This window comes from Staurois parvus, unplaced genomic scaffold (assembly GCF_062004578.1).
Source record: "Staurois parvus isolate SC_StPar_1 unplaced genomic scaffold, SC_StPar_1.0 ptg000175l, whole genome shotgun sequence".
NCBI lineage: Eukaryota > Metazoa > Chordata > Amphibia > Anura > Ranidae > Staurois > Staurois parvus.
In genome coordinates, this window is record NW_028317971.1 from 10,325,709 (window position 1) to 10,799,139 (window position 473,431).

Consider the following 473,431-nt stretch of genomic DNA (forward strand, 5'->3'; position numbering starts at 1 on the left):
TGACTGGAAAACTACAAGTAGCCGATAGCATTTGTGGCTTTCGGCTTGTAGTTCTCAATGAACTACCACAGCACTGTGGAGCACTGTGGTAGTTCACTGATTCTTCCTGCCAGTGTGTATCTGCTTCCCTGTACCAGGTACGAGCAGATGGGTACACTGACAGGCCTGCAGGGGTCCTGCGGCACCCACGATCTGCTGTTTCAGGGTGCAATGCTTTGTAGGCTCCTAGTAAAAAAATAATAAATGCACATTTTTCTACCTGCAAAAAAGATCTGCATTTATTATTTTTTTATAAAGGTGAACTTATCCTTTAAGGGTAAATATTTACAACATTTAGGAATAGATTAAACCAAGACAGCACTTGTTAAAACAGAATTAAAACCATCTTTATTATTTTTGAATATGGAACAATAAATACAAATGTCATTATCTTCTGAATACAAAGTCATAAAAAAGGAGGATATATAAATATGGCAATCTATAAGTATAAAAAACAGTGGTTTTCACAAAATTATTCTCTATTAGTGAGCAACAACTCCAAGTCCATCAGCACCTCACAGAGGATTGGAAATACATGTGCTTACTCCAAAATTTTAAGGCATTATGTCTGTGTGCCACCAATGCATACACACAATTTGAGGTGTCAAGGCCACAAATAATGTGTGACTGGACGTGCTATTCAATGCACTGTAACTAGATTTACTTTAGCTAGTCTGCTGGGAGAATCCAGTTCAGGAACAGAAAATAAATACAAAATGGAACATATTTTAGGAAATGCAAAGTATAGTGACTATGTGCAAAGTGCCATAGTCTACAGATTTTCATGCATTGTTAGTCAAATTAGGCAAATTATGACATCTGATTGGTTTTTATTGGCACTTTGCTTCATATAAAGAAACCTAATGTTTCTATTATATTTAAATAATCTTTGTAGTCATTTTTTTTTTCAATTTGAGTATTGCATGTTAATCCTACTAATGCATTTCTGAAGGCACTGGTTTATTACATTTTAGCCCCCAAAAGACACCAGTGATGATGAGTAATAATCAAAATTAGGAGAACTAGACTAAAAATGAGTTGTGGTCAGTAGGTGACCATGGCTAACCTGGGAGCAGATCACAGCCTGGTCACAACCGGAGTTAAGCCAGCCAGTGTGGACAGGAGCTAAACTGAGAAATAATCCAGCTTTGTAATCTGGTGACATTGCTGCTACTTGAATTGTCATTTTCACTTTATTTTTGGAGTGAATACACAAGTTAAATGAAATGTACCTAAATTACCTTTTGTATCCAATCAAAGCACTTGAGCTACACCGCCAAGTGTTCAGCACAGCCAACATACATCTACACAAGGAAATAAGCGGTACAAGACATTGACACAAATGTAATTTAATTCTCAAACCTTCAGCTGTTTCAGTAGATATCTTGATATGTATTTTAAGATGTATACATAGAAATAATTTGATACAGGGAAACTATTTTCTGTGGTCACCACAATTGTGTTGTAGGATGGTGCACATCCATATTGTGATTACCATTTCCAAGACCTTTTTCTATGTATGAGATAGGAATAAGACCATGGTTACAGTAGTCACAGAAAATGTTTTACTCTTTTTGCAGTCACTGGTACACAACAGTTTGCCCTGCCCTAGTGGCAGTTTATTACAGACTGTAACATAAATGATCATGGCCCACTACTGTAAAGACACAGAGCAATACCACAGTCCAAATTGTTTTGGGCAGGGCAGAAAACACTACACTACATCAAGGCTTGCCTGGCCTGCTCATATATCCAAACATAAACAAAAAGGAATCCCTTTACAGGGGGTTTGATGGGAGAATTGTATTAATTAAAGCAGAGTTCCACCCAAAAGGGGAAGTTCCGCTTTAAAGATTGGTCCCCCGCTCCCCATTAGGGTTGGCACTTTTGGGGAGTGGGTACCCGAATTTGACAGGTACTCGCTCCCACTTCCGCTGTGACCGCCTAGGCAATTGGAAACGGAAGTTGTCCTCCTACCCTCCCTCCCTCAAGTCTTGTGGGACACGTGACAGGTCTCAGAAGACGACGGGGCCATTCAGGAAGTGCAGCGCTACTTGCGCATGATCAGTGGGCATCCGGCTGTGAAGCAGCAAGCTGTCACAGCCAGGTGCCCACGCTGAAGATGCCGGTGCCTGGAACACAGGACGGCCAGTGAAGTGGGCTGCAGCGCGGGCAATGTGGGATCGTGAGACAGGTGAATGGCTGTTTTTTTTTTCTGTAGCTGCTGTCTTCTATTTTTTTTACAGAGTAGGAGTGGAACTCCGCTTTAATGCCAGCCTCTTTATAACTGTATTATTAAAACTGTACAGAAAAATGTCCATTCACCTATAATTATTAACATAATCACCTACATTTATGAATCAAAGTACAGATTTCATCTGTCAGCAAACACTAATGTCCCAGCATTTGAAACAAATTGAAACAGATAAATAGATGGGACAAAATAAAAAGGTGTATAATAAATGCAGTTTGCCTTAATATTTAGTCCATGAGTTATCCATTTAGGTAGAATAGGCAGCAAGATAAATTAAATATGTTTTCTATATTTGCAAGGAAAAAAAATAAAATTTGGTTTCATTTTTGTACAGTATAAGCCCTGGTTCACTCTGCTGTGACTTCTCATGTGACTTGCTGTGACATGCGACACAAAAAGTCACATGACAAATCAAAACACATTCATTTCAATGGGTGCCACCTTAATTGCTGCAACAATTTGCAGTCGCAGCGACAAAAAAATTAGTTCCTGCACTACTTTTCTGCATCTTCCTGCCTGCAATGTTAAAATCACAAAGGTTGCAAGGAACTTGTTTCTTTATCTTTTCTTTGCAACTTTGGCTGCAACTTCAGAGGGTTTTGTAAGTTCAATAATATGTGTCACACTCTTTATTGTTATGATTGGCCAAAGTCGCATGAAAGTCGCATCAAATTGCAATGCAAAGTTGCACTGGAAGTCACATGGCTTTGGGGTCGCAACAGTGTGAACCGAGTCTAAGGCTGGGTTCACACCTATGCAGTTTGCGTTTGATCTGTTTCTGTAGTGCGGTTTGCGGTGCATTTTGTGTTTTTGCACTTGAGGTTTTTTACGTGTTTTTGCAAGGTTTTTGATGCATTTTGCATTTGTTTTTCTTTCTTTTTTTCCTGTTGCTAGGCAGATTTAAAATGCAAAACGCATAAAAAACGCAGCAAAAACGCACTACATGCTTTTCTGCTGCATTTCCTTTGAAGTCTATAGAACCAAAAACGCAACTTTTTGTGTTTAAAAAAGTCCCTGACCCTTTCCAAAAAACGCACCGGGTGAAAACCTGTCCCAAAGGAAATCATGTTAAATGGACTGTAGTGCGTTTCTGCAAAACACTGCAGAAAACACTTAGGTGTGAAGCTAGGGTAAGAGAAAGAATTGTAGTGTGTTCTGATAAAGCAGTCAATCCCAAATATTTCTGTTTAACCAAAACACAATTACATTTTCATTCGGAAATTTATGGATAAATAATGTTCTTTTTGTTAAAAGCCTTTATGGCTACTGGGGTCTCCTCCATGTTTCCCACTATAGACATTTCAGTAATTGTTGGCTATGCTGCTGAAAGGGGAAGCTAAACATCAAATAAACTTTGAAAAACAGGAGAAAAGCATGAGACACATTGCATATTTAAGGTCATATTTGTGACGATGAATACATCTAAATTACACTTTTTACTGTGCAAGAAAAGAAAGTTTATGTGTTCACCAAGCTGATTAAAACACTTCTTACACACGTACAAGTTCATCCCGGAAGTATACATGTTCTTTAAATTTAGAGGTTTCCATGAATAATCTTGGGGCATGACTCGGGTGGGATGCAGTGAGATTCATGTTCTACCAGCCCAGCTGGACATTGACAGCCAGGAACACACGGCTTAAAACAGTGAGACTCCAGAACTCCAAGAGGAACATCTTTATTGAAGCATGTCTTGGGACAGGGAGGGCCACATTCATCGAACACGTAACCTCTGTCATGTGGACAGCCAACAGCTGTAAGAAAAAAACAGTAGATAATACATCACACTACAGTTATGATACATTGTCATCTAAAAAGCACAAGGAAGGTTACTTTGTGAAAAACATCAACCATTGGTCTCTGCCAAAAGGTATCTGGATCTTCCTCTTGCAGTTGTAGATATTTTTAGATGCTATATTAAAGAGCTGCATTCCATAATCGCACCAATAAAGTCAGTAATGCAGCAATAAACAGTCACAATTATGAACAGTTTAAAAACCCGTGTTCATAGGCTTTTTCACTTTTTACAAGTCTATGGGAATTCGAAACCTGCTTGAAACATGTCAAAAGGAGGTCAATTGCAGGTCAAATGCTCCTATAAATGGATTCCAAATGGTCTCAGAAGCATATCAAACAGATGTAAAACTGATACCATGGACACATGCCCAGAGTCCATTAACACGGGCCTGAAAGCTCTGATCAATGGGTTGAAACTCCAAAGTGTTTGTCATGGAATTGTGGCACGGATACCTATGGCAGCTTGCTGATCCAAGTAAAAATGGTTTGGAAATTGTTTAAAATAAAAATCCACATTATAAAATATATATATAATTGTACTCTAAACATACTGTAATTTCAATCTATTGAAATTATTTTTTCATATCACTCTTTAGCCAGCCATTATTTTTTATAACTGTATGCGCTATTTTTATATTATTTGTGCTCTATTACAAAGTTGATTTCCAAAAAAAATCTAATTTTGAATATTTGCAACCATGGCAACACTCGAGTATGTTGCACACCATGTACAGAAAATACCATAGGGTTTGAAGTCAAATTAAAAACATTCATGCAGCAGAAAATTCAGCATTTTTGTTTTTAACTTCAACACAGACTAATCTCAAAATTAAAGACAGTGAAGACAGGATCTCCCAGTTAGCACATTTGCATACTTTTTTTTTTTTAAATCACTGTAGACCTGAAAATTACATAAAACCTCCAAAGCGCTATATATTTTCTGAAAGCAGATACCCTAGAGAATAAAATAGTGGTAGTTCCAATTTTTTATGTCACACAATAAGGGTTTAGGAAACACAAAATTTCAGTAAAAAAAAACTAATGTTAATTGTATGGCACTCAAAGGAGCAAATTATCAGAAATTTTGGTAGAATATAAAAGATAAGGTTGTGCCGAGTAAATAGATACACAACATGTCAAACCTTAAAACTGCGTGTACCTGTGAAACAGTGATGAACTTCAGCACCCTATATTTTTCATAGGCAACAATTTAAAAGCCCCTCAGCAGTTTAGAGCTAAAGTGGAACATTGGTGAGAACATTAATTCCTGCTAGATGACGTCAGGCTGGCACCTTTTACAGGTATAGCTACAGTATGTAACACATTAAAATAAGTGTCTATACTGTTTAAAATCCAGTAATACACTGTCTCACCTTGCTCAATCAGCTGACAGCCCTAAAGTGGAATTAAACCCTACTAACCTTTACATCCAAGGAAGCTGCTCCTGTTTGATCTGCAACTGCCATGGTGTTGCACATGAGATCAGTTATGACACCAGTCATTTGATGGTTTGACAGTTTGGTTGAGGACACAAGAAAATGTGACAGTTAGCAATCCTGGCATTCCAGAAATGTAACTGTTTTTTCAAACTTTTAAATGGATGGGTTAGTTCCACTTTATGATTTACTGCTCTTCAGGGGCTCTGGGCTTCAACAAAATGGCAGCCTCCAGCAAGAAGAAACAGGAACAATGCTGGAGGCAATTTGCAGCACACACTAATTTTGATAGCATAATTATTAATGTGGAATGTGTGTTCCTTCCTCGCTAAAGAACATTATATTTTATCAAGTTGTTATGGGTGAAGTTCTGCTTTAAGCATGACTAATGAGCCTAGAATTATTGCTCTCATCTCTATCATATACGTGGCGATATCTAACATCTGGCGATTGATGTTTTCATTCGTAAGCACCCCGACACATGCATTTACATTTGTATGTACATGTAAACTCCAGGTTTTCCTGCAATGATGAGAGTGAGCATTGAATGTTTTTCAACACTAGAAACTTTATATCCAGGTTTCTGAGGGGACCCAAAAGGCTTACAGGTAAAACATTAAAATTAATGATCTTTTTACAAAGCTTCACAGATTTTTGATATCTACAGGGATCCTTTGACTACATAGGCTATTTTCTGGAAAAAGTGGACTTAGCTTTTAAGCTGGACACAGATGGATCTTTTTCTTCATTTAGCCAAGGAGCTGGATGGAAAAAAAACATGCAGATTCTTCTATCCACTCAAGCGATATGGATGGAAGAATCCCCCTGCCAGGACATTGTATTCTGAAAGAGGGACTCACCACTGCCAGAATACACTGACATAACTGGAGCAGTTGATCAAGAAAAGTTTTTCCACATACCCATTCAACAGAAGTCAATCTAACGATTGACTTCTGTTGAACAGGGATGGCCACACATGGATTCAATTGGTCCCTCCTGAACTGGCTGATTTTCGACCTGTCTACGGCCAGCTTTACAATGTTACATTGAATCAGCACTGCTAGTAGCAGTGATCACTCAAGCAGGAACCGCACTGACTGGCCCTTGTTTGCATACCAAGACTTTAGTGGTCCATCTGACAGGAGTTCTTAGTTGTTAATATCTGGGGTAGTTTATTCATTCTTATAAATGATCTGGAGGTTGAAATGAAGTCCTCTAAGATGTTTATATGCTGTAAAAGTCCTTACTTAAATAATGCAGAATTAAAAATTATTCTCTCTTTACTTTATGCAGACAAAAATATTATTTCCTTCAAAACTGCACAATTTTCACAGAATATAACATTGTACTTACCGCATAGTGCTGGAGACCTCCACTGCAAGACAACTCCAGCCTCCCTGCACTCTGATGCGTATGCTTCCAGAGCATCACACAGACACTCATCTCCAGCTCCGCATGCACAGAGATCATATACACATGAAGCAAAGAACATCTCTGGTGGAACCACTCTGTGACATGGCTCAAACACACTGGACTTTAGTAATTTGCAACGACCATTGGCTTCTTTCCTGGCACGATATCCCGCTTGTTTACAGGGATCCACATCTTGCCCATCCCAGCACCCACTGGAGGAGTCATTACTGCTTTGTACCTGTGTAAAAACATGTATATCATAAAACTGAGCACAAATGTAATGCAGATCATCATAACAGTATAACTATATACAGTATTATAGAAGCCTTGAAAATGTACAAAACTGTAAAGGTATAAAGATCCTTAGAGATGAATAGCTAGAGAATGCTACTTGTCACATTGCAGCATTTTCATCACCTTCCAACTGTTTCCAAAGGCGGCTTCAGACAGAAGGATCTGACCCCTTCGATCACGGAAATCATCTTGAGGATAATTGTTGAAATTTCCACAAAGCCCACATAGATGATCACGATAAGTTCCTGGGACGCTAACCTCCAGATGAGATCGTCCATTCCATTGTACCTGGAAGGAATGATTAAAGTGGAAAAGCAGAAAAATTAAAGAAAGCGGCAGCCTGGCAGAACATGACAATTAAAAAACTTTTCTATGTTGTCCATTGAAGGATATAGCTTGATATAGTATTCCCTGATTTATGTCTTTCCTTTACTGAAGCGACAACCTCATCTATTTTGAAGGATCTGATGGCATTCCAGTCATTTTTATAGCTCCAGATTGGGGCAAGAATTGTGGGGCTTAAAGTGATATGAAACGCATATGAAAAAAAAAAATGTTATACTTACCCAGTGCAGTGGTTTTGTACAGAGCAGCCCCAGTCCTCCTCTTGCCTGGTCCCCTGCTCCTGGCCCCTCCCTCCTGCCTAGTGCCCCCAGAGAAAGCAGCTTGTTATGGGGGCACCCAAGCAGACTCACTCCTGAGCTGCTGCTCTTGTCCATTCACACACAAAGCCGTGGCTTGTCCCTACCCCTCTGTCCCCTCATTGGCTCATTGGCAGCTAGTGGCTCCTGCTGCTGTCTTAGCCAATGAGGAGGGAGAGTCCCCGGAGGCTCTCATGCACATTGCTGGATCGCAGTCGGACTCAGGTAAGTATTGGGGGGCTGGGAGCACTGCTGCACACAGAAGGTTTTTACCTTCATGCATACAATGCAGTAAAAAACCTTGAGCCTTTACAGCCACTTTAAATTTAGCATTGTCAGTGCTATGAAGATTTCCTTTTGAACCGATTTGGGACATCTCCTTGGAGTTACTATTCCGTAAGGTAGCCTTTCTTGTGGCTATTACTTCAACCAGCAGGGTTTCTGAGTTTGGGCTTCTTTACACTTGCTTCAAAATGTAGCATTGGACACACTTTTTTAAAGCACTCTAAATGCCAATCAAAGCATCTGTCACTAAATAAAATTGTAAACTTATAGTCCTGTTCACACATTGTGTTTGCTTTGCTTGAAAAATTATACCCCATGTCACTTTCTTGGTGCTTCAAAGCATCTCCAAAGCCTCCATAGAAGTCTATGGCAAAGCTTGCTAACAGCATCTGCAGCTTTTGAGGGGCTTTTATACAGTGTTAGCTTTGCTTTGTTTTGCAGATATTGCAGGTATGTGATATCCCATAATGCACTGGGAAACCAACAAGCAAACTGAATGGCGTCATCAGCAGTCACTTCCGTAATCATGTGTATGTATTCTGGAAGTGTCTGGTGCAGACGTCTGATATGCAACGTGCAGCAACAGGAAGGTGAGCGGGGTCCAGGCTGGAGCGGAGCAACTAACAGCCTGCACGCGTGTGGTGCAACATGGAAATGCTATAGCTGAATGTAAGCAGGGATTGGAGAGAGAGGACTGACTGGCAAAGGATCAGCAGAGCTAGCAGACTGGAGCAGAAGAAACTAGCAATGTCACACGTGGTATGCAGCATGGGAGCTGTATAGCAGGAGTTGACCAGAGAGAGGAGGATCAGCAAAACCAGAGGATCAGCAGAGATGGGGGTTATTAATGAGATGGGGATCATCAGAGCTGGGGGTTATTACTGAGCAGGGGATCTGCTGAATGAAGGTACTAATAAACTGGAGATCTGCTAAACGAAGGTACCAAAGAGCTGGGGATCTGCTGGACAGGGGTACTAATGAGCTGAGGATCTGCTGAGTGGGGTTACTACTGAGCAAGGGTTCAACAGGAACCCTTTAAAACAAATAGAAAATCAACACACACAGGATATTAGCCAAGCTTCATTAAAGCTTCAGAAAAACATCACCGAGGCATTACAGAAGCAATAAAGTCGAAACAAGTGTAAATGAGCCCTTACATTACCAGCATAGTCCTGTAGGGAGCCCCTTTAGATCTTATAAAGTACAAGGTTGTGTTGTGACCAGGAACCTTCTTTTTCCTAAAGTGGTTTCTCTCTTTCACCTTAAAATGGTATTTAACCCAAAACCAAAAATATAATATATTGCAGCTTATCAATCATTACATATGGGGCTGCATTTGCTTTCTTCTTTTAGGTGTTTTCCCCTATGTTTTGGTGATCTGGCCAGTAACACACCTCCTTTATTACAGTGCCCCCATGGGCACCTTTGCACAGCAGCATTGTCAGTTGGGGGTGGGGTTTGTGTTAGATGTACTATAATATTTAAATACACTAACAACTGAAGTGAAGCTCCAGCTAATACTTTATAAGCAGTTACAGCAAAAGTTTTTTTTCTTTAGAGATAAAAGTTTTAAATGAATAAATTAAAAGCTGATCATTGTAAGCATCCCCCCACAGTGGTGAATGGTTTGTCTCATCCCTGTAATTGATACCTCTGAAAGAGAGTTTGTTCTTTTGAAAAACAGCAGACTTACTGGTTGGATCACCAGATAAAAAATAGGGGAAAGAAAGCCTAAAAATGGAAACTAATGCATCCATCACATCTAATAATTGGTAAGCAGCAACATAATAAATTAATAAATGTTTGCTGTTGGGTTTAATACTGCTTTAACTTTTTACCTTCCCTATCTCTTGCACCGGTTCACCTCATGGAGATTCTCTCCATTGCCTGGTAGTGGTGAGGCCTGTCAGGGTTTACCTTTCAGCCACTTCCTCTTTTAAGCAATGAGTTCCCTTTTTGTTATATCAGAAAGTCTTAAAAAAAAGGTTTGCTGGCTTTCAGATCCAATATAGCTATTTGAATTTGACAGGTTATAGCATGGGCCTAGGAGTTGTAAGATAAAGTGCCTAGGGTAGTGAGTACTTCTTATTTATTTATGATTAGGCCTCTGTGTCCCAGATCTTTAAGACTGTAACCTGGTCTTTTGTATACAAATTCTGTAAATTCTATAGGGTCCATGTACCTATCTCTCCAGATGTAATCTTTTTCAAACGTTCTGCAAGCAGCTAATAAGAGTGTGTTTCCACCTTTGCAGTCAAAAGGGAGAATTAGAGACAGATTTTCTTTAAGTGCATTAATGTACAATGTACCAACCCAGCCTTCATATCTTTAACATTTTGTTAGGATAGACAGTGTGTACATCTAGTCTAAAACTGATAATGAAGAACTCCCAGCACAGTACAAAGAGGGTTTAATATGGTAAACATAACTCCACAGCCCCCTCCTTTACATTTGCATAGAAGGGAAAGCTAAATAAGACTTTTAAGCCATAAAAATGTTAGGAGAACTTTAAATATATATACAGTATATATACATATATATATATTTTTTTCTTTTTAAGTTATGCTGCATACAAGGTGGAGCATGTAACAAATATAAAGTTGATGTTATCCCAATGTGGTTGAAAAAAATGGATGTACACTTAAATACCCTTGGTTTCCATCTGTTCTGTTTTTCCCTTGCTGGGCTAGTTCGACTTTGTTTGTTTTGGTGTGCCTGCTCCTCAGTTTGGACTGCTTTTGGACAACCCTAGGTTGCTTATTATCATCAAGCTGTGTCCCTCATAGGACAATAGAGTAAGTAGGATTTTTTTGTACTCACCATAAAATCTCCCTATTGGAATCCATTAAGGAACACAGCTCCCTCCTCTCATATGCTATAGTTTTCTCTTTGGTCTGCTTACTAGTGATGGTCCGTACACCCCCCTATTCGGTTCACGGTCGAACATTCGTACATAACTAGAGTTCAACAGCAAACTTTGAACAGAGGGGACAATTCACTAAACGGTATCTTACCGCATCTGAGTATGCGGTAGAATATCGCACAGCTACTAAAAACATTTTTTAATGTTTCAGCTGTCATTGGGGTTCCCTGCTGACAGCTGAATGTAAAAAGAATCGCCGGCATTCCTGGCATCTGAAATTTTTTTTAAAAAAATCACATGGGGTCCCCCCCATCAATACCAAGCCCTTAGGGTCTGGTATGGATTTTGAGGGGAACCCCCACACCGAAATTTAAAAAAATGGTGTGGGAATCCCCCCAAAATCCATACCAGACACTTATCCGAGCATGCAGCTCAGCAGGTTGGGGGCAGATGAACCCCCCCGAACCATACCAGGCAACATGCCCCCAAAGCACCTTGTCCCCATGGGGACAAAGGCCTCTTCCCAACAACTGTGGCCAGTGGTTGGGGGGGTCTCCGGGTGAGGGGTTTATTGGAATCTGGAAGCCCTATTTAACAAGGGGGCCCCCAGATCCCGGCTCTCCCCATGTGAATGAGTATGGAGTACATGGTACCGCTACTCATTCACAAAAAAAATTACAGTCTTTGAGAAGTCCTGTATTAAAAACCAAAAAATTTAAAATGTCCCCTGAAGTAGATGCAACGTCAATTACAATGCCCGCCGCCACCGCTGACCCGAAAAAGGAAAGCAAAAAAATGCTCTGCTCATGATGTTGCTTCCACCGTCTTACAGCTGCGCTGGGATGACAGTTCTTAAATACTGTGATGATGTCACGGGGGGGCAGGGTCACCCCCGCACCCTTGTGACTTCATCATGCACTGTGATTGGCCAAAGCATTGCACCTGACCTGTGGTCAGGTGCATTGCTTTGGCCAATCACAATGCACTGTCATACTGTGCATTGTGGGGCACGGTGGGCTAACGTTCAACTCGAACATATAGCCCATCATTACTGCTTACTACAATGGATCAGGTGTAAGAAGTTGTACTCTCAAGGGCGCCAGTCTCCTGTTTTCTACATGCCTAGTGTCCATTTCTCCTGAAGGCAGCCGTATAATTCTAAGCTGTGTCCCTCAATGGACTCTGAGAAAAGGATTACAAAGCAGTACAAAATCCTATATAGTCTAACTCAGATACAATAGATAGACCATCAATGTGCACACAATATTACTCCTAGTAACAGATATTGATACAAATACCTTAACTCCAATGTTACTGTTCAGTAGAATAGTGTTTGTTTTCCTCTCAATATATATATAAGGTTCTTTTAAGTATGGCAGCTCTACAGTCTGGTAATCTACCTGTAAAAAAAATAGATGTAAACTGATAGAATAAAATATACAATATGCTCACTGTACCAAATACAATACAGGAAACGCAAGTTAATGTCTATTTCATCCATAACCAGAAATACAAACACAATGTAAATATTTTTATCTTTATGATGTTCCAAATTAAAATTATAGATTTTACTCTTCTGGCTCTCTATTTTAAGATTTTAAAGTGTGTATCTAGGCAAAACCTTTTTTAATTCTGGTTAGCATCAGAAAGGGTAAAACCATTTGTCAAATTTTTAGTGTTGCCTGGGTCCTCATTGGGGAGATAATGGGGAGACCATTATGTTTGTCCAGATGACTGTTGTCACCAAGAAACAAAATGAGAGGAGATCTAGTTTTAGAGTTATCCACAGAATAAAAGGTAAGGGGGATCTTACCTTTCACAGGAATTCTCCAACAAGCAGCTTGCTATGGAAGCACCCAAGCAGGCTCACTCCCGAGCCACAGCTTTATGTGTCCATTAGAATGTATGAAGGCTAAAAACCTTGAGTTTTTACAACCACTTTAATATTAAAAAAAATGTAGTTAATTACACTAGTTACATATAACAATGCATTTATATTCTAAGTAAAGAAAACCGAATAAACCTTTTAAAGATTGATTTCATAGTGATTTTATCTAGATTTCCACTTAAGATGGCAAAGACATGAATGCAGATGCCCTACTCACCACAACCACCCAGTCCTGCAGGAGCTGGATCACAGCATCCCCAATCAACACAGTCACTTCCTTTGTCCACGATACTCCACGTTGTCCACGGTCATCATTAGTCACATGGATACTAAAAGGCATCAAAAAAGTTGCAAAGATCTTCTGAAGCATCAAAACATAATATATTACAAAAATTATGTTATATAGGGCAGTGGAAGAAACAGACTGGGCATACAAACTAGTCTTCCTATAACACCTAAATGAAAATACTGATAAAAAGTCTATATCGTAATAATTGTGCCAGGTGACTGTTAGCAATCAATGGTGGTGCTCCATGAAGTATAGCAGAAATGCGCACTCACCAGAAAGTAAATAAATATGAGCGGTGTATATCATATCCCGAGGATCCTCATCAGAAAACGGTCTGGTCAGAATGGGTGAATCCTCTCTCTGGGTTACATTCAGAACTCGCCCAACAGTGAAATAGAACAGATCCAGGTGACAAGAGGTCTCCTAATGCAGGATGGATGGAAGGGGTTGCCTGTTTACAGGAGGTCTTCCTCCCTTTGGTATGGTGCCTAGGATCATGATAACGGGCTCTGCAAATAAAACTCCTCTCAAGGAGTCAGGGAAGGACACCCATAGTGTAGTATAATAGAAAATTGCTTTATTGTAAACAAAGTAGCGGTTTGCAAACATATGTCATCCAGGTAAATAGAGTAAACTAACCCTAGGAGATTCAAAGATGGCTGCCGGGCCTCCACGTGGCTCCAGCGGCGTAGCATCACGATGTCCGGGCTCCTCCTTACGCGTTACGTGCGCACCTCCCCTCCTTGTCGTCAGCCGGCTGTTTGGAGAAATCCGCCAGGGCACTTCGTAGTGGAGCCAGAAGTAGCGGACAGTTAACACCGGCCGCTAAACCCCTAACGTACCCAGTAATGTACTTTAGGGGTTTAGCAGCTGGTGTTAACTGTCCGCTACTTCTGGCTCCAGTACGAAGTGCCCTGGCGGATTTCTCCGAACAGCCAGCTGACGACGAGGAGGGGAGGTGCGCACGTAACGCGTAAGGAGGAGCCGGGATGTCATGACGCTACACCACCGGAGCCACGTGGAGGCCCAGCGGCCATCTTTGAATCTCCTAGGGTTAGTTTACTCTATTTACCTGGATGACATATTTTTGCAAACCGCTACTTTGTTTACAATAAAGCAATTTTCTATTATACTACACTATGGGCGTCCTTCCCTGACTCCTTGAGGAGTTTTATTTGCAGAGCCCGTTATCACGATCCTAGGCACCATACCAAGAGGAGGAAGACCTCCTGTAAACAGGCAACCCCTTCCATCCATCCTGCATTAGGAGACCTCTTGTCACCTGGATCTGTTCTATTTTACTGTTGGGCGAGTTCTGAATGCAACCCGGAGGGAGGATTCACCCATTCTGACCAGACCTTTTTCTGATGAGGATCCTCGGGATATGATATACACTGCTCATATTTATTTACTTTCTGGTGAGTGCGCATTTCTGCTATACTTCACGGAGCACCACCATTGATTGCTAACAGTCACCTGGCACGATTATTACGATATAGACTTTTTATCAGTATTTTCATTTGTGTATTTTATCTGTTAATGTTTCCCTCAAGCGCTGCACTGTTCTATTATTCTGTTTATAAGTGTACATTGGTTGCTTAGAGTGTACAGCTGCTTTCTTCTTTTTTGGTCAGCGCTCACTTTTACCACTATTTATACTGTTTCCTATAACGCCTGCTATGCTCCAAATTTGAAGGACCCCTCACCTGAAGTCTCCTCCTTCACAGTCTTCACTGAAGACATAGGTACAACTGCCTTGGAAATGGTACATTTTACCATCAAAGGTCCTGTAGTGTGGGTCTCCAAATGCAATGCAGGTGGCTGGGCGAGGAATGCAGTGTGGACAGCACATGCCGGGGATCAGGGCTGGAGTCTCATCCTAAAAAAGACAGAATAACACCTGAGGTATACTGATGAAAATGCATAGCTGTCAACCAGACTTCACATTTCCTGCTAAAATTAACATTTTATTAATGTCCATGGGGAAAAAAAAACACAAAATGTACTGAAAATTTCCCTGAACATACTGTTTATTTATTTTTTTATTTTTCTGTGTAATGTCTCAATTCTAGTATATGTCCTTTGTAACTAAGGGCTTCTCCACATATATTTAATGTAGATTTAGTGCCCGGTCATACTGGGTGCTACTTGCCGTGCGATGCGAGTTTCAAATCGCATGGCAAGTGGCACCCTATTTTCCGCAATTAAAGCGGTCATGTTGATGTGATTCCAACTTGGTCAGAGTTGCACCAGTTTTTAAAGTAGTGCATGCACTACTTCAGGTGCGACTTGCATACACGTCTGTGTCTTGCAAGCTGCATATTTTTTGCAAGTCGCACCTGAAGTCGGAATGACATCCACCTTTGAAATAGTATGACTTCACTAGAAGTCGCACGATTTCAAAGTCGTATTGGTGTGACTGGGGACTTAGACCATAACTGAATGACATTTAGTTTATTAAAGCACTGTGTAAAATAAACAAATTGTCTTTTTTGTTTAGAAAATACAGTTTTTACTCTTTCATTCTTTCATGCATCTCAGTGCTGCCTGTCTATATGCAAGCAACAGCTGCGTGCTTAAGTTGGGCTTCCTGGTGGTGACGACTGTGTGTTGAGTGTGGTAACAGGCAGTTTGAGGTTTATTGCAACTCTACATACAAACCAATCAGCTTTGAGGTTGCATTGCCAAAGCTTAAAGTGTTACTAAACCCTGGACTCTGCATTCACTATATCTGGTCTCCCACAGTACACACAGCATGGAAATGCAATTATTTTAGTAAACATAAACTGCTAAATACCTTTGTTCATCAGCGGTTAGAGCAGTCTTGTGACTTCTATCAGTGTTCAGCAGAGCACCAGTTAAAGCTTATAGAAGGAGTTTTCTTCCTGCTCTAGGAGGATGCAGAACCCCTGTCTGGAAAGTGCTGATTGGCCCTGTGCTGATCACATGTACCTCCCAAGAACACAAAAATCTCTATGTTGAGGCATGTGGCCTGGTATGGTTCAGGAGGGGGGTGCTCGCTCGCCCCCCCCCCCCCTTTCCTGACCTGCCAGGCTGCATGCTCGGATTAGGGTCTGGTATTAATTTTAGGGGGGACCCCACGCCATTTTTGTTTATTTTGGCGTGGGGGTTCCCCTCAAAACCCATACTAAACCTGAAGGGCTTGGTATGGAGGGGAGGGGGATGCCACATTGTTTTTTATTATTTTTTTAATTATTTTTAATATCCTTTCTATGCAGCTGAGCGGCAATATGTAGGTGGGGTGTTGTGTGGGTGTGGCTTTGGCTTGAGTGTAGGCGGAGACACAGGGGGCCCCATTATCTCTTATTGCCCGGGGGCCCCATGAGTTGTCAGTTCACTCCTGGTATATGGTAATGATTATATAAGTTTTTACTAACTGGGTTTAGGTCTAATTTAGTGTATGCTTAGAAGAAATGAATAAAGGTTTGCTAAATAATCAAGAAAAAATAATCTATGAGGAGTAGCTTTAAATCTCTGTAGCAAGCAGATCTGAGATTCTAGAAAACATATGCTATAATTCATAGTGACTCACAGCAGTGCAGGATACTTGTGGACACCTCTCACTGTGGCAGTGCACCTCTCCGGAAACACATGTACAGGTTGTACACTCATTCACCTGCCAATGCTCATTCGATAAATACCTCTGGCCTTGATACAGACAGGATACAGCTGAAGCTGTGAGGAGAAAGAAGTTTTGTTAGTCCTTGGTACCAATGAAGACATCCAAGCAGTTAGCCAAAAGCTTCATAAAGAAAACCTTCCAATAGAGAAATGTAGACACTTATCTTGCAGACTCTTTATTACAATCTTAGTTTCCTGGCTATTCTGGCTTTAAAACATTCTGAATCCCAGGCCCAGAGTAAGTATGTAGCAAGTGAAATCAGATTTAATTTAGAAAACCTGGTCTTTGTCCTAGGTTAGAGCCAAACGGTTCACATAACAGGCAGAGGACTAGCATTTTCAAACAGAGAAAATCAATGACAGCCCCTGTATGTCAGTTATACCATGATTTATGTAAAGTGTATATTTTTTGCTGTCAGCATCCTGTTCAAGATCTCCCTTCATTCCCTGCCCTGGAAACACAACAGGGAGTGAGAGGAAATCTCTACAAAACAAGGGAATTTTTTTAGACAGCTGTCACCAGAACACATCTCCTCATTGGAGGATTTACCCTTACCTCTTGTTCTGTGACAACTACAACATTTTGGATTTTGGATTTCCTCTCACTTTCTGTTTTGCTGACAATGATTACTATAACAGAGATTAATTCATGAGTCTGTTACTGATGTTCCATGAAAGATCGACTAAAACAGCCTACTCACCCTGACAAACATGGCAGCAAGTTCCAGGTGTCCGCACTTTTAGTTCACCTTGCTGGCACTGTACAGGAGGACACTCTTGTATCTGGCAGTCAACATGCCCTAGCTATGAAGAACAAAGTATTTCAATAACAGATGCTGATATTATACAAAGCCATCCTTAGAATTTTGCCCAGAAATGCAGCTTTTCACAAGAGGAATCAATCATTTCTAGAAAGTGTCATTTAGGAGGGTTAGTTTTACTATAATCCCATTGTGTTTACAAAAAATTGTATAACTATCTGTTAAATTCCCAGTTCCCACAGAGCTAGGGAACCACCTCTGAAGAAAGGTTTACCATTCAAGTACGAAAAGAATTAGGTCAGTGAGACCTCATGCACATGGATGTATTCATACATTTTATTTGCCTAGCATAAGATTCCCAGTGCTTTCCCGCACCCGGAGAGCCACAGCTGGAGCATACAGCCTGTCATACAACTGAATGGCTGTGTGTGGCCGTAGTTGTGGAAATGCTGATGCTCCCATGCATCGATGTTTACCTGTGTAGATGCTGCATTTTCTAGATGTATAAATTTTGTATTCGGTAAAAGCAACAATAACTTTACTCTAGGTATATAAAATCAAAGTCAAAGTGCATGGGGACTATGGCCTGGTTCCCACCTTTGCATACATTGAATCTAATGAGGCCATTCACATCCATGTGCTGCCACAATGCATGTTAAAAGAGAGACGAAAAAACAAACAAAAGCAGACACAGATATATGTGAACCTATCCTAAGAGTAACACACATGTAAACTATTGGTTTTATGACTGCTCAAAGATTCTTTAAAAGGGCCAGCTTGCCCAAAGCTGGTATCTCAGTGTATTGTAGTTACCATTGAGGTTAATTAGTAACAATTGTTTTATATTATTCAAAGATTCTTGAGGGGAGATCTTTGAAGACATCTTCTAAGCTCTGCCTATCTGCTACTGTCGTTCCAAGTGGTCTCACTGTTGAATACTATATTTATTTTACACTACAAAGAATGCAGCAGGAAGAGTAGTACTCCATGTTAGGTAGGAGTAGGACTTGGAACATCAGTGGAAATTTTGCTTCTGAAGAGTGATATTCAGCTAGATGATAATTCATGCATTAGCATTTATCCATGATGGGTTTTAGAAGACTGAACCTTTAAAGGATGCTTGTCACAAGAGAAACACAGAGGCTATTAACCTCCCCATGTGAAAGGCTGGTTGTCTGACAGTCTTACTGTCGCTATTATCTTCAATTATTTGAACCACTGACCTGAAACAAGTATACACATTAATACTTTGACTTTCCTAATCCATAAACGTATACCTGGTCAGTTAATATTAAAGCCAGTGGGTCCACCTAAGAGAGAGACAACTAATATTTTCTCAAGGATATCAGCAGTAGCAGCCCTTCTAAATTCTCTCTTACAGTGCCTTGAAAAAGTATTCATGGCCCTTGAAATTTTCCACATGTTAAAACCAAAAACTTATAAATTTATTTTATTGGGATTTTATGTGACAGACCAACACAAAGTGGCACATAATTGTGAACTGGAAGGAAAATGATAAATGGTTTTCAAATTTTTTTACAAATAAATATCTGATAAGTGTGGCATTTTTATTCAGCCCCCTTTATTCTGATACTCCTAACTAAAATCTAGTGGAACTAATTGCCTTCAGAAGTCACCTAACTAGTAAATACAGTCCACCTGTGTGTAATTTAATCTCCGTATAAAAACAGCTGTTCTGTGAAGTCCTCAGAGGTTTGTTAGAGAACATTTGTAAACAAACAGCCTCATGAAGGCCAAGGAACACACCAGACAGGTCAGGAATATAGTTGTGGAGAGGTTTAAAGCAGGGTTAGGTTATAAAAAAAAATCCCAAGCTCTGAACATCTCACAGAGCACTGTTCAATCCACCATCCGAAAATGGAAAGAGTATGGTACAACTGCAAACCTACCAAGACATGGCCGTCCACCTAAACTGACAGGCCTGGCAAGGAGAACATTAATCAGAGAAGCAGCCAAGAGGCCCATGGTAACTCTGGAGGAGCTGAAGAGATCCACAGCTCCGGTAGGAGAATCTGTCCACAGGACAACTATAAGTCATGCACTCCACAAATCTGGCCTTTATGGAAGAGTGGCAAGAAGAAAGCCATTGTTGAAAGAAAGCCATAAGAAGTCCCGTTTAGAGTTTGCAAGAAGCCATGTGGGGGACACAGCAAACATGTGGTAGAAGGTGCTCTGGTCAGATGAGACCAAAATTTAACTTTTTGGCCTAAAAGCAAAACGCTATGAGTTGTGGAAAGCTAACACTGCACATCACCCTGAACACATCATCCCCACTGTGAAACATGGTGGTGGCAGCATCATGTTGTGGGGATGATTTTCTTCAGCAGGGACAGGGAAGCTGGTCAGAGTTGATGGGAAGATGGATGGACCCAAATACAGGACAATTTTAGAAGAAAACCTGTTGGAGTCTGCAAAAGACTTGAGACTGGGACGGAGGTTCACCTTCCACCAGGACAACGACCCTAAACATGCAGCCAGCGCTACAATGGAATGGTTTAGATCAAAGCATATTCCTGTGTTAGAATGGCCCAGTCAAAGTCCAGACCTAAATCCAATTGAGAATCTGTGGCAAGACTTCAAAATTGCTGTTCACAGACACTTTCCATCCAATCTGACAGAGCTTGAGCTATTTTGCAAAGAAGAATGGGCAAATATTTCACTCTCTAGATGTGCAAAGCTGGTAGAGACATACCCAAAAAGACTTGCAGCTGTAATTGCAGTGAAAGGTGATTCTACAAAGTATTGACTCCAGGGGGCTGAATACAAATGCACTCCACACTTTCCAGATATTTATTTGTACAAAATTTTGAAAACCATTTATAATTTTCCTTCCACTTCACAATTATGTGCCACTTTGTGTTGGTCTATCACATGAAGTCCCAATAACATACATTTACATTTTTGGCTTTAACATGACAAATTGTGGAACATTTCAAGGTGTATAAATACTTTTTCAAGGCACTGTACATTTTTTTACATAGTTTATTTCATGGTTACAAAATCATACAAGAAAGGGTATTTTGTCAATTGCCACGTCATACTATACAGTACGCAGGAGGCCATGAGATGTTAGCTGGTGACATTTGCTTTCCTTACATTCTGTTGTGTGCACATTAACATGGCTACCAATAAATAATATCAAATATTTTAAACATCATGTTTGCTGATGAGATCAGGAAGTTTTACATTTTCTACACCAAAACAGTTAACAGTAAAAAATAAAAAAAAAGCCTCATACCATACAGTATATCATTAGCATTACTTTACACAGATATTTTTTTAGAAGTATACACTATATATATCCATGAAATGTAAGCATAAACACTACTCACTGTACAGGTGCAGGTGATACATGGATTTTGTCTGTCTGCCCAAGTCTCTCCATCTGGAACCCTCCGTCCTTCAAGCTCAACCATACATTCTGTATAGGGATACGACTAACTTAGTGCATAATGCCTTGTAAAAGGTTGTACACTACAGTTGTTTGAAAAACATTTATTAGTCTATGGACTATTTTAGAATTACTACATTGTGCAACCATATTATTACAACCACCATATAAGCTTCAGAATCTAGTTATGCACAACTGCACTTTTCTGCATTGTAAAAGTATCAGAATACAACAGTAAATAAATTATTAAAGTCTTATACAGTTTAGTTTGCCATTAGAACATTTTTTAAAGGTAGTAAAGCAAAGGGTTGAGTATGTGGGTCAAAAATTCAAGAGACCCCGAAAAAAATCAGGATTCCTTTTTTCCTTTTGGAGAACATGTATTCCTTCCATGCTTTAGTATCAATGAAATAAGTCTCACCAGTGCATATTGGGCAACATGAACCAGGCGGTGTAATCTGTTCTGAACGAGGGCAGCTGAGTATTGGGCAGGGTCTATGTTCACACACCCATGTTAGGTCCTAAAACAAAACCATAAAATACATAAATGAGGAAAAATGCATAAACATAGGGTGACCAGCTCTATAATTTATTTTTGTACCTTGCAGTGGCAGGTGTAACAGGGGTCATTGATAGCCTGTATCTCACTTCCCACCAATAGGTCTGTGCAGTTGCTCAGAGCCTCTAAAAACAGAGTAAATTAGAGATACAGGCAAGCCGTGGCTTTTTACTTAAATGACTTCCAGATGATTAGAAATTACAACTTACGGGCACAGCTGGCACAGCACTGGCCAACAGCAGGTGGCAAAATTTGATTCCTGGGACAATCCAAGAGGCTGGGACACTGCTTTCTGCTGCAACGTCTGTACTGCCGGCCATCTGGTAAACGCTATACAGAGAATTGGAAATTAATTGGTATAATATACCCATACGTATAGGCACCATTTCCTTTCTTTATTTGTTAATAAGTTACCTCTTACATACTAGAATTTTAATTTCTTACCTCACATGTGCAGATATCACATGGATCTTCAGAGGGATGGAAACTGTCCCCAGGAACATACACCTTTTTATTAACTACACAGTCTATAAGGAAATGCAGTTAGTTATACTATAGGACCACATAAATAATAATAATGATACATAGATGGAGCAGAAAGACAGGGGAAAGAGAGGTTGAGCATGTAGACTACCAGAAATCCAAAGATGGTGACAGGAAAAAAACATGAAATATAGCTCACATGTTCAAGAAACACAGATACAGATTTAGATACAGGAGAAAAGTTCAGGCAGGAAACAATATTTAGATACTACATAAGGCAAACCCAGAGAAGGTTCTAATATATTTACCTGCACACAGAGGACAGCACTCTCCAGGCAATGTTATGTGACTGCTGCAAGAAGTGATACACTGTAACCTGGAGCAGGTAGTGACACCATCCACACACATGCATGCCATGCAGCGATCCACGCTGGAGATCCAGTTACTATGGTCTTTGTATTCCCGACCATTGTAAATACAGCCTGTAAAACAAATGTAAAACTGGTGTAACATAGCAATATTTGAAGGCTTCAAAGAATAATGTGGTAGATGTGTAAAAACAAGTGCTGAATGCATGGTTGTGGTTGAAATGAAAGGATGCCTTTTAAATAGCATTACATCCAATGTAGAAGCTCCACTGTTGGGTGGTGTGGGGTACCTATAAAGCTGAAGTGCTCACAATTACATATCTGCAAAATCAGTATGTCTGGACACAAGTGGGGAGTTACACATTACCAGGAAGGACGTCAAATGACACAGTACCGTCAGAAGAAAACTTTATATACTGTATTGCGTTGGATATGTTAGATGACTATCAATTGTTTTACATAGATACTACAAAGATAAATACAGCACTGTGGCCTACCGCTCATGCATATTTTTTGGGACTAGATGTCCATGCCTATGTATTTTTAGGAAGAAAGAAAGGGATATGTAGTTGGTGACATTGTTGTTATATTATTGCCATATGCTTAGGTCAGTTGCAGAATTAACTTTTTCATTGTCTCAAGACTATAGATTGTAGGGCTAGAATTAAAAGGTTTATGTGTGTTAATGGTGAAAACAGTCTTCATCTAAACAGAGTCAGATATATACCGCCTGATCCTGCTAGCCAACTGTCTTGTGAAGACCATCTTCCACTCCAACCACCAGGCTACATAGCAATGTAAGGTATCATAACCACATGAGGTTTACCAAGGCTGGGGGCAGAAACATTCAAAGAGACTATTTGCCCACTCTGCATCAGTACATAATTGTCTATCTATTCTGACAGCAGTATACTTCTATATATGGACCCAAAATGGGTGACCTGTGATTACACAATGCAATATTCAGGCAACAAAACTGCACATATTGTGTGTAAATGAAAACAATGAGAACCCAGACAGAGTCCTCTGCCAGGTAGGACTACAGTCTGTAAACATTTATTGGATGTGTTATGTGTGTATTAGGATTAGGTTACTGATAGTCAACAACTTGCCATGCCACTCGTATAAAAGTTTTTATTTAGCTTTCAAATCCTACCAAATTATTTAAAGTGGGTATTAGTTATTACTTTAATCTACCAAATGTACTTGAAACTCTAGACATTCATTGTATCTATTTGGTCCTACGGCACTTGCAGCTGTTAAGCAAGGAATAGGCTTGCACTGAAACTCACCTCTACAACGAGGACAGCATGCGCCAGGATCTGTCACTTGCTGTGTACATGGCAGAGATGGGCATGTGGGAGGATCACATTGTACACTGCCTGACTGTAATGAAACACAAAGCATCAAATCAAAGACATCCATAAACAGTATACCTGACACGTTAGCATATACAATTTTCCAACATACTGAGGGCAATTTATCAAAACCGGAGCAGCCAGAATTTGGAGTGGCTGTGCATGGCAACCAATCAGTTTCTACTTTAATTTTCAAAGCCTAACTGAATAAGTTGAAGCTAGAAGCTGATTGGTTGTCATGCCCAGCTGCTCCAAATTTTGGTTGCTCCAGTTTGGATAAATTCACCCCACTGTGTGCAGCATTGTCTAGGAAACGTGAAAATGTTTAATACATATGCACTATACTTGTCATGCAACTAGAGGTTTTACATTGTTCTAAAAACAGAACTAATGCCATATATGAAATGCAGAAGTCCAATTCCATTTGTGTACTTACTTTGCATGTGCATTGTAGACATGGATCTGTGGGAGGTACCCAGCGTGCACCTTCACTGTACTCTTTCCCTTGGTACCAGCATACTGATACATGGAAAGAAATAAAAAAAGTATAATGTTTCTAAAAGTGCATGCAGCACGTATCAAACACTACTGCAATCAGGGCATCACGATAAACATGGAAAATGGTAATTATTACAGGTATAATCCATTAGGTCTGCTGTACATAGTTCATCTACACACCAAAACAAATCTAAATGTGAACAAGCTAGTTTGAGCAGAGCTGTGGTTAAAGCCTAAGTTTAGTCAAAATAAAAAAAAAGCAAAAGTCAGCACAAGCAACATTATTTACTATTAATCCGATGTGTCCCTTGTGTTTCTGGCTGCTGCATTCCTTGAAATATTCATCTTCCAACCCTCCACCTCAAACTCCTCACCACCACCAACCCAACCCTCATAATCTTCCCATGTGGCTCTTATCAAAGTACCTGACTATGCCTGCCCTTACATATCCTCCATATATGGAAGTAATACCACAGTTTCTATGAATGAAACAAGATCTACTGTATGAATGACGGATGGGTGGATGATTAAAAAGTCCGCCCCTCCATTCATAGATTTTGTTTAATTCATACTGTAAAAGCATGTAGTATGGCTTCTATGACTGGAAGAGCTGGGTGGAAAGGGTGGGCATAGCTGGGCACTCTTGATGAGTCCCTGTCACTGCTCCCTCAGTTCCATTAATTCATGTCACACCAAAAGATTACAGCAGTGGAGATAGGGGGGTTGGAAGATGTAGAGTTCCAGGAAAGCAGTGTGCTCAGGTACCACTTTAGCTGATGGGTAAGTTTGGCACAACATTTTGGGGTTATTGGTGGGCTGTGCATAATAGTTTAGGTATATGACATGATTTGAGTTCTTTTGTAAGGTTGGAAAGCTCCTTTTTAAATTCCTGCATTTGCTCCTTATCTTGGTTATGCTATTGACAGCTTTACCAATTCATGGATCCCAACATTATTTTTAGGGAAGGGGACTAGTGACAGTGAGGAAGAGTAGGCACAGAAGCAAGTGGGAGGATTACGAATTAATGGCACCACAAGCACAACTCAAATTTATGATGGACTTTTCATGTGCTCCAGAAACATGTGTTCCCGAAATGCGCTAGTGTAAATGGGGCCTAATAGTTCCTCTATTGTGTTGCTTACAACACTGCATCAAGTAATCTTTGGTTTTCCGATTTGTATATTTCCCAACATTTTAAATATGATCCAGGAATACTTTATTACTGAGCCTACGTATTTAAAAATATTTATGTGGAATACTGTCCAATGCCAGAAAAGTGATGTGTATTAATTAGGAATTTAAAAGCTTTTCTTCAATGAATACATATTAACCTGAAAGATGAGTCAATATTATTATTTTATGATATGACATGAAACATATCTGGCATGTGAAACAGTTGCTCTGTATTGGAATGAAAGAATGAAATACACATGTTGACCTCTCCTTAAAAGTCAATTGCCTGACTTTTGTATTAATTGTATTGCTTCAATAGTTTTAATAGGAACATGGAAGTGTGCAGTGAGTGAAGTCAGAACTCTTTATCAGTATGCTTGTTTAGTGACCCAGAAAGTCAGTGAACCAGAAATAACTAAGATCAGCATTTTCTGAATTCCCCAACAGGTTTCTCATGACAGGTGTAATTTAGGATCTTTATATGAGTTTAGTGATCCTGGAACATATGTAAAGTGGCTCTGGCCTATCTACATCTTACCTCACACCCAAAATGTGGACAAAATACCCATCTTGCTCAATACTCAAAATGTCTTCTATGCACCCTCAAACACAACCTATGACATATTTTATCCTACTGTAACACTGTCATACCTGGGCACTCCTTGCAACACTGGCCAGGCTTACTAACTGGGTTGGCACAAAAGATTTGAGGGCACACAACATGTGTACATGTCACACTGCCTTCTAGGCACACACATCGGAGACATGGGTTGGATAAGGAATTGAATGTCTGCCGATTAGAATATTCTTTGCCTTCATAGAGACAGCGGTCACAAACAGGGCAGCAAGGAGATAATGGGGAAGGCACAGGGTGACTGCAGTCTTGGGCACATGGAATGCGCTGACAGTTCACCATCTCATTCTGTGAGGAGAAAAAATATTCATTTTAAACAAAAGCAAATGTATACAATATGTATTTTTTGTGATACAAAGTTTCTAGTTACAAAGATTACTCAAAAAGTATCTGCAACCATTTTCTCACTTACACAGTTATTAAAGGTTTCACCTGTATGAGGGGAGTAACATAATTCTGTTCTGCAATAGAAAGCACTAACTTTACATATACTGTAGATATTAGTACTCTGTAGTCTGCAAATGGCTAGTCTTTTTCTCATGGATTGTAACACAGCACTAACTTTACATATACTGTATATAGTAGTACTCTGTAGTCTGCAAATGGCTAGTTTTTTTCTCATGAATTGTAACACAGAACTAACTTTACATGTATTACTTGTATTAAACTGCATTATTATAGATAGGATATAGCCAATATACAATGTTGAGGATAAACAGACCTATTTATTAAGTAATTCAAACTGCAACCTCTATGACAGCTAAGTAAAATGTTAAATGGGTAATGCAATTTTCTTAAAATCCTGGTAGAGAAAGTACTATAGCCAGAGGTTCAGTATAACTACACAACTTGCATTTTTAGAAGGAGGTCAGAACAGTTTCCCCCATATTTCACTAATGACAGGTTTACTTTTAAGTACTATGGCATAGTACTTAATTATATGGTTATCTGCATGTATAGTTTTCTCTTGGTCCCCCTAAAGTCCCACAAATACAAGTTGATGCGGTCACTGAAGTCCACCTAATGCAGCTTCCTGAGATGGGGTGGCAACGATGCTGCACTGTGTCTCTAAATATATAAGATGTGTCTGCTGTGCATGAGGTTTGATAGGCTATCTGTTTTTTCTAATCTGAACAGATATAGGTATCTTATTGTTTTTAAACATTTCACGACAATTATCGTAATAAGGTCCACCAGAGCACCTTCTGGTAGACTAAACGACTAGTCTGGCACTACATGTAGAAGACTGTACTTACCCTACAGGAACATTGAGTGCACTTGTCTCCGGGTAACTGGAAGTTGTCACCATTCTGGTATGTGCGTCCATTGTGCTTGCATATACCAGTGCAGCGTGGGCAACACTCTGCTGGTGGTGTCACTGGGTGTAGACATGACACAGCTGGACATGGAAGTGACACACAGGTCACTTCTCCATTCTGTAAAACAGAAATAAAAAATTAATAGGCAATTTCAGAGAGTTGCTAAACAAAAATAAAAAAAAGGCATATTTAAATGGATTGTTTATGCATAGTGTTATATGTATCATTCTCTCATAAGCAACACCGATGAGCACCTGTAGTTATATCTTTCAAAGTTTTCATATATGCCCATCTTAAAAAACTATGTGCTACCTCAGCAAAATCATCCAAATCAACTACTATGTCCAGTGGTTGCCTCACCCTGCAATTGCAGCGGCTGCATTCATCCTCAGGGTCAGGGAAGCTCTCTCCATTCAGACAGTCCTGGCCATTATAGTTACATCCATCACACACTGGACACATGCATGGATCCTCTCCAGGGTGAGGACAGTTCACGTTTTCACAGGCCCGAGGGACACAGGTGACATGCCCTCGCTGAGAATTAGAAAAAAGATATGCCACTAGTTTACTGTTATTTAATCAGTGAAGCTATCATGGTATTACTTTAGTGCCATGGGTCTTATAGGTTCCTTCACTCACCATGCAGCGGCACTGCTCACATTCACTTTGTGGGGAAGTAAAAGCCTGCCCATCTAGGTAGTTCTGGCCCTGAAAATGGCAACCTAGAAACAAAAAGACAATCACTATGCCAGGCCCAAGAGCTATATATCACAAGATACAATGCTCCAAAGGAGGAAAGAAGGAAAGGCCGAATTTGATCTTTTTATACTATGAATATATTATATTTTGGATATGAAGACACTGGTGTTTTAAAATTTCAGTCCAGTCCAACCCTACTGTATATTAAAGTCCTGTCTCCTTTCTTTAGGTAGGATTTAGGCAGCAAATTATATTTTGGGAAGGACTTCAAAATGAATGGTAGAAGAAAAACTTGAAAATCAAGTGGTTGCCTCATCCTAACCTCTCCAGATCTTATAATATTCAAAAAAAAATACCATATATAATTGACTACAGGTAGTAATATGCCAGCTCACTTTTAAATAATAGGTAGAAGAGAGTAACAATGGAAAAAATGACCCTGGTTAGTCACAAACCTTAAAGTGTAACTGGACTTCTCTTATAAAAAAAATAATACAAGAAAGACCTCAGAGGTAGATGTGTACCCCTGTTGCACTGGCTGGCTTGACCAACTCTTGGCAGTATTTTCTTCCCAACAACAAGGCAGGTTCCTTTTCTAAGTGTATGTGTGGTGCCCAATCTACAGAAATGAAAGGAAGAACTATCTAATCTGGTTCAGTGAGTGGTTCTTCTAATAGTTTCCATAGGCCATGTGCCGCATATGCACACAATTATTGAGGGGGTGCAGGGAGGAGGGGAAGGCTTCTCTGTAGTCTTTACTAAAATTACACTTTACCCTTTAATGACGTTTCACTCTAACCCTTTCGTGACCAGTGGTTATTGATATCTAAATGACCAGGCCAAATTTTGGAACTTCAGCATGCACCAGTTAACTTCATAATAACACTATGACTATTTTTAATACCTAAATCATTTTAATATATTTTTAGGAAAGTATAAAGCTCTTTTGAGTTTTTTTTTTTATTACAGGCTGACAAATGCTTTTGCAGGTGGCAACCCATTTTCTATATGGGTTCACCTTATCTTTCTCATCCAACTGAAGAATAATCCTTCTTTTCAGGTAATTTCCTAAATAAAGTTGTCTTCATAATATCAGATCACTGTCAATCAATATTTACCTTGGCACAAAGGACAATCACAAGGGCCGGTCACAGGATGAGGACAATTCGTTGGAGGACACAGCTTGTGAACACATTGGACAGATCCAGACTAAAGAAATGGCAAAAATGTTATTTTAATTAAGGAGACATGGTGAACTGATGACTAGGGAGGTTATTATATTGCATATTTATTTATTATATATTTTATTGTTTGTTGTAAACAGCAAGCACATACGGGAAAAATAAAAATGTTCAATTTTAAGAGAGCTAATTTTTCAAGGCTGAGAGCTGCTCTCCAAGACTTAGACTGGGAGGGAATATTGGCATCAATGAACATAACACAGAAATGGGAGTTCTTCAAAAAGACTGTTTGTGAACACACTGCAAAATATATTCCCATGGGCAACAAGTTTAAAAGGTTAAAAAACAAACCTATGTGGCCAACGTTAAAAAAGCCATAGAAAAGAGCTTTTATTAAATATAAAAATGAAGGAACGCTATAATCGTTTAAACATTACAAAGAATATAACAGAATATGCAAAAAGGAAATAAAGACTGCAAAAATTGAAAACGAACAGCAGATTGCAAAACATAACAAGATCAACCCCAAAAAATGCTTTAAATATATTAATAGTAAAAAGGCCTGGTCCGAGCATGTAGGCCCTTTATAAAATAATCTAGAGTGGGTGACTGGGGACAAAGAGAAGGCAAATTTATTAAATACCTTCTTCAGCTCTGTGTATACAAAGGAGCATGGGGGAGCTCTTGTCCATAATGGGCATGGTATTGACACAGCTCCAGATGATCCACATTGGCTGACAATTGATATGATCCAAAAATATTTAGACAGAATAAAGGTGAATAATGCCTATATTTAAAAAGGGGTCAAAATCTTTACCAAGTAATTATAAACCTGTTAATTTAACTTCTGTAGTTGGGAAGATACTGGAGAGTTTAATAAAAGACCACATAGATAAGTTCTTGCTGGAAAAAAATATTTTAAGCAACAGACAGCATGGATTCATGAAAGACAGAAGTTGTCATACAAATCTGATTTCTTTTTATAATGAGGTGAGCAAAACCTTGGACAGAGGGGTGGTGGTGGACGTGGTATACTTGGATTTTGCAAAAGCATCTGACACAGTTCCCCACACACGGCTAATGTGTAAGGTAAAGTCTACAGGCTTGGAAAAATCTTCATGTAAATGGATATTCAGAGAGTAGTGGTTAATGATTCATACTCTGCATGGTCTAGGGTTGTCAGTGGTGTACCCCAAGGTTCAGTGTTGGGACCCTTACTTTTTAATGTATTTATAAACAATATAGGGTCTGGGATTATAAATACAATTTCAGTCTTTGCAGATGACACCAAGCTGTGCAGTGGAATGACGTCCTTACAGGATGTCTGCAACTTACAAACTAACCTCAATGCACTGTTTAATTGGGCAACTATGTGGCAAATGAGGTTTAATGTTGATAAATCTAAGGTGATGCACTTGGGGGCTAAGAATATGCATGCATCATACATACTAGGGGGAGTACAACTGGGGGAATCAATGGTGGAGAAGGATTTGGGAGTTCTGGTAGCACACAAGCTTAATAATAGCATGCGATGCCAAGCTGCGTTTTCTAAAGCGAGCAAAATCCTCTCTTGTATTAAAAGAGGTATAGACTCCAGAGAGAGAGATATAATTTTACCCCTGTACAAATCATTAGTAATACCTCATCTGGAATATGCAGCTCAATTTTGGGCACCAATTCACAAAATGAACACTGGGGAACTGGAGTAAGTACAGAGAAGGGCAACCAAACTGATAAGAGGCATGGAGGAGATCAGCTATGAGGAAAGATTAGAGGAACTGAATGTATTCTCTCTTGAGAAGAGGAGATGAAGGGGGGATATGATCAACATTTATAAATACATCAGTGGTTCATATAGTGAACTCGGTGTAGAGTTATTCACTCTGAGGTCATCACAGAGGACAAGAGGACACGCTTTACATCTGGAGGAAAATAAATGTAATCTCCAAACACAGAAAGGTTTCTTCACAGTGAGAACTGTGAAAATGTGGAATAGACTCCCTCAAGAGTTGGTTTTGGCCAGCTCAGTGGTTTGCTTTAAAAAAGACCTGGATTCTTTCTTGGATACACAGAATATAACTACTATTTATAGGTAAGGTTGATCCAGGGAATATCCAATTACCTCTCGGGGGATCAGAAAGGATTTTTTTTCCCTGCAGGAGCAAATTGGATCATGCTTTGCTGAGTTTTTTTGCCTTCCTCTGGATCAACTGTGGGTGTAGGATTATAACTTTTTTTTTATGGTTGAACTGGATGGACTTTTGTCTTTTTTCAGCCAGACTAACTATGTAACTATGTAATTATATCAATTTAAAGGGACTCTGACACTTTTAAAATAAAGAGAACTGTTTGCAGGTATAAAGTGTAGCAGTGCTCATTCACACTCATAGCTCCTGTATGCCTGTTCAGAGCTGTTGGCGTTTGGCAGTAGCAGATGTGAAAAAAGCTGCTGCAGGTATGTGGCTGCACTTTATACCTGCTACCAGCTCTCCTTTATTTTTTTTATGTTATACCATATGGTCCCCTGCCATATGCTTTGGTTTCTCCTGCTACCTCCTAAATCACACACGATTTCTTCTGCGCTCTAGGACCCAGGCGGGTGGCAAATAGATGGAACCAGAACTGGAAAAAAGCGACCACCAGTGCATCAAAGGTTGTGCAGCTCCAAACAAGGCTGGGGAAGCCCGACCAACACTACAAAGTGAAACAAAAACGAGAAGCGCACAGACCTTGCGCATTACCTCAATAAACAAAAATTTATTAATAAGAAAAGGTACTCACAAACAGCGAATAAAATCAGGCATGTAAGTCCTCACAGGGCTTTTGAAGGCCATACCTTCTTCATCAGAGCTCTGATAAAGAAGGTATGGCCTTCGAAACGCGTCAGCTGAACTGAGTGTCTACCCCCACGATGGGACTCGCGCTGGCTCCTTATCTTTGAAGTCCCTGTGAGGACTTACATGCCTGATTTTATTCGCTGTTTGTGAGTACCTTTTCTTATTAATAAATTTTTGTTTATTGAGGTAAAGCGCAAGGTCTGTGCGCTTCTCGTTTTTGTTTCACCTCCTAAATCACAACAGGAAATAGGAGACAGTGGGGGGACCCCCATCACGCTGCAGAGGACCAAGGAACTGACACACCTGGAAGTGTTGGATACCTGAGGCAGCTGGAGATAGGCAACACAGTGGGGTTTTAGACACTAGCAGCTGGAATGGAAGGTATACAGACTCCGTGAACTTACTGAAAGAGCCTCTTTTATTGACGTTTTCATATACATATATATAATGACATGACAGCTTATGCTCACCCTGCAGGTACACTCAGAACAGGTTGGGTTGGAAAGATCAGGAACAGTTTGACTGTTAACCATTTCCACTCCATTATAAGAGCACCCTGAGAAAGGTCACATGAGAACACATGATATAAAAAAAATAGACACATACCTTCCCATTATACAGTACAACATTGCATTACTGAAAGTTTTTATATGAAGATAATAATATGGTACACTTGATATGAGTATGCATACACTGGAATGGTGGTCTATAAGTTCAGCTGATCCAAATACATGTATGCTTTCTCCATACAATTAGTAAATTTCACAACTATATAAGAAAAATTATGTTTATGCAAAAAGAGCATATGTAAAAATATCAGCCATTTCTCATGCACTTTAACAGAAAAGACAAACGGTATAATCAGACTGATATTGCAATGCACAGGGCACAAATATCCCAAAGAAATAAACGTTGCATGGGGGACCTAAAATATGAATCCTATCTAAGTGAAGACATCTGGGAAAAGAAATAGATTTTTGGGGTCATTCTGAACACTAACAGTTTGCAGAATGCCTGCAGGTTGCCATATTGCAAGGATATGATATTTAATTGTTTTAACAGTTTTACAAAACCTGTAAACTGAAATAAAAAAGTACAATTTAATAACAGAACCCTTGTATAGTGTTGTATAGTGTATGTGATATTCTGATCTTTTAAGCCACTGGTCTCTACACTGTGGCCTGCAAGTGAGATGCAGCCCTTTGATTGCCATTATCTGACCCTTGAGGCACTGTTCTTCGCACTGATGTGAGGCACCATTTCTTCCATTGATAGGCACTAAAACTAACAAAAGTCCCCATTTCTAATATTGACATCAGCAGTGGGTAACTTATGCTCCTACTGATACCAGTGATGCAACATTTTTCCTTTCACTGACATCAGAGATGGGGTACAATTCTTCTCACTGATTTAAACGATGGGGCACTATTCATCCTATTGACACCAATAATAGGACACTATTCCTCCAACTAATATCAATGATGGGGCACTATTCCTCCCACAGACACAAATTATAGGGCACTATTCCTCCAACTAATACCAATGATGAGGTACTATTTTTACAACTAATACCAACAATGGGGCACTATTCCTCCAACCAATACCAATGATGGGGCACTATTCCTCCTCCACCTGACCACAGGAGCTATGTCAAATATTTTACTCCCACTGACCACCAAATCTGAGACATTGTGTACTCTCACTGATGCTGGGGCATTTTGTACTCTCACTGGTCACAGTCCAGCCCTCTTAATGTATGAGGGACAGTAAATTGGCCTTTTAAATAAAAGGTTTGGAGACCCATGCTTTAAGCAATAGAAGGAAATCTAACAAGATCAGAAACATTACAGGTGCTTTGTCTATCAGTTCTAATCCTGTATATATGAAAGGAATGCATCAGATTTGGATTTGTTTCAAGTAAGGAGATAGCAGAGGAACCAGATATCAGAAAGTTTACATATTTGTGCAAATCTCTAATTGCAGCGGCTGCTAATATTTTAATTGAATATTTGTTGTCCTACTATGCCCTTCTCAACCGGACATATTTAATATTTGAATCAAATATCTGTTGTCCTTCTATGACCTCCTCAGAAGGACATATTTAATATTTGAGTCACATATCTGTTGTCTTGCTATGCCCTCCTCGCAGCTTGTTATAAATAAAGGATTTTATAGCTTTGTTACTGATAGTCATTTATCTCCTTACATCTTCTAATGCTCAGTGGAATGTTCTGATTTGGATTCAGTGATGACCATGAGACATAGTTACCAAATAATATGATAGGTATTATACAGAGCTTTGTTCTCATAAAAAAATTAATTAAAGAAACTTAAACTGTTGAATGACAATGACAGAGATGTTTTATTCAGATTCTTAGGGGTTTATTTACTAAAGCTGGGGAGTGCAAAATCAGGCTCACCTCTGTATAGAAACCAATCAGCTTCTAACCTCGGCTTGTTCAATTAAGCTTTGGCAATTAAACCTGGAAGCTGATTGGTATCTATGCAGAAGTGAGCCTAATTTTGCACTCTCTGACTTTAGTAAATAAACCCCTTACTGTCATCTTTCTATTGGGGGTGAAGAAATGAAAGGAAACATGTTATTGATTGTAATGGTATTAAATATGCCTCGCATAAATGCACCTGAGCCTATGTGGTATTTTTCTTTTTCTTTCTATTTTTTTTTTTGTTATGAGAATGAAGTGGCCACCACATTTGGCCAATATAAAAAATGCATACCAGCATTCTTTATGATAGTACTATTTCAAATTAAACTGGTGGTACTAGTGGTAAAGGCTAGTGCATATTGGAAGGATGGTGGTCGGTCTGTTGGCTAGCAATTGGAGGAAAAGGGGAAAGGCCTCAGCTAATAAAATATCGGGATATCATTTGGGTGGGAGGTGAAAGATCAATTGGGGGTAGGGGCAATAGTTAACAGTCTGGTTTGATACCTTTGTGTTTATTGTACTATGGATTGTTGAGTATCATTAGGCAGAGTTTGCATGAAGAATTCCCATAAATTAAACATTATTTCCTCCTTAATACTTACCATCACATACAGGGCAGCATTTTCCTGAAGGAGTGCTAGGGTGAGAACAGCCAGGTTTATAGCAAGGCTTCTTACTACAAGTGACAAAGCCATCACCACAGACACATCGACTACATGAATCTTGGGGAGATGAAAATTCCTGCCCATTCAGGTAGACTTGGCCTAGGTACTGACAATCTGTGGAAAAAATAGCTCTCTCTGATTATATTTATCTCTCACAAAATGTTACACACAGTATTTACTGTTTCAATCATGTTATTATTAATATATACATATTTTTTTTTACAAAAGAACAGTAGTGATGCTTTTTCTTTTCACACAGTTTAAAAGCATAATGATTCACATGGTAACACTAAACTGTCAAACATCAGTTACAGGACAAATGTGTTATGCATAATTGTGTGAAATTAGAATAATGGTCAGTATAAACTAGTGATATACATTAAAGGAAAAGATATTAGAAAAACTCTCACCGAATGAAAACAGAACTAAAAGAAGAATAAGAATAGAAAAAAAAATGATAAGTGGAACAGGGTGATAAAAGAGTGAAAAAAAAGCATGTGATCCTTTGGAACCCATCCCTATTATACACATGGCCGTATGGCCAGCTTGATTTTGTTTAACAGTATCCTTAATATTTTTTTATGAGTCATAATCCAAGAAAACCTCACATTGACCAGGTCAAAACTGATAGTAGCTACAGCTATCTAAACCACTAAATAAATGGACAGTGTTTGAGAAAGAAGCACAGTACCACCTGAATAATAACTTGTAGCCTGCTTCTACATCTAGTTTAGATGTTGACCAATATCTGAAAGGTAAGTGGGCTGTAGTAAACCATCTCTAGATTTTAGATCTCGTTCTCAGAGCCTATGCAGTCCAATTTCATGGACATGGAATATAATATGGCATATATGAATTGAAGATCTATTCTATCTTAATTCCCGTAGGCAGAGGATGCCATTGTTGTGATATTGACTGAACCATTGTCCTCCAAATTTAAGAAAAATGCAGTTTGACTATATCTGAGTTTTGGAAACGTAAACAGAAAGAATTCACTTTGCTGGACATTGTAGTTCAAGATGTAAATTCTCTGCTGGAAATCTCTGTGACCATTTGGCAACTGTTACCCATTCTTCACAGTAAAGGTAAGAGCTATTAAACTGTACCTGTGGGACATGTGAGCAATATCTGAACTGGACACAAATGTTTTGCTGAGTCCTGAAATTGAGGCAGGCCCAGGTAGATCTCTTATTACCCAATGTTCTCAAATTAATCATGTATGGGCAATGATTAGCTGGGTATACAGCTGGCTATTTTCAGCCAATTTCAACCACCTTCAAACTATGGCAGTTAGTAGAAAACAATTGAATTTTCCTCTCATTCAGTCATGGAAATTTTGATCCTACCTACTTGTGATCGATGGAAGCCAGCATTTTTTGTCTTTGACTTTCTTTGCAGTTTCGTCAAAGAATGGAATAGAGAGTTAAATCATTTAATCAAATAGTGATTTGTATGGCCATCTTAAGGCATCCAACAATTAAAAATACACTATATTGCTAAACGTATTGGGACACCCCTCCAAATTATTGGATCCAGGTGTTCCAATTACCTCCATGGTCACAGGTGTATAAAATCAAGCACCCATGCAAGCAGACTGCTTCTACAAACATTTGTGAAAGAATGGGTCGCTCTTAGGAGCTTAGTGAATTCAAGTGTGGTACCGTGACAGGTACCACAAAATGGTAGGCCACGTAAAATGACAAAGTGGGGTCAGTGCATGCTGAAGCACACAGTGCGCAGAAGTTGTCAACTGTCTGCAGAGTCAATAGCTAAAGACCTCCAAACTTTGTGTGGCCTTCAGATTAGCACAACAACAGTGTGTAGAGAGCTTCATGGAATATGTTGCCATGGCCGAGCAGCTGCATCCAAGCCTTACATCACCAAGTGCAATGCAAAGCGTCGGATGCAGTGGTGGAAAGCACGCTGCCACTGGACTTTAGAGCAGTGGAGACATATTCTCTGAAGTGACAAATCACAATTCTCTGTCTGCAATACAATGAACGTGTCTGGGTTTGGTGGTTGCCAGGAGATCAGTACTTGCCTGACTGCATTCTGCCAAGTGTAAAATTTGGTGGAGGGAGGATTATGGTGTGGAATGGTTTTTCAGGGGTTGGGCTTGACCCCTTAGTTCCAGTGAAGGGGACTCTTAAGGCGTCAGCATACCAAGACATTTTTAGAATTTCATGCTCCCAACTTTGTGAGAACAGTTTGGGGATGGCCCCTTCCTGTTCCAACATGACTGCACACCAGTGCACAAAGCAAGGTCTATAAAGACATGGATGAGCGAGTTTAGGTGGAGGAACGTGCCTGGCTTGCACACAGTGCTGACCTCAACCCAATAGAACAATTTTGGGATGAATTAGAGCAGAGACTGTGAGCCAAACCTTCTTGTCCAACATCAGTGCATGACCTCACAAATATGCTCCCGGTACAATGGTCAAACATTCCCATAGACACACTCCTAAGCCTTGTGGACAGTCTTCCCAGAAAAGTTGAAACTGTTATAGCAGCAAAGGGTGAACCAACTTAATATTGCATGTAAAGGCAGGCATCCCAATACTTTAGGCAATATAGTGTATATTAGAGACATTAAAGAAAGGCAGATAACAGAAAAAAAGAGTGGTGAAAATATGTGTTTTATAGAAGAAAAAAGGCATCCAAATCAAATATTACAGCAAGAATTAAGCGCAGTTTTACAAAATATGTAATATTATTCACCTTTGCATTCTTTGCAGCATTGTCCAGGGGCTGGATATGGACAATTAAGGACAGGGCAAGTTTTGGGTTGACAATTGATGCTACCTTCCCAGCAAACACACATTGTGCATGGATCTGAAGGCTGGGTGAACTGCTCACCATTAGCAAGTTCTTTTCCAGACAGAAGACAACCTGAAAAAAAGTTTATAAGGATCAATATATGACGCTATTGCATTCCTCGGTGTATGACATGATATGTAAGATATTTGTGGTTAATAAAAACATGATTTCAAGTATTGTCAGTGAGCAGATGTTTTAATACATTTTGTTTTAAAATGTTTCCTTTTGTACTAATATGAGCAAGATTACCAGAATCAGAACTCAACTAATTAAACTGAATGATCACTTTGCTAAGGTGATTTTAAACAATTATGTATTTTTTTAAATAACAAACATGTCATGCTCACCTGCTCTGTTCAATAATTCTGCACAGAGCAGCTCCGATCCTCTTCTTTTAGAATCCCTTGCTGGTTCTCCTGGTGCCTCCCCACTTCCACATATCCCTATAACAGTCTACTTGCTAAGGATACTGATGCAGGCTTGCTACTTAGCAGTGCTGTTGGCAACCACGGACAGAGAAATCAGGGCTTTGCCCTGGCCCACCCTCCCTGCCCCCTTGTCATAAGATTTCGTTGATAGAAACAGAAGCCAAAGGCTCCTGCTGCTATCAATCCACCCTGTAAGGAGGGAGAGAGCAGCTGCACTTGGGCACAGCGTTGGATCAAGATTGTGCTCAGGTAAGTATAAGGGAGGACTGGGGGGGATCCTGAACACAGAGAATGCATTACAGTAAAAAAACCTAAAAAACATTAAGGCTTTAGAACCAGTTTAAATAGAAACTCTAGGCAAACAGCTAAATATACAGTTGAAATATATATATATATATATATATATATACAGTTGTGTCCAAAATTATTCAACCCCCAATGCTGTAAAGGGGTTTAGGGACTATAGTGTACATTTGGAATTGTATTCAGAATCAAATCCTACAAGGACGTTGTAACTACCCAAATGCAACTAAAATGACATCAATTGTTTATGTAATACAGTAGTAAATGGTTCTTATGTGGTTTCTTCATTGCCACAATTATTCAACCCCTTAAAGACTACCACTCTGAAGAACAGAGGTTCATACAGGTGCTTTCCATCAGGTATTGAAAACACCTGTGGATGTCACCGAGCAGCAATCAAGCATAATAAGCACCAATTAGGCAGCTTTAAAATGACTGTGATACTCAGCTCCTTCTAGACATTTACTGGTGTGGTTACAAACATGGTGAAGGCAAGAGAATGGTCCAGGAAGACAAGAGAAGAGGTGATTTCTCTTCACAGGAAGGGCAATGGCTATAAGAAGATTGCAAAGATGTTAAACATACCAAGAGACACCTTAGGAAGCATCATTCGCAAATTCAAGGCAAAGGGCACTGTTGAAACGCTACCTGGTCGTGGCAGAAAGAAGATGCTGACTTCGACTGCTGTGCGCTACCTGAAGCGTAGAGTGGAGAGAAGTCCCCGTGTGACTGCTGAGGAACTGAGAAAAGATTTGTCAGATGTGGGTACAGAAGTTTCAGCCCAGACAATAAGACGCACACTGCGTAATGAAGGCCTCCGTGCCAGAACTCCCAGGCGTACCCCCTTGCTGTCTCCAAAGAATAAGAAGAGTCGACTGCAGTATGCCAAAAGCCATGTGGACAAACCACAAAAGTTGTGGGATAGTGTTCTGTGGACTGATGAAACAAAATTAGAACTGTTTGGGCCCATGGATCAACGCTATGTTTGGAGGAGGAAGAACAAGGCCTATGATGAAAAGAACACCTTGCCTACTGTGAAGCATGGTGGAGGGTCAATCATGCTTTGGGGCTGTTTTGCTTCTGCAGGTACAGGGAAGCTTCAGCGTGTGCAAGGTACCATGAATTCTCTTCAGTACCAGGAGATATTGGATGGAAACGTGATGCAGTCCGTCACACACCTGAGGCTTGGGAGACGTTGGACCTTTCAACAGGACAATGATCCCAAGCATACCTCCAAGTCCACTAGAGCATGGTTGCAGAGGAAAGGCTGGAACATTTTGGAGTGGCCATCGCAGTCACCAGACTTAAATCCGATTGAGAACCTCTGGTGGGACTTAAAGAAAGCAGTTGCAGTGCGCAAGCCTAAGAATGTGACTGAACTGGAGGCCTTTGCCCATGAAGAATGGGCGAAGATACCCGTAGATCGCTGCAAGACACTTGTGTCAAGCTATGCTTCACGTTTAAAAGCTGTTATAACTGTAAAAGGATGCTGTACTAAGTACTAAGATTGAATGTCACTTGGGGGTTGAATAAAACTGATAATGCTGTGAGCACAGAAAAGACATTTGTGGTTATTTCATTATAACTGTTATGTTATATTTGTCTGACCTACAAGTGCCTCTTTAATGTAAATGTAAGCAAGATGACTGAATGATCAAAAGCAATGTCAAACTGGCCAAAACACTCAATTTCAGTGGGGGTTGAATAATTTTGGACACAACTGTATATAGTCCACACTGCACATAAGATATATGTAAGTGAAACGTAGTAAACCTAGTTCCTGATTAAGCAATTAATCTTCAAGTTTCAGCCTCCTATGTCACCTCTCAGCATCCGACCTTGTTAGGATGCATTAGCATCATCATGTTCAGTTGATCAGGCCCAGGAAGAAAGTGATTCTAAGATCCTAGAAAGGTAGATTACTTGAAGTACAAAGGTGACTGTGCAGTGCTTTGAGAACACAATATGGTCCTTCATCAACTCCTGAAGTCACTTTCATTATGTTATGTTGTATTTTTTCAGACAATAGATCTACAATTGTCTGGGGGCTTTCTAAAAGGTAATTTACTAGAGTAAATATATTTTCATATGCAAAACACCACCATGCAAAGCCCACGGCCCATTGCATTCCATGTAAACACTCCAAATCATTACCAAACATTCAAGTGTGTTTCCATCATAAGGAATATAAACCTGGTCTACTAAAAGACTTGTAAGAAATTGGTCTTGACATAAAGCAGCAAATGTAATTTTAAGATTTTTACTCTCAGTTCTGCCTTGTTCCTTATCCTGATCCACAAAATATACAATCAAATTGTGTGTTCACTGATGTTTAATTTATTTCCACAATTCAGAAACCAATGTATAGAGACCATTGTGTACATGCTACCATCATAAAAAATGTAATGTTACCATCACAGGAACGGCAGCAGTCTCCCTGAAGGGGATGTGTGCAAGGAGTTGGAGCACAAGGCTTCCGTTGACAGGTTACAGTGCCATTATTACAGATACAGTCTCGGCATTTGTCTGATGGATCATAGAAACGTTGCATGTGTCTGTATGTGATTCCAGAATATGGACAATCTGCTGGTGGCACTGAGAAAACAAAAATGAAGACACATACCCACTCATTTCAAAATAAACTCTACATCAGTTTTCCATTTGTATTGAGTTCTACAGTAGTGCAATGGGATGAAAAGAACTGAGCTGGCACTGCTTGTAGGGATCACTTAAAAGGGTTGTAAACTTCTGAAATGGAAAATGAACAAAACCTACTGTATCCCTTTGTAGTGTATACTTGCCTCAAACCAAAACACAGTGTGGTTCCTATCTGCTATCTCTGCTATGAGCATGAGTCACTTCTGACAGGTTATGCGGACACCACATAATCCTAGGGAACGGTCCCATACCCGCTTCCAAAACACAGAAGGTGATTGACAACCTTAGATGTGCATGTTTTCCTATTTGACTGTGTAGAGGTGGGTGTGTCCATTCCCTCCACTTAGGTCTCAGATTACACTCAGCTCTCTTATCTGTGCTGTGTTCTGTGTGATGTCAGATCCCCATTCTCTGCCTTCCGAAGCCCAGAAATGTTGTATAAACTGTGTGCTTTAGGAGGCTGTGTATCGCCTGAGGCTAGTTTCTTCACTGGGTATATGTAAGGGTTTACAAACAATAGCTGGAATTCATATTACAGTGAACCCTCAGCCATCCTCCATGAACAGTATTACCTGGGCACTGAGGGCAGCATTCTCCTGGCACAGGGTATGGCTCACTGCAAGCAAGTGGAGGGCATCGTTTTGTTAGACACTGCACGTTACCATTCTGCAGACAGACACACAATTTTGTCATTTGTAATAATCATTTTATAAAAGAGAGGAAACACTGAGCCATCTACAAATATACAGAAAGAAAAAGGAAAACTGAATAGGAGACTGTGTATCTCTAAACTAAAAACAAAATATTGAAGGGAATGAAACTGGAAGCTAGGAGTATTTTGTCACTTTTTCAGTCTTTTGTTTACCAACCATTACCGGCAAGGGAAAGCTTCAGATAGAACTGATCCAGATTTGATACAAAGCTTTCAAAAGCAGAGGAGAGATCTGAGCTCTAATAGACCTGTCACTGCTTATTATTATCTTAAGGGATGTTTACATTCCTTGTGAGAAGAATAAAGGTGATCAAAAAGAATTTAAAGGGCCAGTGTAAAAATACCATTTTTAAAATAAAATAAATAATAATTTCTCAAAATGTTATCGTTCCGCGTCCCCCATGCAAAGGCTAACCCATATTTAGGTCGCGCACGCATATGTAAATGAGGTATCTTTGAGAAAGTTATAGCGAGAGCAATAATTCTAGCACCAGACCTCCTGTGTAACTGTAAACTGGTATTTTTAAGTTCTGTTGGCATAATTCCACGAGTGTGCACAATTTTAAAGCATGATATGTTTGGTATCTATTTACTTGGCGTAACATCATCTTTTATTTTTTTTACCAAACAATTGGGTATTACAGTGCATTGAAAAAAAGTATTCATACCCCTTGAAATTTTCCCATTTTGTCGGTACAACCAAAAACATAAATGTATTTTATTGGGATTTTATGTGATAGACCAACACAAAGTGGCATATAATTGTGAAGTGGAAGGAAAATGATAAAAGGTTTTCAAAGTTTGTTTACAAATAAATATATGAATAGTGTGGCATGCATTTGTATTTGTATTCAGCCCCCTTTACTCTGATACCCCTAACTAAAATCTAGTGGAACCAACTGCCTGCAGAAGTCACCTAATTAGTAAATAGAGTCCCCCTGTGTGTAATTTAATCTCAGTATAAATACAGCTGTTCTGTGAAGCTCTCAGAGGTTTGTTAAAGAACATTAGTGAACAAATAGCATCATGAAGGTCAAGGAACACACCAGACCGCTCAGGGATAAAGTTGTAAAGAAGTTTAAAGCAGGGTTAGGTTATAAAAAAATATCCCAAGCTTTCAACATCTCATGGAGCACTGTTCAATCCTTCATCCAAAAATGGAAAGAGTATGGCACAACTTCAAACCTACCAAGACATAGCCATCCACCTAAAGTGACAGGTCGGGCAAGAAGCGCATTAGTTAGAGAAGCAGTCATGAGGCCCATGGTAACTCTGGAGGAGCTGAAGAGATCTACAGCTCAGGTGGGAGAATCTGTACACAGGACAACTACTAGTCGTGCACTTCACAAATCTGGCATTATGGAAGAGTGGCAAGAAGAAAGCCATTGTTGAAAGAAAGCCATAAGAAGTCCCATTTGCAGTTTGCGAGAAGCCATGTGGGGGACACAGCAAACATGTGGAAGAAGGTGCTCTGGTCAGATGAGACCAGAATTTAACTTTTTGGCTTAAAAGCAAAATGCTATGTGTGGCGGAAAACTAACACTGCACATCACCCTGAACACACCATCCCCACCGGGAAACATGGTGGTGGCAGCATCATGTTGTGGGCATGATTTTCTTCAGCAGGGACAGGGAAGCTGGTCAGAGTTGATGGGAAGATGGATGGAGCCAAATACAGGGCAATCTTAGAAGAAAACCTGTTAGAGTTTGCAAAAGACTTGAGACTGGGGTGGAGGTTCACCTTCCAGCAGCACAACAATCCTAAACATACAACCAGAGCTACAATGGAATGGTTTAGATCAAAACATATTCATGGGTTAGAATGGCCCAGTCAAAGTCCAGACCTAAATCCAACTGAGAATCTGTGGCAAGACTTGAAAATTGCTGTTCACAGACGCTCTCCATCCAATCTGACAGAGCTTGAGCTATTTTGCAAATAAAAATGGGCAAAAATTTTAGCCTCTAGATGTGCAAAGCTGGTAGAGACATACCCAAAAAGACTGTAATTGCAGCGAAAGGTGATTCTGCAAAGTATTGACTCAGGGGGGCTGAATGCAAATGTATGCCACACTTTTCAGATATTTATTTGTAAAAACTTTTGAAAACCATTTATCATTTTCTTTTCACTTTCCTTCCACTTCAACTATGTGCCACTTTGTGTTGGTCTAGCATATAAAATCCCAATAAAATACATTTACATTTTTACATTTACATTTTACATTTACAATGTGGAAAATTTTAAGGGGTATGAATACTTTTTCAAGGCACTATATATTGTGTTTTTGTGCATGAAAATTAATTAAAGCATATTTTTTAACCTAAATTGTGTATGAAAACGCTGTTCAAATACCGTATGACATAAAAAATTGCAACACCCACCATTTTATTCCCTAAGGGGCACCAAAAATGTAAACAAAAGTGTCAGAAAATGCCTGGTCCTAAAAAGGTTAATATCAAAATAATTACTATGGAAACATTACAGAAACAAGGGTCCAAATGTACCTACAAATACTGTATGGACTAGAGTACAATAACATCTATATTCACTCCTTAACCTTGACAGATATCCTCTGGCCAAGGCTTCTAGAGGAAACAATCAGCTTCACTGGATTTGCCTGGTCAATCACTATTTTCCCCCAAGTTAGGCTTGTTCTGGGGGATTTTTCTATATGTCCTTCCTTCAGGCAATTTAAACTTGCATGCTTGTGGAAAGATGTTTTGTATGAAAAGTGATCAGAATGTGCCTACATGTCAACCCCCTTTGCCAGTAGGCACCTTAAGTTAGTACTCACAATGCAGTGACACTGTCTGCACTTATCTGTGGGATGTGGAAAATCTGCACCATTGGGATATTCCTTTCCAGCGTAATTGCAACCTGTACAAGACAAGAAAAGCCACATAACAATCTAAAGTGAGTATCATGTCTTCTTTGTCAACACACCTAAAGCTGGGTACACATGGGCCGAAAATCATCAGAAAACGATCTGCTCAACAGGAATCGGCTGACTTTCGGCCTGTGTGTACAGCTCCTCGTCAACAGAAGCCAGTCTCATGACCAGCTTCTGATGAACAGAAAAACCATCATTCGATCATAATCAGTGTGTTCTGGCAGGGAGGTGGACCCCCTGTCAGAACACAATAACTCAGAGGGCAGATCACCGCACTAATATCGGATGTGTTAGTACGGTGACCTCCACGATTTTTCTCGTTCAGCTCACTGGGTTGAACTTCCTGTGTGTACCCAGCATAAGAACCTGTATTAAAGGGCTTTTCTTTGCTTTAATCAAATTTAATTCCATTCACACACCAAAGCTTGTCAACACAGGCCCTAACAATTTCCTTAGCAATTTCCTTTTTATTTAGTTAATTGCACTGCAATAAAACCAAATCATATTTATGAATGTTATACAGCTAATGGCATGTGCTTATCTCTTTACAGGCCTTTTTGTTGGCATATTTCCCAAGACAAACAAGACCTTATATAAAACATACATGTGTAGGGTTGCATGCTCTAAAGCTGTGGTTCTCAGCCACTGGGCTGTGGTCCACTGCCAAGACGCTGACTCCCGTTTCCTTTGACTTTAGCCAACTGCAGATCCCTAACCTACCACAGTGACTTGTAGCTACCATAGTACCCCTCAACTTTCCACGGTGCCTCCCAGCCTGCTGTAGAGCTTTGAGCCCTTCATGGTTCTTTCAACCTCCAACAGTGTCACACTGTTCCCCACAGTGCTTCCCTGCCCCTCTAGAAACCTTATTCACAACAGGTCCACCAACTCAGCTGCAGAGTTTCCTAGCCCACTTCACAACCACCGCTCTTCTCTACAGTGTTATCCAGCCCAATCCAGAATCTTCCAACATTTCCATACTTTTTGGCTCCATGTGCACATGCTTAAATAAGCTGCTCCTAGAGGAGTTTAGCATTTTTCCTGTAGAGACAGGAAAGAAACCCTTCTGCTTTGTGTTTTTGAGAGCGTTTTTCTGGCAGAAGAAAATGCTAAACACTCCAAATAGCTGCTAAATGCACCTAAACACTAGTACAAAACAAAGCTTTTTTTTTAAGAACCTTATTCTTCACTCTTTACTGTTGAAGCATGGAAGTTTTAAAATTTACTGGGCACTGGTCTGAAGAACATTGAGAACTACTGCTCTATAGCAAATAGAAGGTATACTTTTTTGACAGCTCCCCGGTACCCGAACAAAAATATAAAAAGTTTGTAAACAAATCGTTCACCTCCTCAAAAAAAATATTTGCCTCAGCTTTTGCCTCCAACACTTTCAGGAGGCATTGGGAATGTCACCGCACCTCCCAGAGAATGCACTCCAGTTCATTGCAAGTGTGCATTATCACCAGATTTGAGGTCCCAGATAACGTCACTTGAGTCAGAGGCTGAGCTAAGGTACGTTTTTTCTCTGGTCAACCGTTTTGTTTACTAACAGCTTTTTATAGCCAATTGTGTTGGGGAACAGGGAGCTGGAAAAAAATGTTTTACCATGAAAGATCAAATTTAAGATTTTTGCACTGTAAAGAAGTAAGGAATTAAAATGTAAAACTAATGAGTTTGGATGGATCTCTGGAAAACAGCTTAGGTTAGGTCACTCACAGAACTATTTGAAAAGGTCCAGTTTTAAAGAATCTAAAGTGATGGACTGTTGCACAATGTTATACGCATTTCTGACCAATATCTATAGTACACAGGGGCGGACTGACCATTTGGAAACTTGGGCACTGCCCAAGGGCCGGGGATCAGTAGGGGGCCCCATGAGATGCCCCTGGTACCTTTTTGATAGGCTTTTTTGAGTTTGGGCAAGGACACAGGGGCCCCATGATCCCCTGTTGCCCGAGGGTTCCATGAGTTGTCAGTCCGTCCCTGATAGTACCCAGTGATTACTGACCTCCCAGCCACGATATACACCATTCTCACCATTACAGTTGTTGTTACAGCAGGTTCCTGGCAATGGATATGAACACTGTGGACCTGGGCACCCTCTGTCCGCACACGTCACATGCCCGTCCTGGCATCCACATTCCTGACACTGGTTATCTGGGTTTGTGAACTGTTGTCCATCCAAAAAGGTATCCTCATAGTATATGCAGTCTGAGCATTGTCACCAACAAGTTTACAAGGAAGAAATATACACAGAGTGTTAAAAATAAATAAAATTGACCACATGGCATATTTCTATTAACCAGTAAAACAGATGTCTTACCAGGGCATGTGGCACAGCAGTGGCCATGCTTTTTTTCTGGTCTAGTGCATGACACAGGTGGACATACAATGGGAGTACACTGGACTGTACCATCCTGTATACAAGTAAGTGTGTTAGAGATTTCCATATTTTATAACTTTCCACACACTTTAGGAATTATACACAATAATATAACTTTGTAATTGATACATTTAACCTGTACAATCCTTTTTTAAGCTGAAGATGTAGCTACTATAGGTAATCCCCTGTACAGCAGCGCTCAGACTGGGAGAAGCAAGAGCAGCTCTAGGAGCCAATAAGCTGCAGCAGACATGAACTGGCAAGTAATATTTTGACAGGAGGAGAGTATAGAGTGAACAGGAGGATGGCAAATCACTGTGCTGCTGCCTATTCCAAGGCTGGGGCTCAGGACTTGACCTAGCTGTATTTCTTAACTGCAGCGGAGAAAAGTCAGATCAATTTTCCAGATTGGCTATATGGTTGGTAGGTCTGTGTATACTCAGAAAAAGCACTTGCACATGGTCTCACATCATGACATATAGCTGTAGAGAGTAAAATACGCCTGTTTGGTGGTCCCCAAAAGACAAGGCTGCAGCACAATTTTGCCTATTGATACACATTACAGAATATGCTGTGCAGCCGTACACCCTAATGTACAGCCATGTGCAAGAGCCCAAGTACAAATCCTTTTGCAGGTAAAGCACCTCCCTTACATGTGTTCCAGCAGAATATTTAGCTGTATGCCTGGAGTTCACCTTTAAAGACCCAAAACATTTTCTTAGTTCTAGACAAAGTGAATATAGGTTAGAATCACTTTCAGAGTCTTATTCATGTAGTGAGGGGAAGTAATGAAAAATTGTTGCTCCAATGGAGAAAAAGACAGACAAAAGAAACCTCATGATTTTTGTGGTGTGGGGAAGGGTTAGAACCTCTGGCTGAATTTCTATTGCTCTCTGTGTCTTTCTATCCCAATGAAGACCATTCCTCTCATTTCTGAAATCATGGGGTCAGAAAGTGAGTCAAGATCGCACCAAAACAATCCAAAACAGCAAAACAAATTTAAAAAACTGAAAACGGGACAATGACCAGCACATTCAAGTTTCCACAAAGTCATTTTTAGAACAGAGAGGCATGTCAAGCTTAAATGATTAAAATTACTACCCAGTAACTTGGATGCTCTGGCCATTCTCATTTTCTCTAACCTGTTGTGGTACCACCACCATGCACGCTGCCTGTTTTAAGCCTAGGATGTACAGTATATGTGTGGGGCAAATTTATTCTTTGTTCTAAAATAAAAACATTACAGTAGTTTGAACCTTTGCCTGCTCTATCCCATACAAATAATAGTTAAAAATCCAATAAAGTATCAAGTTTAAATGACCTACCAATATATGTTTTGATTTATAAATTATAATTTAATGTATGTAGAAGAGAAACTGGACATATAAATGTTGTTTTTTTTGCATTTTCTCAATTTAATGTAGAATTTTGTTTTAAGCGTAGGATGCGTGCAATGTAAATGTTTGGATAGTAAAATAACACATGGACATACGAACATTATTTCCGAGCTGCATCTTCAGCGCACAGTACATGTGGGAGGAAATATTTTGTTTAATGTTTGAGAAACTATAAACCACTGAAACATAGTTTTAGGATCATGTAACTTTGTGTCGGCCATTAAATTGTATAGATGATTGAAGTTTTTTTATGATTTAGTTTTCAGATAATGCACATCCTATGATTTGTTAACAGATAATTCATTACATTTGGCAGTAATAAGCTTTTAATATACTGTGAATATCGTTGTAATGTCTAAATTTTAATCTGTCCTGTGTTCATTAGTGGTTGAAATAGAAGTTTAGCTTCTGAATTGCTTTAAAGTGATATCCTTATGTAAATTATATCCTCATTCTCTAAAAATAACCAAGGCACAACCATTACTTAGTGGCCCTGTAATCCATTTTTCATGAAATAGTTTCTCACAGTTTTCCTACTCCTTGTATTGTGCTCCATGAGTTCTGAACCTCTCCTTTTCTGCACATTATTTGCAGTCATGTCAGCAAGAGAGGGTGGCTACGCTCCTACATACAGTGGGACCATGGAGATAGGACGTAGCCACCCTCAAACAGGAAGTGAAATCACAGCAGCAAAAAAAGAAATATATAAATTTGTAGGAGGCTGATAGCAATAGAAGAAACTTTTTTGAGTTAAGAATACATACATGAATATTTTTTTAACTAGAGTTTACTGTCATTTTAACTATTGCACCTACAAACAATAACAGACAGATATTATGGATGCTAAGAAATAAAAATACAATTTTACAAAGCCATTAGAGTACACACTACACATCTAACTAAAGTTAATTCTGTTCATTTATTACAAGAGTGAAGTAGCTATAATGTTGCTGTGCATTCTCACCTGGCAGTGGCAGCTCTGACAGGGATTGTCAGGGTCAGTAAAGTCCTGGTCATTGCTATATAAACGTTGATTGTAGGTACAGGTGTCACACACTGGGCAGCACTCACCTAAGATATCAGAAAGCACATTTATCACTTCACAATGTGTTTAGCCTAATCATATGCCTATAATATGATTGCAGCATGTACAGTTATTTTTAAAGGTCTAAGTTACTTTAGTGGTTCTACAATCAACTCATTTTGTACAAAACCTGCCACTCCTACAATACTAAAACCGGTGCACAAAATCTGGAGCAGCCATGCATAGTAATAATTTAGTTCCTAACTTCAGCTTGTTCAGCTTACTGCTTGTCCGCTGCCCTATAGCAGAAATACTGCTACAGGGCGGCACTAAGTCATGTCTATATACATGATTTTGCATTTCCGGGTAGGGGGCATGCGTGCCTTAACCATGCCACCATTGGCGGCTTCAGCTGTCAATCACTGGGTCCCAGCCGGTGATTCCCCACAGGCACCTGGCGATTGCCGAGTTTCACTGACAGCGAAGAGGTCTGTATGTAAATAATACAGATCTCTCCCCTGTCAGCTCCAGCACGCTGCTTTGTATTGCTCTGTTAACCCTTTGATCGCCCCGGATGTTAACCCCTCCCTGCCCAATGGCATTAGTAGAGTGTCAGTGGTTTTTATTAGCACTGGTCACTGTATTAGAGTCACTGCGGATGTCAGTGACAGTTAGTCAGCCCCCCCCCAGTGTCAAAATGCCCGCCGCAGTCCTGCTATAAGTCGCTGATCACCACCAATACTAGTATAGAAAAATAAATTCCAGTATATATCCTGCCATTTGTAGACGCTATAACTTTCACGTAAACCAATTAATTTACACGTACTGGAATTTTTTTCAGCAAAGACATGTAGCAGAATACATTTTAGCCTGAATTTATAACAAAATTTGATTTTTACCTTTTTTTACTGGGCATGTTTAATAGCAAAAAGTCGAAAATATTGTTTTTTTTCTCAAAATTGTCGGTTTTTTTTGTTTATAGCACAAAAAGTAAAAAATGCAGAGACGATCAAATACCACAGAAAGAAAGCTCCATTTGTGGGAAAAAAGGACATAAATTTCATTTGGGTGCAGCATTGCATAACCGCGCAATTGTCAGTTAAAGTAATGCAGCGAAAAATCACAAAAAAATGGCCTGTTCAGGAAGGGGGGTAAATCCTCTGGAGGGCAAGTGGTTAAGCTTTGCCAATAAAACATAGAATCTGATTGGCTACCATGCACAGCTGCACCAGATTCTGTGTGTACCCGTTCTTATAAATCTCCACCTATGTGGGATACAGTAAAGGAACCTGTAGGGTTTATTGGTATACAATTATTAGCTATTTATACTTCATACATGCAGCTACATGCAAAGGTATACAATGCAATATGCACAGACTACGGTGTACCTGTTCTTCTTACCTTCATTGTGGGTGGGATGAAGACAAGACATGGGGGGGCATTGACTGACTCCACATACAGTATCACCATTCAGACAAGCACAGGTGCTGCATGGATCCCCTTCAGGCTCCCACTCAACCCCTTCCAAGAATTCAAGACCGTCCTGTACACATACTAAAAAGAGATACTGAAATGAGAACAGGTATAATAAAAGAGAAGTGAAACAGATACAAGGAAGAGGACTTATATGTCAAAGTAATTAATTCAACACAGTTGAAACCTGCACAATATGTTATAACAGACTTCACTAAGAGTTAATAAAGAGTATTGGAAAGATTTGAGCCCTTCTTCCATCAGTCTCACCTTTACAGACTGGACAACATTTATTGGGTTCTCTCACTGGGTTTGGGCAGGACACAGGTGGGCAGCTTTCCTCAGCACAGCGGACATTGCCTTTCTACAATACAAAGGATTATTTCAGAAAACTGTGTCAAAATAATCCCAACAATTTGCATATATTCATGCTTCATACCCTCACTGATGCCATATTTGTTTATATATGTCTGCACTGAAGCCTATGAGTATATATTAGATATAGTTTATTATATATAAAATATATATTAATTTTGTTCAGAAGCCTCTGTTGAATATTTATGACATGTATATCACTATCAGGGATTCCTTGCCTTTCTCCTATTTTTATCTAGAGCTTAATCATCAAATGATGGGAGATTAAAATCCCTTTCATGCATAATCTCCTGGTTGAGTTAAGAATACTCAATGAACTGACCGCTATCTATAAGCATAACCTTTGGCATATCGTTCAGGTGCAAAGTGCTATCTATCTATGGCTATTTTCCACCATTTTATCTTCCTTTTTAGGTCACAATGTGAAGAAGCTAAGCCAAGGTAGATGACTTCATGATTTGTCTGATCCTGGTACCAGGAAACACGGCTTTCAGAGCTTTTCTGCACATGTGATCATCAAAGATAAAGTGCATTCTTTCTTAACTTCAAAAAAAAGCTTATTTGTGTCTTTGTCTATGCACTACTATGTGCATGATTTGTTACATGTTTGGCAAAAATTAAAAAAATATGGTCCAGAACAAATATGATGAGATGAGAGAGTCACATACAGTTGTGTTCAAAATAATAACAATGTGATGAAAAAAGTGAATAAAGCTCAAATCCTTCTAATAGATTTTATTTCCATACACACAAATGCATTGGGAACACTATACATTCTATTCCAAATCAAAACATGAAGAAAAATATATCAAATTTGTGTTGTTCCTCTAAAAAAATTTAAATAAAGTAAATATTAGACTGTTCAAAAAAATTGCAGTGTTTGTATTCTTCTTTACAAACTCAAACATTCACTATATAAACTGAAAAATGTTTGAAGATTTTGCTTTCCTTTGAATCACTTAATTAATATTTAGTTGTATAAGCACTGTTTCTGAGAACTGCTGTACATCTGTGTTGCATGGAGTCAACCAACTTCTGGCACCTGTGAACCTATTCCAGCCCAGGATGATTGGACTACATTCCACAGTTCTTCTCTATTTCTTGGTTTTGCCTCAGAAACTGCATTTTTGATGTCACCCCACAAGTTTTCTATTGGATTAAGAGCCGGGGATTGGGCTGGCCACTCCATAACGTCAATCGTGTTGGTCTGGAACCAAGATGTTGTACGTTTACTGGTGTGTTTGGGGTCGTTGTCTTGTTGGAACACCCATTTCAAGGGCGTTTCCTCTTCAGCATAAGGCAGCATGACCCCTTCAAGTATTCTGATGTATTCAAACTGATCCATGATCCCTGGTATGTGATAAATAGGCCCAACACCGTAGTATGAGAAACATCCCCATATCATGATGCTTGCACCACCATGCTTCACTGTCTTCAAAGTGTACTGTGGCTTGAATTCAGTGTTTGGGGGTCGTCTGACAAACTGTCTCCTGCCACTAGACCCAAAAAGAACAATCTTACTTTCATCAGTCCACAAAATGTTGAGCCATTTCTCTTTAGGCCAGTCAATGTGCTCTTTGGCAAATTGTAACCTCTTCAGCGCAGTTCTTTTTTTCAACAGTGGGACTTTGCGGGGGCTTCTTGCAGATAGCTTGGCTTCACATAGGCTTCTTCTAATTGTAACAGTACTCATTGGTAACTTTAGACCTTCTTTGATCTTCCTGGAGCTGATTGTTGGCTGAGTCCTTGACATTTTGGCTATTCTTCTATCCATTCGAATGGCAGTTTTTCGCTTTCTTTCACGTCTTTCAGGTTTTGGTTGCCATTTTAAAGCATTTGCAATCATTTTAGCTGAGCAGCCTATCATTTTGTGCACTTCAGTATATGTTTTCCCCTCTCTAATCAACTTTTTAATCAAGGTACGCTGTTCTGAACAATGTCTGGAACAACCCATTTTCCTCAGAATTTCAGAGAGAAATGCACTGTAACCAGCATGTACAACATTTGCTGCCTTCCTTCCTTAAATAAGGGCAATAATTGCCACCTGTTTTTCAAAGAATGAGTGACCTCACTAATAGAACTCCACACTGCTATTATTTTGAACATGCCCCTTTCAATTATTGATTCAATTACACAGAATCAGCAGCATGCATGTCATGACTGTTGGGTCTGTTGGATTTCTATTACTCTACTACACCTGCTAGTAAATTATTTGCCATGTAGAAATATCATTTCTACCAAAAACAGTGATTGATCAGGTTAGTGACGTCTGACTGCTATTATTTTGAACACAACTATATATATATAAATACTTCTTTAGCTTGTTCTTCAAACTTCAGTAATACATGTCAGTAGTAAATAGCCTGATCTGGTCCACATATATAGCAGCTCTCCAATGAGAGAATATTTGTCCTAAAGTTTTTTTGTTTGTTCAGTCGGTGAATGAAGGTGGATGGGGGAATTGTATTCTGACAGCAGATTCCATTGCTGTCAAAATATACTGATTGTTTTCAAACATACTCCTTCCACAGAAGTTGATGAATAATTGACTTCTGCTCACTGGAGATGGCCACACAATGATAGGAATTTGGCCACTCCCTGTTGAACCCAATGAATTTTGATCAGTGTACGGTCAGCTTAAAGTGACACTAAAAGATATCCTTATTCTCCAAAAATAATCCATACACATACATTATTAACCCTGTAATCTATTTTTCATGAAATAATTTCTTACTGTGCTTTTCTGCCTCCTTGTAATGTCCTCTGTGAGCTCAAAACTTCCCAAACCTTTGTTTGAAATAAGCTATGCATGTTAGTTGTGATTATATGCACTGCTCTATGCACACTACACACCTCATAGTCCCTACTCAATTTTAGGAGTGAGCAAGAGAAGATGGATACATTCCTAACTACAGTGGGACCATAGAGAATGAACATAACATAGGCACCCTCTAACAGGAAATTGGATCACAGCAGCAAAACAAAGGAATTGGGAGATTTGGAGGAGGACAAGATCAATAAAAGGTACTTTTTGAGTTAGGAATACATACTTAAATAGAATGTTTTCTTTTTAGTTTCACTTTTAGAGTTTAATGCCACTTTGAATGTGATCCATGGTCATCCTCAGAAATACAGCTCTATACTGTCATATGTAAAGATAAAACTACATTGGAGCTATCATTTTAGTGCACGTTGTCTTTGATAATGATAATGTTAAACAGGAGTCTTAAAGGGAAGGCATTAGAAGATACTATGGGGTCATTTGTACACATTACAACAAAAAGGTGTTGTGGAGATGTCTAAAGCAGCTAACCAGATTTTTTATATATAAGTTCTATTATGTTATTGAATGATGTGAAGGTTTCATACAACCAGATAACAAGCACTGCATTCTTACCGTACAGCTACAACGAAGACATGGTCCATGTCCAGAAGGTTGGAATGTCTGTCCATCAGTATATACGGTACGCTCAAAATCACACACTGCATAAAGAAAATTATGAACAAGCTACACAAGTAACCCAAGCAGTAAGAATTGATCCTTACTCAACCTTATTTCATTATTTTGATTTTGCATCCACTAATAACTCAAACCTTGCACTGCTCTTCACCCAAGCTTTCTTTGAATGTTTCTTTACTAACACGTGACTAGTTAATAAAGTGATACATTTTCCTTTTTCTTTGAAAGTGTTTTACCTTCACAGCTTGGGCAGCACTGTCCTTTGACTTTGCCTGGGTGACTACATTTTGTAGGAGGACATCGTCTATCCAAGTGATCACAGGAAACTTCCCCTGCCTAAACAAGAAAAAGCAATGAATGTTTGCTCAGAGCTTTTAGTTTAAGGACCAGACCCATACTAATGATGTTATCTACTCACTGAACATGTACAGCTGAGACAGGGGTCATGAGCAGCAGTGAACACATCACCTTCAGCATATGACTTGGAATCAAACTCGCATCCCTCACATCTAACAAGAAAAGGGGTATTGAGAAAACTGGCACAATTACAGAAAAAAGGAATAGAATGAATATTCAGTTAAAGACAGGAAGCATATAATGAACTTGCCAGAACTGTAGAAGTTTTAATAGTATCTCAACCTTTAAAGAACACACACACAAGGCAACCACTGAACAATCCAGAAAACAATCATTAACCTATAGAAAGCCTGAGACTTCTGAAGATTCACCCTGGTTAACCAATATCAGGGGAAAAATATATTATCTAGGAAGGATTCTCTCAGCCAATCAATCCTGCTCCTGTGAGATAAAGCCAGCAGGCTGAGGGTCATCTAAGTGCATTAATAGGCACATTCAGTCAATACGAGTGTGTATGCTTATGCTAAGATCATCTCACAATCAGTTAGCAGCCATATCTTCATTTACTTCATTCCTTTGACCAACTGGTCCATTTTACATAGAGCGCTGCAAGGTACTTCTGTATGGCTGTATAAGGATTCTGATGTCTGCTTGTGGTGTAAATAAAAGAAGTAGGAACATGAGCTACAGTCCTGAATTAGATGGAGTAAGCAAATGGAAAAATTGCTTAAAACAACTTAGGTTAGCTGGTAAGAGGTTCCAGAAGGAGTCAATACTTATCCTCTCTGTTAGCCCTTGCTGCCCCAATCTACCACTGCAGCGCTCAGAAACTCCCGCTCAAATTTCAACTTTCACAAAACCCAGGTTCACTTTTGACTTGTTGGCCCCAGGAGGCTGAGGATAGCCTGGGAAAATACTCAAAATAATTGTTGAAAACAAAGCTACAATAAACTAGAACAGCCTACCTTGCACAGCATTCTCCTGGCTTCCGCACAGGGTTTCTGCATGGTGTTGGGCTACATGGTATAGGGCTACACTGGACATTTCCATTCTATAAGACAGGAGATGGACAAAAATCACTTAAATTTACTAAATAAACACATCTGTAATTAAGGCAAACCCTTCAGCACTTTGAAAGGCTTCTTCTGGATTACAGGAACCCTTCAGTGCCTTAATTTACCTTAACATTGATACCATGTTGCTTCTGTGCATTACAGGGGTCCTCTGAAGATCCTAAGTAAACATTTACATTCTGAAATTTGGTATATGTATCCAGTTTGGCTGGCCCACATGACAATACTTAGGCACTGAGAGAGGAAGAGGATATGTGCTGGTCACCCCATATCTGGAAGTTTGGGGATTTCAGGGGACTGCTAGGGAGCATTAGGGAAGTATAGAAATACTAATATTTTGCACAGTAGGGGCTTTCTTTTAAATTACTTTCATTTATTCCAGTGGTTTAAACAAATAATTCATGATCAGATTTGTAATTTATCCTCGGCCGGGCCCTGTGCTCACTGCCCGGCCAGGGGCGGACTGACCATTTGGAAACTCGGGCACTGCCCGAGGGCCTGGGGTCAGTAGGGGGCCCCATGAGATGCCCCTGGTACCTTTTTCATAGGCTTTTTTGAGTTTGGGCAAGGACACAGGGGCCCCATGATCCCCTATTGCCTGGGGGCCCCATGAGTTGTCAGTCCGCCCCGCACCACAGAGCTCAACTGGCATTTACTATTGAACACCAGAATTGGATGGTTCGTCACTGGCGCCTTGTGCTTTTCACAGATGAGAGCAGGTTCACCCTGAGCACATGTGACAGATGTGAAAGGGTCTGGAGAAGCCGTAGAGAATGTTATGCTGTCTGTAACATCATTCAGCATGACCATTTTGGTGGTGGGTCAGTGATGGTCTGGGGAGGCATATCCGTGGAAGGACACACAGACCTCTACAGGCTAGAAAATGGAACCCTGACTGCCATTAGGTATCAGGATGAAATCCTTGGATTCATTGTCAGACCCTATGCTGGTGCAGTGGGTCCTGGGTTCCTCCTGGTGCACGACAATGCCCGGCCTCATGTGGTGAGAGTATGCAGGCAGTTCCTAGAGGATGAAGGAATTGATGCCATTGAATGGCCCCCATGCTTGCCTGACCTAAATCCAAAAGAACACCTCTGGGATATCATGTTTCGGTCCATCTGATGCCGCCAGGTTGCACCTTAGACTGTCCAGGAGCTCAGAGATGCCCTGGTCCAGATCTGGGAGGAAATACCCCAGGACACCATCCATTGTCTCATTAGGATCATGCCCCAAACTTGTCAGGCATGCATAAAAGCACGTGGGGGCCATGCAAACTACTCAGTACCATTTTGAGTTGCGGCAATGAAATTTCAGCAAAATGGACTAGCCTGTTGCATCATTTTTTCACTTTGATTTTTGGGGTGTTTTAGAATTTAGGCCTCTGTAGGATGATAATTTTCATTTCCATCAAACAATGGAGCATCCTTACATTCCTAACACGTTACTCAGTCCATATCAGTATAGATATCCAGCATGATATTTTTCCCCATTGAGATTTGATGTGTTTTCAAAGTGTTCCTTTAATTTTTTTGAGCATTGCAGTTCTTACTAAAAAAAATACATAGGACCAGAACATGAAAATAAATTCTAATTCAATTAGAAATAAATAGAGATGAGCGAATCGAAGTATCCGAAGTGGAATTCGAGTCGAATATCGGAAAAATTTCGATTCGTGCCGAATCCGAAAAATAGCCTAATTCGGACGCGCGAATCGAAATTTTTCAGAAAATGGCGGCTGACATGTGCGGCGACGGAGCGGGGATGTCTGGGAAGGCGCGCAGACAAGGCGCGCTGACCCATAATGCATTCCTCAACTACATGTGATCGCATCAGCCTATCAGCAGCCAGCCAGCCAGCACTATGTAATGGTCGAGCTATAAATAGCGGCCATTTTGGAATTCTTCATTTGCCTGCAGTTATTGAACAGAGGCAGACCGCTCTGTACTAGGGACAGGGACAGAGTTAGGGCCACAGAAACGATAATTGGGGACAGAGAAAAGTTACTTAGGGAGAGAGAACCATTACTCAGGGACACAGACTTGTTAATGAGGGCCACAGAATCGTTATTTAGGGACAAAGAAACGCTAGTTAGGGCCACAGAATTCATAATCAGGGACAGACAGAATTGTTACTCAGTGCCAGAGAATTGTTACTTAGGGCCACAGAAACGTTATTAGGGCCACAGAATTGTTACTCAGGGACAGACAGAATTGTTACTGAGTGCCAGAGAATTGTTACTTAGGGCCACAGAAACTTTAATTAGGGCCACAGAATTTTTACTCAGGGACAGACAGAATTGTTACTGAGTGCCAGAGAATTGTTACTCAGGGACAGACAGAATTGTTACTGAGTGCCAGAGAATTGTTACTCAGGGCCACAGAAACTTTACTTAGGGCCACAGAATTTTTACTCAGGGACAGACAGAATTGTTACTGAGTGCCAGAGAATTGTTACTCAGGGACAGACAGAATTGTTACTGAGTGCCAGAGAATTGTTACTTAGGGCCACAGAAACGTTATTAGGGCCACAGAATTGTTACTCAGGGACAGACAGAATTGTTACTGAGTGCCAGAGAATTGTTACTTAGGGCCACAGAAACTTTAATTAGGGCCACAGAATTTTTACTCAGGGACAGACAGAATTGTTACTGAGTGCCAGAGAATTGTTACTCAGGGACAGACAGAATTGTTACTGAGTGCCAGAGAATTGTTACTCAGGGCCACAGAAACTTTACTTAGGGCCACAGAATTTTTACTCAGGGACAGACAGAATTGTTACTGAGTGCCAGAGAATTGTTACTCAGGGACAGACAGAATTGTTACTGAGTGCCAGAGAATTGTTACTTAGGGCCACAGAAACTTTACTTAGGGCCACAGAATTGTTACTCGCACAGACACAGAATTGTTACTCGCACAGACACAGAATTGTTACTGAAGGCCACAGAACTGTTACTTAGGGCCACAGAATTGTTACTCGCACAGACACAGAATTGTTACTCGCACAGACACAGAACTGTTACTGAGGGCCACAGAACTGTTACTTAGGGACAAAGAAACGCTAGTTAGGGCCACAGAATTCATACTCAGGGACAGACAGAATTGTTACGGAGTGCCAGAGAATTGTTACTCAGGGACAGACAGAATTGTTACGGAGTGCCAGAGAATTGTTACTCAGGGACAGACAGAATTGTTACTGAGTGCCAGAGAATTGTTACTTAGGGCCACAGAAACTTTAATTAGGGCCACAGAATTTTTACTCAGGGACAGACAGAATTGTTACTGAGTGCCAGAGAATTGTTACTCAGGGACAGACAGAATTGTTACCGAGTGCCAGAGAATTGTTACTCAGGGACAGACAGAATTGTTAATGAGTGCCAGAGAATTGTTACTTAGGGCCACAGAAACTTTAATTAGGGCCACAGAATTTTTACTCAGGGACAGACAGAATTGTTACTGAGTGCCAGAGAATTGTTACTCAGGGACAGACAGAATTGTTACCGAGTGCCAGAGAATTGTTACTCAGGGACAGACAGAATTGTTACTGAGTGCCAGAGAATTGTTACTTAGGGCCACAGAAACTTTAATTAGGGCCACAGAATTTTTACTCAGGGACAGACAGAATTGTTACTGAGTGCCAGAGAATTGTTACTCAGGGACAGACAGAATTGTTACTGAGTGCCAGAGAATTGTTACTTAGGGCCACAGAAACTTTAATTAGGGCCACAGAATTTTTACTCAGGGACAGACAGAATTGTTACTGAGTGCCAGAGAATTGTTACTCAGGGACAGACAGAATTGTTACCGAGTGCCAGAGAATTGTTACTCAGGGACAGACAGAATTGTTACTGAGTGCCAGAGAATTGTTACTTAGGGCCACAGAAACTTTAATTAGGGCCACAGAATTTTTACTCAGGGACAGACAGAATTGTTACTGAGTGCCAGAGAATTGTTACTCAGGGACAGACAGAATTGTTACGGAGTGCCAGAGAATTGTTACTCAGGGCCACAGAAACTTTACTTAGGGCCACAGAATTTTTACTCAGGGACAGACAGAATTGTTACTGAGTGCCAGAGAATTGTTACTCAGGGACAGACAGAATTGTTACTGAGTGCCAGAGAATTGTTACTCAGGGACAGACAGAATTGTTACTGAGTGCCAGATAATTGTTACTCAGGGCCCCAGAAACTTTACTTAGGGCCACAGAATTTTTACTCAGGGACAGACAGAATTGTTACTGAGTGCCAGAGAATTGTTACTCAGGGACAGACAGAATTGTTACTGAGTGCCAGAGAATTGTTACTTAGGGCCACAGAAACTTTAATTAGGGCCACAGAATTTTTACTCAGGGACAGACAGAATTGTTACTGAGTGCCAGAGAATTGTTACTCAGGGACAGACAGAATTGTTACGGAGTGCCAGAGAATTGTTACTCAGGGACAGACAGAATTGTTACTGAGTGCCAGAGAATTGTTACTTAGGGCCACAGAAACTTTAATTAGGGCCACAGAATTTTTACTCAGGGACAGACAGAATTGTTACTGAGTGCCAGAGAATTGTTACTCAGGGACAGACAGAATTGTTACCGAGTGCCAGAGAATTGTTACTCAGGGACAGACAGAATTGTTACTGAGTGCCAGAGAATTGTTACTTAGGGCCACAGAAACTTTAATTAGGGCCACAGAATTTTTACTCAGGGACAGACAGAATTGTTACGGAGTGCCAGAGAATTGTTACTCAGGGACAGACAGAATTGTTACGGAGTGCCAGAGAATTGTTACTCAGGGCCACAGAAACTTTACTTAGGGCCACAGAATTTTTACTCAGGGACAGACAGAATTGTTACTGAGTGCCAGAGAATTGTTACTCAGGGACAGACAGAATTGTTACGGAGTGCCAGAGAATTGTTACTCAGGGACAGACAGAATTGTTACTGAGTGCCAGAGAATTGTTACTTAGGGCCACAGAAACTTTAATTAGGGCCACAGAATTTTTACTCAGGGACAGACAGAATTGTTACTGAGTGCCAGAGAATTGTTACTCAGGGACAGACAGAATTGTTACTGAGTGCCAGAGAATTGTTACTCAGGGCCACAGAAACTTTACTTAGGGCCACAGAATTTTTACTCAGGGACAGACAGAATTGTTACTGAGTGCCAGAGAATTGTTACTCAGGGACAGACAGAATTGTTACTGAGTGCCAGAGAATTGTTACTTAGGGCCACAGAAACTTTACTTAGGGCCACAGAATTGTTACTCGCACAGACACAGAATTGTTACTCGCACAGACACAGAATTGTTACTGAAGGCCACAGAACTGTTACTTAGGGCCACAGAATTGTTACTCGCACAGACACAGAATTGTTACTCGCACAGACACAGAACTGTTACTGAGGGCCACAGAACTGTTACTTAGGGACAAAGAAACGCTAGTTAGGGCCACAGAATTCATACTCAGGGACAGACAGAATTGTTACGGAGTGCCAGAGAATTGTTACTCAGGGACAGACAGAATTGTTACGGAGTGCCAGAGAATTGTTACTCAGGGACAGACAGAATTGTTACTGAGTGCCAGAGAATTGTTACTTAGGGCCACAGAAACTTTAATTAGGGCGACAGAATTTTTACTCAGGGACAGACAGAATTGTTACTGAGTGCCAGAGAATTGTTACTCAGGGACAGACAGAATTGTTACCGAGTGCCAGAGAATTGTTACTCAGGGACAGACAGAATTGTTAATGAGTGCCAGAGAATTGTTACTTAGGGCCACAGAAACTTTAATTAGGGCCACAGAATTTTTACTCAGGGACAGACAGAATTGTTACTGAGTGCCAGAGAATTGTTACTCAGGGACAGACAGAATTGTTACCGAGTGCCAGAGAATTGTTACTCAGGGACAGACAGAATTGTTACTGAGTGCCAGAGAATTGTTACTTAGGGCCACAGAAACTTTAATTAGGGCCAAAGAATTTTTACTCAGGGACAGACAGAATTGTTACTGAGTGCCAGAGAATTGTTACTCAGGGACAGACAGAATTGTTACTGAGTGCCAGAGAATTGTTACTTAGGGCCACAGAAACTTTAATTAGGGCCACAGAATTTTTACTCAGGGACAGACAGAATTGTTACTGAGTGCCAGAGAATTGTTACTCAGGGACAGACAGAATTGTTACCGAGTGCCAGAGAATTGTTACTCAGGGACAGACAGAATTGTTACTGAGTGCCAGAGAATTGTTACTTAGGGCCACAGAAACTTTAATTAGGGCCACAGAATTTTTACTCAGGGACAGACAGAATTGTTACTGAGTGCCAGAGAATTGTTACTCAGGGACAGACAGAATTGTTACGGAGTGCCAGAGAATTGTTACTCAGGGCCACAGAAACTTTACTTAGGGCCACAGAATTTTTACTCAGGGACAGACAGAATTGTTACTGAGTGCCAGAGAATTGTTACTCAGGGACAGACAGAATTGTTACTGAGTGCCAGAGAATTGTTACTCAGGGACAGACAGAATTGTTACTGAGTGCCAGATAATTGTTACTCAGGGCCCCAGAAACTTTACTTAGGGCCACAGAATTTTTACTCAGGGACAGACAGAATTGTTACTGAGTGCCAGAGAATTGTTACTCAGGGACAGACAGAATTGTTACTGAGTGCCAGAGAATTGTTACTTAGGGCCACAGAAACTTTAATTAGGGCCACAGAATTTTTACTCAGGGACAGACAGAATTGTTACTGAGTGCCAGAGAATTGTTACTCAGGGACAGACAGAATTGTTACGGAGTGCCAGAGAATTGTTACTCAGGGACAGACAGAATTGTTACTGAGTGCCAGAGAATTGTTACTTAGGGCCACAGAAACTTTAATTAGGGCCACAGAATTTTTACTCAGGGACAGACAGAATTGTTACTGAGTGCCAGAGAATTGTTACTCAGGGACAGACAGAATTGTTACCGAGTGCCAGAGAATTGTTACTCAGGGACAGACAGAATTGTTACTGAGTGCCAGAGAATTGTTACTCAGGGACAGACAGAATTGTTACCGAGTGCCAGAGAATTGTTACTCAGGGACAGACAGAATTGTTAATGAGTGCCAGAGAATTGTTACTTAGGGCCACAGAAACTTTAATTAGGGCCACAGAATTTTTACTCAGGGACAGACAGAATTGTTACTGAGTGCCAGAGAATTGTTACTCAGGGACAGACAGAATTGTTACCGAGTGCCAGAGAATTGTTACTCAGGGACAGACAGAATTGTTACTGAGTGCCAGAGAATTGTTACTTAGGGCCACAGAAACTTTAATTAGGGCCAAAGAATTTTTACTCAGGGACAGACAGAATTGTTACTGAGTGCCAGAGAATTGTTACTCAGGGACAGACAGAATTGTTACTGAGTGCCAGAGAATTGTTACTTAGGGCCACAGAAACTTTAATTAGGGCCACAGAATTTTTACTCAGGGACAGACAGAATTGTTACTGAGTGCCAGAGAATTGTTACTCAGGGACAGACAGAATTGTTACCGAGTGCCAGAGAATTGTTACTCAGGGACAGACAGAATTGTTACTGAGTGCCAGAGAATTGTTACTTAGGGCCACAGAAACTTTAATTAGGGCCACAGAATTTTTACTCAGGGACAGACAGAATTGTTACTGAGTGCCAGAGAATTGTTACTCAGGGACAGACAGAATTGTTACGGAGTGCCAGAGAATTGTTACTCAGGGCCACAGAAACTTTACTTAGGGCCACAGAATTTTTACTCAGGGACAGACAGAATTGTTACTGAGTGCCAGAGAATTGTTACTCAGGGACAGACAGAATTGTTACTGAGTGCCAGAGAATTGTTACTCAGGGACAGACAGAATTGTTACTGAGTGCCAGATAATTGTTACTCAGGGCCCCAGAAACTTTACTTAGGGCCACAGAATTTTTACTCAGGGACAGACAGAATTGTTACTGAGTGCCAGAGAATTGTTACTCAGGGACAGACAGAATTGTTACTGAGTGCCAGAGAATTGTTACTTAGGGCCACAGAAACTTTAATTAGGGCCACAGAATTTTTACTCAGGGACAGACAGAATTGTTACTGAGTGCCAGAGAATTGTTACTCAGGGACAGACAGAATTGTTACGGAGTGCCAGAGAATTGTTACTCAGGGACAGACAGAATTGTTACTGAGTGCCAGAGAATTGTTACTTAGGGCCACAGAAACTTTAATTAGGGCCACAGAATTTTTACTCAGGGACAGACAGAATTGTTACTGAGTGCCAGAGAATTGTTACTCAGGGACAGACAGAATTGTTACCGAGTGCCAGAGAATTGTTACTCAGGGACAGACAGAATTGTTACTGAGTGCCAGAGAATTGTTACTTAGGGCCACAGAAACTTTAATTAGGGCCACAGAATTTTTACTCAGGGACAGACAGAATTGTTACGGAGTGCCAGAGAATTGTTACTCAGGGACAGACAGAATTGTTACGGAGTGCCAGAGAATTGTTACTTAGGGCCACAGAAACTTTAATTAGGGCCACAGAATTTTTACTCAGGGACAGACAGAATTGTTACTGAGTGCCAGAGAATTGTTACTCAGGGACAGACAGAATTGTTACGGAGTGCCAGAGAATTGTTACTCAGGGCCACAGAAACTTTACTTAGGGCCAGAGAATTTTTACTCAGGGACAGACAGAATTGTTACTGAGTGCCAGAGAATTGTTACTCAGGGACAGACAGAATTGTTACGGAGTGCCAGATAATTGTTACTCAGGGCCCCAGAAACTTTACTTAGGGCCACAGAATTTTTACTCAGGGACAGACAGAATTGTTACTGAGTGCCAGAGAATTGTTACTCAGGGACAGACAGAATTGTTACTGAGTGCCAGAGAATTGTTACTTAGGGCCACAGAAACTTTACTTAGGGCCACAGAATTGTTACTCGCACAGACACAGAATTGTTACTCGCACAGACACAGAATTGTTACTGAGGGCCACAGAACTGTTACTTGGGGCCACAGAAACTTTAATCAGGGACACAGAATTGTTACTGAGGGCCACAGAACTGTTACTTAGGGCCACAGAATTGTTACTCGCACAGACACAGAATTGTTACTCAGGGACACAGAATTGTTACTCAGGGACACATAATCGTTGAATTAAAGAGTATGTTAGACAACATGCAGAGGAGTGGCAGAGGAGGCAATGTTTTAGGAGCGAGCAGACGTGGCAGCAGAGGAAGGGGTCGAGGCAGCACTATTCGCAGCCAGAGGCCAGTGCTCCCGGTGTCATCCAGCGGTCGTGTCTCCACCGACAACCCTGCCGTCGTCGATTGGTTGGCTCGGTCGTCTTCCTCTTCCCAGGTCACCTCTGACACCTACAGCCAACGGTCGGTGGGTACGTCAGACACAACCGTTAGTTGGCATGGCCCGGGACCAAGCCCACTGAAATCACGTGTCCTCTACCTGCCCCTGTCCTTTGGTGTTCCCTCACCAAGCGAAGTATCGCATGCTGTGGGCTCAGCCCCACTGTACAGTGAGGAAGAGCTAACAGAGGGCGGTCAGGAACGGGGGGAGACATCCGCCTTTTCAGCAGCCAGGCGAAGAAGTAGTGGCGAGGAGAGTGGCTCGGTAGCCGGTCTAGAGACAGGTCTGTCTCCTGACCCAGACGCAGCCGAGGGGGCTAGTAGTGAGGCGGAGACCCTACTTGATGATGAGGAGGTTGATCGCACTTGGCAGCCTCGTCGTCATCAGGCAATTTCTTCCGCATCATCAGGAGAAGAGGGTGGCAGCTTGGCAGCGAGCAAAACAGTCGGTGGGTTGCCCAGGAGACAGCAGCAGGGTCGCAGCAGTGTCAGTGGAGCCAAACGTCCACGGAGTAGAGCACCAGCTCCACTGCAGCCTACCACCACGGCCAGTAGTGGTGCCGGTGTGCACGGAGGAAGCAGCAGTCAGCCAGTGAGGAGTATCGGGGGCAAAGTTTCCTACTCGGCGGTGTGGCAATTTTTCGTCAAGCCGCCCGAGGAAGTAAACGTAGCCGTATGTCGACTATGTGGCCAGAAAGTCAAGCGTGGCCAGGGGGCCCATGTTGGGACTACAGCGTTGCGGCAGCATATGCAGCGTCGCCATTTGGTGGCCTGGGAAAACCGTGATAAAGATACGGCGGTTCTGCCCGCCCCAGCCCCCGCTCCATCACCCGCTCCGTTACTTGCTCCGTCACCCGACGTCAATCGCCCTCCATCAGCCAGTCAAGGCTCCAACACCTCTGCTGAGGGGAGTTGTCGCTCGTTGGCATCTTCCGCTCGTTCAGATGCTCCTTCTCCTGCTACTCCTCTTCACGGATTCCGTCAGCAGTCTTTCTTGGAATCCGTTTCCAAGAGACAACAGTTTGCGAGCACGCACCCGACGGTGCAAAAGCTGAACGTCCTCCTGTCCAAGTTGCTGGTGCTGCAGTCCCTCCCTTTCCAAGTGGTGGACTCAGCACCTTTCAGAGAAATGATGGCTTGTGCCGCGCCGCGGTGGAGAGTGCCAAGCCGTCATTTCTTCGCCAAAAAGGCAGTGCCAGCCCTGCATTCACATGTAGAAGACATGGTGGGCCAGTCTTTGAGCATGTCGGTCTCTGCCAAAGTGCACGGCAGCGCCGACGTGTGGAGCTGTAACTACGGTCAGGGACAGTACATGTCATTTACGGCCCACTGGGTGAACGTGGTGCCGTCACAGCCGCACCAGCAACTTGGACAGGTCACGCCGCTTTTGCCTCCACGTTTGCACGTCCTTGGTCCGGCAAAGATGTCCGCCTCTACCACCTCTTCTTCCGCCGTGTCCTCAGCCGCCACCCCCGTGCCAAGTCCCATTACCCGACCGGCATATCACATGTGCAGGGCGCAACGGTGTCACGCTGTTCTGCACCTGGTATGCCTTGGCGAACGTAGTCACACAGGGGAGGAACTTCTGAGTGTAATGAACAGAGAAATCGACAGATGGCTGTCTACGCGCAAACTGAAAATCGGAACCATGTTGACCGACAACGGAAAGAACATGGTGTCTGCTCTGCGTCAAGGAAGGTTGTGCCATGCGCCATGCATGGCTCACGTGTTCAATCTGGTTGTCAAGCGGTTCTTAAAATCCACCATCCCACTGCAAGACATCCTTAAAATGTCACGTAAACTTTGCATGCATTTCAGCCATTCCTACACCGCAAAGCACACCCTCCTTGAGCTGCAGCGGCAGAACGGAATTCCACAGCATCGCCTGATCTGCGACGTTGCAACAAGGTGGAATTCAACCCTACACATGTTAGACCGCCTTTACGAACAGCGAAAGGCCATCACCGATTTCCTGATGTTACAAGCGGATAAAGGTACTCCCCTGTGTAACTTCGATGTCAGCCATTGGCAGCTCATGCGTGACACCTGCCGCTTGCTCAGGCCCTTTGAGGAGGCCACGCTATTCGTGAGTCGGCAGGACTATGGGATGAACGACGTCATTCCTCTGTTGCACGTCCTTGAACAAATGCTGTTAACAATGGCTGGTCAGGGTGCGGTAGACGTGGCGCACAGATCTCAACGCCACATGACCCCTGTGGGGGCAGGACAGGAAGAAGAGGAGGAGGTAGAGGAGGACATTTGTGCTCAGGAATTATTGAGTGAAATGGGTGGTTTTTCCACTCAGCGGACAGGAGTGGAGGAGCAGGAGCATCTGGTAGAGGAGGAGGAGGAGGAGACAGAGGACCCAGATGCACCGTGGCAGTATGCTGTGGAGATGGAGGCAGGGAGTCCCTCGCATTCCTTGGCACAAATGGCCCATAGCATGCTCGGTTGCTTGCGTAGCGACAGCCGAATAATAACCATCAGACAGAGGGATGACTTTTGGCTGTCCACCTTGTTGGACCCTCGCTACCGTTCCAAAATGGTGGCCTTTTTCACACCTGCTGAGAGGGAGGCCAAAATAACGTACTATAAAAATCACCTATGTAGTCAGTTGGTCTCTGCCTTTGTGCGCCAACGTCCATCCTCAGACACTGTGGGCCCTGTGCGCTCGCGTTCCGCTGCCATGGCAGCAGGGGAGGGGTGGGGTGGTAGGAGCAGTGGCAGCTCCACCAGCAGCAGCTGCCTCAGTCTGCAGTCGATGATGAGTAGCTTTCTTCACCAGCGCAGTGAGGAAACTACTAACCAGCCGCAGCAGCAGCATCAGGTGGACCTGGAGCAGGACCTCAAACAACAGGCTTGGGCCTACTTGGACAGCACCCTGCCAACCGAGGTAGACAATCCCCTTGACTACTGGGCAACGAAACTTGACCTTTGGCCCCAACTAGCTGAATTTGCCCTTGAAAGGCTGTCATGCCCAGCCAGTAGCGTGGCATCGGAGCGCGTGTTTAGTGCGGCAGGAGGTATTGTAACTCCGCGGAGGACACGACTGTCCACCCAAAGTGTGGAGAGACTCACGTTTGTGAAAATGAATCAGGCGTGGATTAGTCTGGATTTCAAACCACCAGTTCCTGACACAACTGACTAAATCCGCCATGAATCATGCCTCAAACATGTGCCACTTTGAGGTCTCCTCACACACTGCTGGTGTGTAGAATTTTTTGACATAGGGTGCTGGCAGATTATGGGCCTCCTATAGCTGCTGCCAGGCCCCTAATCTGCCATAGGCCCCTATATACCGCTTCCTCATGCTGCTGCCAGGTCCAGAGTCTCTCATGCCATGTGCCACTTTCAGGTCTCCTCACACTGCTGGTGTGTTGAATTTTTTGACATAGGGTGCTGGCAGATTATGGGCCTCCCATAGCTGCTGCCAGGCCCCTAATCTGCCATGGGCCCCTATATACCGCCTCCTCATGCTGCTGCCAGGTCTACAGTGTCTCATGCCATGTGCCACTTTCAGGTCTCCTCACACTGCTGGTGTGTTGAATTTTTTTACATAGGGTGCTGGCAGATTATGGGCCTCCTATAGCTGCTGCCAGGCCCCTAATCTGCCATAGGCCCCTATATACCGCTTCCTCATGCTGCTGCCAGGTCCAGAGTCTGTCATGGGTCCCTGTACGGCCTCCCATTGCTGCTGTCTCCATCGCCACACTCTGCCATGTGCCACTTTCAGGTCTCCTCACACACTGCTGGTGTGTAGAATTTTTTGACATAGGGTGCTGGCAGATTATGGGCCTCCCATTGCTGCTGCCAGGCCCCTAATCTGCCATAGGCCCCTATATACCGCTTCCTCATGCTGCTGCCAGGTCCAGAGTCTCTCATGCCATGTGCCACTTTCAGGTCTCCTCACACTGCTGGTGTGTAGAATTTTTTTGACATAGGGTGCTGGCAGATTAAGGGCCTCCCATAGCTGCTGCCAGGCCCCTAATCTGCCATGGGCCCCTATATACCGCCTCCTCATGCTGCTGCCAGGTCCAGAGTCTGTCATGGGTCCCTGTACGGCCTCCCATTGCTGCTGTCTCCATCGCCACACTCTGCCATGTGCCACTTTCAGGTCTCCTCACACACTGCTGGTGTGTAGAATTTTTTGACATAGGGTGCTGGCAGATTAAGGGCCTCCCATAGCTGCTGCCAGGCCCCTAATCTGCCATGGGCCCCTATATACCGCCTCCTCATGCTGCTGCCAGGTCCAGAGTCTGTCATGGGTCCCTGTACGGCCTCCCATTGCTGCTGTCTCCATCGCCACACTCTGCCATGTGCCACTTTCAGGTCTCCTCACACACTGCTGGTGTGTAGAATTTTTTGACATAGGGTGCTGGCAGATTATGGGCCTCCCATTGCTGCTGCCAGGCCCCTAATCTGCCATAGGCCCCTATATACCGCTTCCTCATGCTGCTGCCAGGTCCAGAGTCTCTCATGCCATGTGCCACTTTCAGGTCTCCTCACACTGCTGGTGTGTAGAATTTTTTGACATAGGGTGCTGGCAGATTAAGGGCCTCCCATAGCTGCTGCCAGGCCCCTAATCTGCCATAGGCCCCTATATACCGCCTCCTCATGCTGCTGCCAGGTCCAGAGTCTGTCATGGGTCCCTGTACGGCCTCCCATTGCTGCTGTCTCCATCGCCACACTCTGCCATGTGCCACTTTCAGGTCTCCTCACACTGCTGGTGTGTTGAATTTTTTGACATAGGGTGCTGGCAGATTATGGGCCTCCTATAGCTGCTGCCAGGCCCCTAATCTGCCATAGGCCCCTATATACCGCTTCCTCATGCTGCTGCCAGGTCCAGAGTCTCTCATGCCATGTGCCACTTTCAGGTCTCCTCACACTGCTGGTGTGTAGAATTTTTTTGACATAGGGTGCTGGCAGATTATGGGCCTCCTATAGCTGCTGCCAGGCCCCTAATCTGCCATAGGCCCCTATATACCGCTTCCTCATGCTGCTGCCAGGTCCAGAGTCTCTCATGCCATGTGCCACTTTCAGGTCTCCTCACACTGCTGGTGTGTAGAATTTTTTTGACATAGGGTGCTGGCAGATTAAGGGCCTCCCATATCTGCTGCCAGGCCCCTAATCTGCCATAGGCCCCTATATACCGCCTCCTCATGCTGCTGCCAGGTCCAGAGTCTGTCATGGGTCCCTGTACGGCCTCCCATTGCTGCTGTCTCCATCGCCACACTCTGCCATGTGCCACTTTCAGGTCTCCTCACACTGCTGGTGTGTTGAATTTTTTGACATAGGGTGCTGGCAGATTATGGGCCTCCTATAGCTGCTGCCAGGCCCCTAATCTGCCATAGGCCCCTATATACCGCTTCCTCATGCTGCTGCCAGGTCCAGAGTCTCTCATGCCATGTGCCACTTTCAGGTCTCCTCACACTGCTGGTGTGTAGAATTTTTTTGACATAGGGTGCTGGCAGATTAAGGGCCTCCCATAGCTGCTGCCAGGCCCCTAATCTGCCATGGGCCCCTATATACCGCCTCCTCATGCTGCTGCCAGGTCCAGAGTCTGTCATGGGTCCCTGTACGGCCTCCCATTGCTGCTGTCTCCATCGCCACACTCTGCCATGTGCCACTTTCAGGTCTCCTCACACACTGCTGGTGTGTAGAATTTTTTGACATAGGGTGCTGGCAGATTAAGGGCCTCCCATAGCTGCTGCCAGGCCCCTAATCTGCCATAGGCCCCTATATACCGCCTCCTCATGCTGCTGCCAGGTCCAGAGTCTGTCATGGGTCCCTGTACGGCCTCCCATTGCTGCTGTCTCCATCGCCACACTCTGCCATGTGCCACTTTCAGGTCTCCTCACACACTGCTGGTGTGTAGAATTTTTTGACATAGGGTGCTGGCAGATTATGGGCCTCCCATTGCTGCTGCCAGGCCCCTAATCTGCCATAGGCCCCTATATACCGCTTCCTCATGCTGCTGCCAGGTCCAGAGTCTCTCATGCCATGTGCCACTTTCAGGTCTCCTCACACTGCTGGTGTGTAGAATTTTTTGACATAGGGTGCTGGCAGATTAAGGGCCTCCCATAGCTGCTGCCAGGCCCCTAATCTGCCATAGGCCCCTATATACCGCCTCCTCATGCTGCTGCCAGGTCCAGAGTCTGTCATGGGTCCCTGTACGGCCTCCCATTGCTGCTGTCTCCATCGCCACACTCTGCCATGTGCCACTTTCAGGTCTCCTCACACTGCTGGTGTGTTGAATTTTTTGACATAGGGTGCTGGCAGATTATGGGCCTCCTATAGCTGCTGCCAGGCCCCTAATCTGCCATAGGCCCCTATATACCGCTTCCTCATGCTGCTGCCAGGTCCAGAGTCTCTCATGCCATGTGCCACTTTCAGGTCTCCTCACACTGCTGGTGTGTAGAATTTTTTTGACATAGGGTGCTGGCAGATTATGGGCCTCCTATAGCTGCTGCCAGGCCCCTAATCTGCCATAGGCCCCTATATACCGCCTCCTCATGCTGCTGCCAGGTCCAGAGTCTGTCATGGGTCCCTGTACGGCCTCCCATTGCTGCTGTCTCCATCGCCACACTCTGCCATGTGCCACTTTCAGGTCTCCTCACACACTGCTGGTGTGTAGAATTTTTTGACATAGGGTGCTGGCAGATTACGGGCCTCCCATAGCTGCTGCCAGGCCCCTAATCTGCCATGGGCCCCTATACCGACTCCTCATGCTGTGACGTTGCAACAAGGTGGAATTCAACCCTACATATGTTAGACCGCCTTTACGAACAGCAAAAGGCCATCACAGATTTCCTGATGTTAAAAGCGGATAAAGGTATTCCCTGTGTAACTTAGATGTCAGCCATTGGCAGCTCATGCGTGACACCTGCGCTTGCTCAGGCCCTTTGAGGAGGCCACGCTATTCGTGAGTCGGCAGGACTATGGGATGAACGACGTCATTCCTCTGTTGCACGTCCTGGAACAAATGCTGTTAACAATGGCTGGTCAGGGTGCGGTAGACGTGGCGCACAGATCTCAACGCCACATGACCCCTGTGGGGGCAGGACAGGAAGAAGAGGAGGAGGTAGAGGAGGACATTGGTGCTCAGGAATTATTGAGTGAAATGGGTGGTTTTTCCACTCAGCGGACAGGAGTGGAGGAGCAGGAGCATCTGGTAGAGGAGGAGGAGGAGGAGACAGAGGACCCAGACGCACCGTGGCAGTATGCTGTGGAGATGGAGGCAGGGAGTCCCTCGCATTCCTTGGCACAAATGGCCCATAGCATGCTCGGTTGCTTGCGTAGCGACAGCCGAATAATAACCATCAGACAGAGGGATGACTTTTGGCTGTCCACCTTGTTGGACCCTCGCTACCATTCCAAAATGGTGGCCTTTTTCACACCTGCTGAGAGGGAGGCCAAAATAACGTACTATAAAAACCACCTATGTAGTCAGCTGGTCTCTGCCTGTCTGCGCCAACGTCCATCCTCAGACACTGTGGGCCCTGTGCGCTCGCGTTCCGCTGCCATGGCAGCAGGGGAGGGGTGGGGTGGTAGGAGCAGTGGCAGCTCCACCAGCAGCGGCTGCCTCAGTCTGCAGTCGATGATGAGTAGCTTTCTTCACCAGCGCAGTGAGGAAACTACTAACCAGCCGCAGCAGCAGCAGCAGCAGCAGCAGCAGCATCAGGTGGACCTGGAGCAGGACCTCAAACAACAGGCTTAGGCCTACTTGGACAGCACCCTGCCAACCGAGGTAGACAATCCCCTTGACTACTGGGCAACGAAACTTGACCTTTGGCCCCAACTAGCTGAATTTGCCCTTGAAAGGCTGTCATGCCCGGCCAGTAGCGTGGCATCGGAGCGCGTGTTTAGTGCGGCAGGAGGTATTGCAACTCCGCGGAGGACACGACTGTCCACCCAAAGTGTGGAGAGACTGACGTTTGTGAAAATGAATCAGGCGTGGATTAGTCTGGATTTCAAACCACCAGTTCCTGACACAACTGACTAAATCCGCCATGAATCATGCCCCAAACATGTGCCACTTTCAGGTCTCCTCACACTGCTGGTGTGTTCCATTTTTTGTCATAGGGTGCTGGCAGATTACGGGCCTCCCATAGCTGCTGCCAGGCCCCTAATCTGCCATGGGCCCCTATACCGCCTCCTCATGCTGCTGCCAAGTCCAGAGTCTCTCATGGGTCCCTGTACGGCCTCCCATTGCTGCTGTCTCCATCGCCACACTCTGCCATGTGCCACTTTCAGGTCTCCTCACACTGCTGGTGTATTCCATTTTTTGTCATAGGGTGCTGGCAGATTACGGGCCTCCCATAGCTGCTGCCAGGCCCCTAATCTGCCATGGGCCCCTATACCGCCTCCTCATGCTGCTGCCAGGTCCAGAGTGTGTCATGGGTCCCTGTACGGCCTCCCATTGCTGCTGTCTCCATCGCCACACTCTGCCATGTGCCACTTTCAGGTCTCCTCACACTGCTGGTGGGTTCCATTTTTTGTCATAGGGTGCTGGCAGATTACGGGCCTCCCATAGCTGCTGCCAGGCCCCTAATCTGCCATGGGCCCCCGTACCGACTCCTCATGCTGCTGCCAGGCCCGTAATCTGTCATGGGCCCCTGTTGTCGCTTGTTGGCATATTCCGCTCGTTCAGATGCTCCTTCTCCTGCTACTCCTCTTCACGGATTCCGTCAGCAGTCTTTCTTGGAATCCGTTTCCAAGAGACAACAGTTTGCGAGCACGCACCAGACGGTGCAGAAACTGAACGTCCTCCTGTCCAAGTTGCTGCTGCCAGGCTCGTAATCTGTCATGCGCCCCTGTACCGCCTCCTCATGCTGCTGCCAGGTCCAGAGTGTGTCATGGGCCCCCGTACCGACTCCAAATGCTGCTGCCAGGCCCGTAATCTGTCATGGGCCCCTGTACCGCCTCCCCATGCTGCTGCCAGGTCCAGATTGTGTCATGGGTCCCTGTACGGCCTCCCATTGCTGCTGCCAGGCCTGTAATCTGCCATGGGCCCCCCTACCGACTCCTCATGCTGCTGCCAGGCCCGTAATCTGCCATGGGCCCCTGTACCGCCTCCTCATGCTGCTGCCAGGTCCAGAGTGTGTCATGGGTCCCTGTACGGCCTCCCATTGCTGCTGTCTCTATCGCCACACTCTGCCATGTGCCACTTTCAGGTCTCCTCACACTGCTGGTGGTTTCCATTTTTGTCATAGGGTGCTGCATGGCCTCCCATTGCTGCTGCCTCCACCGCCACACTGTGGCTCCACACTCTGGTTTTGGCCCCGTGACTGGCCAAATGAGTGAAGTGTGCGGTGATTCTAAGATCGACGGCACTCATCTGCATGTCATACTGCCTGACAGTATTATTTCTCTTCCCCAGCAGACTCCAAGGGCATTTAAATTAAAGGTACAGTGTTCAGCACTAATATAAAGGCTCTCTGAAGCCTAGAAACACCCTTTTTTAAGTTAAATTCACAGCGAATATATTCGACTCGAATCGAAATTTTTCTACGAATTCGCCGAATCAGTCGAATCGAATTTTTGAATACTTCGCTCATCTCTAGAAATAAAGTATAAAATTCACCTCACATAAGCAGCGTGTACAAGAGTCAGAGCTTCTCACGGATTGTCCATTCTGATATGTGCGACCATTAAATGAACATCCTATAAGAAAAACAGAGAACTAAGATGGCACAGCAAAGCAGCGTCATGAAAGAAAAATGACATGAATGACAGGATTTCCTGTGTAAACTCTATTGAAAGATATAATATTTTCCACTCACATTACAGACCATAAACAGTAAAAATGGAGCTTATTTATGAGAATTGAAGCAATAAACCAGAGCAAAAATTGATCTGTTGCCAAGAGTTAGCAGTTAGGTTTCATTTTTCAGTCTCTGAAACTTTGAAGAAAGTCGGTGACTCTGCAAAAAAAACATCACTCGTCTTTTTCTAGAATTTCTGAAAATTAAAAATTTGAGCAAAAACTGAACTGTTACTTGTAGGTTGGTTTCTTCTTTCAGTTTCTAGAAATATTTAAAAAAAAAGGTTCTGAATAGTTGCAATGGGAAACAGCTCCTTTGATGCTAAAATATATTATAAATCATTATGTATAATGCACATTTAATGCTGGTATTGATGGGACACCAATGTGCCTTTAATGATGGCTAAAATCTTATTGCTAACTGTGTATATTGGGGTTGTTTTACTAAAGGAAAATATGCTGTTCACTTTGCCCAGGAATTTGTACTTTGCAAGGGAATATTCACCGATGCTCTGCTAATTTCCATTGTCCAATCATGTGAAAGCAAACTATTGCATTTTTCTTGCATAGGATAGGGTATTCTCTGCAAAGTGAATTTACACCGCATTCATTAAAGTATATCTACGGTATGTCAAAACTTTAAATCATAAATTAATTTCCACATTATATTTCAGTTATTTCTAGCCTACTCCTGTTACTCTTACCCACTTGACCTCCGGAAGGTTTTACCCACTTCATGACAGGGCATTTTTTGCTATTCAGCATTGTGTTACTTTAACTGGCAATTGCTCAGTCATGCAACACTGTGCTCTAAATTAAATTTATATCATTTTTTTCACACAGATAGAGCTTTCTTTTGGTGGTATTTAATCACCACTGCGTTTTTTTTTTTAATTTGCATTTTATATATATATATATATATATATATATATATATATATATGAAAAAAAGCAAACATTTTGAATAAAACCCACATTTTTTTTATAAAATTTTGCAATCAAATATATTTTCTTAATATAAGCCAAGATTTAGTCTGCTACATTTCTTTGGTAAAAATAACCCAGATCAGTGTATATTATTTAGTCTATGTAAAAGTTATAGAGTCTACGAACTGTGGTTTATATACTGGAAAATCGATCAGTCTAGATGTATTGACATCTCATTTCTTGGAGCCCTAAAATGCCAGGATAGAACAAATACCTCTCAAATGACCCATTTTTTAAACGTAGACAGTCCAAGTTATTTAGTAAGAGGCATGGTGAGTTTTTTCGTGTGTAATTTTTTTGTCACAATCTTTTTGGAAAATAAAGAAATTACATTTTTTTTTCACAAATTCTTTTCTTTACATACTTTCACCAGTGCACTAGAGTGTCATTATATGGCTGGTGTGGTGGTGATCAGGAATACTGAATAGTGACAGTATTTAAAAAAAAATAATTATAATTTTTATTCATTTCTTAAAGTTTTTTCTTTTTTTAATATTTTTTTTACATCCTGTCATCAGAGTAGCTCAGTGTCACTATAGTGACACTGTACTACTCTGGAGGGGTGATCGGGGATTTTTTGGTCTTCATTCATGACAGCTTACTTACTATTGTGATGCTGTGATTGGCTACAGCTAATCACATGGTACAGGGTGCCAGGTACCACGTGATAGCTGTGGGCCAATCACAGCTTCACAACAGTAAGCAAGCTGTCATGAATGGAAACCGTTCATGACAGTATTGTTTACATTTTAATCATGTTGATCACCATGTTCGACACAACAGTCACAGGTTTCCACTGCTAAACTCCCCAGTGGGCATGCCAGTGCGCATGTACAGAGCAACATACAGGTTTGTCGCTGAGGCTGTAGTTGCCACCCAATAGCAGTAAATCTACTGTTAGCGGGTGGCAAGTGTTAATTGATCTTGAGGTTTGTTTGTGAAGATTCCAATGCATAGGTGTAGCATCAGGGGTCGCAACAGTGACCCAGCCCATGCTCCAGGCCATGCGGCCTCCCTCTCACCCATAGAGCAGAGTGCCTGTCCGCGGGCAGTGGTATGAAAGGAATGTGACAGGACAGACCGTGCCCCAGCACACAGGTGTCAGGCAGGATGGGTCTGACTAGAGAATGAATGATACCCAACTGCTGGAGCAAGTGGTACATGGATCATCTTCTCCCCGCTGCCTTCCAACACCTCCTCCCTGTCCATGCCCCTCTGCAAACTTACCACGCACTCCATCTCTACCAGAAAGTCACCTCCCTCTTCTCTTGTTGCCCCTCCCCCAATCTGCTGTCACGGGGGTAATCTGATGTCTTGGGGGTAATGTCGTCCAGCTGGATCTGGTCTGGGTGCTATAGTGACAGCTCATCAAGTGAGAGGATGTGAGAGCAGAACATAGAGGGAGGAGGGGGGATGTGGAAGATGCTAAGAACATTCTACAGTCCAGGGCACAGGGCTGGGAGACTCCTGCACATTGAGGGGGAGAGTTCTGGACTTGCTGAGACGTGTAGTGTGCAGGCAGCAGAGGAACTCCTGTGTGTGTGACATGAAATGACCCCAACACTGGCGTAGTGTCAGGGGTCACAATAGGGAACCCATCCATGCTCCAGGGGGCCCGTGCAGCCTCCCTGTTATATTTTACACTTGGACAGAAGGGCGAGGGGGCGTCATATACAGTTACCAATTTTCTGTATTTCCCTCCTGCAGCTGCTGAAAGCCGGCTTCTCCTCCTCTCCCTCCCACTGGCATTCAGCATTGGAAGGAGGAAAATACAAGAAATTGGTAACTGCATATGCCTCCCCCCAATGCCCCTCTTGTACAAGTTTCTTCTGCCCAGGCCCCCGTGTGCTCCCTTGTCCCCCCTTCCCCCATGCAGCATTGCCAACTTCCCTCCTCTCCACTCCCATCGGCTTCTGCTTTCAGGATGGAAAGTGGGGGAATATATCATATTTACCAGGCCCTTATTTTCCTGAATGGACACAGTAAGCGTTTGGTATTGCTCCTGTGTCTATTCAAAACTGAAGAATAGTAAACCGTGTTTACTATGCTTTGGTTTGTGAGTGAACGAGAAGCTTCTAAGCACTCATTCATCTGTGCAGCTGAGGCTGCAGAGATGGATGCTGAGCACTGTGTCCTCAATCTCCTTTCTGTCTCAAAAGTGAGACATCAGAGGTTTATTAAGACCCCTTATATTTCACCCAAGACCCCCAACAGGGCTGCTAAAGAAAATGATAAAACGCAATAAAAAAATGAACCTGTAAAAGAAATAAATAAAATAGTAAAAAATAATGAAAAAAATAAAATAACAAAAATAAAAAACTACTGACACTGCCCACTGCTGTACTGATATCATCCACTGCTCTTCTGACATTATCCACTGCCCTGCTGACACTATCCACTGCCCTACTGATGTCATCCACTGCCCTACTGATGTCACCCACTGCCCTACTGATGTCATCTACTGCCCTACTGACACCACACCATCCACTGCCCTACCACCAACTTCTGCCCTACTGACACTATCCACTGCCCTACTGATGTCATCCACTGCCCTACTTTCATCATCTACTGCCCTACTCACACCACACACCGTCCACTGCCCTACCACCAACGTCTACCCTACTGACACTGTCCTCTGCCCTACTGACTGACTGACTGTCCCTTTTTAGTTTAGTGTAAGTTTATATTTTTATAGTGACATTTGTTTTATTACATATTTCTACGTTTTCCTTACTATTTACAGACGTTAGTCCTTGCTAGTTAATTTCTTAAAAAAAGGGTGCCGAACCCTGAAATCTTTGATCTTGTTTTTCAGGTTGTCCTCTTCTCCTCAAAGGTTGCCTATCCCTGTTCCAGAGTATTCAAGAGAATCAGAGGGGTACAGTATGTCAAAATGTGGACTGTTTCCCTGAAATCTTTTGAATAACCCTCGCAATATGCAAATAAAGATCTGAAATAACTCTTTAGGCTCTTGGTGTCTCTTGGCACGCAGATTAAGCTGTGGGTGGTAGTGGGGGGCCCCAGGTCAACTTTTGCATCAGGGCCCACAAGCCTCAAGCTACGCCTTGCCATTTACTTGTCTGAATTCTGTGACATGTATTCACTGTGTTTGGAGAATAGGCATTGCTGTGTCTCAGAATTCACAGAGCCTGCCTTCAGAGCTGCTGAGAGGAGGAGTTTCAGAAGGCAGATTCGGTACAGGAATCACTGCTTGCAGCCAAAAATTAGAAACTGAAAGTAAACAGCAGAGGAAAAGCTGCAAAGCAGGCAGGGAATCCAGGAAGTTGATGAAAAAGATGACCAGAAGACAGGCTGAAATCACAACATGAAAAGAGATTTTTCACATAGGCTTTTACTGCATTGACAAAATTAAGTATTTTTTGCATTGCTATTACAATGCTGATGTTTAAAATGAAAAGTGCACATCATGACTATAGAGCTCCTTTAAGCTAAGGAAGATTCCCTTACAAAGTGAACAACCAATTTCCTTAAAGGAAGAATTATACAAAAAAAAAATAAATTAGTTAAACCCACAAGTGTTTTTTTTTACAACTACTATTCCTTTAAACTGGCTTTTTTAAGTTTAAAAATGCAATTTAGAAACTAGATGAAAGGTTTAGCACTGCAAAACACTTTTTGAAAGATTAATAGTGCATTTTATATACAACTATTTTGATCATACCAAAATGAGGGACAAATGAGGAGGAAAGAGGGACAGAGGGACTTTGTTCCAAATTAGGAACAGTTGGGAGGTATGCGATCTGGTAGGATGCTGGCCGCCCATTTGACCCTGGTGGCCATCTTAGAAGTCTATTAAGACCCTGGCTCCTATGTTTGGTTTGCATTCAGCATGTGGGTAGTGAAGGGACAGGTGAAGGAACAGATTACCCATCTGTCAGGGACAGTATTAGCAGTAGGGAAAGGTTTCAGGCATGTATGGAAAGATTAGGGCTCCGTCTCTCTCCTTGGACACCTTCCCATTTAGGCTCGGGCGGACCCGGATGCAGACGCTGTCAGTTTAGCTGAAACCTCACGCTGTTGGGATTCATGAGTGTTCCTGGTTGGTCTCCTTCCAACTGGGCCTGTTGTAAACTGTTTTTCCTTTACTTCAATACAAGTTCCATTTGTTTGCATTTGGACTGAGTATGTGGTATTGCTGCAGCACCATGCTGCACCCACTCATAGGTAGTGTGTTGGAAATCCTAGCGATCAAGACATGAGGACTTCTTTCCAAACTTACCATCACATGTAGGACAGCAAGTTCCTGGTCGAGGAGGTGCAGGGTTTCTACACAGAGATGCACAGTGACGCTTCCTACACTGGATTTTGCCCTCCTGTGTGCACAACAAATATTTAGAACTACTATAGAAGACAGCTGATCTGGTTGCACTCTTTAGATAAAGAAGTAGAATGCCAAGAAATGAATTTAGGAATCTAGTATAGAGAGAGATTTAACCTTAAATGGGTAATAAAAGATAGTGGAAGTAGTATTTTACATCTACCTCATGGAAAACAGAAAACTATACTATACCATACAACGGCAACTATGACATGGCTCTCCTTGGGGTTTCCACTCCTCCTCGTGCCTGCGGGTGGTTGTGCCATCAATGCAACCTTGTGTGTGAAGATATTTGAAAGACGCTTCAAAAACAGTCTTATGGCATAATACAACATATCTAAAGTTTTATTTTGAGTTTACACAAGTGTCATGCACAGTAAAGCCCTTACCTTGGCACCTTTTACAACATTCCCCAGGTATCTCTTCTTGCAGAACACAAGTCAGCTTTGGGCAGGTCACTCGTACACACTGTATATTACCATTCTGTAGAAAGGAGCCTAGATTAAATATTATTACCCAGGGGACCTCATCATTTATCACACCAAGAGGCTAACAACAATCATAGAAATAAAAGGCATGCTTTTTTGCTCTGTTACAGTGCATGGTGCTTTTATTTTTTCCTTTTAGCTACAGCATTACCAATAAAAAGACGTAAAGCACTTTTCAAAAAAGTAAAAATGGTTCGGATACTAATAATGTTAATAAACACTGTAAAGAAAAACATATAATACTTTTGCTAAGGCCACATGCACATTGGGCATTTAGCCCTAGTGCGTGGGGGTCCGGTGTTTAGTTTTGAGGGAGGGCGTGGAGGACGCAGGTGCTCCTTCAAGTCCCGCTTCCAGCAGGCAGTCGAAGAGAGGTCTGAGTTCCAGGCATTCATCCCTGGGGACATACTGCCCTAAACAGAAGTACTGCTAAGTACATTGTCCAGTTCAGGGGCGGACTGACCATTTTGAAACTCGGGCACTGCCCGAGGGCCTGGGGTCAGTAGGGTGCCCCATGAGATGCCCCTGGTACCTTTTTCATAGGCTTTTTGAGTTTGGGCAAGGACACAGGGGCCCCACGATCCCCTATTGCCTGGGGGCCCCATGAGTTGTCAGTCTGCCCCTGGTCCAGCTCAACCAGCCTAGAGTTTGACAGGCTGCTGGCAGTGGGGATGGATGGCGCTCTCTACCTGCAGTTAAACTCCAGAGCCCCTTGCCAGGGCTAAACTCCCGGAATACATGTGACCAAAGACACAGAGGATGTGAAGTTATTTTACCTGGCATATGCAGCTATCACATGGGTTCCCATTACCCTGGAAGGTGACTCCATTAGGTATAATATCACCTTGTAAGTCACAAAGCGAACAATCTGGGCAGCATGAACCCCGCCTGACACCATGGGTACAGGTCTGCTGACAACGAACAGCATCAGTACACTTCACTTCACCATCCTAAAAATTTTGAGAAGACATGAAGTGAGGCAAACAAGTTTGTTTTTTTAATGTAAGCAGTGCCAACTCTATAGTGCTTTTCAGAACTCATAAAATTACTCACCTGTATGGTCATCCAAATCTAAAAAAACAGTGGCAGAGATACACATATACGGAACAGGAGTAAATTAGCTAGAATTGTAACCTAAAATACATTTCTGTAGCATGGAAAGAAACCAAAGCATATGGAGGATATTTAAAGCCCAACGAACCTTTATGCAAGCCATACATTGTTCGAATTCCGAACGATTTTTCGTCCAAAAATCGAAAACATTGTTCGCTCGGTAATCCGATGGTGCCATCAATGATTTCGAAAATCGGCCGACCAAGTCATAAAGTTCACCCCAAATAACAGGCGAAACTTCTGTTCCTCCCAGGTCATGGCTCATGCGCATATTCTTTTTTGGAAAAACGATCGTACAATTTGACCATCATTGAATTGAAAATCGGTCGTTTTTCACAAATTTTCCAACATGCCCGATCACCGAAAAGGGGTGTAACCACGAAAATCGGCCGGTGCCATTGGCCCACTAACAGAGCAAAAATCGGCCGATTATTCTTAGGTCCGATTTTCAGATTAAAAATTGGTCGAATTTCGACCCATGTATGGATGGCCTTAGTTTAAATAAACAAATACTTTACAGCTGCGTGTCCCCACCAGAATGCTGCATAGTGGGACCATTTCTCTCTGTAGAGAATATTTAAAATAAAAAAAACCTTGAATTCATATCAAGCCAAATATATATCTCTGCTATAGAGTACTGTTCAAAATTATACAGCAGCCTAACAGCTGCTTTGTAACACTGAAAAAAAGTGTAAAAAAAAAATTCACGGGGAGGAGGACATTTTTCAAACGTTGAGCAGTTGTGCATAGCAACCAATTAGCTTATATCTTTTATTTTGGAAGATTAACTGCACAAGCTGAAAACAGAAGCTGATTAGATGCCAACTGCTCCAGGCTATGCCTGCTCCAATTTTGAAATACTGCAGAAGCACCTACAGTAGTAAATATATTTCACACTGAACTCCAGAAATTCAGCCCTTTTGTAGAATGTGATGGCTTACTATGAGCTCGTTCCAGCAAAGGTGCATACCACCTCATGGACTTATCTTTTTTATAAACAGTTGACCATTTTTCCAGAGGAACAACTACCACTATACTCCCAGGGCTCTGACAGGAGTGTTACCATCTTCTCACAAACAGAATCTCTGCCCTCCCCTTCGCTGTTCATTCACAGAAGGCTTTTCAAGAATGAGTTTATATAATACAAAGCACTGTGTTATTGAGCAAGAGGAGGGAAGGGGCAGGCACAGCAGCTACATGTGACTCTACAGATGCTGAAGCACAGACCAGAAGGTCTAGCATCAGAATGCCAGACGTATAGTGACAGTTATGCTCCCAGTGCTCAGTAATGAAAATAGTAAATTAAACAGGTAAGTTCATGAGGTTGCATGCACCTCATTGGACTTAACCCATAGTAATCAAGCACATTTTACAAAGTGGTTGAGTTCAGCTTTAAAGTAAAATTTTTAATTTTTTTTTTTAATCAAGGTCTTATATGCTTGTCAAACACCTGGGTATTTCCTTTATGTCATCATAAAAACTAAAACAAAGTCAGAAGCGTGTATTGGCGTCACACTTACCATTGCATTAAATGATAAGTAACTAAATACAAAACAATTTGAAGTAAAAGAAAAAAAAGTAAAGTGGTGGCAAGAAAATGGGAAAGATCAGTATTGCAAGGATGCCTCGCAGTATGTGGAATCCCCTGTAAAATGTAGGCTCTCATTGTGACTGACATCTCACCCTGCCTCTATAATTGGCTTCACTTTGTACCATTAGTGCGGCTGAGTGTTATAATCCACCTTTATCTGCCAAAGAAGGCAGAGCCAGCCTACCCTAGGAAATAAATCAAACTACAAGGCCTACAAGTTAGGACTCGCCAGTATAAAAGTCCACCTCACAGTATTAAAACAAATGTGAAGCCCCAGGTTATAAAATCTGTTTGTATACAGTTCAGGATGGATAGAAATGCATTTTACCAATAATAAAAAGGGCAGCATAAAAAGATACACACACACGCAACACCCCCCCCCCCCCCCCCAAACAAAAACAACATAAAATTGTTTTCTAGCTATGAATAGAACAGTATAAATAGTTTATACTTCATTTCCTGTTTTATTTAGGCTTTGTGTTTGTGCATTGTATCGTTGTGGGAAGACTCTTTAAATGTATCTTTTATTCACAGTACTCACCAGACAGACGCAATGTCGGCAGCCATCTACAGTGGTAACATTCTGACCAGGTAACAAGGGATGCCCATTGAAATCACACACTAGGAGGAATAAAGGGAAGAATATGTACAGTAGGTGATATTGCAGCCATAGTGAGAAAATTATTCATTGGCCACAGATCTCGCTGATGTCTATCCGTGTGCCAACTTGTGTTAAAAGGGAATATTCCCTTCTTCTTTTCCTTCTTCATCAGGGGCAATTGACCTCTGGCTCTGAAGATGCTGCTCATTTCTTTTTGCTTTTTATCTTAAATACAGCACCAAACTACTTTTCTAACCACTTTAGGGAGGCCATTTTTTGATCCCATTTCTCCAAGGCCTTATTTGCACCGGCATACAGATCTATACAGTCCTGTGAAGGACTGTCTTCACCTACAACGGATGTACATCAGGCTCATCCACCTTACCAACTGTTCAGTATCTACCTATCCTCTCTGCCAATCTCTCCACTGGCTTCTGCTTACCCAGCTAATTAAATCCAAAATACTAACAACTTATAAAGACATCCACAACTCAGCCCCCAGCTACAGTGGGGATCGAAAGTTTGGGCACCCCAGCTAAAAATTTGTATTAATGTGCATAAAGAAGCCAAGGAAAGATGGAAAAATCTCCAAAAGGCATCAAATTACAGATTAAACATTCTTATAATATGTCAACAAAAGTTAGATTTTATTTCCATCATTTACACTTTCAAAATAACAGAAAACAAAAAAATGGCGTCTGCAAAAGTTTGGGCACCCTGCAGAATTTATAGCATGCACTGCCCCCTTTGCCAAGCTGAGACCTGCCAGTGTCATGGATTGTTCTCAATCATCGTCTGGGAAGACCAGGTGATGTCAATCTCAAAGGTGTTAAATGCCCAGACTCATCTGACCTTGCCCCAACAATCAGCACCATGGGTTCTTCTAAGCAGTTGTCTAGAAAACTGAAACTGAAAATTGTTGACGCTCACAAAGCTGGAGAAGGCTATAAGAAGATAGCAAAGCGTTTTCAGATGTCAATATCCTCTGTTTGGAATGTAATTAAGAAATGGCAGTCATCAGGAACAGTGGAAGTTAAAGCAAGATCTGGAAGACCAAGAAAAATATCAGACAGAACAGCTCACAGGATTGTGAGAAAAACAATTCAATACCCACGTTTGACTGCACGATCCCTCCAGAAAGATCTGGCAGACACTGGAGTTGTGGTACACTATTCCACTATAAAGAGATACTTGTACAAATATGGTCTTCATGGAAGAGTCATCAGAAGAAAACCTCTTCTACGTCCTCACCACAAAAATCATCGTTTGAACTTTGCAAATGAACATATAGACAAGCCTGATGCATTTTGGAAACAAGTTCTGTGGACCGATGAGGTTAAAATTGAACTTTTTGGCCGGAATGAGCAAAGGTACGTTTGGAGAAGAAGGGGCACAGAATTTAATGAAAAGAACCTCTGTCCAACTGTTAAGCATGGGGTTGGATCAATCATGCTTTGGGGTTGTGTTGCAGCCAGTGGCACAGGGAACATCTCACGAGTAGAAGGCAAAATGGATTCAATAAAATTCCAGCAAATTGTGGATGGTAACTGGATGCCATCTGTGAAAAAGCTGAAGTTAAAGAGAGGATGGCTTCTACAAATGGATAATGATCCTAAACACACCTCAAAATCCACGGGGTATTACATCAAGAGGCATAAACTGAAGGTTTTGCCATGGCCTTCACAATCTCCTGACCTCAACATAATTGAAAATCTATGGATAGACCTTAAAAGAGCAGTCCGTGACAGACAGCCCAGAAATCTCAAAGAACTGGAAGACTTTTGTAAGGAAGAATGGGCAAAGATACCTCAAACAAGAATTGAAAGACTCTTGGCTGGCTACAAAAAGCGTTTACAAGCTGTGATACTTGCCAAAGGGGGCAGTGCAAGATATTAACTCTGCAGGGTGCCCAAACTTTTGCAGACGCCATTTTTTTGTTTTCTGTTATTTTGAAAGTGTAAATGATGGAAATAAAATCTAACTTTTGTTGACATATTATAAGAATGTCTAATCTGTAATTTGATGCCTTTTGGAGATTTTTCCATCTTTCCTTGGCTTCTTAATGCACATTAATACAAATTTTTAGCTGGGGTGCCCAAACTTTCGATCCCCACTGTACATCACTAACCTAGTCTCAAAATACCGACCAATTCGTTCTCTTTGATCCTCCCAAGACCTCCTGCTCTCTAGCTCCCTTGTCTCCCCCTCCCATGCTCATCTCCAGGACTTCTCCAGACCCGCTCCCATCCTCTGGAACTCCTTAACCAATGTTTCTCTTAAATCGTAAGCTCTAAGGAGCAGGGCCCTCTGATTCCTCATGTATTAATTTGTATTGTAATTGCACTGTCTACCCTTATGTTGTAAAGCACTGCATAAATTGTCGGTGCTATATAAATCCTGTATAATAATAATAATACATGCAGCCATGTGCAGGCAGAATATTCAAATCAATGACAATCTGCGTTCTGATCCATGCATTGGCCCCACATGGATATACACTCTGGGATGCACTTGGAGATCCATGCAGGTCCATGCAGCTGGCTGACTGTCAGTGATTTGAATAGCATGCCTGCATGCGACTGCATGGAACACCTGAGCATCTCTCGTGGGTAAAGACAATCCTTCACACAGGTGTGCAGGTCAGTAAGCCCATGTAAATGAGGCTATAGCATTCAGTTGTGGAATTTGTTTACAGAATGGCTTCTCACAGACATCATTTATCTTAGCAGTTTAATGCAATTCTTGGAAGGGATAAATTTACTTTTTTTTTCATAGACCAGCTTTCAACTTACTATTAGAAATATATTTTTACCTGGGCATGAGGGGCAGCACTGACCAGGACTGGGTACTGGCTTCTTACATGCGACTACAGGACAAACAACAGGGAAACAACGCACTAAATTGTTCTGCAACAGAAAAGAGTGAATTAAACTGTGTATTACTATCATAGCATAAAAAACAGACAGTCGGGGTACAAAAGGAGATATAGCAGTAGAGAGGCAGTTACAATTGGAATACACCTAGCACCAGACTGATTTGTTATGTGTATGTGTAATATTTACATATATATTTGTTTATTGTTAGGGTTACCATACATATTACACTCTGATCATGCGTACTCTGTACAATTAACTTTAGTTTTCTCATAACTATGTAATAAGAGGACCTTTCTAAACTATCCAATCAAACTGAATCCAATCAGGCAGGCTCTTACGCCGGCCATAGATGAATCGAATCTCAGCAGAAATTGGCTGAGATTTTATCCGTCTTTGGGCAGGCTTGTTGTACCCAAGTAAATTTGAGCTGCCTATCCCAAAGCGCCTATTATGGAGAAACGCTGTCAGTGGAGCTGGACTTGTGACACCATCACGCACGGGCACACCAGCAGGTCCCTCAATTGTGCAGTCTGGACTGTTTTACCACATTAATAACATCTTTCTTTAATGTGTACGTGCAATAACTGTTTCATTAAAAGGTTGTGTTGAATACTACCCTATGAAGCTTCTCCTTTTTCCTTTTAACTGATCTCTTTGTTGGAGTGAGTTTGTTGGCTTGAGAGTTGGCTGCATATTCCTGCTTTGGGGACGTCACTGCTGGCATCTTGCTGGCAGGGTCACAAACATATCTGGAAGTCTGATGGTGGGAGCATTGGTCCTCCATTTGGAAAAAGCGCTTCTATCTATCTCTATCATTTGAGATTATTCCTGTCTGGTAAGAAGCTTAGCCTTCAGAATCAGCACTTTGATCACTGCAACACGTGTTTGTTTAAATTTGAACACTGAACACTTTCATGGCACTTGGATGACCGTATCAGGATTTGGACTTTCACATGTTTTATGAACTTTTAAAGATTCTTTATCACACTGTTATCATTATTTATTTATTGTAAAAACCTATTGGTTGTTCACTTTATTGCATAAGGATTTGTGGGTATATAATATTTGGGATTTAAAGGGACAGTACACTTTTTTCTTTATATACCCAAGATGATTGGTCAATCAACTTGAGTACAACCAGCCTGTCGGATTTTCTACATGTGAAAAATCGCATAATCTATGGCCTGCGGTACACTACATAGTTGCTGGTAGATATGAAGGAGATAACACAATCCGATTGTTAGGTGTGTGGAGAACTTTACAGAGATCACAACACTCTCCCTTACATTGTCTTCATCTGTTTTTCTCTTCAGCAATACAGCACCATCTGTGTAGAGACATTATTCAGGATCAGCACATACTGTACTTCTTGGACCAGCTGTTCTCAACCAGGGTTCCTCCAGGGGGTTGATAGGGGTTCCTTTAGTTGTGATTGATTTGATGATCCATTTGATGAAACCTACATAGTTCTGGGGCCAATGCCACTGGAAAGAGTCAATGGCAAGATACCAATTAGCTTTTTTAGCTGTCTGAAGGTTGGCATTCTGACTACCACTGTAAGGCTGGCTTTCTTGACTGCCTCACATCTTGTGACTTGCTACTAAAGTACATAGCTCCCAGCTGTTTCTCTTTTGGAGGAACTGTTCATTTTTGGAACCTTTATCTCTCTGTTCCTCTTACCTCCTATTTGTCCCCTTTTAGATCTGATGTATAGACCTCTAGAAGAAAAATGTGCAGATGTCATCAGCAGGCTGATGTCATCATCCCAGTCTAGGCAAAATCATTTGACTGGAGTTCAAGGACTGCATTTAAATGGTAAAAGTTGCTGTATATTGAGACATGTCAAGTATTTATTACTGCAGACCCATAAAGTTACTGAAAAGTCCATTTAAACACTGTAGGGTAATATACTATAAATTCAACAGAAGGAAGGATTCAAACATTTAAATCTGCCCAATCAAATATGTATGCATTTTATGCTCCTGAGATGTGCCATTGGCACAGTAGAGAGAGCCATAGATATGATCAGACCAGAAGCCCACAACAAAGGAGGTAATCTACACCGCAAGCACAGATGTGTGCAAGGTCCCACTGTATCTATGTGAGTATTTCTGTCTGTAAGGAGGGCCACGATCAAGTCTCTTCCACAAAATCACTAAATACATTATTCCTCATATAAATTTAGTATTCTTACACTGGGTTTCTTTGTAACACAAACGACAAGGTTGGTGCCAATGAAGTCGGAGATTGAGCAGATGCCCTAAATTTAGCTTTTCAGCCTGTCTTAAGGATCTTGCTAAAATCCACTATATAAAGAAGCTTATCAATGGAACACAAAATATATAGAACATTTGTGGCCTCACAGGACTCCTTCATCAGGCCAGGTGTGCTGATGACATAATATATATGTGTTCAGAGCAATTACAATCAATAGATGTTGCTGAACCCTAATTGCCAAGCTTTAGTCAAGTATGCTTTGCAATGGGAATATACTAATTGTTCCAGATGATCTATAACTAAACCCCTTAATGAAAAATATTCATATATAAGACCTTTTGAACAAAGCAGGAAATTAAAAGTGTCACTCACCACACACGAACAGTTCACACAAGGATTACTCTGTGAAAGAAAGTGATCTCCATTTTTGTATGTCAGCCCCTCGTATTCACAGCCTGCAAACAGAAGAGATACTTCTCAACCTCTATACATGATGCTGTTAACAGCACAGCTCAGAACACCAGCTACTATTATCATTGTATGGCCAAGCTCTTACCTTGTTGGCAGACTGCACAGCACTGTCCGGGTGGGGTGAACCTTTTTAGACAGGTAAGTTCTGGACAACGCTCTTTCATACAATGGACAGTTCCATTCTAGGAGCAAATCCACAGAACATTTACCAAGATGCAATATCAGCATTAGACACCAAAATAATTATCAGACATATCAGTAAACAGATGAAGAAATACTCTGTGACCTCCCTATTTGATTGGGACTGATATTCTAGAATCTCCATCATGACCTATTCTAATAAAGGATAACTAAACCCCAAAAAGAAAATGTAACACATTGCAGCTTATCTGATATGGTGACTGCCTTTGTTTTTTTTAAGGCTAAAAATACTTTCAGCACGTACAGAAAATACCTGTTGATTTTGCCAGAAATGCAGAGAAATTCCTGTGAACTTAATAGAAAGCACAAACTATCTCATCTTTCTTCTGCAAACTACTAATCTCATCAGTCCCAATGTAGTAAGATGAGCAAAGAAGATATCAGTGTAGTTTGGCTGACATCGATGGTTCACTCCAAAGTTAGAGTGGAGGTGAAAAGAAAGAAAAAGCACCTGAAAAAAGATAACTAGTGCAGTCACCCTGTCCAGGAAAGCTGTCCAGTAAGCTGCAATATACAGTAATACACTATACTTCTGGTGCTCCGACCCTGGGACTTTAGGTCTCAGCTCCTGCATCTGAAGAATTATGTGCAGCCGCTCTGCCTGTCACCCCTTTCCTCTTGCCCAGTAATCACAGAGTGCTATGTATTATGTCAGGGGTCTCCAAACTTTCTAAACAAAGGGCCAGTTTATTGTCCTTCAGACTTTAGGGGGGGCCAGACTGTGCCAGCAGGAGTGGAAATTTTCCTTGCATCGGTAGGAGTAAACATCGCCACCTTTGGTATTTGGGAGGAATAGTGCCTCATCATTGGGAGGAATTGTGTCCCATCATTGGTATCATTGGGAAGAATTGTGCCCCATCATTGGTATAATTGGGAGGAATAGTGCCTCATCATTGGTATCAGTGGGAGGAATAGTGCCTCATCATTGGTATCAGTGGGCGGAATAGTGCCCTATCATTGGTATCATTTAGAGGAATAATGCCCCATCATTGGTGTCAATGGGAGGAATAGTGCCTCATCATTGGTATCAGTGGGAGGAATAGTGCCTCATCATTGGTATCAGTGGGAGGAATTGTGCCCTATCATTAGTATCGTTGAGAGGAATAATGCTCCATCATTGGTGTCAATGGGAGGAATAGTGCCCCATCATTGGTGTGAGTGAGAGGAATAGTGCCCCATCATTAGTATCAGTGGGAGGAATAGTGCCCCATTATTGGTGTCAGTGGGAGAAATGGTGTCCCATTGTTGGTATCAGTTGGCAGAATAATGTGTTGTATCCATGGGAGGCTCCAAGGGCCGGATAAAGACAAGCAAAGGGCCACAGTTTGGAGACCACTGTATTATGTGGACCTATTCATAAAATATAAAACCTTCTGTGAACACACAGCAGAAGAGATGGGCAGGTAGAGTGGCTCCTTGTTGGACGTAACCCATAGTAAGCCAACACATTTCAGAAAGTGGCTGAAATTCTGAAGCTAAGCTTTAACAAATTTCCCAATTCCTTTACTTACCCTACATGTACAGGCTGTACACATATCTGGCCGAAACATTTCACCATTCCTCACGATCTGCCCCAAGTATTCACAGTTGGTACATTCTGGGCAGCATTTCCCAGGATGACTGACAGGGTGTTCACAAGTGCTTGAGTCACATGCTTCAGACATACACCTGATTGAGCCCCCCTATAGTAAACAAGTTTCATTTTTAGTTTCAAACATACACTGTTGATGTTCATGAATTAAAACTGTGGTCTGCCAAAAATATCCAAGCCAAACCAATAATTTAAAATGCTTTATGTACTAAAAAGTAGAACCATAGCTTTGCAGACTGAGTACTATTTCTGTGCAGCATTTTTTCACCAAAGACGCTCTTGACTGGTAACACTATTTAACCATCTTCCCCTGTAATAAATGCACATGATTGTACTATCATATACCTGACAGATACAGCTCACACAGGGGTCTTTCTTCCATACGTCTCCTTCCAGATGACCATCGGAGCAGCCTACATCACAAACACACATACAAAGAAAATTCAGATGAGAACAAAACACATAAAAGCAAATACACAGAGTTAAACCATAAAAAATGAGCACTCAGCACTACAGTACAGCAATACAGGATAGATTGCTCACAACATATTTTTGGCAGTGCTGGAAGTAAAAGTTGTGCTTCATTGATGTGAAAAGACTGAAGAGAGTGAAAAAGCACACATTTATCTGGGGACTAAAGAAACACTGGCTGCAATCCAGCTCCAAGACCATCATGAAGATTTTGTATTTCCAAAGCCAATTTTATATGGGTAATCACACTTCATAAGTCTCAACAACCACATATTAAAGTATAAATTCTATAACCACTTATTGCTAATGAATTTTATAGTGCCACAATTCCTGTGACGATATTAAGTGACACATTTTACAAGGAGGGCCTCTAATAGACTGATCATATTACATTAACCTATATCCAGCATTTTTTTTTCAAATTTTTAGTAGAGCAGGTGAGGGTCTAAACTTACAGATGTTCTAAACTTGCAGATGTTCTATTCCTCTTTGCTGAAAACCAAAAAAATGCTTTGACTGAGGTCTGGCATTATTAGCAATTTCTGCTTTCACTTTTTATTCACCTTTTTTAATGTAGTTGATGCTCTAATGTCTGACCTTTCAGAGACAGTTACATTCAGAAAAGAAACACCATAATATCTGACAGCCAGCCTTCGATACCAGGTACTGCATAAGCACCAGGTCAGTACAAGGTTTTGGATAACATGTTGTTATACTGAATGGCCCCTCCAGGAGTCCCAAGTGAGGGGCACTGTTAATGCTACAGAATGCAAAGACGTTTTAGACAATTGTTCACTTCCAATCTTGTGGCAAAGTTTATGGAAGGTTCTTTTCTGTTCCAGCATGATTATACCCTGTGCCCAAAGCTAGGTCTCACAGTTTGGTGAGTTTACAATAAAGGAATTCATGTAGCCTGCCAGAGCCCTGACCTCAACCCTACTGAACACTATCAAGGTAAAATGGAATGCCGGTTGTAAGTCTTCTCATCCAACATCAGTACCTGACCTGACAAAAGTTTTTTTTTTTGACTGAAGGACTATAAATTCCCATAGGCTGTTAGGGTTTCAGTAGGGATGAGGGTAGGGGCAACTGCATAATAATAACCATGCTTTTTGAATGGGATTGTCAACAAGCTCATATAGGTGCGATGGGCTGGGGTCCATTAAAATAAAAAATGTAGCAGTCTGTCACTAGAATCAACACAATAGAACTTGGGTTTTATATAGCTCCCTATAACATAACAGCACCTGTTGATCGTGCCAGTAGACCCATTACTTTTCTACTTCTTAGTAGGGTGAAAATGCTGTTCATTCTGCAGTAAAATCAGAGCAATGTCACTCTTAGGACACTTTTGACATTTATTTTTGAAGTGAATGTTACCCCAAAATTCCATACTCCGTATATGTGTCTGTTGTACCACGTACTTGTGTTAAAAAGTATCATTTTCTCTTTGTATTTCTTTCTTTGTGTGAAATAACTGGTGATCCTGCCAGTCGCCCTGCTCTCCTATTTAAAAAAAAACCATGCACATTCATCCCAGGGTAGTCAGTTTTCTGCCTGTGTTGGGAGCACAGCCTGCCTGTCCTTTGATAATCAGATTTGTGCTGACCTGCCAACCCTGCACAACCATTCACTGAGAAGATCAGTGTGCTGCTGTTTCTTCACCCTCACCTAAGCCCCTTATGCACCTGAGAACAGGCATTATGTGATGACTTTTAAAAAAAGAACGCAAAAAGGATATTTATAATGTTTTATATACATCTATATCTACAAGAATATGTCACATGTAGTGCAGCAAACGTGACAAAACGCGGGACCATTACCTGCATTTGCGGTGACATTAAAAAGTAATGGCACTGAAAGTGCTTTGCTGCATTTTAAGTGCGTTCCCTAAAAGAGCTTTTATTTTCTTGTGAAAAAAGGATTTAAATCTTATAAATACAGCCTGACTATTGTAAGTGCCCCTGTCAGGGTAATATAGTTTGTTCCAACTGTGACTGCAACTTTTGGTAGACCGATAGTCTAGCCTGTTACAGGAGATTTAAAAAGATAATGGATCTACTGGCAAAAGTGACAAAAACTGTTACAGTGGGACTCAGAAAAACAAAAATCGCTATTTGTTGATTCTATTGACAGACTGCAGCTTATATGCAATTTTCGATTATGGTCATAGTTACACTTTAAACTTTATATTTACATGCACAACAAAACAGTACACATTTGCATATTTTGTCAACTGACCATTGATGTCTAGAATATTATATTCACATTATTTGCAAAAGTGATATACACATATTTTTTTTTTTTTTGATAAATGGTACTCATCACCTCTGTACAGGGCGAAGACTCACCAGTTGGACAGCGAGGGCAACACTCTGTAGGCAGCATCACTGGATTAGTACAGGCCACAGGAAGACAAGTCTTTTGGACACAGGTCACTTCACCATTCTAAAAAACCAAGACTGATCAGCACATACTAAACTAGATTGTATTATTTATAGAGTGCTCAACAACATGGTACTATTCACAATAGAAAGATGATGTTAGAGCAGAACAAAACCCTTAGGCTAGGTTCACATCTGTGCGGGTGGTGCCACTGCGGATCCACAGGAAAATCCATGAATGCCGCACCAACCGCACAGAGAAATGAGGACCCATGGGCGGGTGCCATTAATTCTAATGGCAGGCTGCCTGCACTGGAAAAACGCAACCGTACTGGGAACCGAGGTTCCCATGTGGGTTGCGGTTTCCAAAGAAGTGCAGGGACTTCTTCTCTGCGTGTCACGGGGCGCGGGAGTTTATTCAAATGAATGGGCTCTTGTGCTCGTGCAAAACGTGGCCTGCATGGCCGATTATATGTGAACCAGGGCTTAAAGTGGAGGCCTGGGCTAAACGTATCTAATCCTAAATCTGCTCCCATCTGCCTCTAACTACTATACTAACTACCTTGAAGAAAGATGTGTATACTTACCTATTCTCTGGGTGCTCTGGTCCAGTCACGAGATCTGCCCAGCAGCTGGCTTCAGGGGAGAGGAGAGGCAGCAACAACTGCTACAATGCCTGGGAGGAGACATCACCCATAGACTTACTATGGGGCATCCATTGTTCGCTGTCCCTCCTCTCCCCTGAGCTGGCTCTGGGAGCCGATCACGTGACCCGCCTGGACAATAGCCCGAGAATAGGTAAGTACACCTATATACACCTCTAGGGGGGGTTAGAATAAGAGTTAGAAGGGGGATAGGAGCAGATTTAAAGTGGAACTACACAGCATCTGAGCATCACAAACCAAAAATGCTATAGAATTCATTCTTAATATTCAAAACAAACTCCATCCACATCCCCATGCTTTATTTTGCTGAGAAATCACTTAGAAAAACACCCTCTATCATTTCTGGCCGTGGCCATCTTGAGCAAGGGCAGATGATTCATGTAGCATTTACTTCCTGGAATCCATCTGCCCTAAGCCCATGCAGACAAGAAGGCTATATTTTAACACTAAAAAGCAGAGTCTTTGAAGAAAAATCTTTTCTATTCTCTGTATACTATTTTAATCTATTCTATTCGAATTCAAATGTATTCTATTTGAAATTCGAATTTCCGAAGATGGTTATATTCTATTTTATTCTAATCTAATCTTGTTTTTGCTATTCTATTCTATTACTTTATTTTCTATTTTTATTCTATTCTATTCTATTTTTTTCTATTCTATCTTAATTTATTTTATTCTTTTCTATTCTATTGCTTTATTTTCTCTTCTGTTTTATTCTGTTCTCTTATTTTCTATTTATCCTCTTCTATTCTATTCTGTTTTATTCTATTCTTTTTGAAATTCGAATTTAGGAAGACAGCTATATTCTAACACTAATACACATGGTGGTTATTTACTAAAACTGGAGCGTGCAAAATCTGGTGCAGCCCTGCATAGAAACCAATCAGCTTCCAGGTTTTTTTGTCAAAGCTTAATTGAACAAGCTGAAGATAGAAGCTGATTGGCTACCATGCACAGCTGCACCAGATTCTGAGTATACCAGTTTTAGTAAATCTCCCCCACAGCCTTTGAAGGAAATCAGCAATATTCAAATTTGTTTTCGAATTCCAGTTCGAATTTCAGATAAAGTTTGTTTCATTATTTTGGATTCATTACTATTGTAATTCAGAAATGTGGATACATCCGAATCTCTGAATACATTCGTCAGAATTTTGATTCGGAATGAAACAAACTGCATATGTCTAATCTGGATCCCATACGAAAAGTATGTCAAAATATTATTTCACAGAAACTGTCCTAGAATCTTACTGCAACCCAAGACAGTTTCTCCTGACTAGTAGCTCATAGCAGTGGACTCTGTACAGTGATACATAGTCAAGGCTACAAGTAACTAACAATAAAATATATTTTCCCAGACTGACTCATCCTTAATCATTACAAAGGTTGGTCAAACAGCAGACAGATGACCCACACTGCCTGTCTGAGCATCACCTGTAACAATTTGGCTGTTTCTGACCCCCTGTTGGGTGATAACGACTTGTTGAGGTCAATTGATGTCACACAGAAAGATTTCAACTTGTTTAAAAACATCCTTGGGTTCAATCAGAAAAGATCAAACTGTGGTGTTTGAGCAGCTGTCATCACTGGATGAGAATCATGGTGGACTTATTTGGTTAGGAGCAGATATCTCCATGCCTATTGTTCTCGGTGGAGATATAAGTCCATATATGGGCAACCTACTAGTATGTTTAATAGACTTCAGATGATGGTTGCATGCTGTATATTACAACCACACATGTGCTGTGAACTGCAAGGACTAATCCTAAGGCTCAGTAGCCAAGAAAGCAATTACCACGTTGTATAACCCACCTAACACAATGGCATTTGCAAAAATCCCTTTCCAGCTAAGGTAGCCATAAAAGGGCCAAACATAACTGGCGACGTTCCTTTGTCTCTTACATATGTATATTGTATTTGCATAGGACATCATCATGTGGAACAAAGGCAAAAATATTGCATCTTAATATACGATTCACTCTTCATACATAAATGCTTGTGAACATTTCAGCAGAAATCTGGCTGTGCTGCACAGCTTAAAGGTTAAATGTCTATAAAAAGACAAATGGGGATAAAATTGCAGGATTTGGTAATAAATATCAGCCTTTATGTAATGTCAAATAATACAAAAAATATATAATAAGAAACAGATGTGCTGATGAAAACAATGTGCTGAACATAAGAGTCTACCTAGCCTCACACAATACAAATAACAAAGTTACTAGTGGTTAAAACCAAACATAGAAATGAACTCACAGATATTTCAAGAAATAGATTAGAAAATATTTCATACATGCCATCTGTTCTCATAATGTCTGGTACGGCACTTGTATTGTAAAGAAAAGCCAGAGAGCTCGGCTGAAAATTGTTTGTTTAACAGTAAAGAGCTGCAGTCATCGCCATGGGCCTGATTTACTAAATCGTGAAGGTGTACAATCACACCAACTCTTAGTCCCCGGTCACACTGGATGCAAATTAGCATGCGATTTGCATGCCATGCGACTTGCAAATCACATGCCAAGTCGCACCCTATTGTCCGCAATTATAGCGGTCATATTTGTGCGTTCCAACTTGGTCAGAGCTGCACCGATTTCTAAAGTAGTACATGTATTACTTTTGGTGCGATTTGCATAGACATCTGCGTCAGATGCCTTACAAATCGCACCTGAAATCGGCAAGTCATCCGCCTTTCAAATCGTGTGACTGACTTCACTGTAAGTTGAACAATTTTAAAGTCGGGTTTGATGTGACCGGGGTGTTAGAGCTGTATTAAAAACTAAACTAAAAAAATGTACATGCATTTTTTATGTGTTTTTGATGCGTTTTGCGGGGGAGGTTTTCTTGTTGCTAGGCAGATTAAAACACATCAAAAACGCACTACATACTTTTCTGCAGCATCTCCATTGAAGTCTATAGAACCAAAAACCCAACATTTTGATTTTAAAAAGTCCCTGACTCTTTCCAAAAAACGCACCGGGTGAAAACGTGGAGATGTGAACCTGTCCCATAGGAAATCATGTTAAATGGACTGTACTGCATTTCTGCAAAACACTAAATGCAGCGGAAAATGCTTAAAAATCTGGTCATTATAAGCACCCCTGTCAATTGTAAATGGCTTGTCTTAACACTCTAACTGCTACATCTGCAGGACAACTTGTTCTCTTGAAGAACAACTGACTTACTGGCAGGAACACCAGGGGAAAATAAAGGAAAGAAAACCTTAGCAAGAAAACGAATGCAGCCATCACATCCAAGAATTGGTAAGCTGCAATATAATACATGCTTTGGGTTTAATACCGATTTAGGGCTTAGAGTCTCTCTAGGAAAGAATAAAGAGTGCTAGAAAAGGCTGATTCGGGCCAGAGGCGTCCCTAGGGTTGGTGTCACCTGGTGCGGTAACACTTGGTGACACCCCACCGACGATCCCCGAAGAATGGATCAGATCTGAGGATTGAGCATAATCCATCCTGCGGGAATCGTCGGCTTGCTTTAAAACGTACCTTTTCGTGGAGCTTGTGGAGAGATCAGTTAACCGCGTATAGGTTGCAAGCCGAAGATTCCCACAGGATGGATCGGATCTGCGGATTGGGGAGGATAATGGATCGGACTCCGATCCATTATGCTCAATCTGCATAGCGCAGCCATTCAAAAAAGTGTGCTTACAGTGAAACACAGCACACAGTTAATCCTTTCATCGCCCCAAATGTTAACCCCTTTCTACCCAATGTAATTAGTACAGTGTCACTTCTTTTTATTAGCACTGATCACTGTATTGGTGTCACTGGGGATGTCAGTGACAACACATCAGTTCCCTCCAGTGTCAGAATGCCTGCCGCAGTCCCAGTATAAGTCGCTGATTGCCGCCATTACTAGTAAAAAAAAAAATCCAGTATATATACCTCCATTTGTAACGCTATAACTTTCCCATAAACCAATTAATTTACACATATTGGGATTTTTTTAGCAAAAGATATGTAGCAGAATACATTTTGGCCGAAATGTATAACTACATTTGATTTTTTAACTCTTTTTACTAGACGTGTTTAATAGCAAAAAGTCAAAAATATTTTTTTTCTCAAAATTGTCGGTCTTTTTTTGTTTATAGTTCAAAAAATAAAAACCGCACAGGCAATCAAATACCACCAAAAGAAAGCTCAATTTGTTAAAAAAAAAAGTACATGCATTTCATTTGGGGGCAGCGTTGCATGACAGCGCAATTGTCATGACATGACATGACTTGACATGACTTAAAAACTGCACCAAAAACACTTCTCCGAGGAGTTTTTGAGGTGCTTTTCAGGCGTTTTCCGTTGATTTCAATGGGAAGAGGTGTTTTTGTGGCCTTTTTTTTAACTCACCAAACATGCCCAAAGATGCTGCAAGCAGGAGAGTTTACACCAAACCACAAGTGCAACGCCTCAGTGTGAAAACATAGATATACATTCACAGAGATAGGGAAGCATTTTTCTTGAGCTTTTCTTGAGCTTTTCAGGCGCAAAAATACTTCAAAACCTCCTCAGTGTGAAAGTGGCCTAAATCAGGCCTCCAGTAGGGTACGAAAACCTTGTGTAGCAGTGTGGTTTCAGTATAGTGGCAATGGAAGAGCAGTAATGCTGATCTCTTTGGGATATGCCCATCTATGGCCATCATTAAGGCTACTTTCACACTGAGGAGTTTTTGAAGCGTTTCTGCATTCAAGAAAATAAATTTCATAATTAAAATTGACTTAACCACCCTGGCAGTCTAACTAATCAATATTTTTGAATGTCAAAGCGGGAGATTGTTTGCATGGAAATTTGTTGTTTTATATTGTAGGCCTGTAATTCTTAGGAATAACTCACTTAAATCTGTCCAAACAAGAGTCTAGTAAACATCCCGGGTATGATAAAGTTTGAAACACGAATTCATAAATTATAATATAATACATAATTATAAAAAATAATAATATAATAATATTACATTTATTTCAATAATGTAATCAAACCAAAAACATGGAAATTTGAAACAGAGCGCCAAGTTCACACATCACTGAGCTCAGTCGCAGAATCGTTTTCAGTGTTTGATGACTAATTTCTCCACGAATTACTATCTCTCAATTCTGCAAGTGATTCTAATTCACTATCGCCGTTCTCTAGCTGATCTAAACCCACTTTTGACCTAAAGGGACACTTTTTGGATGCCATGGATGTTCTCAAGTTTCCAGGCAGAAAGAACCGTAAAAGTGCAGGCAGGGCACTGGACAAAGCACTAGGGACAAAATGGTTTTGTGAAATGGTTTGATACAGTAATGTAATCCTAACAGATTACAATGTATCAAGGTATGTCATGTTTTTACTTTTTTGAATCTCCTGCCGGTTCCACCCCTCTGCATACCAATTCTTGCAGAGAACCGAACCTGGAAGACGAATGCCGGCATTGGCTGGAGGACATGGCTGGAGGACACAGCGGGAGGACATTGGGGGATCGCAGGACAAGGAAAGGATCGGGGGATCGCAGGAGAAGCACTATAGAGTAATTCCGAGTGTGGCTCGGGGTTACCGCTTTTGGTACTGTAAATTAACTGAGCTCATACTATTCCCTCCAGCCCGTGCCCCCCCCCTGACTTCTCCATCAAGATCAATAATACAACCATCAGTCCCTCCCCTCATTCCAGGGTACTAGGTGTAATCCTAGACTCCCGTCTGTCCTTTCAGTCCCAAATCCAATCACTGTCCAAATCGTGTAGACTTCACCTCCGTAACATCTCCAAGATACGCCCGTTCCTAACCTCGGAAACCACTAAGCAACTTTTTCACTCCCTTGTTATCTCTCGCCTTGACTATAGTAACTCCCTCCTCATTGGCCTACCTCACCGCAGGCTATCCCCTCTTCGGTCTATCATGAATGCTGCTGCCAGACTTATCCACCTTACTAACCGTTCCATATCCTAACTGTATTGTTGCTGTATTGTCTCCCGTTATATTGTAAAGCGCTGAGCAAACTGTTGGTGCTATATAAATCCTGTATAATATTAATAATAATCCCGAGCCACACTCCGGATTACCTCTAGGAAGGTTAAACCCAATAAAGGGGTGTGGCCTAATCTTTTCCACAATCATTGTTGTGTGTTTATTTTATTATTTATGTATGTTCCTATGGTATGCTGGGTGTTAATGGGGTGTACAATCCCATGAACATTTGCTTTTGTCATTCGAGAATTTTCATACAATTTAATACCATTGTCGATTACATCATAATACATACCTTCGTGGATATCTAAACAATCGTTTGTCTGATTTTCCCATAGTGTGTACCCCACTTTACTTAAATAAAAACTCAAAATAAGTTAAATAACATGTATGCATTTTACGGTTTTTTAATGTAACCTATGGAAAAAGGCATTTGTATTGCTTTACAATTCTTACCTGGCAGACACAAGAAGTGCAGGAACCCACCGAGAAGGTCTCTTTGTTACTGTATCTTCTCCCTTCATAAGTGCAGGCTATTAAAAGAAAAACACATCATCTGCTATATGCAACATAAGATTGTGTACATCATGTGTAAAGAGATTGACACACACAATGTGATAGACTTTTTTTAAATGTAAGTATGCGTTTGTAAGCTGAAAGGTATTGTGGACGTGCTCTGATGTGACAGCTTTCATATTCATCATATTGGCAGGTCTATCTGAGTGGCTTGGCCTGGCAGGGGTCCATTTAGGCTGCACTCGTCCTGCATTCTCGTTTTGCTAAAATAGCAACATCCACAGCAGCCTACACAATCTAAATTAGGAGATTGAGTTATTAAAGCAAATAGGTCATTCTCATTGCAAGGGAATTGTTCCTTAGTTAATGGAATAGGTGAAGCTTTGCTGATTTTAATCATCCAGTCGTGGGCAAGCAAAAATGCTGTTTCTTTTTCCTTGCACGTGATTGGGTATTTTTGCAAAGTGAATTTTTACCACATTCACTAAGCTAAGTGAACAGTATATATTCCTTTAGCAAATCAACCCCTTGGGGAGAGTTACTAAAACTGGAGAACTCATAATCTGGTGCAGCTGTGCATGGTAGCCAATCATCTCCTAACTTCAGCTTGTTCAGTTAAACTTTGACAACAAAATTGAAAAATTATTGGTTTCTATGCTGAGTTGCACCAGATTTTGCACTCTCCAGTTTTAGTAAATCCCCCTACTTGGTTTCTAGTGCTTTACTTTGCACTACTGCTTTAGGAAAATCTCACTGTACAAAGGTCTGGTTGTTTTATACACTGGAGCCATTTTAGTACTACTTTCTAGTGATCTTACGGGTGTCACAAAATTTCATCTTTCCCTTAACAGTAAAACCTTTCAGTGATTTGACAGGTCGTAATATGTATGTCTGAACTAGTCTGCCTTCAAGTTAAATACAAATATATGCATAAAGAAATAGGGAAAAACATGTTTAAGAAGGTTTCCACGTTCCATCCGATAATGAGGGCTCCTTGACCCTCATAGGGAAAGGGACTGATAGCGGCATGGCTCGAAAATGGAATGGTTACATGTGCTGTGTAAATTGGCTGAAGTCTATTGGTCAGATGACTTGAGGTGACAGGGTGGGGCCTGAACTCATTTATAATGCTGTTCTGAGGTCAAATCATGGCATTTGAAGAACTGCGTTTTGGACGAGTTGCCCACCCTATTGTTATAAGGGGGGGAAAATCCAATTTTTTTGTTGGGACTTTAATGGCACAATTTACCTGTATGATATATTTCAACAATTCAAAAAAGATTTTTTATAAAAACAGTATGAAATTTAAATTTTACAATCTTCAAAAATTAATATAAAGCTACAATACATATTGCGGCAGTGTCATCAGTCAAGGGCGAACCATGCATGATCCATCATTAGATTTGCAATACCATCTCTGATTACACCACCGCAATATTTATAAAGGCCCCTTTATACTTGTTTAACCTAATGTTAAAATGTACCCACAGTACAACTGTAACTGGCACTGGTTAAAATGGTTATTTTGAATTGGTCCGTGTTTGAATTAAATAAAGCTGTGGCCTTGCCCCTTTTTTCCAAATAAATTTTTCTATGTGTGTTTTTCTTAGATGGGGGCAAGGTTAAAATAATATCAATTGGGATTTAGGCCTATGCTCATCAGCAGTCAGGAGTTTTCAGTGGCACAGATATAATATGTACATTACTTCACAATCATTAATTTGCAACTTAAGCCTGGGCTCACACTTGCATGGGCTGTACAGCCCGCGTTTGCATGGCATGGCACGGCAACCCATTCCTTTGAATGGGCTGCTGTGCCCACATTTCCCACAGAAAAAAGGTGCATGCACCTTTTTAAAAATGCTGCTGCAGGGAAGTTGCATGGTGCTTTTGACCATGAGATTTCCCTGTGGTTCCCGCACGCAAACACGCTACTAGTTGAGATGCGTGGAGGTGCCATGAAGAATGAATGGCAGCTCAGCGCTTCTCATAAGAGCAGAGTGATTCAACTGCGGGTGGTTGGATGTGGGAACAGCTGTGATTCCCATACCCGCAACCAGCCTGCACAATGCAGGCAGGTGTGAACCAAGGGTAACAGGGATTATTGTTCTTCATGATTATTTACCTTGACATTTACCTCTTAAAGTTGATCTCCAGGTATGGTTTTTATTGCATAGTTACTTTGGTCCAGCTTGGACAAATGTAAATATACATATTCCACACCTGTGGGACCATAGTAGAAGTCAAAAATCACTGTAGTAGTTGGCGCTACTACCGTGATTGCTGCAGTCTTTCTGATCCTGTGCCCCTCTGCACAGTGAACACAGGGGTTCAATCGCTCAGCACAGCTGCTATTCACAGAACACCTTATATATATTTTTGTTTTTAACTGGGTGATTTGAACAGGCAGGTCAGTGATGGCATGATCTCCACCTCATCCAATCAGAGAATGCTTTGTATTTATTGAAAAAAACATTTAAGAAGTTCTGTGAATAGCAGCTGTGCCAAGTGAGCGCTGCCCTGTGTTCACTATGCAACACAGGACTCCGAAGACCGTAGCAATCAATGTAGTAACGATGATTACTACTGTGATTCTCCACTTCCACAGTGGTCACATAGGTAAGGACTATGTATAATTACAATGTTCCAAACTGGACTAATGAAACCATGTGATAAAATCATACCTGGAGTTCAGCTTTTATGTCTGATCATTGCAGTTGACGGTAATTATAAAATGGTTAATTTAATGGTGAATGGATAATTTAATGCATGAGTTTTATGCTGTCAATATACATTTCTGTTTCTTTTATTTTCCTTGCAGTATGTCTATAGTTATTTTTTTTTGTTTTGGATATAGTATAAAATGGTTCAAACCCCTATCAATTTTTCTAATATCTTTCTTTGTTTCGAATGGGAACTTACAAACACACTTACTATCCTGGAGACATAACAGGAAGTGAGGAACAATATCTTCTGATTCAGGGGATATGTCCTCTTAGACAGATGTCACCAAAACAAATTTGGACCTTGGAAGATATCCTTTCACCTCCCACAACGGTGACAGCCCAAAGGTTTTGGATTTCCTATTACTTTCTGTTCCATTGCCAATGTTCACCAGGTCAATCAGAAAAGGTGACTCTCCTCAGCAAGGGCACAGACACCAACTAAAAACCTACCAGAAGTTTTAACCTTTCCAAAAAAAGGTTTTGGCTATGGATACACATTAGACCTGATTGCCTCTTTGAAAGGTACACAGGATCACTGCTACTTCAGAAAGCAGCATCTTTTCTACTTTACATATGAATGAGTTCAATAAAACATTCATACAAAGTGAAGGCTGTGCAAGACATCCTACAACGTACCATTAAAATAAAACGACAGTTAACTTACAGAGACATTGAGGCCAATCCTTACGCAGTGAACACTTAACGGAACCTCCCACGCACACACAGATGTTACATGTGTCTTTCTTCCATGTCTCACTGTCCTGATACTCTTTTCCTTCCCATAAACATGAAGGTCGGCGACATTCGCAGCTCTCCAAAGCTTTCACCCTGGCTTGTAGGTCAGTGTTCTGTAGAAATCAGTTTATATTAGGTTTGTCTTTTTAGGCCACATCATATCACAATATACTATAAAATCCCTGCTGGTGCAGATACATTTTGACAAGCAGAATTTTGATGATTTTTTTTTCTTCTTCCACAAAAACAGGTACTATAAAAAAGGGACATGTAAACCTTCTATAAACCTGACACTTTTATTACATGATAGGTCTAAAAGTGTTTCTAGATACAGTTCCGATGTAAACCAGAAATTCTTTTGCATGCTGTTAGCTTACGTATACGCTACAAACCAGACTTACCATTTCAGAGATCCTTACAGAACATCCTTATTAAAGTTTATCTACAAATTTAACAAAGTGCAATTTACCAGTTCTTAGATGCAACTGCTACATTGTTTTTCTTTTTTCCAGCAATGGATAAAATGGGGACTTTCATAGGTACCTCCAGATTTAAGATATACTTTTTTATTTGTTTGCTGGCCTTAAGAAACATGTACTGACACACAACATTTATAAAAACTTTCTTAGTTACTATAAAATATACAGATGCTATAACAGTCAATATACTTTTGAACTGCCAAGCCTCCATATTCTCCACATAACCATGATTATCTTTTATATTATCTCAATTTTGGCTTGGGCATCACTGCTGGGATATACTGTATATATTTATCTCTTCATTTCTTAGGAAGGCCATAGATTATACAATTTTATTTCCTGCAACCACAGGTTACAGGAAAGAAGATTGCTTGATTCTCCCATCAACACTGACAGAGCCAAGGTGTTCTTCCGACGGGGGGTGCAGGGGATCGTCCCTGCTAGGACAACACTGATTATTTTTAGCAGCTATAGCCGCTGACAATAATTGCATGTACAAATCCAGCACGCTGGTTGTACCCAAGTTGTACAACAATCAACTTGGGTACAATAGCCTGCCCATAGGTGGTTCGTATCTCAGCCGATCCCTGCTGAACCAGCCGAGATTCAAACTATCTATGGCTGGCTTTAGACAAATGTCCACTTTATCAGAAGAAACATAGGAGATAAATGTTAGAATAGCATAGGAGGCAAATGGTAGAATAACATAGTACAGTTGCACTCAGTTTAAAGATTTAAACCATCTATGACCAGCTTTAAACAAAAGTCCACTTTATCAGGAAGAACATTGAAGGTAAATGTTAGAATAGCATAGTACAGTTGTAATCAGTTTTACAGTGTTTACAGTCTCTATCAGAATTCCCATGTGCAGCTTTCCAGATAATTCCTTTTTTTCTAGTTTATTTTCCTTTCTTTTTACCTGGCAATCCTGTGAATAACACACTTCCTGTCCTTGCGTGGTGATGTTCATTCTATTGTATGTATGGAGAAAGTCATGGTTGTCCTCCAGGCTAGACTTGAAACATGCCTTCCTATTTTCACCTCTATTTCATTGGGGATGCAGGGATTAGTAATTTACAGAAGGAAAATAACATTGAGCTGTTTTCCATTCAGCTCACAGCAAATGACAGGGGAGCGTCAAGTGATACAAAACATAATAACTAAGGGGGTTCAGATGATAAAGAAAATAAATGTTTAGTTGTTAAGTGGGGCAGGAAAGGCTTCTCTACAGAGATCGCTCTGAAAAAGTCCTGGAGGCAAGTATGGGAGAAGATGATGAGGGAGCTAAGAGGTCTTGGGAAGAGCAGGAGGTCTTTGGAAGAGCAAAGAGAATGATTTGGTTGGTATTTTGAGAAAAGATAAGTGATGTTGCTAAGGGAGTCGTGGATGGCAATGCAGGTTGTTGTTAGTGTTTTGAATTTTTTTGGTGGAAACCAATGGAGGCATTGGCAGAAAGAACTGTTAGTAAGGTGGAGTCTGGCAGCACCATTCATGATGGACTGAAGGAAGCAAAGTATATGTAAAGGTAAGTCAGTGAGGTGGAGGTTGCAGTAGTTGAGGCAAGAGATAACAAGGTAGTGAACTGAAAGCTTTGTGGTGTCATTGGTTAAGAAAGGGCTTATTTTGATGCGGAAGTTGAGGAGTCAAGATTTGGACAGGGATTGGATGTAGGGCCGAAATTAAGAGAGTTCAGAGTCCAGGATTACACCTAGTATTACTGTGCTTGTTCAAAAACATGTTCTTTACCAATTAAAACTAATACAGCCACGCTATTTAAAGACTGCAAAGCTGAAATGCATTAAATGTTTATTTTTTTGTGTTTATATATCCATTAACAATTTTAAGTACAGCAAATGCCATGCACATTGTTAGTAGACGTTTGGTATTACTCTGTAATAAAGAAACATTCTAAGAGCACAACAAAGAGCTGATTACAATTTATTTATATTTTTACTTTATCAGGATTAATTAGCTATGATCTTATATGGCACATATACTACAGTATTTTCATGCCCCAAAGTTAAAATATTTGAATCCACTAAAATCATGTCTATATGTACCTAATGAAACTAAAGTATCCACAGATGCATAGGATGTACACATTTGTCAAGGTTATTAGTATCTCAGATAAATGAAACACCTGGCTGTTAGGAACACTTGGCCTCTGAAGAATCATATACTACGCTAAATGATTAGCTCTAATGTCTGGTACCAGGAATGTTAAGCTTAAAATGGAACATTTATCTTAAATACTTAATCCAGTCTCTAGGGAATCCCTATCAGTTTGGGCCTTTTGACACTCTGACCCAACGTGACTAAATACAAAAACAACGGTCTTTGTCTTGAGTTCATGAAATGGTATCTGCAAATCATTTTTCACTAAAGATTCCCAAAAGACTTCTTGTAAAACACATTTTGTGAGTAAATATTTCAATCCAAATATATTTGGAATAGCCTTAAATCTGGTCACAAAGAAATTACTAGCAAATGTTAAAAGTAAAAATGTCACAAACAAGGGTAATTCAAACTGAACATATGATGGAAACCATGCATAAGCAGAGGTTATCTTAAAAAAATAGTCATGAGAGATGTATTGAGGCTTGCTATGCTAAGCATTCCTTTTGAAAAGGTATGTTTTCTAGTTGTCATGTTGATGCATTGGCTTCAATAAATTCTGATTCAGTTATCTCAGACAAGTGGAGATGTAAGGAATTCTGACACTTTTCTGATATTGTTTTACAGCATTCATTTTTGGGTCTGTATACCAAATGTATTGATGTCAGACATACAGTTGATAGGCAACAAGCATTTTTATAAGAAAGCCAGCAATGGTAGCCTTCATAATTTCGAAAGAAGCTGCATGAAAGAGAGATCTGTAGATTCATGGGTATAGTCTGGTGGCAAAACGTATGGTAGATCTCAGCTTTCTTTTCAAAAGTCACCATTTTTCCTGCCTCTCCCACAGTGCTGGATTGAGATAGGACTCTGATAAGTATACAGGTGAGTGAAGGAGCAATACAAATACTGGGGCAATTTTTACCTTAAAGGAGAAATACAGCCTAAGAGCGTGTTTAGCTGTACTTTTCCTGTGGATCACAGGAGTGCAGTTCGTTCTGCACTCCTGTGATCCGTTTTCAGCTAACAGTAGGCTAAAGTCAGCCGTCAGCTGATGTCACTCTAAAGTCGGGATCCACCCAGATATCTGGACCGGCACCTAGCTCAGCCTCTCAGCCTAAGTCAGCAGTTCCCGCCACCTCTACAGCCCAGCACTCCAGTGAGCACTGGCGGGGGGGACAGAGCAGACAGCGGTGTCTGATAGTCACCGCTTTCTGCTCAGAGCGGTAGGAAGACAGTGGTGTCTGATCCCTTAGTTCACACCCTTAGAGCAGGTGTGGGACAGATGCATCATTGGATCACTGCTGCATCCACCTAGGTAAGTATGATTGAAAAAAAAAAACATACTTCTCTTTTAATGCAGGGAATACATTAAGGTAAAACGTGATTACCATTTATTTGCACTTTATTGTATCTTTAAAATTCTTCCAAGCACACTGTCCTATGCTTCCATTATTGCATTTCATATAAAGTACATATTTGTAGATTCTCTGTTGCAGCTCTCTGTATTTCAATGTACTTAACCCCTTCCCGCCCCTGCCTCTTGGCCCTTTAAATTGATCAAAATGCTGGGAGGCGGAGGTGGGCATTCCGATCATGTGACTGTTGTGATTGGCTGTCACAGCAGTCACATGATTGGAAAGCTCCCGATCGCAAGTATGCATCGAGAGTTTTCCATTACATGTTAGTTGCTGTGCTGGGAGCAGGCAGTGAGCGTGCTCTCAGCACAGTAAATTGTTTACAAATAGGCGCATATATGTGGCCGTTCGGCATTAAAGCCCACCTTCTAAGAGGCCCCAATATATGCGCCATGTTGGTGGGAAGAGGTTAATCACCCTTCCTGATCAACAACAGCTGAGATTCTTGCATTGGTTTTTATTGCTGTCTATTTCCCCATCAGGGCAATTCACCATCACTATTTGTTGAGTTTACCAATATTACTGAGAGTAACGATAAGAGAAAATCTAAAATTTTGGATCGTGTTTAGAACAGGAATAGAGGGGAAATCCTTCTCTGTTGACTCTAGTTCTGGTGACCCTCGTCACAACAAGGGATTTGCTCACTTTGGAGGGCTTTCCTCTCACTTTCTGTTTTCGCTATGGGACAAAATGTGACAGGAAATCTCCCTGCTGAGACACAAGTGACAAAAAAATGACTATCCAAAATGAAAAAGTTTTGCCCTTAATTGTACTGCAATTCTTACATCAAGTTACCTTTTGCTTGACTATATCTGTCTTTCGTCGGTTCACTCTGCTGATACCTATTGATTTTCTATGATATATTTCAGCTCTTATACAGGCCAAACAAGGCCCATTTAGACTGGTCACTCTCATGTTTTAAGGATACAGAAAAAGCCTAAAGAACAACCATGGGATAAATTAGATTTTTACTTGGTTTTCTGCTAATTTAAACAAACAGTGGTACACCTAATACAATATGTGAAATACTGAAATGACACAGTTGTGACACGTAATTTAACAATGTAATCTCACACTGCCAATTTAATTAACATTGCCAGCACATTCCTCCAAACTTCCCTGGAATGTATCAATCACAGAAAATATTCTGAGATTCAGCATCTGCAGGTTTGGAGAGCAGATTTGTAATTAGTTCCAGTGGAGAGCAAATTACAAGTTCAAAATGTGTTTGGTTCACTATTATCTCAAACTGTCTTTGAGATAAATAGGTAGGGAATACAGGTTAGAGACTTTATGGTGCTATGATCAAGCAAGTAAAACTGTGAGCAACACCTAAAAAATATAAAGTTTAGTAACTGAGAATATTTACTTATTAAAAACACATTTGTTTTCCTTTAAATGAGGCCTTGCTGACCTGAACTTTTACCATATCCAACATGTTGGTCAGTCCGTGTACAATGTCCTCCAACTTCCGAATCCTTTCTTCCTGAGTGAGAAGAGTAGAAGGAACTTCACTCTGTTGCTGCTGGTAGTTGCGAGTGTCAGAGAGATCTGGAGCTCTTGGCTGTCTCTGTATATCGTCATTATCAATGTGCCGTTCTTCCGGCAAGGAGAAAGGAAGAGGGAGAGAATCTGAGGAAACAGAAACACAAGATAAGTTATATATGTGTAGAGCTACCCCCCAGAGAGACCACTGAATCGTTTTGTGATTTCTCTACACACCTGAAGATGACACCTCCCTCACCAGCACTTACCTCTTTCAAAGAATTTATTAGGGAAAGCATAGTCTAAATGATGAGAGGATTAACAAGTACTTACACAAACAATAAGACAATAATGTTATTCTGAGAGATATGGTTAAAAAACAGTCCTAACTTGCTATAATAATCCCAGTTTTGTCACACTGGCCAGAGAACCATGAAAAAGGAAAAAAAGTTAGCTGGCAAAGTTGGGGCCCTGGAAGATATCACAGCAATTCCCAGTAGAAAAAATATTTACTTGTATGATATTAGTCTCTTACTAGACCCAGAGCACCCATTCATCCCCTTTTGGGTCTCTGGACACATGCTCTGATGCAATAAAAGTCAAGTTCAAGTCAAGCAGAGATAGACGTTGCTATCTCTCTTTCAATCCTGCTGAGACAGTCCCTCTATTCCTGCCTTAAGGCAACCCTACTGGGGCAGAACTATTTCATCGAACCAGGAAACAAGAAAAGTCAGTGGGCAAGAGGCCTCTCACCACAGTAGCATTTCTGCATAGTTTTGTGAATGGGTCCTCCCTCAATAGCTAGCAGTAGTAGCCAGTGGTCCTCTCCTGATATTCAGGAGTCTGCCGATGGTCACAGTCATTCACTGCATCCAGCAAGTGAAACACTGATCTCCAATTTGGGCTCTTAGGATCCACAGCCCCCCACAGAGTATAATGGCAGCAGCAGTCTCTGCTCAGCCCTCTTTTCATGGGTAGCACAGCATCAGATAGCTCCAGTGAATTCTGGTCACACACCACTGTTCCCCCTTCACTACAACCTTGTGGTGCTCCCTCTCAACTGCTCAGCACAGGAAATGGTTGTGGCAGCACATGGTCCCCATATTGACTTCCTCCCTGCACTCTGCAGACAAGTGGAAGATCTGGGCTATATTTTTCCAGCAGCCCAGTTCACTTTCTCTTTGCTCTGTTGCCAACCATCCATCCTGCAGACCCAGCCAAGATGGCTTCCCCCTGCACTGGAGACACTCCATAGACAAGCATTACAAAGATCCCAATAATGATGGCTGCTGAACCTTTGCATTAATGAATATTCAGTTTAACCATGTCCACACTGCAGAAGGATAAAACAGCAGCAACAAAGGAAGATGGTCCTCAGCAGTTATCAGCTACAGTCCAGGTTACATATGTTATACCACTATATTTATACATACAAACCAAAGATGACCATATGCAAACCAAGACCATAGAAGACATTTTTGGGCCATCATTTCTTGTTAGATAAGGGGAAGGAAGTATCTTTAGGTACAGGGACAAACTCTTTTACTACCGCAATCTCTAATGGTAGCAAGCTGCAGCAAAGTCTGATACTTTGTTAACGAGTCACCACCACTGTACAAGCTACACTGCTTTAGGAGACAGCTGTTCTTTATTGAACAAAGTCCATTTAAAACACAATATTGGAACAGATCAGCATGAAATAATTAATAACATGATTCAATGAAAACATTCAATGTAATTCAATCAGGTATCAGCTTTTAGGAGTTCTGTATGGTTAGGGGCTAGGGACCTCCAAAATTTTCAGCACAAGGTCCACATTGTATATTTTACAAATATTTAAGGGCCAAAAATAGTTATATAAGTCAATGAATAATAAATGAATGAACAAGTTTTTCTTCAATCTTTTTTTAATCAGCATGATATAATTAAGAACAAAAGAGAAAGAACTTCAGTAAAACAAAGAAAAGTCCTCCCCAACATCACAGTCCTCATCAGGGTCCCCATCAGAGTCCTCTGTAAATCAGGGTTCCCATCGGTGTCCCGCTTAAATCAGTGTCCCCTCAGAGTCCCACTTCCATCAGGATACCCATTGGAGCTCCAATAAATCAGGGTCTTATGTTATTATTATTTTAAGTACTGACACTAATGTAAATAATCTGGTTTCTGGACAGGTGGCTTCTACACCCCAGAGGATCTACATGGTCTCCTTGGCTTGAAGTGTAATGTAGCAAAAATGGAAACTTTAAACACCACACCACTGCTAAGAGGTCCTTTATTCCAATAAAAGTCAGGTTGACAATCCAAAAAATAGCCAATTGTCCCCGACTTTTATTGGAATAAAGTTGTATCAGGACCTCTTAGTAGTGGTGTGGTGTATCAATTACCATTTTAGTTACATTTCCCCTACATCAGAGTCATTGTCAGAACCATCCTTACATCAGGATACCATCAGGGTCAGCAGCACAGCCCCCTTACATCATAGTTCCTATCAGTGTGCCACCTTTACTTTGCTTACAGCATGGATGTAGTCAGTGAAGCTGCAGGACAGGCAGAGCAGGTAGCGATAGAAGAAGTTCCATCCTCCTGCCGGAGCAAGCACGTCATCAGTTGCTAGACTGCCAGCAGTACTAGCAGCCAACTGACTAGTAGAAAAAAAGAGCAGCAGAGGGAACCTGACACTGGGCTGAGAGCCAGACCCGATGCTGTAGGGGGCGGAATTTAGCCTGTGTGTTGTAAATTAGAAACTCCTGGGTTAGGCAAATGAAAGTTTACCAGTAACTGGTCTGTTTGCAATGTTTTATGGTATAAATCATTGAGAGGAATTTACTAAGATTGGAGCAGCTAGAATATGGAGCAGCAGTGCACAGCAACAAGTCAGCTTTCAGCTTTAATTTTCAAAGCTTAAAGCAGCACTAAACCCTCCTATCCTTTTCAGCCAAGGAAGTGAAGTTCTTATGCGGGCCATAGATGAGATAAAAAACGACCGAAAATCAGCCGAAAAAAAAAAAAAAATCGGACGATTTTTGGATTGTTAGTGCGGTAATCGGTCGGCCGTTTTTCGTGATTTTTGACCTTTTAGATTATCAGTCCTGCTGGAAATGAATCAGCCAAATTTGTCGTTCTGCCAACTTTCACGGCAATGATGGACAAATTTGCTGATCTTTTTCCGATATTTAAAAATGCGCATGAGCAGTGACATGAAAGAAGAGGGAAAAGAAGAAAAGGAAAAAAATAGAATATGAATGAAAAGAAGAAATAGAATATGAAGAAGAAGGAGAAAAAGAAGAAATAGAATATGAAGAAGAAGAAGAAAAAAAAAGAATTTCAGGCCGATATTATATTTGACATTTAAAAGTATAGCAACATTGTATCTATTTGTATCTGAATAGAAACATCTGTATCTGAAATGGATACAAATAGATACAATGTTGCAACTTTTTCCTCTTCTGCATATTCTATTTCTTCTTTTTATTCGTATTCTATTTCTTCTTCTTCATATTCTATTCCTTCTTCTTCATATTCTATTTCTTCTTCATATTCTATTTCTTCTTTTTATTCATATTCTATTTCTTCTTTTTATTCGTATTCTATTTCTTCTTCTTCATATTCTATTTCTTCTACTTCTGCATATTCCATTTCTTCTTCTTCTGCATATTCTATTTCTTCTTCTTCTGCATATATTCTATATAATTGCCGGCCGTAGACGGGAAGAAAATCAGCCGACCTTTTTTTTACCAATAGTGGTAATGTCGGCTGATTAAACGACCAATTTTTCATTTAAAAAAAAAAAAAAAACGTCCGGTTTTCTCCCCGTCTATGTCCTGCATAAGCCTCTATTTGACCTGCAACTACCTAGATGCTGCACATATGATCAGTTATCACGCCAGCCATTTGATGGTTTGACAGTTTGGTTGGCAGTAGAAGCAATCATGACAGTTACTGTAGCATTCCCGGCATGCTGGGAATTTAAATGTTTTTTGAAACCAGTAAATCGATGGGTTTAGTTGACCCTGGTTCACATATATGCGGCTGTGTGGGTCGCGTTTTGCATGGGCATGAGAGCCCATTCATTTGAATGGACTCCCATACCCGTGACATGCAGGAAAGAAGTCCCTGCACTTCTTTGGAAAACGCAGCCCACACAGGAACCTCGGTTCCCAGTACAGTTGCATTTTCCAGTGCGGGTGGCGTGCCATTAGAACTAATGGCACCCACCCGCTGGTCCGCATTTCTCTGTGCGGGTGGTGCCGCTGCACGGATGTTCGTGCGGATCCACAGTGGCACTACCTGCACAGATGTGAACCTAGGGTGAATCCAACAATTTAACAGTTTCCCTGAACAGGATGGGTACACACCAGTGAGCTCCAGTTTGGGTGCAGCGCGATTGTTTGCATGTTTTGCACCCAAACCGCAGCTCATTGATGTGAACACAGCCTTACATTCAAGGCATGTCTTCAGTGATAAATATTACAGTTACTGATGTGCTTATGGTAAACAAAAATGTTCAATTGAATTGCCAAGCCATCAAATGGCTGGTGTCCACGCTGATCACAAACTGCAGACCAAAAAGAGGCTAATATGGCAGCTTCCTTGACTGTAAAGGACAGAACTGTTAAGTTCCACTTTAAATGAACCAGCTAAAGCTAGGAGCTAAGTGTTTTCTATGTACATCTGCTCCAGATTCTGTTTGCTCCAGTCTTAGTACTGTCCTCATATTGTGCTTTTGTACATATGCATGTTATCCAGTGACCATCCACATTTTGTTTTTGTCTGCACAGGAAACATTGTTTTCATATACATACTGTCTGTGTGCACAGAGGAATCAAAGCCCCGGTTTGTGTAAGTAGAGAAATTTGTGTTTTGGACCCTGTAGGGGCTCCATTTCATTATGAAGTCTAGTGGAGCTCCTCACACCTCTATAACCTCTCTCCAGTCCCCAGCAGGGCCGATACCTCCAGAGGGACAATACAGATTACTGTTAGCGAGGGGGGAAACACTGCACTCACTGTAGAGCTTTGTTTGTGTGGGGAAGGAAGGTTACATAGTGAAGCACACTAGCCACGGAAAGGGGGAGGCTATGTTTCATTCACATAACTCCATTTTAGTCTGACAGAGGTTCATACTGATTTACTGTATTATATGCCAGTTATTGTAACTGGTTACCTATTTACAACATATAGGGGTTATAAGGTTCTTGCTAACGGTCATAATTCCCTTATTCTGGTTACATTTGTAATTAGGCTGTTGTATTCCTCTCTTGGCATGTTATTGTATTTTACTGTATGGTGAGGCTAATGTAATAGCATAATTGAGACTCTTTCCAAATAAAATGTGTCAATGATAACTTCAATTATCCAATCATATGAAAACCAAATTCTACTTTCCTTATTTCATCTGCAAATGGTTGGGTATTTAACCACTTCAGTACCAGCCTGTAAAACCCCTTCATTATCAGGCCATTTTTTAGTTTTCAATAGGTTATTATTCAGTCATGCGACACTGTACCCAAATCAATTTTATATCACTTCTTTCTGAGACAGAAGGCTCTTTCACTTAGTGGTATTTAAAAGCACAGTTTTTCTTACTGCATAAAGACAGAAAAATTAAAAAAAAAAAATCCCTTTTTTCTGTTGCAAAAAACATATCAAATGCATGGGAGAGACATCATCACGGCTCGGCCATTCAAAGGATCAGAGCCAGCGAACCCGAAGGCAGACCGGGGGAAGATGGAAGCCATGTCAGCAGTGACAGCGCACCGTTGAAGGGCTTTGTTGTAAGGTAAGTATTTCATAATGTGCTAGTATGTGATGCATACTAGTGTAACACTACCCCCTTAAGGATCAGTTATCAGTTATTTTCGCAGCTCCCTGTCATTCTTGACCCCACTCTGAAAGCCCAACCCCTGCTGACACCACAGTACTCTCCTGACCAGAGTAAATTATGACCAGAAAATAGTCTCACACACAGATTGGAGTGAACTAATAGGATGTTTATATTAAACTTGGATGTAAGCTCGGTCAAACAGCATAAATTGGTATATGTGTCCGTAACGGCAAATACCACTCTAATAATTCTAAGCAAAGAAAACAACACATACAGCAAAATCTCAATCAGTGTTGGCAAGCCTGCTATTCAGAACATAACCCAAAACCTCAAACCTGAGATGCTTCTACTCCCCAGTGAGCAAGGAAACTAAGGTAGAACTAGCTCACTTTGGGCTTTCAGGATCTGATGGCACTAAAACGATCCCAGACTTTATAGGTGGGAAGAGATGAATGTGGCAGTCCCTCAAAGGAATAATACAAGGGAAAAAAAGGAAAGAACAGATATCCCTTGACTTGGGTGGTGTCCCTTTAATGTACTAAGCAGGTTGCATACTTTAGGCAAAAAGGTGTCAGAAGTTGGCAGAAGCACTTGCTGGCAAAGGGCAACTCCTCTCTGGGCTGCAGCAACTAATGGCAATGGTGGTAGATGTTCCTTTAAGAGGGTAGGCCGATGGTTAAGAACAATGAGGTGGTTTGGCCTGCAGAAGGCATGCACTGTGGCCAGCTCTGATGATTGAACTATGCTGCAAATGTGTTCAACAGTAGCGGCCTGGGGAACTACGTACAACATATGTTAACTATATGCAATGTCCGCAACTGTGTGCCGGAAAGTGACAGATTGGAAAGAAGTGTCAGTGTTCACTTGTTTGGCTGGTGAATGGGACTCTCTCCCTCGATCTGTGGCTTCCAGCAGGTCCTGGCGGTCTCTCACTCTCAGCAGGTGGGGGTCTCTGATCCCCACTGAAGCGCTCGGTCCAATCAAAGCACTCTGATTCGCCTGCCGGCAAGATGTCTCTCCGTCTCTCTAGGTTGGTGATGTTGGTGGTCATCGATCCTTCCTGGCTCCTCTCATCTCTCCCTCTGCGGCCTGGTCCCGTACTCTGGTGGCCCACACAGCTCACTCTCTCCATTTCTGCTCTCCAGCTCTTTCCCCTCTCACTTCATGTTCCTGGGCTTCTACATTTATATGCCTTCGCCCACACTCCAGCTCTTCTGGGATGTAGTCCCCCAATTAGCAGCCTTCTAACAAATTCCTGCAGTTCAGTTTATAAGATTCATAAAGCTTTTACCAGTGTGTGTCACTGAGTTACAGGACACTGCCACCTTGTGTCTATTTTAACATCCTGCAGTCTGAATAGTAGCAGGGTGTTACACTAGACTAGCACATTATGCCATTGTCTTGCAGGGGATTTTTTTTTTTTAATGAAAGGCAGCGGTTTACTGCTGCCACCCCCACCACCGGCAGTTTCATCTGTAAAATGGGTTAAATTTTGTTTGTAACCATTTTCTGCTCCTACACCAAAACACTTTATTTCAACTTGTAAAGCCAAATCAACAGTTATAGATAACCAGTTTCTATGTGCCTTTGCATACTGCACCAGCCCAGCCCAGTTTATGGTAACCAATTAATGAAACCTGATAACATTGGTCAGGAAAATATTTTGGCATGCTGGAGTATCTGATATGTTTTTTATAGAGAAGACAATGTGGGACTCACAGACTGGATTGGGCCACATTGCATAGAGGGAAAGAGAGACTGCAGACCAGTCAATCCAGCAGGCAGGCGGATTGTAACACTGCCATCAGCATCGCTTCCTTGACATAGTGATCCAGAGAACACGGGGCCCCCCAACAGAGAAACCACCGCCTGTGTTGCAAATACTACAGACCGGGTGAGAGGGTTCCATAACTCAGATCATCACAAGTTGCAAGTGACTGTGTTATTTTCAACTGTTCAATTCAGTACACTTTACACCACAGTTTATCACATTGAAACACAGACTGCCTAGCCCATTGAGTACTGTGGCCTACTGCTTTAGTGTCTCCCTTTTATAGCAGAGCCATACAAAGCAGTGTGCTTGCACAGTAAAGAACGCACACAGCACACAGTAAAACAGCACACAGTTAACCCTTAGATCGCCCCCCCAGATGTTAACTTTGGGTGCAGTATTGCATGACCGCGCAATTGTCAGTTAACGCAGCGCGGGTAAATCCTCTGGAGGGCAAGTGGTTAATTTTCCCTCACAATAGCTTTAATCCAGACAACACCAGGTACTAATTCTGGCCTTACACCTGTAGAATTTCATTTGACTGTTTTAAACAACAATGGTGCCTTCATCGACTTGAATACATTCGAATGACTCTTCATTTGCGTACCATGTAAATATTTAGATTTTTGTATTGAAGAGATAAAAAACAATTTACAGGAGCAAAGAAATGTTCTACTTTTGGATTAACTTTGACATGTACATGGACATAAAACTAGTTATGATTTTTCTCATCCCATAGGGAATTCAACAATTAGAAATTTGTTTGTTCCCATTAAACTTGACAGCATCCTCTTCCTTTATTTTTTTCTGCAAGCTGTGGTTGAATCCAATTGTTGAATCATCACCTTAAATGTTTAGATAAACGTTCTGAACCTTCTGAAAGACAATTTTATAATGAAATTCTACAGGTGTACAGCCTAATTCTTGGTGGGGCCTAATCTGTTTTTTATTCATTGTCTAGGTTATTTATATCAAGCTGATATATTTTAAATGTATATCTAAAAACAGTTGACAGACCAAGCATACCCTTTAAAACAGACAATGCAGTATAGTGTGATACGGTTACTACATAGTATTGTTCCCTGAGGAAGAAGTAGACCTATTTGTCTAATATCCATCAGTACATTGTACTCCATTGTATGAAGTTGGTGTATTTTCAGACACACAGCCCAGCCCACACTGCTTCATGTCTATGAGCCCGTAACAGAAACATCCTGCAGCAATGAAGGGAGCTGAGGGCAATGAAAGGTCTGAGGATGGGGGAAAGAGTAGGAATTCTGATTGATGTGGGAAGTAGGCAGGACAGAGGACCTCATCTTGTTAGGAGGATGAGGGGGTCTCAGATGCTTTTTAATTAAAGTAATGAGGCGTGAACTAAAAAGGCCTAGACCAATGTATAGAGACAGCAAAGGGGCAATATGGATAAAATTGGTCAGTGGAAGGAGCAGTGATAAATTAAAGTAATTGTTTATAAAAGTGTGATCATTCTAAGCAGGTCACACACCGTTTTTATGAATGTTTATAGAACGTGTGTGGGGTTTGCTTTCATTGAAGCTCTTTTAATACTACACGTTTTCTGCTTCCATGAGCTATTTTGGGTTTATTGAAATACTGCAAAAGTATTCACTTTCAATAGGTCAAGCTATTATTCTATTATTATTATTATACAGGATTTATATAGCGTCAACAGTTTGCTCAGAGCTTTATAATATAATGGGAGACAATACAGCAACAATACAGTTCAATACAAGAAGGTTAGGAGGGCCCTGCTCCTTGGAGCTTACAATCTAAGAGGGAGGGGCTAGTGGTACAAAAGTTAGTAACTGTGGGGGTTGGACTAGTAGGAGTAGTAGAAGATTCCATTACACTGTTCAACAAATTTTTATTTTTTGCCAGTTTTGGAAACAAAAGGATCCATTTCTTAATGAATTTCACATTCTGAGTTCAAATATAACAATGAAATTTGTCAATTGGCTCTAGTTTTTCTGTAAACGGAAAGTTTTCTACTATAGGCGTAATGACTACATAATGCACAATAATTATATAGATAGATGTCTTTCCACAAATATAAAGCAAGTGATATTGACTACATAACAAAGCCTAAATGGCATAATATATTGCATAGGATTACCAAGAAAAATTATAGCCATAAGCTAAGTTGAATCATTTTAATACTTAGGATTCTCACTAGTTTTGTCTTCAGTTTGTGTCGGTTTTGCTTCTCTTGGCTTTTCTCTTGTATTCGAGGAAAGGGCTATCTCTTACAACTGCACGTGACTACACGCTTCAGGTTCTTCCTCACTTGACTCAACCACGAAGGATTCTGGTGCTTTAGGAATTGGTAGCCCCTCTCCATGAGGAACTGGACGTATTGCCGATGGAATATTTGGATAGTGGACAGATAACTTTTTCTTCTTATTTAGCCCTTTTACAATTGGAGGCGCCATACAAAAGTAACAATTACTAACATGATCTGTTGGCTCTCTCCAAATCATTGGCACAGCGAAAGGCATAGATGCCTTTTTTCCATTCAACCATTGCTCCAGTGCCATCCCACAAGAATTGCAGCATATATGTGGTGCCCAGCTCTTGTCCTGGTCTCCTATCTTGCAGCCAAAATACAAGTTGTAGGCTTTCTTAATCATTCCTGTTATCCTCCTTTTTTGTGAGATAAAAGTTATTTCACCGCAGATATAGCAGAAATTATCTGCTTTATTCACACAAGTTCGAGGCATTACTGAGTAGCCTACATAATCATAAAACGAAATGTAAAGACGCTGTCGAACTACAATCAGCTACAGATACTGCAGCTTTTATGCAGTGAAGTGATGCAATTAAAGGCTAATATTGCATCATCTCAGTATACATGCAATTTTCTATTGGTCACCAGTATCAATTGTGCAATATGCAGCTGAAGTTGCATCATCATTTTGAATGGCTTACGTCATTAGATGGGTGAATATATCATGGAAACTAGAGCCAATCAACATTTTTTAGGGTCATTTTCTTTTTCAGCACCCCAAAATTATGTAAGATTAGCTAATTTTATGCCCAAAACTTTTTACCTGTTGAACAGTGTTATTAGCTGAGGGCAGGATAGGCTTCCCTGAAGAGATAGGTTTTCAGAGATCGCCTAAAAGTGGGCAGAGTAGGTGACAGTCTGATAAATTGGGGTAGAGAGTTCCAGAGAATGGGGAAAGCTCTGGAGAAGTCCTAGAGATGAGCATGGGAGGAGGAGACAAGGGAGCTAGAGAACAGGAGATAGTGCGAGGAGTGGAGAGTACAGTTTGGCTGATATTTGGAGACAAAATTGGTGATGTAATTTGAGGAAGAGTTATAAATGGCTTTATATGTTATTGTTAATGTTTTGAATTTTATCCGTTGGGCAATTGGAAGCCAGTGGAGGGATTGGCAGAGAGCGGTGGAAGATACGGAGCGGTTAGTAAGGTGGAGGAGTCTGGCAGCAGCATTCATGATAGACTGAAGAGGGGATAGCCTGCGATGAGGTAGGCCAATGAGGAGGGAGTTATAATAGTCAAGGCGAGAGATAACAAGGGAGTGAAAAAGCTGCTTAGTGGTTTCCGAGGTTAAAAATGGCCGTTTATTTTATATTCTGTTTATTTTACCCTTTCATTAAGCTATTTATTCAGTTGCCAGGCTGCCCTATTTAAGAAATACTGCTAAAGGGTGGCAGGGCTGCGCAAAATCACATATATATACATGATTTGCATCTCGCAAGTGTATGAGAACTACCCTACCCGTGCCGTTACTGGCGGCTAGGCATGTCAATCACTGAGCAGCCTGTCACGTGACCTTTCTTCCCTCAGGATCCAGCCAGCTCCATCGTCTCACTCGGGTTAGCTGTATTTGTCCGGTGGGTGTAGACTCCGCCCCCCTCGTCTGAGCTCCGGAGGAGGAGGAGGCAGAGCTGTGTGCGCATGGCAAGCTGTGACCAGGCTGAGGAGAAAAGAGGAAGCCAGGCACAGAGCGGTGACACTCAGGTTTTAACAACATCTTTCGTAGGCGATAAGCATGTGAGACACACCAAAGTGCAGTTCCACATTGAAGTAACAGTTGGCCATCACCGTAATCCTTGGTCAATAGCAAATCAGAAGAGGCAGAAAGTTATGAAGCCAGTCCTAGCAACCAAGAGGCTGGTTGGTTATTACATTATAGTGTAACCCAGGTTTTTGGAGTACAGGGGCACTCTACGGAAAAAATTCCATGCAGTGTGGGAGGAAACCAGAGAACCTGGAGGAAACCCATGCAGGCACAGGGAGAACATGCAAACTGAGTGTGCAGGGACTGCTGACATCACACTTAAAATAAAGCTGCCCAGCAGTAGTCTGAAGCTTTTTGGATGTATGCTCAAGGGGCTCTCTGGTGAGCTTCCAACTACCTGCAGAGCAAAGAGCAATAGGGGACAGAGCCATGCATGACAGCTGGGGGTCTACATCGTAGAGATTGACCAGATCTTGCCTTTGATGAGTCCTGGAACCATACCTTGAGAGGGGTTATCTCTTACATGCGCATATTGGTTGTGCATCTGGTGAGTGCACAATCTTTTACCAATTTTGGATATCACCATACATCACCTTTTTGGCTATCACCGTGTGTCAACAGAGATCCATTTGATCCTTCACCTCACCCTACTCACTGGGAGATTGTGAACTATATATTTGTGTGGCAAATTGAGACTATAAGGGGCATTATAACAACTATACCCGACCTGCGTTTTGCAGTGATATACTCTTGCACTTTAATATCTTGCATGTTTAACATATAAGCGCTGCACCTTTCTATATGTGAATTTTTGGAGGTTGTTTTTGGTACCTTTTGTGTTCAGCGGCTTCGTTACCTTTAGCGCTTACTTATACCCATTTTTACAGCGTTGCTAGAATACTACCTGCACATACTGGAAGTTATTAATATTAGTATAAAACTGCAGTTGGGACTTGTTCAATAACTTGGGGACTGCCTAGCCCCCATCCCCAAATTGGATGATTGGTCATTTGTTCTCAGGCGACACCCCCTTTATATCATAGAAAAAAACCTGACAGGCCTGGAGAAGAGAGCTCTCGTTTAACATCAATCAGGAAACATCTAACAGACTTGAGAGCCAAGGCAATCTTTTTGTTCGGACACTTGGACTCTGCTTAAACCAGGACTTTGCAAGTATTCTGCCTTCTTAACTCCTCTTTTATTTCTTTGTTGCTTTATTGTTCTCTTTATGTCTTTGTAACATCTTTTTCTGTAAATATTTTAATTGCACCATTTTGACCTTTTTAGTAATAAACCCTATTTTGAAAAGTGTTGAAACTATCTCTAAAGCTTTTAATGCAAACTAAAGAATCCCTGTCTCTTGAAGAGTGCTACTGTATGTAATAATCCTCTGAATACCCCTGTCTGTGGTGGCAGTGTGTATTACATACGCTTATGCTAATATCACAGTGTTATTGTTAGGATTTGTGAGTTTCCTCCTTCTCTGTTAAAAGGTGGTGGTGGCAGTGTGAAGGGTTAATTACATAATTAACCTAACCCAGTAACAATTGCTCTCAGGCTGCTGGCACATAGATTGTGGTCCCGCAAGCTGGAAAATCTTTCAGCAGGGCACAGCTGAGAGTGGCATTGTTACGCAAGTGACAGCCCAGTGCGAAATCGGCTGGTCCTTCGGTCACGAGTTGGTGAGAAGAGCAGGGGTCGGACACCGCGTTCCATCGCATATATATAGAACATACAAACAAGATACAGTAAATGCTCAGAAAAGATAACACTATATGCTCTGAAATGGAGCCAATTTTACTATTATTTCTCTTATTGAATAGACTTGTTACAGCACCTGGCAGCAGCACAATTACACCACTGCCAGTCCATGAACCGGAACGAGCTATTCATGTACCTAAAACTGGCAAACACGCACTTTTACACATGTGCAAACTTGTAAAGGCCCATTACACTCTTTTGAAAAGGTTGCTTATTTTATGTATCCAGACCTGCTTTGGTAAACATTTTTTACTATTTCAGTATGTCTTTTTCATTCTTACACTGCCAAAGCAGACTATAGTGTGGCACAAATAAGACACAAAGCACTGGATTCAAATTATTAGAAGATTGGTTATAATGTAATAAAGCACAGTGGCAGGAAAAGGCACACACAGCTCACCCCTCTTTATGCCACCTCTTCTCTCATAGAAAACAGCCCTCTTCCAAGGTGTATGTTCTTGGTATAAAAAAAAAAATACTCCAGCTCCTCTTACGTTTATTTAGTGAGCACTAAACCACACACAGCAACCCACTTTATAATAAAGTACAGTGGCACTGATGAGGCAGCTCTTGACATAAATGGGGTGCCCCATCAAACAATAGGCACCGATTTGAAGGTTCATGTGTACAAAGACCAGCGAGAGCACAAGTCAGGCAACCTAAAACCTTTAATAATATTATTGTCTTAAAAACAACATCACAGAACATTCAATGCATTATGAGAGGTGTTAGGACCTGCCTAAGGAAACTCCCTGAAGACTTCTGAAGAAAGTGATGTCACCATTATATGGCCTCTGTCTTCCTTTTTTTGAGATTTGTGATGGAAATGAGACATACAAATTGCTCCTGTTTTAAAGCTGAACTGCAGGCACTCATTCTCCTCCTGCCCCTTGCCATGCCTCTCCCCTTAAATATGAATACCAAGCATAGTATATTTCTACATAGTTACATTGGTCCAACTTGGAGCAATGTTACCCTGTATATACTATGCCTGCCTGATGCTCCTAGAAGTTGTAAATCATTGAAGTAGATGGGAAGAATGCCACTGAGATGTCTCATTGTCCAATAGGACACTTCAATGACTGACAGAGACAGTGGGAGAGTGAGACGTGAGCTCTATCTTCCATTACTAAGGGGGCAGGTGTATAAGTAACTTTCACTCATTGTGCAGTCTTCAGAGCCATTACAGTGGGAAGTATGCAATGGAGCAGCAAGGAGCTTTGGTACACCTCCTGTTGTCTTGCTTCCAAAGAGAATGGCTCAGTGCCTTATTGAGGTTAGATAGAGGAACAGTGGGGAGTATGTTGAAGCTCCTTGTCACATATAGCATGCATCCTAAGCTGGCTATTCAATAGTAAATGTGTGTGAAAATTCTTTGTACAGTGGATGACTGGACAAATGGCATTCAAAAGTACTTTAAAATTTGGTTGGCTTTGAACATTCTATTTTGGAACTATTGTAAGTTCCCATATGAAAAACACATACACTGTTAGAAATTAGTTTGTTCAGAAAAGTTTTCCATCCTGCTCCTTCGAATTTCTTGTCATTGTGATTGGAAACAAACATCTACTTGACCCCATTAATGATTAGAAAATTGAATGAAAAATTTCTACTAGTATTTAGCCAGCTTTGAGTGGTGCCCAGGAACTAGTATAATACCAACTATCTATCTAAGCTGCATTTCCGGGTGTTCTCTCCAAAAGAAAACCTTTAAGTACAAGTGTGTAAATGCAACTGCCATTAAAATGTTCAACCTCTACCAATACTTCCCTTAAATAAACTCTCACTTTTCCCATTCAGGACAAAGTGATCATTTATTTGAGCACATTGTGTGGACTTTCTGCTGGCTTGTTCAAATCTGGCCACTCCTCTCTGAGCTTTTTATTAAAAAGTTTTTTCCACCACAGAACTGCGACAAAGGAGACATTTTTTTTCTGCATCATACTCAAGCAACTCTACAGACTTGAGTATGTTGGGAATCCCAGGTTGTAAATTGCATCCGAACAACCATTTGACAGTTGAAGAAACTGAGATCACACATCTAACCCTTCTAATGTTTGCTTTAGCAACAACATAAACCATTCATTGAGAAGGTTTTATTCAATGTCTTTATAGCATTTTGCTTTATGTGCAAAACAAAAAATGTATTTATAAAATTCTTTATAGGTAATGTGGCAGCAATTGTGTTGTAGGTAGGATTATAAGGGGCATAGGCAGCAATTTAGCTTTGTGGAAAGGGGACATCATCATTCAAGTGTGCCAAGAGCAGCAATGGGCTAAAATGCAGCCTTGCTTCAAGCAGCAACATTTTAGGGAAGGGAACACCAGTATTCTAACAGAATTTACTTGGTCTGCCTGTTTACATAGGAGGTAATGACAAATTACATTAAATTGAAGATGGCACAAAGTTTAGCAGCAGAGGCGGGGGATAGCATCAAACATGGGTTAGGTGACATGTAAAGGAAGGATGCACTTTCTTTTTATTGAGTCTGTCAGAGAATCATACAAAGAATTCCTCTGACACATCAACAATGCTTATTTTGACACAATTACCTAATGCAATTTAATGTAAAACTGGCAAGATGCACTAGGAAACACTGGTCTACAGAATTTTTAATCTCACCTGAGCGATTTTCACAGTGCCATGGCCTACGAGAAAATCCAGTTGGAGAGATCTCGGCTGTTTGCCAATAGCCCTGAAGGAAGATGACAAAATTAATTCTCTAAGTTACCTTTCACAATGGATTTTAAAAACTATTCAGTAATACAATTTGAATGCTGAAGTTAATCAGAAAAACACCCAATCCTCTGCATATTTGTGCAGGGGAAACATAATACTGTAAATTTCTTAATTCAATTCTACAGGCTTAAACAGTAATTGTACAAATCAATGTTCTATAGCATTCTCAAAAATTATATAGGCCCAAGTTCAGCAAACGAACAATGACAGGCAATATAATGGCTTGCACAGCAAGTAAAATCACAGACCAAAACATTCTGGTCATATCTAGCAAAAATAGCACCATCAAATCGTAAGTGAATGTCATGAAAGTCTAAGATGAAAAACGTATTAAAAACAAGTGGATAAAACAATGTTCTTACCAGGAACTTGCTTTCTTTGTTTCCTGGGATACTTGCAAAGCAAATTTCAAGATCCAGGGGAAGAATAAGGCTCAATACCTCATCTTCTCCTTCCTTTCTAAATATCACTGGTTCTTCACAATCCAGGAAAAGTGTGATCTTGTGAATGTCGATGTTTAGTGCAAGTCGTGCCCATTTAGAGCCAGAAAACGGTGATCCACCTGGGAGCAACAAAGAGGCTGGTTCCATGGTCTGAGGGGTGCGGTACTCTAAACGCAACTGGTCTTCTTGTGTGTCAGAAACAAGGCGTAAAAGAGGATGACCGTCCCTCTTCATAGCAGCTGGAGACAAAAAGGCTAGCAATGTTCCTTGGTTGTTCTTGGCTTGCTTAGCTACAAAATGTAGGCCAACTGAACCCTGTGTAGTGGATAAAAGATAGACTGAATAGTCCCAAGGAAGTGTTAGGTGAGGGACACGTGGTCTGAATTTCCAGGCTGGTGAACCAGGGTCAAGCCCCTTGGACTTTGTGACCCCCTTGATAGAACGTGTAACATTCAGAGCTTCCAGAAGATCAATAACTACAAGAAATATGAAACATTGAAATAATGATCAGTAAAAATATACAGAAGTGTTAACAGAGTAAAATACTCTCATAAAATTTTGTATGTAAATATAAATTATATACCAGGAAAGATGGATTTTTTTTATGAGTGGCACTAAGGATACACATATATCAAGATTCGTTTATAGAAAAAATAATCACAAAATATTTCTTCATGAAAAAAAACATATAAAATACTAGTTTAAAAACAATTCAATGGATGCAGATTACATCAGCATTAGACCATAATGTGTAACTTATGCCATGAACAAGCTTTAGTACTCATAGCTCTTGTCAACGCATTTTGCAGATAGGATCTGCTTCTTCAGGACTAGTCTGTCACACCTATATCAGAAATTGGCTTGAATACTTGTCTGACATATCTAGAAATAAATATGTGATATCAATAGGTTATAAATTACTTCAAACACTGTATCCATCTTATATTTATGTCCTGGACTGTTCCCTCGGCCACCAAAGGGATGGTGCATCAAAAAAACAGGGTAAGCCATTAACACAAAAAAGGAAATGCTGCAAAAAATCCTTTATTGTAATTTAAGCTGTATGTAACTTGAATTTGAATCCTCACCCAAAAATATCCCATCACGTACATTAAAAAAACACAATGACAATGTTGTCAACCAGCAACTCTCCTACACACTCCCGCATCTATCAATAAGATATAGGATTGATGGAGGAGAACCTGTAAATGAACCAAGTCCTGTGAGACAAAAATCTAACACGGAGCCATCTATGAATCATCACATATACTGTATAGATCACGTGGGAATATACATTTTCGTGTTTAAGCGCAGTGATGTGTAGGATATCTCATACGGACCTCCGAGGTAAATATAATGAAATGTTGTTTATAAATGGTATCTATAGACCAGGGATAGGCAACCTTAAAGAGGTGGAGATCTACCTGAACAACATGGGAGAAGTCAAAGATCACCGGCACAGTGTCAGCCAGGGTCACCTTCTCACACCTCATTTAAACCTCTAATTGCAGTACTACCATGTCAAAATCACATGCATTACACAGCAATTATGCGTTTAACGCGGGTGTTGAGAAGGCAACATATCGCCTCCTCACCACCTGTCAAACACACTTGGATCACTTTGCAGAGGAGCAGTAGTGTCTGCCGCACCTGTGAATGAGTTGCATCCTGCAGCGGCACTCTTAGGGCTTGTTCAAGTGTAAAGTTGGGGGTGGGAAAAACCCTGTGGTTGAGTCATGGTTTTACCGCCCCAATCCCTTCCCCCTTTAGCTGCTGAGGCAGAAGCCAAAGGTATACAAATGCAGCAGCAGGAAATACACCCCCTGTTGCTTTTAGTAGGTGCTATTGCCTGTCAGTAGGTGGTGAGAAAGCAACACACTGCTGCCTGTTTAACCCCTTGTTTGCTGTATTGCACAGGGTACTAGCAAAGTGACCTCATTCACTTGAATGGGTCATGTTTGGCAGGTGCTATACCCATCAATCATGACAGGGTGTTGGAGTCAGCACTACAGAGCAGTCATCAACTTGCTCCCTACTACAGCTCCAACTTTACAAGTAGTCCCTCTGCATTGCACTCTGATGCTCTGGGATGGTGGGTCAGCAAGCCCAGACCGCGATCTACGAGTCACCTGGCCGAGAGCTAATGGTAGATCACGATCTACTGGTTGCTGGGCTTACATAGAATACCATATTATAATTGTGCCATTCCTGATGATTATAATGGCAGTATGCTGGCCATATAAGAAGCAAGACTCCACCCAGCTCCAATAAACATAATCACCAGGTTTCACATCCGTAATATACAGTTACATATACTTTCACTATTGATTATGAACTCTCACAAAATGCTCCAGCGAATCCAGCAAACTGAAAAAGCACAGCAGGTGTGTACTATAGCCAACTGTGGCACATGTAAATACAGCAGATAAATGTGTATATGAAATGAAGACATCAAATGTTATGTCAGTACACAACGTATCCATAGAGCTGTAGTTAGACTTTCACTCATGTATAGAAAACACAATCTTCAAGAAGCATCATGCACATTTTCATAGCCGATGTGCTCTGATCATGAATTGTTGTGCTTTTTTCGCTGTTAATGTATTGGAAGCCTTTGCTGTTTCATTATTTATGTGATCAGAACATATATGCTATCTATCAGAAATTGCATTCCTTGAAGACTGTGTTTTCTGTAGAATCCCATTCACACCAGCCTTTACCAATTATGCTCCATATAACGTTCACGTGCTGGCTGTGTGATGTGTAGGGGTGGTGCAATACATTGTTGCAATGCTTTCACTCTGTTTATTTTTTTTCTTTAACTTTATGGAAAGCTAAAAAAAAACACCTAATTTAACTTTAAAGGGAATGACACAATGTGGACACAATGTGATATTAGCCTCTGGTATCAAGCATGCTTCTCTGGCCACTATCTTACAATGTGTCTCTGCTGGCTCATGTCCTGGGGTTTCTCTCACCCTGGTGCCCTTGTGAGTCTCCCTGGTAGTTCACATGTGCCTACAGAAGGCAGCATGGAAGGTTGGCCAAAACCTCCCTGGTATCTAGTGGGTTCCCATTTCTGCAGGGCGGTAGATCATTCTCTGCTCTTTTGTGGCTTGTGTGAGCTCCAATTCCAGCCCACACCTCCTCCACTTGTGTGGCACTCTGATTCCTTCTTTGATGGTTTGTCTCTCTACATTCACACCCCCCTTTGCCCCCATCAGCTGGACTTGACCATACACTCTGGCCATGATGTAGCCAATCAAGTCCTCCTTGCACTGGTGGCCGGGCTTAGTACAAGGCCCCTGATGCATCCAGTAATGCTGCCCAGGCTGTGTAGCTTCCACCTTTTAAAGGCAACGCTAGCCAGGGATATAAAGGAGTGTGTAGAAGTGTTGCTGTTGCTTGACAATGTTGTCATCTTCTTAATTTGGATATTTTGGAGCAGGTTTTGAAATTTAAATTGTATATAGCGTGAATTGTATACAATATGAAAAAAAATCTTTTGCAATATTTCCTATTTAGCCGGATTGATGCAATTGTCCACAATAACAGGCAACTGCAAATGCTATATCAAATATTAGAAAGCACATGAACATTAGCAAAGTGGATATAAATGCTATAAGCTTCCAATTTACTGGGGATTACTGTAAAATATTTTATTGCACATATTATACTTAAATGTTAGTGTTGTATCCTGTAGTCTGGAAGGCACAGTAGTTATAGAGTGTTTTCTTAACAAGTTCAGGCATTCATACTCCATGTGCAGTCTTCTGAGTAAAGAGGAACATGAACAAACTTGTCAGAGTATAGAACGTATTTTACCCGTAACAACTGCAATTAGTGACATCTACAGGTCAGAGGTAGAAGCAGCACAGTAAGCAATACTATGTCAGGTAAAATAATTTTATAGATGTTTGTACTCTTAAAGTTTGTCCAAGTTGATCAAATAGCCAGGAATAATTGTTTATTAATTTGAAAGAAAAGTATAGATAGCTGCTTTCCTGGAGTTCATATTTAACCAATAGCCCTCCAGAGGATTTACCCCCCTTCCTGACCAGGCCATTTTTTGCAATTACGGCACTGTGTTACTTTAACTGACAATTGCGCAGTCATGCAACACCACACCCAAATGAAATGTATGTCTTTTTTTTCCCACAAATTGAGCTTTCTTTTGGTGGTATTTGATCGCCTGTGCGGTTTTTATTTTTTGCGCTATAAGCAAAAAAGACCAAAAATATTGAGAAAAAAACAATATTTTGGACTTTTTACTATTAACCATGTCCAGTAAAAAATTTTTAAAAATCTATTCTGCTACATGTCTTTACTACAAAAAATCCCAATACGTGTAAATTAATTGGTTTGTGTGAAAGTTATAGCGTTTACAAATGGGGGTATACATACTGGGATTTTTTTTTCTACTAGTAATGGCGGCAATCAGCAGGACTGCGGCGGACATTCTGACACTGGGGCGAACTAACTTGGTGTCGCTGACATCCCCAGTGACACCAATAGCACTGACACTGTACTAATGGCACTGGGCAGGAAGGGGTTAACAATGAGGGGCAATCAAAGGGTTAACAGTGTGTAGGGAGTGTTTTACTAGGGGGTGGGGGGGTGCTTTACTGTAAGCACACTGATTGGGATTTGTACAGTCTTCCTCCCTGTCGGTGATTGTTGGTAATCACTGGGTGCCAGCGGGTAATCACCGGCTGGGATCCGGCAACTGACATCCATGGCCGTGGGTAGGGTGCGTACCCCCTACCCGGAAATGCAAAATCATGTATATATATACGTGATTTTGCACACCCGTGCTGCCGTGTAGCAGTATATCTTTATCGGTTAAAGAGTAATTCCACTTTTGTTGAGAAAAAAAACATTCCCCTCTGGGTGATCAATTTACATTATTATTATTATTATACAGGATTTATATAGCGCCAACAGTTTGCTCAGCGATTTACAATATAACGGGAGACAATACAGCAACAATACAGTTCAATACAAGAGAGATTTGAGGGGCTAGTGGTACAAAAGGTAGTAACTGTGGGGGATGGACTGGTTGGAAGAGTAGAAGATTTCAGTATTAGCTGAGGGCAGGATAGACTTCCCTGAAAAGATAGGTTTTCAGAGATTGCCTAAAAGTGAGCAGAGTAGGTGATAGTCTGATAAATTGGGGTAGAGAGTTCCAGAGGATGGGGGAAGCTCTGGAGAAGCCCTGGAGACGAGCATGGGAGGAGGAGTCAAGGGAGCTAGTAGGAGGTCTTGCGAGGAGCGGAGAGTACGTTTTGGGTGATATTTACATTTCAAGGATTTTAACAAACTTTGTTGCAGATTCCAACATTTTGTTATTCTCAAGAAATAACTATTTGTTTATCTGTGTACATATGGAGAGTGAATCTAATTGGAGTGGATTCATAGTTATCAATCAGCTGCTGCACTTGCAGAGCTCTAATGAGGGAAATTGCAGGGTGTGCATCCTTTTAGATGTGATTTCCTATAGGGAATATCTCACCAAGAGTTTTCCTAAAATCTGACTTGTATCTTAGTGCAGACTTCTGGGAAAACCAATAGGCCAATCACACAGCAGGAAAGCATGTTTCTGGGGGTGTTCTGTACACATTCTGTGCACAGAACACCTCCAGGCTGACATACTGCATTTTACAGCAAATCACAGAATTGTGGATTGAAAAGGAAAGGTAATTTTTAATAACATTCAATTACTATATTACTTGTGTCACAATTGTATATTCATTTTTTTTTGCTAAATTAAATGTTAACAGCAAGTGAAATCTTGAACTACTTTCGAACAAAATTTTAATGTTCTGAGAATTTTTGTACAAATTTTCTTAAGAATTTTCATTTAAAATTCTACTAGTGTATACCCATCCTAAATCTTAGGTCTATAGAACCAGTCAACAAATGCAGAGATAGTGCTGGGCTTTCTTAGACAGCCCAGCATGCACTGCACATTGAGGCATGGAAAAAGTTCGATGTATAATTCATTAAATAAAGACCAAATTTAAATAATACACAGAAATATAAATTATTACGGTAGTCAGTAAACCTAAATTAAAAATTAAAGTCAAATTGATCAAAAACCACCAGGAGCGGACTGACCATTTGGAAACTCGTGAACTGCCCAAGGGCCCAGGGGTCAGTAGGGGGCCCCATGAGATGCCCCTGGTACCTTTTTCATAGGCTTTTTTGAGTTTGGGCAAGGACATAGGGGCCCCATGATCCCCTATTGCCCGGGGGCCCCATGAGTTGTCAGTCCGCCCCTGAAAACCACTATAGTTTTCAATTAAGGATCTTTATCTAAGCATTCATACAACTAGTACTGTGGTTTATCCAAAACAAAGGTTATGTAGAAAATCTATCCAGAAAAATACCAATGAAGCATTCAGTGCGTCCAAGAATCTCAGAGAGGAAAAGTGCCTGATTGTTCATTTTTCAGCAGATTGCCCATTAAAATGAAAGGAAGTATAATGTTATGATGGCCAAGTGCCTGTTTCAGACAGTATGAAATTTTCCCACAGGTCTTACATAAATTCATACGCAAGGTCTCTGGCAGCAAGTGAAACACAGCTGCTCTCTAGCAAAGAGAGTTTCTGTGCAGGTATCTAGCAATACATCATTAAATGTGTAGAACATTTTTTGCTAGCCTCTCCCCACATCGTAGCTTGGTATGCCCCTGGCTCTGTCCTACACAGCTGTAAAAGATGAGTCAGAACTGTAAAGTTCACATTGGGAGGGGGCTTGGCCTCATTCCCAGGTATTAGGTCTCCTGGTGGTACCAAAGTCACGTGACTACACACATTCTCCTACAACACCTTAAACCAGAAGAAGCTAGCTACAGATAAACAGGCGACCTTACATGAACAGATCTTTATGGATTGCTTATGTTCAAGTGTATGTCTGGACAAAATACAACAAATATATTCAGTACATATTTGCAATGCCTACACATTTTCCAGTGTTTTGTCTCTTTAAAAAATACTTTCAGTACAGAAAAATACCTGTTGTAATGGACAGAAATCAAGTAAGATTCTCTTTCCCTGTACTGAGCTGACAGCACTGTAATCCCAAGCAGTGTTGTCAATAGTTAGGTCACCCATGCTGGTCTACAGAATGCCTTCCCTTTATGTCATGAAAATGAGGAGGGGTAAAACCAGCTGCTGTGCTTTTAATCACACTGGAAAGTAACAGTAAATGTCCAGTTCACCTCTATCTTATTCACATGGCTGTCATTCAAGCCCTGAAGAATGGGGCACACTTGGACCCCCGAAACATGTTAGCAACTTATTGGATTGTCCTCATGACTTTTATCAGAAGTGCCTGTACCATTGGTACAGCTGGTAAGATTGGTATAGCCGTCACTCGTCTTCCCGAGTAATAACCTTTATTGAACGAGTAAAATGTGAATATAAAATGAGTTACGCGTTTCGGCAATAAGCCTTAGTCATAGCCATAAAATGTACCAGATACCTGGACCTTTTAGCCATGGTGTGGTACTTCAATTTCATTTTTGTTATAATGCTGTAAGCCCAAGCTGTGTTGTCAGCAATGAGTTTACCCATGCTGGTCTACAGAATACCTTCCCCACAGGGTCCTTAGGGTTCCGTCTTATTCATCAGTTCAGTCACATTTTTTTCGAAGAAAAAACGGATCAGTTTACATCAATTTACATCAGTTTTCATCAGTTTCTCGTCAGTTTTTACATCAGTTTTTTACATCCTTTACCAATGCAAAAACAGATGCACAAATGGACCGTATGTCCATTTACATCTGTTTTTCATCCCTTCCGGTTTTGGTAGTAGTTGTAGTATGACATGACTACTAACCATTTAGTAGTAGTAGTAGTTGTAGTATGACATGACTACTAACCATTTAGTAGTAGTAGTAGTTGTAGTATGACATCCTGTCAAATCATAGGGTCTAATCTATAAAGTTAATGTATAATAAACACATACATGTTTTTTTATACACATGCATGTGTGTTCTTTCTATAAACACGTACATATTTTATTTACTAAAGTAGTTATAGTAAGGAACAAAAAGTAACAGTTATTTTTTTGGAGAAAATAGGAATTCATGCATATAAATATTTTTTTTCCAGACAGCCAACAGCTTTCTGCCCTTTTTTTTGTGTTCTACAGTTTCTCCTTACCAACGGTTGGGGAAAAAAAAAAAAAAAAAAAAAGCTTGGTTACAGTGTCCAATAGCTTAAAGTGAAATATACACACACAAGGGAATGCATCATGGCAGTAAATTATCCCATCTTGGATGGCTCAGTCAGTGTAAGGTAAGGGTGCTCAACCTGTGGCCCTTGACCTCAAACCAGGGAAGCACACTTCCATTATAGCCTGCAAGTTTGGTGCGCTTTCTAAAAGAATACCAAAACTCCTGAAGGCAGGAGTTTTTGTGTACTTTCAGAGAGTGCACCCACCACACCTGCAAGATATAATAGACATCTCTGTGTGTAAGTGTAAGTGCAGCTAACTTGCAGGAAAGCAACAGGTGCACTGTGCTGCACCAGTGTTGCAGGTAAACTGCGGCGAATCAGTGTGAAAGCAGCCTTATAGGGGGCGCAGGGCAGTAAGGGCTCACTTACAATTGTGGTTTTGGGGTGGTAAAACCCCATAGTTGGGATGTGTTTTTACCACACACCCCCAAACACTGGTGTAGCTTCAGGGGCCGCAATGGTGCCCCTTCCCCATGCTCCAGGAGGCCCGTGTGGCCTCCCTGTCACATTCTGTTTTACACTTGGACAGAAGGGGCGGCATATACAGGAACTGATCCTTTCCATCTTTCTCCTTTAACCGCTGAAAGCCAGCTTCTCCTCCTCTCCCTCCCACTGGCATTCAGTGGCTACAGGAGGAAAATAAATTTCATTTTTCTATTAAAAATAAAAATTCTAAATTCTGAACCATTTCATTTTATTGTGGCCTGCAACTGGTTACCAAATCACTTAAGTGGCCTTCGCTCTTTAAAAGGTTGAGCACCCCTGGCCTAAGGTTTTAATGAATGAGATTGTGAAAGGGGAAGTCTGTGCTGTACTGAACTTTAGCAAACCTACAGCACTCTGGGAATCATCTGTCATCTGTATTAAATGTAAAAAAAACCAAATATAGAATGTAATTTTTAAACATATATGGTTTAAAAACATTATAATAAAATGTATGTATAAGTGTAAAGGAAATGAAGTGTATCTCAGCTTTGCATGCAGCTGGTAAAGTGAGAGGTGAGTCAGAACTAATCTGCATACTTGTTTAGGATAAATGACTCTGAAATTATGGGAATCTTTGAAATACCTTAACAGCCAGGCAACTAGAATTTTCAAATCAAAAGTTTGGCAACAGCAGCCTTTGTATTTTCTCAGTATGCGTTCTTTAACCACCTTTGTTGACTTTATGAAACAAATGAAGGTTTGTATGTGACATTGTATCTGAGGAACTTTGTTTTGTGATGTTACTCCAATCTTCACCTTCAGGGAGAGCAGGACCATCTCATAATGGCCACAGTAGGTGGGCTAATCTGAAAACTCAGGCTGAGAGATCTCACTGTTATATGAGAAATGTAAGGTACCATTAGATGATTGAAAGATAATTGTGTGTTCATTAAAAAAATTATAGCTTTTTTCATTTGATACATACGCTGTTCATCTGCTCAGTGTGCTGTAACTGCTGCCATGCTGGCACAGAGCCCTTTTCACCATTATCATTGTATGAAGGGGAAGAGAAGTTGTATATAGAGTTTCTAATGACACAGGCGCCCTTCTATACACTCACTGCTGACAATACCTCCTTTATTCACAGGCAGAGCTTAACCAGCAATATATACATTCCTGACACATATTATCCATTATCCCTCTTTTTCACCATCCTTTTCAGTTTTCTTTTGCCACACAAATTGTTTGTGTTTGTTTCATGTGGAATGCACGAAAAGGGGATTTGGGGACAAGCAATTAGGCAGAGCCTCAGGCTAAAAGGGGTTGCATGTATTTGTGTAACACCAATGTCATTCCGTTGATCTTTCACAATAATACAAGTCTTTGATCAAAGGAAGACGGAAATGCAGGCTCTTAGTAATACTGATATTTACTAACAAGTCCGTTCTAGCCTGATTGGAACTATTAGCACACCAACAGAATTTTTAGTGTTTACTTATGAAGAAGACTACCATATATTCATGGACGGTGTTAGTGGAGCTGTGTCTTATGAAAATATTTATCAGCTACTCTTTAATCTACCTAAGAAGATCAAGGATCATTCTGCAATTAGACTTTGCATAAAAATAAAGAACATCTAAAGATTGTATGCCAGACCTACAGAAATTTGTTCTACTATATCGTACATTCCCCTTAAAAAGGAAGCCTGTCCCTTGTCCTGGTAAAGTAGCTTCAGTCTAGGGCAGTGGTCTGTCTCCGACTACTAGGATGCATGCTCCTTCTGGGACAGTGAAGCTGAACCTGCTTTACTGCCAGTGACATCACTGCACCATTTAAAGCTAGCCAAAGATGGTTCGAATCTCACCCGGTTCAGCAGGGACCAGCCAAGATTTGATCCATGTATGGGCAGGCTGATTGTACCCAAGTGGATTCACCGATCGATGAATGAGCAAATCTTCATGATGGGTTGGGATGGAACGCCAACAATGGAAATCTCACAGTTCCCAAATAATATTAGAAGCATTTAGGTGACTGAGACTTCCAGAGTCCATTCATTACTGAAATACAAATTTAGGGTTAAGGTGACACTAAACAATAGCATTATTCTACAAAAATATCCCATGTACATCCACTACTTAATGGACCTGTAATCTATTTTTCTTTAAATTGTTTCTTACTAAGTTTTTCTTCCTATTTGTAATGTCCTGCGAGCTCCTTGAACCTCTTCTTTCCCTCTCACTTCCACTTGTTTGGAACAAGCAGTGCACTTTAGTTGTGGTCATGTGCACTGTTCTATACACACTACAAATCCCCTAAGTCTTAGTGCCTAGTCCATCAGAATCAAGCAAAAGAGGGTGACTACATTTCTCCATACAGTGGGACCATGAAGAATGAACATAGCCACCATCTTACAGGGAGTCAGCAGCAGGAAAAAAAAAGTAAAGAGTATGGAGATCTGGAGGAGGTTGAGAGCAATAGAAGGTTAAGAATACATACTGTACCTGAATACAATTATTTATTATAAAACCAGGATTTAGTGTTCCTTTAAGCGATGGTTCACCTCTCTGTGGTGCAATTTTTGTGCGTGGTGTTTTAGGTGCATTGTATACTCGTTTTTAGGCGCTATACCATTGAACCCTATAGAATGCCCATTTTGGTGAAAGTGTATCAAAGGTGCGCTTTCATTAAAACGTGTGTTCTAATAGAGTCCAATGGTAATGCCCCTATAAATGTGTGTAAAACGAACCTAAAAATGTGGCCAGCCAAAACGCACCACACAGATGTGAACTGCCCCTAACTGACCTTTAAAGTGTTACCAGTTAGAAAAGCCTTTCTCACCCATTTAATCTCAGAGGAACCCTTGAAATAATCCTCAGGTCTCAGGGAACCCCTGGTAAGGTTAGTCCATCAGGAAAATGCTCCCTAAATTGGTGGCCAGTGGGAAGAATGCTACCCTTACACTGATGGTTAGACTTCCACCCTTACCAACAGCAAAAAAGATCATTGATGTCATGCTACTGGCAATGGACCTGGAAGTAGGCCAGCATCATTAGATGGGAGGTCAATTAACTACAACTCAAGAAACCTCTGAACTCTGCGTGAGAATGGCTGAGTTAAGCTGGCCATAGATGGATCAAAATGCATCCTGTTCAGCAGGGACTGGCTGAATTTCGATCCTTCTATGGGCGCAACCGTTTGTGCGAAGTTGAACTAAAGATTGATTTCTCACTAACAGGGTTGTTGGAAAATTTTTGTTTGATCAGTGATGTAGCCAATTGATTTCAGTGCTGCTCAGTGTATTCTGATAGCAGAGGAGTCCCATTGTCAGTAGTCAGAATACAAAAAAACACCAGGGAAGATCCCTCCAGTCACCTTGCTTGTGTAGATGAGAAAATCCATTCAGCTAAGGGGCTGATCAAAAAAAAAAGGACCCATGTATGGCCAGCTTAGACTGAACGTTTCGCTTCATTCAATGCATGTGCACTCCCTATGCTGTAGAAATGCATTTATTTGCTGATGATATAGGAGTAATCCCAAATCCATAATCTTTTCAATCCTGAAAACCAAACCACTTTCAGATCTGGATACTACCGTGACTTTTTAATGTAGCCTGTTTCATATTATGCTGCATCTAATGATGTATCCATTGACATGATTTATTTGTAAATAGATAAAAGGGTGATCCGTTATCTCTGCAAAACAAGTGTTCTGACTAGTATACAAACTGACAAAACTCACAATAAATATTATTTATTACTGTAATCTTACTTTTTATACAGTACTAGCTGTTATTTTTTGTGGTCATAATCTAGAACTTCGGGTATTTATCCATCTACATGAATGTCTTATACTAGATGTTACAGAAAAAATCAATGGATTATTTATTTAAACTTTACTCACCATTGTCATCATAGTACTGTAGTGGCAGTTCCAATTCATGGGGACCTGGCTCCTGGTCTAGGCAGTTCATACTGATGACCATCATTGGCAAGAGCAAAGCACATCCTGATGGCATTGGCAGCATCATGCTGAGTGGTACTACAGAAAGCCAAGGCTACATGCCAGGGGGCTACAGAGGACTGCGATGGCAGGTGCGTTCACCAGTCCCTTCCATAGGACGGCAGGACTGTAAAAATTCCACACATGGAATATTACAAGTTTCACTCTGTAAAGTGCTATACAGCTTTCCAGAGGCTGGAAGGTGTGTTGATGGCAGAAGACATAAAACCTGTGCAAGACTGGTAGGGCTGGGGTTTGGCAACATTAAGGTCACTGCAGTGTGCAGGTAATAGATATACAATAGTATTCCCCAATTAAAAGTTGTCATCAGTACTCACTGCATCCTACAAAGGGTCCACTGATCCCCCATCTGTGTCCACTTTAATACATTCTCATATAGACAAGGAAGGCTGATTGGCAGCACAGTACGCACAGGTGACGTTCAGGAAGGCTTGCTGAGGTTTGCTGCAGGGCATGAATAATGATGACTCTTATAAGATTCCTTCTCTGGTCCAGAGCAGTGCAACTTCACCTAGAGGTAACTGCAGAGTAGAGGGAGGGGGATCTGCCCTCCTTAGATACATTCATTAGTTTCCCATAGGAATGGTGACACCAAGGTGTCCTGTTAGTGTCACTGTGAAACTCCTCCTGCTCATTAGGGTCCTGGCCAGCACCAGTGAGTCCCAGTATGGTAATGCTGTCAGTGCAGTGCCTCCAGTTAGGAACAGAGTGACTAGTTAGGGCAAACTTCCCCCCCTTTGTGCCTCTCTCTCTATCCCTCCCCTTTCTACTTTTTCTCTTTGCCTCCCTTGTTCCTCCAATTCTCTCTGTCTTTCTTTCTGTCTGTTTCTTCCCATATCCCTCCCTCCCCTCTGTTTTCCCACCTCTTGATTTCACTATCCCACCCTTCTCAGATCCTCCAAATCCCTGCATCCCACCCTCTCATTATCTTCCCATACCTCCCCTCCTGGGTCCCTCCTCTGACATTCACACCAAATTCCTTCTCTCATCTCTGCCTAGTAGTATTGAGTAGTAATGGGGGCTGGGGTGGGGAGAAGAGGCTGGCTGTGCAGCTGAGGTTACCTCTGGAAGGTGGTTCACAAAGGTCGAAAACTGGACGATCATGCTCTGGGAACTAATGGGTTAACGCGGACATTGGGGTTAATAATGAATGGGGGTTTGCTTCTCTTGCATGCTTAGTATGTATATAACCAGACTGTAAAATAGCCGTCTTCTGGATAATAATACTAATGTATTGCACTAGACATACTATTGTTCATTGAGCTAATGGCAGCAGACTGTGTGATTGCATATCCTATACCCATATAATTACTGACATATGTAAAAGAACATACATACATGTCTGCCGTGATTAGCGCTCACAGACAATTCTTGTAATACGAGCAATCCAGAATAATGAGACAGTTGTGCTACTAGAGTTTTTGTTTTCTTCTTTGTCAGAATTACATGCTGATATATGGGGGGGGGGGGATTTACTAAAACTGGTGCACTCAGAATCTGGTGCAGCTGTACATGGTAGCCAATCAGCTTTTAACTTCAGCTTGTTCAACTAAGCTTTGACAATAAAACCTGGAAGCTGATTGGTTTCCGTGCAGAGCTGCACCAGATTTTGCATGATCCACTTTTAGTAAAGCAACCCCCTAGCACACAGGTAGAGAACAGACAGTGTTTGCAGGTATTGAGTTACACCATTCTTTGTGGGTTCTTTCTATAGAATTCTTTATATACAGTAGAATGCTTTGCATCAGAATAAAAGCTTAACCACTTCAAGTGCGGACACTTTCACCCCCTTCCTGTCCAGACCAATTTTCAGCTTTCAGCGCTGTCACGCTTTGAATGACAATTGCGCGGTCATGCAACACTGTACCCATATGAATTTTTTAGCATTTTTTTTGAGACAGATAAACTTTATTTTGGTAGTTTTTATTCACCTCTGGGATTTTTATTTTTTTTGCTATATAAAAGAAAAAGTCCAAATAATCTTTCTTCATAAATCTTGGCCAAAATTTATTCAGTTAAAAAATAACCCAAATTAGTTTATAACCAAAAATTATAATTTTTAAAAAAAAAATGTCTACATTTTTATTTTATTTTTTTTATATTATTATTTATGTGCTTTTTTTTAACATACTGTCACCCCAACAGTACAGTGTCACCACAGAGACACTGTACTACTTGTGGAGGGTGATGAAGATTTTTTTTTTTACACTGATTGCTTTTACACACATAAACGCTGTAAAAGCAGTCATTTCTCCTTCACTCTGGCTCCATTCTTGCAGCCATTGAGAAATACTGTGTGAGTTGTGATTGGTCACAGTTTGTCACATGGTACAAGGCTGTTGTGAATAGCCTGGTACCATGTGATCTCTGCCATCATTCACAGATTTCACACGTAGTAAGCAATGATGTCAGAAGTGACATCTTGCTTACACCTATTCATGTGATCACTGATTGGCCAATCAGTGATCACATGATCGGGACCTCACACAGAGGTCCCGTACAGTGATTGGTGTTCCGCTGTGTCCGGAGGACACATCGGGCACCGGATAACGGTGCCGCACGCTCCCAGGGAGCGCGCACAATCAAAAATGGCAGGCGCCGTTTATGAATGGCAACCCGCCCCTGGACTGCCACTGTCCGGCCGTTTATATACAGCGGCCGGACGGGAATTGGTTTAAGTGTTACTAAACCCACAACAGTAAAATCAGTCTGTATATGCAGGAAAGCATGCTTGCTAACTCACTGTGGGACCTAAGGGGTTAATCCTCTGCATTGTGTTAAAAGGCTGTTTGATCCTGTCTCCTCGGATCCTCCCCTTCTTCTACTGTCCCCTATCCATCTGATGATAGTACAAAGCTCTAGGAGGTACTCTGCACGTGCTCAGTTTGGTGTGTATTGCTAGAGAGTTTTTTCTTTCTTTGGGAGGGTGCATGTGATCAGCACAGGGCCAATCAGCACTGCCCACATAGAGGGTCAGGGGTTATGCAGCCTCATTGGACAGTAAGAGCAGAATGAAAACTCCTCCCACAAGCTTTAACCAGTGCTCATCTGGACATTGATAGAAGTCACAAGACTGCTATATACTGCTGATGAGAAAAGGTATTTAGCAGTTTATATTTACTAAAATACTTGCATTTCCATGTTCTGTGTACTGTGGGAGACCAGATATAGTGAATGCAGGGTCATGGGTTTAGTAACACTTTCAAGCTGAACTCTAGACACAAAAACTTTCATTTAAAAATATTCCACAAATGTTACCAAGGATATAAATCCACTTTGCATACAACAAATGTGTTTTGCAAACACAGATATTACTTTGTAAATGTATCAGTGACATAATCACTGTGCCATACATAGCCTGTACAGAGAGCAGAGCTGTGGGAGGAGCCCACCCACTACAAGCTGCCTCCAGGAGAGGGAGGACGCAAGACCAAACACACTGCACAAGGAAAGAGAGCAGCAGTGACCGGTCTTCATTACAGGAAGTTCTGCATGGAGGCAAGTTTTACACTGGATCACAGCACATATCTGGAAGAAATACACAAAGTACTAGGATTAAAGCAAAAATACTCATGCCCCTTGTATGTAAACAAATTTTGCTTTGCCAGGAGTTCAGCTTTAAAACAAATGCAGGCTGTGTTTCAGTTTAAGCCTGATTGGCACCTAGTGAATCACTGACCTAGAACAAACAGCAGTCCAGACATTTCTGACTTCACTAGCTGCATGCTTGCTCCAAGTCAATGACTGGCTAGGTAGTGAATCCAGGTCAGGAGCAGGCTGAAAGCCACATAGGATCCATCATCTTCAGGAGGGCAGTATTTTCAATGTGAAGCTAACATCAAGAACACGAGGACCTGGCCTCAAAGTAGTGAGAGGAAAGTTCCAAACTAAGCATAAAAGGTATTTTTCCAAAAAAGTAGTAGATGCCTGGAACAGACTTTCAGCCAGCAGAGGTAGTGAGTGAGTCAACAGTACATGAATTTAAACATGCTTGGGACCAATATAGATCTATTTTTAGACAAAAAGATTTAAAAAACAAGCAAAAATAAATAAATAAATAAAAAAAGGGCAGTTATTTTCTTCTATCGTTTTTATGCAGTTTTCCTGTGTATGGCATATATTGATCTACTGCTGTCCCAGGATTGCAGCATTAAAGGCACGTTGGCAATGGCTGCTCCCACATTTCCATTCTCACAAGTGCCCATTAAGGAAGTAGTGCAGTGTATCTTTGGTCAAATGGAATATTTTACTAATGACTGGAGGTAGGTCAATGAAGCAAAGAGATCAGCAATACTCATCTATACAAGGGCATTTGTCAGATGCAGGTTTTGTGCATCCTTTTTTTCCTCACCTACAATATATCTATAATTATTAAGCAATGGCTTAATGTTTTCTAGTTCCCATTACAAAACAGATAAAACCTCCTGTCTGTAACACACGGTATGGTTTTCTGTTAGTACATCTCAATTACAGATGAACAGGTACCCTGAAGACCAATGCTGGAGAAAAGGGGGGATTAATAAGACCAGTGCAGGAAATAGACTGTAGAAGACACTTGTGTGAAAGTTATTTACTCCTCCTCCTTAACCCCTTGGCACTGGCACCTTCCGGCCCTTTAAGGGTTTCAGAAGCCGGGAGGTGTGGCGGGGTTTTAGAGTCATGTGACTGCTGTGATTCGCCGTCACGGCGGTCACATGATCAGGAAAGGTCCCAATCGAAAGAGGAGATCGGGACCTTTCTGTGAGTACCGGACATGTGTGCCGGGAGCGCGCAGGGCGCTTGCTCTCAGCATATATGTTTTTCTTAATTGCACACAAATGTGTGGCCGCTCGGCGTCTAGGCCCAAACGCCGGAAGGCTGCACATTTGTGTGCGGCCAGCGTGAAGCGGTTAAGGTGAAGCTAAACCGTAAATGTAAGTGTATACTCCAACATAGATAGATATAAATATCCTAATTTGAATAACAATGGTCTTAGAAGAGAAAAGGTCCCTTTATCTAGAGATTGCAACTTGAGTCCTGTGATGTATAAAGTTCCTAATATAGTGGTGTCTGTTATCTTCCGCTAGCAATGGTGTGGCCCATAAACAGTAGTGAATACTGGTACATGAAGTTAAACAGATAGGTCATGGTACTTTTCAAAGCAAAAATCTTCTGATACTGAGGTGTAAAGTGTCTGCATGCAGTGATGACAGGAAAGGGTTGGGCATCTGCCAGCTCACCAATCCTATGGATAGGATGGAGAGCTCTTGCCCAGGCTCTTGGCTGTTTGCAGGGAGGTGCAGAGTTAATGCCTGACTGCCTGTCAACGCAGTGAGCAGAGATGTCTGTGTGAAGACCAAATAGTGACAGTCCCAATGCAGAGAACCTAATGAGATCCCAGTGTGGAGTTCGGCATCACCGCTGTGCTGAACTGATGTGCAAAGTCCTGCAGCAGTAGGCCAACAATCTGTCTCTGAAGGAGAATGGCAGTCCCTCTGTGCTCAGCTCTGAATCCCACACCACGACAGTGAGACAGTCCCTCACTGTAGAATATATTTACTTTCCTAGAATCCTCTTCGTTTGCCAAATCTCTGGTAGTTGTAGTTCAATCAGCACTCAGAAATACAGGATGTATTGGCTATGGGACTACAGGTCCCAAGATCCTCTGCTGTCAGAAGAACTGGATCCACTATGCTATTAGAAAGTGATGTAGCAGTCCCAGTTCTGGGCACTAGGGGAAAAGGTTTAATTACAGAATTACAGTCTCATCTGTAAATGTCCTTGAAAGGCATAATGATTTAGACGACACCTGGCTACACCTTCATTAGGGTAAAAAACATTTTAGCACTCGCACCCCCCCCCCCCTTTCCCCATACACTTACCTGAGTCCACTATCAATCCAGCTCTGTGCCCGACTGCAGTTATTCTCTCCTCTCTCTCACAGGCTTCACTGAAATCAGTGGGAGCCATTGACCCCTGCTGCTGTCAGTCAAATCCTGTGAGGTGGGAGCTGGTGCAGGGCTGAGCTGCTGTGTGTGTCTATAAAAGTACACAGCCCTGCAGGTGTGCCCCCATAGGAAGTGGCTTTCTATGGTGGTCCACCAAGAAGAGAGGGAGAGAAGGGAGCAAACTGACAGCCTGGCTTGGGAGCACACCAGCATGTCTGCCCCCAACACACAGATTGCTATGGGGGCACACACAGAGGAAAAGGAGTGCACAGCATCAGCAGGGGACCCCAGAAGAGGCGGTAAGGGACTGCTCTGTGCATTAAAAGATGAAGAGACCGCATACTTAGTAGGTGATTAAATCAGCTGCTAAAAGTGCTTAAAAACCTGAGGTTTTAATATCGCTTAGTCCTCTTGAACACAGACGTAAGAAGTTACTGATGTTTAAACTCAGGAACTTTTTTATTTATATCAATCAACTTGTGTACAACCACCCAAGTTTTTAATTCACAGGAAGGCAGTGGGGGACCTCTGATTACACTATATGGAGAGTGATCACAACTGTCAAGGTGGTGGATTTAATACTTCAGGAGTTTCACTGGGACTATTTAATGTGGACTTTATGTTATTTCATTTGACTTCATTTTTTATACTCTGTATTTCTTTGATCACGTTTGTTATTAAGCAACTATATTGGTGGCGCTGCACTTTTTCAGGAGTTATATGTAATTTATTATTCAAATCTGAGATTCTACCAGCGCATTGCTCTCTTGGTAAAGGACAAAATTGGTTTTAAATGTGTTTTTAAGAACGTTTTTTGAATGGTGTCAACAAATGATCCTGATTGATTGTGTGTACACACCAGAAGAGATTCCATTCCATCTCCTTGCCTAAGTACACTATGTGCGGTAATCCTCAAACAAGAGATCTGCAAGCTGAGAAAGCAGAATAGGGTCAGGAACCTTTATTTACTGAATAAAATAATTAGCATCAATTTATATCATCAAGACTCTCTATAGGGCATTATATGCATACTTTCTCCAGTTAAAGCTAAAGTCAGAGCAGATATAAAAAACACTAGTGTACATTGTTTTACAATGATTTCTAACCTACTACTATTAATTTGAAATTTTTTTGAGGTTTGTAAACTTACTTTGTGAAGATCCCCACACATTTACGTCCTGGAATTATGTAACACGTAGTCACTACACCCTGTGGGTAGGCACTGCCTGTCACACATTTCACAGAGCCTGCCTTTTGATCTACAGAGGTGATGAGAGGAGGAGATTCAGGAGGCGGAGTCAGTACAGGAATCACTGCATGCAGGAAGCAAGGTACTATGGGATATGTAGTCCTTAGACATTGAAAGTAAAAAGCAGAGGAGAAGCTACAAAGCATTTGGGGAATACAGGAAGTTGTGGAAAGAGATGACCAGCAGACAAGAAAGGAGATTTTTCAGGTAATGTTATATAGGATTGCAAATTATAACAATTGTTTGTATTGCTATTATAATGCTGATGTTATAAAATTACACAGTATTATTATTGTACAGGATTTATATAGCGCCAACAGTTTGCTCAGCGTTTTACAATATAAAGGGAGACAATACAGCAACAATACAGCTCAATACAAGAGGGATAGGAGGGCACTGCTCCTTGGAGCTTACAATCTAAGAGGGAGGAAGGTATAATGCGACCATTAATCTCCTTTAGCCTGGGTTCACATATGTGCGGTGCGGTATACCCAGGGGCGGACTGACAACTCATGGGGCCCCCGGGCAATTGGAAATCATAGGGCCCCTGTGTCCTCGCCCAAACACTCAAACCACACCCAAAAAAGCCTATGCAAGGTACCAGGGGCATTTCATGGGGCCCCCTACTGACCCCGGGCCCTCGGACAGTGCCCGAGTGGCTAAATGGTCAGCCCGCCCCTTGGTATACCGCATGTGATTCGCACAGAAACTGCACCACATACCTGTGGAATTCACATGCGAATTGTGTGTGGTGCGATCGGAGCCATATATTTTGTATGGCTCTAATCGCACCCACACCAAAAACGCGCAGGACCCTTTTTTGGGTCCGCACTAAAATCGGATCGCATAGGTATTCACACCTATGTGATCCGATTCTGCACATCACACCGCGATTCTGATGCGGTGCAGAATTCGCACTGAAAACTCTGCGAATTCTGCACCGCATCAGTGTGAACTAGGACTTAATCATTTTCCCTCTGGATGTCCTCATGCCATCCTTGTGTACAAGGCCATATAGAGAAGTTAACGCAGGTCTGTATCCAAGGTCTCTGCCTGTCAGTTGTTCAAGTGGACCCGATCGGACCATCCATAGACCCCAATGGATCGGCAAGTGTCAGCGGACAAATGTCCACCTGAAACCTGCCGCCATCCGGTACAATCCTGTACACCAAAAACTGATGGATGGGGATCGTTCCCCATCTGTCTGGTGGATCGGATGGCAGTCAGATGGAAACAAGCAGGCAGTCCATTTCCATTCGACCACCCCATAGAAGACAGCTGGCAGTGTCTTTGTCTGCTCTGCAGCGGCAGAGCGGACACAAACCTGTCATCCACCTGCTCAGTGGTGATCAGCGGAGAGATCCCCCATTGAACAGGCGGATCCGCTGACAGGTCTGCCCCATCTGAAAGGGGCCTAAATATGAACTGCTTTCTAAAAAGCAAAATACACAGATATCAAACCTACAGTGCTTGTGAAAGTAGGTTTGTTACCTTAACTAAAGGCAAATCCTTTTTTTTTTATTATTATTATTATTATTATTAAGTTTTGGATAGAATGCAAACGGATTAGAACACCTGTTGGGTTTTGTTGCTGTCTGTGCCTCTATTAGAGAGATTCATTCTCTCTATTTGTCCTGTTTACCATTATCATTGAAAGTGAAAGAAAAAGGAAATTCCAGATTTTGGGTTGTCCCCAGAAAAGTAATAGAGGGGAAATCTTCCAATTAGAACACTAGTTCTGGTGACCTGGGTGTCCCCAAGGAATTCCCTTAATTTGCAGGGATTTCCTCTCACTTCCTGTTTTGCTATAGAATAGGAAGTGAAGGAAAATCTCTGAAATGGGACATAGATGATGATTAAAAATCTGACATAGTTTTTAACGCTCCCTTGCTCTATCCAAAATAAAAAAAAAAGTTTTGCCTATAGTTCTACTTTTACCTCCCTGGTGGTATGATTATTTCAGATTTTTGCTGCTGAAAGCGGTACCATTATTTTGCATGGAAATATGTAGTTTTTTTATTGTAGGCCTGTCATTTTTAAGAATAACTCACTGAAATCTGTCCGAACAAGAGTCTAGTAAATATTCCGGATATGATAAAACTTGAAACATGAAATCATAAATTATAATTTAATAAATAATCATAAAAAATAATAATATAATAATAATACATTTAATTCAATAATATAATCAAACCAAAAACACTGAAATTTGAAATATAGCGCCAAGTTCGCACATCACTGAGCAAAGTCGCAGAATCCTTTTCAGTGTCTAATGATGAATTTCCCTACAAATCATTATCACTCAATTTTGCAAGTGGTTCTGATTTACTATCGCTGTTCTCTATCTGATCTAAAACTGCTTTTGACCTAAAGGGACGCTTATTGGACGCCATGGACTTTTCCCAGTTTCCAGGCAGAAAGAACAGTCAAAATGCAGGGAGGGCACAGGACAAAGCAGTTGGGACAAAATGTATGTGAAATGCTTTGAATCAGCAATGTTTTGCTATGTAATAATCGTTTTTAAAAAAATGAAATTTTTATAAAATTTCAAATTTGCCGCCGATTCCGGCCCCCGTACGTCCCGACATCACAGGGACAGGAACACGGAAGTCGGATGCCGGCATCGGCCGGAGGAGATGGCTGGGGACGCTGCAGGGGACACATCGCGGGAGCGAAGGACAAGGTAAGCGCTACAGGAAATCCCTGAGCAACGCCACATAGTAAGCCCGAGTGTAGCTCGGGGATACCGGTTGTGGTACTGAAATTTTACCCCAAGCTACACTCAGGAATACCGCCAGGGAGGTTAAAAGGTTACTAAACCTGGGACCCTGCATTCACTATATCCAGTCTTCCACAGTACACAGAACATGGAAATGCAATTATATTAGTATATATGAACTGCTAAATACCTTTTCTCATCAGCAGTATATAGCAGTCTTATGACTTCTTTCAGTGTCCAGCCAAGCACTGGTTAATCTTGTAGGAGGAGTTTTCATTCTCTTTTTACTGTCCTTTGAGGCTGCATGACTCCTGACCCTCTGTCCCGACAGGGCTGACTGGCCCTGTGCCAATCACATGCACCCTCCCAAGAAAAAAAAACCTCTCTAGCAATACACACCAAATGGGGCAATCACAGCCAGTGAGGCGGGAGCAGGGAGGCAGGGAAGGGTTGTACTTTAGAGTTTTATAGACACAGAGAGATAGATTTGAAGTGAGCATGCACAAGTGCCCCAGGAGCAAGCAGCTTGCTATGGGGGCATTCAGCAGGGGGAGAAGGCAGGAGCACTGGCAGGGTACCAGAAAAAAAAGAGGATTGGGCTGCTCTGTGCAAAACCATTGTACACAGCAGGTAAGTATAACATGCTTTAAAAAAAAAAATGTATATATATATATATATCCATTCAGTCGTATCCGACCCTTGGCGATTGCATGGACCGTCACTCGTAAGCGACTTTTTCCATGCATTCTCTTAGCAATTATTTTACAGGGTAGGTTGCCAGGTCTTTCCCCAACCCCTACCATGCAGGAGATCCCACATGGCCAGGGATGAAACTAGGACAATTTAAACAGGAGCCAATTAACCTACCAGCATGTCTTTAGAGTGTGGGAGGAAACGCATGCAAACACAGGGAGAACAAGCAAACTCCATGCAGGAGGTGCCATGGTTGGGAATTCAACCCATGACCGAATTAATACAAGGCAGAAGTGCTATCCACTAAGCCACTGTGCCGCATATAAATATATTCAGACAGAACAAGCATATATATATATATATATATATATATACTTCTCTGTCTGAATTGATCTTTCTCTTCTGCAGTTCTGCAGTTTCACTTTCACTTATAGGTTCTCTTCCCACCCCCACCCTGAGACTGAAAGGTTAAAGAAGCAGAACACCCAGGAGATCATCTCTTTCACTGTGGTCTCGCCTACTGTCAGCATACTCCTTGCCTTGCAGCACACTTGATTGACTGTGTTGCTTCTTCTTCAACCTCTCTGAGCTCTGCTGTAGTACAGACTGTATGGTACTCTGCAAGAGGCTGACATTAATAAAAGTCACTTTTTTTTACTCTTGTATCTGCCCTGAGTTCAGTTTTCAAGATACATATTTCATTACTTTTTATTATTCTCAAGGGAATATGCATCCCCCCCCAAAAAAAGCACATAAAAACTTACTGGCTCAGTGCCTAAAACTTGCATAACATGTTGTCATATGCCAAAATCCAGATTCATTTTATACTGACAATACTAATTTTATTGTGAGTGATGCCCATCTGAATAATTATCTCCGTGTCCGGTGACAAGAGCTTTCCGTTCCACATTTTTTTCTGCTATGTTGATGAAAAATTAGGCAGAAGATTTCAAAACTGCTTATTGCTCAACAACAGTAATGTGAGTGGAAAAAACTCCTTTCTTACTACATTTCTACAATAGAAGGGCATATCACAATTATGGATATTACAAACTGCATATTCATTGCACAGAATCCTCTGTCACATACAGACGTGCATTAAAGGATAAGTTCACCTTTTAACAAAAAATAATAAATGTGCATTTTTTTTGTAGGTAAAAAAATGTGCATTTACTATTTTTGTTTTTGCAGGTTGAAAAGCATTGCACCAGCGGTCAGCAGATCGCTGGTACCATACAGAACTCCTGCAGATTGTCAGTGTAATCTGTCTGCTCATACTGGTTCTGACAGGAAGAATCAATTACTGTTGTGTTCAAAATAATAGTGTGTTGAAAAAAGTGAATAAAGCTCAAAATACTTCTAATAGCTTTTATTTCCATACACATAAATGCATTGGGAACACTACACATTCTATTCCAAATCAAAACATGAAGAAAAATATATCAAATTTGTGTTGTTCCTCTAAAAATATTGAAGAAAAGTGAATATTAGACTGTTCAAAAAAATAGCAGTGTTTGTATTCTTCTTTACAAACTCAAACATTCACTATATAAACTGAAAAATGTTTGAAGATTTTGCTTTCCTTTGAATCACTTAATGAATATTTAGTTGTATAAGCACTGTTTCTGAGAACTGCTGTACATCTGTGTTGCATGGAGTCAACCAACTTCTGGCACCTGTGAACAGGTATTCCAGCCCAGGATGATTGGACTACATTCCACAGTTCTCTATTTCTTGGTTTTGCCTCAGAAACTGCATTTTTGATGTCACCCCACAAGTTTTCTATTGGATTAAGATCCGGGGATTGGGCTGGCCACTCCATAACGTCAATCTTGTTGGTCTGGAACCAAGATGTTGCACATTTACTGGTGTGTTTGGGGTCATTGTCTTGTTGGAACACCCATTTCAAGGGCATTTCCTCTTCAGCATAAGGCAGCACAACCTCTTCAAGTATTCTGATGTATTCAAACTGATCCATGATCCCTGGTATGCGATAAATAGGCCCAACACCGTAGTATGAGAAACATCCCCATATCATGATGCTTGCACAACCATGCTTCACTGTCTTCACAGTGTACTGTGGCTTGAATTCAGTGTTTGGGGGTCGTCTGACAAACTGTCTCCGGCCACTAGACCCAAAAAGAACAATCTTACTTTCATCAGTCCACAAAATGTTGCGCCATTTCTCTTTAGGCCAGTCAATGTGCTTTTTGGCAAATTGTAACCTCTTCAGCACATGTCTTTTTTTCAACAGTGGGACTTTGCGGGGGCTTCTTGTAGATAGCTTGGCTTCACATAGGCGTCTTCTAATTGTAACAGTACTCACAGGTAACTTTAGACCTTCTTTGATCTTCCTGGAGCTGATTGTTGGCTGAGTCCTGGCCATTTTGGCTATTCTTCTATCCATTCGAATGGTAGTTTTTCGCTTTCTTCCACGTCTTTCAGGTTTTGGTTGCCATTTTAAAGCATTTGCGATCATTTTAGCTGAGCAGCCTATCATTTTCTGCACTTCTTTATATGTTTTCCCCTCTCCAATCAACATTTTAATCAAGGTACGCTGTTCTTCTGAACAATGTCTGGAACGACCCATTTTCCTCAGAATTTCAGAGAGAAATGCACTGTAACCAGCATGTACAACATTTGCTGCCTTCCTTCCTTAAATAAGGGCAATAATTGCCACCTGTTTTTCAAAGAATGAATGACCTCACTAATAGAACTCCACACTGCTATTATTTTGAACATGCCCCTTTCAATTAGTGATTCAATTACACAGAATCAGCAGCATGCATGTCATGACTGTTGGGTCTGTTGGATTTCTATTACTCTACTACACCTGCTAGTAAATTATTTGCCATGTAGAAATATCATTTCTACCTAAAACAGTGATTGATCAGGTTAGTGATGTCTGACTGCTATTATTTTGAAAACAACTGTAACTACCATAGAGCTCAACAACGCCATGGTAGTTCATAGAGATCTACAAGCCGACAGCCTCAAAAACTGTCAGAACTTGTAGTTTTCCCATTCACAGAATACTGTGAAGGAGTGACATGGCTGGGTGGGCAGATCCCCCATTAGTTTTCACAATAGGGGATCAGAGAAGAGCGGGGGGGCGGTCCTTTTCATAACATGTTACACCCTGAATATGGGTGTAACTTGTAACATGGTATGAAAGGTGAACTTATCCTTTAAAGTGTTACTAAACCCCGGACCCTGCATCCACTATATCTGTTCTCCCACAGTACACAGAACATGGACGTGCAATTATTTTAGCAAATATTAACTGCTAAATACCTTTTCTCATCAGAAGTTAGAGCAGTCAGTGTTCAGCCAAGCACTAGCTAAAGCTTGTAGGAGGAGTTTTCTTTCTGCTCTAGGAGGATGCAAAACCCCTGACCTCTGTCTAACCAGTGCTGATTGTCCCTGTGCTGATCACATGCACTCTGCCAAGAAAAAAAAAAAAAAACCTCTTTAGCAATACACACCAAACTGAGCATGCACAAAATGCCTACGATTCAGTCTATCTTATTAGGATATAAGAGGTGGTCACTTGAAAAAGGGGAGGAACTGAGAAGAAAGGATCAAAGGGCCTTTTTACACAATGCAGAGGATTAACCCCTTAGAATCCACAGTGAGTATAACAAGCATGTTTTACTGCATATACAGGCTGATTTTACCATTGTGGGTTTAGTAACACTTTAAGTACATAGCAGGGGTGGACTGACAACTCATGGGGCCCCTGGGCAGTAAGAGATAATGGGGCCCCCTGTGCCCCCACCTACACTCAAGCACACCCACACAACACCCTACCTACATATTGCAGCTCAGCTGCATAGAATGGGCATTTACATATTTGTTGCAGCAAAGACTGCATGAATGTTCCCGGCTTCTTTCTGTAGAAGCCACTGCCGACTGATCTGGACAGGGGAGGCAGAGCAGATCCTCTCTCCTTTGCTCTGTAGTGGAGGATGGGGGGAGGGGCTGGACACTGTCAGAGAAGACCAGGCATCAGAGACCTGCGAGGGGGGGCCTGAGGATCACAGAGGGGGGGCCCAGGAGGGAAATCCGATACACAGTCAGGGATGATGGGTGCAGTGAAGGGACAGTGACAGCACCGATCTCCCTGCATGGATTTCAACAAGGCAGCTGGAAGTCTCTACCTCCCGCTACTTTCAGCTGCTTCATTGAAATCCATTCAAGAAGATCGGTGCTGTCACTGTCCCTCCCCTGCACTGATCACCTCCGATTTTGTTCCTGATACATATCCATGGGGGAAGGGTGTGTGCAGTGAACACCCCGCATCCATGGATGATATGCCTCTCACTTTCCCACTCCCCAACGGCTCCATCACCAGCACAGTGTCCCGACCCTTCACCCGACTCACTCTGCCACCAGGTGAAATGACAGGTGAGTTACTTCTGGGTCGGGGTCTGCGACTGCCTTCTCCTCTGCTCCCCACACTGTCACTGGACAGTGATCCTCTCACGGGCCCCCTACTGACCCCGGGCCCTCGGGCAATGCCCAAATGGTCAGTCTGCCCCTTGTACATAGACTATTTTACATATTAGCCTCCCTGCACTTTTTATAGGCAGAATTAAAGAAGAATTATCATTATTTGTTTACACTATTCAGTTCCCTATGGGGCATAGTAAATGTAGTACTCTGCCCCATCTTCCTGGGTGCCTTGTAACACTAGCTACTATATTATACAGGCGCCCCACCTTGGTCTCACCTCCCTGAACATTCCTATTGCCAGTGCTTGGCTTGGGCAAGTGCTGTGAGAGGGACACAGGTGTTCACTATTAAAGCAGCTGTCTCCTTGCTAACTGCAGTTTTGAGCTTCCATGCACCAAGGGGGGGCATGCTATCTGCCATTGAAGTTAGAGTTACAGGCCACCTAGGAAGATGGCACAAAGTACTCCATATTCTTTGTCCAATGGGGAACTGAATAACATAAAACAAAATAGTGATAGTTCTTCTTCAAAGCTGATATCCGACGAAAAAGTATTTACCCTTTGTGTGACCGGTCCTGTGAAGCCTCTTCCATTTGTTGCCCAACCAGTTCCAGCTCTCTGGCATCATCCCGTATAATGCAGGGCCAGCAGTCATGCAATCTACATATATTATATGCACAAGTAGGGCCAGATTTAGACCTTTGGGGGCTTGGGGCACTTCAGATTCAGATGACCCCTCATTTTCAATGACAGTCACATGTTTTCAAAATGCACAACACAACATGGAGGAGTGGAGGAGCTCAGCTATGAGGAAAGATTAGAGGAACTGAATTTATTCTCTCTTGAGAAGAGGATATTAAGGGGGATATGATCAACATGTATAAATACATCAGTGGTTCATATAGTGAACTCTGTGTAGAGTTATTCACCCTGAGGTCATCCCAGAGGACAAGGGGGCACTCTTTACGTCTGGAGGAAAAGAAATTTAATCTCCAAACACGGAAAGGTTTCTTCACAGTGAGAGCTGTGAAAATGTGGAATAGACTCCCTCAAGAGTTGGTTCTGGCCAGCTCAGTGGATTGCTTTAAAAAAGGCCTGGATTGTTTCCTAGATACACAGAATATACCGTATTTTTTCTCCATAAGACGCACTTTTTTCCCCCAAAAAAAGGGGGGAAAATGTCAGTGCGTCTTATGGAGCGAATATAAAGCGGCCGGTCCGGTATTTTTGTGGCCACCATGTCAGAATACCGGGCCGGCCGCTCAGCTGTTGTCTCCTGCAAGGCCTTACCTGTTCCTCGCTCCAGTGCTGCACAGTCTTCCCGCGCTGGCTTCTGTGATAGCCGGGTGCCCACTGCGCATGTGCTGCGCTTTGTGAATGATCCGGTGTCTTCTGGGACACATGAAAGGTCCCAGAAGGCGCCGGGCCATTCACAAAGCGCAGCGCTTCTCGCACATGCGCAGTGGGCACCCGGCTGTCACAGAAGCCGGCCCGGGAAGAAGAGGGAAGGACAACTCCGCGGAAGTGGGAGCGGGTACCTGTCAAATTCAGGTACTCGCTCCCCCTCCCTCTCCAAAGGTCAGCAGTCTCTGGTCATTCCCTTCACTGTCTGCAGTCTCTGGTCATTCCCTGCACTGTCTGCAGTCTCTGGTCATTCCCTGCACTGTCTGCAGTCTCTGGTCATTCCCTGTACTGTCCGCAGTCTCTGGTCAACTCCTGCACTGTGTCCGCAGTCTCTGGTCATCTCCTGCACTGTGTCCGCAGTCTCTGGTCATCTCCTGTACTGTTTCTGGTCATCCCCTGTACTATGTCCGCAGTCTCTGGTCATCTCCTGCACTGTGTCCGCAGTCTCTGGTCATCTCCTGTACTGTGTCCGCAGTCTCTGGTCATCTCCTGCACTGTGTCCGCAGTCTCTGGTCATCTCCTGTACTGTGTCCGCAGTCTCTGGTCATCTCCTGCACTGTGTCCGCAGTCTCTGGTCATCTCCTGTACTGTGTCCGCAGTCTCTGGTCATCTCCTGTACTGTGTCCGCAGTCTCTGGTCATCTCCTGTACTGTGTCCGCAGTCTCTGGTCATCTCCTGTACTGTGTCCGCAGTCTCTGGTCATCTCCTGCACTGTGTCCGCAGTCTCTGGTCATCTCCTGCACTGTGTCCGCAGTCTCTGGTCATCCCCTGTACTGTGTCCGCAGTCTCTGGTCATCTCCTGCACTGTGTCCGCAGTCTCTGGTCATCTCCTGTACTGTGTCCGCAGTCTCTGGTCATCTCCTGTACTGTGTCTGCAGTCTCTGGTCATCTCCTGCACTGTGTCTGCAGTCTCTGGTCATCTCCTGTACTGTGTCTGCAGTCTCTGGTCATCTCCTGCACTGTGTCCGCAGTCTCTGGTCATCTCCTGCACTGTGTCCGCAGTCTCTGGTCATCTCCTGCACTGTGTCCGCAGTCTCTGGTCATCCCCTGTACTGTGTCTGCAGTCTCTGGTCATCCCCTGTACTGTGTCTGCAGTCTCTGGTCATCTCCTGTACTGTGTCCGCAGTCTCTGGTCATCTCCTGTACTGTGTCCGCAGTCTCTGGTCATCCCCTGTACTGTGTCTGCAGTCCATTGGTTCAGAATACTTTTTTTTTCTTGTTTTTCACCTCTAAAACCTAGGTGCGTCTTATGGTCAGGTGCGTCTTATGGAGCGAAAAATACGGTAACTGGATACTAACATTTATAGGTAAAGTTGATACAAGGAATATCTGATTGCCTCTTGGGATCAGGAAGGATTTTTTTCCCCTGCAGGAGCAAATTGGATCATGCTTTGCTGGATTTTTTTTGCCTTCCCCTAGATCAGTGCTTCTCAAATAGTGGGAGGCTCCGTCAAGGGGGGCGCGTCGCCGCCCCCCCCCTTCCGACAGAAGGGACACTAAGTACAGGGGTGGGCAGAGGGCTGCTGTCTCTTACCTGGCTCCCACGATGATCCATCCAGGAAGCGCTGCTCCTTCCGTCACTCTGGCCACTCCCTCACTCCTGCCGCTCGGCTCCGCCTCCTCACCGGTGATTGGCCGCCAGAACTGTAGCTCAGGAAAGGTACACAGGCGGCCAATCACGGGCGAGGAGGCGGAGCCGAGCGGACCCGCGAAAATCGAGTGAGGGAAAAGCCGGTAAGTGTGCAGTGCAGAGGTGCTGCTGCAACCACATACTGTATGCTGGCTGCAACAGCACCATACTGCAACAGGGGTCAGCAAGTGTCATTGGTGTCAGTGGGAGGAATAGTGCCGCATCATTGGTGTCACTGATACTAATGATGGGGCATTATTCCTCCCACTGACACCAACGATGGGGCACTATTCCTCCCACTGACACAAACGATGGGGCACTATTCCTCCCCCCCACTGACACCAACGATGGGGCACTATTCCTCTCCCCACTGACAGGGTACTATTCCTCCCACTGACACCAATGTTGGGACACTATTCCTCCCACTGACACCAATGTTGGGACACTATTCCTCCCACTGACACCAATGATGGGACGCTATTCCTCCCACTGACACCAATGTTGGGACGCTATTCCTCCCACTGACACCAATGTTGGGACACTATTCCTCCCACTGATAACAATAATGGGACACTATTCCTCCCACTGACACCAATGTTGGGACGCTATTCCTTCCACTGACACCAATGTTGGGACACTATTCCTCCCACTGATAACAATGATGGGGCACTATTCCTCCCACTGACACCAATGTTGGGACACTATTCCTCCCACTGACACCAATAATGAGGCACTATTCCTCCCACTGACACCAATGATGGGGCGCCAATGATTAGGTCCTAAGTAAATGTTGGTGATCGGTTTGAATTCATTATTATTTATTGATTTTATGTATTTTTTCAGTATCATATGGTTTGACATGTCCAATCAAAAAATGTTTATAGTTTATATAAGGATTTAATTTTTTTTGAATTTCTAATGCACTTTAAATCTTTTCTGCTACAGTTATAAAGCTATTCTTTGTTGTAAATTGATTCACATTTCTTTCTTTTTTTATTCTCTTATACGTTAATAAGGATACAGTGTTATGCAGAGGTGTACTTATAACAATTTTATAGACAAATGATACTATTTACAGTCGCGCGGGGGGGCGCGAAATGTTTTCTTCTTCCTAGGGGGGGCATGACAGAAAATAATTGAGAAGCACTGCTCTAGATAAACTGTGGGCATAGGATTATAACTTTTATTTTTTTTTAATGGTTGAACTGGATGGACTTTTTTCTTTTTTCAGCCAGACTAACTATGTAGCATCATTCACGTGTGCACACAGTCATTGACTACATTCCTTAAGAGTGTAAGCACTGTATGTGTGGTTCGCTTGAGCTAGCAAAATTTGTTTTTAAAAACCAATACAATATACCAGTCTAGAGTAAAACATTTTACAGCTGATGGCAGGCATAATATTACTTCCCAAGATACATTCAATAAAATAAATTGTATTATTATTTATTTTTTATTATTTTATATAATTTTTTTAAACTGTTTTATATTTTTTTTGTATAGAGGGGACCCCTTCTGTCAAGGGGACCCAGGGCGCTCATGCATTTGCAAGATGCTTGGGGTGCCATTAAAATTAAAATTATTGGCACCATCGCACGTCTGCTAAGGGGCGGTGCAATTTTTGTGTGTAGCGGTAAAGCATGCAATGTTATACGCATTCTTGCAACACACTGGTGTGAACAAACCCTGAGGGCTATAATCCTGCTGTTATAGGATGGCAGTGTATATTCCCAAACTTACTGATATAATTTGGGGAAGGAGTAGTTCACTGCATTGGTTTTGACATAATGGGGTTGATTTACTAAAACTGGGGAGTGCAAAATATGGTGCAGTTCTGCATAGAAACCAATCAGCTTCCAGGTTTTATTGTCAATGCTTAATTGAACAAACTGAAGTTAGAAGCTGATTGGCTACCATGCACAGCTGCACCAGATTCTGTGTGAACCAGCTTTAGTAAATCAACCCCAATGTATTTACTCTAGGATTTGCAGAAGGCTTGCCATTATTCATCAGAACCCGTATTAGGCTACTTTCACACTGAGGAGTTTTTGAAGCGTTTCTGCATTAAAAAAAAGTGCCTGAAAAGCTGAAGAAAAATGCTTCCCTATGTATGTGAATGTATGTCTATGTATGTTTTCACACTAAGGCATTGCGCTTGTGGTGCGGTGTAAAAACTCCTGCTTGCAGCATCTTTGGGGCATGTTTGGTGAGTTAAAAAAAAGCCTCAAAAACGCCTCTTCCCATGGAAATCAATGAAAATCGCCTGAAAAAGCCTCAAAAACACCTAAAAAATGCAGCTGGGAAACGTTTTTGGTCCAGTTTCTAAGTCACGTGTCCTTTAAAAACGCTCAGAAAGCACAACAAAAGCGCGGTAAAAGCGCCTATGCGTTTTTGCAGCGAATCAGTGTGAAAGTGGCCTTAGACACCCTGAGATGGATAGCAGCATCTGTGTGTTCACGTGTAATAGTCCTATACTGCTCTCCCATTTTTTCATCCTTGGTATGTTTCCAACAATGAAACATTTTTATTTAAAATGTTTTTGTATCACCCACATTCCTCCCATTCCTTCTTTACTTTTATGTGCACCCAACATTCTTTTATGTCACTTTTACTGCATACGTTTGTGAAGTACACTCACTGGAGAATCCACAGCATATCTTTTGGCCTCTAAATTGTTGAAAAAATGTGATCAGCCTCCTTCAAAAAACATTCTTAGTCTTCTTTTAGTTTATATTATGCGTTAGTCCTTAAAGTTGAATTCCAAGCTAATATAAAAGACACAAATTAGTATAGATCTGTATTCATTAATACATCATTAAATGCATTTTTATTTTTGAATCCAAACAGTGTAAGGTGTTAGTACCCTAAGCCTGGTTTCACATATATGCGGTGCGGTATATCGTGTTTCGCACAGGAACCGCGCTGCACTCCTGTGCAAATCAGATGCGATTTGTGTGCGGGGCGATTGGAGCCATACATTTTGTATGGCTCTAATCGCACCGCACCCGCACCAAAAACATGCAGGACCCTTTTTTTGGTCCGCACTAGAATCGGATCGCATGTGTATTCACACCTATGCGATCAGATTCTGCACATTGCACTGCATTTTACGGACTAATTTCGGGGAGTTGTTAACTTAACATACACACCCGCAGAGGTTTGCATGAACGGGGTGCGATTCTGATGCGGTGCGGAAATCTTTGAGAAATACAAGCTTTTGGCTGAGGTGGCAGAACAAACTTGTAGCTCTCTCATTTCTTAGATTCCTGTGAATGAATGGCATGACTGTGCGGATGGAGCCCCGATCAGCTGCACTGTTTTTTTTAACTGTTTATTTGTATTTATTCAACAATTTTTAAGACCATATTAAAGTATAACTAAAGGCAAAACTTTTTTATAGTTTTGAATAGAATGGAGAAACCCCAAATTTTGGGTTGTTCCCAGAAAAGTAATAGACAGGAAACTTTCCAATGGAGACACTAGTTCTAGTGATCTAGGGTTCCCCAAGGAATTCCTTTAACCGCTTCAATACCAGGCGCTTTCACCCCCTCCTGCCCTGGCCAATTTTCAGCTTTCAACGCTGTCGCACTTTGAATGACAATTGCGCGGTCATGCAACACTGTACCCATATGAAATTTTTTGTGTTTTTTTCACACAAATAGAGCTTTCTTTTGGTGGTATTTAATCACCACTGAGTTTTTTTATTATTTGCTAAATAAAACAAAAAACATCTGAAACTTTTGAAAAAAAAGCACTTTTCTTTGTTTCTGTTATAAATTTTGCAAATAAATAACATTTCTTCATACATTTAGGTCAAAATGTATTCTGATACATTTCTTTGGTGAAAATAATATTAATAATTGAAATTGTATTTTTTTGTTTCTATTATTTTTTTTATTTTTTATTACATTTTTTCTTTTTTTTTACTATTTTATTTTTCAGCACACTGTGACCAAAGCAATACAATGTTACCATAGTAACATTGTACTACTCTGGGAAAGTGATCAGGATTTTGTTTTTAAACACATTATGATTGCTAATACCAATGTATTTCATTGATATTGGCAATCATTGTTACTGAATGAAACTGATTCATTCAGTCTTTTGTTGTGATTAGCTGTGATTGGGTAAAGCTGATCACATGATACAGATGGGCTGTGATTGGCCCTGTTCGTATCATGTGACTGCCTTGACAAGTCCCAGCTAACAACATAATTGTATACAATGGATGGCATGACAGGAAGCCATCCATTGTATACAATTGACATGTGATCTGCTGTGATTGGTCACAGCGGTCACATGATACTGGCAACGGGTCAGTGTAGTAATATGTCGTCTGCTGTGTCCATTGGACACAGTTGGTGACAGATCGCGCCGCTGCGCGGCCGCGTGAGTGGCTCGTTTTGACATGATGTCATATGACGCCCAGTCACAATGGCGAGTGTCCTGCCCGACCTTCTGGAACCCTTAAAGGGCCAGGAGGCGCCAGCGCCAAGGGGTTAAACAGCCCATGAGAATGAATTTACCTACAAGCACAGCCAAATCTGCATTGTCCTTTTCTCACTCTCCGCTCTTCTGCTGCAGGTCCTACCATGCACCTCCATCTTGAATCTTCCATAATCGGGAGGCGGATGTCTGTTTCTTATTTTCATAGCCGGCCTCCTGATGACACTCCTTTGGTTTAACATAATTACAAAGTTAGTCTGGTTGAAAAAAAAAGCCACAAGTCCATCCAGTTCAGCTCACAGAGAAAAGAAACACACATGCAAATAGAACACCTCCACATCCTATACCCACAGTTGATCCAAGCAAAGATGAAGGCAAAAAACACCCAATAAAGCATAATCCAATTTGCTCCAGCAAGGAAAAAAATCCTTCCTGATCCCCCAAGAGGCAATCAGATATACCCTGGGTCAACTTTACCTATAAATATTAGTTTTGTTCATGTAGGTCCCCAGGTCTTGAATGCAGGTCAGAACAACATTATACTTCGGTATATACTCAAATCCAGCCTCTTGGGATGGGTGATGTGGATATTCCAGGAGGCTGTGGGTGGCTCTTGCATGGATGAGGAATATGTACCACATTATGATTAAAGGAATAAAGATATTTAGACAACAAAAAAGCTGCAATTGTGTACGGCAGTAGTGCTCAACCTTTTGAAGAGTGAGGGCCACTTAAATGATTTGGTAACCGGTTGTGGGCCACAATGAAATGACATGGTTCAGAATTTGCAATTTTTTATTTTGAATAGAATAATGAACATGCCAGCGGGAGGGCGAGCAGGAGAAGCCGGATTTCAGTGGTTGCAGGAGAAAAATTGAGAGGATCGGTTCCTGTCCAAGCGTACAACAGAATGTGATAGGGAGGCCGCATGGGCCCCCTGGAGCATGGGGTGGGTCACCATAGCAACCCCTGATACTACACCAGTGGTTAGGGGTTTGTTAAAAATATGTCTCAGCTATGGGGTTTTACCACCCCCCAAAACGCAAATGTAAAGAAGCCCTTACTGTCCTTAGACCCCTATAATGGTGCTATTACACTGAAGCACTGCGGTTTACCTGCAGGTTAGCTGCACTTTGCTATAGACTTCTATTATATCTTGCGGGTGTGGTGCACTTTCTGAAAGCGCACCAAATCTCCTGAATTCAGCTTCCCTTGTTTGAGGTGAAGGTCCATATCAGAGGGCTCCAAGGGCCAAAGGTTGAGCACCCCTGGTGGAAGGGGAGGTGGGGGAAGCAAATGCGAGAAAGTTGAATTCATACGCGAAGATCCCATTTCATTTGCCTTGGTATGAGCCCCTTGTAGCCTTCTGTAATGCAAAGCTCCAATTAGAGGAAGAAGAAGCAGCACAAGGAGCCAATCGTGTGTTGCAGAGCAAGGAGCATGCTGATAGGAGGAGAGAAGGATGACACGGAGAGATGGGTTCATCAGTGTTCTCCTTCTTCTTTCACTGTCCATTCACAGGCTTAGGGAAAGCCAAGACCTATAAGTGAAATGGAAACTGAGAAAAATCTGGTCTCGAGTCCATTTGCTGTGTGCTGGAGCTGTGTAAACCGGGCTGTTCATTTTTTTCTATTTCAGCCAGCAGGCTTAATGAAAAAAAAACTAACAGATTCCTCTATCCACACAAGCAAGACAGTTGGGGTATTTAGACATTGGATTGACTGCAGCCAATGACTGTCAAAAAATTCACCGACACGTCCCTTTCAAAGAAGTCAACAATATCAAACAGTGTATGGCCAGCCTAAAGGTATAAATAAAGGCTTTTTTTTGGATTTTGGATTGAGTGGAGAGGGATTCAAATTCTTGTGAGTTATTACTGCTATCTGTGCTCCCGTTCAAGAGATTCACCCTCTCTATTTGTTCTGTTATCATTGAAAGTGAAAGTAAAAGAAAATACCAAATTTTGGGTTGTCCCCAGAAAAGTAATAGTGGGGACATCTCACAATGGAGACACTAGTTCTTGTGACCTGGGGGTCCCCAAGGAATTCCCTTAATGTGTAGGGATTTCCTCTCACTTCCTGTTTGGCTATGGGACAGGAAGTGAAGGGAAATCTCTGCAATGGGACACAGATGGCGGGAAAAAAAATCTGCCAGGGGTTATAACCCTCCCTTACTCTATCCAAAAGGAAAAAACAAAAGCTTTTCCTATACTTCTACTTTAAACCTCAGGGCTTGATGGACAGGAATACAATCCTTTATCAGGTAAAACAAGTCTCATATATGTATTTAATTCGTATATTTAGCTGTTTGCCCAGGGTTCAGCCATAATGATAGGCAAAAAAATACTTGATACGTAGCCCGAAGCCAGCGGGCGTGTTGTGGTTCTGATGGCTGTTTCTCTTGTATAATCATAGATAAACACTTATTTATTGCCATGCTTATTGTTACTATTATAATTATTATTATACAGGATTTATATAGCGCCAACAGTTTGCTCAGCGCTTTACAAAATAAAGGGAGACAATACAGCAACAATACAGTTCAATACAAGAGGGTTAGGAGGGCCCTGCTCCTTGGAGCTTACAATCTAGGAGGGAGGGGCTGGTGGTACAAAAGGTAATAACTGTGGGGCATGGACTGGTAGAAGGAATAGAAGATTAAATTATTAGCTGAAGGCAGGATAGGCTTCCCTGAAGAGATAGGTTTTCAGAGATCGCCTAAAAGTGGGCAGAGTAGGCGATAGTCTGATAGATAGGGGTAGAGAGTTCCAGAGGATGTGGGAGGCTCTGGAGAAGTCCTGGAGATGAGAATGGGAGGAGGAGACAAGGCAGCTAGAGAGCAGGAGGTGATGATTGCCTTGTTCAAAAACAAGCTTTTTTGTCAGTTTCACACATTTAGCCTAGGTTTGAATTAGTTGAGGACTAAATTGTCCAGTGCTTATCTGCTCCTGTCCAAATTAATCATTCTAGCTTTGGAATGTGCGCACACTGGAAGAGACTCACGCTGACACACAAGTTCAGTCTATGAACACTTCTAGTTTATCATAATGAGAAAATGAGCTTATATATGCAAAATGATGCAAGAGTCCTGTGAGAACAGCATAAGCATTATATTAGTCTTTGATTGGTCATTTCCACACGAAAACAATCTCTGTCATGGTATAGGTGTGATCTTCTTCCAAGCCTTATCTATAGAAAGAAAAACATTCCTTTGTCTCAAGTTGGCACGATGGGAGGGGGTCGGTGCGTGTGAGCAAACATTTCTTAAGCAAGGATTTCTTATAGTACCACAAAGCCCAGCAGGCAGAAAATATTCACACAACATATGTATGCATACTAAACATTTATAAATATGAAGAAAGAAATAGTATTAAAGTATAAAAGTAAATATGTATAAAAATGTGTAGAAAAACGTATATATATACATATTCAATAGGAAACCAAATAGGCATTTTACCATATCCATCACAGGTTCACACTATGGATTGCATGTGAATTGCACAGGAACCGTACCGCATTCCTGTGCAAGTCACATGTGATTCTGTGCAGTGCGATTTGGGCCATTCATTGTGCATGACTCATATCACCCCACGCCTGCACCAAAAAGGTGCCTGCAGTTCATATAACTTTTGGGAAAAGCACTGTGTTTGTGACCTGTTTTTGGGGTGTTGTAACTTTGAATTGACACCCACAGCAGAGCGCAAAACACAGTGCATTTGCAGTGTGGTGCAGGAAACGTACAGCGATTGCAGCATTTCCCACACTGCACATGTGTGAACCTAGTGTAAAGGTGAAATATTCCATTTAAATATTGATAAATGATTCCATGTTATTTGCTCATTTGCATGGATCATTTTTAAATGTCTGAGCCCTAAGAATTGTATGGGTTTGGCTAATTTACTTTTGTGTATTCCCATTAGATTTTACAGCGGCACCAACCGTAATCCCAAGTAAAGCCGAATGAGTGCGTTACAATATGATTGGACAAATGTAGATCTTGCAGCATCACAAATACAGAATTAAAGGCATCTGCAAGAATAGAATTTTATCTTAGTTCACATAACTTAAAAGAGAAGTAGGGGTTTCGGGTTTTTTTGCTCAATCATACTTACCTAGATGGATGCTGCATCTGTCTCCAGCTGGCTCTATTGTGAGAACTCAGCAATCCCATGACCATTGATCCCTGAGTACTCACAGCCATTCTGGAGCGCTGGGCTGTGGAGGGGGAGGGAGTGGGTGGCTCAGGCTCTCAGCGGATTGCTGAGAGACTGAGCCAGGTCCTGCTCCAGACTTTGAGGTGGATCCCGACATTTAAGTTGGGATCTTTCCCCAGCCTAGACTGGATGAGTGACGTCAGCTGAAAACCGGTCACAGGAGACTTACAGCCAAAAGAGCTTTGGCTGTACTTCTCCTTTAAAGCACTATTAAAGTGTTACTAAACCCACAACAGTAAAATCAGTCTGTATTTGCAGTAAAGCATGCTTGTTATACTCACTGTGGAACCTAAGGGGTTAATCCTCTGCATTGTGCAAACAGGATGTTTGATCCTGTCTTCTCTGATCCTCCCCTTCTTCCACGTTCCCCACTTTATCTCCTGATAGAACACAGCCTCAGGGACACTCTGCACATACTTAGTTTGGTGTGTACTGCTAGAGAGTTTTTTCTTTTTCTTCGGAGGGTGCATGTGATCAGCACAGGGCCAATCAGCACTGTCCAGACAGAGGTCAGGGATTATGCAATCTCATAGTGCAATGGGAGGAAACTCCTCCTACAAGCTTTAACATGTGCTCAGCTGGACACTAATAGAAGTCATAAGACTGCTGATGAGAAAAGGTATTTAGCAGTTTATATTTACTAAAATAATTGTATTTCCATGTTCTGTGTACAGTGGGAGACCAGATATAGTGAATGCAGGGTCCTGGGTTTAGTAACACTTTAAACCCAAAAGTAAACATTTATAACTGTCTATTGCAGCTTACCAATCATAAGAAGTGTTGGCTTTTGGTTTTATACCGCTTTAACAGCTTGTACTGTACTATTTCTTGTGTCTTTTTATCCAAGATTCAAACAACTTTCAGGTAAAATTCACACATTTTCCAATGGAATCTTAGATGAATATGTATAGATCTTGGGTGTAACTAATGTGACTGTTGGGTAAAAACATTGATTTTTGCACTGTACCTTTAAGTAAATAAATAAACAAATATGATCAACCTCCCAAGTGGTTCAAATCTTATTCCAAATGGGCCAAAAATATCATAACAAAACAAAGTCAACTCAAACAGTGATCTGGTGACACTCATAATCTTCTATGAATATCCTTGTGTGTTCCACTACCACTAATAACATTAGCAGCTTACCGAAGGGAAGACCCCAAATTAAAGGAGGTCTACAGTGCTAACGGACTTCAGAAAGCCTCTTTAGCAATTATGTGTATCAACCAGGAACCTCCAGGGTAATCAGGAGGATCCAAATCTGATCATCAATTCCACTCATCATATGCCATTATTCCCATATGAAACAAATACAAAGTGCTTCATAGTGTCATTTTTATTATTGTAAATACAGGTACTCACATTTAAAAGCAAAACTCCACTGCCACTGGACTAGAACCATGATGACAGCAGCGTAAGCTCTGCCCCAACATGTTTCGTCATAAGATATATCTTTATGGGTCTTTTGTTTTGTTAAGATATTTTTGGCACAGTTGAAATAAGATTTGCACACTTGGGAGATCATACATAATTATTTATTTGAATGCTTAAAGGTACAGCGCAACAATTGTTTTTTTTTCTTTTTTGTATACTTGTATTGAGAGGTTTTTGAGTGCTGCTGTACATGCACTTACACTTTATTCATTTATTGATTTGTTTCACACTAAGCGCAGTTTTTTGGCTTAATTTAAAAAAACATTGATTAACAGACTTGTAGGGCTCATTCACACATGAGGTTGTGGGAGAAGTAAAACTCCCCAACTGAGTTAGGTTTTACTGCCCCCCAACTGCTCCCATTTTAGCTGCAGAGACAACAGTCAAGTGTACAACAGTGCATACTCTCCAGTGCTCCAGGAATCAATTGCCAAAGGAAGGCCAGTGGACCAGAGCAAATGGTGGCCTATGGATAACGTATAGGGAATGCAGCCCTCCTCAGATGGGGAAATTCAACAACTGGAAAAGAGCAAACAGGTGGCGCAAACAGCTAGTGCATTAGCCACGGTTTATTCAAAATGTGTAAAAGACAAAAACATACTCACAAACGTAGCATGTATATAATGCTTAGTATGACAATGGAGATGGCCACAATAGGCAGGGTGTCCACCTGTCACTGCGGTCAGGGACTGACGCGTTTCAGGATCAAATCCCTTTCCTCAGAGCTTGTGGTAAAAGACAAAAACATACTCACAAATGTAGCATGTATATAATGCCTAGCATGACAATGGAGATGGCCACAACAATAAGCTAGGTGTCCAACTGTCAGTGCGGTCAGGTACTGACGCATTTCGGGGATGAATCCCTTTCCTCAGAGCTTGTGGTAAAAGACAAAAACATACTCATAAACGTAGCTTGTATATAACGTTTAGTATGACAATGGACATGGCCACAACAATGAGCAGGGTGTCCGTCTGTCACTGTGCTCCAGTACTGATGCATTTCGGGGACGAATCCCTTTCCTCAGAGCTTGTGGTAAAAGACAAAAACATACTCACAAATGTAGCATGTATATAACGCCTAGCATGACAATGGAGATGGCCACAACAATAAGCTAGATGTCCACCTGTCACTGCGGTCCGTGCTGACGCATTTCGGGGATGAATCCCTTTCCTCAGAGCTTATGGTAAAAGACAAAAACATACTCACAAACGTTGCATGTATATAACGCTTAGTATGACAATGGAGATGGCCACAACAATGAGCAGGGTGTCCGCCTGTCACTGCGCTCCAGTACTGATGCGTTTCGGGGACGAATCCCTTACCTCAGAGCTTGTGGTAAAAGACAAAAACATACTCACAAACGTTGCATGTATATAACATTTAGTATGACAATGGAGATGGCCACAACAATGGGCAGGGTGTCCAACTGTCAGTGCGGTCAGGTACTGACGCATTTCGGGGATGAATCCCTTTCCTCAGAGCTTGTGGTAAAAGACAAAAACATACTCACAAACGTAGCTTGTATATAATACTTAGTATGACAATGGAGATAGCCACAACAATAAGCTGGGTGTCCACCTGTCACTGCGGTCCGGTACTGATGCGTTTCGGGGATGAATCCTTTTCCTCAGAGCTTGTGGTAAAAGACAAAAACATACTCACAAACGTGGCATGTATATAACATTTAGTATGACAATGAAGATGGCCACAACAATGAGCAGGTTGTCCGCCTGTCACTGCGCTCCAGAACTGATGCATTTCGGGGACGAATCCCTTTCCTCAGACCTTGTGGTAAAAGACAAAAACATACTCACAAACGTAGCATGTATATAATGTTTAGTATGACAATGGAGATGGCCACAACAATGAACAGGGTGTCCGCCTGTCATTGCGGTCGGGTACTGACGCACTTCAGGGACGAATCCCTTCCCTCAGAGCTTGTGGTGTACACATGCCGCAGCAGGAATTAAACCCCCCTGTCTCTTTCAGCAGGCGATACTGCCCACAGATCACGACGCATTCAGGTGAGTGCAAGCACTGTGCAGCACAGTAGTGCTTGGTCCAAGGGGTTAAAAAAGGCGGTGAGGAGGCAATACAATGCTTCCTCACCGCCTGTCAAATGCAAACCGGAAATGGATCGCTCCTCAAAGATCAAAGCTCATGTGAACAAGGCCTTTGAGTAAACCGCAACATTTCTTTAGTCAAATTGTAACAGTCTGACATTCCTAAACTGTTAAGAGACACAGAAAGGAATAAGTCTATGGTTTACCTATAACAGGCTCGTTATGAGCTGGAACTGTGGCTAGGTGTAAGGACCCAGATTTAGTGATGTATAAATGAACTATGCTGGGCAAAGTGAGTCATGGAAAACTAAAATAAACAGCTATCTGCTAACTTTTTATTATATTAATGGCTGCATTTTACAGAATGACCCCACTCCCAACTTCCAGAAACAATGTGCTATTGAAGAACATCCACAGCTGGAAAGACCCCATTAAGGCTACCATCCTGAAGAACTGTGAAAGCATAGATAATGTTCATTGCATATCATTAGATTACTGGGCAGGAATGTTACCATTAGCCCACTGAAAAGACAAAATGCAGTGAGATGGTCTCCTGGGAGTCCTCTAATCTAGGAGACAAAGCTGGAGTATGAACCATTCTGGAAGCTGGTGGTGATATCATTTCTTTCAATTGCTGTGTTTGCTTTAAAATAACTTCTCTGCAGCCATTCTTGATTTCACAATTTGAAATTAATATGTAACTTTTATCAGTCATCTTCCATGACCTATTCCTCCACAAACGTACATTTGGCACAAGAACCTCAACATGTGGACCTATTTAGGACAGCAAAATATATGCAAATTATACTAACTCATGCTTTGTTTCTTTACTTTTAGATACAGAAAAAAAGATGCATCCTTTGAAAATCTGCTAATGCCACCCTCTTCCCAAGCTGCTTATAGATGGATCGAAATGTGAATGGTTCAGCAGGGACTGTCCGATTTCTGGTCCACGTACGCTTGTTTCTCACAACAGAAGTTGATCTAATGATTGACTTCTGTCAAATGGGAATATTGGAAATCCTTTGCAGAGTTCCAGTATCAGAATACGACACAGTTGGGAAGATTCCTCTATCCATCTTTCTTGTGTGGATGGAGGAATCTGTTTGTTTTTTTTATCAGTCCATTTTCCTTATTGCTGTATATTTTCTCATAGTGAATCCTTGAGTCAGACTGTTCCTGACCCAAGACTCAGGAACAGGGGCGGACTGACCATTTGGAAATTCGGGCACTGCCCGAGGGCTCGAGGTCAGTAGGGGGCCCCATGAGATGCCCCTGGCACCTTTTTCATAGGCTTTTTGGCTTTTGGGCAAGGACACAGGGGCCCCATGATCCCCTATTGCCCGGGGGCCCCATGAGTTGTCAGTCCGCCCCTGCTCAGGAACTTGTCAGTCCGCCCCAGCTCAGCATCAGGCATGCACTAAGCAAGGGTCTCCAAACTATGGCCCTCCAGATGTTGAAGTTCTACAAGTCCCATCATGCCTCTGCCTCTGGGAGTCTTGCCTGTGGCTGTGAGAGTCTTGCAAGGCCTCATGGGACTTGCATTTCTTCAAGGAGGTCCTGGAGGACCATAGTTTGGAGAATCCTGCGCTAAGGGCTCTTTCACACATGCAGTGCTCTCTAAAGAGTGATCCATGCTGAATCACTCTTCACAGGGTATTTGAAAGGCGGTGAGGAGGCATTATGTCACCACCTCACCTCCTGATTTAATCAAATGCAGCACTATGGTGCCACAGCCATGTGCATTGCCTGCGGCTGCAGTGCGGCCCCATAGACTTGCATTGATCATGTTCAGTGGCAGAACTGCAACATACTATTTCATTTTTGCCGTAGCATGTGTACAGTCCTGAGCGGCCCTGTGCCCAGCTTCAGGTGGGTGGTTGGGGAGCAGTAAACCCGTGACTTATCCACCTGGTTTTATCACCCTCTAGCTGCCCACGTGAATGTAGTCTAAAAGTTTCGACCTGATTGATGGATGTGGTGAAATGAATTTGACTATCGTTATCTGTGAGGTATCTGTAGAGTGGAAGCAGCCGTCTGAAGAAATTAGAGTGCATTTGCACCTTTGCAGCTAAATTTGAATAACGCCTCATTTCTATTTGTTATATTTCCATTACCATAGCATAATTGCTGCTTACCTTTTTCAGTGCTTTTTACTTGCTGAAAGTGGTATGAGACCCTAAACCAAAAATGTAATATATTAGATGTGGTGGCTGCATTTGTTTTCTTTTTTTGGGCTTTTTCTCCTTTGTTTTCACCTCGTGATCTGACCAGTAGCACACCTCAGGGTTTATTTACTAAAGCTGGAGAGTGCACATTCTGTAGTAGCTCTGCATAGAAACCAATCATCTTCCAGTTTTTTTTTGTCAAAGCTTAATTGAACAAGCTGAAGTTAGAATCTGATTGGCTATCATGCACAGTTGTACCAGATTCTGCACTCTCCAGTAAATCATCTCCCTCCTGTAGTACCCTAGGTTCACACCTAAGCGTTTTCTGCAGCGTTTTGCGGAAATGCAGTACATTTCATTTAACATGATTTCCTATGGGACATGTTCACATCTGAGCGTTTTCACCCAGTGCGTTTTTTTGAAATGGTCAGGGACTTTTTTGAATGTAAAACGTTGCATTTTTGGTACTATAGACTTCAATGGGAACGCTGCAGAAAGGCATGTATTGCGTTTTTGCCGTATTTTTGATGCATTCTTTATCCATTTTGCATTTAAAATCTGCCTAGCAACAAGAAAAATTTTTAAAAATGAAAAAAAATGCGAAACGCAGGCAAAAGCGCAAGTAAAAAAATGCAAAATGCAGTGCAAAAAGCACTGCAAAAATGGATCAAATGCAACCTGCGTAGACCTAGACTTAGTGTGCCCCCACTTTGGGTGAAGGTGCACATTTGGTCAGCAGCATTGTCAGCCTGGGGGGAGGGGAGTGTTAGATGCACTTGCAGATTTAGATACACTAACAAATTGAAACCAAACTTAAGGTCACACTGCAGTTACACAAACAGTTACATCAAACGTTTTTTTTTTTCTTTTGGGATAAAGGTTTTATGTGAATTTAAAAAAGCTGATCATTGTAAGAACCCATAAGTTGTAAATGTTTTGACTCAACACAACCTGCTACATTTGCAGAACAGCTTGTTCTGGCTGGATCACCAAATGAAAATAGAAGAAAGAAAGAAGCCATAAAAATAAAACGAATACGGCCATCACATCTATGAAATTAGATGCTGCAATATAATGTTTGCTTTTGGGTTTAATACGGCTTTAAAAATCCTCTAAAGCTTTAACCTGCCATGTCATTTTTAAGTAGAAGTCCAGGCTAGAACTAACTGAGCTTAAAGTATGGTAAAAGGCAAAACGTTTTTAAGTTTTGGATGGAGCGACGAGGGATTAGAGCCCCTATTAGGCTTTTATTGCTGTTTGTGCCCTTTAGATTCGCCCTCTCTATTTGTCCAGTTTACCATTATCATCAAAATTGAGAGTAAAAGTAAAATTTTGGGTTCTGCACAGAAAAGTATTAGAGGGGAAATCTTCTAATGAGGACACTAGTTCTGGTGATCTGGGGGCTCCCAAAGAATTCCCTTATTTTGCAGAGATTTTCCCCCACTTCCTGTTTTGGCTATGGGACAGGAAGTGAAATTAAATCTCCCCAATGGGGCACAGATGGCAAAAAATAAACTGACAGGGGTTATAACCCTCCCTTACTCTAACCAAAATGAAAAAAACAAGTTTTGCCTACAGTTCTACTCCAATCAGAGAGCTCCTTGTATTCACTGAAAAAATAAAGGGCGTTTTATAAATTGAGGCACCGAATGAGGAAAACCCTTTGATCAGTGCACAGAAGGGAAGCCGCTTGCACAGAACCCAGGAGATTGTGACTTACTGTAGCTAGAGTGGAATAGTACAGTGATTTACAGCATCCCCATTGGTCCTCCAGATATGCACACTTACCATGCTGACCCAATGTAAGTATGCAAAAAATATAACTCCTGGAGTTCAGATGTAAATGCAGCTTTTCCTATACCTGCCAATTTTGCTAGCATATCTCCTATGTATATTGCACAGAATCCTTTGACATTCACCCTACACAAATAGTATCACCAGAACTTTTGAACTGGAATGGAAACCAACCCATCTTCACAGGCCAAAATAGTACAGTACACTGTCAGGGCTCCCAGGTGTGACCAGAGGTGTGTGACTGACGCAGGGAAACGCAGACTTCAGATATGTGATAAACAATATAATTTATTAACACTAACAATACAAACATAAACGCAGTGCAATACTAAACATAATACAGTGCAAACAAACCAAACCAACCACCCACAGATAACAGTAGATACAAGCAAGCGTCGTCAGGCAGGCCGGGTCGATATCAATTGGGCAGGTAGGTACAGGGGGAGCAAGCGGAGATTGGTCGGGGTCACAGGCCAGGTTCAGCAGGTAGCTAGCAGCGTGGTACAGAGGGTCAGGCAGAGGGATGGTCAGGGTCACAAGCCAGGGATCAGAACAGGTAGCAGGCAGCGTAGTACAGAGGGTCAGGCAGAGGGATGGTCAGACAAGCCAGGGATCAGAACAGGTAGCAGAGAATCAGACAGGAACAGAGAGCAGGAACAGGATACAGGGCCCAAGAGAAACACAACACCAAGGCAGAGTCTGCAAGTCTGGCCATCCCTTAAATACCCCAGCATAATCAGTTCCAGGTGTTAGCTGGCTGCAAAGTTGGGTCTCTGATTGCTGGGAGCACCCGCTGGCCAGCCCTGGTACTGCAGATCAAAAGGCAGGTGAGTCCCACCATTGCTGGCTAGTCCATTCCTGACAGTACCCCCCCCTCAAGGAGCGGCCTCAGGACGCTCCAAACAGTCCTAGCTGGGCAAAATGTTCCACCGCCCGGGTCTGGTAACTGGCGGGATATCAAAGACTGGCACACCGGGCAGGACTCCGGGCAGCGGCACTCCGGGCAGCGGCACACCGGGCAGGGGCACACCGGGCAGGGGCACATTGGGCAAAGGCACACCGGGCAGGGGCACATCGGGCAGGACTCCGGGCAGAGGCACATCGGGCAGGACTCCGGGCAGAGGCACATCGGGCTGGACTCCGGGCAGAGGCACATCGGGCTGGACTCCGGGCAGAGGCACATCGGGCTGGACTGCGGGCAGAGGCACATCGGGCTGGACTCCGGGCAGAGGCACATCGGGCTGGACTCCGGGCAGAGGCACATCGGGCTGGACTCCGGGCAGAGGCACATCGGGCTGGACTCCGGGCAGAGGCACATCGGATTACCAGGCGAAGCAGCAGGCAGCGGGCCCCCGGGCGGAGCGGCAGGCACCGGGCCCCCGGGCGGAGCGGCAGGCACCGGGCCCCCGGGCGGGGCGACAGGCACCGGGCCCCCGGGAGGGGCGACAGGCACCGGGCCCCCGGGCGGGGCGACAGGCATCGGGCCCCCAGGAGGGGCGACAGGCATCGGGCCCCCAGGCGGGGCGACAGGTCTCGGGCCCTCAGGCGGAGCGGCGGGCGCCGGACCCCCAGATGGAGTGACAGGTCTCGGGCCCCCAGGCGGAGCGGCGGGCGCCGGACCCCCAAGTGGAGCGACAGGTCTTGGGCCCTCAGGCGGAGCGGCGGGCGCCGGACCCCCAGGTGGAGCGACAGGTCTTGGGCCCCCAGACGAAGCGGCGGGCACCGAGTCACCAGGCACGACAGTGGGCACCGAGTCGTCTGGCAAGACTGCGGGCACCGAGTCGTCTGGCAAGACTGCGGGCACCGAGTCGTCTGGCAAGACTGCGGGCACCGAGTCGTCTGGCAAGACTGCGGGCACCGAGTCGTCTGGCAAGACAGTGGGCTCCGAGTCAACAGGCACGACAGTGGGCACCGGGTCATCAGGTATCGGATTGTCTGGCTCGACAGCGGGCATCGGGTCACCAGGTATGACAGCGGGCACTGGGTCACCAGGCATCAGGTCATTTGGCTTGTCAGCGGGCACCGCGTCATCTGGCAAGGCAGTGGGCACCGGGTCACCAGGTATGACAGCGGGCTCTGAGTCAATTGGCACGACAGCGGGCACTGGATCAGGTACCGGATCATCTGGATCAACAGCGGGCATCGAGTCAACTGGCCTAATAGGATCGTCGGGCTGGATCAGTTCATCATGCTGAGTAGCGGCATCAGGCTGAATGCAGGCATCAGGCCGAGTAGAGGCTTCAGGCTGAGTAGAGGCTTCAGGCTGAGTAGAGGCTTCAGGCTGAGTAGAGGCTTCAGGCTGAAGAGAGGCTTCAGGCGGAGTAGAGGCTTCAGGCTGAGTAGAGGCTTCAGGCTGAAGAGAGGCTTCAGGCCGAGTAGAGGCATCAGGCTGAAGAGAGGCATCAGGCTGAGTAGAGGCTTCAGGCTGAGTAGAGGCTTCAGGCCGAGTAGAGGCTTCAGGCCGAGTAGAGGCTTCAGGCTGAGTCACGGAAGGCAGGTTCACCGGTTTGGATACTGGCAGGATGGTATTGGTTGGAAAGAATTTTCGCTTTTTTCTGGTTTTAACTACTGGAGCACTGCAAGTAAACGCAGGTCTGCAAACGAATGGAGCAGCTGGAGACAGAGAAAAACTGGAGGATGGAACAGGAGAGGGAGCAGTTGCTACAGAGGGCTTTTTTACAGGGTTAAAGGCAGGATAGGTGCAGCGAGTGGGAACAGGGTACTGACATGCGGTAGATAGCCAAGTATACTGGGCTGTAACTGGAGGAGCTGATGGGAATACAGGAGTAGAGTTAGAAGCAGGACTGGGTTTTTGTAAGCTGACTGAGGCTGGGTGCAACAAGTCTGTCCATGTCTGCAGTATGGGTTGAACAAAGCTGAGCTTACACAAAGCCTGTCTGGTCAATGACTGCACTGCGTTTATACAATCTCTTAGTGTCTGTGGTGAACATGTGGAATAACGCTCCAGAAAGTAACCCACATCATCCTCTAATAACCACACCAGGGACTCTATCTGGTCTGCACTAAATGGTGGCAAAAATTCATCCCTGCATTCGGGGGAACCAGATGAAACCAACTCAGCACAAACCTCAATCAAAGGCTGCACCTCAGAGAACTCTGTGCCCTGATCTACTAGAACATGAGCAAGCCGTATACATTCTAGTAGTTGATCCCTGGGATACTCCTTCAGAGTTTGATAAGCATACTCCCTGTCATCAAACACTAGCAGATATAAATACACAACCTCATCAAGATCCATCCTTCCCAGCAACAAGCCAAGATGGCTTCCCTGTGCAGCCACTTCTGGTCAGGATTGGCCTTGGTGTAATGTCAGGGCTCCCAGGTGTGACCAGAGGTGTGTGACTGACGCAGGGAAACGCAGACTTCAGATATGTGATAAACAATATAATTTATTAACACTAACAATACAAACATCAACGCAGTGCAATACTAAACATAATACAGTGCAAACAAACCAAACCAACCACCCACAGATAACAGTACATACAAGCAAGCGTCGTCAGGCAGGCCGGGTCGATATCAATTGGGCAGGTAGGTACAGGGGGAGCAAGCGGAGATTGGTCGGGGTCACAGGCCAGGTTCAGCAGGTAGCTAGCAGCGTGGTACAGAGGGTCAGGCAGAGGGATGGTCAGGGTCACAAGCCAGGGATCAGAACAGGTAGCAGGTAGCGTAGTACAGAGGGTCAGGCAGAGGGATGGTCAGACAAGCCAGGGATCAGAACAGGTAGCAGAGAATCAGACAGGACCAGAGAGCAGGAACAGGAACAGGATACAGGGCCCAAGAGAAACACAACACCAAGGCAGAGTCTGCAAGTCTGGCCATCCCTTAAATACCCCAGCATAATCAGTTCCAGGTGTTAGCTGGCTGCAAAGTTGGGTCTCTGATTGCTGGGAGCACCCGCTGGCCAGCCCTGGTACTGCAGATCAAAAGGCAGGTGAGTCCCACCATTGCTGGCTAGTCCATTCCTGACATACACACACTGCATGGCCATTGCATGGTATGGAATATTGGCCTTACTTTATTAAACGTTTCCCGTCTGCCCTCTAGCAGAAGTACTGTTACAGGGTGGCACAGGTGCGCAAAATCACATATATATACATGATTTTGCAGTTCCAGGTAGGGGGCGCTTATGCGTCCTACCCGCTCCGCCATTTGCGGTCTCGACTGTCAATCACCAGGTCCCAGCTGCTGATTACTCACTGGCGCCCAGTGCTTGCCGAGCATCTCTGACGGGGCGGGGTTGGGGACTGGAGAACTGTTTGTAAACAACACAGATCTCTCCCCTGTCAGCTCCTGCACACTGCTTTGCATTGCTGTTCATAGCACAGCCATACAAAGCATACAGACACAGCCCACTATGTAAAACAGCACACAGTTAACCCTTTGATCACCCCAAAAGTTAACCCCTTCCTGCTCAGTGCCATTAGTACAGTCTCAGTGCTTTTTATTAGCACTGATCACTGAATTGGTGTCACTGGGGATTTCAGTGATACCAAGCCAGTTCTCCCCAGTGTCAGAATGCCCGCTATAATTCGCTGATCGCCGCCATTACTAGTAAAAACAAATCCTAGTATATATACCGCCATTTGTAAACGCTATAACTTTCATGCAAACCAATTAATTGACACTTATTGGGATTTTTTTTTCAGCAAAGACATGTCACAGAATACATTTGGGCCTAAATTTATGATGAAATTTGATATTGTAAATTTTTATACTGGACATGTTTAATAGCAAAAAGTAAAAAATACTGTTTTTTTCTCAAAATTATCGGTCTTTTTTTTTACACAGGCAATCAAATACCACTGAAAGAAAGCTCTATTTGTGGGAAAAAAAGGACGCAAATTTCATTTGGGTGCAGCGTTGCATTACCGCGCAATTGTCAGTAAAAGTAACACAGCGCCATAACGCAAAAAATGGCCTGGTCAGGAAGCGGAGTAAATCCTCAAGAGGGTAAGTGGTTAATACAGTTATATTATTTAGGGTTATACTTTCACATACCTAAAATGCTACAAACTGCAAGTAAGTGTTCAGTTACACCAAATCCAACTTTGAAATCGTGCGACTTCACTTGAATGTACACGATTTCAAAGTCGGATGACATCCGACTTCAGGTGCACTTGGAAGCAGGGGCAGACTGACAACTCAAGGGGCCCCCGGGCAATAGGGGATCACAGGGCCCCTGTGTCATCACCCACACCCAATAAAGTCTATGAAAAAGCCAATTAAAAGGTACCAGGGGCATCTCATGGGGCCCCCTACTGACCCCGGGCCCTCGGGCAGTGCCCGAGTGCTCGAATGGTCAGTCCGCCCCTGCTTGGAAGACATCTGTGCGCCTTTATGCTCAGATGTCTATGCAAGTTGCACCTGAATTTGCAAAAAGTAGTGTATGAAGTACTTTCCAAACTGGTGCAACTCTGGAGTCGGAATCGCACCGATGAGACAGCTTCCATTGTGGACAATAGGGTGCGACTTGTGCAATATGAAACTATCAAATCGCATGACAATTCACACCAGTGTGACTGGGGACTTAATGTCTCTCCTGTGCTCAGCAAGGTTCTCTTACCACTGGACTGGGCACAGGGGCGTCCCTAGGGTTGGTGTCACCCGGTGCCATAACACTTGTTGTCACCACTCCGACGATCCCCGCAGGATGGATCGGATCTGCGGACTGAGCATAATGGATCGGAGTCCAATCCATTATGCTCCCCAATCCACAGATCCGATCCATCCTGCGGGGATCGTTGGCTTGCAACCTATACGGGGTTAACTGATCAGTCCAAGAGCTCCACGAAAAGGAAAGTTTTAAATCAAGCCGACGATCCCCACAAGAGGGATCAGATCTGCGGACTGAGCATAATGGATTCGAGTCCGATCCATTATGCTCCCCAATCCACAGATCCAATCCATCCTGCGGGGATCGTCGGCTTACAACCTATACGGTGTTAACTGATCTCTCCACGAGCTCCATGAAAAGGAAAGTTTTAAAGCAAACCGACGATCCCCGCAAGATGGATCGGATCTGCGGATTGGGGAGCATAATGGATCAGACTCCAATCCATTATGCTCAGTCCGCAGATCTGATCCATCTTGCGGGGATCGTTGGCTTGCTTTAAAACTTTCCTTTTCGTGGAGCTCGTGGAGAGGGTCCGGTGTCACCCCATGCGATAGATGTCACCCGCAGCAGCGTGCACCCCCCGCACCTGCCTAGGGGCACCACTGACTGGGCATACAATCAGATGCTATATAATAAGAGTAGTGTCAATTCAGTAACTTATTTTAGACACAGAACTAGTTTCTTTTCTCCTTTTCCACACAGGGCAGTGTAATTGATTCCTTAGATACACAGGCACCCACAGAGCGTGTTGACACAGAGTATCACAGAGCAGCTGTAGACTTGTAAAGACATGACTGTCTCGCGGTCTCAAGTGTGTGTGAGTCTGTGTCACACTTCCTTCTACTCACACAGCTGTGTTTGTGTGGAATCTCGAACACACAACTCAAAGTGTGCATCCTAGTGTGACTGTGTCATATAAACCCCTTTGCTGGTAAGAAGTCACGGCAAGTCCTTTGGTTACATCTACCTAACAAAAGATGAATGTGATCTTATCTATGATGCTAAAGGTACTCATAGGAAAGGGCTTCCACTCTTTCCATCATTAGAGATCAGACCTTGGTCTGGAACAATCATATTTCAACCAGCGGAGCTGGCTAATCGCTGAATATTCAGGATATAATGGTAGCAATTATCTGACAGTTTTTACAGTTCACCCCATTGATGTTCTGGCAGTTAGTACTTGTCTGTTGATGTCAGATAGTTAGTCTGGTTGAAAAAAGGTATAAGTCCATCCAGTCCAACCCACAGAGGAAAAAATACACACACATGCACGCGCACGCGCACACACCAAATCCTCCATATACACAATCCTATACCCACAGTTGATCCAGAAGAAGGGAAAAAAATAAACCCAATAAAGCATGATCCAATTTGCTCCAGTAGGGGAAAAATTATTTCCTGATCCCCAAGAGGAAATCAATATTCCAGGATCAAGTTTAACAATAGTTATTAGTATCCACTGCTCAAAAAAGTAAAAGAACACTTTTTTAATTCCTTAGATTGTACACCCTTGAGGGTTAGGGACTTACGTGAATGTGCAATATATATGTAAAGCGCTGCGTAAATTGACAGCGCTGTATAAGTACCTGAAATAAATAAATAATCAGAGTATAGTATCAAGTCAATTAACCACTTCAAGTCCGGACACTTTCACCCCCTTCCTGTCCAGGCCAATTTTCAGCTTTCAGTGCTATCACACTTTGAATGACAATTGTGTGCTCATGCAACACTGTACCCATCTGAATTTTTTAGCATTTTGTTGAGACAGATAAAACTTTATTTTAGTGGTATTTATTCACCACTGGGATTTTTATTTTTTTGCTATACAAATGAAAAAGTCCAAACATTTTGAAAAAAAAAGTGTTTTTCTTCATAAATCGTGGCCAAAATGTATTCAGCTATCTTTTTATTTTTTTATTTCAGCAATGATGCTTTTCACAGATGAGAACAGGTTCACCCTGAACACATGTGACAGATGTGAAATGGTCTGGAGAAGCCATGGAGAATGTTATGCTGCCTGTAACATCGTTCAGCATGACCATTTTGGTGGTGGGTCAATGATGGTTTGGGGAGTCATATCTATGGAGGGGCACACAGACCTCTACAGGCTAGAAAATGGCATCCTTACTGCCATTAGGTATCAGGATGAAATCCTTGGACCCATTGTCAGACCCTACGCTGGTACAGTGGGTCCTGGGTTCCTCCTGGTGCACAACAATGCCCGGCCTCATGTGGCGAGAGTATGCAGGCAGTTCCTGGAGGATGAAGGAATTGATATCATTGAATGGCTCCCACGCTCGCCTGACCTAAATCCACCTCTGGGACAGGGGCGGACTGACCATTTGGAAACTCGGGCACTGCCTGAGGGCCTGGGGTCAGTAGGGGGCCCCATGAGATGCCCCTGGTACCTTTTTCATAGGCTTTTTTAAGTTTGGGCAAGGACACAGGGGCCCCATGATCCCCTATTGCCGGGGGGGCCCCATGAGTTGTCAGTCTGCCCCTGCTCTGGGATATAATGTTTCGGTACATCCAACACTGCCAGGTTGCACCTCAGACTGTCCAGAAGCTCAGTGATGCCCTGGTCCAGATCTGGGAGGAAATACCTCAGGACACCATCCGTCATCTCATTCGAGCATGCCCTGACATTGTCAGGCATGCATACAAGCATGTGGGGGGTCATACAAACAACTGAGTACCATTTTGAGTTGCTGCAATGAAATTTCTGCAAAATGGACTAGCCTGCTGCATCATTTTTTCACTTTGATTTTCAGGGTGTCTTACTGTAGGTTGATCATTTTCATTTCCTTCAAACGATGGGGCATCCTTACATTCCTAACACATTACCCAGTCCACATCAGTATAGATATCCAGCATGATATTTTTCCCCGTTGAGATCTGATGTGTTTTCAAAGTGTTCCTTTAATTTTTTTGAGTAGTGTATATACACACTTCCTTGACAAGCCATATTGATGTTACATTGCATTACTATAAGAGAGGGGGGATGTGGTGATATTTTTTTGAGCAGTGTATTTTGTGCATTTAGACCTTTTTAAAACAATCTACTCAGCTGGCCAGAGCCAGCTCTTGAGGGGGTCTATTCCACATTTTCACAACTCTTAATGTGAAGAAGCCTTTCCGTATTTGGAGGTTAAATTTATTTTCCTCCAAATGTAAACATTGGCCCTTTTTCTTCTGTGATCAGCTTAAAGTGAATAACTCTACACCTAGTACACTATATGGACCACTTATATATTTATACATGCTGATCATATTCCCCCTTAATCTCCTCTTAGCTCAACTAATATTTTCTCAACTTGCTCATCCATAGTCACATAGTTGGATCATGAAGCATGTCAGATGTATGTACACCTTAAAGTGGAGTTCCAGTCAGTTTTGTGTTTATTACCAATCAGCAGCTACAAAAACTGTAGCTGCTGACTTTTATTAAACACACACCTGTCCCAGGGTCCAGCGATGTGCTCACCTACGCCATCCCTTCTCTCCCTCTTCTCTCTCTGGCACTGGCCTCTCAACTGTGGGCACCAGGCTGTGACAGTTTGCAGATTCACAGTCGGGTGCCCACTGCACATGCGCAAGTCGTGCTGCGCATCCTGATTGGTCCGGCAGTCTTCTGGGACCTAGAAGGACTCCGAGAAGACTGCGGGAGAAGGAGGGGGGCCGAACTTCCAGCTCCCTTTGCCACAGCAAACTGACCTGGAAGTGGGAGCGGGTACCTGTCAAAACCAGGTATCCACTCCCCCTTCCACTTTTGGGTGGAACTCCACTTTAAGTCAATGTTCTCTTTGGGGCAAGGTAGAAATGCAACATTGCTGAATGTAGATTCCTTGAGGGGAATGACTGCTCCAGTAAGGATAGGAAAATGGGGTTTAGGCAAAGACTGGCAGATACTCTTGGTGAAGGACTCGATTATTAGAAGAACAGACAGGTTAATCTGTCAAAAAGACTGTGATTGGTGAACAGTTGCTTTTTACCAGGTGCTCAGGTTTGAAGCATTGCAGATAAGGTTGATAGATTGTGGGGTGGGGCTGGGCAAGACCCAGCTGTCATGGTACGTATTGATACAAATGACAAAAATAGAGAAAGATGGTACATCCTAAAAAAGATTTCAGAGACTTAGATACTATGTTAGGGAAAAGGACCCTCAGGGTAGTATTCTCAGAAATACATCCTGTACCACGAGCCACACCAGATAAGCAGCAGGAGCTTAGGAGTTGAACAAGTGGCTGAGAAACTGGTGTAAATAAAAGGGGTTTGATTTTCTTCGCTGGTGCTCCCTTAACCCAGGCATTACCCGCCCGCTCACCAGTGTTGAATCATTGTGCCATGGGGGGAACCAGTACGTCATTGTCTCTCCCTGCTTTATGCCTCTTTGACTCACCCTGGGGAGGATTATGCGCCCTCCTTCCTCACAAAGTGGGAAATCCAATCTAGGCCCACATCTTACTCCCATCCAGAGAAAGAAAATTTCCCATTTCGCCCAAAAGTTGTCTATCGTCACCAGGGTTCAGGAGACTAGCTGCAAAATCCTCACCAGATGGTACAAGGTCCCTACCTTGCTTCATCATATAATTCCCCAGATCTCTGATCCATGTTGCCCCTGTGGTGCAGAAGGTGGAACCATACACCACATTGTCTGGAATTGTCTGAAAATCCAGCCGTTTTGTCATTAAACAACTCACTGTTGTCGATCTGCATGAGGACCCGGCAGCTGCCTATTGCACTTGATGGAGAGACCTGTCAAAAAATACAAAACTTCCCTTAAAAAATAAAAAAAGACTCTTGAATGCTGGAGAGATGCTGTCCCTCCTACGAAAGCTCTCTGGTTTGCTAAAGTTAATGACCTCTGGGACATGGAAGACCTTACAGCCATGCTGCGCAGCACAAAAAAGTTGTGCACTGAAACTTGGAGACCCTGGAGTATGCCGAAACCTACCTCAACAAGCTGTTTGATAGTGATAACAGTAATACCGAAGACTTTTTACCAAGGGTACTGACAGAAAACTAGGTAGAAAATTAACCTCTTGCCCTCCAGATGATTTACACCCCTTCCTGACCAGGCCATTCTTTGCGTTACAGCGCTGCATTACTTTAACTGACAATTGCATGGTCATGCAATGCTGCACCCAAATGAAATTTAAGTTCTTTTTTTCCCACGAATAGAGCTTTCTTTTGGTGGTATTTGATCACCTGTGCGTTTTTTTTTGCGCTATAAAAAAAAAGACCAACAATTTTGAGAAAAAAACCTTTATTTTCTTTACTTTTCGCTATTAACCTCCCTAACGGTATTCCCGAGTGTAGCTCGGGGTAAAATGTCTGTACCAAAAGCGGTAACCCCAAGCTACACTCGGGCTTACCATACGGCGCTGCATAGGGAGTCCCTGCAGCACTTACCTTGTCCTTCGCTCCCGCGATGTGTCCCCTGCAGCGTCCCCGGCCATCTCCTCCGGCTGATGCCGGCATCCGGCTCCTGTGTTCCGGTCCCTGTGACGTCGGGACGTACGGGCGCCGCCGGCGCCGGGAAATTTGAAAATTTTTAAAAAATGTCATTTTTCAAACCGATTTTACATAGTAAAACATTGCTGTTTCAACCCATTTCACATACATTTTGTCCCTAGCGCTCTGTCCTGTCCCCTGTCTGCATTTTGACTGTTCTTTCTGCCTGGAAACTTAGAAAAGTCCATGGCGTCCAAAAAGCGTCCCTTTAGGTCAAAAGCGGGTTTAGACCAGCTAGAGAACAGCGATAGTAAATCAGAACCACTTGCAGAATTGAGTGATAATGATTCATGGGGAAATTCGTCATCAGACACTGAAACAATTTTGCGACTGAGCTCAGTGATGTGCGAACTTGGCGCTATATTTCAAATTTCAGTGTTTTTGGTTTGATTATATTATTGAATTAAATGTGTTATTATTATATTATTATTTTTTATGATTATTTATTAAATTATAATTTATGATTTTGTGTTTCAAATTTAATCATAAACGGGATGTTTAATAGACTCTTGTTCGGACAGATTTCAGTGAGTTATTCCTAAATAGTACAGCCTACAATAAAAAACTACATATTTCCATGCAAAAAAATGGTACCGCTTTCAGCACCAAAAATGTGAAATAATCATACCGCTAGGGAGGTTAAACATGTCCAGTAAAAAAAATTTAAAAATATAATTTCATCATAACTTTAGGCCACAATGTATTCTGCTACATGTTTTTGCTAAAAAATAATCCCAATAAGTGTAAATTAATTGGTTTACATGATAGTTATAGCATTTACAAATGGTGGTATATATACTGGGATTTAAGCTGGGATTTTACTGGGACTTATAGCGGGACTGCGCTGGGCATTCTGACACTGAGCGGAACTGAATTGGTGTCACTGACTTCCCCAGTGACACCAATACAGTGATCAGTGCTAATAAAAAGGACTGACACTGTACTAATGACACTGGGCAGGAAGGGGTTAACATCTGGGGTGATAAAATGGTTAAATGTCTGCTGTGTGTGTTTTACTATGGGGCTGTGTCCGTGTGCTTCACTGTAAGCGCACTGCTTTGCATGTTTTGTTTACAAACAGTTCTCCCCCCCCGTCGGAGATCCTCGGCAATCACCGGGCGCCAGCGAGTAATCACCGGCCAGGACCTGGTGATTGACAGCCGTGGACGTAAATGGCGGCACAGGTAAGGCATGCGCCTCACGTGCCCCTTACCCGGGGCTGCAAAGTCACGTGATTTTGTGCATCCCTGCCGCCCTGTAGCAGTATTTCTGCTATAGGGAGGACGGGAAGCAGTTACTGAGAACAAATCACCAGGTCCAGTTTAAAGACACCTTACTGACTGGAATTGTACCAACTGATCAATGAAGAGCAAATGTGGTACCAATTTACAAAAAAAAGATCTAGATGTATACCAGGAAACTACAAACTAGTCAGCCTAACATCTATAGTATGTAAGGTATTTAAGGGAATGGTAGAGACAATAGAGGTATACATAAGTGACTAAAAGCATGGATTTGTGAAAGACTGTTCATTTCAGACTAACCTGTTATCATTCTATGAATGAAGAAGTAAGAAATGGTATGGTGGAAGTCCAGTGGATGTAGTTTATCTAGATTTTTCTAAAGCATTTGATACTTCACCTATGGGTGGAGCTTCAAAGGAAAGAACTAAGCTGGAAATTAATAGTGGGGGGTACAGGCCCCTTAAACTGAAGGATTAGGAGGAGATGGATCTCCTGTCACAGGTAGAAATAGCAGCGAGGTAGGGCAATGTCATCATTATGGGGGACTTCAACTATTCAGATATTGACTGGACAGAAGGTAAAGCTAAATCATTTAAGGCTTGTTATTTATTAAATGTCTTACAGGACATCTTCATGTGCCAATTGGTGGATGCCCCGACTAGAAAGAATGCATTACTAAATCTAGTAATTACAAATAACATGGATCTAGTGGCAGATGTGGAAATACGGGACAGCTTGGGAACCAGCCATTACAGGATAATTACATTCAGCATAACTCATACATAACTCATATGAAAAGGAGGCACACTTAATTTCAAAGGAGCCAGTTTTCCTAAACTGCGCACAATAATCCAAGATATTAAATGGGACCAAATCCTAGAAACACTGAACACTGAGGAAAAATGGGAGTACTTTAAGAACATATTAAATAGATGTATTAGCCAGTGTATTCCAACATGCAACAAATATAAAAGAGCAAAGATTAAACCTGGGTGGCTAAACTAATGTAAAGAGAAAGAAATGGCCTTTAAACAGAACAGTATAAGGCAGAGGGGTCATTGTCAACATTCCAACACCACAAGGAATGCAATAAAAGATGTAAGAACGCAATCAGGACGGCTAAGACCACAAGAAACACATAGCAGAGAGTAAAAAAAATCCCCCCAAATTATTTAAATATATTAATAGCAAACAAACAAGGTCAGAACATATTGGGTCCATAATGGATAACGAAGGGAAGTTGTTTATAATTGACAAGGAGAAGGCAACTGTACTGAATGCATTCTTCTCCTCAGTTTTTTAATAAGGAAAAGAAGGGGTATAGTAGTCAAGATTGCATCATTAGTAACGCATGACAGAATGTACTTCTGTGGCTTATAGAAGCTGATGCTTGAAAAAGACTTGAAAAACTTAACGCAAATAAATCACCAGGACCAGATGGATTACACCCAAGAGTCCTCAAATAGTTCAGTCAGTTTATAGCCAGGCCATTATTCCTAATTTTTATGGACAGAATACTAACAGGAATGGTACCAGCTAATTTGTAAAGGGCCAACGTGGTACCAATATTCAGCTGCTTTCTGACCGTGCTATAGCCAAAAAATGGTTACAGTGTGGTCATCTAGTTCTGGGAAGACGTCCATGGATATCTTCCAAGAACCTCCCTGGTGTGCGCATCAGGCACGATTTGTGATCGCTACATCCTTTGGCAGTCTTCTCATACTGACAGCGCGTGAGGAGAGAAGAGCTGGTAAGCTGCTATCTAAACAGGGGACATCTATACTAATAATCAGTGCCCTGATTATAAGTGTAGCCCCATCAGTGCTGGTTATCAGTGCCCATCAGTGATGCCTGTCAGTGCCACCTATCAGTGCCTCCTCATCAGTGCCACCTATCAGTGCCCATCAGTGCCGTCTATCAGTGCCACATATCCATGCCCATCAATGCCGCCTCATTAGTGCCCATCAGTGCAGCCTTTCAGTACAACCTATCAGTGACCATCAGTGCAGCCTATCAGTGTACATCAGTGAAGGAGAAAAATCACTTATTTACAAAACTTTAGAACAGAAACTAAGAAAACTTTTTCTTCAAAATTTCTGGTATTATTTTAATTTGTTTAGCAAAAAATAAAAACCCAGTGGTGATTAATACCACCAAAAGAAAGTTATATTTGTCTTAAAAAATGATAAAAATTTTGTTTGGCTACAGTGTTGCATGAGCTCGCAATTGTTTTTTAAAGTGTGACAGCACTGAAAGCTGAAAATTGGCCTGGGCAGGAAGAGTGTAACAGTGCCCAGTAGGCAAGTGGCTAAAAAAGGGAAGAGATACATTACAGGCCAGTTAGTCTAACATTGATTGTATGTAAACTATTGGAGGGGATGATAAGGGACTATATCCAAGATTTTGCTGATGAAAACAGTATCATTAGTAGTAATCAGCAAGGATTTACAAAAGGTAATTCTTGCCAAACCAACAGAAGGAAGTGAGCTAGCATCTAGATGATGGAAGGTTGGTAGATGTGGTATACTTGGACTTTGCAAAAGCATTCAATAAAGTTTCCCATAGAAGCTTAATTAACAAACAGGTCTGTAGGCATGGATCCGAGGGTTTGTACATGAATAGAAAACTGGTTACAGGGGCGCGTCCAAAGAGTGGTGATTATTTGTGTATATGCAGACTGGTCTGGAGTGGTAAGTGGGGTACCCCAGGGCTCTGTCCTGGGACCAATTCTTTTTAATGTTTACATAAATGATATAGAGGTTGGTATAAATAGCTCAATCTCAGTGTTTGCTGATGATACAAATTAGGGCAATAACGTCACAGCAGAATACTTTACAAGAAGACCTCAATAAAATAAAAGACTAGGCAAATACATGGCAAATTAGATTTAAGATTGAAGAAAGTAAAGTAATGCACTTGGGGCTATAAATATAAATGCAAGTTTCATGCTAGGGGGAGAACCCAGGATGGAAAAGGATCTGGGGGCCTAGTAGATGATAGGCTCAGCAACGGCATGCAATGCCAAGCTGCAGCAAGCAAAGCTATCAGAATATTAGCCTGCATAAAAAAGGGGATTTACTCCAGAGATAAAACTTTAATCCTGCCACTGTATAAAACTCTGGTCCGGCCAAATCTGGAGTATGCCATCCAGTTATGGTCACCAGTCCTCAAGAAGAATGTGCTTCAGCTGGAGAGGGTCCAGAGAAGGGCAACAAAGTTAATAAGAGGACTGGAGGACCTCATTTATGAGGAAAGACTTCAAACATTAAACTTATTCTCCTTGGAGAAAAGACACTTGAGAGGAGATATGATAGCGATATACAAAAACCTCAGTGGTGATTCTAACATAAAGAATAAACAATTCAGTCTCAGGGAATATAAGAAGCCACTTGATGAAATTGGAGGAGAAGTGGTCTAACCTTTATCTGCGTAAGGGTTTTTGCACTGTCAAAGCGATAAAGATATGGAACTCACTTCCACAATCAGTGGTGTCAGCGGGAAGTAGTGATAGTTTAAAAAAAACTCCTAGATGGGCATCTTAGTGAACGCAATATATAGAGATATGGGATAGGATTTTTGACAAGAGCACACACACACCCACATAGGTTGAACTGGATAGACTTGTGTCTTTATTCAACCTTACCAACTATGTAACTATGCACTTCATATATGTTTAATCTATAAAATATTATTCTGAATGATCTAAATGTTATAGTTGTGTGCTCCAGGGATCAGTCTTGGGGCCAATGCTGTTCAATTTGTTTACTAATGATAAAGACGTTAGAATCAAGGGCTCCATTTCAGTGTTTGAGGATTATACCCTACTATGCAAGATAACTTTGGCATCCAGTTCAACCACAAAAAAAAAAACAAGTTATAATCCTATACCCAAAATTGATCCAGAGGAAGGCAAAAAACCCATCAAAGCATGACCCAATTTGGTCCTGCAGGGGAAACAATTCCTGATCCCCCGAGAGGCGATTGGATCTTGACAAAACAGCTGCAGTTAAGCTAGCAAAATACTGCCGTGCATTAAAAAGGGCATACATTAAAGAGATACATTGATGATTCTACCCCTTTAACCCTTGCACTGGTTCTGCTTCCTCTTGAATAGGCAGTTCAGTTTTGGTCACCAATCCTCGGGAAAGACATTGCTGAATTACAAAGAGTCCAGCAATGGGACATCAGTTATCTAGGTGAAAAGAGACAAGCCCTTTGCTCTTGTAAATTGTTGTGCATTTTTTCCAATTTAAATAAAATGTTTTTTAATACGTATCTATGGTCAAAATGTAAAAATATTATATTCATTAACACATTGTATTTCAATTCTTTCTAACCTCATCCTATGATCTTTATGTTTGTAAATCTACTTTATGAAGATCCCCACACATTTACTCCCGTGAATTCTGCAGCAAATATTCTCTACGTTCTGTGAGTAGGTACTCACAGAATTCAAAATGCCTGCTTTCTGAACTACAGAGGTGATGAGAGGAGGGGTTTCAGGAGGCGGAGTCAGCACAGGAATGACTGCATGCAGGTAGCAAGGTACCATGGGATATATAGTTCTTAGAAATTGGAAGTAAACAGCAGAGGAGAAACTGCAAAGCATGCAGGGAATCCAGAAAGTTGTGGAAAGAGATGGCCAGCAGACAACATGAAAGGAGATTTTTCAAATAACTATATTGGATTGTAAACTATAACTATTGTTTGTAATATTATAACAATGCTGATGTTATAAAATAAAAATGAATGCTGTGACCATTGCTTGCCTTTAAATGCTAAGAATGTGTTGATGTGTGAATAATGAAGTGAATGAAGAGTGTGTGGCTTTTTAATTTTACAATACAGATCCATGCAAAATATAAAAGATTTATCACATATAGAATGTATTTATCCTATGTGAGATAAGAGGTTGTGCTTCTAATCAGCAAATGTAACGGTCAGTGAGATGAAAAACAACATTTCCAGATAGCAAAAAAGCATTGTCTATGGCCAAAGACATGCTATATAAAACATTTTACTGAAAAAATGCATATTTTGTTTGTGCTCTGTAATATTTGGATATCTTTATACTTTTCTGTTATCACAGTGCTCCCCCTAGCAATACCTTTGATCTGCTTTTCTCTCCAGAAGGATGGAACCTTATTTGTTTATATATTATACAAGAGCAACATCTTCTTAGATTTAGCTGCTAGTTAAGGGATTATTATTATTGTAATACAGGATTTATATAGCGCCAACAGTTTTACAAAATGAAGGTAGACATTACAGTTACAATACAATTTGGTACAAGAAGAAACAGAGGGCCCAGCTTGTTAGAGCTTACAATCTAAGGGCTCATGTACACTGCAGCTGATAAACTCACGTTTAGGAGCTTTTCAGTGTTTTATCAGCAGCCCCTGAACTCACCCTAATGTTTTCCTATGTGTCCATTACACATTGTCATTTACAGGCAGTTGAGTTTTACAGTCATTTTTTTGAACGCAGAAAACTTGCGTTCAGCAGTCGATTTTATCAGCGTTTCAAATGCAAAATGCTTGTAAATGCGGCTAACCACGTTTATAGGCATTTGAGTTTGAAACATTTTTTCCATTTCTAGATGCTGTCCAGAGCCTTTTTTCATCATCAAAAATGCCTGCAAAGCGTTTTCCCGGTACTCAAATGGACCTAGCACACCATCCTTTGAAGTTTTGCACTGATTAGACACTGCTGCAATAATTTCTGCACAGAAATGAGCTGGAACACATCCAAACACCTCAAAAAAAAAGACAGTTAATCTCAACAAACACTGCTCTCTCTACTTCTGCTCTCTCTGTTTGTCTCAAAATGTCTGAAATAGTTCATTTTTAACTGTTTTCAGTGCATTCTGGGCATTTTGGAAGGTCTCCTGAGGTTATCTTTAAAAGATGCTTCTAACCGCAAATGTTCATAAATACGCATAAACGCGGTATGCAAATGCGGCTAAACAGACGTTTTTAACCTACATTTTCCAGCAGTCAGTTTCCATCATTCAGAAGTGTCCCGTGTACATGGAGCCTAAGAGATGACAAAATCATGTAAAAGCTAGTCTAGTGCCTGTACTTTTGGCTGTGTTCACAAATGTCTGATACACAGGCCCCTGCTGATAAGCCAGGTGTTTTCACTTGCTATAAAGTTACAATACTGCAATCTAAGAGGTGGAGAGAAGACTAAAAAAATACATTCTTCTGTCTGCAGCAGACTGATAATATCATCTCATGCTAGCCAATATTCACTTGCCTGCAGCTCAAGAACTGCTATTTAATAATTATAGGTAGTGCTTTTTTATTGCTTTTTATTAATTGTTGGTTTGTAATGGTATTAAAAGGTCCATTGTAAGTAAAAATGTTAAGTAAAATTGGTTCATAGTCATATTAAGAATATATATGTATTCAGTAGACGTGCAGAACATGTCTGGTCTGGTGTGGATTTTAAGGGAAACCCCGCGCCAAAAAAAAAAATGGCATGGGGTCACCCCCAAAATTCATACCGGACCCTTATCCAAGCATGCAGCACGGCAAGCCACAAAGGCGCTCACTCATCCCCTTCCTTCCCTTTCCTGTCTGGCTATGCTTCATGCCTGGATAAGGGTCTGGTTTGGATTGGGGGGCACACAAGGTTCCCTTAAAAATCCATACCAAACCCAAAGGGCCTGGTAGGGATTGGGTGGGACCGCCACGCTGGTTTTTTTTTTTTTTTATTAAACCGGCATGTGTTTTGTTTACATTCTGCTAACAGTGGGGAATCCCGGTTGTTAAGGACCTGGTGGCCGGCTTCCTGGCCTGCTCCTTAACAACCAGCTATTTGAATAAATTGTTTCATTTGAATTCTTAACACATCCAAATTAAACAAATTAATGCATTTAATTCAATGTCATTTTATTCAGATTCATTCATTCATTCATTCGGATACCTCGGAATAACCAAAATTTCATCCAAATTTAGATTTTGGACAAAACAAATTGCACATGTCTGAAATTCAGATTATTGCATTGTATATAAACTTACCAGTATCTTCAAGTTGTAAAAAAACCCTTTTGAGTGTTTTGTATTATAGCATAGCAGTACAGGTTTTCATCCTCTTAGTAATAAGAAGATGAAACTAGAAAAGCTACAATTTCTGGGGAAATTGTGTGAAGTGTTCTTGCCTCCACCAGTAGTCTACAACTGGAGTGGGCAGAGTAACTGGGTGGAGTGGCTTGAGTAACTGTTGTGTGTTTGGACTGGCTGGAGTAACTATGAAAAGGTTGGACTGGGCAGAGTACTCCAACTTGCTCACTTCACTAGCGGTTGCCATCTTCAAATGGTTGTAGTTTACAAATTATAAATCTTACACCGAAGAGCTTTATATTGTGAGAATCACAAGACCCAGACCTACATGCATAGTATGTCTCTGAAATATTAAAAATGAAGGCACAGTCGCAGTTTAGAAATTGCCCTTCAAATTTGAGGTGGCTAGAGTGCAGTTTCAATGAATGTCAATGCAAACAAATGGTCATATTGTGAAAACTATCAGGACTATGGCTTAGCCGTGGACATTTTTAGTGGCAGCAGGGACAGCTGAATGTTTTAATATAAGATTTGTGTAGGTGGGCTTGAAAATGAGGGAGTGATGGCAGTTTAGAAATCATGTCCTGATTTTTCAGCTCACACTCTAGCTTTTGTCAGCTCCCTCTCTAGTTTTGAAGATTCCGCCATTCATTCCTTTGGGACCAATTTCATCACAAAAATGCTGATATTTTGTGAACCATTCGGTGAAACATTCCACAAAGTAATAGCACACCAATCGGGAACAATCGCACGTTTCGGTATATTACTGTCTATGTAGTGTAAACTCTGTGGGAGGAGTTAGGGTGGTAAATTTGGCTATAATAATAAGAATATATATGTGAGATAACAGCAAGTAGTCTTGCCATGCAAGAACACTTAATAATTTGCAAATCAAGCAAATAGCTCCACTGAAAGGTATGCAGATTTGTCCAATCTTTGGAGAGATACTGTATGTAGTTTATAAATCATGATTGTCTGGATTCCCGAATTGCAAGATCATTAAACTGGAACAAGTGGCTCTGGAATTGCAATTTAGCGATAATGCTGTTTACAAACAAGACCCAATTAAAAAACATGGACAAAAGTTGAACATTATGTATTTTGTTCTAAACACTAGTGTATACTTGTTGGCTGTTGAACTGGGGAGGCTGACATAGGAGCTGTATAATGGTTCTCGTAAAGGTTCCACAGGATTCAGACTTAAATCTTACTGATCTTACTGACAACATTGTAGGAATGGGGGCTCATGTATATGAGAATTTACTTTTAAACATTGACAGTTTTTTTTTCTTTTGTATAAAGTTCTTGTAATAGCAGTCTCCTGTCTAAAAAGCCCTAAGGACTATTTCCTCTTGAGTCTTTTGCCACGTAGAACATTTGCTAAGAGCAGGCTGCTTGTAAAACTAAAACAGACAGTGAGCTCTTTCTTATTTCCATTCTCTAGCAAGTGGAAGATGAAAACAGATATGGATCTAAGCAGATTTAGTCACACCATTTACCATTTACCTTTACTTGCTCCATGCTTTAATTACTTCCTAGGCTGATTTTTGTTGGCACCAGGACCCTTTTAAGACATTTGTGGGCCCGGGGCAAGCATCTCATGGGTGGACTCCCATCTTATCTTTTTACTGTCTTAAACACAAAAATGTTTGCCAATAGTGTTTTCCAAAAAAAAGAGAACGCTATCAATATTGTAAAACTACAAAAACATGCATACTGGGCCCATCAGTGTCACGTAGGTTGATATTTTTCTCTACCATGTGTGTTACGGGAAAACCACAGTTCTATTCCATATGTTGGTGGTCTAGTTTTTTTTTTTGCAACTGTAGCAATCCCGTATTGTAGCACACTGCACATCTCAGTGAACCACGCAGTAGTCTGCAGGTTCCTCTCAGAATGAAGACCTGACATCAGAATGCTTGAAGGGTCACCGAGATTTGGGGAAAGGACAGAAAGAAGAATTGCTTTCACACATTTTTAAACACCAGGATAGAAATTGCTCTTTATAAAATAGAACCCCAGTCGGCCTATCAAAGCTTTCTTTTTCTGTCCATATGGCAAGCTTGACCATGTTTGCCATTAACTAAAATAGAGCATGAAGCAGAAATTAGTATAATCTAGTATGTGGCCACTGCCTTATCACCTAGTTGAATATTATCACTTAACAATGCACAAATGGATTCCAACATTTCAATAAAATGTAATAAATGGTAACAAAATCCAGTATGTCCTATTTATAGGAATGTAATCTAAATCCTAGAGTCTGGTTGCTGTTAATCCTGGTACAGGCTACACTGCTAGTTTTTTTTGTTCAACCCAGCAGGCTGAATAAAGAAAAAAAAAACTGACAGATTGCCATACCAACATAAGTGATGTTGGTTTGGCAATCTCCCCAAATGTGAATTTGTATTCTGACGGGGACTCCAATGGCTGCAAGCACTGATTGGATGCTGGTTTTCCAGAATGTCCCTTTGACAAAAGATGGTTTTTAGACCGGCTTCTGTCTGAGAGACAGCTGTACACACTGATGAATGTTGGCCAGTTCCTACTGAACCAGCTGATATTATGGTGTCTCATTCTTAGGTGTATTCCTTTGTTGGAAGTTTGCTTGTCCATATTGACAGCCCTTGGCAGTCTGACCTCTTCCACCTGCCAAGGTCCTCACTCTGAACTTCCGCTGTCATGCTGCAATGCATTTTTATATTTGTGCAAGATTTCTTGGCTTCATTATCCGCCACACAAGTACCCAAGTAATATGACACGTATGGAAAGCATATCAGAAAAATAGCTGCTATAAGTAGTACATATCATACAAAAAAGGTAAATATTTTACCAGTGGTGGCATGGGGCAGCTACATGGCATTCATTTCTGACATTATATATTGCAATTGTATAACAAATTATCTTAACAGTTACAATTATCAAGTCTACAGTAATAGCTTTGGATGGAATTATGTACATTGTTCCCTTACTAAATCAAGCAGGACTGCATAGCTAGAATGTGTGCTTTCATATAAAAGTATATTCATGAACAGAGAGGAAAGCAGCTTCACGTGCAAGCGTAGAGTGGCAGGAAAAAAAATAAGTATTTTGGTTGAAAAAGGAGGATGCAGGTGTTGTATCCTGTCACAGCCCTAATGTCTGTTATATGGAAAACAAGTCAGAGTAAGATCACAGGCTGCACAGATTCCTTTATTTCTAATAACAATCACTGTTAGGTCACGAGAATGTAGCTAGAAATATTCATAAAGGTCTAAAAAAGATATTACACATTAAGTACTGACATTGCTGAAGAATATACAGTCATGGCCAAAAATATTGTCACCTCTGCATTTCTGTCAGATAATACACCACGAAAATTGTTGCAATTACAAATGTTTAGGCATTCTCATGTTTATTTCTTTTGTTTGTATTGGTATGGCACAAAAAAAGTGAAGAAACAAAAGCCAAATCTGACACATTCCACGCAAAACCCTGAAAATGGACTTAACAAAATTATTAGAACCTTCTCAAAATTGAAAGAAATAATTGCATTCCAAGTTTGTGATGGTCCTGTAATTTGTAATTAAACTCACCTTGTGACAAGCGCGGCGTCAGACCCCAGACCTTCTCACCAAACTTGTGACCGAAGGACTAGCCAATCTAAAACCGCGATGTCATGTGCGTAACAATGCCACGCCCAGCTGCACCCTGCACAACGATTTTCCAGCTAATTGGACCACAATTGATGTACCTGCAGCCTGGGAGCGTTTGTTACTGGGTCAGGTTAATTATGCAATTAACCCTTCACACTGCCACCACCTCCTTTTTATACAGAGAAAGAGGAAACTCAGCAATACACTAGGATGATTGGTTAATCGTCAGTATCCCGCTATCTCTACAGACCGGTTATACAGAGGGTTAAATACTCATAGTAGCGCTCTTCAGCAGCAGGGATTCGTAAGTTACATTCAGGAGCTATAGAAACAGTTCAACACTTTTAGAAAGTAATATTTTTTACCAAAAGGTCGAAAGGGGGCAGTAAAAATATTTACAGAAAGAAGATGTAACCAATATATATAAATATACAGAGCACAACAGCACAGCAAACAGATAACATAAAGAAGTTTAGGTAAATAAGTACTTGCCAAATAAATGCCTGGGGTTAAGCAGTTTCAAGTCTGATGAGCTAAAAAGGGATTTCTGGTCTCGCACTCGGTTTTGTTGTTGCAGCGAGATTCTCCTTTTCTTTCTGTCCGATAGATGTTATATCGCAGACGGTCCTCACTTCTCTGACTACTCCCAAAACATAACAGCTTCTTTTTCTACACAGCATCAACTGGTATCTTTACTACCTTATTTGGCAAGAGGATGGTTTAAACAGCTACACTGAACGCATTCCAGAGGGAGGGGGTGGAATGAGGGGATACAGAAGACTTCTTAATACAGAGAGCTTGTGCCTGGCTCTTGTATGCATGATACTACACCTCCCTCCCCCCCCCCCCTCAGGTGATGGCATATGAGTTTAAGAGCAATACCAAAATGTAAAAGTTTGGAGTAAAATGGAGAACCGCACCTCTCCCTGTGGGCATGATTGTGACACACCTGTATCAATTAACATATTTTAATGTTCATGTGTCCACTGTGTGCAACATTGTCGAGAGGTTTACAGTTCATGGCTCTGTAGCTAATCTCCCTGGATGTGGATGAAAGAGGAAAACTTGATCAAAGATTGAAACAAAGGGTCGTTCAAAGAGTGGATAAAGAACTTTGACCAACTTTCAGACAAATTCAAGCTGACCTTCAGGCACAGGGTGCAGCTGTGTCAGCTCTCACTATACGTCGCCATCTGAATATAAAAGGATGCTATGGTAGGAGACCCAGGAGGACTCCATTGCTGACACAGAACATAAAAAAACAGATTAGAGTTTGCCAAAACTTAAGAAGAAGCCAAAATCCTTTTGGGAGAATGTGCTGTGGACAGACAAAACAAAATTACAGCTTTTTGATAAAGCCCATCATTCTACTGTTTTCAGAAAAAGCAATGAGGCCGTTATAGGTAAGAATACAGTCCCTACCGTCAAACATGGTGGAGGTTCACTGACGTTTTGGAGTTGCTTTTCTGCTTCAGGCACTGGATGTCTTGACTGTGTAATGGCATTATGAAATCTGAAGATTACCAAAGAATAGCGGGGTGCAATGTAGGGCCCAGTGATAGAAAGTTGGGTCTCCATCAGAGGTCATGGGTCTTACAGCAAGAGAATGACCTAAAACACAAGTCAAAAAGCACCCAGAAATGGTTTAAGACAAAGCCCTGGAGAGTACTGAACTGGCCATCAATGAATCCAGATATCAATTCCATAGAGCACCTGAGGAGAGATCTCAAAAGAGCAATTGGAAAAAGGAAGCCTTCCAATCTGAGAGACCTGGAGCAGTTGACGAAAGAAGAGCGGTCCAAAATTCCAGTAGAGAGGTGTAAGTAACTCATTGATGGTTACAGGAAGCGATTGATTTCAGTTATTTTTTCCAAGGGGTGTGCTAGAAAATGTTACATTGAGGGTGCCAACCATTTTGTTCAGTCCATTTTTGGGGGTTTTGCAAGGAATGTGTTAGGTTTGGCTTTTTGTTTTTCCACTTTTTTGTGTCATACCAATACAAACAAAAGAAATAATGCTTAAACATTTGTAATTGCAACAACGTTCTGGCCGAAGTGGTGCAGTGTCTGACAGAAATGCAGGAGTGCCAATATTTTTGGCTGACAACTATACACTTTGTTCTGTATATGAATGTGAAGACAACAGACATTTAAAGTAGTTGTAAACCTCAGACCTGAAATTTGAACAAAGCACATATTTCCATAGTGTTTATTTGCCTCTCTCCAAAGCACAAAGTGTCATTTCTCTCTGCTGTCTGGTTCCTCTGCTATCACTTCTGACATGTTCTCCTGACACCAAGTCAAAAAAGGTGACAGCTTCAGCTCTGTTAATGTGTGCAGTGTGAAGGGTGTGTGTCCCTTCCTTCCAATCAGCTCTCAAAGCTCTTGTACAGTGTGTAACTGCAGCTCCCCTCCCAATGCTTTGTGTGTCTGTGAAAAATTATTTTCATCTCTGAGTTTTACAGGATGTAGAAGACAAACGGTTGCTGATAAACCTATGTAGGAGGATTTGTTTCATCTCTTTCTATCAAATGAAACCAGTCACTACACTGACTTTAAGTAAGGGTTTGCAACCTGTCACGTACCTGATGGGAGACTGAACTGATGAGGTCGGCCTCACTTGTGTAACTAGCCCTGACCCCGCTGAAGTTGGAACAGAGGGAGTCTAGGGACCAGGGGGACAAGAGCGCCAGTGGTTGTTGTTTGCAGCTCTTGCAGATGATGACCTTGGAAGGCTGATGATCCTCTGATTTGGGCACCATAGTAATAGGCAGAGCAGGTTTTGTAGATTGCCAGGCATGCAGCAGAGCAAGGCAGGTAGTGAGGACAAGAGACAGGAGCAGAGTCATGGAATAGCCAGGGTCATCAACAGTCGGGCAGCACGGTACAGAATCAGAAGGAAAAGCCAAGGTCAGGAGCAGAGCTGAAGTCAGGATCCAGTATCAGGAGAGTAATCGAAGTCGGGTCAGGAACAAGCCGGGTCGGTAACGGAGGAATCGTACAGGAACAAGCAGGACACGGGGGGGGGGGGAGCTGAAGACCAGTCAGCACTGAACATAAGCAGAGGCACTCCTTAAATAGGCCGTCTGGTGCCAATCTTCGCCGTGCGCGATCACGCATTCCTGCGCGCATGTGCACAACCGGCAACTCTTCTGTGGGAATTCCTATGCGCATGCGCATTTACGATCGCGATTCTTCTTGCCGAAAATCCCTTACATTGCCCCCCCCCCCCTTAGGGGCAGCCTCCGGATGCCCACTAGGGCTCATTTCTCAGGGTGAAGATGGAGATAGGCTTGAACTATCCGTGGGGCATGGACATTAGTGGATGGTTCCCAGGAATTATCCTCTGGTCCATAACCTTTCCATTTGAAGAGGAACTGGGTCTGTCCGCCCCTCTTCCTACAATTCAAGATAGCCTCAACCTCATACTCTTCATTTCCCTCAACCAGCAGTGGAGCAGGCGCCTCCGGATCTCGATTGGGAAACCCACTTGGGATCGCGATTCTTCTTGCCGGAAATCCCTTACACAACCACTTTAAGGTAAATCTTTCCTTTTTCCACTCAGGGGGAAGTATCAGGTCCACATAACTGCAGATCAGCCCTGATCTGATGATACTTTCCCTTCCTTTACTGACCACTGCTCCAATCACCCACAAGGGTGAAGAGAAAAATCCTGGGCTAAGACTTCTCTTTCAGCCACCATGTGAGCTTTGTAGTGTATGTGTTAGGTAGCACTAGACCTTAGTGGTGGTGGGTCTGTGGTGGCTTGTCTGGTAGCAGATCCACAGAGTGGGTCCCTTTGTGTGTGTGAGAACTGTAGAATACAATACTTTGAAGTATGTAGAGAATGTGACTCACACTCCTTCCTCCCAGACAGCAAAGCTAGGTACCTGTGTGTCCAATCACTAAGCACCAGTGCTGTAACATGGTGATGGGGAGATTGTGAAGGTAGGTGAGGAGTGCCGTGGTGCATGGCATAAAACTATGTCATTGTGTTTTGAGTGCTTTTTCAGGGCATTGGTAGTGTTAGATCTGCAGGTCATTGGGACTGCAGTGTCCTAATATGATATCAAGATTCAGAAGTATTTGTTGAGCCTGGAGTGGCAACTAAAACACAATGTTAAACATTTAACATAATCTTAACTACACACTAATGTCCTTGGACACCAATGCAGGTACAAGTGATACTGGGGTAGATTTACTAAAACTGGTGCACTCAAAATCTGGTGTCAGCTTCTCATTTCAGCTTGTTCAATTAAGCTTTACCAATAAAACCTGGAAGCTGCTTGGTTTCTATGCAGAACTGCACCAGATTTTGCACTCTCCAATTTTGGTTAATAACCCCCATTTAAAATTGTTCAAAATTATTTCATCTGACGAGCCCATTGCTTATAAAACATATGTGTGCTAAGTGGTTAGCACTTCCGCCTAGCAGCACTAGGTCATCGGTTCAAATCCCAACCATGGCACTACCTGCCTGGAGTTTGCTTGTTTTCCCTGTGCCTGCATGGGTTTTCTCCGGGTACTCCTTTTTTCTCCCACACTCAAAAGACATGCAGGTAGGTTAATTGGTTCCTGTCTAAATTGGCCCCAGAATGTGTATGTATGAATGTGAGTTAGGGACCTTAGACTGTAAGCTCCTTGAGAGCATGCACTGATGTCAGTGTATAATATATATGTAGAGTGTTGTGTAAATTGATGGTGTTATGTAAGTACCTGTAATAGATAAATAAATAAAAATATCGACTTCATTGTCTGTATCAATCTTTCAGATTTTTGTCTATATTTGCAATGTGCTCTAAGCAGGGGCGGACTGGCAACTCATGGGGCCCCCGGGCAATAGGGGATCATAGGGCCCCTGTGTCTTTGCCCACACTCAAAGCACACCCAAAAAAGCCTATAAAAAGGTACCATGGGCATTTCATGGGTCCCCTACTGACCCCGGGCCCTCGGGCAGTGCCTGAGTGTTCAAATGGGCTGTCTGCCCCTGGCTCTAAGAGAATAGCAGCTCAAATCCAGTTGGTTGCAATGTGGTGAACACTGTTCATGGACCTACAGATAGGAGAGAAAAGGAAAGGAATAGATAGAAGCAACTCTGGCCTGTTTTACCTGGAGTACAACCATGCCGAAACTTGATTTTAGTACGTCTAACAACTGTTTGTATTTAGTAAAGACATTCTCATTAAAGAAGTTTTGTTCAGCTCTCAAAGTATTTTCCAGTAAACAAACTCTGCTTTTAGTACATCTGTATAGTTCATGAACTCCGACTCCTTGGATTTATGAACTTTCTCATTCTCTGCAGACAGGATGAATCTGCATGCACATACTGTATTTAGGAGAACTGAAAATTTGCAATTTGCTAAAAAAGATGAGAGTCACCAGATTTGCAAATCAATTCTCTCCTAAGACACTCTGTGATTGATTTACTACAGGAATACAGCATGTAAAAGGGAATTTTTGCTTAGCTTAGTGAATATGGTGAAAATACTACTTTCAAAGAATAGCTATTCACATGTAAGGAAAATTAACCTCCCTGGCGATATGAATATTTCAGATTTTTGGTGCTGAAAGCGGTACCATTATTTTGCATGGAAATTTGGCGTTTTATATTGTAGGCCTGTAATTCTTAGGAAAAACTCACTGAAATCTGTCCGAACAAGAGTCTAGTAAACATCCCGGGTATGATAAAACTTGAAACATGAAATCATAAATTATAATTTAATAAATAATCATAAAAAATAATAATATAATAATAAATTTAATTCAATAATATAATCAAACCAAAAACACTGAAATTTGAAATATAGCTCCAAGTTCGCACATCACTGAGCAAAGTCGCAGAATCGTTTTCAGTGTCTGATGACGAATTCCCCCACGAATCATTATCACTCAATTCTGCAAGTGGTTCTGATTTACTATCGCTGTTCTCTAGCTGGTCTAAAACCGCTTTTGACCTAAAGGGACGCTTTTTGGACGCCATGGACATTTCTCAGTTTCCAGGCAATAAGAACAGTAAAAATGCAGGCAAGGCACAGAACAAAGCACTAGGGACAAAATGTATGTGAAATGGTTTGATACAGTAATGTTTTACTATGTGATTTTAGTGAATGTCACTTTTTGTCATTTTCAAATTTCCCGCTGTTCCGTCCCCCATAAGTCCCGACGCTCGCAGGGGACGGAACCCAGAAGACAGATGCCGGCATCCGCCGGATTACATTACCAGGGACACTGCAGGAGGGACATTGCGGGAGTGCAGGACAAGGTAAGTGATCGAGGGATCGCGGAGCAGCGCTGCATGGTATTCCCGAGTGTAGCTCGGGGTTACCGCTTGTGGTACTGAAACTTGGGAATACCGCCAGGGAGGTTAAAATAACAGCTTTTTCCCTGCACATGATGGGATTATGGAAGTCAGCAGAGCTTCATATCATTCTTCATATCATTCAAATCAGGAATTCCATCAAGCAATCTAACAATAAGCAATCCAATTTTCCTCCACACTTGGTTAGGGTTTCTTCAATCTGATTGCTCAGCAGCCATTTAAAAAAAGTGGATTAAATACTCAATTTTTTTTGATATTAGTAGAAAGTTAAATTGAAACCGAGATGCAATTATCAGATTTCCACTTGAATGGCCAGCTTAATGCCGTCCTACAGGTGTATGAGTACTTTGAGTGTACTATGAGGGTAATTTACTAAAACTACATGGTGCAAAATCTGGAGCAGCTTTGCACAGAAACCAATCAGCTTCCAGGTTTTATTGGCAATGCTTAACCTCTTCCATACAGGGCACTTTTACCCCCTTCCTGCCCAGGCCATTTTTCAGGTTTCAGCACTCTCACACTTTGAATGACAATTGCGCGGTCATACAACACTGTACCCACACTAAAATTTTATCATTTTCTTCACACAACTAGAGCTTTCTTTTGGAGGTATTTAATCACCACTGGGGTTTTTGATTTTTGATGAATTAACAAAAAAAGAAAAAACACGATTTTATTTGTTTCTGTTATAAAAGTTTGCAAATAAATAATTGTTCTTCATAAATTTAGGCCGAGATGTATTCTGTTACATTTCTTTGGTGAAAATAACCCAAATTAGGATGTATTTTTTAGTTTGTAGGAAAGTTATAGAGTTCACAAACTATGGGATATATCTCAATATTTATCAATCCTGAAGTACTGACAGCCAATCTAATTTCTTGAGGTCCAAGAATGTCAGAACAGTACAGATATCCTCCAAATGACCCCTTTTTGCAGAGTAGACAGTCTGACATACTTCATAAGAGGCATGGTGAGCTTTTTGAAGTTGTATTTTTTTTGTCATAATTTGTCATAATTTTTCGGAAAATTAAAAAATTAAATTAATTATTTTCACTATTTTTTTTACATACTGTCACCAGTGCAGTACAGCATCATCATATAACTGGCATGGCGGTGATCAGGGACACTGACTGGTGACAGTATGAAAAAAATATTTTTTTTTTTAATTTTTTTTATTATTTTTAAGTTGTTACTACATTTTGTTTCTATTTTTAAGATTTGTTTTTCATATTACACTATGACCAAAGTAGTACAATGTTACCATAGTCACATTAAACTACTTTGAGGAAGTGATCAGTATTTTTTTTTTTTGTTTTTGTACACAATTTGCTTATAGCAAAGAATTACTTTGCTATAAGCAAGCATTTACCTGAATGACATTGATTCATTCAGGGTTTTTTTTTTTTTTGTGCTTAGCTGTGATTTGGCCACGGCTAATCACATGACACAGATGGGCTGTGGTTGGCCCAGCTTGTGCATGTAATCGCTGTGACCATTCACAGCTAGACACACTAGTATACAACGGATGGCATGAATGAAGCCATCCATTGTATACAACTGTCATGTGACCTGCTGTGATTGGTCACAGCAGGTCACATGGTACCGGCAACGGGGTCGGTACTCAGATCTGTCATCGGCCATGTCCGAGGCACGCAGCCGGTGAGAGATCGCCGCTGCGCAAACTGCGCATCCCCGAAATAACGCCATATGGCATCCACCCGGAAAGGTGAGTGTTTTTGCCGGCCGCCATTCGGGCATAGGCCGGGCGGGAAGAAGTTAATTGAACAAGCTAAAGCTAGAAGCTGATTGGCTACCATGTACAGCTGCATCAGATTCTGAGTGCACCAGTTTTAGTAAATCTCCCCCTATATCCATTAAAGCCCATCCAGAATTGATGGGCATTCAATGTTCTATCCTCTGTCAGCACAGCCATAAAGATTTCATTGGCTTTTACTGGAGCTCTAGTGGCATGCAACTAGTCTCTGTGTTTCATAAGAAGACGACAGATGATTCAGCCTTCCAGTATAACTAGGAAACAGTATTTAGCACACTTACACTGGTTACTCAACTGCTTGCTATATAAAATCTAAAACATCTAAAACACAATAAAAAATAACTAAAAGCCCACTGCTACATCATATTACTAGTTCTCTTGGAGGAGGAGAGTTTGTCTCCTAAAGGAGCTAAACAAGTGACCAAGGACTGTAGATTTCACTTAGTGCAGGTGCATAGTGTGCTATTTAAGGCTGCAATAACACTTAAACAGCAATTCCAGGCAACAAGTGAAAGAATTCATTGAGCTGCTAATAGTATTGAGTAAACACAGCAACCATGCTAAAGTTAGAAAGTTCATTCAGTGTCCCTTAATCTGAGTTCTGAATGATCTCATGCAGGACAGGCACTCTATAAAGGGTCAGTAGATGAAGCCTATGTTATGTAACTTCCTCTTTCTCTTTCACTGCTTCAATTACCGGTCACAGTGAAACCTCTGAGACAGGGTTTAATCTGATTGTGGGCTGTGGGAAACTTCTTAGTACTGTTTTTTTAAATCAGTCTTTCTGTGTGTGATAGTCACTAATGTTCCAGAATCACAAGATTACAGACAAGGGAGTGGGTGGACTGGTGCAGTACATCTGGTTGAAAAAAACTGCTAAGCTATATTGCCAATATGCATTTTAAGGTTTAATTTCTAAATTTTGACCAAAGTGTAACTTTAACAGAATCAACTTTTTTTCATCCTAATTTGAATATTTTAAATTCTGTGGATCAGATCCATTACTATCAGAAGAGAAAACCTTTTCTGAGCTTCCAGTGAAAGACTGGTTGTCTTTGGCCTGGAGGACAAACACAACCAACTGGCCCTTTCATGGTAAGGACATATTTGTGAGCTAAAGAAAATGTGCCTTACAAAGTGTGTCATGATGCAGCAGTTATTCGAGGTCATGATGAAAGCTGAGTGTTCATAAAGGACGTGGTTTATTGTGACACATGTTTTTACACTTCCAGAATCAGCTCTTTTGCTCCCTTGGCACAGGCTTAAAAAACATCTCAGAGCCACAAAGGAAGTTGGTGATGGAAGACGTCTCTCTGCCAGATGCTATGATCACAGGTCTTTATGGAGGGTAGATAGATATAATAATAATATTAATATGTAGGTAGGTTCAGTTTGTTTTCTCCACTGTAAGTGATACTCAACCCAAGTGGTACCATAGCCTGGAGAGGAAGTAAAGGGGAAATACAGTTTCTATATGGTTTCCTGGGTCAATAGAGCAGCATTACTGTTGGCTGTGCTACAGCCATGTGACCCATGTTGGACATCTTGGGTCAGCAATGTCTATTTAAGTCCCTGGGTTTTAGCGCATATTTTGTGAGTGGCTAGTGTAGGGAGAGAGACCCCCACTTGCTAGGGATAGTGACTAGCGATAGAGAAAGGTTCCAGATGAGTAGGGGCAGGCTACGGACTCACTACCTGGGAAGAAGCTTCCCTGTTTTTGACCTGACTGTTCAGGCCACACGCCAAGCTTTAAAAACACACGCTGTTGGTACCTCTCTTCAGCCACATCTCTTATTGCATTGAACTGTGAATTGTTTCCCTAAGCAGTGCTCTTTTGGCATTCTGCTCAATACACGTTGCACCTCCCCACAAGTATCTCCACCCAGGGGCACAGCACAACATATTTATTGCTGTTGTTACTAGAGGAGAAAAAAAGACAAAAAATCCTGAAAAAAATGGGAAGAGAGTACATAGCCTTCAGAACTACAACTAGAAAATACTATATATCAAAAACAAAATTTCGAGATACAAAAGTAACTATACACACACTACACACATTCAAAAAAAGATCAAAATAATATATTCAAATATGCTTTATTTGGATGATGACCCAAGGGTAAGTGCTTAGAGCCCCTTACATATAAAACCAATTGAAAGGAGAAGCCACTGGGCTCTAAGCACTTACCTTTTGGTTTTCTCCCAAATAAGCCTTTTTTTAATTGTTATTACTTTGGTCTTTTTTGCATTTTCATAGTATGTATTGTTACATATATTATCTTATGATAATAAAGCTCTTATGATATATAGTATTCACTGCATAGTGTATTGTTATCTGTGCCTTCCTGACACAGTGACAACCACATCCTCAATTCTTTTACAGGGGCCACAAGAACAAGAAGTTAGTAAAAATCTCCCCAATAGGGTCAAAGTTGGAATTAAAAAACTGACCAAATTCAAACTCTTCCCTTTCTTTAATAGTACCATTTATAGATTGACATGATATATACTGTAATGTAAAGCATTTTTAAAATATTTTAGAGGATTATCATATTATATGCTAAGACTGTAAAGAAAATTGGGTATACTACCAATAAATAAAACGCAACTCTAGATGATGCTCATTGGACATTAGCCTCACTAAAATGTGAGTCCAAGTAACCAGCAAGCAGAGCTTCAGCTGATTGTTGTTTATCAGTCCAGTCCAAACGTATCGTGTTCTGAGTTTATCTGTTACACCCTCATGATAATGTAATACATAGAAGACTATTGCGTACTCACACAGGAACAGAGCCATACAGAATCTCAGAGGGACTATCTAGCCAATGGAGTGCCAACTGGACAGCTCTCCTTTGGATGATTTCACATTCAGAAAAGGCAGAAGAACAAAGGTATATCATATGGTCTGTAACAAAAGGTTATAGTGGAACTAATGATGCTGCTTAATGTGCACCCTACGTACTTTATGAAAATAATTAGCCTGCTTTTCTCTGGTGATCCCTTGTCTAAGGAGCTGGTAAACTATTACTCTAAAATTGGGGGCTTGAATATTTAACAATACTTCCTGCGGTTGTTAAAAGAGAAATCTGGGATATTGAATAAACAATCATACTCATCTAGGTGGATGTAGCATCGGTCTAAAGCTGCATTTATCCCCCACTGCTTCTAAGACCAAGAACTGAGTGATCAAAGACCTCTGATAGCTCAGATCTTGGTTTTCAGTGAGCAGAGAGCCAGTGACTGTCAGTCTCCATCTCTCTGCAATGCTCCTCAAGCACTCACTGGAGTGCCGGGCTGTAGAAGGGGTGGGAGCAGTGGCTACCGTTCCAGACATCTGAGTGGACCTTGACATTAAATTACGGAATTCTCCAGAATCTGGACCCGCTCTGTGACATCAGCCGACAGCATTTATTGCTTCAATCGGTGGCATTTTCAATATGATTTTTTTACCATGACTTACTGTACACAAATGTACCTATGAACTGTTAGATGTAGTATATTACTGTCCACTTATGAGGGGGTAAGTGGAAAACTATAATAATATATTCAAGCATTATCAGTCCCAGATCCAATGACCAACCAAATGCAATAATACCCCTACAAAAATAAATTATTTTCTAACATTTAAAGGAGGACAGTTAATATTGAATTGTTTGCAAAGCACAAACACCCAAATGTTTTTAGTGCTTTACATACATTTATGCTAGGTAATGTAACTTGCATAAAATATATTATGAATATCTCATATGCCAAATTCAGCAGATATCTTAGGCTATTATATTTGGTAAGGGAATGTGACTCTTATGCTAGTGACTTTTTTCATTACTTTATTACCTATTGCCCATTTAATTCCGAGTAGCTGAGAACAGGAATGACATAAGCAGAAGACTGCAGTAAACTATTTGAATTCCCCTAGGAATATACCTAATAATTGAATGTGAATGAGATAGTTCCCTGGTTTCAGTAATGTTAGATGTATCAAGAAGCCACATTCTACCAACCATCCAACCAACCAGCCATTTTCAACAATTAGCTAATGAAGACTGCCAATGAAGATCCAATGCCGAGAGATTGACCTTTTACGTAATTGCATACATTTATATTACTTCCCATAATACCTCCATGGTGTCAACTATGGTTGAAAAGTTTAAATGGACCCAAATCCAAACACTAAAGTTTTACATACTATTTAACATATTAAATCTCAGTCCCAAGTAGCCCACAAATTTCTCTGCTATCTTTGTTTTTATTCATTTCTGTTATGATACCTTTTTTCTGTCCAGTTATGTCACAAAGTTCTCTTCCTCTTCTGTCCTTCAGTGGGTGGGTGGTCCTGAATGCTTCAGAGAATGGTGCTGGAAGTAACGGTAGCACTGGTGTGAGCACAGGTCTCTCCAGCACTGTAGATGTGTCCATGACAGTCTGGGCTCAAAGGAAGTCTGTTGAATAGTGTTCAGCATCCTTTAAATCAGAAGAGGACTGGCAGCACTAAGCACTGATTGATACAAGATGAGTAATGAAGCAAAAACTGGGCAGTTTCAGTTTTACTTTTCACCTTCAATGTAATTTTAAATGTAAATATACTTTACATTAAATTTGCAAGTTTCATTAGAACAGCACCTGGTAATCTTGCCATGAAGGTACTTGTCCAAGCACTTCCTGTTATGGGGTGACAATGCTCTATCCATGTCTCCCAACTGGCCTCTTTCATTGTCACCTTGTCACATGCGATTTCAGTAAAGACTAGAAACAGCCATACCAATGCTCTTCTTGCAGTCATGCTTCACTATTATCATCATCAGTAAACCATTCCAGCATAACGACATGTAGATATTACTGGCCAATGACAGCTGTCTAAAAGAGAAATTCTCTAATTTTGCAGAGATTTTCTCTTATTTCCTGTTGTTTCTATAAGACAGGAAGTTAAGGGAAATCTCCCCACCGGGGCACACATGGAAAAAATAGACAGAGGTATTAACTATTCCAAACTCTGTCCAAAATGACAAAAAAAGTAATCGCCAGTGACAAATTTCCCACTAAACCACAGGGGCACTGTTCTGTCTCTCCAATCTAAGCATTGAAAGTGTGGTCTCTGTAACTCACAGTTGTGATGAGATAGCGATAACTCCAATCTTAGTTGAATATCACAGGCAGTGACTCAATCAGATGACACCTTGTAGATCTTATGAAGTTTATTTCATAAACTGAGAGAATCTCACAACAATGAACATCGGATAGGTCAAAAGATCATAATGTGATCTGCTTCATGACATGAGGCTTGAAGCTGAAATGCATTTCTGGGAAAAAGGGTGGGTTATCTATACAGCATTAACTAAACCAGAGGAAAGGAAGGAGCAGAGACAAAATACAGAGAACACTTAAAGGCATATGACAGTCATATGAAACACGACAGGCACATTCTAGGGTGTCTTGTCTGCCAGGGGTGGTACATAGCTGCTCAGGCCACTCTAACCAGTTCCCGACTGAGCTATAGCCAAAAGACGGCTACAGCACGGTTGAATAGTTCTGGGAAGGCGTCCATAGACGTGCTCCCAGAACCATGCCCCCTGTGCCCCCTGGGCCATGCACCAGGCGTGGCCTATGATTGGTGTCCTTCAGACACAGATGATCACAGGTCCACGTAAAGGGCCAATCAGAGTGGCCTTTTACCATATGATCAGCTGTGCCCAATCACAGCTGATCACAGTGTAAATAAGAAATGCTGGTTATCGGCAGAACTCTCCTCACGCTGACAGTGTGTGAGGAGAGGATAGCCAGTAAGCAGCATTTCTCAGAGGGGACATCTACACTGATCGTCAGGGCATTGATCATCAGTGCTCTGATGATAAGTGTAGCCCTATCAGTGGCCATCAGTGCGGCTACCTTCAGTGCTTTGTATCAGTGCCCATCAGTTCTGGCTATCAGTGCCCATCAGTGCTGGCTGTAAGTGCCTCCTCAGTGCTGGCTGTCAGTGCCCATCAGTGCTGGCTATCAGTGCCGCTTATCAATGCCCATCAGCGCTGCCTATCAATGCCCATCAGTGCCACCTATTAGTATCCACCATTGCTGCATATCGGTGCAGCCTTATCAGTGCTCATCATTGCAGCTAATAGTGTCCATCAGTGCTTTGTATCAGTGCCCATCAGTGCTTTGTATCAGTACCTATCAGTGCCTATCAGTGATGCCTGTCAGTGCCCATCAGTGGCACCTATCAGTGCCCATCAGTTCCACCTATCAGTGCCCATCAGTGTCACCTATCAGTGCCGCCTATCAGTGCCCTTAAGTGCCACATATCTGTGCAGCCTCATCAGTGCCTCCTCATCAGTGTAGAAAAGAAAAAACCTCAGCGCCCAGGACTCTCTTATTACACACACAATTCCCCGTGAGATGCTGCTGTACACAGGTGTAAAAACCAAAAAAACTTATATCAATAAATACCAGCGCAAACCCACATAATAAATTGCATCACCCAACCTATTAAATTAATAATTAATAAATAACAAACTTAAAAAACTGTGACACAAAACCACTTTTGTGTTAATGAAATATTAAATAAATAAATAAATGATTTTAGAATAAATAAGTCCAGTGACAAAAAATCCCAAAGTAACAGTCCCGTGACAAAATTAATTATATTGTAATTATATTGTAATTTTCATTGGATTCTTCCGTGCCTTTGATCCCTTCACCATCCACCAGTGCAAAACCAACATTAACCGCACTCACCAGATAATGGTGAGTCAAATGCCTTTCAGGAATATTAAGGGCTCCTGGACCCCCTTTACTTTGTGTAAGACCTCCAAATAATGCCTCCTCTCGGATATGGATACCTCTTCTGGTTACTCCTCTCACCGAATCCCCCAAGGAAAATCAGGAAGAAGAAAAACCATAGTGTGATACCGTAGTGGTTTCCCATCAAAAGACTCTCTCCAGACCACTCACATTTTAGCAGGATATAACCCGCATTTTATTGAAACAAAGACGATCTTTCCTTAAAAACGATCCATTTTTCTTGTACAACAACTTTTGTATGAAGACCCCACAGCCTAGTATACAGCAGGATGGCAGACCTCAGATGCAGACTCATCCACTATGCAAAAATGGCCCCTTGGAACGCACCGCTCGGCGTGCGTTCCACTCACCGGAAATGACGTCAGACACCGGAACAGGCAACCGGAAGTGCGTCAACGCGTTTCGCCCCACCCACAGGGCGTTCTCAAGATATCAAGTCTTGATAACGCCCTGTGGGTGGGGCGAAACGCGTTGACGCACTTCCGGTTGCCTGTTCCGGCGTCTGACGTCATTTCCGGTGAGTGGAAAGCACGCCGAGCGGTGCGTTCCAAGGGGCCATTTTTGCATAGTGGATGAGTCTGCATCTGAGGTCTGCCATCCTGCTGTATACTAGGCTGTGGGGTCTTTATACAAAAGTTGTTGTACAAGAAAAATGGATCGTTTTTAAGGAAAGATCGTCTTTGTTTCAATAAAATGCGGGTTATATCCTGCTAAAATGTGAGTGGTCTGGAGAGATTCTTTTGATGGGAAACCACTACGGTATCACACTATGGTTTTTTCTTCTTTCTGATTTTCCTCCTCATCAGTGCCCATCAGTGCAGCCTCAACAGCGCACATCAGTGAAGGAGAAAAATCAAAGAACATTTTTTTGTCTTTTTTCATCTGTTTAGCAAAAAATAAAAACATAGTGGTGATTAAATACCACCAAAAGAAAGCTATATTTGTCTATAAAAAGTGATAAAAATTTGGTTTGCGTACAGTGTTGCATGAACCCATAATTGTCATTCAAAGTGCAACAGCGCTGAAAGCTGAAAGTTGGCCTCGGCAGGAAGGGGGTAAAAGTGCCCGGCAGGCAAGTGGTTAAATATATGCTGGCTACTGCTACTTACAGACTCACAAAGCCTGGCAGGAAACCTTCAGTGTACCTTTTTCCTACATACTTGTCTTGTCTACAAATGTAGATCCCTTAGAGCTCCCTACCCTAGAACTCCTCCATCTCTAGCTATTCCTGCTGCCACAACTACCCCCATCTACTCCTACACTACCTGTGTCTCTGTAGAAAGATTGGTGAGAATTTAAAAAAACAATTTCAAAATCGTGGTATGGTCCATTTAAAATGTCTTGCGTCGAATTAATAAAAGCCTTGTGACAGTTTAATAAACAGTTTTAACATTCAAAAAACTGTTTTTAAATTCAAAAAGAGTTACCTCCAGTTCATAAACAATTAAACTGTAGTTAATTAGGACCTACTCAAAGTTGGCGTAGACTATGGGACTAAAAAATGACTTTGGAATCAACCCACTGCATTCTGCTGTCAGTCACAGTGCAGACAGGCCTGATGAAGAACTAGTCTCCCGCAGATCCCAGTCAGGCTCTGCCCACCCACAGCAAAACTTTATGGCCACTGCTATTGTGTCTCTCTGAACACATTTTGGGTCTACAGTACTAATTGTGCGTCTTCAGATACATTTTTGGTTGTGTTGGTATTGTACTGATTATGTCTATGTGGACATGTTTCTGGTTTGTCAGTACAGTACTATTTGGGGGAGATTTAGTAGAAATGGAGAGTGCAGCTCTGCATAGAAACCAATCAGCCTCCAGGTTTTGTTCTCAACGTTTAACCACTTCCCCTCCTGAGCATTTACCCCCCCTTCCTGACCAGGCCTTTTTTTCTATTCGGCACTGCACTACTTCAACTGGTAATTGTGCAGTCATGCAATGCTGTCCCAAACAAAATTTATGTCCTTTTTTTCACACAAATAGAGCTTTCTTTGGGTGGTATTTGATCACCTGTGCGCTTTTTATTTTTTGAGCAAAAAAAGACAGAAAATTTTGAAAAAAACGATATTTTTTACTTTCGGCTATAAAAAATATATAGTAAACTCGAAGTTGTCATAAATATAGGCCAAAATGTATTCTGCTACATGTTTTTGGTATAGATACTGCAATGGTATGATGCTGCAATTTACGCCATTTTTTTTGCTATACAGCACTGCACCAGTTTAACTGACAATTGCACGGTCATGCAATACTGTACATAAATGAAATTTATGTCCTTTTTTTCACACAAATAGAGCATTCTTTTGGTGGTATTTGATCACCTGTGCGCTTTTTATTTTTCATGCTATAAACAAAAAAATACTGAAAATTTTGAAAAAATGTTCTCATTTCTGTCATAAAAAATATCCAAAAAACTCAAAATTTATCATAAATTTAGGCCTGCTACATGTTTTTGGTTAAAAAATCCCAATAAGTGTATATTGATTGCTTTGTGTGAAAGTTATAGCATCTACAAACTATGGTATTTTCTGACTGCCTATCACATTTGTTGAGGTGCTAAAATATCAGGACAGTACAAACATAACCAAATGACCCCTTTTCGGAAAGTAGACACCCTAAGCTATCTGCTGAGAGGAATATTGAGTCCATGGAAGATTTATTTTTTTTGGAAAATGACAAAAACATTTTTTTTTTACACAAAGTTGTCATTTTAATGATATATTGCTCACACAAGCTATGGGTATATGTGGAATTACACCCCAAAATACATTCTTCTACTTCTACCGAGTATTGGGATACCACATATGTGAGACTTTTTGGGAGCCTAGCCACATACAGGAGCCTGAAATCCAATGACCACTTTGAAAGCCTGAAGCTGCGTAACTTCCTCATTTCACTTCCTCACTACCTATCACAGTTTTAGAGGCTCTGAAATGCCAGGATAGCACCAAACCTCCCAAAATTACCCCTTTTTGGAAAGTAGACACCTCAAGGAATTTAAAAAGAGGCATGGTGAGTATTTTGCAGATGCTTTTAGCTCCCGATTTCTTAGACTATAGAGATGATTGGCAACATTCCGGTCTCCAATCAGCTCTATGTTCAGCTGGCAGAAACACCGGCTGCATTCTCAGGTTCCCTTGATGGCACGGGACTGCCCGAGAAGGCCGTGGAAGGCAGTGAGGGAGGGGGGGCATCTTCTCCTGCTGCCTGTAAAAGCAATCCTGCAGCTAATTAGCCACTAGGATTGCTTTTACATGAAAGCCAATCGCCGGCTGAAAAAAATGATACCAGAATGATGCCTGCAGCTGCAGGCATCATCCTGGTATAACCACTCAAAGTCCAGTGATATACCAGTACGTCGCTGGTCCTTCTTGGGTGAATGAAAAATAGATAAAAAATCTTTGCCAGAAAAAGTGTTGTTATCTTCAGCATTAGAATATACCGCCCTGCATCCACCCACTTCTAATGGTGGGCACACATGAAATGTGCCAAAAAATATTATAAAATATATATGCCAAAGCATAGGGGCCATCCACCCACTGGCCACCCCAGTGCCCAATGCTACGGCATATATGCTCTTTTTTTTAACTGCTGATGGAAAATCTCATTCAACTGGGCTGCCCATACTGACTTATGTGTATTCTGAGCACAAGTTCCTGTTGCTGTCAGAATAAACAGGTTAGTGCTGCAGCTGAATGACATTCCTGCAAAGAAAACAGCAATGGTTAACATAAAAATAGTAACTCAATAAAACAACTTTTTTTATTGAAATATGTGTAAAAAATATTATAAAATCTATATGCCAAAACATAGGGGCCATATGTTATGTTCTTTTTTTTATGCAGCCTGTGGGCTGAATAAAAAAAGAGAAGAAATCTCTGCCAGAAATTGTGTGGTATGCCTACCATTAGAATATACTTCCCTGCATCCACCCACTTCTAATGGTGGCACACATAGTTACATAGTTATTCTGGCTGAAAAAAGACAAAAGTCCATCCAGTTCAACTGTCAGGGATGCGGGTGTGACCAGAAGTGTGTGGACTGACACAGGGAAACGTAGGCTTCAGATATAGTAAATAATATAATTTATTAAGACTAACAATACAAACGCAGTGCAAAACTAAACATAACACAGTGCAAACAAACTGAACCAAACCTCCAACAGATAACAAACATATGATACAAGAGTAGTCAGGCAGGGTCAGTAGCAAACGGGCAAACGGAGTACCAGGAGCAGGCGGGAGAGGGGTCAGGACTAGCCGAGGTCAATACAGGCAGAGTTCAGGCAGCGTCAGGACAGCAGAAACAGGATCAGGAAACCAGGGCCAAGCAAACAGTACAACAAGGCACAGACTGCAGGTCTGGCCATCCCTTAAATACACCACCTGCAATCAGCCCCAGGTGATGGCTAATTGCCGAAGTGAGCCTCTGGTTGTTGAGAGCACCTGCTGGCCAGCCCTGGTACTGCAGCCCACAAGGCAGGTGAGTCCAACCACTATTGGCAAGTCCATTCCTGACATCAACCATTAAAAAAAAAAAGTTATAATCCTATACCCACAGTTGATCCAGAAGACGGAAAAAAACCCCCAGCAAAGCATGATCCAATTTGCTCCTGCAGGGGAAAATAATCCTTCCTGATCCGCAGAGAGGCAATTGGATATTCCTTGGATCAACTTTACCTATAAATGTTAGTATCCAGTTATATTCTGTGTATCTAAGAAACAATCCAGGCCTTTTTAAAAGCAATGCACTGAGCTGGCCAGAACCAACTCTTGAGGGAGTCTATTCCACATTTTCACAGCTCTCATTGTGAAGAAACCTTTCTGTGTTTGGAGATTAAATTTCTCCAGACATAAAGAGTGCTCCCTTGTCCTCTGTGATGACCTCAGGGTGAATAGCTCTACACCGAGTACACTATATGAACCACTAATGTCTTTATACATGTTGATCATCCCCCCTTAATCTCCTCTTCTCAAGAGAGAATAAATTCAGTTCCTCTAATATTTCCTCATAGCTGAACTCCTCCATGTCTCATATCAGTTTGGTTGCCCTTCTCTGTACTTTCTCCAGTTCCCTAATGTTCTTTTTGTGAATTGGTGCCCAAAACTGAACTGCATATTCCAGATGAGGTCTTACTAATGATTTGTACTGGGGTAAAATGATATATCTCTCTCTGGAGTCTATACCTCTTTTAATACAGCAAGCTCCCAGCACAAAGACTGGGCTGTCACTGGGAGTCCCAGCTCCCGTTCTAATGATCAGGATCCGGGACTCCAGATTCTGGGTCACATGATCGCAGTGTTAGCCTCTGATTGGCTATCACAGTGATCAGTCACTGTACAGCCTGGCCCCGTTTTTTTTCTCTCTCTATGAATGGAGGAGAAAGATACATTGTATCTCTCTAACTCCCAGCATAGAGGGGGAAAAAAAGTGTTTGTTATAAAAAAAAAAAAGATAAAAAAATATTAAAAAATAAAATAAAGAAAAAATACCTAGATCAAGGTTTGATCTAGTTCAGTGCCAGAGTAAGTGTTTGGTCCAAGGTCAGGGTCAAAGGTCAGGATTTTTTTTTACATTGGTATCAGTGTCAGTTGGTGTCAGTGTCAGTGTGTTTTAGGTACAAAAAAAGTGTACTATTGTTTCTGGGTTGCACTATGGGTACAAACAACAATTAACATACACATATATGGTATCGCTGCGATTGTCAAGAGCTGGAAAGTTTATTGTGGGTTGTTCTTTGGCGGTAGGTTATGGTAGTAACAAGAAACACACAGTTACATTTAAAAAAATGGGTTTTTTTTAGTATTTTGGGCCAGTTTTCCGTTGATAATAAAAAAACAAAAATCAGGAGATATCCATTACCATTTATCACCAATCGAAAGCCCAATTTGTCCTGAAAAAAATAAGGTATAATTCACCTGGATGTACAGTAATTGTGATGATATGTATGGTTTTACTAACACATGTTAACGTTGCAAAATTGTGCTTGGGCATTAAGATTTGTTTTACCCTTAGGCGTGAAGGGGTTAAGCTTGTGATCTACCAGAACTTTCTCCACCATTGATTCCCCCAGTTGTACCCCCCCTAGTATGTATGATGCATGTATATTCTTAGCCCCCAAGTGCATCACCTTACATTTATCAACATTAAGCCTCATTTGCCACATAGTTGCCCCCTTAAAGAGTGCATCAAGGTCAGCTTGTAAATTGGAGACATCCTGTAAGGACGTTATTCCACTGCACAGCTTGGTGTCATCTGCAAAGACTGAAATTGTATTTTTAATCTCAGACCCTATATCGTTTATAAATACATTAAAAAGTAAGGGTCCCGACACTGAACCTTGGGGTACACCACTGACAACCCATTCAGAGTCCATTCAGACCATTTAGAGTGTGAATCATTAACCACTACTCTCTGAATACGATCTTTTAGTCAGTTTTCTATCCATTTACATACAGATTTTTCCAAGCCTGTAGACTTTACCTTACACATTAACTGTGTGTGGGGAACTGTGTCAAATGCTTTTGCAAAATTTAAGCATACCACGTCCACCGCCACCCCTCTGTCCAAGTTTTGCTCACGTCCTCATAAAAAGAAATCAGATTTGTTTAATAACTTCTGTTCTGTCTTTCATAAATCCGTGATGTCTGTTGCTTAAAATATTTTTTTTCCAGCAACAACTCATCTATGTGGTCTTTTATTAAACTCTCCAGTATCTTCCTGACTATAGCAGTTAAACTAACAGGTCTATAATTACTTGGTAAAGATTTTGACCCCTTTTTAAATATTGGCACCACATTGGCCTTATGCCAATACAATGGTACTATGCCAGTCATTAAAGAGTCCCTAAAAATTAGAAACAATGGCTTTGAAATGACAGAGCTCAATTCTTTAAAGACCCATGGGGGTATGCCATCCAGTCCTGGTGCTTTATTCACCTTTATTCTGTCTAAATATTTTTGGATCATATCAATTGTGAGCCAATGTGGATCATCTGGAGCTGTGTCAATACCATGCCCATTATGGACAAGAGCTCCCCCATGCTCCTTTGTATACACAGAGCTGAAGGTATTTAATAAATTTGCCTTCTCTTTGTCCCCAGTCACCCACTCTAGATTATTTTGTAAAGGGCCTACATGCTCGGACTGATTCTTTTTACTATTAATATATTTTAACATTTTTGGGGGTTGGTCCTGTTATCTTTTTCAATCTGTCATTCATTTTCAATTTTTGCGGCCTTTATTTCCTTTTTGCATATTCTGTTATATTCTTTGTAATGTTTAAACGATGCTAGCATTCCTTCATTTTTATATTTATTAAAAGCTCTCTTCTTATTATCTATAGCTTGGCTGTAAGCCACATAGGTTTGATTGTTAGCCTTTTAAACTTGTTGCCCATGGGAATATATTTTGCAGTATATTCACAAATAGTCTTTTTGAAAAATTCCCATTTCTGTGTTGTGTTCATTGATGCCAATATTCCCCCCCCAGTCTGCTTGGAGAGCAGCTCTCAGCCCTGGAAAATTAGCTCTCTTAAAATTGAGCGTTTTTATTTCTCCTGTATGTGCTTGCTGTTTACAGCTAACAATAAATGAAATCATGTTATGGTCACTGCTACCCAGATGTTCTTTTATATGGACATTTGTAATAAACTCTGCATGGTTTGAGATCACCAGGTCCAGCAGAGCATTATTCCTAGTTGGGGCCTCTATGAACTTTACCATAAAATTGTGCTGTAGTAGGTTTAAAAATGTTTACCCTTTAACTGTTCCTGCAGTACCATTACTCCAGTCAATTTCCGGGTAGTTAAAATCCCCCATTATTATCACTGTCCCAGCCTTTGCAGCCCTTTCAGTTTGTGCAAGGAGCTGAGTCTCCACCTCTTCATTAAAACTGGGAGACCTATAACAAACTCCAATGATTACCTTTGTATTATGCAACCCCATGTGCAGTTCCACCCATAATGCTTCAGCCTCATCACACTCTCCATCAACTAGGTCCTCTTTCACACTCGCTCTGAGATCACTTCTCATATAGAGACAGATATCACCACCTTTCCTATTTACCCTGTCTCTACGAAAGAGAACATAGCCAGGAATATTAATGGCCCAGTCATGTGAAGAATGAAGCCAAGATTCAGCAATACCAATTAACCTCCCTAGCGGTCTGATTATCTCCATATTTCTGTGCTCAATGCGGTAAACTTTTTTGCATGGAAATATGTATTTTTTTTATTGTAGGCCTGTAATTTTTAGGAATAACTCACTGAAATCTGTCCGAACAAGAGTCTAGTAAACATCCCGGGTATGTTACAATTTGAAACACGAAATCATAAATTATAATTTAATAAATAAGCATAAAAATAATAATATAATAATAATAAATTTAATTCAATAATATAATCAAAACAAACACACTGAAATTTGAAATATAGCGCCAAGTTCGCACATCACTGAGCGACTTTGCAAAATCGTTTTCAGTATCTGATGCTGAATTTCCCCACAAATCATTATCACTCAATTCTGTAAGTGGTTCTAATTTACTATCGCTGTTCTCTAGCTGGTCTAAAACCGCTTTTGACCTAAAGGGATGCTTTTTGGACGCCATGGACGTTTCTCAGTTTCCAGGCAGAAAGAACAGTAAAAATGCAGGTAGGGCACAGGACAAAGCACTAGGGACAAAATGTATGTGAAATGGTTTGATACAGTAATGTTTTACTATGTGATTTTAGTGTATTTAGTTAATGTAACTTTTTGTCATTTTCAAATTTCCCGCCGTTCCGTTCCCGTACGTCCCGACGCTCGCAGGGGATGGAACCCAGAAGACAGATGCCAGCATCCGCCGGAGGACATTACAGGAGACACTGCAGGAGGGACATCGCAGGAGCGCAGGACAAGGTAAGTGAAGAACAGATCCTGGAGCAGCGCCGCATGGTAAGCCCGAGTGTAGCTCTGGGTTACCGCTTTTGGTACTGAAACTTTACCCCGAGCTACACTCGGGAATATCGCCAGGGAGGTTAAATCATAGATCTCTTCATGCACCAAAGCTTCCAACTCACCTATTTTGCTTGGCAGACTTCTGGCATTGGTGAACAAACACTTTAAATAATTGACACCTTGTTCACACGTATTTGAAATGTGGCAAAAAACATTATAAGAAAAGAAGAGGGGCAGAGAGAGAACAAAGGCTCAAACATCCTTTTTACACAATGCAGACGATTAACCCCTTAGTTTCCACAGTGAGTATAGCAAGCATGCTTTACTGCATATACAGACTGATTTTACTGTTGTGGGTTTAGTAACACTTTAAGAACCCATGGAACTGTTAGTAACACAAATTTCACCTTTACACACAGACTACGGCTATTACATTTTTTTTGCATTTGACTTTAGGCTGAACATTGCAGGCAAATCCTTAGGGTACTTAAACACACAGGCATCTGTCCACAAACTGTTTTGTTATTTTTGAGTGGTTGTAATCTTCAAATAAAATAGATATAAAAACAAAAGTAGCATGAGGAACAAAGTATGTTTCCCAGTATTCAGGCAGCTACACAGGAGTGGTCTGCAATGATGTAGGTCGTGACAGCTTTTCTGCTGCCCACTAGCTGTGTGTGGGGTGACCTTTTGCAATATTTGGTCACGGAAAAGCTTTAGACTCAGCCAGATAAATGTTTCTTAAAACAGCTGAACTGGTAATACAACAATGAAAAATACAGTGACCCTGATTTACTAAAGAAATTGAGCATGAAAGAGCAGGGCCCTCAATCCCCTCATGTTTTGCATTGTATTGGTATTGTTCTGTCACATGTTCTGTCCCCCTTTGTAATGTACAGCGCTGAGCGAACTATTGGCGCTTTATAAATACTGTATAATAATAATAATAATGTTCGCTTTGCAAAGGGAAATCCACTTTGATGAATATCCAATAACATGTAAGATTTAAAAACAAGATTTTGCTCGCACATGATTGGATGATTGACGTCAGTTCAGATTGCCGACCTTCACTAGGCTAGAAGGAATTTTCTGTGATTATGAAAATTCACATTGAAAAGTGAACATGCCCTACACATTTAGTGAATGTTGTGAGTGATATTTGTAAAGGAACACAAATCACTATGAAGAATGCACAGACTTATTGATGGTATGTGGTTTAGTAATATGAATGTACTGTACATGACGTGTTAAACAGTGGAAATATCACGAAACAGGCCAGGGTCTTATCACCCTTCAGCAATCAACAAGCCAAATAAATGGGTGGTTTAACCACTGTCATGTAACGCTGCCCCAAAATTAAATTTATGGCCTTTTTTTGCCACAGAGATTTCTTTTGATGGTATTTGATCACCTGTGCGGTTTTTATTTTTTGCACTATAAACAAAAAAAGGCGAAAAATTTTGAGAAAAAAACAATATTTTTGACTTTTTGCTATTAACCACTTGCCTACAGGGCACTCTTACCCCCTTCCTGCCCAGTCCAATTTTCAGCTTTCAGTGCTGTTGCACTTTGAATGACAATTGGACGATCATGAAACACTGTACCCATATGAAATTTTTATTATTCTTTTGAGACAGATAGAGCTTTATTTTGGTGGTATTTAATCACCTCAGGGTTTTTTATTTTTTGCTAAACAAGCCAAAAACAACAGAACATTTAGAAAAAAAATTTTTTTCTTAGTTTCTGTTATAAGATTTTGTAAATAAGTGATTTTTTTCCTTCACTGATGTGCCCTAATGAGGCTGCAGTGATGGGCACTGATAGGCGGCACTGGTAGGTGGCACTGATGGGCATTGACAGGCATCACTTATGGGCACTGAAAGGAAGCACTCATATATGGTACTGATAGGTGGCACTGATAGGAGGCACTGACTGGCACTGATAGGCGGCACTGACTGGCCCTGTTAGGTGGTACTGACTGGCACTGTTAGGCAGCACTAATAGGCAGCACTGACAGGCACTGATTAGCAGCACTGATAGGTGGCACTGACTGGCATTGATAGGAGGCACTGAAAGGCAGCTCATATGGGCACTGATATGTGGCATTGATGTGGCACTGATGGGCACTGCCAGGTGGCATTGATAGGCAATAACAGGTGGCATTGATGGCACTGCTGGGGCTACACTGATCATCAGTGCCCTGATGATCAGTGTACATGTCCCCTCTGAGTAATGCCGATTACCAGCTCTCCTCTCCTCAAGAGCTGTTAGTCGATAACCGACATTTTCTAATTTACATTCGATCAGCTGTGATTGGACATAGCTGATCACATGACAGAGCCAACGCCTTCGGCTCTTTCTGTTCATCGGTGATCCACTGTGTCCCAGGGACCCAGCGCACCACCGATCGCCGTGCTGCCCGGGGGTGAGCATGCGTGCTTAGAGTGGGATGCTGTCCTCCCAGAACGAGAGAACCGCCTTGCGCCCGTCATTTCCCTATATGGCGGACGGGAGGCAGTTATACATGTCAAGTAAAAAAATTTTAAAATCAAATTTCGTTATAAATTTAGGTGAAAATATATTCTGCTACATGTCTTTGCTTAAAAAAAATCCCAATACATGTAAATTAATTGGTGTACATGAAAGTTATAGCATTTACAAATGGCGGTATAGATACTGGAGTTTTGTTTTTTTGTTTACTAGTAATGGCAGCGATCAGCGAATTTTAGTGGGACTGCGGCGGGCATTCTGACACTGGGGGAACTGACATGGTGTCACTGGTGTCACTACAGCTAAAAAAACTCTAGAAACCCACTAGTCCTGGGGGTTTTTTTTAACCAAAATATGCCCCAGCCAAAAAACGTTGATTACAGTCTATGTGTGCATGGACACATAGGGTAACATGCTGGGGGGGTTACTAGCGGTAGAAAACGTCAAAGCCAAAAACAGCAGCTATAAAAACATCAAGTGTGCATGAGGACTAAATGCTTCATTTACAAAACTGCTCAGTTATAACTAGAGATGAGCGAATCGAACCAGGCGAACCGGAATTCGATACGAATTTCAGGAAAAATTTGATTCGCGGCGAATCCGAATATTTGCCTACTTCGGGTGCGCGAATCGGATTTTTCCCGATCAGCCGGCAAAAGTGTCCCTGCAGAGAGCTCCGCTATTTCTGACAGTTCTCTGACAGAAGGAACACATGTACAGCGGTTGAAACATTGTATCTATTAGTTTCCATTTAGGATACAGATGTTTCAACCGCTGTACATGTGAAGAAGCTGTCAGAGAACTGTCAGAAATAGAGGAACTCTGCACATACACTTTTTGCCGGTTTGGAATTCTTATTTTCATCCTACTTCTTCTTCTTCTTCTTCTTCATCCTCATCCTCAGAAGAAGAAGAAGAGGATGAGGATGAGGATGAAGAAGAAGAAGAAGAAGAAGAAGTAGGATGAAAATAAGAATAATTCCAAGCCGGCAAAAAGTGTATGTGCAGAGTTCCTCTATTCTGCAGATACACTTAGAGGAGCTCTGCAGATACACTTAGAGGAGCTCTGCAGATACACTTTTTGCCGGCTTGGAATTAATCTTATTTTCATCCTACTTCTTCTTCTTCTTCTTCTTCTTCTTCATCCTTATCCTCAGAAGAAGAAGAAGAAGAGGATGAGGATGAAGAAGAAGAAGAAGAAGTAGGATGAAAATAAGAATAATTCCAAGCCGGCAAAAAGTGTATCTGCAGAGCTCCTCTAAGTGTATCTGCAGAATGTCATTTATGGAAACAAATAGATACAATGTTTCAACCGCTGTATGGAGTGAATGTCCCAGAACTGTCAGAAATAGACTATTTCTGACAGTTCTGGGACATTCCCTTCATACAGCGGTTGAAACATTGTATCTATTTGTTTCCATAAATGGATCCATTTATGGAAACAAATAGATACAATGTTTCAACCGCTGTATGGAGTGAATGTCCCAGAACTGTCAGAAATAGACAGAAACTGTCACAGAACTGTCCTTCTTCTCATCCTTCTCCTTCTTCTCATCCTTCTCCTTCTTCTCATCCTTCTCCTTCTTCTCATCCTTCTCCTTCTCCTCCTTCTCCTTCTCCTTCTCCTTCTCCTTCTTTTCATCCTTCTCCTTCTTCTCATCCTTCTCCTTCTCCTTCTTCTCATCCTTCTCCTTCTTCTCATCCTTCTCCTTCTCCTTCTTCTCATCCTTCTCCTTCTCCTTCCTCATCTCCAAGGGCATTTAAATTAAAGGTACAGTGTTCTGCACTAATTTAAAGGCTCTCTGAAGCCTAGAAACCCTTTTTATAAGTTAACTTCGTAGCGAATTAATTCGCATCGAATCGAATTTCTTCCTGGAATTCGCCGAATCAGCCGAATCGAATTTTTGAAAAATTCGCTCATCTCTAGTTATAACCATTTAAAGTTGAACTCCAGACAGACAAAAAAAGCTACAATAAATAATAAGTTATTAATTCCTTGTACAGCAGAAGACAGCCTGGGAAAGGGAGGGGCAGAACTTGTGGCAAGTCTTCTCAATTCACATGTGCTGATAAAGAATATGCTGACAGAAGACAAAAGCACACAGATGACTTCATCAGACTGGGGCAGAGAGCTGACATAGCTGTGTTGCTTAATTCCAGCAAATAAAAGTTAGGCCACCAGGCAGGCTTCACTGTTTGGTAGGGCTGTGTAACTTTCAGGACTGGATGGAATAAAATACAAATCCTTTAGAAGCCAAGACAGCTTACATACTGTACATTTAAATTGCATTTAAACTGTATATTTAGCTGTTTTCCTGAAGGTCAGCTTTAAGACTCAAAGGGGTAGATTTACTAAAAAGGGTGCACTCAGAATCTGGTGTAGCTGTGCATGGTAAACAATTAACTTCTAATTTCAGCTTGTTCAATTAAACTTTGGTGATAAAACCTTGAATCTGACTGGTTTCTATGCAGAGGTGCACCAAATTTAGCACTCTCCAGTTTTAGAAAATAACCTGCAAAGTGAATTAGTACCCAGGATATACATATTAAAATATTTACACATTTAAACAAGCCCTTATTCACCTCTGTAGTTATATGCATTGCTGAGAAATTCATCTTAAAAATTCATTACAGAGGCACTCGTTTGTCCTTTCATTTCTGTAGGGTGAAGAATCTTGGAAGCCTGCTGACCTTCTAACACAGCAGGTTTTTCCAAGTTGTTAAGCTGTTATAAACTGATTAAAATCCAACTTTATAATCTTTGTTGTGATCCTTAAGAATTAATTTAAATTGAGAATCAATTTCTTCACAGTAAAAGCAGCTAGAGAAGTCAGTGACAGCTTGTTTGAAAGCTCTGTTTAAATGATTTCATGTCCATAGTCTGGACAAAGGTGTCCTTTATTATTAGGATTCCTGCCCAGGGACTGGTTCTTCTTAAAGTGATGATTGGGTCACAAAAGGAGATAATCATACATTTAAGATTAAATTGCAAGCACCTTGCGCCTGCAAGTATTTTTCTAAGGATTAAGCACCACCCATTTTAAACACTAGAGAAGCTAAGTACAGTTCCCACCAGCAATCTAATGTACTGCATGTGGGGGCTAATGTGGCCCCTGTGGCTGTGAATTTGGAGTAACTAAAACGTGGGCAGAAATCCCAACCACGGCACCACCTGCCTTAAGTTTGTATGTTCTCCCTGTGCCTGAGTGGGTTTCCTCTGGGTACTCCGGTTTCCTCCCACACTCCAAAGACATGCTGGTAGGTTAATTGGCTCCTGTCTAAGCCCCGGTTCACATATATGTGGCCATGCGGGCCGTGTTTTGCACGTGCACGAGAGTCCATTCATTTGAATGGACTCCCGTACCCGTGACACGCAGGGAAAAAGTCCCTGCACTTCTTCCGAAAACGCAGCCCGCACGGGAACCTCGGTTCCCAGTACGGTTGCGTTTTCCAGTGCGGGTGGCGTACCATTAGAACTAATGGTACCTGCCCACGGTTCCGCATTCTTCTGTACGGATGGTGTACCCGCACAGATTTTCATACGGATCTGCAGCAGCGCCACCTGCACAGATGTGAACCAAGCCTAAATTGGCCCCAGTATGTGTATGTATGAATGTAAGTTAGGGACCTTAGATTGTACACCCCTTGAGGGTTAGGAACTGATGTGAATGTACAATATATATGTGAAGCACTGCGTAAAGTGACTGCACTATACAAGTACCTGTAATAAATAAATAAATAATAAACCGAGGCAGGGGCGGACTGACCATTTGGAAACTCGGGCACTGCCCGAGGGCCCGGGGTCAGTAGGGGGCCCCATGAGATGCCCCTGGTACCTTTTTTATAGGCTTTTTTGAGTTTGGGCAAGGACACAGGGGCCTTATGATCCCCTATTGCCCGGGGGCCCCATGAGTTGTCAGTCCACCCCTGAACTGAGGTCAGATGTGTAGCCCATTCTTTGAACGTACCCTCCTTTGACTCAGTAGAGTTGATCTTTTTTTTACTCTTTGCACCGTCTCCCTGCATGCTGCGTGAATCTCTCTTGATTCTGCTCACTCACCAGGGACCTCACCAGGCCCCTTTCCTGCACAGCTGCCAGGTGACCCATATTTTACAAGATGTGTTCACAGGCAGTCAATGTGTTTTGATTACTGTCTCTAAAAGGTTAACAGATATTAGAGCCATATGTGTACCAAATGTTTATTTCTTGCGGACATTGAACTTTTATCTATTTTAATCATGGATAGGTTGAGGCAGCTTGGTTCTCCAGGTTCAGTTTGGTGGAAGAATGGTTTGTTTTGACTGTTTTGCTTTTGTATTCTTGTTTTTTTGTGGTCTTTTGTACTCTTACGTAATTTTTTGTTTTTCTAAAAAACATGGAAAATATTGAGGTTTGGGATCTGTACTTATGTCTTCTGTGTACTTTGATATATACTCCATTGGTACTTTATTGTTGAAAATTGTTATTAATACAGCTATCCCCTGATGGAGGCTGGAATTGTATAACTTTGTATATACATGGATCCAAACTTCAATAAAAAAAAAAGACCTGATCTAAAAGGTTAACAGTGCATTGCATAGTACTACTTTTTTTTCATTGTGTATGATTTTGTTTTTGTTCTTTAAATGGTAACATGATGCACTTATGTTTCTTAATTCTATAGTGTGTATTTGTCAGTATCTGTTGTATTTCAGTATGTCTGGGTGATGCATTGTGCCATTTCTCTTGTACTGTATGCTAAGTGTAATTCTCTGTAAGTGGTAATATGCCTGCATGGGCACTGCACAATGCTGCTCTTGCACCCTGGAACGGATTCTTAGCATCTGTTTTTATTAAAGATGCACACTGTACAACATCCTATGTCTACACTGCACCTTTTTTACTGTGTGCATTTGTCCTTTTTTTATGTCTGTTAAGCCATAGAAACATGCTGGAACAACTTATGGCATTTATAAGGCTCCATGCACACTGGGCCTTTTAATAACACTGGTAGAGTTAGCTGTGTAAAGTCGCGTTAAAAATGCGAGTTTTTCAGCGTTTTGTAGCGTTTTTTTGCATTACCGCTCAGCTGTGTTTTTCCACATTTTTCAGCGTTTGTGGTTTTTAGCGTTTTTTTTACACAAAAAAATTAATAAAATTTTTGCTCCAAAAACACCCCAAAATGCCAGTTTGCCGCGTTTTGCTGTGTTTTTCAATGTTAGAGCATTTTTGCTTTAGCATTTAATCGTGTTTTTCCGTGTTTGTATTTTTTTGTGTTGTTAACACAAAAAAATAAAAATGTTTGCTCAAAAAAGCCCCAAAACGCCGGTTTGCCACATCTGTCCGTGTTTTTTCATGTTTACCATGTTTTACACCTAAGAAAACTCCTCTGGAAACCCACTAGTTCTGTTTTTGTTTTCAGCCAAAAAACGCCCCTGCCAAAAAACACTGATTAAAGTCTATGTGTGCATGGACACATAGGATAACATGCTAGGGAGTTTACTGGCTGTAGAAAAAAACGCCAAAAGCCAAAAACAGTGCTGTAAAAATGTCCAGTGTGCATGAGGACTAAAGAACAAGTCTGACAAACATTGTAAAACTTGGGACACCCTGGTTACTGTATAAGAACTCACTCTAAATCTGACAACTTTGATAAGGAATTGCTGCAGAGGAGAAATCAGTCCCCCCCCCAACTCTCTTTTTTTCCCCCTTTTTTTCATCCCTTTTTTCTTATTCCTTTTCATAGCCTATTCCTAGTTGCTGATAAGTATGTGGGACTATCCTGAAATACAGATCTAGAAACTTATTGAACTATTTTATTTTCAATTTACTCGACCTTTGCCTACTATTTTTGATATAGTGATTCTGCTCTAAATACCATCACATTTCCTTGTATAAATTTATAATTAAATCTTATGAATAAATATGTAATGTACCTATTAACAGAAACTTGTATTTACTTGATGTCAATGTGACCCATTTTTGTTCCTATATATCTTTGAACAATAAAGAATTAAAAAAAAAAAGAAACACAGAAGAGTGACAGGAGAAAAAAGACCAAGTGGTCCATCTAGTCTGCCCTACTTTTTTATTTATATATGTTTCTGGGGGATTTTTTTTACTTTTTTGTCTGAGTATAAAGTTTAAATCCACTTACTGTCGACCAATTCACTACCACTACTGGAAGTCTATTTCAAACATAAACTACTCTTGCCATAAAATAATACTTTCTAAAAGTAGTTTTGAGCGTTGCTCCTGCTAGTTTGAGGTCATGTCCCCAAGTTCTATGATGCACCCCGCCGGAAGATAGTGTCCAGCCTCTCATCTTAGAAGTCGTCCTCTCTTTTGCTCTAACATATGTTTTTGTAAGTAAAAAATTATTTGGTTATGTGGTAAAAAAATTATTTTTTTGATATACTCATTTATGATTGCTTATATATCTACTAGAAAGTCATTTGTCTCTCATGCTCCCTGAGGAAGATTTAGAATGTGGAATGATCGAAACGATCTTTCTTTTCTGTGTAGTTTCATATTCTTGTATTAAGAGTTCTCTTGTAAGAATACTGTCAGAGCAATATTCTTTTTAGAAATTATGTATTCAATATTACAATGGAAATGTGTATGTAATAAAGTTGATAAAAATATTTTTTAACCAAATGTCTCTTTCAATATATATATTATCCTATTGCTGCATTAAAGTCCCACTGGGGGTTCTTTGGGTATAAGTGTTCTTGATCTTGGCTTCATATTGAAAATACTGACCTCCTGAACCTTATTCACCCCCTTGATCAGGGGCGGACTGACCATTTGGAAACTCAGGCACTGCCCGAGGGTCTGGGGTCAGTAGGGGTCCCCATGAGATGCCCCTGGTACCTTTTTCATAGGCTTTTTTGAGTTTGGGTAAAGACACAGGGGCCCCATGATCCCCTATTGCCCGGGGGCCCCATGAGTTGTCAGTCCGCCCCTGACCTTGATGTATTTAAAGGTTTCCCCGTTCGATTTTCCCATGTTTCCTCTTTCACTTCTTTCCTCCAAACTGTACATACAGTATGTATTAGGTTCATGACGTCTCTCCTGATACATTATCATCCCATAGACCTTTCACAATTTTGTTTGTCTGTCTCTTGACTCATTGGGGTTTATTTACTAAAGCTGGAGACAGGGATGGACTGACAACTCATGGGGCCCCCGGGCAATAGGGGATCATGGGGCCCCTGTGTCCTTGCCCAAACTCAAAGAAGCCTATGAAAAAGGTACCAGGGGCATCTCATGGGGCCCCCTACTAACCCCGGGCCCTCGGGCAATGCCCGAGTTTCCAAATGGTCAGTCCGCCCCTGGCTGGAGAGTGCAAAATTAGGTGAACTTCTGCATAGAAACTAATCAGCTTTCAGGTTTCATTGCCAAAACTTAACTAAACAGGTTAGAAGCTGATTAGCTACCAAGCACAGCTGCACCAGATTCTGAATTAACCAGTTTTAGTAAATCTGCCCTATTCTGTCATATCAATATCTTTTTGTACTTGAGGTTTCAATAACTGGACACAGTATTATAAATTTTAGTCTAACTAAAGATCAATATAGAGGAATCAGGCCCTCTGCTGGTGACCCCTCTAGTGATACATTTTAGAATTCTATTCGCTTTTCCATGTCGCTTAACAAAATTAGCTATGCTTATGGATTGTCACTGCCTATAAATCGTTCTTCAAGGTTATTCTCCCTGACAGTGGGAGCCTAAATCCATAGGTACCCCAAGCCTACAAGAAAGAGTTCAGAATGCCTGCATTTTGACATCATTGTTAATTGGATCACCTCTGATTACAAGATGGGTTGATTTAATACAAAATAAAAAAAGCAGAGGAATTAAAAAATGTAAAGCCTAAATTGGTTCATTAGTTTTGGATGACACTATCTTAACAAGTCCTTTTATATGTATAGTATTACAATAGTACTTGATTTGCTGTAAGGAAAATAGTCACTGCTGAACACTAACTGATTCATTGGGACAGGTGAAAGGATGTTATTTATAAGGAAAACCCCTTCCATATTATATACCTACTGAGAACAGTGCAGTACATAATGGGCTTTTTAGTCAGATATTACATTGAATTTGTATTGTTTCCACATATTTCAAAGGCCTGCCGTATTAAACTTTTGTTTTATTTAATTACTCTTAAAATGAACTGTCATTAAGTAAGAATGTCTTTATCTCTGTGTTTCCTCTTGTGGTCTTTCCCTCTACCATTGTTTTCCCACAGCCCTCATGTTGGTGTCCTTTTTCTCTGGGACCTTTATTTATTTTGCCTCTTGGGCTCTGTTCACAGCTGGGGACATCTGTATCTCACCCCCTCATACTCACACATTCCATAGAATCACATTCAAACTAACTCTTTACAGCCCAGGGGTTTGTGAGGCTTCTCAGCGGTCCTGCATGGTACATCTAGCCACATCACTTTATAAACCATGCCATGAATTCCCCATATACAAAACTAGCAACTCATTCACTAAAACCTTTATTTAAGAGCAGTGGTGGACTGACAACTCATGGGGCCCCCGGGCAATAGGGGATTATGGGGCCCTTGTGTCCTTGCCCAAACTCAAAAAAGCCTATGAAAAAGGTACCAGGGGCATCTCATGGGGCCCCCTACTGACCCCGGCCCTTGGGCAGTGCCTGTGTTTCCAAATGGTCAGTCTGCCCCTGTTTAAGAGAAACTGTTCACCAAGCTGTTCTGTTTAGGTTGCTCTACATACAGCTTGAATGTTGTTGGTTATAATATTCTTATATGTAGCTTCACTCACTTAACTGACAATCTATAATGCTATATAAAGGCATACTAGATAACCTATGATGCCAGTCTGTATTATTTATTCATTCCTTGCTACAAGCCATAGAAACCCAAGACCACTGCAATTCAAGACTTGATTTCAGCTCTACTGGTGCAGTGCTTCTATGAGACTGCAGTGGGATTGATTTGAAAGTAGAAATAATTTTTAATCCAGAATAATCAGGGATGTACCCAATAAGTATGAAAATGTTATGCAGCATGAATAATGAAAAGGATTTACAGTATATATAGACATATGATTCTCCTGTGTTTTCAGATAGGCTGAGGTTGTAGTCTTTCCAAGGTAATCCTCAAATGCCTGCTCAATATGGCTGCAAGGGATCATGGGAAGATAATATAAGGTTTGATTCAGTCTTCGCTAACTAATAAGCTATTGATCTGGAACAAGCATCAAGAAAGTGTGTTTTCAGTTTTCACAAGGTTGAATGTTTGCTCCAAGTAGGTAGGTGACAGTGGTGTCCGAGGCTGTGTGGGGGCTGCGGCCCGCATCGGGTGACACCTACCGCACAGGGTGACACTGGACCCGCTCCACGAAAAGGTAAGTTGTAAAGCAAGCCAACGATCCCCACAGGATGGATCTGATCCATCCTGCGAGGATCGTCGGCTTTCTTTACAACTTATCTTTTCGTGGAACGGGTCCGGTGTCACCCCGTATAGGTTGCATGCCGACGATCCCTGTAGGATGGTTCGGATCTGCGGATTGGGGAGCATAATGGATTGTACTACAATCCATTATGCTCAATCCGCAGATCCAACCATCCTGCGGGGATCGACAGCATGCAACCTATACGAGGTGACACCGGACCCGCTCCACAAAAAGGTAAGTTGTAAAGAAAGCCGACGATCCCCGCAGGATGGATTGGATCTGCGGATTGGGGAGCATAATGGATCGGGTCCGATCCATTATGCTCAATCTGCAGATCCGATCCATTCTGTGGGGATCGTCGGAGGGGGTGTCACCAAGTTTTATCGCACCGGGTGATACCAACCCTAGGGACACCCCTGGGTAGTGAAGCTAGAACCAGGTTAAAGGCCCTTGACTCTGATCTTTTACAAACCAAGTATGTAATGGCAGCTGCCATATATCTGTCCTCACAGGGTCTCCTAAGAGTTTAAAGTTTTTGTTACACGCTAATTGCCTGGCCTCTATAACTAATTAATTTGGTTTAATTTTTAGAAAATACAGTGCACATGGTACAAATAATTGCAATGGAAAATCTACAGGGAAAACTGAAAATTGTGTTTGGCTATGAACTTGTTTTCCATAGCAAGTGAAACAATAAAACTGGAATTGCAGTTTAAAGAGTATCAGTGGAATAGGCTGAATACAGTATGTGTGTGATGTGTCAAGTATTATCAAGGCTGAACCCTAGTATGGGGTCCTTTGGACACCTTTGCTAGGTTACTTCATCGGCTGATACCTGCAAATATCATATCCTGCTAAGTGGATCACAGAAGCCAGTGGAATGGATATTAGTTTCAGGACTGTAGTTTGGCCACCTACACGTAATAAGAAATTCTTTCCAAATGTAACACTTCTTTTAACACCAAAAATCTAAATCGGACTTTTATGGTAAAGTCATAATAGAGTGACTCACTACAAGCTGCAAAGCCTAGTATGGGGAGAATAGTTTCTATAGCCTACATTTTTTTCACTTCATCACATGAAAGAAACAACTGATCTTCCTGCAGATTTCCAGTTCAGCAATTTGACTACAAAAAAATGTACATACTACTCTTATCATAGATGTTTGCTGATCTTCTCTTAAGAATAGTACTTGCTTTTCTTAACTCCTAAGGTAGAACATATATGAAAGTAAGGTCATATATCAGATATATCTATATATCTGTGATAAAGATCTGTGATATATACGTATGCTGTGTAAGGTATACTTTGGCAAATTCATCATAACACTTTTAGGCCTTATTTATATGGATGGGCAAAGGGTGATAAAAGTAGGCGGTTGATCCTTGGTTTTATCACCACCCCCACCCGATCCCCCCGACCACCAAGCTACATGTTGCCATGACCAACTGTGGTTACATTGTAGAGAAAACAACCTGTTGAGTTTGGCAGGCGATACTGCTGCTCACAGTTGTGGCACAGTATTTTCATTCAAAATCAACCTCCAGCTAAAAAAAGGCATTCAGGAGGCAGCATTATTGCCTCTTTAATGCCTGGCAGCTGCCGCTCTAATGTCCTCTGAAAAGCAGTGTAAAAATGCCTTTTGATTCTACCAAAATCAGCTGCAATGAAATTAAATCTCAGTCCTGCCCAGCTCTCTTCTGTGGACTAAGTTGAACCAACCCTTTTTCTATATATGTATTGATTACAAGTTTCGGTGACCACACCCAATAATTATTGGGGTGGAGTCAGCAATCATCTGGTAGCCGATATGAGTGTAGGGTAACTTGTATCCACTATTGCCTCCCGTATTGGCTATAGAGGCCTTGAGCGTACCTTTTTTTTTATTTTTTATTTTAATGGACTAGGTAACCATGTTATGAAGATGAGGAGAAGGGTAAATATTTTGTTCTCCAAATAAGAGCAACCAGCCAATGGTGACATAGGCTACAGTACAATGAGTGAGCATTATCACACTGGGACAGAAAGTGTAGGATCGCCAGAAAAAAAGAAAACCAATGCAACCACCTCATTTAGGGACTGGTAAACTGTAGTATATATTAAATCTTTTATCCCCTTCCTAGCATGGGTCTTTGCTTAGATACTCCTATACCTTGAGCCACACAGTTGTATATGTAGCATCCTCCTAGATAGGTGCTAGGTTTAGATAGATTTAGTTTGTATTTCGATAGGTAAATGTAGTTGTCACATTGCAGATAGTGTGGTTGAAATTATTGTTAGGTAAAAGCATAATTTGCACACTGTAATCGGTGTTGCTGTGTTCTGCTAGTTAGGTCTGCTCAGTGTGTTCAGCTTCTGCCAGCCTAATAGCTACTTCTGCATCCAGGAAGCTTGAGAAGCTTCTGGATAATGGGTGTGGAGCTATGCCGATGGCAGCATGAATACTGATACAACCCTGGCCTATTCCAGAGAGAGAGGCTCTCATGGAATGCTGGGTAACTGTATATATTCAACGAGCACACTGAGTTCTGGGTCTTTTCTTGTAAAATATTGGTCCAGCCTGGAGGGGCATGCTCCCTTCCCAAGCAGTATTGCTGGATCTACTGCCCTAGGCCTCAGGTGGGTGACTTGAGGGTCTGAATGCTGAGATCCGGGTTCTGCAAAAGCTGACTGACGGTCGGTCTACTGAAGATCTGGTCTGGTATCACAGAGAAAGGCAACCATCTGTCCTTGGGCCTTGTGAGTATAGCCACCTCTGAAAGGGTCTTAGAGACTTTGTGCTGCTAAAACCCCTCTGGTGCTAGGGACTCAGCTGAGGTTCTAGCTAAAAGGGACACCGGCTGGTGTTCCGAAGAGCTTTTTCCACTTAACCTCCGACCTAAAGGGATTCTGCTTTAGTTTGCTACTACTACTGCCTTAAAGCTGAAGTCTATAGCTTATTCAAAACTGTACATAGTTTACATTGTTGGAGTACCCCACCTAATTCCATTAACCCTATCCAAGTTCTCCAACAATAAAAATAATACCCCTAGACTGGACATTGAAGAAATTTATGAATGAGCCTATGTGCCTGGCTGCGGGGCAAAGCTTTTGGGGAAGACCTGGACAGTATTCCTGCGGCTCCTACGGGAGTAGCGGTGCATAAATATACAATGTGAGATCATCTAAGGTACTGCTGCCTCTGATTGCTAGTCTCATGAAATTGGTGATGTCACTACTGTGCTGCTGCTGTTCTTCCTGCTGAAGAAGAAGCTCTATTTGGTGACCTGCAGCACAAGTATCTCCCTGGTTCTACTTCATAAGTTCTGCAGATGTGTGATTTTTGCACCTCTCCTACTGTTTCTTGAATATTCCCCAACCAATGAGCAGATTACCAGTCATCAGGGGTGCAACTCTGACCTGAGTAAACAAAACCTAGTTTACAAAGGTGACATCATCATCAATACAGGGAAAGCTACAAGTCTGTTAAGAGGAAAAGATCAGCTGATGGGAGACCACAGGCAATACTGGTGACTAGTTATTTGCCCTCTGCATGCCTTTTCTGGGCACATCTCTGGCAGCCTGGGTAATCTTTAGTGTCAGAAGAATTGCAATACACTATATGTTGTTCAGTTACCTTATTCAAACACTATTTACTACTAGAAGTTACACGTAAAAATGTCAAGTGCTTATAGTTCTTCAAGAAACAAAAGTGTTTTATTATTCAGATGCTAACAACCACAAAATAAAAGTTATTTAAACCCAAAATGAGACAGAACCACATCCCCCTCTCTTGTAGTAATGCAATGTATTATCAATATGGCTTGTCAGGAAAGTGTATATAGAGTTCCATCTGGAAGAGAACCTATATCCCAAGTTATTAAAATGATAAAGTACACCCGTGCCCAGACTCTTGACATTAAACTATTTATGTATTCTTAACACACTGTAAACAAACAATCCCTGACCTCCCTAGCTGCTTTTAATGTGAAGCTATGCATTCTCAAAGATCTGTTAAAGATTGCAATAAAGACTCTAAAGTAGGTTTCAGTTGGGTTCTAACAGCTTAAGGCTACATTCACACTGCAGCGTTTTGTAAAATGCATGAAAAATGTGTGTCACATTTGTAGTGCCATTTATTGTTAATGTGGCAAAACAAATGTATATTTTTAGCGTGAAAAAACGTGCGCAAAATGGGGCAAAATGTGTGGTTGAAAAACACCCAAAGCTCAAAAAGCTTCAGGAGTTGATGCAATTGCTATTCATATGGTAGCCCACTGAAATGAATGGGCTGTTTTATGCATGTATTCTGACAACACGCAAAAATGAGCATGACATGATTTTGCACATGTTCAAAAAATGCTATAATGTGAATGATGCCTAAAAAAACCAACTGCTGTGTGATTACATTAGAAGGCTGGCAGGCTGCCAAGATCTGATCCCAAATTAACTCCTCATGCACACTGGACGTTTTTCCAGCTGCTGGTTTTGGCTTTTAGCATTTTTCTCTACAGCCAGTAAACTTCCCAGCACGTTATCCTATGTGTCCATGTACATACAGGCTTTAATCGGCATTTTTTGGCAGGGTGGTTTTTTTGGCTGGAAAAAACCCCCAGAACTAATGGGCTTCTAGAGGAGTTGATTCGCTGTAAAAACATTCTAACGCTGAAAAACGCAGTAAAATGCGGCAAACTGGCATTTTGGGGCGTTTTTTAGAGCAAAATGTTTATTCATTTTTTTGTGTAAAAATGTGCAAATGCAGAAAAACATGGAAAAACGCAGATAACCGCTAATGCAAAACATGCTAAAAAACGCTGAATGTGGCTTTAAAGAGCTTACACTACCAGCATTATTAAAACGCCCAGTGTTCATGGAGCCTAAAAAGCTGTGCCTGTTTTGTGAACATTGAAAAATAGAGCATATCTAAGATCAAAATGTAAAATCATATACTCATTTCCACCTTGTATTTAACCACTTGCCTACCAGGCACTTATAACCCCTTCCTGCCCTGGCTAATTTTCAGCTTAAAGCGCTGTTGCATTTTGAATGACAATTGCGCGGTCATGCAACATTATACCCATATAAATTTTTATAATTTTTTTGACACAAATAGAGCTTTCTTTTAGTGGTATTTAATCACCACTGGGTGTTTTATTTTTTGCACTATAAACAAAAAAAGAGCAAAAAAAAAAACAAAAAACGTTTTTCTTTGTTTCTATTAGAAAATTTTGCAAACAGGTAATTTTTGTCCTTCACTGATGTGCGTTGATGAGGCTGCACTGATAGGCAACACTGATGGGCACTGATGAGGTGGCAAGGATAGGTGGCACTGATCGGAGGCACTGATGCAGCTGCACTGATAGGCAGCACTGATGATGCTGCACTGATATGCAGCAATTATGGGCACTGATAGGTAGCACTGAATGGCGGCACTGACTGGCAGCAATGACTGGCGACACTGTTGGGCACTGAAGGAGAGCACTGATGGGTGGCACTGCTGGGCACTGGTGGGTGGCACAGCTGGGCACTGCTAGAAGGCACTGCTGGGCACTGTTGGTTGGCACTGCTGGGCACTGATCAGCAGTGCCCTGATGATCAATGCTGATCTGTTCTCTGACAGTTGCCGGTTATCGGCAGTACTTTCCTCATACTGTGACAGCGTGAGGAAAGTGCAGCTGATAACTGGCAACTGTATTTACCCGGTGATCTGCTGTGTCATTGGACACAGCTGATCACATGGTAAAAGGCCACTGTGATTGGCCGTTAACCACATCACGTGATCAGTTGTGTCCGTAGGACACAGCATTCATGGAGATCGCCAGGTGCGCGCCGGCGATATGACGCCCTCCCAGAACTGGATAACCATGCTGTAGCCATCACTCGGCTATAGGTCAGTTGGCAAGTGGTTAAAGTATTTCCAGCCTACTCCTATTAATCCAAACAATCACATAGTTTGTAAACTTACATTGTGAAGATCCCCACACATTTATTTCCATGAATTCTGTGACATGATTTCACTACCCTGTGAGTGTCACACATTTCACAGAGCCTGACTTTTGAACTACAGAGGTGCTGAGAGGACGAGCTTCAAGAGGCGGATTCAGTACAGGAATCACTGTGTGCAGGCTGTAAGGTACCATTGCATATGTAGTCCTTAGAAATGGGAAGTAAACAGCAGAGGAGAAGCTGCAAAGCATGCAGAGTCCAGGAAGGATCAGGAAGGATCGGGAAAGAGAGGGTCAGCAGACAGGAGATTTTTCAAATAAGCTTATATTGGATTGTCAAGAATAACTATTGTTCTTACAATGTTGATGTTATAAAAAAAAAGTGTATGTTGTGACCATAGAACTCCTTTAACTTCTCTATAATACTTATAGATACAATAAATGTAATCTACAAATACAGAAAGGTTTCTTCACAGTAAGAGCTGTAAAAATGTGGAATAGGCTCAATCAAGAGTTGCTTCTGGTCAGCACAGTGAATTGCTTTAAAAAAGGCCTGGATTCTTTCTTGGATACACAGAATATAACTGGATACTAACATTTATAGGTAAAGTTGATCCAGGGAATATCTGATTGCCTCTCGGGGAATCAGGAAGGAATTTTTTCCCCTGCAAGAGCAAATTGGATCATGCTTTGCTGGGTTTTTTTCCTTCCTCTGGATCAACTGTGGGTATAGGATTATAGCTTTTTTTTTGGTTGAACTGGATGGACTTTTGTCTTTTTCAGCCAGATTAACTAAGTAACTATAGTCTTTCTTATATGTGCTTTAAAAGAATATTGCACTTGGGTGCTAGAGCCCTTGCAATGTAAATTCCGGCATATTTATGTCACCTTGGAAGGCCAGGTGCTGTGTACAGCTGCTCATAGACATGAATGGCTGTGTGCGGCTGTACTTGGGTATACACCAGTACACACATAAACACTCATATAGCATACAGCACATTCCAAAATATAGAACATTTCCTATTCCTCTAAAACACATACTCTATACGAGTGTTTATGTGAGTACCAGCACAGGTCTGAATACATCTGTGCACAGTCATGCATGTCTATGGGCAGCTGTACACAGCACCTGGGCTACTCAGGTGGGGAAAATACACCAGAATGTATATTGCACATGCTCTGGGCACCCATGTGTAGGACCCCTTATTTTTTAATTCAGAATATGTAGATACTTTAGTGTATATGATCTGGGCACGGGTTCCCTTTAAGCCAAATAGAGTTTGAAAACCAAAGCAAGGAGAGTGACAAACAAAAGTAAGACAAAGGACATAGCTGTGAGATAGCCGAGGGGGACACTACTGAGCCACACTTGTATTGTGCCTAAAAGCACTTCATAACATTGCACTTTTGTACAAGAACTCATATCTTCTGCACATTACAGTTGCAAGAAAAAGTATGTGAACCCCTTGGGATTATGTGGAGTTTTGCATGAATTGGGCATAAAATGTGCTCTGAACGTCATCTAAGTCACAACAATAGAAGAACACAGTCTGCTGAACATAATACTACACAAACATTAGATGTTGCCATGGTTTAATTGCACATAACATGTAAACATTCACAGTGCAGGGAGGAAAAAGTATGTGAGGCCCTAGCTTAATGACTTCTCCCAGAGCTAATTGGAGCCAGGAGTGAGCCAACGTTGACTCCAATCAGTGTGATGATATTGGATGTGTTGCTGACAGCTGTCCCGCCCTTAAAAAACACACACCTGTTTTGGGTTTACTGGTTTCAAGAAGCACTGTCTGATGTGAACCATGCCTCGCAGAAAAGAGCTCTCAGAAGACCTACGATCAAGAATTGTTGACTTGCATGAAGCTGGAAAGGGTTACAAATGTATCTCCAAAATCTTTGATGTTCATGTGTTCACGGTAAGACAGACTGTCTACAAATGGAGAAAGTTTAGCACTGTTGCTACTCTCCCTAGGCGTGGTCGTCCTGTAAAAATGACTGCAAGAGCAGAGCGCAGAAGGCTGCATGAGGTAAAGAAGAATCCCAGAGTGTCAGCTAAAGACCTACAGAAATCTCTGGCACATGCTAACATTTTTGTTGACACATCTACAATAAGGAAAACATGAAACAAGAATGGAGTACATGGGAGGACACCACGGAGGAAGCCATTGCTGTCCAAAAAGAATATTGCAGCACGTTTGAAGTTTGCAAAAGAGCACCTGGATGTTCCACAGCACTACTGGCAAAATATACTGTGGACAGATGAAACCAAGATTGAGTTGTTTGGGAAGAACACACAACACTATGTGTGGAGAAAAAAAGGCACAGCACACCAACATCAAAACCTCATCCCCACTGTGAAACATGGCGGAGGGAGCATCATGATTTGGGGCTGCTTTGCTGCCTCAGGGCCTGGACGGATTGTTGTCATTGATGGGAAAATGAATTCCACAGTTTATCAAGATATTTTGCAGGAAAACGTGCGACCATCTGTCCGCCAACTGAAGCTCCGCAGAGGATGGGTGATGCAACAGGACAATGACCCAAAGCATACAAGTAATTCAACAAAACAATGGCTGCAACAGCACAGAATACGCCTTCTGTAGTGGCCCAGTCAGAGTCCTGACCTCAACCCGATTGAAATGCTGTGGCATGACCTTAAGAGAGCGATTCACACCAGACATCCCAAGAATATTGCTACACTGAAACAGTTTTGTGAAGAGGAGTGGTCCAAAATGACTCCAGATCGTTGTGCAGGTCTGATCTGCAACTACAGGAAACGTTTGGTTGAGGTTATTGCTGCCAAAGGAGGGTCAACCAGTTATTAAGTCCAAAGGTTCACATACTTTTTCCTCCCTGCACTGTGAATGTTTACATGTTATGTGCAATTAAACCATGGCAACATCTAATGTTTGTGTAGTATTATGTTCAGCAGACTGTGTTCTTCTATTGTTGTGACTTAGATGACGTTCAGAGCACATTTTATGCCCAATTCATGCAAAACTCCACGTAATCCCAAGGGGTTCACATACTTTTTCTTGCAACTGTATATCAGTCCTATATGAATTGTAATTAAATTTGCACTTGCTTACAAAAGGTGAGAGATAAGTCATACCATTTGATTTTATCATGAATCTCCTATGAATTTTATACTTTGTGTATATAATATGAATTAAATATTTTCTACTTTTTTAAACACAAATGGTCTATATAGACCTGAAACTGACATTTCTGGGGCAATATTCATTTCCCAACAGGGAATCTGCCTTTTTAAATAATTTGATGATACATTTTGTTACTGTCTTATTTTGGTTTTAACTGGATTTTTTTGCTTGTGATTAATAAATCATTGTGATTTTTTTTCAAATAATTTTTATTGGGAATAATACTGGTTATACTAATAGTTTCCAAGATATATCAAAACGTAGCCATAACATTCAAGGGAGTCAAGTCATATATGAGGAGTGGCTATGTAGCCTTCTCTTTTTTCAAATCAGAGGATCACGGAGTTTACCACCAGGCATGAAGTATTTCTAACATACTGATAGCAGTGTGGTAATGATAGAAAGCACTATAGTGTGTCAATAGGTAGAAACATAGAAAAATGACGACAAAACAAAATGGAGTGGTCTATCAAGTCTGCCAGTTTTGGGGTTTTTTTGTTCTGCTTTTTTTTCTTTCTTTTTTTTTGGGTGGGGGATTGTTTTTTTGTTTTTGTTAACTTTTTTGTCTGAGTATAGATCTATGTTTGTCCCAAGCATGTTTGAAGCTATTTAATGTTGACTGGCTCACTACTTCTGCTGGAAGTTTATTCCAAGCATCAACTACTCTTATAGTAAAACAGGACTTTCTGAGATTAGTTTTGAACTTTCCTCCAGTTAGTTTGAGGTCATGTCCCCATGTTCTTGATTTTGGTTTCATACTAAAAATACTGCCTTTCTGAATTTTATTCACCCCCTTGATGTATTTAAAGGTTTCAATCATGTCTCCCCTTTCCCTTCTTTCCTCCAGACGGTACATCTTAAGTTCCAGAAGTGCTTTTGATATGTTTTGTCCCCCAGACCTTTCACCATTTTTGTTACCCCATGCATGTACTAGCTATTGGGATTTGAGCACAGGTATATCTTGTTTGTTGTATTGTGGGTCAGTAGTGAGACCTAAACCTGGTAGCTCTCCCCCACTTTGTCTTTTCCCCTACATTCACATTGTGCCCACAGTAGCATTTGCGTAGGCACAGCAAAGTAGGACTGGCCATAGTGGGATTACTATGACGCAGTTGGCCACTTTTAACGTGTTTTGCGATATGTGTGAACCAAATATCCCTATTTACTGAAACGTCTGCTGGAAAGGGTATATACCAGTGTGCAGTTCCATTTTTGTTACCCGTCTCTGGACTCGTTCTATCTTATCAATATCTTTTTGTAAGTGAATTCTCCAGAACTGGACACAGTATTCTAAATGAGGTCTAACTAAAGATCTATATAGGGAAATCAGGACCTCCTGTCTCCTGTTGCTGACACCTCTAGTGATGCATCTTAGAATTCTATTTGCTTTCCCCACTTCCTAACTGCACTGTTTGCTTATGGAAAGTAGGAGGTCAACAGTAAGTGTGTAATAATAAGAATACTTTTAGTAATTAAAATATCTGTAAAAGCGAAAGGTTTTTTACCTTAATGCATGCTTCCCCCCTGCCCCCTTAATATATTTACCTGAGCCGATCTCGATCCAAAACTGTGTCTGAGAGCATCGGCGGTGCATTCTCTCCCTCCTCACTGGACTCAGTATAGCGGGAGCCATTGGCTTCTGCTGCTGTCAATCAAATCCAGTGGTCAGGGAGCACAGGGCAGGGCTGAGCCTCACTGTGATGTGTAAATAGATGTGTAAATAGATGCACACAGTGTGGCTGGGGATTGAGTATGTCCGATTTCCCCCCTAGGGAATGTACTTGGAAGGCAGGAGGAGCCAGGAGCATTCGTGGAGGACTTCAGAAGAGGAGGATCGAGACCGCTCTGTGCAAAACCATTGCACAGGGCAGGTAAGTATGACATGTTTGTTATTTTTATTTGTTATTTACAATCACTTTAAGGGCCTGGGGTGGTAAAGAAACCTGAAGATGGTGTACAGGGAGGACTAATGGGAAGAGTCAAGGTGGCAGGAGAGATTAAAGGTAGGGTTGTGAGAGGAGGTTCAGAGCCAAGGAAGAGGCACATAGGGATCCAGAGAGGGCATTTTTAAAGACATTTTTTATGCCATTAGCTTCCTTGAAAGTATCCAATCCCTGTCTCACTGACCAGGTAGACCACCCAACAGGCCCTACTCTGGTTGGGTGGAAGTGTTTTTGAGAGGGCTTGAGAATTTAGAAAGTGGAGGTACAGACTGAGCTTGAATATTTATGGAGTCTTCTTGCTTGAGGTGATTAAAACACTTCCAGCCCACCTACATTCAGAACTTATAAATGCAATTCTGGGGACTTCTACATGCTGCCCAAAATGCACAAGCCAGGAAATCTAGGCAAACCCATCATAACAGGGATGAATACACTCACCGAACAAATCTCAGGCTTTGTAGAAAAATTTTTAAAACCGTTAGTCAAGAATACTGCTTGCTTTCGTTATATTGATGATATTTTCATCATATGGACAGAAGGTGAAGAAAACCTAAAACAATTTTACTCATTGATCAACACTTTTCATCCATCAATCAAACTAAAAATGGAATACTCAAACACACAGGTCAACTTCCTAGACACCACAGTATACAGCAGGGATGATACGCTTCACACCTCAATATACAGGATACCCACTGACAGATGCAACTACCTCCACAGTTCTAGCTTCCACCCCCAACACACAAAATGTGCCATCATACACAGTCAGGCCATAAGATACCACCGAGTATGTTCTGACCCAAGAGACAGAGATAAACATCTTGGGACACTAGCAGACGCCTTCCATAAGAAAGGTTACAAGGACAAAACGATCAACAACAGCATAAACACAGCCTTGAGAACCCAAAGAGAAAATCTACTTCAGTACAAAGAGAAAAAAACAAACAACCGTGTACCTCTAGTAACCACATACAACCCAGCACTAGAAGGAAGAAGAAAATAATCAAAGATTTACAACCCATCATAACAGAGGATGGAACTCTGAATGAAATATTCCAGCAACCACCAATACTAGCTTTTAGACAACCCCCCAACCTCAGAAATAAACTAATCAGTAGGAAACTTCCTTATGATTATGATGTTACAAATAATGGAAGCAAACCCTGCAATAAGAAACGCTGCAAACTGTGCCACCAAATCAATCCATCAAAAAGTGTCAGACACTCAAAAGGGATCTTCAATATCTCCGGATCATACAGCTGCACCTCTAGTAATGTTGTGTACCTTATCCAGTGCAGAAAATGTAGCAAAGGATCTTATGTTGGCGAAACAGGACAGAAGTTGCAAACAAGGATGAATTTGCACAGACATACCATCAAGGAACATAAAGAAGATGACCTTTGCACACCTGTGGGACACCATTTCGCACAACCGGACCACACAATGGGACACCTCAATATTTTAGTTCTTAAAGAAATTTCAAATCCATCCAGGAAAGAAAAACTTTTGAACTAAGAATGATAATTCTATTTGACACAAGAGATAACGGCCTGAATTTGGACATGGGATTCCTCAATCATTATCCAACAGTTTTATGACTATCAGCTCAAGCATGACTGCCTCTGCTAGTGTTGTCTCCCCCCCCCCCCCCCCAGACTTTGCTTTTGCTGTATCTTATCTCTGTTTTTTGTTTTGTTTTTTCCCATCCCCTACAGCTCTTCCAACATTCTGCTAAATCTTTGTTTCAGTACTGCTTAGACCTGAAGAAGGGGACATTCCCCAAAAGCTTGTCCTCAAAATTGTATGTTAGTGCAAATATAAAAAGTATCACGGACAGTACTCAATTGTTCCTGGAGTCTTCTTCAATCCCTGGGCAGGAAAAGCCCAGAAGGGGGGGGGGGCAGGCCATAAATATTCAGGAGCCTGACCATGTGGCAGCAGAGTCCAGAGTCCAATTGCCTGGAGGGGACCCAAGTGAAGATGGGGGAGCCAGATGAGAAAATGAGAGACTTGAAGCAGCCAAAGCCTCACACCCTTTCAGCCTTAGCTAGGCTTAGCTGAAGCCATTCTGGGAGCCAAGGTCAGGAGTCAGGACCTGTTCAGCCGGAGGTCTCTTCAGCAGTTTCTTGAGCTTCAGGACTCACCAAAGGGACTGAGTGAGTAGCTTCAACCACTACACCCCAGAACCTGAAAGAGAAGCAACAACATGCAACCCTACCTGCTTCCTACCAAGCCAGTGAAGCCACCCTACACCTCTTGCTTGGGGATCTCAGGAAAAGCCCCGTGTATCAGCATTTTCTACAAAGAAAGAGCATTTGCATTCAGTGTTAAGAACTGTTTCTGTTACCAGTTGAGCTGATCCATTAATCCAATGGGAGGACAGCATAGTGACTTTTAACAGCCAGAAAGTTAATAAGTCCTCAGTCCTGCATTATTCAAGTTACAGTTCCGGGCATCCAGTGCTTTCCCTTACCTATCCAAGTTCATCCCCTAAGAAACCAAAAACAAAACAAAACACCTTGGACTGGTTCTTGAAGTCTGAGCGAGTGTTGAAAAATTTCTGTTGCCGGACTGTGTATGAGAAGGTAGACCCAAAAATACAGCAGTCCTTATGGGGTAGCACTACAATTGCTTCTGACTGCAGAGGTAAATGAATATGCCTTCACGGTTAAGTTATACTTACCAGTAGTTCTGAACACAGCACAGCCTGCCCAGGTCTTCTGTCCCATGCAGTGCTCAGTCAGTAGTTTCTCCCACCTACCTCCTTGTCACTACTGGATAGAATTGCAAAGTAGAAAGTCAACAGAAGGAACCAATGAGCACAGCGAGGGACCAGGAAAGGAACACTTTGAAACATCCCCTGACTCTTCAATGGAGGGGTGTATGGAAGCATGGCCAACAGGAGTATTTACATTCTTTTTTTACAGAGGTCTTCTATTTTTACATATTCGATTAGCCACAGGGTCGCTTTAAACAGTTTTTACTTCTTTTCATTACGCAGTATAGTATCACCAAATTAAACATTCTTTTTCAGAGGACTTTACAAATATGCAATTTATCGTGAAGCGTGTGCATAGCATTACTAAGGCAAGTATGATGAAACGCTCTGCTACCAGTAGATAAACATTCTGCATCTGTAGCAGACGGTGCAGATGTCCGTATGCAAAACAAAGCATAGAATCATTTTTTTGCACTTTAAGATTACAGTCTTCAGCTGGAAACTTGCATTTCTGGAATATATAGCGTTTTCCAATTTTTATTTATTTAAAAAAAAATAAATAAAATCAGGTAAACAGGAAAAATGCATACTAATATTTATTGTTAAACATTTGAAGCCAACAAGTGGGGAGTATCAAACAGGAGTACCCATTTCTTTGGTGGTCAAAAACCAGCTATGCTATGAAAGAGAGCTGAAGGTCAGATTACACACACAGCCAGGGGTGGACTGACCATTTGGAAACTCGGGCACTGCCCGAGGGCCCGGGGTCAGTAGGGGGCCCCATGAGATGCCCCTGGTACCTTCTTCATAGGCTTTTTTGAGTTTGGGCAAGGACACAGGGGACCCATGATCCCCTATTGCCCGGGGGCCCCATGAGTTGTCAGTCCACCCCTGCACACAGATAAATGGCACAACTCTCCCTCTACGTATTTTTAGAAAGCTTAGCATGCTATTCAAACTGTTACAGAGATACCTGTATTACATTTTTTAAATAAAATAATGGTTGTATAACAATAATTAGAGTTAACGGTTTATAAACTTGTAAACTGTATAGCTTGGTAGACGAAGGCTGAAATCAAGCTTGTTTGAAAAATGTTCACCCAGCTGGCTGTAGAAGTGATTTGCATGGATGAAAATCCATTAGATCACTTCTAAATTCTCCTAAAGTTGGAACATTGCTTTTATTATCATGTGGTTTGAGCTCACCCTGAGATGTTCTCTATCACCAAAGAACACAGAGACAGATTTAAAGACTAAGTTCACCTTTGTCCACTTTTTTTCAAAATTTTACCTTCCCTATGTACCAATATAGCAATAATGTACTTTTTTGCAGAAATAAAAAGCCTTCTATTTATTCTATACACCCAGATGGCTGTATAAAACAGGACAGTTTGGGTGATATTTGGAGACAAGATCGGTGATGTAATTTGGGGCAGAGTTATAAATGGTTTTATATGTGATTGTTAATGTTTTAAATTTTATTCGTTGGGCAATGGGAATCCAGTGGAGGGATTGGCAGAGAGGGGTGGCAGATATGGAACGGTTAGTAAGGTGGATGAGTCTGGCAGCAGCATTCATGATAGACTGAAGAGGGGATAGCCTGCGATGAGGTAGGCCAATGAGGAGGGAGTTACAATAGTCAAGGCGAGAGATAACAAGGGAGTGAATAAGTTGCTTAGTAGTTCCAGTGGTTAAGAACGGGCGTATCTTGGAGATGGTGTGGAGGTAAAGTCTACAAGATTTGAACAGTGATTGGATTTGGCTCTGAAAGGACAGATTCTTGTGTTTTTTCATTTATATCGCAAAAAAATAAAAAACTCAGTGGTGATCAAATACCAGAAAAAGAAAGCTCTATTTGTATGAAAGAAATTATAAAATTTATATTTATGTACAGTCTTGCGTGACCGCGCAATTGCCAGTTAATGTAGTGCAGTGCTGAATAGCAAAAAAATGCTCTGGCCATGAAAGGGGTAAAACCTTCTGAAGCTCAAGTGGTTAATATTTCTGTCTTACAGCTAAAATTGGTGTCAAGTTCTATTTTACTAGCGAGATAGCAAGTCAAGTTGCTATGGGGAGCAGACCTTTTTTCATTGATCCAGTTAAAAAAAAAAAAAAACATAATGTAAAAATCATCCATTATTCTGCTGTGTGGAGGTGACCCCTAGTGTCCAGAAAGTGTACTACTATAAAATGTTTCCATATTTGTGTTCTAGTAGCAAGATCACTACATAATAATTCCACATTTTACACATTTCAGTATTGTGGCACTTTGTTTACCCAATATTTGTCTATAGCTTTCTGAGTTGAAGACTGTCTTTGGTCTCTCCTTCTGAGCTGTGGCATCTTCCTTGCAATGTAATCTGATCTATTTTTACAAATGAAAAATTCCCCATGTGAATCTGACACAGATAAAAGAATGAACTAGGATCACTTGCAAACATTACACCCCCTCACATTCTTCATCTAGTCTGAGTTCAAACAACCTCCCCAGGGACTATTTTAAATGACCCCACAGATCCAGATGGATTTAATCAAAGTGTGCTCATATTCCTTATACTGCAGTGCAATAGATTCGCTAACCCAATTCATAGCATTGCATTGTGAGACAGGCCTGGTGTCCCATATCCACTGTGTCTGAGCAGTGGCTCTAAGTCAGTGTTCTGCCCTTTTATGTTAGCGTATACTATCTCTTAAACATCTAGTAGTGTTTCCTGTACTAGTCATCAAAGCTGATCTTATAATAGAAAAGTTTCCCATGAACAGATTTTTCCCCATTTCCAATCCACTTTAAATGTCAGTCTTGGATGTGTCTTATCTCATTTTTGACATTGCTTGCATGCTTCCTCTGTATTCATGTAGAATAACAATTCCCCTTCCAAATATCTCCAAAATCATTCATCCAGGATATTTGTGTTTTCATTTTTTTTAGGTCAAATCTTATCTTACCTATCAGGGGAGACATGACTGAAATCCTTTAGATACATGAAGGGGGTGAATAAGGTTTAGGAGGGCAGTATTTTCAAAATGGAGCCAAGATGAAGAACATGGGGACATGATCCCAAACTAGCAGGAAGAAAGTTGAAAACTAATCTTAAAAAGTATGGCTATATTGAAAGGGTAGTTGATATTCATAATAAAGTTCCAGCAGATGTATTGAGTAAGTCAACATTGTGTTCAAGCATGCTTCGGAAAAACATAGTTGTATGCTTAGGCAAAACAAAGGAAAATAAAAATGTGGCAGGCTCTATGGAACACTTTTTTTTCCAGTCACTTACTCTTCTGTATTTAAATGAGAAACGTTTTATTACAATTTTTCTTCTTGCAATGAACTATCAGTCCCTCCCTTCACACCAGGGTGTGTTAGATGTACTCTGTCCTTTTGGCCCCACATCCAATATGTCCTTCACCTTTGTAACATTTCCAAAATATTCCCCTTTCCTAACCATGGACACCACCAATATACTAATTCACTCCCTTGTTATCTCAACTACTGTAACTCCCTCCTTGCTGGTCTACAGAGACTATCCTCCTTTCAGTCTGTCATGCCAATCTGCCAATCCCTTCACTGGCTTCCGTTTGCCAAATTAATAAAATTCAAAATGCTAACAAGAACATACAAAGCCAATAGCAACTCTTCCTGCAGCTACATCACCATGCTCATCTCAATATATCAACTAAACTGTTCTCCTTGCTTCTCTCAAGGCCTCCTGCTCTTTAGCTCCCTCATCACCTCACCCCATGTTCACTTACAGGACTTCTCTAGAGCCTCTCCCATCCCTTTGCCAATCTGTACGGCTATCTCCGACTCCATCTGCCAAGCAGTTCCTGAAAACACATCTCTTCAGGAAAAGCTATCCCACCTCCACATAATAAACTGAAATTTTACATTCTCCATCAGCTCATCCCACAGTTACCACTTTTTGTATCACTTGCCCTCCCCTTTAGATAGTAAGGTCTCACAAGCAGGACCCTCCTAACCCACTTATGTTGCATTGTTTTGTAAACCATACCGTCTCTCTATTTTGTAAAGAGCTGCGCAAACTGTTGATGCTGTATAAATCCTGTATTATAATAATAATAATACATGTGTGCATAACTTGAAGCATGTTTTTAGCATGTGTGTTTTAACAGCTTCCCGACCGCCCTATAGCAGAACTACTGTTACAGGGCGGCAGGGCTGCGCAAAATCACGTATATATACATGATTTTGTTTTTCTAGGTAGGGGGCACCATAGGCAGCTTCAGCTGTCAATCACCAGTGATTCCCCGCCGGCACATGACAATCACCGAGTATTATGTAAACAATACAGATCTCTCCCCTGTCAGCTACCAGCACACTGCTTTGTATGGCTCTGCATAACAGAGCCATACAAAGCAGCGTGCTTACATAGTAAAGCACAACACACAGTAAAACACACACAGCACACAGTTAACCATTTGATCGCCCCAGATGTTAACCCCTTCCTGCCCAGTACCATTAGTACAGTGTCAGTGCTTTTTATTAGCACTGATCACTGTATTAGTGTCACTGAGGATGTCAGTGACAGTTAGTCAGTTCTCCCCCAGTGTCAGAATACCCACCACATTCCCGCAGTCCCACTATAAGTCGCTGATCGCCGCCATTACTAGTATTACAAAAAAAATAAAAATTCCAGAATATATAACGCCATTTGTAGATGCTGTAACTGTCATGTAAACCAATTAATTTACACGTATTGGGATTTTTTTAGCAAAGAAATGTAGCAGAATACATTTTGTCCTAAATTTATAATGAAAGTAGATTTTTTTAATTTTTTTACTAGACATTTTTAATACCAAAAAGTCAAAAATATTGTTTTTTTTCTCAAAACTGTCATTCTTTTTTTGTTTGTAGTGCAAAAAATAAAACCGCACAAGAGATCAAATATTACCAAAAGAAAGCTCCATTTGTGGGGAAAAAAAGGACACATATTTCATTTGGGTGCAGCGTTGCATGACCGCGCAATTGTCAGTTAAAGTAACAGCGCCATAAAAATGGCCTGATCAAGAAGGAGGATAAATCCCCTGGAGGGCAAGTGGTTAATGAACCTAAATGTCTGTTAGATGTGATTTACTATTTTACACTTCAGAGAGATTTTTTATGTGTTTTAAAAAGCAGCCTTTAGGTAAAAATCTACAAACTGGAAGTGTTTAATAACTCCTTTAAAATCAGTCAAAAACATCCCTTACACTGTATACTGTACTGTATATACCTATTTTAATGTTCTTAGGAGTGGCTTCATGAAAGTAGCTTTAACCATTGCATTGTTTCAAATACATTTCCACAATCAAACCATGGAATTCAGAATTTTCTTAAGGGAGTGCAAATATTTTCAATGGTTATTAGAGGTATATGCCCCCCCACCTCACCAGTGAACAAAGCTATATAAAAAGATGGTGACCACCCCAATTTATAACTAGCCTTTGAAGTAAGGCATACATGGAACCAACAATAATTTCCTAGCACATTTACCAGCCAGCCTACAAACAAATCAAATTGACCCTGTCTAACAATTCACGTTAAAAACAAAGGGCTTAGTTGCACACAATTGCAATTATATGTGGAAGCCTCAGTGCCCAAGGCTCCTCTGAATACTGTGCTCCTAACTCTATATTTTTTAGAGTCTCCAATTTGGAGCATATAGTAGGGGATAAATTAAGGGCAGGTTTGCCCGGAGGGAACCCATTCCTCCTTAAAGGCACAGGGACACATTGGACGCCCAGCACAATGGCAGCAAGAGGCATCCAATGTATCCCCAAACCAAATCAGCAAACAAGCTATACAAAAAGATGGCAACCACCCCAATTTAAAACTAACCTTTGCAGTAAGGTGCATATGGAAGGGCAACGCACATCACAAACAAACAAAACTTTCCAAGCTCACTTACTAGCTAGCCTGCAAATAAACCAAATTGACCCTGTCTAACAATTCACATTAAAAACAGAGGGTTTTGTTGCACACATTTGCAAATATACAATATTGTCAAAAGTATTGGATTCAGGTGTTCGAATCACCTCCATGGCCACAGGTGTATAAAATCAAGTACCTAGGCATGCAGACTGCTTCTACGAACATTTGTGAAAGGATGAGTCGCTCTCAGGAACTCAGTGAATTCAAGCATGGTAGTGATAGGTTGCCACCTGTGCAATAAGTCCATCTGTGAAATTTCATTGCTACTAAATATTCCACGCTCAACTGTTAGTGGTATTATAACAAAGTGGAAGCAACTGGGAACAACAGCAACTCAGCCACAAAGTGGTAGGCAACATAAAATGACAGAGCGGGGTCAGCGCATGCTGTAGCGCACAGTAAGCAAAGTCGCCAACTGTCTGCAGAGTCAATAGCTAAGGTCCCCCAAACTTTATGTGGCCTTCAGATTAGCACAACAACAGTGTGTGGAGAGCTTCATGGAATGGGCTTCCATAGACAAGCAGCTGCATCCAAGCTTTACATCACCAAGTGCAATGCAAAGTGTCAGATGCAAAGCACGCCACCACTGGACTCTATCGCAGTGGAGATGTGTTCTCTGGCATGACGAAGCACGCTTCTCTGTCTGGCAATCCAGTGGACATGTCTGGGTTAGGCGGTTGCCAGGAGAACGGTACTTGCCTGACTGCATTGTGCCAAGTGTAAAGTTTGGTAGAGGGGGGATTATGGTGGGGGGGGTTGTTTTTCAGGGGTTGGGCTTGGTCCCTTAGTTCCAGTGAAGGGAACTCTTAAAGTGTCAGCCTACCAAGACATTTTGGACGATGCTCCCAACTTTGTGGGAACAGTTTGGGGATGGCCCCTACCTGTTCCAACATGACTGTGTATCAGTGCACAAAGCAAGGTTCATAAATACATGGATGAGCAAGTTTGGGGTGGAGTAACTTTACTGGCCTGCACGGAGTCCTGACCTCAACCCAACAGAACACCTTTGGGATGAATTAGAGCGGAGACTGTGAGCCAGGCCTTCTCATCCGACATCAGTGTCTGACTTCACAAATGCGCTTCTGAAAGAATGGTCAAACATTCCCATAGACTCACTCTTAAACCTTGTGGACAGCCTTTCCAGAAGAGTTGAAGGTATTTTAGCTGCAAAGGGTTGGCCAACTCAATATTGAACCCAACGGACTAAAACTGGGATGCCATTAAAGTTCATGTGTGTGCAAAGGCAGGCATCCCAATACTTTTGGCAATATAGTATATGAGAAAGCAACATTGCTGGCTCCTACCATCTCTTGGGATCTCCAGCTGCAAACCATAATTTATGGAGCTTCCCCTGCCAACCTTGGTGTCCCACTCCTTTTACAAATAGCTCTGTCTAGTTTCTGGTGGATTTGCACATCATTGGTATGTCCATTGGTGGATCAGATTGCATTGCCTACAAAAGTCAACTTCTAGAAATTATAAAGGAAAGCTTGTGTCACTGTACATTCTATATATTAATCACAGGCCAAAATGGGTCCCTCACCAAGCTACTGTATTACATTTTCAGGATTCTTCTCCTTTAAATTACACTCATTAATGTCCTGAAAGTATTATTTTTTTCACTTTTCACCACGTTATTACATATCCTGAGCCATTCACTTACTCTACTATTCACTTTTTCTCTCTGTTCATTTTCTCCTAGTGTGTTCCCTCCTCCTCTCTTTCTTAGCAGATGTTCTTCCCTCCCCACGTTGGTATTACTATAAGCTCTCTGATGAGCTATATCTCCTTTCTGCTGCTTCCCTTTTACAGGCCACCAGCTCTACTGAAAGATCTAGCTGACCCCTTACCTGGATATGGGCACAGTCACATTGTAGGAGCATCGAGTCATGCCAGGACTACGGAGAGGCCAAAACATTTACCCAAGAAGTTAGAAAGTGTTGACTTCTGAGCAGGTTGAGTATCTAATAAGCTGATTTCCAGCAACTAGAGTTAGAGTATGTTTAGAACGCAGTGGTCAGACATTCCCATTAATTATCTAGTAGCTTGATTCTATCTGAAAATATGTTGTTTGTGTTCTCATTGATTTCTTGCAATTGCAAAATCAAGTAGACTTGGTTTAATTTGGCTATATTCAAATGTCTGTGGTATGTGCAATGTCCTAAAAATATCAATGCTTATAAAATATCTAGAAAACACAACTAAAATGAATCCCATGAATGTGGATGTAACCTTAGACAATGAGCAATGTGTATGCAAATAAAAAAACAATTAGATTTTAATATAAATACCTCTCACAGCATTGTACTTTTAGGAAGTGGGATGCTCCTTATTGCTTTTTGTTCTGTCTTGAAAAAAGCCTAAGCATACCCGATTTTTCAGTTCATTTAATATTGAATGCATTGTGAAACATTACAGCAGAAGTCTAGATAAACAGTTGTTGTAGTTTAGGATAGGGTTTGTAACGGTTATAACCAGGGCTGGTGCTTCCACTAGGCAAACTAGGCAGCCGCCTAGGGCGCACTGCTGTCTAGGGGAGCCTGGGCACAGCATAGGCCAGCACTCTTTCTGTGTGGGATGCTGCTGAGCCATGAATGATCCTTCAGCTGAGGGAAGGGGTGGCAGAGGGGGAAGAAGAAAGGAGAGAGGAAGATGCCAGATGTCTGTGGCCAGTGTAGCAACTGAGTTGCCACTCCTTCCAGTGTTCCTCTCTCGGGACTCAGAACTTTAATGCAAGCCGGCTGGTGGCTGCTGATCACTGTGGAGTTCCAGCCCTTCTCTTCCCATTTATCAGCAGAGCTGTGCCTGCGGAGGAAGGTAATGTCTGAGTCTGCCTCTGATGTGATGTCTCGTGTCTGTGTAAGTCTGACCCGGTTGACCATCACATGTGCAATGTCAGTGTATGATGACATCATCAGATTCGCGATCCCACACAGCCTGCTCTTCTAGTGCCCACTGGGCCTGCTGAACTGTGTCATTGTTTTTGGTGGTGTGTTGTGTCAGATTTGTCACTGTGTGGGATCGCTCAGTTCGGGTGTCCTCTGCGTGTGTGGGCTGGGCTGCCTGCTGTCACAACACTTTATCTCCCCCCATTGCCTGTTGAATTCCAGCCTGGGATCTCTCAGAGTGTGGATCTATCATCCTCCACTCGCTGCAACTGTCACCCTGCCACTGCCAGCCACAGATACAACCCATCCGTGATACTGATTAACAGAGCCTGGGAGGGAATTGGTAAAAATATTTGCAAAGGAAAAGGCACGAAATGTTGATGTGTCTGAAACAGAAACTTTTATGAGACATTTGTAACTCTGTCTTTTTTTTTTGTTTGTTTGTTTCTCTGTCTGATTGGTTAATACAGATAATTTATATTTGGTTAATATATTCTTTTCTCTTTAATATTGGTACTGGTGGCATCTTATGGCACTTATTTTTGCAAATTAAAAGAAATTTAGCAGTTTCCTGTTTTGTTGTTTTAATATTTTCTACTGTTTTTGAGAATTTAGACTTTTTTTGGGGGGGGGGGGGGTTACAAGTAACTGGTCTTGCTTAGGGTGCAAAATAGTCTATCAACGGCCCTGGTTATAACCTCTTCCTGTTCCTCTCTGTCTGGTAATATTGCAATGTGTGACCCCAGTGGAGAAGATTCCCCTCACTTCCTGCGTGGTTACCTTGACAGGAAGTGTGATGAATTTCTCATATAGGGGCACAGACAGAGTGTGAACGTGTTAGTACCTTTGTTGGGCTTTTATTTCTGTCTGTGTTCCTGTTAGGAACACACTTCCTGTGTGGTACCCAGGATAAAAATTGACAGAATATCTTCAATGTGGACACAAGACAAAATGCCTAAAATGTCTAAAAGAGATTATAATCCTTTCCTGTGCTGTCAAAAACTTAAAAAAGAACATCAAATCAAACAAAAAGTTTTCAATACAGTTGTGTTTTAAAGTGTCTTCTGCAGATTTTTTTTTTATTATTCTACATATTATTCTCCAAAATGTTTAACAAGATATAACATTTTGCTAAACCTTTTTGTTTTAGTACTGCTTTGACCTTAGAAGAAGCCTATCCTGAAAAAGTAACTATTTGTGCACAAAATAATGTATCACAAAAATGTATCACAGACAGTGCTCACCTGTGCTTGTTGGAAGTGGACTAATATGGCTACAATCACCTTACCATATACCCTAAAAATCTTAAAATAATTAAAGGTCATTACCCTGATATGCTGAACAACAGTGACAAGAAAACCTGATCTGTTAGTCATCAGGGTTGATTTACTAAAGGAAAATAGACCGTGCACTTTGCATGTGCAATTGCACTCTGCAAGGGAATTTGCTCCAGAGCTTAGTAAATGAAGTGAAGCTTCACTTTGCAAAGAATGCCAAATTACATCCAAAGAAAAGTTTAACAAAACTGCATTTTTGATTTCGCATGATTTGACGATGGAAATCAGTAGAGTTTCCCCTCATTTACTAAGCTCTGGAGCAAATTCCCTTGCAGAGTGCAACTGCTCTTGCAAAGTGCACAGTTTATTTGTCTTTAGTACATCAACCCCACTATACCCTAAACAAGAGATTACAAAACAGAGATAACAGCAAGCATCCAACTGATTCTAAGGCCTCATACATAATGGACATTATTATCGCTGCTGTTAGAGGTGTCTGGCATTTATTTTTGTTCTGTGTCTAAATGCCCCTGAACACATAGGCATTTAGAGGTGTTTGGAGGCAGGAAAAAAAACACTGCCAATGCATCCAGGAGTAGCAGCCTTTTGGCAGACAAAACACTTGACTCTTGTAAAGTCTAGGCGAGCACTTGAATGTTAATTCATCTCAATAGCTAGAATAAATTATTATTCTTGCCTATAAAAAAGAATTAGCACCCAAGCGCCTGACACACCTAAATGCGTCTAAACGCATTTACAAGTGTCAAACGTTTTTCCTGCCAAAGCGCAGCTGCCAGGAGGAAAGGCATCTAGGAAAGATGGTCAAATGCTCTTTTCTGTTAGAGGTGTCTGGCATTTTTTTTGTTCTGCCTCTAAATGCCCCTGCACACATAGGCATTTAGAGGTGTTTGGAGGCAGGAAAAAAAACCATTGCCAACGCGTCCACGAGTAGGAGCCTTTTGGCAGACAAAACACTTGACTCTTGTAAACTCTAGGTGAGCACTTGAACGTTAATTCATGTCAATAGCTAGAATCAGTTATTATTCTGGCCAATTAAATGAATTAACACCCAAGCACATGACGCGTCTAGATGCGTTTACAAGCATCACATTTTTTTGTTGCAAAAACGAAGCTGCCGGGAAGAAAGGCATCTAGGTAAGTTGGGCAAACGCCGTTTATACACAAGGGTTTAGGATGGCCATACACTGATAAAAATTTGGCCTGTTCAGCAGGGACCAAATGAATTTCAATCAGTGCGTAGCCATCACAACTCGACTGAAGTTTACTGTTTAATCGACTTCTTTCAAAGGGACATTTTGGAAAATTTTCTTCCATCAGCAGCTGCAGTCACTGATTAGTGTATTCTAAGACAATGGTCCTGGTGGAGCAGGGGCGGACTGACAATTCATGGGGCCCCCGGGCAATAGGGGATCATGGGGCCCCTGTGTCCTTGCTCAAATCAAAGCACACCCAAAAAAGCCTATAAAAAAGGTACTAGGTGCATTTCATGGGGCCCCCTACTGTCCTCGGGCCCTCAGGCAGTGCTCGAATGGTCAGTCTGCCCCTGTGGTGGAGTATTCCTCCATCCACTCTGTTAGTTTTTTATGTTAGTCCCCTGGCTGAACGGAAAAAAAACTAACCATAATATGACCAGCTTAACAGACACTTTGAAGGGAATCTGTAAGAAAAGCTATCATTAGCCATTAACCAATCCCAAAAGTAGTGCTTGTTGCAGGGAAGAACACAGCTTATCCAGTGGTGTATTTAGGTTTTGTGCTGCCCTAGGCAACGCAAAACTTGTCTGCCCCCACGGACACCGACCAACACCACCCCCCTTCCCCCTCCTGTGGAGAGAGCCTGACATTGACCAACAACACCCCTGCCCCCCACCTGGGAGAGATTTCCATTAACCCCCCTGGCAATAGAGAGAAAAAGACACTCGTCTTCACAGCTCCGGACATCCCCGGGAATGACGGTCTGGCTCTTCATACACCATCAAGCAGCCCGCAACTTCTCTCGGATCCCACCTGGTTCCTGTGGCGCGCATGTCCCTTCTTTCATCCCTTCTTCTGGGGTGGACGTGCTGACCCCCTGAAAAATGCCACCCTAGGCAAGTGCCTTGTTTGCCTTGTGGTAAATACTCCCCTGAGCTTATCCCAGAATTGACACCAATACCAGACGTCAAGTATTGGCAGCCTCCCGCACTGGAGAGGAGGCTTGGCTTGGACAGATAGGAGATTGTTAACAGCTCTTCTAACAGGTTCCCATAAATAGCCAGATTTAGGATCTACAGCTACCTGCTGCTGCTGAGATCTCATTTCACTCCAAAATCCAAAAGGTGAACTTAAAACAATTCAGTCTAAAATGAAAAATGTCCTGTTTTGCCTTATGATAGTTAAATGTTAGTTTGTTAGATAATAAGCAAGAACACAGTGTTGTAGAACACATTCAACAAGAAATGTGTTTTGTTTTTTACATTTAAGATACCATTGTTGAGTAATCATCGGCATAAAATCGTCATCTGAGGGCACTGCTTGTAAAACAAGTCTATAGCAGAAAGTTCCATAGAATCTAGAATCTAGAATCTAGAATATAGCTCTGTGTGAATAACACATTCAAAATGCACTGAAATATTAAATTCTCACTGCAGGTTTCTTTTAATGTGTTCTGTTCTCCAGGGGACAAAGTACATATATATACTAAGGTATATATACTTTGTCCTGTCTTACTATGTGCTGTCCAAGGCACCCCTCCTCCCTTCACAGATGTCCGACAATGCAGCTAACAAGGAGACGGCTGTTTTGACAGACAACATTTTTCTCTGTCTCCAAGCACTTACCGAGACAAGCGTCTCATATGAAATGTGTGTGTGTGTGTGTGTGTCAGCAATAAAAGTTCAAGGCAAGTGCCTGAAAATGGAGAAAAGGACCATTTGTTAGAGCAGCCATCTGCTTGCTAGCTGCGTTGTTGGGCGGTTGTGAAAGGAGTAGGGGTATCCAGTCCAACCTTACAGCTACCCTCAGTGGTGTATGTAGGTTTTGTGCTGCCCTAGGCAACAAAAAAATCTGCCACCCCCACACCTCCCTGTGGAGAGAGCCTGACACCAACCAACGCCCCCCCCGTGGAGGAGAGAGCCTGAGACATTGAGCAACAACACCCCTGCCCCCCATGCAAAAGAGCCTTACACTACCATTGCTCCCCAAACACCGCCTTCACCACCTGGCGAGAGAGAGAAAAAAACTCACCATCACAGCTCCAGATATCCTAGGGAATGAGAGTTGGGCTCTGCATAAACCATCAAGCAGCCAGCAGCCTCTCTCAGATCCCACCTAATCCCCTCTACAGTCCCTTCTTCCAGGGGGCAGCACTGCCCCCCTAAAAAATGCCGCCCTAGGCAAATGCTTGTTTGCCTTCTGGTAAATACGCCCCTGGCTACCCTTAGACATCACATAGGAAGATGGAACAAAGTACTACATGTATTTTGTCCCCTGGGGAGCAGAGCACATTGCTAAAAATGAAATTGGGACTTGTTCTGTAAAGTCGATTTAATCCCAATCACTAGAAACGCTGCAAACTGTGCAACCAAATCAATACATCAAAAAGTGTCAGACACTCAAAAGGGATCTTCAATATCTCCGGATCATACAGCTGAACCTCCAGTAATGTTGTGTACCTTATCCAGTGCAGAAAATGTAACAAAGGATCTTATGTTGGCGAAACAGGACAGAAGTTGCAAACAAGGATGAATTTGCACAGACATACCATCAAGGAACACAAAGAAGATGACCTCTGCACACCTGTAGGACACCATTTCACACAACCGGACCACATTATGGAAGACCTCAATATTTTAGTTCTTAAAGGAAATTTCAAATCCATTCAGGAAAGAAAAACTTTTGAACTATGATAATTCTATTTGACACAAGAGATAACGGCCTGAATTTGGACATGGGATTCCTCACTCATTATCCAACAGTTTTATGACTAGCAGCTCAAGCATGACTGCCTCTGCTAGTGTTGCCCCCCCCCCCCCCCCAGACTTTGCTTTTGCTGTATCTTTTCTCTGTTTTGTTTTTTTTTACCATTCCCTACATTTCTTCCAACATTCTGCTAAATCTTTGTTTCAGTACTGCTTAGACCTGAAGAAGGGGACATTCCCAAAAAGGTTGTCCTCAAAATTGTATGTTAGTGCAAATAAATTAAAAAAGTATCACGGACAGTACTCAATTGTTCCTGATGCAAATGCACTAATACAGTTACAATCACCTCATCCCAATCACTAAAATCTCATATAATCTTTAACATGTTATGCAAAGGTCATTTTCAATATTTTTTAATATCTGCAGCTTTAATTAAATACCAGCTAGTAATCCTTTCATTAAGGGTTTTCCTTCCCGTTATGGGGTAACAATGCTTTATCCCAGTCTCCCAGTTGCTCTTCTGTATTGACATCCTGTGGCATTTACTTACATTAGAGACATTGAGGGGTTGATTTACTAAAACTGGAGAGTGCAAAATCTCATGCAGCTCTGTATAGAAACCAATCAGCTTCCAGATTGTTGCCAAAGCTTAACCCCTTCACAAATATGTGGTCTCACAGAACTGGGCTTTTTTCCGTGGGGCCGCATATTTGCATACCTGTCTTTGTGCTGAGAACGTGCCGCACAGCACTCTCCCAGCACGAAGACTAGGGTGTCACTGAGAGCCCCGAGTCACGTTCTAACGATTGGGACCCGGGACTCCAGATTCCAGATCACATGATCGCTGTAATATCCTCTGATTGAATATCACAGTTATCAGTCACTATGAAGCCTGCCCCTTGATTTTTTTTTTCTCTGAATGGAGGAGAGAGATACATTGTATCTCTTTTTCTCCTTGCAAAGCGGGAAAAAAACACCTCGTGTGTAAAAAAAAAAAAAAAAAAAAAAGATAAATAAATATTGAAAAATAAATGAAAAAATTAAGAAAAAATACCTAGATCAAGGTTTGATCTTCAGTGCCAGGGTTAGTGTTTGGGTCAAGGTCATGGTCAAAGGTCAAGGTCAAAAGTCAGGAATTTTTTTTATTTATTTATTTTTTTTAAATTGGAATCAGTGTCAGTGTTTTAGGTAAAAAATAACAAAAAACAAAATATGCACTATTGTTTCTGGGCTGTAGTACAGCTACAAACAACAAATAACATACACCTCTATGGTATCGCTGCGATCATCAAGAGCTAGAGAATTTATTTTGGGTTGTTCTTTGGTGGTAGGTTATTGAAGGAAACTGGTTATTTTTGGCCAGTTTTCCTTTGATAAAAAACAAAAATCAGGAGATATCCATTACCATTTACCACCAAATGAAAGCCCAATTTGTCCTGAAAAAAACACGGTATAATTCACCTGGATGTATAAAGTAGCTGTGATGATATGTACGGTTTTACTAACACATGTCAAAGTTGTAAAATTTTACTTAGGCTTTAAGATTTGTTTTACCCTTAGGCATGAAGGGGTTAATTGAACAAGCTGAAGTTAGAAGCTGATTGGCTACTATGCACAGCTGCACCAGATTTTGCACTCTTCAGCTTTAGTAAGTTGACCCCTAAGTGCCCAATCATAACGGTGAGATTTGCTACCTGAAATCACATCTAATGAATGTGAATATCAGTTTCTCAACATGTGCGATTTAAAAAGTAGTTCTTGCATTACTACATACAATATAATGCAAATTACAAGAAATCATTGAAAATCTTCACAAGTAGAATTAAAGTCTTCAGAAATAGAACCTGAAATCGTGCTAAAATTGCACACAAATTGTGCGATTTTAAATCGCAGCGGTGTGACCTGTGACTAAGTGTCCTTTCTGATGTTCAATGTGCAGGTATGTTCCACCATTGTCTACATCAGGAAGCCTGTTCTGAGCAAGGCATGCAGTCGCTTCTAGAGAGAGGAAGGGACTGAAGGTACTTTCTAAAGGAAAATAAATCATAAATGGAGCAATTACATGTGGTTAGGGACAGATGAGAGTATTTGCATTCAGTGCCGTTTGTCCCTAAGTGCAGGTAATCGCTTCATGTGCAACTTCATGAGGACCGTTATGAACCTCTCAGCCTGTCATTGATTTGTACAAACTGAATGGCTGCAGCTGAATGTAAACATCTGGCCATACCCACCACAGAAATATGCTGAGCTGGATGGTAGATGGCCCTGAAAGGCTGTGTGAATGAGCCCTCAATGTTAATGTCACCCAGTTAGGCCCTTTTCACGTTGTCCCACTGTGGATTCCCTACACCATGGGTGCAGTGTGGTGTACCTGTCGTTTTTGTGTGGGTTACTCATGCTTTCCCATAGATTTCTATCAGATCCAGTGTTTTGGTGCGTTTTCTGAAAGCGATCCAAAGATGCAACATGTAGAAAACTACGGGGGAAACTGCAGCAGGACAGCGTGAAAGCACCCCTAGGATTTACATATTCTTTAGTTCAGATGCAGGAACTCTCAGGAAAGTGAGCCCTTATGGTGCTAGTAAACTTCATACTGCATATGCCAGCAGTTTTGCTTGGTGCCAGGTTCTCTTGAAAGTTTGGATTCCTTATTACTATGTGATCTGGCGTGGGCATGACTTCGCCTCATCATACATATAGTTCTATCGAACTGTTATTTATAATCCATTAATACGCCCCACAAGGCAAGGGAATGCAGGCCGCACTTTATCCCTCTTCCCCGAACAATTATACTTAAATAATTTAATTTCAAATAATGACACATACAACATTTCTTTTTTGGCATAACATTTTTTGCCCGCAGCTTTTTTATTGGTAATTACATAACATAAATTACATTTGCAATATAATTTATTCAAACATCTTACACTTTATTGTCAACCATGAATAAACGTGCTCAGTCTTTAAGGACTCGAGCTATCTGAAATAATTCTATCAGTAAGTCCCCCTTTTCTATAGAAAAGGTGACACAAACCACATAAATAGTGCCTTGCGACAAGGGCGGGAGGGTGGGGAGCCCGTTGGCCAACTCTGAGCAACTGTGGAGAATTCATTCACGGAGTGCCTTTATATAATGAGCCCCCAATATTCCAGAATGTTTCAAGGTCACATGGTTTTCCCGCTTTTTTCCATGGTCACGTGCTTAAAGCGGAGTTCCACTCACCCTGTCAAAAAATAAAAGTCAGCAGCTACAAAAACTGTAGCTGCTGACTTTTAAAATACAGCCACTTACCTGTCCCTCGGTCCCGTGGTGTGTGTCCCGCAGCCGTTTCACCGGCCGGCTTGTATTCCAGGAGGCCGGCATCTTCAGTGTGGGCACCCGGCTGTGATAGCTTGCGGCTTCACAGCCGGGTACCCACTGCGCATGCGCGAGTAGCGTTGCGCTTCATGAATGGTCCTGTAGTCTTCTGGGACCTGTCACGTGTCCCAAAAGGCTACAGAAAGGGTGGGAGGATAACTTCCATTTCCGATCGCCTAAGCGATCAGACCAGAAGTGGGAGCAGGTACTTGTCAAATTCGGGTACCCGCTCCCCCCCCGCCCCCTAAAGTTGCCAATATTTAATGGGGAGTGGGGGAGCAGTCCTTAATGAGGAACTTCCCCTTTTGGGTGGAGCTCCTCTTTAATCTCTTCCTGCTTTTATTCTTAACTGATTTCTTAAAGGGGCCCTAACTTAAATTTCTACCTATTTCTGAGACTTTTTTTATTTATTTTTTATTTTCAATTTTAAATATGGAGGGATGGCGTCCGCATGCCCATGCTTTCAGGCTCCTATGTTAGAGCCCTCATTTTTCATTGTTTACACCTTTGTTTTGTCTGACAACAGCTACATAACAGGAAAGATGCAGCAGAGCTGGTTTATGACTTTAGTGACCAGTCAAGAAAAAGTTAATTGGCTGCTATGTGCGATTTTTTTTTTCTCATTTATTGTTAGAACCAGTCAATCATATACAGTCCACAGGTACTGTAATAAACCTCCCACACAAAGCATTGAATATGTGTTCAGTCCACTTCTATGATGGTATTTGAAGGATTGTCAGTCTTTCTAACAATTATCATGGCGGCTTGCTGTTCATCTATAATGTGTGTGGCGCTGGCCTAGAGATGATCTTGTCACACACACTGGATTCCTGTATGTCATGCTCAGTCAACACACAGGACGGGGTGACAAGTCTACAGCTTTAAAGATTCTAATCCCCAGGATAACGGGTCATTAGTGACAGCAACAATCTGTAGGCAGCATTGCTGAGATTATCACAGACATATAGGAAGCAGCACACCTATGGAAGAAGTCTTCATTAGACTCACATACTGTGTGTCTTTAATACACTTACCAAGAACATCATTCCTGCCGACAAAACAGCAACTCACCTCTGCAACACACAATATACATTCACATGATAAAGTGTAAACCCTGACAATGAACTTCTCATATTTGCTCCCGTTCAGTCTGTATTCTGTGCTGTATGTTTTATTAAAAAAAAAGCTCTCTACCTGTGCTGCACTGACAGAATTGTGCCCATCTACCTATGTGAACTACAGAACACCTCCTCTTTATGGTTTGGAGATGAGGAGAGGAGGAGCAGCTCTGTAGTCCTAACACACTAAGGCCCCGTTCACACTGGCCCTGGAATTCTGGTATCTGCATTCCAGGCTTTTGTACCTATGCACATGCTGACCTAAGCATAAGTATCACTCATTGCACATGTCAGCCCCATCTAGCTGCTGCAGCTGGCATCCTTTTATGAGTTTGACAGGCTGCTGGCAGCAGGACTGGATTGTTGGTTATGTGTTAGAGAAGATGCTAGTAGCTTGTGATGAGGCAGAACTTGGTTTACTTGTGTGGCTTAAGTTGCAAACATACAAAACATTTCAGCAAACTGTAACAGCAGACATCTTGGTTATGAAGAGAGAGAGGATAAATAAAAGAAAAAAGAAGAAGAACCAACAAGTTTTACAGATATGCACAACTGGTAACCTTAGTGTACAGTGCCATCTACTGGTCAAGTGATATTAACACACAATACTGTATATAGTACATGCTGTTGCATCCCCAACATGGACAGCACACTTGTGCCCCTGGCCTGCTGCTAAATGCTGGACTACATGCACCGTGGCCAAACACTCACTGTGCTTGGGTCCTAACTGACCTCAGGTAACAACCCGCTCCTCCAAAGATATACAGTGAAGGAAATAAGTGTTTGATCCCCTGCTGATTTTGAATGTTTGCCCACTCACAAAGAAATGATCAGTCTAAAAATCGAATGGTAGGTGTATTGTAACACTGAGAGACAGAATAGCAACAAAAAGTTCAAAAGAGATGCATGTCTAACAAATTATGCACTGATTTGCATGTTCATGAGGGAAATAAGTATTTGATCCCCTTCACAAAACATGACTTAGTACTTGGTGGCAAATCCCTTGTTGGCAATCACAGAGGTCAGACGTTTCCTGTAGTTGGCCATCAGGTTTGCACACATCTCAGGAGGGATTTTGGCCCACTCCTCTTGGCAGATCCTCTCCAAGTCATTAAGGTTTGGTGGCTGACATTTGGCAACTCGAACTTTCAGCTCCCTCCACAGATTTTCAATCAGATTAAGGTCTGGAGACTTTAAGGAGTGGTAAACTGCAGTATATTACATTTTTGTTCTTTGGTTTAGAACAGTGGTCTCCAAACTGCGTCTCAAGGGCCTGATGCGGTCTTAAGCTTGCCTTTATTCAGCCCTTGGGGCACTATTCCTCCCACTGACATTAACAATGGGGTATAATTCCTGCCACTGACACAAACAGTGGGGCACTATTCCTCCCACTGACACCAACGATTTGGCATTATTCCCCCCACTGACACCAATGATGGGACGCTATTCTTCACAATAACAGCAATGATGGGAAACTATTCCTCTCGTGTACACCAATGATAGGGCACTATATCTCTCTCTGACTCCAATAATGGAGCATTGTTCCTCCAACTTTTGTGTTACAAAAAGAGTAACAGTAAAATAAAATAGCCCTTTTAATTTAAAGCTCAAGTTTATTCTGCTTATATTTTGCCTTCCCTGGTTCTTCTATCCCCCTCTCATCCACATCCACCCAGTGACAGGATCAGTGGGTCTATGTGCTTTTCTGAGCAATGCAGACAGATCATGGCTGGTGTGTGTGTGTGTGGGGGGGGGGGGGGGGTTGCTGCTGGCAGGGTGTTGCAGATAACTTCCTGAAAACAAGACGCTGTGGTTATGCCCACATGTGATGCCAGGCCTATATAATTGGCAGGACTGAAATCCAGTGAATGACAGGGGCAGTTAACGGGCAATAAAACTGGGGAGAAAAGGGCTAGCTGATGATGGACATCCCCCTGCCAAGTTCTTATCAAATCTGTTTAATAAGTTTAAGCAGAATAATAGATAACAATCATGAACCCTCAGTTACAAAGGTATTGGTTCGAGTCAAAACGTGTCCATTAATACAACTGGAGAACAAACAATGAGAATTAGAGCTCTACATTGGTAAATACTTGATAATCGGTAAGTAATCACATTCAAGAGCCTGTATAGAGAATAACTGGGGATCATTACATGCAAATATGACACTTTCCAGTAACATTAGAGATAGTGGGCCCAGTAAACAAATATAGGATATTGTATATAGGTAAGGCAGAGAATGGTGGTAGCGTCTATAGTTCTGGGAAAAAGAAAGGGAGAAAACAGGTATAGAGACAGGAAGGTAGGTATGTTCCATGGGAGTAGTGTGGCTTGAAATGTTGGGATGCTGGGTGAAGGACTGAAAAGAAGGAGTTACCCAGGCATTAGTAAGGATTCGTCTTAGTCTGTGGGCAAACAATATTTGACCCACGTTTGCCAGACTTTTTTCAAACTTAAGAAATGTATCTTTTTCAGTAGCTTCCATCTTAGCATGGATTATGGTTCTATTCATTCTGTGTTTGGCTTCAGAAACTACAAAGGAGGGGATTTCCAGGCTTTAGCTTTGATTTGTTTAGCAGTTGTAAAGATTTGGGTCTGTGTAACCAAGTCTGGTTTCAGGTTTAGGAGAGCCATGGCTGGGCCCGGCTGTATAGTAGTCTCAAGTAGTTTGGAAGCTAGTTCAAATATAGCCTTCCAGAAACATTGGACTACAGGGCAAGTCCACCAAATGTGGAGTTGCATGCCAGGGTCTGAACAGCCTTGAAAAATAAACTGCTGAATAATTTGGGATACACTTTTCTATTCGGGCTCCCCCAGCCAGGTTCCATCTGACTTTCTGCATCTTCCAATGTACACTGTGAGAAGCTCACAGCGTGCAAGGAAATCAGAGGAAGCAATTAAGGAGGAGAGAAACCTGTACAACTGTGCAAGAGTGAAGATAAGGCTGGAGTTCAGCTTTAATAAAACCATCACGCCATACCTAGATAGTAGAAGTACTTTACGCTGTTGCTTTTTATCGATGACTTGTAGTTGTAGGGTGTTGACATATTCAATATGGTGTCAGTGCTGTTATCCTGAAATCCTTCTCATTCACTGTGCCTAACATCAGCTGTATTTTCATTTGCCAGAGCTTGGAAACTTTGCACTGAAGATCAGGACACTGTGGCCATGCTTCCCTCAGCTGAAATCCTATTATTGACAGTCAGCCTTACTTTCCAAATTACTTCAGGTACTGTATGCAAATTATAGAGTGGGGACAAGATAACTGGGAAGAGAGAGCCAATACTCTGATGAAATTAAGCATGACCACAAAACTCAAGAACAGCATTTAAAGATATTTTTTAAATAGAACGTGTGTTATGTGCACTGAGAAAAAGTTTCTACCGTATTTATGGTTCGTGCCAATTCACCCAAACGTGATATTTTAGGTATAGATGAAGCCTGTAGAGCTAGGTTAGTTCCTGATATGTCTTGGGTAACCCAATTGCATCTCCCAACTCTGCTTGCATGATTTCGACCATCTTTACACATTCCAGCTTTTCCTGTTGCCTTCTCCATAATGCTTTGTTCACACAGGTGTACTTAAGTGTACACTCACGCATAGGGCTGAATTTGCTCACATGGGATTCACAGGTGCTCATTGCCTCTGTGTGTAGGCAGTCCCATTCATGTCAATTGGGACACAGTGGATGCATGAACACAGCTGATGCTCCCAATTTGAAATCCAGGTTGCTGCAGATCCCCAAATGTAGACAGTGTAAGTTCAGGGACACTCACCCACATGGATGTCAAACTGGCAGCAGTGGATGTGTTCGTGGCAGCCACTACATGCCAATTGACATTAGTGGGACTGCCTGCACGCTGATGCACCCCATGCAGGCAAGGACAGCTCTTGCATGGGTTCATGCTTAAGTATGCCCATGTGAATGAGGCCAAACACACACAAAAAATAATACAAAATCCAACAGGGACCCTCGCATGGGCAATAACAGATGTTAGACAGCTAAGAACTCCAAAAGAGATATCTCCCCAGGAGAATTAAACCATTTTATAACAATGTAGGAGGTACAGTGGCTGAGTGGTTGGTAGGCTTCTCTTGCAATACTGGCGTTTTGAGTTTATTTTCTACCACTAACACTACTGTTTGGTCAAAAACGTACATAGAAAATCCATGCAGTTAGTGCATAGTTTGTGTGCTTTTATAATTATTTTTGGGACATTTGATTGTAAGCTCCTACAGGTCAGCTATTTATGTAATTTATACACTGCATAACTTATCAGAGCTTTATAGATAAATGAGATATAATGTATTTGTTTTCCATTTACACATTGCATACCAGCATAATCCATATCAGACTTTGTAAAATAAAGTGTCAGACCTTTAATGTATGACTTTGCATGACTCCACATTTTCATATACTAACAATATCTCTGCACCTTTTTTGTACTCAGGAGATCAGTGCTCTAGTGGTAGTAATATCTTCACAGAGATTATGGAAAACAGCCCTAATGGGACATTTGTGGCTAATCTTAGCATGTTCGGGGACCCAGTGACCAGCACAGTAAAGCTCTGTCTGAGTGGTACAGATGCTGACTGGTTTTACTTGGATGGGAAGAACGTCTGGCTCAATGTGTCATCAGGAAAAACTCTAGACCGAGAGGTACAAGGGATCAGTGCTAAGTACAATTGTATAGACTCATGATTAGTGGTCCTCTTAAAGCTGTTGATCTTTAAACATCATAGAATGAATGAGGCTTAAGTTTATTTTTAACTTTGATTTCAGGTGCTGAATTCCTCAGTTCTCCTAGTTAGTTTATCCTGCTCGGAAGAAGGATACGCTACGGTAATATACTATTATAATATTATATATGTTGTACAGGACGCCAAGGATGGGTGTTGGACAGATGCTATATTTCACCTATATTTAGGCTGAAGTCTCTTTAAGGGGGGAAATGTGCTGCATATGGTGTGTTCATGAGTTCTCACCCATGCAGGGTGAGGGGTTCTGGGGTAGTCTGGTCAGAGAGGAGAGGCTTGATTGACCGTGCTTTCTGGATTAGTAAATCCTAATTTGGGACCCAGAATTCAGTGCCTCAGAGAGATTTTTTGGTGGGAAAAAGCCTCCAACTCTGACTATAGGGACTCTGGTCCCAAAAGAATTAACCTACCTCCAGGAAGAGGCCCTTAAAGGTAAGAATCTGCTAGAGCAGGGGTGGAGTAATGGAGTAGTGAGAGTGGATAAGTGTCTGAAAACCATATAAGGCCTCTTGCGCAAAGGGCATCTGTTTAGACCTCTGAAATCCAGAACAACTTGAAGAAAAAAGCTGCCTAAAAAACGCAGTGAAAGCCGTGTACTGCACACACGTTTAGGTGCGTCTAGTGTTTGAACAGTAATGCATTCCACAGGCCAAAATATTAATTTATTCTGACCACTGGAATGCATTAACGCTGAAACGCTAGAGATGTTTACGTGCATCAAGTGTTAATTCTGATCTTCAGCGCCTCTTCTAAATGTGCTTTTGGTGGGGGGGTTCCTGCCTGTAAATGCTCTTCTACTTATATGCCTGTTAATGCCTCTGTGTGCATGGACACATAGGCTAACATAGAGGAGCTTTTTTTAAAGGCTGAAAAAAAACCCACCAAATGCCTGTAACAGTGGCGTTTTTTTAGCTCTGTGCATGAGGCCTAACTGTTGCATTCTTTTGGGAGCTGCGACTGCAAGCACACAATAGGATCCTTCAGATGGAGAGTGGGGGTATGGCCCGGTAAATATGTCATGTTTATTAGCTCCATCCTTTCCGAATGAACACAATGAGCGATCGGTACTAATCACTCACTGTGTTTATTCATAACTGAAGCATCATAAGCTTTGGTTTTTTTTGGGGGGGGGGGAAGGGGCCCTGTAAGGTTGGCTGTATGGGGCCCCTTGGTTTCTAACAGCAGCCCGGTCTACAAGGGGCATAGGGAGTGATCTGAAGATTAACAGAGGCACCAGAAAATACCACGATGTGTTTGCAATTCTTCGATGTCTTTACCTTAGAAATAGCTTTCACCAGTTGAAATTCACTGATCAGCTATAGCTCCTGTTCTCTATTTTCTCACCTCTAAAGAAAATCTATCATTAGAGTATTATTAAGTTTGCCATTTTGGACTTCACTTTCTGAAAATGCTAATTGCCTGGGTGTCGCGTTGCGAGTCACTGAAGCAAGAGAAGCATGCAGATACTGTAACGACCTTTGGCTTTTCCTAGTGGATCAGTTTAACAGCAAGACAACAGATCAGCAATGACAGACGCTGTATTCCTCCCATAATATATTTATGTCATTTTTTTCTAGGTCCAGTATAGGATAATAGTCCAAGTCTTAAATGAAAATGACAATAAGCCCATTTTTTTAGAAGAATCAATATTACCACAGAACATCAGCGAGGTGAGTTACACATACAAGCACTTTTCATACTCTGCAATATAAAACTGTAGTCACTGGACACCTCGTAGACTTCAGACACTAGAGAGGAGGTAAGTATAGTACCTTTACTTCCACTTTAACATTTTTATTGCAGCTTACTAGTCCTGAGATGTGGTGGTTGCATTAGTTAGGTGTTCTTGCATGGCAAGACCACTTACTGTTATCTCACATATATATTCTTATTATAGCCAAATTTACCACCCTAACTCCTCCCACAGTTTTTACACTACATGGACAGTAATATACCGAAATGTGTGGATTGTTCCAGATTGGTGTGCTATTGCTTTGTGGAACGTTTCGCCGAATGGTTCACGAAATATCGGCGGTTTTGTGGTGAAATTGGTCCCATAGGAATGAATGGCAGAATGTTCAAAACTAGAGTGGGAGCTGACAAAAGCTAGAGTGTGAGCAGAAAAATCAGGACATGATTTCTAAACTGCCATCACTCCCTCATTCTCAAGCCCACCTACACAAATCTTATATCAAAATGTTCAGCTATCCCTGCTGCCACGGCTAAGCCATAGTCCTGATAGTTTTCACAATATGACCATTTGTTTGCAACTCACACTGCCCATTGACATTCATTGAAACTCCACTCTAGCCACCTCAAATTTGAAGGGCAATTTCTAAACTGCGACTGTGCCTTCATTTTTAATATTTCAGACACATACTATGCATCAAAATGTAGGTCTGGGTCTTGTAATTCTCACAATATAAAGCTCTTTGGTGTAGAATTTATAATTTTTAAACTACAACCATTTGAAGATGGCAACTGCCAGTGAAGTGAGCAAGTTGGAGCAGTTTGTTTTTAACCGCTCTTCTCTGCCCTTGCTGTAAAGTGAGTTGCCATAGGAATCCAGGTGTGTGAGCAGGCAGCAGGGTGACAAGCCACTCCACCCAGTTACTCCGCCCACTCCAGCTGTAGACTACTGGTGGAGGCAAGAACACTTCACACAATTTCGCCAGAAATTGTAGCTTTTCTAGTTAATATACTTATAATAATGAACATAGGGATATTGGGAGAGGGGAGGTGTGTGTAGTCAGTAGAGCAATATAGGGTGACAATTCTGCTCCTCCATTGATATAGTGCAGTATGTGAGCGTTGCCACACTAGGACAGACAGGTAGGATCACCAAATCAAAATAAAGGAAAAAAGTCTAAAAGAACCAATTGCAGCCACCATCTCTAAATATTGATAAGCTGCAATATATTACATTTTTTTTTTGGGGGGGGGGGTTAGATATGCTGTCTATGTAGAGAATGTCTCTATCACTGCATTCTGGGGAGGTGAAACATGTGTAATAGTGGAAGGGGTTGAGGCATAGGAGTTGATTTATTAAAGGCAAATAAATGGTGTACTTTGTAAAGTGCAGTTGTACTCTGCAAGGGCAGTTGCTCCAGAGCTTAGTAAATGAGGTAAAGCTTCACTTTGCAAGGAATACCCAATCACGTGCAAGGAAAATAAAAAACCATCATGATTGGATGATGGAAGTTAGCAGAGCTTCTGCACATTTACTAAGCTCTGGAGCAACTGTGTGCAACTGCACTTTGCAAAGTGCACAGTCTAATTGCTTTTAGTAAATCAACCCTATAGTCTGCATGGACAGCAGCAAATGCTGAGCTATGAATGAAGACAAACAGGCATGTCATGCTGAACACACTGAGAGGGACATGTTACAATAAAAATGTTTTAACTCTGATATGCTTAGCTTTCGGGAACTCTTTCAGGTATGTTTTGGGCAAACTGGGCATAATTCCAGGGAAATATTGAACAAGTGGGACACTCTGACAGGGACATGCTGACAAAAGGAGCACTCTGCAAGGGACATGCTGACAAAAGGAGCACTCTGCAAGGGACATGCTGAACACATGGAATTTTCTGTTGTGGACATACTGGCCACAAGAAATTCATTGTAAAATGGAGAACATCCTGACAGGGATATGCTAAGAACACAGTTCTCTGCCAAGGACAGACTGTGCTGCAAGGATATGCTGTGCACAGTAGGCACACTGCCAAGGACACGCTATGTACATGTCACATTCTGAGAGGGACATGTTAATGATATAGGGTACTCTCCAGGTTATACAGAGCAGAAGAGGCAACTTACCAAAGGTATGCACTTTTCTGAGAACATGATGAACAGAAAGGACACTCTGTCAGAGCCACGCTGAGCATGGCTTTCTGCTAGGGACATGCTAAGACCTACAAACACTAGTGTATGGTCATACTTGGCTCTCTGCCACAGATATGCTAAGGACAAGAGACATGCTGAACACCATGTATTGTGCTAGGGACATACAAGGCACAGGGAGCTCTCTACTAGGAGCATGCTGAGCACAAGGATCATTTTGTTAGGGACATACTTGTGGGTGGGGCTTAGGCACCCTACTGGGGACACTGAGAACTACACTTACTGAATAGATTCTAGGCAGACGTTTGCGTTCATATGAAAATCAGCATTAAAGCGGAGCTCCACCCGAAAGGGGAAGTTCTGCTTTAATGACTGTTCCCCCACTCCCTATTAAGGATTGGCACCTTTGGGGAGCGGGTACTCGAAATTGACAGGTACCCGCTCCAACTTCCACTGCGATCACCTAGGCGACCGGAAGCAGAAGTTGTCCTCCTACCCTCCCTCCCCATAGTCTTCTGGGACATGTGACAGGTCCCAGAAGACTACGGGGCCATTCAGGAAGTGCAGCGCTACTCGCGCATGCGCAGTGGGCACCCGGCTGTGAAACCACAAGCTGTCACAGCCTGGTGCCCACACTGAAGATGTCGGCCCCTGGAACACCAGACAGCTGGTGAAATAGGCAGCGGGGAGGACACCATGGGGTTGTGGGACAGGTGAGTGGCTTTTTATTAAAAGTCAGCAACTACAGTTTTTGTAGCTGCTGACTTTAATTATTTTACAGTGTGAGTGGAACTCCAATTTAAGGGACAACCCAAGACTTAGAAGTGAGCCACAATGAACACAGCTAACCTACTAATAACCCATGGCATAACTGAAGAGCCTGCACTGGCATCCACCAACCCAGCAATACCTGTCACCTCACTCCCAATGACATGTCCACAGTTACCAGTGTATACAGAATGAACCTCACTCTGTAATTATGTGCTTGTTTTCTCTCTCTCACTCAAGAACCCCTCTACATCTCACCTGTGACTCCTAGGCTACTCTGTGCTGCAGATCCAGTCTCTAAATGCAGGGAGCCATCTGCTAGTGAAGGGGACAAGCACAATATCCCTTCACTACCAGAGTAACCATCACCCTACACCAGTCACCCATTCCTTGGCTGTTTGGCTATGTTAAGCTATGACACATGTATGGCTGTACCTAGAAATGGCAATATGCCTACACTAGACAGCAAACTACATACTGGACTAAAATGTACTGTATCTACTCTAACCTACAATCCCTTTGTTACAAGCCCTTTTCTTTGGATACACCATGCAATACACCACTTAATTGGATCTTCAGACCAGGCATTAAACAGTTAACTGTAATTTTACTGAAGAAAGCAACATACAGGAACAGTTCTTGTAAGACAAATTCTCACATGAATTTCAAAAGGTGTGTTAGTGCCCACAACGTAGTCATACATGAATAACAGCAGAACCAATAGTCCACTTCAGGCAAGTGTTCATGATTGGCAAATAATCCATAGAATCTATATAGTCCATGTTTGGTAAAGATCCTTAAAGGCAGTTAGAACAAATTGGTAGTTGAGTCCTCAGGTTCCCAGTCCCTTTGGGAACCAAAACTGTCCCCCCCCCCCCCCCCAAGCTGGAGGAGCAGTCCGGCAGCATAACAGCCTACATTTTGACAGTGATTCCAGCAGTTCTGTCCCAGGGCACTGAAGGGCTCATTTTTATGTGGAAGATCTGTAGAAAATTGGTGAGAAAAACTATCCAATCAATTCCTCGGATCCACCACACATCAACCTTATAACAGTTTCACAGGAGACAACAGACTTAACTCCTAATTACTCCTATGAGTCAGCATACGAAAAAACATTATTAAGCATTCTTTAGGAACCTGCCTACATGCTATCTGCACTGGACACTTTGCCATGGCCATGATATTCTCATAGAATTTTGATATATTTAATTATAGTCACATTGTGAGAGGGGACCTCTGTGTATAATGCAGCTGTGTATTGACCGCAAAATGTTTTGAGGCTGCCATAATAAAACTGAAGAACACTTTTTAATTACAACATTTCTTCATTTCTGCCATGGCACATTTTTTGTTAGTGTAAATAGAAGTTTCATTTTGTGATGTATTTCCGTAACTCGTATAATACTCTAGCATTCTGAGTTCATATTTGCCTTTAATTCGGATCTTATTCTCTACAGCTGGCAGACATAGATTCTGTAGTATTTACAGCAAAAGCTGTGGATCGGGATGGAGATACCTTAATGTATGTAATTGACCGAACTATGGTGAGTACAGTTTCCTAATGCACTATATAAACACAATTTTAAGCAGGTTCCTAAATATTTGTACTGCAGATACATGTTTTAATGTCAAGTCAAGCATGATAAGTGTGAAAACAAAACTGACCACCCTTGGGAAACAGCCACTTAATTTTAATCCCTAATTTTTATCTTGGCATTCATGCGCTAGGCAACTCCCCATGGTTGTCAGTTACTTTATTTTTTGGAATAGCTCTTGAATAGAACCTTTGCAATATGTTCCCTGTTTCCAGCCACTGTAGCCTTGCTTACACACACAGTGGGCCAAAAGAGGACATTTTTACACCCCTAAGTCATGTGACAAGAACCTGCAGTCCCACCCAGATGCAGTATGAATAGTCAGATTAATATGGCTGCATAACTTTATACAAAACTGTCTTAAAGTGGTAGTAAAGTCTACAGAAAAAAAAACCCCTGCCCCAGCAAGTTAAGGGCATGATGTGCTAGTATGCATCGCACATTAGACTTACCTAAAAGCAAAGCCCTCCAGCAGTGTTCTGTCACCACTAATCAGGCTTCCACTTTCACCCGGTCTACCATTTAAATGACCGAGCCACAATGATAGCACTCCCATCCATGATCAGGGCTACTGTGCCAGTGACTTCACAGGCTACAGATATCATGAATATCTCCTAAATGATGCACATTTAGGAGTTATTCCTTGTACCTACAGGTAAGTTTTGTTGCGAGCTTACCTGAAGGTACAAGTCATCAAGAGGTTTTTACTACCACTTTAAATGTTTTCAAGATAAGTGTCCGTATTTATATGCATTGTGGCGGAAGCGTAGGCAGGAACACACAAAGAAGATGGTAAACACACAGAGCTTCATTGAACTATGGAAGGCACTCAATCAGGGTTGGAAGATAGCGTCCAGGTACCCAAAAAGGGGAAGAGAGTGGAAGAGAGCCCAAAATAACTGTAATCTGGCCCACGATAGGTAGCGATGGCCCGAGCACTCGGGGGGGGGGGGGGCAGTCCAGGTAGCTACGGTACTCCAGACATGCAATAGGCAGTCCGAGCAAGTATTAATCCCAGCACACAATAGGGGCAGTTCAGGCAGCACTGATCCAGGCACTCAATGGGGCAGTTCAGGTAGCAATAATCCGGGCCCTCAATGGGACAGTTCAGGTAAGGGTAATCTGGGCACACAATAGGGGCAGTTCAGGCAAGCGTAATCTGGGCACACAATATGGGCAGTTCAGGTAAGGGTAATCTGGGCACACAATAGGGGCAGTTCAGGGCACTCCGCAACACGCGGCTTGTAGGAATACCCACCGGAGGCGGCTTGCAGACACTCAGCTTTCCAGGGACAACAGCGACAGCAGGCAGGAGTAACCTCTAGGGACCCAGTGACAGCAGGCAGGAGTAACCTCTAGGGACCCAGTGACAGCAGGCAGGAGTAATCTCTAGGGACCCAGCGGATCAGCAGAGCACTCGGCGGGGTCTGGCTGTGGGGTCTGGCCTCAGCTCAGACCCTGCACAGCACCCTGTCCCGAGCAGGGGATGAACAGCCACCTGTTGGGTCCCGCGCCGGCCTTCTTAAGCCGGCGCAGGACGCTTCCTGGGTGCCCCGGCCACGGCTGGCCCAGTGTTGGGTTGCCGGGGCAACGAGGCATGCCCCCCTCACTCGGGCCATGTGCAGGGAGTGCAGCCTTTGTCTCCGGCGGGTGCAGAGCGCGGGAAGCCTCATGCCCGTGTTGCGCCCACCGGGGGGCGTGTGGAGACAGGTCGGCGGCACTGCACCAGGGATTCTTGGTGGGGGGGGCCCGAGAGGTGCTAACCACACCACAGGGGCCACTTCCTCTCATCCTGCACAGCCTGTCTTCAAACACTGCGGCAGGATAAGGGAACTTGGCAAGGGGGGGAGGGAGGGGTGAGTTGACAACAGAGGGGTGAGGTGACAACAGGCCGGGGGACAGCAGGCACAGGGGGGTGGGGGAGGCACAGGCAATCCGTGACAACTATCATGCCATATTTATGTATTTATTTAAATAAATAGAACTAGCAAAAATGTGCCTATCCCTCTTCAGAAGGCCAAGTCACTGCAGTGAAGCATGCATCAGTGCAGTGGCACAAAGGCACTGATACAGTGGCAATTTAATTGTGGGCATATAGGATAGAGCTGAGGAGGAGTGTGGAGGGAGGAACATGGGGTTAATTTTTGGTACTTAGAGTGTTGAGGGGGTAAAGTGGTATCAAGGTGAAGTGATGGAAAGGTATCAGACATGGTAGTAAGAAGGGGAGTACAGGCACATAGACACAGTTGTGATGGGGGTGGGGGATGCGGGCATAGTAGTGGTGGGAAGGAGGATGAAGGCTCATTGGTGAGTGGTGCATATGTGAGGTTCTGTCAACTGTAACTCCATATGCATTCCTCACAGCCAGTAGCAGAGCTCAGGTGAAGGTTTGGTGGTGTGATCTGACAGGTCGGAGTGTACAGTGCCTGTCTAAGCTGCAACAGAAGGCAGGGTGTGGGAAGGTGGTTTGAGCTGTTGAGGACAGAATTTAGAAGGCCATGTCCCATTTCAAAACAGACTCAGGAACCATGCTGGATGAGCTTCCTGCTGGGTATGGCTGTTGTGGATAGTGCTGATCTACATTTAAATGTAGATGTTATTGCAGAAGTATAGTGGGTACACAACGCTATTACCAAGAGTGCTACTACTAATGTGTGTGTTCCAATTATTGCCACCATTTTGGGTTATCCCAAAGACTCTACATTCCCCTGGAGATGACCTGGCATATAATAACAGTGCTGCTGATCTCCTCTAACCTGTAGCAGTTGTATCACATGTATGCAATCAGCTCCCAGCATAGGAGGTCTCCCATCACTATGAGCTTAGTTTTGGCTTCTAAGTACATGATCTACTTAAGAGAGATGGAAATAAGTTATTAGCAATGGGAGACTTCCTTTGAGCTGATCGATGGTATGTGTGCTCATCTGTTAAAGTTAGTGAAGATCAGCAGTACTGACATGCACTGTTGAACCCCATAGACTTCTATGGTTTTTGCAGCAGATCAGTGAAGATCAGCAGCACTGTCATGCACTGTAGAACCCCATAGACTTCTATGGTTTTGGCAGCAGATCAGTTTCCTAGACACCTAGAAGTCTATGGGGATCAGCTGCCTACATAGTGAAAAGTTAAAGCAGTATTAAATCCAAAATCCCAAATATAATATATTGCAGCTTACCAATCCTTAGATGTGGTGGCTGTATTAGTATTTTTTTAGGCCTTTTTTTTTGCTTTTATTTTACCCGGTGATCCAGCCAGTAACACACTTCCTGTCTTAGGGAGTCTGCATTCATATTGAAGTAATAAAGCAAACAAAGTTGGACAGCAGCATTGTCAGTTGGGGAGAGGGTAGTGTTAGATGCAGAGCTAGATGGACTTAAAGCGGAAGTAAATAAATCTCACAATAAAAAAAATTGGTCCAGTACAGGTAGTTTTATAATGTGCTAGTATGCATGACATACTAGCACATTATGACAGATTTAACTTAAATCTAGGCCCTCCAGCGGCATGCTGTCACTACTGCTGGGGCTTCCATCTTTACCCGGTCTTCCTTCTGCGGGTGTTTGAATGGCCGAACTGCGATGACCTCACTTCCATACATAAATGCAGGAGACACGGCCATGGCACAGTGCTCTGAATGGATGGCATGCTCTCCGTTAAGAACACAGTGCACATGTGTTGTCTGCAGTGATGTCACATGTGACATCACTGGCTGCTACTAAAATAAATATCTCCTAAACAGTGCAGTACACTTATCTGTAGATAATCAGCATGGAGGTCTTTGCTACTGCTTTAACTAACAAATTGAACCTGAACTCCAACACTTTTCAGCAGTTATAGCAAACAGCTTTTTTCGTTTTGGGATACAGATAAATGAATAAAAGCTGACCCTTGTAAGCACTATTGTCAGCATCAAATAGTTTGTCTCAACTCTTTGACTTCTCTGACTGATACTTTGTTTGGACAGCCTGTTGTGTTAAAGGAAGTTTAAAAATCCAGACTTAACTGGCACATCACCAGATGAAATAAAGAAAAAAAAAAGCTGTAAAAAAGAATGCAGCTGCCACATCTAAGGATTGGTCAGCTGCAATGTAATACTTTTTTATGTTTGGGTTCAATACCACTTTACGATGCAATAGCAACAGGTAAACACTACTGCAGAACACTGGTGGACGCCAGAACTGTATGAGTCTACAGCGAGGGAAAAGATTAGAATGGGGGAGAAGAAAACACTCAGAAAACGCTGTTTGAAAGTTTCCCTATCCTTTAAGGTAAAACCAATTATAGGGCATTTATATTTTTTTCAATAAATTACATAATGATTGTTTTAACAAAAGAAATCCAACTTTATAAACTCTGAATTGCTTTAAAACATATTTGCTAAGATCTTAAATATATAATATAGTGCTGAGGTTTAATAAGCTGGACAGATAGGAGAGCAAATACTGCCTGCCATTCTGGGAAGCCCCCTACTAAATCATTATAGTCTACACATTACATTGCCAGCAGTGCAGATCAAAATATAAGGGTCCCCTTCACACAATGCAATTTCCTTGCGATGCTCTACTGATAACGTGTTTTGCATTAGGGCAACCATTTCATCAAGAATAAGCTGCCAATGGATGTCAATGGAAACAAGCACAGTTGCACCTTTTTTAATGCAGCATCCCATAACACAAGGCATGTATGTTATGGTGCACTGCAGTGTGAGACCATGGACACTTACTGTGCTTGTCCTTTGGGGTGGTTTTCTACATGGATGGCACCACAAGGTAAAAACTGGCAAATACAGGCCAATGGCACCACAATGTAGAAGCTGGACATTACAGGCCAGTGAGTTTAACATCGATTGTAGTCGAGTAAATGGAATCACTCCTGAAAAGAAGGATCATTGATCACTTAAAAATACACAACTTGCTGGACCCAAAGCAGCATGGTTTTACTCAGGGCAGATCATGTCAGGCTAATCTGACTGAATTTTTTTACTATATTACCAAAGTTTTGGTGGTGCTGTGGACATAGCATGTCTTGATTTCAGCAAGGCATTTGATACAGTTCCACATAATGATCTCATACAAAAGTTGTACAAGCTAGGACTTAGCCCTTAGGTGGTTCAGTGGATATGCAGTTAGCTAAAGGATAGATACCAGATTGTGGTTGTAAATGGGGTTCACTCAGAACAGAGACCAGTCACTAGTGGTGTACCACAAGGCTCTGTACTAGGTCCTGTTCTATTTAATCTATATGTAAGTGACATAACTAAAGGCTTGTTGGGCAAGGTATGCCTTTTTGCTGATGATACAAAGGTGTGTGATAGGGTTGATATCCCTGGAGGTATTTGTAACATGAAACATAATTTGGCATTGCTGAAAAATTGGTAAAAAAAGTGGAAACTGAAGTTTAGTTCAGTTCAGTGTTTGTAAATGTAAAACAATGCACATAGGGAAAAAGAATCCATTGAGAGAGTACAACATTGGGGGTACAATGTAGCCCAGCACTACAGAGAAAAATAATTTGGGGGTAATTATTTCAGATTGCAAAATGAGCAAATAGTGTGACCAGGCAGAAAGCGAATAGATTTCTAGGATGCATTACTACAGAGTGGTCAGCAGTAGGAGGTCCTGATTCCCTAATATACATGTGAAACTCGAAAAATTAGAATATCGTGCAAAAGTTCATTTATTTCAGTAATGCAACTTAAAAGGTGAAACTAAGATATGAAATATACTCATTACATGCAAAGTAAGATAGCTCAAGCTGTGATTTGTCATAATTGTGACGATTATGGCTTACAGCTCATGAAAACCCCAAATCCACAATCTCAGAAAATTAAAATATTGTGAAAAGGTGCAATATTCTCGGCTCAAAGTGTCCCACTCTAATCAGATAATTAAGTCATAACACCTGCAAAGGGTTCCTGAGCCTTTAAACAGTCTTTCAGTCTGGTTCAGTAGGAATCACAATCATGGGAAAGACTGCTGATCTGACAGTTGTGCAGAAAACCATCATTGACACCCTCCATAAGGAGGGAAAGCCTCAAAAGGTAATTGCAAAAGAAGTCGGATGTTCCCAAAGTGCTGTATCAAAGCACATAAATAGAAAGTTATGTGGAAGGGAAAAGTGTGGAAGAAAAAGGTGCACAAGCAGCAGGGATGACCGCAGCCTGGAGAGGATTGTCAGGAAAAGGCCATTCAAAAGTGTTGGGGACTTTCACAAGGAGTGGACTGAGGCTGGAGTCAGTGCATCAAGAGCCACCACACACAGACGGATCCTGGACATGGGCTTCAAATGTCGTATTCCTCTTGTCAAGCCGTTCCTGAACAACAAACAATGTCAGAAGTGTCTTACCTGGGCTAAAGAAAAACAGACCTGGTCCGTTGCTCAGTGGTCCAAAGTCCTCTTTTCTGAAGAGAGCAACTTTTGCATCTCATTTGGAAACCAAGGACCCAGAGTATGGAGGAAGAATGGAGAGGCACACACTGCAAGATGCTTGAAGTCCAGTGTGAAGTTTCCACAGTCTGTGTTGATTTGGGGAGCCATGTCATCTGCTGGTGTTGGTCCACTGTGCTTCATTAAGTCCAGGGTCAACGCAGCCGTCTACCAGGAGATTTTGGAGCACTTCATGCTTCCTTCCGCAGATGAGCTTTATGGGGATGCTGACTTCATTTTCCAGCAGGATTGGCACCTGCCCACACTGCCAAAAGCACCAAAACCTGGTTCAATGACAGTGGGATTACTGTGCTTGATTGGCCAGAAAACTCGCCTGACCTGAACCCCATAGAGAATCTATGGGGCATTGCCAAGAGAAAGATGAGAGACATGAGACCGAACAATGCAGAAGAACTGAATGCCGCTATTGAAACATCCTGGTCTTCCATAACACCTCAGCAGTGCCACAGGCTGATAGCTTCCATGCCACGCCGCATTGAGGCAGTAATTGCTGCAAAATGGGGCCAAATCAAGTACTGAGTACATATGCATGCTTATACTTTTCAGAGGTCCGATATTGTTCTATGTACAATCCTTGTTTTATTGATTGCATGTAATATTCTAATTTTCTGAGACTGTGGATTTGGGGTTTTCATGAGCTGTAAGCCATAATCATCACAATTCACGGCTTGAACTATCTTGCTTTGCATGTAATGAGTCTATCTCATACTACATGTTACTGTTCCTAAAAAATGCACATTACTGCATCATGTAGGTCTTAAGGGGGTCTAATGTCTAACTATACTTTCAAAAAACTTAATTCTAATGATCCCTTCCCTATGGTAACTAAACTCCCTTGCACTTACCCTAGATCAGTGAACGATGCATTCAGGGAGCCAGAGCTTGCACTGTATAGGGTGTCGCTCAGTCAGAGCAGTCTCCCTGCAGGCTTACAAGTAGACAGCATTTGCATTGGGGCTTATGAAGAGCCCACTACTCCTGGCACACTGCACCATGACATGGCATCCTCCTGCTCTCCAGCACCCCTACTACTGCACCCCTGACTGTGAACCTTCTTGCCTGCCAGCATCTCTGTCACTGAACTTCAGACACTGCACCATTTTGCCAGCTGGCAACTCTGACACTGCATATTCCATCTGTGCCCCTTCGCCCCTCACTCCCCCATCCCAGCTCCCCTTGTCTCCAGGGAAATGCAGATAGGTGGAGAGGCTGAATCCTCTTTCAACACTTCTTTCTCACGTTGGTGACATCACTTCTTACCCATGTAGCCTATAGAGGCCAATGAGTCCTCCAGGCTCTGGGCGCACTATACACAATGCATACACCACTTAGAGAATAAGGCTAAAGGGCTGAGAAGTCAAACACTGAACCCACCCATCACCTCCATTACGATTGGACCTTTCCAATGTGACAGCTGCTGTCTAGAAATTCAACATCAAAAGGCACCCTTTAAAATTATGGACAGTCCCGAGGCACCCTTGAAAATTATGGACAGTCCCAAGACACCCTTTAAAATTATGGACAGTCTTGAGGCACCCTTTAAAATTATGGACAGTCCCGTGGTACCCTTTAAAATTATGGACAGTCTTGAGGCACCCTTGAAAATTATGGACAATCTTGAGGCACCCCATTCTAAAATGGGGTGCTTCAAGACTGTCCATAATTTTAAAAGGCCACCCCATTCTACGTGAAAAATGATTCTAATATTTTTATACAACAGCAACATACACCCAACATAAAAGGGGATTTATTCTTCCAAAGCAAATACACTTTTTCACACTGGTATTGACTAGTATTCCAGTGTTTCTCTTCTCCCTAACTGAGCTAATGTGACCCCAGCACTGATGGAGAGAGGCAAGGGAGGGTCAAACAAGGATGCCGTGCAGGCAGCTGACATCCTCCTTATCAACTGATGATGTAATTGGTTGTCAGGACGCTGTTGGCTAGAAGGTTGTTATGGTGCACAATGAAAACCTGTGGCTTTGTGTAACTAGAAGGCAGAATTGTTCCACCAGCTGGCTTGTATACAAGTTTTGGCCAATTCTTAGACATTTTGCCAAACCACCTCTGAAGAAACCTCAAGGCACCCCAGGGTGCCTGGGCACCCTGGTTGAGAAAGGCTGGCTTAGAGGAACCCACAACACAGTGGCTCTCGTGAGGGTAGCGCTACAATAACACCACTATTTATTACCCCTGCTAAATGAATGAACCTTTTAAACTGTTATTTTGAACTTGCAATGTATATCAAACTGAAACTAAGGGGAAAACTTGAATTCCATGTAACTTCCTATATCCTTTTTCTACAATAATTATAAAATAGGATGGGATGCAATGTGGAATGAGGAAATGAAAGGTATATAAGCCTTCCGCTGCCATGGGTGTAGCACTATACAGTATCTGTGGTAGCACCCACATGTAAACAGACTCCGGACTCCTACTGTATACGTATAGCTGGGAGTTTGTTTACCCGTTTCCACCAAGCTGTCAGCTTTTTTGTAGAAGTAATTTGCGCTGTACAGGAAGATTTCTCACAATAAGAACAGAAACATAGCCAAGAAGGGCTTCTTCAGTGGAACATTAGGACACAGTACTGGGGGTCAGAAGAGTAAAGTATAGGGGGGACCAGGGCACAGTAATGGAGGTCAGAAGGGCAAACTACAAGGGCATTAGGGCATGGTACTGAGGGGTGAAGAGGACAAGGTACAGAGGGGCACAAGGGCCCCATACTGCAGGGTCAGGAAGGTTAAGTACAGGGGGGCACCAGGAAGCAAGACACACTACTGGGGGGTTCAGGAGGGTAAATTCCAGGGGGCAGCAGGGCAGAGTAATGAGGGACCCAGACAGTAAAGTACTTGGAGCACCAGGGCATGGCACTGCGGGGGGGGGTCAGGAGGGTAAAGTACAGAGGAGCATCAGGGCACAGTACCGGAGGGTCAGGAGGGCAAAGTAAGGGGGGCACCAGGGCACAATACTGGGGGGCAGCGGCACACAATACTGGGGGGTCAGGAGGGCAAAGTATGGGGTGAACAGGGCACAGTAATGGGGGTCAGGAGGGCAAAGAACAGAGGGGTGCCAGTGCACAGTACTGATGGATCAGAAGGACCAAGTACAGGGAGGGAACCAGGACTTGGAACTTGGGATTTAGGAGGGCAAAATACAGAGGGGCAATAGTACTGGGGGGGGGTCAGGAGAACAAAGTACAGGGGGGGCAGCAAATCACAGTACTTGGGGGTCAGGAGGGAAAAGTACAGGGGGTCAGCAGGGCATGGGGCTGGGGGGTCAGGAGAGTAAAATACAGGGGGGCGCCAAGGCATGGTACTGGGGGGGGAGTCAGAAGGGCAAAGTACAGCAGGAAGAAAGACACAATACTGGGGGGGTTCAAGAGGGTAAATTCCAGGGGGCAGCAGGCCACAGTATGGGGGACAGGAGGGCAAAGTACAGAGGGGCACCAGGGAACAGTACTGGGAGGTCAGAAGGGAAAAGTAGAGGGGGGCATCAGATCGCGGTGCTGGGGGGGGGGGAGCAAGGAAGGCAAAGTACACGGAGCAACTGGGCATAGTGCTGGAGGGGCTCAGGAGTGTAAAGTACAGAGGAGCATCAGGGCACAGTACTGAGGTGTCAGGAGGACAAAAGTACAGGGGGAACAGGGCACAGTAATGGAGGGTCAGGAGGGCAAAGTACAGAGGGACACCAGAGCACAGTAGTGAGGGGTCAGAAGGAACAAGTACAGGGGGGGCACCAGGGCTTGGAACTGGGGATTTAGGAGGGCAAAGTATAGAGGAACACTAGGGCACAGTACTGGGGGGTCATGAGGGCAAATTCCAAGGGGCACCAGGGCACAATTGTGGGATTCAGGAGGGAAAACCACAGGGGGGCTCCAGGGCACAGTACTGAGGGACAGCAGGGAGTACATGGGGGAACCAGAGCATGGCACTGGAGAGTTAGGAGGGCAAAGTACAGGAAGGCACAGTACTGGGGGGCAGCAAAGCACAGTACTGGGGGTCAGGAGGGAAAAGTACTGGGGGGGCACCAGGACACAGTACTAGGGGGCAGCAAAGCACAGTACTGGGGGGTCAGGGGGGCAAGGATAGGGGGGAAGCAGGGCACTGTACTAGGGAAATCAGGAATGCAAAGCACAGAGAGGCACCAGGACCCAGTATGGGGGGTCAGGATGGAAAAGCACAGGGGTGCACCAGGGCACAGTACTGGGGGGGGGGGTCAGGAGGCCAAAATACAGGGGTGCACCAGGGCACAGTACTGGGGGTCAAGAGAACAAAGTACAGCGGGAGCACCAGGGCATGGTACTGGGGAAGGGGGGGGGGGTCAGAAAGGGCAAAGTACAGAGGGGCATCAGGGCAGAATACTGGGGTTCAGAACAGCAAAGTACAGGGGGGCAGCAGGGCATGGTACTAGGAGGTTAGGAGTGAAAAGTACAGGGATGCAATAAGACACAGTAGTGGGGGATTAGGAGGGTAAAGGATAGGGGGCACCAGAGCACAGTACTGGGTAGCAGCAGGGTATGGACTGGGGGGGGGGGTCAGGAGGGCAAAATGAAAGGGTGCACCAGGGCATGGTACTTGGGGTCAGAAGGGCAAAGTAGAGAGGGGCACCAGTGAACCGTATTGGAGGACAGCAGGACACAGTACAGGGTTGCACCAGGGCACAGTACTGGGGGGACAGGTCGGCAAAGTTCAGGGGGAGCACCATTGCACAGTACTGGGGGGGGTCAGAAAAGGGAAAGTACAGGGGAGAACCAGGGCATGGCACTGGGGAGTCAGGAGGCCAAAGTACAGAGGTGGGCTAGGGCACAGTACTGGGGGTCAGAAGGAAAAGCATAGTGAGGCAGCAGGGAACAGTACTGGAGGCAGCAGGGAACAGTACTGGGGGGTCAAAAGGGAAAAGCACAGGCATGCACCAGGGCACAATAGTGGGGGGTCAAGAGGGAAAAGTATGGGGACACCAGGGGACAGTACAGGTGTGCACCAGGGCACAGTACTGGGGGATTAGAAGGGCAAAGTACAGAGGGGCACCAGGGCACAATACTGGGGGTCAGGAGGGAAAAGCACAGGGGTGCACCATGGCACAGTACTGGGGGTCAGGAGGGCAAAGTACAGGGGGGCACCAGGGCACAGTAATGGGGGACTAGAAGTGCGAAGTACAGAGGGGCATCAGAGCACAGTACTGGGGGTCAGAAGGGAAAAATACAAGGTTACAACAGGTCACAGTACTGGAGGGTCAGGAGAGAAAAGTACAGGGGGAGCAACAGGGCACAGTACTGGGGGGGTGGGGGTGAGAAGGGAAGAGAACAGAGGGGCATCAGGGCACAGTACTGGGGGTCAGAAGGGCAAAGTGCAGAGGGGAACCAGGGCATGGTACTGAGGAGAGCAAGGTAAAGAGGGAGCACCAGGGCACAATACTGGGGGTCAGAAGGGCAAAGAACAGGGCAGAACCAGGGCATGGTACTGGCGGGTCAGGAGGGTAAGTTACAGAGGGGCACCAGGGCACAGTACTGGAGTGTCAGGAGGGCACAGTACAGGGGTGCAATAGGGCACAGTAGTGGGGGGGTCAGGAGGGCAAAGTACAGGGTAGTACCAGGGCATAGTAATTGGGGTCTGGAGGGGAAAATGTAGTGGCCAGACCATTTTTGCAATTTTTCCTTTTTGTTTATTATTTTTCACTTAGAGCTTTCAGAGTTTGTTAAATACCCCTAAACCATATATTTTCAGAAATCACATGACCTACAGAATTAAAAAAATGTGCCACAAATTCTTCTGTGGTGGAGATGACTAATCAGAATAGCTCTGGTCAATCCCCAAAACACAGCACAGAGAAGAGGGAGGAGAGGGAGGATTTCAACGCTGTACCTGCTGTGCGACCCCTGACAGTTCATCAACCCCAGAAGTAGGCACAGTTTGAGCCGAGGGGGGGGGGGTTATGGTGTTATTTGAGCCACTTGCCGTCCAGTCATGTACCTGGTACAGTAGTTGTACTGGGATGATGCCTGCAGCTGCGGTACCATTTTTTATAGCCGAAGGTCGTCTCTCTTGTGATAATAATCGGAGTGGCTAACTAGCCGCTCAATTGCTATTACAAGCAGCAGGAGGGGACTTCCGCCGCCTTCCGTGGTTTTACCGGTATCTCCCTGGCACCCACACCTCTCTCCTGCATCAACATCAGATCATTGGCAGTAATTCTAGCACCAGACGTCCTCTGTAAATCTAAAGTGGTAACCTGTAAAGGATTTTAAAGCATCCCTTATGGATAGTAAAATTAACGTAATTTGTGAAGGGCATGTTCAATTGTAAAGCATGACAAGTTTGGTACCTATTTATTTGGCATAACATCATCTTTTATATTTTACCAAACATTGGGTTATGTATTGTGTTGTTTTGCATTAAAATTCAAAAAGGTGTATTAGTTCCCAAAAAATTGCATTTGAAAAACCGTTGTGCAAATACCATGTGACATAAAAATTTGCAAAACCCACCAATTTATGGGGTCTCTGCTTTAAAAAATATATAATGTATAGGGGTTCTAAGAAATGTTCTAGCATACTGATTGCTACATGTAAACAAAAAGTGTCAGAAAGGGCCTGGTCTTTAAGTGGTTAAATTATTTTCTGTAAAGATGAACAAACACTTTAAATTTTGTTATCTATTGACAATTTTGGGTCTGTAGTGTTTCTCCATCTCACGGGCTTGTGCAATTTTAAGGCTTGATTTGTTTTGTATCTGTTTACTCGATGCAACCTCATATTTTTGATTTTTCCAAAAACAATGGGTAATATATTGTTTTGCGTGCACTAAAATATTTGGTCTACAGGGTCTCTGTTTTCAGAAAATATATGTTTTGGGGGCTGTAAAAAACATAGCTTTGGCAGTGAAAGGGTTAAAGTGTTACTAAACCCAGGAGCCTGCATTCACAATATCTTGTCTCCCACAGTACACAGAACATGGAAATGCAATTATTTTAGTAAATATAAACTGCTAAATACTTTTTCTCATCAGCAGTTAGAGCAGTCTTGTCACTTCTATTAGTGTCCAGCAGAGCACTGGTTAAAGCTTGTAGGAGGAGTTTTCATTCTCCCCTATGAGGCTGTAGGACCCATGACCCTCTGTCTGGACAGTGCTGATTGGTCCAGTGCTGATCACATGTACTCTCCCAAGAAACAAAAAAACTCTCTAGCAATACACACAAAATTGAGCATGTGCAGCTTGCCCCCATGGCTCTGTTCTATCAGAAGATATATAGGGGACAGTAAAAGAAGGAGAGGATCAGAAACATCCTTTTTACACAATGCAAAGGATTAACCCCTTAGGTTTCACAGTGAGTATATAAAGCATGCTTTACTGCATATACAGACTGACTTTACTGTTGTGGGTTTAGTAACACTTTAAATGTTACATAGTTAGATAGTTAGTCTGGCTGAAAAAAGACAAAAGTCCATCCAGTTCAACCATAAAAAAAAAGTTATAATCCTATACCCACAGTTGATCCAGAGGAAGGCAAAAAAACCAGCAAAGCATGATCCAATTTGCTCCTGCAGGGGAATTAATTCCTTCCTGATCCCCCGAGAGGCAATCGGATATTCCCTGGATCAACTTTACCTATAAATGTTAGTATCCAGTTATATTCTCAGTATCCAATAAAGAATCCAGGCCTTTTTTAAAGCAATCCACTGAGCTGGCCAGAACCAACTCTTGAGGGAGTCTATTCCACATTTTCACAGCTCTCACTGTGAAGAAAACTTTCTGTGTTTGGAGATTAAATTTCTTTTCCTCCAGATGTAAAGAGTGCCCCCTTGTCCTCTGTGATGACCTTTAGGGTGAATAGCTCTACACCGAGTTCACTATATGAACCACTGATGTATTTATACATGTTGATCATATCCCCCCTTAATCTCCTCTTCTCAAGAGAGAATAAATTCAGTTCCTCTAATCTTTCCTCATAGCTGAGCTCCTCCATGCCTCTTATCAGTTTGGTTGCCCTTCTCTGTATTTTCTCCAGTTTTCCAATGTTCTTTTTGTGAATTGGTGCCCAAAACTGAACTGCATATTCCAGATGAGGTATTATTAATGATATGTACAGGGTAATATGATATCTCTCTCTCTGGAGTCTATACCTCTTTTAATACCAGAGAGGATTTTGCTCGCTTTAGAAACCGCAGCTTGGCTTGCATGCCATTATTAAGCTTGTGATCTACCAGAACTCCCAGATCCTTCTCCACCATTGATTCCCCCAGTTGTACTCCCCCTAGTATGTATGATGCATGCATATTCTTAGCCCCCAAGTGCATAACTTTACAGTTATCAACATTAAACCTCATTTGCCACATAGTTGCCCAATTAAACAGTGCATTGAGGTCGGCTTGTAAATTGGAGACATCCTGTACGGACGTTATTCCACTGCACAGCTTGGTGTCATCTGCAAAGACTGAAATGGGATATTTAATCCCACACCCTATATTGTTTATAAATATATTAAAAAGTAAGGGTCCCAACACTGAACCCTGGGGTACACCACTGACAACCCTAGACCATTCAGAGTATGAATCATTAACCACTACTCTTTGAATACGATCTTGTAGCCAGTTTTATATCCATTTACATACGGATTTTTCCAAGCCTGTAGACTTTACCTTACACATTAGCCGTGTGTGGGGAACTGTGTCAAACGCTTTTGAAAAATATAAGTATACCACGTCCACCCATGTCCAAGGTTTTACTCACATCCTCATAAAAAGAAATCAGATTTGTTTGACAACTTCTGTCTTTCATGAATCCATGCTGTCTGTTGCTTAAAATATTTTTTACCAGCAAGAACTCATCTATGTGGTATTTTATTAAACTCTCCAGTATCTTCCCAACTATAGAAGTTAAACTAACAGGTCTATAATTACTTGGTAAAGATTTTAACCCCTTTTTAAATATTGTCACCACATTGGTCTTACGCCAATCCAGTGGTACTATGCCAGTCATTAAAGAGTCCCTAAAAATTAGAAACAATGGCTTTGAAATGACAGCGCTCAATTCTTTAAGGACCCGTGGGTGTATGCCATCCGGTCCAGGTGCTTTATTCAACTTTATTCTCTCTAAATATTTTTGGATCATATCAGTTGTGAGCCAATGTGGATCATCTGGAGCTGTGTCAATACCATGCCCATTATAGACAAGAGCTCCCCCATGCCCCTTTGTATACAAAGAGCTGAAGAAGGTATTTAATAAATTTGCCTTCTCTTTGTCCCCAGTCTCTAGATTATTTTGTAAAGGGCCTACATGCTAGGGCCGGACCTTTTTACTATTAATATATTTGAAGAATTTTTAGGGGTTGGTCCTGCTATCTTTTGCAATCTGTCATTCGTTTTCAATTTTTGCAGCCTTGTTGCATTGCAGAAATTATCATCAAGGTCTTTAGAATAGTTTTATCCTCTGAAATAATTCAAATTTTATCACAATTAAATATTTGAGTTACTTTATATACAACAACTGTGTTTCCAGTACTAAGAATACTGTGGTGATATTAGACTTCAATAGCAGTAAGTCTAGCACATTTTTCTCATTGCATTATGACAAAAATCTGTCAGACCATAGTAATGTCTAAGAAATTTCAGCAGTAGTGTTGTTGATGCGTTTCTCGGGGAGGTTGTCTTAGGGCTCAACTAACATGCCTGCTGCTCTGAAAAGAGATCCATGGCAGAACACTTTTCAGAGGGCATGGGACAGGTGGTGAGGAGGCAATATGTCGCCTCCTCACTGCTTGTTTTAAATCTCAAAATTCTGCACCAATACACAACAACCACATGCAATGCAGGTGTAGTGCCCTGGCCTAGTTAGGCTAAAATTTGTTTTTTGCTCTGCTGTACTCAGTGCAGTGGTGATCTGGGTTGTTTTTTTTAATTTGGTCTGGTCAGGTTTCCCTTCATTTAGTGCTTGATTACTCCTGCCTGTCTCTGGAAGAAGCTTCCACCAAATAGAGTAGGTGGGCCAAGCCACTGAAGTTATGACTATTTATCTGATTTATCTGCTCTCAGTCAATCCCTGGGAGGAACACCCAGAAAATGACTGAAGGAGAAGATAAATGTTAGGGAGGCTTGCTCGGAGTGTTCTTGTCCTGGGATGCAGCCTGTGTACTGGAGTTGCTGTTTGGGCCACAGCATGTGCTTGGCTGAGGGCCTGCAGGAGATCTGGTTAAGAGACATTTGCTGGAGGGTATCACCTGGGAAGACTGGTCAGGAGAGGGAACCTTTTCTTCCTCATTGGAGAGTGTCACATGGAGGCTGAGTGGCAGACAGCTGTCCTTGGACTGTAAAAGAAAGACTTTGAATATCGATCCCAGGTGTGCATGTGCTTGGGATGTAAGTGCCAGAGGTTGCTATAAGGACTGGGGCTACTCACATAGAGTTTTAATTAGCTGGCCATTCCCTCCTACCCCCACCAAAGGCTGTTACAAAAGTAGTTTGGCTAAAGTTTGTCTTCCTGCTAATTTTTCCTGACCTTCTGGAGTATCTGGCACCCGCACCCCTCTCCTGCTTAGGTTTTCGACACTAAAATCATAAAAAGACACCCCCTAGACAGAGCCTATATTTGTTGGTGTGCTTGGAATTGTGTCTAGGCCTGGCAAAATCTGTACTAACACGGGAAACCTGGGTTATAATTAGCGGCCCCTCCAGGGGTGAGAGCTACACACACATTTGTATAGCAGTTGTATAGCAGTTGTGACATGGCCTCTTTCACTTGAATAGGTTGCATTTGGTGGTGGTAGCACCTGAGGAATACGACATACCATTTACCTTTTGCCATAGCCCGTAAAGCAAAGCATCTTGACTACAGCCTGAGTACAGTCCTGAGCGGCTGCATTGCTTTGTTTAAATGAATGGTCAATATATATTACATGATAACAGGAATTATGCTCTCAAATAACACCAAAGGTCAACATACAGCACTGTGCAAATGTTTTAGGCAGGTGTGAAGGAATGCTGTAAAGTAAAAATGTTTTAAAAATATACAGTATATTTTAATTGTTTATTCTTCTGTTTGCTCGCTTTGCATTTTGTAAATTGATAAAAATAATCTAAATCAAATCAATATTTGGTGACCAGGGGCAGACTGACAACTCATGGGGCCCCCGGGCAATAGGGGATCATGGGGCCCCTGTGTCCTTGCCAAAACTCAAAAAAGCCTATGAAAAAGGTACTAGGGGCATCTCATGGGGAGTCCTACTGACCCTGGGCCCTCAGGCAGTGCCTGAGTTTCCAAATGGTCAGTCCGCCCCTGGGTGTGACCACCCTTTGGCATCAAACCAGCATCAGTTCTTCTTAGTGCACACAGTGCTTATGCACAGTTTTTGAAGGAACTCAGCAGGTAGGTTGTTCCAAACATCTTGGAGAAATAACTACAGATCTTCTGTGGATGTAGGCTGTCTCAAATCCTTCTGTTTCTTCATGTAATCCCAGACAGACTCAATGATGTTGAGATCAGGGCTCTGTGGGGGACTCAACCATCACTTCTGGGACTCCTAGTTGATATTTACCCTGAAGACAGTTCTTAAAAATATTGGCTGAATGTTTGGGGTTATTGTCCTACTGCAGAATAAATTTGGGGCCAATTACATGCTTTCCTGATGGTATGGGAGGATGAATAAGTATCTGCCTGTTGGATTTTCGACACATATAATACTTCTTTAGTGTCTTGAGGCAATTATGAATGAAAGAGCCGTTGAAATAAAAAATAAAGTGTGATTTTATTCTATCACATAATGGCTTAAAATAACAATGTAAAGCGTATCATGAATAGTTACATGTAGATAAAACCAGACATATCAAGCAGAAGTTATAAAGATGTATCACCATTATGTCCGTTGTCTCATGTGCTTTTTTGTCTGGTTCAATGCAGTTGAGTCTGACCGTGTGGTCTTGTCTTGTTCAATGCAGCTCAGTCTGACCAAGTGACGAGATCTTTTCTTACAGCATGCACCTGTTCCAGCTTCTCAGAATATGTTTATGCATGTCTGTATGGACAGACGTGTGTGTGTGTGAGAGTGTCAGTGTTAGCGTGCGTCCATCAGATTGTCCCTTATGGTCTTTTATGAAGCAAGTAAGCGTCATAATTTGGGATCCTGAGGCCTTGTATGGCAATCAATACTGCTTAGCAGAGCAATTTCATAGAAGGGAGGGGACGCTACATATATGGTGTTTTTGATGGACAGGTACATATGTGATGTCCATAATAAGCTGGTAATGTAACATGTGCTACTCATATTTAAATGATAATATAAATTAAGAACGTATCTTTACAATATCTCAATAATGTATAACCACTAATCTACATATGTAACAATATTACCAACTTATAAATCATAAGCTAAATACACACAGATACTATTAAAATACATTATGTAATAGTTATTCTATAATGAGTCACTAATAACACTATTGACATTTTCCACCAGAGTCCTGTAACCAGCTATGCCTTATTATAGAACACTCAGCTATCAGCTGGTTAACTAGCTCAGCTGTCTCAGTTTAACTGTCTCAGCCTTTTACTGAGGAAATAAATATTATCATCGGCTGACGGCGACCATTCAAACATTTTAATATTAATTATGATTAATCATAAAAACCAAATATTTTGCAAGCTTGCCATCAATATAAGTGCCGAATTATAAATTTGATATAATTAATTTTTTTCACTGCCTGTATTTCTCAGCATTGAGGACACCATTCATTGGGCAGTGAGAGGACCAGTGGTCAGCCAAGGAAATTTACTGCATCAGTGCCATCAGCACAGAACTGGCAAAAACCAGTAGAACCCAGGTACACCCATCTACTGTCCAGTTTGGCTAAAAGTGGTCTTCATGGAAGCATTGTGACCAAAAAAGGCCATACCTCTGAAGTGGAAATAAGGCTAAGCTACTCAACTATGCACAAAAACATAGGAAATGGGGTGCAGAAAAGTGGCAGCAGGTGCTCTGGACTGATGAGTCAAAATTTTAAATATTTGGCTGTAGCAGGAGGCAGTTTGTTTGTAAAGGACTGGAAAGCGGTACAATAATGAGTGTCTGCAGGTAACAGTGAAACATAGTGACGGTTCCTTGCATGTCTGGGGCTGCATTTCTGCATATGGAGTTGAAGAGTTGGTCAGGAACAATGGTGTCCTCAATGCTGAAAAATACAGGCAGATACTTGGCCATCATGACATACCATCAGGGATGCGTGTGATTGGCCCCAAATTTATTCTTCAGCAGGACAATGACCCCAAACATACAGCCAATGTTGTTATGAATTACCTTCAACGTAAAGAAGGACAGGGATTCCTGGAAGTTATGGTTTGGCCTCCACAGAGCCCTGATCTCAACATCATCGAGAATGTCTGGGATTATATGAAGAGACAGAAGGATTTGAGGCAGCCTAGATCCACACAAGGTCTGTGGTTAGTTCTCCAAGAGTGCCTTTAAAAACTGCGTGCACAAACTCCGTGGATACCTAGAAGAACTGATGTTGGTCTGAAGTAAAAGGGTAGTCATACCAAATATTGATTTGATTTGGATTTCTCTATTGTTGATTTACTTTCCTTTTTGTTAATTGATAAAAATAAATTATTTACATTTCTATTTCTGAAAGCATTCTTATGTTACAGCATTTTTTCACACCTGCCGAAAACGTTTGATCAGTACTGTATTTTCCTGACAGCAAGGCCAGTTTCTATTCTGTACAATTGATATCAGGTTTATGGCCTAAATTCCAAGTTTGTGTCAACCCCTACAATTTACTAAGACCTACCTGATATTTGATACCACTAAATGTTTCAGAGTGAAACAAGATAGCATAAAACTAAGAAAAACCTTGCAATCTCCTCGGCTTAACTGTGTTCCACTTTCTTAGAAAAAGAAATACTAGCCACATATCTGATTCTCTGGAAAGAGGAAGTAAGCAAAAATGTATTACCATATGTCAGAAACCTGCATATAATGAAATATCCCAGCTGTCTTTGAATTTGAGGTCAGTTATTCTATTTTAGGTAGACAGGAACCAAAGATGTTTAACTATACTGTAGATGTGCCCATAAACTTGTACAGTACCTTAATACATCAGAGCACCTGAACTATAGAAAATTAATGCATTGATGGTCCAACTGTTTTATTCCTACACACCTATAACCGTAACTAACTGATCTGAATGTTCAGTGCCTGGGCTGATAGAGCAATGTTAGGAATTGTAGTACTTCATACACAGGTAGATCACTGAATAGTCAAATCTGTTCTCCCATTCTTTGGATACCCATTGGTCAATCACGTAAGTCATCCTCTGATGATGATGATGATCAGGGTCACTGATCAGAACAGTCAAACTAGTATTTCACACATTGTGAACACCCAAACAGATGCTGTAAATAAACATGGTTGCCTGTGAAGGAATGGATGAAAACATTTTTAATGTAATGTCAATGTCAGCAGATTATATCCTAGAAACCTGAAGCCTTCATGGACTCCAAGCTGTTAGTTTGTATCTAACATTACATCAGGAACACATTATCTTCAACAGCAACCTAATCTTGTATAGCATTGACTGTGGATAACAAACTATGATGGCTAGAATGAGTTCATCAACTTTTAATGAGTTACAGATCTGGTTCTGAATCCTAGTTTTGTTTTCAGGGTGACTACAAATACTTTCACATGGATCTCCCAAACAACGGCAAAGTATTGCTATCCCGCCCTCTGGATTTTGAAAGTATGCAGCAACTGGAGGTTGTTATTCATGCTGTGGTAAGAATACATTTAGGATCAATTGCTAAACTCTAGCTGGGATTCACTGGGGAAGTGTCAGATTGCTGCGGAGAGACTGCTGCTTTCACACAGATTACTGCAGTTTTACTGACACTGCAGACTCCTGCCTTGGGAGAGGACTTTGTGCTCTTGCTGGAGCTGCTTTCTAAATCAACAGGAAGACATTAAAAAACTGTAGATTATTGCACTCAAAGTATATCTGTTTAGTTAATAATAATACAATTGGGCTTTAATTACACAGCTGTCCTGAGCTCCTAAAGTCCTCACAGAGAACAGTTTTAAGGACTTTTCACATCACTGCCTAAATTACCACTTTTTTGGTATATTAGTTTTATTAGTTAATATTTTAAATGATATAATGTATGCATTATTTGTCTTTATGAATATTATTATAGCAGTTTGTTGCCAGCTCAGTCTGTTCAAATTGAATGTATTGTTACCCCCTCGTCCCTTCATGACAGCAACTCATCATTAGGTATTTATCTTTTGATTACCAAGGAATATACTAAATGTGAGCCTGGAATATTAATGTATATTATATAGGCATCTTTAATCTAAAAAAAATCTGGAAAAAGGATGCAACTACCTATTGGGCAACTTGGCAGGGACATGAAAATTGTATAGGGCACCATGCCAGGGATATAAAGAATATCAGCAACCTAAAGGTGATGTTGTTTGTTACTAATAGTGCTGTATTCTAATATGTTAAAGTGTTGTCAAATGATTGCACACATTTATTTTCTAATATCTGTGCATTTTTCCCAGTTAGCAATAGAGCACACTTTTGTTAGTGTCTTTTCTAATCCAGTATATCCTCATTAAAAGGGCTGAGCTGTTTCTTTTATGAAGGCACTTGTTCATTACTAAAACTGATCGTGACATAATCTTATCAGTTTAGCACGAAGCTTGTAAGAGTCGTCTAGCTGTTGAGCAAAAAAAAAAAAAAACCCAGAATATTTTAAAAAGTATATACGTTGTTAAAATCTTCAATTATGGGCCACAAGCAATTTGGAAATTGTCCCTGTGGGTCAAAAGGTGATCTCTCAGTCAAGTTACTTTAGTGTGAACCCTTTTTAAATGCTCATTAAATAGACTTAACTATGATGAATGTAGTAAGTGAAGACAGATGCAGTCATTCTTCTAGGTAGACGTAAGTTTTAAATAGATAGTAATCCTGGCTATGGGTGTCCCCCTCACACTGCAAGTAATCACATTTAACTTTAATCTGGTAATAGTATTGTCCATAAACCATTTGACACTACTGCCCATTCTGGGTTTTGACTGGTTTTGACTAGGTCATTATAGGACTCCCCTGCTATTACCTTTAAGATTTCAGCTTAACATCCTGATCTTACCTATATATGGTTCCTATCCTCTTAACAATATTGGAGGTATGTATAGTAGCAAACTAACACCATTGTGTTTCTCCTGCACCTTTCTGAACATAAGAGGAAAATAAAACAGTCGCTATATTCAAGGTGACTTTGCGAGTCAAAGCTCCTTAAAGTTGAGAAATAGCCTTTTTTCATTCTTTAATGTAAGGAAGGAGATACAATGGACTTTTTAACCCTGGCTTTTCTTTCTTTCTGTATATGAGGAAAAATAGAAAAAAAATAAAAAAGATACCAAGCACCCTCATGACATCAATGACACCATGCAGGAATACCTGGCAGCCATAAGGTTAGAGACTTTTCAACCATCACACATACAAATTAACCATTAAGGTTGAATTCCAGGTATGAATCTTATTTACATAGTTAAATTGGTCCAGCTAATGTACAGTATCTCACAGAAGTGAGTACACCCCTCACATTTTTGTAAATAATTTATTATATCTTTTCATGTGACAACACTGAAGAAATGACACTTTGCTACAATGTAAAGTAGTGAGTGTACAGCTTGTATAACAGTGTAAATTTGTTGTCCCTTCAAAATAACTCAACACACAGCCATTAATATCTAAACCGCTGGCAACAAAAGTGAGTACACCTCTAAGTGAAAATGTCCAAATTGGCCCCAAAGTGTCAATATTTTGTGTGGCCACCATTCTTTTCCAGCACTGCCTTAGCCCTCTTGGGTATGGAGTTCAACAGAGCTTCACAGGTTGCCACCGGAGTCCTCTTCCACTCTGCCATGATGACATCATGGAGCTGGTGGATGTTAGAGACCTTGCGCTCCTCCACCTTCCATTTAAGGATGCCCCACAGATGCTCAATAGGGTTTAGGTATGGAGACATGTTTGGCCAGTCCATCACCTTTACCCTCAGCTTCTTTAGCAAGGCAGTGATTGTCTTGGAGGTGTGTTTGGGGTCATTATCATGTTGGAATACTGCTCTGCGGCCCAGTCTTTGAAAGGAGGGGATCATGCTCTGCTTCAGTATGTCACAGTACATGTTGGCATTCATGGTTCCCTCAATGAACTGTAGCTTCCCAGTACTGGCAGCACTCATGCAACCCCAGACTATGACACTCCCACCACCATGCTTGACTGTAGGCAAGACACATTTGTCTTTGTACCCCTCACCTGGTTGCCGCCACACATGCTTGACACCATCTGAACCAAATAAGTTTATCTTGGTCTCATCAGACCACAGGACATGGTTCCAGTAATCCATGTCCTTAGTCTGCTTGTCTTCAGCAAACTGTTTGCGGGCTTTCTTGTATATCATCTTTAGAAGAGGCTTCCTTCTGGGATGACAGCCATGCAGACCAATTTGATGCAGTGTGCGGTGTATGGTGTGAGCACTGATAGGCTGACTTCCCACCCCTTCAACCTCTGCAGCAATGCTGGCAGCACTCAAGACAACCTCTGGATAGGACACTGAGCACTTGCACTCAACTTCTTTGGTCGCCCATGGTGAGGCCTGTTCTGAGTGGAACCTGTCCTGTCAAACCACTGTATGGTTTTGGCCATCGTACTGCAGCTCAGTTTGAGGGTCTTGGCAATCTTCTTATAGCCTAGGCCGTATTTATGTAGAGCAACAATTCTTCTTTTCAGATCCTCAGAGAGTTCTTTGCCATGAGGTCCCATGTTGAACGTCCAGTGACCAGTATGAGAGAGTGAGAGCGATAATACCAAATTTAACACACTTGCTCCCCATTCACACCTGAGACCTTGTAACATTAGTGAGTCACATGACACCAGGGAGAGAAAATGGCTAACTGGGCCCAATTTGGACATTTTCACTTAGAGGTGTACTCACTTTTGTTGCCAGCGGTTTAGACATTAATGGCTCTATGATGAGTTATTTTGAGGGGACAGCAAATTTATAATTATACAAGCTGTACACTCACTACTTTACATTGTAGCAAAGTGTCATTTCTTCAGTGTTGTCACATGAAAAGATATAATAAAATATTTACAATAATGTGAGGGGTGTACTCACTTCTGTGAGATACAGTAAGTTTCTATGTTCCATACCTGGCTGATTCTTATGGAAGCTGGAAATCACTGTAGTAGGCAGCACTACTACAGTGATTGCTGCTAGTTTCTAGGTCTTGTGCTGAACGGCTGCCTTACTGCATAATAAACACAGGAAGTCACTCGCTTGGCAAAGGAGCCATAAAGAACACTTTGCAATTTCTTAAAGGGTAACTCCACTTTCTTTGGAAAAAAAATGTTAATAAAAAGAAAATAACATAGCACATACAATTGCAACACAAGTCATATTGTGACTGAATGTTATTTAAAAATTACCTTTCCTTTTCAATATGCAGTACTGTCATTTTCTGTAAAATTCATTGCAATATGGCAACCTGGAGGAGTTCTGTGCACAGATGGTGTACATACCCCCCCAGATATGTAAATTGCTGCTTGTGTGATCGGCTTACCGAATTTCCTAGAAGAATGCACTAAGATACAAGTCAGATTTTGGGCATCCCCTGCAGCAAAAAAATTTTGGTGAGCTGCTCCCAAAAAGAAGTCATTTCTAAAGGGATGTAGACCTTGCAGCTTTTGTAATTGGAACCCTGCAGGTGCAGCAGGTGGTTGAAAATGATAGAAATCACTCCCAGATTCACTCTGAACATGGACACAGGCAAACAAAAGCAAACAAGGGCACACTCTCATGATGCATTACCATGGTACACCACGTGTTTATTGTGTAAACAAATAGATGTATACTCACAAACCAAAGGAAAATAAAAAGCAGAATATGTAGTCCGCAAATGGCAGTCAATACAATGCTGTGCCCTATTCAGGGATAAACTGATGCATTTCGGGAGATGAACACCCTGAAGAAGAGGGTTCATCTCCCGAAACACGTCAGCTTATCCCTGAATAGGGCACAGCATTGTATTGACTGCCATTTGCAGACTACATATTCTGCTTTCTATTTTCCATTTGGTTTGTGAGTATACATCTATTTGTTTACACAATAAACACGTGGTGTACCACGGTAATGCACCATGAGAGTGTGCCCTTGTTTGTTTTTGTTCATCAGTATCCAGATTTACCGATCTTTGAAGGGCTGCACCTCCTCGGTTGTCATTCAGAATTCCTTCCAGTTTGCATGAAGATTTGAGCTCTGGTTTTGTTTGTTTGTTTATGGACACAGGCAAACGTTAAGATCCTTGCAATGTACATACAGTTGTGCTCAAAAGTTTGCATACCCTGGCAGTTTTGAAATTTTGGCATTGATATTGAAAATATGACTGATCATGCAAAAAAATGCTCTTTTATTGAAGGATGATGATCATATGAAGCCATTTATTAGCAAATAGTTGTTTGGCTCCTTTTTAAATCATAATGATAACATAAATCACCCAAATGGCCATGATCAAAAGTTTACATACCCTGGAATGTTTGGCCTTGGTACAGACACACAAGGTGACACACGGGTTAAAACTGTTAAACAGCACATTATAACTATTATTATTATACAGTATTTATAAAGTGCCCACAGTGCCAAAGAGCTTACAATCTAATAGGGTGAGGACATCCATGAAGGAGATAGCAGTGAACAAATGATAACTTAAACCTGCTCTTGCACTCTTGTTGCATATTTCCTACTGCCTGTGTGATATTCCAGTAGGAATCTGTGGGCCACAAATGACAGGGAAAGCCCAGATATGGCTGATTATACTGTATTTAAAACAACTGTAAAGTAAGTGACCTTTGCAATATCAGTGAAACAAAATATCAAATAACAATAATTGATTTCCTTTGTATTTTCAATAGGAGATGACAACCAGAGAACGTCAGCGCACTACAGTTAAAGTGCGGGTGATGGTGCTAGATGGAGATGACCAATATCCACATTTCCTCCCATGTAACTTCATGTCTCATGATGGTCTTAATGTCTGTGTTAGCCCTACATACTCAGTCAACATCACAACAGGAAAGGAGCCAGTGAGTATTTGTGGGTACAATGTTCCACCCCCTTCATTGTAAGTCAATATTGTGAAAAAATTGTGTAGTGGATATTAATATTGTAATTCTGTTTGTATCTTCAGACAGGGCCCCTTATCTTCTCCCCTGGACCTATATTCGCTGAAGATGGTGATAAAGGAATCATGGCTCCCATCTCATACTCCCTGCTGTCAGGTGAAATGTATAGAGACTAAATGAGCTCATATGGTTTGAGTCACACGCGACCCACATGGAAGAAAAATATATTTGAAATATATTTTAAAACTTCTTCCCAAATATATTCCCATATATTCCCATATATTTGAAATGCTACAATTTTGGCCATATTCTCTCTCTCTATATATATATATATATATATATACACACACTGCATGTTGAAATGCATTTTTATTACAAAATATATGAAGAATATTTTTAAAAATAGATTTCAAATATACTGTATGTCTTTAAAGATACAAAAATACATTTTTGGAATGCATTTACAAATATATGTAAAAATATATGTTAAAATTACTTTTTTATTATGTTAAAAAAAACTGAAGAATATATTTTAAAAAAATATATTTTTAAAAATATATTTTTTTTAAATATATTCTTCAGTTTTTTTAACATATAAATAAGTCATTTTAACATATATTTTTACATATATTTGTAAACGCATTCCAAAAATGTAGATTTGTATATTTAAAGACATACAGTATATCTGAAATTTATTTTTAAAAATATTTTTCATATATGTTGTAATAAAAACGCATTTCACATGCAGTATATATCTACATATATATATATATGTATATATATATATTTTGAAATATATTAAATATGGCCGAAATTGTATAATTTCAAATATATGGCAAGAGCAGGGCCCTTGACCTGCTCGTGTTTTGTTTTGTTACTGTATTGTCTCATGTTCAATGTACAGCGCTGAGCAAACCTTTTAGAGCTATATAAATACTGTTTAATAATAATATAATAATATATTTGGGAAGAATATTTGAAAAATATACTTCAAATATATTTTTCTTCCATATGGGGAGACAATGTGATTGGAGTGAGCTGTGGATGCAAGGCTGTTATCCTTTGTTAGTTTTTAACATGCTCATGTTAATATAGTGACTATAAATCCATTTTTAGAATCTAATAGATCTTGACCTTTCATTAACAGTGTACTTCCCTTGAATATCATGAAATCTCAGGGTTCACAAGAATATTACATGGTTATCCTTTTAGATCCCTTAGGACCTACCCACTAATCCATGTCTGTTGTGCTGTAATCTTAGCATTTCTTGTCTGTGTTATATCAGTCCTAACATTTTCTATTTATGTCTTTATAGGTCCTGACAGTGAAAAATTCCAGATTGATAATGTGACTGGGTCTGTGTTCTTTACTCACACCCTGGAGAGTAATCTTGCCCCTCTAACCTTTAATCTCAAGGTTATGGTGAGCACAGACTTAATTTTCATGCATAAAAAAATACATGTTAAATGAGCAGGATTATTTAATTAAGTCTCACAAAGTCAATTAATTCATGCAACGTAATATTCTATGTCAACTACGTGAACAGTTGGGAGTCAGGATCATTATAAATAAAGTAGTATGAAAGTTCTCAAAGTCAGATAACAGACCCGGAATCCAAATTTGATTGAGCCCTGAATCATACCAATGCGATGTCATGCAACTTGAGGGCTCAAACTCGCATGACATGTCGTACCCCATTTGCCGCAATGGAACCGTTCAAAATGTTGCAACTCAAGTTGCAGCAACTTTGAAAAAGGTTGCTACACCACTTTCATTGTGGCTTGCATTGACTTCTGTTAAATGAAGTTGCAAGCCTCAATAAAATCAAACATCCAAATTGAATCGATCTGCGGTTTTGAAATTGTGTTGAAGTAGCGCGATTTCGAAGTTGCACTGGTGTGAACCAGAGCTGTGGGATAGATAAGCAGTAAGAAGAGTGAAGAATGAAAAGTTGTCAGGGTTTACATCAGGAAACTCTATTCAAGACACATCAACACAAACATAACAACATGAAATAAGTCCTGGAGACACCATCTTCATAGACCTGAGTATGCAAGGATGCCATCATTTGGGTAGAGCAGAATGCAGGATACTGAATACTGGCAGATAAGAAAGGAACACAGTTCCACATTCAGTTTGCTCAATACCAAGGAAACGTAGACATAGACAAAGAAGGATGGAGTGTGGCCAACATACTGGGGACTTGTTGCTAGAGGCAACTGAAGAAGGAGAAACAGAAAATGGCAGAAAATGTAAAACTGAACAGCAGTTTAAAACAAACATCAGACTAATATTACATAGACATACAGTAGTCTGACAACCACCTGCGCTGTCTCCTCCTCCCTGTTCCATTCATAGAAACATGAACACTGGGGTAAATCCAACCTACATGTTTAGGTGATACTAAAGCTGGTTAAAATACATTCCTTTGTGTAGTTGTATTGTGTCTGCCCCATGCAGCTCCCCTCATATGTCTATGGCAGCGATGTCAAACTCAACTTCATCGTGGGCCACATCAGCATTATGGTTGCCCTCAAAGAGCCGGTTGTATTTGTGAGACTAGATGTCCAGGGGACCCCACCCACCTTTACGTAACAGTGCACCTGCTTACCTTGTGCTGCTGCCGAGAAGAAGCTGAGGGCAGAGCTGGGGAACAAGAAAGTGCAGGGTCTAGAGGAGGACCAGAGGAGGGCTAGAGTGAGCTGCCAGGGTCTGCTGAATGCTGAGACCAGGGGAGACAGAGACAAGTGGGTACTGCAGCTGGACAGAGAGGTTTAGGATCTGTAGGAAGAGTTCTGTCCTCCCCTCTGTTGCTGACTGCTGAGACAAGGTGGGGATGGAGACTAGGGGGGTGCCGCAGCTGCAGGAGAAAGGCGAGGGCCACATGAAATGGCCTGGTTGGCCGAATTCAGCCTTCAGGCCTTGTGTTTGATACATGTGACCTATGGTCTGCTTTAGGGATTGTGTAAATTTGCAAATGCAACATGCTGTTAAGTGCATCCAGTTTGCATTTAGGATCAGTTTGAGATATGATTCAGATCCTAAAAAGTTTCTTGAATGGTGCTTCAGACCTTCTTATGAACCTTTTCCTAAGGTGCATCAAGCTGCTTATACAGTAGCTGCTATTGCATTTTCATTGACATTAAGGCTCCATGCACATTGGGCGTTTTGATAACGCTGGTAATGTTAGCTGTGTAAAGTCATGTTAAAAACCTACTTTTTTCATTTTTTTTAGCATTTTTGCATTACCGTTAAGCGGCGTTTTCCCACATTTGCGTTTTTGGCAGTTTTTAGGGGTTTTAGGGGGGGTAAAAAAAAAATGCCGGTTGGTGGCATTTTACCACGTTTTTCAGCATTAGAGCATTTTTATAGCTAAAAAAACTCCTCTAGAAACCCACTAGTCCTGGGGTTTTTTTCCAGCCAAAAAAACGTCCCTTCCAAAAAACATTGATTACAGTCTATGTGTACATGGACACATAGGATAACATGCTGGGGGTTTACTGGCTGTAGAAAAAAATGTCAAAAGCAAAAAACAGCAGCTGTAAAACCGTTCAGCCTGCATGAGGACTTATTGGGAGAAAAGCTCTGATGCAAACTAATGCCCATGGGCAAATGTGCTTAGGTAGAAAAAGAAGTAGAAGCAGAGGATTCGGATAGACAGCCAAGACTGACAAGGATAGGGAACAAATAGCCTGTGCGATCTTGATAAGACATTGCTTAAATAAATGTACCAGTATTTTTTTCTATAACGCTAGTTCTACTCTGCATTTATTTTTACTTTACATATGTTTGTATAGCAGACTTACAGTATTTCTTGGTATACATTCATTGCAGGCCTCACAGGTTGGTGACTCCAGAAAATATTCATTGGCAGAAATACTGGTACGATTGCTGACAGCAAACAAGCATGCACCACGTTTTTTTGCTACTCAGTACCAAGGATTTGTTCAGGAAGATAACAATCCGGCAGCCCTTGTCAGCACTTACAATGGACGCGTGCTCTCTGTCACACCTTCAGATGAAGATTTCCCAAATGTAAGTTCACGTTGTGCCATGACCTAATGTTCAGTTCTAACCAGTGTTAAATAGAAATTGTAACCATTTACCCTTTGTAACCCGTGACATGAAATTCTGCTTCATGATGAAAATATATTGAGGACCATATGGTTCTTTTTTTAAACAAACATATTTACTATTGTAGAATTGTAAAGCTGATATGGTTTAGTGTTCATAAATCTAGTCTCTCTCTCTTTTTCTGCTTTGTGGCCTACTGGTTACAGAACATCTCAATCTTTTTCAGGGAACCAATCCTCAGATTCGTCTCAGCTTAACCCCACAATCCAATCATAGTCAGCTATTTCACATAACAGAAAGTGGTCTTCTCATAGCCAGAGCAAACCAGCTGAAAGTCATGGAAACCTATCCTCTAAAGGTAAGATCTGCAGAAGGATATACAAAGGCAGAGGTTGCAATACATCCAACATATACTGTTTATATGTGTTCTTGTTGCATATACAGTTGTGTGTAATAAGAATATTCATGTGATTGTTTCAAATATTTATGGTTTAGACCCATCAGCCACTTTTTAAAAACTAAAAGAATAGCACCATAAATCCTTATTGTAAGACATGTACTGTAGACATTGTGATATTAATCCTATAATTTCTCAGCATAAAGTGCCTTGAAAAGCTGTTCATACCCCTTGAAAAGTTCCACATTTTGTCATGTTACAACCAAAAACATAAATGTATTTTATTGGGATTTTATGTGATAGACCAACACAAAGTGGCACATATTTGTGAAGTGGAAGGAAAATTATAAATGGTTTTCAAATTATTTTACAAAGAAATATGTGAAAAGTGTGGTGTGCATTTGTATTCAGCCCCCTTGAGTCAATACTTTGTAGATCCACCTTTCACTGCAATTTCAGTTACAAGTGTTTTTGGGGATATCTCTACCAGCTCTGCACATCTAGAGAGTGAAATTTTTGCACATTCTTCTTTGCAAAATAGCTCAAGCTCTGTCAGATTGGATGGAGAGCGTCTGTGAACAGCAATTTTCAAGTCTTGCTACAGATTCTCAACTATATTTAGGTCTGGACTTTGAGTGGGTCATTCTAGCCTATGAATATGCTTTGATCTAAACCATTCCATTGTAGCTCTGGCTGTATGTTTTGGGTCGGTGTCCTGCTGGAAGGTGAACCTCCGCCCCAGTCTCAAATGTTTTGCAGACTCTAACAAGTTCTTTTCTAAAATTGTCCTATATTTGGCTCCATCCATCTTCCCATCGACTCTGACCAGCTTCCCTGTCCCTGCTGAAGAAAAGCATCCCCACGACATGATGCTGCCACCATCATGTTTCACGGTGGGAATGGTGTGTCAAGGGTGATGTGCAGTGTTAGTTTTCCGCCACACATAGCGTTTTGCTTTTAGGCCAAATAGTTAAGTTGAGGTCTCATCTGACCAGAGCACCTTCTTCCACATGTTTGCTGTGTCCCCCACATGACTTCTTGCAAACTGCAAATGGGACTTCTTATGGCTTTCTTTCAACAATAGATTTCTTCTTGCCACTCTTCCATAAAGGCCAGATTTGTGGAGTGCACGACTAATAGTTGTCTTGTGGACAGATTTTCCCACCTGAGCTAGAGATATCTCCAGAGTTACAATGGGCCTCTTGGCTGCTTCTCTGATTAATGCTCTCCTTGCCTTGCCTGGCCTGTCAGTTTAGGTGGATGGCTATGTCTTGGTAGGTTTGCAGTTGTGCCATACTCTTTCCATTTTCAGATGATGGATTGAACAGTGCTCTGTGAGATGTTCAAGGCTTGGGATCTTTTTTTATAACCTAACCCTGCTTTAAACTTCTCTAGAACTTTATCCCTGACCTGTCTGGTGTGTTCCTTGGCCTTAATGATGCTGTTTGTTTACTGTTGTTCTCTAACAAACCTCTGAGGGCTTCACAGAACAGTTGTTTTTATACCAAGATTAAATTACACACAGGTGAACTCTACTAATTAGGTGACTTCTGAAGACAATTGGTTCCACTAGATTTTAGTTAGAGGTATCAGAGTAAAGGGGGCAGAATAAAAATGCATGCCACACTTTTCAGATATTTATTTGTAAAACATTTTGAAAACCATTTATCATTTTCCTTCCACTTCTTCCACTTCACAATTATGTGCCACTTTGTGCTGGTCTATCACATAAAATCCCAATAAAATACATTTACGTTTTTGGTTGTTACATGAGATAGGACTTCTGTTAGTGAGGGTAAATGTAGGTGGGAAGGGGAATTTTCATTTAATTTGTAACTGTACCTTTGATTTACATGTAACACTTTAGGTTACAGTTAGGCTAAATGTCAGAGACTGGGGGTAAGTTTAAAAGTGAGGTTAAGGGTAAGGGATAGAGTTGGGTGTTAGGATTAGGTTATGTTATAATTCTGTTGTTTTGGGTTGGGGGGGTTATTTTTAGGGCCAAGTTAGGTGTTACTTGCTGGTTAGGTTAAGTTTGATGTCCTAATGTTGTGTTAGGGGCAGGGGCAGGTGTTACAATCGCGGCATCAGACCCCAGACCTTCTCACCCAAACTCGTGACCGAAGGGCTAGCCGATCTAAAACCGCAATGTGAGGTGCGTAACAATGCCACACCCAGCTGCACCCTGCACAACGATTTTCCAGCTAATGGATACAGATCAATGTACCGGCAGCCTGAGCAATTGTTACAGGGTCAGGATAGTTACGCAATTAACCCTTCACACTGCCACCACCTCCTTTTTGTACAGAGAAAGAGGAAACTTGGCGTTATCAGCTATAACACTATAATGATTGAGATAATCGTCTGTATAAAACGGTCCGCAGGCCGGTTATACAGAGGTTTAAACAACCACATCAGCGTCTCTTTAGAGGCAGGAATTTGTGAGTTGCAATACAGAGCTATAGAAACAGTTCAACACTTTCAGAAAGAAAGATTTATTACTAAAAGGTCAAACAGGAGCAATAAAAATATTTACAGAACAAAGATGTAACTAAGATATACATATAAATTTACAAAGAACCATAGCACAGCAAAGAGATATCAGAGAGAGGTGAACGGGTTAAAGTACTTGCCAAAGTCCTGGGTTAGCAGATCCAAGTTTCAGAGCAAAAGGGCACGGGTCTCTCCAGGTGGTATTGATGTTAAAATGGGAGACGTCTTCAACTTCTTCCTCTTAGGCCTGACAGCCTGTTTTAAAGTCCCCAGCAGTGGGGTGGCTCTGCAGTCAAGGGCCAATCTCCACTTAGGGCGTGGAAATATGGGTGGATGCCTCAACTAGAGCAAAAATCTCCCATAACTCATATTTGCCTATAATTTTTTCATCTGTACAAGTGACAGTCCACCCGCAGGTAGATTATTATGCAGACAAGTCTGAGGATTAATGAGATATGAATTAGGAAATTATATACTGCACGGTTCACAAGATCTATGTTTCTGCTTCCCTGAGTGTCTGAGACAAGGCGAGTGACCCATCAAACTGTTTGTCTGCTCATTGGCCATCTGATGAGGTGTCCGGTTTTTATGTATGTCTCTCATATTCCAAGATATGAGACATAGGGAAAAAATGGATTTACCAGAAGTTATCTGATTCTGTCACCTACACAGAGTTAGGTTTTATGAGGTTAGAATCTCTTTCAACTCCTGAGAAAGCTTGCCTTATCTCTTAGGAGGTGTAACAATTGGCAGGTTCTGTGGACAGAGAGACTCCAACTCTCTTGGGGGCTTTTGCAGCTCCTATGACCCTCCTGTGACATTCCTAACTCACACACATACTGGCCACATGTCGCTGGGCCTCTCAGGAAGGGAGGGGGAAGGAGAATAAGGGAGAAATGGAACTCTTAACAAAATGGAGTCTGCGTCCTTCACTGTGTGTTGCACACGTTTGCGACACCGGGGCCAGTAGGGGGCCCCATTGAGAGGCTCTTGTCAGTTCCAGCTCCAGGGGCATTTTTTTTATGTCAGGTGTAGTCCCCCATGGAGCAAGCTGGCAAGCAACTCCACTCCACTCAGTGTGGCCGAGCGATATGCAGGGAAGAAGAAAGGGGGGGAGGAAGCAAGGCAGATAGCAGGGAGAGGACTCGAGTCTGCTATACCGTGGGATGGGGAGCAGCTCTGCGGTGCCTGGTATTTCTAACCTCCACCCAGCAGTTCACACTATACAGTGGAGGGGAGTTTGACCCGGGCAGGCACCAGCTTTAGTACACACTACACAAGTGAGTGAGCTACTAATCAGTAGTGCAGAGTTTTGTGTATGTGGAAAGGGGGGAGATTGCAGAGGTGTGCAAAAGGGAGGTGCAGAGATATACAAGTAGGTACAGAGGGGTGTTAGGGGTTTATGGGTTGCAGTGGTTTGTAGTGGAGCACATAGATGTACTTGGGGGATGCACTGGGGGGGGGGTGCAATGGTGTGCTGGGTGATATAGAGGATGTTAAGAGATGGAGAAGTGTGCGGGGAGATGCAGAGCTGTACTAGGGGTTCATAAGTGTTGTGGGGGGGTTCAGAGATGTGTGGTCGAGCACGTGGATGTGCCCAGGGGTGCAGAGGCATGCTGGGGGTTACAAAGGCTTTCTGGGGTGTGTAGAGGTATGCTGGGGGATTTAGAGAATGCTGCGAGATGCAGAGGTGTGTGTGTGTGTGGGGGGGGATGCTGGAGGTACAGATCTGTGGGTGGGGGTGCAAAGATGTGCAGCGGAGTACATGTGCTAAGGGGTGTTAAGGGTATAGAGGTGTACTGAAGGATACAGGGGATTCTGAGGGGTGCAGAGTTGTACAAGGGGGCACAGAAGTGTGCTGGGGGTGCAGATGCATGATGGGGGTAACAAAAGCTTGCTGGGGAGTACAAAGGAATGCTAGGGTGCAGAGGTGTGTGAGAAAGTGCAGAGGTGTGCTGGGGATATAGAGGTGTACTTAGAGATATAGAGTTTTCTGAGAGGTACAGAGGTATCGGGGGGAAAGTGTGCTGAGGGCTGTGACGGTATGCAAGGAGGTGCAGAGATGTACAAGGGGGGACAGAGGTGTCCTGGGGGTGCTGGGAATTTTTTTGGAGGCATGGGGATGTTCTGGGTGCATGCAAAGGGTTTGGAGGCATTCTGAGGGGGTCCAGAGATGTGCCAAGGGGTATAGAAGTGAGCTGGGGGTACAGAGATGTGCTGGGGGTATGGAGGTGTGCTGGGGGGTACAAAGCTGTGCTCACTGACCAGTGGCGAAGCTAGACTTTCTTTCACCCCAGGCAAAGACTTAGTTCAGCCCCCCATGTTGGTGTCAGTAGGCCAGTGGGCGGTGTTGGTAGTTATTTATTTATTTATTTTTTAAATTATTTTTTAGCAGCCCCGGGGGGGGGCTTTGGTGTAATATCAGTTGCCTAAACAGTCCCAAATGCCTCGCTTTTGATACAGAGAAAGAGACTGAGGACAGATTCCCCAGTTCCTATTCCTGCAGTCTCAGAGGCATCAGTCAGATATGGCATATACATTCTGTAGTTACATTGGTCCGAGCTGGAACAATGTAACTATGTATAGTATAGCCATGCCTGGAATTATTCTTTAAATTGCCTAGGGATGTACAGTACTGCAGCCATCCCCACGGCTATGATTCTGGGACATAGGCCGGGACAAAGGCACAGCAGGACAGCTGTCTAGAAAATAAGACTGTCCCTGCAGATCTGTGGCACTTGGCAATTATGGGGGTAGCTTTTCTCTGCTCTGAAATTTATTGTCTAAGTCCCCTTTCACACAAAGGGTTCGATCAGGGCTGCCCATAAGTATTTCAGGTGGACTTGATCGGACCCTTCATTCACCCCTATGGACTGGCGAGTGTAAAGAAACTTGTGTCCATTTACACCTGCCAATTTCCAATTCAATCCACTAAAAAAAATGGAGGGGGACCTGTGCTGTTCCCCTCATATTTGTTATTTAACTGTGCATTGTATCACCAATTCTTATTTCACCATGTTTGTTTCTATGTCTTGATCTGTTGCTGCCATCTGCTGGCCAGAATTTGCATGCTGCATGCCTCTGTTATAGCTAGTAAGTGTTTTCTCTGCTGGGCGTGGTTTTAGGCAAGCCTTGGTTCTGGTCACTTCCTGCAGCCATTTTATCTGCTATATAGCTGTGTGACAGGACATTCAATACCCTGGGCTTGTGAAGGCATCAGTTTTTGACCAGCAGTTAGCCTCAGGAAAGATATCACAGGACAGCATCAATACCTCTACTACCTTACAGTATTGTATCACTGTTTGTTGCTGTATTTTGGACCAAATAAACCCACGCTGATTTCATTCCCGTGTATACGTTTGGATCCATTTAACCTGAACATCTGCCGGTCCGGTCTGCTCCACTGCTTGGATACGAAGGTAGGAAGTTACACAGCTATTATCAGTTATACCTTCATTCGCCTTCATGTGGGGACAGAACAGTCAAAAACTGCCTTAAAGTCCATACCCCGCTACAGATTCCCTCAGAGTCCAGTACCACACTCAGGAATCTCCCTAGCAACAGGCCCACTTGCAGCAAATCTGCCCGGCTACAGTGCATGTTCCACAAGCCTATGCGGAAGCACTGCACATACGCAGTATCTATACTCTTGCCTGGAAGTCCTCCACAACTCGCCAAGCCATTCTTTACGTCCTATATCAACCTTTGCTCGCATAATAGAAGTACTGTTTATGCACGCTCCTTACATTGTTGTGGCCGCGCCAAAACCCCGCAATTCACTCTAAACATCTTAGAAATTTTATCAAAGTGCCCTATCGGAGCCGTACTGCGATTTTCAGCGTCCAATTCAAAAGTTCATTTTCTTAAAGAGACAGCGCACCTTAAGTCAAAATGGCCGAAAAGGACTTTGCACAGTTCCCCAGTGATGAACTAAAGCAAATGCAACCTGATACTGATCATTATGAAGGGCAGAGAACAGAATCCACACTTCCAGCAGAACAAGTCGTGCGACCAAAACGCTCTCTCAAACCGACAGTAAAGGTCATTGAAAATTATCACACCACGAAAGATGAGCTATGTGATAACCTGGAGGAGCAATGGGAACGAGTTTCCTCCCTCATGTCCGGACTTAAATCCTCCTCAGGTGATGCCACAGGTTTACAAATTGCCATCGGGCGGCTGGACACAGCTCAAGAAAGATACAAGAGACTGTCCACAAGGTATATAACCTTTCTAAAAGACTCTAATATCGATGAAGCCCTATCAGAACTAAGCAAGGCAGAATCAATAGACAGACAAAGAGACGTCATGGTGCTGGATGTTAAAAGTAAAGCGGAACTCCGTATCTCGCATTTGCAAGAAACTAGATCGCACAGATCAAATTCATCTAAACATTCCTCTCGGTCATACAAATCATCGTGCTCAAGAAGCTCAGTCTTGAGCGACAGATTGCTAGAGGCCCGCATAAACGCAGAGCAATCCAAAGCGTGACGCTCCTTCACAGAAAAAGAAGCTCTTGCAAAAGCAGAGGCCAAGAGGGCAGAAGCAGAGGCCAAGAGGGCAGAAGCCAAGAGGGCAGAGGCAGAAGCAGAGGCCAAGAGGGCAGAGGCAGAAGCAGAGGCCAAGAGGGCAGAAGCAGAGGCTCGAATAAAGATTTTTGAATCAGAGATGCAGGAGGAAATTGCATTAGCTAAAGTAAGACTACTTGAGCAAGCATTGAGCCAAGGTCTTGATCCAGTCTGCTCGCTACCACAGGAGATAGATGATCCAGTTGACCGCACCAGTGACTATGTACTGAATCAGTTATCTGCGCCACCCCCAGTTTGCAGTACCGTCCAAGCCGACAACACTGAAACCTCCAAGTCAGCTCTACCTGCGGTACCAGTGCCACCCACAGCACCTGAGCAACCTAATAATCGTTACCCAGATGTGCCCTCTCAAGGACGGTTGTTACAGCAAGATCGCTATCAGGCATTTTCTGGCCTACCTCCACAGCTCAAGCAGCAGTCATCACAATATACAGAGGCTAAACGACAGCTCAAACCTGCAGCTACATCATTCTACTCGGAAGCATCTCACCCCTTTACGCCAGGCAGCCCATACGCCCCAGGGGCATCACAAGTCGTCATGGCCACAAGCAGTGAGAAATCAGATATGTCTGAGTTTGCCAGGTTTATGGTGAGTAGAGAGCTAATCAACACCAGTCTCTCAAAATTTGATGACCGTGCAGAGAGCTACAGAGCTTGGAAGGCAACCTTCAAGGCCGCCATCGCTAACCTCAACCTAACCGCAGAGCAGGAGTTTGACCTCTTGATCAAATGGCTGGGCTCAGGCTCCACAAATCGCGTCAAGAGCCTCAGAACTGTCTACATGGGACAAGCAGAAGCAGGTCTCGCTGCCGCCTGGCAGAGACTCGAACGTACCTTTGGCAGTGCAGAAGCAATAGAGAAGGCCCTATTCAAGAGACTGCAGAACGTTCCAAGGATCAATCTCAAGGATGTCCAGAAGCTTCAAGATTTAAGTGATCTGCTCATGGAACTGGAGCTTGCCAAGGGTGACCCTCGTCTGTCCGGGCTGTGCTACCTGGATACAGCTCATGGAGTGAACCCAATTGTCGTGAAGCTACCATACAGTCTGCAAGAAAAGTGGGCGGCATCAGTCTCAAGGTATAAAAGAGAGCATGACGTCACCTTTCCCCCATTTATTCACTTCTGTAGGTTTATCGATGAACAGTCCCAGATGAGGAATGACCCCAGCCTCGACTTCCTGGAGTTCAACACTACAGCTTCAGCGACATCATCACCAAGGTATGAAAGCATCATGCATAAACACAGAGACTTCAAGAGCAGCGTGAGTGTTAGAAAGACTAACCTACCATCTCCTGTAGTACCCACGGGTAAACAGTACACTACCTCATCAGGAGATAAGACCTTCAATCGTGAATGTCCCATTCATAAAAAACCACACTCTCTGAACAAATGTAGAGGGTTTAGATCCAAAACCATACAGGAGCGCAAGAAAATCCTCACCGAGCTCGGGGTATGTTTCAGATTCTGCGCTTCATTGGAGCACATGGCTAAGGACTGTAAATCTGTCATCAAGTGTGAGGAGTGTCATAGTGAAAGACATGCCTCAGCTATGCACCCAATCCCACTCTCCAGAGATTCACCCATTGCCATCACCACCAGTCCTGCTCCAAGTCATGGCGGGGAGCCCCAAAATTACGCTAATGCAGCGACTGCTGTTTCCTGCTCATGCTTGGATGTATGTGGGGAGGGCCAGTGCGAGAAATGTTGTGCCCGAATATGCCTAATCAAGGTCTACCCAGAGGGACTACCAGAAAAGGCAGTAAAAATGTATGCCATCATCGACGACCAAAGCAACCGGTCCCTAGCAGGTCCTAAATTCTTTGAAGCTTTTGGAATAAAGGGACCATCCGAACCCTATACCTTAAACACCTGCTCGGGCCGCATAGAGACTAGCGGCAGAAGGGCACAAGGATTCATCGCTTCTCCTGTCAGTGGGGATACGGAAATACCCTTACCGACGCTGATCGAATGTGATCAAATACCCAAACATAGGGATGAGATTCCTACCCCAGAAGCTGCATTTCACCAACCTCACCTAAGGCACCTAGCCAACGTTATCCCACCTATGGACATCAACGCCGAGATTCTACTCCTGCTCGGCAGAGACAATCTAAGGGTACACAAGGTGCGTCAACAGTGTAATGGTCCTGACTATGCACCATACGCCCAGAGACTGGACTTGGGATGGGTAATCATAGGAAATGTATGCTTAGATCAACCAGGAATTGACTCCTTCAAAACGTACGTGCGTGCAGATGGACGCACAACTTGCATTAAGCCGTGTCCTCATCACTATGAGGTGAAAGAGAAGTCTCCAGGCCTCGTACAACTACCTGACGTCATTACTCCCCTCTTTGCCGACAACTTGGGGAGATCAGTCTTTCATACAACCAAGGACGACGATAAAGTAGCCTTGTCAGTAGAGGACAGAGAATTTGTCAAGATAATGGACAGTGAGTTCTTTAAAGACGAAACCAATCACTGGGTTTCTCCATTACCCTTTCGAGCTACCAGGGTAAGACTCCCGAACAACCGGGAACAAGCTCTGTCTAGATTTAACTCTCTTCAGCGTACCATGAACAGCAAGCCTGAAATGAGAGAACACATCGTCGCCTTTATGGATAAAATATTCCGTAATAACCATGCAGAACCAGCTCCATCCTTAAGGAAGGACGACGAGTGCTGGTACTTGCCTTCATTCGGAGTATATCATCCACGAAAACCTAATCAAATTAGGGTTGTCTTTGATTCAAGCGCCAAACATCAAGGTGTATCTCTTAACGATATTCTTCTCACAGGTCCTAATTTGACGAATAACTTAGTCGGAGTGCTGATGAGATTCAGGAAAGAGCTTGTCGCCATCACTGCTGACATTGAACAGATGTTCCATTGTTTTGTAGTCCGAGAGGACCACCGGAATTTCCTCAGGTTTCTGTGGTACAAGACAATAACACCAACGCAGAGATGATGGAGTATCGTATGAGGGTACATGTGTTTGGAAACAGCCCTTCACCAGCCGTAGCGACTTACGGGCTTCGGAGAACTGCAATAGAGGGGGAATCTGAGTATGGTACAGATGCCAAAGACTTTGTGGAAAAAGACTTCTACGTGGATGATGGGCTCAAATCGCTACCAACTGAAGAAGCGGCTATCGATCTGCTCAAAAGGACTCAAAATATGTTGTACCAAGCTAAACTTAGACTACACAAAATTGCTTCAAACAGTCTAACCGTAATGAGAGCCTTCGAGCGAGGTGATCATGCACCTGGATTCAAAGACATTAACCTGGGACTGGACAGTCCACCTGTGCAGAGGAGCTTGGGCCTCAGATGGGATCTCTCGGCTGACTCCTTCGGTTTTCAAATAAGTTGTGCAGACAAGCCATTCACAAAACGTGGTGTCCTATCAGTGGTAAACAGCCTATTTGATCCGCTGGGATTTGTAGCACCCATCGCCATACAAGGTAAATCCCTACTGAGACAGCTTTCTGAAACCATCAAGGATTGGGATACCCCACTTCCCTCCGATAAAGAGCAAAAATGGGAAGCCTGAAAGCAATCTTTGTGTGCTTTGGATGAGATCCACATCCCAAGATGCTATATTAAAACCTCACTTACTTCTAGCGTAAAGAAGGAACTCCACGTGTTCTCGGACGCCTCCACAGAGGCCATAGCAGCGGTCGCCTATCTGAAGGTCACAGAACCCAACAAGCAAAATCACGTTGGATTCGTCTTTGGTAAGGCTAAGTTAGCCCCCAAGCCTGATCATACTATTCCCAGACTTGAACTCTGTGGGACTGTGTTAGCAGTGGAGATTGCAGACTTCATACAAGAAGAACTAGGTGTCAACATAGATGAAGTTCAGTATTACACGGACAGTAAGGTTGTATTAGGTTACATCTACAATCAGACGAGACGATTTTATGATTACGTCAGTAACCGCATAGAGAGAATCAGGAGGTCCTCCAAACCTGAACAATGGTACTATGTACCATCCGAACTTAATCCAGCAGATCATGCCACTAGACCTATGTCTGTAGGTTCCTTTACTAACTCTACTTGGCTTACAGGTCCGGAGTTTCTGCTAAGACAGGCGGACGAATGTGTACAGGAAGTTTTCAGCATCCAGGATCCGGATAATGATCCAGAAATCCGCGCTGAAGTCAGTGTATTGGTCACTGGAACAAAGCAAACCTCCAGCCTCGGTAGCCAGCGCTTTGAATGTTTCTCCAGTTGGATGAGACTCGTCAGGACTATCGCAAGGTTAGTGCACATTGCGAAATGTTATCACAATACTCACAAAGATAAGGATTTTCACGGTTGGCACGTCTGCCATAAACCCTTCTCCGCAGAGAACATCTCTCATAGTGAGTCCCTCATAATACATCACGTCCAACAAGAGGAATTCAATGTAGAATGGAAGTGCTTATACAACAAACAGCAGATTCCAATAAAAAGCCCTCTTGCCGACTTAAATCCAGTTATTGACAGTTTTGGCTTGCTCAGAGTTGGTGGTCGTTTGAATCAAGCCCACCTAAGAGTTGCAGAACAAAATCCTCTCATCATTCCCAGCAAACACCATATCACCGTCTTGCTGATCCGACACTACCACAAAAAGACTGAACACCAGGGCAGGCAAATCACTGAGGGCAAGTTACGGTCTGCTGGCCTTTGGATTATAGGTATGAAAAGACGTGTGGCCCAAGTATTGCATGACTGTGTTCACTGTCGCAAAGCTAGAGGAAAACAAATACACCAACAAATGGCTGATTTGCCTGCAGACAGACTATGTACAGAGCCGCCTTTCACCTACGTTGGCCTAGACGTCTTCGGGCCATGGATGGCGTCCGCACGCAGGACCCGTGGCGGTCACGCAAACAGTAAGCGTTGGGCTGTACTATTTACTTGCATGAGTGTGCGAGCCGTTCACTTAGAGGTCATAGAATCCATGGACACATCCAGCCTTATTAATGCCTTAAGACGGTTCTTCGCAATCAGAGGACCAGTGAAACAGTTGAGGTCTGACCGTGGAAGCAACTTCATTGGAGCCTGTAGAGAACTGAACATAGACACCAAATCCATTCAAGATCACTTGGCGGAAAAGGGTTGCACCTGGATTTTCAATCCTCCTCATAGTTCCCACATGGGGGGCTCCTGGGAGAGAATGATCGGGATCTCACGCAACATCTTGAATTCTATGTTGATGGATGTAAACTCTTCAAGACTCACACATGAGACTCTAGTCACCCTTCTCGCTGAAGTTTCAGCCATCATCAATTCTAGACCCCTCGTGCCAGTATCTATGGATCCTGAAACACCAGCTGTACTGACTCCAGCTACCCTACTTACCCAAAAAGCTGAGATTACGCTATTACCTAGTGGAAAATTTACTTATGCGAATATCTACCAAAAACACTGGAAACGTGTACAATACCTAGCTGATTACTTCTGGAACAGGTGGCGAAAGGCGTATCTCAATATTCTTCAAGGAAGAAGAAAGTGGCAACACCACAAACCAAACCTAAAAGAAGGCGACCTCGTGTTAATGAAGGAGCAACATACCGTACGGTTTGACTGGCCTATGGGACTAATTACAAAGGTTCTTCCTAGCAAGGATGGCAAGGTTCGTAAAGTGGAGTTGAAGATCTTCAGAAAGGGTGAGCTTAAAATGTTCGCAAGGCCAATTAACGAACTCATTTTCATACTACCCATCGAGAACATTCCTGCTGGGTGAACTCTCCTGAACTTGAACTTTGTGGTTCTTCTCTATTCCAACTCGGAATCTACTATATTGTTATGTTTATTGCATTCTAACATGTTCTTTGTTACAGGTTGTTTTATATTTTATGGACATTCCTCATAGTGAAATCCCTTATGGAATTTCAGACGGGGAGTGTGCTGTTCCCCTCATATTTGTTATTTAACTGTGCATTGTATCACCAATTCTTATTTCACCATGTTTGTTTCTATGTCTTGATCTGTTGCTGCCATCTGCTGGCCAGAATTTGCATGCTGCATGCCTCTGTTATAGCTAGTAAGTGTTTTCTCTGCTGGGTGTGGTTTTAGACAAGCCTTGGTTCTGGTCACTTCCTGCAGCCATTTTATCTGCTATATAGCTGTGTGACAGGACATTCAATACCCAGGGCTTGTGAAGGCATCAGTTTTTGACCAGCAGTTAGCCTCAGGAAAGATATCACAGGACAGCATCAATACCTCTACTACCTTACAGTATTGTATCACTGTTTGTCGCTGTATTTTGGACCAAATAAACCCACGCTGATTTCATTCCCGTGTATACGTTTGGATCCATCTAACCTGAACATCTGCCGGTCCGGTCTGCTCCACTGCTTGGATACGAAGGTAGGAAGTTACACAGCTATTATCAGTTATACCTTCATTCGCCTTCATGTGGGGACAGAACAGGACCTGTCCCTGTCTGTCTAGCTGGATGGGATTGGAGGACAGTCGAATGTAAACAGACAGCCGGTCCTTTTGCTCCCAGATGCCCATGGAGCAGAGTAGGCTCTGTCTGTGTCTGCTCTGCATAAACTGAGCAGACACAGACCTGTCTGGGATTGGTGGCTGCCAGGAGAACAGTACTTGCCTGATTGCATTGTGCCAAGTGTAAAGTTTGGTGGAGGGGGGATTATGGTGTGGGGTTGTTATTCAGGGGTTGGGCTTGGCCCCTTAGTTCCAGTGAAGGGAACTCTTAAGATGTCAGTATACCAAGACATTTTGGACAATTTCATGCTCCCAATTTTGTGGGAACAGTTTGGGGATGGCCCCTTCCTGGTCCAACATGATTGCGCACCAGTGCACAAAGCAAGGTCCATAAGACATGGATGAGTGAGTTTGGACTAGAGGAGTTCTGACCTCAACCTGACAGAACACCTTTGGGATGAATTAGAGTGGAGACTGTGAGCCAGGCTTCTCGTTCGACATCAGTGCCTGACCTTACAAATGCGCTTCTGGAAGAATGGTCAAACATTCCCATAGACACACTACTAAACCTTGTGGACAACCTTCCCAGAAGAGTTAAAGCTGTTATAGCTGCAAAGGGTTGGCCAACTCAATATTGAATCCTACGGACTAATATTGAACCCTACGGACTAATATTGAACTAAGACTGGGATGCCATTAAGGTTCATTTGCGTCCCAATACTTTTGTCAATATAGCATATATCATAATGTGTGACTGTGCATTTATATTTTTTTAATTGTAATGTAAACATGTGGATATTTGGATTTATTATTATATATATTCCAAATTATATTATTAAACCCAAATAAATATCCACATGCTCATATTACCAATACATAAATATAAATACACATTCACAGAGTATATAGTCACTTTAGCAATTTTCCGCATCTTGTTACACATCATAATGACAGTATGACATCTCAAATAGTAAACCTAAAGTCCTAATGACAATGATAATTATGTGTATCTGCAATCTCTATCACTGCACTGCTATTTACAAACACTTGGATGTTGACAAGGAATCAAATCAAACCTGTAGAGGTATCTGAGCAAAATGGATTCTTCAGCACTAAATTGTGCTGCAGTTGGGGCAGTAGCCACTTCAGGTCATCCTTCCATCCATCCTCATGCCTCTCTTTCTCTCCCAGGCAGGGAAAGATCCCCTGCCCCTCTCCCCAGCAGCTGTGTCCTCTTCACTGCAAGCATGGAGGTGAAGAGGGAGGATGGGGAAAAAAGCTGGTGGCTGAAACAGCAGCCTGTACATTACAGTAAGGGAGGCTCATTCTGTTCCCAGGATAGAGCCCAAGCTGAAAACATCCTGGGACAAACAGCAAACAGGCCTGACTGTAGACTATTATGCAAATCACACTCCTCCTTGCTCCCACTGCTGGTCTGGCAAGAGTAGTGATGCTGCTGTCACTACTCCTGTCAGCAGCGGCGCCCCTCTCAGCGCCCTAGGCAAATGACCTTGCCCCCCCCATAGTTTAGGTCCTGTAACGGACACAGAGATGTTCTGGGGGTATGGAGGTGTTCTGGAGCTAAAAGAAATGTGATGAGGGGCTACAGAGGTGTGCTAGGGGTACAAAGATGTTCTGGGGGTTTGGAGGTATGCTGGGGAGTATGGGGTGTTCTGGAGGTGCAGAGATGTGCTGGGGGATAAGGAAGTGTGCAGTGGGTATGGAGGTGTGCTTTGCTATTTGTGGAGCAACTGTAATATTTGTGGTGAAGCAGCTGTAATATTTGTGGAGCAACTGAAATATTTGTGGTGGAGCAACTGTAATGTTTCTGGAGCAGCTGTAGTATTTGTGGTGGAGTAACTGTATGTTAGTGAAGCATACTATAATATTTGTGGTGGAGTACCTGCAATATTTATGGAGCATGCTTCAGTATTTTTGGTGGAGCAACTGTAATGTTTGTGGAGCATGCTACAATATTTGTGGTAGAGTATGTGTAATATTTGTGGAGCATGCTATAATATTTGTGGTGGAGCAACTGGTGGGGGGTTACATTTTGCAGGTGAGGGGGGTGAGGTAGCAAAATGCACATTTGTCTGTATAGAAAAAGATCCTTGCACTGGCCCTGGCTCCTGGTACCTGTATTGGGTCACCAGCTTTAGGTCTCCGCTTCTCTGGACACTCGGCCTCCTCAGCTCCCCCCTCCCTCCTCAGCTTTATGCAATTCACCCAGTTTTGATCCTCCAAAGAATCCTCACTCACAGTGTACGTCAGCAGTTGCCAATATTGTGGCGCCCATAGAACGTCTGTGAGGAGAGTCGGCGGAATGTCTGGGGTGGGATAGAGCTACAGAGCCTGGTACTGGAGGGGCTTCACAGGGAGGAGGAGGACACCGAGCTCAGTGACTGGAACTTACCAGCCACCTTCATGAAGATGAGACACACCAAGAAGATTGAGGGCTGCAAATCTCTGGCCAAAAGCTGGAGGATGAAGGATCAGATGAGAAAGATACTTGGGACACCATTGGGGGGAGGAGGGGATACTCGTGGGGGGGGGGGTTGTGAGAGAAACTGGGGGTTTGGGAGACCGGGGATACTTGAATGCATGTGATGTGGGCAGTGCAATATGTATGTGGGGCTTTGTGTGGGTGTGACTTGAATATGGGTGGGGACACGGAACCCTATGATCTCCTACTGTTTAGGGGCCCCATGAGTTGTCAGTCCGCCCCTGGTTAGGGGGTTAATTTTAAAGGCTAGGTTACAGTTTAAGTATTACAATTAGGGCTCTAGTCCTACTAAGGGTTCATTGTCATGGTCAAACTAGAAATGCATTTTAAGTGTTGGAGGGAGGTTAAATTAAGTGTTTAATTTAGGGGTCAGGTTTATTGTGAATATTAAAAATGAGGTTAAGAGTTTAGGTGACAATAAATTCTACAGGTAAGGGGGATTCATGTGTTTACTATGAAATGCACATTCATTTTCATCAGGGGTCTCCAAACTGTGGCCTGGGAGCCAGATGTGGCCATTTGCCTGCCATTATCTGGCCCTTGTGGCACTATTCCTTCTACTGATATGAATGATACAGCACCGTTTCTCCAGCTGACAACAATGATGGGAACTTTTCCTTGCACTAAAACCAATGATGGGGCACTATTCCTCCTACTAAAACCAATGATGGGGCATTATTTACTCTCACTAACATTGGGATATTTTCTACTCCCACTGGTGACAGTCTGGCCCCCGTAAAGCCTGAAAGACAATAAACTGGCCCTCTGTTTGGAAGGTTTGAAGACCATTGGTTTACACCATCAAAAGGCCAATGACAAAATGCCCTGCTTCAGGCTCCTGGTGCCAAAAGCTGAGATAGCCTTATCATCAAAAAGGCATCCCACAAGTATATTATAAAACAAACATGCAGCATTGAACCCCTGATGATGTCCCTTAGAATAGAATGCATAGGGAAGAGCTTTGAGTATTGATGTCACTTTCTGTCAGCTTTATATGGGTGATAGCATTTCACATATGTTTTTTGCTGACTTTAATTCTTTTAAACTTTCGAGTGTGGTTTTAATAAAAGACAATGTTGCACTGTTGGAGAGTTTCTCTCTTTTATGATTATATCACTTGGAGGATTATCTGCATTAAGGATCACTTTGAATATCTTGTCTGTTGAAACAGTTTATATTATTAATGCAGTGAGGTCCTACATTCTGGTGAATGTCAATCTGGACTTCTTTGTGACCTTTCAAAATTGAAGCACACAGATACCTAAGATGAACATATACTATATACCTATTTGACCTCCTTTATACTTTGAGGTCGTCACATCTGGTGGCATTTCATATTTATGGAAGTTGGTTTACTGTCCAAGCTGGAGATTGAGAGGAGATCCCACTTCTAGCACTGCAACTTGTGATATACTATTTAGAAATGATTACATATATCATTCCTAGTTGCAAGCTTCTTTTATTACAAAGATTGTTTATTCTAGCTTGCACATTTTAGGATTTTATACCCCCACAACTATATACTTATAGCTAGTACAATATAAGCTGTTATGGAGGAATGGGTCCAGTTCCTACTGATTTCCTAATCTGATCAAGTAGCAATAGTGTTTGGCAAATGATTTTACATATATTAAACATGTATACAGTTCAGACTTCTAAGCAACAGATCATAACATCTTTCTACAACCAATATAAACAGGACTGACTCCTTTCTTAATTGTTGAAAACAAATTTATTTATCTATATTGATGCACCTTTGCTTACCTACTCTTTTCCTTTCAATGCAACTGTTTTCCCTATTCATTTACTGAATATTATCAAAAATCCCATGCTTGTGATTTATGTTCTTGCTAATTAATTTTATTTCCTTTACTGTAACCATGAGTGATTCAGACTGTGATGTTCCTTGTTCCAACAGTTGTTAAGTGTGATTCGAATTAAACCAATAATGTTATTCTTTCTGTGTTAACTATAGATAATTGCAAGAGATGAAGAATCTGGGGAAATAGCAAACTGCACAGTGACTGTGACAATATTGGCTCATGGGCAAGCAGGTATAACATGTGCTGCCTCTCCCGACAACCAGATCAGTGAATTAATGTATGAATGGTAGTACTACATAGTTTACTTTGTATGTGTGAAGATTCCATTTATTTCATGAATATATATATATAAATCCACCACTTGTCACACCTAGATGATTTACAGTTTCTGCAGCTTTTACTAGAAACAAAATCTTTCCATCAAAAAGAATGCTTGGTCCCATATACAGAAAGTATGGCTGGGCCTAAGATATGTTTCGCACCTGTAAATGTATAAATGATACAATAGCCTCCATAAAAGGGCACATTTGCTTTTAAATCATGGAAGTTATTTAAAGTGCTACTAAAACCACAACAGTAAAATCAGTCTGTATATGCAGTAAAGCATACTTGTTATACTCACTGAGGAACCTAAGGGGTTAATCCTCTGCATTGTGTAAAAAGACTATTTGATCCTGTCTTCTCTGATCCTCCCCTTCTTTTGCTGTCCCCAATCCATCTGCCATAGTTAGAGCAGTAGTGGCAAGTCTGCACATGTTCTGTTTGTATATTGCTAGAGAGGGTTTTTTTTGGGAGGGTGCATGTGATTGGCACACAGTAAGTCAGAGCTGTCCAGACAGAGGGTCAGGGGTTATGCAGCCTCATAGGACAGTCAGAGGAGAATGAAAACGCTGCCTACAAGATTAACCAGTGCTCAGCTGGACACTGATAGAGGTCACAAGACTGTCATATACTGCTGATGAGAAAAGGTATTTAGCAGTTTATATTTATTAAAATAACTGCATTTCCATGTTCTGTATACTGTGGATTACCAGATATAGTAAATGCAGGGTCCTGGGTTTAGTAACACTTTAAAGGAATACCACCAAAACATATTCCCTCTTATGCATTCACTCTTCTAGCAAGCAGAATGTTGAGATGTCTCTGATACTTAGATCCCCCCTTCAACTGTGTATTATAGCTTTATAGCACCACAAGGGAATGTAGAGCCACCAAACAAGCATAGTGACATTCAAATATGCCACATTACCCGAGAATTTGTTCTTATTTGTTTCCCAAAATGATTGTTTAAGTAAAAGCTGGCATTCTATTTTTGTTGGCCCCAATCCTCCTGCCTGTCATTTTCCTAGAGGTAGAGAATTCTTAAAAATGTATTATTTGAGACTTTCTCTTTTTCTCATTATTGACTTGTTTTCTTAGCCCCTCTGGATCCATCAGAGCCAAGAGCCATGTTCACGCTGCCAGACTTTCCTGTGATAGGCGCTGGACTTGGGTTTTTTGGGATAGTGTTTGGGTTGTTGTTGTTCCTTCTAATAAGAATTGTGAAGAATCGTCGACAGCAACAGCAACAGATGAGCCAAACTTCACTTGTCACAGAGAAGCATCCTAGTGTGGTATGACATTAGTGGTCTTTCGTGTACCTGATGCTAAAAGAAATGTATTACATAATATACTCTGATTCTATGCAATACAACCTATGCAATATGCATCCCGCATGCTGCTCTTACCACTCATGCATATTGGCTAAGCTAAGGGACCCATCTCATCCTCCATTCCATTCCTTTTTATCAAAAAAGTACAACTGCACTGCCCAAGAGAATCAGGATTTTCAATCCTGCTTTGTTCAGCTTTGTTGTATGGCAATGGGAACAAAGACTCTGACATGTTTCATCCACCCAAAAGCTTAAAAGTGTAAAATGGGTTTACTTTTTTTTAGCATTATCCTATTGCTTGTGAGCTACTAGTATATTGAAATATTTCTGGGCCCTCAGAAGTGCGTCCTGTTAAAATCAAGGTAAATAGCTATGAGAGGCGCTACAGTCTTCCCTGGATTCCCATGCCAACAATATTGTCAGGATCCAACCCCTTTCCTCATCCTGTGTTTGACTGATGCCAGGTCTGGCCTGTCTGCTTGCTCCTGAGACTTCACACAGCACAGCTCCTCTTGCACTCCTCTCCCTCCCACCTCCTATCACAAAGCTCAGACTAATTGTCTTACAGACACCCTCTATCTGCACACTGTGTAGCTGGATTCTATGCTGCACAGTTGTTTTTATACTGGAACGTCACAGGTCATAACTGCAGCATAACAGGTAGCTATACAGTGTGCATGTAGAGGTTGTCTGTAAGAGAATAGATTTAAACTGTGTGCCATGTGAGGGGAAGGGGAGGAGGGGGAGAGGAGCTGTGCTGCCTGTGCCCAGACTGAGAAATACAAGGATGTGAAAAAGAGCTCAACGGTCACACCATCCATGGTGGATCAGGGGCACAACGCTCCCTAACACCTCCACCTAGATCCAGCCATGTCCTTTCCATTATATACTTTCCATGCACAGGAATAGCACCATGTCTGAACTTGTTTACAGTTCAGGTATGTGCTTGTTTAGTAGTCTCAGCCACATCTGCCAGTGGAGGAGAGACAAAAAGAGGGGGTAGATTGCTAAAGTTGTAAAAGAAAATGGACCATTACTGGGACCTACATGACAGGTGAAGTGCCCCTGCTAGAAAAACAAAAGGAGGGAGGAAAGAAATAACAGCTGATTTATGATCATTGTAATATTTGTTAATTATTTAGCTTATCCCATACTTTAATTACAGAGGTCGAGGAAGTTAAGGAGACGTATACACATTTATACACAAATTCCAATATCAATAATAGCATTGTTAAAGTTAGAGTACATCATGTGTAATACATTATTGTAAAATACCAGTAATAATTTAATAATCACCCAATCAGTTCAATTTGCCATAAAAATTAACATTAATTCTATATTCAAAACCTTTAACATTAACTATGAAATTTACAATATAAAACCAATGTATTTTCAAAATCATTGATTTATCCTTATTATACAATTGACTTCAACATTGTTCTCTATAGTTGCATACATGAACAAAGACAAGCAAATAGCTAGTTAAGCTTGTTATTGTCATTTAGCTACTGACAGGGGTGTATTTTGCCACGAGGCAAACAAGGCATTTGCCTAGGGCGGCACTTTTCAGGGGGGCGGCATGCCGGCAGCACTTCCGTGGGAAAGGGACAGGGGCTGCTGTGTCTTACCTGACTTTGTGTCCCACGTCGATCCGGTCCACAAGGCGCTGCTGGAGGAGGGGTGCAGAGGGTGTCCGTCCAGTGTCTTCATCTTCCTGGATCTTGGATGTGGGCAGGATGACAAGCCACCCCTCGAAACTGGCCACACCCCTGGGATCACTGGGCAGCCTATGACAGCCTGTCCCTCCCTCTGCAAGCTCCACCTCCTTGCCTGTGATTGGCCGCCAGATCTGTAGCTCAGAAAAGCCGCACAGGCGGCAAATCACAGGCGAGGAGGTGGAGCTTGGAGAGAAGGAGCTGAGCGGCAGTGTGAAGATTGAAGATCGAGTGAGGGAGCAGCTGGAGCCGGTGAAGAGGAGGAGAGCGGCTGGAGAAGGAAGACAGCTGATGGGTAAGTGTCTGTGCCTGAAGGAGGGAGCCCTGGCTGGAGCAGGGGTCAGCACAGTGATGTAAGTATAATTGGTGTCACTGGGAGTAATAGTGCCCCATCATTAGTGTCAGTGTGGGAGGAATAGTGCCTCTTCATTGGTGTCACTGACACCAATGAGGGGGCACTTTTCCTCCCACTGACACCAATGATGGGGCACTATTCCTCCTACTGACACCAATGACGGGATACTATTCCTCCCACTGACACCAATGATGGGGCACTATGCCTCCGAGCCTCCCACTGACACCAATGATGGGGCACTATTCCTCCCACTGACACCAATGATGGGACACAATTCCTCCCACTGATACCAATGATGGGGCACTTCCTCCCACTAACACCAATGATGGGGCACTATTCCTCCTACTGACTCTAATGATGGGGCACTTCCTCTCACTGGTACCAATGATGGGGCACTATTCCTCCCCGTGAAACCAATGATGGGGCACGATTCCTCCCACTGACACTAGTGATGGGGCACTTCCTCCCACTGATAACAATGATGGGGCACTATTCCTCCCCCTGACACCAATGATGGGGCACTATGCCTCCCGCCTCCCACTGACACCAATGATGGGGCACTTCCTCCCACTAACACCAAAGATGGGGCACTATTCCTCCCATTGACACCAATGATGGGGCACTATACCTCCTACTGACACTAATGATGGGGCACTTCCTCCCACTGGTACCAATGATGGGGCACTATTCCTCCCCCTGACATCAATGATAGGGCACGATTCCTCCCACTGATACTAGTGATGGGGCACTTCCTCCCCCTGACACCAATGATGGCGCATGATTCCTCCCACTGACACCAATGATGGGGCACGATTCTTCCCACTGACACTAATGATGGAGAACTATTCCTCCCACTGATACGAATGATGGGGCACTATTCCTCACAGACTGACACTAATGATGGGGCATGATTCCTCTCACTGACACCAATGATGGGGCACGATTCCTCCCACTGACACCAATGATGGGGCATGATTCTTCCCACTGACACTAATGATGGGGCACTATTCCTCCCACTGATACCAATGATGGGGCACTATTTCTCACACACTGACACTAATGATGGGGCACCATCATTGGTGTCAGTGTGAGGAATAGTGCCCCATCATTAGTGTCAGTGGGAGGAATCGTGCCCCATCATTGGTGTCAGTGGGAGGAATAGTGCCCCATCGTTGTCTGTGGGCGGAGCTCTAATAGAAAGAGGTGGAGCCTAAAGAGGAAGGGGTGGACTTTGCAGATGAAAGGGTGGGACAAATTTAGATGCCGGGGGGGGGGGTGCCCAATTTTAGTCTTGCCTAGGGCAGCACAAAACCAAAATACTCCACTGGCTACTGATGTATCTTAATTACAGATATGTGTAAATATTATTGACATTTTCTTCACAGGTGTCATCAATAAATATATTACGCTTACAAAAGAAGGTTAAACAGAGGGTGTGGGGTGAAATAAGAGAAAAAGGGGGAGAAGAGGGAAGGGAGAGAGGCGGAGGTGGGAAGGAGAAAAACGGAGAATGCAATGAAACTTTTTGAAAAGCCTGATTTGCATGGTCAGGGCAGCTGTATTTTTTTCATAGGAAGTAGAATGATTTTAACTAACCTAACCTAGCCTAACTACAAATAACCAACTGTAATTTTAAGTTTGAGTAGTTTTCCAGACAATTGTTTAGCCCTAAATGTTTACTAATGCTATAATTTTCAAAGGTGTGTTTTTCTGTTAACAACCATATCATACTTATTAATGACACATTAGAAAGAAATGAAATACTCATGACTATTTTCTAAACTGTTTTCAAACACTGCATGGACAGAATTTTTGAATATGGAAATTTTCTTTTAATTTTTTATTTTGTTACATCAGTTTAGATCTTTGTGGTGCGTTACTTTAGGCTGGCATCTGGCCTCAATAGTAAACATCTAAACCAGTTTGGCTAGGGCTGCCACACTGGATGAGATATACTGTTTGCTGCTTAGAATGTACAGAAGGATTTTTTTAGGCTTTAGCAGAGTCTTTTTGTTTGCAATGTTTAAATGCTTTTCCTCCAAACCCTTGCCACACTTATTTCAAGTATAAATAACTCAAGTAATGGTGAATTAATCTGAATTATTGGTTCCAAAAATGTGATCTGATCTTAACTAAATAACAGTAATATTCAAATTATAATAATGGATTAAACATTCTGGGGTTGATTTACTAAAGCTTGAGCGTGCAAAATCTGGTACAACTCTGCACAGAAACCAATCAGCTTCCAGTTTTTTAACTTAGCTGAAGTTAGAAGCAAATTGACTTCCATGCACAGCTGCACCAGATTTTGCACTCTACATTTTTACTAAATCAACCCTTCTGTGTCATCAAGAGAAGAAGAATGTTGCCCTCTAGAACAGTGGCTCTTGTCAACATATGGCATACTGCAAAAAAGCTTCAAATCCTGAAGACACGTCACGCACTTTAAACGAAAACCAAAATTATTACAACATTGCACACTGTGTGTTTTCTTGATTAACTGAGAGAAAATAACATTAACACTATGCCTAAAAAGTACTAGTGATACAAGAAAGATGGTCAAAAAGTAAGTAGGAAAACATACTTTAATTAGTCTAATAGATTTTTATAATCCAAAGTAAAAGTCATAGGTGTAGTCAACATATTTCAGGGGCTCACCGATGTTCAATACTTCTGCGACTCTAACTTTTGAAAATAAAAGTCAACTGGACCTAGTAAACTTGGTCGATACTTGACCATGTATACGAGAGGCATTCAAGTCAAACTGGGACTTTTAAATTTACGGGTATAAAAAGGGATGCTAGCGTGGCGGTAATACACGCAGTATGAAGTGGCAAGTGTGTCTATCACGTACCTGGTGATGGAGGCCAATGGAGAGAGAACCTCCCTTGTGGCTACGTTCCGGACTCCCCTGAGAGTGGGACAGCGGGAATCTGGCCCAAAGTTGCACAGGTCGCCTGTAGGAGTGCTGGTTGGTGGTCCACTCAGAAGCACAGCTGGTGCATGGAGATATGTCTGCAGACAGGAGGCGCCTGTGCATGGTATGCAAGCCCTTCCAGGATTTAGATGTTTACTGGGTAGTCGGTTTAAGCCAAAGTCAGGTACTAGGTGGGAATCAGAGCAGTCGTAGTCAGGTGGGATAGTCGAGGTCATTCACAGAGGAGCAAGAGAGAGAGAGTATCCGTAAGCCAAGCCGAGGTGGGGTCAGGGGTAAATCAGAGTAGACAGGTCCAGGAGCAAGCCGAGTCGGTAACAGGAAATCACAGGTCAGAATCACAGGAAACAGGAACCAGGAACAGGGCACGGGGAGATAGAGATCATCCAGCAACCAGAGGAAGTGATAAGCCTCTTTATAAAGGCCGTCTGGCACCAGACTGAGGCTGATGTATACTTCTGCGGCCATGTAGAGTACTGGCAGAAATGCCAGATCTTCCAGAACTCCTGCTGTGGACAGGACCCTGACAGTGTCCTATTACTGATAGGTGACACACATGTCACGGGCCAGTCCACAAACCATTAACCAAGATGGCAGACAACAGTGTTAGTGAGTGCATGGAACAGTGGGGGAGATTTACTAAAGCTGGTTCACTCAGAACCTTGTGCACCCGTGCATGGTAGCCAGTCAGCTTCTGACCTCAGCTTGTATAATTTAGCTTTAGCAAAAAAACTTGGAAGCTGATTGGTTTCTATGCAGAAGTGCACGAGATTCTGAGTGCACCAGCTTTAGTGAATTAACCCTAGTGTGTGGTGATGAAGTTTCTTTTGAACAAAGGCCTAAAACCTGCAGATATCTATAGAAGACTTCAAGCACAGTACGGTGATGAGACATTTAGCTGCAGTAAGACATTTGAATGGTGTAAATGTTTGAAAGATGGCCACACGTCTGTCAGTGATGATCCCGGCCTTGGTGGTTCCCAGCCTACAGCAGTCATTCAAGTGAACATTCAGCGCATGGAACGCCTGTTCCTGGATAAGTGACAAATCTTTCTGTGGTCAGCATTTCAGCACCGATGATGAAGTGAAGCAGGTTGTCCTAAGATGGTTCAGGCATATTTACAAATCTTTCTATGCTAAAGCTTTCCAGGCATGAATTAAACACTGGGATAAGTGTATACATGTAGAAGGGGAATATATATTTAAAAAAATGCAGTTTCCACTCCTTGAAATTTGCTCTTTTATCATAAAAACTCAAAAGTCCCAGTATGACTTGAACGCCTATATACAGTATATATATATATATATATATATATTTATTTATTTAATTTTTTCTCTCTCTTCACTACTAACAGTGACCTCTGTGGGGTTCACCTGTTTTACAGAGAACTGCCCTCACTACATGCCTGCAAATCATTTTTACACTTGTGTCAAGCACCTCACCAACACAGTTTCTCTAATCCCAACTAATTATGGGCACACCCATTTCTGTCTCTTTCCTTGAGTTGTTCTTGGTGTCTGGTGCATAATTCTCCATTATTTTTTGTCACCAGTTGACTTGCCCTAGACAGAATTCCCTTAAGCCAGAGCATTTACTGTTTCTGCTATGCCTCTGCTCTCAGATTTTTCTTTATACTACTGGACATCCCTCAGTACTTCACTCGGCGCACCTCATCTGCTATACCCTGCCACTACAAAAAATGGTGAACAAGGTCTACAATCATAGAAAAATTTCTGCTCGTTCTTTAAAAACTGTACAAATTGTTTGTAATTGACTACTGCAGCAGCCATTTTGCGTGAGTCTGAATTTTAAAATGAGACTCATATTGGCACAGGCTGCAGGAGATAGGGCGTGGGCAGGTGCAGACAATAGTCAAACCACCATCTATCAGCACAGTTTGGGAACCACTGATTCTGTTAATGGCAGCTTAAAAGAGCGTCGTTGGTCATGTGTTCCAATCATTAAAATAGGTGTAATGCTACTCCCTAAGTAGCCGCTGGATTTTTGGGTCCCCTTTTATCCGCACAGCCAGGCACATTTTTCCAAATTTTTCACGAAGTCAGTAACCATTCCATGGACTTGTTTTTGTGTTATTGAGGGGAAACAACTTGGTTGGGGATAAGGGAATATGGGATACCCAAGTTGACTTGGCAGAACAATTTGAGGACAGATGTTCTTCTCTTTATACATGAAATTGCAGATGCTGAACTGTCAATGATAGTGTCCTCCTGCGCTTATATGGATGTCCCTAAAAATAAGCTGCTATCACCTGACCTAATAGGTGAATGACATTAAATAAATGGTGAAGCGCTAAACAAAATATAAATAAATTGATCTAAATAAAATAAAATGGTCAATAATACTGTACATAAAATATTAAACGTGTTGTAACTACACATACAGTGCTCTGATCCAATCCGGATCCAATCAAGTGCAACTTTAGGATTCAACACTCTGTGAATCCCTTTATTTAAATAAGAATACAACCTCCCCCTGTCCCTGCATGATGGACTAATGTGATGAATAAACAAGTGGTCCCTTGTAACAAAGGGAAAGCGATCAAAGTGTGATCAGTGCCAACCTAAATTACTAATTTAAATATATAATAAATTTATATGAGGATCGTGGGATTATCCTAAAAGGCAAGTTGGCCCTTGCCGGCACGGTTTGGAGGTGAGGGGCCTTTCTGTCATTTTGAGTATTTGAGACCAGAGTGAAGACCACCTGTTCACGTCATCACCTGCATGATTTGTGTTTTAAAGATCACAGATATATGTTATTGGACATTATTTGGGGATTTTTTCATACATTTTTTTTACTTATGTTTATATTTGTGGTTGTTTTTTTCATATAAATTTATTATTGTATTTTGTTTATTGTTGTATTTTTATTTAAATAAAGGGATTCACAGAGTGTTGAAACAGGTAATACTGTGCGTTTCACTAGTGTTGCACTTGATTGGATCCGGATTGGATCAGAGCTCTGTGTGTGTAGTTACAACACATTTAATATTTTATGTACAGTATTATTGATCATTTTATTTTATTTAGATCAATTTATTTATTTAGATGCTGGACTGTACTCCCTCCGGAAAAACATCCGTCTCTAAACATCAGAGAAAAGTTCCTCTTTTAAGAGCTCTATGACCCCTGGGTGAAATTCACAAACACTCCCAATACTTGCAGAAAATACCAGCCCACCTGGCTGCTTATAAAGCGTCCCAGAGCAAGGGATTTAGGTTAGTTGTGACACTGTCCTAATGAAAGCATGCTGGATATTGCATCTGTTAGCCTTCTCTCTTGTAGGCCCTGGGGGTGTAGAGGCACTTACATTGTCCTTTGTATCCTGCTGCTTTGGATAAGACTGTTGTTCAGGCATTCTGCTGTGCTAGTCTTCCCATGCTAGACAAGGTGTCTCCTGGATAAGACTGTAGGGTAGTGAAGATCCCTCTCTCCAGCTTCTTCTCCTTCCTTCCACAGCTTCAGCCTGGAGATAGAACCTCCCTCCCTGGGGAGCCCTTCCCAGACCTCACAACTCTCAGCACTCCATCTTCCACCCAACCACACATACACTCCCGCTGGTCAGGCTCCTCAAAAGTTATATTACCACCCTGCCAGGCCTCCTGCCTGGGGATTAATCAAACATCCATAAATATTCAGATCCTTGCCTCTGCACCTCTGCCCACTAGTTTCTAGAAGTTTCCATGGACCTCCAGAACCAGGGGGAGGCAATAGTGTGCCTGATCTGCAGAGCCTTCCAGCCTGACCTAAAGCTGAAACCAGAGCAATCACCGAGACTCAACTGACTACTGTGAGTCAGCATAAATTTAGCTAACCTAACTGTACACTAGAGGGTATTACATAGGTGTACCAATTAATTTAGGCATGGACTTTCAACCGCAGTATAAAAGGTGGTACAAAACTGAATTCAATTAAAATCCTATTTGACATAGGAGTGGCAAGAGGTTACAAAAATACCAACATACTCCATAAAAAAAAGTCTGGTGAAGCTTGAATTGAAGCAGCTATGTATTCTACTAGCCAAATGATAGTCAGATACTGTGTACTATAATTTTAGCTTTGGAATTTAAAAATTAGAAGACATTGTTATGAAATATAAATTCAGTGCAAATTTAGTGTTATGGTTTTAATTATATGAATGTTAACTTGCATCTCTTCTCTCTCTTGTGCTGCAACAAAGAGCTTGAAATGGTTTCAGCCAGTGAGTATTGGTTGGGAGGGAAAACAATATTTTTGAAATGAAATTTACCTCAGAATTTAAATTTAAAAGTTAATAAATCTGTTTTTTCACAATGCAAAACATCTAATTCCAAATGTTAGGGATATGCAGACTTGCAGTGGTCCAGATTTGTTAGAGGAGCACTGTTATTTTTCCAAATACATACTGTATAGTGGAAAATTAGCTGAAGTGTAGCACTTCCAAGGATGCAGTCCACTTTCAAGATCTTCGTTTTAGGGCTTTCTTGGCCATCTTTTCAAATTTCCAAACATTACTCTTAAGAGTACATTAAGAGTTACCCTTAAAGGGGTTTTCAGCATTCCTCAGCAAAACTAATACTTCATACTAGCCTCCTGGTTTTTCTAGCCTCACAAGCCTCAGGCCCTTGCCTGCTTCTTCTACACACAATTATTAATTACACTCTTGTGCACATATCCATCGTCTCTAGCTGCACTGGCTTCCACCCTCTTCTAGATGGAGCGGTCTTGTCCCCTGTGTGCAGTCCCAATCCACAGTCACTTCTAGACTAAGGGCCCATTCACGGCTGGTTGCTCATAAAGCATGGACATGGGATTAGAGGCTTCATCCCTCCTGAGTTTCTACAAAGCCTCTGAGCTCCAGGACCCAGATCAGGATGTACGACTTCAAATGTGGCTGAACAAAGAGCCCTTCAACCTGTATGGATAAGATTCCTGGGTGACACTTAACCCTTCTCACATACACCCTTTTAAAATACATATAAAATGTATATTTTGTTTATAATCGTTAATATAAATAAAAGTTTGCCATCCACCCTGACACTATAAACCCACAAGGTATGCAAAGTCCACAACCTACTTGCTTTCTGCAGGTGCCAATACTTTGGAAGGGTAACACCTGTTTTTTCGTCACAACTGTCTAAGAGCATTCCCAAACTTTGGAGAAGTTTTGTCTTGCTTTGTACTGTGTGCACAAAACAGGATGAAAACCCTCCCTAATAAGACACAGATGATAAAAAAACCTTCAGTGGTTTTAACCATGTAAATAAAAACAACTTCTGGATTTCAAAATACTTTAAAGTGGAACTAATGTCCATTTCACCCTCCTCTACTCCAACACTGTGACATCCACAAACTCCATTGTTGCTGACATCTTTGCCCTATTTTCTTCTGGGTTTGAGATGATGGAACTCCCACGCTTGTGAACAGGGGTTAATTCATCCTGGCACCAAGGAATGCCAATGTACTATCTTTAGAAATTTGCTAGCAGTCAGGTAGGATGCTTTCATTGCAGAAGAAACATACTGAGTCTCTTCTGCAATAAAAGAGCTTTTCTGCTAGTAAATTTATTTTTCAATGCTAAAGTTCCACTTTAGGTCTACAGATTCATAGCTGTGAATGACATTGTTTATGGTTTGACCTTTGCAGGTAAATACCAGCAAATCTTCACCGCAGAAAGAGGAGAAAGGCTACCAAAATGCAGCTTACAGTGAGAGCCCCGATGAAGTGAAGATTTGTGAAGAGCAAGATAAGGGGATGTCACCTAGCAAACAAAGCAAAATAAAAGAGTTAGGAAAGGCAGACGGGAATCCAAGCAGGCAGCAAAAAAGGACACCAGCCGTAGCTGTGATCTCACCTGGAAACCAGTGTCTTGGAAGCTCTCCATGCAGAAACAGACAAGAATTGTCAGGTAAATACTAAAGCCAAGTAACAGAACAGCCTATTCTAGTTTATTGCATTTCATACTTCCTTATGTAGGGTGGGATTAATATAAAGTATTATAGTCTAAGTAATGTATTATTATGCCTGCCAAATTTGCCACCAGGCATAGAGACATTAATGGACATTTTACATTTATTCTCTGCACATTTTTCATGGATGTGGCAATATTGTCTGTTATATTCCTATAAACCCCACCCCTTTCATTGTAGCTGAGCCTTTGAACAGAAATCAATGTACCCACCAGGAAGCCACGCCAACAAAGGAACTCCAATCAAAAAAAGTTGCGATTACCCAAGCTCTGGTGGTCAGTGAGGAAGTGGACAGCAGTGACCCGAAGCCTGCACTAGACGATGACCTCAGTAGCTGTGTTCAAGCTAATAATGATGCAATCATTAATGCCAATGAGGAAGTATCAGAAAACCAGGATACTTCAGGAATATGGCCTGAACCCCCACAACCATCCCGGCTGCCCATTGTTGAAGAAGTGAATGAGGAAGTGACAGAACATGACAGAGAACTAAATGCTCATACTCCACCAATGGGCAGTGAGATTATCACTCCTGGCTCTCTCATGCAGTTACTGGAAGACTCAATTGAATGTTAATCCCTTTAAGCCTCATGCCTAACAGAAAAGAAATGGATAATCTGATTGATTGTTGTGGACAACAAGGCATGAGGCTGGAATCTATGCCTTGGTACCGTTCAACCCTGTTGGGAATTTAAGGTTGATATTGTTGTGTGAACTATAATAGGATTTGGTCTAATAAACATTACCCCTTTTATACATGTCCAGAACAATTCACATTAATCAGTGATGGTGGAGGGTTATACCAATGAATAGCTCAGTATACACGTGCATTACTGTATTAGCTACACCAAACTCACTCCTGTAATAACTGCAAAAACGGACAGACTGCTATCAGTAGTTGTGAAGTCTGCTTTGTGGTATAAAATACAGCAGATTATGTATATCACCAAGACCCTGTTTCACATTAAAGCTGTAAAAACAGCTTAATAGAGGAATGTGCATACTGTATATGATATATGAATCAGGTAAGGCCCATTTCTACATTACATGAATTGCCTGATATTTTCATATCATGAAATTCCAGTGAGGAACACAGCAAACATATTGTTACTTCATAGTTACCTTTCTGCCTTTAAAACATCTATCTCCATTTTGGTAATGTATCTAGTCAGAGGGAGATGGAAGTTCAGTGCTGGGATGTCAGGTTGCTGCCAATTTGTGCCATTGAGTTGGTAACTGTACTGACTGTCTGATAAAAGTGGAATGCCTGTTTATCATATGTACTTATCAATATTTTCACCTTGAGAGATATCAGTTCACCCAGCACTTTATTTACCGGAACAAGAGCACTAATTTATGCATAATAGTCTGCTGTTAGCTAAATTGCTAAAAATTCCACCTAACACCAGAATACATATACCTACAGAGTAAGCATTACTAAACATGAATGTGTACAAGATCATGTTAGAGCTTAAAGTAGAAGTTCATCAAATACTATTTCTAAATTCTAAACTTAAAACTGGTCTCACCCCCATTCTACGTTCTATACTAACTACCCTGTAAAGGAATGATGACCTATTCCTTGGGGGGGTTATGGTCTGGTCACATGATTGGCTCTCAGCGCCGGCTTTGAGGTAGAGGAGGATGCCCTATAGTAAGCCTTTGGGTGCCAACACCAAATTGCAGCCCTTGTCTCTCTTCTTCACTGAAACTGGAGTGTCCTCCTGGGTAAGTATACACATCTTTCCTTTACAGGGTATTTAGTATAGGGCTCAGAATGGTAGTAGAAGCAGGTTTAAAGTTCAAATAAAGATAAAACTTAACTAACTCTAAACCCACTTTCAGCCACATTCTAAGCCTCGTCTGTCTAGTCCTGTAAAGGAAAAAATTGCTATATTTACCTGTTCTGCAGCCACTTCAGTCCAGTCTCACACTAAGCTGTCAGCGACAGCTTCAGTGTGTTGGAGTGTGTAAGAGAGGCATCCGACAACAGAAGTCCCATAGTAACTCTATGGGTGATGTCACTTCCCTGGCATTTCCCAGCCATTGTCAAATGTCTCCTGCACACAGAGGGAGCTACTGGAGACCAGAGTGGCTGCAGAACAGGTAACTATAGCGTAGGTTTAGAGTTAGTTAGGTTTTGCCTTTACTTCACCTTTAAGTTTAGATAGGGTTTGACTGGACTTCTACTTTACGTTAAGTTAAATATATGTATTTTTTACATCAGCACCAGGAGTGACTGCTGACTTTGCCTACCCTTTTTCTCCAAATGCTCCTTTCATAATAGCTTCCCACAATGGAAATTGTTCAATCAATGCAGGAGGCAGACCATTATAGTACAGCTTTTATGAACTGAGCAGGGGAGGAAAGGGTGGGTATAGTTGGCACTTTTCATGAATGCCTGTGATAGGTCCAGCAGCTTGTATTAACCCCCAGCCAGGGGCGGACTGACCATTTGGAAACTCGGGCACTGCCTGAGGGCCCAGAGTCAGTAGGGGGCCCCTTGAGATGCCCCTGGTACCTTTTTCATAGCCTTTTTTGAGTTTAGGCAAGGACATAGGGGCCCCATGATCCCCTATTGCCCGGGGGCCCCATGAGTTGTCAGTCCGCCCCTGCCCTCAGCATCAGAAGATCACATCTGCAGGGGAATCTGGAGGGCAGAGCAATTAAAATTGCAATGAACATAGCAGACACCAGCACAAGGGACACATTTCATTCAATGTAAGTAGTGCCCCTAGTGCTGATTTGAAGAAGAAAAAAAAAACATTTAACTTTACTTAAAGTGTTACTAAACCCATGGCCCTGTAGTCACTATATCTGGTCTCCCACAGTACACAGTACATGGAAATTCTATTATTTTAGTATAGTAAATATAAACTACTAAATGTATTTTCTCATCAGCAGTATATATTAGTCTATATCAGTGTCCAGCTGAGCACTAGTTAAAGCTTGTAGGAGTTTTCACTCTGCTCTGACTGTCCTATGAGGCTGCATAACACCTGACCTTTTACCTGTACAGTGCTGATTGGCCCCCTCCCAAAGATAAGAAAAACTCTCTAGCCATACAAACTAAACTGAGCATGTGCAGAGTGACTCCTAGAGCTCTGTACTATCAGCTGATGGATTGGGGACAGTAGAAGAAGGGGAGGATAAGAGAAGACAGGATCAAATAGCCTTTTTACATAATGTGGAGAACTAATCCCTTAGGTTCCGCAGTGAATATAACAAGCGTGCTTTAGGCTAGGCTCACGCTTACATTTTGAGTTTTTCCACATGCATTTTTGATGCGTTTTTGCCACGTTTTGCATTTTTTCTCTTGTTGCTAGGCAGATTTAAAACACAAAACATAGCAAAAACGCACTACATGCTTTTCTGCAGCATTTCCATTGAAGTCTATAAAACCAAAAATGCTTTTTGCATTCAAAAAAGTCTCTGACCCTTTCCAAAAAACCCACCGGGTGAAAACACGGAGATGTGAACGTGTCCCATAGGAAATCATGTTAAATTGCCTGTAGTGCGTTTCTGCAAAACTCTGCAGAAAACGCTTTGGTGTGAACCTAGGGTAACTGCATATACAGACTTATTTTACTGTTGTGGGTTTAGTAACACTTTAAGCTTTAAATAATTCCGTACTTGACTTGAAGCATTATGTGGAACAAGCCAATATACCCATCTTGATGGCTCCACCCTGCTAAATAGTGACTACGTCTAGGCTTATGCCATAAGGGGAAAGATAAACATGCAGGGGAACTGTCTGTTATTATATACCAAATAGATTACAGTCTCAATAAACAACCATCATTATTTACTGATCAGTGCATAAAGTATTATTCACTACTGTGGAATACTGTTGGGTAATGTCTAATAGGTATTTTTTTTACAATAAACATTTTAATTATAAATCAAATGAAAACTATGTGTATGTCATTGAATGTTTATTCTGTATTTTAGTATGAACGTCAGGCATTACATCTCTTCCATTATACTAATATTGGTATTCAGCAATTATGTTATTATGCAGCTCATTCCTAATTCATTTACTGTTTTAGGATTCTAGATATAATGTGATGATGGTTAGAGCTCTCATTAGATCCAGCCTCAATGTGATTGATTTAGTACTGAGTAGAGTACAAACCTGCTTCAATGATTTACTATTACTTTAAAATTTCTGCACATAGATGCTTTGCATAATTGTCAAATATATATATATACAGTATATATACAGTCATGGCCGAAATTGTTGGCACCCTTGATATTTTTCCTGAAAATCAAGTATTTCACACAAAAAAGGTATTGCATTAACACATGTTTTGCTATACACATGTTTATTCCCTTTGTATGTATTGGAACAAATATAAAACAGAGGCAGAAAAGCAAATATGACATAATGTCACACAAAACCCCAAAAATGGGCTGGACAAAAGTATTGGCACCCTTAACTTAATATTTGGTTGCACACCCTTTGGAAAACATAACTGAAATCAGTCGCTTCCTATAACCATCAATAAGCTTCTGACACCTCTCACCCGGAATTTTGGACCACTCTTCCTTTGCAAACAGCTCCAGGTCTCTCTTATTGGAAGGACACCTTTTCCCAACAGCAATTTTAAGATCTCTCCACAGGTGTTCAATGGGATTTAGATCTGGGCTCATTGCTGGCCACTTCAGAACTCTCCAGCGCTTCTTTGCCATCCATTTCTGAGTGCTTTTTGACGTATGTTTGGGGTCATTGTCCTGCTGGAAGACCCAGGATCTTGGACGCAAACCCAGCTTTCTGACACTGGGCCCTACAGTGCGACCCAAAATCCTTTGGTAATCCTCAGATTTCATGATGCCTTGCACACAGTCAAGGCACCCAGTGCCAGAGGCAGCAAAACAACCCCAAAACATCATTGAACCTCCACCATATTTTACCGTAGGTACTGTGTTTTGTTCTTTGTAGGCCTCATTCCGTTTTCGGTAAACAGTAGAATAATGTGCTTTACCGAAAAGCTCTATCTTGGTCTCATCTGTCCACAAGACGTTTTCCCAGAAGGCTTTTGGCTTACTCAAGTACATTTTGGCAAACTGTAGTCTTGCTTTTTTATGTCTCTGTGTCAGCAGTGGGGTCCTCCTGGGTCTCCTGCCATAGCGTTTCATTTCATTTAAATGTCGACGGATAGTTCGCGCTGACACTGATGCTCCCTGAGCCTGCAGGACAGCTTGAATGTCTTTGGAACATGTTTGGGGCTGCTTATCCACCATCCGGACTATTCTGCGTTGCAATCTTTCATCAATTTTCCTCATCCGTCCACGACCAGGGAGATTAGCTACAGTGCCATGGGTTGCAAACTTCTTGATAATGTTGCGCACTGTGGACAAAGGCAAATCTAGTTCTCTGGAGATGGACTTGTAACCTTGAGATTGTTGATATTTTGCCACAATTTTGGTTCTCAGGTCCTCAGACAGTTCTCGTCTCCTCTTTCTGTTGTCCATGCTTAGTGTGGCACAGACAGACACACAATGCAAAGGTTAAGTGAACGTCTCTCCTTTTTATCTGCTTTCAGGTGTGATTTCTATATTGCCCACACCTGTTACTTGCCCCAGGTGAGTTTACAGGAGCATCACATGCTTGTAACATTCTTATTTATCCGCAGTTGTGAAAGGGTGCCAATACTTTTGTCCAGCCCATTTTTGGAGGTTTGTGTGACATTATGTCGAATTTGCTTTCTTTCCTCCCTTTTTTTGTTTTGTCCCAATACACACAAAGGGAATAAACATGTGTATAGCAAAACATGTGTTAATGCAATACGTTTCGTGAGAAATACATGATTTCCTGGAGAAATATCAAGGGTGCCAACAATTTTGGCCATGACTGTATATATATATATATATATGTATATTTGACAATTATGCAAAGCATCTATGTGCAGAAATCTTAAAGTAATAGTAAATCATTGAAGCAGGTTTGTATGTATATATATATATATATATATATATATATACAGTGGGGATCGAAAGTTTGGGCACCCCAGCTAAAAATTTGTATTAATGTGCATAAAAAAGCCAAGGAAAGATGGAAAAATCTCCAAAAGGCATCAAATTACAGATTAGACATTCTTATAATATGTCAACAAAAGTTAGATTTTATTTCCATCATTTACACTTTCAAAATAACAGAAAACAAAAAAATGGCGTCTGCAAAAGTTTGGGCACCCTGCAGAGTTAATATCTTGTACTGCCCCCTTTGGCAAGTATCACAGCTTGTAAATGCTTTTTGTAGCCAGCCAAGAGTCTTTCAATTCTTGTTTGAGGTATCTTTGCCCATTCTTCCTTACAAAAGTCTTCCAGTTCTTTGAGATTTCTGGGCTGTCTGTCACGCACTGCTCTTTTAAGGTCTATCCATAGATTTTTAATTATGTTGAGGTCAGGAGATTGTGAAGGCCATGGCAAAACCTTCAGTTTACGCCTCTTGATGTAATCCCCCGTGGATTTCGAGGTATGTTTAGGATCATTATCCATTTGTAGAAGCCATCCTCTCTTTAACTTCAGCTTTTTCACAGATGGCATCAAGTTACCATCCAAAATTTGCTGAAATTTTATTGAATCCATTTTTCCTTCTATTCGTGAGATGTTCCCTGTGCCACTGGCTGCAACACAACCCCAAAGCATGATTGATCCAACCCCATGCTTAACAGTTGGACAGAGGTTCTTTTCATTAAATTCTGTGCCCCTTCTTCTCCAAACGTACCTTTGCTCATTCCGGCCAAAAAGTTCAATTTTAACCTCATCGGTCCACAGAACTTGTTTCCAAAATGCATCAGGCTTGTCTATATGTTCATTTGCAAAGTTCAAACGATGATTTTTGTGGTGAGGACGTAGAAGAGGTTTTTTTCTGATGACTCTTCCATGAAGACCATATTTGTACAAGTATCTCTTTATAGTGGAATAGTGTACCACAACTCGTGTCTGCCAGATCTTTCTGGAGGGATCGTGCAGTCAAACGTGGGTTTTGAATTGTTTTTCTCACAATCCTGCGAGCTGTTCTGTCTGACATTTTTCTTGGTCTTCCAGATCTTGCTTTAACTTCCACTGTTCCTGATGACTGCCATTTCTTAATTACATTCCGAACAGAGGATATTGACATCTGAAAACGCTTTGCTATCTTCTTATAGCCTTCTCCAGCTTTGTGAGCGTCAACTATTTTCAGTTTCAGTTTTCTAGACAACTGCTTAGAAGAACCCATGGTGCTGATTGTTGGGGCAAGGTCAGATGAGTCTGGGCATTTAAAACCTTTGAGATTGACATCACCTGGTCTTCCCAGACGATGATTGAGAACAATCCATGACACTGGCAGGTCTCAGCTTGGCAAAGGGGGCAGTGCATGCTATAAATTCTGCAGGGTGCCCAAACTTTTGCAGACGCCATTTTTTTGTTTTCTGTTATTTTGAAAGTGTAAATGATGGAAATAAAATCTAACTTTTGTTGAAATATTATAAGAATGTCTAATCTGTAATTTGATGCCTTTTGGAGATTTTTCCATCTTTCCTTGGCTTTTCTATGCACATTAATACAAATTTTTAGCTGGGGTGCCCAAACTTTCGATCCCCACTGTATATATATATATATATATATACACACACACACACACATACACTCAAAGAGCACCTGTGGCCAGCCTATGTACATTATTGAAGCGTTTACATATTCTCAACTAGCCATTCCCGGCGTCTTTAGTCTTTAGCTGCATGTACTGTGAAATAATTAATTCTCAAACATTCTTAGGGCTAATTCAGATGGGTAATCTGGAGAGTATATGCTTCTGTGTTCAGAGGCAGATGTATGCTGTCTCTAGATGCAGCAAAACTCTGTACTGTGGTTTTGTGCTGTACTGTCAACTTGCCAACTAGCTACAGCAGGCCCAGATCTAGGGGAGTGCTGGGGTGGGTTAAGCCCCCCAGATTTTAGTTGTGCCCCCCAGGTCTTAAGAGTGCATCCACTGATCCGAGAGGCACTCTGATGGGCACAATTGATGTAAGTGGAACTCTGATGGGGACAGTTGATGGAAGGAGCACTCTGTTAGGAACTATTGATTTAAGGAGGGCTCTGATGGGGACAATTTATGTGGGGGAGCACTTTGATGGGGACACTTGATCTAAGGGGGCACTCTGATGAGGGCAATTGATGTAAGGGGGCACTCTGATGAGGACAATTGATGTAAGGGGGTACTTTGATGGGGAGAACAGATGCAAGGGTACGCTGATGTTGACAAATGATGTAAGGGGGAATCTGATAGGGACAGTTTATATATGGAAGCACAAGTTCTGTTTAATCATCCTAATGTATTGACAGCCTAATAGATACTAGTGTTCCTTGTTCACTTCTGCAATGCTTCTGCACCATCTTTCAGACATTATTTCCAGATTGTAACTCATGGTACAAAAGTGAACAATGAATACCAGTTCCCTGCATCTCTTTTTACTGTTGACATTATGCACCCTGACGTTTTATACTGCACCCCCAGATCAGATAGGCTAAATCTGGCCCTGAGCTGCAGCCAGTTTGTGTGCAGCCAGAAATGCTGTCCCTGAATGCAAACTGTCCTCAACTGTATGAAACCACTTGAATAAGTAGTTATATGCAAATAGCAGCGGTGCAGGTCAGCCTGTCATTTATTTGTACAGGCTGCTGGTCACATCTTTCCTTATACGCTATGTGCATGCCAACCAGCAACAATTGGTAATTTTTGTAGACATCCCAGACCTCCCCTTTGAATGAGCCCTTAAAGATCACCAAAAAGATTCTGAGGTTTAAAGTTTCAGTGGGTTTCAAACAGCTTTGAGACACCTACTCTGCAGGGGCGGACTAACCATTTGGAAACTCGGGCACTGCCTGAGGTCAGTAGGGGGCCCCATGAGATGCCCCTGGTATTTTTCATAGGCTTTTTTGAGTTTGGGCAAGGACACAGGGGCCCCATGATCCCCTTTTGCCTGGGGCCCCCATGAGTTGTCAGTCCACCCCTGCTACTGTGTGTATATATTAGAGGGCTGACAGACTTCCAAGATTATGCTCTCCTTAAAAAATAACTATGATTTTTGTGTCTCTGTTGTGAACGTTAAGTGCTTATTAACACCAGCAGCTGTGGTAATCGCATGGCCACTGGTGTCCACTGGTAGGATTAGTTCCAATGCGCCAATCCCAGCACATCACACTGTTTATGTTGGGATCAGGTATGTCGCAACATGCTGTGCTGAAAAATGCCTCATTTACACAGGAGGACCGATCTGAGCACCTTTACGAAGGATTGCCTTCACCCATACGAGGTGTTCTGTGCAGCCACATGCAAGCAGCCTGTTGAAATCAATGACAGGCAGCCATAGGGTGGCTGATTAAGGTGGTATTTCAAACTCAATTAGTGCCTTATCTGCATTAAATTAGCCTCAGGACTGGTGTGATTAATATGTGTTCAGTTTTAAAGGGATGAGGTGGCACGTATCCCAACAGCAAAAACATACCTTTCCTTTGCTGTCTGCCACTCTGTTCAGCCCTGAAATCCAAAATACCTGGTACTTCAGAGAATGGAGGAGCATTTGACTCATTCCATGTGACAGTGGTAGGCCAATCAGGATAGTCTATAACTCCAGCTTCTTGTAGCTTACACAGGGCTTTGCTCTCACTCATGGACAGCTGAACAGTGTGAAGCAGAAGAAAAGTATATGATCTGTGAGGGTCTGAATCAAACTGAACCTTTTGCTTTGTCCAGCTTCGGCCAAAACATTTTGTAAGATTTGTACATAGGATTGTAGTGGTTAGAATATCTACAAAGTTTTTATTACTGTCTGACCCCTCTTTGGGGAAGATTTAACCTTACTTCTTGTCCCATATACAGGTTGTCACAAATAAAGGAAGTTATTCTGGATATCTCTCTGATGAGGACAGAAATTACATATTTATTTAGTAGAGTAGGGAGGGGTTAGACCATGTAAGATCTGTATTGTTCTCTGCATCCTATGTCTCAGTGACACCTGCATGCTCTCATTTTTTTATCCTGGTGTCATTGTGACAGGAAGTTGGTAGAAATCCCCCAACTGAGGCCACAGACAGCATTAAAAACTTGCCAGATGTTCTGACTCTCACCCAGTCGGAGGAAAGCTAGAAAAAAAATTTGGCAGGCTTTAAATAAATATGCAACATTAATTATTTTTCCAACAACGATACAAAAAAATCCCCGGGTGAAGTTTTTTCTGAAACCAACACAAGATACAGTGGTAACATATGGGGTGTGTTGAGGAACCACTGAGCACAGGGTTGAGATCAACACTCTCTTTAGAGTTGGTATCAGAAGGAACTTCACATGGGGTTTTCTCTGCATCACAGCAGTATTTGGCGGTGGCAACAGGAGCGGTAACTACTTTACTTGTTTACTTGCAGGTACTTCTTATTTTAAGCAACTTTGTTTAAGCAACAAGTCACTACTGGCTTCAGTGGACACTGCAAGAATTTGTATAAAGAGAAACAGGATAAACTTTAACACACTTAAATGGCTGGTAATTTTAGGGTCTTAGACTGTGATACCAAACCTAAAGCAGGTGAAAGACCTTAAAGTGAAAGTCCACCCAAAGTTTTTTGTTTTCTAGTTTTAACAGTTTTTACTCTTATCCGGGGTCTATTATACTGCTATTTAGAACTCTATCATAGTGGCTATACATATAACAATCTGGTTGAACAATTCTTCACAGGATTGGATAATATGATCAGATCTATGAATTATCAAAAACACACATAGGGGTTGATTTACTAAAGCCGGAGAGTGCGAAGTCTGGTGCAGCTATGAATAGAAACCATCTTCTTTTTTTGTCAGAGCTTAACCACTTGTCTACTGGGCACTTATGCCCCCTTCCTGCCCAGGCCAATTTTCAGTTTGGTAATTTTTCTCCTTCACTGATGTGCGATAATGAGGTGGCACTGAAAGGAGGCACTGAGAGGCGGCATTGACAGGCTACACTGATAGGCGGCACTGCAGGGCACAGGTGGGTGGCACTGCTAGGTCACTGCTGGGTGTCACTGATGGGCCCTGATCATCAGTGCCGATCACTTTCCAGTTATCGGCAGTACTTTCCTCATGCTGTGACAATGTGAGGAAAGTGCAGCCGATAATCGACAACTGTATTTACCTGGTGATCTACTGTGTCATTGGATACAGCTGATCACATGGTAAAAGGGTGCTGTGATTGGCCGTTTACCATATCACATGATCAGCTGTGTCCGTATGGGGGCGTGTTCTGGAATGACATCCATGGACGTCGTCCCAGAACTAGACAACCGCGCTGTAGCTGTCTTTCGGCTATACCGTGGTAAGGAAGAGGTTAATTGAAGAAGCTGAAGTTAGGAGCTGACTGGCTACCATGCACAGACGCACCAGATTTTGCACTCTCCAATTTTAGTAAATCAACTCCATAGTGTGCCATCAATCAATTTTAGGGAAAAAAAAATCAATGTGATTGAGTTTATTCTGATCAATCTGAATGAGGGCAGGGACTGATGTGTATGTACAATATATATGTAAAGTGCTGGGTAAATTTTCACTATACACTATACAAGTACCTAAATAAATAAATAATACATGGAAAAACTGATAATAGGAAATCAAACAATTTGATATGATTCTTAGGTCTATGGTGAGAGAAGCAATCGTTTCCCCCTTTTGGATAAGATTTCAATCGAACAGTGAATCTATCTATAATTTGATCTATAAAAAATCGTTCCATGTACAGTATGGCCACCATTTGAGAGATTTCCCTTACTTTCTGTCCAGGTGAAAACAGTTTCACCAGACTTGGATTGAGTAGATATTTTCAATCAGAACTATATCCAGGACACGTAATGATTATGAAAAAGGTAATTTTTGAAATGTGGAAATGTCACCAAAAGACAGCAAAATTCAGCTAATCATATACTGTATTATCGGCCAGTAAACTAAGGTATATTAATCTAAGGACAAGAATGCAGAGTGTTTCAAAACAATTTAATTATGTAATCGGGATTTCCCTTGTGTAAATCGGTGCATCTCTGGCATACCATTCATTTTAATCTTGATGCAAGAAGATACACACATTACCTCATCCATCAGGATCTTTAAGGTGGCATCTGTTGCACTGGTTGACCTGTTCCTTAATATAGTATCTTGTTTAGTCCGGGATTATAGCAGCAATTCACATTCTATTTTAATTCCAAAGTCTGACTAATACTGTCACCAGAGTTAGCAAGCAATTAAAAAAATGTTATCAGTATGAATTAATTTCCTCTTTCACTCTAATTACGATACTTGAAATAAAATAGATGTTCAGTCAACCATACTATTACATAGAAAGTCCCATCAGTTCTGAAACTGATTTGTATCTGTTAAATCAGACAAAAATGTTATTAGAGACATATGTAGGCTACCATTGTTGATTTCCTTCTGATGATGGTAATTCGCTAAATGTTTGGTTGATACTTTGGCTCTGATGTATTGAGTCAGGCTACATTCACAATATAGGGATTAAAAAATTATTAATATTATTATTATACAGGATTTATATAGCACCAACAATATGCTCAGCGCTTTACAATATAAAGGGAGACAATACAGCAACGGTACAGTTCAATACAAGAGAGTTAGGAGGGCCCTGCTCCTTGGAGCTTACAATCTAAGAGGGAGGGGTTGGTGGTACAAAAGGTAATAATTGTGGGGGACAAACTGATGTGAGAAATAGAAGATTTGGTTATTAACTGAAAGCAGAATAGGCTTCCCTAAAGAGATAGGTTTTCAGAGATTGCCTAAAAGTGAGCAGAGTAGGCAATAGTCAGATAGATTGGGGTAGAGGGTTCCAGAGGATGGGGGAGGCTCTGGAGAAGTCCTGAAGATGGGCATGGGAAGAGGAGACAAGGGAGCTAGAGAGCAGGAGGCCGTGGGAGGAGCGGAGAGGATGCTTTGGGTGAAATTTGGAGACAAGATTGGTGATGTGATCGGGGGCAGAGTTATTAATGGCTTTATATGTTACTGTCAATTTTTTGAATTGTATTCATTGGGCAATGGGAAGCCAGTGGAGGGATTGGCAGAGAGGAATGGAGGACACTGAGTGGAGGCCAGTGGAGGGATTGTCAGAGAGGGATGGCAGATATGGAACTGTTGGTAAGGTGAATGAGTCTGGCAGCAGCATTCATAATAGACTGAAGAGGGGATAGCCTGCAATTAGGTAGGCCAATGAGAAGGGATAAACAATAGTCAAGGTGAAAGATAACCAGGGAGGGAATAAGTTGCTTTGTGGTTTTGGTGGTTAAAAACGGGCATATCTTGGAGATGTTATGGAGGTGAAGTCTACAAGATTTGGACAGTGATTGGAGAAGTCAGGGGAGGGGGCACGGACTGGAGGGAATATTGTGAGTTCAGTTTTAGAAAGATTGAGTTTGCGGAAGTGGACTGACATCCATGCTGATAAGTCACTTAGTAAGTTAGTGATGTGAGAGGAGGCTGAAGGGGCGAGGTGAGGAGTAGAAAGATAGATTTGCATGCATTGCATATGACACACTTAAGGAAGAATTCTGGGTGTGAATATTTTACATAGTTACATTAGTCCAGCTTGGATCAATGAAACTATGCATATACAGTGCCTTAGTGCCTTGAAAAAGTATTCATACCCCTTGAAATTTTCCATATTTTGTCATGTTACAACCAAAACAATACATGCATTTTATTGGGATTTTATGTGATAGACCAACACAAAGTGACACATAATTGTGAAGTGGAAGGAAAATGATAAATGGTTTTCAGAATTTTTTACAAATAAATATGGGAAAAGTATGTTGTGCATTTGTATTCAGCCCCCCCGAGTCAATACTTTGTAGAACCACCTTTCGCTACAATTACAGCTGCAAGTCTTTTTGAGAATGTCTGTACCAGCTTTGCACAGCTAGAGAGTGAAATTTTTGCCCATTCTTCTTTGAAAAATAGCTCAAGCTCTGTCAGATTGGATGGAGAGTGTCTGCGAACAGCAATTTTCAAGTCTTGCCAATTGAGATTTCGATTCTCAATTGGACTTAGGACTGGACTTTGACTGGGCCATTCTAACACATGAATATGCTTTGATCTAAACCATTTCATTGTAGCTTTGTCTGTATGTTTAGGGTTGTTGTCCTGCTGGAAGGTGAACCTCCGCCCCAGTCTCAAGTCTTTTGTAGACTCTAACAGGTTTTCCTCTAACAATGCCCTGTGTTTTGCTCCATCCATCTTCCCATCAACTCTGACCAGCTTCTCTGTCCCTGCTGAAGAAAAGCATCCCTACAACATGATGCTGCCACCACCATGTTTCACAGTGGGGGTAGTATAATCAGGGTGATGTGCAGTGTTAGTTTTCCGCCACACATAGCGTTTTGCTTTTAGGCCAAAAAGTCCATCTGACCAGAGCACCTTCTTCCACATGTTTGCTGTGTCCCCCACATGGCTTCTCACAAACTGCAAGTGGGACTTCTTATGGCTTTCTTTCAACAATGACTTTGTTGGAGTGCACAACTGATAGTTGTCCTGTGGACAGATTCTCAAACCTGAGCTGTGGATCTCTCCAAAGTTACCATGGGCCTTTTGGCTGTTTCTCTGATTAATGCTCTCCTTGCCTGAGCTTGTCAGTTTAGGTCGATGACCATGTCTTGGTAGGTTTGCAGTTGTGCCATACTTTTCCATTTTCGGATGATGGATTGAACAGTGCTCCATGAGATGGTCAAAGCTTAGCATAATTTTTTATAACTTTACCCTGTTTTAAACTTCTCCACAACTTTATTCCTGACTTGTCTGGTGTGTTCCTTGGCCTTCATGATGCTGTTTGTTCACTACTGTTCTCTAACAAACCTCTGGGGGCTTCACAGAACAGCTGTATTTATACTGAGATTAATTTACACATAGGTGGACTCTATTTACTAATTAGGTGATTTCTGAAGGCAATTGGTTCCACTAGATTTTAGTTAGAGGTATCCGAGTAAAGGGGGCTGAATATAAATGCACACCACACTTTTCAAAAACTTATTTTAAAAAAATTTGGAAAACCATTTATCATTTCCCTTCCACTTTATGATTATGTGCCACTTTGTGTTGGTCTATCACATAAAATCCCAATAAAATACATTTACGTTTTTGGTTGTAACATGACAAAATGTGAAAAATACTTTTTCAAGGCACTGTACTATACCTGTGGGATCCTTCTAGAAGCTGGAACTCTGTAGTAGACACCATTACTCCAGTGATCTCCACTTGCTTCCAGGTCCCATGCTAAGCGGCTGCCCTGCTGAATTGTGAACACAGGAGGTTGGCCACTCAACAAAGGTGCCATTCAGAAATTGCTTTGCATTTTCTCAATTAATGAAAATCGTTCTCTGATTGGACAAGGTAGGGAAGTGGGGCAGTGATATCATGCTCACCACCTTGTTCAATCAGAAAAGCAAATAAGTAAAATTCATCTGATGTGAACAAAAGCCAGTTGATACAAGCTGTTCCCAAACAAGAATGCAGATCAGAAGTTCTAACTTTACTTGCTGCATGACTGTTCCAGGAATTGCTGGCTAACAAACAAGACTCCTTTAACACAGGGTAGACCCTGTCTGTGTTCTAATTTCTCAGCAGGGGATCTATTTGCTGATCCCCACTGTGCAGGCAGATGACAGGTCCATGTCCGTTGCACCTTTGCGGACATAGTCCAGTATCCTGTATGATCGATCGGTGTAAATGCACTACCTTTCTATTTACATCAAACTGCCATGCGGTTTGATCCACTGGATGGAAGGGGAGCAGATCCTCATCCTTCTGTTTTTGGCAGATCAGATCAGATTAGATGTAGGCGGGTCCGTTTACACCCACCGCTCCATAGAGGAGAATGGAGGTTCCGAGCGGGTCAAGTGGGAAAAACGGAGAAGCGGACCTGATTTAAACATTGTTGTGAAATGGGCCTTAAAAAAATCCAGAGAAATAGCACTTTTTGGTAATGATGGCCCATATATTTCTGTCATTCCAGGCTTTTTCCAAAGAGACACTGTCAGGTCCCTACACTAGAAAACATCTGTGCATCTTTGTGTGTGCAAGCATGTCCCTTGCAGGGGTGTGTGATTAAGTACACACGTGTGAACAAGAACTTAGTCCTCCAGTGAGGTAGACAATGGATCAAGGAACCTCTGTTCATCAAGAAGACTAATAACATCTAGTTGTGGAGTGGAACTGATGTAGGGCAAAGCGCCAAAGAGAAGGTATCGCAAAGCAGCAATTATGTTTTAACACTTTCAGTGAGGCTTCTTAAAACTGAAATCCTATGAAAGCCTATAACAGGCTGCACCTGGATGGGGCTGAGCACCGTACTGAGTGGTACTAACATTTAGGGCCCTATGCATTCAGGATGAAGCAAAATAGCAAAATACCTGCATTCCAGACCTTCATTCCTGAACACACAGGGTCTTAAAAGTGAGTACCATCCAGTACAGTATTCACCCCCATCCTGCCATAGACTTTGACAGACTCCCTGCAGTGGGGCTAGACCAGGGGCGGAAAGACCATTTGGAAACTTGAGCACTGCCCGAGGGCCCGGGGTCAGTAGAGGGCCCCATGAGATGCCCCTGGTACCTTTTTCATAGGCTTTTTTGAGTTTGGGCAAGGACACAGGGGCCCTATGATCCTCTATTGCCCGGGGGCCTCATGAGTTGTCAGTCCGCCCCTGGACTGGACGCTGCATCTCTCCCTCCCAGGGGCACACTATAATGCCGGGAGGGACGCTCTACTAATAAATGGGCCTGTGTACATGGCTGTTCATGGAGCTGGTTAATATGGAAGCTGGTAAGGAGGTTTTGCACACAAGGGTAACTTATACTTTGTTGCATACAGTATGTGTGAAACCCATGAAAGTATGAATGTTACTAAAAGAGACATTGTCAGAAATAGAAACTTTTTAATGTAGCTGTTAAGAGTCACATTTCAGTTAAGCATCCTTGTTAAGTTTTACATGCTTTTTTTAAGCGTTTGTACAGGCATTTTTGTGCATTTTATGTGGGCACCTGAGGTTTGACCATTTTTTTTTCAACACTGGAAAGCTATTTACTAGGGAAAAAATGCACAATGTATGCGTTTTGACATGTATTTCTGTGTTTTTCAGGCACTCCTATTGAAGTCGATTGGAACCAAAACTGCTAAAAGCTTGTAGCTCAAAAGAAACCAGTGTACTTTTTTGAGCTTCAAGCGACATTACATTCAGGTGTGAACAGGCATATTTAGGCTGCATTCACATCTATGCATTTTGAATCGTGGGCAGAATCGCCACGATTCTGTCCACGATTTCAAAATGATCTGCTAAAATGGCAAAACACACAACGTGGATTTTAGATGCCATTCATTTGAAGCTCCTGCTCCTTTTTGGGCGACAAGTTTCACGCGTAATGGTTTGCCGCGATTTATCACGTGACAATAGCGGCAGAAACGCACCACGTTTTTAGGTGCCATTCAAATGAATGCCATCTAAAATCATGCGTTTTGTTGTTTTAGTAGAGCGTTTTGAAATCATGGCGATTCTGCCCACAATTCAAAAGACACTGGCTCTGAGGAAGAGGTACAACCTCAAAACGTGTCAGCCACCAGCTATCCAGAGGCTCACAGTCCCCCACCAGACCACCCACAGGGGTTCCTGAACCACTCTGCATCCCTTGCGACATGCTTCCCATTTTAATTTGATTTTATATTTCTTTGTGAGAATTTTACTATTTATTAATAAATCCCATTTTTTAGGGTAATGCACTAGGCCTGTGCGCCCTCTCTTTGTTTTCTATATACAGTTCTCTTTGGATTTCCCTGGTCCGTTGCGGGCAGCAAGGCTTGCATTTCTCTAACTCAGGAATACATGCATTCGGTTGCTACATTCTTCTTTCCACAATTCAAAATGCCTAGGTGAGAAAGCAGCCTTAAAAACCCTACAATTTTGATTTTAAGTGACTTGGAGCTTCAGCAGGCCATACATGGGTCGAACTCTGAACAAATTTTCTTTAGAAAATTGGAAATTTGGTGCATTTTATATACCGATGGCGCCACCATTGTTTTTGAAATTCAACCAACCAAGCCTTCAATTTCACCTCATGTTGCTACAGAAAAAAATTTTCATGGCTGGGAATCTTCTTTTCTTTCCAGGTCACAGGTCATGCTCATTTCTTCTTTTACTATATTTCTTGCATGATTCTCCCATCAATGGTTAGAAATTTGTTCGTTGTTCAAAACATTTCCAACATGCCGATCACTCAAATTAGATAGCCGCATGGAAATCGGCCGATGCTGCGGTCCACTAATGGTGTAAAATTCTAAAGACAATTCTTAGTTACAACTGGAATTTGACCCATGTATGGCCTGCATAAGTCTGCATTCACACCTGAGCAGGGCATATTTCTAGGGATTCTGAAGCATTTTTAAGGGATTTTAAAGGAATTTTACAGGCATATTGCATATATTGGCATGATAAGCTTTAATTTAAAATATTATTATTATACACTATTTATATAGCGCCAAAGGGTATGCTCAGCGCTGTACAGTAGCAAGGGGGACAGAACATGAGACAAGACAGTAACAATACACTACACGAGGGGTTCGAGGGCCCTGCTCTTTCGAGCTTACAATCTAGAAATGAAAGGCAAAACATTTGTATATAGACATAAGAAAACATTATAAATATCTCTTTCCCTGTTTTATAGGTGAGCACATACCCTCTAAGCTTCTTATGCAGTTAAAAACAGAGAGCTGGGGGAGGAGAAACATCAGAATACTGAACTTCCCAATTACTGGCTGTGGCAGGTTGGGGGCATGTCAGGTCATGTCAGGTCAGTCTGATCATTGGAGGAAAGCAGGAGGAGCTCTCAGCACAGCTAGAAAACTGACCATGCTTTGCTCTCACACATAATGTAGTCAGTTTATGATACAAAAGAAGGGGGAGTGGCAGGAACACCAGAGACTAAAGAAAACAATACAAAGAAAACGGGAAACTTTTTCATACTTGGTATGGCAGGCACAGATCAGGAATATTAAATGTTGGGTTTACATACTCTTTAAGAACTTTTTCCTGAGCTAGGCAAGGGGTGGAGAGCAGTTCTATAGGACAAAAATAATTATCCGGCACAAAACATGTGCAAAAGCGTGCATTTGCAAGCATTCCCATTGAAGCCTAGGGGACCAAACACTCTTGAATCACTCAATAAATGTACTTTTGCACACAGGGTATAGAGCATAGAGTGACAAGTGTAAACAGGAACATTTAGAAGGAATGGAATTCTGTGTAGTCAGGTATAGACAGCTGTAAGGCAACGAGCAGAAAAACAGGGGATTATTGATTTTTTTTTAATGTTCCTTTATTTTTTCTCAGGTAATACACATCAGCGCATGTGAGATCTGATTCAAACCTCCCATAGATTTCTGCTGCTATGTTGGAGGAAATTTGCAGACTTTTAAAAGGTGTGATAAAAGCACAAGCACAGCCCAAGGAAAGTACAATAACACAAATATTGTAAAGATAAGCATTCAAGGACAAAAATAAGGAATATGACTGCTTATATAATTTGATAAATATTTACTTAACAGCATGACCAGGTCAGTCACTGACTCATGCGATAATGACAAGACTACACGAAATACCTAGCTGTAGAGCAACATAAATATTTTTACGTGCTTGTCAGTATCTGGACTATCCAGTTGGGCATAGATTTCCCCATTTTGCTGCCAATTGTCCCATAATGAGCAGAGATGACTAAAGGAACCACTTCCTGTTACAAGTACTCATTTGACATTATGACACAGGCAGGCCCTGGCCCAGCCAAGGTAAGTCCACACCCTATACTACACTGCACATGTAGAATGGCATGTTTCTAAAAGACGTGACTGTGTTATTGGTAAGACTGCATTATCTAATTAAAGAAAAAAAAGTCACACTTAGAAATGTACAAAGCTGTAAGCAGTTATAATATTGATATTTTAGGAACACTGCCAAAACGTCTCAGGAAAACATTTCAAAATACAGCACTGCTAATTTTATTCATTTCAAATTTAGCACTTGTTTACACCATGTTCAAAGACCTGCACTTTTCTGCACCTATCTCTGCAAGGGCACAAAGAAAACTATTGTTGTCCATGAAATGATTAAACTAGCAGAACTGTGTTTTGAAACCTTTTCTCAGACTTTTTGGCATAGTGTTTCTAAAATATCAATATTATAACTGCTAATAGAAATGAAAACAATTGAATTGTTTTTCACCACTTTCCTGCCGCCCTATAGCAGAAATGCTGCTACAGGGCAGCAGGGCTCTGCAAAATCATGTATATATACTCGCGCCGCCATCAGAGGTCTCAGCTGTGGATCGCCGGGTGCCGGCAGGGAATCACCGGCCAGCCAAGTATCACTGATAGCAGAGCTATACAAAGCAATGTCCTGACACAGTGAAACACACCCACAGCACAGTAAAACACAGCACACAGTAAAACTGCACACAGTTAACCCTTTGATCGCCCCAGATGTTAACCCATTCCTGCCCAGTGTCATTAGTACAGTGTCAGTGCTTTTTATTAGCAACAATTACTGTATTAGTGTCAGAATGCCCGCAGCACCCACATGGAAGAAAAATATATTTGAAATATATTTTAAAAATATTCTTCCCAAATATATTGACATATATTTGAAATGCTTCAATTTTGGCCATATTCAATATATTTCCAAAAAAATATATATATAGTATTTCTTTATTCCTAATATAGAGTAGATGCTCTGCTTGACTTGTGCACTTGGCTTTCCATTTCCAGTAGCATCGCTCATAGGATTAGATCTGATGCAGCAGACAAGTGGTCACACTGGTCATCACACTGGTCATCACTCTCCATGAGTCCATGTAAGACAGACCCCACCAACTTTTCAGCAAACTGTCCACAGGCTGCACAGATCACATTCTCTATACCATACATGAAGAGATACTCATTCATAGCTCAAGATGCAGCCCATGTCCACCTAATGCTACTCTTCTCTTTTCAAGTTACAGCTATCCTTAAACCTGTAATGAGGTAAAGCAAAGCTAGTAACATCATAGATGGTTAGCATGCACCATTCAGAGCTAAATCTTGCTTTTAAGTACATGTCCTCCTCCCTGAAGCACCACTGGGGTACCTAAGAAACAGAATGTCTGGGTATGTGGAAAATGTGCGAATTCTACCCCCTTCCAACATGGAATGCTCAGTGCCTAAAGGACCTTTTGTCAAGCCCAAAATGTCTCACATGGTACCTGGCCTTGTTAAAATACCAACCAGGGGCGGACTGACCATTTGGAAACTCGGGCACTGCCCAAGGGCCCGGGGTCAGTAGAGGGCCCCATGAGATGCCCCTGGCACCCTTTTCATAGGCTTTTTTGAGTTTGGGCAAGGACATAGGGGCCCCATGATCCCCTATTGCCCGGGGGCCCCATGAGTTTTCAGTCCGCCCTGATACCAACTCTCAGAATTTCAGTAGGATATTTAGGAGGGTGTGGGCATCTGGGGACATAGGGAAGGTTGGCAAAATTACATGGTGACACCAGAGGGGACAGTTCCTTGACTAGGAAGCTTGGCCATTATTTGCATTCCAGATCACCCTGCAATAATTGAGCTCCCTGCGCAGTGAAGAGCTGAGGTAGACTAACTTGGCAGAACTAGTATTTATGCTATCTTAGTGTCACTTAGCATTCATTTTAAAGGGCAATTCTCTCTCATAACCTTCTACTGCTAACCAAGAAACATTGCAACTGTGAACATCGGAAAGTCCACTCAACCACTTAGGGATATAAGTGAGAGTGCAGCTGGATCCTCACAAGATTCTTCACTCTGGCCTCCACAAGCAGAACCATGGCACTTCTGGTATGGGTAGCACCCAGGCAACTGCATGCAGGCAAAGGAGGCCAAGAAGCCATTAGTGAGATCTGGAACTAGATAAATGTCTGACAGGTACAGAGAGATTGCTGATAACAAATCATAGCCCAAAGGATTTGTAAAGATATTGCTAGAAGATGGAATCATCGGTATGATGGTGTCATCATGATTGATCCTTCACGCACTATATGGAGGATACCCCACCATATACTGAAGTTGGAAGATAGAAGGTGTTCATGGCAGCTCGTAGGGAAAGAAAGAATAATAAGAAAATGAAGAGTAGGAAGAGAGAATTGAGGGGAAAGGTTATAGATATGAACTGGATTGTTGGAGAGATATGGACTGGGGTTGTGTGGAAGGTGGAGATGGGGGGGGGGGGAGAGGAGGTTGAAACGGGAAATTTAGGAAAGTTGTTTGTACTTTAGATGTAAATGTTATAAGGTTGTGTTTTTGGAATGAAAAACTTAATAAAAGATATAATAATAATAATAAAAAAAAAAAAAAAAATGTGTTCATGGATTACCAGCAACAAGACAACATTATGCTGTGGGGTGGCTTGTCAGATTTTAACAAACAAACATGTAAAAAAAGCACAGCCAGGCTTGAACAATGACTGAACAGTTTGAAATGCTTAGCAGAAGCTGTGGAAGTACAAATATAGTGCTGCTTTACAACTGCAGGAAACTGGACTGCAGACTTCTTTTGCCACTGGACTGTAGAGTACATCTGTGCCTGAAGCCCTAGGCAGGCAGGCTGTCTATCCTTTTAATTTCAAAGCTTTATTATCACTTTCCACTGATGTGTACTGACAATACCTTTAGGTGGTTTGTTCACAGCAGGATGCCTAACCAGTGATTTTGTAGAAAAATATTGTTAAATAATGCCCATAAACAAGGACTTCTCATTTTTATTACAAAAATAATTAGACGATTGGAAGATCTCCTCATTACTCAATGTGCACTTAGCTTGGCTTGTCTCAACCACACCCTTCAAGGCTGATGCCACAGTTGTGAAAACCCACCAGTGACAAGACCTCTAAAATTTGCACTAAAAATGTTTGTACAAGTTACTGTGTTGCTGGCTGGTTGAGCAAGCTGTCATTCCCTTACTGAGGAAGACATTGCAGAATGTCAATCAACAGCAAGAAAAGGACATCTTGCTAACCTAGCCAGTGACCTGTTGACCTGTGCAAACATGTGAGTCATTTCATGCACCTTTTTAGTAGTCTTGATGTGAACAGTTGCCATCAGCTGAAGAATCGGAAGTGTGATATTAACTTAAGGTGTCATGTGTGGTATTAGCTTATTAAAGGATAACTTCACCTTTTTGACCAAAAATAATAAATGCACATTTTTTTGCAGGTAAATTAATGTGCATTTATTATTTTTGTCTGCAGGAGCCTGGAAAACATATCACCAGTGATCAGTAGATGGCTGATGCCATGCAGGTCTCATGAAGACCTGTCAGAGTATCTGCTTGCCGTACGGGATGTACAAGCAAGCAGATATTCTGACAGGAAGCTTCAATGAACTACAACGTCGCTCCACAGTGCCGTGGTAGTTCGTTGAAAACTACAAGCCAACAGTCACTAAGGCTTCCAGGACTTGTAGGCATTCATTCACGGAAATCTGTGAATAAATGACGCAGCTGTATGGGTGCAGCCCCGCAAGGCTGCACTGTTTTCAAATCTGACAGATAGTAAGGGGAAAGTCCTCCCTGTACTACTTGTCAGAGGGAGGGGGGCAGCGGGGGCAGCTGCGGCTATGGGAACAGGTTACATGTTCCACCCTAAAAACGGGTGGAACATGTTCCAAAGGTGAACTTATCCTTTATATGTCCCACTGTTAATAACTGATTTTAACCACATGCCGCCCAGCCACTGTAGAAATACGGTGGCAAGGCGGCACGGCTGGGCAAAACCACGTTTTAAAACGTGTGTTTTTAAAACAGGTAGGGGCGCGCGCAAGGCCCGCCGATCACGTCCGCTGATGTCAGTCGCCGGGTCACAGCCGGTCGTTACCGGCTATGTCCCGGCGATTAGCGGCAATCAGTGACAGAGAGCACAGCTGCAGTAGCTGTGCTTTCTGTCAGTTCCCTGATGCTATAACTTTCACACAAAGCAATCAATATACACTTATTGGGATTTTTGTTACCAAAAACATGTAGCCGAATACATTTTGGCCTAAATGTATAACTAACTTTGAGTTTACTATATATTTTTTATAGCTGAAAGTAAAAAATATTGTTTTTCTTCAAAATTTTTGGTCTTTTTTTTTTTTTAGCATGAAAAATAAAAAGCACACAGGTGATCAAATACCACTGAAAGAAAGCTCTATTTGTGTGAAAAAAAGACGTAAATTTCATTTGGAAGCAGCATTGCATGACCGTGCAATTATCAGTTGAATTAGTGCAGCGCCGAGTAGCAAAAAGAGGCCTGGTCATTAAGGGGGTAAATCCTCAGGAGGGCAAGTGGTTAAAGCGTTTCTTTTTTTTTTTTTTTAATTTAAATATTTATTAAATTTTTCATATTAATACAAAAGTCCCAAAACAGGGAAAAAAAAAATTCTCAATACAAATAAACATTTATAACATTTCTATCTTTCCCTTATTAAAAAAAAAAAAAAACTTTTCTTTCCCATCCCACTATCTCCCCTTCCCGCCCCTCATCCCCCCTCTTCCCTCTGCAGACTCCAATCCATTCTGATCTAATAAGGCTTATCCATTTTATTGTTAACCTCTTAGTTTATATTTTCTTATATTTCTCCTTCAATCTTGCTCTTTCCCACTTTTCCCATCTCCTAGAATACACTCCCATCCTATCTTCATGCATATGGTATGATTTTTCCATTCTACCAATCTGGTTCACTCTGTTAATCCAGTCTTCCTCCTTCGGTACCTCGGCTCTTCTCCAAAACTTGGGTATCAGCCCTTTCGCTGCATTCAAGAAGTACCAAATACCTGAATCTTTATGTTTATTTACAGATGTCTCTACCTTGTGTAGGAGGCACGTCGTTGGGTCTAACCCTATGTCAATTTCGGTTATTTCCTCAATCAGTTTAACTATTATCTTCCAAAAGGCCTGAATTTTCGGACATTCCCACCATATGTGAAACACCGTGCCAATCTCTCCACATCCTCTCCAACACTTATTTGAGTTTTCCCCATTCATCTTATGCTCTACACTCGGTGTAATGTGCCATCGTGTCATACACTTGTAATTAACCTCAACCTCTCTCATACTAACATTATCGTGTATCAATCTAAACATCTTTCTCTGTCTATCTTCGTCAAACTCAACTCCCATGTCCCTTTCCCATTTTGTAATAAAAGTTGACTTTGTGTTTGTGTCTAATTCTGTGAGTATTCTATACACTTTTGAAATACCGTGTTTCCCATCACCTCGTGTCCCCAACAACCTTTCAAACATATTCCACTCCTGTTTTATTCTCAGGGGTTTCGGTAGATTTCCAATAAAACATTTCAATTGATGATACTTCCACTCATCTATTCTAATAAAAATATCTCCCTTCTTCTCTATTAAATCTTTAAGTGATCTCAGTTCCCCTTCCACCAAGACATCACTCAGTTGGGTGTCCTCCTTTCTAAACCATCTCCCTGATATCTTATTCTTTCCCGGGGGGAAATACTCAGTATTTGTGAGAGGCATTAATATAGAATTGAATTCCCATTTCATGTTTTTGTGTAAAGTGTCCCATACCCTAAAAACATTTAATGTGTACATACTTGTGCTTTCTTTAATTCCCCTAAACTGTGTTGGGACCCATATCATCTGACTCAATCTAGTGCCACTAAGATCATTTTCAATTGTTACCCAACTTTTCCCCTTATGGTTAAATGTCCAGTCATATATTCTTGCCAAAACCACTGCTTTATAATATCTCTTGACATCTGGTAGACCCATTCCCCCTTTCTCTTTAGTCCTACTCAATGTTTCATATGCTATTCTGGGTTTCTTATTCCTCCATATATATTTTGTTAACATTCTTTTCATTATCTTAAAGAAGGCCTCTGGAATTTTAATTGGTACCATTTGAAATCTATACAGTATTTTAGGCATAATTACCGTTTTGACTAGGTTTATACGTCCTATCCAGGCTGGGTTTCCTCCTTCTAATCTTTTTAAATCTTCCCTGATCTCATTTATCAAAGATATATAGTTTAATCTATACAAGTTCTTAAGTGAGGCAGTAAGCTTTATTCCTAGATACTTTATCTCTTTTTCTCTCCATATAAAGGGGAATTCTTTTTGTAGTTTTTCTTTTTCATTCTTTGGTATATTAATATTCAGGATCTCTGTTTTCGTTGGATTAATTTTTAAGTTTGAAAGTTCACCGTACTCCTTCAGAATCTTCATTATATTTGGGAGAGTTATTCGAGGATTCCCCACATAGAACAATAAGTCGTCCGCAAAGGCCGCTACTCTATGTTCTGTGGATTCTATCTGTATTCCCTTTACCGATCCACTATTTCTTATTATTGACAACAGAGGTTCGAGTGACAATACATATAACAGAGGGGACAGTGGACAGCCCTGTCTTGTCCCATTAGACATTCCAATGGGTTCTGATCTCTCCCCGTTTACCGTGATGATTGCAGTAGGCTCACTATATAATTTGCTTATCCACTCTCGCATTCTATCGCCTATCCCCAGCACTTTTAAATTATCCATCATGAAGCCCCAGTCCACTCTATCGAATGCCTTCTCTGCGTCAATCGACAAGAGCACCACCGGGGCTTTCCCTTTTCTACTCTTCTGAATAAGCATCAGGGTTCTCAAGCCGTTATCTCTACCTTCTCTCCCTGGTACGAAGCCCACCTGATCTCCATGGATCCATTCAGGCATCAGATCCCTCAACCTGTTTGCTAACACCTTTGCATACAGTTTAGTGTCAGTGTTCAGTAATGAAATAGGTCTATAGCTGGAGCACTGAGATGGATCTTTTCCTTCCTTATGAATAAGTACTACATGGGCCTGTAGGGATTCTCTCCTCACTTCCGTCCCACCTCCCAGAGCATTCATATATTTCTCCAGCTTGGGTAGCAATACCTCACTGAATTTCTTATAGTACCTAACTGTATAACCATCCGGGCCTGGGCTTTTTCCCCCCCCTGTGCTTTTCAATGCTCTTTTAATTTCTTCCTGGGAGATTTCTGCATCTAGGGATTTCAACTGTACTTCACTTAGTTTTGGTAATCCCGCATTTTTTAAGTATGTCATCTTTTTTTTATTAATTTCCTCTTGGGCTTCTTTTAGAGGGCCTTGGGTACTGATATTATATAATTTCTTATAATACTCCGTAAACACTTTAATAATCTCTTTGTTTGAGTGGACCAACTCCCCCTTTGAACTTTTTATCTTTTCTATGTAGTTCCTATTTTTCTTTTTATTCAAGGCTCTCATTAAATATCTTCCTGGTCTGTCTCCCCATCTATATCTTTCGTTCAAAACCCTGTTGTATACTCTTCTCTTCTCCTCCTCCATCACCCTCTCTAGCTCATCTTTTTTATCCACTAGCTTCTGTCTCGTATCTATTGTTATTTTCTTCTTATGGATCTGCTCCAGTTCCAATATTTCTTTTAAGAGCCTACTGACCCTCTCTCTTCTTTCCTTTTTTTTCCTTGCACCTGCCGCGATCAAGATTCCTCTTATAAATACCTTGTGGCTTTCCCAAACTGTAGCTATCGATACTCCCTCTGTTTCGTTCTCCTTAAAATATACCTTAATCTCTTTCTCGATTTTTTGAACTATATCCTCATCCAGAAGAAGAGCCTCGTTTAACCTCCACCCCAATCCTCCAGTCCACCTTCCTCCCCATCTCATTTTCATCACAACCGGAGCATGATCCGAGAACGTCCTTGTTTCTATGTCGATTTTAACCAGATGATCTATCAGTTGGTGGTCTATTAAGATGTAGTCTAATCTCGAGTATATCTCGTGTGCATTCGAGAAGAAGGAATAGTCTCTGTCTTTCATATGCGTTATTCTCCAGGTGTCCACTAGTTGGTATTCATGCATCGCTTTTTTCAAAGCTCTCAGAGACCTACTCCCCTCTCTTTGCACAGAAGAGGTATTATTCTTTTGTGGGTCCATACAGAAATTTAGGTCTCCAGCTACTATCAAACGCCCTTTTTTAAATTCCATTAATTTTTTTAACAGACCCTTCATATATATCTCCGGATTTTTATTAGGGCAGTATATATTGGCTAAAGTGCACTCAATCCCCTGAAGTTTACCTTTTAAGAATAAAAACCTCCCCTCCGGGTCGGTTCTTCTATCCTCCAGCTCAAATCTCATATTCTTTGCCAAACCTATTGCAACCCCTTTTGCTCTTTTACTTGGAGAATCTGCATAGTACCATGTTGGATAGTATTTGGATCTCAGTTTTACATTTGCCTCTATCTCAAAGTGTGTCTCCTGTAAAAATACCACTGACGTCGCCCTATGATGTAACTCATTAAACAACCTAAATCTCTTCCCTGGGCAACTCAGCCCGTTCACATTATATGTTATAAACTGTATTTCTTCCATCGTTCCCAATTGGCTCCATCCCTCTTCCTGATTGCCTTTTCCTCTTTATCTCTTCTGTCTTGCAGAGTATTGACCCCGTACCTCCTCCCCTCCCTCCCTCCCCTTCCTCCCTCCCACCCAGCTTCCATCCCTCCCAACTTCCCTCCCCTCCCTCCCACCCCCCCCCCTCTTTTTAGGCCTACTATTTGCCTACTAATCATTTGTGGAAATACAATCCACCTTTGATTTAATCTCAGGGCAAAAAAAATAAAGAACTCCACCCATGGACCACTTTTCCCCCTTCTCCAACCTCCCCCTCAACCCCTAACTCCTCCCTGAATATCTCAATAATAGTGGTTAGGAGACGGTTGGGAGAAGGCAGAAAAAGACAGGAGGGAGAGAGAGAGACAAAAAAAAAAAAAAAAAAAAAAAACCCCACGTTATCTCTCTCCCTCTCCCCCTCCCCCCCCCTCCCCCCGCCTCCTCCCTCCAACAGGCTGCCAGCGCTCCTTTCCTTTTATTCTAATTTCCCAGTGTTCTTCTTCCCAACCAGGGATCTCCAGTCTTTGTAGTTTAAGTCTATCACAAAAATACTGCAAATCTTCTGGGAACCTGAGATATGCTGTAGTTCCATTTCTCCACCCTATTAGGCACTCAGGGGTCCCCCATCTATATTGGACGTTCTGTTCTTTCAATCTTTCCAATAGAGGTCTAAGGATTCTCCTTCTCCACAGAGTCTCTGATGACAAATCCGCATATATCTGTATTTCTTTTCCTTCGTACATGATTACTGATTTTCCCTTAATCCTTTTCCAAATTTTATCTTTATCTAGGAAGTCACAAAATTTAACAAGTATATCTCTTGGCCTTTCCTTTCCCGAATTTCCTTGGAATTTTCCTTGTCTAAAGATTCCTTCCATTTTAATCCTTTCCATATCAGTATTGTCCATTATGGAGTTTAATATTTTACAGACCACCTCTTGCAAATTTTCTCCTTTTGAATTCTCTGGGACTCCTCGTATCCTAATGTTTCTCCTCCTATTCCTATTTTCTTGTATCTCAGTCTTATAGCGCAGTTTTTCTTGGGCTTTCCCTATATTAATTATTTCTTTTTCTAATTCAGAGATAATTTGGGATTGTTTTTTAACTTTTTCCTCCGTTTCTTCCACTCTCACCAAGAGATGTCCCAGATCATTTCGAATATTTACAATTTCTTGTTTTATTGTTTTTTCCAGACCTTTAAACATTTCTGCCATTTCCTTTTTATTTGGTATTTGTAACTCTGTCTCCATCACTGTATTAGCTGATATTTGTTGGCTACTAATGTCAAGGCCTAGTGATAGTCTAGGGCTACATTCCAGACTTAGGTCTACTTCTCCTTTTCCACTATTTCCCTGAGATCTTTCTGGAGTTATATTTCCCTGGGAGGTATATTTTTTAATGGTACCGGTCTGAGTCCCTTTAGGCCCACTTCCTTTTGCATTTTTATTTTTCATTCTTCTATGAATCTTATTCTTCTTTATAGGCTCAGGGTTATGGAGAGACAATTATTAATAAACAAATCGCACCTTATCCACTCACTTGGTTTTCACACTTTTCTTTCGTTTACCCTCTTCTCTTTTCCACTCCTTTACATTCCCCAGTCAAGGGGGGTCCCCTTTTTACTCTCATACACTTCTTCCCCTAAGCAGTTTACAACAGGGGACCATACTTATCAAGTGTCGACCAAAGTCACTCACCCTCCTCGTGTCACTCTTCCTCTCGTGACCCGGCTAGGAGCTCTCTTCCACTGTTGTTCGGCTGGGCAGTGTGTGTATTTAGGGGGCTCCCAAGTGTATCTTCCACCTTTGTCTCTCCAATCCCCAGTGTCTTTCCTTCACAGACAGGGCTCTGAACAGTGGGCCAATCAGCAGGACCCCGAACAGTAGACCACCAAGTATGCCTCCATGTAGTTGGCCAGCGGTCAGGTCTTCGGCTAATAAGCCGGCAGGCAGATCTCCGGGTAAGGACCGACCACCAGGGCTCCGGGTTCTAGGTTTAACATAGGGGACTGCAGATCGAGAGCTAGCTAGCTGGGCACCAGATAGTCTGCCGGCAGACAAAAGTCCGGTTATTTGACCCGCAACAGGACTTCATTTAGTGAGCCCGTAAGCCGGGCAGCTGCTCTCCCTCCGCTCCGAACACCGGCCGGCTTCCTGGTCTCCCAGCACTGCTTAGCGGCTGACCACGTGGCCGCACCGCTCCTCCACGTCTCCGAGCAACCAGACACGCCCTCGCCACCAAGCACCGCATCCGAACCCCGTCTCCCAGACTAGCTCTCCCACAGCTCTTCCGTCCATCCAGCGGGGACCACCCTGCCGCAGCAACCCCTTTCACCACGTTTCCTCGTCACAGGTAGGGGTTTGGGGAGGTCGGGTGGAGGAGATTGTCCGAGAGCTCCTACATCGGGCTCTCCTCAGCCGCCATGGTTAGGCTCCGCCCCGACAGCAATCCAGGATTGGGGCTGTTCTGTGTAATGGTTAAAGCGTTTCTGATCCACTCTGTAGAAGGTACTGACGGCCAGCTGACACCAGAATTGCGCAAGAACATGATGTGATGGGAGTCACTTTGGGTGGGGGGTCCATGGAACCCAGCTTACTTTGGAGAGGTGGGGAGACCCCTGTCTCAGCTCCTCATATCCCTCTTATGTGTAAATCACCCTGTGCCTGTTAGGGGTACAGGGTGATCTGTCCTAATATTGGGGTGGGGGGTTGTTGATTGTTTAATGTTATGTGGCTCCATCCCATTGTTCTATTGTCTGTCTGGCTTGGGAGCAAACTATAATGGGATGTATGTGTTTATGTGCATTAGCGTAGTGGGGGGGGGGGGTGTCTCCAGCAGCCCTCCCTCCTGATGGGACTGTCTGCTGATGTGAAGTTGGAATACCTGTGTCTCTTGGTATTAAATGTAGATTGCACCGCCCTGTGTCATTATGCAAGCAGGGGGGGACTGTCCCCTGAGTGTATATATCTTGTATATGTGTTCAAATAAACTAGTCTACCTCCTGGCTTACTTCAAGACTGGTGTCATCTAGTCTTGTATGGTCAGCTGTGTTGTCTGTTGTCGGTGTTCGAACGGGGAAGCAGTATTCTAATGGAGGCAGGGGCGGACTGACCATATGTAAACTCGGGCACTGCCCGAGGGTCTGGGGTCAGTAGGGTGCCCCATGAGATGCCCCTGGTACCTTTTTCATAGGCTTTTTTGAGTTTGGGCAAGGACACAGGGGCCCCATGATCCCCTATTGCCCGGGGGCCCCAAGAGTTGTCAGTCCGCCTCTGAACGCAAGTACTCAAGTGCAGTCTGGGTCAGTTCAGTTACACATGATTCTTGCATTGTTCCTCTACAGTGCCATTTTGCAGCCCATACTTTTGAAAAGACGCCGTACACAATCGCATGGTACTCATTACCATGCGATCTGGTGCCCACAAACACTCTGCGTTTGCAATCTGCTTTTGGGGTGCCATTAAGAAGGCAGTACATTTTGAATGCAGTGTGGGAAACATGCATGGAATGCACCTTTCCCACACCACATTCTGGTGTGAACCAACCTTCAATTCAAGTCTTTGCCAGTCTGTGCATGGACCATCTGTATTGTGAGACAATGTGATCTACATATAGGATGAATGGAGTGATTTTGCCAAAGCGGAAAGGTCTCAATTTCAAATTGGAAGCTTTCAGTTATACTCACTGAGCTGCTTAGGCACAATTTCTTAAACATGTTATACTTACCAGCTCTGTGCAATGGTTTTGTGTAGAGCGGTCCTGATCCCCCTCTTTCTGGCTCCCCCGCTGATGTTCCTGGCTTCAGGGCCATGTTAATAGCATCATGGGCCCCTGGGCAAAGTAATGCCCTGGTTCCCCTACTAGCCTGCCCCAATTTATGCACCTACGTTCAAGAATGAAGGTATAAATAGTTGATAGAATTAAACATTTATTTATTAGTACTTTCAATAAAATAGATTTTATACAATAAGAAAACATGCCAAGAAGCAAAGACTAATCAACACAAAGGAACAGTACTTGGGGGGGGGGGCACAAGGGCACAGTACAGGAAGAGTCAGGAAGGCACAATACTGGGATCGGGAGGGCACAGTACAGGTTCTGGGACACTGCTTGGGCCAGCTTAGTAAAAAGTGTGACTGCAAAACCAGGACAGTTGGCAAGTATGCAAGTAATGTAATGAAAGATTATCAGGGAGCCCCTATGCACCTCGGGCCCCTGGGCAGTGCCCATGCACAAAGACAGCCCTGCCTGGCTCCCCCCCACCCCATGAGAGCCCCCATAGCAAGCCACTTCATTGAAACACACAGTGTGGGTTGGCTCCTCGCCCTAATCTCTTTGATTGACAGCAGCGGGAGCCAATGGCTTCCGCTGCTGTCTCGATTTACAGTGAGGAGAGAGAGAGAGACGCTGCTCTTGTGCACAGCTCTGGATCAAGATCGGGCTCAGGTAAGTATAAGGAGGAGGGGCTGCATACAGAGGGTTTTTTTACCTTAATGCAGAGAATGCATTAAGGAAAAAACTACAATCTTCAGAGCCACTTTAAAAGTTGTGTGTTGTTTGATTGTATTTAGGGTTTATTTCAGTTAGTGCTTTTGTGTGTTTTTGTTAATTTTTATGTATGTACCTTTCTTGAACATTATTTATCTACTGTTGCTTTAAAGCTGAATTCCAGACAAGGCAGTTTTTAAATAGCTGCATTAGTACAGCTTGAACCAGTATAAGTAGATACAGTATGTGCTGTACTTGTGGGATACCCAGGGAAGCTAGATATCACCGTAGTAGGCACTGCTACTACTGCGCTTGCCATTACCTTCTTGGTCCTGTGTAGAGCAGCTGCCCTGCTGCTTACTGAACACAAGAGGTTGCATGCTTGGCATGGGCTCCATTAGAAAACCACTTTCCATTTTCTCAATTAATGCACAGTGTTCTCAGATTGGACAAGGCAGAGCTTGTGATGTCACTGACCTACTTCTCATTCTCGTCCAATCAAAAAACAACTTCCATTTTTTGAGAAAATGCAAAGTGTTGAGTGAATGGCACCCATGCCACCTCCGGTGTTCACAAGGCAGCAGGACACCCGGTCAGGATGAGACCCAGAGGCTTGTGGAGAACATTGTAGTAGTGGAGCCTACTTCAGTGATTTCCAACTTCCACAAGGACCAGGGCTAATGAGGGCATATGTTTTGCCACAGGTCTAGGATAGTTGAAAGGAGATTCTGTAATGCTAAGAAGCCACTTAAAGCCCATTGCCCCCTAAAAACCACCATCATTTTACCGTGCCTATTGACTCCACTACACGTTGTCCAAATGGCAAATTTGGGCTCAAACCTTGTGATTTTCAGAAATTTTGTGAAATAAAAACTCAGTTTCGCTCATCTTGAATGATAACCATATAATGGAGCAATTTATGTGAATATCAGTTGAGCTATCTTATAGAGAAAACCTGCATTTTAAGTTTCCTGGTTTAAAACAGATCTACACTAATTGCTTAATATAAATTAGCTCTCTGCTTTATTGCTTTGAATATCATTGCCAAAAAACAACCTGATCTTTTCAGCAGTAACCCTGAATGAATGATGATGAGCTACAATGAGGATTTCGCCTCGGTCATGTTCTCTGGCATTGTCAGGTTAGGCAATGCACAGCAGGTTATGGCAGGTCCTGGTGTACTAGGCATGACCCGCCCTTCCAGACAGTGTACTGCTAGGTTACTTCTGTATTACATGTACAAACTTGCTGTAAAACAGACAAGATTGCTAAATATAAACCAATATTATGCATGCAGTGATAGCACAATAGGCACAAAGCTCCATTTTATCTAGAACTGCCTATAAGCATTACACATCGAAGATCCGGCCACCTAATGCCCATCATCAACCGTTGAAATACATAGAAACACATACTTGTATTGCACCAGCTTTATCTCAGTGGAGCAGTGATCAGCTGGGAAAATCCAGTCCAACTGATACACCCTCCACCAAGGGGGCCCAAGGAATCTGTGAGCACCAGAATGTGTAGTTCAACTCAACTACCTTCCTCCAACATTTAGATTGGTATTTGTACCATATTATCATATGAGTCGAGGTATAAATTCATTACCATCCGTAATACATATTAAAAATTAGCCAATGGAATGGTAAAATCTACAGTATATAGTTTCCAGCCTGCACCAATGCATATACAACATTCTACATAATTTCTTGCAGTATACATCCACGCTTGATCATTTGTCATAATCCAAAATAAATAAATAGGGGTGCACTTAAAAAGGAAAAAACTCATAACTACTGGTCCTTTGAAACTGCGGGTACATTCATCTGGTGCAAATGCTGACAAAATCAAGTGTTACTAAGCTGTTCTATCTCCAGGTTGAATGTATCATGGCCATTAGATGAAGCTAAGGCTCAATAGGAAATTAATACTGTGATGGGTGCGGCGTCAGACCCCAGTCCTTCTCACTAACTTGCCGAAGGACTAGCCAATCTAAAACCGCGCTGCCACTTGCATAACAATACCACTCTCAGCTGCACCCTGCACAAAGATTTTCCAGCTCACTGGACCCTAATCTAGGTGCCAACAGCCTGAGAGCGATTGTTACTGGGTCAGGTTAATTACACAATTAACCCTTCACACTGCCACCACCACCTTTTTACAGAGAAGGAGGAAACTCACAAATCTTAGCAGTAACATGATGTTGTTTGAATAAGCGTCTGTATACACACTGTCACTGCAGACAGATGTATCCAGAGCAGGGGCGGACTGACCATTTGGAAACTCGGGCATTGCCCGAGGGCCTGGGGTCAGTAGGGGGCCCCATGAGATGCCCCTGCTACCTTTTTCATAGGCTTTTTTGAGTTTGGGCAAGGGCACAGGGGCTCCATGATCCCCTATTGCCCGGGGGCCCCATGAGTTGTCAGTCCGCCTCTGATCCAGAGGTTTTAAAACACACAGTAGCACTCTTCAGAGACAGGGATTTTTAGCTTGCATTAAAAGAGCTTTAGAAACAATTCAACACTTTTCAGAAAATAGGATTTATTACTAAAAAGGTCAAAATGGTGCAATAAAAATATTTACAGAAAAGATGTAACTATATATATATAAACAGAGAGAGAGATAACACAACAGAGAGATAAAGAAAGAAGTTTAAGAAGGTAGAATACTTGCAGAAGTCCTGGTTTAAGCAGCGTTCAAGTGTCCTGAACAAAAGGGTGCCTTTTCTCCCAAAGTTGGTTCCTGATGTTAAAAGGAAGAAACTCTTCATCCCTCTCTCTCCAGGCATGACAGCTTTTCTAGTGTCCCAGCAGGGAGTGTCTACTGAAGCCAAATGCCAATCGCCTCATTTGGGGAGGGGGGTTAGGCGGAGACCCAGGCTGTGACCCAAAACCCTCACCAGTTTATACCATGGTCAATAACCTTCCATAGGTGCATGCAGCAACCTAGCCACTGGCAGGTTAATATGCAAAATGATATTCTGAACGTCCAGACACCAAATATGACATATCCGGTTGTGACGGATAACAAGATATCGCTTTCTACTTTCTGGTAGATGTTATCTAGGGGTGTAAGATATCAGGTGACTCATATTAAACTGACCTATCTGAATATATGCTTTGTTTTATTGTACCTTGTTCCTGCCAGGATTTATGAAATTGTATGAAAAAGTGGTTTCAAGTGGGATGTCTGTTTTACTGCCACTCTGGAATGCTTTCATGTCCAGTGACTGACTGGTTTATAGCTTTACGACCAGGCCAAGGCAAGAGCCTGACAGACATCCTGGAACCAGCTAATTGGGTTTTTAACCATGAAGCGTATCCAGAAGGAGGAGAGAATGATTTGGAGTGAGAATGACATTTGCAGAGTATGATCCAAATTATGGTTGTAATTGTCCATATCTGTGCGCACAATTATCACAAATACATATTTACAAAGCATATTAGCTCCATCTAGTGGCCATAATGCGGTACTTTCTCGATTTACACTTTTTTGATGAATGCAAAACATTTGACCTGGAGAGAAAAAATCCTAGCAAACTTTGATTTTGCTAGCATTCACACAGAATGAATGTATATGCAGTTTGGCAGGAGAAATAGCACTGTGATGTTTTCCATAGGGCACCCCAGAATATTTCATGTTGCCCCACAAAGTCTAAAGGGAGCAATAAAGAAATAAATAAATACCATGTCCATAGATCACATAGCGGTTTATGCCAAATAAAACAATTTACAGAGCCCGAAGGTGCACTTCTGTTGATGTTAAAATGTAGTGTACACATCTGAAAATGTCCTCCCTGGGACACACATTCTAAAGTGTCCTGTCCATGACAAACATCCTGCATGCCGATGATCATGCTATTAAGAACCCCCAGCCAGGGCCGTGGATAAGGGGGTACCACCAGTCCTCCTGTATGGTGCCCAGGCAGCTGGGTGAATCAGGTGTGGGCAGGGAGGCTGATTGGCACAGCGGGGGGAGGGGCAATTACTGTAACTGATCCCCTGTATGGCTGTCTCTGCAGCACCTGAAAGCTGGCTTCTTCTCCTTTCCCTCCCGCTGGCTTTCATCTGCTACAGAGAGTGAACATGTGCGGTTTGTTTCGTATCAAATTTTGGACAAATTTTTTCGTTAATCGGAGATTCAGATGTATTAGATTTCTGAATTACAACAATAACGAATTTAAACTAATCCAAAATAATGAAACAAAATACGGCCAAAATTCAATTTGAAAACAAAATCGAAATCAAATTTGAAGTTAAAAACAAAATCGAACAAACATTCGAAAACAAATTTAAAGCTGAGCTCCACCCAAAAGGGGAAGTTCTGCTTTAAGGACTGGTCCCCTGCTCCCCGTTAAGAATTGGCACCTTTGGGGTGCAGGAGGGCAGTACCCGAAATTGACAGGTACACGCTCCCACTTCTGCTGCGATCGCCTAAGGCGATTGGAAGCGGACGTTGTCCTCCCTCCCTCCCCCTGCAGTCTTCTGGGACACGTGACAGGTCCCAGAAGACTACTGGTCCATTTGAAAAGCGCAGTGGGCACCCAGCTGTGAAGCCACAAGCTGTCACAGCTGGGTGCCCACACTAAAGATGCCAGCATCAGGAACACAGGATGGCTGGTGAAAAGGGCTGCGGGAAGGACACCACGAGATCGAGGGACAGGTGTGTGTCCAGGAGAGTCAGCAGCTACAATTTTTCTTCCTGCCCCTTTTAATTTTTCCATCACTGCTGTCAAAACTGAACACTGATTTGACCCCACTACTGATTAGAAAATCAAACAAATATTCTTGAAATGATTGCTGAAAATCTACACATGTATGGCCAGCCTTATTCAAATTTTAAACAATATCAACCTATTTTGAAAAGATTTCAATCGAATTCAAAATTCTAATTTTTTCCCCCTGATTTTAAGCTTAGATTTTCGGTCAAGTATATTCGTAAGAAAAGTCATACGAAAATTGTTTGCATATTCGATGAATGGACAACTGTCGTTCATAAACTGTCTTTTGCTTTGAACATTCGATTTTAAAATAAATGTCATTTCTGAATGAGAACCACATACACTGGCCGAAAATTCTTTGATGGAGAAAAGTTTTCCTTCCTGTCCCTTAGAATTTTTCCGTCACTGCTGCAATTTGACCCCACTAATGGTTATATAATCAAATGAATATTTTTTAAACTAATATTTTTGGATGAAAATCTACATTTGTATGGCCAGCTTAACTTTTTGGATTTGTTTGAATTTTTTGAAATTGGTTGAATCTTTTTGATTTCGAATGACTTTTTAAATTTTATTGAATCAATTTCGAATTCAGTTGAACCCATTTCGAATGTGAATGATTTTTTGAAATTGGTTGAAATGTTTTTGAATTGAATTCGAATACGAATTACTGAAACAAATCCCAAAAACGAATTGAATTCATTTACCAAATCCAACTACACGAAATTTGTTAGATTTCGAATCAAAACAAAGTAAAACAAATTTTTTCATTTTGCACATGTCTAACAGAGAGAGCCATACAGGGGATCAGTTCCAGCCATTTCCCCCCTGCCGCACCCATCACCCTCTCTGTGCACCATACGTTTCCCTCTGCTGCCCAGGTTCCCCTGTAGTGCTGCCGGGTCCCCCCCTCTCCTTTCCACCAACAACTGCAGTCACCCAATAGGATTCTTCAGGATGGAGACTGAGGGAAGGGTCCAGAAAATAGGTCACATTTACCAACTCCTTCCTTTCCTGAATGAATGCAATGAGTGATCGGTACCAATCACTCATTGTGTTCATTCATAACTGAAGCCTAGTAGACTGTGTTTTTTTTTTTTTGAGGGGGCCCTGTCAGGTTGGCTGTATGGGGCCCTGTGGTTTCTAACAGCAGTCCTGCTCCCAGCTCCTACTACTAGGGCCTGCAGCCAGACCAAGACTATAGCGGGTATTAAAGTGTTACTAAATCCACAACAGTAAAATCAGTCTGTATATGCAGTAAAGCATGCTTGTTATACTCACTGTGGAACCTAAGGGGTTAATGCTCTGCATTGTGTAAAAAGGCTGTTTGATCCTTTCTACCCTGCCCCTCCTCTTGTTGAAATGACCACCCGATACAGACTGAACCCATAGTCACATGCACATGCTTAGTTTGGTGTGTATTGCTAGAGAGGTTTTTTTTTCTTGGGAGAGTGCATGTGATCAGCACAGGGCCAATCAGCACTGTCCAGATAAAGGGCAGGGGTTTCACATCCTCCTAGAGCAGAAAGAAACTCCTCCTACAAGCTTTGACCAGTGCTCTGCTGCACACTGATAGAAGTCACAAGACTGCTCTAACTGCTGACGAGAAAAGGTATTTAGCAGTTTATATTTACTAAAATAATTGCATTTCCATGCTGTGTGTACTGTGGGAGACCAGATATAGTGAATGCAGGGTCCTGGGTTTAGTATCATTTTAAGTAAACAGAACAGAATCAGCTGAAGTTGTTGATGTGCCTGTAGAATGGGTGAATTATAAAACAGAGCATCTGTACATACAATGATGTTAAAGGAGAATTACACTGCTTCTGAGCACCACAAACCAAAAACATTACTTAACCCCTTCACGCCTAAGGGTAAAACAAATCTTAACACCTAAGCACAATTTTGCAACTTTGACATGTGTTCGTAAAACCGTACATATTTTTATTATCAAAGGAAAACTGGCCTAAAATAGTAAAAAAAAATTTTTTTTGTTAAATTTAGCTGTGTGTTTCTTGTTACTACCATAACCTACCACCAAAGAAAAACCCAAAATACATTTTCCAGCTCTTGACGATCGCAGCGATACCATATATGTATATGTTATTTGTTGTTTGTATCTGTACTACAGCCCAGAAACAATAGTGCGCATTTTGTTTTGTTTTTTTACCTATAACACACTGACACTGACACTAACTGACACTGATACCAATTTAAAAAAAAATCCTGACCTTTTGCCCTGATCTTTGAACCTGATTTTGACCCAAACAATAACCCTGGCACTGAACTAGATTAAACCTTGATCTAGGTATTTTTTTTTATTTTTTAATATATAATTTATTTTTATTTTTTTATAAACAGTTGTTTTTTTCTCTCTCTGCAAGGAGAGAGAGAGATACAATGTATCTCTCTCTCCTCCATTCAGAGAGAAAAAAAAAAACAAGGGAGGCGGGCTTCACAGTGACTAAACACTGTGATAGCCAATCAGAGGCTATCACAGTGATCATGTGACTCGGAATCAGAAGTCCTGGGTCCTGATAGTTAGAACGGGTCTTCATGACACCCTGGTCTTTGTGCTGGAAGCGCGCTGTGCGGCAATGCTCCCAGCACAAAGACAGGTATGCAAATATGCAGCCCCCTGGAAAAAATCCCAGTTCTGTGAGGCCACATATTTGGGTTATGTGGGCGTGAAGGGGTTAATTCCTTTTTAATATTCAAAGCAAATTTCTCCATCCATCCACCCATGTCTCCATGTTTTATTTGATAAATCACTTTGAAAAACACCTCCTTGCATTTCTGGCCACAACCATCTTGAGTACATGATTCATTTTGCATTCAGATGATTCATTTAGCATTTACTTCCCTGAAATCACCTGCCTTTAGCTCAGGCATGCAGGCAGGAGGGTGTGTTTAGCTGAGAAACCCCTCCTGAAGACTCCTGGGATGTATGACATAATTTCCCTAGGCCTGGAAACTAGGAAGTAACTGAAGATATGTAAAAAAACAAAAAAAGTTTAAAACAAGTAAATAGGATTTACTTTCCTATCTATTTACTAATAGTAGCAGCATCAGAATTAAAAATAGTTCATGTTGATTGACAGTGTGACGTTCTGCTTTAAAGTGTACAGTACAACATGGATATGTGATGTATTATTTATTCTGTGGTCCCAATGACCAGGCCCAGGCAGGCAACTTGAATACCCTGACGTTTATAAGAAAAGCTGATGGGATCAGATAAGTAGACAAACGTTTATATATATATATGTATAAAAAACAACAATTAATGTGTATTACCTGACAGAAGACTAAAAGGCAAAGCTATGTATCTGAGCTGGCTCTATATTGTATAAACAGGTTACATCTTATACAGAACAGCTACAAAAAGTTAGCAGTTATTTATAGTTTAGTTCTCCTTTTTAGACAATAGATCAGGAATGCCAACCACCCATTAGTTTCTGTTTGCCTTTAAAAATTGTGCATGCACAGTTATAGTGTATTTAATCCGATGCACAAAAATGAAATATATTGCCACTTACCAGTTCTTAGATGTGGTGGCTGCTTTAGTTTTACTTTTTTTCCAGGCTACGTATATATTGTCTGCAATTACAGAAGAATATCTTTTGTCAGAAATGCAGGGTCCTTGTAAATTCTTGTGTACTGAACTGGAATATCAGACAATCTTATCAGATTTTCAGCTATTTTCTATAAACTAGAGAAAACCTCCCAACTCACATGGGCCATAGAGTATTAGGAGCCGTTTGTTCACTTTTGTGTTCTAGCACTGAGCTGAAGGCAGGCCCCCAGTTTAACTGCCTCCATACCGGGCACTTTTACCCCCTTCCTACAAATGCCAATTTTCAGGTTTCAGCGCTCTCACACTTTGAATGACAATTGCACGGTCATACAACATTGTACCCAAACTAAAATTTAACATTTTCTTCACACAACTAGAGCTTTCTTTTGATGGTATTTAATCATCGCTGGGGTTTTTATTTTTTGCTAAATTAACAAAAAAAGACCGAAAATTTTGAAAAAAAAAAACAAGTTTTTCTTTGTTTCTGTTATAAAAGTTTGCAAATAAATAATTGTTCTTCATAAATTTAGGCCAAAATGTATTCTAATACATGTCTTTGGTGAAAATAACCCAAATTAGGATGTATTTTTTAGTTTGTAGGAAAGTTATAGAGTTCACAAACTATGGTATAGATCTGAATATTCATCAATCCTGAAGTACTGACAGCCAATCTAATTTCTTGAGGTCTAAGAATGTCAGAACAGTACAGATATCCCCCAAATGACCCCTTTTTGCAAAGTAGACAGTCCGATGTACTTCATAACAGGCATGGTGAGTTTTTTGAAGTTGTAATTTTTTGTCATAATTTATCGGAAATGAAGAAATAAAAAAAAAGGATTTTCACAATTTTTTTTTTTTACATACTGTCACCAGTACAGTACAGCATCATCATATAACTGGCATGGCGGTGATCAGGGACACTGACTGGTGACAGTATGAAAAAAAAAAAATTGATAATTTTTTTTTATTTTTTATTTTTCTCTCTTTTAAAATGTATTTTTCATATTTCACTATGACCAATGTAGTATAATGTTACCATGGTAACATTGTACTACTTTGGGGAAGTGATCTATATATATATATTTTTTTTTTTTACACAATTTGCTTATAGCAAAGAATTACTTTGTTATAAGCAAGCATTTACCTGAATGACATCGATTCATTCAGGATTTTTTTTTTTCTTAACTGTGATTTGGCCACAGCTAATCACATGACACATCTGGGCTGTGATTGGCCCAGCTTGTGCATGTGATCGCTGTGACCATTCACAGCTAGACACACTTGTATACAATGGATGGCATGATAGGAAGCCATCCATTGTATACAACTGTCATGTGACCTGCTGTGATTGGTCACAGCAGGTCACATGGTACTGGCAACGGGGTTGGTACACAGATCTGTCATCGGCCATGTCTAAGGTACACGGCCGGTGACAGATCGCGCCGCTGTGCAGCTCTGCTGGCATGCAAACTGTGCATGCCTGAAAGGACACCATAAGACGTCCACCCGGAGGGACGAGGGTTTTTGCCAGCCGCCATTCGGCCATAGGCCGGGCGGGAACCAGATAAGTAAATGGACAGGCATTGGGTGTACGAACTCACCCACACAGCCAAGTTTCACAGGTATGCAGGGGCAGGTGCACAGAGCTTGACATAGAATCTGTTCTGCGTACCTGTCAAATGGGGAATTTTGAAGAGACAAGTTGAGCATCACTCTCCATCCAGCATCCAGAATCTAAAACAGGTCGTTCTTGAAGCATGGAAAAAGATAGATATGCAATATGTCTCCAACTTGTTCATTCCATGCCTAGAAGACTTCTTGCTGTCCTTACAAATCATCAAGGTCATACAAAATACTAGATGTAGTAGTTTTTGTTGTGGTGTGTATTCATTTTTGCATTTGAGTAGAACAGAAGATTTTGTAAACTAAGTTATATTATTAACCCTACGTTCATGTAATGAGCTAAGCAAATGTTCTATAAAACTCAGTTTTTTCAAAATTTTGGAGATTGTTCTTGTGTTCATTGAGATATTGATTAAAATCTTACTTTTCAAAAGGGGGGGTAGTGCAGATGAATGAACAGAATGATACAAAAGTAACAATATGTTACATTGTATCTTTCTGTAGCCTCTGAGCAAGTGTTCTTGATAAACACTGTCAGTCTGCTTTTTTTGACAGTTGAAGCTGCTGACCTTCTCTGTAATGCCAGCTTTCATTAATGAAGGCCAACATAGTTGTTTACTGGGGGAGGGGGGGGTCCTGGCACACAGGAAGAGAGACTAAATGTGCTACATATGTCCTATGTGTAGCATGTCCAGTTAAAGTCAGCAACAAATTAAATAAAAAAATATACACACTCTACATACTGGCCACTTTATTAGGTACACCTTGCTTGTACCGGGTTCGACTCTCTTTTGCCTTCAGCACTGCCCTAAATCTTCATGGCATAGATTCAACAAGGTGTTGGAAACATTCCTCAGAGATTTTGGTCCCTACTGACATGAGTTACTGTTGCCCTTCTATCATCTTGAACCCATCTGCCCGTTCTCCTCTGACATCAACATGTCATTTTCATCCAACTGCCGTTCACTGGATATCTTCTCTTTTTCAGACCATTTTCTGTAAACTCTCGAAATGGTTGTGCGTAAAAGTCCCAGAAGATCAGCAGTTTTTGAAATATTCAAACCAGCCCATCTGGCACCAATAACCATTCCATGTTCAAAGTCACTTAAATGCCCTTTCTTCTCTGTTCTGATGCTGAGTTTGAACTTCAGCATGTCATCTTCACCATGTTTAGATAACTAAGTGCATTGAGTTGCTGCCATGTGATTGGCTGATTAGCAATTTGTGTTACCAATCAATTGAACAGGTGAGGATCAGCAACATGTCTAATGTCTCCTAATGGCTCACAGATCCATGATGAATAACTAATGCATTGAAGTGACAGAAACAATCTTAGACAAGTCTGTTAGGCTGATTCAGAAGAGCGATTCTACACCTAGAGACAAATTCCAGAGGCGGGGTCACTAAAGAGCTGCCTGTCTGTCCCAATGGACATGTTCTCTCTGTAGCCAAATTCAGTGAGATGTCAATCTATCACAGGCCCGATGCTGCTTATGGCAAGGGCATTCGTGGGGCAGTTGGTGATGAAATATTCATGGAGTCAGTCCTCCGCACTGTAATATAAAGGGGCACTGTGATATAAAGGGGACTGCACTGTAAAGGGGCACTGTATTGATTACAGTACCCCTTTACAGTGCAGTTTCCCTTACATCACAGTGCCTGTAGAGATCTAATCACAGTGACCCCTATATATTCAAAGAGATGGCTCAATCCAGCAAAGAGAAATCCCTCTATAGCAAAGACGGGATGTCTCTTTGCTGGACGGGGATGTCTCTTTGCTGGACCCAACTGTGCCTGTCACAGTGTGACGGCGGCTGCAGGTGATGAAGAGAAGCCGCCATTCTCCTGTCAGTGCAGCAGCTGGCCTAGGAGGTGTCCGTGTGTCAGCAGCACTTCCTGCTTGTCTTCAGGAGCCATCACTGCAACTTCTCCTGTCAGCCCTGCTTTGGGCATAGCCACACAGAAGGAAGTGAGTGGCGCCCGGAGTCTGTATTAGCCCCATCCAGACCGCGGTCACCGCTTATCTCCCACAGTGTGGCCCAGTCATCTTAAGCCCAGCGGCCCCAGCCCACTGGGCAAATGCCCGGTGGTGTGCCCTATGGCCAGTCCGGGCCTGGGTACGTCGATGTGCCTGCTCATGCCACTGGTCAGCAGTAAATGTATTATTTTTGGTTGGCAAGTGGTTAAAGTGGTTGTAAAGGCAGAAGGTTTTTGACCTTACTACATTCTATGCAGCAAGGTAAAAACCTTCTGCATGCAGCTTCCCCCGCAACCCCCCCTAAATACATGTCTCAGCCCGATCTCGGTCCAGCGCTGTGCACAGGAGCCAAGGCTGCCTTGGCTTTCTTGCTCCTCATTGTTGTCTTATATCAATTGGAGGATGATGAGTGTATTTGTAAATGTATTTTCCCGCAGCAACAAGTTCAATGGTTCTTTTCCAGAGAGAGAGATGCTTTTATCCAGATAAGGATACTTGCAACAGATGACAAAAATCCAGCAGAATTCTTGTAAATATTACAATGAACAACAGCCCTCAGAGTCCCATTTAAGATACTTCATATCAAACACGGAGATACTATACCGTCCAACATACATCCGATCTATAATATGCACCTAGGTAGCTTCCATGCATGCAACAAGGAGAGTTATGATCTATACCTGTGCTTCCATATTAATGAAAGAAAGAAGCTCTACTGCCAGCCAAAAACTCCCCTTCTTATATAGTTTACTACCAGAAAGCAAAGCTGGAGGGTTTCTGATTGACAAAACACTTTTGATCTTAACATGAAAAGACTTCACTTACCATTACTGTAAATAACAATTAAGGTCACTTTAGTGTTTACCAGATAAACAAGTCACCTTTCACCATTTCTCATGAATACCCCCTTGAGTCTAATTACCATCAATAAATACTTCTTGTATGATAAAATCACATTCTTTATCATCCTGAAGCATGTAAACAATGTACCCTTTGAAATATCTAATTAGATAAACAGGCTATTCCCCAAACACCAAGGTGACCTTGCAAAAAATGAACAGAGCAAAGAGTTCTTTTGATACGTAAAGTGGTTTTGTCACTGGCTTGTCCAAGAATGAACAGTGTGTGTTTCAATATCTATCTATCTATCTATCTATATATATATATATATATATATATATATATATATATATATATATAACACACAATATACTACACTCATTAGCTCAGACACAGCAGCAGGAACCATTGGCTCTCCTCGATGTCAATCAGAGCCAGTAATGAGCAGCAGGGGGTGGGGCTGAACCCCATTCTGTCTGCCTTATGGACACACAGAGCAGGGCTCGGGAGCAAGCATGCATGAGAACCCCCAAAACAAGTGGCTTGATCTGGGGGCACTCGGGGTCAGGGGCGGACTGACCATTCGAACACTCGGGCACTGCCCGAGGGCCCAGGGTCAGTAGGGGACCCCATGAAATGCCCCTGTTACCTTTTTTAAGTGTGCTTTGAGTGTGGGCAAGGACACAGGGGCCTCATGATCCCCTATTGCCCAGGGGCCCCATGAGTTGTCAGTCCGCCCCTGCTCGGGGCTGTGGAGCCCGGAGCGCTGACAAGGGACCCCAAAAGAGGAATATCGGGGTCACTCTGTGCAAAACCACTGAACAGGTAAGTATAACATGTTTGATATTTTAAGGAAAAAAAAGAACCTTTAAACGAGAAGTATGGGGTATTTTTTTGTTTTTTAAGTCATACTAGGAAGATGCAGAATCGATTCAAGAACTGATTGATCAGACAGCGCTGATCGCTCCGTTTTCCTCTCCTCTCTGAGCAGAGAACAGTGACTGTCAGCTGCCTGCTGTGCCCCCTCCGAAACTCACTGGAGTGCTGGGCTGTCTAGGGGACTGGAGTGGGACTGGCTGGCTCAGGCTGTTAGTAGCTTGCTGAGAGGCTGAGCTAGGTGCCTGTCAGGGCTCCTGGGTGAATCCCGACCATATGGTTGCAGTCTTTTCCCAGCCTGGGCCGGCTCTGTGACATCAGTTGACAGTGGGCTTTAGCCCGCTGACAGCTGAAAATGGGTTGAAGGAGTGCAGAATGAACTGCACTCCTGTGATCCACAGAAGTACAAAGAGCTTTGGCTGTACTTCTCCTTTAATATCACTTTAAAGAAGCGTAAGAGTAAGGAAGGGTTTTAACCCGTTAGTTTCTTTTGGAGTTTTTTTGCCTTTTGTGTCCCATTGTGGAGATATAACCTTCACTTCCTGGGACATAGTCAAAAAACAGGAAGTCCTGTGTCACCAGGGTCACCAGAACTAGTGTTCCCATTGTCTTGTGATTTTCTTTCACTTTCACAGATAACAGTAAACAATACAAATAGAGAGGGTGAATTTCCCTAACAGGGACACAGACAGCAATAAAAAGAGGTGTCTTTAGCTTTGTCTTTAGCTGTACTACAATGTGATTGTAAACCCTTTTTTTTTAAGTAGCAAACATGTTATACTACAATGGTTTTGCACAGAGCAGCCCCAATGCTCCTCTTCTCGGGTCCCCCAACGGAGCTCCTGGCTCCCCTGCCAAATGCTCCGAGAGGAAGCCGCATGCATTAGGTCCATTGACACACAGAGTGTGGCTTGTCCCTCCTCCCTGTTATTGACAGCAGCAGCAGCCAATGACACCTGCTGCTCTCTCTGAGCCAATGAAGAGGGAGAGAGTGAAGAGAGCCGCTGCTGTTGTGCACCTCGCTGGATCAAGGTAAGGCTCAGGTAAGTATAAGGAGGGTTTGTGGGGGGGAGCTGCACTTAGAAGGTTTTTTATACCATTATGCATAGAATGCTTTAACCACTTGGTAGCCACACTATAGCCAAATTATGGCTACAGCACAGTTACCCAGTTCTGGGAGGGCATCATATGCAGCTGTCACAGAGCAGATTGGCCCTAATGATCAGTGACCTGATGATCAGTGCCCTGCAGTGCTGCCCAGCAGTGCCTCCCAACAGTGCCCCAGCAGTGCCACCCACCAGTACCAATCAGTGCCCAGCAGTGCCTCCCACCAGTACCAATCAGTGCCCAGCAGTGCCTCCCACCAATACCAATCAGTGCCCAGCAATGCCTCCCACCAGTGACACCCATCAATGCTGCCCAGCAGTTGCACCCATCAGTACCGCCCATCAGTGGCATCAGTCAGTGCTGCCTATCAGTGACCATCATTGCTGCATATCAGTGCAGCATCATCAGCACCTTGTCATCAATGCCCACCAGTGCCACCTCATCAGTGCAGCCTATGAGCGCCCCTCGGTGCTGCCTATCCATGCCACCTGATCAGTGCCCATCAGTGCTGCCTAGTGCAGCCTCATCAACGCACATCAGTGATAGAGAAAGTTTGCCTGTCTGAAAAATTTTATAATAGAAACAAAGAAAAACTTTTTTTTTTTTGCTCCTTTTTTGTTTATACTGCAGAAAATAAAAAACCCAGTGGCAATTAAATACCACCAAAAGAAAGCTCTATTTGTGTGAACATGATAAAAATTTAATATGGGTACTGTGTTGCATGACCGCATAATTGTCAAAGTGTGAGAGCGCTGAAAGCTGAAAATTGGCCTGGGCATGAAGGGGATGAAAGTGCCCTGTAGACAAGTGGTTCAGGTGAAAAACCTTCAGTTTTTGGAACCACTTTAATAGGTGAAGCAGCCAGCTTGGGTTCATTTGAGCTAACTAACCTACCTGTATGTCTTTGGAGTGTGGGAGAAAACTGGAGTATCTGGAGGAAACCCACACAAGCACAGGGAGAACATGCAAACTCCAGGCAGATAATGTCCTGGTTGGGATTGGAACCAGTGCTGCAAGGCAGAAGTGCTAACCACTAAAGCACTGTCCGGCCCAGTTCTGAATGTTAGTCCCTGCACTGTGCACAAGGATTTTCTGGTGCGTCTATAGTATACGGTGAACTTTTCCCCCTCTTAGCTGAGCACAGACACACCTGACCTGACTGAGCTGTGTACCTGCACACTCCAGAACACTGATCACAGCCCAGCACACTGCATGGAGGGAGGATCCATGTCACCTGAAACTCTGTCCTGCCCTCTTACTCCTCTCACCCTGACAAGAAGAATTTCTAACCAGGAAGTTCACCTCCCTCCTCCCCTTCTGCTTTCAGAGGCAGCTTCTGCTTTTTGTATTTTGTGTGTTCAGTCATCGTCTTGGAAGTGCTGTCCTTCCTTCCTTCCAGGGAGCTGGCTGGAAGAATGACTTCCCAGGAAAGTGGCCCTTTCTCAGCGTAGTAAAGCCAAGACACACCTGGAGAGCAGATCCTACGAAACTTTACACCTTGCTGGGCTCTGCATAGATCACCTGGGAAGTACAGTAAGTCCTACAGTAAGTGCCATTTGTTTGTTTTCATGAGCTGGGTCATTGTTATTATACAAAGTCAGTCAGGCGGATGCAGAGACCCATCACCTGTTCTGAGCCGCTTGTTGTTGTGTGTGCGTCCACCTTGGAGCTGTGTGCAGGCAGCCTATAGAAGTGGACGCAGACACAGCGGATGCATGGACACAGTTGCGTGTCCAAATTTGACATTTGGATAGAAGTAGGTGCAAAGACTCGAATGCAGACACTGTGCGTTCAGATCCATGCACTCACTTCTGCTTGCACCCTCCTGCAAACAGGAGGAGGCAATGTATTCACTATGGATCGCTTTTCAGAGGGGCTTCATGAGCTGCCAAACATATGAATGAGGCCCAAAGCCTTGTCCACATGGGCAAACTTAATTGTACGCCTGTGTGAGGGCTGTGTTTGCCCACCCAGGGGTGCAAAGGTGTACCCTACACTCCTGTACAGGCAGTCCCATTCATGTCAATTGGGATACAGTAGCTGCAAGGACCCAATTTGACAGCCGTGTGGGTGTATGTCCCCGAATGCAGAGTGTGCGTTCATGCACCCGTGTGGCTGTGAAATTGGGAGCAGTGGCAGTGTCCATGCAGCTGCTGTGTCCCAATTGACATGAATGGGATTGCCTACATGGGAATGCACGAAACACCTGTGTTGTGTTCAATCAGACGCAACACCTGGGGCTGCTAGAATATCAGAAGAGTTGCTGCATCTGATAGAATGAGTCACAGTTTGGCTGAAAATTTTCCACAGCCTTTGGTTTTTCAGTTGTAATTCATCGAGTCAGATGGTGCCCATGCGGTCACCCAAAGCTGGAATTCGAGCATTGTATGGGTAAAATAAAGGCAATTATACAGTCATATAGTAACGTGTGGTGATCTGTATTGTGAGATAAGTCTCTACAATGGTTCAGTTGTTCTTTATTATCCCTTTAGGGAGAACCTACCTATCCTTTAGAAAATTTTTCACCATCATTGCTCAAATAGTCCTATGTACGGACACCTAAAGCCTGGAGTGCGAAGTGCCTCTTCTGGTGGTACTAGCTGTCATAGTGGAAATTTCTAAGTTCTCTGCCCCCCCCTCCCATACCCCAAAGCTGTAATCTTCTGGTGCTGTATGGGTTAGTATCAGCCCTGGACCTGTGACAGGCACTCACCAAGAGTGACAACTATGTCCACAAAAGTAATCTATAACTGGAGGACATGGACCTTTCATTCATCCGCCTGTCCTCCATACACAGAGCGCTTTTCAGTCATGGAAGCTATAGTAAAGCTTCTATGAATGGAGGAGTGGTGGCAGAAAGGACAAAGTTGGCACTCTTGATAAGTCCCTGTGACAGGTCAAGCACTGGTATTAATATGGTATTAATATCCACAGCACCAGAAGATTGCAGCTACGGGGGGACAGAGGACTTCAGATTTTTTTCCATTGTAACAGACGGCACCAGTACAAGGGACATTCACAGACCATCAATTTTTTGTTTTTTTCACCATCATTGCTCAAATAGTCCTATGTATGGCCACCTAAATCCTGGTCTGCGAAGTGTCTCTTATGGTGGTACTAGCTGTCATAGTAGAATCTCGAAGTTCTCTGCCCCCCTCCCACACCCCAAAGCTGTAATCTTCTGGTGCTGTATGGGTTAATATCAGCCCTGGACCTGTGACAGGCACTCACCAAGAGTGACAACTATATCCGCAAAAGTGATCTATAACTGGAGGACATGGACCTTTCATTCATCCGCCTGTCCTCCATGCACAGAGCGCTTTTCAGTCATGGAAGCTATAGTAAAGCTTCTATGAAAGGATGGACAAAATTGGCACTCTTGATAAGTCCCTGTCACAGGTCCAGCGCTGGTATTAATATCCACAGCACCAGAAATTGCAGCTGCAGATAAGGGGGGACAGAGGACTTCAGATTTTTTCCATTATGACAGACGGCACCAGTACAAGGGACATTCACATTAAATAGAAGTATCACATTAAATGGAAGTAATGTCCATTGTGCTGATTTATTGATTTGTTTTTCATCTTACCTAAACTTAGGCTTTGATGTGTTGGCTGCTCCCTCCCTTGTTTATTCACTGAATGTCACTGCAAAGCATCTTGTGTCTTGAGCTATCCATAACTGACAGCTACAGCGATGAAGTGGTTACATGCAGCTGTCAGTTCTGTTAAGCCTCCAACATGTACTTGACTGTTTAGATGTTTTGTAGACCTTTTTAATAGTAGTTTTTTTATAGAATGAGATTTATGTTTTATGAGATTACATTGTAACGCAGTAATAAAACACAAACAGTGCTCTAATAGTGAAGAGAAGCAGCTATTTTAACAATATAATGCCTCATGCATACGATCACACTAGGGGCGTAGCGCATACAATTCTGGCTTTTGTCTGTGCCCAGAAAGCCCAGGTGCTATGTGCAGCTGCCCACAGATTTTAGTGTTACAAAACCCACAACAGTAAAATCAGTCTGTATATGGAGTAAAGCATGTTTCTTATACTCACTGTGGAACCTCTGCATGGTGTAAAAAAGATGTTTGATCCTGTCTTCTTTGATCCCCATTTTCCACTGTCCCCAATCCATCTGCTGATACTATAGAGCCATAGGAGGCACTCTGCATATGCTCAGTTTGATGTATATTGCTAGAAAGTTTTTTTTTTTTTTTTTTTTTTGGGGGGGGGGGGATGTTGCATGTGATCAGTACAGAGCCAATCAGCACTGTCCAGACAGAGGGTCAGGGGTCATGAAGCCTCATAGGACAGTCAGAGAAGGAAAACTCCTACAAGCTTTAATAAGTGCTCGTCCAGACACTGCCAGAAGTTACAAGACTGCTATATACTGCTGATGAGAAAAGATATTTAGCAGTTTATATTTACTAAAATAATTGCATTTTCATGTTCTGAGTACTGTGGAAGATCATATAGAGTGAATGCAGGGTCCTGGGTTTAGTAACACTTTAATGGTTGTATGCGGGTATATGCAGGTACTCGCAAATAGCACAAGGACATATTTCCTGAATGCAGACTTTTTGCGATTAGGGAATACATCCATATGCTATATGCAAGTTTAAGTGGGTACTGTGTGCCCCTGTAAATGAGGCATTAACAGGATTTTATTAATAAAAAGGTTTGATAAGTAATTATAGGAGGTCCTCTTATAAACATAAAACAAATAGATTATGGTAAAAACTAAGAACAAGAAAAAAGCATATAAAAATACAGAAATCAGTGAAAAGTACTTGCTAATAAAAGGTCCTCAGACAGTGTGAATGTGTTAGAAGAGCACTGGACCATAAACCTGAAGAGCAGTAAGGGTTGAGATCCAACTCAAGACAGCTCTGTGTCACTTGGGTGTCCTCAAGTGTCCCCAGAGTAGACAGAGAAATGTAGAAAAGGTGAAAGCACCAGAGTACTAATATGCATCCAGTCTATTTTTATTGTGCATGACAAAAAGGAGATGGTGTCTTATGTGATATAGAAGAAAAGTCTAACGAACTCATACAAGTATGGTGGCACTCTCATCTTTACTACTTTACTCAGACAGTGTGAAGACCATGTTAAAAATATCCAGTTCTAGCTCTTAATAATACTGTGGCTTCCTGTCCCTACAGTGGACCTGTGCTTTGCCCACACAGGTAAAAGAAACAGGTTCACATTAAAGCCTAAGTTTACCTACCAACAAAAAAAAATACAAAATAAGTGTAATGTGTTCCTTTTGTTTCAGTCTCCTAGTTCAGGAGAAATCTTCCATCCAGTTCAACCAGCTGGTTGAACAAAAAAAAAATGACCCATGTATGGCAAGCTTAAATATAGAGCTTTGTAAGCAACAATTTGGCGGAGTCATGGCATACAAAGGGCCCAAGGACTCACCATGTGACTACTTCTTTAACCAAGTTACAGAGGCAGCTGTTTGTTTGCTTAATGCAAAATGCTGATGTAGAGCCTAGAGGTGCAGCTGAGAATATGCCCAGATCTCTCATGATAGTACAGAGGCTGCCATCCACAAGCACAGTTCCAATGCAAATTGACAATTTGGCTTAGTCTAGTGGATGGCTTTTAGAAGGCATTTGCGCCCCCTGTGTGTTCTTTTACAATATATGGTTGTCTAAAGAGGGCTGCAACACTAAAGCATTGTCCGTAGGAAATACAGACCATGCATTATATCCCAGTCTGGTGACTGTCCTTTTGAGTGCTGGAGAAATTTTGTTCTTTTGCAGGTGTCTTTTTAGTCTTTATTGCTGAATAATAATACTCCAAAACAGAATCTGCACTCGGTGTGACAACAGCTTTCTAGTGAAAAATCCTTTCAGGAATGGGCATGCACATTACAGTCCCAGATCAGGTCTTACTCACAGGTTTCCTAGGATCCATCTGCCACCCAGCATCCACAGAACGACCATTAGTGCAGCAGATAAAAGATCCTTCTCCACAACAGGACTTCAGGACAGTGCCCTCCAGCATAAAATCCATTAGCAATCTCCTCCATGCCCTCCGCCCAGACTACATTCTTCTGTCTCGATAGCAGCAGCCCTAGGAACTGAAATCCTACCTGGAGAGGAAGGAACACTCTGGCAAGGTCTCTCAAACATTTATCACCTCCTCAGCCACCTTTTGGACACCCCTTCTGGGATTGGATGAAGAGTGGTAAATATTCATGCTGGCTATTTGAAGCTCCCTGCACTATATACTGATCTCTTCTTCCAGAAGCACGTGAGAAAAATCAAACACCCAGGAAACCCTGAACAGACTAAACAATTAATTGCTACACCATTGGTTACAGTAAAGCCAAAAACTAAATTAAACCTACCAGCCTAACTAAAGGAGGGTGCTACATTGACAAACCAATTTCCCTGATATTGAAGATTTTTGTTCTTGTGACATTTAAAGGGATATTGAGGAGTTCAATGTGTGAATGATTTAAAGCAAACCTGAAATGCAATTAAAGTACTTAACACTGTCAACATATAGCATGTGTCTTCGTTTGCCCACATCTCAGGTCCATCTTACAACTCAACACCCTGGGTGCCCTGCTATGTACATGTTGACCCAGCCCTCAGGCTGTGGCACCCTACTAAGCCTTACTGTTGACCAGTGAGGTCTCCTATAACAGTGGACCTCAGGTAAGGCTGGCTTTTTGTCACTAGATCTTGTAGACAAACAGCATTTGGTGCCTTAATTACCACCTGTCTGCTACCATCCTCTCTTTTACAGAGGACATTTCCTTGTTTTACTTGTCCTAATTTTCTTAGAATAGGGTGGTAATGTTTATTGAAGCTTTATGAGATTATTGCCACTGGTGATGGAAAAAAACCTCATCTTTGTCTCTGCCACATGTAGACACATATCACCTGTGCCTCATGGTTAACCCAGCCCTGCTGTTAGGTCAGTAATGGAATCTGGGATGTGGAAAGGAGCAGAGCCAGACTCTGAACTGAGAAGCTGGGTTGATATATACTTACCAAAGAACCTCACAAATCAGGGGAACTTGGGGTGTTGTAAAACTGTACCAATGTGCAGCTCCATGGAGGTGCCTGCTATGTATGGACAGCCACAAGTTAGATACTTAAATTGCATTTTGGATTTGCTTTAAGCCTGTCATTTGGGATTATATGGTATGCATATATTGCCGCACACTGTACCCAACTCCGGTGTGAAGTAAACGAAAGACAGGTTTCAGCTCAAATCCCCGCCCATTGGTCATGCCCCTCTGATATGTTTCATCCACAATGGTGTAATCGTAGAGGATAATGTGTCAGAGGGACGTGACCAATGGGCGAAAATTTGAGTTGAAGCCTATATATTATTAAGTGTTCTTGCATGGCAACACCACTTACTGTTATCTCACATATATATTCTTATTATTATAGCCAAATTTTCCACCCTAATTCCTCCCACAGTTTTTACACTACATAGACAGTAATATACCGAAACGTGCGGATTGTTCCCGATTGGTGTGCTATTACTTTGTGGAACGTTTCGTCGAATGGTTCACAAAATATCAGCGTTTTTGTGGTGAAATTGGTCCCATAGGAATGAATGGCGGAATGTTCAAAACTAGAGTGGGAGCTGACAAAAGCTAGAGTGCGAGCTGAAAAATCAGGACATGATTTCTAAACTGCCATCACTCCCTCATTTTCAAGCCCACCTACACAAATTATATCAAAACGTTCAGCTATCCCTGCTGCCACTAAAAATGTCCACGGCTAAGCCATAGTCCAGATAGCTTTCACAATATGCCTCCCATTGACATTCATTGAAACTGCACTCTAGCCACCTCAAATTTGAAGGGCAATTTCTAAACTGTGACTGTGCCTTCATTAATATTTCAGACACATACTATGCATCAAAATGTAGGTCTGGATCTTATGATTCTCACAATATAAAGCTCTTCGCTGTAGGATTTATAGTTTTTAAAACTATGACCATTTGAAGACGCCAATACTCTGTCCAGTCCAACCTTTTCACAGTTACTCCAGCCACTCCAACCACACAACAGTTACTCAAGCCACTCCACCCAGTTACTCCGCCAACTCCAGTTGTAGACTACTGGTGGAGGCAAGAACACTTCCCACAATTTCCCCAGAAATTGTAGCTTTTCTAGTTATTATTATTATTATACAGGATTTATATAGCGCCAACAGTTTGCTCAGCACTTTACAATATAATGGGAGACAATACAGCAATGATACAGTTCAATACAAGAGGGATAGGAGGGCCTTGCTCCTTGGAGCTTACAATCTAGGATATATATATGAATACAGTGTGTGGCGATACTTGTGTGCTTTATTGGGGACAATTCATCGTGTGAGATTTTACCGCATCCGAGTATACGGTAAGATAACTCGCATCATTTTTAAAAAAAACCCTCTGTAATTCACTAAGAAACACTCCTTAATATCTCACATGCATTATATTTCCGAATTATGTGGTAATTACTGCATGAAGCAGTATATGCGGTGCGGTAAATTATCGCAAACATATTGCATAACTGTCACATCCTGTCACATACCACTTAGATATTAAGAAGTGGTAACTTTTCCTGTTGCGGTAGATATGCACCTTTAAAAGATGGTGCAAAAAAGCAGTGTGTGTACAGTCAATTGCACCAAGCACATCTGGGATTCCGTCAATCTGATAAAAAACATTTATATTTGATCCCACTCTTGACGAGATTCCAGAAAGTTAAAATATTTGGGTGCTATTACACAGAAACCGTGCAATATATAGGTGATGAAATGGGGAAATGATGCCTGCGAAATTCCTACTATCTCGCTACCATCTGATAGGACGCTTTCCCGAAAAAATGTAATCCAGCCAACTATTTAGTCATGGCTGGTATGGCTTGGTTGAGGGCTCAAGGTAACCTATGAGTTGGGCACAAAGCTCCATAATTAGTGCCTGGGATAACCGGAAGTTATGGAGGGTATCCGCATCCATGTAATTATCCAGCAATGTGCACTCCTTAAAGCATCTTTCATTTAAAATTACCTCTCTTTATCTTCCCCTCTTCCTCTTCTGCATTTCTTTAATTCCACTTTCCCGCCTTTGTTTTTGAACCCATCCCTGACCCCCTGAACTGGGTCTGACAATTCCCATACTTATCTCAAGCCTGGACCACTACTTAGTTACTGCATGTATTTATTTATTTCCTTTTATGAATTGACTTTAGTGCCTTTTAATGCTGTATTTATCGAGCCTTTTTTTCTGTTTGCGGCAAATACCACTAGTGAATTTAAACTTTCAGTATAGCATGCGATACATGGTCACGTGACCAACAGAAGGCATGTGATAACTTTTAATGAATTGTCCCCATTGTATCTTAGATTGAGACGTGCTTTGTCTTTGGCATTACCTGAATACATAGTGTAAATAGGAGAGGCCTCAGTAGTAGAGAATTAACACAGTCAGTTTATTGTAAAAGGAGATTGGATACCGCTGTATACCACTCCATAATGCAAGCTGCATTTTATATCCCATTCTTAAAATACCAGATGCAGTGTAGAGCCTCTAATGTCCGAAAGAAGAGTGGATAAAATAAACAGGCTGCCGCACTCCAATGATATCACACAGGTTGGTTTATTGGAACTAACAACCACAAAAACAGTCCTCACCCACTGGGCTTCCTCTCTGACTCATTTCACCCAACATGACATTTTATTGAGTTACATACAAGTAAGCCCAGTTGGGTGAAATGCATAGAGGAGTCCCGTCAGGCAGGGACTGTTTTTATGGTTGTTAGATCCAATAAACCACAATCCATGTGACATCACTGGGGTGCAGCATCTGTTTTGTTTTTTCTTTTTCTACCTGTGTGTTTGGAGACAGTGTGGGAGGACTCTGCTTGGAGTGGAGGAGAAAATCATCACACATCCTTTGGAAGAGAGGGCGATTACATGACTTTTATAGGTCATGGGAAGGGGATTTCTCCTTCATGTTTTTTTTTATATATTTTTTTTAAATAATTTGAATGGCACTCCACTTGTTTTGGAGTTCCACAGAAAACAGAACACAATGCAAGTTTGTAATACATATTGTTGAGTTTTAGAAATGTGCAGTGTTTTCTTTTCAAGCAAGGCTATGGTCGTGGTAAGGCCTTACCACTGCTTTATAAATAGAGGTGTAATGCTGATGGCACGCAGGAGACTCTACCACTAGCAATCTTGCTGCTGAAAATTTGTAAGTCCTCGTCCACCTGGGTGTACTACAGCGTAGAGTGCGAGGTCCGATTTTGCCTGCATGGAAAGGCACAGGTGTTCCATGCGTCTCCGTGCTGACAGTCTCCTTCATACCACTCAAGGGACACAGCTGCTGCTCCCAATTCGACAGCCGTGTCCCATTTGACATGAATTGGATTCCCTGCACAGGACACCTATGCAAATGCAATAAAGGGCTGTCGAATGAGTGTTCGCTGTAGTACGCTCATGTGAACAATGCCTAAGAGTCTGCTTGTTTGTCCCTATGAAATCGCTCTTCCATAGCTGAAACAGTTTGATGTCGCTCTCATTTCTAGCGACCAAGATTCATCAGTGTTCAGTCCAGTGACCGTGACATCTCGCTTCATGTGACTACAGAGGTGGAGATTTCACACAAGCAGTGTGACCTTGCCGCTGCCAAATTGTCTCTAGTGGCAGAATCGCCTGTGTCATCAGTCTAAGCCTAATGTCTGTCTACATTTGTTTGTGTGTCTCAGAGCATTTACAGGAAATATCGCTTTTTCTACAGTGGGTTCATATCTTAACTGCATTAGTCAGGTAGTACAATTTAAAAATATTATTCTTTCATTGATAGTGCATTCCCGATTAAAGCATAAGTTCCTCTTTTTTTTTTTTTTGTTTTACAGAACAGAATGTGCATCTGAAAGTTGGGAAGTTCAGAATGTTTTCATGATGCTTTTTTTTTTTTGTTTTGCACAAATGTAATTGTTTCATTTTTGACGAACATGTAAGGTAAATAATTAAGAAAAGTGTATTTTTTTTGGGGGGGGAAAGGATAAGTGCACCTTATCTACACACTGATTCACTTAAGCAAAGCTTCTCATGAAAATGCCAGGTAGGAGCACTACTCCAAAGGGTCTCTACCCCTGGGAACCTCAAGTGGGAGCTGTACTCCAAATGGTCTCTATCCCTGGGAATGTTAGGTGGGAGCTCTACTCCAGATGGTTTCTACCCCTGGGAACCTCAAGTGGCAGCTGTACCCCAAATGGTCTCTACCCCTGGAAACTTCAAGTGGGAGCTGTACCGAAAATGGTCTCTATCCCTGGAAACCTCAGGTGGGAGCTCTACCCCAAATAGTCTCTACCCCTGGGAACCTCAAGTGGGAGCTGTACCCCAAATGGTCTCTACCCCTCGAAACCTCAGGTGGGAGTTCTACGTCAAATGGTTTCTACCCCTGGGAACCTCAGGTTGGAGTTCTACCCCAAATGGTTTCTACCCCTGGGAACCTCAGGTGGGAGTTCTACCCCAAATGGTCTCTACCCATGGAAACCTCAGGAGGGAGTTCTACCCCAAATGGTCTCTACCCCTGGAAACCTCAGGTGGGAATTCTACCCCAAATGGTCTCTAACCCTGGAAACATCAGGTGGGAATTCTACCCCAAATGGTCTCTACCCCTGGGAACCTCAGGTGGGAGTTCTACCCCAAATGGTCTCTACCCCTGGGAACCTCAGGTGGGGGTTCTACCCCAAATGGTCTCTACCCCTGGAAACCTCAGGTGGGAGTTCTACCCCAAATGGTCTCTACCCCTGGAAACCTCAGGTGGGAGTTCTACCCCAAATGGTCTCTAACCCTGGAAACCTCAGGTGGGAGTTCTACCCCAAATGGTCTCTAACCCTGGAAACCTCAGGTGGGAATTCTACCCCTGGGAACCTCAGGTGGGAGTTGTACGTCAAATGGTCTCTACCCCTGGAAACCTCAGGTGGGAACTGTAGCCCAAATGGTCTCTACCCCTGGAAACCTCAGGTGGGAACTGTAGCCCAAATGGTCTCTACCCCTGGAAACCTCAAATGGGAGCTATACCCCAAATGGTCTCTACCCCTGGAAACCTCAAGTGGGAGTTCTACCACAAATAATCTCAAGGTGGACATACTGATACCTGTGCTACCCCTAAGGCTTCTGAATGCAAGAGGGGCTGCCCGGCATTATAATGGTGAGACCCATCAATGCCGTAAGAACACAAGTAGAAAGCAGGCCTATGCCCCCTACATTTTAGTCAGAGCGTATGTCTTGGGGCTGGTTACGGGCTTCTGTTGATGGCATCAGTTTGAGACACATCTTCAAAATTCATTGCCAGCTGAAATTGATCTGCAATTTTCCTTCTGACCCACATTTGTATGGGAATGCAAAACCCCCTTCAAAGTGAACATGGGTCCAAAGTGCTTCGGTGACGCAATGAGGGATAAACATGCAAAAACTCCCACAAAGCTTAACTGTAGCCAAACATTTTCTTTTTTTTTTGTCTTGGTGGCCATGTTATAAGGAAACCAAAAATGATGGGAAATCCAACATTGTACAGTTTTCACCAGAACAGAAGGATAGGGAAAGCCTTCTTGTAAGGGCATATGTTCTAGTGACAACTCCAGTAATGGGAATTTTTCCACATTTAGGAGAGATTTTCTCTAATGATCGCAAAAAAGAAAAAAAAAAAAACAAGAAGGTTGCTAACATTTCCCTCCGAATAAATTAAAATGATTGCCTAAAGATACTTTAAGACAAAAATGTAAACTTTCATTGTTTTCGAGTTACTGCACTCAAAAATGTAGCATGTTAAACCAGTTCTGTTTATAGTCACTAGTGTTGAATGTTGGAGGTAAAGACCTACTTTTACAGTGACTATAGCCAGGTATGTTCTTTTTAGGTTTTGCTGTTGACGGCTCCCAATATCTCTATTATTCTGCAGTCTCAAGCATATGTGTGGTCTGTCATAATATCCTTCAGATTTACAGCAGGGGTTCACTGGATTACTTAGAGCTGTGATCTCCTGTGGCATTGTACAAGTGCTAAAAGGAAAAGTAAATTATACAGACAGGTTAAAGCCAAGGAAAGGCCTAACTATAACTTTTATTAAAAATGTTCCCTCCCCCCTACCTATCTTGCCTAACCCGTATAAAAAGATTTGTGTTGTTACCTATTTTCAGTCCATTCATAACATTGACATACAAAGCCATTCATAACGCTGCCCCAAACTACCTCACTGACCTGATACCCAAATACCACCCTACCCGTACTCTTTGCTCCTCACAAGACCTCCTACTTTCTATCTCCCTGGTCTCCTCCTCCCACGCCCGACTGCTGGACTTCTCCAGGACTTCCCCCATCCTCTGGAACTCACTACCTCAGTCCATCAGACTGTCACCTACCCTCCTCACCTTTAGGCACACCCTGAAAACCCATCTCTTCAGGGAAGCCTACCCCACACTCACCTAACAGCCGATCTTCTACAACTCCATCCCCCACAGCCACTTCCTCCTGTACCACTATCTCCTCCCTCTTAGACTGTAAGCTCGAAAGAGCAGGGCCCGCGTACCCCACATGTAATGTTTTGTTACTGTATTGTCTCATGTACTGTCCCCCACTATAATGTACAGCACTGAGCAAACCTTTTGGCACTATATAAATACTGTATAATAATAATATTAATAATTGCGGTCTGGTCACGTGATCCTGCAGCTGCCCTGTGTCAGTGCTGCAGGGGAGAGGAGGGAGTACTGACAATAGGAAAATATAAGTGACATCATGTCTCCCAAAATTCACAGCCATTGTGGAGCGCTCCACACAGAGCTGAAGGATCACATGACCGGACCAGGGTGGTTACCTGAAAATAGGTAAGTACATAAATCTTTTTTTCTATAATTTATAGGTTAGACAGCATAGGTGAGGGGAAGGGACAATTATAATAATAGACATAGAGTTTACTTCCACTTTAAAGCTGAACTCCAGGCACATTAAAAAATTTCATATATTCATTAAAATCATTAAAATATCAGATAGTATATGATTGTGTAATTTATATAATGTTGTATTAATCCCCTACACAGCAGGACTGGGAGATGAAGGGTTAGTATTATAAGATACTAAGGCCTGTGGGGAGGTGCAGCGTAGCAGGTGGGAGACCACTGGTTGGGGAAAACACTCAGAGTTCAGTCAAAGGCAGAGATGCAGTGGGGAGGGATGCACCGACAGGGTCTGTTTCAGAAGGTGAAGTGCGGCCTAGCCAGTCTGGTTCCAACAGGGGAGGCTTCCTTGAGGATAGCGGATCCCTAACCTGTTCCTCTTCATCGGGAATCTTTCCCTGCCACTAGTCAATTTCCCTGTCAGATGGGGTCTCCCTCCCTACACTACCCACTTTGCAAAAGCGCGCCAAAACTTTCCCTCAAGATGGCCATCAGGGGTCACATGGATGCAGCGTAGTCAAACAGTATGACCAAGGAAACCATAGAGAAACCAGGTTTTTCCTGGATTCCTATCCAGGCTGTGATGACATTTGTTTGAGTGCCCCCTACAGTGGAGTAATAGACTGCTCCAGCCTACAGGCCTCATGCACACTGAGTGTTTGTTTAGCCCCTCTGAACACCAGAACTCCTGGAAGGAGAAAAAGCTGTGTATTGCACATATGTTTACATGTGGTTTAATTGCGTTTAGGCGCATGAAGCATTTGAGCATTAATGAATTCCATTGTCCAGAATATTATTCTATTCTGGCCATTGGAATGCATTATCACTCAATTCGCCTTTGGTGGTTTTTTGTTTTTTTTTCTGCCTGTAAATGCTCCTCTTCTAATATGCTTATAAATGCCTATTTGTGCATGGACATACAGGCGTACATAGTGGTGCTTTCACAAGCTGAAAAAAGTACCAAATACCTGTAGAAGTGGTGTTTTTAAATGCAGGTTCTGATGCCGTGCACATGTGCTGTCAGGAAAAATGCAGCTGCATAAAGTGTTACTAAATATTTGGGGGAAAACTGTTCATTTAAAAAAAAACTTTTTGTTTGGGAAGATATTGGTGTCTTGGCATGAGTGTGTGTGGATGTACTAACTGCATTCCACAATGCATACTAAAACATCACCTGATATTCATCAAATGAGACTCATTATTCTAAAATGACGCATCATAAAAAAAAGTCATTAAACAAAGGAAAGCTTCATGCAGGTCACATGGTGGAATTCCCATGTTACACTAATTCTGGATATCTGTAATTGTTGGGAGTCTCCATAAGGACTAAAAATAACACTTCTTTCGTCAGGCTGATTCTCGTCATCTTGTGCTATTATAGAAACCAGCAAGAACTGATTTGCATTATTAGCCCATATAAAATGACATCACGTTCCCAATAAAACACCAATACACAGCCTCTGTGGCTGACAGTCTGGGAGTTGTGCCTACCAGAAAGGTTGCTTTATGTAAGGATATGTGTGGTGTGATAGAACCATCCATAGAAAACTTTGCATCTATGAAGGTAAATTCACAGCAAGCTATTCTGCACTTCTGGATGTAGGGCCAATCATATGCCAATCAGTGAGGTCCAGCAAAGTTTGATCAGGCTTCCAAATCTGGATTGACACATTTTAGGGCTGAACTCTAGGAAGATATACAAAAACACATCAATGCAATTGTATAAGCATTAATACATCATTAAATGTATTTTCAAATTCAAGCAGTGTAAGCGCCTGAATTTGACCTGGTATTAGCCCTTTGAGGTCCCTGTACAGCAGGGCTGGAATGTTAGAGGAAAAAGCAGCACAAGGAGCCAATCCGTTCATGTGCTGAGAAGAAGCATTCTGAAAGGAGGAGAAAGAAGAGTGACAGAGACATAAGCTGATCACTGTGCTGCTACTCCTGTCACTAGCCAATCACAGGCTGGGGGGAGTTCAGGATGACATGGGCTCAAAAGAAGTGGGTTGAATGAATGCCCATTAGACTACACTTAAGAGCAGACAACAGTACCACAGTTTAAAAAGCTGTATTTTTTTATTTTATCTTTTAATAGACTTTAATTAAGTGTTCTTGCATGGCAAGATCACTTACTGTTATCTCACATATATATTCTTATTATATTAGCCAAATTTACCACCCTAACTCCTCCCACAGTTTTTACACTACATAGACAGTAATATACCAAAACGTGCGGATTGTTCCCGATTGGTGTGCTTTGTGGAACGTTTCGCCGAATGGTTCACAAAATATCGGTGTTTTTGTGGTGAAATTGGTCCCATAGGAATGAATGGCGGAATGTTCAAAACTAGAGTGGGAGCTGACAAAAGCTAGAGTGTGAGATGAAAAATCAGGACATGATTTCTAAACTGCCATCACTCCCTCATTTTCAAGCCCACCTACACAAATCTTATATAAACGTTCAGCTATCCCTGCTGCCACTAAAAATGTCCACGGCTAAGCCATAGTCCTGATAGTTTTCACAATATGACCATTTGTTTGCAACTCACGCCGCCCATTGACATTCATTGATACTGCACTCTAGGCACCTCAAATTTAAAGAGAAATTTCTAAACTGCGACTGTGCCTTCATTTTTCATATTTCAGGGACATACTATGCATCAAAATGTAGGTCTGGGTCTTGTGATTCTCACAATATACAGCTCTTCGGTGTAGGATTTATAATTTTTAAACTACAACCGTTTGAAGATGGCAACTGCCAGTGAAGTGAGCAAGTTGGAGCAGTTTGTTTTTAACCACTCTTCTCTGCCCTTGCTGTAGAGTGAGTTGCCATAGGAACCCAGGTGTGTGAGCAGGCAGCAGAGTGACAAAAGCGAGAGTGTGTTTTGTAGACTATTGGTGGAGGCAAGAATACTTCACACAATTTCCACAGAAATTGGAGCTTTTCTAGTTTTTATCTTGTTATTTCTGGCTGACACGTCATATTCGCTCTTTTGAAACTGCTTTTAAAGATTAAACCAGAATTGTAAATGTGAAAGGCTGTTGGGTGTTGTGGTTTCTAGTCAGGGATGTTCAGCTTTATGTACTTCCCTTTTCATTTCTGGATGCTGGTTTAGTCCAGATGTACTTGTATAAATACAGTGGGGAAGTCCCTTTATGTATTTGCAAGTCCTACTGCTATCATGTGAGAACAGGCTTTATATCATCTTTTCTCAATTATGGGGCATGTGGTTGTAAAATCCATTCGGGGGAGTAATGATACTCATTCTTCTATTTATTCTCTATAGCCGTGTTCTCAACTTTTTTCCAGTCAGGGCGCCCTTGAAAATAATTTTTATTCTCGAGGCACCCTAGTTAAACGTTGGTTCACACTACTGCATGTTGGGGAATGCACGCAAAATCGTATGTATTCCCAACATACACACAAATGCATTGCTCTTTAGCAGATGCATAAGGGTGTGATCAGAGGAGGGCTGACAACTCATGGAGCCCCCGGGTAAAAAGGGATGATGGGGCCCCTGTGTTCTCGCCCAAAATCAAACCACACCCAAAAAAGCCTATGAAAGGTACCAGGGGCATCTCATGGGGCCCCCTACTGACCCTGGACCCTCGGGCAGTGCCCAAATGGTCAGTCCGCCCCTGGGTGTGACTAATTCCTAATGTTACCCCCCTGCATTAGCAAATGCAGTGTGTTATCGGTGTGGTGCAAGCACAAGAGAGTGGTTTAGGGGCCAGTTCACGTTCACGCCAGAACGCGGTACAGGAAAGGAGTGCTCCATGTGCATTTTGATGTTCCAAACAATCAGAAAGGGGATTCATCTAAGAAAATGACTTTACCCCAGCAATTTTATCCCTGTACCTTTTGTAGAATATCAGTCTGTCCCTGATGTTTTTTCCCGGAGAGCAGTGGCTTCTTTGCTGCCCTTCTTGACACCAGGCCATCCTCCAAAAGTCTTCCCCTCACTGTGCGTGCAGATGCACTCACTCCTGCTTGCTGCCATTCCTGCACTGGTGGTGCCCCAATCCTGCAGCTGAATCAACTTTAGGAGATGGTCTTGGCGCTTGCTGGACTTTATTGGGCACCCTGAAGCCTTCTTCCTGACAACTGAACCTCTCTTCTTCAGGTTCATGATGATCTGATAAATGGTCTATTTAGGTGCAATCTTAGTAGCAGCAAAATCCTTGTCTGTGAATCCCTTTTTGTGTAAAGCAATGATGACTGCACGTGTTTCCTTGCAGGTAACCATGGTTAGCAGAGGAAGAACAATGAGTTCAAGCACCTCCTTCCTTTTAAAGCTTCAAGTTTGTTTTCTAACTCAGTCAGCATGAAAGAGTGATCTCCAGCCTTGTCCTCATCAACCCTGACACCTGTGTTAAGGAGAGAATCACTGACAAGATGTCAACTGGTCCTTTTGTGGCAGGGCTGAAATGCAGTTGAAATGTTTTTTTGGGGGATTAAGTTCATTTTCCTGGCAAAGAGGGACTTTGCAATTGACTGTAATTCATCTGATCACTCTTCATAACATTCTGGAGTATATGTAAGTTGCTATCATAAAAACTGAAGCCGCAGACTTTGTGAAAGTTAATGTGTGTCATTCTCAAAAACGTTTGGCCACGGCTGTACACAACTACTAGTAGGATAGTGGATGTCCAATGGCAAAAAATAGATTTGAGAAAATCTATATTGCATATATCGTGTGGTTAGAGAGATCACTTCTGTGGAACACTCCAGCTTGCATGAGAAGTGTAACTTTCATAACTGGGAAGTAGAAAGGGGATTAAGTGATTTGTAACGCCAGCAAAATACTAATAGTCATGAGTTGAATCAAATTTGCATGTTGCTGCAACTGTTCTCTCACATGTGAATCCCCTAGAAAACAGTTACTCAATGAATCTGCATTGGAAGAGATATCAAAATGAAACTCATTTATTTTTAAAGATCTGATACACAGTATTCTTTTGAGGAGATGCATGTGTTTTTAGCTACACATTAAATTTCAAGGGAGTACAGGTGATAAACATATACCAAGGATTGCTCAGCGCATAACAAGGGGTCCACAGAAAAGCAAAGTGTATTGTACTGCAAAGAGCCATATAGTGGCCTGAGCAGGTTTAAGCTACATAAACTGTAGATTTAGTAAACCCAACACTTCATATTCCTGATATGTGCCTGCTGTACCATGTGCTTATATGAAAACGTTTTCTGTTATCTTTGCATTGCTACCTTTGTGTGAAATCCATGGTGTTTCTGCCAGTCCCTCGGCTTCCCTAATAAAAACTGACCACATTAGGTAGAAGAGCACAGCGTGGTCAGTTCTCTAGGCATGCTGAGAACTTAGCCAATGGTCAGACTTTTGCTGACATGTTTTACAGCCATTCACTGGGATGATCAGTGTGCTGCTGCTTCTCCTCCCCTAGCTCTTTGAGTGCCTTATGCAGCTGAGAACAGAGGATATGTGATCACTTAACCATTTTTCTGCTGCCCTATAGCAGAAATGCTGCTACAGGGCAGCAGGGGTGTGCAAAATCATGTGTGTGTATATATACGTGATTTTGCATTTCTGGGTATGTGCGTGCCCTACTCACACCACCATTCGCAACCTTGGCTGTCAATCACCGGGTCCCAGCCAGTGATTACTCACTGGCACCCAGTGATTGCCGAGTATTACCAATGGGGGAGAGAACTGTATGTAAACCATACAGATCTCTCCCGTCCGCTCCAGCACACTGCTTTTTTTTTTTTTAATTTTTTTATTGGACATGTTTAATAGCAAAAAGTCAAAAATATAGTTTTTTTCTCAAAATTGTCGGACCTTTTGTGTTTATAGCGCAAAAAATAAAAACCGCACAAGTGATCAAATACCACCAAAAGAAAGCTCTATTTGTGGGAAAAAATTACATAAATTTCATTTGGTTGCAGCATTGCATGACCGCGCAATTGTCAGTTAAAGTAACACAGCGCCGTAATGCAAAAAATGGCCTGGTCAGGAAAGTGGGTAAATCCTCTGGAGGACAAGTGGTTAAAAAAGAGATTGTGTTTTTTTTTTTGTTTTTTTTTATATCTATACACAAAGGTTTTTTTTTAATCTGCACTCACCGGCCACTTTATTCGGCACACCCTGCTAGTGCCAAGAAAATATCCCCCACACCATTGCACCACCAGCAGCCTGAACCCTTGATACAAGGTAGAATGGATCCATGCTTTCATGTTGTTTACCACCTGAATGTCGCAGCAACCAGTCTGTCCATTTTTCTCTGACCTCTGACATAAACAAGATTTTCCTCCACACAACTTCTGCTCACTGAATATTTTCTCTTTTTTTGAACCATTCTCTGTAAACCCTAGAGATGGTTGTATATAAAAATCTCAGTAGATCAGCAGTTTTAGAAATACTCAGACCAGACCATCTGGCACCAAAAAACCATGCCATGTTCAAAGTCACTTACATCCCCTTTCTTTCCCATTCTGATGCTCCATTTGAACTTCAGCAAGTCATCTTTACCACGTCTACATGCGAAAATCATTGAGTTGCTGATTGGCTGATTAGCAATTTGTGTTACGAAGCAATTGAACAGGTATACCTAATAAAGTGGCCAATGAGTGTATATTTTAAAAGGAGTGGATTGTTTTAGAAGGTGAGGGTTTACATATACTTTAAACAGTACACTTTTCAAGAAGTTTACATTGCTTTTGAGAAAAGGGAAAACGTTTTTATTGTATTTCTCACAACAGCATTTTTAACGTGGGCTGCACAGTTTGACAGCCGGCACCGCCTGTCAAACTTGCCCATTGCGTTCCATGTGGCCACACTGGAACCAAGAGCCAAATGCTTGGCTCACAGTTGTTTAACGCCGTCCTGCATTGTAAAACTGATCTTCAGCGATTAAAAAGAAAACTTAAAGAAATAAATAAAACAGGCGTTTAGGAGGCAGCCATAGTGCCTCCTGAATGTGTGTCAGCTGCTGCACTACCATAGTTCATAGAGCGGTAAAAACTGAAGTCTTGTCTGAAAGAGACCTAAAGCTCTCCAGGCAGAAATCAAAGAGGCCCTTTAATGCTGCATTGTACAGGGATTAGACAAAAATATGGAAACACTACATGATTTGCAGGTGTGAAAGTATTGATATGTTTCGCATTGAAAGCGGAAGTGATGTAACATTCTTTTGCTTCCGCTGTGTGATAGCTGACAGGTGGGAAGCCTCACTTTCCTCATTCACTGCGTGAAGCCTTAGATTGAGCTCTGCTGTCTCTTTTGCAGCAGTTGTTTTCTTATTACGGGGCGCAATCCTGCGAAATGTCCTTTTTTTGTCTCTTCCGGTCAGTTGACCACGGCGACCACGCTTATGCTTATCAGACAACAGTGTCCCGGAAACTGTATATATGCCGTCATAACCATTGATACTGTACCTCGCAACACGGCAAAGAAATTGGCAAGTCACAGAGGCACCAGCTAAGCGGGCACCAACAGTTTGGCCTCTTTGAAGCTTATTAACCACTTGCCCTCCAGAGGATTTACCCCCTTTCCTGACCAGGCCATTTTTTGCGTTCTGGTGCTGTGTTACTTTAACTGACATTTGCGCGGTCATGCAATGCCGAACCTAGATGACATTTACGTCTTTTTTTTTTTTTCCATAAATTGAGCTTTCTTTTGGTGGTATTTGATTGCCTGTGCGGTTTTATTATGTTTTGCACTATAAGCAAAAAAAGGCTGCCAATTTTGAGAAAAAATATTTTTGACTTTTTGCTATTAAAATGTCAAGTCAAAAAATTTTAAAAATCAAATTTCGTCATAAATTTAGGCCAAAATGTATTCTGCTACATGTCTTTGCTAAAAACAAAACCTGTAAATGAATCAGTTTACGTGAAAGTTATAGCGTTTACAAATGGCGGTATAGATACTGGGATTTTTTTTTTCCCTACTAATAATGGCGGCGATCAGCGACTTTTAGCGGGACTGCAGCGGGCATTCTGACACTGGGAGGGAATTAACTTGGTGTCACTGATATCCCCAGTGACACCTATACAGTGATCAGTGCTAAAAGACCGCATTGACACTGTACTAATGACACTGGGCAGGAAGGGGTTAATGTGAGGGGCAATCAAAGGGTTAACTGTGTGTAGGGAGTGTTTTACTATGGGGCGTGTTCTTCACTGTACGCACACTGATCGGGATGGCTGTGCTGTGCACAGCCATTCCAAGCAGTGTACCCGAGCTGACAAAACAGTCTTCCTCCCCGTCGGTGATTGTCGGTAATCACTGGCTGGGACCTGGTGATTGACATCCGTGGCTGCGAAAGGTGGTGCAGGTAGGGCGTGCACCCCCTACCTGGAAATGCAAAATCACGTATAAATACGTGATTTTATGTACCCGTGCTGCCGTGTAGCAGTATATTTGCTATACTGCGGCGGGGAAGCTGTTAAGCTCTGACATCACTCCCTATTACTAGCAGTGAATGACAAAAGTGATGCTTCCCACCTGTTAGCTAGGTGTCTCATCACACAGCAGAAGCAAAAGAATGTTACATCAATTCCGCTTTCAATGCAAAACATGTTGTCACTTTTACAACTGCAAATCATGTAATGTTTCCATTTATTTTGTCTAACCCCTGTATTCATGAATACATCATTTTGTTAAAAAAAACATAATTTGCAATCAGTGCATGTACCTGGTTTTGTCTTGGTATCAGCCTCTTGCTGTCCCTTTAAAGCAGAGCTCAGACTGGGAGAGGGAAAATCAACACAAGGAGCCAGTCATTTGTGAAGTCTTGCTCATGTGCTAACAAAGATCATGCAGATAAGAGGAAAGTATTCTGCTTCTTTTGTTTCACTGCCCAGTCATAGGCTGGAAGAGGGACAAGATGTGTAACTATTAGTTGATTGCAGTAGGGGAAAATAAGGTCTTCTGCCCTGGCAGACATGGTTGTGCTGTGTGGCAGAGGTGTGTAAATCTCAGGACAGGAGAGACAGAAATACAAATCCTATGACAGGGAAAAACCGCTTACTTATATGAATTTCATCTGTTTTAGCAAATTGCCCGGAGTTCTGCTCTAATCAACGATTATATTACAATACCATTTTGAATATGAGTGTGTATTGTAAACTACATTTAATAACAACATAAATCCTATATATAAAAAATATCCTATTTACAAGCCATTTCTCTGGTAATGGATGTTAAACCCAGCGCTCAAGTGTCCCCAATCAGCTGCTAGACTGCACAATAACACCCCCTGGCAAATTTCAGTATGTAAATTCAAAAAGTCCAGTGTTTAAATATATGCAGCTGTTTATTCAATCAATCAACAGGCCAAGTATATCCAGTTGGTTCAATCTCAAAGATTCTTACCAGATTTTCCGACCCATACGCCAATAAATGCGTCTAATATAGCTTTTTTTTTCACTCCTACGTCTCCATGTCTTCATCCGGTAACAGAAATTGCACAGGAGCCACAGGAGGAAAACAACATTGTATGGGGGTCAGGGGTGAAAAGAAGTTGAGAAACAACGCCAATGATCATTAACTAGCACTGCATAAATAACTGTAATGAATATTTCTTGTAACTGTAAGATGAGAGCTTCAAACTAATACTTTTAATGTTCACACATTTAGAATTGTTTTTTGTTTTGTTTTTGTTTTTTTAAGATGGTGAGGTTGGTGTGCAGTGCTGCTGTCAAGGTTTTCTAACCATCCACAATTCAGCACCTGGAGATGAATCCGCATCCACGCCGCATCCGTCTTAAGCCATGGCTGGTAGCACAGGTGGACAGTGGGAGCTATCCAGGCCTACACTGGGAAGACAGGGACCACAAGCTATTCCGCATTCCATGGCGTCATGCAACACGTCACATACCAATGCAAGATGATGAGAACACCATATTTAAGGTGAGCACATTATAACAACACTTTAATGGCCTTCCAGTCAGAGGACATCATATGACTCTGGCATGCTTCCTATAGGTCTTTCTTATTACATGTTTTCTTACATGCAATGGATCTTTAAAATACTGATTTCCAACTAGGAGACACGTGATGACTGCATTTTTCAGAGTTGGATAAAATACTCTCTTCCTTTATTTAAAAAAAACAAAAACAAGTTAAGACTTTTGAACATGTTTTGATGCATATGCAATGTATTTTGCTGTTTTAAAGTGGACCCCCCCCCCCAAAAAAAAATGCACACAGGCAGACTTTTTAATACAGAAGAGACCTGTGTCTGCATTAAATCTTCTTACCTGCCTCTCCACACCAAACACAGTGTATACTGTATACAATTTCAGCATCTGCCAAGATGGAGGAACTCCAGTGCATGCACAGGAGTGATGCCATCTCCACCTGTCTAATCAAAGTGGCTGAGGATCGAAAATCTGGAAGAAGCCCAAGGAGAACATGTCAATGGCTGACAGGCAGGGAGCTCCTGAACATTGCATCACTGGAGTGGAGGTGAATATAATTTCACTTTAAACTGAAGTTTTGATTGGGCCTTAAAGTGCACAAGGTGTTGAGCTACCTATAGACAGCCCATGTACAATCTTGTTGTCATGAGAAGTCTTTTGGGTTGGCTTGCTACATTATCATGAACCTCACGGCCCACTAAGATAAACTTAACTCAGGAGAAACAATAGTGACAGCAGGGGCGGACTGGCCATTTGGAAACTCGGGCACTGCCAGAGGGCACGGGGTCAGTATGGGGCCCCATGAGATGCCCCTGGTACCTTTTTCATAGGCTTTTTTGAGTTTGGGCAAGGACACAGGGGCCCCATGATCCTCTATTGCCCGGGGACCCCATGAGTTGTCAGTCCGCCCCTGACTGATTGGATATTTTCTAACCTGACCTCTCATTATTCTTCTTGAGGACTCTCGGCTATAACTATGTGCAGGGCACACATATGTCTAAAATTGTCACTCAGTTTGACTGAAAAAGGCAACATTATGTCTGGCATGAATGATTATACATAGAGATGAGCGAATCGAAGTATCCGAAGTGGAATTCGAGTCGAATATCGGAAAAATTTCGATTCGTGCCGAATCCGAAAAATAGCCTAATTCGGACGCGCGAATCGAAATTTTTCAGAAAATGGCGGCTGACATGTGCGGCGACGGAGCGGGGATGTCTGGGAAGGCGCGCAGACAAGGCGCGCTGACCCATAATGCATTCCTCAACTACATGTGATCGCATCAGCCTATCAGCAGCCAGCCAGCCAGCACTGTGTAATGGTCGAGCTATAAATAGCGGCCATTTTGGAATTCTTCATTTGCCTGCAGTTATTGAACAGAGGCAGACCGCTCTGTACTAGGGACAGGGACAGAGTTAGGGCCACAGAAACGATAATTGGGGACAGAGAAAAGTTACTTAGGGACAGAGAACCATTACTCAGGGACACAGACTTGTTAATGAGGGCAACAGAATCGTTATTTAGGGACAAAGAAACGCTAGTTAGGGCCACAGAATTCATAATCAGGGACAGACAGAATTGTTACTCAGTGCCAGAGAATTGTTACTTAGGGCCACAGAAACGTTATTAGGGCCACAGAATTGTTACTCAGGGACAGACAGAATTGTTACTGAGTGCCAGAGAATTGCTACTCAGGGACAGACAGAATTGTTACTGAGTGCCAGAGAATTGTTACTTAGGGCCACAGAAACTTTAATTAGGGCCACAGAATTTTTACTCAGGGACAGACAGAATTGTTACTGAGTGCCAGAGAATTGTTACTCAGGGACAGACAGAATTGTTACTGAGTGCCAGAGAATTGTTACTCAGGGCCACAGAAACTTTACTTAGGGCCACAGAATTTTTACTCAGGGACAGACAGAATTGTTACTGAGTGCCAGAGAATTGTTACTCAGGGACAGACAGAATTGTTACTGAGTGCCAGAGAATTGTTACTTAGGGCCACAGAAACTTTACTTAGGGCCACAGAATTGTTACTCGCACAGACACAGAATTGTTACTCGCACAGACACAGAACTGTTACTGAGGGCCACAGAACTGTTACTTAGGGACAAAGAAACGCTAGTTAGGGCCACAGAATTCATACTCAGGGACAGACAGAATTGTTACGGAGTGCCAGAGAATTGTTACTCAGGGACAGACAGAATTGTTACGGAGTGCCAGAGAATTGTTACTCAGGGACAGACAGAATTGTTACTGAGTGCCAGAGAATTGTTACTTAGGGCCACAGAAACTTTAATTAGGGCCACAGAATTTTTACTCAGGGACAGACAGAATTGTTACTGAGTGCCAGAGAATTGTTACTCAGGGACAGACAGAATTGTTACCGAGTGCCAGAGAATTGTTACTCAGGGACAGACAGAATTGTTACTGAGTGCCAGAGAATTGTTACTTAGGGCCACAGAAACTTTAATTAGGGCCACAGAATTTTTACTCAGGGACAGACAGAATTGTTACTGAGTGCCAGAGAATTGTTACTCAGGGACAGACAGAATTGTTACCGAGTGCCAGAGAATTGTTACTCAGGGACAGACAGAATTGTTACTGAGTGCCAGAGAATTGTTACTTAGGGCCACAGAAACTTTAATTAGGGCCACAGAATTTTTACTCAGGGACAGACAGAATTGTTACTGAGTGCCAGAGAATTGTTACTTAGGGCCACAGAAACTTTAATTAGGGCCACAGAATTTTTACTCAGGGACAGACAGAATTGTTACTGAGTGCCAGAGAATTGTTACTCAGGGACAGACAGAATTGTTACCGAGTGCCAGAGAATTTTTACTCAGGGACAGACAGAATTGTTACTGAGTGCCAGAGAATTGTTACTCAGGGACAGACAGAATTGTTACTGAGTGCCAGAGAATTGTTACTCAGGGACAGACAGAATTGTTACGGAGTGCCAGATAATTGTTACTCAGGGCCCCAGAAACTTTACTTAGGGCCACAGAATTTTTACTCAGGGACAGACAGAATTGTTACTGAGTGCCAGAGAATTGTTACTCAGGGACAGACAGAATTGTTACTGAGTGCCAGAGAATTGTTACTTAGGGCCACAGAAACTTTACTTAGGGCCACAGAATTGTTACTCGCACAGACACAGAATTGTTACTCGCACAGACACAGAATTGTTACTGAGGGCCACAGAACTGTTACTTGGGGCCACAGAAACGTTAATCAGGGACACAGAATTGTTACTGAGGGCCACAGAACTGTTACTTAGGGCCACAGAATTGTTACTCGCACAGACACAGAATTGTTACTCAGGGACACAGAATTGTTACTCAGGGACACATAATCGTTTAATTAAAGAGTATGTCAGACAACATGCAGAGGAGTGGCAGAGGAGGCAATGTTTTAGGAGCGAGCAGACGTGGCAGCAGAGGAAGGGGTCGAGGCAGCACTATTCGCAGCCAGAGGCCAGTGCTCCCGGTGTCATCCAGCGGTCGTGTCTCCACCGACAACCCTGCCGTCGTCGATTGGTTGGCTCGGTCGTCTTCCTCTTCCCAGGTCACCTCTGACACCTACAGCCAACGGTCGGTGGGTACGTCAGACACAACCGTTAGTTGGCATGGCCCGGGACCAAGCCCACTGAAATCACGTGTCCTCTACCTGCCCCTGTCCTTTGGTGTTCCCTCACCAAGCGAAGTATCGCATGCTGTGGGCTCAGCCCCACTGTACAGTGAGGAAGAGCTAACAGAGGGCGGTCAGGAACGGGGGGAGACATCCGCCTTTTCAGCAGCCAGGCGAAGAAGTAGTGGCGAGGAGAGTGGCTCGGTAGCCGGTCTAGAGACAGGTCTGTCTCCTGACCCAGACGCAGCCGAGGGGGCTAGTAGTGAGGCGGAGACCCTACTTGATGATGAGGAGGTTGATCGCACTTGGCAGCCTCGTCGTCATCAGGCAATTTCTTCCGCATCATCAGGAGAAGAGGGTGGCAGCTTGGCAGCGAGCAAAACAGTCGGTGGGTTGCCCAGGAGACAGCAGCAGGGTCGCAGCAGTGTCAGTGGAGCCAAACGGCCACGGAGTAGAGCACCAGCTCCACTGCAGCCTACCACCACGGCCAGTAGTGGTGCCGGTGTGCACGGAGGAAGCAGCAGTCAGCCAGTGAGGAGTATCGGGGGCAAAGTTTCCTACTCGGCGGTGTGGCAATTTTTCGTCAAGCCGCCCGAGGAAGTAAACGTAGCCGTATGTCGACTATGTGGCCAGAAAGTCAAGCGTGGCCAGGGGGCCCATGTTGGGACTATTTGGGCCATGTTGGGACAATGGGAGACCTCCCATTGCTGCTGTCTCCATCGCCACACTCTGCCATGTGCCACTTTCAGGTCTCCTCACACACTGCTGGTGTGTAGAATTTTTTGACATAGGGTGCTGGCAGATTACGGGCCTCCCATAGCTGCTGCCAGGCCCCTAATCTGCCATGGGCCCCTATATACCGCCTCCTCATGCTGCTGCCAGGTCCAGAGTCTGTCATGGGTCCCTGTACGGCCTCCCATTGCTGCTGTCTCCATCGCCACACTCTGCCATGTGCCACTTTCAGGTCTCCTCACACTGCTGGTGTGTTGAATTTTTTGACATAGGGTGCTGGCAGATTATGGGCCTCCCATTGCTGCTGCCAGGCCCCTAATCTGCCATAGGCCCCTATATACCACTTCCTCATGCTGCTGCCAGGTCCAGAGTCTCTCATGCCATGTGCCACTTTCAGGTCTCCTCACACTGCTGGTGTGTAGAATTTTTTTGACATAGGGTGCTGGCAGATTAAGGGCCTCCCATAGCTGCTGCCAGGCCCCTAATCTGCCATAGGCCCCTATATACCGCCTCCTCATGCTGCTGCCAGGTCCAGAGTCTGTCATGGGTCCCTGTACGGCCTCCCATTGCTGCTGTCTCCATCGCCACACTCTGCCATGTGCCACTTTCAGGTCTCCTCACACTGCTGGTGTGTTGAATTTTTTGACATAGGGTGCTGGCAGATTATGGGCCTCCCATAGCTGCTGCCAGGCCCCTAATCTGCCATAGGCCCCTATATACCGCCTCCTCATGCTGCTGCCAGGTCCAGAGTCTGTCATGGGTCCCTGTACGGCCTCCCATTGCTGCTGTCTCCATCGCCACACTCTGCCATGTGCCACTTTCAGGTCTCCTCACACACTGCTGGTGTGTAGAATTTTTTGACATAGGGTGCTGGCAGATTATGGGCCTCCCATTGCTGCTGCCAGGCCCCTAATCTGCCATAGGCCCCTATATACCGCTTCCTCATGCTGCTGCCAGGTCCAGAGTCTCTCATGCCATGTGCCACTTTCAGGTCTCCTCACACTGCTGGTGTGTAGAATTTTTTTGACATAGGGTGCTGGCAGATTAAGGGCCTCCCATAGCTGCTGCCAGGCCCCTAATCTGCCATAGGCCCCTATATACCGCCTCCTCATGCTGCTGCCAGGTCCAGAGTCTGTCATGGGTCCCTGTACGGCCTCCCATTGCTGCTGTCTCCATCGCCACACTCTGCCATGTGCCACTTTCAGGTCTCCTCACACACTGCTGGTGTGTAGAATTTTTTGACATAGGGTGCTGGCAGATTATGGGCCTCCCATTGCTGCTGCCAGGCCCCTAATCTGCCATAGGCCCCTATATACCGCTTCCTCATGCTGCTGCCAGGTCCAGAGTCTCTCATGCCATGTGCCACTTTCAGGTCTCCTCACACTGCTGGTGTGTAGAATTTTTTTGACATAGGGTGCTGGCAGATTAAGGGCCTCCCATAGCTGCTGCCAGGCCCCTAATCTGCCATAGGCCCCTATATACCGCCTCCTCATGCTGCTGCCAGGTCCAGAGTCTGTCATGGGTCCCTGTACGGCCTCCCATTGCTGCTGTCTCCATCGCCACACTCTGCCATGTGCCACTTTCAGGTCTCCTCACACTGCTGGTGTGTTGAATTTTTTGACATAGGGTGCTGGCAGATTATGGGCCTCCCATAGCTGCTGCCAGGCCCCTAATCTGCCATAGGCCCCTATATACCGCCTCCTCATGCTGCTGCCAGGTCCAGAGTCTGTCATGGGTCCCTGTACGGCCTCCCATTGCTGCTGTCTCCATCGCCACACTCTGCCATGTGCCACTTTCAGGTCTCCTCACACACTGCTGGTGTGTAGAATTTTTTGACATAGGGTGCTGGCAGATTATGGGCCTCCCATTGCTGCTGCCAGGCCCCTAATCTGCCATAGGCCCCTATATACCGCTTCCTCATGCTGCTGCCAGGTCCAGAGTCTCTCATGCCATGTGCCACTTTCAGGTCTCCTCACACTGCTGGTGTGTAGAATTTTTTTGACATAGGGTGCTGGCAGATTAAGGGCCTCCCATAGCTGCTGCCAGGCCCCTAATCTGCCATAGGCCCCTATATACCGCCTCCTCATGCTGCTGCCAGGTCCAGAGTCTGTCATGGGTCCCTGTACGGCCTCCCATTGCTGCTGTCTCCATCGCCACACTCTGCCATGTGCCACTTTCAGGTCTCCTCACACACTGCTGGTGTGTAGAATTTTTTGACATAGGGTGCTGGCAGATTATGGGCCTCCCATTGCTGCTGCCAGGCCCCTAATCTGCCATAGGCCCCTATATACCGCTTCCTCATGCTGCTGCCAGGTCCAGAGTCTCTCATGCCATGTGCCACTTTCAGGTCTCCTCACACTGCTGGTGTGTAGAATTTTTTTGACATAGGGTGCTGGCAGATTAAGGGCCTCCCATAGCTGCTGCCAGGCCCCTAATCTGCCATAGGCCCCTATATACCGCCTCCTCATTCTGCTGCCAGGTCCAGAGTCTGTCATGGGTCCCTGTACGGCCTCCCATTGCTGCTGTCTCCATCGCCACACTCTGCCATGTGCCACTTTCAGGTCTCCTCACACACTGCTGGTGTGTAGAATTTTTTGACATAGGGTGCTGGCAGATTATGGGCCTCCCATTGCTGCTGCCAGGCCCCTAATCTGCCATAGGCCCCTATATACCGCTTCCTCATGCTGCTGCCAGGTCCAGAGTCTCTCATGCCATGTGCCACTTTCAGGTCTCCTCACACTGCTGGTGTGTAGAATTTTTTTGACATAGGGTGCTGGCAGATTAAGGGCCTCCCATAGCTGCTGCCAGGCCCCTAATCTGCCATAGGCCCTGTTGGTTCTGTTGACCCTTTAGACCCCTGGTCTTAATTCTCTGTCACTCGTTCTGTCTCCTCAGGCCTGGAGAAGCATTGGTTACAAGTAATCACACATGACACCGTCTTGTCAGTAACCAAAAAACTTCTAATTTATTCCACAACGAAAGCTCTCTTTTATAGTACAATATAACGTGCAAGTGAGAATACAAGCATTTACGTCAATCCTGAATAATGATGAGAAGCAAAATTTAATTATCCCAAGAATAAGGAATGTCTATTTCATAAAAACTTATCTGCTACATACAATAGAATCTGGCTAGATACTTTTCAAGGCTGTGAACATGATCTTTCTCAGGCATTTGTAATTAGTTATAAGTAACAAACAATTATTTTCTCATGGAACAGAAATATTTGACATTTAATTGTATCATAACAGAAACAGGTGCTTGTTAATACAAAGAAATAGTTGAATACTATCACCGTCTCTACCAAGGCTAAGCTAAGATAAAAAATAGAAGAATGTTGTGAGTATAGTTCTGTAATACATAACTGACATAGCATATTTTCATTAACTCATTCTGGTTATAATACAAAACAATTAATCAACATGTTAGTACAAAATGGAGTGGGGAAAACAAAATGACAGACCTAAAAGACATACATTTCCCTTCAATCCCCTCTTAAAATCATTATTTACATATATGATTTTTATTCTCCCTTATACAACATAGTTCTTTTTCTGCTTCTCTCTGTATTTGGCTAGATAACTATTGTACTCTTTGGGTTTTGGGTTCAGTGGGGCAGTTTGTTCTTGGATCACTTCTTCATACATAGTCATACCTATTCCTTTGTTCATAAGCTTCTTAATACACGGAATCACACAGCACACTATCAGGGCTAGAAGTATCAGGGTGACTACAATAATCACTCCTATTTGTGCTAGCATCTGCTTCCATCCCTTGAGCCATCCAAAATATTGATCCCATGGATCAGTGATCCCTGAATTCCTTTTCAACTCTTCCGACAGATCAGACAGTTTTTTTATAGCCATAGTGACCTTGCCATTTGGCCCAGTGTTGTCTGGGATGTAGGTACAACAAGTACCTGTTCCTTCTATCATTGCACACACACCACCCTTTTCTGCAAGCATCATATCTAAGACCATACGATTTTGAAAGGTCATGGTGGAATCAGCCTGCAACTGCTCCGCTATCCCCTTCAATGCATCCCTGGTGTAGTTGACAAACCTCTGTTGATTGTAATATATATAATTTATCCAATCAACATTCTTGTTGACGGTGACAATGAGAAATATAGACTCAAATCCTGCTGCTGCTTGGTTTTTTGGCCTTGAATTCGTCTGGAACCCCTCTTGGTACCCCTATGGCATCTATATATACATGGCTAACATCATGTGCAGTATGATACATATTACACAACCAGAGTAAGTGGGAGTTATGGGGACATTGTACACTTTGGCAGTAATCAATAATAAAGGTAGCAACCTCAGTATTTGATGAATTATACCACAATATGGTGTGGCCTGAGTCCTGTATTATCACCACTTCACCATGGCTAGGTGCCAACAAAATCAGTATAATCAGGAGAAAGTGGCAGAACCATGGTCCAAAATTGGGGAAGCAGTTCATCTTCTTCAGGGTCAGGGTTTTCTACCCCCGTTAGTACCCTCTTTCCTTGATTGTCCTGTTCGAGGTCAGGGCTTTCTGCCCCCGTTAGTACCTCCTTTCCTTTTTCCTTGGGTCTGGTCCTGGGCCTTTCTCGACCAGCTTCGCTCTGGAAGCATGGATCCAGATGGAACTATGTTCAGTGAGGACTGCTGTTCTGGTTACTGCTACAACCGTAGTTTCTGGTCCATAGACGAAATCCTGCTGTTTCTTGTTTCTCGTCAGCTGTTTCACCACAATACGATCTCCGGCCTGGAATGTGTAGGTATTTTCCTGTAAAAAAAACGGAAACTTGCGGATAACATCGTTCTCTTTTTGTGGGATACATTTCTTGCCATTGGGGAAACACACATCTGTGACCACACAAGCTGGTTGTTGTCCTCCCTGTTGTTGGGGTATGTGTGTAAAGTCAATTTGAAGATGTGTAAAAAAGTGTTGTGGGGTAAGGCAGGTATTGATGCATGGCTTTATTTGGGTTGTTTGGGTTACTCCTGATACATGTGATGCATCTTTTCACAAAATCTTGTACTAACTCCACCACTTCTGTGATATAAAAAAATCTTCCATCCTATATGTCCTATCCCATGGTATTGTGCAATGTATATCAGGGTGTGCAATGTATATCAGGGTGTGCACCGTGGGATGCATGGTTCCCCTCTTTGCAGATTAATCCAGTCCTTGGATTCTTCTGTAAAATAGGGTAGCACCAGTCTTCGAACTCCTTTGTGGAAGCTGACTGCTACAAAGTTGTGATCAATTAAAAATCATCTGGGAGGATGGGGCATAAAGTGGGCATCTGCAGTAAAACAAATTATTACTGAGCTACCTTTTTTTCTTCATAAGCTGCTAGAGCGTTACCTTTTGTTATATCATCGTCCCCTTTGGTATGTGCTCTGCAGTGTATGACAGCAAGTTCCTTGGGAAGTGTGAGAACCTTGAGCAAATTGGCTATTAGTTGGGGATGGGCAATCTTTTTCCCATCAGCTCCTATGTAGCCTCTGAGAAACCATAATACACCATGGTCATACACTGTTCCATAGGCATATTAAGAATCTGTGTAAATAGTGACAGACTGATCTTTGTACAATTCACATGCTTTAGTGAAAACAATTCATCAGCCTGGGCTGATTGAAAAAAGATTGGTCATTTGGCCTAGTGCAGGAGCCATCTATGAAAACAACATCAGCATTTGGGATTGGAATCTTTAATAAATCTAGTCTGGATGAAATATTAGCCTTAATGGATTTGAGGAAGTCATGAGCCTTGGGTCCCAGATCGTTTGACAATTTGAGACCCAACAGTGCATTTAGGATCATGGCTGGACCTGAGTTGTTATACTTGATATGCAACATGGGGTTGCTCATCAAAATAACCTCATATCCGCTGAATTGTTGGGAGGACATGTGCTGAGTGTGTATATTTCTTAGTAAAATAGCTACATTATGTGTAGTGTGCAATATCATAGGGTGTCCTAAGGTGAATGACATAGACATTTCCACAGTCACAACGTAAAATGCCAACACTTTGAGACCTGTAGGCATGCCTTGGACCTGAACTGGCACCATTTTTGAGAAAAAAGCTACAGGGCGAAGTCTGCCTCCATGCTCTTGGGCGAGTACACCAGCCATGGTCTTACAATTGTCCCTTGCATACACATGAAACATTTTTACATAATCAGGAAGGTCAAGGCCTGGGGCAGTTACCATTGCATTTTTCAAATACACATATGCATCAACCATGTCATCTGACCACTTAACAATTTCTGACATTTTCTCTGGGTTGTGACTTATCATAATAGGAACAGTCAGGTATCCACTGGCGGCAGTAACCAATGGCTCCAAGAAAGGTGAGCATGTCTTTCTTGGTTTGTGGGCGGGCAAGTTTCAGGAGAGCCACAGCTCTCTTTGGACTGACTTTCCTTTCCTCCTTTAGTAAACACAAAACCCAGATATTCAACACTTATTTTACACCATTGTAGTTTTTTTCTTATTCACTTTCAAAGAAACATTTCAACAAACTCTCCCCATCCCTCAGGCCGGCCCCCTTAGTGAGACTGCAGAGACAGATGACATCTGCGTACTGCAGCAGGACTGACCCATAGTCCGGTGTCCATTCCCTCAGAGTGGCTTGGAGAACAGTTGTGTAGATTACAGAAAAATCTACAAAAAACCCTGAGACATTAAACAGAAAACAAAAATGGGCTGTGTCTCTGCATCAACAAGGACGCTAAAAAAAAATGCATTTGCTAAATCAATTATTGAAAAACATTCAGCATCAGACGGTATGACTGCAAAAAAAAAGAATGTCAAACACCAACAGAACAATGTTTTATAACACAGTCAATGTCCTCTATTTCTAAACATTTAATTATTAATGTGTCTCCTACAGTGAGAAATTGATATTGCTTGGTTTATATCGCCACCTTGTATCTGGTTCTACCTGCCTTTCCAGGACTGAAAATTTTATCTATTCCTGCTTTATTTGCCAAGTCTACTAATAAGGACCCTGATATCTCTTTTAATCCTTCAGCAGGAAAAAAAAAAAGTTTCCTCATTCTGTGTGGAATCAGGAATTCCTTGGGTGGGGGTTTAGGTTGATCTTCCACAGCGTCCTGGACTGGGACAGTGGATGAGGCTGTGGATTGGATTTGCTGCTGTGCTGCAATAAAAAATTCACATCCTCTTTGGAGAAGGAAGGATATATTCTGACAGTACGGAGCTGACAGTACGGAGCGGGTCTAGTGACACATAACCACTTATCACTCTCAACAAAAGATAGACAATAAGAACTTAAATATTGACTCTATTTCAATAACTTTGACCCGTTCACTTACCAACCAGGTTCACTTATTTGCATAAACAAATTATCTTATTACTCTATACATTTGATAATAGAAACAAAGAAAAGAAAATTGATTACCCCCAACAGACTAGTTAAGACTCTGTAATTAACCTAGACCCTGTCTAGGTATTTCAAATGTAGACCCCGTCTACATAAATCACCTTTCCTTATCTGAGTCTCCCGGAGACTCAATGAAAGGTTGTCCATAGCCCCTGGCTATCAGTCTTTATAGTCAGTTTCAGGTACGGACGCGTCGGGGAGATTGACTTCATCTCAGAAGAGAAAGACAACAGACATACACATACACACAGTGATAGGTAAAATCAATCTCTCAAGTTTGATACTGTCAAAATGAGATCAGAGTCCTTTCCCTGACTGTCTTTCTGAAAAATCACCCCACAGACACAATATTTACAAGTCATTTACAGATAATACCTTCTTTCAAAGGATCTTAATTGTCCCAACGTTTGGCCTATAAACATATGCGGCACTGGTATATGACAATTAATTTTATACAACTGACCCCTTCTGGTATATACTTCACCTTGATTATAAGGTCTATTTACAACATCTATAATAACGTGATTATTACTATCACGACCTTTATAATGTATCAGCAACCCACATTTACACAATGTACATGTCATTACATAGACCTCCCAGTTGGTGTCACCATGCGTTCACCTTTCTCAGGTCAACAACCAATAAGGTCTAGCTGAGATGGTGGTGCGTCTTACACCTTCTGACAATAGGTCTTCAGTGATTTCGGTCTGTACACTTACCACCTCAGACTTATTACTCATACAAAACAAATTATCTTATACTTCTATATGTGGAAAATAATAAACTTTAGACACAGAATGAGTGACTATAGGCAATCTCCCTGAGATTGTTTAGTCTCCCTGAGACTATTTTTCTAACACTCCCGGAGTGTTGTGTTCCCTGAACACTTTATTGGCAATCTCCCTGAGATTTCTTAGTCTCCCTGAGACTATTTTTCTAACACTCCCGGAGTGTTGTGTTCCCTGAACACATTTTGGCTTAAATGGATATCGGACTAATCAGAGCCTCCCAGTTTCCTTGTATCCAACTTGTACAGGTTATATAGAAAATAATTCTACTTACCGGACAAGTGGATGGTCACTGAGCGGATGATACCGATATCCCGGACGAGCCCCCAAAACTGTTGGTTCTGTTGACCCTTTAGACCCCTGGTCTTAATTCTCTGTCACTCGTTCTGTCTCCTCAGGCCTGGAGAAGCATTGGTTACAAGTAATCACACATGACACCGTCTTGTCAGTAACCAAAAAACTTCTAATTTATTCCACAACGAAAGCTCTCTTTTATAGTACAATATAACGTGCAAGTGAGAATACAAGCATTTACGTCAATCCTGAATAATGATGAGAAGCAAAATTTAATTATCCCAAGAATAAGGAATGTCTATTTCATAAAAACTTATCTGCTACATACAATAGAATCTGGCTAGATACTTTTCAAGGCTGTGAACATGATCTTTCTCAGGCATTTGTAATTAGTTATAAGTAACAAACAATTATTTTCTCATGGAACAGAAATATTTGACATTTAATTGTATCATAACAGAAACAGGTGCTTGTTAATACAAAGAAATAGTTGAATACTATCACCGTCTCTACCAAGGCTAAGCTAAGATAAAAAATAGAAGAATGTTGTGAGTATAGTTCTGTAATACATAACTGACATAGCATATTTTCATTAACTCATTCTGGTTATAATACAAAACAATTAATCAACATGTTAGTACAAAATGGAGTGGGGAAAACAAAATGACAGACCTAAAAGACATACATTTCCCTTCAGGCCCCTATATACCGCCTCCTCATGCTGCTGCCAGGTCCAGAGTCTGTCATGGGTCCCTGTACGGCCTCCCATTGCTGCTGTCTCCATCGCCACACTCTGCCATGTGCCACTTTCAGGTCTCCTCACACTGCTGGTGTGTTGAATTTTTTGACATAGGGTGCTGGCAGATTATGGGCCTCCCATAGCTGCTGCCAGGCCCCTAATCTGCCATAGGCCCCTATATACCGCCTCCTCATGCTGCTGCCAGGTCCAGAGTCTGTCATGGGTCCCTGTACGGCCTCCCATTGCTGCTGTCTCCATCGCCACACTCTGCCATGTGCCACTTTCAGGTCTCCTCACACTGCTGGTGTGTTGAATTTTTTGACATAGGGTGCTGGCAGATTATGGGCCTCCCATAGCTGCTGCCAGGCCCCTAATCTGCCATAGGCCCCTATATACCGCCTCCTCATGCTGCTGCCAGGTCCAGAGTCTGTCATGGGTCCCTGTACGGCCTCCCATTGCTGCTGTCTCCATCGCCACACTCTGCCATGTGCCACTTTCAGGTCTCCTCACACACTGCTGGTGTGTAGAATTTTTTGACATAGGGTGCTGGCAGATTATGGGCCTCCCATTGCTGCTGCCAGGCCCCTAATCTGCCATAGGCCCCTATATACCGCTTCCTCATGCTGCTGCCAGGTCCAGAGTCTCTCATGCCATGTGCCACTTTCAGGTCTCCTCACACTGCTGGTGTGTAGAATTTTTTTGACATAGGGTGCTGGCAGATTAAGGGCCTCCCATAGCTGCTGCCAGGCCCCTAATCTGCCATAGGCCCCTATATACCGCCTCCTCATGCTGCTGCCAGGTCCAGAGTCTGTCATGGGTCCCTGTACGGCCTCCCATTGCTGCTGTCTCCATCGCCACACTCTGCCATGTGCCACTTTCAGGTCTCCTCACACACTGCTGGTGTGTAGAATTTTTTGACATAGGGTGCTGGCAGATTATGGGCCTCCCATTGCTGCTGCCAGGCCCCTAATCTGCCATAGGCCCCTATATACCGCTTCCTCATGCTGCTGCCAGGTCCAGAGTCTCTCATGCCATGTGCCACTTTCAGGTCTCCTCACACTGCTGGTGTGTAGAATTTTTTTGACATAGGGTGCTGGCAGATTAAGGGCCTCCCATAGCTGCTGCCAGGCCCCTAATCTGCCATAGGCCCCTATATACCGCCTCCTCATGCTGCTGCCAGGTCCAGAGTCTGTCATGGGTCCCTGTACGGCCTCCCATTGCTGCTGTCTCCATCGCCACACTCTGCCATGTGCCACTTTCAGGTCTCCTCACACTGCTGGTGTGTTGAATTTTTTGACATAGGGTGCTGGCAGATTATGGGCCTCCCATAGCTGCTGCCAGGCCCCTAATCTGCCATAGGCCCCTATATACCGCCTCCTCATGCTGCTGCCAGGTCCAGAGTCTGTCATGGGTCCCTGTACGGCCTCCCATTGCTGCTGTCTCCATCGCCACACTCTGCCATGTGCCACTTTCAGGTCTCCTCACACACTGCTGGTGTGTAGAATTTTTTGACATAGGGTGCTGGCAGATTATGGGCCTCCCATTGCTGCTGCCAGGCCCCTAATCTGCCATAGGCCCCTATATACCGCTTCCTCATGCTGCTGCCAGGTCCAGAGTCTCTCATGCCATGTGCCACTTTCAGGTCTCCTCACACTGCTGGTGTGTAGAATTTTTTTGACATAGGGTGCTGGCAGATTAAGGGCCTCCCATAGCTGCTGCCAGGCCCCTAATCTGCCATAGGCCCCTATATACCGCCTCCTCATGCTGCTGCCAGGTCCAGAGTCTGTCATGGGTCCCTGTACGGCCTCCCATTGCTGCTGTCTCCATCGCCACACTCTGCCATGTGCCACTTTCAGGTCTCCTCACACTGCTGGTGTGTTGAATTTTTTGACATAGGGTGCTGGCAGATTATGGGCCTCCCATAGCTGCTGCCAGGCCCCTAATCTGCCATAGGCCCCTATATACCGCCTCCTCATGCTGCTGCCAGGTCCAGAGTCTGTCATGGGTCCCTGTACGGCCTCCCATTGCTGCTGTCTCCATCGCCACACTCTGCCATGTGCCACTTTCAGGTCTCCTCACACACTGCTGGTGTGTAGAATTTTTTGACATAGGGTGCTGGCAGATTATGGGCCTCCCATTGCTGCTGCCAGGCCCCTAATCTGCCATAGGCCCCTATATACCGCTTCCTCATGCTGCTGCCAGGTCCAGAGTCTCTCATGCCATGTGCCACTTTCAGGTCTCCTCACACTGCTGGTGTGTAGAATTTTTTGACATAGGGTGCTGGCAGATTAAGGGCCTCCCATAGCTGCTGCCAGGCCCCTAATCTGCCATAGGCCCCTATATACCGCCTCCTCATGCTGCTGCCAGGTCCAGAGTCTGTCATGGGTCCCTGTACGGCCTCCCATTGCTGCTGTCTCCATCGCCACACTCTGCCATGTGCCACTTTCAGGTCTCCTCACACTGCTGGTGTGTTGAATTTTTTGACATAGGGTGCTGGCAGATTACGGGCCTCCCATAGCTGCTGCCAGGCCCCTAATCTGCCATGGGCCCCTATACCGACTCCTCATGCTGTGACGTTGCAACAAGGTGGAATTCAACCCTACATATGTTAGACCGCCTTTACGAACAGCAAAAGGCCATCACAGATTTCCTGATGTTAAAAGCGGATAAAGGTATTCCCTGTGTAACTTAGATGTCAGCCATTGGCAGCTCATGCGTGACACCTGCGCTTGCTCAGGCCCTTTGAGGAGGCCACGCTATTCGTGAGTCGGCAGGACTATGGGATGAACGACGTCATTCCTCTGTTGCACGTCCTGGAACAAATGCTGTTAACAATGGCTGGTCAGGGTGCGGTAGACGTGGCGCACAGATCTCAACGCCACATGACCCCTGTGGGGGCAGGACAGGAAGAAGAGGAGGAGGTAGAGGAGGACATTGGTGCTCAGGAATTATTGAGTGAAATGGGTGGTTTTTCCACTCAGCGGACAGGAGTGGAGGAGCAGGAGCATCTGGTAGAGGAGGAGGAGGAGACAGAGGACCCAGACGCACCGTGGCAGTATGCTGTGGAGATGGAGGCAGGGAGTCCCTCGCATTCCTTGGCACAAATGGCCCATAGCATGCTCGCTTGCTTGCGTAGCGACAGCCGAATAATAACCATCAGACAGAGGGATGACTTTTGGCTGTCCACCTTGTTGGACCCTCGCTACCGTTCCAAAATGGTGGCCTTTTTCACACCTGCTGAGAGGGAGTCCAAAATAACGTACTATAAAAACCACCTATGTAGTCAGCTGGTCTCTGCCTGTCTGCGCCAACGTCCATCCTCAGACACTGTGGGCCCTGTGCGCTCGCGTTCCGCTGCCATGGCAGCAGGGGAGGGGTGGGGTGGTAGGAGCAGTGGCAGCTCCACCAGCAGCGGCTGCCTCAGTCTGCAGTCGATGATGAGTAGCTTTCTTCACCAGCGCAGTGAGGAAACTACTAACCAGCCGCAGCAGCAGCAGCAGCAGCATCAGGTGGACCTGGAGCAGGACCTCAAACAACAGGCTTAGGCCTACTTGGACAGCACCCTGCCAACCGAGGTAGACAATCCCCTTGACTACTGGGCAACGAAACTTGACCTTTGGCCCCAACTAGCTGAATTTGCCCTTGAAAGGCTGTCATGCCCGGCCAGTAGCGTGGCATCGGAGCGCGTGTTTAGTGCGGCAGGAGGTATTGCAACTCCGCGGAGGACACGACTGTCCACCCAAAGTGTGGAGAGACTGACGTTTGTGAAAATGAATCAGGCGTGGATTAGTCTGGATTTCAAACCACCAGTTCCTGACACAACTGACTAAATCCGCCATGAATCATGCCCCAAACATGTGCCACTTTCAGGTCTCCTCACACTGCTGGTGTGTTCCATTTTTTGTCATAGGGTGCTGGCAGATTACGGGCCTCCCATAGCTGCTGCCAGGCCCCTAATCTGCCATGGGCCCCTATACCGCCTCCTCATGCTGCTGCCAAGTCCAGAGTCTCTCATGGGTCCCTGTACGGCCTCCCATTGCTGCTGTCTCCATCGCCACACTCTGCCATGTGCCACTTTCAGGTCTCCTCACACTGCTGGTGTATTCCATTTTTTGTCATAGGGTGCTGGCAGATTACGGGCCTCCCATAGCTGCTGCCAGGCCCCTAATCTGCCATGGGCCCCTATACCGCCTCCTCATGCTGCTGCCAGGTCCAGAGTCTCTCATGGGTCCCTGTACGGCCTCCCATTGCTGCTGTCTCCATCGCCACACTCTGCCATGTGCCACTTTCAGGTCTCCTCACACTGCTGGTGGGTTCCATTTTTTGTCATAGGGTGCTGGCAGATTACGGGCCTCCCATAGCTGCTGCCAGGCCCCTAATCTGCCATGGGCCCCCGTACCGACTCCTCATGCTGCTGCCAGGCCCGTAATCTGTCATGGGCCCCTGTTGTCGCTTGTTGGCATATTCCGCTCATTCAGATGCTCCTTCTCCTGCTACTCCTCTTCACGGATTCCGTCAGCAGTCTTTCTTGGAATCCGTTTCCAAGAGACAACAGTTTGCGAGCACGCACCAGACGGTGCAGAAACTGAACGTCCTCCTGTCCAAGTTGCTGCTGCCAGGCTCGTAATCTGTCATGCGCCCCTGTACCGCCTCCTCATGCTGCTGCCAGGTCCAGAGTGTGTCATGGGCCCCCGTACCGACTCCAAATGCTGCTGCCAGGCCCGTAATCTGTCATGGGCCCCTGTACCGCCTCCCCATGCTGCTGCCAGGTCCAGATTGTGTCATGGGTCCCTGTACGGCCTCCCATTGCTGCTGCCAGGCCTGTAATCTGCCATGGGCCCCCCTACCGACTCCTCATGCTGCTGCCAGGCCCGTAATCTGCCATGGGCCCCTGTACCGCCTCCTCATGCTGCTGCCAGGTCCAGAGTGTGTCATGGGTCCCTGTACGGCCTCCCATTGCTGCTGTCTCTATCGCCACACTCTGCCATGTGCCACTTTCAGGTCTCCTCACACTGCTGGTGGGTTCCATTTTTGTCATAGGGTGCTGCATGGCCTCCCATTGCTGCTGCCTCCACCGCCACACTGTGGCTCCACACTCTGGTTTTGGCCCCGTGACTGGCCAAATGAGTGAAGTGTGCGGTGATTCTAAGATCGACGGCACTCATCTGCATGTCATACTGCCTGACAGTATTATTTCTCTTCCCCAGCAGACTCCAAGGGCATTTAAATTAAAGGTACAGTGTTCAGCACTAATATTAAGTCTCTCTGAAGCCTAGAAACACCCTTTTTTAAGTTAAATTCACAGCGAATATATTCGACTCGAATCGAAATTTTTCTACGAATTCGCCGAATCAGTCGAATCGAATTTTTGAATACTTCGCTCATCTCTAATTATACATGTTTTGTTTTTTTTTTTCATTTGTACCCCAACTTTGAGATTTTCCCATCACTTCCTGTCCTGTAAACACAACAGAAAGAGAGATGAACATTTTTCCAAAGTGAGATAAGTCCCCTCAGTAAGTAAGTAAGCACTGAAACAGGAAAATTTCCCCTCTTTTCTCATACAGGTGACAATTAAAAATCTTGGATTTTTACTCACTTGAATATAATAATAATAACAGTGGTCACCAAAACAATCAGAAGGTGAATCTGTTCCAAAAATATTGACAGCAATAAAAAATTGACAAGGGTTCTAACTTTTAGGAAGGTGCAGTCCACTTCCTCCAATGTAGGTGGCGCTCAACCTGAGTGGTACCGCAGCTGCAGGGGAATTCAGGAGAAACTTGATTTCTCTATGGTTTCTGGGTCCCCTGAGGCAGCATTCTATGCTACATCCAGGTGATCCCTCCCTGGTAGCCATCGTGGGTCAGCAGAGTCTTTTTAAGTCCCTGCTCCCAGGTTTTGGTGCGCATAAGTGGATAGGAGAGAGCACCCCCCTGTCAAGAAAAGTGATAGCGGTAGGGAGAGGTTCCTGATGAGGAGGGACAGGCTAGGAACAGCCATTCTACACTGGAAGCCTCCCTTGTGTGACAAGACTGGCCAGGCTGCATTCCGCTGTCTGAGATAGAAGCTGTCGGTGCATCTGAACCTGCTGTGTATTCACGTTACTTGGAACTGTGTTTCCCTGGAGTGGCACTCTTCCACTGGGCTGTCTGTTTAGTTGAGCCTTTCCTTTAAAAAAAAGTTTATTCCTGCAACTGGTCTGTGTGATTATTCTACTGCACCACTTCACAAACTAATTCAAAACTAATATACACTTCAGTGCTGAACTTTAGTGGAAAAATACTATTTCTAGGAGATGGAAATTTTTAGCTGAAGAAAATTTGTATATCTGTTTAAAAAAAAACAAAAACAAATTTTTGTCCTAGCAATCTTTTAAAAAGTGTACACTGCCTGTAGTACATATGCAGTATAGTATACATTCCCTTTGTGGCATCTGTAAGATGCCAAAAATAGAGTTGGGTGCTGAAAAGATGTAACTCCTGTGTGCGTTCCAAGGAGTTACACCATCAGTGGCCGGAAAACCGGGAAGACCGGAAGAAGACGGTGGTGGTAGTGGACAAAGCGAGGGGGAATAGTAAGGGACAGCTTTGATCTGTCAGTGCTGGAGAAGAGGTAAACAGTCACATGCATCTGCCATAATGGGTAAATATGCTTGGAATAGTTGTACATTATGACAAGAGCCACAGAACTATAATTTGACTTTAAGGAAAGAAGGAGAGATCTTTTGGTGGTTAAATTGTTCCCTGTTGGATATACTCTGTCTTTCACCTATAAGTACCACAAGGGCTGCCCTGGTACTTGAGCAGTGGGGCTATAGAACAACTTCCCTGAAAAATAACATTCACAAACAGGTTTTCTACTTTTTTTTTTTTTTTACAGGCCTGGGCAAAGGAAACGGGCAAATACCAAGAGGGGGTAGATGAACCTGACCCAGCAAAGTGGAAAGCAAACTTGCGCTGTGCTCTGAACAAGAGTCGAGAGTTTAAATTGTTGTATGATGGCACTAAGGAAACCCCCATGCAACCCTTCAAGATCTACCAGCTATGTGACCTTTCTGGGCAGAATGAAGGTACAACTAAACTATAAAGTGAGATTTAAAAAAATCAGTTATATACCTGTATATTCAAAAAGGAATTTTTATCACAGTGAAAAACATATGAAAAGTTCTATCTCAAAATTATACAGCATAGATTACAGTATAACAAAAAAAAACGGAGTAAAGTTCTATCAGCATTTCAAATATAGTATCTCCATTAACACAGTTGTCAGAAGAAGTGACGTGAATTTTCATACTTTAGCACGGTCATGACAATGACTAATTCAGACACATAATTCTGGTCTCTCCGCATTCATGTAAATTGCAAAGTGCCCATGGGTTTTTTTTCCCAATCTGACCATAATCAGCTGGTTTGAGCGATGATCATCTTTTGGACATTGCACCCTATGTGTTAGGCATCTTGTGAAAAGAACCACTGTCAAAACATTGATGACAATTTTTTTTACTCTCTTCACTTTCCTGTCTTCAGTTCAGCTAGTATGTGCATCATCGTTAAATTTTGCATTTTTCATTTCACTTCTGAAGTTTATTTAATATCTTTAGATGCATTTTTGTCTGTATGATGGAATTGCAGGCCGTATATCCCACCAATCTACCCCATTTACCGATCTAAAAACACATAACACAGTTAAATGGCTTGAATAATGGCCGTCGCACTTTTATTGGTATAAGTCAAATAACTCATATACATCAAATGTTTAATAAATAATATTACAGAAATCTGGTCAGTCATAGGAGTCGAGCTCAAATCATAACTTTAACAAATCCATCCCCCCTTGATTCAAGGGTGACAAATCGCACAAAGTGCCTGCGACAGGGAGGTGGAGTAGGGGATCAAAGTCCAGTGTCCAGCCAACAGTCCAGAGCCCGGTCGGCTGCTGCCTTTTTATATGGTCCAGACGATTTCCAGGAAGTTCTTTAAAGCCACTTGCTTATATTGGACCACTCAGGAAACACCTGTACAGGTAAACTAAAAAAATTTAAAGGGCCGGTAACCTTAATTAAAAAATACACTTGAGGTCAAATAAATTAATTTTAAACAAAATGAGAAGTTGGGGGGGGGGGGGGCAGTGACTGCAAACCCATGCACGTGGGCACAAATTAATTGTGACTCCTTTTGCCCTTCTTTGTCATTTTAATTTCAATTCTTTGAGTATATACATATCTCTGTATTTTTACCAGCATTTTGGATATGCCGTTTTTCATTACACTGTTTTATCACTGTAGCACTACCCCCACAGGGTTCGCTTGATAATGCTTGTCCCCAGTTACCGCATATAAGCGAAGCTCTGATATATATATATATATATATATATATATATATATATATATATATATATATATATATATATATATATATATATATATATATACATACACACTCTTAGGAGCTCAGGGAATTTAGGCGTGGTCCCGTGATAGGTTGCCACCTGTGCAATAAGTCCATCCGTGAAATTTCCTTGTTACTAAATATTCTACGGTCAACTGTTAGTGGTATTATAACAAAGTGGAAGCAACTGGGAACAACAGTAACTCAGCCACGAAGTGGTAGGCCACAGAAAATGGCAGAGCGGGGTCAACTCATGCTGCAGCGCACAGTGCGCAGAAGTCAGCATAGCATATACAAAATAAAAATTGCAAGCATATTCAGTGCTCACATGATGATATAGAACTTGTAAACAGGTCCATATAAACAGTGAAATAGTAACAATAGTCACTAAATACAATGTAGCCAAACTTGCAATTATGCAGAGCATAGCAGGTATTAAACAATCCGTCCTTCCAAATGGTTTTTGAATGAGGAAAGGTGTGGGCGATGAAGACTAAAACACACACAATCACCGGCAGCTCCTTGCCAAGGATGGGGGAATCCCTCAGAAGACATGCAAAAGGAAACATAGCAAGGCACCAGGTCAGTGTGATTTAAAACAACTGAAGTTTATTGAAGAGGCACTTACATGTAAAATACTCCACAGTCAGTGTCCTGATTCAGTGCATTTAGCAAAGACCGCGCTCTCTTCAGAGTTTTGGAACTGACAATCGCTGTAGGGAGTGAGGAGAGACCCGCTGGAGATGGAGGTACACGGTGTCCCTCCGTGCGCCCCCGCTGAATGGCCGGGGTATCTAACAGGTGCCGTGAATGACAAGTGGGTGGACCGCAACATGTTTCTGAGGCTCCGCCACCTTTTTCAAGTCTAAGCTTGCCTGACTGCACTGTGCCAAGTGCAAAGTTTGGTGGTGGGAGATTATGGTGTGGGGTTGTTTTTCAGGGGTTGGGGTTGGCCCCTTAGTTCCAGTGAAGGGAATCAGCATACCAAGACATTTTGGACAATTTCTGGCTCTCAACTTTGTGGAAACAGTTTGGGGATGGTCTCTTCCTGTTCCAACAGGACTGCGTACCAGTGCACAAAGCAAGGTCCATAAAGACAGGGATGAGCGAGTTTGAGGTGGAGGAACTTGACTGGCCTGCTCAGAGTCCTGACCTCAACCCGATAGAATACCTTTGGGATGAATTAGAGCAGAGACTGTTCCAACATCAGTGCCTGACCTCACAAATACACTTCTGGAAGAATGGTCAAACATTCCCATAGACGCCCTCCTAAACCTTGTGGACAGCCTTCCCAGAAGAGTTGAAGCTGTTATAGCTGCAAAGTTTGGGCCAACTCAATATTGAACCCTGCGGACTAACACTGGGATGCCATTAAAGTTTATGTGCGTGTAAAGGCAGGCGTCCCAATACTTTTGGCAATATAGTGTGTATGTATATAAGTGTGTGTGAGTGAATATATATATATATATATATATATATATATATTATATACAAATACACTCAACGGCCACTTTATTAGGTACACCTGTTAAATTGCTTGGTAACACAAATTGCGAATTAGCCAATCACATGGCAACAACTCAATGCATTTAGGCATGTAGATGTGGTGAGGACGACTTGCTGAAGTTCAAACCAAACCGTGCATCAGAATGGGGCATAAAGGGGATTTAAGTGGCTTTGAACATGGCATAGTTGTTGGTGCCAGACAGGCTGGTCTGAGTATTATGAAAAACTGTTGATCTACTGGGAATTTCACGCACAATCGTCTCTAGGGTTTACAGAGAATGGTCCGAAAAAGAGAAGAATGTGATTCAAATAAGTAAGGCCTGTATAACGTTAGAAGCCTTATTTCTGACTGTGTTTATGCACTTGTATTTCAGATTCTTTACCTTTGGAAGCCTTGCCTGACGAAATCGCAAGCGATGATGAGAAAGATGTAAGAATGCTTTATTTGTTATATTAACATTTTAACATCAACATTTTCAATGCTGTTATTACATTATATGCAGGTTAAATATGGGCAGCACAGTTTCTAAATGGTTAGCACTTCTGCCTGGCAGTACTAGAGTCATTGGTTTGAATCCCAACCACGGCACCACCTGCATGGAGTTTGCATGTTCTCCCTGTGCCTGCGTGGGTTTCCTTCGGGTACTCTGGCTTCCTCCCACACTCCAAAGACATGCTGGTAGGTTAATTGGTTCCTGTCTAAATTGGCCCTAGTATGTGTATGTATGTACGAATGCAAGTTAGGGACCTTCGATTGTACGCCCTTTGAGGGTTAGGGACTGATGTGAATGGACAATATATATGTAAAGCGCTGCGTAAATTGACTGTGCTATAGAAGTACCTGTAATAAATAAAATATGCTGGCACAGTCAAAATGCTGAACAATTGTGTGGAGAGGGCCAGACATCACTGATGTGGGACTTAAAGTAGCAATCACACAAAAAAATGCAACCAAACTAATTGGATATTTGCTGTTGTATACAATCAACTAAGTAGTGGTAGTCAACTTGAAAATTTATAAAGGGCCTTAAGTGCGACCCCTGACATTCCCAAAGGGCATTTATGGTCAATGGCAATGCTGTAACCCCTCAACCCCCTCCCTTGTACACCTCGACAGTCTTTAGGAATATTGCCTTCCTGGCATTTTGGTGCTCAGGATACCCCATTAGCCCACAGGCTAAACCCTTGTGTTTGGCATCTCCCCATAATATTCTTCATCTCCTTTCATATTGAGTTCACTATCTTATCAAATTGTCATGAGTTCCTAGTACCCTGGAACCCCTTGTTCCTGTTCATATGGGGACTTGGCTTCAGGTGTTGGACATCCAAATTTATGGTCATTTCTACAGTTGAATTCTATATCCTTGGATACGGTTGATCCCTTTTGTGGTACCTTTCAGCACTCCACTTCCCCTTCACTTTAAAGAACTTGAACCCTCTGTTTCCTTTTGGAGGCACTTTCCTTGGAGCACTGGACCTTATGTGCACCCTAGTGCCTTTTAAATGGCATCCCCACAATGGAACACTCAGATGACCTTTCCCAAAGCGGGTCAGGTTTTTTTTGTTTTTTTTACCCTTTCATTCAGAGCCCTTCTGAAGGTCCAAACACCTTCAAGATTGTACTGGATAGGGCCTCACAGGTGTATAATTATGGTAATTATCAGTCCCCAACATGCGAGGCTGTTGAGCTCAAATCCATGCAAAAGGGACAGAACAATTTGCTCTTTTTCATATTCCAATCTATTCTGGGGGCCTGGAATCAATGCAAGACATCCACATGGTCTCTATGGATATGAAAGTCCCTGGCATGGCACATACAGTGAGGAACAGAAGTATTTGAACACCCTGCGATTTTGCAAGTTCTTCCACTTAGAAATCATGGAGGGGTCTGAAATTCACATTGTAGGTGCATTCCCACTCTGAGAGACAGTATTTAAAAAAAAAAATTAAGGAAATCACATTGTATGATTTTTAAAGAATTTATTTGTCTTGCACTGCTGAACATAAGTATTTGAACACCTAAGAAACCGCAAGTATTCTGGCTCTCAAAGACCTGTTACTGTGCCTTTAATATGTCCACCTCTACTCCACTCATTAATCTAACTTAGTAGTACCTGTCTGAGCTCTTTAAAGACACCTGTCCACCCCACAGTCAGTCAGACGGCAACTACTACCATAGCCAAGACCAAAGAGCTGTCAAAATACACCAGAGACAAAATTGTGGACCTCTACAAGGTTGGAAAGGGCTAGGGGGCAATTGCCAAGCAGCTTGGTGAAAATAGATCAACTGTTGGAGCAATTGTTAGAAAATGGAAGAGGCTAAAGATGACTGTCAGTCTCCCTCAGACTGGGGCTCCATGCAAGATCTCACCTCGTGGGGTATCACTGATGATAAGAAAGGTGAAGAATCAGCCCAGAACTACAAGGGAGGAGCTGGTCAATGACATGAAGAGAACTGGGACCACAGTTTCAAAGGTCACTGTCGGTAAAACACTACGCCGTCATGGTTTCAAATCATGCATTGCACGGAAGGTTCCCCTGCTCAAGTCATCACATATCCAGGCCTATCTGAAGTTTGCCAATGACCATCTGGATGATCCAGAGGAGAAAGTCATGTGATCAGATGAGACCAAAGTAGAACTTTTTGGTCTAAACTTCACTTGTCGTGTTTGGAGGAAAAAGGATGAGTTGCATCCCAAGAACACCATCCCTACTGTGAAGCATGGGGGTGGTAACATCATGCTTTGGGGGTGCTTTTCTGTGAACGGGACAGGACGACTGCACTGTATTAAGGAGACAGACAGAAGTAAAGCGCAACTGTTGGGCACTGAGCCATACTTTGATTTCTTATTGGGTGTATATGTGGTCTCTGACTTCTTTAGACCCTGCTAATATTAACCATATTTCATTTTGATACATATGACTTGGGGTTACTATGAATGCTATTTATATCTGTATATTTTCTGTGCAGATCAACCACATGTTCCCCATGCTTGAAATTCAAGGTGAGTATATAGTTTTCCCAGGTAATGTCTCACCATAATGTGTAGATATATATTTTTCGGTTTCAAATTTCGATATATGCAATGACATACCTCTTTAGACCCAGTCTTTGTCTTTCAGTATGACTACTTGCAGCATCCACCAGCAACGTAAATCTTCACTCAGTTACAGAATTTGAATCCAACACAATTTTACTTCAGATAAGCACAGTAAAGAAGATGTGGTTCCAGTCTTTTGATGCGTAGTAACGAGAATGTGTTTCTAGTCTTTTGATGTATACCTTATCTCTCAGATGACTAATGCTCACTGAGAGCACATGGAGTTTAGCTAGGACTGGACTAAAACTAAACAGGAGGGAGTAACAGAGGGGGATACTAAATCCAGAAAATAAACAAGTTGTAGTCATGCTGAATTACTAATAAATGTCAGTATATATTAGGACACCAATAACATGATGCAGTTCAAAGCAATGACAGAAAAATACATCAAAAGTGGGACACTGAGAGACCTTCTACATTTATCGTACCTGTTGTAGTGCATTTAGAATGGCAGATTGTAAGGGCTGAGTCACAAGTAAAATAGAAAGTAGCAGTATCATCCTAATATATTTCTGGCTATACATTTGTATTGTTTCTCTAACATGTTCTGTGAAACTTTCTTTTCAGATACACTTCCTCCTTACACTTGGCCCAAGTCTGAACCTGTTTTTAGTTCCTGTCCGAACCTTATACAGCCCAACCTTGCACTAGCTGATCCTGTTGTGACCCCAGCAACTCCTGTAACATACCCTGGTGTGGAGCTGTCACCACAAGGCTTGGTAACACAACCTGTAGTAATACCCCATCCAGAGCTGGTTGCCCCAACAGGTCTGGAGACCACACAGAATGCAGAACTTCCTATACCAGGAGTGATGACTGCACCTGTCGAGTCGGGGATTCCAGGCTTACTCATTAGTCCGCAGATGCTGCCATGTAAGTACAGTGGAAGTCATATACAGTATATTATCCCTAATTTATTAACCACTTGCCCTCCAGAGGATTTACCCCACTTCTTGACCAGACCATTTTTTGCAATATGGAGCTGCATTACCTTAACTGACAATTGTACGGTCATGCAACGCTGCACCCAAATTTAATTTCTTTTGGTGATATTTGATCACCTGTGCTTTTTTTTTATTTTTTGCGCTATAAACAAAGAAAGACCAACAATTCTGGAAAAAAAAAACCAATATTGTTGACTTTTTGCTATAACATCTATCCAGTAAAAAATTTTAAAAATTAAATATCTTCATAAATGTCTTTGCTAAAAAATAAAAAAAACAATACATGTAAATTAATTGGTTTATGTGAAAGTTGTAACGTCTACAAATGGAGGTATATATATAATGGAATTTTTATTTTATTTTTTTTTTTTACTAGTAAAGGCGGTGATCAGCAACGTATAGTGCGACTGCGGCGGGCATTCTGACAATGGGTGGGAACTGACTAACTGCCACTGACATCCCAATGACACTAATACAGTGATCAGTGCTAATAAAATGCACTGACACTGTACTAATGACACTGAATAGGAAGGAGTTAACATCTGGGGCGATCAAAGGGTTAACTGTGTGCTGTTTTACATCATGTGCTGTGTGTGCTTTACTAGGGAAATATGCTGCTGTGTATTTCTCTGTTGTGCAGAGAAATACACAGCAGCATGTGTTTGCTGGCAGGAGAGAGACCTATGTTGTTTACTCACAGGTCTCTCCCCTGTCAGTTTTACTTGGCAATCGCCAGGTGCCGGTGGGGAAACTTCGGCTGGGACCCGGTGATTGACATCCATAGCCGCCAATGGCAGTACGTGTGTCCCATACCCTGAAATGCAAATCACGTGTGTGTGTGTGTTTGTTTGTATGTATGAATGTGTGTTTGTTTGTATGTGTATGTATATGTGTGTGTGTGAGTGTGTGTGTGTGTGTGTATGTATATGTATATATATATATATATATATATATATATATATATATATATATATATATATATATGTATATATATATGTGTGTGTGTATGTATGTGTATATATATATATATATATATATATATATATATATATATATATAAATAATGTGTGTGTGATTTTGCGCAGCCCTGCCGCCCTGTAGCAGTACTTCTACTATAGGGCGGCAGGAAAATGGTTAAGCTGCATTTTGAGCCGACATGATAATATTGATTGTAAGGTCACTTTAGCATACCTTAACGCTTATGAATACAAGGTTTCCTCTGATCGGCTGAGGTGGAGAGGCAGGTGGATAACATCACAATCTCCACTTCAATCAGAGGAAGTCTTGTTTTCATACAAAAAAGGGGGCTTCCTGTGAATGGCTGAGCATCACTCATCCCGTGTTGTTTCTTTTTTTTTGTTTTTTTTTCTAGCAGAGACGGAAAGCTTCCATTCCATACAAAGCTCTGTATACTCTATACAGCTGATGTTACATACACTATACACAGTGCTGGCAGCATCCACATTGCTTAGCAATGGAAATAGTTTGTTTGGAACAGCCTGTCACCCAAATAATGCATAGAGGGTGGTCTTTAACACGCACATACGTGTATATGGACGGTCGAGGTTTCTGTTTTGAGAGCGTGCTCACTGCACATTCCCAGCATTGTGACCAAACTGTCATAGCTCTTCATCTCTCATTATGATTAGGAGTCGGCGGGACAGGCTTCTGATCATGTGATCACCATGACAGCCAATTGCAGTGATCACTTGATCGGGAAGTCCATCCTGCTCCCCAGGCATATAGAGTTAAAGGAATTCCAGGGTGGGATGAAAAGGGTAGAAAGTAACAAAAAACCTGGAGTTAGGCTTTAAGCGCACTTTAACTGCCTCCCGCCCACCATATAAAGAAAAGGACAGGCAGGCAGCGGTTCTCTTGTTCTGGGAGGACGTCATATGACGTCCACCCACTGTAACTGGGCATACGCGCCAATCGGTGATGCACTGTGTCCCTGGGACACAGCGGATCACCGATCAGAGTAAAGAGCTGATGACGGAGGGTCTGTCATGTGATCAGCTGTGTCCAATCACAGCTGATCGCATGTAAACAAGGTAATGCCAGTTGTCGGCAGTCCTCTCCTCACGCTGACTGGCACGTGAGGAGAGCCGAGCCAGTAAGCGGTATTCCTCAGCGGGGACATCTTGATGATCAGTGCCCTGATGATCAATGTAGCCCCATCAGTGCCACCTGTCAGTGCCCATCAATGCCACATATCCATGACTACCAGTGCACATCAATGCCACATATCAGTGCCCATCAGAGCTGCCCTTCAGTGCCAACTATCAGTGCCATATACGAGTGCTGCCTTTCAGTGCCCAAAGGTGATGCTTGTCAATGCCCATCAGTGCCTGCTCATCAGTGCTGCCTATCAATGCCCATCAGTGCAGCCTCATTAGCGCACATCAGTGGAGAAAAACTACTTATTTACAAAATTTTATAACAGAAACTAAGAAAAAAACTTTTTTTTTTTCAAAATTTTCAGTCTTTTTTTTAGTTTGTTTAGCAATAAAAAAAACCCCACAGTGGTGTTTAAATACCACCAAAAGAAAGCTCTATCTGTCTCAAAAAAATGATAAAAATTGTGTTTGGGTACAGTGTTGCATGACCGCGCAATTGTCATTCATATTGCGATGGTGCTGAAAATTGGCCTGGGAGGGAAGGGGTAAAAGTCCCTGGTAGGCAAGTTGTTAAGTACTGCTAAGAACTTGATGAATCTGGGCCACTGTGTCATACAGATGTCTCTCAGAGTTATCAATCATTGTAAGTGTACATAGTCTGGATATAGACTTTTAGCAGAAACAACCTACTGTATACTGTATGATAAAACAACATTTCCACAGCCAGTTGATATTAGGTCAGCAAAATGTTTAGTGTGTAAGGGCTCGCTCACATGTGAGGCAGTCCTTTCTCCACTTATGAAAAGTGATCCATGGTGGGTTTTCACCATCTGTCTTAACTCTGTAATGTCACACCACTGCACACCCTACACCTGGTTGCAGTACAGCCCCTATACACTTAAGGGCTCTTTCACACGGTCGTTACAATTGGGTCTGCCTGCCCGTTTTTTAGACGGACCCGATCAGAACCTCCATTCTCCTCTATAGAGCAGTGGGTGTAAATGGACATTTGTCAGTTTACACCCGCCGACATCTGATCCAATCCCCCAAAAAGGGACAGATGGGGATCCAATTCTCCTTCCGTCGATCGGATTGGATGAAAATGGACAGGCGGTCCATTTTCATCCAACTGCCCATTGAGGAGAGCCAGCAGTTCTGTGTCTGCTCTGCAGCAATGGAGGGGACACAGAGCTGTCATCTGCTTGCTCAGCGAGAGATCCCTCGCTGAGCAAGCGGACCCGCTAAACGGGTCCGTCCCTTGTGAAAGAGCCCTAAAAGCGTTGCGTTCAGCAGTGGTACCGCCCACCGAATACAACATGCTGGTTAATGTATGCCATGCCAGGAAACAAAGCTTCATGGCCGCAGCCTGTGTACAGCCCTAAGCGGCTACATGACCTTCCTCTTTAGATGGCCGATCAGGAAGCGGGTGATTAAAAACGCATCTCAACCTCATGCTTTTACCATTTATACTTATTTGTTAACATTCTGATTACAAAAAGAATTCCTATTTGCTTTGAAAATATGCTCTAATTCAGTGGTTCTTAACCTTTTTGGAGGTACTGAACCCCACCAGTTTCATATGCGCATTCACCGAACCCTTATTAATTTGAAAAATAAAATATGATTTTTAAAATTCAAAACATAGGTATATATTTATACATAGGTGCACAAAATGAACAAAACCATTAAGAACAAAGAACAAAACCATTAAAACATGATTTTCACACAAAAACAAAATAATGAATATTTACCGCAAATCAGTGTGACTTCTGCTGTTGTCTTTCAGAGGTCAGTTCAGAAATGCGCGGCATTACCTTGGCAAGTGCCACTCTCATGTCATTTTCGCAACAAAGTCTGTTCCTTTTCTTCGTCTTTATGTCCAGCATCCTCGAAAAGGATTGCTCGCAAAGATATGTTGTAACAAACGGTATGAAAATTCATCCCCCATAGTAATTCATCCCCCATAGTAATTCATCCCCCATATAGTAATTCATCCCCCATATAGTAATTCATCCCCCATAGTAATTCATCCCCCATATAGTAATTCATCCCCCATATAGTAATTCATCCCCCATATAGTAATTCATCCCCCATAGTAATTCATCCCCCATATAGTAATTCATCCCCCATAGTAATTCATCCCCCCATATAGTAATTCATCCCCCCATATAGTAATTCCATCCCCCCTATAGTAATTCCATCCCCCATATAGTAATTCATCCCCCATATAGTAATTCATCCCCCATATAGTAATACATCCCCCCCATAGTAATTCATCCCCCATAGTAATTCATCCCCCATATAGTAATTCATCCCCCATATAGTAATTCATCCCCCATATTAATTCATCCCCCATATTAAGTCCCCAAGTCCCCCCTGTGTCAATTCACTTACCTTTGCTCCACGCGTTCCTTTCCCTGTATTCCCGCGCCGTTCCGGTCTTCAGGGCGGACTGTGAGAGGAGCCTAGCTCCTCTCACGTTCGTCACGCTGCCCCGCCTACACACATCCTGACAGCCAATCACTGGCTATCAGGATGTGAGTGGCAGCGAGACTGGCCAATCATTGCATTTGAGTCCCTGCCGCCCGAGAGGAGGGAGGGGAGCGGGCGCCCGGCACACAAGAGCCGCGGCTTGCCGACCACTAGGCTAAGCGATGTTGCGTGACCACCTGCAGCCAATGATGGACAAGCGGGGCATGTCATCACAAATCATATGAGTCGGGTGTGGGTCACCTCCGCCGAACCCCCGAGACTGACTCACCGAACCCCTGGGGTTCGATCGAACCCAGGTTAAGAACCACTGCTCTAATTTATACTGGAATGCACAGTGGGCAGGTGTCAGAATATTTTCAACAATGCTGATTAACTTGTCACTTTGTATCTGCAGAAACAATTAAGTACTGTCCATGATACATTTTCTATTTGCACTAACATACAACTTTTCAGGACAAGCCTTTGGGGTCTACCCCCTTCTTTAAGGTCCAAGCAGTACTAATCTGTGTCTGCAGTCATTCTTCCAGTCTCAAATTGCCACTCAAAGGCCTCATCATCATCCATCTATAGGACAACTGACTATGGGGTTTATTTACTAAAACCAGAGAGTGCAAAACCTGGTGCAGCTGTGCATGGTAGCCAATCAGCTTCTAATTTCAGCTTGTTCAATTAAGGTTTGGCAATAAAACCTGGAAGCTGATTGGTTTCTATGCAGAGCTGCACCAGTTTTCGTAAATCTCCCCCTATGACTATGTTCAGCTAAAATTACAAAAAGAGCCTTATAAGTAGCTTACAGAGTGATGAATGCTTCACTCATTTCTATTTTTATGCATCCCTGCTCTGTTGCCATCAACACTGATTGCACAACTGTACAATGAACACAGATATGTTTTGTAATCTTACATTTTTTTTATCTTGGTATCATTTTTTATTATCGCAGTGACTGATCTGGAAATGAAGTTTCTATACAGAGGGAAGCAAGTTGGAATGATGACAGTTAGTAACCCTCATGGTTGCCGCCTCTTCTACAGTAACCTTGAGCCTACCCCAGAGCAGGTGGAGCTGTTCGGCCCAACTACACTGGAACAAGTTCGATTTCCTGGAACAGATGAAATTAGTAATGAAAAACAGAAGTTCTACACTAACCATCTTCTGGATGTAATGGACCGAGGGCTGATCCTTTGCCTGCAAGGCCAGGATATATATGCCATTCGCTTGTGTCAGTGCAAAGTCTTCTGGTCTGGGCCATGTGCCCCTAATGTAGGTGGACCCAACCCTATAGAAAGGGAGAAGAGAGTCAAACTATTCAGCCTTGAGACCTTCTTGAATGGTGAGTGTTGGGGCTTTAGTTGTTGGGAATATGTAAAAAGGTACTGTACATTATATTGCTGATTCCATATAACATTTTTTGTTGGGATTTGAATGAGACAGTACAGATCCAGTCATGACCAAAAGTATTGGGATCCTTCCACTTTTAACCAAAGAATCCCAGTCTATCGTGAAAAGTTTAACCACCTCAATAATGGCCACTTTCACCCCCTTCCTGCCCAGGCCAATTTTCAGCTGTCAGAGGTCTCAAATGCAATTACTCAGTCATGCAACACTGTAGCCATATTACACTTTTATAATTTTTTTTCACACAAATAGAGCTTTCTTTTGGTAATATTTAATCACCAGTTTTTTTTTTGTTTTTGTTTGTTTTTTTTTGAGCGCTATAAATGAACATTTTTTCAACATTTTCTGTGTTTTTCTTAGTTTCTGTTATAAAAGTGATTTTCCTTCAGAACTTTTGACCAAAATTTATTCTACTCGATTTCTTTGGTAAAAATAATCCAAATTGGTGTATATTATTTTGGTCTGTGTGAAGTTGTAGAGTCTACAAGCTATGGTACCTATCATTGAAAATTTATCTCACCTGACATACTGATTATGCATCTCATTTCTTGAGGCCCTAACTTGACGGGACAGTTCAAATACCCAACAAATTACCGCTTTTTTCACAAAAATGTCATATTAAGTTTTCTCACACACGGCATATGCATACTTGCAACTACACCTCAAAGCACATGCTGCTTCTCCTCCTGAGTATGGTGATACCACATGTGTGAGACTTTTTCACAACCTAGCCACATAGAGAAGCCCAACATCCAAGGAGCACCTTCAGACATTATCCACTTTAAGACTAGGCCTTCTAGAACATTTAGAACCCCAAACATTTATGTTTTGTTTTTTTGTTTTTCTATCAGAGGTCCTAGAGAATAAAATGGTGGGTTTCGCAATTTATTTTATGTAATACTGTATTTGCGCAATGTTTTTTTCGATCACCTTTTTTTTGGAAAAGATACATTTTAATGAATTTTAATGCACACAAACAAAATATAATACCCAATGTTTTGGTAAAATATATAAGATATGGTGTTGTGCAGAGTAAATAGATAACAAACATGTCACACTTTTTAACATTTTGCACGCTTGTGGAATTGCGCCAAACTACGGTATTTAATAAGCTCCATATGTGATGCTTTATAGGCCTTTACAGGTTACCAGCTTAGCGTTACAGAGGAGGTCTGGTGCTAAAATTATTGCTCTTGCTCCAACATTTGCATCAACACCTCACACGTGTGGTGCAATCAACGTTTACTTGTGCATATGGGACCAGCACGTGACGGGGCACTTTAAAATCTTGTTATTTTTACAGTTTCTTTAAGTTTTAAATTACATCCCTTGTGACAGCAATAAAAGTAAACATTCCTTGTGAAAGCAATAGGCAGTGACTGGTACTCTATATGGGGAGATCTGGGGTCTATTAGACCCAGATGTTTCCTCTGCCCTAAAAACATCTGATTACACCAAGATCGGTGTGTTCAGTTGCTTTTCCTATTAAAAAATGGTGCTGTTTACATTTGGGGAAACCAAACTTGACCTCGGCACTCGTCCCTTCCAGTTTCAAACCGCAAACAGGTCATCAGAGACCTTACGGTCCTCCGTGGCTTCTATGGTAAGCCAGCTTCAGTTATGGGATCTCTGGTGGGATGGAGATCCTGGAGAGGTGGCAGTGGAACACCAACAGATGTTGATGTTGCAAGGGGACACTATTGCAGATGTTGATGGGACACTGGTACACTGTGACAGATGTTGATCGTCCATGGGCAGACACCTGGTCCACTAGTGACACCGACAGATGTTGATGTGCAATGGGACACTGAGAGATGTTGATGTTGCATTGGGACACTATTGCAGATGTTATGCACTGGTATACTGACAGATGTTGATAGGACCCTGGTACACTGTGACAGATGTTGATTGGGAAGGCCAATCAGAGAGCCTATATCCCAATCTGTGATGTCCTGTGTCTGAGAGACACAGCTATCATGGGATGATGCCGCTGCACGGCCCCAGGTTCTGACAGGACGTATAGGTACATCCAGTCAGACCAGGTCTTGTCCCACCCGGCTGTTTATGTACAGTGGCTAAAGCAGTTGATAATCTACACAAAATAAATTTAGAGCTTTATCACTAACATTCTAATCATGTAAAAAAATCCTATTTATTTATTTCATCTCCAAAGGTTTGGCATTTAAAGTGAAAAGGATTTTCTTTTCATATATTTAAATATTTGAAATGAATATTCACTCAATTTAAGTGAATTTTCTCAACTCCTTTAGTAATTAAACCTCACTGCTTTTGCTTTATGAGTTTATTACAGTCTGTTTAAAAATATTATGGTTTATAATAGGTTAAGTCCAATGCAGTGTATGCCACTTTGTGGAATTTACTCTTTTATTTATTTTACATTTCCCTACAATTACACCTTTACTGAGCACTGTGAGTACAGCGATCGCTATACATCTGGTGCTTTGGACCCAGAACTTCAGATCCTGCAGCTGCAGAGTCGTTAGCAGCATCTCTGTTTGCCCCTTCTCTCCTTTTGCCCAGTCACAGAAGGCTGTGTAGTAGGCGAACCCATTCATAAAATACAAAGTATTCTGAATGGACAGCGGAAAGGAGGGTGAGCAATGCAGCTGCATCTCTTCTGTCAGAGCGCTGGGAGTATAGTAATAGCTATACTCTCAGTACTCATGAAAATGTAAATAGTAAATAAAGGAGAACCCTTGAGGTGGCAGGCACCCTTTTAAACCAGCATATTTTTAAAAGGGCTGTAATTCTTGAAGTTGCACTTTTAACTGGTTTGATAATACAGTTGGCAGTGTCTCCACCCAGCCCAGCCTCTATGAACAAAGGGGATTCCCTTCCTGGGAAGTTAACCAGTAATCTAATCAAAGTAATTCAGAGCAAAACTACTGCAACCAGCATATAACATTAACCATATGTATATAGATGTACACTAGTATGGAATTAATATAAACTTTATATGAGAAAAGATTAACAATAGTACATACATCCAATGTAGAAACCAGTATCATCAGCAAAAGGGCCAACAATAGTCTTGCTGGAATGGTGCACATATATTCAAGTATATATATATTTAATAAAGATACCTCCAGATGAATGTTGCAGCAAAGTCCTGTTGCAGAAGCCCCTGAGGATGATCACAATGCAGCGTTCATCTTGGTGATGACCTGACGACAAGATCTGTGATGATGCGGAAACCCTCCAGATGCTGTCCAACCAGCCTGTAAAGCAGCTTATCAGCAGAAACCAGGGTGTAGCACTGGAACTCAGAGTCAGCCTATCTAGTCTGCTGTTAGCCCCTAGTAGCATCTAATCTGTTATGCAGCCTTGCAACCAAACTAGAACTTTCAAAAGTGGCTACCAGAGACAGGAAAAGCATACATAATCATAGTATCAGCAACTCAGGCATTTACAAATACAGACAGTAGAGGGCAGCAGATCCCTGCTCAGGCACAAATGGATGTCTGTTTACTTCTGTATATTTGTAGCAAAAAAAAAACATAGTTTTGTTTACAATTTTGTCATTCATGACTATTTTTTTGTTAACATTGAAAAAATGGACATTGATATAAACTGAACCTAAGACAGATGAATGAACTAAAAGGATTCAAATTTCGTGCATTTTTTAAAATCAGTTTTTTTGTGATGGAACTGATGACGCCAATGTGAAAGGACCCTAAATTGTGACTCTGTGGGTAATTGTAGTGGGTTACTAATAATTTGGCTGTGACTGTATAACTAAAAAGATGGACTGGTTCTGATTCATCTCTGCTTTATAACAGGATTTATGCTGCTGGCAGCTGATTGAGGTTTTACTGTGCATACATAGTATCTATTTTGTTGCCACGCACCCAAAATGTATTTGATTAATGTGGTTTTTTTTAGCAGTATTTACTACCTGTTTCTAGGCATGGACCTATTAAAAACTTCAGCACTGATTCTCAGACAAAAGGGTGAATCACTCCTTTGTAATTAAAAAAAAACATTAATAATTGCCAGGTCTTTGAGTAAGCAAAAAAGGCATGCAAAAGCATGTTGTAATTTTTCAGTTGAACACCTCGGAATGTCAGTGTATTTTTATTTTAAACCAAAGCATAAAAATTCATGTGGTTTTTAGTGAACTTGATATGAGGATGCCTCAGTAACAGGCAGATTATTGCAAGTGATTTTCAAAGTTTTAAGTGTAATGCAGATTTTTCTCTGAATTTTCCATGGAAAAAAATCCTTTCAAAATTAATGGATGGCTGTAACTTCCACTCTAGAGACCTTAAAGGGCTAGTGCACCCAAAAATAGAAATTTTTGTAATCAAATTTTTTGCTTTAATTTTTTTTTAGTCTATAGTCTTGTACCTAGAATGTGTATTCAGACAGTGGAGTGTAGGCATATATTAGCCTGAACCTAGTCCATGGGATTATTGGAGCATTGGATGCCAGAACTAGAAGATCCTTGGTCCTAGTCAGAATCAGGAGTAACTTGTTCTAAGCCTTGGGGCCAGGATGTTCACATCTAGCGTCTTCCATTTCGGACATAGAAGGTCCATTCTCCTTCGTGCAGGTGATGACAACTGAGGAACTCCGCCTTCCAATTGTCCACTCCCATAATGTGAACAGCAGAGATTGCTGGGAAGTTCTTTTCCATCAAGGAGATGATAAAACCTAGTTTCTTCAATGCTGCTTAACTGCTGGTTCCCCCTGATGATTGATATAGGCAACTGCTGTGACATTGTCAGCATCCAAATTGGGTGTTCCTGGAAAAGGGGGCCCAGTGGCATAGAGCCAATTCCTTGGTCGACCAGGTTCCCTGAACTGAGAGATTGAAACATTCCTTCCCAGGCTGTGAGGCTGGCATCTGTTGGTATCATGTTCCATGAAGGTGGGAACATAGAGTTGGAAATTGTTTATTCCAGACAAACAGACTGTTGTGTTGAAGGGACAGAGTGAGGAAGACAGCTTAGAATGAGGCAACTATGAAGCCTAGGACTCTCATAAAGAATCTCACAGAGGGATGCCTTTTTGATCTTAAGTATGAGCATGAGACCTTAGAGAGAGAGAGAGACGTTTGTTTGGTAGAAGAAAAACTTTTCCCTGAACTGTGTCTAGGATGAAACCTAGATATTCTAGTACAAAGAAGGCTAGAAGGTAGACTTTTGGCAGTTGATTCCCTAACCAAAAGCATGGACAATGTAGGTAGTCTTTTTTGGAAGTTTTCAGACAGCTGTGAGGGAGATGAAACCTTCAGAGGAGGGTTGTCTATGCACTCGAGTTTTTAAGATAACAAGAAAGAGTGCAAGCACCTTTGTGAATACAAACCGGATAGACCAACAGCAGTGCATCAAACTGGAATTGCTTGTCTCCCACTACAAAACACAGAAAGGGCTGATGAGGTAGCTAAATGGGAATATGGAGGTAGGCTTCTTGAATGTCTACTGATGCCAAGTATTCCCCTTGTCTCTGAGAGGCAATAATTGGCCTTGCAGATTCCATGCGAAACCTGTGAACACAAAGGTACTTTGAGTTTGGTACTGTGAACAGGTTTGAATAGTCCTCCAGACTGGAACAACCACTTCCTGGGAAAAGAGATTGTCCAGAATAGTATGTAAATCTAAATGTCCCTGGGCAGATTTTGGTTGGTTTGAGAGAAGAAAACTGTGAGGGGGTGGAGTTTGAAACTTTGATTGTGTACCCCTTCTGAGTGGTGTGAGTGCTTTGCATGCCATCAGCAGAGTGAATGTTTGCCCAGGATTTTGCTGCAATTACCTGAGTAAGGTGCAGGAATGGGGTAAGCATGTCCTAAGACGGATACGCAACAACCAAGGTTCCGACTCTCCTGTAGGGACGTCCTTGAGGCAAAAGGGCAGGGCGAGTTGCCTGAGTACCTTTTATAAGGGCTATGGGCGGAAGTTGGTGGTAATAATGCAACCTGTGGTGAGATGTAACATCTGCCCCTCCACCTGAGACTAAACTCTAAATGGTGGAATTTTTTTATTGTCAAGATTGAAAGTTTAGAACACTCAAGAAGTACTAAAGTCAAACAGAATTCCTCATGGTTTTAATCATAAAAATGAATACTATTAAGTAGACACAAATACGTGCACTACAAGTGGTGGAGATAGTAAGTCTCATACATATAAGTCTGCAGTAACAGTCTGAAAACAGGATGAACCTGTTCTACCTTTCCACATTGCTGGTCCAGGCTTTGTCTGTCATGGTGAGCATATCCTTGGAGAGGTCTTCAGGGTCTGGGAACCATAGGAAAGGACTATGGCCATAGACCTGTATAGCACCCTGCAGCAAACTACACGCGCTGCAAGTGCCGAGGTGAATGCCAAAGCATGATCCAGTGCCCAAAGCAACATTATAGGCCATCTCCCACAGTGTGGGGTCCAGGTACAGTTGCCATTATTTCTCCTGGGGTTGCACGGATCCACATTCACTACTTTTATTGTTGTAGTAGAAGGCAATGAAGAGGTTGACTGAAGAATTTGAAGTAAATAAGAACTAGCTAAGCACAGAAACCTCTCCATAAGGAAGGTGCATCACCTACAAGACACTAGAAAAAATGAGTCTCACAGAGTGAGGTAGGGTTAGGCTGGCCATACATTATACAATTTTCTTGAAAGTTTTGCTTTAGATTTACCAAAACCATAGAACACGAGGTAAAACCTAAACAACACTCCCAGTTGTATCCAGTTAGGCAGGCCCTTGCACTACATAGTTGAAGGTAAATCTAAAAGAAATTGAACAAAAAATTGTATAGTGTATGGTCAGCCTTATAGGCATAAGCCCACGTTTGGCTGTGCCAGTGTCCAATCATCTGAAACTACTAGTCTATGACCCAGAGTCTTTGAATATCCAGTCTTTGTCCTGTAATGTACAATAAATATATACTATTTTTATTTTTTGTCCAAGAAAACAAGGCAATAACCCCAAGAAGAAACAATAGAACTGGGAAAGCCCTTCAGCTCAATGAGCCACCTGAAGACCTTTTGTCCAAGGGGTGTAAACTGATGCTCAAGACCATGTTTCAATGATGGTCTGCCTGAGCCAACTAGAGATGTTGAAATGAAAAGGGAATCATTCTTTCTGAAAGAAGCGGTGCCTGAGAACCCAAAGCACATGCAGACATTGGAGGGTCTTTTCTTTTTGGTGAACTGAAGCTGGATAGAGGGAACAATGCCCTGGTTGAGGTGAAAGTCAAACTACCTTGAGCAAGAAGGAAATCCTGGGCTTTAGCACCACCTTGTCCCAGTGCAAAACCTGAAAGTAATAAAGGCCTCTATTGGGTCCAAAGAGCAGTTTTTGAAGTACAATCCCATGGACTCACATGGAAATAGGGAGAGCTACAGGTGTTAAGACAAGAAAAATGGAAACACTACATGATTTGCAGGTTGAAATCGTAAGTGATGTAACACTCTGTGTGATGAGATACTAGTTAACAGGTGGGAAGCCCACTTTAGTCATTCACTGCGTGCGTTGCTAGTGATATGAAGTCATGTCAGAGCTTACTGAGCTTCAAAAGAGGGCAAATTGTTGGTGCCGCTTAGCTGGTGCCTCTGAGACTGAAGTTGCCAATATATTTTCCGTGTCACAAGGTACAGTATCAACGGTTATGACAGCATTTACAGTTTCTGGGAAAACATCATCTGATAAGCATAAGTGCAGTCGACATGGTCAACTGACCGAACGGGACAAAAGGACACTGCACAAGATTGTGACCCCTGAAGAAGAAGATGACTGCTGCAAAAGTGACTGCGGAGCTCATTCTTCCTCCCTTGAAGTCTCTAAAACAGAAGAGAAAGTGTAGAAACCTGACCCTTGATAGTGCTGAAAGCCAAATGCCAGAAAGGAGAGTATCAATTAACAAATTAATCATCACTTAACACTCCCTTCATAGCACACAAGTATCTCTGTAGTCATTTGACACTTTAAATTGGTGTGCTTTGTGGGGCATGGGATGCACTGGCTAATTTGTTGCTGTACATATTTTTACTTGTCCACTCAGGTGGAGTGGATTAGTGAGCTTCATCCTAACAAGGGAAAGTGTGTGTATACATACAGTTGTGCTCACAAGTTTGCATACCCTGGTAGAAATTGTGAAATTTTGGCATTGATATTGAACATAGGACTGATCATGCCAAAAAAATGCTCCTTTATTAAAGGATGATGATCATATGAAGCCATTTATTATCAAATAGTTGTTGGGCTCCTTTTTAAATCATAATGATAGCAGAAATCACCCAAATGGCCATAATCACAAGTTTACATACCCTGGAATGTTTGGCCTTGGTACAGACACACAAGGTGACACACACGGGTTAAAATGCCAATTAGAGGTTAATGTCCCACAGCTGTAGCTTTTTAAATTGCAATTCGTGTCAGTTTATAAATAGTCAATGAGTTTGTTAGATCTTATGTGGAAGCACTGACTAGGCTAGATACTGAGCCATGGGTATCAGAAAAGAACTGTCAAAAGTTCTGCGTAACAAGGTAATGGAACGTTATAAAGAGCAGGGCCCTCAATCCCCTCATGTTTTGCATTGTATTGGTATTGTTCTGTCACATGTTCTGTCCCCCTCTGTAATGTACAGCGCTGAGCGAACTATTGGCGCTTTATAAATACTGTATAATAATAATAATAAAGATGGAAAAGGACATAAAAAGATGTCCAAAGCTTTGAATATGACAATCAGTACTGCTAAATCACCTATTAAGAAGTGTAAAGTTTGGGGATCTCTTGATACCAAGCCAAGGTCAGGTAGACCAAGAAAGATTGCAGCCATAACCCGTGTGTGTCACCTTGTGTGTCTGTACCAAGGCCAAACATTCCAGAGTATGTAAACTTTTTTGATCATGGCCATTTGGGTGATTTCTGTTATTATGATTTAAAAAGGAGCCAAACAACTATTTGATAAAAGGCTTTATATGACCATCATCCTTCAATAAAAGAGCATTTTTTGTCATGATCAGTCGTATTTTCAATATCATTGTCAAAATTTCACAATTTCTGCCACGGTATGTAAACTTTTGAGCACAACTGTATGTACATTTAGTGCCAGGAGTTGGTCTGCAGACCTATAAACGCACATACAGGTACCTCACCAATGGAAACCCCATGGGAAATTAGAAACCATTAGGTGATATTACCTCACAGGATCTACCAAAAACATAACCGCTTGGCCCCTGGAAAGTTTTATCCTCTTCTTGATCCAATACTTTTTTTTGCTATTCAGCACTGTACTACTTTAACAAGCAATTGCTTGGTCATTCAACACTGTACCTTTTTTCTACTTTGTTATAAAATCTATCCAATAAAATCACATTTCTTAATACATTTAGGCCAAAATGTATTCTGCTATATGTCTTTGGTAAAAACCAAACTGCATTTTTGGGGACACTAGTATAGTTCTGATCGTGATCAAGATACTGATCTGTACAGACACTATACTAGTAATGGTCGTGATCAGCAACCTATAGTGTGGTGGGTAATCTGGCACTAACTGACATCGCTATTGACACTAATATAGTGATCAGTGATAATACTGTACACTGTAGTAATGACACTGTAAACCCCTTCATTGCCTCTTGATATTAAACCTTTCCTAGCCAGTGTGCCTAACAAGTGTAATGTATGCTGCTTTTACTCACAGATCTGGCTGCTCTTTCTCCCTGCTTTTTCAGGGAGAAGAAACAGCCACATTGCTGTTCTGTTTACACAGTGGAGAAGCCCTCTTATTGATGGGACTTTTAAGGCTCAAATTTTAGCAAATGGTAGACTAACCATTCAGAAATTTAAAAGAAAACGATTTTTACTTTTACAATCTTAAAAAAAGACATATGAATTACAATACAGAGCATGGCAGTATCATCAGAAATGATTTGACAGTGAAGATATAAAAATAAGTCATGCATATAGTTATACTTGACGCGTTTCGAGACCAATCACAATCTCTTCCTCAGAAGTGCTCAAAATGGCATGACGCCTACAACAAACATATATATCAATATATATTTTTATATAAAATCTTCCATCAGTATAGACAATACAATTATAATCAGCTTAGGATACAATTATGCACTTACATGGCCGAAAATTAGCTTCAGCTACATATATGAAATCTGTGACCTTAGAGCTGACCTTTGTGTGCTGCACCCATTTAGAGAGACCTCTGCGGTATGCTAGAATGCATGAATGGCATTCACTGCTCAGTTTCACTTTGGAAAGTGTTTATAGTGTGAGTACAAGAGACCACCGTGCCGCTCTGAATGTGGCCAGGTATTGCTTTAAGCAAGTGTAGATATTCTGACAGCTCCATCACAATGCTCTTACATTGGTTGTGGTTAAGATGTGTATGGGAGTTATCAGTGTAGTATTTCTTTTATTTTCAGAGCTCATTGCTTGCCAGAAAGGTCAAACAAATGCATTGCCCCCATATGAAATATTCTTCTGTTTTGGTGAAGAATGGCCAGACCAAAAACCAAAGGAGAAAAAACTCATCACCGTACAGGTAATTAAATACTGAAAGATGTGTATTAACCCTTTTGTGCCAGAGGTCACTGAAGCCTCAATACTCAGGAAAATCTCAAATTTAGCAGCATCAGTGTATGTATTGGTATGTGTAATCTAATATTAAAATAGGCATGCATCTATAGGTCACTGTCATGGGTGATATAGTGATTACATAGTCAGGAAGGGAGAGGATAGCTCACAAACTGTTTTTGCCAGAGAGTGAAAACCATCTCACTTCTTTATTTAGGAACAAAGAATGTATTTATTGCATTTTACCGATAGATGTAGTGATTGCATTAGTTTTATATTTTAAACTTTTATTTTCATCTGGTGATTCTGCCAGTAACATATTTCCAGTCCTAGAATGGCAATACTGACCCTTCCATATTAAGACAACCGAAATGACATTGCACTACAGAACCCCACCCCTTTCCTGTTCTACATAACTTGGAATGGCTGGGTACTGTAGTCCTCAAAGATTGCTGAGAACCATATAATTGATAACTTCCTTTTCTTTCTGCTAATGCTGACTGTTATCGGCTCACAAAATTTCTGGCAAAATGAAAAGATTGTTTTTAAATTTCTCAAACTGATATCCAGTAAGCAAACACTTCTAATGGTATATTTACCAGATACACTTCAAAGGCCTGTGTACATGGGCTCTGATATAAAGTTTACCATTCGCATTGTCTTACATGGAGCAATAAAAACAAAGTAGAAACCAGGGGCGGACTGACAACACATGGGGCCCCCCGGGCAATAGGGGATCATGGGGCCCCTGTGTCCTTGCCCAAACTCAAAAAAAGCCTATGAAAAAGGTACCAGGAGCATCTCATGGGTCCCCCTACTGACCCTGGGCCCTCAGGCAGTGCCTGAGTTTCCAAATGGTCAGTCCACCCCTGGTAGAAACTGATCTAACAAGCCGATGTAGACTGGGCTTTTATGTTGTATATAAGTAAAGATACAATGGGGGGGGGGAAACTAGTGTGACTTTATCTGCAGTTTTGTTACTAATTTATTTTGTAATTCTAGGTTATTCCTGTGGCTGCCCGCTTGCTTTCTGAAATCTTCTCCGGGGAGCTGTCCTGGTCTGCAGATAGTATAAAACTCCAAATATCACATCCAGATTTAAAGGACAAAATGGTGGAACAGTTCAAAGAACTTCATCAATTGTGGCAGAGCCAGCAGGCCCAAGCACTTGCTCCACAAGGTGCAGGAACGAATCCCGGGGAAGATGTGGCTTCTGGTCCCTGGCCTATGCATACCGACAGCATGCAATAAGCTCTGTATGATCACCGTTGTTACTTCATGTGGCTTGTAGACAGCATACTGGTTAATTCTCATTTTGGATTCAGTTATGAAGTTGACTTCTTAAGGTGTCTTCTAACTGCCTCGCCTCACCTTGATTTGTGTAGAGAACATCCAGTGATTCTATTGAATAGTCAGGATGTATAAAGAGTTTACAAAAGTCTGCTCAAGCATGAAAACAGACCTAAAAAAACTGAGAATGTATCCTTCGCTTTAAAACTTTCACTGATAATTGCTATTCTCTTTCAGACATTTAACTGAATTAAAATGGTTAAACTTGGTCTGGTTTCTGCAGTCCTCTAATGCCCGTGTTGTACCTCACTGTCAACTTCCTTGCTGCAAAAACTGTTAAAAATAAAAACGCTTTGTAATAATGTGTAGTAAACCAATCAGAAATGTAAGATGAAAAAAAAAAAATACACACACACGTTTAGAAAAAAAGTTGGCCAAAGGAAAACATTTTCTTGGGTTCCAGTGTTTAGTAGAAAGAATAGTCCATTTCACTTTCTGGCCCATTATATCACTAAAGTTCTGCCAGCAGTAAAATAGTTCTGTGTATATTTGTTGTGTAAACCAAAGATAACCCCTAAAAATGAATATAAAGGTAAAAAGAGTTTAAAAGCTGAACCCTGAGATAAACAAATATTGTCTAAATACAAAAAGGTATGAGTGTTTGTTCCAAAGCTGTGCAGTAATTCAGTGAAAACATTGTGTGTGTCTGTGCTGAAGCCTCCTCTATTAAAATCAGTCACTGCTGTCCTCTCTCTACTTGTACAGGGTGACTGGCCCCATCTAGCCCTAGTTTTCTGAAGGCAGCCTGTAGTGGGTGAATCTATTGGGTCCCTCCAACAAATCTGCTCTCTGATGTCATCACTGTTACTTTACAAGGTGATGACTGGGTTTAGAAAGACATTTGGTGCATCCAAAGTGGATTTATATCCTATGTGACTATTGAGGAATATATTCAAATGAAAATATATCCATTGTCCTTTGAAGAACACTGGAATTCAGCAACAGGCAGATTGTTAGCACCTACGAGAGGTTGGGACACTGAAAACTGAAAAAAGTTGAACGCCAGCTGCAGTGTACCCTATCCCCTACCCAGCATGCCTGTTTTTTTTTTTTCTTTTTTTGCTAGTGTCCTAGGTTGTCGGATGCCTTTCCTTAGTTCCAAAAAAATATATATAGTTTTTGCTAGCCTTCTTTTTATTATTTTATCCTTGGTGTTTTTATTCAAGATTCTAATAACACCTCAAGTCTGGCTCTAGGCACTAGTGCTTTTTTGTGGCATTCCTATGAGATCTTTGATGAAAAGGTTGAGTTTTGTAGTCTGAGTCCTTGTGATGGACCTAGCACCTACTGGCCTTGTTTGGATAACCTTGAGTTATCCATACGCAAGGCGATTCAGCTTCAGTTCTCACTAGGGATGCTTACTTCCTGTAGACCTTTTGATTCCTTTTGTGTTGGTCAAGGCAATGCCTCATCCCCTTGCAAGGCTCCTACAGTATTTAGGGAGTACTGATAGTTCCCCTTCTTCTGAGGACTGTCAGTCCTTTTCTGCCTCCCCCTCTATGTCTAGGAGCCTGGACTCAGCAAGACATCCCCATGGTCTCTTTGGACCAAGAAGTCCTAGACATAACCTGTCTGCTTTCTGCATGGGATGGGGTGGTTCCTTTCCTCATGGTGGTAGGATTTCCTGTATGATTGTTTACTAATTTCTTTATTTTCAGTAGTGGGCATAAAATTTCTGCCCATTCGCAGAGTGCACTACTGCACTAGGGGAGGTTGGTTGATTTTTACAATCATGTGTTAAAGCAGGGTTAGGGCGGGCCTGCCTGCCAAACTCTAGGTACCCTTTCTTCGAATGTTAGGTGTCTCACTGATCCTGCTTATGGTGCATGTGTACCCCCCTATCCCTGTCTATCCATTGTACAAGTGCTGCTCACTCACCTTATGCTCTACTTTGGACTTACCTTAAAGTTCCATAAACTGGGGTTTTACCCCTTTTTCCTGATTTATAAGAGACAGACTTTGGACATGCCTGTTGTCCAAATCTCCCTCCAGACACGTTTTTCCTGAGACGTGGCTCAGTGAATATCTACTATTCTTGTTCCCCTTGGTGGTTTTTTCCTTGTCCAGTTTTGGAGCACCATAGTGATCCTCAGTGCCCTCACCCCCTTTGGTCATGTCAGTTTTCCAGAGGGATTTACCTCATCTAAATTTGATTTGGGCATTAGTTGTCCAGATTCCTCTGAAATGCAGCTGGCTCCTGAATTTCTTTTAGGTTTTGTTGGTGACTGTTACCCACCTCTCAGTTGGACCACCTTTGGATGTCCTGACTGTTACAGAATTCCTGTGTCCCTCAATGGATGATGGAGATAAGATTTTTGTACTTGCTGTAAAATATTTTTCTTTGAGACCGTTGAAGGAGACAGGTCCTGTCCCTCTGTGAGCAAGCAGTACCCAGGGCCAGGGAAAAAAAACATATACAGGGGGAGGGTGCTGGTGTCCAACTCTTTGTTTGTCAGTGTCCCAACCACCTGTAGTTGGTAGTATAACTTGTTTCTGAATTCCTGTGCCCTCACTGGACTTGAATAAACCTTTTACAGTAGGTATAGATATTATATTTGTCATGCCTTGTATTTAGCTTTAAACTTTAGTTGAGGGACTTTTAGTGTGCATGTTTAAAACAAAAAATACCAAATGGACATTAAGAGTGGTGGCCATACTACCATTCTCTCTTTTGTAGTCTGTAGATAGTCGCTGTACTCTGTATTAAAGCTGAATTCCAGGCAGATACAAAAGACACATAATAATGCAGATCTCATGTATTATTAATTGATGAATCATTAAATTGATTTTCTGCACTGCAAACAGTGCAAGTGTCTGAATTTCATTTGAAAACAGCCTCTTGATATCCCTGTATAGCAGTACTCAAGCTGGAAGAGAGAGAAACAGCCAAGCAGTTGTGTTGCAGGGCTTTAACAAGAAACCTGCTGATAGGAAGAGAGCAAAATGAATTATGGACCTTCAATCCCCACCACCACCAACCTCTTATATATTCCCTTTGCCAACTATCAGGGAATTGTGTAATGCCTACTTGCCCAGGCCCACCTAGTAGCAGGCGGGGGGGGGGGGTAGTCAAGTGCAAAATGGAACGGAATAGACTGACTCAACCATGGGTACAACTTATCCTGGTTAGCAGGCCCCTGATTTTACAGCCAGGTGTTGGTTACAAGCAGCATTTCTATTGGTCACCTACACATGACAGTTATTAAACAAAGGTGTAGATTACAAGCAGAATTTCTATTGGTCACCTACACATGACACGGTTATTAAACATAGGTGTAGATTACAAGCAGCATTTCTATTGGTTGCCTACACATGACACGGTTATTAAACAAAGGTGTAGATTACAAGCAGCATTTATATTTGTCACCTACACATGACACAGTTATTAAACAAAGGTGTCGAGTTGTGAATAAAGAGAAAACGGGAACTGCTTAATTGTTTTTAACTGCAGTTTCTGCTCTCACTTCCATATTCTAGATCTGTGGATTCTTTGCAAGCTTTCAGCACATAGAAAAAACACCTCAGTATCAATTTTCTGTTCATTTTTGCTATAAAAAAAAAAAAATAGTAGACAAACAGAAGTACTCAGGGTCTATACTTTTAACTCCATTTGTATTTAAAATATATTTCTCTTGAACAATTTTCACTTGCTAGTATTGCCCTGGGGTACTGTTAATACTGTAGATGTTTGTCTTCCGGATAAATGGGAAGCATACAAAGCAAAGAGAGCAAGTCATTCTTATTGTGCAATTCTGTATTAAAGGAAATTGCTGACCTTCACTTAAAAAGTCTAGTTTTCCAAGAGTTCTCAGTTAGTGATACAAAATAAGCATGCAAAGTCAGTGCATCCAAGTGCTAAAATCACTATGACAGCCAGGCAACTAGCATTTTAAGAGATGGCAGCATCAAAATTCTTGTCAGTATTGGCTTTGCTTAAAGGCATTATAAGCCGTCCCACACCTTGTTTTTCACCTGCACAAGATGTGCATGGATAGTGTGGTTTCATAGTGTCATGTGGTGGTCTGTACAGTCTATATTAAAACCTTTATATTCCTGTGAATAAATCAAAGAGTGCGCTAAATATAAGTAAATACAGAAATTATTAGTTTAAAATAATGATGTCCGTGATAAAAAAATATTGTATAAAAGTCCATCCACCATCACAAAGTAATTAAACAGTTCTGAAATCTTGTATAAATCAAACACTGAATTAAATGGGTACACTCACCAGAGCTCCATGCTGACCAGATTATAAGTCAGCAAAGATAGCGTTTGCTCTGGGAGCGATGATCAGCAGAAGTAATCCAAACTGGGAGCAATATACTGCAAGCAGCCAATCAGCACAATATGGAATAGCCTTAATATAATAGCAGGTAGTCATCACGTCTCCATACCATAGATCATGTTCGGGGAATCAAAAAAGGAAATCATGGTGCAGTACGTTTAAAACCAAAATGGTTAACTACTTGCCGACCGCAGATAGCCGAATGACGGCTACACTGCGGCCAGTCAGTTCTGGGTGGGCGTCATATGAAGTCCTCCCAGAACACGCTCTCCGGCGCGCACCCGGCGATCTCCATGATGGCTGTGTCCTACAGACACAGCTGATCATGTGATGTGGTAAAAGGCCAATCACAGCAGGCTTTTACCACGTGATAAGCCGTGTCCAATTGCACGCTGATCACCGGGAAATGCAATTGCCGGTTCTCGGCTGCACTTTCCTCACGCTGTCAGATCGTGAGGAAAGTACTGCCGAGAACCGGCAGTTGTCAGAGCAGGGATCGGCACCGATCATCAGAGCACTGATGATCAGTGCCCTGATGATCGGTGCCCAGCAGTGACACCCACAAGTTCCGCCCACCTGTGCCCAGCAGTGCACCCACCTGTGCCACCCAGCAGTGTCACACACCAGTGCCCAAAAGTGCCACCTACCTGTGCCCAGCAGTGCCACCCACCTGTGCCCACCAGTGCCCATCAGTGCAGCCCAGCAGTGCTGCCAGTCAGTGCCACCAAACCAGTGTCAGTGAAACAAAGAAACTTTTTTTTTTCAAATTTTTTGCACTTTTTTTGTTTCTAGCGCAAAACGTAAAGTGCCCAGCGGCGATTAAATACCACCAAAAGAAAGCTCTATTTGTGAGAAAAAAATTATAAAAATTTCATATGGGTACAATCTTGCATAACCGCGCAATTGTCAATCAAAGTACAACAGTGCTGAAAGCTGAATATTGGCCTGGTAAAGAAGGGGGTATAAGTGCCCGGTAGGCAAGTGGTTAATTAAAACGTCAGAAATGCACTCACAAACAGGGTGTCTAGCCGACACCAGCAATGACAGCCTCAAGAAAGCAGGGACGAGCCTCGCTCACCGCAATATCACAGCTGACAGTCTACGAGGAGCGTCCTGACGTCACATCCAAAAGAAGCCCCGCCCTACTAGTTTCGTCATCCGACGTCCTCACGGGGCGGAATGGATGATAGACGTCTCTACACAGCTATATATCACACATTCAGTCTGCATTGCAGACTAATTGCAGCCAATCAGAAATGGCATTATGGTAACACAATACCGCTCGATCTCTGCAGGTACATAAGAGTGATTGCAGATAAAATACATATAAAAAAATTACTTCAATACAAGCAAGCAATCCCAAAACAAACAAAAAAATTTTTTTTTTAAAATGTTAAATAGCAATTACCCATAATTAATATACAGCAATAATGAAATGGTAAACATAATCATAAATAATTAATATATAATTTATAAACTCTAAACTATAATAATATGCAGCTTAAATAATACATAAAATACATCCGCCAAGCCATATATAGTAATACATGCGTGTAATAATGATGTATATATAAAAATCACTATAATATACCTATAGCAATAGCATCGAATACATTAAAAAGACCAATAATGGCATAGAATTCATTGAAGGGCCAATAATCGCAAAACATGATTATTGAAACATAATTGAAACATGAGGCATGCAGAATGACACTGCACAGATTAACCACTTGCCCTCCTGAGGATTTACACCCCTTCCTGATCAGGCCATTTTTTGTGTCATGGCGCCGAGTTACTTTAACTAACAAATGTGCAGTCATGCAACGCTGCACCCAAATTAAATTTATGTCCTTTTTTTCCCCCCACGAATAGAGCTTTCTTTTGGTGGTATTTGATTGCCTGTGCGGTTTTTCTTTTTTACACTATAAAAAAAAAAAAATGTTTTTGACTTTTTGCTATTAAACATGTTCAGTAAAAAAATGTTTAAAAATCAAATTTCATCATAAATTTAGGCCAAAATATATTCTGCTACATTTCTTTGCTAAAAAACAAAATCCCAATACGTGTAAATTAATTGGTTTACGAGACAGTTATAGCATTTACAAATGACGGTATATATACTGGGATTTTTTTTTTTTTAATTTTACTAGTAATGGCAGTGATCATCGACTTATAGCAGGACTGCAGCAGGCATTCTTACACTGGGGGGAACTGACTTGGTGTCACTGACATCCAATACAGTGATCAGTACTAAAAAAAAAAACCCCAAAAAACCACTGACATTGTACTAATGGCACTAGGCAGGAAGGGGTTAACATGTGGGGCGATCAAAGGGTTAACTGTGTGCTGTTTTACTAACTGCTATGTGTCTGTGCTTCACTGTAAGCACACTGCTATGCAAAGCCAGGGGAGAGAACTGTATTGTTTACTTACAGTTCTCTCCCTCCATCAGTAATGCTCCTCGATCACCAGGTGCCGGCGAGTAATCACCGGCCAGGACACGGTGATTGACAGCCGAGGTCGCAAATAGCAGTGCGGGTAGGGCGTGCGTGGATCACATGCGCCCCCTACCCGGAAATGCAATATCATGTATATATACATGTGATTTTGCGCACCCGTGCCACCCTGACGGGAAGCAGTTACTGCATAACTTCTGTTTGTAGTCTGACAACTGCATTTTCCTGTGAAGAAACTACATATCTCACACACCCAAGGTCTCTCAGTCTAGTGCTGGTGCAGGGAAAAGCAATTAACAGAGCTTACCATGCTGGAAGAGATGCTTGTTCTATAAAACAAAACCATAAATAGTGATATGTATCTAGATATACATATACGTGCCGCGCTCCATATTAAAAAACAAGAACTATATATAATAAATAATAGTGATAATATTGTCGTGGACACACAGTGCTCCAAATAAGTGCAACATAAACATAAAATGTGTGAAGATGAGTATAACAGTCCTCTTCACACTTCTATAGATATTCCAGTGATGGGTGAGATATATAGTGCCACACTCCTGTGCTCTGTGGATGGGTGTGCGCTCACCTCCTTGTCAGCCAGACAAGCTGACTAAACACACTTTTTGTCCTCACTGGACAAGGTGGGTATCTTTGCTTTATCTGCGTGTCTCCATCCGATGCTGGGTTGCCTAATTGCCACCAGAGGTCTCCCTCCTTCCACACTGGGACCTCAAATGGATTTCTTATAGGGCTGATAAAGATGGTATTTCTCCTCTCAAATACACCATGTAAGAAACGAAAAACCACAAATGGTGCCTTATCCTTAGTATGGCCAGAGCCCGTTTATTATCAAGGAAACTCCACTCACATTTTATTCCATAAGTACAGACATCAGCTGGCGTGTATGTCAGTCCTGTGTGGCTGGCGCCGCTCGTCCACCGCGGCGTCGTGACGTCAGAGCCCCTCCCCTACGCGTTACGCCACAGGGTCACGTGGCTTCATCAGGGGGATTGTAAAAACAATTTTACAATCCCCCTGATGAAGCCACGTGACCCTGTGGCGTAACGCGTAGGGGAGGGGCTCTGACGTCACGACGCCGCGGTGGACGAGCGGCGCCAGCCACACAGGACTGACATACACGCCAGCTGATGTCTGTACTTATGGAATAAAATGTGAGTGGAGTTTCCTTGATAATAAACGGGCTCTGGCCATACTAAGGATAAGGCACCATTTGTGGTTTTTCGTTTCTTACATGGTGTATTTGAGAGGAGAAATACCATCTTTATCAGCCCTATAAGAAATCCATTTGAGGTCCCAGTGTGGAAGGAGGGAGACCTCTGGTGGCAATTAGGCAACCCAGCATCGGATGGAGACACGCAGATAAAGCAAAGATACCCACCTTGTCCAGTGAGGACAAAAAGTGTGTTTAGTCAGCTTGTCTGGCTGACAAGGAGGTGAGCGCACACCCATCCACAGAGCACAGGAGTGTGGCACTATATATCTCACCCATCACTGGAATATCTATAGAAGTGTGAAGAGGACTGTTATACTCATCTTCACACATTTTATGTTTATGTTGCACTTATTTGGAGCACTGTGTGTCCACGACAATATTATCACTATTATTTATTATATATAGTTCTTGTTTTTTAATATGGAGCGCGGCACGTATATGTATATCTAGATACATATCACTATTTATGGTTTAGTTTGTAACACAGTTCATGAGCTATGTGTATAGTGCTGAAGCACCAGTAGTATATTTATGATTTAAAGTTTATACCTATCACGGTAAGGGAAGTATCTTGTTTTGGCTCACGAGTATAACCCAACACACTTGTTCTATAAAACAACTGTGATGCAGCACAGAGAAACGGCTAGGGATGCATATGACCAGGAGCAAGAAGTTGCTTGTCCATCTGGTGAATAGGGACAATGGAGGCGGACCAGTGCATGGACATAAAGAAATCAATCAGCCATGACACTACAATCTGCAGCCACAATATTGATGCTCAATGCCCATCATTACAAAGCAAGGCAAACAGATAACTGATGGATTATAACTACAATAATACCTAGTTAAAACAATAAAAACATATGAAAGTGTGCAAACCCTTCAAGGCCACATGAACTCCCCTAGACATTTAGCTCTCCTGGCAGCAGAAAAATGTGTGTAAACGTGCTACCGCGTTTAGCGCTTGGGACAATTATTCATTTGATTGGCCAGAGTATTTTACATTGACATGAATAATGCCCAAGCGCTAAACACAGTTAGCATTTAGATGTGTTTACACGTTTTTGCCATGTTTAGCATTTTTTCGCCAAAACGTTCCTCTCCTGAACGCAATTCTTCAGGAGAGAGACGTTTAACTGCCCCTAAACTCTGATAAAAGCCTATGTGTACATGGACACTTAGGCTTTTATTGAGTTGCGTTTAGAGGCTATGGAACAAAAAAAACGCCAAAAGCTCCTAAACTCACGTTTAGGAGTAGCAGTGTACATGAGGCCTAAATGTGATTGCAGGGAGTCCACATATTTGTTCAAGCCAAAGTCAGCTCTATAATTATTGTTTGTAATGAAATTTTATTGTGAATTCAGTCCCAAGTCCTACAAATGTGTTACTAAACCCAGGACCCTATCTGGTCACCCACAGTACACAGAACATGGAATGCAATTATTTTAGTAAATATAAACTGCTAAATACCTTTTCTCATCAGCAGTTAGAGCAGTACTGGGACTTCTATCATTTATACACAATGCAGAGGATTAACCCCTTAGGTTCCACAGTGCGTATATGAAGCATGCTTTACTGCATATACAGACTGACTTTACTGTTGTGGGTTTAGTAACACTTTAAATTAATCTCCAACATACAACTTATCAAGCGAATAAAAGGAATTTTGACTTACCTGTAAATTCCATATCTTTGAAGTACAGTACAGGACACAGGATTGATATTCATAGACCATGGACTATAGGCTTCTACTTTCAGGTGATTGGACACTGGCAATGCTTTAGGACACACACCCTGTGTGCATCCCTATAACCCTACCCCACTCAGTGAGACCTCAGGTTTTTGGGGTTTTTTTAGTGAGCAATGCAGAGTAACAAAGGAACAGTTAGGAGGATGATTATTTCAAGGAAAGCAGGAGTCAGCAGCCCAAGGGACACATTTGTTTAATAGCAAGTACTGTCTCCTGGGCAGATTTTTTTTTTATCTGGATAGTTATAGACCCTCACATCCCCAAGCAATGAATCAGATGGATGGGCAACAACTGTTAAAGTCAGTGACTGAGAAGCAGGATGGAGCAGGGAGCCTTGAGACAGGTTTGTTCTATTTGGAAGAGGCTACGGTTGTCTCCTAGAAGTCTGCGAACCATGTGGTTCTGGGCCAGTTTAGTGCAATAAGAATCAGTGATTTCTTCTCTTCCTCTATTTTGCGGAGTAGTAGCAGAAGACTCCATATTGATGGGAATACATATATTAAACAGAAGACAGAAGAGTCCAGGGAATTACCAAAGTATTGGATGCCAGTGCTCGAGGAACCTTGGTCCTGGCCACAAACGGGTAACTTGTTGAACGGGATATTAACATCTGTAGTCCCCCATTTCGTACATAGGAGACTAAAGATGTTGGTATGAAGAGACCATTGTCCCTAGTCCAGGTGGTGACAACTGGGGAGTGTGCTTTCTATCTATCCACTCCCATGACGTGAACAAAAAAGATTGCTGGACACTTTCTCTGGGTGGGAGATGCCAGACACCTCTTAACCCTCTGATGATTGGTATAGGCCACTGTACTGTCTGACTGCACCGAGTGGGTGTCCTTGAAGGAACAAGATCCAGTGATGCAGAGCTAATTATATTGCTTTGAGCTCAAAGATGTTGATGGAGAGCTTTACTTCTCTGGGTGACCAGGTTCTTGAACTGTGATACACAGACGTGAACACTCCTTTCCAGCCTGTGAGGCTGGCAACTGCTACCACCTCTCACTAAGGGATGTCTTTTAGATCTTAAAGTAGAACTAAGGGCATTTTTTTTTTCATTTTGGATAGAGTAAGGAAGAGTTATAACCTCTGTCAGTTTTACTTTTGCCATCTGTGGTCCACTGGGGAGATTTCCCTTCAATTCCTGTCCCATATCCACAACAGGAAGTGAGGTAATCCCTGGCTGTCACCAGGATCCCCAGAACTAGTGTCCCCATTGGAAGCTCTTATTACTCCCACAATTCCATTTTTGTTTTACTTTCGATAAGTAAATAGGACCGACAGAAAGGGTGCATTTCCTAACGGGGCACAGACAGCAGTAAAAACCTGATGGATGTTTTGATTGATCCTTTGAAAGTTTTTTACCTAACCAAAAGCCTGAAAAATCTGAATAGTCCCATTGGATGTTTGCAGAGTTTTTAAGGAAGATGAATCCTTCAGAAGAAATTCAACTAGGTACCCTGTAACCTGGATGCCAAGTTCTTAAAAGGATAAGCAGGGGCACAAGCATCTTTGTGAATGCTTTACAGAATAGAGGATAGGCCAAATAGCCATCAGACAAATTGGAAGTGTTGAAGTGTAGAAAGCACTGATGAGGTGAATGGGTAAATTAATATGTTGGTAGGCATCTTGGATGTCTACTGATGCCAAGTATCCTCCTGGTCTCAGAGGGTAAGTAACTGACCTTGTAAATTCCATGTGAAACTAGGGAACATGAAGGTACTTGTCTAGGGATATTAGGTACAGGATAGACTAATACCCCCCCTTGTTGTGTTTTGGTATTGTGAAACAGCTTTGAATAGAATCTTTTGAACCTGCCCTCCAGAGACCAGAACGTCCATTCCCAGGGATAAGAGATGGCTCAGAGCAGTTTGTAAATCTGACTGTACTTGGAAAGATTTTGGTTTGTTACAGAGAAGAAACTGTACTTTTTACCCGACTGAAACCACTGATTGAACTCCTAGATCTGGAACCCAGAGAAATGCAAACTGCAACAAACATCCCCCCCACTCTTAAGAATGTGGCCACCCCTTTGTTGTTCAGAAAGCCAGGAGTAGACTTGTTGGGCTTTGTGTTTTGAGAATGTAAAGCCTCCTGGAAGAAAGGGGTTTTGGAGTCTTCAGTTGTGGACAGAGGGCCATTCTTCCTGTGACATACTTTAATAATTTTGTCAGGTGATCACCAGAGACATCCTCGTTCAAAATGCATAACAACGGAGCATCTTTTACAGGCAGTTTCAACTGACCAGGCTTTTAGCTATAAGATTCTGGGCATATGGACAGACATAAGAGCCATTCTGGAGATTGTGGCATGACTTGTTCTAGGACATGAACACAGAAAATTAAGGTGGAAGTCAGTGTTTGTAAGTGTTCCAGCAGGACATACAGTGAAGGAAATAAGTATTTGATCCCCTGCTGATTTTGAATGTTTGCTTACTCACAAAGAAATGATCAGTCTCAAAATCGAATGGTAGGTGTATTGTAACACTGAGACAGAATAGCAACAAAAAATTCAAAAGAAATGCATGTCTAACAAATTATACACTGATTGCATGTTCATGAGGGAAATAAGTATTTGATCCCCTTCACAAAACATAACTTGGTACTTTTTGGCAAATCCCTTGTTGGCAATCACAGAGGTCAGCAGTTTCCTGTAGATGGCCACCAGGTTTGCACACATCTCAGGAGGGATTTTGACCCACTCCTCTTGGCAGATCCTCTCTCAACTCATTATTATACAGGATTTATATAGCACCAACAGTTTGCTCAGCGCTTTACAACATAACGAGAGACAGACAATACAGCAACAATACAGTTCAATACAAGAGGGAAAGGAGGGCCCTGCTCCTTGGAGCTTACAATCTAGGAGGGAGGGGCTAGTGGTACAAAAAGGTAGTAACTGTGGGGGATGGACTGGTTGGAAGAGTAGAAGATTCCATTATTAGCTGAGGGCAGGATAGGCTTCCCTGAAGAGATAGGTTTTCAGAGATCGCCTAAAAGTGAGCAGAGTAGGCGATAATCTGATAAATAGGGGAAGAGAGTCCCAGAGGATGGGGGAAGCTCTGGAAAAGTCCTGGAGACGAGCATGGGAGGAGGAGACAAGGGAGCTAGAGAGCAGGAGGTCTTGCGAGGAGAGGAGAGTACAGTTTGAGTGATATTTAAAGACAAGATTGGTGATGTAATTTGGGGCAGAGTTATAAATGGCTTTATACGGTATTGTTAATGTTTTGAATTTTATCCGTTGGGCAATGGGAAGCCAGTGGAGGGATTGGCAGAGAGGGGTGGCAGATACAGAACGATTAGTAAGGTGGATAAGTCTGGCAGCAGCATTTATGATAGACTGAAGAGGGGATAGCCTGCGATGAGGTAGGCCAATGAGGAGGGAGTTGCAATAGTCAAGGTGAGATATAACAAGGGAGTGAATAAGTTGCTTAGTGGTTTCCGTGGTTAGGAACGGACGGATGGATGACAAGCTATTGAAGAAAGAAACAAAGTAGGCTTGTTTGGCAGCATGAAGGGAGGAATTGTATGTTAAGAAAGCAGATTTATATTGGGTGAATGCTTGCTGGGATTTGGTTTTATTCCACAATCGCTCCAGCGCACGACTATGTCGTTTAAGATTTCTGGTGTCGTCAGTCTGCCAAGGTTGTAATGGTCGGGGCCTGATGATTCGTGTTGTTAGAGAAGCAAGTGAGTCTAATGTGGATGAAAGCAAACTGTTGTAGACAGCAGTGGCCAGGTCAGGACAGGGGAGAGATTCTGTCATAGAGTTCGTCAGTTGCAGAGTGGAAAGGAGAAGGGTTCAAGTTGTGAAGGTTTCTGTGGGTAATTGATTGCTACTTGGAGGGATAGGTGTTTGAAGATGAGGAGACTGTGAAGGTGATGAGATTGTGATCAGAGAGAGGAAAGGGGCTGTTTGTGAGGTTGTAGGGAGTGCAAAGATGGGAGAAAACAAGGTCTAATGTATTCCCATCAGACTGAGTGGAGAACTGTATACATTGTGCTAATGCAAAAGATGAGGTTAGGTTGAAGAGTTGGGATGTAGCTGGGTTGTTGACATTAATAGGGATGTTAAAATCTCTGAGAATGATAGTGGGTAGTTCAGAGGAGAGAAAGTAGGGTAGCCAGGCGGAAAAATCATCAAAAAAGCGGGACACCGGTCCAGGATGCCAATAGATCACTGCAATCCTCAGAGAAATGGGAGAAAACAGCTGGATGCAGTGAGTCTCGAAAGAAGAGAAGGATAGAGAGGGAGGGTTAGTTAGGACTTGAAAGGTGCTCAGTGGGGATAAAAGCAAACCAACCCCACCACCTTTCCGACCACTGGGTCTGGGTGAGTGGGTCCAGATGAGGCCTCCATAGGAAAGTGGTGCGGGAGAAGCACAATCTGCTGCTTGGAGCCAGGTTTCTGTAATAGCTAGTAGGTTAAGGGAGCGGGAGACAAAAAGGTCATGGACAGAGGTGAGCTTATTACAGAGTGGGCATTCCAGAGCGCACATGAAAAAGGGAGGGTGGTTTTGGGAGCATCGGGACTGATGTTAAATTGAGGGGATTGCGGCTATTCCCGGAAGAAAGAGAATGCCTGGTGTGGGGGTGAAATAGTGGAGGACCAGGGTTTGGGGAGATATCCCCAGAGGTTAGGAGAAGGGTGAGGAAAGTAAGATGGGATCGGGATGTACACGAGTGCACATGCCTACCAGTCCTGGTGTTTGAGTCAGCAGGAGAGTGAAGTATCAGCAGGAGGTGATGGGAGCAGTAGTAGGGAGATGGTAGCAGTGAGGGTGAGATGTACAAGTTTTGGGGTGGAGCAGAGGGGTAAAGAAGTGAGATTTTGGGAATGTAGGAAAGTAATATGAAAAGGAGTAGAGGGGACATATTAAAAGGTACACAGAATGGGACTCAGACATGTAAGAGATGTTTCCCAGGGTGTTTGCTTGCAGTCTATCCAGCGTGCAGTAGAGTTTCTTGTTGTATCTTCCTGCTGCTTGAGTTATCCTGCTGTGTTTAACTGCGTCTTAGCACTCCCATCAACGCAGCACTCACGCAAAAGCAGCACCCCATCTGTGACTGTGCCCCCCATCTGTGATTTCCCCCCATGAGCGGATCTAAATTTATAGGGAGATGGTCAAATGAGCACTCTTCTCCGCCCCAATCAGGAACTTATAGGGATCACATGAATAGGGGGGGATGTTTCTCAAACAGACCAAAGACTACAGTCATAAAACGAGTGCAACTAGAGGTGAGAACTAATCACTATATAAAAATATATATATACACTATTTGTTCTGAAATTAATAGGAGTCAATGCGTTGTTCTAGTTAAGCGTGGAGTGGAGATAGCAGCATTACCCAGTGAAAGCGGGAGTCAATGCGTTGTTCTAGTTAAGAGGAGAGGAGATAGCAGCATTACCTGTGAAAAGCAGAGAAGGCATGAAATGTTGTATCTTCCTGCTTCTTAGCACTCCATCAACGCAGCACTCACGCAAAAGCAGCACCCCATCTGTGACTGTCCCCCCATCTGTGAAATGAATCATTAAGGTTTGGTGGCCGAGGTTTGGCAACTCAAACTTTCAGCTCCCTCCACAGATTTTCAGTCGGATTAAGGTCTGGAGACTAGCTAGGCCACTCCAGGACCTTAATGTGCTATTTCTTGAGCTACTTCTTTGTTGCCTTAGCCGTGTGTTTTGGGTCATTGTCATTTTGGAACACCCATCAACAACCCATTTTCAATGCCCTGGCTGAGGGAAGAAGGTTCTCACACAAGATTTGAGGGTACATTGCCCCATCCATCGTCCCTTTGATGCGTTGCATTGTCTTGTCCCCTTAGCAGAAAAACACAACCCAAACCAGAATGCTTCCTCCACCATATTTGACAGTTGGGATGGTGTTCTTGGGGTCATAGGCAGCATTCCTCCTCCTCCTCCTCCTCCTCCAAAACATGGTGAGTTGATGCCAGAGAGCTCGATTTTGGTCTTATCTGACCACAACACTTTCAACCAGTCCTCTGCATCATTCAGATGTTGAGTGGCAAACTTCAGATGGGCCTGGACATGTGCTTTCTTGAGCAGAGGGACCTTGTGGGCACTGCAGGATTTCAATCCTTGTGTCGGCGTAGTGTGTTACTAATTGTTTTCTTGGTGACTGTGGTCCCAGCTGCCTGGAGATCGTTGACAAGATCCTCACATGTAGTTCTGGGATGATTCTTCACTGTTCTCATGATCATTGACACTCCACGAGGTGAGATCTTGCATGGTGCACCAGAACTAGGGAGACTGACAGTTTTGTGTTTATTCCATTTGCAAATGATTGCACCAACTGTTGTCACCTTCTCACCAAGCTGCTTGGCGATAGTTTTGTAACCCAGTCCAGCCTTGTGTAGGTCTACAATCTTGTCCCTTGGACAGCTTTTTGGTCTTTGCTATGGTGGAGAGTTTGGAATCTGATTGTTCCTGTGGACAGGTGTCTTTTATACAGGTAACAAAAAGATTATTAGCACTCCCTTTAAGAGACTGCTACTAATCTCAGTTTGTTACCTTTATGAAAGACATCTGGTAGCCAGAAATCCTGATGAATGATAGGGAATTTTCTTTTGAATTTTTTGTTGCTATTCTGTCTCTCAGTGTTACAATACACCTAACATTCGATTTTTAGACTGATCATTTCTTTATGAGTGGGCAAACATTAAAAATCAGCAAGGGATCAAATACTTATTTCCTTCACTGTAGTCTTGGAAGACAGGATCATGCCGATTGTTCATTGCCCAATTCAAGTTAACTGCAGCTTGACAAACTTAAGCAATAGCTGGCTGCAGGACTGTCCTGTAAAAGTAGAGAGTGCATTTAAGAGCGTCTCAAATTTTCTATCTGCAGAATCCTTGAAGATGTTATTGTTCCTTTAGAAGACGTTCCATCCTTTAAGATGGAGACAACAAGATCTACTACTGCAAAAGTCTACTTTTTGTGAATTCTATTTCCACTGGATGTAGCTTGGCAATGATACTCAGAGGGGTGAAAATCTTTTTAGAAGAACCCCCAATCGCCATAAATTGCCTACTCTTTTTGTCCAAGAATGAGGAATGTCTTTTTAGACTTTGCAGGTCTCCTAATACCTAAGGGGCATGGGGAGATGGAGGAGAATTCAAGTGTGACTAAACCAGACATTTTGAGCAAAGCAGAAGTGAGCATATCTACATTGACAAGCATATTGCCCTTAGAACCAGGTCTATAAGAGACTGAGGGTGAAAAAATGTCTGCCGCCTCTAACGCCACCTCTGGGTCTCCTATGTCCTTGGTGTCTACAGTTTCTAGAGCAGGTCTATGCTTTCAAACGACAATTCAAATGGAGGACCATAGCATCCATTTTATTTTACCATTTCCAATTCCAAAATATCAAGCAACAGCCATAGTATTGTAATAAATCCAGGAAAGTTAACACATATACAGTCAGGTCCATAAATATTGGGACATCGACACAATTCTAACATTTTTGGCTCTATACACCACCACAATGGATTTGAAATTAAATGAACAAGATGCGCTTTAACTGCAGACTGTCAGCTTTAATTTGAGTGTATTTACATAAAAATCAGGTGAACGGTGTAGGAATTGCAACAGTTTGCATATGTGCCTCCCACTTATTAAGGGACCAAAAGTAATGGGACAGAATATTAATCATAAATCAAACTTTCACTTTTTAATACTTGGTTGCAAATCCTTTGCAGTCAATTACAGCCTGAAGTCTGGAACGCATAGACATCACCAGACGCTGGATTTCATCCCCGATGATGCTCTGCCAGGCCTCTCCTGCAACTGTCTTCAGTTCCTGCTTTTTCTTGGGGCATTTTCCCTTCAGTTTTGTCTTCAACAAGTGAAATGCATGCTCAAAGGGATTCAGGTCAGGTGATTGACTTAGCCATTGCATAACAGTCCACTTCTTTCCCTTAAAAAACTCTTTGGTTGCTTTTGCAGTATGCTTTGGGTCATTGTCCATCTGCACTGTGAAGCGGTGTCCAATGAGTTCTGAAGCATTTGGCTGAATATGAGCAGATAATATTGCCCGAAACACTTCAGAATTCATCCTGCTGCTTTTGTCAGCAGTCACATCATCAATAAATTCAAGAGAACCAGTTCCATTGGCAGCCATACATGCCCACGCCATGACACTACCACCACCATGCTTCACTGATGAGGTGGTATGCTTAGGATCATGAGCAGTTCCTTTCCTTCTCCATACTCTTCTCTTCCCATCACTCTGGCACAAGTTGATATTGGTCTCATCTGTCCATAGGATGTTGTTCCAGAACTGTGAAGGCTTTTTTAGATGTCGTTTGGCAAACTCTAATCTGGCCTTCCTGTTTTTGAGGCTCACCAATGGTTTACATCTTGTGGTGAACCCTCTGTATTCACTCTGGTGAAGTGTTCTCTTGATTGTTGACTTTGACACACATACACCTACCTCCTGGAGAGTGTTCTTGATCTGGCCAACTGTTGTGAAGGGTGTTTTTCTTCACCAGGGAAAGAATTCTTCAGTCATCCACCACAGTTGTTTTCCGTGGTCTTTCGGGTCTTTTGGTGTTGCTGAGCTCACCGGTGCGTTCCTTCTTTTTAAGAATGTT

General features: G+C 42.2%; 3 protein-coding genes across 5 annotated transcripts; 2 read left to right on the top strand and 1 right to left on the bottom strand.

Annotated features, from left to right (window-relative positions):
- Positions 1-361: 361 nt before the first annotated feature.
- On the bottom strand, positions 362-141,095 carry KCP (kielin cysteine rich BMP regulator). The gene is made up of 54 exons (XM_089676951.1): positions 140,218-141,095; positions 127,569-128,125; positions 127,090-127,162; positions 111,039-111,256; positions 105,542-105,725; positions 102,092-102,168; positions 94,993-95,089; positions 92,516-92,583; positions 92,091-92,261; positions 90,464-90,560; positions 90,280-90,362; positions 87,627-87,720; positions 84,755-84,834; positions 82,286-82,459; positions 81,411-81,504; positions 81,214-81,296; positions 80,923-81,016; positions 75,517-75,596; positions 56,476-56,561; positions 55,572-55,662; positions 55,390-55,489; positions 55,091-55,176; positions 51,589-51,682; positions 51,247-51,399; positions 49,786-49,892; positions 47,365-47,458; positions 47,079-47,252; positions 44,946-45,028; positions 42,014-42,107; positions 41,196-41,378; positions 37,954-38,124; positions 35,173-35,349; positions 32,594-32,679; positions 29,224-29,314; positions 28,046-28,128; positions 27,767-27,940; positions 27,344-27,523; positions 26,105-26,375; positions 24,219-24,301; positions 23,717-23,810; positions 22,365-22,538; positions 22,018-22,100; positions 21,783-21,903; positions 21,616-21,698; positions 21,436-21,535; positions 20,956-21,044; positions 17,543-17,645; positions 16,753-16,895; positions 14,906-15,078; positions 13,128-13,239; positions 12,321-12,422; positions 7,357-7,521; positions 6,880-7,177; positions 362-4,047 (listed from the first exon to the last, which is right to left on the bottom strand). Exons 1-54 carry the CDS (start codon positions 140,342-140,344, stop codon positions 3,830-3,832), a joined length of 7,170 nt encoding a protein of 2,389 aa, XP_089533077.1. The 5' UTR covers positions 140,345-141,095; the 3' UTR covers positions 362-3,829.
- A 14,134-nt stretch (positions 141,096-155,229) lies between these two features.
- Positions 155,230-342,037, top strand: LOC149462428 (cadherin-related family member 5-like). Its single transcript, XM_089677000.1, has 16 exons — positions 155,230-155,332; positions 270,050-270,258; positions 270,382-270,441; positions 271,934-272,026; positions 276,423-276,509; positions 297,660-297,770; positions 302,971-303,141; positions 303,246-303,336; positions 304,497-304,603; positions 307,016-307,216; positions 307,482-307,613; positions 325,653-325,731; positions 326,920-327,113; positions 336,358-336,378; positions 337,803-338,064; positions 338,306-342,037. Exons 1-16 carry the CDS (start codon positions 155,230-155,232, stop codon positions 338,698-338,700), a joined length of 2,316 nt encoding a protein of 771 aa, XP_089533126.1. The 3' UTR covers positions 338,701-342,037.
- Positions 342,038-387,119: 45,082 nt separating this feature from the next.
- IRF5 (interferon regulatory factor 5) lies at positions 387,120-455,294 on the top strand. Of its 3 annotated transcripts, none has more exons than XM_089676952.1 (9): positions 387,120-387,353; positions 409,398-409,637; positions 430,118-430,307; positions 433,506-433,561; positions 436,103-436,136; positions 436,800-437,105; positions 442,727-443,116; positions 453,586-453,704; positions 454,739-455,294. In XM_089676952.1, exons 2-9 carry the CDS (start codon positions 409,464-409,466, stop codon positions 454,985-454,987), a joined length of 1,518 nt encoding a protein of 505 aa, XP_089533078.1. In that variant the 5' UTR covers positions 387,120-387,353; positions 409,398-409,463; the 3' UTR covers positions 454,988-455,294. The 3 variants fall into 3 exon arrangements, with proteins under 3 accessions (XP_089533078.1, XP_089533079.1, XP_089533080.1); XM_089676953.1 differs by having other exon boundaries at positions 387,120-387,341; XM_089676954.1 differs by lacking the exon at positions 387,120-387,353 and adding an exon at positions 396,794-396,811.
- The last annotated feature ends 18,137 nt before the right edge of the window (positions 455,295-473,431 follow it).

Coding starts and splice junctions, on each gene's coding strand:
- KCP (XM_089676951.1), bottom strand. CDS start 140,344: ATGATGCTGCCAATGCCATCAGGATGTGCTTTGCTCTTGCCAATGATG. Junction 92,584..94,992: donor TTGCCCTCGCTGTCCAACTG/GTGAGTCTTCGC, acceptor TTTGTGATGTAG/GCTGCTCCGATGGTCATCTG. Junction 15,079..16,752: donor CACAAGTATCCTGCACTGCT/GTGAGTCACTAT, acceptor TGTCTTTTTTAG/GATGAGACTCCAGCCCTGAT.
- LOC149462428 (XM_089677000.1), top strand. CDS start 155,230: ATGGATGATATGCCTCTCACTTTCCCACTCCCCAACGGCTCCATCACC. Junction 303,142..303,245: donor TCACAACAGGAAAGGAGCCA/GTGAGTATTTGT, acceptor TTGTATCTTCAG/ACAGGGCCCCTTATCTTCTC. Junction 325,732..326,919: donor ATTGGCTCATGGGCAAGCAG/GTATAACATGTG, acceptor TTGTTTTCTTAG/CCCCTCTGGATCCATCAGAG.
- IRF5 (XM_089676952.1), top strand. CDS start 409,464: ATGAATCCGCATCCACGCCGCATCCGTCTTAAGCCATGGCTGGTAGCA. Junction 437,106..442,726: donor TAGTCCGCAGATGCTGCCAT/GTAAGTACAGTG, acceptor TTATTATCGCAG/TGACTGATCTGGAAATGAAG. Junction 453,705..454,738: donor AAAAACTCATCACCGTACAG/GTAATTAAATAC, acceptor TTGTAATTCTAG/GTTATTCCTGTGGCTGCCCG.